The 488,713-nt window shown below is 45.6% G+C and overlaps 5 protein-coding genes, 1 long non-coding RNA gene, 2 other non-coding genes and 1 pseudogene across 17 annotated transcripts; 6 read left to right on the top strand and 3 right to left on the bottom strand.

Annotated features, from left to right (window-relative positions):
- Nucleotides 1-9,886: 9,886 nt before the first annotated feature.
- On the top strand, nucleotides 9,887-22,283 carry Atg16l2 (autophagy related 16 like 2). 2 transcript variants are annotated; one of them, XM_006982122.4, is made up of 18 exons: nucleotides 9,887-10,079; nucleotides 11,781-11,880; nucleotides 13,050-13,152; nucleotides 14,999-15,072; nucleotides 15,212-15,463; nucleotides 15,671-15,736; nucleotides 16,012-16,125; nucleotides 17,234-17,296; nucleotides 17,837-17,945; nucleotides 18,322-18,427; nucleotides 19,268-19,338; nucleotides 19,597-19,668; nucleotides 19,776-19,896; nucleotides 20,179-20,284; nucleotides 21,036-21,185; nucleotides 21,343-21,390; nucleotides 21,479-21,580; nucleotides 21,783-22,283. In XM_006982122.4, exons 1-18 carry the CDS (start codon nucleotides 9,953-9,955, stop codon nucleotides 21,868-21,870), a joined length of 1,872 nt encoding a protein of 623 aa, XP_006982184.1. In that variant the 5' UTR covers nucleotides 9,887-9,952; the 3' UTR covers nucleotides 21,871-22,283. The 2 variants fall into 2 exon arrangements, with proteins under 2 accessions (XP_006982184.1, XP_006982185.1); XM_006982123.4 differs by lacking the exon at nucleotides 17,234-17,296.
- A 4,917-nt stretch (nucleotides 22,284-27,200) lies between these two features.
- Fchsd2 (FCH and double SH3 domains 2) lies at nucleotides 27,201-273,247 on the bottom strand. 3 transcript variants are annotated; one of them, XM_076548355.1, is made up of 21 exons: nucleotides 272,971-273,247; nucleotides 262,884-263,132; nucleotides 244,869-244,966; nucleotides 212,654-212,699; nucleotides 160,236-160,312; nucleotides 148,979-149,123; nucleotides 142,456-142,589; nucleotides 136,457-136,511; nucleotides 134,611-134,739; nucleotides 76,552-76,674; nucleotides 70,113-70,208; nucleotides 60,446-60,562; nucleotides 59,227-59,331; nucleotides 52,674-52,835; nucleotides 40,820-40,954; nucleotides 34,824-34,907; nucleotides 34,527-34,704; nucleotides 33,924-34,144; nucleotides 32,956-33,085; nucleotides 32,783-32,865; nucleotides 27,201-29,109 (listed from the first exon to the last, which is right to left on the bottom strand). In XM_076548355.1, the coding sequence occupies exons 2-21, from the start codon at nucleotides 262,896-262,898 to the stop codon at nucleotides 29,026-29,028; spliced, it is 2,217 nt and encodes a 738-aa protein (XP_076404470.1). In that variant the 5' UTR covers nucleotides 262,899-263,132; nucleotides 272,971-273,247; the 3' UTR covers nucleotides 27,201-29,025. The 3 variants fall into 3 exon arrangements, with proteins under 3 accessions (XP_076404470.1, XP_015856176.1, XP_006982186.1); XM_016000690.3 differs by lacking the exons at nucleotides 262,884-263,132; nucleotides 272,971-273,247 and adding exons at nucleotides 68,293-68,364; nucleotides 246,652-246,885; XM_006982124.4 differs by lacking the exons at nucleotides 262,884-263,132; nucleotides 272,971-273,247 and adding an exon at nucleotides 246,652-246,928.
- Nucleotides 78,995-79,409, top strand: LOC102917770 (small ribosomal subunit protein eS25 pseudogene; annotated as a pseudogene).
- Nucleotides 172,905-172,977, bottom strand: Trnak-cuu (transfer RNA lysine (anticodon CUU)). The gene has a single exon. It is a non-coding gene; the product is annotated as a tRNA-Lys (tRNA).
- LOC121827038 (U1 spliceosomal RNA) lies at nucleotides 194,071-194,229 on the top strand. Its single transcript, XR_006069183.1, has one exon. It is a non-coding gene; the product is annotated as a U1 spliceosomal RNA (small nuclear RNA).
- A 66,009-nt stretch (nucleotides 273,248-339,256) lies between the features above and the next one.
- Nucleotides 339,257-358,686, top strand: P2ry2 (purinergic receptor P2Y2). 7 transcript variants are annotated; one of them, XM_076548341.1, is made up of 4 exons: nucleotides 339,494-339,720; nucleotides 347,308-347,507; nucleotides 348,165-348,415; nucleotides 352,691-358,686. In XM_076548341.1, exons 3-4 carry the CDS (start codon nucleotides 348,345-348,347, stop codon nucleotides 353,820-353,822), a joined length of 1,203 nt encoding a protein of 400 aa, XP_076404456.1. In that variant the 5' UTR covers nucleotides 339,494-339,720; nucleotides 347,308-347,507; nucleotides 348,165-348,344; the 3' UTR covers nucleotides 353,823-358,686. The 7 variants fall into 7 exon arrangements, with proteins under 7 accessions (XP_006982187.1, XP_076404456.1, XP_076404455.1 ...); XM_076548340.1 differs by having other exon boundaries at nucleotides 339,494-339,940; XM_006982125.4 differs by lacking the exon at nucleotides 348,165-348,415 and having other exon boundaries at nucleotides 339,257-339,940; nucleotides 352,691-358,685.
- Nucleotides 358,687-418,768: 60,082 nt separating this feature from the next.
- P2ry6 (pyrimidinergic receptor P2Y6) lies at nucleotides 418,769-420,316 on the top strand. Its single transcript, XM_016000695.3, has one exon. It carries the CDS (start codon nucleotides 418,769-418,771, stop codon nucleotides 419,753-419,755), a length of 987 nt encoding a protein of 328 aa, XP_015856181.1. The 3' UTR covers nucleotides 419,756-420,316.
- A 6,012-nt stretch (nucleotides 420,317-426,328) lies between these two features.
- Arhgef17 (Rho guanine nucleotide exchange factor 17) lies at nucleotides 426,329-488,483 on the top strand. Its single transcript, XM_016000694.3, has 21 exons — nucleotides 426,329-429,938; nucleotides 465,290-465,367; nucleotides 471,238-471,420; nucleotides 473,415-473,531; nucleotides 473,742-473,834; nucleotides 474,001-474,177; nucleotides 474,486-474,536; nucleotides 474,794-474,903; nucleotides 475,008-475,093; nucleotides 477,119-477,237; nucleotides 477,542-477,755; nucleotides 478,268-478,341; nucleotides 478,843-479,039; nucleotides 479,217-479,518; nucleotides 479,884-480,133; nucleotides 480,380-480,466; nucleotides 480,809-480,876; nucleotides 481,280-481,428; nucleotides 482,208-482,382; nucleotides 482,463-482,732; nucleotides 484,541-488,483. The coding sequence occupies exons 1-21, from the start codon at nucleotides 426,753-426,755 to the stop codon at nucleotides 484,735-484,737; spliced, it is 6,183 nt and encodes a 2,060-aa protein (XP_015856180.1). The 5' UTR covers nucleotides 426,329-426,752; the 3' UTR covers nucleotides 484,738-488,483.
- On the bottom strand, nucleotides 458,187-460,514 carry LOC121830235 (uncharacterized). The gene is made up of 4 exons (XR_006073341.2): nucleotides 460,401-460,514; nucleotides 460,207-460,318; nucleotides 459,378-459,778; nucleotides 458,187-459,296 (listed from the first exon to the last, which is right to left on the bottom strand). It is a non-coding gene; the product is annotated as an uncharacterized LOC121830235 (long non-coding RNA).
- Nucleotides 488,484-488,713: the final 230 nt, after the last annotated feature.

The following is a 488,713-nucleotide window of genomic DNA, read 5'->3' as shown; positions in this document are numbered from 1 at the left end:
TCCTGTCTCTATTTTTTTTTTAAGATTTATTTATTATGTATACAATGTTCTGTTTGCTTGTATCCCTGCAGGCCAGAAGAGGGAGCCAGATCTCATTACAGATGATTGTGAGCCACCATGTGGGTGCTGGGAATTGCACTCAGGACCTCTGGAAGAACAGCCAGTGTTCTTAACCTCTGAGCCATCTCTCCAGCTCAAGATCCTGTCTCTAAAAGACAAACAAAAGAGTAAGACCCTATTGCTAAAGATACCACATGCTTGGTCATAGGACGTATGGAAATCACACTAGAACTAGACAGTGGCTTTCTCCCTGCTGGCTAACCTTCCCAGGGCCAGAGGGTGTGATACATTGGTGACTGTTGTCATCAAGTATTACTCAGCTGTGGACCCCACATGCTACACTACAGACCTGTCAAACAAGGTGTACCTATTGGTAAAACAGTGGCAAGTCTGTTAGAGATGCAACTGATGTCTTCCTTCTTCACAAGAAGGAATTTATACATAGTACTATAGACCTGGCCCAAACAGTGGCTGTAGAGCTGTATAGGCCCTAGAGAGGAAGCTACAGCTGTGGTTCTGCTAAATGGGCACAACGTGTCCATCAAATCGCCTTCTAAATATGTTTATTTCCATAGCCTCCCGTGGCTGTCATCTTAGACAGAGAAGCTGCAGTTTGCAACAGGCAGCAATGAATGCAGACTCATAACTGGTTAGAGTGCTGAGGGCAAGTGACTGTTGAATACTCAGCCATAAACGAGGCGTCTGTATCACCCTCTCCGAGGTGCAGGGGCCATCAGGGAACAGAGAGCCGAAAGAATATCAGAGTCGGAGGAAGGGGTGGAGCGTCGTGGAACGCTGTCTTCTGGGCATCACGTGGCCAGTACACTGTGGAGTTCTGCCACCGGCACAGGATTGCCACTGTCCACATCCTGTCACGCAGTGGAGAGGGCTCAGGAAGCCCCGCGCCTTCCCCAGAATCTGGAGGTGGTTAATGGTTGATGGAGAGGGAAGAGACATTTTCTTCTATGGTGTAGCCTCTGGTAAGGTTCCAGTAACCTCTCATCTATGCTCCTATAAGGAAGCCTGATGAGACTCACTAGGACACACACACACACACACACACACACACACACACACACACACACACTATGATATCAAAGCAGAGGGGGGACTAGTTGGAAAAAGGGGAATCAGTGAGATGGGGAGAAGGACAAGAAAGGGTAATGGGGAGGGGGGGAGTAGATGTTCTCATATTGTATACACACATGAAAATGTTGTAATGGGGGTTGGCGAGATGGCCCTGCAGTTAAGAGCACCCGATGCTATTGCACAAGAACCAGGTTCGGTTCCCAGCACCCACATCAGGCAGCTCACAACTGCCTGTAACTCTAGTTCCAGGGGATCCAATGCTCTTTTCTGGCCTCTGAAGGCGCTTACACGTACATGGTGCAATACATACAGGCATGTATTTTCAGGCACACATACAACACATAAAACAAATATAAATATTTGAAAGCAAGATATAGTGAATTCTGTTATGTATAATCAGTATATGCCAATAAAAACAAAAAACACAGAAGCTTCCACTTTTATCATTTTAAGAGTCTATGCCCCTGGCAATCAGTTCATCACAATACTGTGCACTTCTGAAGTGTCTTCATCATCCCAAGTAGAACTTCTGTTAAAATTAAGCAGTAATTCTCCATTCTTTGATCCTCTTAACTCTAAGCAACCTATATAAGTCTATTTTATGTCCTATGTTAAGTATAAATGGAATCATACAGTATCTGTTCTTTTTAAAAATTTATTTTTTCTTATATGTGTCTGTATCTATGTGTATGTATAGTACATGTGTGCAGGTACCCATGGAAGACAGAAAAGTGTCAGATCCGCTGGAGCTGGAGTTACAGGTGGCGGTGAGTTGCCCAGTGTGTTCTGGGAACTGAACTCAGTCCTCCTGAGGAACAGCAAGGGCTCTTAACCAGTTAGCCACCAATTCAGCCCAAGTATCTATTCTTGCATGTCTGCCTTTTAATCATCATGTTTTCCAGGTACACACATGATCTATCACAACTCCTTTTTCTGTGTGGCCCTGGCTGTCCTGGATCCCACTCTGAAGATTAGACTGGCCTCAAACTCACAGAGATCCACCTGGCTCTGCCCCCCCCCCTCCGAGTGCTGGAATTAAAGCGTGCACCACCACAGCCCTGCTACAACTCCATTCTTTGAATGACTGAATAATATCCTACAATGTGTCTGTGCCATGCACTGTTGATCCATTTACCTGCTGATTCCCTCTTTTTGTCTAAATAAAAAGGAAAGGTTTTAACTCTAACACAGTAAAATTATACACAATAAGAACAATTATGAGGTAAGAATTACATTTACAATATCTAGTCCATTTGTATTTGGCAAATTCTGAGAAAATACTGTACTATCTATATCCTATCTTGGTGAGTCAAAAGTTTTGTGCCTAATTGACTTTTTATCATAGCTTGTATGACCAACCTAAAAATATCTTTTTGGACCTAAGACATTTTCTTAGATAAACAACTTAAGCTTTTATGTCTCTCAACTTATACACTTTACATCTTTTTTGTATATTTTTTAAAATTTGGAAACAAAGAAAACTCTAACTATAGTTATCTAGTCTTCAATTCCATCAGAGACCTGAGAAGAATATAGTATTACCTGAGTAAACAGGAAATGCAGAGCAAACAACTTCCAAAACTAAGAAACGACAGAGACATCTGGCTGCCTGGACAGTCACCCCAAAGTTCCTCTGTAATGTTGGAGCATCCATCTTCGGCCTACAGGCCTATTATATCTGGCAGACTTTTCTGTGAAGCAGAAATTTTTGAAGGACTATCCTACCCTGTCTTGGCAAAGTTTGGCAGCCACTTCCTTTTGTTTGTCCAGCTTGGACAGCATACTGTCAGCAGTTGAGGCAAGGGCACTTTCTTGCCCAGTGACTAGCTTTTGCCACAAAGGAAGCAAACACTACACGGAGATTCTTTGATGCCCATCATCCTTTTATGAAGTAGATTGGTGCTGCCAGGAGCAGATGTGTCTCAACGTCATGAAAACCCTTACGTTATTAAAACATCTTAAATGCCATATTCTGTAGATCTCTGAAATGTTTGAAGACCACCTGTTTACCTAAAATATATCTCTGACCTTGAAAACATATGTAATACGACTACAAGTTTGATTGTTATAGGTAACTAACTACTAACTTTACATCTTTATTATCCTAAATAGTTTGTGATAATAACCTTTAAGGACTAGGAATTTACATTACATTGTTAAATGGGCTATATAGGTACAATACCTTAAACAAGAGTAGAAATGTATGTACAGTATGTTCTAACACAAATAACCTTAAATTTGTATCAATATACAAAAATACCTTAAATAAGAGTAGGAACATATATAAAGTATAATAAAAAAATAACCTTGAATTTAGACCAACATATAAATATCCATACTAATGTAAAATATTTAAGACTAGTAGTTCCTTTTTTAGTGTAAAAGTAGATTCATAGCTGGGTGGTGGTGGCACACGCCTTTAATCCCAGCACTCAGGAGACAGAGGCAGGTGGATCTCTGTGAGTTTGAGGCCAGCCTGGGCTACCAAGTGAGTCCCAGGAAAGGCTCAAAGCTACACAGAAAAACCCTGTCTCGAAAAAACCAAAAAAAAAAAAAAAAAAGTAGATTCATAATCTACCCTTTTATCTTACCATTTCTATATCCCCCTTTTTTCTTTTCAGAATGAGATCCCTGAATCTCATCTCCCTTTGTTCAGCATTTTTCCTGACTATAACCAATAACAACTTGTAACCAACCCCTCTAAACAATGACAAATATCCATAACCCACCGAATGACCAAAAACCCCACCTCTTGGGAATGTGAGCAGTGTGTTCTCTAGGCTGCTTCCTGTTGTCTGGGGGCGATGGCATCTTTAGGGGACCCTGAGAAAATTGGGATAATGGTCAGGTCCTGGGGGAGCTAGCAGTATCACGTGTTGTCCAGTCTCTGTGTGATGGGAAAGTACAAGGATTATCTGAAGTCCTGACTCTGCGTTTGGACCATCTCAGCCAGCAGCCTTGAAGCTATTCTAGATGCAGAACTCTGAGGAAACCACAACAGAGGCATCTGAGAGGCTGGATCACCTGGGCCACCCGTTTGCATTGGTGTCTGGTCCCTTGCTCTGAAAACATGTTAACTTTTAAGGTAACGTACATATCTGCACTAACACAAGTATGGAATGGGCAGTGTGCACAAGTCAGATAAAGATGATTTTTTTTTGTTCTATGTTTGAACAGTTAAAAGGCATCTGTCAACTTTATAAGTCCATTTGGACTGCATAATCAAACTGTAATATAAATCTCTATCCATGCCATAGGAAAGATGGCATGTAATAATAAGTCTTGAGGACTCTGTAACCAACAAGACTTACCATGTCTCATCTCGTCTCTGAGCTGTTCCCATGCAGAGGGATCAGTTTACAGGTCACCTGTCCTGTAGTCTTTCTTGGCTTCCTCCCCCATGTCTGTAGCCAAGATACTTAGGAGGTCTCCCCTGGTCAAATTTGATCTATATTAACCTGGAAAGAATCCACAACCCCTGGCTCCCTGTAAAAATGAAAGCATAACCTCTTCCCCAAAGTAATACATTTTTGACTTCTATTTTAAAGTTAAAGCATTCCTAAAGTACATAGGTTGGATTAATTTAGCAGTCTCTTCCACAATCCAGTGTCTCTCAGCAGTTGTTGTCTGTTCATTAGCATTCAAAATATTCAAAATTAATAAAGCACCATAAAAGGTCCAAACTCCCTGTGTTATAATATTTCCTTTTTTTTTTTTCCAAGACAGGGTTTCTCTGTGTAGTTTTGGTGCCTATCCTGGATCTCACTCTGTAGACCAGGCTGGCCTCGAACTCACAGAGATCCACCTGGCTATGCCTCCCGAGTGCTGGGATTAAAGGCATGTGCCACCACCGTCCGGTTTATACTGTCAATTTTACATGTAGTGGACCATATATTTCTTACATAGAGATAACTTGAACACAAAAATAGAAATTTGTCTTTACATATTCTTTTCTTTCCTCATACTTTTTAAAAATTATTATTTGGGAATTTCACATCATGCACCCCAATCCCATCACCTCCCAGTCCTCCCTGATCCACTCTCACCCTTGTGACTCACCCCCCAAAAGAAAGAAGAAAAAATGCCCCCGACAAGTCCAATTTGTGTTGCCCATATACTCACTGAAAACGGTCAAACTCCCAGTAGCCAGCCCCTTAAAGAAAGCTGAGTCCTTTATCTGCACCCTAGACAGTAGCCCTCAGCTTTGGAGAGCTACACTTCAGCATCCTTATCACAGTTTTTAAGAGTTCTCTTCAGCCGGGCGGTGGTGGCGCACGCCTTTAATCCCAGCACTTGGGAGGCAGAGGCAGGCGGATCTCTGTGAGTTCGAGGCCAGCCTGGGCCACCAAGTGAGCTCCAGGAAAGGCGCAAAACTACACAGAGAAACCCTGTCTCGAAAAACCAAAAAAAAAAAAAGAGTTCTCTTCAATGGTTTTCTGTCTAGGTTGTCACTTTTTTGGGTTGGGGGTAGGGCGGGAATTGTCACTGAAGCCTCTATGTCCCTCTTTCTCAATTCTGAGTCTGCAGTCATCGATAACACTGCAGAAGTCGTTTCCTTGCCCTCTACCGCCTGGGGGAACATGTTTCATGGACGTCCACATGGTTTCTGGTGAGCACGGATCACAGATATCCACATGGTCTCCAGCATCAGCACGAGCCACGGACTTCAGCATGGTCTCTGGTGGCAATACAGATCACGGACATCAACATGGCCCTCTGCTACAGCACCAGCCACAGACACTATCATAACCCTCCATGGCAACACAGGCCAAGGACATCCTCATGGCCTCCAGGGCAACATGGGTCAAGGACACCAACAAGGTCTGCACTAGTTGCCCAGCCCTAGAACATCAATGTGGCTTCAGGTGGCAGCACAGGTCACAGACATCAACATGACTTCAAGAGAACACAGGCCACAGCCATCAACAGGGCCCCTGGCTGTGGCAGGACCACTGACCCAGACATAGCCCTTGGCAGCAGCATGGCCCACTAACATCAACATGGCCGCATGAGGGAGCACAGATCATGGACATCAGCATGGCCTTCTCTCACACCTGTCTAGTTCTGCCTCTCTCCACCACCCACTCACTGCTCTGTTCATTCATCGTTCCCACCTCTCCATCGCATATTCTTTTTTTCATAGTGGCATTGGAAAATGCAGTGTGTCACACAGGATTTTTTTTTTTCCCAGTTTTATATGCAAATACACATTGCAATGAGTTGTTGGTCTGGTTCAAGGTTTCTGGTTTCTGATGCACCATAAATACTGGACCATCACCAGGACTCATCTCAGATATCCAGCTGTTGTCCAGAGTCAGGGTGATCTTGAGGCTAGGCAGGGTAACCAGGGGCAGGTTCTGAAGAGTGAGTTCCAGGCTGCCATTCCCCCCACTTGATGTCAGCCTCCCGCCTCCCTGAGGCTCCCCAGGCTCCCCCTTTGTGCTTGTAGCCTGAAGGCAGCATCACCACCACCCCTCTCCCTCGCCATCTACCAGCAGGGCAAACAACGGCATGGGCTGCAGCTTCAGTGATGACATCTGATTCTGTAGGATTGGCTTCTCCACATGCTCCAGCAGCTGGTAGATGGAGTAGATGTCGGGGTGGACCAACTCAAAGCAGTGGATCTAGGCCTGGATGGCAGCAGATTAGTCAGTCTAGGGGCTTCTGCCTAAGTATTCTTCTTATTCTTTTATTTTTTTTAATGATTTATTTATTTTCAATTTATGTGCACTGGTATTTTTGCCTGCATGCATATCTGTGTGAGGGTGTCGGATCCTCTGGAACTGGAGTTACAGACAGCTGTGAGTTGTCATGTAGGTGCTGAGAATTGATCCTAGGTCCTCTGGGAAGAGCAGCCTGTGCTCTTAACCACTGAGCCATCTCTCCAGCTCCTGCATATTCTTATATAAAAATTTATTAGCTACCCAGGCAGTGATGGTATGCATCTTTAATCCCAACACTCAGGAAGCAGAGGCAGGTGGATCTCTGAGTTTGAGGCCAGCCTGGTCTACAGAGCAAGTTCCAGGACAGCCAAGGCTACACAGAGAAACCCTGTCTTGAAAAAGCTCAAAGAGCAAACCAAAAAAAAAAAAAAAAAAAAAACCTCAAAAGAAAGAAAGGAAAAAAAAAATGAAAAAAGTTATTGGAAGAGTGGGAGAGGAGTTGGGGGTGAATTGTATATATGTATGAAATGGTCAATGAATAAATAAAAAACAAATGATAAACTTTGGCTGAAACTATCTTCTATATTTAGAATTAGAAAAACTATAAAGTTCACTTGAAATCAGATTTTTAGGGTGTGGCCATAGCAGGTTCCCCACGTCTCAGTGGATAAGCTCACATAGAGGTGGCACTAACAGGACCCAGTGGGTGAGAAAAAAAATGACAATTCATAATGAGTAAATAAATTTTTTAGAGCTGGAAGTATGCCACCATACTTTTTGAATCATCTACCATTCAAAAATGACAAAATTATTAAAAAATTTCTAGCAGTATTTCGTGAGTTAAAAAAGTATTAATTAGGAGTGCTGAAAAGACAGTTCCGCAGTTAAGAGCAGGTGCGGTTTTCCAGAGGAAATGAGTCCATTTCCCAGCACTCACATCAGGTGTCTTCCAACCGCCTGTAACTTCCGTTCCAGGGAATTTGATGCCTCTAGACTTTGCAGGCACCTGCACTCATGTGCACACACACACACACACACACACACACACACACACACACACACACTACATGATTAAAATACATTTTAAAAAAGTGTTAGGAAACCTGCCCGCCACATAACTCCTTACTTGAAAGATGCGCACACTGTGTCGGGCCGGGGCGTGGGCAGGCCGGGGTGTGGGCAGGCTGGGGTCACAGAAACCTTAGCTGTGTGCAGGGCCTGGGAAGTAAGTGCTCCTGGATCCGATGTGTGGGCAGAGCCAGACTTCCTGCAGTAACGCTGGGCACACATGCAAAGGTTGGGAGGGCCCGAGCCAAAGACACACGGGGGACTAAGGTCAGTTTAAAGTGTTTGGAGACAGGGTCTTGTTGTGTAACCCAGGCTGGTTTGAACTCACTGTGCACCCCAGGCGGGCATCAGTGCTGGGCTTACGGGCATGCACCCCCATGTTCCGCTCCGCAGTGGTTTCAAAGGACAACAGAATACACTGTCCTGGGTGTCATCTGCCTTTACTATTCTCCAAGTCCTGTAACTGACCCCATCAGAATCTCAAGATCTGGAGGGCTGCCTGCCCCTGCCCCTTTCTGGTTTATTTCCTACGGAGAGCCAGGTCAGCCTTCACTGAGGACAGGGCCTGCTGAACCTTTCTTGGCATGTCACGTTGTGAGACTGGGCCAGTGAATCTTTCTTCCCCTCTTCCTTCTCTTCTTTTTGGTTTTTCTTGTTTTTTTTTTTTTTTCTTTTTCGAGACAGGGTTTCTCTGTGCAGTTTTGCGCCGTTCCTGGAACTCGCTTTGGAGACCAGGCTGGCCTCGAACTCACAGAGATCCGCCTGGCTCTGCCTCCTGAGTGTTGGGACTAAAGGCGTGGTTTTTCGAGACAAGGCTTTTCTGTGTAGCCCTGCCTGACCTGGAACTTGTTCTAAAGACCAGGCTGGCATCGGACTCACAGAGATCCGCCTGCCTCTGCCTCCCGAGTGCTGGAATTAAAAGCGTGCGCCACCACCGCCTGACTCTCCTGTCATTTTTTACCCCAGCATGTACCTGCAGAACTCTGGATAGGCACTTTGCTAGAGACAGTTTCATTACAGTTCTCTGTGAAGCCAGGATTCACTGTCAAGTTTACCCACAAGAGATGTCTGTGCTCCTAGTCCAAGAAAGGGAGCCTAATGGTCCTGAGTCAGGATACTGGGTTGCTGGCTACCTCAGGTACCTACAGCATGCAGCCTCAGGCAAGCAGGGCCCTTCTCTCCTCCAAGCCTGGGGTTTTCCAAATAATTTTTGTTTGTTTATTTTTTTTTTGAGACAGGTTTCTCTGTGTTAATAGTCCTGGCTGTTCTGGAAATCGCTTTGTAGACCAGGCTGGCCTCAAACTCACAGAGATCCACCTACCTCTGCCTCCTGAGTGCTGAGACTAAGGGTGTGAGCCGTCACGGCCTGGCGAAACTGAGCCTTTTCTTAGAGCCCTAAAGTTCTGCTTCCTGTCCTTCCAAGCCTGAAACACTGGACCTTGAACTCAGGCCCTCGCACAGGCTAAGCAAGATCCCTATCCCTGAGCTACTCCCACCCCAGGCCTGCATTGGTCATTTTTATGTCATCAAACTTATTCATTTGTTCTTTACAAGGGCTTGAGTCCTGGATCCCCCTCTCTGGTTAATTAATGTTCTTGGTTGATCCCTCATAAACCCCACTCAAACGTGACCCTCGGGCGACAGTGGGGCTCTTTCAGGCAGTCTCTTCTGTTAGACTTGTGCTTGGTGCCTGTCCCTGTACAGCCCCGGGGTGACAGGGTCTCTGCCCTTCCTGCTTCCGAGGCAACGGCGAAAAGCATCCTTAGCAGCTGACTCTGGTCCAGGCGTGGCGAGGTTAAGGAACGCGACCCCGAGGCCCCGCCCCGGACGCGCCCACAGGCGCCGGGGAAGCTGCTTTCCCCGGAGACCGAACCGAGCTCCTTCGAGGTAGAAGTTTTGGCCGCCGCAGCACCCGCCTTGGGGCGCCCAGGTGTCCCCCACGAATGCACTTGGTACGGCCCGGGGATTCCCCGCCGCCGCCGCCGCCCTGACGTCAAGGAGTCCCCGGGAAGCCCCGCCCCCGAGCTCGGCTCCGGCGAGAGCTGTGCGCCGCGGCCGGGGACTGGGCGGCCATGGCGGGACCCGGCGCCCCCGGCGGTCCCTCCGCGCCCGCCGCCGTCTGGAAGCGCCACATCGTGCGGCAGCTGCGGCATCGGGACCGCACGCAGAAGACGCTCTTCCTGGAGCTCGTGCCGGCTTGTGAGTGCGCCCCGGGGGGACTCGGGGACGTCGGCCTTTGAGGAGATGCGGCTCCCCGCTCGGCGGGAGGGCTCGTCCCGCCGCTAGGCTGGTGACTCGGGGCAGCGGCGCTGTCTCGATTTCCCAGCCTTGCACCGGGAACCTGTTGACGCCCCTCTTCGTACTGACCAGGGTCCCTACCTGCCGTTTCCAGCCTGGGCGCTGCTTAGCCCTCAAGACTCAGCTCTGCCTCCCTTGAGCATCCTAGACATCAGCTCCGTCCCTCCGGGCTGGTTTCGCCCTTTACCGGCGGTCCCCATGGCAGGGCCTGGTCAGTCCGTTTGGTCCCCAAAGTGCAGTCAAGGAAGGCAGGCGTGGCCAGAGCAGCCATAGTGGCCGAAAGGAAGGAGCGAAACCCTGGTAGATTCTGCTACTGATAGGTTAATCCTGGCACAGGTTTGGGGAGCGCCTCGGTGCCTAGCGGATCCTAGGTGCTTCTTGTGCCGGCGGAGACAAGCCCTCATACAGTTATTTCTGGCCGGTTTGGTCAGGAGGGGGTGTGGCAGTTCAAGCCAAGATACACTGGAGTGCGTTTGTGTTTACTGCCTCTGGTCAACCGTGACTGTATGTTTGGGCTGGAAGTCTAACCACAGTCCCTGCTGCTTCTTCACTAGCTGCTAATTTTGATGCATCTATGCCATCAAACTTGTTTTCATGGAACTTGCCGGGGGCTGGCCTTCTCCCGGGGTTGTGTACCCACCTCTGTCTACCTCCAGGCAGCCTCAGTTCTCCAACTGCTCTGACGGGCAGTGGGACTGTTTGAGGGGGGAACCACCCCCAAGACCTCTATGGGAGTTGTAAGTTTGGGGAACTAGAGAGACCCAGGTCTGTGATATGGATAATTCAAGTCCTTAACCTCAGATTTCTTACTGGTAAATGAGGCTTATTATGACCTTGTATGGGGGTGGGGGTGGGGGTAGGGGGGCTGCGCCTTTAGAAGCCTTGGAGTCTGGGGTCGAGTTCTGAGTATTAGGTCAGGCCCAGGAACCTCAGTCAGGTCACAGTGAGGGAGGGAGAGGAAGATCTGCGCACGAGGTTTTCAACTCCAGTCTGCCCTGGAACTGGTTAAAAAAAAAAAAAAAAAAGCAGAAATGACTGGAAAGGGTGTGGGCGAGGGGGATCCAAGGTCAAACCACCTAACCTGGGAAGATTGTTAGATAATTGCTCAAGGACTTTCAATATTGACCTGGGGGAAGCTACTGGGTGGAAGTGAGAATTACTTAATTATAAACTCCGAGGCCTTGAAGGGGAAGTGTCTTACTGGAGGGACAGGCAGGTGTGCTTTCATGCTCTGGATTCAGACCTCTGGCCGAGATGGATTAATCTCCTTGCTTTCCTTCTGTCCTTTACCAAGTGTGACCTAGACGTCTCTGTCCCCAGCAGTGGTGGTCTTTCTGTCCTGGAGGGGACAGGTTCTCTCCTGGGGGGCGGGGGTGCTGGGGACCAATGCTGTGAGGAGGCTTCACCAGGCCAGTGCTGTGAGGAGGCTTCACCAGGCAGCTATCCACCCCCCAGGAAGGGCCAGAGCCCAGCCCCCAGCAGCTTCCCTATCCCAGGATCCTGGGCTTCTGTAGCCATCCTAGCCTGAGGTAACTTGTATGCCAGGTGTCTGCCGGCGAGTGTCTGCCTCTGCCACAGGCTTGTGCCCTCTCACATCCCCAGATAACCACCTCCTAGAGAAGGCTGAACTGCTAGCCAAGTTCTCAGAGAAGTTGAAGTCAGAGCCAGAGGATGTCACCTCCGCCCCGCATCAGGACTGCTGGTGAGTCTGTGTGAGTGATCACAGCCGGCTGCTTGTGCCTGCCTCTTTGTCTGCGCTTTGCTTTTGCTCTGCACAGCCCTGGCACCTCATCAGCCCGTGGCTGCTGGGGATGTGAGAGGGGACGGTAGACAGCCCCGTGAGTCCGTCCCCCCCCCCCCAGCTGGCTGCTTAGCATCTTCTTCCTAGGCTCTTCTCTTTCTGCGTTTGCCTCCTGTCCTATCCCGCAATCCTGTTTTCCCTTCTGTGTCTTTTCCCTCTCTGTTCCCTACCCGATAGCTACAAAGAGGGGCTTGCTACCCATTCCCAAGAGGGAGTGAATGTAAGAGGAGTAAGTGGGGGACAGAATGAGAAGAGTGTGTAGCCTCGGCAGGCTGACCCCGAACTCCTGGTTTCCTGTCCCCACCTCTCAGGGGTTGGGATTACAGGTGTGCACCACCGGACTACACATGCTATTTGTATGTGCATCTGTGGAGGCTGGAGGTTAACACTGTATGTCTTCCTTAATTACGTTTCACCTTAGTTTTTTGAGACAAGGTCTTGTACCGACCCTATAGTGAGCCGATTCAACTTCCCTAGCTCTGGTAAAGTGTGCCAGTTTTTTGTTTTTTGTTTTTCGAGACAGGGTTTCTCTGTGTAGTTTTGGTGCCTGTCCTGGATCTCGCTCTGTAGCCCAAGCTGGCCTTGAACTCACAGAGATCAGCCTGGCTCTACCTCCCGAGTGCTGGGATTAAAGATGTGTGCCACCGCCTCCTGGCCTCATGCCATGCCAGGTTTTTTAATGTAGGTGTTGGGGCCCAAACTCAGGTCCTCATTCTGGTGTGGCAAGCATTGTACCGAGTGAGCCATCCTTCCAACCCTGAGCTACTTTATACCGGGTCTTGTTATGTAGCTCATGCTGGTCTTGATCTCAGAATACGGTTTGGCCTCCTGAGTTCTGGGGAAGTGAGTAAGTGCCATTGTGCTTCTTTAGGGGTGTCACTGACAGGCATCCGAGGTCTGGACCATCCTGGAGCAGAGGGGTCCTGGACAGCTTATTTCTGAGACTGCCCTTTCTCTGATTGGCTTCTACCTACCCCAAGAGAAAGCTAATGGCTCCTGGAGCTTTTTATGGGGGGCACTCTTGGGGGACAGGGGGGAGAGGAGGGACCGTGAATTCTTCTTATTGTCAGGGGGGAGTTCTCCAGGCCTGCCTCTGACGGGGTCTCCTCAGCAGCCTCTCTGAGGATGATGTGGCAGCAGGAGGAGAAGGAGCTGCAGCTGGTCTGCGGTGAGGTAAGCGGGGTGGGGCCTGCGAATGGTGGGCCAGGGAGAGATGGTCCCCGGAAGCCGGCACTGAGTGAGTGGTCCTGCTTGTGTGGCAGTATCTGGGCCAGCGCGCCGCAACTTTATAGTCGCCGAGGAGTAGGATGGGGCTTCGAGGTGTGGACCCTGGACTCGAACCTTTACCCACACAAACCCACTTTCTGTGACTCTTCATTCATTCTCTCAACACCTATTTATCGACAATCCAGGGAACAGGGAGTGCGGCCATAAACAAGGCCTGGCCCCATGGGTTTCCATGGAGACCGAGGAGCCAGTAATCACATGTTTTTATAGCATGCCTCCTCACCTGCCCAAACACAAGGCGGGAGTAGGTTAGGAAGACACTGGAGAGCCCCTCCCCAGAGTGCTGTGTGGTTGTAATTTGAGAGTGGTGTGTGACATTATCGCGTGTAGGTTCGTGTAGCAATCAGGATATTGCAGTGCTTGTTTACAAGATCCCTTTCTTGCCACCCCTTTTTAGTCACACCCGAACATCGCTAATCCCTGGCCACCACTAATCTGTTTCTACCTCTGTCTACCATTTGAACTCTGAAAGCAAGTGACTGGTGAGGGAGGTGGAGATGGTAACTGGCTTTCTCAGTATTGAAAATGATGAGCTGGGGTGGCGGTGGCCCACACCTTTAATCCCAGCAGTCGGGAGGCAGAGACAGTCAGATCTCTGTGAGTTCGAGGCCAGCCTGATCTACAGAGTGAGTTCCAGGACAGGCTCCAAAGCTACACAAAGAAACCTTGTCTCGGAAAAGAAAAAAAAAAAGATAAACGTTATAATTGGCTTATGATGGAATGGGCGGTCCACCCTGCCTGTGCAGGGTCCCTCTCCAGGCCTCTCACACCAGGAGCTGTGTCAGGGCAGGTGAGCAGCCCTGGCTTGCTCCTCCGCCTCTGGGAAGAAAGGGTGAGGGACAAGTTAACAAGAAGAGCCAGCCCCCAGCTCCATCGTTTCCTGAGCCAGAGGCGTTCATGCTGGTCTCCTTGCCACACTGGTGGGCACAGCTTTGCCTCGGGAATCTGTTCTTCCCGGGATTTCAGCACCGAAAGGGGAGGAGGGGGCTGCACCCCTGCAGTTCTTCTTCGCTCTCCGCGGAAGGAGTGCTGAGGTATCCTCAGCCCACAGCTCCAGGATTGAGTCTGGGCGGTGTGCTCCTAATCTGCTCCTGTTCTTAGCCGTGGGTGGGTGCTACGGGCTGCCTGGGTTGGCCAGTGGTGGGGGATGGGCTAGGAAGCCAGGTGTTGGGAGTTGGGAACTAGAACTCACGTCCTGTGCAGCCCTGGGAACACCAGTGCTTTATACGGAGCATAATGTAGTTAGGTGGCCTGGGTTCGAGTCGTCAGGTCTGCCACTTAGCTGTGTGAGTTTGGATAAGTCACTTAACCCGTCAGCATCCTCATCTGCGGTATGAAAATGGGAGTGCTTCACTTGGGTGTGACGGAGATTGAAAGTTAGCTTGGGACGAGGCGCGACACAAGTGTAAGCTAATAGTCTGCCACTGAGTTCCTGATAGTAGTTCTGGCTTACCTTGTGATTAGGAACGCACTCCCCTGCCATTTTACAGGTAAGGAAATGGAGCAGATTCCTCTTGCAGCGGGTTAAATGTCTATCGCTGGGTCACAGCTAGGACTGACCGTTAGGAGTCAAACTCCAGAGTCCTGGGTCTGACAATTATCCCTTGAAGTGCGGGGCATCCTTATACAGGATCCCAACCTATCTCAGCCTGGGTGAGGAACGGGTGGGTAGCCGGGTGGTGGCTGGCTAGGTCCACCCTGGAGAGGCCCGCATGTCACCTGTCCTCCCCAGATGGCCTACCAGGTGGTGAAGAAGAGCGCAGCCCTAGACACCCTGCAGTCACAGCTGGAGGAGCGCCAGGGCAGGTGAGATGAGGGTCGGGAGCGGTCTTGCCTCAGGCGAGGGGATGGGAAGGGCCCCTAGAGCTTTCCCCTGGGTCCCCAAGCGCCCCCTAGACCTGTGGTTGGAGGTTAGAGGCCACCGCCTGATGTCTCCGCCCTGCAGGCTGGAAGCCCTGCAAGCCTGCGTGGTACAGCTAAGCGAGGCGCGGGCGCAGCAGTCCCGGCAGCTGGAGGAACTGCAGGCGGAGAACGCGGCGCAGAGAGAAGCCTACCGGGCGCTGCTAGAGCAAGCAGCACACCAGGAGGCCGCACTGCGCAGGCTCCAGGAGGAGGCACGGGACCTGCTGGAGCGGCTTGTGCAGCGTAAAGCGCGTGCCGCTGCCGAGTGCAATCTGCGTAATGAGCGAAGGGAGAGGTGAAGGCTCGGGGCCACGCCCCATCAGAAATAGGCCACGCCTCCGGGAGGCAGTGTGGACTCAACCTGGTTGAGACGACTGGGAATGGGGCGGGGCGGGGCGGGGCCCGGGGAGGTCAGGGCCTTCCATTGATCAGAAGGGACCCGCTTAAGTTGGGCCACTCCACCTGCAAAGCATCTCCTTTAGGATGCTTTTCTCTCTGCCAGGGCCAACCAAGCCCGGGTGTCCCAGGAGCTGAAGAGAGCGGCTAAGCGGACTGTGAGCATCAGCGAGTAAGAATGGGAAGGGAACAGGGATGACTCTGGTATAGGGTTGCAGCCCTGGGATGTGTTCACTACCTATAGTCTATCCACACCTCACTCCTGCCGGCCTGCAAGTGGCTACAGGTACACCTGGGTGCCTGTGTGCACAGGTCAGGTCCCTGGACAGGTGTAGAGATATGTGTGGTCATGGAAGCCAGTCCATGGCTCTTAGCTTACTTTTGTGTACTGCTGGGGCGGGGAGGGGTGGCCTTCTTTGGTCTTCCCAAGCTGCTTTTCTCTCCCAGGATCCCAAACACTCTAGAAGGTGGGACCAGGGAGGAGTCTGCGCCTCTGTCCCCTGTTGCTACACCCGAGTTCCTGGAGAGTGAGACTTGTGAGAAATGGAAGAGGCCTTTCAGGTGAGCATCCACGTACTCTCCTACCTCAGCTGGCTCCCACCCAGAAGGCTGCCCATGTCTTTTTCCAGGATCGGGGCCAGCTTTTGGAGAGGGCTGTGTACAGCCCAGTACTGTTCTGACCTCAGTGCCTGGAGGCAGGCAGTGTCACTCCATTCTCTACTTCCAAGAACCAGGGCTCTTAGGGTGAGCCATAAGGCTTATGAAAAAGTGTCACTGGGAGGAAAGTGGACAAGACCCAAGGCTCGGGTGTCCCAGGCTTGTGTGTGTAAGCACAGGAGTGCATGTGTGTGTCCGCACAGGGACATGAGCATGTGTGCAAGGTTAGTGAGCATATCTGAGTGCGAGCCTGTGTTAAAGCGTGTTCACACTTGAGCTATGACAGGAGTTTGAATCTTCAGGTGTCTCTCTGCTCAATCCCCATATATGGGGGGTCTCGTATAGCTTAGACTGACCTCAAACTCAATGTATAGTCAAGGATGACTTCAAACTCCTGGTCTTCCTCCCAATAGCTGGGATTAGGACATGCGCCAGCATATCTGGCTTCTGCCACATCTTGATTGGCTTGTCATTGGGCTGCCAGTCCTTCCCCATTTGCTGGCCTGAAGGCTCTTTTCCAGAAGTCTTTCCTTCAGGAACCTCTGTCCCTGGGAGAGTGAATGAACGGGAGCACCATGAAATGCCGGTTCCCCAAATTCTGGCAGCACTAATGGTCTAGATGTCTCAGCACAAACATTTACTTGGGTGTTTTGAGGGCTGCTCAGCGAGCTGGCGTTTCCCCACTCACTGTCTCAGCCTGGGAGCATCATTCTCTTCCTTAGCCCTCTCCACAGGCCGGGGCTCGGTGTCTCAGGAGCTTTTGTTGGTGAGCACCTGGGGAATGAGACTCTGTGTCATCTTGGTGGAGACGTGGGGAGGTGTTCATTGCCAAGAATCTCCTTCTTGGTTAATCTATGTCACGCCTCTCCTAGCTTTCAGTGAATCGAGTTCTGGTTCTTGCCTTGAGTGATCATGACCTCCTCAGGGGTCCCTCGTGAAATATAGGGATCAGTGACTGCTGGGTGGACCGCCATGAGCCAGGCTCTCAGTGTGCCTCTCCGTTCTGCCCCAGGTCTGCCTCGGCCACCTCTCTGACACTGTCCCGCTGTGTGGATGTGGTGAAGGGGCTGCTGGAGTAAGTGTGTGTGCTCATGTGTGAAGGGATTGGCACCCCCTGGAAGGCTCCCTGCGCCTAGCCTTGGTCTGTCCATCCATATGATGTCTGTCTGTCTGTGCATCTTGTTGGGCCCCACAGGCAGGATCTGGGTGGATAGCTCGAGACCAGCTCCTGATAACTATCTTCCAGGTTCGTAACACTGTCCTTATTCAGGGTCCTCACAGGGGACTAAGAGCACTAGCCCGAGGTTGATCAAGAACGCCCATTCAGTCGGGAAACTGAGGCTCGGAAATGTCTAAGATTTGTTCAGTTACTTAGCCTAGCAGTGGTAATGCCATGACCGGAATGCCAGCCAGCCTCAACGTTTCTTTGTACTTCCTACCTTGTCTTGTGTCTGCTCGTCTCTGCCCGCATCTCCACAGGGGTCAGGCTGGGTTGGGGACCTTGGGGAATGTCCCCGCCACCTGCCATGTCTGCTTCTTGTTGCTGCCTCAGGAGAGCTTCAAGTCCCCATGCTAGCAGGTTTTGCTGGATGCTTTCCTCTCCTCACCCCTGCAGCTTCAAGAAGAGGCGAGGTCACTCGGTGGGGGGTGCCCCTGAGCAGCGGTACCAAAGCATCCCTGTGTGTGTATCTGCCCAGATTCCTACCCAGGCTCAGGACGTCTTGGTAAGGAAGGAGCTGGGCCTCATGTCTGGGGTGCTAATGAGAATGTTCAAGGGCGGACCAAGTGGGCTGAGCAGGAGTTTGTCTGTAGCCTGTGGCGGGAGCCACACAGCATTTTACAGTAGAACACGGACTGGAGTGGGGTAGAGGCAGACACTCAGCATGAGGCGTGGGGCGGCAGGGGTCCAGGCATAGGTGGAAAGACCTGGTGGGGCCAAATGTGAAACTTAGGGTTTTCAGAGACCCCCCCCCCCCTCTCAAAGGGAGCTGCCAGGCCAGGAAGAGATGTGAAAAAGCCTGTGAGTGGACACAAAGAGGCATGCATGGGGAGGATCTGGGGTACCAACTCCTCCCCTCTTTTTTTTTTTTTTTTAAACAGGATGCCCATCTCTCTGAGGTCAATGCTGTTTGTTTTGGCCCCAACAGCAGCCTCCTGGCCACTGGAGGGGCTGACCGGCTCATCCACCTCTGGAATGTCGTGGGAGGTTAGAGCTCCGTCCTGAAAGTCAACCCAGCACTCTCCTGCAGACCCCATTCTCAGCTGGATCCTGGTTGGCCCTGGTCTTAGGCCTGTCCCCCCTGTCCCCTGCTGGGAGGAGTCTATGAACAGTGGCTAGAGAACTCTGAGGAAGAGGGAGACCTTGAGCTCTTGCTCTCAAGAAGCTCCTTGGGTTCAGTTCTGCAGGACAGGGAGGCCCAGCCCAGATGGCTGCTGTTGGAGGAGGTAGGGATACCTGATCCTTCCTGAAGGCACGTAGAGCCAAGTCTTGGGCAAGTCCCTGGGTCTACCAAACTACCTCCTTTTCATTTTTAGACAGGGTTTCATTATGTAGCCCTCGCTGGCCTGGAACTCACTAAGCAGACCAGGTTGGCCTCCTCCAACAGACCAGGTGCCTCTGCCTCCTCTGTGCTGGTATTAACTCTGTGCCAATGTGCCCAGAGTAGCTACATCCTATGCTCGGATCACTTAGGCTCCCGGAAATCAATGAGGTGGTCCACACTGACTGTCCACCTTGTTTTAGGATGTGTGCTCTGTAGGGACGGGGACCGAGCACCAACTCCTGAAGGCTTCCCAGAAGTGGGCCTGCAGCTAGGCTGGCCTGGCCTGCTCTGTGACCTAGGGACAGTCCCTCCTCTCTGGTCTTCTCTAGCAGTGTGACCTGCCTAGTTGTCCCTAGGGCTGTACAGCAGTTGGAGGAGGTGGCACTCTCCTCCCAGGCCAAGCCAGACCCAGCCACTCTGTCCTCTACTTCTTGTCCGGGGTCCCAGTTCCTCTATTTTGTAAGGCTAATAATCTCATCGACTATCCCTTCCCCTGCCTTCAGGTCGCCTGGAGGCTAACCAGACCCTCGAAGGAGCTGGTGGCAGCATCACCAGTGTGGATTTTGACCCCTCGGTAAGGAGACTTTGCCCCAGTGGCATGGATGTCACCTCAGTCTCTACACAGGGCAGTGGGGCCCTGGGGCCTGAGGGCACATTGTGGGTGTCTTAGAACCGACCCTGGAGGAGCTGCCCTCACCTCCATGGGCCATGGCTCTGCCCGCCTCAGTGACCGGGAAGCTTGGAGGCAGTCTCCCCTGGCTCTCTGGCCTGCAGCCCAATGCCTCTGTCAGGCCCACCATGGCCCAGGACCTCTCCTACTCCCTTTTTCTAGGGCTCCCAGGTTTTGGCAGCTACTTACAACCAGGCTGCCCAGCTCTGGAAGGTGGGGGAGACACAGTCCAAGGTGAGGCCTGGCTGGGGAGGCTCCCTAAGGGTTAAGGGTCATGCCTCGGGATTTGCAGAGTGGCTGTTTTGAGGGGTTGGCTTAATCTGTGCTTTCTGTGGGGACAGGAAACGTTGTCTGGACATAAGGACAAAGTGACAGCTGCCAAATTCAAGCTAACGAGGCATCAGGCAGTGACTGGGAGCCGAGACCGGACTGTGAAGGAATGGGACCTGGGCCGCGCCTACTGTGAGGCTCAGTCCCACTCGCCCCAGCTCCTAGTCACAGAGACCTTACCTTATTCTCTAGCGGTGGCTCCGGGGTTCATGTCATTGGGCCTCAAACCTCTAATGATTTCCCTTCTCTGTCACTCCCTGCTGCTCTCTTCCTGCTTTCGTGGTGACCTTGGTCTTTAGAGGTAGGGTGAGCCCTGGGCTGGGAAGGCCTGCACCCCAGTCTTGGAAGGAGACTGCTCACATTCAGTGGCTGCCGCTGGTTCTGAGACTCTCGGTTCTCCTCCTTGGCCCTCAGGTTCCAGGACCATCAATGTGCTTTCCTACTGTAATGACGTGGTGTGCGGGGACCACATCATCATCAGTGGCCACAATGACCAGAAGATCCGGTTCTGGGACAGCAGGTGACAGGCACGGGCTGTGGGTGGTAGGGGCCCTGAGTTCTTGTTCCTTTCTCTGGCTGTGGCAGGGTTGTGGAACCTTGGGGAAGTGTGCCAGCGGGTGGCTTCTGCTGGGCATGGTCTTTGAGGGTTCAGTGTGTCTGGGGAGCTGTGCCGCCTTCTTGGTGGCTCTCAAGTCAGCACCGAACTCTCCCCCAGGCCTTATAACCAACACAGACAAGCACCTTTTCCGTATTTAGCACCACATTTTAGTCAAAAACAGCAAAAAAGAATAGTTGGCTGACCAAAGCAGGGCTAGTGCTTTGTAGGTCTCTGCGGCCTCTCTTTTTGAGATTGCTCATCTGCCTGGGGTTGAACCAAGGGCTTTATATCTGCTAGAATGCTCCCAGCCTTTTTAGGTACTTATTTGGAGACAGGCTCTCAGTAAAGTTTTCCAGGCTGGCCTTGAACAAAGGATTCTCCTGCCTCAGCTGTGTTTACAGGCCTGTCACCACATCTGGTTAACACCGTTATTCCCAAGTGACCCAAACCTTCTAAGTGACCAAAGGCTCCAGCTCTCAAATCAGTCTCTCAATGGAAAGCTGACTGTAGTGGGAAGGGCCGGTAGTCCTGTCAGCCTCAGCCCCAGGGATCCAGGCCTGGGGTGCCTCTGGAATACATTAGCTGGGAAAGTGGCCACATACAGCCTGTCCGAAGTACCCTAGGATGCCTCTTCCTCATTCCTCTCTATCCCTATTCCCCTCCCTCCCGCCAGGGGCCCCCACTGCATCCAGGTCATCCCTGTACAGGGCCGGGTTACCTCCCTGAGCCTCAGCCACGACCAGCTGCATCTGCTTAGCTGTTCCCGAGACAATACACTCAAGGTCATCGACCTGCGAATCAGCAATATCCGACAGGTGTTCAGGTACTGGGCCTGTTGGGCCTCCCCTGTGCAAGGTCGTGGGGGGCACTCCCTGGTAGCCCCTCTAGACTAGGACCGGCCGGCCCCTTCTCACATCTGGAGGAGGACAGGCCCCCTGGAAGCAGCCTGCATTCTGACTCCAGCCCTGCTCTGTCCTCAGGGCGGATGGCTTCAAGTGCAGTTCTGACTGGACCAAAGCTGTGTTCAGGTGCGTCTGGGAGGGCATGCCTGTGTAGCCCGTGTGCGCGTGTCTGTACTTCTGAACCCCTTCTCATCTTCTGCTGTGACCTGTCCAGCCCTGACAGAGGCTATGCGCTGGCAGGCTCCTCAAATGGAGCCCTGTACATCTGGGATGTGGACACTGGGAAACTGGAGAGCAGCCTACAGGGACCCCACTGGTGAGCACACCACCACATGCATGCCTTCCACATGCGTTTGGGCCCATCGTTGCCACGGGCCTGGGAGCCCATTTTATAGATGAGGAAATGGTCTTAGGCTTAGCAAGGCTCCTCCAGCTGCCTAGGTCGGATGCTGAGGGGCAGAGTCAGGCTGCCCTCCTGCTCCTGCTGCCCTCCTGACGCCCGTCTTCCCTCTCTTCAGTGCCGCTGTCAACGCCGTGGCCTGGTGCTTCTCTGGGAACCACGTTGTGAGTGTGGACCAAGGCAGGAAGGTGGTGCTCTGGCACTAGGGGCACGGCTTCCCTGTCTGGATCGGAGCTGTGTTCTGAAGCCCGAAGCCAGAGAACAGCCTCTTTCTGATCTGGACTCCAGAGCTGCGCTTTGATTCAACTGTAGATGTTATGTGAGGGCTGGCAGGACCCGGCCTGTTTGTCTAAAATCAAAGTGTGAGCTAGGGATTACAATTTTTTAAAAGTCGCCGGGCAGCGGTGGTGCACGCCTTTAATCCCAGCACTCGGGAGGCAGAGCCAGGCGAATCTCTGTGAGTTCGAGGCCAGCCTGGACTACAGAGTGAGATCCAGGAAAGACGCAAAGCTACACAGAGAAACCCTGTCTTGAAAAGCAAAAAACAAAACAATTTTCTAAAAATCTCTATTTGTTTATTTTCCTCAAAGTGGGAAAAAACAAACAAACAAACAAACAACCTGTGTCTTGCCTCTTTGAAACATTTGGGGGGTACAGGGAAATTGGCTGTTCCAGTCTAACCGTGGAATAGCATTTAAAGGCCCAAGCAGGGGCAGGAAGAGCAGTAGCTCTTGGGGCTAGTAGACGGTCCTGGTGGAAAGGGCCCTAATAAGCTCGAGTGACATCAGAATCCTTGGCAGGAGGCCCTGCCTGAAGACTGGGACCATGACCTGGCCTGCATCCCACCTGGACCATAGGCTGCCTGCCTTCCGCCACTGTCTCCTCCCTTCCTCCGCCCCCAGTGACTGGGCTGCTGTCTGCTCCTCTCTACAGGTGCCTCACTCCTAGCCTTGTCCTCACCAGAAGCAGTTTCCCTAGCTTTTTGTTGTTGCTGTTTTGGACACGTCATGCTCTGTAACCCTGGCTAGTCAGGTACACATGTAATAGCTTAGAGTAGGCTCAGAGCCTAGGAAATGCGGCCTCAGCCTCAGTGCTGGGATGGCAGGCACTTACTGTCCCACACCACATCTACAGTGTCAGCATGGTCACAAGTCCAGCGCTTTGGTGTCCTACAGTGCTTCTTCCTCTGCCTTCAATGTCCTGTCCTTCCCATGGCAATTCAGGCTGTCTTTTGTCCCTTTATTGACAGCCTACCCTCACCTGCCAGCTGGGTAAGAGGCCTTTGTCCCTCACCTCCAGCTTGCCTCCCTTCTTAAACCTGGGAGCAAGTCTAAGAGTGGGAACAGTATTCCCTGCATCCAGGCCTGGCTCAAGCCACAGGAAGTGCCTCCTGAGTGGTCACAGTCTCTTGTTCAGCAAGTTCAACAGTCCAAAGTTCCGGGAATGGGGCATATCCACAGTTCAATCCTCACCCCTCAGTCTTGGCCCAGCTCTCAGTGGCCACTAGGGGTCACTAGTTGTCTGGTCAACAGTTTTGTTTTTTTCCTGGGAAAGGCCAACACTCCCAGTGGCCACCATTATTGAGGATGGCCCAGGCCTCAGCCTTGCTCTGCTCTCTGCAGCCTCGTTCCTCCCAACCACTTGTGATGGATCATGTTCTACACGAGAAGTGAGGCTTGACGGCTGCCATTCAGGTTCACACAGCTACTAACAGCCGAGCTGTTCCGCATCGCAGCCCTTTCTTTTGAAACATGGCCTATGTAGCCGAGTATGACAGTGAATGTGTGATTCTCCTGCCTGTGCCTCCACCTCCCAAGTGCTGGCATTACAGATGTATGGTCCCCTATGACTGAACCTCAGGGCTTTGTGTGGGTCAGGAAAGTGGTCTACCAACTATATCCTCAACCCACACCCTCTTTTTTTTTAAAAAAAAAAATTATTTTAGGTGTATGAGTATTTTGCCTGCGTGCAAGTGTGCTGTGTGTGTGCCTGGTGCCCACACAGGCCAGATTCCCTTAAACTGAAGTTATGGTTATGGATGAGCTGTCATGTGGGTGCTGGGATTAAACCTGGGTCCTCGGTAAGAGCAGCCAGTGCTCTTAACCTCTGAATCATTTCTCCAGCCCCTGCACCACAAAACCCCAATCTCTCAAGAGATAGGCTCCCAACTGGGCAGTGCTCCTCCACCAGGGTACACAGAGCTGTGCCTAACCTGACTCTCCCACGTGTTCTTCCATTTTCGACTCTGAGCGGAAGGTTAGGTGAGGCACATGCAGGGACACCAGAGTGAGTCCTGGGAGGCTGCTGCCAGACACACCATCTGAGCCAAGTCCCTCCAGATGTTTTTGCCATACCTCAAGTAGCAGTGAACCCTATTTTGATGACCCATATGAGTTACTCAGTAAATGTAAATCACTTCTGGGTACAGGGACCCTTCTGCCCCCCACCCCCACCCCCAGTTCCCCTGAGGGAGTTCATGTGAATCCCCAAGGAAGAGTCAGGGCCAGCAAGAGAGACCTCTAGGACTCCTAATAAAAACTGGAATGGCCTGTGCATGGAGAGAAACCGGAGAAGTGGCAGGAGTTTGCCTAAGGTTACAGCAGAACTACGTGAAAGGGACTTAGGCTTACTTGGTAGGGTGCTTGCTTAGCACGCAGAAAGCCCCATGTACGTTCAACTTCTTGTACCACATGAAACTGAGTATTGTATATTATGCCTGGAATCAACCAACACTCAGGCAAGAGGATCAGAAATTCAGTCATCCCGAGTTGGAGGCCAGCCTGGGCTACATGAGACTCTTCAAAAGATTTTAAAAAGAAGCCAAAACAAAACAAAACAAAAAAAATGGGTGAAGATTCTGATTCCCTTTGGCAAAAACTAGACTCAGGTTCAGTAGAGGGGCTGTCCTAATGTTGTGGAAGCTAGTTTGGCTTCTGCTCCCAATCCTCTCTATAAGTCTCAGGCAAGCCCAGTGGCTTCCTGGCTGTGTGTGTACCCCTCCATGGAGCTTCCCTCAGGGGCCGATCCACAGGTATGAGGACTGCTGCCTGAACTGCCCAGGCTCAAGCCTTACTGATCTTGAGACCCCAGGGATAAGAAACAAGTCCTGGTGTAGGGATCCTACTCTCCAGTCCTGGCTCAAGCTGGTTCTTGAGTCTCTCACAAGATGTGAGCCCCTCCAGTGCCCAGCAGGTGGCCTCTGGAGGAGTCCTGACCCCAGGTGTAAGCCCGTTTGTGAGATTCAGACATTCCACGGGTACCATCTCTGCTGGAAGTACATCCACTAGTCAAATCTTCATTTATACCTTACCTTATTTAATCCTAGATCTGAGGCAGTTTATATTATCTTCTCACTCCCAAGTTACAGATGAGGAAGTTGAGGGCTGAGACTGAGATCATGGCAGAAGGTGTCCACAGTTCTTTCCCTGCTCCTTACTGGTGTGTTTGGCACACAAGCCTGTGACCCTTGCTCACAAGATTCTTTCTATTATGCTTCAGGACAACATTTAAAAACATGTTCCCTGAACAGCACTCTCAGGAAAAGACATGAAAGAGTTCAATGTATTTTTTTGGCCACTGGGTCAATACACTCTGGTGTTCTTGTGGTTCTCGGCAGCTCGTGCTTTAACAAGACAAACCCAGCAAGGGTCCAGGGGGGAAACTAAACTGGTTATGTCAAGTTGCAGGATTGCAGGAAAAATTTCAATTCTCCATTTTCTGACATAAAATTTCTGTAATTTGGTTGTATTTCTGATGCATATTTATATTATACACCACCTTATACTAAATAAATGCAGAAGAGTTAGTGCCGCCAGACATTGTCACAGGCCATTCAAGAGAGAGCTGGGCAGTAATTAGAACCAAATCCTAGAGCTGTGGCTGCGACTGGTGCAGCCTGCGAGTGTCATTGCAATACAGAGCGCAATCATTGCCTTGTCTCCGGGGATGAGTCCAAGGACCTGAATTTTGTTTTTTTCTCTTGCCACCCCAGGAAATCCATGTCTATTTTCAAACATCATGAGCTTCTGTGTAGTTTCCTCCTGCATCTAGAATAATTCAACTGATCTAGAGGGAGAGTTTCATTGCATCCTTTTGGGTTTTTCAAGACAGGGTTTCTCCGTGTAGTTTTGGTACCTGTCCTGGATCTCACTCTGTAGACCAGGCTGGCTTCCAACCCACAGAGATCTGCCTGCCTCCGCTTCCCAAGTGCTGCGATTAGAGGCACCACCGCTGCCCGGCTCATTGCATCCTTTTTAAAGGTGGAGTGGTAGCAGCTGGGAGGGAAAGATGTCCCATTAGGTAGTGGCAGGGCTAAAGCCAGAAACATCCTCTGACTCTAACTTACGGACCTAGGCTTAGAGAGTCAGGGACCAGGTAATGAACAGTGAGTCTATGGGCTGATGGCTTGGTCAGTTCCTGTGACAAGGGAAGTCAACATGGAAGACACTGGGGTAGGTTGAAGACCACATCTCCAAGACTAGTGTCAGACTCGAAAGTGAGAGGTGATAGTGCAAATGGTGCTTGTAGCCTCCCTGTGCTACATACACACTTTGTGTCCTTCCTGGATCTAGGCTTCTTAGGCTGCAGGACACAGGATCAGTCCTCATAGCTGCCCCAAGTGGCTCAGCCAGGATTTAATAACCCATACCTGACTTGCAAGTCCATGTTGCTCCACATGCTGATGGTGGAAATGTAAATGGATGCAATTCTTTTGGAAGCCAATTTGCCAAAAATCTAACAAAAGTAAATATATACCCTTTCTGTCAAATTCTACATTTAGGAGTTTGCCTAATATTTACAATGGAACAAATTTATAAGGAAATATACACAGTGATGTTAGCTTCAATTTCCTAAAAGTGGCTAGAAACAACTCAAATGCCCTTCACTAAAGGAATGATTAAATGATTACACAGCCAAACAACTGAATATGGTGCAGCCATCAAAAAGAATGACAAAACGTGGCCGGTGAGAGGGCTCAGTGAGTAAAAGCTCTTGTTCAATCCTCAGAACCCACAGGGAAAAAAGCAGGATACAGTGGCACACATTTGTAACTTAGCACTTCTGTAAGATGGGTGGTCTTGGGGTACACAGCACAACAAAAACAAGAAACCTGCCTCAGCAAAGTGGAGAGAAAGCCATCTCTCAATTGTCCTGATCCACAAACATGTGCTGTGGTACATACACACTTGCACTCACATACACATCATACATATCATAATTTGTGAGTTCCTCCACACCCAGGCTGGGCGCTAGTCCTTGGCTTGTGGTTGTTTGGAAGCCACAGGGACTCATCTTGTAACTAGATCACCAGCATGCCTACTAGTCCTGGCCTTCAATACCTAACCTGTCTTTTCTCCTCTCTTGCTGGAAAAGCTTAGCATCAGGATCTCATTGTCTGGGTGGACTCACTTCCTGCTCTCTGCACATGGTAAGTGGTTTAAGCATGGCCCAGGAGTGTTTCTGGAAGAAGCAGTTTCTCTTCTCTAATCTCTCTCAAAGCCTGTTTATTCAACTCTTTTTTATCAGGACACTTGGAAAACTTAATTCCACTTTTTATTATTCAACATTTTATACATAATAAATACAAACTTTTTCAGCCACTGTAAAGAAAGCGCATCTGCACGGAGGCTCCCTCTGAGCCCTGACCTGTGCATGCTGATGCCGGGTTACGCGGCCTGGAGAGAAGGGTTATTTTTTAAAAAGGCATATTTTTACAACTTTGTTCCTTAAAATAAAATTAGCAGCTCTTCCAAAAAATATTTTAAAATATAACAAAAGAGTTCAAATAACTGAGGTGATGGGAAACTCAAATCCAAGGACAATTTGGTTAGCTAAAGAGAATACAAGACGGGGCGGCAGGAAATGCTCTATTATAAGCACTTTAAAGATCGGCAAATTTGAAAATCTTAAAACAGCCTTTAATTTTTTAAACTTAAGAATAAGTTTGATAAACATAAAAAGACCTCAAATAGATCAACTGATAAATGCAAAAACCAAAAATCCAGATTCATGGAGAAGATTCACCAGAGTATCATCGCTAAAGTGATCATCGGTCAAAAATCCCACGGGGACATGTGAACATTTCAAGTTTTTAGAGATTCTCAGGAGGGATGGAAATTTCAAAGCATCAGACAACCTTTAAATCTGTGAATTTCACTTCCTAACCAAGGAAAAGAGAATTGGCAAACATCACTTTGTTCCCTAGGTCAAGAAGACCCACAGTCCACATTGCGGGCAGCCCTTCAGGGCCCTGCTGCTGCGGCTCTCCCAGGACCTGCAGGGTTGGTCTCCTTGGTTTCACCTGTGCAGAGGTGCAGTCCTTTATCCTTTCCACAGGAAGCAGGTTTCCTCCAGGGCTCACAGGTTCTTCACCCAGACAATGTCAAGGCAGTGGGACCTGAAGCTGCACTTTCTGAAGGCGACAGCTGGTCTGTCTGCACCAATCACAACCCGGTGTCTGGGCCAGTGCTCTGGCTTGGGAATAAAATAATATAAGGGCCTTCCCAATAGAGAAGCTGCACAATGTAGGCCTATGTCCTCACTGCAGCCTGATACTTGGGTCCAAAGGGTACTGGTCAGAAGGGTATACACTGGGAAACCAAGAGGGAAATACCCAAAGACGAAGAGAACATTCAGGTGGCTCATTTTAGATCTGGAAGCTCCATTGCTGCTTCTGCCATAATCTCCCTTCTACTAGTCTATGTGATGGGCAAGATGTGGCTTCAGCCCTCCAGGTTAGCCCACTAATACTAAATGAATGGCATAAATATTAATACAAAGGACACTGTTATTTTAAATCTGTTAGTTGTGGAAGAGATGTGCATTAATGCAACTGGCGCTAAGCTCAGGCAGTCCACTTTCTTCCCAGTAAAGTTGCATTTTCAGTATGAATATGAACCTCAGGGAGGAGCCAGCCTCTCCTGGATCCTTCTTGTTTCCTTATATAGCCGACATAATCTGATTAATACTTAATCAGAAGAGCAAAATCCACTTGAAGAAAGATGAGATCTTTGCCACAGCCTTGTGGCCACAGTAATATACTGTACAAGTGCACATGATCAGCAGTTCTGGGTCTGTGCCCTGGATCTGGGCCTGGCCTGGAGTCTCATATAAAAATGGGCCACCATAAGGCATGAGAGCTGCTCCCCTCTGCTTCTAGGACCCGCTATGGTTTGTGCTAGGGTAGGAGAGATGACATAGAAAATGACAACAAAAAGGCACAATCAGGCCAACCAGTCACATAGAATCCTCCTCGGTTTTGCTCTGTTCAAGAGTCATCATCATGCAAAGGTGCCTAGAAACAACTGGCCAAACTCCAAGCCCGGCCTCGATTGTAGCAAGAACGGAAGGTAAACCCGCTGTCACACCAGTGTGATCTCTACATCCTCCATTTTCTCAGCTGGCCGTCGGTGGTTCTGTGTGGGTGGTGGGGGTGCCGCCCGAACCTGAGCAGGAGACAATTACAGGATTGTCAGTCAGCTTCCTGACTCAGAACCTGGCACCTGGAAAGCTCCAATGCTCCTCTTTATAGGCACTGACACCTGAGGGTCTGGGAAATGCTCCCAGCTTTCTATGTGCCTCTACCCTGAAAAGCAGGCCCCATTCTGCATGAAATGTCAGATCAGACTGCTTGTGAGGTAAGGTCCCAAGGGATATGGTGGCTGTAGTCCTAAACCCCTTCTCCAAAGCAAAGGCCGGGAGATGGCAAAAAAGAAGACATAGTGAGTGTAGGGAATGGAACCGCTCTGCTCACTATGTCTCTGCGGAGAGCCACAGGGGGGCAGGCTGGAGAGATGGGCTGGGGCGAGAAGTGAAAGGCTTTACTAAGGTACAGTAAGAAACTTGGACGGTCAGACATGGTGGTACATGCTTGTAATCTTAGCATGCAGGAAGTAGAGGCAAGAGAACAGCAAAAAGATGGAGGCCAGCCTGGGCTCTACCATGAGATTTTGTCTCAAACCAAACCAAAAACATGGGGCTGGGAATAAAACCTAGTGGTAGAAGGCTTGTTTATCAGGCTCAAGGCCCCGAGTTCAATCCCCAGCACTGAAGAAAGAAGTTGAAGAAAAAAAAGAAACAAACTTGGGTTTTCTATATGGGGAGAGGTTGTTGGTTGGTTGTAAGGAGTGTCAGATCTGGGTGGAAAAACATGAGTCAACAACTTAGAAGAGACTGTAGGTGGACACAAGTACTTTGAAGATGACTTAGATGTTCTGTTCATCTGGATGAGTGTGGATGTCAACTGAACAGTGTAGAGTTCTGAGAGTAAACCTAGCTGGTTTACTCTGGTAAATGTCTGTGTTGAGGGGTAGGAGGCTGGGACTAGTAAGGCAGCAGGAATGATTCCAAGGCTTGGAGGAGGGTGTGGCTTCCACTCTTCTACACAGGAAAGATGGAGAAGGAACACGCCCAGAAGGGAAGAGATTTAACCCCATTTTGCTTAGTTTGTGGGTCTGGGGCATCTAAGCTGCCACCCCACAAGCCAAAGCTCAGGAGAGAGACATGAATGTGGGAGTTGTTGCTATGGAAATGGTTTTCATGGTCATGGGAGTAGATGAGATCACCTGGGAAGAGTGAGTTCAATGACTTCAATAAATGCAGCCAAGAGACAGAACCATGAAGTCTATCTACAGAGATGGACAGGCGCGTCCTCTTCACTCCATTCTGCCTCACCTGACAGTCTTGCTGCCATTGTCTGCTCCAGCCTTCTAGTGGCTCCCTTGTCTGTTCTGCTTCCTTCCACTTTCCCTAAGCTGCCAGAGCAACTGTTTTTTCTTTTTGAAACAAGTTCTTGTTATTATATAGTCTAGGCTTTCCAAGTGTTGGGAATTACAGGCATGTGCCACCATGCCCAGCCAGTGCATGGCTTTCAAAATACATAAGCAACCAAAACCCCATGCTGCTTATCACCTTACAATATCTTCTGTAACAATGATATTAGAATAGAGACCCATGACTCCAACAAAGTTCTTAAAGCATGTCTGCTGAATGAATGAAGCTAGTGGATCAAGGAATCAAATTCGGAAAAAAGAGAACTGCCTCCTATCCTCTAGATTACTAGTTCTCAGGCTACGGCCGGGAGTGTAGTGGCAGAGGAGAGTGCAATGACAGCAGAGTGCGGGTGCAGAGCACTAACTGCAGAGGTGACTACCTGTCACAATACAGCCTTCAGATCTTACATTCTTGGGGGTCATCAAGTGTATCTTACTTCAGTGTCCTTCAAAGAAGCAAACACAGAAAAATATGTTCTTTTAAAAAGATACACTGTAATGTGTGTAACTGTTTTGTCTGCCTACTATGTACATGCAGTGTCCGTGAACACTAGAAGAGGGTACTGGATCCCCAGAACTGGAGTTACAGATGGCTATGAGCTGCCACAGGGGTGCTGGGAATTGAACCCAGGTCTTCTGGAAGAGTAGCCAGTGCTCTTAACTGCTAAGTCATCTCTTCAGCACCCAGAAAAATGGGTTCTTTTGTCTTTCAGAGACAGAGTTTCTCTGTGTAACCTTGGCTGTCTTGGAACTTGATCCGTAAACCAGGCTGGCCTTAAACTCAGAGATCTGCCTGCCTCTGCCTCTCTAGTTGGACTACAGGTGTGTGCTACCACAGCCCAGTTGAAAAATGGGTTCTTAATAAATGTATACTAAGAAATTGCTTCACTTCACAGTTGTGTTGTGTTTGCATTTAAGCACTCACAGCAACCCTTTTTGATTTTCTCTGGCTCACTGAGGAAAGTTCCAATGTAGACTAGATCAGTTATTTTATAGCCTTCCTTTCAAGAGAAATGATTTATTTTATGTGTATGAGTGTTTGCTGTATGCATGTATTTGTACCATGTGCATCTCTGGTGACTAAGAAGGCTGGAAAAGGGCACTCGACTCTCTGGAACTGGGTTGCAGATAATTGTGAGCCACCATGTAGGTTGGTGCTGGGTACCAAACTCAGACCCTCTGCAGTAGCAGCATGTGCTCTTAACTGCTAAGCCATGTCTCCAACACCTCCCTCTTTTTGTTTTTTTAAAGACAGGATCTGGTCTAGAATTTGCTATATAGACCAGACTAGCCTAGAACTCACAGCGATTCACTTGCCTTTGCCTCCTGAGTGCTGGGATTAAAGATATGCACCACCACCACATCCAGCTCACTTTATAGCCTTTCTTTCCAATAGTTTTTTTACTTCCCCAAATCATTGTATGGCAGATCAGTAACAAGAGTGACCATGGGGGGAAAATGAATTTCCTACTTTCTTTTTTTTTTTTTAAATAAAAATAAGCCAATTTATATAGTTTAAATTCATCTCATCAAATATTTAACTTATTTATAGTGAAAACAATCAAAATTCTTTCCCTTGCTTTTGGAAATATCGAGTACATTTTAATTACTAGTATTTACTCTATGTTGAACTTGCACAACAGAATTTTTACTTCTATGTAACTATTAATTGCTACCCACTGATCAACTTCTCCTCATCTTCTTCTTACTTCTATTTTCCTCAAACTCTGATAAATACCATCCTATTCTCAATTTCTATGAGAAAACCTTTTAAAATATATACTCCATATAAGTGAGAAGATGTCAACAGCTGCTGTCCTGTGCCCCACATATTTTCACTTGACATAATGATTTCCACCTCCACTCACATCACAAATAAGAGTGCAATTTCCTATGTTGCACAGTTAGCTCTTTTGTCTAAACACATCCTCCTGTGTGGTAAGATTTAAGAAAGAAAAGAAAAGTCAAATTCAGAAAATAAAAAATATGCAACTTTGAAAGCTATTGGGTTCACAAGATCCTCTACATTATTAAATAAATTGCAGCAATTGTTGAGATGAGATTTGCAATGGGTCAATCTGTCTCTGGGAGTTGTTCAGGAAATTTTAGGAATAGAGCTTTGGAGAATAGTCACCTATGCTGTGGTTGGCTCTTTGGTGATACTTTGAGTCATGCATGCTCCTCTAACAAATCTCTCATTTATGCTCATGAAAGTAACCTGAATGAACTCCATGGTTCACTAAACTAGACTTGGGTGGAATTATTTCCTTAGTCTGCTGGGCAGAATTTCTCACTTTCAATTTGGAAGAACTATGCAATCTACAACCCTTTAAAATATGAGACTTACAGGCCGCAGCTTGCCATATGAGGTGTCAGGAGTCTGCCTTGATGCTTGTGAGAACCCTGGTGATTCGGCATGAAGGCTGTTTTCTGAGGGAGAGAACCCAAGAGGTTGATGACTGAACAGTAAAGATGCTAGTGTAGATGTGAGTGCTGAGGGCATGTGCCCAGGATGCTTACCATTGGCTGAAGGAGACCGGGGGAAGAACTGGGAGCTCCTCTTATCTGGGCTGGGATAAGGGCTGCTGGGAGGCTGGTCGTACAGCGGCAGTGGAGGCAGGGATGTGTGCAGCTTGGGGGATGGAGAGATCTGCAGCAAAGGAGGCAGAGTTATGAGATCCTGGCCTCAGGAAGGAGAGCTTGGCTGTTCCACTGCTCAGCATGCCTTCCCTTCTCTGGAGCTAAGATATAACTGTTAACACTTGTCAGCCTCATAGAAGCAAACAGTCCTAAACTAAAGCCTGAAACTTCAACTTTGTATTGCACTTAACTCTTCCCTTTCAGATTTCATTATTCTATTGATTCTAATTGATCTTAAACAGTTACTGAGTCAAACCATTCTCTGGGGTTCTTCTATTAGGCAATTCAGCTAAATCTGTGAAGAACAAAATGGAGACAAATGGTGTCTGTGTGTGAAGATAAAATCATTGGTTGCACTCCTGACTTCCCTAGGTTTTCTACACGTCAGACTAAGTACTCTAAATCACATGCTTTACCCTTCCATCTGCCAGACCTGATGGGATAGATCTCCAAAGAGGACAAATCAAACCAACAATCTCCTGTAAAACAATACTTAGCTGTGATGAGGGAAACTGAGCTCCAGAGAGCACTGGTGGACCTGGGGGAGGCAGGTCTTCTAATGAAGTAGCAGGGCCAGCTAAGGGCCATACCTCAGAAGCCAGCTGAAGTTAATAATCCCCTCCCTGGCTTCTTTCCCTCCAGCAGAATCATCTTTTAAATGTTATGTAAGATTCAGTACTTTAATGAATTCAGAGAAAACAATTTGGGAAAGAGAATGGAATGTAAGATGGTCATTTCCTACAAAGTCTTAACAAGCCTCTAGTTTTTCAAATCCAGTTGTGCAGACACCTGGCTATCAAGGATCAGAATGAAGGAGAGGCTTATCTATCTATCTTCCTCTCATGTACCTGAATCTCTCTTGTCCACGGAGTGTCACCATTCTCTGAGGCTGAGAGTTCTTCCACTAGCACCGATGGGAAAACGCCAATTCGACCATTGAACTCCCCTTCCCAGAAGCCATCATCATCTTGGTTTTCTTTGTTCAAGATACGGATAATTGCTCCCTCAGGAAAGGACAATTCATCGTCTGTCTGGCCCTCATAATCATAAAGTGCTTTCACAAAACAGACTGGAAGCAAGAGAAAGACAAATTGATAAGAACAGACAAATGCACTGTTTTGTCCTTGATTCTAAGATAAGGTCTTTTCTGTAGCTAGTCTCAAACTTTCAACAATCCTTCTGCTTCAAACTCCCAACTACTAGAGTAACAGGTGTACACATACCATGTCTAGCCAGCTGGACTGATTTCATAACCACCCTTGTGCTCCATAACAACTAGCAAGCATCATATAAGACAAGATTAAGTTTTAAGTTCTTATTCACTGAAAGTAACTTCTACTAATCAGGACTAGTGCTATCAAATATAGGAAGACATAGGACATAAAGTAACTTCCAGGTACTAGTTTAGATCAGAACTGTGACCAGACTGAGTGTCTTATTTTAGTCTTTACCACTAGCATCTCCATTGAGGCTGCCTGAAACGAGTTCTGCTTCTGTGGAATTGCTGGATGTGTGGGACCGACTGTCCAAAGCAGCCAAGGACTGCAGCATGCTCAGTAGGCTGTTTGAGGTGGGAAATTGTAGGTATTTTTCTGGAACATAACCCACTTGTCCAACTTTATTTCGAGCCTGGGCAAAAGATAGGGGAAAAAACAGGTTTATACACACAATTTGGACAGAGCATACCAAGAACCAAAATAAATGCCTGAAACATCACAAGAAGGGGTGATATGAGCAAAGGAATATACCTTTACCCAGTCTTCCATATCTCCATCTTCAATCACTTCTAACACCTCATGCTCCTCAATGGTCAACTCATCTGGTTGAGAAGCCTGCAATGTAGGATGGCCATGGACAAAATCAAAAAGGTTAGATAAAGAGCAGATGTGAGCTGGTCATAACAAAAGCCAGGGTCAAAAATATTGAAATGATTTTGAGCAACAAAATTTTAGTGTCGTAAAACTATCATAATGAGGTGAAGTTTTACTTCAGAAAACTAAACAAAATAAAACTGCAACAGAAACTGGATCCTCAAGAGGTAATCGGGTTCAGTGAACAGAGTGCGATGCTGGAAGCAAAGGGCCTCCAGCTCGCTTCTCTGCTGTGCTTATCTGCCATAAGTTATTCAGCACAATGCCTCCATTTATTCCAAATGTCACCCTTGCCACTTTCTGAAAATGGTGGTCAATGTGGCAAGAATAAGCACAGAACCAAGATGACCTGGGAGGCACACGCAACCGAGAAGGCACCTGAATGGCAGGGCTACCAGAGGCTATCATGGAAGTGCATGCAGTGGAAACAGCACCATGTACATGGATGGCAGTGTGGCTTGAGCAGTGCCTAGGGCTCCTCTGGAATCACTGAAGTTGTGGCCCAAAGAAGAAAGTGATGAGCAAGCCAATGACTGAGGTTGGGTTTTGCTCCGCCTTGAGTGTGGAGACTGGGACTGATCCACATGGATGTTTCTCCACTAGCTGTAGTTGCTCTACTGTCTCTGCTAGCACCCATGTCTGCTTTTGAGAAACAGAACCTGAGGAAATTCAGATGCTCCAGAGGAAACTCCACAGAGTCTCTAGCAAGGCTTCCTGAAGAGTCTCGTCTGTCACATGTGGCATGTGTCTTCTGGTTCTCTAGGAAAAAGCCTTCAGAGCTTTCTCCAAGTTCCACTATCACACAAGGCTTTATTGTTCTTCAAATCCCAGACTCAAGTATAAAACATCTCCAAATTATACAAACAAATAGAAGCCAATAAAGTGAGAAACATTTTTTTTTCCTTTGGGGGGATTTAGGATCTCATGTAACCCAGGCTGACCTCAATCTTGCTATGTAGCTGAGCATGACCTTGAAGACCCTGGATTTCTGATCCTCTTGCACCCACTTACTGAGTGCTAGGATTACTGGTATGCTGCATTACAACTGTTATTGAAAGTGAGTAACTTCCTGAGACACATTTCATATTTCATCAAAACCCAGATTATGGATGATGCCATAGCTTCCTGACATAGAAACAGGACTGAAGATGAATGACCATTCAGAATATTCTAACAACAGATTTTGTTTTGTTTTGTTGTTTGTTTTGAGACAGGGATTCTCTGTGTAGCCCTGGCTGTCCTGGAACTCACTCTGCACATTAGCCTGACCTCACACTTAAGAGATCCCCTGCCTCTGCCTCCCAAGTGCTGGGATTAATGGCATGTACCACCACCACCCAGCTCCAATGACAGGTTTTAAGTAGATTACTTCTAATGTCAAAATATGAAGAAACTCCCATCCATTTACTCTCCATATTCTTTCTGTGGAATTTTTTGTTACTCTGAAACTACATTGTGTGCTCAGCAGAGTGACACATGCCAATAATCCCAGGTTGAGACAAGGGGAGTTCCAGGCCAGCCTGGGCTACAAAGTGACATCCTGTTTCAAAGGAACAAACTCCTAAATATAACCAAACAAAACCACTAGCATAAGGAACCTCTGTAATGAAGTCATTTTTCTGAGTACATGGCAAGACTTAGTATCAATACAACCAGACTTGAATGTATGTGAAAGCAAAGCAGGAGGGGTCAGAGTACAACATGCTGTTGTCCTGTGACAAGCCATGGAGGTCCATGTGGATTGTCCAGCTTTATAGCAGTAGGCCAACAGAAGTGAGCACCTGAGATCTACAGCTGGCCTCTCCAAGCCTCGAGCCAGCATACGCTTTCCTGCTCTCGGAGCACACTGTCCCTTCCTTGCCTGTTTCTCCCCTTTGGTCTCTGTCTGCCAGCCCTCCTCCACCTTTCTTTCCTTTTTTCTTTATTGGTGTTTCAAAACAGGGTTTCTCTATGTAGCCCTGGCTGTCCTGACACTCACTTTGTAGACTAGGCTGGCCTCTAACTTAGAGATCTGAATGCCTCTGCCTCCCAAGTGCTGGGATTAAAGGTGTGCGCCACCACCGTAGACTGCTGAGTATCAGTCAATTTCTCTGGGCAAATGACCCTGAGATGTCGTTGAGGGCTGGAGAACTGGCTCGGCTGTTAGAGCACCAGCCGCTCTTGAGGAGAACCCGGGTTTAATTTGCAGCACCCACATGGCAGCTCACAGCTGTTTGTAGATTCAGTTCCAATGGACCCAATGCCCTCTTCTGGCCTCTGTGGTTACTTCTGGGAGACCTTTGCATCTCTCGGACACCGAGTTCCATGCACAGCACGCCAGCTAGTTGTTCATCCCTGTGGCTTTCCTACTAAAATGACTTAGAGTGGGGCTATGTTTCTTCTCTCAGAACTACAGATAGCAAGTAATTAATAAATGACTATTAAATATACAATCTTAATTCTGTGTCCCTTAAGTCTGAATACTCTCAGTAAGTCAGAAATCCATTCCCACCTATCTTTAATTTCCTGCATTTTGCTTTCCTGGTTTTAAAATTCATGCTTATTCATTATAGAAAAGCTGAAGAATGGCACAGAGATCTTGGAGATACACATACAATTTGGTATTCTTTCTTTTTATCTGACATTTATAACAAGGTTTGTTTGTTTGTTTGCTTGTTTTTGGAATAGGGAGGGTCTCGCTCTGTAGCTCTGGTTGGCCTGGAACTCACAAAGATCCACCTGCCTCTGCCTCCACAGGGCTAGCATTAAAGGTGTGCACCACCACACCCAGTTCTTTTCAAAAGTTGTGTGAGCTTTGCCTACATGTATGTCTGCACGCTTTTGGGAATCAGTTCTCTTTTCCTGTCACATGGACTCTGGGGATCAAGCACTCGGCCAAGGGTTGGGGATTTGAACCCACAGTCGTGCATGTTAGTGAAGTACTCTACTAAGCTAAGTTTCTGATCCCTACACAGACTTTTCTACTCTGGGTTACCGTAGGGAAATGATCAGATATGTCAGCAGAAGTGATGGGGAAGAATATGAGCTGTCTGAAATCAGTTGGGGGCTTAGAACTCTCCATTTATTTATCACAAATCTTATTTATGGAACTTTCAAGGAAATATAACAATAAGAAGTAACATCAGGAAATATAACATCAGAAGTAACAACAACTTTAAGCTTTAGCTTTATACCTTGGAAGATCTTTCCAAGTATCTTAGAAGATGACTTCAAATTTTCAGAAGATTATTAAAACAAGTTACACTCATAAAAGCTCTAACCCTTTTAGGAAACAAGAAGAATTATGTGTTTAAATATAATGAATGGATGACAAAAGCCCAGAAATTACTGGTATTGAGTAGTAGATGTAGCCAACATTCAGCACATGGGGTGCAGGTGGGTTATCAGTGTACAACAGTTGGAAAACTTTCTCTATATACCCCCCCATCATCTCTGGCACTATTATCCTCTTCTATTGTGTCTTATCACAGTGGGGACAGAGGAGGATTCACTTGTTTATGCCTTCCTTGCATCCCTCATTTACTCCTTCTACAATTATTTCCTGTGCCCAGGCATTGTCACAGATGCTGAACACACATAGATAAGGCACACATAGTTTCTGTTTCTGTGGATCTTCAGTGAGGAGCCAGACAAAGAAACAGGAAAATAAATAAGATAAAGTTTAGCTGGTCACAAATGTGCAATTATGTCTTTCATGAGGTTATGGTCAACAATGAACTACAACATATGCAGTGGTCTTATAAGATTACAATAAAAGTCGGGCATGGCAGTATTGATTTGTCTCTAACCCCAGCACTTGGGAGGCGGAGGCAGGAGGACTGCCTCAAGGCTGAAGGTATTTTCTACATAGGCTACCGAGCAAGACCCTATCTCAAAAATAAAATTATAATGGAGAAGGAAACGTTGCCATCTAATGATGTTGTAGCCATCATGACACCATAAGGCAACACACTCCTCATGCTTGTGGCAGTGACTGTACGAGCAAACCTGTGTTTCCAGACATACAGAAGTATGGCGCATACAGTTATGCAGAGTATACAGCGCTGATAACAGGGCATGGCAATGGCACTGAATCTACTGTACTATTTTTCTCTTTTTTTTCTGTTTCTTCCTTTACCTTTATTTTTTGTTCATTTTTGACTCAGATTGGCCTGGAATTCTCTGTGTAGCTCAGGCTAGCTTTGATCTTTCAATCACTCTGCTTCAACCTCCTGAGTACTGGTATTCTAGACGTGTGTTACCACATTCTGCTGAGTGTCGTATTAGAATATATTTCTTCTACTTAAAAAAAAAAACAAACCTTTACCATAGAGCTAAACCTGGAAGTGCACACCTGCAATCCCAACACTTGGGAGGTAGGGGCAGTAGGATTGGGTGTTTAAGAGGATTCTCAGCTACAAGTGAGTTTGAGGCTGACCTGGGCTCCATGAGAATCTGTCACACAGAGAAGTTTACTGCAAAGCATCCCCGTACTTCTCATGTGCTTTGTTCATTATGGCCTGATGAACAGTAGTAAAACATACCGAGCACACAACTCAGTGAGTAGTAGGCTCTACTATAGGCTATGGAAGCTCCCTCTATGTTTGCATGACACTGAAATCACTTAATGCATTCTTTCTTAGTGCAGTTGCATTCTTCAGAATGCAGTCCCACTGTTAAGCAATGCATGACTGTTCAGAGTAAATAAAAGAGGACAACAGGTCAGAGTAGGCTGTTAAGGATGACCTGAGTAGGTACTTTTTCTTTCTTTCTTTCTTTTTTGTTTTTGTTGTTTGTTTGTTTTCGAGGCAGGGTCTCTCTGTGTAGTTTTGGTGCCTATCCTGGATCTCGCTCTGTAAGACCAGGCTGGCCTCAAACTCACAGAGATACACTTGCCTCTGCCTCCCAAGTGCTAGGATTAAAGCCGTGCGCCACCACCCAGTTTTGTTTGTTTTTTTCTTAAAGGAAAGAGATTTTTAAAAAGATTCATTTTATTTTAATTATGTGTATGGTGTAAGTATAGTTGCCCTTGGAGGCCAGAGGCCTGGAGTTGGACTAACAGGTACTTGTGAATTGCTCTACATGGATGCTGGGAACTGAATTTATGTCCTTTGAAAGGGCAACAAGAGCTTCTAACTGCTGAGCCCTCTCCTGCAAGGAAGGTGCTTTTTGAGCTGGGCTCAAAGGAAGAGAAGTAGGGAACTGAGACGTGAGGAAATGGAGTTCTAGGCAGAAGGAGTGAGCAGTATAAAGATGTTCGGGGGAAGGAGTTGAGTGCCCCTGGAGTCTGAACTGCAGCCACTGGCTACTGTTCTGGGTTTTTTCCTACAACCACTTTGTAAGACATTTTTCTTCTGGTCTCAATCTGGTGGGGGTGGGAGAGTCCTAAGGGAAGGTCTATGCCAAGCTGGGGCATGAACTCTAGCCACTGAGAGTTTATAAGACTGTGCTCAGTGCTTTGTATTATGGAAGTGTTACTCAGTCTTCAAAGTAGATACCATTCCTGCCATACAGGAAAACAAACAAACCGAAGACAAACAAAACCCCCAAAACACTGGGTCTCACAGAGACCAAGTACATTTGGGTAGTTCAAGAGCAACAGAGACAGTGGTTTTGAGACAGGGTTTCTCTGTGTAGGCCTGTCTGTCTTTGAACAGAGATCTGCCTGCTTCTGCCTCTGAGTACTAGGATTAAAGGCACGTGCCAACACCACTGGGCTAGAGACAGGGTTTTAAGCAGAAAAGTCAAGGGCAGAGTCTCAACATTTCATTACCACGTCCTATTGCTATCAACAGATGGCAGCTTTACGCTAGCCAGCATAGTGTGAGCAGAGAGTCTCATGAATTCTCAGAGTTGCCACAATTTACTATCACCAATATATGGGGGATACAAACCTTATAGGAATAAACAACTTTGCAGGTAAGTGGGTAATTCCTTAAGGTGCCAGAAGGGCTGGAGCTGCTGTCATCAAAAACATCCATGTTGTCTTCAAACTCTTCTCCTTCTTCTCTTTCAGCATCTGCATTAAGCTAGGAAAAATTAGAAGCCATTGGCTACTTTGTTTATTTCATGAAAATGGTAGAAAACAGGAACAAAATCACTTGAAATCTGATTGTTTCAAAATATTAATTCATCAATTCAACCACACAGAAATGACTGTCCTCAATTGCATTTTCCATATTATAAAGAGCAGAGAATGTTTAAAATCTACAGTTTCAGGCCACTTGGAGTTACACACATACACAAAAGTAAAATGTCAGGCTGGGAAGCTGCTGGTTTTGTAGAAGTACTTGCCATGCAAACCTTGATGACCTGAGTTTCATCAGCAAATCCCATGGTGGAAGGAAAGAACCAATTCCCAAGGATTGTCCTCTGTATTCCACATGCACACCACGGTACATTTGTGTGTGCACACACATATATACACACATGCATGTACAAACAAGAAATAAAGTAAAGCATCTCAGTGGTACACATGTATAATTCAAGCATCGGGGAAGTGGAGGCTAGAACAGATGGTGGGTTCTGGACTAAATGAGACCCTGTCACAAACAAACTTTTTCAAGTATTTAAGAAGTAATTTTTATCAGTATCCCTTCACTTTTTGCTATTAAATACTAGCTAACAAAGTCCTCTTAACATTTTAAATTCTAACATGAGGAAACAAAGATTCCTACATGTTAACAGGTAGGAATGATGTGGAGAAACAGTCTCTAACTATGGTAGGTAGAAATGCAAAGTCACACATTGTTTTTAGAAAATATAGTGCCCAAAACAGGGTTCAAGCCATGACCAATAGCAGAATTAACTATGATAAGGTGCTCTGTTACTGAAAGACACTATCAGAAGGGGCCAGAGATGCAGCTCAGTTTATAAGAGTACTTGTCATGTTCTATCCTCTGCACTCCATAAACCAGGTGTGGTGGTGATGCATGCTTGTAATTTCAACACTCAGGAGGCAGAATCAAGAGGATCAGAAATTCAAGGTCACACAGCAAGTTTGAGGCCAGCATGAGCTACAAGTGACCCTGTCTCAAAACAAACAAAGCAACCAACCCATTAACCCCTACAGTGAAGCCAGGTGTTATGTATCATGTCTGTAATATCAGCATTCAAGAGGCTGAGTCAGGAGGACTGCTTTGAGTGTGACACCAGTCTAGGCTACAGAATGACACATGGTAGCACATGCCTATATTCTCAGCACTTGGGAGGCAAAGGCAGGATTATCCTTGGCTATATAATGAGTGTAGGCCAGTTTAGGCTACATGAACCCCTGTAACAACTAACCAACCAACCAACCAACCAACCAACCAACCAACAAAACACAATCCCCAAACAAACATAAAACAGTAAAAAACAGGAAAACCCACCACAATGAGATACTACTTTCCATTCATTTGGGTCTTTATCATCAAGAAAGAGAAAAGAGCATGCTGAGGATGTAACAAAGCTGAAACCCTGTAGTGGGACTATAAATGACCCAGCTGCTGTGGAAAAAAAATATAATGTTTCCTTAATAAATTAAACATAGAATTACATATAATTCAGAAATTTCCCTGGGTATATACCTAAAAGAACTGAAAGCACAGACTTGAACAGATGTTTGCAAACTGATGTTCACAGGAGCAATATTACAACTGTCAAAGTTCCACTGACAGAAGAATAGGGAAATGAAACACAGTACACACATATAATGGAATATTACTCAGTCTTAAAAAAGAAGGAATGCTGGCTGACACACAATACTCTAGGGATGTACTTGAAGAAATTACGCTAAGTGAAATAAGCCATCCACAAAAGGATAAACATCACCTCTATTTCTAAGAAGTATGCAGAGTAGTCAAAGTCACAGAGATAAAGTTACACAACATTTGTTGGGATTGAAGGTAGCTCATAGGAGTTATTGTTTACTAGGTACGGAGTTTTACCATTTTCATTTGGTTGTTTACTTGATACAGAGTCTCAATATGTATCCCAGACTGGCCTGAAATTTATGTATCTCAGGCTTGTCTCAAACTTGGACTTCTTTGCTTCTTCCTTTTGACTACTCAGATTACAGGTAAGGGCTACCATGGCCAATCAGAGCTTTCCCCCCTTCTTTTTTTTTTTTTTAAGATTTTATTTTTAAGTGTGTGTGTGTGTGTGTGTGTGTGTGTGTGTGTGTGTGTGTGTGTGTGTGTGTTTATGTGTGTACCAGACAGAGGACAGAGACATCAGATCCCCTGAAGCCTGAGTTACAGGTGGTTGCTAGCCACCTGTTGTGGTGCTTGGAACTAGGTCCTCTGCAAGAGCAGGACAAACATTCTTAACCACTGGGCCATCTCTCTAGCCTCTTAAACATATTTTATATATTCAGAAGAACTTGCTTTCACACTCTAGGAAAAGTTACAGACATTTTAGTGTATTACACAAAATACTCAGACATTTATAAAAATGGGGTTAGAACAAGTTTCCAAAAATATATACAGAATGTTAACATGTAATGTGCTTTGGTACTGGGAATCAGTCCAGAGCACTTTATCTTGCCAGCATGGGCTGATACTAAATATTCCTTTTGCATCCTCTGTTTTTAGTTCACATTTTATTCTCACAGAAAGGACTAGAAGGCTTTAGTGACAACAGGAGCCACTGTCAGATGCTTTGCTTGGCTCTAGCAGCTTTCTAAAGCACAACATCTAAGACTAATTTCTTCCTTCCTCCCTCCATCCTCTTCATTGTTCTTGTGTTTTCTTGACCCAGCATTTCTAAAATCTCAGTCTTCCTTTGTCTCTTATCTTATGGACTACACTCTCAACCCTTCTTTCTTTCTTCTTAGCCATACTTACATGTTTCCTTCCTTAATTGTAAAATGCTTACTCTTTCTGCAAGGGCAGTGAGAAGAACCCTGTGGGAATTAGTTTTTGTAGTGGCTGTCTCTTGGCACTCAGCACCTTCAGCTCTGTGGTGCTCATAGGGAGGGAAGCAATGAGCCTCGGTCTGACAGGTTGGATGTGAATACTGACTATATTGCGCACTTGCTGTGTGTGACTCTGGGCAACTCATTTGGTTTCTAAACTTCAGTGACCTCATGTTGCTAATGAAGACTATTTTTCTTTCCACAGGGCTATCATAAGGATTAAAGGAGGCAATACATTTTAAACCTTTAACACTCACTTGGCAAATGAGAGGCACTTAGTAAGTCATTATCTTTTGCTGGTTTTAAGAGGCACAGAGAATGAGATGAGGAATTTGCTGACACCTAATACAGGGGGAAGCAGCTACTAGCAGAAAGTGACCAGAACCTCTGAACTCTACTTGGACAGAGAAGTGACGACAAAGCAGAGAACCTTACTCTAAAAACTGCCTAAGTAATAAAATATAAATGTCTGTTTCAAAGCAAGATGGAATACTAGGAACCAGATTGAAACAAACTGGCCATGGGTCTGGAAGACAGCTCCACGGGTAAGGGTGTTGCCACCAAGCTTCAACTCAATTCAATCCCTGACCTCATGGTGGAGGAGTAAACCAATGACTCTTGCAAGTTGTCCTTTGACCTCTACTTGATAAACATGGCATGCCCCACTCCCAGTAAATAAATGTAATAACATAAAAAAATATGGTCAAAATATATGAAAGTTTTCAAGACACAGGCCACCAAGCAACAAGACAGTGGTGTCTGGGGAATGGAAACAATTTGCTCAACTTACTGTCAGAAAAAGTTTCCAGGCTGAGGACGGTGTGCCCTGTGAACTGAGGAGTGGAACTGGGAGTTCATGAAGGCCAAGGCGGCTAGAGTTCAGACCGAAGTAACAAGGAGAGCAGAAAGAGATCCTTGCAGAGGAAATTTGCAGAGGCCTCAAGTCTTCAGCTGAGAAGTGCTTAGTATATGAGTATGAATAAAGTAGCTGAGGCTAGAATAGAACCACCTAGAAGGATCAGAGAAAATTATCTCTAGAGCTCACACAGGTTTGGAAATGACTCCTGTTTCCCCTAAGGCATAGCACATCAGGTGGGGCTCACAGAGCATCAGTAAGAGTATGGAACACATGGGCAATGCCACCAACTCGATGTAACTGCATTTGTAGAACACAGTACCCAACAGCAGCAGAATGCACACTCTTATATATCACATACTAGGTCACAAAAGAAGTCTCAGTAAATTTCAAAGAACTGAAGTATGTTACTGATCTACAGTGTAACTAAATTAGAAATCAAAGGCAGAAATGTATATGGAAAGCTTCCCCAAAATTTGGAAACTCAACAACATACTTCTAAGTAAGTTACCACTCAGTGAAGACACTGAAAAGCCAGTCAGAAAGTATCTTGAACTGAATGATAACACATTAGCAGAACCATGCAAAGAACCTAAAGTAATATGTAGAAGGAATGTTTACCAAATGCCTCCACAACAAAGGGGAAAATGTCTAAAATCAATATCCCAGCCTCTACCTGAAAAAGTCATAAAAGAAAAAATTAAATCCAAATTAAACAGAAGGAAATAATTAAAATCTAAGCAGAAATTACTAAAACAGGAAACAACAACAACAAATGAAACCCAAAGTTTGCTCATGGCAGAGAGCCATCTATCTGATGGACCTCTATTAGAAACAAATGACCACAAAACCAGGAGACAAAACCAACAGAAACAGAGTGGTGACTGGCACACCTACAGATGCTCCAGATGAGCAGATATCACATCATAAACAACTTCATACCAGGACCTTCAGTAATTTGGATAGAACCATTTTTTTTTTTTACAGTAACAACAAAACACAAGCTAAATTATCAAAGTCTATTAAAAGGAGAACAGCCTCTGGCTGGACATAGTGTCAGCATCAGCAAACCCAAGAGAGGAAGGTAGAACATTCAAGGTCAGCCTGGTTTACATAGTGAGTTCTAGGCCAGTCTGAGCTATAAATGGAGATCCTGTCTCAGAAAGTCAGCCTCTTCCCAGCACTTTTTAAATTTTTAATTTTGAGATAGGGTTTCAGTAAGTTGCCCAGGCTGGCCTTGAACTCACTCAGTAGTCTAGATCTTGAACTTGTGATCTTTCTGCCTCAGCCTGCAAGTAGCTGAATCATAGACCCATGTCACCAGGATGTTTCTTAAAACATTAAATATATACCCATTATATATCCTAATCAAAAGCATATGTTGGTAGTATTTATCCTACCCAAATTCAAGACTTATAAAATTATGATAAGTAATAATAATAAAAAATAGCCCAGAACAACCAAATGTCCACAACGAGTAGAAGGATAGTAGGCATCTACAGCTATACAATGCAATATTGCTCAGTAATGAAAACAAATGAACTGTTAACACACAGTAATAACGTGTGATCCTCAATATCATCACACTGAGCTTTGAAAGTTCCATGCAAAAGAGTAGATATGATTCTCTTTATATAAATCCAGAATACAAACTAACCCAAAGTGCCAGGAAGTAGATCTGTGGTTAACTGAGGAATAGAAAATGAATGAAATTACAAAAGAGAATGAGGAAAGTTTGAGAGAATAATAAATATGCTTATTGTCATAACTGCAATTCTTTTACTAGTGCCCACATATGTCAAAACATATCAGAATGTATACATTAAACATGTGCAATTGAATGTATGTTTTTCAACCTTCAATAAAGCTGCTGAAATATTAAGCTATATGTCAACTGGTCACACAGTACACAAAGATTTAACACAACCACTAATAGCACTGGAAATAAAACACCCAATGATACTTAAAAAATAAAAGACCTACACAGTATTAAAATGACAGATTAGACGAACACAGAGAAACCCCATAGAGTAAGGGCATGAGGTCTGAGGGCTGTAGAGGCAGACACCTCTGGGTTCAAATGTTACCTCTTCTCACTCAGACTTTAAGGAGATACTGAGTCTCCCAAGCCTATCAGTTCATCTGTAAACACACTCAGAGTAACATATTAACTAACTGTTCTCATGCAGATAATGTACAAATACACCTGACATAACTAACACTCGAGCCCCACTCCTTGCTTTTAGTGGTAATTTAAGCTTAGATGATAAAATGGGGGGAAAGTGCTTATCTTGAGGATGAGATGAATATTTTTTGACATGACTATGGGTAAGAAACTGTCACAGAACTTTAGTAGTATTATTGCTATTTTAATTATTTTTGAGAAAGGCTCTCATGTAGCCCAGGTTGGTCACAAATTCACTATGTAGCTGAGAATGACCTAGAACTTTTGATTCTCTTGCCTCTATTTCCTAAGTACTAGGATTATAGGTATATGCCACCACATTTGGTTTAGGTGGTACTGGGGATTGAACCCAGGAGTTCATGCATGTTAGGCAAGTGCTCTAACAACCTAGCTACATCTCCAGCATACTTTTAAAAAGAAGAAACTAATTTTTGTATTCCATTGAAGTCAAAATGGATAAAACATTGAGTTTTAGCTGGGCAGTAGTGGCACATGCCTTTAATTCCAACACTTGAGAAGTAGAGGCAGGTAGATCTCTGAGTTTGAGGCTAGCCTAGTCTACACAGTGAGTTCCAGGACATTCAGGGCTACACAGAGAAACCCCGTGTCAAAAAACCAAAAACCAAAAAAACTCCTCCCAAATTAAGGTTTTACAAATGTGAATTAGTAATTTCCTAAAAACTTTCATTACACATAAAATAAATATTGTTAACAATAATATTGGTAACATTTACATATTATTCCATTACTTAAAGGAAATATCACTACCTTTTTTATTTATTTATTTTGTTTTGGCTGCTCAGGCTAGCCTCAAATCCCTTCTCCCTTAACCTCTCAAGTAGCTGAGATTATGTGTACCAACCTATCTAGTTCATCTTCTTTTTTGTTGGACATTCAAGTGATTTCAGATGCACATGCACACTTTATTTAACCACACATTTCTGTGATGAGATCACATAGCATCTGCTTTTCTTACTATTTTTTTTCAAGACTATGATAACAAACATTGGCAGTATTTCTCCCAGCATTGGGAAAAATACAGTAAACACATCACCACTGGTAACTATAGGGATTTTTAAAAAGAGATTTATATTATTTTAATTTTGTGTATGTATGTGTAGGGGATATATGCACATGAATGCAAGTACCCAGAGGTCAGAGGTGTCAGATTCCTCCAGAGCTGGGGTTACAGGCTGTGCATGCTGGAAATTGAACTCAGGTCCTCAGGAAGAGCACTATGTGCTTTTAACCACCGAGCCATCTCCCAAGCTCTCTACTATAGTGATTTTGTGGCACAACAGATCTCTTGAGTTTCAGTCTTCTGATCTTATTACAGTTACGTATCCTTTGACCAATGCTCATCACCCTTGCTTCCTAACCATCCAAGCCTCAGGGAAACACTATTCAATTCTACCTCTAGGAGTTCAATGTTTTAAAATTACCATATTTTTTTGGGTGTGTGTTGTGTATGTGTGCATATAGTGGTCAGAGGGCAATTTCAGAAGTCAGTTTTCTCCTTCTACCATATGGGTCCCAGGTATCACTGAGGTCACCAAGCTTGGTGACAGGTACTTTCCTCTGTATATATGCCTATTAGTGGGATTAATAGTGTATTACAGCTATGATGCAAGTCAACAAATTGTAATAATACTGGATATACTTCTCTCAGCGGGATTTTCAGTCCCACTCCCTTTTTGGTCTTGGCTAATGGCAAGTGAGACAAGTTCTCTCAATGTAGATATTACTTAGATAGAGTCAACACTCAGCAAAGGGTCTCATGAGAAGGGCTGGCTGAAAGCAGTAAACTAAACTGATCTTACCAGAATTTGAAATGTCAATTTCACCAGAAGCTTGGGCTTTTTAGAGCATGGAACTTACTAGTTTCAATATAAAAAAGACTGCCATCCCTTTGAAGGTACTATAAATATGAAAGCAATTGAAGCTTTTTTGCAAGGATATTCTTTTTAACAATTTCTATTGGTTTCATTATAGAAATCCATTCTTTCTTTTAATTGGGATTAGCTCAAGCCCACAAACAGGTTTTTCATATTTTAAAAATAAATTCTATTTGACTGCAAGGACTATTAGGCAGCTGGAGAGTAAAGGTTAAGCATATCAGTCTCCTTGCCTTTCAACCACATTATTCAGCACAGTCTTCAAGATGACTGGAGTCAGGATTTATTTCTCTGCAATTCTGCAAATGTCAGATCCTTAGGGAGGCTGCACAGCAAAGCAGACTGTCAGATCGCCTAGTGTAACTGTTGAGGGAAGTCATGCAGACAGTGTCAGTTATAACCAGAAAATCTAGGAAAAAGGGAGACTAGAAAGAATAAAAATCTCACGCTTTGGGAATCTGTATTACAGAAAACTACCCTAAAATTGAAAAAAGAAATTTAGTTGTTTCTTAGTATCCAATGAGGAGTCTATCGAGGATCCCTTGTGGAAACCAATTCCATGGATGAGATCAGGTCCCTTACATAAAATGGTGTAGTATTAAATATTACCTATGCACATCTAACAGACTGTAAATGCTATAGAAATAGTTGCTATATTGTATACATGCTTAAGGTATACTGATCAAAGTCTCAATTTTCAGTACTAATGCAATTAAAAACCAAACATTTCATATTTGTGTTGGTTAAATCCATGTATGTAAAAGCCATATTTATTATGAATGAACAATTGTATATATGCAAATATTACATAGAATGACCATAGAGAGTCTAAAAGGAGGATTACGAAGATTATCCAGTGACAAGGAACATTAGACTGAAAAAATTATGCAAAATTAGTCTTCTTTATTATTTGTTTATGTAATTTTAAGGGCGAGGATCTAAACTGAGTTATGGGTTTAAATGAGAGAAGGCAAGACAACAAGAGAAGGGAAGGATGAGTGATTCAGTGGTTCATGATGTCACTGGCAGTAATCCATTCTCGGGTAGGCTCTAGTTACTCAACAACTAAGTATCTCTCTGTCCCCCTACTCCCTCTCTCAAACTGGGTCTGATTATGTAGTCCTGGATGTCCTGCCTATGTAGTCCAGGCTGAAGGTCAGCCCTGAACTCAGGAGATCCATCTGCAACTGTCACCTGAGTGCTGGGATCAAAGATGCGCACCACCACGCCCTGCAGCTCTTTTAAATGCGTCACCACATTCTGGGATTCTTTTCTTTCTTCCTCCTAATCCTATATTCTATATAACAGCATGAGACAGGAGGAAGAGTTATCATCTAAGTATGGTTCTCTAAGACAAATTATGTAGTTTAATAACATTTACCTTCCATGAGACACTCTTTAGCTATACTGTTAATGTCTATGATAGTCATCATGTTCCCCAGATGACTAATGCTTTTGTTGGCATCTATAATGGAAGAAAATATTTGGTGGCCAGAATGTGTATTTCAGCCTCATGTTCCTCAGCCAGCTAGCTGTCAGTTTGAAGGGGTACAAAATTCTCTGAATCATTTCAGTGTTACTTAAGAAAAAGTATTTAAGCTATTTTATGACTTAAGGTTTCCTTTAGTAATACAGCTGATAGATCTTCCATAAAATATAACCTCTTAAGCTGAAAAGGGGAATACAGGTTCTGTAAGACTGGCTAGAGGGTAGGAAAGGTGGGACAAGATTGCAAAGTACTGCTTTCCAAGGGGCTGACACTTCCTGATGAGCTGATGTCTAGAAGCCCCTATGCACATTTCATTTATTCGCTTCCTTCAGACTCATAAGCACAGCTTCTATTTAGCTCTTATTAAAGTCCATCAAGGCCTACTTCAGATGACATTTCTTTATGGGCAAACTCTTCTGGAACTAGTACTGAGGTTTTCTGATAGTCTGTCACAGAATAAAAAATTCTAGGGTTAGAGGAGATCATAAGAGTTGGTTAACCTAACATTCCCTAAGAAATCCAGAAAGGAGTGATTTTTTTTTTTGCAAGGTGTGCTGATGAATTTGCCATAAATGACCTGAAGTTTGCCACGGACAGACCTAGTCACATACTGTCAAATACCATTAAGATCTATAAAGGTCTGCTGGTTCTCCCAGCAGCTAAACACTGAAGAAAGACCAAGTCCCATTCACCTCTAATATGCCTAGGAAGAAAGCCAAAGGTGAGGATGGATATATGCCTGCTCAACGTAATTCATCCTCAAAAGGTGCTGACTCAAGCATAGTCATTTTGACTGATTGAAAGCAGGGCTGCTACAGAGCACAAAGAAGTTTGTGCCTCAAACCTGATGTTACCATAAACTGTAGAACAGAACCACCTGAGGTAGATGAGAAATTTAAAGATGTAATAGGAAGATGTTCATGGCATCGGACAAGCTCTTCTAACCTCAAAGTCAAGTATATGATGTGCATGATTTCCAACCCCACAAGCCAGCTTACCACTAGTAATGGAATAAAATAAACTTTCAATAGATTGTTTTTTTCTTATACCATAACCCCCCATATAGTCTTTTTAAGTATATAAATGTATTCCCATTAGGAAATCAGAATGTTATGTGGAAAATGTGACAAAACTTCTAGGAATGTTTTTTAAAACTGACCAGTTTATGTAACAAGGTTACCTAACATCTGCAGGGCACAAATATTAGAGGCACCATGAACAGAGTTAGCCTTTTATTTACCACTACTGCATCCTTCCATTCATCCCCTCAGGTCTTCCTTCAACAAACACTATGTATCTACTGTACCATGGTACTTTGCTGTGTGCAGCAGAGCCAGAAGACATGGCCATTATATTCCAGAGAGGATGACAGACAATAAAAGAAAACAAAAAAGAGAAACAGACACTGTAAGTTCTATGAAGAAAACAAGCTGTGTGCTGGTTATTACCTGTCAAACCCTACTTGCACTGGGTTCTAGCTCTGCCCTGGTAACTGAATTCACCTTTAAACTGAACCTGTGTTAGACGAGCCTTGTATGTGTCTGTGTGTTTTCTGTTTTTTAATTTATTTTTATTTTATGTGCATTGGTGTTTTGCCTGCATGTATGTCTGTGTGAGGATGTCAGATCTTGGAGTTACAGACAGGTGTGAGCTGCCTAATGTGGGTGCTAGAAATTGAACCTGGGTCCTCTGGAAACACAGTAAGTGCTCTCAACCTCTGAGCCATCTCTCCGGCCAGAGCCTTGTATGTGTTTTATGTGTGAGTATACATTCGTATTCACATGCATGTGGAGGCCAGAGGTCAGCCCTGGATATTATTTCTTAGGCACCACCCACCATGTTTTTTGAGACCGGGTCTCTTGTTGGCTAGGAACTTACCATTAGGCTAGCTCCACTGGCTGGCCAGGGAGCCCCAGGATCTGTCAGTCTCTATCTTCCCAGCACAGGAATCACAAACATGTGACACCAAGTCTGGCTATGTTACCTAAGTTCTGGAGCTTGAACTCACGTCCCCATACTTGCATGATAAGCACTTTACTAACATATTTCTCTACCTCTGACCCTACATTTTAAAAGGACATTTTACAACTCTCCCAATGTTCACGTCATGTCACTAGACCTCTGAGAAGTTCAGAAACACTAGGTTTTCTCTTCTACTACTTTCAGTTAAAATGCTATTTACCTTATAACTGGAATAATGGGTTTGGTGTTCAGACACCAACAGCCCAATTGTTGGCAAAGTATTCTTTACTGTATTAAAAAACAAAACACTAATACACTTGTTTTTTTCCTCCCTCTTCTTTTACCTATATTAAGTTTAAATGAAGTGACAGAAACAACCTCCTAATATTTTTTTTTTTTTAATTTTCACCAAGTTTGGCTATAGAGCAAATAACAGTCCATGAAATCCAAGAAAAGAAACCATACCGAATGTAGAGTGCCATTGCTGGTCACAGCTGGAGGGCGGGCCCACCGCTCATTTTCTAGTTCCTCCATCACTTGGTTCATGGCGCTCTTCAGCCACGTGTCCACAGAAACCCCAATCTGCTTTAGTAGCTCTAGCCGGGCTTCAGCTTTCAATTTAATTATCTTAAAAACAAAACAAAAAAAAAAAAACATGAAACAAATAAGGTTGAAGACCAAAGCAATTTCCCTTCACACTGATTAAATTATTCCAACTTATTAACAACTTGATATTTACCAGCAACTGTTGTATACTAATTTTTCACCTACAGTACAGAGAGAGAACATGAACACAACAATAGGAATCTGGGCCTCCTCCTTGTGCATGTGATGCATGTGCTCTATCACTCAGTCACACCTGCTGCATTTTGCACTGCAAGACCACAGAACTGACGACACATAAAACAGACCATGACTAGGAAGAGATGAGAATGCTCCAAGAATAGGGCTTAGAACATTTAGAAATCCAGCATCTTCAGTAGTCTTCTAAACAAATTCTAATCATGTTATCCCTTGTTTTAAAATGCTATGACTTTGGACTAGGACTGTTTTATTCTTAAAAGAAAACAAAACACATTTATTTACTTAGTATACGTATGTACACCACATGAGTGCAGGAGCCTGAAGAAGTTAAAAGAAAGCATTAGATCCCTGGAACTAGATACAGATGGTTGTGAGATAACATGTGGATGCTGAGATTGAACCCGGGTCCTCTGTAAGCAAAGTAAGTACTCTCAGCCACTGAGCCATCTCTCCAGCTCCAACTCTGGACTTTGCACTCTGAACTATTCTTTTCTGTCTTCCCATGGCCTCCTATGGTACACATCATTACACACTCCTCCAATACATCACAATCCCACCTGCTTGGTTGACACCAGTCCTTACATGCTTTAGGATGGCTGCTTATCTTCTGAGGGTCAGTTAAAACATCCCTTCTGTGAAGGCTGTTCTAATGATTCTCCTTTCTTGGGCAGCACATCATACCCTTCCCTCTATTCCTAAAGCACTCTGTGTAGATCTAGTCATAATGTGGAAGGCGTTAAACACCTAGCTGTTTAGCTCTTTACTTTTAGGACATAACTGAGCCTGCTTTAGCACTGGACACAGACATTCAAAGCTATTCTCCTAACACATGTTTAGTCATCATCTCTGAATGAATTCTACACAAAAGCACTTATACTGCTCTTCCAAGGAGATACTTTTCCTTAGAACTTTAGGTGAAGTTAATCTTGAAAGACTGCCATTCAATAACACTGACATAAAGTATTTCTTTTAAATAATAATGCTTAATAATATTTCTTTTTAGTAAAATTAACATTTTCCAGCGTAAGCTTCAAGAGCTTTGTTTTTGACTTGGCTGCCACTAGTGACTATTAATAAACAGTCCTTTTGATTTTAAATTAAATCATGATGAAGCTGCCGGAAACACTAGATCTTGAGAATAAAGAGTTGTTCTGAGCCAAATTCAAGATGGAGAGTAATTGTCTATTTTCTGGCCTTTGTTCCTAAACCATAGGAAAGTACTCAAAATGACAAAAATGAGCGCACGCGCACACACACACACACACACACACACACACACACACACACTTATGGAAATTATAAATGTATGTCATTTGACCACTAATGCAGAGAAACAAGTGTATTTTATTTCCTCAACATTAAGTAGTCTAGTTTATAGTAAGATTTATTTATTGATTGACTGACACAGGGTCTCACATAGCCCAACTAGCCTCAAAATTGCAGCCTTGAACTTCTGATCCTAATGCCTTTTCCAACTGCAAGGATTACAGACATATTTTATTATGGTATATAGAATAAAATTTTCTATGATAACTATTTTTCTCCTATTCTTGAGATTATACTATAATTACAACATTTCTCTCCACACCTTTCTTTCTCCAATTCCTCCCATAGATTCCTCCTTGCTCTCTTTAACAGCCACAGCATCTTTCTTCATTAATTATAATTACATCAGCCACAGCGCCTTTTTCATTATTATTACATGCATATATGTATATACGTATACTATTTTAAATATACAGTTTAGTGTATATTTAACACTGTTGTGCAACAATTACACCATCTACTTCCTGATTGCTTGCGTCAGATACAACTAAACTAAGGTCTGGAGAGGTGGCTCAGTGGTTCAGAGCACTGGCTGCTCTTCCAGAGGTCTTGAGTTCAACTCCTAGCACCCACATGGCAGCTCACAACTTTCTATAATGGGAGCCGATGCCTTCTTCTAGTATATAGATGTACATGTAGAAAAAAACATACTCATATACATAAATAAACATTTAAAAATATTTTTAAAAAAACCTAAAATTCTATGCACCAAATAACAGTTTCCCATTCCCCTTCCACAGTCCTGATAACTATAATTTGACTTTCTGTCTCCGTGAATTCAACTGTTTTGGGTACAACCATGCAGTACTTGTGACTGTCATCCTCTGGTTATTATTTGCATGGAATATCTTCTTCCATCTATTTTTGTCTTTAGATTTAAAGTGTTTTTCCAATAGACAACATATGGTTGAGTCATATTTTCAAAATATTTTATTTAAATTTTATGTGTATAAATGTTTTGCCTGGATGTATATATGTGCACCATATGTATGCCTAGTCCTCACGGATGTCAGAAGAGGGCATTGGATTCCCTGGATGTGGAGTTACAGAGAGTTGTAAGCTACCATGTAGGTGCTGTGAACCCAATCCAGGTCTTCTGCAACAGCAGCAAGTGCTCTTGATTCTAGTCCCTGTATCATTTTTAAAAAATCCATTCTGCTGATTTATCTTTTAGTTAGAGAATTTAATACACTTATATTTAAAGTCATTAATAATACAGAAGGATTACTTCTGTCAGCTTGCATTTGTTTTGTATATGCTGATAGCTTTTTATTCCTCCCTTCCTGAAGTACTGTCTTCTTTGGAGTTTAGTTTTTATTTTTAAAGGTTTACTTACTATATAATTGTGTGTGAGAGAGAGTTGTTTGTCTTTGTGAGCTTATATCCACCATATGCATGCAGGAGCCTCTGGAGGCCAGAGGAGGGCAACAGATTCCCTGGTATCAGAGCTATAGGTGACTGTGTGCCCTCATGAGGGTGGTGGGAAGCAACCTGGGTCCTCTGCAAGAGCAGTAAGTACTATTAACTGCTGAGACATCTCTCTAGCCCAAAGTTGGTTTTCATTTTTGTAGTGAGGTGTTTTAATTCCTTTCTCATTTTCTTTTACAAATATCTGTATATTATATATATTTAATGTATATATTAATAGGAAATTACATTTAATATCTTAATGCTATAACACTCAATTATTAATTTGCAATTATATATCAGATAATTAATGTGTGTATGTGGGTGACAAAAGGCATTACAAAAAATTTAAATACTTAAAAAAAACAGGATAAAAATATGATTACTAATGTATTATTTAAACAATTGTCTCATTCTAATTTTTTTTATTGTTGTTGTTGTTTGTGAGACAAGGTTTCTCAGTGTAGCACTGGCTGTCCTAGAACTTAACTCTGTAGACCAGGCTGGAACTCACAGATAATCCGCTTGCCTCTGCCTCTCCAGTGCTGGGCTTAAAGGCGTGCAACACTATGCCCAGTTCATTGTAATTTTTAATTAGAAGCTGATGAGAATACCATGGCTAATGTAAATATTCTTGTGAGAATTGTAGAAATCATAACAATGTAATAATGGCTTATTGTGAGATGTTAATCTTTTTATAAGCATCTGGCACATAGGAAGCACTCATTAAATAGCTGAATTAATCAATATGACTTTGCCTCAAATTAACCAGCCACTTAAGAATTAATCAATCACTACACAATCCTTATTTTCTGTATTTAAACTTTTAGTTTCTTCTCACTGAAAAAGTTTCTTTCATCTATTACAGAGTATACAACAGCTCTTATTCTAATTAGCAATAAAAATGGCATGGAACCACAGAGAAAAGAGACTAGACAAAGCAGATTGATTAACAAGGGAGGGAACCAATCATGTTGGTAGGAATTACAAAGAAAGCATGAAGAATATGATAAAATTTTAATCAGTGTTTTTCTCTTTTGGAAAAGTATTTATAATAAACAACAACAACAAAACAATGCAAATAACAATACGAGTTAGGAAAAGGAAAAACATTAGATTGATTAGTCAGTTTCTCTGAAGAGTTCAGTGATCTAGTCTATCCAAAAACTTCAATAGGACAATCCTTCAATTGTTGCCCTAATAAAATATGTCCTCATATCTGCTAACTAATTTTAGCATGGCTATTTTTGACTATCCAATAAGTAGAAACTAAGTGAGAGCTCATTTGAAGACAATTTCACAGATATTTAAAACTAAGATAATGGCTCTGATATCATGGTTCTATATTTTTAGTAAGAAAATTATCTTTGAGATTATAGATTTAACTGCCTGTGTCAGGAGAGGTAAGACATTCTGTTGTAAAACTCTCACTTCATATTTTTAGTTTTAAACTAACAAATAGCGAGTTTGGCATACTGAAAGGGATAGTAGGTCATTCAATCTAAATGAAGACTGTGTGACCTATTACTGCTACACTAAGGGTGAAGTGGAGCAGCCTGGTGGAGTTAGGATACTAGACAGTGACACCATGGTGGAGTCTGGAAATGGAAAATATAAAGACATCCCTTCAGAAAAGTTTTAGACTTGTCTTAAAATAGCCATTCCTGTTTCACTAATGTTTTCATCCAGTGTGGACAGGAACAAGGACAACTCTTTCACCACAAGCCAGTGTTTACCGCTCAGCAACTGCCTGCCAACAGTATTTGGCCAACACCTTGTAGAGGTTTCCTTGGGACTCTGGGTTTAGAGAGGAAAAAGGTTATTCATTGCACACATTGCTCTCCTCTCTGTGGAAGCTTGAGGTTCAGACTGTGCCAGGAATAACGTAGAGGAGGGTACAAGAACAAATGGCATGTCTGTTCTAACTCAGAGCACCTCCATGGGACAGTGCTCAAAAACTGCTTACATCCCTGTGCTTACTTACACTACCTCTCTATTACCCAACTACTGAACCGTTTTCTGAAAACCTTTAAAAGAATATAAAAAAAGTCACTAGTTTAGATGAACCCTCAACTAGTACAAGAATTCCTTATTCAGATGCCCTAAAGATGTTGTTTCAGAATCTGTGTGTTATATTATGTATGTATGTGTTCGTGTGTGTGCATTCATTATATGGGGTATACACATGGAGGTCAGAGGTCAATGTTGGGTATCTTCCTTGATTTAGCTTCACATTATTATTGTTGTTGTTATTATTTTGAGGCAAGGTTTCACTCTGTAGTCCTAGCTGGTCTGGAACTCAGTATGAAGACCAGGCTGGCCTTGAACTCATAGATATCTGCCTCCCTCTGCCTCCCGAGTACTGGGTTAAAGGCAAGCACCACAACACACATATGCATTATTACCATTATTTTTTTAAAAAGGCCTCTTGGTTGGGCAGTGGTGGCGCATGCCTTTAATCCCAGCACTTGGGAGGCAGAGCAAGGCAGATCTCTGTGAGTTCAAGGCCAGCCTGGTCTACAGAGCGATATCCAGGACAGGCACCAAAACTACATAGAGAAACCCTGTCTCGGAAAAAAAAAAAAGAAAGAAAGAAAAGGCTTCTCACTGAACCTAGAAGCTCAGGGATCTACTTGTCCCTACCTCCCCAGTGCTGGTATTAGATGGGTGCTAGAGATCAAGCTCAGGTTCTCAGGCTTGCATGGCAAGCACTTGACTGAGCCAGCCCTCACCTAGACTCTTCTCTACTTACAATGCTATATGATATTCCATAGGGTATATGCTTGGCCACCAGAAAGAAAACATTTCCTAATCTCAAACTCAGGTCTGCTTCCTTCCTATCTTCATCCTTAGGTTCAGATCTGGCCTGGTGGGTCTCATGACACACATCTGTGCTGCTTCTCTCACTGTGACTCATCATATACCACTTACTGGCTACTACTCCACTACGTTCCACCTCTGTGCTGACAGAGCTCCTCTGGTTCTGTGGGGCCCACCCTGTTCAACAGCCTTTACTTTATGCCTCCTTAACAAGAACATAATCTGGTTCTTTTATTTTATTTTATTTTATTTTTATTCTTGCTTCATTTGTTTTCAACATGTGTGTACAAGTTCTCAATGAATTGGCTCCAATCACAGTTTATCTCCTTTCCATAACCATATTTTCTTACTGCTACCTTGACTCTAATCTTATCCAGTTGCCCAAGCTTACCCTATGTAAACTGCTAATTCATTGCTTCTCATTTCAACTTCCCCCTTCTACAGAAGAGTAACATAATGGGAACTTTTTTTTTGGAGGGGGTCGGGTAGGAGAAGTTTCATAGCTACAACCCTAAAAAGGTCTTATGACTATGTGGACACAGATGGTTCGTTGTCTTCAACTTAAAATTCCCATGTAGAAACTCAATTTCAAAGATGCATGTTAAACTGTGACACCGTGCCTAGAACTGAGTGACATGCTATAACAGGCAGCTGTCCTTACCTCTGCTTTACGGATATTTTCTCTAGCTTCATCTATTTTCTGTTCCAGCTCTGCTCGACTTTGTTCTGATACAGCAACTCCATGACATTCCAGATCATTTAGAACCTATCAAAGAAAATAAAGATGACTGTTTTTGTTCTTGTGTTCTTTCCTTGAGCATTTAGGTAATTCCAAAGGGTTCAGTGGCTAAAGCCATGACTCATTTTTAAACTTTTACTTTTTATTTAACTAATTTATAAACTGAAAGTTGTAAAACAGAGTCCCTGGCTTAGCTTCCCCTGATGGAAACAACTTACAAAATCATGCAATAACAATGCAACTGGATCTCAAAAACAACACATTTCAAGACTTCAGTGGGTACCCTAAACCACAGCAGTACGGAACCTTGTATTTACTATGGTTTCCAATGTGACCTACAGTACTGCATATGGCACCAGAGTTGACCTGCCCTTCTATGGCTCATAAGCTGGCGCCTCCTCAGTATGGCTTGCATGATAAGGCCACAATTAAGTGAAATTTGGGGTTACTTGAACACTAGCACTGTGACACTGTGACAGCTCATCTGCTAACAGATGGTGATGAAGTAACTCACAGGTGAGTAGAGTTGACAATGTGGACATGCTGTATAAAGCAATCTACAACCCCAGGGGGCACAGAGTCACTTTGATTTTTTTTTTTTAAATTGATAGATGTAGTATATTTGTGTTGTTAAAACAGGGTCTTATGAAGTTCACATTATTCTCAAATTCACTAGGTGACTAGCCTGGAGTTCTGATCTTCTAGTTTCTCTCTCTCTAGTTCTAAGATTACAGGATTGCATTGCCACAATGCAATTCCTCAGTGCTTGTACCAAACCTTGTCATGTCTGCAGAGACTGACCTCACTCTCCTTAAAGCACATGCCCAACAGTTTAATGGTAAACACTTACACTTAGAGCACTGCTACTAGGATTTTCAAACTTCTCAACACTGCAAATAGAACTACACAAAGAACCTGAGTATGACTCCTTGAATGCACTCGAGTATTTATTTGAGATGAAAACATAACAGTGGAATTTGTATATGCTGTTTGTTTGTTCAGTTTTGCTGTATTGGTGATCAAACCAACTACCTTGCACACTTAATAAGCAGGTGCACAAATAAAAATAAAATCCAACCCCTTACATCTAGCTAAAATCTGATTTCAGCTGCACACAGTCAGGGTGCAGTACCATACTTACCCGCTGCTGATGAACAATAGTTTTGTGCTCACGTGCCACACGTGTGGCCCATTTTCGAGCCTCCTTATTTAGACTGTGTTCCTCTGTGGTACCAGTTTCTGATTCTAATTGTCGACTCTGCAACACAAGAGAGAACAGAGAGAGAAGCACTGTTATCTCCACCGCAACTCTACCAATTCGTAGTTGGACCAGAGGGTCTTTCTTCAATCAGCACTGAGAATATAAGACATGCCCTACTACTGTGGGAAGCAAGGTCTCATGTCACAGAAAGTCAATATGAGGCAGCTACACAGAGATTAGTAGCTTTGGAGGCTACTGGGGATGAACTCCTTCCTCTTTAAACACTTGATTAGCAACACTGAAAATTCCAGAAAATACCTGTCCTCTGAAAGTCAGCCTTTCATTGTTGGGACACTGTGCCCTCATATACCTAAGAGGATGGTATCTATTTACTTAACAGGAGGACTTCCCACAAATTCTCTTATGACTATCTTCCTCACTTATGAGAAACTGCTAAATGCAACAAAATTTCCACCAGAGGAAAGAGCCATCCCTCACGTTAAGAATCCTCATCTGGGCAGTAGTGCAGTACGCCTTTAATCCCAACACTTAGGAGGCAGAGGTAGGTGGATCTGACTTCAAGGCCAGTTTGGTCTACAGAGCAAGTTCCAGGACAGTCAGGGCCACACAGAGAAACCTATCTCAAACAACAAAACAAAACAAACAAAAATAATCCTCAGGTAGTGCTGGAGAGAAGGCATAGTATTTAAGAGTACAAACTGCTCTTGAGGAGGTCTGGAGTTTGGTTTCCAGATACACACACACACACACACACACACACACACACACACACACACACACACACACACACACAGATACATACACATAAAGATAAATTTTAAAAATTTCAGGTACATTTCCCCAACAATATATTTGCCTTTTATATACATTAGGGCAGTTATCAGAAAATTATCAAAGCTCTTGTTTTTTAAAAAAATTTATTTACTTATTTTAAAATTTTGTATCATTATTTACTTTTATTGTATGAATGTTTTGCCTTAAATGTCTGCCTGTTTGAATTGTGTGTCTGATCTGTGTGGAGGCCAGAAGAAAGTATCAGATCCCCTGGAATAGGAGTTACAGGTGGCTATGAGCTACTGTCTGAGTACTGGGAATTGAACCTGGGTCCCATGCAATAGCAGTCAATGCTCTTAAATGCTGGGCCATCTCTCTGGCTCCATAGATTAAGGTAATTTTTTACTAATTTTTAAATAGATGCATAAGTAAAATTTAAATGTGTAAAATCCTAAAGTAAGTGGGTATTTACTTAACCTGTGGAAAATGAAAATAAATATCAGAAATACTGGCTAGAATTATAGTAAAATATGATACAACAGAAATTTAATGTCAGAGTTTTGCTACTATTATATCCTAAAATCTTGTTATTCATAGTTCAAGGAAAATACAGATGAAAGACTCTTCTCTTTTCCGTCCGGAAATTGGAGGGAGAAACAGTCCTCATTTTTTTTCTGCCTGTATACATACTTATCTACGTTTTATGGATGTTGACCTGTGCTTTTTCAAAGATGTGTGGCAACATTCTGAAGGACAGTCATTACTAGTTCTGGTAACGGGAGGAAGACACATTGAGATGTACGTAGGGTTGGAAATCGAAAATCCTGGTTCAGAACACAGACTGTGAGCTGTCCGAAACAGGTCTCCCGGTGTTGCCCAGGCTATTCTTGAACTATTCTTGATCCCCAGAAGCTAAGTGAAATATAGGGAGGAGTCATGTTGCTTGGATTGACCATTACTTATTCCACACACCTTTTGGGCTTATTGAAATGCTAAAGAACAGGGCAGTGAGATCTATTTTTTGGAACAGAGTAAAAGAAGTCTCAAGGGATTGATAGTTATCAGTCCCATAAAGAAGGTGAGTACCTCAGGGTTTCATCATCCTTGTCATCTCTTCTATCTTTGATAGTCTGGTATTTCCTATGGCAATTAGGAACAAAACTTAAAACAAAAAAGGAAAATTAGACTCCTCTTATGTGAAAATAACAAAAAGAAAAGATGGCCAGTATTTATTACTATGTGCCAGACACCAAGTCACATTGCTTCTTTTCATGCCTAGTAAGGTAGTCATTTCAGGTACAAGAAAGCTGAGTCAGCAAAGTTAAATACATAGAAATCAAACAGTTGGTTTTGGGAACGAATCTATTATGTCTCTACTGTACAACTGCTCTATGAATATCTAATGCTCAATGACTCACATGACAGCTGGATGGCTCTCTAACACAGATCCAAATAAATGTACCTGTCAATTCTTCACAGACTAGGCTTTATTGGTGTGTGTGTGTGTGTGTGTGTGTGTGTGTGTGTATGTGTGTGTGTTAGTACACATTTCATATCCTCCCAAATAATTATACATTAAAAACTAATTTCAGCAAAGAAAGGTATATTTTACATACTTTAGGATGTTTTTCTTTTTTATTTATCTATCAAAACAGGGTCTCACTATGTAGACCTGGCCGACCTGAAACTTGTTACGTAGATTAGGCCAGTCTTTAACTTATGGTGATCCTCCTGCCTTCCGTGGTTTGGGATTATTGGTTTGTGTGAACCCATCTAACTTTAGAAGGACTTCTGATTTTATAGGTATCATCTAAGAAATGATAACATGAGGATATAAAGACTACTTTAGAATAAAAAAAAAACTATACGGAAATATAGACAAAGCCTTCTTTCAGAATTGACTATGAATAAGCAAACAAGTTACTACACTAAACAACTTGACATTGGCTGGTGACATTTGTAATCACATGTAATTAACACTACAATTCCTCAGTTTATGGTAGTAATGAATATGGCTATAAAAGTTCATTTTAGTGGCTGGGGAGATAGCTCAGTGGGTAAAGTGCCTGCCTTATAAAGATTAGGATTTGAGTTCAAATCAGTTACAGGCACACATGTAAATGCATGCACAGGTGTACTAGAAAACACACACAATAGCCACAAACATGAACACATGGTACATAAAATTCAGTTTGGTAAGTTCCTTTCACTACAGTATCTAAAACATAAGTCATAATAATATATTAACTTGAAACAGGTTTCATCAGTATGATATAAAAGATATGCCAAATAACAAGGTTCAATGGCTAGAAAGATGTCTAGGTAGTTAAAAACATGGCTGCCCTTCAAGAAGACCAGAGTTTCATTCCCAACATGCACATGGAGAAGCTGACAACTGCCTTCAAATCCTGATGAAGGGAATTCAACATTCTCTTCTGGTCTCCTTGGGTACCTACACACACATACTCCCATGGGCAGTATACATAAACAGAAATAATCTTTAGGAAAAAAAAAAGAAGGAACAGCTAACTCTAAGCCTTAATAATAATACTGCAATGATATGTTTCAAGTAGATATTCTGGATTTATGCAGGAGTGCTATGTATGGTGCAATCTGAAATGGGTTATATATGTGAAAAGGTTCTCTTTTTAACAAAGATATATTTTTATTTTCTGTATATGGTGTTTGCTTGCATATATGCCTGTGCACCACATGTATGTAGTGTTCACAGAGGCCAGAAGAAGGCGCTGGATTCTCTGGAACTGGAGTCACTGTTGATTGTCAGCCATGGGTCCTGGGAACTGAACCTCTGCAAGAGCAGCAAGTGTTTTAATTGCTGTGCCATCTCTCTAGGTCTCCCAAAAGTTCTCTTTTTGTTTTTTTGTTTTGAGACAAGGGTTTCCCTGGGTAGCCAAGGCTGAACTCAAACTCACAATCCTATCTCAACTTCCCAAGTGCTGGGATTCTACAAATATGCTATCTCACCAGGAAAAAAAACAGTGCTGTTGTTTTTTTTTAAATTTTACAAAGGATATGGAATTATTCAGAAAAGTTCTATTTTATCATAGCAGTAAAGCTGGAAATCCAAATAATTCTCATCTAAACCTGGATTAAATGTTAGTAGCTCAAAAATTCTTAATTCAAATTACAAAATTAAAAATAAAACTAAGGAACAATTATTCTATCCTGCCTCTGCAGGATATTACTGCATATCTAAACATGTATATTACTGTCATATCTAAATACATTCTATAGTTCTCCACTTATAATAATTATAATTATCTATGAAACTCCCAACAAAAGCCTAGGTTATAACATGGTATTTCTCACATTCTCTCTCATCACCACAGGGTACTTGTCATTTTAGGACTAGATCATTCATCTTCAAACTTTTCAGCTACAGTACTTGCTGAATGACTTTGAACAAACATCCTCAACTTTAAAGCAAAGGATTAAAAATTGCATCTAAAATAGAGTTGTCATAAAGATGAAATGAATTAATAGTAGGTCATATAGTTAGAAAAATGTCCAGCATGAACTAAATGTTCAAAAAATACCATCCAATAATTTTTGTTATTTTCCAATTTCTGCTATGTTGTTTCTTGATCCCTGCAGGATAAATTTTAGCTCATCATCAAGATTTAATTCATAACAAGAACCTGTGAGATGGCTCAGTGGGTAAAGGCATGTGCCATTAAATCTGATGACCTGAGTTTAATCCCTAAGACCCACATAGAAGAAGCAGAGAATTAACTCCCATAATGTGTCCTTTGACTTCTGTATTAATAAATAAACATTTAAAAACACTTAATTAAAACAAGGACTTTTATAACAAGAAAAATAACATAAAAGCAACATAAAATGTAAAAATGGATAAAAGATTGAAATAAATATTTTACCAAAGTAGATCTATAAAGGTCTAGCAAGCTCATGAAAACATTTAACAGCTAGTCATCGAGTAAACACAAACCAAAACTACCATAAAATACTATTTCCTAACCACAAGGATGGCTGAAATCAGAGATGGGCTAGTATGCAGCTCAGCAGCAGAGTGCTTGCCTAGTATGCATAAAGCCTTTGGTTTGACCTCCAGGCCTGTGAAATAAACAACAAACAAAAATAGACGGACAATAACAAATATCTGTTAGGATGTGGAGAAATAAGAACCCGCATACAAAGCTGGTGGAAACAAAAAATGATGTGGTTACTTTGGCAAATAGTTTAGCAGTTTCCTAAAAATAATTTAAACATAATTTACCATGACCCAGCAACCCTAGCGAAATGAAGACACATTAATATAAATAAGTGTTTACAGTAGCATTATCTCCCCCATCACCTCTTTCTGTGACTGTTTGTGTGCACACACGCACTTGTGCCATGTGGTCCAGAGGACAACCTTGACTGTTATTTCTTAGGTGTTGTCCATGGTTGTTTTTTTTTTTTTTTTTTTTTTGAGACAGGGTTTCTCTGTGGTGTAGCCCTGGCTGTCCTGGAACTTGCTCTGCAGACCAGGTTGGTCTTGAACTCAGAGATCCACCTACCTCTTCCTCTTAAGTACTAGGATTAAAGGCGTGCATCATCACTGCCCAGCCCACCTTTTTTTGAGCTATAGTCTCTCGATAGCTTGAAGCTCACCAACAAGGCTAGGATGGTTGGTCAGCAAGCTATGTAGAGTTACCCGTGTTTACTAGCCATAGTACTGTGATTCTTTTTTTTTTTTAAATTATAATTACATTTCTCCCTTCCCTTTCCTCCCTTCAAACTTTCCCATATCCCCATTCCTATTTGCTCTCAAATTCATGCTCTCTTCTTTCATTAATTGTTATTGCATGCATATATGTATACATTTATACATATATACACACCTAAATATTACCTGCTCAGTCTGTTACTTACTATGTATGTTTTGAGGGCTGACCATTTGGCATCAGACAACCAATTGTTGTGCTCTTCCCTGTGGACTGTTAAGCAAAACAACAAGCCTGTTGTTTTTTTGTTTTGTTTTGAAAAAGTAGGTTCTGGGTATTGAACTGCTTACAAGAAAAGTACTTTATTGACTTCTTCCCAGCCTGGTAAGAGTCAAGGTGCAAGCAACCTAAATGTCCACCAAATAATTAACAGATAAACGAAATGTGGAATATTCATGCAATGCAACATTAATCAGAAATTAAAAAAAAAAACAAAAAACAAGTACATTCAACAACATGGATAAATCTGAAAGACATGTTAAATGAAAGAAACAAGATACCACAGACTACACATACTGTATGATTTAATTTAGTGACATGCCCAGAAAAGGGAAATTACAGAGACAGAAAGTATAAGTTGCCTGGATGAGGGAAGTCTTCTAATGATGATGTAAATGTTCTGGAACTTATTTATAATGATGCTTACATAATTTGGTAAACATACAAAAGTTATTGAATACACTGAACTGAGTAAATTATATAAGTATGCCTCAATAAACCTGTCTTGAAAAATCTCACATCAGGGTTTACTGATTATATCAGTCACTGGACACCAAGAAAATGCCACTATGTGCAGTTAATGCCTTAATCTTATCTGTGTATATGTTAGTGAGCTCATCTAGTCCATGGTCTGTAGATGACCATATAACCAAGTGACTTCCATATGCAGTAGGGATTCAGTGTTTGCTGAAATTACATATGCTTCAAAACAAGATGAGAACAAGAATGTTTTTAGAAATATGAATGAGGACAGAGGCAATTAGCCCTTCCTGCATGGCCAAAGTTCAACTCACAAGATGATTGAGTTAATAGCTCTGACTTACACTCTTCACTCCATGGTAGGTTTAGTGCTACCAACTCTAAAAGGAAGCAGTTAAATAGTGGCCCCATCCTCGTGAAGAATAGTAGACTATATGGAGAAGAAAAAATATTGGGGATGGTATGTATGTATGTATTGGTTTTTTGAGACAATTTCTCTGTGTAGTTCTGGCTGTCCTGGAATTCTCTTTGTAGACCAGATTGGCCTTGAACTCACAGAGATCCACCTGCCTCTGCCTCCTTAGCGCTAGGATTAAAGATGGGCACCGCCACCACCACCTGGCAATATATTTACTTTTTACTTTATGTACTTTGGTGTTTTGCCTGCATGTGTGTCTGTGGGGATGTTGGATTTCCTGGAACTGGAGTTAGAGACAGTTGTGAGCTGCCATGTGGGTGCTGGGAATTGAACTCAGATCCTCTGGAAAAGCAGTCAGTGCCCTTAATTGCTGAGCCATCTCTCCAGCCCCTGGGTGTTTATTTTTTCTGAGTAGAAAAAAATTACATACAAGAGCTGAAATTAGGCTGCTGGCTGCTCTTACAGAGGACCTGAGCTCAATTCCCAGCCCTTGCATAGTGCTCATAGCCATCTGTAACTCTGGATCCAGGGGATTCAGCACCCTCTTTGGGCTTCTGCAGGCACTAGGCACACACAAAGAACAGACATGCATGGAGGCTTTAAAAAACTCAAGACACATAAAAATTACACACAAAATATTTTATAGTTAACAATCTGGAATGATTTTTGTAAATTCACATTTCTCTTCTTCCATTACAAAAAAATTGTTCCAAAAGCACTGACCATTCCTTTTCAGAAGACAAAATGTATAGCAGGAAGAACATTAATACTACCATCCTAACAGTTATGTGCCATTCATCCATGGTAAGACTTTGGTCAAGTTTCTTTACTTTTTTAGGCTCCATTTTTCTTTTAATAAAGGTAGGATTAGTTCAATGCCCCTGTACTGAGGAAACTAAAGGTGATTCAGATAAGATGAAGAATGAGCACCCCACTTTCTTGATTACAAATAGTTAAAAAAAAAAAAAAGCCTTCCTAATTTTTAAGGTAAAAACTGATAGCCATGGCTGATTCATTTAAGGCCCCCTAGACATATATATGACTTGTATGCCAGCATCAGGCCCCGCCCTTCAACGACATGCAAGCCCACACATTCCACCCTTCCCCCCTTCCCATATCCCATATACCTCAGCTATGGTCATTCTCAGAGCACTGACAGGGGAGAGCTCAATATCCACCAGTTGGGCGGCTTTTAAACTCTGCCCAGTAAAGAGTGCACAAGGACAGAAAACAGCAGAGAGTTAGAATTTTAAGGTAAACAGGGACATAACAGCTAAGAACATTAGCACAGTGTCTAGAAACAAAGAGAGGTATTAGGGTTATAATTAAGCTTGGAAAAGTGAGGTAAGAGTCACTACTATTCTGTGGCAAATGGACAAAGACATAATCTCAAATTGGTCATAATTTTAAGCTTATCAAACTCAAGAAACTTGTTCATACTCTTCATCTTCTTCTTCTTTTTTTTTTTTTTTTAAAGCTACATCTCATTCTGTAGCCCATGCTAGCCTTCTCCTACATCAGCCGCCCTGCTGCTGGAATTATAGGAATGAGTTACCACACAGAATTATATCCTGTATCTTCTAATGTTCCACTTATTCACGCCAGGCTTCAAAGAAGTCAAACTCCAAGAAAACGTCACTGAGTCATTAAGTAGAAGTTGAGTGCTTGTAAAGGGGGAAGAGCTGGGGAGGTAGCTCAACAACAGAGCACCTGCCTAGCACTCACAAGGCCTTAGGTTTCATCCCCAACACTGCCAAAACTAAAAAAATTAAATTAAATTTAAAAGGGAGGTATTACTATAACAAATAATGATTATTATATAGAGAAGAATAAGGATTTCCTCCATTTCTTCCATATAGCCTCTGACACAAGGCTATATGGATGTAAGAAAATATAAGAAAACAAAATACTGGATATGGTGGCTGACACTGTAATTCCAGCACTTGGGAGGCAGAGGCAAGATTTCTGTGAATTTGAGGCCAGCTAGTGCTACAAAGCTGAGACTATTTTGTGGGGAGGGTGAAGAAAAATCAAGCATATATGTATTAAATTCATAACTATATTATAAGCTCCCCTGCTACTGACTCTGGTTTTATCAAAAGACTTACAAATATACTTTGCCTTCTATTTTAGCTTGCCTACTTTAGGAGAATGTGCTAGAAATGCTCAGACTATCTTATCACTCTATACTATTAAATTTTGTATTTTTATTGTCAAATTGATATTTTGTCTCTTTCCAAACTTCAAATAATTGTAAACTTTTCTCATAAACTTGGAAAAAAATTATCAATGTCTGCTATTTAAAAACTTCCCGCCAGGTGGTGGTAGTGCACACCTTTAATCCCAGCACTCGGGAGGCAGAGCCAGGTGGATCTCTGTGAATTCCAGGCCAGCCTGGGCTACAGAGGGAGATCCAGGACAGGCACCAAAACTACACAGAGAAACCCTGTCTCAGAAAAAAAAAAAAAAAAAAGGAAAAAGAAAAAAAAAACCCTTCCCATTGGGGCTTAACATTAATACTTTTAATAATTTAAAATATGAAGGGAATTGTCAAAGTCCTATAATTTGTATAAAGCCAATGAAAATATTTTCATGTACATATTTATCATTCCATTTATTAATTCTATTCTGGTTAAAATTTAGCCACTGGTTGGTTTGAAGGAAATAGTATGAAGAAGGATATATAGTATGAAATATGGGCAGAAAACATAATTTATACTGGAAAAAAATCCATTAAATAATTTTTATTTTATGATTGTTTTCAGATTTTCTGTAACTTCTTTAACTCAACCTACAGTTCAGAGACACTGGATGTGGAAGCTGTACTAAGAAAGAACTGTTGTGGTTTCTCTGCGCCCTCACAGTTGTTAAAATTAATGAGACACACTCAGCTTCTGCTGCTTATTCAAGCACAAACGAGTGAAATGAAGACGTGGAATTCCCTTACAGTATCACTGTCACAAGGCTGGAACTGGAAGGGCTGAGGCTTGTGAAACACAGCATTCTCTTGTAGAAACAGCTGCAGGTTATAGTCCCGTACCACCTAAAGACAAAACAGGAACCTGTAAGTCTTAAGTAAGGTTAAAATGTCCAGTAATTATATTCTGAAGTTTAGTCTAAAGTTTAGAGGCTGTCCAGATGGCACATCAGGTAAAGAGTGCTTTGCTGCACAAGACTGATGGCCTGAGCTCAATCGCCAGAACCCACGTAAAGGAGAAAAGAGAGAACCAATCCCACAAAGTTGTCCTCTGACCTTTACAAGCGTGCTGTAGCATATCTCCACATGCTCGTATGTGCATGTATACAAACACACACACACACACACCCCACATCAAAAAATAATAATTTAAATAAAATGTTTAAAGCTTAAGATTTATTCTGCTACTTTCTTATTTACTTATTATTTTTGACATAGTCTTAATATGGAGCTCTGGCTGGCCTGGAATATACTATGTAGACTAGACTGACCTGGACCTCATGAGAGATTGACCTGCCTCTGTCTTCCAAGTGCTGGGATTAAAGTCATGGATCACCATGCCTGGTGTTTCTTTGAAACAAACAACAATTTATTTTAATTGTGTGTATACATACATGTCTGTGTATGGGTTTGTGTACCTCTGGATGCAGATGCTCATGGAGTCTGGAAGGAGTCAAATACCCTAGAGCTGGAGTTACAGGCAGCCTGAAGTGGGTGCCGGGAACTCAGGTCCAAGATCACTACTTGCTCTTAACCACTGAGTTATCTCTCTAGCCCCTTGTTATATTCTAAACAAGTAAGAAATTTTCCAACACAATGTGGTAAAAAAGAAAGAAAAATGTTACACATCTTACTTTTCTTAACTAAGTTCTTATATGTCTGGTTTTCTCAAGAATATAAATTTGGAAAGTACTAGTTTAGAAACTAGTCCAGATTAGGAGACCAGATAAATAACATGCATTATTCTAAGATGACAAGAAGACAGCTACTATACAAATCTTATTGCAGTTGCGGGGAGATGGGAAAAGAATTGAAAGCACATAGTCCTTTTGGTTTCTCCCAGCTCATTTTCTTGTTTTAAAAAAGTTGTATTTTCATTATGTGTATATGGTTCATAGGTCTCTTAAGTCTGAAAACCAACCTACTACATGATATACCTTGAGAAAAGCTAGGAGTAAGCAGTACTTAACTGAACACAAGCTGAGTTCTACTTGGCCTCACTGCTTGCCCTTTACTCAACTTTTAACTGCTGTCCATTAGAGAAATAAAAACTGGGCAGAGGTACAACTCCGCTCTTTTGCACATGGTTATGCACTTGCCTCAGTGCCTTCTCTGAAGATCATAGCCTTTTCAACTAAACAGGCAGGGTGCCTGTATAAGTATAGGTTTAGGTTTATTTCAAGACTAAAACTTTATTTCACTGGCCACTTATGTCTCTCCTAATGTCCACACATACTGTCTTGATTTCTGTGACTTTATAGTAAGCTTTGTAAGCTGGAACTGTGAGTAGTTCAATTTTGCTTTTCCTTTTTAATATTATTCCAGCTAGTTAGGGTTTCCTCACAGTTCCATATAAACTTGAGGATTGTCTTTTCCACTTCTATAAACAAAAATGGCTACTAGAGTTTTGATAGGGACTGTATTAAATCTTTGGGTAATACTATAAAGGCAGCAATATGAAACCTTCCAATCTATGAACATTTATCATTTATATTTATTTAGATCCTCTTTTGCAATACTTTATAATTTTCAGTACGTAAGTCTTTGGCTAAATTTATTCCCAGGTATTTTATTCTTTGGATACTACTGTAGTTGGAATTGATTTTTTAATTGTATTTTGAGATCATTCATTGATAAGACACACAATTGGTTATTATGCCTTTATCTTGTTTCTAGAGTAACTTTACAGAATTGCTTTTTTTTTTTTAAATCTGGGTTACTTTTTTAGTAGTTTTTACATTTGTTCTATTGATACATAGAGAATCATACCATTTCGAACCAACAGTAATTTTGATTCTTCTTTTTCTAACCTAACTGTTTAAGTTAGAACTTGCAGTACAGCAGTTAAGCCTGGCCATGAAAGCAGTTCTTGATCTTGGGAAACATTGAGCATTTCACTACTGAGAATGGTATTAGCTGTTGGCTTATGGCATGCTTTTTTTGTTTTGTTTTTTTGAGACAGGGTTTCTATGTGTATCCCTGGCTGTCCTGGAACTCACTATGTAGACCAGGTTGTCCTCAAACTCACAGAGATCCTGCTTGGCTCTGCCTCTCATGTGCTGGGATAAAAAGGATGTGCCAACATGGCCAGCTTTCATGTCTACTGTAATGATCATAATTTTGTTCTTTATTTCATTAAATTCACCTTTTCTGGTGAGTTTTTAAGGTATTACATAACAATGGACAGTTTCCAAAAAAATAGGATAAAATTTTCAAGTTATGAACTGTTCAAGAGCTACATTACTAATTGGTAGAAGTATTCTTTGCAGGCAGAAAGCAAGCACACAGGAACATACTATACAGGACAATAGAGTTGCTTTTAGAGCTACTATCTTAGAGAAAATATCTATGGCAACATCTGCTTCAGTTACATATACAAAGCATTTCATTAAATATTAAGGAGAAGAGCAAGCTTCATAAATAATTAAAATTTAATAGAAGCTCCTAGGACCAGCTGTTTCCATTTACATGATGAAAGCTATAGAGAGCACTTTAACATTTATAGTATGTAGTGTCTGCATGAATTACCCTTACAACATCTTTGGGACTATGTTATGTTGTAAGCAAGCAGGAAAAACAGATTTTTACCCTAACAAAGTAGTAACAGTGTAGAATAAAAAAGTCTAGATTTTCAAACTTTCCATTTGGTTGGAAATCTTTGGGTTGCTTTCTGAACCATAACCAGAGCAGCATAACGAACTCTTTGTAACAGAAGAGCACATGGTATAAAACTTGTAGGTGTGAATACTTTTCGCTTGCAACAACTCCAAGCTACATCATTCATATTGAATTTTTATTCCTACCATTTTCAGTCTTGACATAAAAGCATCTCATTTATACCTCACCCCCAGGGAGAGAGAGACTCATATGAGTGAAGGCAGAAAATAAAAGTTTACCTCTTTGTCTCCAAAGAATTTCATAAATTTTTAATATATTTTCAATAAAAATAATAAGATAAAGAGATAATAAATTATAGTAGAATAGCACTACAGTAATGGAAGTACTGTGTGTATGTGTGTGTATGTGTGTGTGTGTGAGAGAGAGAGAGAGAGAGAGAGAGAGAGAGAGAGAGAGAGAGAGAGAGAGAGAGAGAGAGAGAGAAGAGACAGACAGAGAGAAACACACTCTCAGGCTTAACCTATCTTTCTTTTCATAAAACAAACAATTTAAGAGATACTAAGAAGGCCTAGAAAATCAAATACATGTATAGTATTAGCTGGTTTTCATGGCTACATGTTTTATAAACTAAATATAGTGTATCTAACTTAACATTTTCTTTGAAAGAGAAGTTTCAAAAAAGTATGACAAATAATTTTATTCTAACAAAATTAGAATAAAAATAGATTATAATCTCTAGTTGGTTGAAAGTGAAAAATATCATCCTGCCACATTCACACTAAATGCAAAAGTCACTTCTAAATAACGTATGAAGTAGAAAGAAGAATAAAAGCCCTTCACCCCTTCATATTACAGAGTGTAGGAGAGAGAGAGGGAGGGAGAGGGAGAGGGAGAGAGGGAGAGAGAGAGAGTGTGTGTTTAGGTAATTAAAAACAAGAAAAACAAGCTTTTCAAGAAATAGCAAGAACACAAAGTAAGGAATATAGAAAGAAATACTTTGGAGAAAGGTAGTAATTGATGAAATCGAACACTGAAAAACAGAATAAAACATTTCTGGCAAAATTAACAAAACTGACTGGTATCACAAAAAATAAATGAAGTGCAAACAAATAACAAGGGAGATGGCCACAAAGACAGACAAGCTCTTAAAAGACATGTGCTACCAGATCTGATAAATGGACAACTATATAAGAAAATGAGAGCTGCTAAAACATAGTGAAAAACAAACGAAATCAAAAATGAGAAAGAAAATTCAGAAATCCTGAATTGACTACTAAACAATTTTTTCAGCAGTCAAAAACCATTGCTATGTAGAAGCAACAAAACCAACAAGCTTCTATAGATATTTTCCTCCAATATTCCCGTATGACTTCAAACATATACATTAAAATAAAAAGAATTGGCCAGGTGGGGTGGGACACACATTTAATCCCAGCACTTCAGAAGCAGAAGCAGGTGGATCTCTGTGAGTTCAAGGACAGCCTGGTCTACACAGTAAGTCCCAGGTCAGTCAGGGTTACACAGTGAGACCCTGTCTCAAAAATAAATGCATTAATCAATAAATAGTCTAAAAAGTTTTTCACAATGAACACCTGTATGCTTATTACTACAACTCTACAATTACTATTTTACTTTCAAAAATGTATTCATTCATTCATCCATCCTTCTTTCTACGCATCAATATTTTTACATCTTTTAATGGGTTCAGGGTAGGGATAGACATAGGACAAGATGTTAAAAGTATCATACTAGTAATGTTTATATTTGATATCAACTTAGCATCGTAAATGTTTTTCCTTAAGTTTTTAAAGAAGATTAATTTACATGACTTTATGTGGATGAGTGTTTTGCCTGTATGTATGTATTATGTGCAACATGGTACATGCCTGATGCCCATGGAGGTCAAAAGGTGGTGTTAGATTCCTTGGACCTGGAGGGAGCCACCATATGGGTGCTAGGATCTAAACCTGGATCTTTTGCAAGAGCAAGTGCCCTTAACTGCTGAGCCTTCTCTCCAGCCCCATTTTAATGTTTAAAAAAAATTTTTTTTTAAAATTAAAACATAGAATCAGGAGCTCAAGTACACTGAAACAAGAATATTTGCATTAGGAGGTGTTTATCCAGGATAAAGAATCTGTGTACCCGCCTTTAATCCCAGCACTCGGGAGGCAGAGCCAGGCGGATCTCTGTGAGTTCGAGGCCAGGCTGGACTACCAAGTGAGTTCCAGGAAAGGCACAAAGCTACACAGAGAAACTCTGTCTCGAAACAAACAAACAAACAAACAAACAAAAAACCCAAACAAAGAATCTGTGTACCCTTCTCATTCCATCTTGTGATTCCTAAACAGTTTCTAAATACATTAGCCAGTTCCTGTTCTCCGTGAAAATAAATAAATAAATAAATAAATAATAATAAATAAAAAAACAAAAGAATTGAGCTAGATCTTTTAAAGGTGTAGATCTAGGTAGCCGAATGGTATACACTTTAAAATGCATAGTCAGGAAATAATCATAATGCATTTTCCAGAAAGAAAGTAACATTTACAGGAACATTGTATCTTCTAAAGGAGATTCACTATTGCTAAAAAGAAACATAAGTTATCCAATTCTCAGGAAAAACAATATTTATTTTCTTTCAGTGTGTATAATTCAGTATTTATATTCAGCATGGCACGTAGGCAAAATTAACAGATCAATATTTTAAATGAAAAGATTATCAAAGAATGATAGCATATAGAAAGTGAGTTAGAGCTGGCCTGGTGGTGCACACCTTTAAGACCAGCACTCAGGAGGCATAGGCAGGCGGATCTGTGAGTTCGAGGCCAGCCTGGTCTACAGAGTGAGTTCCAGGACAGCCAGGGCTACACAGAGAAACCCTGCCTTGAACACCTCCCCACCACCCCAAAAAGAGGAAAAAAAAAAAAGAAAGTGAGTTCAGGGCTAGGAGAGGTGGTTCAGTGGTTAAGAGCAACTGGTAGCTCTTCCCAAGGTCCTGAGTTCAATTCCCAGCAACCACATGGTATAGTTCAGAACCATCTATAATGGAATCTGATGTCCTCTTCTGTCATGCAGACCTATAGGAAAAGGGAGCACTCATATACACAAATAAATACATCTTTTAAAAAAGTGAGTTTAATTTGTTAAAAACAAACTCCAAGGCACTACAGAATTTTATTTTTAAACCACTTATCAATGCTACATTCCCTGTGTATATCTTTCTTACTCTCTGCATTGATACATAACCTTGTTCTCTCAAATGACTGATTCAATGGATTTGAACAGAACAGATTCTTCACTGATTCTTCTCAAAGGTAATGCTATGTATAGCAGCATATTGCAGGGGGCTGATGTCTGAGCCAGCCTGCTACATCACCTCCCCTTTCATTCATGGCTGTGACAACAGTTTCTCCACTCATCAACAACGTTCTCCCACTTGGTTAAGGAGACTTTTTTTTTTCCAGAAATACATCCTTTAAAACCTTCTTCTAATAAGTGGTATCTTCATTTTCAAAGTATGAAAAACTTTAGATTCTAAAACGGCAATACCATCCATGCATTAAAGACACATTACCTTGCTGGAGTTTTCTAGTAAAAACTGGAATGTGTTCTGTATAGCTTGGCAAGTTTCTAGCTCGGTCCGGCTGAAAGCTATTAAATAATCCTTGAGGTGGTCATACACATTTCCATCAAGAGCCTAAAAGAGGAATATATAGAAGCCAAAAATTATGATAGAGCTTTGGCACATAATTCCTTTGTCTGTAAGAAAATTAGGGATGTTCAATTTAAAAATATATTAATAAACTGACAAAAGACACAGATGATTACCTAAGAACAGTGAGCAGTTACTAGGGAAGTGCTGAATCTTTAATGAATACTAACCAACAAAGGGAAATTCTAATATTGCTAAAGCTTATGAAAAAAATAGAACATTTTGGAAACAAAAACACCTAGGTTCTGATCGTTGCTTATCTGCCTCTGTGGACACTTAATGACAATGAGGTGTAGGAACTTTACATGGAATAATCAAAAGAAAGCACAGAGCCTGGAAATGATACATAATCAATATTAATCTCCTTCATTTTTCTCATCCATTATTAGTAGAATTAGAGTTTTGTATATATCTGCTACAGAGCAATCTGAGAGAAAACATAAAATGTCATGAACATTTATGCACGTTTTTGTTCGATTATCTACATAGAAAACATTCCTGTCACAGACACATCTAAAACAGAAGCCGAAGAGAAAAACACTCAGGTCTCGACAACCGTTCCAGGAGCTTTCCTCTCATTCCAACCCATGAAAACAGCAGCCTATCTTTGAAGTCTGTATTTTTCTTCTCATCAGCTATTAGAACTGGCATACAGCTAGCTCTGTGTATAGTGACTGCTGCTCTCTCCAGTCAGAGCTCATCAGCTCTCACACAGTGCCCGTGAACTTTCTTAATAATGGCTTGAGTACACTTCTTTGCAAACAAAACCCGCCAACCTTTCCCTTGCTTCCAATATATTCTAGAGGTCAGTTTAGCATGTGTGCAAGTGTTCTAGATTTCAATATTATTTTTATATTATTTCCAAATAACTTTTGTTTTGGAGTTTCACTTTTACCTTGATTTCAACTTTGGTATCATCTGCTTCTAGTTCTCTGAGGATACACACAGGAGTAGAATTGTCTTTGGCCATATGGCAACTTTGTTTTCCACAGTGCTGTACCTTATCAACTAGCAATACATGAAGATTCTAATTTCTCTATATCCTTGCCATGACCTATTTTTTCATGTGTGTATTCTGCTTTGTATTTTTTAATGGTGTTGCTGTTGAGATTTTATTTATTAGTTTATGTGCATGAGTGTTTGCCTGAATGTATGTCTGAACATCATACCTGTACAGTGTTCATGGCAGTCAGAAGAGAATGTTAGATTGCCTTAGACTGTAGTTACAGATGGTTGTAAGCCACCATGTAGGAGCTAGGAACTGAACCCAGGTTCTCTGAAAGAACAGTCAGTGCTCTTAACCTCTAAGCCATCTCTCCAGCCCCCATGCTCTCTGTTTTAAATTATGACAGCCATTCTAGTGATGAGATGGTAAAGTCACCATGACTTTAAGTTTCATTTCTCTATTACCAATGATGCTGAGCATCCTTACATGTTTTACTCAAATCTTTGACCTTTTTTTTGAGACAAGGTCTCCTGTAGTACCACTTGAACACTTGAACTTGTTATGCAACTGGAAATGACCTTGAACTTAAAAAAAAAGCCATTTATTTACTTATTTATTTATCTAGAGAGAAGACACACCATGTGCCATGGTTTATGTGAGACAGTCAAAAGAAGACAATTCTGATTTTTCCTGCTAGTTTTCTGGGATCTGGGGATCAACTCCAGGTTGTCAGGCCTGCATACAAGTGCCTCTACCCACTGAACCATCTCATTGGCCCAACCTCAGCTTCTGACCCTTCTGCTTCCACCGGGGATTATGCAGTAAGGGGCACTGAACCCAGAGCTTTGTGACTGCTGGCCAAGTTCTCCACCAACTGAGCTATCTCTTCAGCCTCTGACTCATAATTTTTAGTTGGGGTATCTTTCTAATTTCAAGTTGCAAGAATTCTTTATATATTATAGATACTAGGGTTTTGAAAGATACATAATTTGAAAATATGTCCCCTCATTTTGTGGGCTGCCTTTTTACTTTTTCAAGCATCTTTTTGAAAGATACATTTTTAAGACAGTCAGTGGTGGCAAGTACCTTTAATCTCAGGTAGAGGCAGGCAGATATCTGAGTTCAAGGCCAGCCTGGTCTACAGAGTGGGTTCCAGGACAGCCAGGGCTAAATTTTGATATCACTAACATTGCTGGTTTTTCTTTTATTCCTTATATGTTAGTGTTATTTATAAGAATTGTCTATAGAAGTTTTATAGTTAGTTCCTTCAGTGTTTTGTGCTTGGCTACATCAAGCTTTTAATATAAAATTGACAAAACAACAACAACAACAACAACCCCACCAAACCCATTCCCAAAGCACTGAGTAGTAATGCTGAATTGTGAGTGGTTGTTGCCACTTTCCAAGCTTCATCATGTCACCCGAGGATGACCAGAAAGATGCCAGAAAGTTGGCCAAAAAAGACAAAGATCCAGTAGATAAGTCTGGTGGCAAGGCCAAAAAGAAGTGGTCCAAAGGTAAAGTTTGGGACAAGCTCAACAATCTAGTCCTGTTTGACAAAGCTACATACGACAAACTTTGTAAAGAAGTTCCTAACTATAAGCTCCAGTTGTGGTCTCCTAGGGACTGAAGATTCGTGGTTCCTTAGCCAGGGCAGCCCTTCAAGAGCTACTTAGTAAAGGACTTAGCAAGCTGGCTTCAAAGCAGAGCCCAAGTAATTTATACCAGAAACACAATGAGTGTAGATGGCCCAGCTTCTGGTAATGATGCATGAACAGGTTCAATCAACTGTACATTTGGAAAAATAAAACTTTATTTAAAAACAATAATGCCAAATTGTCCATCTTTCACCACTAGATGGCAGCGTTGAGTACTATAAACCCCAGCACTGCAAATGCCTTAAATATATTATCTTCATGTAGTTATGAACATTATCAGACACTATGGTGTGTTGAGTTGGGGAATAAAAAATTCTACCTTCAACCATAATTTTCATGAACTTGTTCTAAAAAAGATATATATCTTTCGATTCAGGCCCAGCGGCGGCCCACAGAGGTAGACGGGCCCAGCGGCGGCCCGCTGAGGTAAACGGGCCCGGCGGCAGCGGCCGACAGGGACATTCAGGCCCGGCAGCAGCCGGCAGAGACATTCAGGCCCAGCGGCGGCCCACAGAGGTAGACGGGCCCAGCGGCGGCCCGCTGAGGTAAACGGGCCCGGCGGCAGCGGCCGACAGGGACATTCAGCCCCGGCAGCAGCCGGCAGAGACATTCAGGCCCAGCGGCGGCCCATAGAGGTCGACAGGCCCGGCGGCAGAGACAAGCAGACGCAGGTAGGCCTGCAGAGGCGGCCCGCGGAGGTAGAAGGGCCCAGCAACAGCCCGCTGAGGTAGACGTGCCCAGCGGCGACAGCCTACAGGGATATTCAGGCCCGGAGGCAGCCGGCAGAGACATTCAGTCCCAGCGGCGGCCCACAGAGGTAGACAGGCCCGGCAGCAGAGAAAAGCAGACGCAGGTAGGCCTGCGGCAGGGGGCCCGTGGAGGTAGATGGGCCCAGCGGCGGCAGCCGACAGGGATATTCAGGCCCGGCGGCAGCCGGCAGAGATATTCAGGCCCAGCGGCGGTCCACAGAGGTAGACAGGCCCGGCGGCGAAGACAAGCAGACGCAGGTAGGCCTGTGGCGGCAGCCTGTGGAGGAAGACGGGCCCAGCGGCAGCCCGCTGAGGTAGACGTGCAGCGGCCGACAGGGACATTCAGGCCCGGTGGCGGCCCCCAGAGGCAGACAGACCCAGCGGCAGCTGACAGGGACATACAGGCCCGGCGGCAGACCGCAGAGGTAAACAGGCCCAGGGACGGAGACAAGCAGACACAGCTTGGAACAGGGACGCCCCTAACCCCAACATCTGGGGAAGAAGCTATCTCCGTGGGTCAGAACCAGAACGAATCTGAACACTCCGTCTGAGGACAACCCAGGGCCCAGCTGCTGATCCTGTGAAACCCAACAACTTGGAGGTGTTGGTGAGACTACCCTGCTCAGCTGAAACCCATCTGGGAGAGGATTCAGATGCCTACAGTTTAAAGTCTGAAGAAACAAGATCAGCTGAGGAGTTGACAAATGAACAAAAAGTGACCTGAGAACACAGAAGAAGGCGCTACCCAGACACCAAACCAGATCACCAGAATCATAAGTATATAATTCACTGATCGAAATCAGCTGCCCCTGAAGAAATAGCCCAAAAGCACCAATTTAACCAAGAACCCCTACTAAACCAAGACTAAAAATTAGAACAAGAGAAGCACTCTCAGACACAGACACCACCTGCACCTCACAGAGGAAGAGATGAGTAGGCGCCAGTGCAAAAATACAAGCAACAACATAAAGACCTATATGGCAACATCAGAACCTAGTGATTCTACACCTGCAAGACCTAAACATACCATGACAGAAGAAACAGAAGAAATCAACCCTAAAAATGACATTAAGAAGATGATAGAGGCCCTTAAAGAAGAAATAAAACATTCCCTCAATGAGGAAATAAAAACTTTCCTTAAAGAGGAATTGAAAAACTACCTTAAAGAGGAAATAAAAACTTTCCTTAAAGAGGAAATAAAAAACTCCCTTAAAGAGGAAATAAAAACTTCCCTTAAAGAGGAAATGAAAAACTCCATTAAAGAGGAAATAAAAAACTCCCTTAAAGAAATGGAAGAAAAAATGAACAAAAAATGGGAAGAAATCAAAGAAAGCCAAGAAAAAGCAATTAAACAGATGAAAGAAACATTCCAAGATCTGAAAAATGAATTTGAGACAATAAAGAAAACACATGCTGAGGGAATGCTGGAAATAGAAATCCTGACAAAACGAACAGGAACTACAGAAACAAGCATAACCAACCGATTGCAAGAGATGGAACAGAGAATCTCTGACACTGAAGACACGATAGAGAAAATAGATTCGTCAGTCAAAGAAAACAATAAAGACAAAAAAGTCCTAACACAAAACGTCCAGGAAATTTGGGACACCATGAAAAGACCAAACCTAAGAATAATAGGGATAGAAGAAGGAGAAGAATACCAACTCAAAGGCACAGAAAATATATTCAACAAAATCATAGAAGAAAACTTTCCTAACCTAAAGAAAAAAATACCTATGAAGATACAAGAAGCTTACAGAACACCGAATAGGCTGGATCCAAAAAAAAAGTCCCCTCGCCACATAATAATCAAAACACTAAACACACAGAATAAAGAAAAAATATTAAGAGCTGCAAAGGAAAAGGACCAAGTAACATATAAAGGCAAACCCATCAGAATAACACCAGACTACTCAATAGAGACTATGAAAGATAGAAGATCATGGACAAACCTCATGCAGACACTAAGAGACCATGGATGCCCACCCAGACTATTATACCCAGCAAAACTCTTAATCACCATAGGCGGAGTAAACAAAATATTCCAGGATAAAACCAGATTTAATCAATACCTGTCCACAAACCCAGCCCTACAGAAAGCACTAGAAGGGAAAATTCAACCCAAAGAAGCTAAACACATCCATGAAAAATCAAGCAATAGATAATCCTACACCAACATACACCACAGAAGGACAACACAACACAACCAAAAAAATAACAGGAATTAACAATCACTGGTCATTAATATCCATCAATATCAATGGTCTCAACTCACCTATAAAAAGACACAGGCTAACAGAATGGATTAGAAAACAGGACCCATCCATATGCTGCATACAAGAAACACACCTTAACTCCAAAGACAGACACTACCTCCGAGTAAAGGGCTGGGAAAAGGTTTTCCAAGCAAATGGACCTAAGAAACAAGCTGGTGTAGCTATCCTAATATCCAATAAAATAGACTTCAAACTAAAATCAATCAAAAGAGACCAGGATGGACATTACATATTCATCACAGGAAAAATCCACCAAGATGAAGTCTCAATTCTAAACATTTATGCTCCAAATACAAAAGCACCCACATTCATAAAAGAAACACTACTAAAGTTTAAAACGCACATCAAACCCCACACATTAGTAGTGGGAGATTTTAACACACCACTCTCACCAAAAGATAGATCTACCAGACTGAAACTTAACAAAGAAATAAAGGACCTAACAGATGTTATGACTCAAATGGACCTAATAGATATCTACAGAATATTCCATCCTAACACAAAAGAATATACCTTCTTCTCAGCACCCCATGGAACCTTCTCAAAAATTGACCACATGCTTGGACACAAAACAAATCTCAACAGATACAAAAAAATTGGAATAACCTCCTGTATTTTATCAGACCACCATGCCTTAAAGTTAGAACTCAATAACAACAAAAATTATAGAAAACCCACAAACTCATGGAAACTGAATAATACCCACCTGAAACATCAATGGGTCAAGGAAGAAATAAAGACAGAAATTAAAGAGTTCCTAGAATTCAATGAAAATGAAAGTACAACATACCCAAACTTATGGGACACTATGAAAGCAGTGCTAAGAGGAAAATTCATAGCTCTAAATGCACACATAAAGAAGATGGAGCAATCCCATACCAATGAATTAACAGCACAACTGAAAGCTCTAGAACAAAAAGAAACAAACTCACCCAGGAGAAATAGACGCCAGGAAATAATCAAATTGAGGGCTGAAATCAACGAAATAGAAAACAAGAGAACAATACAAAAAAATCAATGAAACAAAGAGTTGGTTCTTTGAAAAAATCAACAAGATAGACAAACCACTAGCCAAATTAACCAAAAGGCAAAGAGAGAACACCCAAATTCACAAAATCAGAAATGAAAAGGGAGACATAACAACAGACAATGAGGAAATCCAGAGAATCATCAGATCATACTTCAAAAACCTGTACTCCACAAAAATGGAAAACCAGGAAGAAATGGACAATTTTCTGGATAAATACCAAATACCAAAATTAAATCAAGACCAGATAAACCATTTAAATAGACCAATAACCCCTAAAGAAATAGAAAGTCATCAAAAGTCTCCCAACTAAAAAAAGCCCAGGACCAGATGGTTTCAGTGCAGAATTCTACCTGACTTTCAAAGAAGAACTAATACCAATCCTCTTCAAAGTGTTCCACACAATAGAAACAGAAGGAACACTACCAAACTCTTTTTATGAGGCTACAATTACCCTGATACCCAAACCACACAAAGATGCAACAAAGAAAGAGAACTACAGACCAATCTCCCTCATGAACATTGATGCAAAAATACTCAACAAAATATTGGCAAACCGAATCCAAGAATACATCAAAACAATCATCCATCACGACCAAGTAGGATTCATCCCAGGGATGCAAGGATGGTTCAACATACGGAAATCAGTCAATGTAATACACCATATAAACAAACTGAAAGAAAAAAACCACATGATCATCTCCCTAGATGCTGAAAAAGCCTTTGACAAAATCCAACACCCCTTCATGATAAAGGTCTTAGAAAGAATAGGAATACAAGGAACATTTCTAAACATAATAAAAGCAATTTATAGCAAGCCAACAGCAAACATCAAATTAAATGGAGAGAAACTCAAAGCGATACCACTAAATTCAGGAACAAGACAAGGCTGTCCACTCTCCCCATATTTATTCAATATAGTACTAGAAGTTCTAGCTAGAGCAATAAGACAACAAAAGGAGATCAAAGGGATACAAATTGGCAAGGAAGAAGTCAAACTTTCACTATTTGCAGATGATATGATAGTATACATAAGTGACCCCAAAAACTCTACCAGGGAACTTCTACAGCTGATAAACTCCTTCAGTAAAGTGGCAGGATACAAGATCAACTCAAAAAAATCAGTAGCCCTCCTATACACAAATGATAAAAGGGCTGAGAAAGAAGTCAGAGAAACATCACCCTTTACAATAGCCACAAATAATATAAAATACCTTGGGATAACACTAACTAAACAAGTGAAAGACCTCTTTGATAAGAACTTTAAATCTCTAAAGAAAGAAATTGAAGAAGATATCAGAAAATGGAAGGATCTCCCATGCTCATGGATAGGTAGGATTAACATAGTAAAAATGGCAATCTTACCAAAAGCAATCTACAGATTCAATGCAATCCTCATCAAAATCCCAACACAATTCTTCACAGACTTGGAAAGAAAAATACTCAACTTTATATGGAAAAACAAAAGACCCAGGATAGCTAAAAGAATCCTATACGATAAAGCAACCCTTGGAGGCATCACCATCCCGGACCTCAAACTCTACTATAGAGCTATAGTAATAAAAACAGCTTGGTACTGGTATAAAAACCGACATACGGACCAATGGAATCGAATTGAAGACCCTGACATTAATCCATGCACATATGAACACCTGGTTTTTGACAAAGGAGCCAAAACTATACAATGGAACAAAGAAAGTATCTTCAACAAATGGTGCTGGCATAACTGGATGTCAATATGTAAAAGATTACAAATAGATCCATATCTGTCACCATGCACAAAACTCAAGTCCAAGTGGATCAAAGACCTAAACATAAATCCAGTTACACTAAACTTAATAGAAAAGAAGATAGGAAGCACTCTTGAACGCATTGGCACTGGAGACCATTTCCTAAATAAAACACCGACAGCACAGACCCTGAGCACAACCATTAATAAATGGGACCTCTCAAAACTGAGAAGCTTTTGCAGGGCAAAAGACACAGTCAATAAGACAAAAAGACAGCCAACAGATTGGGAAAAGATCTTCACCAACCCCACATCTGACAGAGGATTGATCTCCACAATATATAAAGAACTCAAGAAACTAGACATCAAAGCACTGAACAGTCCAATTAAAAAATGGGCTAAAGAGCTAAACAGAGAATTCACAAAACAGGAACTACAAATGGCTGAAAGACATTTAAAGAAATGCTCAACATCCTTAATCATCAGAGAAATGCAAATCAAAACGACTCTGAGATACCACCTTACACCTGTTAGAATGGCTAAGATCAAAAACACCAATGACAACCAATGTTGGAGAGGATGTGGAGCAAAGGGAACACTCCTCCACTGTTGGTGGGAATGTAAATTTGTACAACCACTATGGAAATCAGTATGGCGGTTTCTCAGAAAATTAGGAATCAAACTACCTCAAGACCCAGCCATCCCACTCTTGGGCATATACCCAAAGAATGCTGACACATACCATAAAGATACATGCTCAGCTATGTTCATAGCAGCACTATTTGTAATAGCCAGAACCTGGAAACAACCTAGATGCCCATCAACGGAAGAATGGATGAAAAAAATGTGGTACATATACACAATGGAGTACTACTCAGCAGAGAAAAACAATGAAAGCATGAAATTTGCAGGCAAATGGATGGAACTAGAAAAAATTATCCTGAGTGAGGTAACCCAAACCCAGAAAGACAGTTATGGTATGTACTCACTCATTGGTGGATTCTAGATATAAAATGAACAATCAGACCACAACCCATAGAACCATAGAGGCTATATATATAGCATGGAGGTCCCTAGGACGACTGTGGCATATAATAAATTTCAGTTTTACTCAATTATTGAAAAAAAAATAGCCAAATGAATGGAAACACATGAACTATGAACCAAAGACTGAGGGGCTCCCAGCTGGATCAGGCCCTCTGAATAGGTGAGACAGTTGATTGGCTTTATCAGTTTGGGAGGCATCTAGGCAGTGGGACCAAGTCCTGTGCTCATTCCATGAGTTGGCTGTTTGAAACCAGGAACTTATGCAGGGACACTTGGCTCAGTCTGGGAGGAAGGGACTGGACCTCCCTGGACTGAGTCTACCAAGTCGATCACAGTCCTCGGGGGAGGACTTGTCCTGGAGGAGGTGGGAATGGAGGGTGGGCTGGGGGTAAGGGGAGGGCGTGGGAGGGGGGAGAATAGGGGAACCCATGGCTGATATGTAGAACTGAATGGTATTGTAAAATAAAAAATATATATCACAAAAAAAAGATATATATCTTTCAATATGAAGTTTTTAACTTAGAAATAATAATATTGTTTTCAAGAAACCACTCAAAACATTTTACTTATATACAACACACAGTAATATAGGTGTCATGAACAAGGAATGCATTTTAAAGCCAACTAAATTCCCATGTAGTCTGAATGATCTTGCTACTGAGTGTCAACTGTACTTAGGCACTATGCTAGATACATGAGTACGATTACTAGGAAGCAGGAAAGAAAAGAAATCAAAGCCTTTAAAAGTTAATTAATTGTAGCAGTGCTAGGGATCAAACCTTTGCACTTCATGCATGCAAACACACTTTAACACAAAACTACATTGCTAGCCTTCAAAGTCCTTTTGTTATTTCTTATCTGGTTTTAGCCAACAATTTCCTATATCCAGTTGTTTCTGTCAATCCTTTTCTTTCTTTTTTCTTTTTCTTTCTTTGCAAGATCCTCTTTTGTAGCCGTGGCTGGCCTGGAACTCACTATGAAGATTAAGCTGGCCCCAAACTCAGAGATCTGCCTGACTCTGTTTCTGGAGAACTTGAGTTAAAGGTATGTTACCATGCCTGGCCCTGCCAATCCATTTCACACTGTAGCTGGGAGGATATTTCTGAACTGCATACTTTATATGACTGTTCAACACTGTTCATTAGCTATGCATTACCTTCAGGAGAAAGTTTTGTTTGTTTTAAACTTTACCATCGACTGCATGATTTAGACTTGGCTTACGTCTGCCCGTTTTCCCTTTGCGGCCACAGTTTCCCTAAACTATGTGTCTTTTGGCTCTACCAGGACTACTCTTTTGCCTCTGAGTTGTCACACGTGCCTCTGGACCACTTCTTTTATTCATTATTCATCTGTAAGAACTTCTCTTGATCGCCATGAACTCTACATGTTTCTTATCATTTTATCTCATGGTATAACCTTGTGTTTATGACACTTGTCTGTCTTTCCTTTGATTCTTGAACAGGAGGAGCCAGGTCAGCCTGTTTAGCACTGAATCTTGAGTGTCAAGTATGGAGCCTGACATATTGGCATTTAGCAAATTATATGTTTGACAAACAATGTATTGGATCAGAATCTACAGGTTTAAAAATATGGATGAATCCACACTGATCCTCATGACCTAAAAGCTTGATGGTATAAACATTAGCAAAAGAGAAGCAACAGAGTTTACACATCATATAATAAAGTAGTTCCAAACTTAAAAAAAGTGTGTGTGTGTGTGTGTGTGTGTGTGCCAAATAAAACATATAAAACTTAGCCTTCCCTTTTCCTTCTATCATTACAAAATAATAACTGTAGTTCATATCAGTCACATTCCAAACTCTGTCTTTTAATTACATTATAAGAAAAACCTTGATTTCCATAGATAATTGAGTGTATAAAGTACTTTGCCTTCCTATATTTTTGTTTCTTTTCAACTAAACAGATCAAAAGCCTTATAGCAGATTGCTGAGACCCTTGTGCCTTGAGTCCTGGAACCGTGACTAGGGATAGTGAGGGAATGAAGAAAAGACAGACACACAGATACACATAGAAAAGCTGGGGTCAGGTGGGGTACCACTACTTGCTACTGTGGGCAACTCAGAACCTCAGTGTGTTTATTAGGGACAGGATGGAGGGAAGGGTTAGCTAGTCTTGGTAAGAGGTCTATATAGGCAGCAGCCTGAGGCTATAAACATTTGGGAGGAGGAAGCTTGTTACTGGTTTTCACACATACTAGTCACTTGCACTCAAGACTCCGGAGGAAAACTTTGCCATCTCTCATTAGCTTGGCCCAGATGGTAATATCAGCTTTGCCAATTCCCCATGGGTCCAAGGCCTTGGAGTCCTTGGCATAGCTGTGCTCATGTCAACAATACACATTCACTCAAGATTTCACACAACTAGGGGCTTCCTCTGTTTCTTATCATGAACAATTTTTATTTTAAACTCAATCAAGTGAATTCAAATGATGTGTATGTTTCATATAAATTTAAAGTAAGAACTATTTTTAAGATTTGTTTTTAATTATTTGTATTTATGAGTGCTCATGGAGACTAGAGTTATCAAATTCTTCCCTTGGAGCAAGACAATTGTAAGCAGCCTTAAGCAGGTGCTGAGAATTGAACTTGTGCCCTCTGTACCAGCAGTATATACCCTTATCCACTCTGTCATCACTCCATCCCTTAAAGTAAAAACTATTCAAGTGACAAATGAAAGAAGAATCACTCCTGCCTGACCCAGAAAGCCTCATTTCACTGCCTCCAAATCCCACCCTATAGCTAATCTCCAACAAAGAAAAGGCACCCCAAAGCCCTGTTCCACGTGCTTGGCAGCTGTGGCAGCTTCTCCCCTGAAGTTGCTAGCAGCCCAAGACCCTTCCTAAAGTGGTCAGCTTTTGACCATACTCGGGCACAAACCCAGCTTGTGGCAGACACATCATCACTCCTCACCTACAGGGTATATAAGCTCCTGCCCAATCTCTAGAACAGGAGGGCTCACCCAGGAGTTGCTTTGCTCGAATAAATATGTTCTTTTGCTTTTTCAATTTGGATTGATCTGGCTTACTGAGTCTGCAGAGAAATCTATTATTTCATTATAGAAAACCTATTATTTAATACAAAAATTTTAAAAGCTTTTAAAATTATTTTATACATATGAGTGTTTTGGCTGTATGTATGCATATGTACCATGTGCATGCCCAGCGCCCATGAAGATCAGAAGAGGGTGACAGAACTCCTGGGACTGAAATTACAGACAGTTGTAAGTCACCATGTGGGTGCTGGGACTTGATCCCAGGTCCTCTGCAAGTTCAACAAGTGCTCTTAACTGTTGAACCAACTCTTCAGCCCTTAATACAAGTACTGAAGAAAAGAATTCTGAAATATCCAAACTGAGGAACCATAAGGCCTTTAATCAGCACATTTGAATGGTTGGTTCAACAGCATTAAAACAACAAACTGAATTTGAATGCCTTCACGCAGCTGTCTCTTTGCAGCTAGCTACAGAATAAACGGAAATGTTTTTCTAGATATTCTTCCTGGCTTCTTTACTCAGCCTATCTTCACAATCTCTAAAATCACGAGTAGGGGTTCCAAGTTCATAAGGACAAGTATTCAAAATAGGATGGAAAAAAGGGGGCATCCTAAAGGCAACTTTAGAAACTTGGAATTCTAGGGTCCTCTACTAAATATCTACTTTACAGGAAAAGCATAAATTTCCTGGAACTGCTCAAAGTGGAAAATCATGATGAGCTAGGAATTAGGAGAAAAATACCATGTCATTTTTCTAAGCATTTGATGTAATTTCCCCTCAAGAGAGAACTTTAAACAGTGGCCTCCTTATTTAGATTCAGGAAGGTCAGATTCTATACTCAGCATTATGCTGAGATCTTCCTCCACACAGTTAGAAAAACAAACTCTCCTCTTTCTGAGAGCAGCGGGCATTTCTAAAATAGTGCTGGGTGAAAGTCAAGGAAACAAATATCACGATGATAAATATGAGCTGTCTTAAAGCTAAATCATGAAATCTTTAAGTCCTCTGCTGATTAAGGAAGAAGATACTGATTGCTAACTTGCTTTTATCTTTGTTAGAAGTCCCAAATTGTACCAGTAAAGAAAAAAATAGGTTTTTATAAATCTAAAGGAACCAAGGCAAGTCCTAGGCTGCATTTCTTAAGTGTTAATATCTTAACCCATGACTCAATTTGTCAATCAATATGAAGTAAAGGCCGGGCAGTGGTGATGCACGCCTTTAATCCCAGCACTCAGGAGGTAGAGCCAGGCAGATCTCTGTGAGTTCAAGGCCAGCCTGGTCTACAGAGCAAGATCCAGGACAGGCACCAAAGCTACACAGAGAAACCCTGTTTCAAAAAACGAAAAATAAAAAATAAATAAACAAAAAAAAAGAAGTAAAATTAGAAACACCTTATCTAGGGGCTGGAGAGATGGCTCAGAGGTTAAGAGTACTGACTGCTCTTCTAGAGGTCCTGAGTTCAATTCTCAGCAACCACATGGTGGCTCACAACATCTGTAATGAGATCTGGTGCCTTTGCCTGGTGTGCAGGCATACTTGCAGGCAGAATGTTGTATACATAATAAATAAATATTAGGAAAAAAAAGAAACAGCTTATCTAGTTTTATACTTGGTCATTTTACGTAAAAGCTCTGAGTTACTTTAGGTTCTGTAAAAAGGAAGCAAACAAAATACTTTTGTCTGAATTACAAAGCATAGCAAGGGAAGTCTTTCTGCTTTTCTAAAGTTTGTGGCATCCAATCAAGTACTGGCATGAAGAGAAATCAGGCTGAAAGAGGTTTGCAAACTACTATGGCCATCTGCTTGTGAGTGTGCTGCACTTCTGGAAGACTTAAGTTGCAGGGCTACTGCAGTATGAGCCAAGAGCAAGTCTCCAACCACATACACTTGCATTCAAATCCCATTTCCACCACTTCCTAGCAATATCATTCCAATATAAAATGAAATAATAAGCCGGGTGGCGGTGGTGGCGTGCGCCATTAATCCCAGCACTCGGGAGACAGAAGCAGACGGATCTCTGTGAGTTCGAGGCCCGCGTGGGCTGTAGAGTGAGTTCCAGAAAAGGTGCAAAGCTACCCAGAGAAAGCCTCTATCAAAAAACTAAAAAAAAAAAAAAAGAAAGAAAGAAAAAAAAAAGCTTCTCATGGAGTCTGTTAAAAGGTATTTTTACCAGCACTCAAGAGGTGGATCTCTGTGAGTTTGAGGCCAGCCTGGTCTACATACTGAGTTCTAGGACAGCCAGGGGTACACAGAAAACCTGTCTTGAAAAACCAAAAAAGGAAGAGGTATTTTTATGCATCATTTTAATTACATTGTTTCTTTCACAATGCTTTTTAGGAATGATGTTTGTAGCATGAGTCTGGAGGTTAAAAGTAGCATTTTATTTCAAAACAATATGGTTTAGATTAATACAGCACAAAATATACAACAGCTCCTGTATCGCTCCATTTTTCTCCCCACTCTGGCAAGCAATTACTGCCGTGCAAAAATATCTCTATGTTATAAAACATTACAGTGTTTTAAAAGTATTATTTTATGCACTGACTTCTTTTTGATTTCTGAAACAAGTTTCATGTAATCAAGGCTGGTCTCGAACATGGTATGCAACTGAGGCTAGACTTGGACTTAAATTTCCTCCCCTCTCCCTTTTTTTTTTCCTAAGACAGTTTCTCTATGTAGTCCTATCTATTATAGGACTTACTCTGTAGATAGGCTGGCCTTGAACTCACAAAGATCCAGCTACCTCTGCCTCCCCAGTACTAGGAATAAAGGCATGTACCACCACTGCCAGGCTGGGGACTTCTTTTTCTTTTTTGTTTTTCAGGACAGGGTTTCTCTGTGTAGCTGTGGAGCCTGTTCTGAAACTCACCCTGTAAACTAGGCTAGTTTCAGACTTACAAAGATCTACCAGCCTCTGCCTCCCGAGTGCTGGGATTAAAGGTATTTGTCACCACTGCCTGGCAACCTTTTTTTTTTTTTAACTTAAAAATATTCTCTTTATCTATCTATCTATCTATCTATCTATCTATCTATCTATCTATCTATCTATCTATCTATTATTGTGGGTGCACATACTATAATGTACATATGAAGGTCAATAATCAACTTGCAGCAGTTGGTTTTCTCATCATGTGGGTTCTGAGGTCATCAACGTTGGCTGCAAGGCCCTTGCCCACTGAGCCATCTCACTGGCCCAACATTCTTTATTGACTCCTTTCCTCCTGTGTATGGGCCACCTATTCATGCTTCTTTTCAAGTCTCAAAACCTTTTTGTTAAAAACTGAACATTTAAATACCAGATTTCTGCTTAACAAGCAAACTACCTCAGTAGCCAAGAGGAGCTCTTTCTTAGCAGTGCTCCTGCTCACCCCAAGGAAGTAAAGACCTGGCCATTGCTGCATATTTGGAAGCATACATTACAGAGGCCTGATAGAGAACTACTTTTAGGCAGCAGTTCAGATCTGCAGCTGTCTAAACTAGATAAACCTAACACATAGAACTGATACAAAAAGAATTCATGACATTCTAATTTGATCAGAAAATTCTCATATTTATTTTTTTGGCTGTATTATCCAAATGCTGCACTTTGTATGTATTTTTGACACTAAGGTACTGAAATATCAGAAATTATTTAGCATGAAGAATATAAAACTATGTTCATAAAGCAGTATTACAGATGTTGGTAATCTGAATGTTCTTTACAGTGACATATTATGGCAGAATTAAAACAAATTTCATAAGACATATGAGACACTAATGGAAAGGAAATAGTCTGCTTCTTTTACATATTTTCTTTGCTTTCTTCCCAGACTACTAGTGGTGGTACCAAATATGGTCTGATCCTTTTCAGCTCCATAGCAGCTTCTGATAGGAACAATTTTAGGTAAATATACTCATATATGACAGCCAGATTTCTTCATGCCTGCCTTATCTATGTAATCTGTAGTACTATGAAAAGGAGGGGCTGTGACTCTTAATGATAAGGTAACGAGGACTATGGGGGTCCAGCCCCTCGATAGTCCCCTCCCAGGGTCCGCAGAAGGCTCTATCAACCAGCAGAGAATCTTTAGGGTCGGTAAATCAGTCTACGCACTCAGAGTTCTTTGATCCATTCGCTTTAATTCCTCTGGCATAACATCCTTTATACACAGCTTCAGTTCTGTTCTCATGTCTAGCTCCTTTCTTGCCTGATTTCTCTCTATATTTATCTACTGTCCCCTCTAGGTTCTATCTTAATTCCTTCATCTAGTTCTGTCCCTTTTAGGTTCTCATCTATCTAGTTCTTTCCCCTATCAGCTCCTCTCTCGTCCCCTTCTCTCTCATCTGGCTCTTCCTCATCTTGTTCTTCCCCATCTTGCTCTTCCTCATCTTCCATCTCGTTCCTCTAGTCCTCTCTTTTAGCCCTTCAATCTAGTTCTTCCCCATCTCAGTTTGTTCCTCTCAAGTTCTTACCCATCTAGTTCTTCCATTCTCTTCTCTCTTCCTCAGTGCCCTGGAAGTCCCGGTATATAAAAGGGAGGGTCCCAGCTAAATTGTGTAAGGCTATTATTTAACGTCCACCTCTCCTAGGCGGTGTCCTCTTGTGAATTTACTGTAAGTCAGGAGACTTGTACGTGTGCTGCTATCACTTGTTAGTCCTTGGAAGTTGGGCGTCCACCTGGGTGGTGTATCCTGTAGTCCTTGAAAGTGGCCAAGGGAGATATCTGATTTCAGAGAAAGCCTTTCTCTGAGGCTGTTCTCCAAATTACCTGGAATGTGTATGTCCAGAGAGTGCTCAGTCTACACTGTTAGTCCTTCTTAGGGAAAAGTCAATTGGGAAAGCTATGAAGGCACACATGATTTTCATAACAGAATACAGCTGATATATAACAAGCCAAGTAACACCAAAAACTCCTTGGGATTTGGCTTCCTCTGGAGGAATTCCATGATCCCTCCAGGTAGTGACTTTGCCATAACCAGCTGAGTTCTTATGATATATTCCTGCGGCCCGCAACAATAAAATAATTATATTCAAGAGCTCAAATAAAATATTTCTTGAGAACTTGTTCTGTGTTAAGAACTATGTTAAGGTTTGAGATTGGGTTTGTATGTGTGTTTTCAATACATAACTGTGAGAAATTAACCAAGCACTGGAAATAAGCCTAAAACAAGATAAATTTAATTACATAGGGTGACAGAAGAGAGGCCTCTAGACAAACATGGATGTTTAAAATTATTTTTCTGGAGAAAATGATGCCTGAGTGTGCTTAGTACAGTTCTGCATCCCTAATCCAAGTAGTATCTATAATGCAAATGCTATGGTCTGAATATGAAATGTCTCTACAGTCTGTGTGTTGAATGTTTGGTCTCCAGCGAATGACACTACCTTAGGAGCTGGAGAGAAGTTTGGGAGGAAGGGCCTAGCTGAAGGAAGTAGGCCGGAAAACAGTCTTTGGCAGGTTCTACCTGGTTCTGGGTCTCTTCCACTTTCTCTGCTTCCTGGTCCCTACGCTGTGAATTGCTGTGCTTCATCATGTCCTCTCCATAGAGATGAAACGACAGCTCTGAAACCATGATCCAAAATATATCTTTCTTCCCCTTTGAAGTTTTTTGTATCTAGTATTTTTATCATACTGAAAAGAAAGTCTGATCAACACAAAACCTCAAAAACATTTAAATCTGAAGCTATTCTGCTCTATGATTCTCAAAAAGCTGTGTATTTTTTAAAAATTTACATTTCTAGATTAGGGATGCTCAACCATAAAAATGTTCTAAAATATGAAAAACTCTCAAAGCCTGGAGCTGGTCCTCAGTACTCCAGGTAAGAGATTCGGAACCTGTAATGTCTTGTTTTGCTGGCTGTAGATACACCCTAACACTTGCAGCAGAGAATACAAGGTACATGGCATCATGTTTGGTTCTTTCCAAGCCTGTTACTGATGCTTACCCTCCTAAGCATCTATCATAAGCTCTTCCTGTCTATATCTTGGAAACTTTCTCACTTCTTCAAGCTATGTCATTATGTGGCTTATATTATGTTAGGTACCACAGAAAATACAAAATATGGAAAAATATCTAAGGTAGTTAAATACAAAGTGTTAATACAAATTATAGAATGAAGTGAGGATGAATACTGCAAATAAATAGTAAGGGAAATAAAACTAATCTTGGCTTTATTTATTTATTTATTTATTTATTTATTTATTTATTTATAGTGTCTTGAGCAAAGATTCAAGTGTTGCATGAATTGAGATAAAAAGAGAGCATCCCAGGTAAAGAAAATATACCCCAGTATCCTCGATGACATAATTTAGTCATCTGAAGTGAAACAAGAATACAGAAGGTAGAGCTAAAGAAGTAAAATGGGTTTGGAATATGGAAGATTTACAATTCCAAGATTTGTATTGGAATTCGGGTGTTAGCCGAGTACAGGCTGGCAAGGCTATCCTTAGAAGTCTAAGCAACCTGACATGGCTTGAAGAAGTGAGAAAGTAGAAAGACACAAACACGATGCCATGTACCTTGTACTCAACAAGTGTCAAAGTGTGCCCTTAGCCAGCAAAACAAGTTGCAGACTTACAAGACATTCTCTGCTAGAGTGGAAGAAGGGCAAAGAGGTCATAGCATCCTATTAGCTGGAGCAATTTAGGAATCTTCAAGCAGGTGAAGGGGAGACTCTACAGGTTTATCATCAAAGGGTCACCTTTCACACACATTCTACCCAAAGAACATGGGAAGGAGTTATGTGTTCAGTCATTCAAGATTGCACTAAACATCATTTTTATTCACAAAATGCTTCAGCTCTTAATGACTAAAGTCAGTAGTTATTAAAGTTAGAATTAAGACTGATTTCATTATTGTTTTGATATTCCCCCACCCTAGTAAATCAATTTAGGTTTTTAAATAGCCTTTGAATTATCATCTATAGTAATTTTAAAAAATTGAGAGGTCTTACTTTGTAGCCAAGGCTAGCCCACTACTCACTACGCAGCACAGGCTACTTTTTAAACTCACAACAGTCCTCCTGTTTCAGCCTCCTTAGTACTGGAATTATAGGGGTGAATCATCACAATGAAGAAAATTATTTCTATAAACCATTTCTTTAAAAAATATAATAAGCTTAGAGCCACCAAAGTTTTTGGTCTTTATATATAATAAAAACTGACTCTGGCCAGTGATAGCACACACCTTTGATCCCAGCACTTTGGAGGCAGAGGCAAACAGATCTGTGAGTTGGAGGCCAGTCTGGTCTACAGAGCAACTCAGGACAGGCAGGGCTACACAGAGAAACCCTTTCCTGAAAAACCAAAAACAACAAAAACAAACAAACAAAAAAAATAAAAACTGACTCTGACTCTGAGCTACTGAGCTGATAAAGTAGGTAATTTTCAAAGGGCAATACTGTAGCCAAATTATACTTTTTTGATAGTTATTCAGAATTGTGAACCTTTCAAATAGAAAAGAGTCTGTGAAAAAAGAATTTGGCTTTCCCTACTGTAAACAGAAGTCTACACTGAAGTCAATTCCAATAACACTTCTGCTGAACCAAGCAATATTTAAGCTTTTTTTTTTTTTAAGACATTTAAGAAGAAAGGTCAAGAAACCAAGGTCCATTCCCTAGCAGCCCAACCTGCCCCTCATTATTAGATCATGTTTCAATAGCTTTCTAAGAAATGGCCCTAAAATTATTAAGTTTGACTTCCTTAAAGTTTCAAGTATCTACAATTATCACTCCATTTCTTCTGAAGGGTTTGCAGACTTATTCAGATACTAAAATTTGACTAATGAAAAGTGATGGAGAGATGGAGAGATCTAGACCCCGATTCTATGATATTTAACTTTTATTTCTAAATGAGTCCTTTTTGCTTTCAACTCATAAAGGGTCAGAGTTGTTTTAACACAAAAATAAAAATGTTCATTTTAATAGCAAACAAAAAAATAAATAGCAAATCTTAAGACAAGTTCAGGGGCTGAAGAGATGGCTTAATGGTTTAGAACACAGCTGCTCCTCTTCCAGAGGACTTAGGTTTGACTTCCAGCACCCACATGGTGGCTCACAACTGGCTATAACTCTAGCCCCAAAGGATGTGACACCCTCTTCTGGCCTTCACAAGCATTGCATGCACACATCATACATGCAGGCAGAAAACACACACATAAAAGTAAAAAATTTTAAAAAGGATAGTTCAAGAAAAGGATGGTAGTGAACACTTATAATGCAAACATTTGGAGGAGGCAAAGGGAGGAAGATCACTATAACAGGAAGAGAAAGAAAAAGTCTACATTCATCTAAATTGTCCATAATTTATATTTATTTCATTAGAAAACACAAGGACGGTTTTTGTTTGTTTTTAAAGTTTGGTGTTTTTTTTTGTTTTGTTTTGTTTTTTTTCTTTTGGTGTGGTGTTTTGTTTGTTTGAGACAGTCTCTTACTATGTAGCCTTGACTGGCTCTAGACCTAGCTGGCCTCAAATTCATAGTGATCTGTCTGCCTCTGCCTCCCAAGTGCTGGGATTAGAGGTGTGCGCCATCATGCCAGGCTTGAAACACGGTTGACACAGGTGCAGTGACAGGCATTTACACATACTGCTTTGAGAAGTGTGAACTGATAGTGTCTTCCAGCAGTCAACTGGTCAGTTTACAAGTAAAGAATTAACAATGTTTTTGACCAGGAAATTCATTTCTTAAAGTTACCTTTTAAAAAATTACTAATGCGGGCTGGAGAGATGGCTCAGAGGTTAAGAGCACTGGCTGTTCTTCCAGAGGTCCTGAGTTCAATTCCCAGCAACCACATGGTGCCTCACAACCATCTGTAATGAGATCTGGCGCCCTCTTCTGGCACCAGACATACATGCAGACAAAAAAAAAGATTTAAAAAGAAAATTACTAACAAAGTGTATGAGAGACTAGGAGTTAGACCCCCTGGCAGGCAGACAGATAGAGAGAGGGGCCATGGCTAAGTAATAAAGGTGGTGAATTTCCAAGATGGTCAGATTTTTTCTCATCCTCTTGACTTGGGACAAAAGCCTAACAGCTTAAAACAAAGGCTTGCAGACCCTCTGCTGATGGACTGGCGCAACAAGTTCATGGCATGCTCAGGATATCCACACATCAGTTATGAGACAATCAACCATCCTAGCTTTCTTCAAACTGACCAACTCTAAGTTAGGGAGGAAGCTCCCAAAAGGCTTTATAGCCACCAGCACTCCAGTAGAGACTGGTCCTCTGCTTTGCAGAGGGTCTTTTCTCTGTGTGTTTCCTCACTCCTGACTGCCGATTCTTGTCTTCATGTTTGAGATTTCTAAGCTGCACTGGTTGCACTTCAGATTCTTCCTGACTTTTAATTCTTTAACTGGCAGAGAAAACAAAGCTGATCAAGACTCCTAGACTGCATCATGTACAAGATTTCTAGAAAAGGATGTTCACCACAAACTTATAAAAGCAGAAAGGGCTAAGAAAATTTGTGGTTATCAAGAAAAGATACTTAAAATCTTTTTGGAGACAGGGTCTTGTGCATCCATGGCTAGTTTGGAACTCACTATGTAGACCATGATGGCCTTGAACTTAGAGCAATGCTCCTGTCTCTGCCTGTGGAGTGCTGTGCAACACCATCCCTGACTGAAAATAGTATTTTCAAGTATGTTTAAAGTCAGAAATAACTCAGAGCACTTAAGAGAAGAAGTGATGTTATTTTTGAAATAATATATGAAATACACATCTAGAAAGAAAGAACTCACCAAAGTGACAATGGTTACTGAACTTCCACAGAGTGGGATTTACTTTGATTTTATGTTTTGGCTTTTTTTTCCCCTGTACTTCAAAAATTTTCTTTTGGTGATCAAATGGAAATCTATCTCTTAAAAATAAAATAAAAAGGATATTGCTTTTTATTTTGTTATAAAATGTTATGCCATCTCATATTATTCATTTTTTTTTATTCCAACTACATTAGTGAGTGAGAAAGACCAGCCAGAAATAAAAGACACTACTGAAGTGGGGGGAGGGGGGAGAGAAGGACTGAGAAAAAGGGAGTGGTGGCAAACGGTGCTGTAAGGGAAAGAGTAATAAGGGTAAAGGACAACAAAGGCGCTGCTACTAACCCTGCTGAGACTGGCTTCATTGACGGTGGAAGTGGAAGCCAGTCTGTAACAGAATGAATGGTGGGGGAACAGAGGGCCAAGACAAGTAAGCACAGAATGTCATCGTAGAAGCAAACACACTGGAAAGGAAGGTATCGCAAGTATACATAAATGTTACACCTCCCAAAAAACAGACACAAGAAGGCAACCAAGGACTCAAGAAACAAAGAGGTCATTCTATGAAAATATTTCTATAAAATACTCTATTCTCTAAAAATAGTTCTAACAGGAATGTTAGACTCCAAACTCATTTTTAGGATTAGCATTATTTTGAAACAATCCAAATTACAAAGAAGGAAATTAACAATGAGTTTAACTTCAAGTAGCAGAAGCTAGATGGTGGTGGCCTATGCCTTTAATCCCAGCACGCGGGAGGCAGAAGCAGGTAGATCTCTGCAGAGCGAGATCCAGGACAGACACCAAAACTACACAGAGAAATCCTGTCTTGAAAAAACAAAAACAAACAACAACACACACACACACACAAACACACACACACACACACACACACACACACACACACACGGTATAAAAAAGAAAACTCATGTGCTCTTCCTAAAAATGCCAGACAAAAACCCCTACCAAAATCCAGAATACAAGCTCCCATTACCAATTTTCTCTGCAATACTGGGGTAAGTGGTAGCTTCTTAAGCCTGACAAAGAGCTGTCTTCTTCTTTTTTTTTTTCAATCAAATGAAGGTTTTATTATAGCTTGATCAAAGGTACAGCCCATCATGGCAGGGAAGTCATGGCAACAGGAGCCTAAGGCAGCTGGTCACATTGCAACCACAGTCAGGAAGCGGAGAGCAATGAATGCTGGTAAAGGGTTGTCTTCTAAAGTAAATATACACTTAAAAGCTTTCAAGTTTTGGTATTAAATTAGATCTTGTTGTAGCGGCGGTATGACTAAATGTAACATTTAGGAAAAAAGAAATGAAGTATAAAAATTAGTAATAAAAATGATAGGTATAGTGATGTATGCCTTTAGTACTAGCACTCAAGAAGCAGAGCAGGCAGATCATTGTTGAGTTAGAAATTAGCTAAGAGTCGTAAGACTCTCAAAAAATTAGTAATTTATCAGCTGACGTCTATATACACTAAAAACTGAAGAGACTTCATAAATCCTTGGACCTAGAAAAAAGTCAAATTTAGTGGAGATGTTAACTAAAAAAAGGAGTACAAAAAATATAGAAATGACCAAAAATTTAAAAATACAACAGACAGATTGAACAGTCTACAAGGCTAGTAACTCCTAGAAGCAGTGAGTTACTAAGCAAAGTTCCCTGTGCCAGGTATGGGATACCTCTGTAAAGGTATTGGTCAGAAAGGTCACAGAGGTCCCTAACAGAGCAGAGGCTCTTGTCAGTCTTCTTGGTTGCCCCAAAGAACTAGAGGCTAAGACCTTATTGTTGAAGATACCGAATATTTTGGTTTCAAGACAGGGAAAGCAAGCTGGAACTGAGCTAAAAATAGAAACTTCCTTCGTACTTGCTAACTACTGGAAGGTACAATGTAGGCAGCTGGAGGAGAAAAAGCATCAGCAATCTTACCTAGCTGTGAACCCTATGAACTACAAAACCAACCTGCCAGGTAAGATAGGCACAGCAGCATGAGAGTGTCATGATGGCTATTAGGGCAGCTAAGTACCATCTAATGGGATTCCAGGCCCACTCCACAGGAGGAATGCATACTATTGAGGTTTAGCCAAATTGATGTAGAGTCAAACTAACTTCTAAGAATCTGTCTATACCTACTGACAACAGCTACTCTTAACCTTATCCAAAGAAGCCTATCTCAGCAGGGATGATGGTGAATGTAGAGACTCATGGCTGCCCAAGACACTGAGAATAAGTGATGGCTGAGGGCCCAGCCCTAAATGAGACATTTATACCACTTCCTCTAAGACTGAGAGAACACCACAGAAGATAGTGAGAAGAATGCAAAAATTGGAACACAGGAAGAAGAGCTGTGAAATGCCATTCTCTGAGCATAACACAATCACTGCAATCATGAAATCAGAGAAGCTATGGGTACTTGTGCTGGGACTACTTAAAACTGCCTGTCAACAATCAGTTATGGCTAGGGAAAGAACTCGTGGGGTTCTTCCTCTAATTCCTGGACTACTGATAGATTCTGGAAAAGGGGCATCAGTATCTTCAGTTGTACACCCACTGTTAAGCCCACCAGACTCACCCTTGGTCACAGAGATGGCCCTGGTTAAACTTAGTGGGTCATAAAACAAGGCAAATAGGCAGGCATGTAAGAAAGTGATGCAGAAAGGAGGGAGTCAAACAGTAGTGGGCGGGTAAAAAAAGAGAATAGAGATTGGGAATAATCAGTATATATCATACACACGTATGAAATTATCCAAGAACAAACTGAAATAATAAAAAAATTAACAGAACTAAGAATTCAGGAAGAAACCATTATATCTTCTTGTTACAAGATTTCAAAGGAGCCAAGGAAATTCAATGGGAAGAGAATTAAGTATTTAGAAAACAGTGCTGGGATGATGGATAAAATAATCATATACAAGAAACAAATCAACAAAACCTAAGTTAGACTGTTAACTCACGTCAAATATAAAATGCAAGCAGACATAAATATAAGAGCTAAAACTATAAAACTTCTAGAGGGAATATCAGAGAAGTTCTATGATCTCAGAAAAAGTTAACATTTCTCTCAGATATGATACCCGTGGGAGACCACAGAGGCTTTCTAGTGTGACCTTACTCAGGGTCAGAGAATCTAAGCTTGCTTTGCCCAGCAGAGCTGTATAATGGGATAATTTGGCCATTGGCATGGTTACCAGGTGTTTTGAAGGTTCTACACTTGGCTGTACATTGTGCTTTGATCTTGAAAGGGGGAGGTCTTTTGCCTAACCCCTTGGCATTGTATAAAAAGCCCTTTGGAATAAACCTCAAGGCAACTGGGTATTGACCCAAGGCCCTCCCAAAGCAATCCTGTGTCTCTTGTCATCTCTGTCTATATGTCTATCTAATACTTCCTCATTCCTTTCTCCTCCCCACAAGAACCAATCCTTCAACAGGTTGGAGCGGAACTCCCAGATACCTAAACCATAACACCAATAAACAAATTAGATTACAGAAAAACTGTACACTTCAAAACATATAACTTAAAAATAAGAATCTGGCACCTGGAGGATGGCTCAGTAGTTAAGAGCATGGCTGATTTTGCAGAGGACCCAGGTTTGAATCCCAGCACCAATATGGTGGCTTACAACCATTTGAACTCCAGTTTCAGGGAATCAGACTCCCTCTTCTGGCCTTGCAGGCCACTCACTGCATGCACATGGTGCACTTATGTATATGCAGGCAAAATACTCATACATAAAATAAAAATAGATAAAACCATAAAAATAAGAATCTACAGCCTGGGTGAAATGCTTGCAAACAGAGTTTCTGAAAAAGAACTTTTGTTTAGAATATATAAGATCATAGCTGGCCATGGGGTGCACACCTTTAATACCAGAACTTGGGAGGCAGAGGCAGGTGGATCTCTGAGTTTGAGGCTAGTGTAGTGTACAGAGTGAGTTCCAGAACAGCCAGGGCTACACAGACAAGTAAATACATAGGACTTGAAATAAGTAAATAAGAAAATATAAAAGGAAAGAAAAAATAGAAAACATAAGCTCATAATTCAGTAAGAGACACAACATAATTTTAAAAATTGACGAAGGATCTATGTAAATGCTTCACCAACATGACATGTTGCTAAGCCCCTGAATGGATCCAACATCATTAATCATTAGAAGGATGCACATTAAAACAGCACTGAGGGCTGGGGATATAACACAGGGGTAGTGCATTTGCTTCACATGCATAGGGCCTTAGGATTTTTTCCAAGCTTTGTTAAAAAAAAAAAAAATGAAAGCAAGTACTTAAGAGATTGCTCATCAGGTAAAGGCACCTGCTGGCAAGCCTGATGTCTTGAGTTGGACACTTGGGATCCATGGAGTTAAAAACCTACTCCCATAGGTTGTCTTCTGGCCTCCACATTCATTACCTAACACACACACACACACACACACACACACACACACACACACACACACACACACACAATGTAAAAACAAAACAAGAAAACCAAACCAAACCAAACCACAATGAAACACCACAGCAAGAATGGCTATGACCCAAAGGCAGCAAACAGTAAATATTGGTAAATTAAAAAATAGTTTTCAGTTTCTTAAAAAAGTTATTCAAAAATGCACCATAATTCAACAAGCCCTCTCCTACATACCATGTATCTATCCACAACATACACAGATATTTGTAGAAAATTATTCATAATAGCCAAACTCCAGAAAAAAAACCCTTATATCTTTCAACTGAGAAGCCAATAAAAAAAATTGCAAAAATAATTACAGTACTATCCAGCAACCAAAGGTGAACTACATGCTACAATATGAAGAAGGCTTAAAAAAAAGTGCTAACTGAAAGAAGTCAGACACAATCACAGTATCTGATTCCATTCACATAAATGTCCACAGAAGGTGAATCCACAGACAGCAAGCAGACTAGACCAGAGGGTAGGAGCAAGGACTAACTGTACACAGCTACAAGGAAACTTTTGGGGTGGTGGAAAAGGGTGTATAAATATTTATTTTCTAAGAAAATCACTGAATTCTGTACTCATAAAGGATGAATTCTGTGGTATCAAGATTAAGAAAGCTGGAGCTGAGGAGACGGCTCAGTGGTTATGAGTCATTGTTGTACTTGCAGAAGACCTGGGTTTGATTTCCAGCACCCACATGAAGTAAAAAATAAATAACTCTTTTAAAAAAGATTAAGAAAGCTGCTTTTAAAAAAATAATAATATTGTAGCCGGGCAGTGGTGGTGCACGCCTTTAATCCCAGCACTTGGGAGGCAGAGCCAGGCGGATCTCTGTGAGTTCGAGGCCAGCCTGGTCTACAAAGTGAGTTCCAGGAAAGGCGCAAAGCTACACAGAGAAACCCTGTCTCGAGAAAAAAAGAAAAAAAAAAAAGAAAGAAAGAAACAAAAATCAAAAAACCTAATATTGTATCAGTAGTGTTTATAAAAAATATAAACAAATAAGATATAATGCAAGGAAAATCATTCAAAACTAGTAAAAACAAAGGAGAAGAAAAAAGTAATTTCCCAGTATAGGGATGAAAATTTAAACATTACTGGAAGGATTTAAGTATAAGCCTACTCAGGCTGAGTAGTAGTCCCAGGTACATAGGAGGCTGAGGCAAAAACTGTTAAGTTTTATAAAGTACAAGTAACTGTAAACATGGGGAAATATATCATCAATTGAATTTAAAAAATAGGACTTTTGGTTTAGCCAGTTTCCTTCACCATTTATATATATTTAAAGCTGAAGAAGTAGGGAATTTGTTTATTATTGAATATGAGTCTAAGATACCTCATTTCAGAAGACAGATGTAAGAGGAGCAGGAATTAGAGATAACCCAGGTTGGGCAGCAGAAGTCATCAGAAAGGTTCAACTCCTAGGGAGAGACAAGCAATTCTGCAGGACACAACCATGATTCATGTGGTCATGACTTTAGAGTCTTCAGAAAAACACCCTCTGCTTCTTGACTCCCAGTGAGTTCACCAATCATTAGGGGTTTGTGGGAAGACAGCAGAGGTGAAATTCCCATCATCCTGGGTTAGTGATTAACAGTTTTAATGAAAAGGGAAGAAATGAAGAGAATGACAGATGAAGGGCTGGGCGAGAAGGAAATGAGGGATTACTGATGAAAGCAAGAGTGTCTTGAGTTAGTGGATTCGATTTTTGAACATTTTTTGTTTTAATGTTTTCTATAATAAAAATAAAATTGTATCTAAAAGAATAAAAAAACCCCATACTGACCTCATTTTGTTGGATGTGAATCTCATCTAGGAAACTGGGGGAAGTGGGCTGGAATGGGAGGGGGTAGCTCTCAGTAGCTGCATGAGCTCTTGAACAGACTGTTCCCATGAAGAGGAACTCTGGGTAATGCTTTGTTGGTAGACTCTCACTTTTGCTCTGTATTGCTCTGAGTAGACCAGTGCTGACTAGGAATAGTATTAGCATAGTCGTCTTGTGTGTTTAGTTGAGTGTGTTCAACTGAGCTAAGAAACTGACCCTCAGTGTTATGCTTGAGATTCAGTTTCCTGATTAGTAAAATGAAAATATTACTTGCTTTTCAGGGCTTTGTGAAGACTAGAGATACTATACAAGGCTCAAGTCAAAGATTATTTAGGTATAAGATTTCTTTCTATATGATGGATATTGAATTCTTAACAAAACAGAGTTCTCTCTCTCTCTCTCTCTCTCTACACACACACACACACACACACACACACACACACACACACACACACACACACAGAGAGAGAGAGAGAGAGAGAGAGAGAGAGAGAGAGAGAGAGAGAGAGAGAGAGAGAGAACAGAATCCTAGGCAGCTCAACTTCCTGATTTCATTTCCCAAATGTACCAACATACACAGCTTCAGATACATAATGTGTACAGTTTTGACCAGTACCACCTGCTCATACAGCATTCTTTCTCCCACTAAATAGTTTTGGTATTCTGTCAAAAATCAACTATCAACTCGTCTTCTGTACTTCTCTTTTTAAAACTGAATTTGTATCTTTTTTCTGTTAGGTGCTTTTATTTTTTATATTATCTTTTTTTTTTTTTTTTTTTTTTTGGTTTTTCGAGACAGGGTTTCTCTGTGTAGCTTTGCGCCTTTTCCTGGAACTCACTTGGTAGCCCAGGCTGGCCTCGAACTCACAGAGATCCGCCTGGCTCTGCCTCCCGAGTGCTGGGATTAAAGGCGTGCGCCACCACCGCCCGGCTATTATCTTTTTTTTTTTTTTTTAAAATCACACATTTTTTAACTTATTTATTTTTATTATTTTTTATGTGCATTAGTGTTATACCTGCATGAGGGTGTTGAATCCTGGAATTACAGACAGTTGTGAGCTTCCATGTGGGTGCTGGGAATTGAACCTGGGTCCTCTGGAAGGGCAGTCAGTGCTCTTAACTGATAAGCCATCTCTCCAGCACCTCATGTGTTATCTGTTATCATGTGACTAGTAACTTATCAGGTGTCTAGAAGCAGTAGTTGTGGAAGAAACTGTGTTTGTCTACCCAAATCTGTATACGGTGAGACTGCACTTCCTAGTCTTCTCTACTATTGCTAGGTATGGCCAGGCCACTAAGCTTTCTCTATTATAACATGAGCAAAGAAATTAATGCATGCCAATGTTCAGACTAGATCTCAGGAAAATATAGGTATGTCTTCTCCATGTTCTCACACTTTTACCCACTGGCTAGAATCTAAATAAGTCAGTACCTGACTACTGGTCAGGCCAATGATGAGAGTTAAGTAATATAGCCACTCTGGTACCTGGATCCTTGAATAACTTCAGCAGACAGAACCCACTTAATAACCTTTAACTACTTCATGAGAAGTAGTTAGGATTTATCTTGTATGAACCATCATTTGGGGGTCTTGGTAATGTAGTCATTTAGTTTTTATCCTAATTAATATAGACTTAGTATCTTACAGTGGAATGCTGCTATAACAGAAGACTAACAGAGGTGGTATCTGCTAAGTGATGGTATATATAGAAAACAGTGAGGAAATGTGCTACAAGACTAGGAAGCAGGCCAGGAGTATAGATTGTGTGCTCTAGGGCAACATATCTAACTCTCCTCCCTGCTAGGATTCTCACCTAGATGTAAAGCACCAGGCTTGGTACTTAGCTCAATAAATGTCACCTACTATTGTTGTCATGCATTTTTAAAAACTGGGATTGTTGGGGCTAAGAGATGGCTCAGAGGTTAAGTGCTTGCTGCTCTTGCAGAGGACCAGAGTTGGGTTCTAAGCATCTATGTCAGGAAGCTCACAACCTCCTGTGACTCCAGTTCCAGGGGATCTGATTCCCTCTGGCCTCTATTGGCACCTACATGTGCATGGTGCAAACACACACACACACGCACACGCACACGCACACGCACAAGGGGTGCATGTGTTAAATTTGGAATTGTCAAATCAATTACTATTTTCCCACGTAGTACTTTTGTCTTTGCTGGAATACTTTAAAATCACACTCTAACACTAAGATTGGATAAATATTCACTCATATTTTTGTCTATCTTTCACAAACATATCATCAACTTTAGGTTGGTATGCTGTAAAAAAAAATTTTTTAAGAACCTAAACACCCTACCTTTCATAATCTGTTGCTTTTCCACTGACTTAAGTAGATTTTTTCAGTCTTACAAGTTCTGAATATCTAGCTGCAATCAATCATGCTTTAAGAGGAAATGAGATAAATAAAATTCCTGTTTCCATATGGCTGAGGGAAAAATCCTAGCTGACAAAAATCACAAACAACCATATGCTTTCTCTTCACGTAAAAGACAACTTTCTGAATTCACACTCAACAGGTACATTTTAGAACATTTCTATTTGGAGCAAGAACAACAACAAAAAAAACTCCCCAGTTTCCTGGTACATCTGCCTGTTTTACCAAAGGAAGACAAAAGCTAGGAGGAGGAAGAGCCCCAAAAGTATCTTTTGGAAACTCCCCATGAACTGTAACTGTGTTGGTCCTGCTTGGTCACTCAGATGAAGCAACCACTATCTATTTTAATGCCAGAAAGATACACAAGCCCTGTAAGAGGAAAACTAATATTAGCCTTCATCAGATTAGAGCAGAAACAGGTGTAATCTTTTTTTCTTAAGATTTATTTATGTTGTTTTATATGTAAGAGTGTTTCTATCACATGTATATCTATGTACCACATATTCCTGGTGCCTGTGGAAGTCAGAAGAAGGTATCAGATCCTCTAGAACTGGAGTTACAGATAGTTGTGAGTTGTCATGTGGGTGCTGGGAATTGAACCCTGGTCTCCTGCAAGAACAAAGCTCTAACTCCTGAGCCATTTTTCTGGCCCTTTCTTGTTCCTTACTTATATTCTCATCTTCACTTTAAAATAAGAAATTAATACATGTAAGAGTTTACTTATGAGACATTGTTACATTAATAAGATGATGAAGTAAGAAAAATGAATACTTGAAAATCCCTTCTTTTGCAACTTATAGACAGGGTATTGCTAGCCCCAGTTCTGTGGCCAAGAAACCAAGATTTCACCAGTTAGTAAGCACAGTAAAGCAATCAGTATACTCCGGAGGAGGGCTTTCCTGGCAGAACAGGGCACAAATGCTTCCTTTCTTTCAATTTTGATTTTTTTTTTCCTGGTTTTTTCGAGACAGGGTTTCAAATCTGTGTAGTTTTGCACCTTTCCTGGAACTCACTTGGTAGCCCAGGCTGGCCTCAAACTCACAGAGATCCACCTGTTTCTGCTTCCCGAGTGCTGGGATTAAAGGCGTGCCGCCGCCGCCGCCGCCGCCACCCAGCCAATTTTGATTTTTGAAATAAGGTCTCATACCATAACCCAGGCTGGCCTTGAAACCATGGTGATTCTTGCCTCCGTCACCCCCCAAACTCCAGTGCTTAGATTGCAAGGTTGAACTGCCACACCTGGCATGACCTACTTTTTCCTATGGTGAAGACTTCACCTTCTCTAAAACCTCAGATGCCCTGATGCAAACACAACTACTCTTCTACTTGTTTTACATACCTGATCTTTCAAAACTTGGGTTACTAAAAGTGGAAAGGGCAAGAGGAACTTACACAGGTATGGGTTCCAATAGAAGATGAAACAAAACAAAGGCGGTACCAGATATTAAGGAAACACAAGACAGTTCTGGGGCAGAAAGGCTATTGCTATTAAAAAGAAAATTCTTGCCGGGCGGTGGTGGCGCACGCCTTTAATCCCAGCACTCGGGAGGCAGAGCCAGGCGGATCTCTGTGAGTTCGAGGCCAGCCTGGTCTACAAGAAAATTCTTTTGAGACATGGTATAGAGAAGACCAAACAAGCACCAGAAACTAGAGCACCAAGGCAAACCCCAGGACTTAGTGTTCCAGACACTTCACTTCTCAATTCCATTAACAACTTGTGTTTCAAGATCTCTAATTTCAAATTCAATTTCATTTTAAGACAGGTTCTCTCTACTTAACTCCTGGCTGTCCTGAAACTCACTGTGTCGACCAGGCTGGCCTTGAACTCACAGCAATCAGCCTGCCTCTGCCTCCCAGAGGGCTGGAATTAAAGGTGTGTACCACCATACCAAGCTCAAATTCAATTTTAGAGACATTTGAACTTAAAAAGCTAACCCCTTTCATAACATCAGTTTTGACAAATGACACTAAACTTCTTGTAAATAGTAAACACTTCACTTATAGCTATAAAAGACAATGTGCTATCTTAACAAAGCAGCATGGCACTGGCACAAACCAGACACAAAACAGTGGACCAGAACAGAGGACCCAGAAATAAACCCACACATCTATGACCACCTCATGTGTGACAAAGTACCATAAATATTCAGTGGGAAAAGCCTCTTTAACACATGGATCTTCGAAAACTAGATATGGACATGTAAGAATGAAACCAGATCCACATCCTGACCAAAAATAAATTCAAAATGGAGCCAAGATATGGAACCATCCTAAAAGGCTGAACGGATTAAAAAAAAATGTAAAAACAAATCCTTATATGAACAAAGGAATTTTATTAAGCTATAATGAAGAACAAAATGATGACTTCTGCAAGAAAATGGATGGAACTGGAGATCATAAGGTTAAGAAAAACAAACCAGACTCAGAATAACAAACACTGCATTTTTTCATCTGTAGAGTCTAAATTAAATTTACATGGGTGCACATGTACTCCCCACCATATATGATATGGAAGGAGAAAGAACATTGTAAGAGCAGAGGAAAGACCTCTTCTAAACTGGAAGAGGTCAGTAAAGGGCAAATAACTAAGTCTAAGAGTGTGTGAGTGTGTGTGAAAATGTCACTGTGAAATCTATCATGCTGTACACTATTAAGAATAAAATAATACAGCCGGGCGGTGGTGGCGCACGCCTTTAATCCCAGCACTCGGGAGGCAGAGCCAGGCGGATCTCCGTGAGTTCGAGGCCAGCCTGGGCTACCAAGTGAATTCCAGGAAAAGGCGCAAAGCTACACAGAGAAACCCTGTCTCGAAAAACCAAAAAAAAAAAAAAAGAATAAAATAATACATCACCAAATAAACTTCATCCAAATTAAATTATTAAATTCCAATAAAATACTTATTTTAAATTTTAACTAGTGCATAAAAATTATAAATATCAACAGAGTACTACTTAATGTTTTGATGCATGCCTATAATAGAGTGTTCAGGACTTGGCCTAGCAGGTTTTAGAATGCTTCATACTCTAACCAGCTGTTGTTCATTTATTATATAACTGACCCTTAAATGAAACCTATTTGACATTTCCCTTTCTTTAAAGTTACAATTCTCAGTACAATATCATCTGTTATGTAAGCTGCCTAAAAGTTCTCTCTATCATGGTAAAGTTGGTGGTAGATATGGAGATTGGATATAGAGTCCGTAATAATGAAGAAACCCTGGCGGTTGACGTGTACTTGGATAAGGATGCAGGTTAAAAAGGCTTTCAAAAGAATTCTGAAGCTGCAGAAGGCTAACCAGAAATCTGAGGATAAATGCATAGACAGTGAACTGTGCTCAGGAAGAGTAGGGCATATATATCTCTCACCATCCTTGCTCACTTTTGTTTGACCTAACGTACTTTTGAGTTGGTTCCTGTGGAGATATGTTGCTTGTTATCTAAGAAATAAAACTTGCCTGAAGATCAGAGGACAGAGCCAGCCAAAGAGTTAGCCGTAGATGTCAGGCAGTGGTGGCACACACCTTTAATTCCAGCACTTGGGATCACACACCTTTAATCCCAGCACTAGGAAGGTTGAGACAGGAAGTGATATGGCTGGGTAGAGAAAGGAATATAGGGGGGAAGAGAAAGGAATTGGCTCTTTCAGGCTGAGGAGTTGATGAGGTAAGAGGTGGTGGCTGTGGCTTGCTCTGCTTCTCTGATCTTTCAGCTTTCACCCTGATTATCTAGTTCCAGGTTTTTATTATAAGACCATTTAGGATTCATGCAACAGTTCCACCATGGAGTGACTAGATACATGGTGACCTGGGAATGGAAAGGCACCATGCCTATGTGCTTTCCATTATCAATACTATAACTAGAGCTTGGACTTTCAAGTGCAATTTTCAAATGTAGTCTTGGTCCTTTCACTTTTTGGTTGCTCTATGAGTATAGCAAACCAGGTGGTTCCAGGTAATTCTGAGGCCTTTACAGGGTAAAAGAAATAGGAAGTGTGTATAGCTGAGAAATAAACACTTTTGAGAAGTGAATTGAAGGCAACAATAATTGGTCTCTATTTACTCAAACCTTTCCAACACACTAAGTAAAACATAAACTAAAACTTTCTAAATTACATCATTTTTGCTTATAGTTAATTACATGTCAAGAGAGACTCATAAGCAGTCAAGCATACTGTACAGAAGTATGCAAGTTAAGTTATAAACTGCCGATGTTAGCTCAGTGGTAATCCAATGGGTTCACTGCTTGAAATGAACAGCACATGATTTGTCCTTTTCCACTCTATTCTACTCCATCTGTAAGTGCGGTTTCCTCCTACCAAGACCAGGCTCTGGGAAGAAGCTACAGCTCTTGACAGGGTAATGTTCCCGAATCTCCGGAACTCCACTCAAATAATCAGGTCTTCAATTTTAGTCTTGGAATTCTTCCAATTCAAGGAAGCAATAAAGTTATTAAGTAGATGGCAGAAGTTTTAAGGTGGGATTAAGGAAACACAGGAAAGATCCTGAAGACTCATTTATGAAGCCCTTGAGGTCTCAATTATTTTCCTATGAACATTGAGACATAATTAATTGTAGTGGGTAGCCATTCCAGCTTTGATCTGGAAATTCCAACCCCTATTGAGGCTTCGGCAACTGTCATGCCTACAAGGCGGGGCCAAGGGAGGCACCAAGAGACCTGGATGAGAGATCTGGATGGGCCAGCGCTCTCTCTGTTCCTGGACCCTAGAAGGTGGAGGTTGACTGAGCAGAGCTCCAGAGAACACCGCTGGACTTCGATACACCTTCCCCAGACCCCACGACCTACCTTTCCCTTTTTTGTAAGTTACCCACTAAATAAATCTTCCTTTTAACTACGTGGAGTGGCCATAATAATTTCACCAATAATTAATCTTTTCCACTCTCATTCCCTCCAGAGGCATATTGTAGAGTTTTCAGAGGATGGGTAATATGGATGACCCAATGACTCTGGTAGTTAAAGAAATCTGTTCTTGAACATTCTATTGTCTTAAAATTTCTCAGTTTAAATTTATAATACAGTAATTACATTCCACACTAACACAATCTTCTTGGGTTCCAATAGTTTTTAAGAGCAAAAAGTGGTTCTGAAACAAATAAACAAAAAGTTTGAGAACCACTGGTACTACACAAAAAATAGAAAAATGTTTATATGCAGTTTATGTAAGATAAGGGATGAACAGATCACTTAAAAAGGGTTTCTTCACTGGGAGGTGGTAGCACATACCTTTAATCCCAGCACTCAGGAATCAGAGGCAGTTGGATTTGAGGCCAGCCTGGTCTACAGAGCAGTTCCAAGATAGCCAGGGCTATACAAAAACAAACAAACAAACCAAAACAAAAAACCTTGTCTCAAAAAACAAAAACAAAATGTTTTTCTTTGCCTGGGCATAGTGGTGCACACCTTTCATCCCAGCACTTTGGAGGCAGAGATGGCAGATCTGAGAGTATGAGGCCACCCTGCTCTACAGAGTGAGTTTCAGGACAGCCAGGGCTACACAGAGAAATCCTGTCTGGAAAAACAAACAAACAAACAAAAAGTTTTTCTTCTTCAACCACTCTACTAAGGACATATATTCATTCCAATTCTTGCCTTTGTATTGATTCTTCCTTCTTCTTCTTCTTTTTTTTTTACTTTTTAAAATATAATTTATTTATTTATTGACAATTTCACTTAGTATACAATGTATTATGATCATATTCACCCTCAACTCCACCTTTCGAGTCTCCCCCCACACATATCCCAACAAGTTCACCTCCTATTTTCTTTTGGGGGGGGGCGGATTCTTCCTTCTTTTTAAAGCTATTACCAAATTTCTTTGAGTGGAAGAATGCCATTTCATTAGTCCCAACACAAATGTCACTACCACATAAGAGGAAAAATCTAGAGACAGAAATACTAACGGCTGCCGACTGGGAGGTGCAGAGAACAGAGAGCAGCAGCAGAAGGGGTGCAGTGTTTCTTTTGAGGATGAGAGAAATATTCTGGAGAGAATAGTGGTGACAGCTGTAAAATCTATACAAATACTAAAATCATCAGCCTGTATCCTTTCAGATGGTGAATTTTAGGGTGTGTACATGATACCTGAATATTAAAAAGAAGTTGGTAGAGAACATAGGCCTTTCAAGGTTTCCCATGTTGTCTTGAGAGTAGTCAGAAGCTGCTGGAGGTTAGGTAGGGTACAATGCAGATGTTCCAAAACTACTTTCTGCATAAATAAAAGATACATTATAGATTCATGACCTAGAATTCAAATCACAGCACAGAGATATTTTTTTTTTTACTTGAAGCTATTACTTATAATTCTGCTTCTCAGAAAATTCCTTCAGGTGGGCCTGAAGTTTTTGTTCTGAAAGATGTATGCCCCTCCAGAAGGTCAGCTATCAAATGTGCTATTTGATCTGCAGTAACCCCTTGATGTGTACAGAAAGATAATTCATGAAGATCACCAAGGGACAGATTGCAAGAGAAAGGACTAGAACAACTGTGGCCTACATAGTTTAGCAGAGAGCTCTGGGGGGCACCCTTTTTGCCATGTAATATTTATGTCTTAATTATGTGGATATATGTATGATAAATTATAATTTCCATAAATAGGGAGTTGTTTTGACTTCTGAAATGAAAGTGCTGACATGGAATTCCAGAATTACAAACTTGCTTCATTTTGTTTGAATAATTCAAGATCCTGAACCTCTCTATGAGCATAAGATTCTGAATCTCTCTATGAGCATAAGATGTGCTCACAGAAGTCAGGCTGCTTTAGACAATCATCCTTACTTCAGAGGCCCAGCTCTCTCTGATTAATACTTTTCCTTGGAACTTCAGTGGTTTATATTAATGTTAAAAGGCATTAGTAAACAAAACAAAACACGGCTATTCTCTCATCTAAAAACTGCCAACACCAAGACTTATCCAAGGATTCATCTTACATGAAAAACAGCTATTACTATATATACATGTATATATGTACATCTATGTACATATGTAACTATATTTAAATAGATTTTCTCTGAAATCAACTTAAAGTAGTATACCCAGGGTATCAATTAGGCAGTTGGTTTTCTTAAATCCCTCAAGCTTTGTTCTCATTGTCACAGCTAAGGTAATATTTGAACTCCCTAAATGACAATTTTAAATCAACCTTCAAACACCCCAAGACAGAATGAGCTGCATCCCAATGCTTACTATCTTCATCTATGACTTTCTCCTTCTTGGATTGTGTTAGAATGGTTTCATTTAATCTAATTTGGCTTTGAATAATTTACAAGTGGAGCAAAAATTAGATTAATAATTGTGTAGAAAAGCTGATGAGGCTTTACCACCACCTGTTGCCAGTTGGCTTTTCAAAGTGTGTGTTTGAAAGAGTGTAAGAAATTAAGAAGAATAGTTTACCTTAATTTTTGAGTCTAAAGAGTATTACATTTCTTTACTTCTTCCTCTGTAGGTTATATAAAGTGGAAATTTAGACAAAATTACACTCCATTTTCTTTAAGACACTACAGAATATAGTATCACTAATTTTTAAAAACATTAAAAAGCTAGCTAGTGTGGCAGTGCATCCCTTTAACCCATGCACTTAGCAGTAGAGGAAACTGATCTCAGCGAATTCCAGCCAGGGATACACAGTGAGACCCTGTCTTTAAAAAAAAAAAAAATTAGAAAAAGCTCAAATCTTAGAATCAAGGAAATCTGACATGTGCTGGTTAACTTAATAAGAAAAATTTGAAATTCCTTAACATAAAATTAAGTGTGAAATGGAGCTCAACAAACTCCAGTGTTATCTGTAATAGAGAAGCAAAATTCTTAGGTCTAAATGCTTGACTGAATAAAATTTAAATCTATTCATTGGCCATGCTAAGTAAAACATTACCTAGTGAAGCCTGATTCCTTCTATAAGAACAAAGCCTTTTGCTCAGCTGCAACCCCTGTCTGTGGCTAGGGATTGTTTTAAACTTGGCTAAGCATATTTGTGAGTTCTACTGTATTTTGTAACATCACTGAATAAGTCTGATGACCACAATCAACAGCCCCCAGAACAGAAAAATGAGTGATTTTTCCTCTTTAAGCCAACCTGAAATGAACATCAGTAGAGAAAGATACACTGGTAACTGACTGATAAGCCAAGAAAACTTGCTAACACCAGAAGTGGTTAAGAATGTTAAAGATTTTGGTCTGTTCATATACCATTTTATCCGCGCCCCACCCCACCCCCAAACAGACTTCACTGTGTAGTTTTTGGTGCCTGTCTTGGATCTCGCTCTGTAGACCAGGCTGGCCTTGAACTCACAGAGATCCACCTGGCTCTGCCTCACGATTACTGGGATTAAAAGCGTATGCCACCACCCCCGGCACCACCAATGTTACCCCAGGTCCTCAAGTTTTTAACTAATGAAAATTGGTATAGAATCTAGGAAAATAGCAAAAAATCTGAATGGTCTACAATGAAATGATGAAAAATAATTTGAAGTTTCAAATATATGAAAATTGTTGATATACAGAAACACATAATAAAATGTGTTTTATTCCACAATAATAAAATCTAATGGAAAAATATCATAGTCTATAGAAAACAGTATTAATATAATTAATATAATGGCAACAAATAGTTAAATACTCTATTCTAATCTGCTTATTTAAAAACATGCTTTAGTGGTATCTTTAAAGTTTGTTCCATAGCCAGGTAGTGGTGACCGCCTTTAATCCTAGCACTCAGAAGGCAGAGGCAGGCAAATCTCTGAGTTTGAGGCCAGCCTGGTCTACAGAGTGAATTCCAGGACAGCCAAAACTACAGAGAAAAACTCTGTCTCGAAAAACAACAAATTTGTTCCTTAAGGTCAAATAATTTCTTCAACGTGTGTGTGTGTGTGTGTGTGTGTGTGTGTGTGTGTGTGTGTGTGTGTGTGTACACATGTATGGAAGGGCTAGGGGTTGACGCTGGATATCTTTCCCTATCACTCTTCACCACATTTTTGAGATAGGGTCTTTAACTGAACCTGGAGCTCACCATTTTGGCTGGTGTGGCTGGCTAGTAAGTCCCCAGGGTCTGCCTGTTTGGGCTGCTCAGCAATGGACATCAGGAGTGGGCTGCCAGGCACAATTTTTTTAAGTGGGTCCTAGAGATTCAAAGCAGGATCCTCATGCTTGCATACCAAGCACATTCCCCAATGAGTCAAGTCAGCCTCTCAGCCCCTGAACTTAATTTAAAAACTACTGTGAACACTGTCAGCAAGTACTTTCTTGTATACTTTCACTCCCTACACCCAAGACTCCGCTCTGTGAGATCCCATCCTTGTCCATCAGCTGACATCTAACTCATCACACAAAGTCAAGCTGAGAGGCTAACTCCTCAATGAAGGCAAATTCTCCATAAAGGAAAGGCCACTGCAACCAGTACCACTCCATTCATTCTACACCAATTTTAGATACTAGGTAAACAATAAATAAAACAAAATAACTGTCTCATAGATAGCTTTCCCTATCTTTTTCCTCCTTCTCTCTCTTCTCATTTAGGGGGCCGAGTAGCTAGCTTGGAATTCACTATTCTCCTGTCTCTGCCTCCTGAGTGCAATGATTACAGGCATGTGCCATAATATCTAAGTAAGAAGCTTATATTCTAAAGAGAGCTGGTAGTTAGCAACTGCACTCATAGAAATACATGTATAACAATGAATTACTTATGTACATATGGAGTTGTTATAAGGATTAAATGAGAAAACAAAGCCTACGTAAAATAAAAATCTCAATACTGATGGCTTATTATATGCTTTTAGATTGTGTAACATCCTTGGCCGTCCTGGAACTCACTCTGTAGACCAGGCTAGCCTTAAACTCACAGGGATCCATGTGCCTCTGCATCCTAGGTGCTGGAATTAAAGGCAAATGCCACCACCACCTGGCCCAGATTTTTATGCTTTAGGTCTACTTCTAATTTTTAAGATCCTCATGGTAAGAATTCATTAAACATTCATTTTATTACTTTGTTAAAGAAGTACTTACAGAAAAAAAAGAAAAACCAAAACAAACAAATAAATACCAAAATAAATACCTAAATAAATAAAAGAAGTACAGTATTTGCTATATAGAAAATAAAAATGGCAAGCATTTTTATATGCTTGTTTGATAGCATGTTTTTACCCATTAACTGTTCTTTTTATTAAACAAAAGTTTTCCAACATTAATTGACAAGCCCTTGGAGATCTCTGAACCCTTCCTGGAGGCCTACTAGGTCAAATCTATTTTAAAACAAATACTAAGGCTTATCTCCTTTTCTACTGTGTTACCATTGACATCATTTTTTCAAAAGCAATGGTGGGTTAGCAACATGAAGCTAGGTAGTGGCACAAAACTAAACTGTTAGCCATTATATTATTTTTGTTTTTAATTTTAGCTCTATTTCATTTTATTGTTTTACTTTTATGTGTGGGTATTTGGCATGTGTCTATGCATCACATACATGCAGTGCTCAAGGAAGGCAGGAGAGGGCATGAAATCTTCTGGAATTGGAGTTGTTAGCTACCATGTGGGTCCTGGGAATTGAATCCAGGTCCTCTGAAAGAGCAGCCAGTTCTCTTAACAGCTGAGCCCTCTCTCCAACTCCAGTCATGACATTTTTCATGGTCAAGCTTTTACAAGGAATTAGGGGAGAGAAAGGTGAGAAGAAATGCAAAGATAAAATAATAGATGCTGGAAAGATGCAGAAAAACTGCTATTTTTACTTACTGAATGAAATGTAAAATGGCACAGCCCTTGGGCAAAAACCAGTATGGTTGTTTCTCAAATAATTAAGCATAACCCAAAGGTTAAAAATAAACAAATACTTAAGTGCCATCCATCAAAGGGTGAGGAGGTGAAACAGAATGTGATATGTAAATACAACAGAAAATCATTTAGCTTTAAAAAAGAAAGAAACTGAGACAAACAAACTACAGCATCAAGGAATCTCTGCCTGCCTCTTTTGAGGCAGTGAGAGGATTAAACACACAGGGCCTGAAGCATGCTCAGAAAGCACTTAACTACTAAGTCATGCCACTAGCCCCAATGGATAAACCTTGAAGATACTGTGCTAAGCAAAATAAGCCAGACACAAAAGAACATATACCATATGATTCCACTTACATGAGATTCTTAAAGTAGTCAAATTTATCCAGAAAAATAATAATAGTCAGAGGCTGGAGAAAGGGGAGTTACTGTCCAATGACTAGAGTTTAGGTTAGGGAAAATGAAAAGGTCCTGGGGCTAGATGGCTCTAATAGTTTCCTAACAACGAGCATGATCTTAATGCTAATGAATCATGTTCTTAACTGGTTTAAACACAAAGTTTTATGTTATGTATATTTTACTACATTTTTTAAAAAGTTAGTTTTCTTGATTTCATAAAACATCCTATATTAGCATGTTCACTCACTACTTGTATTTAGCATTATACTGAGCATCCTAACCAGTGCAATAAAACTAAAAAAAAATGCAGATTAGGAAAAAGAAATTTTCTTTAATATAAAATTACTTTTATATTATTTAATTCAGCATGACCATGGTCACTGAAAATTGTATAGCCCACACAAAAAGTTACTTAAACAAATAAGCACAGTTAGAAAGTCTACAGGATAAAAGGTCATATGGCAGACTATATTTGTCAAAAGTGGCTACAACAATATTCTGTTTATATGTATACTTCTGTAGCATCACCAGACTCCATTAAAAAGTAAAATCTGAACTGGGTGGTGGTGGCACATGCCTTTAGTCCCAGCACTCTGGAGGCAGAGACAGGTGGATCTCTGTGAGTTTGATTTCTGTGAGTTCGAGGCCAATCTGGCCTACAGAGCATTCCAAGACAGTCCAGGACAGCTAGAGCTGTTACACAGAGAAACCCTGTCTTGAAAAACCAAAATAAAATAAAATAAAATAAAATAAAATAAAATAAAATCTGTTCCTTCACCACCAAACTTTGTAACTGCTTCAACAGAAGCAATGTATTAGAGAAACTGCATGAACTCTCTGACTCTCATAAAAGGTGATGTTGGCTTTATCTGCATCTGGTCCAAATCTCTCCCTCCCTCCTTCAGATTCCTATTTGGAAACCAACCATAATATTGTGAGAAAAACCTAAGAGATAAAAGGAAGCCATCCATGAACAAAGACTCTACTTTACATCCATGGAAAAGTTTTAGCCACAAGGCAGCACCAACCACCAAATATCAGTTGAAAGCAAGCCCCTCAGTTCAGCTGCTAGCCTTTGAACCACACTAGCTGATACAGGGTGGTGCAGAGATAGGTTCTTCCTACTGGACTCTAACCAAAGTGCAGACATGACAGCAAAATAAATGGTGCTATGTTTCAGGCCACTAAACTGTGCAGTGATCAGTTACATTCACAGAGCAGCATATTAACTAGGACAGATCAATAACTAAAAACACCAATTTTATTTCCAGACATTAGCAAAAAATATTGAAAGGAAAGATTAAAACATAACAGCTGTTGTAACGTGAATGACATTACTTAGGAATAAATTTAACAAAAATAGATGCAAGATTGCCATTGTAGGCAGAAATCAGGCAACACCTCTGTGCTACTGGCTCCCTGTGAGCATAGACAGATGAGGCTGATGAATGTGATGTTACAGCAGAGAGGCCAGAGAGTTTTCTTCAGCTGGCAGCAAACAGAAATTCATGAATGGGATCTATCATGCTACTGCTGGTTTATTAATGGAGGGAGTCTATATAAAGGATAGAGCAACAACCTTCAGCAACTGAGAATGATCGCAGCCTATGGTGATCAAGAAAACAAGAAATCAAATCCAACCACGGGAAAGCAGATTATTTCCTAGAATATCCAGATAACACAGCTCAGGCAACACCTTAATTCTTGTGAGGCCCTAGGCATAAAACCCAGCTAAGTTCACCTGGACTTCTAAACTATGGAATTATGAGATGATAAAGGATGGAGTGTAAAAATGTACTACATTATGCTAGGAACCAATTATAATAACAAAGGAAGACAGAAATATTTGAAACTTATAAAGAACTGATTTCTTTAAAATTCATTCCTAATGCTTTTCCTTTTCACCTTGAGTTTGGGAAGCTGGGGATCAAATCCAGAGCCGGGGACCCTCTAGGCACGTCCTGTCCCTACACCCCTGCCACTCTACATACTACTCTCACAGTTTTATACTTTCTCCGCCCTGTGCCCCTCACTCAGACTCCTTGAGGATATGAACAGATTACATGTTCTGATCTGCATTTTAAGATATTACTTAAAAAAAAAACCTGGGGTGTAGTAACATATCCCTTTAGTCCTAGCATTCAGAAAGCATGAGTAGGCAAATCTTTTGTGAGTTATAAGCCAACAGTCTACATAGCATGTTCCAATCCAGCCAGAGCTATATAGTAAGATGTTTCAAATAAATAAACAAATAAATCTAGAAGAAATTGTCCAGGTAAAACTTAAAATCTATAAGAAACTTACAAGTTGGAAAACTTTTATTTCCAGCAACGTGTGGTAACACATACTAGTAATCTCAGTACTTGGCAGGTAGAAGCATAAAGATCAGGAGTTCAAAGTCAAACTGGCTAAATAGTGAGTTTGAGTCCAGCTACATGAGACCCTGCAAAGAGCCAAACTAGTGGAAACACATGAACTATGAACCAATAGCTGAGGAGCCCCCAACTGGATCAGGTCCTCTGGATAAGGTGAGACAGTCGATTATCTTGAACTGTTTAGGAGGCCCCCACGCAGTGGGACCAGGACCTGTCCTTAGTGCATGGGCTGACTTTTTGAGCCTGGGGCCTATGCTGGGACACTTTGCTCAGCCTGGGTGAAGGGAGGAGGGGACTGGACCTGCCTGGACTGAATCTACCAGGCTGAGCTGAATCCCCAGGGGAGTCCTTGCCCTGGAGGAGATGGGAATGGTGGGTGGATTGGGGGGAGGGCGAGGGTGAGGTGGGAGGAGGAAGAACAGGGGAATTCGTGGCTGATATGTAAAATTAAATTAAATTATAAAATTAAAAAAACAATTAAACCAATGGTCTGCAAAGCGTGTTCCAGGACAGCGAGGGCTGTTACATAGAGAAACCCTATCTCAAAAACAAAACCAAACCAACCAGCCAACCAATCAAACAAAGCAACGTAATTGGAGAGATGTCTCAGTGGTTAAGAGCATGTACTGCTCTTGCAGAGGACCCACGTTTGATTCCCAGTACCCATGTCAGGCTGTTGACAATCTCATGTAATTCTAGATCCAAGATATCCAATACCATCTTCTTTTCTCCATGGGCATCTGCACTCATGTGTACAAACCCACACACAAAAACACGTACACGTGCACACACATAATTAAAAACAAGATGGGTGTGAGGTGCACGGTCTTAATCCCAGCACTTGGGAGACAAAGGCAGGCAGATCACTGTGAATTTGAGACCAGCTTGGTCTATATTGCAAATTCCAGGTCAGCCAGGGCTACACAGAAAGACTCTGCCTCAAATAAATAAATGAATGAATAAATAAATAAATACCTACCTAATTGTTTTCAAACTATATTTCAAGGAACCCTGGAATTATGCAAGATGCTTCAGAAACCCAGGAAAAGAAATGGAAGGCTGTATTGGGATTTGTAGAAAGCAAAATTAAACCAATGGTCTGCAAAGCGTGTTCCAGGACAGCCAAAGAAAAGCGGAAAGAGGATCACAATTTTTAACCACATAATCTTCCTTTTATCTGCTTTAAATATAAAGATTCTCTGTAAGACAGGTTAAAAAGCTGTTTTGCTCAAAAAATAATTTAAGACAACTGCTTTAGATGTTTGTTAAAAAAATAGCAGGAGGAATTATCTTCATTTTTCTCTTTCTGTGTCACAGGAGCTACTCATAATATAACCACTACAGCAAAATAGAGATCTATTTATTTTCCATAAGCCCCATAGGGAATACTCCAGAGACATTGATGTGGATTATACCCAATTCATCTCCATATTACATAGTGTCTATCACTTAGTAAAGACTCAATCACTTGCTACACTAAAAGTAATACACAAACAATGCTAAAGGGTAAAGAGAAGTATTGTAATTCAGTAACAGAGTCTGGCAGTAAAGCCCCTAACACACACCAATTCTAGGTATATAGTTGAGAATCTCTTGTACAGGTTTATCATGGGGTATGATCAAGATCAAAGATGACAGCATTGTTTATAAGAGCAAAGCAGTAAACAACTAAAATTTCCAATGGCAAATGAGCGGGTTATGAAAGGAACAGGCAAAAGTACCTTGTCCTAAGTACTGCCATTTTGACTTCAGACTCCATTTTATCTGTAAGCTGAAACAAAGTTTCAGATTCCCAAGCCTTAGGGGAGCTGAGAACTTTCCAAGAGCTGACCAATCTCCTCCTTAAACAATAGAAATAGTCTGTTATGCCCCTTAGTTGTCTAAAACATTATAGCTGTTCCTAAGAACAGAAAGAACAAATGAATCTGATTGGTTGGACTAAGAAGTTTACATTCTGCGTTGGTTGACAATGGTGATACACATAGGGGAAGCCCCTAATCTTTGAATCCTGATTGGTGAAAAATGTAACTGTAACTTGGCAACAAGTGTTTGTGGTTTTGCACTTATAAACCCCTGCTCCTGCTCCTGCCCAGGCTGTCAAGAAAAGCAAGGCTCCTGAGTCCTTGTCCTGCAGCCCTGATCATCAGCAACTCTGCTTATGAGGTAATTTATTAAATACTCTGGAACCCGTAAGGTGCTGTCTCTCTCCTTCCTTGTGGCACATAATGGACATAGGTGTAACTGTTTACTTATGACAGATCCACAATGAAATACTATACAGCAAAGCAAAAATTTAAAGTCCATATGGATGAATCTCAACATAAAATGGAGAAAAAACAACAACTTGTGAATGTAACAGGGTATAATACCATCAAAGACCATATTCTGCTGTCAAAATAGTTACAAAGTAGGTAAGAAGGAGACATTCTGGAAGGAATCACACAGGAAGCTCCCATGGTACTAGTAGTATTTCATTTTTGAAGCTATTAAAATGAGTATTTATTATTCTTTGAGATTATTTCTATAGTCAGCATATTACATCATACAGTTTTTTAACTTCTATACAAAAGCTGGCAAACTAAGGCCTGTGGGCCAAATGCAATCTCACATCTATTTCTGGTAATAAAAATTTTTTCTGTACCACTATTACAGTCATCTGTTTGTGATCTGTCAACGATGATACCATAACAAAGAAGCCATTTTATTACAGGGTTCAACTAAAAAAACTGAGAACACAAATGAAGGTATAACTAACTCATAAGTAACTGAGTATAATCATGAATATAGCTGTTGAAAAATAGTCAGCAAGGTTGATGACTGTCCTGATTAGCTTCAGCTGTCAACTTGACACAGCCTAGAGTCATCTGAGGGAGCCTCATTTGAGATTCTGCCCTGATTTCCCTCAATGATATCCTGGAAGTAAAAGCCAAATAAACCCTTTCCTCTCCAAGTTGCTTTGGTTACAGTGCTTTAAAACAGTAACAGACGGGAACTAGAACAATGAAGACAGATTGAGTGGCAATGGGAAGAAAATCAAAACTAAGCTTTAGAGCACTGCTGACTGACAGAATATTAATACGATACGCAAACACAACAGCTAGACTATCCGACACGGAAGCCATGTGTGAAATGTGGCTAGAGTGACTGATAACATTCATACTTGTTTCTAATAACAGTCATACACCTAAGCACTAGCATATTGAGGATGTAGTTTTAGGGCCTTACAGGCTACATTAACACCTGTCACCTGAAACTTAAAATGGAAGTAATTACTGAAGGGAAATATGAGGTTGGGGAATTGCCTCTACTTTGGAAAGCTTTAGCCACCAAAGGGCCACAACACATGTGAATAAGGACAAGGGTAAGGCTGCAGATCTGAGAATCATAAAGAATTAATAGAAACCAGGCCAAATGATTCATCCTTCCAAGAAATAAAATGTAAAGCAAGAGAGGCAAGTCTGAGATCTGGAGGGTTTCATGCTAAGTCATCAGTGAACAAACATGATTTTTAATCTAATTCTTGAAGCAAACTAACATTAATAGATGAATCAGAAGTATAACAGCTAGCTACCACACAGACATCAGAAGAGCTGTAACTAAAGTAAAATAGATGAGCTATACAATCCAAGTGCGACTGAGAAAGACTTTGGGGTTGATGGTGAGCAAGAAAAGCACACTCGGGAGGCAGAGGCAGGCAGATTTCTGTGAGTTGAGGCCAGCCTCGTCTACAGAGGGAGTTCCAGGATAGCCTCCAAAAGCTACAGAGAAACCCTGTCTTGAGAAACCAAAAAAGGAAAAAAGGAAGAAAAAGAAAGAAAGAAAAAAAGTACACCAATGCTTTTCCTCTTCATTTGACAAACAACAAGAACAAAGTCTGTAGCAGGATGTGGTGGTGCAGACCTGTAATCCCAGAGCTTGGGAGGTGGAAGTAGGAGGATCCAGAGCTCAATGCCAGGCTGTACTACATGAAACCCTGCCTCAAAAAAAAAAAAAAAAGAAAATAGAAAAAAAAAGTTGCCTATCTTTTATTCTTTTGCCCAATTACCAACCAGGACACATCTATTTAACTTTCATTGAAGACAAATTTGGTTTAAAAATAAAACCTCAAAATTATTAAGCCTTTAAAGTCTTCCGTTAGACCAATATTTGATATATTGTCCACTCTGATCTACAACAAGTGACATGAAAGGGGCAAGCTGCCTCACTCCTCAGCTAGCTGAGTTGCTTTCTGTAGAGAAAATGGGATCGGTGATCTTATTTCCAGACTCTATCAATAGTCTTTGTTTACTTTAGTTGAAGTAAAAAAAAAAAACAAAAAACAAATAAAAAGCTGGGCGGCAGTGGCACATGCCTTTTATCCCAGAACTTTAATCCCAGAGGCAGAGCCAGGTAGATCTCTGTGAGTTCGAGGACAACCTGGTCTACAGATCGAGATCCAGGACAGGCGCCAAAACTACACAAAGAAACCCTGTCTCAAAAAACCAAAACAACAACAACAAAATCCCCTGCAGACCCAGAGCAAGATATTCAGTAGCTGTTCTAATCAGCACTGGCATAATGAATAAAAATATTCCTTGGGGAACACATCTAAATATTTATATATATCAATGTGATCTTATTCTACAGAGTAATTAAGATCGGAGAATTTGCAATGTTTGATAATTTTAGTTTACAATTTGCTTAGAAACCAGGACACTCACAGTATACCACTGTTTATTATATTAATACTATTTATTATATTAATTTTTGCTATCAAGGAGGTTCTAAAGTATGGGGAAAACATAGAAGGTTACTAGACAATAACACATGCTATGATGTCAGAGACTTTGATTTACCTCCTTGTTGTTATTCTAACAAGACCTCACCGAACTTCTTATATCTGGTAAACTAAACAAGTATACTGATATCTATTTGGAAACTATTGCAGAAATTAAAACTTTTAAAAGTACCTAGTATACCTAATATAGTGAGACTTACTATACTAAAGTAAGGTACTAATACTAGAGTACCAGATAGTTGCTCCACTCACTCCCAGGTGCTGAGACTCTTTACTCACATTCCTACACACACACACACACACACACACACACACACACACACACACACACACACACCTCAAAAAATTCAAGACTTTTTAAAATGTATTAGAATTTCAGGAACAACAACAACAAAATAGATAAACCCCACTCATTTGCTCTTTGCAGAAACCAAAAGAGAAAGATAATTCAGAATTATCTCCTATTTAATAAATGAAGTCCAAACAGCAAGTTTTATGTATACAACTTTTTACTTTTCCCACATGCTAGGGATCAAAACCAGAACCTTGTGCATGCTCAGCTAATGACACCACCCCTTCTGTGAGAAAAACATCACAGCACTGAACCCAAACCTTGGCTCTAATTTCTTCATTTGCAAAATGGGAATGATTTATCTTTTGAGGATTAAAATAAGATTGGTTGCTCATTTCTGGTAAGCATTAATTTACAAATATTTAACATGGAGTAGGACTCATATACTGCTCTAGCAAGTCTAAAGTAAAACAGATATAAGCATTGTCCTTGGGGAATATATAGGAGAGGGAAAAGGTGCTTATCATGTAAACACATGTAAAACCAAGGCTCTCAGTGCAGGCAAGATGAGCTAAGCCATTTCATGGGGGGTAGGTATCAACAGGTTAGGGAGGTTAGGGAAGTCTTTCTCAGAAAGGAACCCAAGGGAAGAGATCTGAAAACAAGACACATGGAGTACAGGATGAATTTTTATCACTCTCTAAAGAAGCAAGCTAAGATTAATAAATGATATTGAGTCTTATAAATGACCCATGGGATCATCCTACAGTGAAGCTCAAAGCTTACTGTTACCATGGCTGCCCTGAGCTAACAAACAAAAATATTCTACATCCCCCCAAAATCCTGTCACTCAAACTGCCAGTCCAACTACCTTTAAGCCAGCACCAGGTGCTCGTGTAACACCCATGGTGGCCCTGAGGAAACTACATGACAAAAGCTGCTGCTTACTCTGGCTCCTGAAGGCACAGCTCCTGCCAAGACTATTTCAGACAGTTTGCAGCGAACATTTTCCTATCAAGTTTCAGTGCACTCTAGATGACACTATGACTGTTTCTACCTAGCCCACAGGTGGAGCCCCCTTGACTGACTAACAGAGGCACCAATACTAGTCACTGATGCAAAAGACAATGCTATGATTGGTGTAAATAAAACCTTCATCCGTCTGAGGGGTGTGCTGGGATTGGTATAAGCAACTCTCTTCTAGCTGTACAGGGAGTCTTTGGCTAAGTTGGGAGACACTTTCCTATGCTGTCTTCCCTGATGTTGCCAACATCAGGCCCAATAAAAGCTGCTCTTGAGTAACCTTTTCTTGACTGTCTCAGCAGTTAGTTAGCTGGCACCACAAAGAAAGCAGCAGCAGAGGCCATGGTACAGTGACGCAGTGCAGCCAGGACAAGGAGCAGCAGGAATGATGGACTAGCTGGCTCCCTGAGAGCTGAAGAACGGCAGAGCTGAACAGTTGGCAGGGGAGCTGCAGCAATGGCAAACCAGGGCCACTGAGTAGGTTCAGCAGGTCAACGTGCTTGCCGCACAATCTGGCACAAACCTAATAACCTGAGTTTGATCCTGGAGAGTCACACTTCATTTTTTATTTTTAATTATTTTATTTTTTGCTTTTTCGAGACAGGGTTTCTCTGTGTGACAGACTTGGCTGTCCTGGAACTCACTTTGTAGACCAAGCTAGCCTCGAACTCACAGAGATCAGCCTGCCTCTGCCTCCTGAGTGCTGGGATTAAAGGTGTGCGCCACCACACCCGGCGAGATTCACACTTAAAAAGCTGGATGTGGTGGTGCACATCTATAATCTTACCGCTTTATACAAGGCAGAGACAGGATAATCACAAGTTGCTATCCTCTGTCCCGGACAAGTTCACATGTGTGCTATGACATGCACTCGCATGCACACACACATTTTTTTCTCTCTTCCCCTCCACACATACACAATAATAAATAAAACAAAGAATGTAAAAACAGGTGAAACTGCAAGGCTGGTGGCTGACAGCAACCAAGGCAGTGAAAAGCTAACAATGTAGCTGCATTCCCCCAGGGTGGCAACTGTGATGGCAGTCCTAGTCTAAGAGCAGCAGAACGGCTTGAGAAGCAGCTGGAACGAGGGGGACAGCAGAAACAGAGAGGAGGAGGCACTGAGGCTGAAGAAGGAGAAAACAATCAAAGAAGAGAAACTGCAGGCCCTGGCTATGGAGTTAAGAACTGTCAAGTCTTTAGGACTAGTAGTCTCAGATACTCCAAGCTTGGCAACTAAAACACTGGTTCCTAGGAAGGGTTTTAAAATCCCAGCAACTAGGCCTTCCTGGACACAGCAACACTTGATGCTACTAAGGGCTAAAGGTGAAATGAAAGCGAGAAAGGACTAAGAGGCTGCTCCATAGGTAAAAGTACTTGTTGCACAAGCAGAAGGAACTGGGTTCAAATCCCCAGCACGTGAAGGGGGAGGGATCACAGGAAGATTACTGGATTTACTGGCTGCCAGCCTAGCTCCTGGTTCCATGAGACATCTTGCCCCAAGTGAGTACGGCAGAAGACACCCAACCTTCTCCTGCATTCTCCATGTGAATACACAGGTGCACATGCGCACGCGCGCGCACACACACACACACACACACACACACCTACATAAACAAGAAAAACAGGAGTTGGGGGTGGGATAAGAGAAAAAAGCACCCTCCTACCCAGTGTTGGGTATTAAATCCAGGGCATTATGGCATTATATGTGCTAGACAAACACTATACCTCTGAGCTATGTCCATAATCAAAGAAAAAAATTAAACTTAGAAGAAAAAAAAAAAAACAACCCAGACATGGAGGCATACACCTGTAATCCTGGGCTCAAAAATCCTGAGGCAGAAGAACCTCAAGTTCAAGGACAGACATCAAGATCACTGCAGTAAGGTACACACACACACACACACACACACACACACACACACACACACACACACACATATACACATACACTCACGTGGGGGGGAGAGGTGTCACTTGTTTAAGTGTAACCGTGTAAATGTGAAGAAAAAACTCTGAAATAATTGTTAAAATTCACAGGAAATGTTAACTACAGAAATGCATAAAGAACACCTGAGCAGTGTTGAGTGCCCCTTTGGACTAGTTCTACATCTTATAAATAAGATAGAGAATGTGCTACTGAAGATTTTCTTTAGGACGGCTTATTCCTTAGCTATAGATAAAAAGAAATGATCTCAATTCACTAAGTTGAAATTTCACTTTATTTGCAGGTCAAAGATGGTTAAGAGTGTTACCTAAGTAATGAACTATGAACTCTACTCACAATAAAGTTAATAAGAAAGGATGATTATAAAGTGACCAAGAAAACCTCAGAGCAATATTAAGCAATAACAGATAACAAACATTATTGACCAAGATTCTCTAGCACTAAATGACTTTATTATTCTCACAAAACCATTTAGAAGGACTGGACAGAAGGTTCAGTAGGTAAAGTGTCTGCAATATAACCATGAAGTCCTGAGTTTGTATTCCCTACACCCACGTAAAAACCCAGGTGCAGCAGTGTACTTCCATAATCCAGTACTGGGAAGGTGAGTGACAAGCGGATCCTGGAGTCCACTGGCCAGCCAGCCTAGAAAAATCAGTGAGCTCCAGGTTCTGTGAAAGACCATATCTCAAAAAGAAAGATCCAGAGGAGCTGGGAAGGCACCCAATGTTGACCTCTGGCCTTCATATTCATGCACACATAGGCATGAGCACCTGCATGCATATGTGCACATATGCAAATGAACACACACATCACTGTTATATACATATCTTTCATAGAGATTTTTGTTGTTGTTGTTTGATACAGGGTATCTGTGTAGCCTGTCCTAGGACTCTGTAGATCAGGTTGGATTTGAACTCACAGAGATCCACCTCCCTCTGCCTCCAGAGTGCTGGGATTAAAGGTATGTGCCACACCACCAGTAGGGTCGAGATCTTTTTTATTTTGTTTACGTGTATGTGTGTATGCTCTGTTTGTTCATGTACAAAGTGCACGTGTGGGCCTGCAAGTACCAGAAGAAGGCATTGGATCCTCTGCAACTGGTGTTATAGGCAGTCGTGAGCCAGCCACCAATAGAGTTGCAGGTAACTGACCCGAGATCCTCGGGAAGAGAAACAAATGCCCTTAACTGGTGAGCCCCTTCTCTAGCTCCAGATTGAGATCTTTAAGTCTGAAAAGTGTTCCACTTGTCTTTGCCTCCTTCCACAACTTACCTCAGAAGCTACCATACTGTGACTATTAATTGCATATGGTTAACTAACTAAATAAATCTCCTGCTTCTAAGGAACCTTCATACACATGTGAGTTTGTTTAGATATAATTTTGTGAGATTCAATATATCGCCCAGGTTGGCCTAGAACTCACTATATATACAAGGATGGCTTCAAACTTAGGGTCTTCCTGACTCAGCCTCCCAAGTGCTAGGAATTTAGTTATGCAACAGCACCCATCTTACTACCCACACCCCTGACACACACACACACACACACACACACACACACACACACACACACACACACACACACACGTATACACCAAAGATCCCAAATGGGGCTATATCACCATAACATCTATTTATAAAAAAGAGATGTTTCCTCCAAAAATGTGTACAAGCACTACTGTGATGACAGGATCTCCCTACATAGGCCTAGATATTCTGGAACTTGCTATGTCTACCAAGTACTGGGATTAAAGGCATGCACCACCACGCCTGACAAAATGTATTTAATTCATAGTACTTAAAAAGAACAAAAAAGGAAGCCCATCTTCATTCAAAGCAATTTGGTGCTCTAGTGAACAATCAACTTAATGTTGATAAAATACATACATGGAGACTTCAAAGTTAAGCTCAAAGATACCAATCACTGGACAGCCGATCAAGCCCATTAATTCCCCCTTTGTTTGTGACAGAGCAAAGTCAACCGCCCCCAACATGTTGTACTTTTCCTGGCTTACTAAGATCATGTTTTTTGATGTTTGATGAGGCTTCAATTTTTAATATATAAGGTATGATTTCTGAGGCAGTTTGAAAGAAAATGGCCCCCAAAGGAAGTGACACTATTAGAAGATGTGGCTGTGTTGGAGGAGGTGTGGCCTGGGAGGAAGTGTGTCACTGGAGCAGGGTGGGCTTTGAGGGCTCCTATGCTCAATCTACTTCCAGTGAGACAGTCTACTTCTGTGACCTGCCTATCAATATGTAGCAGGTTCCTTCTCCAGCACCACGTCTGCCAGGACACTGCCATGCTCCCCACCATGATGATAATGGACTGAACCTCTGAAACTGTAAGCTGCCAACTCAATTAAATATTTTCCTTTATAGGAGTTGCCATGGCCATGGTGTCTCTTCACAGCAATGGAAACCCTAAGATAATTACTATTCACTGTGGTGGTAATCTAATTGTACTGAATTATTATTTTGATTGTATGTTAATAAATAAAGTTGTCTGGGAGTCAGAGCTATTAGAGCCATAGCAAGAGTGTGGCGGTGGTGGCACACGCCTTTAATCCCATAGATATCTGTGTGTTCAGGGTCAGAGCTATTAGAGCCATAGCAAGAGTGTGGCGGTGGTGGCACACACCTTTAATCCCATAAGATCTCTGTGTGTTCAGGGATACAGCCAGCATTGGAGACATATGCCTTTAAGACCTAGGGGGCTGTACATTCAGACAGTGACGAGGCAGTCATGTGTTTGGGTTTACAACCAATGAAAAGGCAGAACAACATACTTTAAAAAAACGAACCGACAGGAAGTAGGTCTCTTTTCGCGAAGCTGGGACAGCAGGAGGAAGGGTGAGATTTTAGCTCTGAGCTCTGACTTCTCGGCTCTCTCTTTTACATTGTTTCTGTGTTTCTTATTTAATAAGACGGTTGGTTACATCTACAATTCACCTTTTTAAAAAAATCAGAGCTAAGGACTGAAGCCAGGGTCTTGTGCATGCTGGGCACATGCTCACAGTGTACCACTGTGCTACACACTTAACCTGGGATTTTATTTTTGCTGCTGCTTAAGCTAATGTAATGTCAATTTTAAAAGTATATACAGAGGGAGCTATATTTGAGAATAGCATCCCTGATTCAAATAGATGAAATCCAAAATACTCCAAATTCTGAAGCACTTCTGATCCCATGCATTTCAAATAAAGGATATTCAACTTGTATTTATCAGGTCTGATTTAACAGTAGACACATATAGGATATATTACTACTTTCATATTACAACCTATACATTCAGCAAATACATTGTTTGAAACTACAAATAGTATTCTCTAGAGAAACTGTGTTAGAATAGGAGCTTGCAGTTGGTCCTTGTAACTTTGTAGCACTAAAACAGCTCAAGGTCTGAATCCAGTATTTTGGGGAAGTGTAAACAGAGTTCTTGTCTAACTCCCTGATCTCATTGTAACTTGGATTCTGATCACCAGCAGTCATACAAAGATAGAATGAAAATTCTGAACAATAAACAAGAAAGAAAAAATTTTGCAGTATGGTATTTCTTAGTCCAGTGACTTCCTCCAACATTTGTTTTTCCCTGAAGATCCCAAAAAAACACCTTGCCTCTACTTTCAAGGAACGAACTTGTAGTTTCTGGACAGAGTTGATCTCTTTCCCTGAGATAGAGGAAAAGAATGCCCACCTCATCTGCAGCCCTACTCTTAACTGCTAGTCCCTTAGCAAACAATTCAACGTATCACTGTTTCCTGCACAGTCACAATAACCATATATCTGAGGCAGATGTGGTGGCGCACGCCTTTAATCCCAGCACTCAGGAAGCAGAGGCAGGAGGATCTCTGAGTTCAAGGCCAGCCTGGCCTACAGAGCAAGTCCCAGGATGGCTAGGGTTACACGGAGAAACCCTGTCTCAAACAAGCAAGCAAATAAATAAAAGAATCACATATATGAAAAGGATATGTTGAAAATACAAAAGAAAAATAGTTTAATGTTTGAGTGCTTAAGGAAAGAAAAGAAAATGAAATGCTTTTCTTCTCTTCCACCCCCATTCCTTTATAGCAGAAGGGAAAAATATAGGTAGTATAGCTGGAGAATGACCAAGATGTAGTCTGGGGACATAGCTGTAGTCCATTCTAGGTACATTTCACAGTCATACTCAGAATAGACATATCTTCACATAATAATGAGATATTTTCTTTTGTTTGTCCAATACATACTTCAAAATCATCATATATTAATGTACAATTTTAAGATAAAATTAAATAATTCTGTTTGTCATGGTGGCACACACTTTTAATCCCAGCACTTGGGAAGCAAAGGCAGGTAAATCTATGAGTTTGAGGCCAGCTTGGTCTACAGAGTGAGTTGCAGGATAGCCAGTGGCTATGAAGCAAGACCCTGCCTGAAAAAACCCAACCAAGGCGGGTAGTTGTGATGCATGCCTTTGACATGCCTTTAATCCCAGCACTTGGGAGGAAGAGGCAGGTGAATATCTGTGAGTTTGAGGCCAGTCTGGTCTACAGAGTGAGATCCAGGATGGCCAGAACTGTTCCACAGAGAAACACCTTGTCCTCTTCCAGGTGGTGCTCCTATAGGAGTCCTGGTAAACAGAGCATCCGCGGATCTCTGCATCAGATCTGCTGCTTCTCAGAGGCCAACCTGCCATACATGATACAGTGGGTACTAACGGTAACAGGCAGTTCTTTAATGTTCTGAGAGCTGAGCTAGGGATTTCCACATTACCACTGGATCACATACTCAGCCCTAAAGTATTAGCTTTCTAAAATAAACTGAATTTTTAAAAATTAAAAGAAAATCAATAAAAAACCTAAAACCAAACAAAAAAGAAATTCAATTTACATAACAGATAGCCTATAAAAATATCTTTTCATGAAAACAATTATTTATAAAAGTATACTTTATAAAACTTACTTTTATTAAAATACTTTTTAGAAAATAAGAATGTAACCAAACCAACAAGCACCTATCCTCAACCATCTCTGGTGGTTTAGAAGATACTTGCAAGTTCTACACAGCTTCAATATTTTATTGATTCCACTGACTCCAGTCTCGGAAATCAGTCAGAAGCAGTTCCCCAACCCAAGAGTTAACACCTCATCTTATATGCCCATCTTCTATCTTGTACATCAATAATGGCTAAAAACAATATAATCTTTTACTGTTTTTGTGGTTTAAACATTTTTGTTTTTTCTTTCTTTCTTTTTGTGGTATTATAGATCAAACCTCACACACATGCCAGGTAACAGCTAAGCTTTAATGCCAGCCCTAAACAGTTTCTTGCACTAAAAATCAGTTCAAAATTACTAGCTAAATCAACCAAACAACAGCAAGTACATTCCAATAAAATATAAAATAACTATAATATTATAACTCAATTTCTCATGCCCAACACCTAGTTCATGAGCTGGTTTTATTCTTAATGAAGCAAAATTACCACAAATACAATGCATTACCTTCATAATGTTAACTAAATCTGTTTGATAGTAGCGGTCCTGATGTGCATTTGCGGCTGCTAGTGTAAGAAGGTAATCATTCCTTGCGTGGGTAGCTTTGGAATTACACTCAGATCGCCGGGCTTTTAACTACAACACAGTAAACAAAAACAAAAAATGAATGCAAACTGACATTACACTGCAAAACATGTATGACTACTGCTCTTAGGAGCATGGTAGCACATGTTTGTAAACCCAGCTCTTGGCAGGCTGAAGCAGGAAGATGAGACTAAACTAGACTACATAAACAAGACCCTGACAAGGAAGAATGGTATGGGTACTGGTAATTAATGAATGAATGATATCTCACCACAAATAAAGAACCAAGTAGAAAAAAAATCTTATGTATATAAAAAGTATTGATTATTACTAAGAAATGAAACATAACTACAAATGGAAGAGTATTTTCATATTGTTTTGGTAAACTATTTTTTTAAATTTCATATAGGAGCATAGCATCTATGATTCCTGTGCCTTCCCATGTTCCAATTCTTCCTGTGTCTCCTCCCAAATTAATGATCTCTTTAATCATATGTGTATATATACATATGTATGCAGATATCTGTGTATACATATGTGTAATACACACAAACGTATATATGACCAAATGAATACATTTAGCTTTACTTCTAAGTACCTGGGTCCAGGACTGACCACTTGGGATTGGACAACTTATATGGAAGTTTGTCCCTGGAAGAAACAGATTCTCCCTCTCTTAGCAGCCACTGAAGACCTGTAGCTCTTTATCTGAGGTGAGACCGTGTGAAATTTCCCTTGTCTGTGTTGACATCAACTGATGTTGTCATTATGTGCTGGTCTTGTTCAGGAAAACATATAGTTGAAAGCTTATGGGCACATATTCATGTCTAGAGAACACTATATAACAGTTAAAGTATCTTAATCATATTTAACATACTTCTGAAGCTTTTATTCAGGTATGAAAATAAATGTGTTTGAAATTAAATACATTACCTTCCAAAGCACTGGTAAACCTAGTAGAGTTAGAAATAGTTTTTAAGAACTATTTAAATTTTTTGTAGCATTTCTTTATTTGTTGGCAGTATGTGCACACATGCTATGCATGCTTGTTAGAGGACAGCACACGGGAAGTAAGCTCTCACCTTCCATTATGTAGGATTGGGAACTGAACTCAGATCATCAGCCTTGGCTGAAGAAGCCTTTACCTGCTGAGCTAACTCACTGTCCAAAAGCTGTTTAAAAATTCCTTTAATCCCAGCACTTGGGAGGCAGAGGCAGGTGGATCTCTGTGAGTTCAAGGCCGGCCTGGACTACAGAGCAAGATCCAGGAAAGGCACAAAGCTACACAGAGAAACCCTGTCTTGAAAAAATTCCTAATGTGCCAGAAAAACTGCCATCTGCTGGGGAGCCTAACAGGAGAGCCAACTCACCACCTTACTTACAGGTATTCTACAATTTGAAGGCCCATAGGAAAACTTACTTGCATCTGGTCCAGAAGGCCTGCTAAGGGTCTCTGACTAAGAGTAATAGATTCTGAGTACTTCCTAAAGTCCCTGTACTGTATCTCTGAACTAAGAGATAAGGGTATATATGCACATAAGGATAAAAACCTATCCCTAAAGTAGTCTTGAAAAGCAAGCTGTGCTCAAAGTGTTGACAACCATGTGGAAATCCCAAGATTTGGGAAAGAAAGCTTATGCTTGGGTTATTGACCTTGAAATGCTTTTCCAAGGTAGAAATAACCCACCTCAACCCTTGACAGATTCAATTGTTTGCTTTAGGAGTCAAGAAGCTTCTCATTTGTGACATATATTGTTCAAAAACTCACCTTCACACTTGCTTTCTGTAAACTGATTCTTGATTGAAAAAGACTAAGTTTAGACCTGTAATAAAAATAGAAAAGCATATTTAAAAAGATTGTAGACTATATAGTGAAATTATCTTATAATTACTTAATTTTAAATGACTTTTTCAAGACACTGTCCCAAGATACTGTTCTAAAACTAAGTTAAAATAAGAAAACCAGCCGGGTAATAGTGGCGCACAACTTCAATCCCAGCACTCCTGAGGCAGAGGCAGGCAGATCTCTGTGAGTTTGAGGCCAGCCTGGTCTACAGAGCAAGTTCCAGGACAGCCAACAAAGCCACACAGAGAAACCCTGTCCTAAAAAGCCAAAAAATAAATAAATAAATAAATAAATAAATAAATAAATAAATAAATAAATAAATAAATAGATTAATTAATTAATTAATTAATTAATTAAATGAAAAAGGGTAGAAAACCAAGAGTAACACTTATTTGCCTTTATCTGTATTCAACAAGCTGGAACAATAGCAGAATGCAATCCACAGGCTCTGAGACATCCTGTCCCAATAAGTTATTCATGTTTGCTTGCCAATCTGTGTTCCCCTTCACTTCTAAAGGTATTCTGAAGTTACTAAGAAGGCCTTTAGACTCTGCCCTCTGTGATTCTGACTGTTCTATTTAGTCATGTTTCACTCAGTATTGGTACCCTTAATTTTGCGAAAGAAACCATAATATAACCATTAGTAATAAAAACATGTTGGCATATATATATATATTAAAGACTAGAGGTAACCACGCAGAAAAAAGTCAGCAGCCAAATGCTAAGTGAATAAGTAAGACTCCCATGAGCAGTGGTTTTTCTGAAGCTACAAAGTTTGTCTTGACTGCAGCGTCATGGTGATTGCCATGGGAGAATTCAACACATGTGCTGGCAGCTATGCCTTAATGTTAAGTACAGTCTGGACCACTTGGGATTGGAAAACAAAGTAGTCAGTCTCCAAAGAGTAGCAAAGGCAGGCTCTTAATTCTAACAAGAGAGAAGATATACAAGGACAAACATGCACTCTCCCTAGCCCTTCTCCACTGTTTGTTTGCTTATTTAAAAAAAAAAGGGGTCTCTTGCAGGTGACTTAAGTTTGTGGCTAGAGCACTTGCCAGCAGTACAAAGCCCTAGGATCAATCAACAGCATTAAAACAAACAAAACTTAAGATATTCTTGACTCTGGTTATTTCCAACTTTGTCATATTTATATTTCATGGGGTTTATTTTTACTAATTAGATTTCTATTAATTTGATTCAGAAAACAAAGGTCAAAGGATTTAAGCTAAGAAACTTGCCTGGTTAGAGTAAGAAAGACTGTATTTAAAGTATTTTCAGTTCTCCTTTTTCTGTGAACATTATACAAACAGGCTGTACCTAGATCTTCCAATGCAACGTTTTAAGTTTCTGACTTCTGCTTCATTTGCTAATCTGCACATATTCCTTAAGTAGTATTAAAATAATATTAGTGACAAAATAAGACAGTACATGGCAAGGTGCTGTTCAGATGGCTCAGTGGGTAAAAATGCTTCCTGCCAAGTCTGATATTTCACCTCCAGGACCCATATAGTGAAAGGAGAGAACACATTCTTTTGAGTTGTACTCTGACCTCCACATGCACACTATGGCATGCCTGAGTCCAAACACATGTGCACACACATGTGTACCCACACACAAGACAATTAAATACATAAATATAATTTTTGAAGGCATTATCTGGGGCTGGGGAGATGGCATAGTTGGTTAAATGCTTGGCATACAAGTATGAGGACTTAGAGTTCAAATACCAATCCTGGGGAAGCAGAGATAGAAGGATCCCTAGGGTTTGCTAATTAGCCATTTTAGCTGAAATCAGTGAGCTCCAGGTTCAATGAGAGGCTCTGTCTGAAAAAGTAAGGTAGAGAGCAAGTGAGGAGGACACCTGAAACCTACTTCTGGTCCTCTCACAGACATGCACATGCATTTGCATACACATGTACACACATACATATAAAGAAAGACAGTACTTATCCTCAAAGACAGTCTTACAAAAAGTAGACAAGATTTTTACAAACGTACACTATAAAATAAATTATGCTGTTCACTATTCCTTACCATCTACCTTTCAAATGTTCATGTTGTTTAGGTTTCCAAACTCAAGTTCATATCTAATCATATATAAGATCATATCCTTATAACTGCCATCTGATGAGCAAATGACCCTCAAAGGAAGATCATCAGTCCTAAATTGCCATGCAGGAGTAAACATTTGACTACCTACCAAATACACCCATGCCATTGTGTCTAACTGGCTCTTCAGAATCTATACCTCTAAAATGGAGTTCACTGTCTCCTTCAACTGTATCCCTCTCCTTTCTGTGACCTCTCCTACAATGACTATCACAATCTGTCAAATCGTCTCTCAATATTGCAGTTCAATCTTCATGCCCCCTTCCTGATACTCCCTTCTCTACTTAGAAAAATCATACTAAGCTTTAAGATCCTGCGCAAACATCACTGTTTCTATAAAGGCTTCCCTTATCATTATGAAATAGTATTCTTCATCTTCTATGCTTTTGTTAGTGTTTTCATATTATTTCTATAAATAGTTACTAAATGAGTGATTTTAGGCACTTTATTTCCTTTGAGTTTACTGTGAATGAACAAATCACTCATTAAGTTATGTTTAAATAAATGCTCTTATTCTAGACTGCAAACTTGAGGGCACAAAGCTTACTTTATTATACTGATCTCTATCTTCACAATACCCAAAATAAAGTACTAATTCAATGAGCACCGAGTGAATGAATGAAGAAACTGGATTACTTTTTAGTTAACTTAATTTCTAGAGATGTTGCATACTGACCTAAAATGTCTTGCGTTGCATTTGAGCCATGAAGGCAGCTCTGGGTACTCAGCTGTCACCTAGGCTCTATGAGGAAGTCAGCCAGACCTCTCAGGAAGCCAGTCAATGTTTCTTTTACACCCTTCACATCACGGTTACTGAGGTATTTACATAAGCTCTACAAATCTAAGAATTCTCAGGTCTAGACTCCATGAAAGATTAAAAAGTAAGTTCATAAAGCCCACTATGACTGAGGAGATTTTCCCAATTTAAAAGTTTCAGGTCAAGACTAGAGAGATGGCTCAGCAATTAAGAGCACTTGTTCTTGCAAACAACCTGGATTCAGTTACCAGCAACCACATGATAGCTGACAACTATTTGTAATCTTGCTCTGTCTCTTTTACATCTACATACAAAATAGTAATAATAATAACAACAATAATAATAAATTAAATAAAAAACCTTTTAGTGAGAACATGGACTCAGTGAAGTACATAAAATAATTATATAGTAAAAAAAATAGAATAAAACCAAAAAATGTAATTAGGAAAATGTTAAATGTTTCCCTGTAACTAAAAACTGTGATGAGCATTCATGTACCACTATTTTGAACTAAATTCAATTTTAGGTGCCTACCAATTTTTTATGAAGTAAAGTTGTTTAAATTTCTTGCAGACAGAGTACTGGAGTGAAACAACTGTCTTCTGAACATGACAGAACAGCTGCACTCATGAACTCAGAGAAGCTGTGGTTGCCTGCATAAGAATGAGTCACAATTCTACTGTAGAGGAGGAAGAGTCTCAAGTGCCCCCAAATCAAGCTGAAGCCGGGCGGTGGTGGCGCACGCCTTTAATCCCAGCACTCGGGAGGCAGAGCCAGGCGGATCTCTGTGAGTTCGAGGCCAGCCTGGGCTACCAAGTGAGCTCCAGGAACAGCCCAAAGCTACACAGAGAAACCCTGTTTCGAAAAAAAAAAAAAAATCAAGCTGATGAGCTTTTGGGGTGGGAAAGTCAGTTTTCTTTTAGAGTATGGCCCCCTGGTAGTTGACAACATTCCAGTAAATATACCTATAAGTATACTGGCATTATTAACAACAACTAAAAGGACATAAAGTTGTGAGGGGCTAGGAGGTTGACATGAATGTGGGAAGAGTTAGGAAAAAGAGAGGGAATTAATATAATAAAAATACATTGTACACATTTATAAAATTCTAGAAGAATTAATAAAAATATTACATTCAAAATTTTTTGCATATAAAAAATGTGCTGGGTGGCGGCGGCGGCGCACGCCTTTAATTCCAGCACCCGGGAGGCAGAAGCAGGAAAATCTCTGTGAGTTCGAGGCCAGCCTGGGCTACAGAGTGAGTTCCAGGAAAGGCGCAAAGCTACACAGAGAAACCCTGTCTTGGGGGTATAGGAAGGAAGAAGGAAGAAAGGAAGAAAGGAAGAAAGGAAGAAAGGAAGGAAGGAAGGAAGGAAGGAAGGAAGGAAGGAAGGAAGGAAGGAAGGAAGGAAGGAAGGAAGGAAGGAAGGAAGGAAGGAAGGAAGGAAGGAAGAAAAATGCTAGATAACCAAGCCCTGCACCAGGATGTACAGGAAGAGTGCAAGGTTGTTTGATTTCATGCCAAGGAATTCAGATTTCCAGATTTTGTACAAGCCAACACAGTGAACATGAGTCTTAGCTCTTTTGCTCATGAAGTCTTCAGAATCCAGCTCTGTAGCACAGGTAGTGTTGTTATTGGTGGCCTTTTCTCACCAATGCAAGAAATATCGATTTTTTTTTTTCTGACAGATACTCTAAAAGTTGTGTTTAGGACAAGGAATTAAAACCTTTTTATCTCTTCACTGATGTGGGACAATGCTTTTGTACACTGGTTTAATAAGACACTGATTGGCCAGAGGCCAGGCAAGAAGTATAGGTGGGATAAGAGGACAAGGAGAATTCGGGGAGGAGGAAGACTTAAATCAGGGGATGCCAGCCCGCTGACCAGGGAGCAGCATGTAAAGACACACAGGTAAAGCCATGGAAAATGTGGTGACATATAAATTAACAGAAATGGACTGTGTTTAAGTGTAAGAGCTAATCAGTAGTAAACCTGAGCTAATGGCCAAGCAGTTTAAATTAATATAAGCCTCTGTGTGTTTACTTGCATCTGAGTGACTGTGGACTGGGTGGGACACAGGAAAACTTCCAGCTACACTTCACCTTGTAAGATTTTTATGCAAATGTTTTAATTGTCCCCACCCAGTAAAATCTCTGTTTATACAAAGGCCCACTGCTCTGTCCTAGGAGTTAAAGGCCTGGAGCAGTAGCTTTTTCTCTTTGGAGCAGTGACCCTTTCCTACTTCCTTCATTTCCTGTGCACCAATTTTCTTCAGACTAGCTACTTGAACAAGATTGCAAGGCTGGACCCCAGCCAATGGGAAAAGGATTACCACCACCACCTGAGTTAGACTAAAAACCAAATGTACTTCCTGTCTTTGTGTTTCCTCTTCCAAGCATAGATGCTATCAAGTTTTCATTGGAAAAAGTCTCTACTTTGTGTGATTTATATATCTTATAGCTAATTAGAGTACCTTCTTTTCACTGTTACTGCCAAAATAAGGAACTATAATGCATATACCTGAAAGTGAAATTAACCAACTGCTAAAGCATAGATGTAAATGTATATATACTAAATTTCATATAAAAAAAACAAAAATAAAAAATAAAAGCAGTGGTCCAGAAAAACACTCACATGGGTCTAGCCCTTGTTCACTTGATGTACCCATGATCCTTCAATGACATGTGAGATTCACAAAGGTTTTCAACAATTAGAGCTAACATGATCAACACCAGGCTCTTAAACCCTGATTATGTCAGCTAGCATAGCAACTTTAAACTGTTAGTAAGTTTTGAAGTCTGTAAATATAATGTTTATTTATTTTCTTTTTTTAAAAAACTCAATTTAATTACCAAATATCCCTATTTTGCCATATTAAAATAAAACTTGCCAATAGAAGAAAAAAAAAATGTGATCTACAGCACAAAATACATGAAGGTAAATGAATCCAGCATGACCTAAGAGCAAGTCTAGATCTATTAAGAGAGAACAAAGCACTAGCAAAGATAATATTTATTTGCATAGCTGTTTTCTTAGAAATGCTAAAATACGTACTTTGCTTCAATGTCAGCTTTCTCTCTGACTGCATGAGCCATCTGTTCAGTCTCAAAGTACTTCTTTTTGCCTTTCGCTAAATCTTTCACAGTTTCTTGTAATTCTGTTTGGATCTTTGTCAACTGGTCCACACACTGTAAAATACAAAAATGCAATTATTAAAATTTTAGTTTTTAAGTTTACAGAAAATGAATTCGTCCTAAGGACTGTGCAATATGCCTTTAGGTTGGCAACTTGGGAGAAAAATCAGCAATTTATTGTCCTTGATTTGCAAATTAAAATCTGGAGAACAGCTGGTACTTCCCTCTCAAGTACTGTAGCAAATAGTGTCACAGTTGCCTACCCATCATTCTTTGGAAATAACCCTAATGCTGTCGCTGACATTAAGGTACGGCTGGGAAAAGCAACTATGAAAAGACTCATGCTGTTGCAAATATCTTGACAGTAAAAATCAAAAGAATTAAGCATGTATTTTTCATAATTTTAATAAAGTCTATTTTAAGTATTAAAATTAAAGGAGTTAGGTTGGGCAATAGCGGCACACGCCTTTAATCCCAGCACTTGGGAGGTAGAGCCAGGCAGATCTCTCTGAGTTCGAGGTCAGGCTGGTCTATAGATCGAGATTCAGGAGAGGCACCAAAACTACACAGAGAAACCCTGTCTTGAAAAACCAAAAAAAAAGAAAAAGAAAAAAAAAAGGCATTAAGATAACTATGGAATCTACTATGGAGGATATAGAGATGGCTCAGCAATTAAAAACATGTACTACTTTTGTACAGGACCCTAGTTTGATTTCCAGCACCCAAACTGCACAGCCCACAACAACTATAACTCCAGCTCTAGGGGACCCAACACCCTCTTCAGGCCTCTGCAGGCACCTGCTGCACTCATGTGCACATCCTGACATATACATACATAATTTAAAATAAAAGTTTACTATGTAAAGGACTTTAACATAAATCTGTTTAAATATTAAAATATTGAGAATTTTTTGAATTTTAATTAATTTTTTAATTACATTCATGATATTAATTACATTTGTGGTATTCATTAATTACATTCGAAGTATTCATTCAATAATTATATTTATGATATTCATTAATTACATTAATTTTATTGATTTATTACATTCATACGACTGTCCATTTGTGGGGTTTTTCAGCCTGGACTATCTCAACAAAAACAACAGCAACAACAATAACACTAAACACCTGAAGTGTCACACACACACACACACACACACACACACACTTTATTTGTTTGTTTATTTGTTTGTTTATTGCTTTTTTTTTGAGACAGGGTTTCTCTGTGTAGCCCTGGCTGTCCTGGAACTCACTCTGTAGACCAGGCTGGCCTCAAACTCAGAGATCTGACTGCATCTACCTCCCAAGTAGTGAGATTAAAGGCATGCGCCACCACTGCCTGGCTATAATTTCTGTTATCATGGACACTTAATAATTACAATGTGTCTATATTTATCTCTAAGTACTACCAGACAAGATAGAGAAAATTTTAGTGAGAACATGATTTAAGTTTTTAAATTAGAATTATTCATTTTATGTGTGCCTGTATGTATGTGCACCTTGTGCATGCTTACTGCCCTGTGGAGGTCCAAAGAGGACATCAGATCTCCTGCAACAAAAAGTTACAGATGGTTGTGAATTACTATGTGGGGGCTGGGAATCAAACCCAGATCTTCTAAAAGAATAACAAGTGCTCTTAATCACTGAGCAAACTCTCTAACCCCCAGAACATGAGCTTTAAAATGTCAACGAGAAGCCAGACATGTTGTTGCATGCTTGAAATCTCTGCAATTGGAGGCTGAGGTGGGACAATTGCCAGAAAAATCAAGGCTAGCCTGGTCAATAGTAAGTTCCAAGTCAACTAGAGGTATAAAGTGAGATCTTATCACAAAAGATAAAAATAAAATTTAGAAAGTTGCAGAGAGAGTATTTTGAGTAAAAATTAGTTCTGATAGTGAGAGAATAACTTGGATCAGTCTACCTTCCCACATTCAGGTAAGTATGTAAGTTGCTACAGCACACACAGACCATGTGACTGGGAGACCAGGGAGAAAGGAAGCATACCCAGATAAACTTTCCACCTGGCTTTTCCATCCACTTTCGATCCATGGCACCAATAATTATAGTCATGACACTATAATTAGGGCTGGTAAAGTACCTCAGTGGGTAAGCCAAGCTGATGGCCTGAGTTTGATTCCTGGGACCCACATGATGGAAGGAGAGAATGAACTTCCATATGAATATATATATATATATATATATATATATATATGCATATATATGCACACACGTATATAGTATATATTTCAAATTTTTTAAAAAGCTATAAACAGAAATTGGTATTAGTCCTCTACTCTGTAGAGAAAGCTTGCCCAAAGAGCAGGAACTTATAAAGCAAAGACCTAGAAAGAAAGCTACTGCAGAGGAGCAAGCAAGTCCAAAGAAACCAAATATAATTTCCCCGAGTCATTAGCTGACTTCTAAAAAGCGTGTGTGGAATGAAACAACAAGGAATCTAGTCAACAGTAGCTGAGGGCCAAGCGTTCAGCAGAGCGGAGGGTCAGAGCAGCCACATGCTCTGAGAGGACAAAGGTTACAGTTTAAGCTTTCTCAGCAGAGAAAGCACGTAAGTTAAGTCCACAGGAGTAAGTAAAATAAACCAAGCCTGAAAAAGCCCCAAATCAGACCACAATGGGACAAGGGCTAGAATTCTGCCAGCTTGTCAAACTCCATTCTCTTTGACAAAGACATCCCAGACCCTCCAAAGTTTTTTATCCATAGTATCCAGTATAAAGTAGGCCAAAATTACTGAGTTTGATTCCTGGGACACACATGATGGAAACCAAGAAAAGATGTTCAATGATAAAAAGCTACCAGTATGACTCACATAGAATTATGATTAGTATGTTTAACAGGATAAAAAAAAAAAAAAGGTTAGGATATGGCTCAATGGTAAAGTTTTCCTAGCACACATAAGGCCCTGTGTTTAACCTGTAGTATTATGGAAAAAAAGAAAAAAGAAATATTTAAAGAAAACATAGAATAAAAGAAAAATATAAAAAAAATTATACCTGCACCAAACAAAACAAAACAAAACCAAAAAAAAAAAACCTACACAGAGAAACCCTGTCTCGGAAAAAAAAAAAAAAAATTATACCAGAAACATAGGATCTATTTTTTTTAGTAAGCCAAAAATTCTAAAACTAAAAACTACATTAAGATTTATTTAAAACCGAGCAGTGGTGGAACATGCCTTTAATCCCAGCATTTGGGAGGCAGAAGCAGGTGGATCTCTGTGAGTTTAAGGCCGGCCTGGTCTACAGAGGGAGATCCAGGACAGCCAGAGCTCTTACATAGAGAAACCCTGTCTCAAAAAAACAAACAAACTGTCTCAAAAAACAAAACAAATAAACAAAAAATTTATTTAAATACCAACAAAAAGATTCAGTCAGTATGGAAATCAACTCTGGTAGGTTCACTGAAAATTCTAAGAAAGAAAAAAAAATCTAAGGTTGCCTACCTATAACCTAGTGAGAGAAGAATTACTAAAAAAGAAAGTAAGAGGCCATCAAGCCAAAGAGGTGGCTCATCAGGTAAAAATGCTTGCTGCACAGGCTTATCTAGCTCAGTCAGAGGCTGGGATCACATTGTAAAGAGAGAATAAGCTCCTGAATGTTGTCCTCCAACCTCTACACAAACATGTCCACACTTAATCACATACATCATACACACTTATAACACTACTATTAAATAGCACTTTTCAAAAGGAAGACATTGGTAAAAGTAGAGCTGATGACTGATTTTTTTAATGTGAGTTCTAAATATAAGCATTTGAGACCTTGGATCTGTCCATACTTGAAATCCCAGAAATTTTAGATATATAAACTAACATAGTCTCTTCTGGGCTTAAGGCCATTTAAAGGAGATGTCAGTTATGATCAATATCAAAGTTTTAACAAGTACGCCAATAAGTACGTACGTAATGTTCAGTAACTTTCTAGATGAAATATAAATACATTATCAACTATAATATAAAACAAGGTCATTCACAGGAAAAAGAATTGTTAAATCTCATCAAATATTCCTTGCCCAAGATTGTTGGTTAGATTCGGGTCTGGGACTATTCCAATAATAGAAGAGAAAAAAACATCAAAAGCAGTTATATTCTTTCAAACCATTGTGTTACTGAAAAAAGACGGAACTTTTCAGTAACCAAATTAGATTTGGCAAATGTACTGGCAACTGGAAATTAGTGTTTCTGCCAGGATAGGACATTAGAATAAATTCTCTGTTTTACCTTCTACTCCTCCTACAAAATTACACACTTTCCTCCCCTCAAACCTCGGACAAAAAAAACCTCATACACTATATTCTCCTCTAACTAGAAATCATTGGCAGAGCTGTGTGGTGGCGGTGGTGGTGGTGGTGGCGGCGGCGGCGGCGGCACAGCATGCCTTTAATCCCAGCACTCGGGAGGCAGAGGCAGGTGGATCTCTGAGAGTTCAAGGCCAGTCTGGTCTACAGAGCGAGTTCCAGGTTAGCCATGACTGTTAAACGGAGAAACTCTGTCTCAAAAATCCAAAAAGAAAAAAGAAAAGAAATCATTGGAGTAGTTGTATACTTTGTTCACCACGTGTCCTTTGAAAGTGATCATCTTTGGCAAAGATAAGCTATAGGCATTCTTACACCAATGTGTCTAAGCCAAACGATATTAGATGAATGTTCTAGAAAAGTAAAAAAATTATGTGTACACATATAAATATTTAATATTAACTCTGGGCTACTGAAATCATCGTTGGCCTACAGAATGAGTTTTTTTTTTAATTTCTGAAATAAAAATAAAATTAAAACCAAACACTGTATGACTCCTGAAATGCTATCTCCTTAAGTAATTACTTTACTATTTCCTAAAGTATTAGTAATTTCTAATAAAGAATTTTATCAGATATCATGGTAACTTAATTTGTCAAAAAGGGACACAATTTAAACATCTAATTTTTCCTACTAGGACTTAATGCAGTTTTATTTCAGGCTAAAGAAAAATTAAACTAGCCAGAGTGAGAAAATGTGAGAGACTCTGACATCCCAGGGTTCCCACAATGCATCAAGAACTTGGGCTTTGTGGGAGGACAACCTGGGTTTACATCTCAGTATTTCCAGCTGTCAGCTACATGACACAGGGCTTTTAATCCCATTAGTCTTAGTTTCTCATCAATAAGAGAGGTTAAAGTAATATAACTGCCTCAACAGGTGACATTTACAAACCAAGTTAAGAGCAACGAAGCACAGCTCTGACATCCAGCAGCAGTTATGTATTAAACATCTTCCTTTAATAGCAAACCTTTCAAAAAATGATATTCAACATTAACATTTTCCCATTATTTTTAAATTAAATCAAAGAAACAAGTCCTTTGAAAATGTTTACTTGTGTACATATTAATCTTTTATTTTTTTTTTGGAGACAAAGTATTTGCTAGGTTGGCTTTAAACTGGCAGTCCTCAAATTTACATTGTTTCCTCCTTGGCCTTCTGAATAGCTAGGACTATAGGTATGCATCACCACATCCAGCTATTCTTAAACCAATCACTAGTCTTCTGGAGGGGGGAGGTGAGAGGTGAGACAGAATCTCACTGTAGCTTTGGCTGGCCTGCAACTCATTATGTATACCAGGATAGCCTCAAACATAAAGATCCATGTGCCTGGGTCTCCTAAGTGCTGCGATTAAACGTGTGCACCACTACTCCCGGCTACTCACTAGGTTTTTAAAAATTAAAGTTACTAGTATATTTGGCAAAATGTGTCGATTTCTTTCTTTTAAGTTTCCCAAAATGGCCCAACTTGATATTAAGATTGATTAATGCAAACTTTTCCAAGACTTAAAGGGATTAAGAATGTAAGTACTTTAACACACATCAAACCAATATTGTATAACTATGTAGCTACATTTACTTGAACTATTTAAGTGGTCTTACTCTAGCTCTGACTGGTCTAGAATTTCCTATGTAGACCAGGTTGGCCTTGAACTCACAGAAATCTGTTTTGTCTCTACCTCCCAAGCGCTGGAATTAAAAGTGTGCACCACCAACCCTGATGTAAGTAGCACATGGCACAAATGATTTATTGAGCTTTCCCAATATCTATAAAATTTAAATTATACTCAACTTTATCAGATAACAAAGTATTTAAGTTAAAGAGCACATGATACCAAGCAGTAGTGGCTCACGCCTTTAATTGCAGCATTTGGGAAGCAGAGGCAGGTGAATCTCTGAGTTCAAGGCCAGCCTGGTCTACAGAGCAAGTTCCAGGACAGCCAGGGCTACACAGAGAAAACAAAACAAACAAGAAGGCACATGTTGAAAAATCCTGGTAAAAATACTATCCAGGAACATTTGTGAACACATTTTTTTAATAGCTCTAAGTTTTAAAAGCAATTATAACATAATCTCACAGATTATACGTATTAAAATACACATAACAAAAGACAAAATAGAAACAATACCCGTTTTAGTTGTTGTTCTTTTAAGCTTCTTACTGTCCTTGCAGGTTCAGAAATGAAGTTTTTATAGTTTTCACATATATTGATCCGAGACTGGGCTACCTGCATTGTCCCCTCAAGAAAAGATTTCCAAACAGGATACATACTCCTAAATTCAAAGAAGGACAGAAAAGTATTAGGCAGGGAAACTAAGGGAAAAAAATTGGCTAGGTTTTTGGTCACTAGAAGTGACAGAATGACTATCCTATTCATTACTATAAATTTATCTTATGTTGTCTTATATGTAATATTTTAGCACATGCGTACTAAATACTCTATTTCTATATAGCTCATGAGTAGGGAATTTTATTATTAATAATGGAATAAAAAGAACACAAACATAACTTGAGACAAAATGGAACTGTAAAATAAATTAGTAATGTGGACTTAAAATGTTATGATCAATTTGTATTACTTTATTATGGGTAGTTTCCTATTCACCAGAGAAGGTGAATAAGGCTCAGACTTAAGAGAGTAAGTAGGTCACTCAAGAATATGAGAGTACAGAAATAAAGATGAAGGCTATATACTTCTAAAGCACATTCTCTTTCAACTACATAAGTAGGTCTTACGTAAACCTACTCAGTTGGAAAACTATATTGAAAACAAAATCACTATATGCTTGAGATGCCTATTTTGTCTAAAAAAGAAAACAGTGGTGGTGTTCTACATCTGTCCCTGCTGTAACATGCCTGGCCAGCATCACAGTGTGATGTACTCCAAGCAAACCCCACACCTTGCCTGATACCGTGCTGAGAACCTCTTGAGGAAGTCAAAGAATTATTCATCTTTTACTTTTTCTAGCCAACTTCCTTTTCAAACCAATTTTTTCTAACTTACCAAAAGTTTTAGTCAGTTCTAGAATTTTCTTCTATTATATATATATATATATTTTTTTTTTTTTCGAGACAGGGTTTCTCTGTGTAGCTTTGCGCCTTTTCCTGGAGCTCACTTGGTAGCCCAGGCTGGCCTCGAACTCACAGAGATCCGCCTGGCTCTGCCTCCCGAGTGCTGGGATTAAAGGCGTGCGCCACCAACGCCCGGCTCTTCTATTATATTTTATAACTTATAAGAATGAATGGCACTTAGTTTTTTAAATGAGAAACACTGAAACTGAATGATAAATTTTAATTTTATTTTCTGAATTTCCCTCATATTTAAAAGAATTTTTCTACTACAGTGGCAGGATTATACAATACAAAAAAATATATAAACTGATGATATTATTAAGGTCGAAAAAGAAAAACCCAAGCTAGTTCAAGGTCAGCTGGGTCTAGATGTCAAGTTCCTGGTCAGTCAGAGCCACATAATAAGACCCTGCCTCAAAAAGACAAAACAAACCAAAGAAAGCAAACACTTGATCAAACTATGATCTCCAACCAATGAGTCTTAGATATCACTCCATATAGTAAACTCAATTGGTTTAAATATGATCATATATTTAGGAAAAAATATACTACTTACCTCTTTGTAAAATTCAATGTATTACATAAGTATAAAATCGTGGGTAGACTTAATACAGCAAAACTGGTGTCTTCCATGGCCTCACTACCTGACAATTGACAGGACTCAAAATGCAAACTATCATACAGTCAAATAACTGACATTTTTCCTCAGCACCGAGGGGGGAAATATCTCAGTGCTATTCTTGACAGTTATAAGTTCATACTTCAACATATTTCAAAACTGTAATGAAAGTGACCAGTAAATGAACAGAGAAACTGTGGCATAGAAAGGGAGAGATGGAGGGGATGAAGTCCATGATCTATGTCCTTCCTTTACTGCACAGCCCCTTCCCCTAGTTCACTGCTGTTCACAATTCAAAGTTCATATGAAACAACTTCCTTCAGGCAGTCTCATGATCACCACCACACCAACCTTGAGGCTCAACCAAACAACCCACCTCTGCTAGCTATTCAAGGCTCCAGCATTTTTCCTTCAATAAACATTTTATACCCTGGCAAGGTGGCACACTCCTTTAATCCTAGCACAGAGAGGCAAAAGCAGGCAGATCTTTGTAAGTTAAGGGCCAACCTGATCTATAGTTGCAAGTTCCAGGAAAGTCAGGGCTGCATAAAAAAAAATCTGCCTCAAAACAAAACAAACAAACAAACAACAACAAAATCACACAAACACAAACCCCAAAACAAGTATTTCTGTAAAACTGCTTAATTATATAAAAATTAATTAATTTCCTTACATAGTGAAAACTTCATAAAAGAAACAGGAGTATGTGCTTATGAACAACTGCACTGCAAACAGAAGAATTGGAAGAATATGTGACAATGAATGAATGGATGAATAAGTGTCATTTGAAATGAATAATAAAGAGAGATCTTTTCACTAAAAACGTTTTGAAATTACAAGATATCCAGTAGCAAACATGAAGCTCAATCCAACCTTGAACCTGCCACAGTACTCTGGCCTCAGCCTCTCAGAGTGTTTGAATTACAAGGATGCACCACCACACCTGGCTCAAGTTCAAGTTCAAGCAACATAATCTTGTAGCACACCTCACACATTTTTATTGCCCCAACTTACTAATAAGAAGGTGGAAATATCAAGCTATACAATAGATACATAGGATGTTGCTACTGAGAGACTTGAGTAAAGAATGTGAGTGGTCTTTATATTATTGGTGGGGTATTAAATTACATTTACAAAATGTAGTAAGTCTCAGCTTGAGCTTACCATTTAAAAACTGTGCTTACTATTAAAAAAAATGACATCATGAAATTTGCAGGTAAATGCATGGAACTAGAAAAAAAAATCACAAAGATAAATGTGGTATGTATTCACTTATAAAGCAACATTAGAAGTTAAAGTAAAGTAAATGATAACCAAGCTACAATCCATAGACCCAGAGAGGTTATGTAAAGGAGGGGTCTAGAGGGGATTCAGGGATGTCCCTGGGAGGGGGAAATAGAATAGATTTCATGGGCTAACTGGGGGCAGGTGAGGGGAGAATATGGGGTGGAAGGAGAGAGTACCAGGAGAGACTGCAGGAATATGGAGCATACCTGGGAGGTTGTGTAGAAACCTGGTGCAGTGGAAACTTCCTGGAATCTATGAAGGTGGTCCTAATGAGGACTCCTAGTTATGGGGGATATGGAGTCTCAACTGGACATCTCTTGTAGCCAGGCGAGGCTTTCCAGTGGCAGGACTAGGTTACATTCACCTGAGTTGTTGGTCAAGTGGGTTCCATGGAAATCCCCAAACAATCCAGGATGTTGGTAAAACAAAAGGTTGTTCTCCACAAACTGACAGTGGGGCCCCGTCGCCAAGGATAACACCCACACAATTCACTGAAGATGGAGACATCAAGCTGGTGCCTACATGGAGCCTTCATCCCTATGTTCTAGTCTGTTTGGTTTGGGAAGGTACTCTGCAGGCTACCAAAAGAGAAACACGGACACCAACCCAACTACAAAACATTTGACCTGCAATCTGTCCTGCCTGCAAAATATGCTAGGGTGACGGTGGCACAGAACTTGTAGGAGTAGCCAACCAATGTCTGATTTGACTTAAGGCCCATTCCATGAGAAGGAACCCATGCTCAACACTGCTTTGCTTGGGTAACCGAGACCCAGAGACTAGATAGCCCAGAGACCTGGGGTAAAACCAAACACTACCCACCTAAAAAAGAATCAATAAAATGATTTCTAATGATATTCTGCTATACTCATATATCAGTACCTCATCCAGTCAACATCTGTGGTGATATTTTATCTGTATCCTCCAATAACGTTTATCTGAAGATCAGAGGGAAAGCTCTATATTAGGGCTTCTATATTAAACATAGAAGTCAGGCAATCGTAGCACATGCCTTTAATCCTATCACTTGGGAGTCAGGGATCCATCTGGATCTCTGTGAGTTCAAGGCCACACTGCGAACAGAGCCAGTCGTGGTGGCACACGCCTTAAATTCCAACACTAGTTAACCATAAGGGTCTCGAGGTCCACACAGACAGTCAGGAAGTGACAGAGCTGGGCTGGAAGAAGAAGGGATGTAGCTGGGCGGAGAGGAAATGAGTTGACAGAAAGCCATATTGGAATGGGTATACAAGATGTAGGTCTCTTTGGAAGCTGCAGAGTTGGTGAGGTGAGGTTAGCTGTGGCTTTTTCACTCCTCTGATCTCTCAGGTTTTAACCCCAATATCTGGCTCCAGGATTTTTATTTAATAAGACCTTTTAAGATCCATATTACAAACATCAGAGAGGCTTCCTCCAGCAGTAGATGGGAACAGATGCAGAGACCCACGGGCAGACATTATGTAGAGAGAGAATCTAAATGGGAGAGTTCCATCAAATCCCTCACCTCAGAGCTCAGGGAACTGCACAGAAGAGGAGGGAGAAAGATTACAAGAGCCAGAGGGGATGGAGGACACCAGGAGAACAAGGTCCTCTGGAAAAACTAAGCAACGCACATAAAAAACTCAGAGACTGAAGTAGCAAGCACAGGTTCTACACGGGTCTGCAACCAGGTCCTCTGTATATACATTATAGCTGTTAGCTTAGTTTTTTAAGGGACTCCTAACTGCGAGAATGAGCATGTCTCTGACTCTTGTACCTGGCTCTTGGGACTCTTACTCCTGATGGGTTGCTGTGTCCAACTTTGATATGAAAGTTTTTGCTTTATCTTATTATATTTTATTTTGTCATGTTTGGTTGTTATCTCTTAGAAGCCCGTTCATTAATATTCCTGACAAGAGGAAAGAAGATAACTTGCAGCCTGGACTACCAACTCAGCGACCACCCAGACACATCCAGGGCTTTGAGTTGGCTCACCCCAACATCTACCCCATCTGTAGCATGCTGGAGTACAGCAAAGGACTGGTCTTATGGAACCACAGCCATAGGATCTCCACGACTCAAGGCAACAGCAGGGTATCTGAGAGGAGTTTCCGTAAGGGTCCAGTATTGACAGTGTACCTGACCAACAACACACTACACAATGAACATTTGCAAGTAAAGCTGTTTGGACAAAAGTGTATACCTCATGACACACAGCAGCTTCCAATGCCACTAAGATGAATGATAAGGCAATAGGAGCCAGTCATGGTGGCACACGCCTTAAATTCCTTTTGTTATGGTAAAACAAAGGTTGCTCCCCACAAACTGACAGTGGGGCCCAGTTGCCAAGGATAACACCCACACAACTCATTGAAGATGGAGCAATGCGGTTTTGTTGTTTAATTAATATTCTTATTTGTATTTTTTATTTTTATCTTATTTTTTTTTTCACTTTTCTTGGGGGGGACACTAAAGAGTGAAGGGTGGATACGAAGGAACTGGGAGATGAGTGAGATTTGGGGCGGGGTGCATGATGTGAAATTCCCAAAGAATCAATAAAAAATTATGTTAATATAAAAAAAAGAACTGCAGCAAAACTGAAGCTAAGGCATTCCAGGTTAGACAAAAGGGGAAGCTGCTGCAGATAAGACACAGGGAATTTGCAATCAGGTCTCTTCATGGCTTTGAATATGGCAAACAGAAATTTAAATTCCTTCTGCCGGCAAGGATAAAAACAAAAGATTTTTAAGCAGCTGAGTAGTGGAAGGCCTATTTTACAAAGACATGAAGACAGTCATAATGAAAAGTAAAGACAGTTTGTTGCACTGTAGAAAATGGAATTGTGAAAGGGAGCAATCATGGGCAGAGAGGAGCAGCTACTTAACATTCCAAAAAAGAGAAGATGAAATCTAGATGTGGAAGATATCTGAGTTTTTGTTTTCTAGGCTGAAATATATTTTCTAATAAAAAATGTCAGTGCCAGTTTACAGACAATAATTATTTATTTTATATGGGTGTTTTGTCTGCATGTCTGTCTGCACATCAGAAGAGGGCATTGGATCCCAAGGGACTTCCATTATAGACAGCTGTGAACTGACATGGGAGCCAGGAATTGAACCCAGTATCACTGGAAGAGCAGCCAGTGCTTATAACCACTAAGCCATCTCTCCAGCCCCAACAAAAATATTCAAAACCAGGATTGGTGTGGGAAATATCCAGAAAGCTGAGTAGGGAACTTTGAGGAGTACTGATAGTGAAAATACAGAAAACCTACCTGCAAAGATTACAAAAAACACCCCCAGAGATAGTATTACAAAAGTCTAGTTTTTAGTCAATGGGGTAGTTTCACAGCATTAATGGTTCATGCATCATCAGACTGGCAAATGAAATAAAGGACCATTCAGGCATGCTAATAATAATGTATAACTCGATTAATAGAAAAGAGTAATTTTAAATATCATTTGAAGAAATAGAAATATATTAATAAAGAACTTATGGTAGACAATTTCTAATATCACCATTTTGAATGTACTAAACCTTTACCCAGAATTTCCTTCTCTGAGAATTTACCCCACAGATATAGTTACAGTTTCATAGTGTACAAAGATATATCTGTGAGGATAGGAGATTCATTCACTATAGCATTATTTATAATAGAAATTAACTACCAACAGGGAAATGAATAACAGACACAAGTCATCCATACTCTGACATTAAAACAGTCATTAAAAAGAATGAACACTGCTGTGAATGGCTGTCTAAAGTAGATTTTGTGCATGTGTGTAGGCATATGCACATTTGCTGGCAGAGAGACATTTATAGGAACATATGTATACAGTAACTCTAATCCTGTTAAAAAGAACAAAACTGTAAATATTATGGTCATGAATAAATCACATAGGAAAAAAAAAAGGTAAAAGAAGAGACCATGTGCCTCTTACAGCAATTGCTCCAGGGAATAGAATGTGAGTAGGTGATACCCGGGAAAGAAGAGGCTAGACTTTGTACTGTTTATACTCTTCTAAACTGTTTAACTAATGATAATCATATATTACTTTGATAAGAATTTTTAAACTAAATCCAACTATAAATTAACTAAATTAAACAGGAAACTGAAATTACTAAAACCAAATAAGCTTCAAATGAATAAATAAAAATTGCCAATTTCATTCTCAACAGATATATATACAAGTGTCTCTACAAGACACTCAGACATTTAAAGCTCAGAAGAGGGGGCAGAAGATTTTTAAAAGATAAGAAGATCATGGAGTTTTCTGTGAGATTATGTCTCCTAAGAATGTCAAAAGCTATACCCATAAAGACTCACCAACATGACTGTCTAAACATGAGCTGAACAAGGACAACAACAGACAAGTGGATGGAGGAAAAGCCCATGACACCTCAATCCTACAAAGAATTTCAGACAACTAAGGCATGCTGAGAGCAATAAAAATAATCTTCCCCAGGGAAGAGCACACCAACTGGGTATCCAATAACAAATGATCATCCCTGAAAATAACCATAAAGTAACCTTATACTTCTGAACCAGCTGTATTTATGTATTTAGGAGTATATGTATGTATATATACACATACATAGGTAGCAATAATTAATTTTAAAAAGCAATGAATTTGAAAGAGATAATGGAAGGGCATATGGAAAGGTTTGGAGAAATGAAAGGGAAGGAAAGAAATGATATATTTGTATTATAATCCTCCAAATAAAAACAATTAAGTTTCTTAAATTGGCAATTGCCATTCTTACCCTCAATTCTGATCTCGCTATTATCTTCTCTAGAATACCTTCACCATCCTCTCAAATTGCCTAAGTTAATTTTTGTGGGAGTAGACCTTTTGCTACCACCAGAGCAGTCGGGAGCTCAGGAGCAAGCTTAGATGCTGCTGCTGAAAGTGACTCTGGAAAAGGGAGGAAAGACAGCACAGGCCCCGGGAGTGACCGTGCTCGCCAACAGGCTGAGCCCAAAGGTGGTGCAAGTGCAGTAAGGTCAGACATATGTGCATGAAAAACATGGCAAAACCATGGAAGCCATGCAAAGGTAAAGTGTGGAACATTTCAGTGAAGTGGCCACAGAATAGAGTGAAGATGAAGTCAGGGGAGGGAGTGGCTTGGGCTCGATGACCAGAGGCTCCATGGTGGGACTATTTCAAGAAGCAGCATCTTCCTTGCCTGTAAATCGGGTAAGTCTGTTTACAGACCTACCAGTTACGAAAAAATTGGGTATCATATTACTAGGTTAAAGGAAGAAAATAAAATAATATGAAAGACTGAAAAGAAAACCTCTGGGAATCACTGTATAATCCTCCCTCCCTTCCCACTTTTTTTTAAGTTGGTCAGTAAATATTTATCAAGGGTCTTCTGTGCCAAGAACTATTTTAGATACAGAGAAAGCTGTCTATACTTTGCCTCAGAATAAATATCACAAACCCCAAAACCAAATCAACTGTAAGTCCTCTGGCTTCACTCTTAGAAACCTCTGAAATTTCCCCCAAATCAACTGTAAGTAACTTCACTCTTAGAAACCTCTGAAATCTCCCCCAAATCAACTGTAAGTCCTCTGGCTTCACTCTTAGAAACCTCTGAAATCTCCCCCATTTTTTACTATAATTTTCATGGTTCAAATGAAGATAAATGAGGAATTATGAAGTTTTATACTTTGTGGACATTTTTGTGCTACTCTACTCTACCTTGAACTAGGACTGTGGAGTTAGTCATGGGCTTCTCTACGGATAGTTCTTCAATGCCTCTGTTACCTTCTGAATAAAAATATAAATCCTAGGCATGATCATCAAAGCCCTTTATGATGCTTACTTATTTTTTTTTTTTTTTTTTTTTTTATGATGCTTACTTATATATCCTCCACACCACTGCCAGGCTTATCCTCCAACCGATGCATTTCACACCAGCCATCCTGAACTTGTACTGCTACCCAAGACCGTTTGTTCGTATGCTCCACACCTTCAAGATGTTACTTCTGCTCGCATTCCTCTCACCAAGCCGTCTGCTTGGCAAAGTCTTGCACACTCCTTAAGACTAAGTGCTACATAAGCAGAGATTTTTCTGTCATATGACCCTCTACTTCCCAATCTGGCAACTGTTTATAGTGGCTATTTTCTGTAAGCTCCTGAAAAACAGACACCGTATCTTTCAGGGTCTCTAATCCTAACATCTACTTTAACAGCTAACTTACTATATAAAATAAGGATAATTATATTTTCCTCGCTGGGTTGTTTTAAGAATCACAAACATGAATAAAGTATTTACAAGGTGTTGGCATTTAGTAAATATTTGGTAACTGTTGGGTTAAAATACCTCTTACAATTAGGGGTTTTTGTTTTGTTTTGTTTTGTTTTGTTTTTTTGTTTTTCGAGACAGGGTTTCTCTGTGTAGCTTTGCACCTTTCCTGGAACTGGCTTTGGAGACCAGGCTGGCCTCGAACTCACAGAGATCCGCCTGCCTCTGCCTCCCGAGTGCTGGGATTAAAGGCGTGCGCCACCACCGCCCGGCACAATTAGGTTTTATAGGCTTGCCTGGGAGCATAGCCATTACTCTTTTTTCTTTAATAACCTACTCCTGAATTTCAAACAAACTAGAATACACCTCATCCATCACTTGTAATCCTGTATCAGCAACAAAGTCTCTTCTGGAGGGCTGACTCACATCAGTAATATAGAGCCTGTGTACTAACCACTTTTACCTATTTCTTCTATATAGAATTTGATCCTCCTATCTATTTCCCTTCAGGTGAATTGTTTACATGCTGGTAAGTTCATAGGAAAATATCTATTTTTATTTCCTATTTTACTTTAATATTAAAATTATAACATCTATTATTTTGTAGCTATAGAAGTTGAAGTCTGCCAATGTGAATAACTTTTGGGATTTCTTCTAATATTCCACTTTCTAGCCCCATTCTTTGGAAGGTGGCGGTTCGAGACAGGGTTTCTCTGTCTAACAGTTCTGGCTGTCTTGGAACTCACTGTACACCAGGCTGGCCTCGAATTCACAGAGATCATACTGGGATTAAAGTTGTCCTCCACCACCACCCGGCTCTAGCCCCATTCTTAAGAAATGCTGTGATAATGTCAGTCTTCACCGACATTTCAGTTGCATGCTTTCTAACTCAGGCTTTAAATTGGACACTTCATACCGAGGTCTTAACTACTCAATTTTTTTTTTTAACTACTATTTGTTGGAATTGGTCTTAATTCCAAAAAGATGGTAAACGCTGAGTTGACTTGTCTACCTCCCAAACTAAGGATATCTCTAAGCACAAAAACCAATAAATATTTTCAAATTCTGATGCCCTACAAGGCATCAAAGTCTAAACAAATCACAAGATACTGGTAGGTTACTGAGGACTTGCTGTCACTGGCCTTCTTTAAAGGTTTCATGTGGAACATGAACTGGTAAGCTTTTGCACAACCTCTTATATATACATTTCTAATTAAGTATCCTATTACATAAAAGTACTTCTCACTCATTATTTAAAAACTCTTTCACAAAGATCTCAACTTTCAAAATTTAAGATTTACTTTAAACAAGTTGGTGAGCATAATAGCAGTGTAATCTTGTTTCATTACTATTGCAACAATGTTCTACTATCATAGATTCATAAGAAAACAACCTAGCCAGGTGGTGGTGGCACATGCTTTTAATTCCACCCAGCACTTGGGAGGCAGAGGCAGGTGGATCTCTGTGAGTTTGAGGCCAGCCTGGTCTACAGAGTGAGTTCCAGGATAGGCTTCAAAAGCTATACAGAGAAACCCTGTCTCAAAAAACAAAAAGAAAAAAGAAACCCTGTCTCAAAAAAAATAAAATAAAATAATAAAAATAAAAAAAAAAGAGAGAGAGAAAACAATCTGTTTCTCTGTTCTTTCAATTCCATATTGGGTACTGATTAATTAATATAATTTTTGATTAAGATGTGTTGAACTAATCTAATTCACAGAGCTTATTCATATGTTATGGAATATAAATTTTAAAATAATTGTCTTAAAAACATGGGCAAAGAAAGAAGTAATACTTTTAAAAACTGGAGTGTTACATTATCTAACTATAATAGTCCTCTGGGTAAAACCATTTTTAAAAAAAGGAAAGGAACTAGAGTCATGATCAGTCTGTATAGTACATGCCATGCAAGCATGAGGACTGAGTTCAATTCCCAGTACCTACATAAAAGAACTGGGTATGATGGCATGTGCTTATCATGCCAGCGCTGGGAAGGCTGAGAAAAGATGTTCCCTAGGACTTGCTTGCCAAACAACCTAGCCTAACTGGCAAACTCCAGGGCCTAGTAAGAGATACTGTATTAAAAAATAAGTTGATGGTATCAGAGAAAGGACATCTGAGGTTGACCTCTGAGACCACACACACACACACACAGAGAGACAGAGACAGAGAAAGTTACCTGTAATCATTCCGATCATCACTTTTTATTCCAGGCCAATCTCTCTTCAGATATTGACTAGCCAACTTCTGGATACCCTGTAAAAAATATGTATAAAGATGAGAAAAGTGGGACTTAAGGGATATCCATTTTATATCACCAAACTATTTAACCTACCACACAGCTGGCATCTCAGGATCCCGCTGTAATTTGGCTGAGGCATGGGCCACATTTCTAAATTCCAGCAGCCAAACTCTTGTATACCAGAAGAGGAAAATGTATCTACCCATATATCATCCAATGCATAGCAAGAACTGAAGCTCCTTTGGATCATAAGTTCTTCCTGGCAATAGTTGGGTTTCACTATTTCCAGGTACTATGTATTCTGAGAACTCATCTTAACTACAATCTCCAGTACTTCCACTTAACATCACTTGTACTCTGGGGAACCCAATTGGTAAGTCATCATTGACTATATAACAGTATTTTTCTCACTTCTGTATCTTGTTTATGTTGTTTCCATTACATGAAATATCTTTCTACCACCTCACAATCATACCTGCAAAATTCTTACTTCCATTTCTTTTAAAGACTCTTATATTTCCTAAATAAAACACTCATAAGTATAAGCAGAAAAACATGAACAATTTTAATGCACAGGTATTTAATTTCATTCTATTGAAATAATTTCTTATTCTTTATTTATAGGTTGGAATTCTACATGAATAAACTATCTTTCTGAACTATTTAGTTCTCCTGAGATACAGTCCTTAAGGGAAAAACAGGATATTTGATTGTTCAGTTCTGGCCCATTATAAACTCATATTTTACATAATGGATGTGTTCTAATTAATCTCAGTCACATATACGGTCTGTAGGAGGTCCTCCAAACTGGATGCATTATCATGACCCCAACAGACTGTGACTTATTCTTTGTTTTCTTTTCCAGTTCCTGGCCCAGACCCAAAATAGATTAGTTTTCCATGGACTCTTGAGAAACTACTTAGAGTGCATAAGTTAGGTGTGTCCTTATCTTTTTTTCTGTCTTTAACCACGGTCTATACCTCCATTCAGTTGCTCTGTCACATAATCCTACTTATTCATAATCCTCATATCCTGTTACTATCTCGTTTAAATTTTTTTCTGTTTATTAACTATAAGTTCCATTAGGTAGGGATCATGTTTATTTATTTATTTTTATTAATAAAGTACTTTATCCACAGCTATAAGAGTGGTTAGCATTTAGTTGATGCTAAAATATCCACTGACTACATGAATAAATTTCATTCATATTACTCTGATCCTAATGTATACCAATCTTTTGTGTTTTTGTCATTGTAGATTTGAAATGGTTGGATCAAAATTTCTATGGTCCTTAATTTTTACATATGAAAAAATGATATTACAACTGTAAGTTTTAACTACAAATAAATTCCTCAGTAAAATTAGTCAAATTTGTCTACTGTCATGACTGAAATTATGTCTGTGTTCCGAAGCAATGAAAAGAATCCCCTGAAATTTATTTCATACCTATTTAATATTGCACATTAATTTTTGTAAAAGTTGAACTAAGTCAAGATCCCTGAATTAAAAGAGCTCACTATCTGTAGAAAGAAATAAGAGGTATACAACATAAAATGCCAAGCAACATGCATGTTACTAGAGGGGGAAAAAAAGTAATATAAATACCAAATATGGAACAGATGATATGACATAGAAATTTTATGATCATGATTTGATTTTGAGCTTACTTAACTCTAAAGTGTTTGCAGAACACTTCACATAGAACACAGTCTAAGAATTGAGCCTCTTAAGAGAAGGAAACGGACAGAAAGAGCACTCTTTAAGTGTATGCAGAAGAAATAAGCTGTTTAACAAGAACAGTCATACTTTTTCTTAATGCTGTAAGACCTAACTGTTAAACCACAAAAAAAGGGGAAACTTTACAATATTCAGATTTTTCTTAAGGTAATATAGTTCACAGACAGTTAAATTCAGGCCAGGCATGGTGGCACACGCCTATAATCCCAGTACTTGGGAAACAGAGTTAAGAAGAATCACTACAAGTTTGAGAGTAGCCTGGTCTACACAGGCATTTCCAGGACAGTATCAAAATGACAAGTTGAATTTGAGCTAGAATCCAAAGTTCTCAAAAGTTTTATTAAAAGACATCCTTTAAAGTAAATTTTATCTAATTCTAAAAAACTGTCATACTAATTTGTTAACTTTTTGTGTATTCTAAAACAAAAGCAGTTTCTAGAGCTCTAAACCACAAAGCTGGACTGTATTAAACTGAATGGACCTTTCATAGAGGAGTTGAGGGATTCATAAACTGGACAAACAGTGAGATCTCGAGATGAAAGACTGTATTCAAGTTAGTTCACAGAGACAGGAATCATGACTTCTATGTGCTCTATGCAGCTGTTCAAGATCTAATCTGCATAGATACTCAGAAATGCTCCATGGCCATTATCAATAAGGTCCTAAATAACATTTCATGCCTCTGAGGGCATTTTATATACTTATTAACTAGTTCACTTTCTAAATTATGCTTAAAGCTGTATCAGATAGATGAATGGTCTGTTTACAAAGAAAATTATCCACACTAATTAGTTTGCTAAGGAAAATAAAGTTATGGTTGGCTATCTTTAAAAGATTTTTCTTCAGTCATTCCCCTGGCCCATGGGGAGTAGTGTTACTCTCTAAAACTGGTCCACTAGGCATATATTTATTTACATTGACTTGAACACCAGATACAAAAAGTTCCTTTGACTAGCAATATAATTCACACTGAAGGAGTGACTTCCATAAAAATGTGGTACTATCAGACTGCCTTGGGAACATCCAATGACATCCTATTCCAACTTTTTAAAAAGCTGTCAGTGTCTGATATAAGACTTGCTTTGTTTTACCATTCAATAACACTTGCTGTATTTCCCTAACAAGTGAAAAAATACAAAGAAAGCCACTGTTAAGAAGACATTGGGAAATGGACTGATGGTTTAACCTTTGACCCATTCAAGCCAGCAAGCTGAGCAGGGATGTGCTCCTGGCTTCTCCCAGAGCCCTTCTGCATGTAGCAATTCTTTCCAAAGCACAGAGTAAAATTAAAAATTAAATTTTACTAGGAGATTAGCATTAGGTGGCTTTTTTAAATATTAGGAAACAACATTTTTTTATTAATATTATTTTTTCCCAGCCCCATCACAGTTTCCCCTCCATCCTCTCCCCCCAGCCTCCCCCCTTATCCACTCCTCCTCCTTTCTTTTCAGAAAAGGGTAGGCCTCCCCATGGATATCAGCCAGCCATGGCATATCAAGGTGCAGTGATACTAGGCACCTCCTTTCCTATTAAGGCTGGATGAGGCAATGCAGTAGAAGGAAAGGGTCCCAAAAGCAGGTAACGGAGTCAGACACCCCAGCTCCCTCTGTTATGGTTCCCACAAGAAGACAAAGCTACACAACTGTAACATATGTACAGAGGGCCTAAGTCAGTCCTATGCAAGACATTGGTTGGTGGTTCAGTCTCGGAGAGCCCCTATGAGCCCAAGTCAGTTGATTCTGAGGGTTTTCCTTTGGTGTTCTTGGCCCCTCTGGCTCCCAAAATCTTTCCGCCCCCTCTTCCGCAGGATTCCCTGAGGTATGCCTAATGTTTGGTTGTGGGTCTCTGCATCTGTTTCCATCAATTGCTAGGTGAAGCCTCTCTCATGACAACTGTGCTAGGCAATGATCTTTGAGCATAGCAGAAGATCATTGAAATTCATTTCACTGATTTTTTTTTCCCAGTCATGTTTGGTTTCATCCTAGGTCTCTGGGCTGTTTAGCCTCTCTGGTCCTGGCCTTCCAGGCAGTGTCAGAAGTGGTCCTCTCATGGTATGGGTCTTAAGCTGGACCCAAAGAATGGATAAAGAAAATGTGGTATATTTACACAATGGAGTATTACTCATCTGTTAAAAACAATGAAATCATGAAATTTGCTGACAAATAGATGGAACTAGAAAAGATCATTCTGAGTGGGGTAACCCAGACCCAGAAAGACAAATATGGTATATACTTACTCATAAGTGAATATTAGCTGTAAAGTAAAAGTATAACCATACTACAATCCACAGACCCAGACGTTACATAACAAGGAAGACTCAAGGGGGGGCACTGTAAAGGGGAAATAGACTAGGTGGACAGCAGGACGGGGGGGGGAGGGTCTGGATGGGGGGAGGGTCTGGATGGGGGTGGGCATGAGAACAGGAGGGATCAGGTGTGGGGGAGGATGGAGGGAGGGGTACTGGGAAAGACAACATTCTTTGTATGCTATGCCTTCATATCACAAAATTCCAAATGTTACATAAATGACTTTTTTAAAATTAAGCACACTGTATAAGCCAGATGGAAGGTGTGATGACAGCTTTTACCACACTCTCACATCATTTTAATAGTAACAAAGAGCTTTATCCCTCTCTTTTAAATGTATTTACTTTTGTGAGTGCTAGGAACTGAACCCAGATCCTTTGTAAGAGCAGCAAATGTTCTTAACTACTAAGCCATCTCTCTGTCCCACATTCTTTTTCAATTTTTTGTTTTTAAAATCAGGGTCTCACTGTGTAGCCCTAGATAGCCTAGAACTCTCTGTGGACCAGGCTGAGCTTGAACATACAGAGATTAGCCTGCCTCTGCCTGAGTGCTGGGATTAAAAGTGTGCACCACACCAGCAACCCTAATCCCACTCTTCTTAAGGAAAGATTTGAAATGCTTGTTGTTTTTTTAAAGACAATAACAATTGAATTTAAGTACATTACTAAAATAGACATAAGTTCACCAGTAGGTATAGAGAATTAAGAGGCAAAAAATCTATAACTCTTTAAAACAATATTTTTACAAACCAATTCAAGTGATTTTGGAGAATATTCCTACTAGAAATTATACAACAAAAGATAAAAGGAAAACAAAACACAGACACTACCCTATTTGATAAATTTTTGCTCAATAGTTATATTTTTACAATTCTGCAATGTGTCATACAGATACCAGAATTAAACAAATACACAGAACACAGATGATAGAAGCCTAACATGTTACCCGATGTTGGAAAGAGGAAGTTAAAATAAACAAGAGAGGAATATGGAACAAGTAACTTAGGGGGATGAATTAAGAGTAAGAGGGATCTAAATCAAAATATACATAAAATAATTACAAAGATAGATGTACAATATATGAGAAGCAAAAAAATTACATAGATAGATGCACATATGTGAGTAGTAAAAAGCATGTTTCCTAGCTCTGTCCACTGAAAAGTCCTAGAAGCAATGACAGCAAAGCAGTAACTATATGTTCAGTGACAAGATCAGGGTTCCTTACAAAAAGGCTGACTTCGAGAGCTAGGGTAGGAAATATACCATGTGCTCCTGAACCATCTTATAATGCCATAAGGCAAGGGGACACACACACGGACACACACACCCCAGAGGAGACATGTCAACAGGGTTCAGGAGTCAACAAGCTTCCCATTGGCCAAGAATGCAGTAATTTGGGGCTAGAGAGATGGTTCAGTGGTTAAGAGCATTGATTGGTCTTCCAGAGGATCTAGGTTTGATTCCCAGCACCAACACAGCATATATATAATGAACCATTGTCACAGACCATTCAAGAGACCAAAAACTAAATGTAATGTTGATAGACATAAAGGATATGGGGGTGGGGGTCGGGATGGTGTTAACTCAGTGTGTAAAGTCTTTATTTGTGGTAATGCACTAATGTTGATTGTGAGAAATGTATCATAACAATGCTAACATATAATGCAGAAATCTGGGGACGATACCTCTATTACCTTTGTATTTTTTTCTAGTAAATTCAAAACTCTAAAAAAATAGCTTTGGGGTCTTATTATAGGACTTCTGGGTTTTCCACATCAAAGACTTGTTACTTCGGGTTTTTTGTTTGTCTGTTTTAATGTTCTTTTCAACCAATGAAAAGATTCTAGAATGCTATTAGAGTATTTATCTTCGGTTTATATAGATGGTCATGTACAGATTTACTGGTACCAAGTAAAAACCCAAACTGAATGTAATATAGTTCCAGTATTTTTAAGTAGTTTAAGATAGCTCAATGGGTTCAACAGGATTTTTGTCTTATTCTTTTCTTTCCTGTTAAGATAGGGTCCCATGGTGGTTTGAATGAGAATGACCCCTACAAGCTTGTTCCCAGTTGGTGGACTGTTTAGGAAGGATTAGGAAGTGTGGCCTTGTTGGAAGAGGTACATGTGTCACTGGGGGTGGGCTAACACATTTCAAAAGTCCATGCTAGGCCCAATTTTCTCCTCCTTCCCTCTACCTTCTCCCCCTCCCTCTCTCCACAACTTACAGATTAGATGTGAGCTCCAAACTACAGCTCTGGCATTATGTCTGCCTGCCTATAGCTTTGCTCCCTGCCATGATGATCATGGCCTAACCCCGTGTTCTGGAACTGCAAGCAAGCCCTCAATTATACTGCTACTTTTATACACTGTCTTGGTCATGGTGTCTCTTCACAGCAACAAAACAGTAACTAAGACAGGTCCCATGTAGCCCAGGCTGACCTCAAATTCACCACAGAGCCAATGATGACCTTGAACTCTTCCCGCCTCCACATGTTGAAATTATACGCATATGCTGTCATGCCCAGTTTTATGTAGTCTAGGGCCCAGTTTATTATAACATTATCAAAACTAGGATTAGCACTTGCCTGGAATGCTTGAGGTCCTAGGTTCTAACCTTAGCATCAGGAAAAAAAATTATCAATTGGAAAACACAAACTATAGCTTCGAAAATTTTAGAATAAAATGTGCAAAATTCTAGCTTTTTCAGAATATTAAAAGTCAGCAAACATCCTCAAAACAGTACCATTTAAAATGTCTCCTAAATTTAACATCCTATTTTCAGGGTAAAGAGTAGCAGGTAACTATTTAAAAGGCCCTGTCACAAGGTTTTTATTGGGGGAGAAATGATTTGGTTTCTGTTGTTTTCAAGCAATAAAAAGTGTTAACAGTAGTCAGCATGACTGAGCTACCCACTGATGTCAAAGACAGCTGTAAAAGCAGTTCCTTCTCGAAAGCAGAAGCTGGAATGTATTTAATCAGCAAGCAAATGGTATCTCGTGTGCCTCAGCACAGCCATCTGGGAACAGAGGTGGAGATTCAGGAGAAATAAATGTGTCTGGACAGTTCAATCAAAGGAGAGCCATTCTTCTTTCCTTTCTTATTGGCTGGACACATACACAACTAATCACTGGAGCTAACATCTGAGAGTTTGTTCATTTTGAGATGTTCACACTTCTTTGTGAACTTCTATAAACATCATCTAATATGGTAAACAGATGTTTTTAAAAGTTAATTAATTTATATAAGATCAACCAGATAGTTAAGTATATGTTCTAATTCAGGCCATTTCACAACGTTTATAATACTTCCAGACTACTCAATTCAATCAGATAAAATCACACAAGCTATTTCAAATCACTATACATTTTGATTGACAGCTGTAAATGAGTTCTTTAAAGAACAGAACTATAAAAACCTGGCATAGTTCACAATCTTTGTTCAGTATATAATTGATGAGCTAATTCATTCCTCACTTTGGTGAACAACTATACATATACACTATAAAATTAGTAGCCTAGGCCGGGTGGCAGTGGTGCATGCCTTTAATCCCAGCACTTGGGAGACAGGGTCAGGCGTATCTCTGTGAGTTTGAGGCCAGTCAGGTCTACAGAGCAAGATCCAGGACAGACATCAAAACTACAAAGAGAAACCCTATCCAAAAAAAAAAGTAGCCTTTATTTTTCAGAGCAAAGAAATTGAACAGGAAGTACAAGGTTCCCATTCAGCTGTTCATACCATTTTTTATTATTAAAATTTTTCTTTAGTATGACACATTTGTTACAATTATGAAATATTAGTACATTGTTAACTAAAGTTCATGGCTTGCATTACTATTTACTATTTAAGAAATACCATGCTATTAGTTTTGACAAATGGACATCATGTATCTACCACTACTTTGTAAGTTTCACTACTGTAAAACCTTCTGGTGCCTCCATTCCTGCCTCATCCCCATAATCACTTCCAATCTCTGACCTTTACTATCTATATAATTTTGCCTTTTCAGCATGTATTTGTAATCATACAGCATACAAGTTTTTTTTTCCCTATTAGGATTTTTCACTTGATAATATGATTACATAATTCCTCCATGTCTTTCAGTGGCTTAACTCCTCATTGTCTGATTTACCAGTTTCCTTATCCATTCACCTATGGAAGGATGTCTAGGTTGTTTATAAATTTTGGAAACTATAAACAAAAAGGGTATAAACATTCATTGCAAGATTTTTGTGTGAATATATGTTTTCAACACATTTGGCTTAAATGTAAAGGCTAATAACTGCTGATCATATAACAAAGTTTTGTTTCCAAAGTGGCAGTGCCATCTTGGATTCCTACTGGCAACAAAGCACCCTATCTCTCCACACCCTAGGCAGTATTTGGCATTCTCACAATTTGGGAATGCAACTGTCTCATTAGTGATTTCCTAGTGACACAATGCTGGACCATCTGTGCTTGCTCATCTGCCATCTTTAAATTTCTTTTAGCAGAGTTGTTTGTTCCAGTCTTTTGCCCACTTTTAAGATGGGATGTGCCTTAGTTAGGGTTACTATTACTTTGATGTAACATCCTGACTAAAGACAACTTGGGGGAAAAGGTTTATTTCATTCACAGTTCCACATGACAGTTCATCATCAAAAGAAGTGTGAGGACAAGAACTCAAGCAGGGCAGGAACCTGGAGACAGAAGCTGATGCAGAGGCCATGGAGGGTACTACTGACTGGCTGGATCCTCATGGCTTGCTCAGTCTGCTTTCTTATAGAACCCAGGACCACCAGATAGCAATGGCACCACCCACAATGAGCTAGGCCCTCCTCCACCAGTCACTAATTAAGAAAATGCTCTATAGGCCTGCTTATAGCACATTCTTATAGAGATATATACTCAACTGAGGCTACCTCCTCTCAGATGACTATTAACTTGGGTCAAGTTGACATAAAACTAGCCAGCACAGGATACTTTATTATTATTATTATTATTATTATTATTATTATTATTATTATTATTCAGTTTTAAGAGTTCTTTCCATATTACTGATATAATTTTCTTGCAAATATTTTTCCCAGTTCTGTGTTTTTTCTTTTAACAATGTCACTTGCAGAACAGCTGTCACTTACTGTCTATTTTTAACTCTGAGTTCTTATTAACAAGTGAAGGAGTCTTTAGGACCCCAAATCACATTAATCTAAGATAATGAAAATGCTATGACACAGAAACATTTTAGTGTTACTTGTTTTAAAGAAAAACCACTTATCATGTAACTACTGCAAATAGAAATGAAAATGTCAGAGACATTTATTAGTAAATAAAATTTTAAAAGACCCTTTTAAAATAGCCAAATGAATGGAAACACATGAACTATGAACCAAAGGCTGAGGGGCCCCCAGCTGGATCAGGCCCTCTGAATGGGTGAGACAGTTGATTGGCTTGATCTGTTGGGGAGGCAACTAGGCAGTAGGACCAAGTCCTGTGCTCATTGCATGAGTTGGCTGTTTGAAACCTGGAGCTTATGCAGGGACACTTGGCTCAGTCTGGGAGGAAGGGACTGGACCTGCCTGGACTGAGTCTACCAGGTTAATCACAGTCCTTGGGGGAGGATTTGCCCTGGAGGAGGTGGGAATGGGGGGTGGACTGGGGTTAAAGGGAGGGGGTGGGAGGGGGGAGAATAGGGGAACCCATGGCTGATATGTAGAGCTGAATGGTATTGTAAAATTAAAAAAAAAAAAAAAAAAAAAGACCCTTTTTAAAAAAGTTCATTTGCTGGGCAGTGGTGGCACATGCCTTTAATCCCAGCACTCGGGAGGCAGAGGCAGGTGGATCTCAGTGAGTTCGAGGTTAGCCTGGTCTACAAAGCAAGTTCCAGGAAAGGCACAAAGCTACATAGAGAAACCCTGTCTCAAAATACCAAAAAAAAAAAAAAAAAAAAGAGTCCATTTTTCCTACAAAATTTTAAACTGCATTTACATAAGGGTTAAAGCTGAATTTTTAAAACATCTTTTAAGGCCGGGCGGCGGTGGCGCACGCCTTTAGTCCCAGCACTCGGGAGGCAGAGCCAGGCGGATCTTTGTGAGTTCGAGGCCAGCCTGGGCTACCAAGTGAGTTCCAGGAGAGGCGCAAAGCTACACAAAGAAACCCTGTCTCGAAAAACCAAAAAAAAAAAAAAAAAAACATCTTTTAAGAAAGACCAGCCTATGGTAGCATATGCCTATAGATCCTAGAACTTGGGAGGCAGAAGCAGGTGGATCCCTGTGAGTTCAAGATTAGCTTAATCCACATAATGAGTTCCATGACAGCCATGATTAGTAGAGACCCTGTCTCAAAAAATAAAATAAAATAAACATGAATAACTACTTTAAATCTCAGCACTCAAAAAGCAAAGGCAAGTGAATCTCTGAGGCAAGCCTAGTCTAAATATCGTGTTTCAGGCCAGCCAAGGATACATAGTGAGACCCTGCCTGGGAGTAGAAGGAGACATTAAAACTGTCAAGTAGAATATCTAATTGGATTTTATTGGTAAAAATGTAAATATTACTAATCTTTTTTTGTTTGTTTGTTTTGAGACAGGGTTTCCTCTATGTAACCACTCTGGCTGTCCTGGAACTCGCTCTATAGACCAGGCTGGTCTCAAACTCGTGGAGATCCACTTGTCTCTGAGTGCTGGGATTAAAGGCATGTACCACCACCAGCAGCCTTTCGTGTGTGTGTGTGTGTGTGTGTGTGTGTGTGTGTGTGTGTGTGTGTGTGTTTAAATATTACTCATCCTTAAAGAAGCAATTTCTAACTGTTCAAGCTTACAACATACAAATGACGACTCACAAAAATACTTTATTAACATTAAAAGCAAGTGTCAAAGTCTGAGCTTACACTAACAAGGATCAAAGTTCCTAGTTTTACAGAAACATCTCAAGTTAGGAACCACATCAATAAAACATAATATCTCAAAACTCAAGAGTGAAGAGAGAAAATCACCAAGGCATCAACCTTTTTGAAAGTGTAGCTTTTCATTGTTTTTCAACTTTGATAAATGAATCACAAAACATTATGCATTTTATTTACTGACGGTCAGGTAAATTCTGACAAACTAGGTAGTAGTGAATAACAAATGAAAGTCACTCTTTTTTTTAAGTTGTAGTTGCTCCATCACCAGCCCTTTGTAGCATTAAACAGATTATTATTTTGTTTATTTGATGTGGGAATACACACAGTGCAGATACGGAGGTGAAATGACAACTCAGACTTGGTTCTCTCCTCCTGTCATGTGGGTCCCAGGGATCAAACTCAGGTTCTCAGGCTTAGTGGCAAATGCCCTTACCCCCTGAGCCATCTTACCTGACCAGCCCTTGGATTTTAGAGACAGTGTGGCTTCAAACTTAAGATCCTCCTGCTGCTAGAGCCCCAGTGCTGGGACTGATTACAGGGGTGCACCACAGTGCCCAGCTACAAATGAAAATGTTCTGGATACAAAGTTTTAAAGCAAAATTTACAAAATTTACTCCATCCGTACCTGAAGTAAATGTTACTTGTTGATTAGACTGTTGCAGTAGGAATAAGACCTGACAATTTAACAAAGTTGACAAGTAATTCCCCTGAGTAGCTATTATTGAGAATCTCTGACACACTGGTGAAGAGCAAAGACATACATACACGAGTTGAACTTTAAGTTCATCTACTTGTGTTGATCTTGCATTTCCTTATCTCAAAAATAAAAATAGTAATAGACCAACTTCAATGATGCTGAGATAATTAAGTGTGGAATATTCCTTTACACTGTGTGAATATATGCCACTGTGATTGGTTTAATAAAGAAGCTAATTGGCCAATAGCTGGACAGGATAAGGTTAGGGGGGAAGCCAAAGAGAGACTGCTGGGAAGAAGATGGGTAGAGTCAGAGGAGTTGCAAGCAAACACATAGAAACAAGATGGGTATGCCAAGCTGAAAAAAGGTACCAAGCCACATGGCAAAGCATAGATAAGAAATATGGGTTAATTTAAATGTAAGAGTTACCCAGAAACAAGCCTGAGCTATTGGCCAAGAATTTATAATTAGTATTAAGTCCCTGTGTGATTATTTGGGAGCAGCTTGAGGGACAGAAACTTTTGACTACAATTAAATGAGTTGGGGTGAGGAGGGGAGGCACAGACTTAGGCAAAGCAAGGCAGGCTTGTACGTGCTCAACAAGGCTTTCATTCAAGTATTGCTGAAGACATAAAGTGCTGTGGATATTGTTCTATATAAATAAAACACTGGTGGCCAGTGACGAGGCAGGAAGTAGGTGGGACAAGGAGAGAGGAGAATTCTGGGAAGCAGAAGGCTGAAGGGGGAGACACTGCAGCCACGGCCAGGAGAGGCAACCTGTAAAGACGCCGGTAAGCCACCAGCCACGTGGCAAGGTATAGATTTATAAAAATGGGTTAATTTAAGATAAAAGAACAGTTAGCAGAAAGCCTGCCACGGCCATACAGTTTATAAGTGATATAAGCGTCTGAGTGATTATTTTATAAGTGGATTGTGGGACTGTGGGGCTTGGGGAACCTGGAGAGAAGCCCTCTAGCAACAAATGGCGCCCAACGTGGGGCCCGAACCCACGACCCTGAGATTAAGAGTCTCATGCTCTACCGACTGAGCTAGCCGGGCTGGTGATAGAGGGATGTGGAGAAGGGGATGCTTAGATGAAGCCATATATACACAGCCAAGAAGAATGGACAGCTGAATTCAAAAACCGTCAACAATTTCCAGAATTTAAAATCCTGAATTATGACATGACACTAGTGGAATTCAGGTGTTTCTGGTATATGGACTGCTCTCACCCAATGTGAGGTTGAACTGTTGACCTTGTGTACAACCTACTTCACAAATGAGTCTGTCAGATACCATAAGCCTATAGGCTGAAGATGATGCCCCAACACTGTGGAGAAACCTCAGGTGACTGTCCAGGCAGCTGGCTGTTTCTGTCAACTCACAAAATTTTTGGAAGTTGCTTTTGTGCACTTCCTGTTTTTATTTTTGTTAGCTAATATTATTTCCTTCTTGGGTCTCTGAGGGAGTTGAAGATTAGTTAGTTATAGTTGAAGATTAATTAGGATAGAAAGTGAATTAGATACATTTTGGACTTACTAAAATAGGATAGATAAGGGAATTATTTTCTCTGATTTGTCAAATACAAATGGACTAGACATCGTTTAGGTATTTGTTACTTGTATATATTGTATATAGTTATTGTACTTTTGTATATAGTTTTTCTTTTGTTAGTTATAACCTTTTGCCTTTTTTCTTTTTATTAAAATAGAAAAGGGGAAATGTGGTGATATTTTATTTGTACTGAAATGTTATTTTAATTTTATGTTAATAAATAAAGTTGCCCTGGGGTCAGAGCTATTAGAGCCATAGTAAGAGCGTGGTGGTTAGAAGAGCTAGGTAGATTTCTGTGTGTTCAGGGATACAGCCAGTATTGGAGACATACGCCTTTAAGACCTGGAGGGCGGTACTTACAGGCAGTGATGAGGCAGTCATGTGGTTGGGTTTGCAACCAATGAGAAGGAAGAACAGAAAGATTATTTAAACAGGGACACAGGAAGTACCTCCCTCTCTCGGGGAAGCTAGGAGCACTGCAGGAGGTAAGATTTTATCTCTGAGCTCTGACCTCTCGGCTTTTCTCTTTTACCTTGGCTCTGTGTTTCTTATTTTAATAATACGATTGGATACATCTACATATTGCCTTGACATTTTCAATTTATATGCTAATGTTACTGTAAGTATTGGACATGTCCACTATTCTTTAAAAAGTCATTGTTAAAATAAGAATAGTCAAATATTTAAACTGATATTCACTTTTAGATGAGGAGACTAAAAACTAACAGTGAACCAGGATAGACAGGAAAGAAAGTCAGCCTTTACTAGAACTAAGATCACAAGATCTTCAAAGCTTCCAGGGAGAGTTGAATACTAAGGGAGCTTTAAGGGGAAAAATTAACACAACTAAAAGCATACAAGTATTAGAACCAAGAAAATAATTTTGAATTGTTTCTAAGGTAAGAAACAACAAAATATAACAATCAATAAAATTGAAAAGCAGACATTGTAATCTCTATCCTAGTATGTCTTAGTTAGGGTTTTTATGGCTGTGATAAAACACCATGACCAAAAGCAACTTGAGGAGGAAAGGGCTTATTTGAATTTACAGATTGTAGTGCATCATCTAGAAGTCAGGGCAGGAAGGGGGCGGCGGAGAACTGATGCAGAGGCCATGGAGGAGTGCTGCTTACTGGCTGTGTTCTCTGTGGCTTGCTCAGTCTGCTTTCTTATGCAACCTAGGACCACCAGCCCAGGAGTGGCACCACCCACAGTGGACCTCCCACATCCATCAGTAATTTTGAAAATGCCCCAGAGGCTTGCCTACAGGCCAATCTTATAGAAGCATGTTTCAATTGTGGTTCCCTCTTTTCAGATAACTGTAACTTTTGTCAAGCTGACAATAATCTACCCAGGACAAATACAGTATTTCACAACATTGTACATGGTCTTTTAAAAACATTTTTATTAGCATATACAAGTATGCACACACACACACACACACACACACACACACACACACACACACACACAGGCACATGATGAAGGGGAGGAACACATGTAGCAATCAGAGGACAATTTTGTGGAGTCAATTCTCTCCTTCCAATTTCACAAAGGTTAGTGGAATCAAACTCAGGGTGCCAGGTTTGAACAGCAAGTGCCTTTACCCAATGAGATGTCTTGCAAGCCCAGGCATTCATGGTGTGAAGTTAAACAAATGTGGGTTCAAATTTCAGCCCTACTACTTATAAATGACAAGATAAAGTAATTAACAACTCAGCCTCAGTTTACTCAACTGGAAAATGTGTACATAAAAGAGCCTAAAATCTAATGATCAGAACAATTCCTAGCATACAGCAAATTACCTAACAAATGATAATTATGATTAATGTGACTGAAAACTCATTATTATTAAATGCAAAATAAAGTCTACAGATTTCAGTTCTGTTTGGATGTAATCCTCAGTCCAATGAACAACAAGTATGTTTTTATATATTTATCTCATGTAACAGAACCTAACCACTACACAAAAGATACTCGTACTTCAATCCTCAAAAAGTCTTCCCCAGGAATATTGTGCTCACAGAATTACTTTTTCTCACTTTTTATTAAGCCAGGAATAACCATGATGATGCACACCTTTAATCCCAGCACTCTGGAGGCTGAGGCAGAGGATCTCTGAGTTTGAGGTCAGCCTGGTCTGCATGATAAGTCCTGAAATTATACACAAACAAGTAACTGAGCAAGTTTCATTTATATACTCAGGGTTACATATAGCAACAATTAAAGAAATAAAGGCCATGAATTTGAGAGAAAGCAAGGAATGGAGTAAATAGGAAAGGTTGGAGGCAAGAAAGGGAAGAAGAAAAATAGTATTTTAATTTCAAAAGAATAAAGTATTGTAAAAAGATAATTAAAACAAAACAGAAAACCCCACACATTTTAAATGCTGTCTTAGTCACTGTTCTATTGCTGTGAAGAGACACCACAACCAAGACACTTTTTTTGGGTGGGGGTTTCAAGACAGGGTTTCTCTGTGTAGCTTTGTGCCTTTCCTGGATCTCACTCTGTAGACCAGGCTGGCCTCAAACTCACAAAGATCCACCTGCCTCTGCCTCCTGAGTGCTGGGATTAAAGGGTGCGCCACCACTGCCCAGCCCAAGACACTCTTATAAAAGAAAACATTTAATTGGGGGTTTGCTTAAAGTTTCAGAGGCTTATTTCATTATCATCATGGTGAGAAGCACAGCAGCACTCAGGTAAACATGATACTAGGGAAGTAACGCAGAGTTCTATGTCCTGATCCATTGACAGAGAGAGAGAGACTCTGGGTCTGATATGGAGTTTTGAAACCTCAAAGCCCACCCTCAGTAACACACTTCCTCCAACAAGGCCACACCTCCTAATCCTTGTAATCCTTTCAAATAGTTCCACTCCCTGGTGATCAAGCATTCAAATATATAAGCCCTTGCTGCTCTTCCAGTGCTCCTAACCTCGAGCCATCTCTCCAGCCCAGTGCTGCTCTTCCAAAGGACCAGAGTTCATCTGGTGGCTCACGATGGACTGTGACTCCAGCTTTGGGAGATGACACACCCTCTTCTGGCCTCCTTGAATATTCACACACATGTGACATACACATTAAGTAAAAATAAAAATAAATGTTTAAAAAAAAATACTGGGACTGGAGAGGTGGCTCAGAGGTTAAGAGCACCGACTGCTCTTCCAGAGGTCCTGAGTTCAATTCCCAGCACCCACATGGTGGCTCACAACCATCTGTAATGAGATCTGGCACCCTCTTCTGTATACATAATAAATAAATAAATCTTTAAAATAAATAAATACTGATATATCTTCAAAAGCTATTTGATTCTCATGTCAAATAATGAATATAAAGTACCTAATGCACATTCTGCTAAAGGTATTTGATAATGTCTCAGTAGTATTCAATCTCTCACTTATTCAATAAATATTTAATAAAGCTGAGTAATTATTACTATCATAAGCAGACAAAAATTTTGGTAAACTGTTTTTAAAGGAGTTTATCAATTTATCATTTACTTATTTCAAAATGAGGATTGTCATATATGATTACAGAATCTATCAATTACAAGTTGATGTTACCAATAAATTCAACTCAGTGGTTATTATGTACAAGAAATATGAGAGTTTGTCACATATACTAAAAAAGATGAATGGAAGCCTGGGGAGATGGTGTAGTCTGTAAAGTGCCTGTCACATAAGAATGATAAGAATGAGAACTTGCACCGGGCGGTGGTGGTGCATGCCTTTAATCCCAGCACTCGGGAGGCAGAGGCAGGTGGATCTCTGTGAGTTCAAGGCCAGCCTGGGCTACAGAGTGAGTTCCAGGAAAGGCGCCAAAGCTACACAGAGAAGCCCTGTCTCGAAAAACCAAAAAAAAAAAAAAAAAAAAAAAAGGATGAGAACTTGCATTCACACAGATCCCCAGCATCCACATAAAAGCAGGCATGGTGGTACACATCTATAACCCCAGCACTGGGAAGGGAAGAGATTGAACAGGCAGATCCCTGGACCTCATCATCAGTCTGGTCAATCAGTGAGTCCCAGGGTCAATGAGGGACTCTGCATCAAGCAATAAGATGGAGAACACATGCGGACTGTTCACTGCCTCAGCCGTGTGACAATCCTTGCCCATCTCCAATACACATTGGGGATCAGGTTCTTCTCTTTCCTCCAGGCCAGCGCCCTTTATCCCTTTCCCCTAAGTGGCAGGGACCCTTTAAGGTAATTCTTGTAACCCCCCACCCCCACCCCGCCTTAAGGTAATTCTTGTAACCCCCACAGCTGCTAAACTCGAGGGCTTTCCTCACTGGGTCCACCTGTCTCACCTAAAACCTTTTATCTCACTTTCATCCCAGAAAAATCTCTCTTCATATACAGTGAAACAAACAGGGCCTCTCACTCTCAAGCTCCAGAGGACATCAGGATCCACTGCCTTGTCACCAATTCCAGAGGAATCAGGTATCACCTCTTCCTTTCCCAACCAGGGCCACACAGAGCCAGAGGCAAAAGGACCATCAAGAATATCCAGGCGGTAATAATAATGTAATACAACAATTTACCATTGTTCAATACTCAGCAACTGATCACCTGTGTTTCCTAAGTGCTAACTTAATAAGGGAAACAGGTGCCTTAAATAAACTACTTCCAGCAAGGCTTGTCTAAGGAAAACAGGTGCCTTAAATGAGCTACCTCTAATGAGGCTTGTCTCAGATAGAAATTAAGCAGAGTACTAAGACCAGATCTACCTCAGGTAAATGTCACATGCCTCTATCTGGGCAGGCCAAATCTACCTCAGACAAATGCCAACTCCAAAATAAAATAATAATGATTCTTTCTCTCTAAGCTCTTTCTATGTCAACAGTATCTTGTTAAACAGAAGGTCCCCAGCAGCAGCAGCACAGGAGGTCCCCAACCACAGCACGGATGGACAGCTGCAGAATGAGGAGACGGCAGAACGTCATTCTAGGACCTCCACCATCATCCCAGGACTTCACAAGATACCCCTCATCACCCCAAGAGCCAACCAACGCCCACTATTCAGCTGGAAGCAGTCTTTGAGAGAAACGTCGCCCCCGTACCCAGTCAACCACAATTTTTTTCTTTTTTAAAAAGGAAAGAGTCGGGAATGAAGGGTTCACAACACGCCCCCACAGTCGCATATACCAGGCGGACACTTCCGCCTAGCCAATTCCAGGTCAGGATAGGCATTTCCGGGTCAGGGTGTCTCTCGTAACCAGGATACCCGCCGGACCTGGACACCTCCGCCTAGCAAGTTCCGGGTCAAGGCATCTTGCGTGACCAGGATCTGTGACGTTACATGGCCACATAAGCGCGCAACGTGACCATGTGATCTACGCACATGCATGGAGTAGTGACGTGACCTGGCCACACCCCCAGCCGGTTTTAAAGCGGAGTGCCATGATTCCCAGTCCCTCTTCTTCTTCACGCACGTGTCTCTCCCACAGGCCTGAGCACTCTCTGTCCCTTTATCTCTAATAAACTCTTATAAGCGGGGGGGAAAAAAAAAAAAGATGGAGAACACTAGAGAAGCACCCAATATCAACCTCTGGCCTTCATATTCATGCATTCATATTGCATGCATAGGAGCACACACAGAGAAGTAAAACAAAGTAAACTCAAAACTCAATGTGCATGTATATATTTATCACAAGCTGAATGCAGATGAGTAACAGAGACTTCTTACTAGCGATATGTACTCTAGTAAGTAAAAACCTCCTAAATTCATGTATGAATTTTACCAAGGAAAATGAACTCATTACCATTTCAGGGCTTTAGATGTTTCTTCTTTCTTTCCTTACTTAGGTGTTTAAGTTCCTCACATAAGTGCAGTAGGCTGCTGTTAGAAAACATTAGCCAACACTTGAAATTTATAGAAGGATGAACATAAATCATTTTCAAAGTTTCTTTTAAAATTATCACATCCCTAGTTAATATTCATGAGGATAATTTCACAAGCGTAGTTACAAAACTAAGGCAGAGGAACACAGCTAAATATAGCTATGCCAGTGGAAGAAAAGGAAATTTCTCTTGCCTTAAAATGAAGAAATTAGGTTCGATGGAAATGTTTCCTAAATAACCATTTCATAACATTTTAACCAAATTATTCATTACTGAGAAGTAACACTTAGGAGAACCAGATAATAGTGCACAAAGGCTGAGTTCATTTGATTCAGACAGGTGGCTAGTCTAGAGCTCTGGGTTAGCAGTCCCAACCCACCCACAATAGCCCTAAAGACGATTATGCAAATGTCAGCGACTGGGTATTTTCCCAGGAACAGGAGAAGGGTTCCTAGTAGAAGCTGCAATTGTTCAGCAGTCATGTGGAAAAACAAGCAGAGTTGTGTTGGGGCTTTTTTTTCTCCCTCCCTAATTGCTGGAGGCAGAGTGTTTTCATCAAGAGCACTAATTCAGTATGTATGAGATATATAAACACTTACACATACACACGTGTGTATTTGTTTGATGTACACTTCTCAAAATCCATGAACAGTTTATCCCATCCTCATCCCCAAGATGCCCTGGCTGAACACTCTCCCTTCTAATCAATGTCACATTTCATCTCTTAGATACCTGTTCCACTGCCAGTAAGAAACAGGAACTTAGAAACCCTTGAGCACTTGCTCTTTTGTTTTACTTTGAAAACATTCTTCATATATGTGAAATATTTTCTTTCTCATCAGGGACACAATCAATGTAACACATGAAACCCAAAAATACAACACTGACAAGTGAATACTATTGCTTTACAGCATGCTATTAACATTTTGGGGGTTATTTTTTGATGTAAAGTCATCAGAGTCTTCAGTTTCTGAATGGGTAGTTTTCAGGCAGCCCACTTCTGCCATCTGGTCTGGGCTTGGTAGCACATGACTTTAATTTCAGGCCTGGGAAGACAGAGATAGGTAGATCTCTGTGAGTTGAAGGCCAGCCTAATCTACAAAGAGCTCTAGGCCAGCCAGACCTACATAGTGAGACTCTCTTTTTCTTCTTGGTTTATCAAGACAGGGTTCCTCTGTGTAGCCCTGACTGGCCTGGAATTCACTCTAGACCCGGCTGGCCTGGAACTCAGAGATCCTCTGGCTTCTGCCTCCTGAGTGCTGGGATTAAAGGTGTGTGCCACTACCACCAGCTGAGACCCTCTAAAAAAATTAATATTCTTTCACAATTTCTTACAGTGTGACTTGTGATTCTACAATATTCAGAAGCAATGTATATGGTTGCCAGGTTCTCCAAGTATCTTTCAGTTCTCTACCTGTTAGAGGGCATGACTGGCATTCCCTACCCCCTGCCCTAAACCTCTCCAGCCCAAGGACTGAGCTGCTCTTCCCCCATTACCTTCACTATAATCCAACTGTTTTGGTCACTACTCCCCTCTCCCCTCTCCTCACATGGCCTGGCTCAGGGTCATGTTCACTCTGGGCTCTCCCAGATGTCCCTGCCTCTCAGTATGTTCTCCCTTTTACCTACAATAAACCTTCTCCTCCACCATACCTAGGAGCAGTTATGTCCTTCCTTTTTCTTTTTTTTATTCAACAACTACTCTAGGAAATTCTCTAGTACAGGTAAAAACATGTTTAATCCTGTGACTCGGGACATCAAGAAACTCATACACATGTGCACCACAATATATACAAATGAATGATAGGAGCAGTACTTTTTATAAAAAGCCAAATAAATGGAAAAACAATTGTCTACCAATAGTAGAAAGATTATAGTGTATATTTATCACTTGTAAAACTATAATGCAATAAAAACAAATTATAATTATATAATATAGGTTGAATCTTATGAATATAAATTAATAAATCTAAAAGAAAACATTTAATGTTGTTTTATTTATATAAAGTTTAAAAATAGGAATAAAGAAAGAAAATTCCTTAAAGATGTACACTGGTTGAAGAAAAGCAATGCTAGACTTTTTTTTACATAGACAATAGATAAGAATTTGCATGGTGATTATCTATTCAATGTACATTTTCATTCATGGCATTTTATTTATTTCTCTGACTTTTCATAATTAAAATATTTATTTCACACAACCGTACCATCACATTATTCAAGGTTAGATGGAGTTTATCAAGGTGTCTGTATACACTTTATACTGCTATGCTAAATTGGAGGAGCTCGAATTCTATTTTCCACTTTCCCATAGTGCTATATGATTGTAGGTGTTTACTAAACTTTAATTAAAGGGGAGGAGAGAAAACTCAGAAGATAACTAATATAATAGTACCAGATCACATGACCTATTCAAAAAGAATTACCTTATTACTAGAGAAGTATAGTGCTTAAATCTGAGTGTAGCAGGTTATTATTTAATATTTTAAGTTTTACTTATCTGAATCATAGATTAGAACACTCAAAGGTTCTATTGCACAGTAAGTATAAATAAATACTAGTTTTCATTTATTTATGTTTCATTTGAGACAGGGTCTTACTATGTGGTTCTGGCTGGCTTGGAGCTGATTATGTAGACCAGGCCAGCCTCTAATTTAAAAGATCTGTCTTTCTCTGTCTCTGTGGAGTGCTGGAATTAAAGACATGTACCACCATGTACAGTGATATATATATATATTAGCTTTCAAAATCAGGTAGTCATTATTCTGTCCATTGCCATCTCCAGCAACCTGCCAAGTCGTAGTCAATTTAAACTTTCTTTTTCAGGTTTTTTTCCCCCAGATGTGTAGGCCAGAGAAATGGCCTGGAACTCATTATACAGACCAGGCTGGCCTCAGACTCAACAAAGATTAACCTGCCTCTGCCTCGAAAGTGCTGGGGTTCACGACATGAGCCGCCACTAATTTAAATTTTCTATTTCATTTAACCATTCTTTCCCATCTTAGTTAAGAGATATACCAACCATTTGTGAAACTAAAGAAATTAACTAGCTGAATTACTACTAATTAGTTAAATTTTTACTGTTTCATTTAGAGCTCACCCATGTACACGATATAGATAAAATAATATTTTCAGATAAAAAAAATATTGGGCCGGGCGGTGGTGGAGCATGCCTTTAATCCCAGCACTTGGGAGGAAGAGGCAGGCGGATCTCTGTGAGTTCGAGGCCAGCCTGGTCTCCAAAGTGAGTTCCAGGAAAGGTGCAAAACTACACAGAGAAACCTTGTCTCGAAAAACAAAAAAAACAAAAAAAACAAAAAAAAACAACAAAAAAAAAATATTGGGCTGGGCAGTGGTGGCGCACGCCTTTAATCCTAGTACTCAGGAGGCAGAGGCAGGTGGATCTCTGTGAGTTCGAGGCCAGCCTGGTCTACAGAGTGAGATCCAGGACAGGCATCAAAATTACACAAAGAAACCCTGTCTCAAAAACCCAATATATATGTGTGTGTGTGTGTGTGTGTGTGTGTGTGTGTGTGTGTGTGTGTGTGTGTATGGCATCTTTTGATGTAGGCACTTAACATTATAAACTCCTCTTAGAGCTAGCTGCCTTCACTGTGTCTCACAGATTTGGATATATTGCGTTTACATTTTCATTAAATTCTGGGAATCTTTTGATTTCTTCAGTGACCCATTTAATTCAATAGTGTTCATTAGTATCCATTTCTGTAGTACTTCTACACTTTTTAACCAAACATGTCAGCTAGCGACTGCTAGCTTTACTCAAATTCTGATTCTTCTCTTTTTCAAGGTACACACACATAAGTTTCCAATCACCTCTAAAATTAGATGTGATCATGTGATGAGTTTTGGCCAATGGAATGTGAGGAGACTTGATGTGTGCTGCTTTTAGCACTCTATCAGAACTTCTTCCCTGTAATTGGTCCCCTGGTTATTCTTTGGTTAACTAGATGCAAAAAATTCAGAGGTGGGGGAGCACAAGACTTAAGCCCCATAGCTGTCTATATCACTAAATCATTACATGGAAAGCCATTAACTAAATTCTGCCTGCAAAAGACCAGAGAGAGATGGCTCCGTGGGTAAAGAAGCTTGCGGGCCTGAGTTCAACCTCCGGAACCCAAGTAAAGATGGAAGAAGAAAATCAACCCCACAAAACTGACCTCAACCTCTACCAATGCACTGTGGCACAGTGATACACACAAAAAATAATAAAACAAATTTAAAATTTTTTAAAAATCTGCCAATAAGCTGTTATTGAGCCAGAAAACTTTTTGCTAAACTCCAATGATGTGGGAGTTATTGGTTAAAGCAATTAGTCTACCTTTATGAACAAAGAACATTTACCAATAAGAGTATATCTACAATTGTTTCAAGATGTTACTATGAATATATTCAGAGTTGCCACCTCTGAAGGGATACAACTCCACAGTAATAATGGAACCATGCTTCTGTGTTAAAATAAAAGTACCCTCCCCTCCCCCGTCTTTTTTTTTTTTTTTTTTTTTAGAAAACTATGTACAGAGTGGATACTCAAACTGATAAGGCAAAACAAGTCTGGTAAAAACAAGTCTGGTTTTGGTTTCTTAAATTTCTATTTTCTTAGCTGTGACATTTCATGTGCCAATCATCATAAAACACATACTACTTTTCTGCATATACACACAAAGCAAACTTTTAAGCACAGAACTACAAAAAAAATTATTCACATAAGCCTACTCTTAGTAGACTGAGTATTTATGCTTGCCTAGCACATCTGAAGCCCTGGGTTCTATCCCAAGCACCCCATAAGCCAGGTATATGCTTGCAATCCCAGGGGTCAGGAGATGGAGATAGGAAGGTCAGAGTTTAAAAATCATTCTTAGCCGCATAACAAGTTCAAGGCTAGAATGGGCTACATGAGATTCTGTTTTCTAAAAAAAAGAAAAGAAAAAGAAAAAAGATAGAAAAGGAAAAAGTCTTCTTTGGGGCTGTGGTAGAGTGCTTGACTAATATGCAAAATGCTCTGGGTTTGAAACCTAGAACACTAAAAAGAAAAAACAAAAACAAAACAAAGTCTACTCCACTTTTACTTATCATATAGTGGCATTATGTTTTATAACAACAAATTTCAAAAAGAAATCCAGATTTAAAAAAAAAAAGGTTTCTTATCCACTGTCAAAAAGTACAATTACACTTTTCCCTGTCACTAATTTAAAACTACCTTAAGTCTCCTGACTTTGTAGAAGTCAAAGCTACTATCAATGATGATGAGAGAATTCCTGCCTGATCAAGCTATCTGATGTAGTGGGTACCTGTTCAATCTATGAATTTGAAGCATTGCCCCTAGAGATGTAACAGGTATGACCTTGAAGTACGGCCCCTGGGCCATGGCTCGGGGCTAACCTTAAGACCTGAGACTCACATACCCTGCCCTCTTCTCTCCCTCATGGGCTTTGATACTGGGACAGATGGAAGAACAATATGGGACTGTACCTTGGACTTCCAGAACGCTACAATAAATCTCCAATGCTATAATGAGTCTCTCTCCCTAATAAATTCCTTTATCCTTTAAGCAGACTCTGTGGATTTCTCATAATAATCTGGGCTGCAGCACTATTTGCTCAAGAGGGAGTTCTTAGCAATGAAGGCTGCTCAGCTGAATGGAAAAAGAGTTGTAAAGATTATCTTCAATCTGCACGGTTACAAGTGTCTTCAACTCTACCTCCTTGAGCATTACTGTTCTTCTAGGAGACCAAATGAGACTATAAAGTGTTTGTACCACATTGACTGGAACACAGCAGATACTGAAAGCATTCCACTCTTAGGTTCCAGTGTAAAATTCCATTACCACACTATCTATTATGGTGAAATGGCTCATGGGCTGGCAAGATGGTTCAGTGGATAAAGTTGCTTGCTGCAAAGCCTGACAATGGTTATATATGCACACATACATATATGTTCATATATGTATGTATGTATGTATGTATGTATGTATATGTTAGCAGTACTATATTAAAATTAGGCAGACAAGCCAGGCTTATAAACTCAAGGACTTGGGGAGGTGGGGGGCGGTCAGGCAGGAGAATCATAAAGAGCTCAAGACCTACCTGTGCTACACAGTAGTGAGTTCAAGGTCAGCCTGGACAATCTGGTAAGATCCCATCTCAAAACTTTTAAAAAGTAAGAAAAGAGCTTAGTGTCAAGGAGCTTGCCAAACAACAATCCCCCATGGACTGCCAAAAGAAAAGCAAATTAGAAATAGATACACTAATTAGATGATTTGTGAGTAAAACAGTACATATAAAATAAACTAGGCTCATATTATATATAAAATGATCACTTCATTCTTTAATCTGTTTATACAAAGCCAGAATGTCCAAAAAAAAAAAAAGCCAGAATATCTTTCTACTAGCACGTGGAGGAGACCCAATCTAGTGTTGGTGTGGACCTGGAGTTTGGATTATGTCTTTCCTCAGGACAATGAGGTTCCTCTTTGGATTCCTGAGCACTGAATGCACTCTGTGGCTGCTGCTGAAGCCCAACATGACAGAGACCTAATGGGTCATCATGAAAAAAATCTACCCTTCTGATGCCAATGGAGACTGAGAGCCCAATATGGCCAGCTTTGGCAAGCATTAATGTAAGCCTAGGAACTGTAGCCATGAGATTGGATTCTCCAGAAGAGCTGCCAGCCAAAGTCATGCTCGGATCAAGAAAAACGGGCCTTGGTGGTTCGTGTTCCTGGAGTTGTATCCATGCCAGTGGATGTCCACACAATCCAGAAGAGAATTTGACATTGCTGCTGCTGCTATTGCTGTTATAACAATGGAGCATACCGCTGCTACTGTTTCTGGGATTACCATTTTATAATTGCTTACTACAGCCAGCACAGTGGAGACCCTGGCAACAAAAGTAGCTACTACAGTTAGTTAATCTTTCATTCTATTGGGCATGATAAATTTAATTCAGTAGTTATATACATCTCGATTGGCTTTGAAAATTATAAATTTATAAACTCAAGTTCCAGTTGCTTTTGGGATACTATCTTACAAGGACTCCAACGTACAGTATGGCTTGATAAGGAAGGGAATGGCTCAGTTGCCTTTAGCCTACTGGCTATGGGTGAGATAAGACCTCTGTTGGTCTTTTCTGTATCGAACACACAGATTGCAAGCCCAGTGCCACTTTGAGATCTTTGGCAGCAATTAACCATGCAGCTCACATACAATTGAGCTGGTATGATAATGAGTATTCAGAGACAGGTAATGCCTGGGGAGCACTCACCAACCTAAGACAAAGCACCTGTGTGGCCTGGGCAGGCGTCTCCATGGCGGGTAAGGTGACCTGCTGACATCCCACGCAACCCAAGTCAGAAGCTCATTTTTTAATAAAAGGGGGACCTGCAGGGCCCTGGCCCCCGTTTTGGGTAACTGTTGCCTTGCTTGCGGACCTTGACCTTGATATCCTCCCAATGCTAATTCTCTGCCAGGTTCCACCCTCCTGAATGCCTAAGGGAAGTTCCTTGTCTGTGTATCCTGAATAATGGGCGTTAACAGCTTAGATGCAAGATTGTAAAGCATCAGTAGCGAACTTCTGCCCTCCAGGGTCCTCTCATTGTGCTGTAAGCCTGTAATTAAGACCTCCTACCCCTTTCAAGAAATGACATTCGACATTTAAAATTAAATATATATATATATATATATATATATTCGAATGAATACTTCGAATGTAATCTATGAATACCACAAATGTGATTGATATCATGAGAGTAATTTAAAAAATCAATAAGTTTGAAAAAGCCAGAATGAAGTCAAAGGATCTGTTACCACCCTCTAGTTCCTGACCGTAGATGGTGAAATATGGTTCTGCACTGGCTAATCTGAAATCACTGATGACCACAGGGTTAGGAAATCTGCTGTAAATTTCACAAGCAAGTTAAACAAGTATAGAGTGCTCAGCCCAGATTTGAGATATAATTCGAAGAAGTCCTACAAAAGTATCAGAAAAACCCACTTACTGCTTCTCCAAGCATCACAGATCATGAAGAAGCAAGATGAAAACACAGGAGGGGAAGTCCTGAAATTCTTCTAAGAGGGCTATAAACATACACAGAAATACCTCAATGGGGGTTAAAAGGTTTCCTGCCTGAATTCCTGCAAGTACTTTCAAAAGGTCTCTGAAGTGATGTTAGATGGAGAACAAGATTTGATTTTAAAAGGATAAAAATGGGAAGCATATAAGACTTACAAACCTATGATCTCAGGGCTAGGAGTCTAAGGCAAGAAGACTGCCCTTGAATTCAAGGCCAGCCTAGGACACTCAGTGAAACTGTCTCAAAAATGAACAATCCATCAAAATGAAACAAACAAAAGGGGATACAGTCAATACAGCTAGTTATCCAAACAACTACAAAAATGAGAAGATGCACAAACCCCAGTATTCAGAGACATGAAATTTAAAATTAAACATCATTTTGTCACACTTTGACCTAAGATTTAATGAGTAGCAACATTTATTCCCAATAAAGATAATATATACCAGACCCTCATAGCTTATTAGTAGTAAACTGGCAAGATAGTTTTAAATTTTTATCTATTAGAAGTTTTTAAGCCACTAGAGATATAGCTCAGGCTGAAGACCATTGGCTGCTCTTGCAGAGGCTGGATTCAGTTCCCAGCATTGTGGCTCACAATGGGGCTATAACTGCAGTTCTAGGGAGATCCAGTGCCCTCTTCCGACATCCTTGGGGACCAAGCAGGTAATTTGAACACTTACATACATGCAGACAAAACATCCATATCCATAAAATAAAAATAAATCTTTTAATACTTTTAAATTAACCTATTAATGTTCATCAAAATTTTAAACAGGTATGTTTTGCTCGTAAGGATGCCATTTTCTGATTACTAAAGTGAAAGTACAACTGTAACATGACAAATGTTTGTTGTAGTATTCTTTTAAATAATTTCAATCAATAGAATGTGGATATAAATGTTGAGTAACTTATAGCCTCATTCTGAACTTGATGTTGATTGAAGTCTTTGTGTTTGGGGGAAAATATCAATGTTAAAAATACTGTTTACTAGAAATGGATACAGAATGAATCTAACATTATCCTCTTATGGGGGAGGGTGTGGTAACTGAATCTAGGTTCTTATACATGCCAGAGAAGCACTCTACTACTGATGATCTGGTAGTGGCTTAATTTGTTATTTATAGGCCATAGGCATTTGAGAAATAATTCTTCAAAAACAAGGTGATTTGTTTTGCTGTGAATGGGCAGATGTTGCTAAATTAATACTATATAACAACTCTAAAATCCACGAGTTACAACAATCAGTACTAATTTTCTGCTCATGAGCCAGTTTGGCTATAAAACACCTCTGCTTCAAGTCCAGATCTACTTTACACATCTTTCATCCCAGGACCCACTCTGAAGAGGAATAGTTATCTGGGGCAATTCTTCTCACAGTAATAATAGTTCAAGACTACTGGGAAAAATCTGCAGTACCTCTTAAAGCTCATTTCAGATATGGCCTACTGTTACCTCCATCTCTATCAGCCCAAGTCCAAAGTCAGTCAGGCAGGGATTTTTATCTTAAGAGAAAAGCTGGGAATATTTGTAGAGCAATAATTCTATTTACAATAAATTCTGTGGGAAATTTCCAGAACAAGTTCATTGTGTTCACTATGACCCCGCAAAGGCAGTAAGGTGTTGATGAAGTAACCCGTTGCTATCAAATTCTCACATGACAAAAAGCAAACAGGAACAGTAAATACGCCAATGACAGAATCAGGATGCAAAAGCTCCTCAAAGTACTGGCACAATGTACTAAGCTTAACACAATGGAATCTCAAAGGAGAAAAAGTCCTGCTATAGGTTCAATATAAAACAGGGTGACTGAATAGCAAGATAGATGAGAGTCACAGTGCTTTCAGGTTAACCTCGGTAGCCGCTAATGTCATCAAAATGTAATACTGTTTGTATTAACAGTCATAACAGCTGAGTGCCTCTACATGAACAACACAGTAAAACTTGACAGGAAAAAAAAATAACATGAAGAGTTTGAGGCAGTCACACCCAAAAGAATATATTGCTCTGATCTGTATGTCAATGCCTGTGGAATAATGACTGGAAACAGAATATGTGAACAGTTTTAAACTAGGTTTCATAGGAGAGAGAGCTGGATTAACTACTGATTTGGGGACTGGGAAGACTAGGAACAGGGTATAGATCAGTAGAAAGAAGAAACAAACATAAAAGTCTTCAAATTCCCTAAAATGCTTTCAGAGTTGCTGAAATAGTAAACAAACTGTGTTAGAAGTTACCACACCTTTATTCAGCTGTGGCAACTTTTCTGCAAAAACAACTAGAAACTTAAGATTTTTGCCTTTACAGCCAGGCGCTGGTGGCACAAGCCTTTAATCCCAGGAGGCAGAGGCAGGTGGATCTCTGTGAGTTTGAGGCCAACCTGGTCTACAGAGTGAGTTCCAGGACAGCCAAAGCTACACAGAGAAACCCTGTCTCAAAAAAAAAAAAAAAAAATTGCCTTTACAGATCAGGTCTCTGTGGCAACTACTCACTATAAAAAAGAAATAGATAACATGTAAGTAAATAGGTGTGTCTGGCGTACAATAAAACTTTGTTCACAAAAGCAGGTGTCATGCCAGATGGCGACAGTTTGTCAAAATCTTCTCTATGTTGAAAAAAATTGAATGGATGCAAAGAGTTGGACCATATCACCTTCAGACCATTTTTTACTCCAAAGAGCCATAAAAGTAACTAAAGCAATTCAGTAATACAGAAAATAGGTGGGAAAATGATACAATAAGGTAGATGAGTTAGAGAGACCATATGCAGATATATATGAATATTTATTAACAATTCAACAGAAGGCTCTTAAACAGGTCCCTTTCAGGGGAAGACAGTGGAGTGCTTAAAAAACAAAAATAGAAATGCAAGTACTTAGTATAATGTTGCTCTCTATCCAGTAAATAAATAGACAGACACTAACTTTAATCACTGTCCTTAAGCAAGTCTTTCCAATCCATATGAGAATACAACAGAACATCTCCAAATTGCCTTAAAGCCCTTTTATATTTCTTGAGTATTACATCTTCATACACAGATATGTGGCCAAGCAATACAACAAGCTCCAAGCAAAGAAAACAATACTATGATTTAATTTCACCAAAGGTTAGAAATTTCTATTCTATATAACAAATGAATCAAAATATCGCTTCCTTTTGCTACCACATGCATACCTTATATAAGAACAAATGTTCTCAAACTGGTACTTTTTTTTTTTTTTTTTTTTTGGTTTTCCGAGACAGGGTTTCTCTGTGTAGCTTTGCGCCTTTCCTAGAGCTCACTTGGTAGCCCAGGCTGGCCTCGAACTCACAGAGATCCGCCTGGCTCTGCCTCCCGAGTGCTGGGATTAAAGGTGTGCGCCACCACCGCCCGGCTCAAACTGGTACTTTTTGTTGTTGTTTTGTTTTTGTTTTTTTTAAAGACATGGTTTCTCTGTATAGCCCTAGCTGCCTGGAACTCACTCTGTAGACCAGGCTGGCCTCAAACTCACAGAGATCCACGTGTCTCTGTCTCCCAAGTGCTGGAATTAAAGGCATGCACCACCACTGCCTAGTTCAAATTAATACTTTGTTTTATAAGAGATGAGCATGGAAATTGAGAGGCACGTAGAAGCTTTTATAGCAATCTAAATTTGATTGGTTTGTCAACAACAATCAAAATATAAATCAATCTAAAAGATGTTATCACTTATTTTCATAATTTGTCATGTTATTAACCATCTAAATTTTAATCAAATCTGTAATTTTTGTTGTAGAATATTATTTGAAGCTGTGTTACTTTTGTTTATGCTGTATTTGTTTAACTCTGTGAAGCTGTGTTACTGTGCCTATCTAAAACACCTGATGGTCTAATAAAGTGCTGAACAGCCAATAGTGAGGCAGGAGAAAGGATAGGCAGGGTTGGCAGGCAGAGAGACTATACAGAAGGAGAAATCTGGGAGAAGAGAGAAGTAGCCAGAGAAGGAGGAGGACTCCAAGGACCAGCCACCCAGGTACACAGCAAGCCAGGGAGTAAGAGTAAGATAAACAGAAGTAAGAGAACAGGAAAAGCCCAGAGGCAAAAGGTAGATGAGATAATTTAAGGGAAGTTAGCAAGAAACAAGCCAAGCTAAAACTGGGCATTTAGGCGGGCCTTCCAAAGAGAAAAAGAGTAAAAAACAAAACGAAAAAAAAAACAATTTTTCAATTAAGGAATTTTACATTTTAATCTCTATACAAAGCAAAAACCATGTCTGCTCATCCTTGGTAAGGAATGATACACGTTCTCTTACCGAGGCAGCAAGAAAGAAACGAACAGTGACAATGGAACTGCTTTGAAGACATGAAAACCAAAAGGCCATTCTATTTTACACATAAAGTATGACTGGTAGAGGACTGTTATAACTACATTGTGCTACTTGCAGAGATGCCCTGACCATGAAACAAAAGTAGCATTTATGTAGAAAATACTTAGAAGTTCAAAACAAAAAATTTAAATTAAAAACTACTAAATTACCAAACCAATAGAAGCAGATATTTGATGCTTCACATATAAATATTAGGGTTTCCATACTTCTTATACAAGAGCTCTTTGGGATACTATCTTTAAAACATACACACACTTCACTTGCTCTAGAGAAAAAATCCACCAACACTGGTTATCTGAATATGTCGAGTAAATATGCAACCAAAAAATGAATTTTCAACATTATCAGTTTAAAGCACTCTGTGTTTTTGTTGAAGAAGTGGAAACAAATGACAGTGGAAAACAGGTACCTCAAACCTCTGTAGCCAGCCATGGCCCTGACTGTAAATTAGCAACTGATTTTGCTTCCAGATGTGGTTGCTTTGTAAGTCACAGTTGCTGAGACAGGGGTGGAGGTTTTCTGCTTGTAATTCCTCAACTTCCCACCCTAAACATGTATTTTAGGCCTTTTACTATCTAAAGCAAGGCTCTGCCAGACATGGGGCCAAACAAGATGTCGGTGCTATTGCTGAACTTTTCAGTATAATTTTGGCCACTTTGAGGACCCCAAGGTTTTTGGTGTTTAGAGCTTTGGAAAATTCTGTCTTCATATCTTTTTTTTTTTTCTTTTTTTTTTTTTTTTTCGAGACAGGGTTTCTCTGCGTAGCTTTGCGCCTTTCCTGGAGCTCACTTGGTAGCCCAGGCTGGCCTCGAACTCACAGAGATCCGCCTGTCTCTGCCTCCCGAGTGCTGGGATTAAAGGCGTGCGCCACCACCGCCCGGCCTGTCTTCATATCTTAATTAAGATCTCAGGAATATCCGGCCTTAGTGGTGCATGCCTTTAATTACAGAATTCTCTGAGTTTGAGGCCAGTCTGGATCTATATAAAGTTTCTGATTAACCAGGGTTATACATAGTGAGTTTTTGTCTCAAACAAAACGATCTGAGGAACTAAAATCTGAGGAAGTAGTTCCCCTGGGTTCTCAAGACAAGGCAGAAAAACTACAAGGCTGCTCAGGCAGCCAAGTCTGACTTTTTCTCATCTTCAGTGTGAGGTCAGGTGTTTAATTACCTCTGTCTTAACTTTAATGAATAACTGGAGGAAGGAAAACAATGAGAAGTCATCCCAATGGGTTATGCTCAGCCATCCACAGCAGAACTTAGTCAACTCCCTCCCCTGCCCCCAAAGGACCAAACAGTAAATTGTTCATACTTTGAAAGCCATCTGGTCTCTGCCAAATTAACCATCTCTGCCATAGTGAAAGTAGCCATAGACATTTGGGAAACAAATAGATATCTGTGCTCCAAACTTGATTTAGTAAAATAATCATGATTTGCTACCCTTTGTATACTAGAGCTGTTTGTTTTGAAGGATTCTCTCTCACTAATTTGTAAATGGATACCTTAGAAAACCTAATAAGGTGAATTATTCAGTAAATTGTATTAAAAGATCTAACTGTGAGCTTAAAAATTTTTAAATTTATAGACAGGTTGTGTTTCAATAAACAGATGTAGGAAAGAAGAATTGGGCAAAATGTTTAATATTGTTACTGAAACTGTCTTCTTGTCTGTTCTATTACTTTTCTTGTTACTGCAACAAAACACCTAACAAAAGCAACGGAGAAAGAAAGACTCTTTGGCTCCTGGTTTCTGAGGGAAAGCAGGTGATGGAACGGTGAGGCATCTTGTCACAATGTGTCTACACTTGGCAACAGAAAAATGAACACAGATGCTCCATTTTCTTTTCTTGAGTCCTGAATCCCAGATAGGATGGTGCTGCCCACATTCAGTGTTGGTTTTCCTGCCTCAGTTAAATTTCTCTAGAAACACCCTCACATACAGATTCAGTGGTTGTCTTCTGAGTGACTGTCAATCCCATCATGTTGATAATAAGAACTAACCAGCACACCTATTAATATAGGGAGTCACAATACTGCTACAGCTGCTCTTCTACAATTATTAAAAAAAACCTGAATGAAATTAATTGCAGTTTTCTATTTAGAATCGCTTCTACACCACATTAAAGTGAAAGTGTATATAAGTTTTAATTTTTTAATATGACATAAAATGGTTCTTGATATTAATTTAATCTAGGTTAGATTGACAACAGCACTGTGTAGCTATAATGTATACTGTTACTGTATTTTATTTTAACAGCATTAGTGTAGCAATATCAGACTCAAGTATGTTTTGAGAATTGAAGAATAGATTTAAAGACATGTTAAAGACTTACTTGGCAGGGAAAATAAAGTGGTCAAAAAGGTGGTTTTCCCAGGGTAAGGTTCATCCATTGCACTCCAGGTGTGCTGACCTCTGTTATTTCCTCACATGAGAGAAATTGCATAATTTATGGTATTGGGGGACTTTGTTAGCATGCGCCACATGCATGCCTGGTGCCATGGATTCCCCAGAACTGGAGTTACAGACAGCTTGTAAGCTGCCATATGGGTGCTAGGAATTGAACCCAGGTCCTCTAGAGAAATAGCTGGTTCTCTCATTCTCCCCCCCACCCCCACCCCAGACAGGGTTTCTCTGCGTAACTTTGGAGCCTGTCCTGGAACTTACTCTGTAGCCCAGGCTGGCCTCGAACTCACAGAAATCCGCCTGCCTCTGCCTCCTAAGTGCTGGGATTAAAGGTATGCTCTACCACCTCCCGAAAAAGTGAATTCTGGGGATTGAACTCAGGTTGCTATGTTTACACAGCAAAGCTTTTACTGACTGAGCCTCTTAACTACTGAGCCATTTATCCAGCCCTGTGTTAATCTTTTATTAGTAACCACTCCTAACAGTTTATTCAACATGGGGATAAATTATCTCTCAGTTAAAAAAATAGATCAAATATTTATAATCCCCTATATATGGATATTCTTTTGATGAGAAAAATATTGAAAATGTTCTGCCAAATTTGTAAGGTAAGACTAGAAATAATCTTTAAACAGACACATAATACATAGAATCGTCCCCAACCTCTGCTCTTAGGGTCTGACTGTAGGCTGTCCTCAAGCTCCTGACCCTTCTGGTTCCTGACCTTGCAGCTGTACTATCAGTGTATACTGCTGTTCAGAACCTAACTCTAAACCACAGTTGTCGGCTATCTAATATTTCGTTTCTTATACAGTTTGAAGTTATGTTTGGCGGCAGTGAAGCTGAAAAGATTTTACAACCTCCTGTTCAAACCACACATGTACTAAAGGAATTGTCATGTTATCGTTGTGTTGTAAGTTTTTCTAAAAGCTTTATGAGATTTGTTAGTTCTATGGATTGGTCTCCAGTATCACTGATCAGTTGTCATAAACACATAAAGTGTGCTCCATTATTTTCAGCATGTGTAAGGCCCTATGTCCAGAATTAAGTATCATAAAATAAAACCCAGCAGTACACACCCGTAATCCCAGCACCTGGAAGACAGGAGAATCAGTAGTTGGAGGAACATATCATGCATATGAGGCCAGCACTGCTCTATATTGAAACCCAAACAACAATGAAATAAAACCTCACATGGTCTCTGTCTCCTGGCATCCTAAAATCTCTATTTCTTTATTTCTGATTCTAAAAGAATCAAAGTAAGTTTGATACAGACAAGGGAATGAATACTAAATCAGGAAGAAACAAAAGAATATACACAAAGAAGCTAAAGAGACAGTACACTGGTTAGGAACAACTGTTACTTTTGCAAAGGACCTACATTTGGTTCCTAGCACCCACATGGCAGCTAACAACCATCCAAAACTCCAGTTCTAGGGATCTGATGCCCTCTCCCAACCTCCATGGGCACCAAGCATGCACAAGGTGAACATACATACATGCAAGCAAAACATGCATACATACACTTAAAATGAAATAAATAAATCTAAAAAAAAATTCCCACAAAAGGTGTTCCAACTATAGAAGTATATGTGTGTGGAGCAGAAAAAAGAACTCCTGATGTGATTTTTGCCTACTGTTCATTCAGCACTTGTTTTTGTCTATTAGTCTGAGACAGGATCTCAAACTTGCAGCCCAGACTGACCTCAAACTTGTGGTACTCCTATTGCCTCAGCCTGCTGAGTGCTAAGATTACATATATAAATGACCACATCATCTTTATTCAACATTTTTTCAAATGATACCTGACATTTATATTAAGAAGTATTAATCAGCTGGGTATAGTACAATCTTAGCACTCTAAAAGCTAATGACTATAGTGCCCTATGAAACCAGCTTGGCCTACAGTGTAAATTCAATGCCAACCTGGGCTACATAGCAAAATGTCTGTCTAACAAAATCATAAATAAAATAACCACTTAGAAAAAAAAAAAAAGAAGAGTAATGAGAAGGTCAGGAAGATCTAACCTACTGAGGACATCAGATCATGTATATTGCTTCAACCCTTCCCCAATTTCAAACCTCTGAATAAAACTGCTTGACTCCCCCACCAAAGAAAGAAAGGCATCCACAATTAAACAGTACAGAAGATATTGCTGTATTGATAATTGGATTTTACTTGCTACTTATAACCTAATCTTAATATGTAAATTCATCAATGGCTATCTAAACCAATTATTTTAAAATAAAATTCTTTTGTGAAAAAGTATGTCCAGAGTACGTCATTACAGTCTTTTATAAATTACAAATGCAAAACCTAGAAAATGAAAGGATATCCTGCTATTCTGGGAATAGCCTCACACTGTTAAACACCTCTTAAATAATTTCCTATGGTTTTAAAAAAATTCTTTTACAATATACACAGTGAATAGAAATTCTTAAAAGTTGTTAACAAATACAAGCTGTGATGTTTTTAAATTTTCAACTTCAGAACAATAGTGCTAGAATATTTTGATCACTTATATCATAGAATTGATGTATCAACAAGTACTTGGGTTCTAACTCTTCATAAACTGTGGCCTGACAGAAGTGAAACATGACCTCTCCCCATGATGAATTTCTACCCTAGCTGAAGTCTTCCAAGTACTTTCAAAGCAAGCAATACTTCTGATGGCTAATGGTATGGAGGAATTTGCCAACAAAAACAAAACTTTAGAAATCATATCCTTAAATACTAAAAACTACAAGTATAAAGTGCTAACTTTAAGCCACAAAATACTCAAGAAAGTTATTGAAATGATTATGAAACATGTTTTTCACTTTATATTTTGTTTACTTATTTAGGTGATGATATGGACCCCAGTGCTTCACACAAGGTAAGCACTCTAACCACTGAGCTACATCCTTAGCCAAGTATCTTTAATCCCTTTTTTTAAAGAAATAATTTTATTCTTTTAGTATATTAATGTTTTGCCTGCATGTATGTCTGTGCACCATGTATGTGACTGGTTCCTGTGGAGGCCAGAAGAGGATGTCAGATCTGTAACTGGAGCTGTAGATAGTTGTGAGTTACTAAGTGGATGCTGGGAATTGAATCAGGGTCCTCTGAAAGAACAGTAAGTACTCTTAAACACTGAGCCATCTCTCCAGCCCCAATCACTTTTTTTTTTTTGAAAAATTATTTTATGTATTCACGCATGAATGTGTAACATGGAGCATATGTGGAAATCAGAGTTCTCTCCTTCTACCATGTGGGTCCCAGGGATCAAACAGGTTATCATGCAAGAGGTGCCTTTACTAGCTGAGCCATTTCTCCCATCCCACAGAAAAGTACCTCTAAATTAAAAAAAAAAAAAAAGTTCAACCCAGAAAAAAATAAATAAATGTAATTAATGAGAAGGCATAGTAACAGAACTAGCCCTGGTGAAAGCAGCTTAAAATTAAAATAAAGCATTCCAAGAGAAAAGTGAAAGTATGAGAACACCCAATGAATGAAATTAAAAGGGGGCCAGGCACAGTGGTGTGAGCCTTTAGTTCCAACTATTTGGGAGGCTGATAGATGAGAATTCCTTGAGTCCAGGGATCCACAGCAAGCCTGTGCAACACAGCTAGATAGGAGTGGACAAGGAGCATGTCTGAGCTATGTCCAGATCGCCAAAATTTAGTTTGAAATGTACCAAAACCAAGATGAATATTTGATACTAGAAGGATTAATAAATGGCTAAACATGGAATAAAGCAAATATACTACATGTTATGGTTTGTATGGAAGGTATCTGAGCATTAATTATAATATTCTTTCAACTTTGCTAGATAGAAATACTCAAAAGACAACAAAGTATATTCACACTTTACCTCCTATAATGTATCAGTTGAAGAATAGAATACAAAATATTTGGATACATTTTTAAAAATCTGGAATGTGCCAAATTTAATTCAGAAAAACATTCAAATGCTCTGAATTACCAATGCAGAGATACAAAGATGTCACCAACAGCAAAGATTAATAGAAAATAAAACAAAGAAAAAAACTAGTATTCTGGGGGTGAGGAGTTTTGAAAGTAAAGATCCAGTTACCTACAACTCTGGACACAGACTTAAACCCCCAATTTAAAACTTACTCTACCTAGGTGCAATGGTATACAATTGTAATTCCGGCACTCAAGGGGCCAAGGGGTGAGAATCTTGAGTTGAAGGGCAGCCTGAGATAAAAGTAAAACTTTGTCTCAAAAAAAAATAAAATAAATTTAAACCTGCTTTTAAAAAAAATTCCTGGGCGGGCGGTGGTGGCGCACATCTTTAATCCCAGTACTTGGGAGGCAGAGCCAGATGGATCTCTGTGAGTTTGAGGCCAGCCTGGTCTGTAAATTGAGTTCCAGGAAAGGCACAAAGCTACACATAGAAACCCTGTCTCGAAAAATCAAATTTCCAGTCATTCCTGCTACTGTTTTCAAGATGGTTCTAATTTCACTCCTCCACAAGTGAAGTTTTTATGTATACACACACAGGCAATGTTCTGGTTCATCTTACAGTCACCAGGCATTTATTCTGTTACAAAGTATCTATTCATGAGAAAGCACACTTAACAAGAAATATAATTCCATGTGGCATTCTTACTATTATCCTATCTTATAGACTGTAAACTGAAGCATAGGGTAGTTAAAGTCTGAAGTTGCAAAGCCAGTAACACAACTGATAACCAAACCATATTCATCAGGCTATATTCTCAACTTAGAAAACTTTTTTAAATTTAATTTAATTTTATTTATTTATTTATTTATTTGTTGGTTTGTTTATTTGGTTTTTAGAGACAGGATTTCTCTGTGTAACTTTGAAGCCTACCCTGAAACTCTGTAGACAAGACTGGCCTCAAACTCACAGAGATCAATCGTCCTGGCTCTGCCTCCTGAGTGCTGGGATTAAAGGCGTGCGCCACCACTTCCTGGCATTTTTTTATTCTCCAGAACTTCACTTTTTTGTTTGTTTTGTCTTTCAAGATAGGGTATCTCTGTGTAGTCCTAGCTGTCTCAGAACTCTGTAGACCAGGCGGACCTCAAACTCACAGAGCTCTGCCTGCCTCTGCCTGCCTCTGCCTCCCGTGTTGGGAATAAGGTGTGGGAGCCACCACTACCCAGCCAGAATTCCACTTTCAACAGTTAAAATTTCTAAAGCAGCCGGGCGGTGGTGGCGCACGCCTTTAATCCCAGCACTCGGGAGGCAGAGCCAGGCGGATCTCTGTGAGTTCGAGGCCAGCCTGGGCTACCAAGTGAGTTCCAGGAAAGGCGCAAAGCTACACAGAGAAACCCTGTCTCGAAAAACCAAAAAAAAAAAAAAAAAAATTTCTAAAGCATAAAATCTAAAAATATCTAAGATAGGCTGCAGGTAAGGAACTGACCAAACAGCCCAGAGGGCCTCAATGTACATGAATAGGTGTACCATGTTCCCATAGTAATTAACCCTGTCATAGTCACAGGGTCTTTCTGTCCTGATCATTACTAGTACAAATTGCTTCTCATGACTTGCCATGTTGCTAGCATAAAATTCTGACCAAGAAACTACATTTTGTCTCATACTACAGTCATTTAAATATGTATTTATACTACTTGATTATAAACCCTTTGAAGATAGTCAATTTCTATCTACCCTCAAATATTAGCTTAAGAAACCATGAGCTCAGGCCGGGCGGTGGTGGCGCACGCCTTTAATCCCAGCACTTGGGAGGCAGAGGCAGGCGGATCTCTGTGAGTTCGAGGCTAGCCTGGTCTCCAAAGTGAGTTCAAGGAAAGGCGCAAAGCTACACAGAAAAACCCTGTCTTGAAAAACCAAAAAAAAAAAAAAAAAAAAAAAAAAAGAAACCATGAGCTCACACTTACTTAATAACTCACTGAATTATGTTTAAGCTGGTAAAAAGAATACTTACTTGAATAAACAGCATTTTTATTAACACTTCATTATAAAACAAAGTGTCTTGAGTCAATGTTTGATTCATTTTTATTAGTTTTATGAATATTAAGAGCGTAATTCTGTTAAATTTTATTTAGTGCTTTAAAAATTGATGAAAGGTAATTTATAATATAAATAACAGAATTGGATCCTAAAAGAAATATTTTCAAGTTATTTAAATCAAAGTTTGGGCAGGCACGGTGGTTTACCAGGTAAAAGCATTCGCTGCACAAGCCTGACAACCTGAGTTTGATCAATGGAACCCAAGTGTCCTAGTTAGAGATTCTATTGCTAGGGTAAATCACAGTGACCAAAAGCAATTTATAGAGGAAAGCATTCTTTTCTGCTTATAACTCTCAGGCCACATTCTATTGCTAAGGGAAGTCAAGGCAGGAACTCAAGGCAGAAACTGAATCAGAAGCCATAGAGGGTGTTGCTTACTGGCTTGTTCCCCACAGCTTGCTCAGCCTGCTTTCTAATAAATCTGTATGTATAATTAATCTGTATGGCAACATACAGATTAATAGAAATGGGTTAAGTTATAAGAGCTAACTAACAAGAAGCCTGACCCATAAGTCATACAGTTTGTAAATAATGTAAGTCTCTATATGTTTATTTGGGACCAAGTGGCTGCGGGACACACAGGTGAGAGAGGTTCGTCTTGGGGCCAGGCAGGACTGGAGAAATTTACAGTTACAAGTCCCCTCTTCAAATTTAAAAAAAAAAAAGAAAAAAGAAAGAAAGAAAAGAGAGAGAGAGAAAGAGAAAGAGAGAGAGAAAGAACCAGAGGGAAAAAAAGAAAAACAATGAATGATGTTAGTCTTTATTAGTTACCTCATTTTCTGGGAGGGCTTAAAAGTGGTAATCATCCAGCGGCTTTGTTTGCTTAATCTACTTGAAGCTATTAATAGACAGGAATGGGTGTTTTCATCATTCCAAATCTCTAGATAAAATTCTAAAGTCCCTGAAACTTCCATGAGAAATTTCTGGTGCTTCCTGGTTTCAACTATTAAACAATCTCAGGGGAATAGAATGGTACAGTTTAGTTTAGATTCTAGTCTCTGATTAAAATAAGAAATACAAACACCAAAATTATATAGAACTTAGGATTTAGAAAAGGGAGATACTGAAGGTTTGACCAATTTTTACTTGCTCAGAATTTACAAAGTTAAATTGTGAGATAAAGAAGAAATTATATAAATATAAAGACTGTCACTATCAGAAAGTGACCTCTGGAGTCTACAAAGTGACAGAGAAAAAAAGAGTGTATGTTTTTAATCAGATACTAAGGCTCAAATTGTGTCAGGGCCACTTTTCTGAACCTACATCTTCAATTTTAAAGTAACATAATAGTCCAGATCTGATAATGACAGTATAATAATTTTAAATACAGTAATGGTAACTGAAGGGATGACTCAGATATTAAGAACACACACTCCTCTAGCAGAGGACTTGAGTTCAGTTCCCAACACCTACATCAGGCAATTCACAAATGCCTGTAACTTCAGCTCCAGAGGACCCGATTGCCCCCAGGGACACCTACACACATAATTAAAAATAAAACATAAAAAATAAGTCTTGAGGCTGGACAGTTGGCTCAGAGGTTAAGAGCACTTGGTGCTCTTGTAGAGGCCTAAATAAATAAAAGCTAAAGTAAGAAAAAAAAATTCTGACAAGAAATAAACACCTAAGCATTCATACTTAAAATATAAGATGATCACAACAGGAAGCCATCAAAAGACAGAGATAATATATTTCACTCTTTAAAGTTTTTTATTTTTTAAGCTTTATATACAGATAATATCTACAATGTATTAGTACACAGAACATGTATATAACTTAGAAATAAAAATACGTTTCTATCACTTAAAAATCTTCGCCGGGCGGTGGTGGCGCACGCCTTTAATCCCAGCACTCTGGAGGCAGAGCCAGGCGGATCTCTGTGAGTTCGAGGCCAGCCTGGGCTACCAAGTGAGTACCAGGAAAAGGCGCAAAGCTACATAGAGAAACCCTGTCTCGAAAAAAACAAAAAAAAAAAAAAAAAAAAAAAATCTTCATTGACAGGCTATACAGTCTATATAATATAGGTGTTGGGAGTACAGTTTAGCATCCCAATAACTGCCCAGCATGTGCAAGGCTCTGGGTTTAATTCCCAGAACCACCAAAAGAAGGAGGAGGAGAAAAAGACGATGATGGAGGATAGGGAGAGTCAACCATTACTCAGATAATCCTACAAAATACAGGAAGAAATACCTGTTAAGAACAATAAACTCTGAACTCAGAAAGAGCAAATACTATTATTCAACTTAGGTGAAATATTCAGACTGGGGAAATATATGGGCTGAAAGTAGATGAGATATATCAAGGGCTGAGAAAAGAGACAGTGGGGAATGATTATCTAACACATAGTTTCTGTTTAAAGTGATAGAGGTATTCTGGGAATGATAGTGACAGTTGTACAACATTGTAAATATATATGAATTCACTGAACAATGCACTTGAAAATGGCCTAAATGGGAAATTTTGTCACATTATACATTTCACTTTTTTTTTTTATTTTTTTTGGTTTTTCGAGACAGGGTTTCTCTGTGTAGCTTTGCGCCTTTCCTGGAACTCACTTTGTAGACCAGGCTGGAATTCAGGTCATGAACTCTCCCTTCCCAAATAACTGTCTTCAAATTCACTTGTCAATTCACATTGTATGCCTATTTTAAACAGTCTGATCCATGAACTTACTTACCGAGTACCTTAAAATAGCTAAATTATATCCCCAAATTATATGAATAGACTGTGTCCTTTCACTTTACTGGAACATCTCCTCCAGGTAAAATGATAAAATTGAGTTTCTGAACTCAAAAACTGAAGTATCAGCACTCTCAGAAACTACATAAAGAGATGTGTTCCTGCTGGATATGGTGGCACATGTCTTTAACCCTAATACTTGAGAGGCAGAGGCAAGCGGATCTCTGAGTTTGAGGACAGCCTGATCTACAAAGTGAGTTCCAGGACAGCCAAGGCTATGTAGAGACTTTGGACGGACAGACAGACAGACAGACAGACACACACACACACACACACACACACACAACACACACACAACACACACACACACACAGACTGATTTTAAAAACACCTCACACACACACCCCAGCATGCTGAGAGACTGTAACTTATTAGGATGCTTACCTAGCATGAAAATAGCCTAGTTCAATCCTCAGCACGACAGAAAGAAGACAAGAAATACAGACAGACATGGTGGTATACATCTACAATTCCAGTACTCAGAAGGCTGAGGCAAGAGAATCATGAGTGGGAAGCCAAACTGGGCTACAGAATCAGAGCCGGTCAATCAGGGCAATGTAGAAAGAACCTGTCTTAAGAAAACCTCGGCTGGGCGGTGGTGGTGGCACACGCCTTTAATCCGAGCACTTGGGAGGCAGAGGCAGGTGGATCTCTGCGAGTTCGAGGCCAGCCTGGGCTACAGAGTGAGTTCCAGGAAAGGCACAAAGCTACACAGAGAAACACTGTCTCAAAAAAAAAAAAAAAAGAAAGAAAGAAAACCTCAATAAGCCAGATGTGGTGGCGCATGCCTTTAATCCCAGCACTCAGAAGGCAGTAGCAGGTGGATCTCTGTGAGTTCAAGGCCAGAGTGGTCTATACCGGGAGACTTTGCCTCAGAAAAGGAAAGGAACAAAAAAGCCTCAACAAGTAAACAGAATCTATTCAATAAAAACAAATTGTAAATTGAATTCTATCAGCATTCTTTTTACTACCAGAAAATATAAAAAGAGGAACACTACCTATATAACTAAATGTAATCTTTTCAAAAATTATTTTTTGTTTCCCAAGATTTTCAAGTTCATCTATAATCAACAGTGAAAGGAAAGAAAAAAAAACTATGATTATGGCAAATTTATTTCACCTTTGTTTGAATGAATCAATTTAGCACTTCCAGGTCCAAAGAGCTGATTATGACATGATAGAAGAATTTAGTTTTACCCTATTTTATTGCCATTATTAGAAATTATTAATTTTCAAAACCTGAAATGATATTTTCCATTCATTTAATAAACATTCACCAAACATTAGCAGCATAATAGAATAGTAAATGATATGCTATACACAAGAAACTATAACTGGGGCGAATTAGAGAGTTCTCAAATCCAGAGCAGCAGATGACAGTCCATGGTAGGGTGACACTTGATCTGCATCTTGAATGTAAATAACTACTCAGGGAAATGCAGAAGAGTCTTTGTAACACACACACACACACACACACACACACATAAATAAATAAATAAATAAAATGTAAATTAAAAAGCAATTTTGAGACAGGGTCTTACTATATAACCCTGGTCAGTCAGCAAGCCGACACGTAGACTAGGTTGACCTGAAACTCAGAGATCCTCCTGCATATGCATCCTAAGTGAAAGATTAAAGGTGTGCACTACCATATCTGGCTATAAATCTTTAAATGTATACACACACACACACACACACACACCTAAAAATGTGTGAACATAACCAGTACAATGCCTAACAGAAAGGTTTTCCAGAAAAACATTGGGGGATGGCTTCAGCAGCCTTCAAGATTTGTGTTCAGAGCTGCGGACACGACTCCAAGTTGAAGAGCACTTGTTGCTTTTCCAGAGGACTTGGGTTTGTGTCCTTGCATCCACATGGCAGCTCACAACCATCTGTAACTCCAGTTCCAGGGGATCTGATGCCCCTTTCTGGCCTCCACAAGCACCAGGCACACATATGGTACACAGCCATACACGTAGACAAAATATTCATACACATAAAATAAAAATGAATGTTTAAAAAAGTAAAAAGGTATTTTAACAAAATTTATTACTTGCATAATTCTTCCATGAGAGCAGCTATTCTTTGGACTTGTTTCATTTTCTAGTAGAATTAATAATCACTTATATCTTATTTTTTATATTACCTACCAGTCAGAAGTATAATTTCTAATCAGTTTCCACAGTCCTTACAACCATCACTAAGGCTCCATAAAACATGAAATAGTTGGGCGCGTGGTGACTCACATCTATTATCCCACTCTTGGGGAAACTGTGACAGGGGCACTATTGGGAGTATGAGTGAGGCAAGGCTAGGTTACATAGTGAATTGGGCCAGCCTTGGCTATAGGTAAGAGGCCTCGTCTCAAAAATCAAGTTTCCAGGTTGTGCTCTTTTTTGTTAACTATTAACACTAAGAATTCTGGCAATCTGAAAGCAATGACACTGTTTACAATGATGAAAACTCATGGGAACAAAAAGGATAGGTTTTCCTCTCTCTCAAATAATCCTTGACCAACAGAAGTCTTTTTTTTTTTTACAGATTTATTTCTTTATTATGTACATAGTGTTTTGTCTACCAGAAGAGGGTAGCATATCACATTACAGATGGTTGTCAGCCACCATGTGGGTGCTGGGAATTGAACTCAGGACCTCTGGAAGAGCAGCCAGGGCTCTTTAACCTCTGAGCCATCTCTCCAGCCCCCAGAAGTCTTAATATATTAACCAGATATTGTATCAAAACCTTGCTTATGGGTCTGGGGAGATGGCTCAGCAGTTAAGAGCACTTATTCTGCCCGGCTGTGGTGATGCACACCTTTAATCCCAGCACTTGGGAGGCACAGGCAGGCAATTCTCTGAGAGTTTGAGCCCAGCCTGCTCTAGAAAGTTACAAAGTGAGTTCTGGGACTGCCAGGGCTATACAGGGAGAAACCCTGTCTCAAAAAAATAAATAAATAAATAAATAAATAAATAAATAAATAAATAAATAAATAAATAAATAAATAAATAAATAAATAAACAAAAAACACTATTCTTGTTCTAGAGGATGGAGTTGGTTCCCACCCTCTTCTGATCCCAGTAAGCACCCCCAAAGACAACTCATATAGACACACACATACACATGAATAAAAAAATAAAAATAAATCTTTAAAAATTATTTGGTCCTTTTATTTTTTTTCCTTTTAAAATGTGCTTGTGAACATAGGTGGCTCAACAGATAAAAGCAGTAGCCACACAAACCTGATGGCCGAAGTTTGATCGCAGGACCCACATAAAAAGCTAGATATGGTGACTTACACTGTAATCCCAGCACTCCTACAGCCAAATAAGGAGCAGACACAAGAGGATATGCTTGAAGATAAAGAACATATCAGCCTGGAGTACACAGCACAGCAGCAGAAACAAGAGACACCTTGCCTCAAGGTGGAATTACGAACTGACTCCTCAAAGTTGTTACATGACCCCACACTCACATCATTAAGCAAGCAAGCAAGCCATTTATTAATATGCTCAAAGACTAGATTATTTGAAGGGAGTGGAGAAAGCAACTTTACTTACTTGCCCTGTGTCTGCAACTGTAAAAAGAATAGCAGTAACTACTTCCAAAAGGTTAATGGGAAACAAAAATTAATGCATATAAAATGCTTAGAATAATGCCTGACATCTAAAGCCTCAATCTATCTTAACTTACATTAGAAAGAAGACTGCACAACTGGAACCCACATACAGAGGTGAGATAGGAGAAAGTAAAACAAAGAAACAGGTTTTGATCAATTAGAGGAGGGGACTCAAACTCAATTTATAGACTCAAACAAATTAGCGGAAACAGGTGCAGACTAATATGCCTAATAAAAAAGGATTAAGAGCCGCTGCCACCACACCCCCTCTCACTCGCCAAGCTTCAGCCAAAGAAGGGGGATAAGTAACGAGGTGCCCAACCATGGCTTGTAGAAAGTGGACTGCCAGCAAATCCACTGGTGGTAACATACCCAGAAACAACTGGCTACAAGAACAAAAAAAAAAAAAAACACTCACAGGAGTGCCCCCTCTACTATAGGGGTGAAGAAATCTCATCATTAAAGGCATGGTACAGTGGCACTCCCTGAAATCAGATGCTATTGCAAGTCTACTGAACTTGTGATTCACAGACTCCCTTCCCAGTGTCTGGTGTGAGAAATTGCTCAGTACTTCAAAACAGGCCTGTGCTCCAGAGTGTAGCTATTAGTGCTTTGTAAGGAGGCAAGTGAGATATATCTGGTTGGCCTTTTTGAAGGTACTAACCTATTAAACCAAAAGATATCCAGGTAGTAGTCTCCATATACATAAAACTTACATTAGAGTACCATTGTGAGAGAAAACATTTCATTCTTGAAAAAATTTTTTCTCCCTCTTCTTTCTGTTTTCAGTAATTCTACATGTTAATTATTTTTCCCCCATAGGATCAAGCATATGACTGTGAATGGAAAATAGGGAGCAGAAATCAGGTATTGGCAGTTTTTCCATTTTTATTTGTGTATGATTTTTCAATATAAATGCAAGATGTAAAGCACTAATGAAAGTTAAAATGTTTCAGTGAATATGTTTCAACAGTTCACCTTTATGACAATTATAAACAAACCAGCTAAAATTTTCTGGGGAGAAAAAGGAGCAAGAAATTAAAAGCATAAAAAGTAAAATAAGCATTGAGACATAGTGACACACACTTGTTAATCCTAACTGGGATAATTATCCCTCCCCATTAAGGCAGGAAGACCATGAGTTCCCGGACAGCCAGGGCTACACAGAGAAACGGAGGGGGGGGGGGGACGACACACCACAGAGGGATAGGGAAGGAGGAAGGAAAAACAGGCATGCTTATCTACAAGAGTTTCAAAACCACAGCTCTAGCCTAAATTCTTCCCTCTCTCCACTATTCTATGCTGGCCTAACCAATAATCATTAATAGAAACAGGATCTGGAGAGAAAAAGAAAAGAAGCAGAATAAGCAATTTTTTTGTTTTGTTGTTTGAGACAGGGTTTCTCCATGTAGCCCTGGATGTCCTGGAACTTGCTCTGTAGAGCAGGCTGGCCTCAAACTCAGAGTTCCACCAGTCTCTGACTCAGAAGTACTGGGATTAAAGACATGTGCCACTGCCACCACCACCCAGCTAAGCAGTTATTTTTACTCACTTCTTTAAAAGATGTACTACAGAACAGCCATGGAAAGATGAAAGTCTAGCAAATCTATGTGCCCAGGAAGACGAAATTTATTCACATCAACAATTTCTTCTAACACTGCTTTACAACGTTAAAAATTAAACTATATAAAAATATATAGTGAGACAAATATTAGCCTGTTTCTTCCAATTGTATTTCTAACACCTCTGTAAGCCAAAGAAAATAAGATACTACAATGAAGTCGTTTTTTAAAAGCATCGATATAAATAGTAATCCCCTCAATTTTGTTCTGATGAGCTTTCTTAGTAGTGACCCTGTCTCCCTATTTACAGAATAAGCACAGAAGAAGAAAAAAGCTTCAAGTATACAGTGCATGTGTTTCTCTAATAGCACAGAAAAGTTAAGTGCATTAAAGTGGCTTGGCTACACTTTAAGCCTCTATACACATGGAATTCACCAAAGAGAATTCCTATCACAATTATGCAATCATGCGTACCATGCTGTACTGTTTGTAAATTTATTTCTTAAAAAAAATTTAAATAACAAAGTTTTAGGTGTTATAGAGTGATATTACAGGGTAATTGCCAGCATGAGTATGTTTATTCTGTGTTTGTCCTTCAGTAAGGAGCCGCCCTTAAAAGTCCACAATCTTTTCCTGTTCTTTCTCTCCAACCACAGTAACCTTTTGTATCCTTCCTTCACTAACAACATTCTGCCAAAGACTACAGGAAGTACATTAATACACAGAACTTGCCTGCGGCGATTTCAGTTTGAGTACTAAAAATGAGTTTACAAACACTTTAGTGGCTAGCTATCTTCAAGCCAGGCTTGATTTTACCCCAAGATTTAGTGCTATTTGATGATCTTTTGGGGCTACTCTATTTTCAGAGATCCATTTGTTATGTTTGTATAAACAGACATTCTGTTATTTCTGGAGAATTACAAAGTGAACTTCACAAACCACAGCTAAAAATTAAAACATTAATATTCCTGTAGAAAACTGAAACTGCCACGCAACCTGAAAGGGTTCACCACTCAAATTCCACCAAGTCTAATGAGAATCAGCAACATTTCTCTCTTCTTTCTTTTTCCTCCTAACATTCCCCTAAAGCTATGTTACATGTATTACATGTATTTGAGGGAACATTTTTCAAATGATCTGTCTCAAGTTCAAATGACTTCTCTCTCTCTCTCTCTCTCTCTCTCTCTCTCTCTCTCTCTCTCTCTCTCTCTCTCTCACACACACACACACACACACACACACACACACAGAGAGATGTTGGAAAGACTCACTCTGTAGCACAAGCTCTCTTGAAATTCAATGAAAGCCTCCAAAGTATTGAAATCAGAAGCAGGAGCCATACCTGGCTGCTGCTGCTGCTTCTTAATAGACTGGCAATTTGCATTTCATTTGCAAGTTTAAGGCAAAAATAAAATAAGCTTCATAAAAGATTGACCAAAGAGTGCCGGGTGGTGGTGGCACACGCCTTTAATCCCAGTACTTGGGAGGCAGAGCCAGGCAGATCTCTGTGAGTTTGAGGCCAGCCTGGTCTACAGAGCGAGATCCAGGACATGTACCAAAGCTACATAGAGAAACTCTGTCTGGGGGGGCGGGGGGGAGGGGGGCAGAGGGAGATAATTCAATATTCATATTTAGCCGGGCGGTGGTGGCGCACGCCTTTAATCCCAGCTCTCGGGAGGCAGAGGCAGGCGGATCTCTGTGAGTTCAAGGCCAACCTGGTCTACAGAGTGAGATCCAGGACAAGCACCAAAGCTACATAGAGAAACCCTGTCTCAAAAAACCAAAATAATAATAATAATAATAATAATAAATAAAAAATAAAAAAAAAAGATTGACCAAAGAGCAGTGAAGTCCAAAGACCTTGCCTCTTCTCCCCCACAGGGCAAAAGTTGGCTTTTTAAAATACTTTTGCATTAAAATGACTTCTATATGTTCTCTGAATCTCTTAAATGCTCAAATCTTTTTGGCTATTCAATCTTCTATTAAGAGATAACCAGTATTACTAGTAATAACTGCCTAAGAGTCATTTAAGAATGACCATTTAACCATAATGCCATGTCAATGGCATTGAACAGTAAAAATTTAGTATAGTGGCCTGGAAGACTACATACATCCATAGAAAGAACGTAAGTGTAAGGACTATGCCCACTCCACTCCTTTTGTGAGCACTGCTGTATCCCTAGTATCTAGAAGAGTATTTGGTAAATACTTTCTCAATATATGAAAACAGATTTAAAATAAACATGTAATTTTTAAATAGTATATCATTAGGCTGAGAATATAGCAAAGTGATGGAACACTTGTCTAGCATGTATTTGGCCCCCAATTCAATCCCCAGTACCACAACATATATACAACAAAACAGAATAATATCAAAAACAATGAAATGGGCCAGGCGTGGTGGCACCTGCCTTTAATCCCAGCACTTGGGAGGCAAAGGCAGGAGGATCTCTAAATTAGAAGCCAGTCTACTCTACATGTCAAAGTCCAGGCCGGCCAGAAATAAACTGGGAGACTCTGTCTCATTAATATACATACATACATACATACATACATACATACATACACATACATACATGCAATACACATACACATATATATGTGAATTAAAATTGATAAATTGGGGAAGAGGAACAAATGACAAATATGTATGAAGATGAAACCCTTTACTTTGTATGCTAAAATAAAAATTTTAAATAAATTAAAAAAACAGGTAAAGTAATAAAGAAAATTAAAAGTTCAAGCATCTAAATTAGAATTATTTTTTTCCTTTCTCTTTACTTCTTTTCTTTCTCCTTCAGTGCTGGAGATCAAACTCAAAGTCTTGCACATGATGAACAAGTACTCTGAGCTCCATCACCAGCCCCCATTTCTTTTAGCAATAAAAAACAATCTTGCTTACTTATTTATTTACTTACTTATCTTTTGCGTGTAAGAAGTAGGTATATGTGAGTGTGAGTGCCTATGGAGGTCAGAGGACAGCCTCTACTGTCAGTCCTCAAATTCCACCGTGTTCGAGACATGGGTCTCTTATCTGTGCACATGTATGCTTCTGGGAACTCTCTTCTCCGCCTCCCATTCCTCTGTAGGAGCACTGGAGAGTACAGACACATGCTACCTCATCTGGCTTGTTTGTAGGTTCCAAGGATCAGCTCAGGTCATCACAATTATACAAGCAACTTACTCCCTGCACCATCTTCTCAACCCAGTCTTCCTATTTAGATAACAGATGATACACCAACAATAAGTAACAGCTGAAATTCTGGATCTCCCAAAAAGACTGTTAGATAGTGCAATGACAGAGGTAATACAATAATATAATAATACAATAAAGTCCCACAATAATGGCAAATGCTGAAATTTCCAACTGATTTTAAAATGTTTATATATAGGAGCTGGAGAGATGGCTCAGTGGCTAAGAGTAGTAGATACTCTTACAGAGAATCCAGGTTTGATTTCCAGCACCCACATGGAGGTTCATAACTGTCTATAACTCCAGTCCTAGGGGATCTGATGCCCTCTCGCTTCCATGGGCACCAGGAACAGACACAGTACACAAGACACACGGGAAAGCAAAACACTGGTACACCCAAAATGAAATTAAACTCTATTTGATTTTTCTCTAAGCTTTGCCAAATATTTCAGTGTAACAAACTTTCATATTTTCAGAAGAGTAGCAAAAAAAAAGTAGACGAAATAATTTTTGGAAATTGTAAGAAACTATTATCAATACTGGAGATTCAACCATGAAACTGACCCATATCTATGATATTTTCCTAACTTACCACAGCCATCAAAACAAATCATAAAATCTTATTAGGCTCAGCATCACTTATATAGCATTAGTGCGACATAATGCTAAATAGTGGAGTTCAGATCCCTAGCACCCCTGTCAATATGAGGCCAGCATGTGGCCTCCTGTAATCCCAGCACTCTGAAGTAAAGACAGAGGATCCTCTGGAGCAAGCTGTCTAGCTAGACTATCTCTGCCAGCCCAAGGTTCAAGTGAGAAACCTCATCTATGATCTTCTTTATTATAAGGAAGCCTTACTTTAAGATTTAAATGGATCCAAAAAAGGGAATTAGGCAGAACTACACAATGAGACTTTGTCTCAAAAATAAAATAAAACAAAGTAAAATGAATTTTGGCAGGGCTTGGTGGCACATGGCTTTAATCCCAGCATTCAAGAGGCAGAGGTAGGCAGATCTCTGTGAGTTTGAAGCCAGCCTGTTCTACATAGACAGTTTAGGGCCAGCCAGAATGACACGGTCAGAGCTTGTCTTTTTTAAAAAAAAAAATCAGAAAGGAACAGCCAGGTGGTGGTGGTGCACACCTTTAATCCCAGCACTTGGGGAGGCAAAGGTCTAGAGAGTTCCAAAACAGCCAGGGCTACACAGAGAAACTCTATCAAAAAAAAAAAAAAGAAAAGAAAAGAAAAAGAAAAAATTTAAGGGCACCAAAGGAAGACAGTCACAAGTGGGCAGGCAGCAGAAGGAGTCCAAGGTTCTCCTTGACAGGACATCTGATCTTAAGTCAAGCAGAGGTGTCCAAAGCAGAGGGGCTGCAGCCCACACTCACCTGTGCGTACTCTCTTTCAATAGCAGCCTTCTTCTGACTGAAAGTCCTAGAAATACAAACAAAAATTAATCACCAAAAGTAGAACTTTAAAACCTCATGTAAATTAATCAACACAGCTTTAAATACTGCCTTGTAAGATATGTGGGGGTGGGGGAGGGGAATGAGCTCAGACAAAGAAAACCACACCAGCACAGTCTCTTTTCACAGGAGTTACAGTAACAAGAATAAGGCTACTGGAAGCTATGATGTAAGAATATACTTCCTATACATGCATTATTTCAGACTCTATGGCTCACATGCTCACATGCTAACACTTACAGCTGGGCACAATGGTGTTTGCCTACCAACTACTCCTATCTTGTCTCTACTGTGCTGGAATTACATACATGCACCACTTACACCTGGCATTTTTACATGTGTTCTGAAGATGGAACTCAGGTCCTCATGCTTATGAGTACTCTACAGAGCCATCCTCCCAACCCCATTTAGCTTAAATTTAACTTTATTTAACTTAAATTTAAATTTAACACTTCATTTACATTTATATTCATTTTACACTTACATTACATTTACATTCAAAACATTTCTTTTAACTGCTGAATATCCCACTATATGGTTACACCACATTTTGTTTATCCTTGGATCTAGTGATAGACATGAGTCATTTCTACGTCTTAGCTATTAAAAATAATGCTGCCATAAGCACCTAAGTTTCTATCTGTACACATACACATCACACACACATACAATAGTGCATGCTTATAGCACAGTGTGGAGGTTGGAGGACAACTTTGTTACACTGGTTCCCTCCTTCTACCTTTATAGAGATTCTGATGATTGAACTTAGGTCATCAGGATTTACCCACTGAGTCATCTTGTTGGCCTGAGATATATATTTTAAATGATCTTGTGTGTGTGTGTGTGTGTGTGTGTGTGTGTGTGTGTGTGTGTGTGTGTGTGTATAAATGTAGAACAGCTAAATCATATGATAATTTCGCTTTAACTTTTGAGGAACTATAAGAATGATCTCAATAACAAGTATAATATTTTGTATTCATAGTATATTTTTTAATTTAATAGTAAAATACAAGAACTACTCTAGGTAGTCCATGCTGGCCTCAAACTCCCCATCTCCTTAACTCAACTTCCTGAGTGCTGGGATTACAACTATGTGCCACCACACCTAGCTACAAATGTTCTTTTTTATTTATTTCTTAATGTTTGTGCGTGCGTGCGTGCGTGCGTGTGTGCGTGCGTGCACGCCCTGAGACAAGAATCCCCATGAATTGAATCCTCATGAAGCTGGAGGCACCTGATGTGGGTGCTGGGAATTAACTGGGATCCTAAAACAGTGAATGAGAAACCTTCCTAATGCTGTGGCCCTTTAATACAGTTCCTCATGTTGTAGTGATCCCAACCATAAAATTATTTTTGTTGCTACTTCATAATTCTAATTTTGTTACTGTTATGAATCATACTGTAAATATCTGTTTTCTGATGGTCTTAGGTGACCCCTGTAACCCCAAAGGGGTCATAAACCCATAGGTTAAGAACCACTACTCTAAATGACCAATAGGTGCTCTTAACCTCTGCATCTCCATATAAATGTTCTTATGGCATCTAGAATAGAGGATCTTATGGGCTATGCATGCAGCTCAGAGGTAGAAACTTTGCTCAGCACATGAGAAAATATGATCAGAGTTATGGTTTCTGACTAGAAATTTCTTTAAAAAACAAAAAATTAGCCAGCAGAGGTGGCATATGCCTTTAATTCCTACACTCAGAAGGCAGAGGTAGGTGGATCTCTGTGAGTTCAAGGTCAGCCTGGTCCACAGTGAGTTCTAGGACAGCCAGGGCTGATATACGGAGAAACCCTGTATCAAAAATCCAAAACCAAAAAAATTAATTTGTTTCATCAATGTTATCTCTAGTCACTAGAAAAAATATTATGGCCTAAAATACTGAGTCTTTCACAGAAAGTATTCATTTTATTTTTTTCAAATTCATCAGAGGAATAACCACAGCAAATATGGCCTTACAAAAAGAATTTCTTAAATCAGAAGCCCTGGAAATAAAAATTACTTTCTAATGCATAAGTTGCCGAGTGAATGCTATGTTAGCATCGTTTAAACCCTCAGAGTTCTTGGATGACCAGGAATGCTGTGAACAAGCAGAGCAATCCTACCTACTTACTTATCCATCCATCTGTATGCATGTATATGTGCATTTTGGATAGAGACACCAGGTTTTTGGGTTTTTTTTCTGTTTGTTTAGATGAGGTCTTGTCAAGTAGCCCAGAATGACCTCACACTCCCCCTCCTCCTGCCTCTACCTCTTCAGTGCTATAAATACAGATATGCACCACCATACATGGGTCTAAGCAGTAATCTTGTCAAAGAAATCCTTTTTTTTTTTTGAACAATAAGTCCCAACAGTAAGTTTAAAAAACTCAAATGAGGCCGAACAGTGGTGGTGGTGCACGCCTTTAATCCCAGCACTCAGGAGGCAGAACCAGGCGGATCTCTGTGAGTTCAAGGCCAGCCTGCTCTACAGAGCAAGATCCAGGACATTAACCAAAACTACACAGAGAAACCCTGTCTCATAAAAACCAAAAACAAACAAAAAACAACAAATGCTTTTTGTTGCTCCACTTACAGCTCTCTACAAAAAGCAGAACAGATATAACGTAATCCTTAAAGGCCCCAGGACTTTTAGATGATAAATGATTATTCATTTCAACTTGAAGTCACCATCTGCAACGGCCCCTAAACAAGTCAGCCTGACCTCTCTAGCTATGGAGGAACTAGATTTAGGCTTCCTCCATATAAGGCTTTTTGTTTGCCTCAAAAACCCCTCATTCAGGGTGCCTACCTCTTCAGTGGTCTTAACTCTACCTTCTGAATAACACACTGTAGCTTCTCCACAAGGACTTGCTGCTTCCTTGGACACTTTCTTCTACTAACATAAAGATGGCTTTTTTTCTTAAACATCATGAGCTAACTAGCTGGCTTCAAATGTTCCTTCTGTAGCTTCCTTTTTCACCTCTCCCAGTGTTCATATACTTGAAGGGAGCAGAGTGTGCTCTGGGTAAGGCTTTGGACAAAGGCAATGCAGAGGTTGACTTGATCTAAGCAAACAATGGAAACTTTCTCCATAGCAGCAAAAAGGCTTCTGTGCTTTCCCTTTCTCCTATCGTTTGTGTCCCCTGGAGTAGCAATTTTAAACTTCCTTTACCAACTTTTCATTTGTAGTCACAACTTGGTTAACTATTTGGCACAAAGGCCTATCTTTCAAGATGCCTTCCCCACTAACCTTAATCATTCTTAGCTTTTGTCCTGAAGTGAAACACATGCAATCCTCCCTTTCAACTGGCTGATTTTAATACAGTTGAGGAATAAGAAGGCAGAGAATGAGAAAGTCTGGCATCAGCTGATCAGTCAGAACACATGTAACAGTTACTAAATTCTCCTTTTGATGTCGGTACAGTGTATGGTACCTCAAAACAAATATACTAATAACATGAAGGATCAATGACTACAGAGCAATATATAAATAATAATGGAAAAGTTGTCAATATTTCAAGTTGTCAATATTTCAAGAATTATCAAAATGTGACTTTGAGCCAGGCAGTGGTGGCACATGCCTTTAATCCAAGCACTCAGGAGTGAGAGGAACTCTGTGAGTTCCTAGGCAAGACAATTCCAGGATAGCCAGAGCTGTTACACAAAGAAACCCTGTCTCGAAAAACAAAACAAACTAAAAAAAGTAAGACACAAAGTAACAAGCCTCTGGAAAAATGGTACCAAGTGATTTATTTAAAGCAGGTGATCACAAACCTTTAACTAAATTTAATTTACTATTTTATTTATTTTACTTTCAGTGTATCTCACTTTATTTTGTGGGGTGAATTCTTACTATATTGCTAAGGCTTTCCCAAAGTAGACTCAGACTTTCCCTAAGTATCTGGACTATAGACATGCACTACCACATCCATTCTTAAAGTTTCAATTTTTAAAAAACAAATAAAACAACAACAAAAACAATTCACAGTACTCTGAAGCACAATAAAATAAGGTGTGCCAGCATAAAGACTGAGACATGAACCCTGCTTTGAAAGGATTCACTAACAGAAGGCCCACAAATGCTACCGTCATACAGTGACAAATAGGAACGACTCTTGTTTCTAAAGAACTAGATTCCCTTAGTTTCCTGACTATACTTCAGTTCCTTACCAATAAATTGAGAAGACAATAAAGCCAGAATCTTTCTGTCTACAATCATATCTACAATCCTAGCACTGAGGAAGCTATAGAAATACCATGAGTTTAAAGCTAACCTGTGCAACAAAGTGATTTCCAGGTCAGTCTAAGTTATATAAAGAGACTCCATGGTGTGGGAGGACAGCACAAATGTGTACTAGTGTGAAAGAGAGAGCTTACCTCATAGAATTATAAAAAGTAATTAGTACATGTTTTTAAAGTACTTGGAACAAACAGCACATGGCAAATACTATAAATTTATTTATTAAATAAGTAAAAATATATTCCACATTTACATTATGTTTTATCTAGTTTCAACATTTTGACTAGTTGAATATAGAAAATTCTAAGAAAAAATGTATATTTTAAACTGCTATAGTCTTAAATGACAGGGAAAAAAGTCCAAATTCTTTCCTTCTCAGAAACCACTCAAAAGCAATAGAAAATAAAAACAACACCAAAAAATAACAAACGTAAAGCAAGGCATGTGGTTTAATACCTACCATCCCAGCTCTCAGGAGGCCGAGGCAGAAGTACTTCAAGTTTACAGCCAACCTGGGCTACATGGTGAGATTCTGTCTTTAAAAAAGAAAAGATGTTATTCTGATCTACCACAAAACCAGAAGATATACAACCTGTAAGCAGAAAATGTGCCAAAAGGACAGACATCTGGGTAACAAAGAGAAAGGGAAGAAGACTGGAGGCCTCAAGTCTCAAGCAAAGGAGGGACTACATTTCCTCACAGCAGTTCTTGAGTCATAAAACTTAAAACCAGCATTTGCCACAAGAAAAACTGGGCCTATGAGCTGGCAGAGCATTTCCTGCGTATTTTGAAGAAGTGGAGCCAGAAATGAATTAGGAATTCTACAAACAAGCCATGCTGGCAGCAAGTGGACTGACCGCTGGTGCAGCAGCGCAGGTCTGTACTGCAAGCAGACTTGCCTTTCAGCCTGGCTGAGGACAAAGTACGGCCTGCCGTGTGTGTGTGTGTGTGTGTGTGTGTGTGTGTGTGTGTGTGTGTGTGTGTGTGTGTGTGAGAGACAGACAGACAGACAGACAGAGACAGAGAGACAAAGAGACAGAGACAGAGAGACAGAGAGACAGAGACACCTGGAACCTATGTGTTTGTGTGGTGTGTCCTGGAAGCTTGAGAGAGAGAGAGAGACAGAGACAGAGACAGAGACAGAGACAGAGACAGAGACAGAGACACACACACCTGGAACCTACTGTGGAAGCTTGTAGTCCAGGGGTGTGTCTGTCTGTCTGTCTGTCTGTCTGTGTATATGTGTGTCCTGGAACCTACTATGTAGTCCACGTGGGCCTTGAAATCGCAACCTTTCTAACTCAGCTTCCAAAGAGCTAGGATTATAGATAAGCATGCATGCCCACTGAAATAATTTTCTTTTCAAACTCATACATGCTACCCTGCTCTTAAGGAAAAGTACTATAAAACTGGACAACAGTAGCCACTGTGGACAACCAATATCTGAAATCCCAATAAATGCTATGGGAGAAAAACCACTGTATTCAATTCAACTCAACTAAAACAGGAGGACCATAAATAGAACATTTTAAATAAAGAAGAGGCAGGAGGACCAGAAGAAAAACACGCTCACTGCCTTGGTATAGTGGTACACACTTGTAATGCCAACACTGATTACTAGTTTGCTCCTCCCATTCTGCTGAGCCTGCTTTCTTATATAACCCAGGACCACCTGCTTAGAAGTGGCACTGTCCACAGTGAACCCAGCCCTCCCACATGAATCACTAATGAAGAAAATGCCCCAGAGATTTTCCCACAGGCAATCTGATGGAGGTATTTTCTCAACTAAGAAACCAACAAGTACATCAAACAAACTGGATATAAGCCCAGTGGTAGGGCAGGTACCTAGCAAATCCAAGCCCCTGGGTCCAATTCCCAGCACTAGAAAATTGATCAATTAATTAAAACACGTGCCTTTATTCCCAGCACTTGGGAGGCAGAGGCACTCTGAGTGCAAGGCCAACATGATCTACCTATCAAGTTCAAGGCTAGCCAGGCCTTGAACATAGTACATAGTAAGACATCATCTCAAAAACAAAAGGGTGGGGAGATGAATTTTACTGTATATAAACAAAATCTTCAATAATGTCACAAAAAAAAAAAAAGAAAAAAGCAGTAAGTACTATCGTTCTTAAGCCCCTACTACTTGAAAACCCCAAAACACTACCTTTTTTTAAATGTGTATCGAGTAGGGAGACGGCTCAGCTTGCCACACAAACATGAGGAACTGAACTCAGATTCCCAGTATTCAGGTAAAAATCCAAGTGCTGGGGAGATGGAGACAGGAGGATCACTGGGTCTGGCTAACCAGCTAGTCTAGCTGAATCAGTAAGCTCCAAGTTCAATGAAAAACACTGTCTCCAAAGTAACATGAAAAGCACTGGGGAAGACATCACTCATTGAAGACTCACACACCACATGCAACCACCTACACACACAAACATTATACATACACACACAAAAGCTAGGCTTTCTCATTTCTGAAAACTTAACCAGCTTCCATTTTTATGAGATATTTAGGCATCATCTCTTACAGAAATCACTAAATGAAACCAGATTCTAGACCAAGTATCGTTTTCTATACTCCCAAAACACCTATTTATCTTACAACTACACACACTGAAAATACCTGCATTCCTGCCTCCCCACTCTTCCCCCTCCCCTCTCTCCCCGGGATGTCCAGAGAATTCGCTACGTAGACCAGGCTGGCCTCAAACTCACAGAGATCCACCTGCCTCTCCTTCCTGTATGCTGGTATTCAAGGTGTGTACTACCATGCCTAGTACCTATCTCTATCATACAATGTTTTTTATATCCACAAGCATTAAGCTTTATGCTGACACAGAAATTTTCAATTAAATTGAAATTAATGTATATAAAACTTACAGATACTGTTCCTGCCAAGTGAAGGAAAATGTACTTCTTTTTTTTAAAGGTGTCAAAAAATTAAAAAGGAAAAGAAAGGGATTATCAGCATCCTTCATACTGTTTTTTAAGACTCATTTTTATTGATACTTATGTTTCTCTGTGAGTGCCATGTAAGTACAGGTACCCAAAGGCCAGAAAAGAACACTACAACCCATGCATCTGAAGTAAGCTGCCCAACATGGATACTAGGAACATAATTCAGGTCCTCTGGAAGAGCAACAAGCACTTTTTTAACTTTTCGTTCATTCTTTGTGGGTTTTACATCGTGCATCTTGATCCCATTCATCTTCCCATCCCTTTGTATCTGCCCTCTGCCCTTGTAACCCACCCCCCATAAAATAAAATAAGATTTAAGAGAAAAGGAAAAAAGAAAGAACAATCTCATCATGGAAACTGCAGTGTGACACAGTGAGTCACACAGTATACCCTTTAGTCCATGCATCTTTACTGCAGCAAGCACTCTTAACCACTGAGTCATCTTTCTACCCCCTTTTCATTTATATTTGTACAAATTTATTTTGGACATTCATTAAATCTAGATCTAATTATAAAAAGCCACATTAATTTGACATGCTAGTCTTCTAGCTGTCCCCCAAGCTATGAAGAAAAGGTTTGTCATGGCCTTTTTGTTTGTTTGTTTTATATTTTGTTTTTGAGGCAGGTTCTATGTCTTCCTGGCTGTCCTGGAGGTCACTATATAGGCCTTGAACTCACAGAGCTCTTCCTGCCTCTGCATCCTGCAGGATCAAAGATATGCCCCACCTCAACTGACTAGTCTTTTAATTTTTTTAAAGCACCCATATAACCTTCCTTTTTACAATGTCTAAAACAAGATACCCGGAGTCCTAGTAAATACTACTACTGCAAATTATAAGTAAAAAATGCAAAACCTCTCAGCAGCTGCCAAGAACCTGACAGTCACACTTTCCAACCATGCACAGAACTCATCTTAAATGCAGGCTGAAATATAGAAGCTAGTGGCTATCTGTGTAATTCCAGCCCAGCTCACTTGGCCCAATGCTTGGCATTAGTGAGAAACACCATGTACACTTTACACCTGCTGCAATTAAATAGCACACAAGGTAATATCACTTTACTCTGCTTCTACTAAACAAGAAAAAGATGGGGGAGCAAAACCAGTATAGTCAGGCACAGTGGCACTTGCCTATAATCCCTTCACTGCAGAGGTGTTGGCATGAGGAACAGGAGTATAAGGCTAGTCTTGGCTTCAAAGGAAGTTCAAGGCCAGCCTCAACCCTGTCTCCAAAACAAATAATTAATTTAAAACATGAGAGCTAGAGTACTCAGTGGTAAAATTCTAAATAGAAAAACATTATGATTTCATATATTAAACAGAATAAAGCCAAACATGGTGGTGTATGACCGTAATCCCTGCACTTGGGAGGCTGAGGCAGGAGGACTGCTGCAAATTCAAGGTTAGCCTGCTGTATACAGAAAGTGCCAGGCCAGCCAGTGATACATAGCAAAGCCATGTCTAAGGAAAGGCAAAAAAAAATAAAATAAAATAAATAAGCAAGCAAAGAGAACACATTTATTTGAAGCAGCCTAGCAAGAGACTGAGCCACAGAGCCCATCCTGTAAAAACAGTAATAATCCCCTGTCAGAACAGCACTTCAGGTTCTTATTTGATAATGTAATTCTCCCACATACCACCTGATAATTCAGAATTGTCTTGACTGTTCTCAGATTTCACTATTTTAAAGTTGAGAATCTGTTTCACAAATGTGATGAGGGGAAAGTCTTTTTAAGAACTGTATTTGAATGCCACTATATTTACAGGCTAGAGAACTGATGTTTAAATGAATCTTTATCTATAGATTAGTATGTATTTCTACATTAGTTCAAGTCGTCTTTTACAGCTTCAGGAAGTTTTTTTTAAGATTTATTTATTTATTATGTATACAGTGTTCTGCCTGGATTTATGCTTGCACACCAGAAGGCATTAGATCTTATTACAGATAATTGTGAGCCACCATGTGGTTGCTGGGAATTGAACTCAGGACCTCTGGAAGAGCAGCCAGTGCTCTTAACCTCTGAGCCATCTCTTCAGCCCCTCGGAAGTTATTTTTTTAATTCTTTCCATAAATTTTTGGCAAGCACTTAAGATTTAATCTTGAGAATCCTTATGAGTCAGCGTGTTTACTATTGCTCTTGAGCGTGGAATCATTTTCTTACTTTTATAAATGGTGGTTTCTAGTGTATACAAGCAATGTTCACTTTATTATAATTAGCAGCCTTGCCCAACTCATCAGTTCTCACATATTGTATCTATTCTCAGGTCCTAACTGGTGTGTGCTTGTTTGTTTGCTTTCAAACAGGGCCTGACTGTGTAGCCAAATTGGCTTGGAACACTAGGATTATAGTCATTCACCTCCAAGCTTAAGATCCTTACTGGTTTTGTTTTGTTTTGTTTTGCTTTGCTTTGCTTTGCTTTGTTTTGTTTTGTTTTGTTTTGTTTGAGATAGGGCTTCTCTGTGTAGCTTTGGAGCCTGTCCTAAACTCGCCTGTGGTGATACATTATGTATCCTAATAAACTCTGCCTGAAGATCAGAGGACAGAACAAGTCACTAGATTAAACATAGAGGCCAGACAGTGGTGGCATACACCTTTAATCCTAGCGTTCATGAGGCAGAGATCCATCTGGATCTCTGTGAGTTCAAAGCCACCCTACATAAAATTTGTAGTGGTATTTGCTCCGCCCATGACCTTGGGCTATTCAGCCCAAAGGAGGTGGTGCTTCCTACCATTGTTCCTGACCAATTATAAGGAGGTGGAGAAGGGTCACATGCCCCTTCTCCCTGCTCCTGCCTGCCAGGTGGATTCCCTCCCAGTCAGAACAGAACAGAGGACACTTTCAGTTGTCTACTCCCTTCTGTATTCGTGAGTGTATTTCCTCAATTTATATCTTAATAAATTCTGTTACCCATTTAATAGACTCATGTGGATTGATGGTAATAAGTGGTGCCCACGTGACAAAAGACCACATACTCCCTGTAGCTCCTGCCCGCAGCCTCTGCAGCAGCAGCCCTAGGACCAGAGAAACTTCCAACTACAGAGACTGACTCAGTCTAAGAGAGAAACAGAGCCAGGCAGTGGTGGCACAAATCTTTAATCCCAGCATTTGAGATCTCATGCCTTTGCTTGGGAAGCACACACACGTGCCTTTAATCCCAGGGAGTGATATGGCAGGGCAGAAAAAGTTATATAAGGTGTGAGGAGACAGGAACTAAAGGCTTTTTCGGCTGAAGCCCTTTTGGCTGGAGCTCTTTCAGGCTGAGGAATTGGTGAGGTAAGAGGTAGTGGCTGTGACTTGCTCTCCTTCTTCAATCTTTCAGCTTTCACTCCAATATCAGGTTTCAGATTTTTTATGATAAGACATTTAGAAATCCGTGTTACACTTGCCCTAGCCCAGGCTGGCCTCAAACTCACAGAGATCCACCTGCCTCTGTCTTCTGAGTGCTGGGATTAAAGGTGTGTGTCATCACTGCCCAGCCATTACTGTTTTTAAATGGTAGGAAATTTGACATTTTTTTCCTAATCCTGTACTCTCAGTCCTTTAAACTGTCTTCTGATATTGAGGAGTGAATCAGTCAACATTCCTCAGGAGAAATAGAATGAAAAAGAGAAAAAGATATATAGGTAAGTGGTAAATAGAGATAGATAGATTTTTGAGAATATGGTCCATATAACTGGGGGGTGCTGACAAGTCTGAAATTTGTAGAGCAGGGGGGCAGACTAGAAACTCAGGTGGCAATTAGTGCTATAGCCTTGAAGGAGAATTCCTTGTAGAAACTTTCAGTTTTGCTCTTACTAAGGCCTTTTAAATGACTAATAAGGCATACTAACTTCACTGAGGGTAATTTCTTTACCTTAAGTAAACTGACTGTAAATGTCAACCACATCCACAAAATTCCTTCATAGCAACAAGGAGATTAGTATATGATTAAATAACTTATTTATTTACTACAACCTTACCAAGCCCATAACATAAATCAAACCACCACATGAGGTTACAGGTGTCTTGTTATGGCTTTAATGAGAGGTCTTCTAAACATCATCAATACATAAACATGTGTCAATAGACTTTTGATAGTTTTCAACACTATACAGTACCCCCTGACTTATGATAGTTATTCTTTCCTATTACTTCATTTGATAAGCTGAGTTTTTGGTCTTTTGAAATACAGTCTCCCTACATATTACAGTTTCAACCTTCCTGCCTTGGCCTCCTACATGCTGAAACCTGTAGGCATGTGCTACCTGTAGCTGGAAGATTTCTCCAGTCTTGCTCAGTCCCACGGTCCCACGGCCGTGTATAAAATAATCATTCAGAGGCTTAATATTATTTACAAATTGTATGGCCTAAGTCAGGCTTCTGGCTAGCTAGCTCTTTCATCCTTAATTAACCCATTTCTATAAATCTATGTTTTGCATGTGGCCGTGGCATTACCAGTCTGTTGGCATGGTGCTCCTTGGGCAGCGGGCTAGCGTCTCCCCCTCTGCCTTTCTTGGCCTCGCCTTCAGTCTGAATGTATCGCCTAACCTTATCCTGCCCTGCCATAGGCCAATGTAGCTTTATTTATCAACCAATCAGAGCAACACATATTCACAGTGTACAGAAAGACATCCCACAGCACTTCCATACCAGCTCTTGTAACTTTTTAAAAACACATTATGTTATTGTTGTTTTTCTAATTTGTAGAGATGAATACTAAATCCCATAAATTTTTAAGGTTATTCTCTTTTCTGACAAATTCATTAAGCTGGGTATAGTGGTGTACCCTTGTAATCCCAGTACTCAAGAGGCAGAAATAGTAGGAAAATATTGCGTTTGAGGCCAGCACGGGCTGCAGTGAATTCAAGGCTGCCTAGGCTATAAAACATGAGACCCTGTCTCAAACAATAAGAACCATAAAATACATGGATATGGGAGAGTAGAAGGGAAAGTATATACATGAGGATGTAAATTCAGGGTCTCAAACATATTAGGCATATGTTGTACAAGTGAGCTATACCTTTGTTACGTACAACATTTGTTGTTGTATAATTTAGTAATTTTCAGTACAAGTTTAATGTTTTACAGGTAGTTTTGATTGGCTTTAGTTCCCAAACACAAGCAGGGAGATCAAAAGAAAGTTTCAAGAGTTAACTGTGAAATTTTTCAAACATAACAAAATAATTTTGCAGTTCACACCCATATAGCTATTACCTAAGTTCTGCCACAACACTTCATAATACCTGCTTTATCACATATATCTCTCTAGCCATCCGTTTTACTTTTGGTGCAAACTGTAACAATATACACTAAAAACACTTGCTCCTAAATCTTTCAGCATGCAGCCCAATGTTTTCTTAGCCTGTTATGGGAAACTACATACAACTAAGAATACCAATATTGTGTATAAATTACTGTACCTTTGACAATCATACACCAGTCAAGATGTCTGGTACCAGTGTTTAGCTATGTACCTAAACACCAGTCAAGATACAAGATGGTAATTCCAGACAGCTTCCTCATGGCACTTCCTAGTCAAGTCCCACCCTTATCCTCCAGAGGAAACCATGGTACATTCTTTTTTTTTTTTCTTTTGATACAAGATTTCGCAATAGCTAAGGCTAGCATCAAGTAAACAATTATGTCTCAGCCTGAGTACTGCGACTACAGACATGTACCAACACAAATGGCTCTGATTTATTTTCCATCAAAAATTAGTTTGGGGCCAGCGAGACAGCTCAGTGGTAAGGGCATTTGCAGTCATGTCTGACAGCCAGAGTTGGGATTCCCCCATTCCAAATGGTTGAGGGGAGAACTGACCCCCTTGAGTTGTCGTCTGACTTCTATATGCATACTATCATCATTTGTTCATGAACACATATGTACTCACGACAAATAAATAAATAAATGTAGGGGCTTGGAAGATGGTTCAGCAGTTAAAGTGTGTGCTGAGTGAGTGTAAGGATCAGAGTTTGGATCTCCAGAAAACCATGTAAACACACGAGGAATTCTAGACCCAGAAGGCAGAGATAAGAGATGCCTAGAGTACACTGGCTTGCAAGACAAACCACATAAGCCAGCTCTGGGTTTGACTGAGAGACTCTGCCTCAAAGAATAAAGTAGAAGAACGATCAAGGATGGTTTCTGCCATTAACACTGGTCCTCCACATGCATGCTCACACATGTACATGTTCACACATCCTCATCCTCAAATACACATGCACTCATTCATATACATGCAAAAAAGTGCATACATACACATGCACACCATACACAAAAAAAATGGGAAAAATAAATAGGTAAACATAATTTAAATTTTTAGTAACTATTAGCCCAGCATGGCAACACACACTTGAAACCCCCACACTTGGGAGGTAGGCTCAGGACTGCCACAAATTCAAGGCCAGTTGAACTTAGGAAGGAAGGAACTTAACTTCACTAGAAAGAAAGAAAATAACTTCACTAATAATAATTAGATGCCAAAGGTTACATTTCAGCAATAACTGCTACGAATATTTAAGGAATATTATGTTTAATAGACATGCAGTAAAACATTCACCAATATTACTAGGTCACTCAGTTTTAATTTGGATAGTAGGTAATATTCACCCAGTTCAAAATTCAAAACACAGAAAAAAGGATATACAACAGAGTCTCTGCTGATTGTCCCACCTTCTAGCCATCAGAGAAGAAAAACAAGTATCACTAAAATATAATCCAGAGGACATACTCCAACTGTTTCCTTGGACCCACAGATACAGTAATACTTATTTCATGATACCAAAAATAACATTTTCTTTTGAATTGGGGTTATTTTATTTCAAAGCTCACAAAACAAAAAACACCTGGGTGACTAGATTCATACATAAATGCCAAAAAGGAGATCAAATGGAACATTAAAATAAAGCATGCCCAAGCAACATACTGAAGCAAAATAAGGTATCAGCGATTAGTCCACAGGATAAAAAGTTCTGTACTCGGCGGTATCGGTCACTGAAAAGGAACAGCTGCTCATGTCGTCCTGAGACTGACGAAACGGCCCAGAACGACAACTGCAGGTTCAGATGGGTATTTCAAGGACTTATAAAGGAAAACACCAACCTGCCGTCACAGGCCTCCTCAGCTAAAACCCTCCTTCACACTGTATCCTTCAAGACTGAACTGTCAATCCTGTTAGTGAAGGGGAAATGATCCAGACGGGGTCAGTTCTAGCTCGTATTTGTCTTTCCTGACTTTCTGTACAGCCACTTCACCAACCTCTCACTCAAGAAGTAAAAGGAAGTAAATAAAATAAACTTGCCTACAGGGCTCTTAGATCGACATTTCCGTGAACTGTCAATGTTCTAGAAGTGGCAAAAATTTTAACCACTCCTATATTCCTAAAAAAGGATCCCTAAGAGCCAAATGGCGTATTGGCCATTATGTAGGGCAAATATAAAACCCTTCTCTTAACTTAAGATACTGAATTCAAAGGGAGTTGGGAGTAGATACAGCTTACATGGAATCCGTGATTCACAACCTGCTTGAGACAACTGGAATTCCAACAATGTCCCTGGTATTCTAACTCCAATGCATTAACACTTCCACAGGAATCAGTAACAGTAAATTGGAAATGAATCCCTATGACCCATTTTGCCCAGCAGCAAACTGGGCAAAACAGTTATGTGATGAAAGCCCTGTCACTGTCATCATTACCGTATCTCTTGGCAAAGACCCAATCTAAGATGGTCACATTCTCAGCCACCATGCAGAAGGACAAGAATGGACACGTGAAACAAATTTGGCCAATGAGGGGTTGGGGATTTAGCTCAGTGGTAGAGTGCTTGCCTACCAAGCAAAAGGCCATGGGTTCGAACGCCGGGCGGTGGTGGCGCACGCCTTTAATCCCAGCACTCGGGAGGCAGAGCCAGGCGGATCTTTGTGAGTTCGAGGCCAGCCTGGGCTACCAAGTGAGCTCCAGGAAAGGCGCAAAGCTACACAGAGAAACCCTGTCTCAAAAAAAAAAAAAAGAAAAGAAAAAAAAAAAGGCCATGGGTTCGATCCTCAGCTCAAAAAAAAAAAAAAAAAAAAAAAAATTGGCCAATGAGATACCATGCAAAGTCTACTGGAATATTTTAGTTAAAACTTTTCATGAGTGGAAGGAAAAACTTGGGATGAGGAGGTTCAGGGAAACAACAACAAATGCATCAACTGCATAGAAGAAATTGTCGCTGGGCGGTGGTGGCGCACGCCTTTCTTTAGTCCCAGCACTTGGGAGGCAGAGGCAGGAGGATCTCTGTGAGTTCGAGACCAGCCTGGGTTTTACAGAGTGAATTCCAGGGAAGGCACAAAGCTACACAGAGAAATCCTGTCTCGAAAAACCAAAAAAAAGAAAAAAGAAGAAATTGTCTTTCCTCCTACTTCATATTATCTTATTCAATTGTAACAGGAGAGCTGGGTGTGGTAGTGCACGCCTTTGGTCCTAGCACTTGGGAGGCAGCGGCAGGCGGACCTCTAAGTTCAAGGCCAGCCTGGTCTACAGAGAGAACAGCCAGGGCTACACAGAGAAACCCTGTCTCCCAAAATAATAATAATAATAATAATAATAATAATAATTACAGTACCCAGAACCACTGATTCTAGTTAAAGAGGTTTTGGTATCACTGGATCAGTTTATCTTTGGGTCCATTACAGTTCTCAATCCACAAATTAACTCTTTAGAGAATAGTCACAGACCATAATTTCAACTGATGTTACCAATTGCTTAACCAAAACAAACTACAACTCACATAAATTTGTAAAGAATATATTATATTACATACACTGTACAAGACATATTTTGCATGTATTACTTTAATTATCAAAATAACCTGTAAAGTATTATAATTACTATAGACAAGAAATATGAGACTCAGTTAAGTGACTTGTGTCCAAAGTCCTGTATTTAATAGAAGACTATGCAGTAGGGCTGGTAGTACAATGGTAAGCAACTACATAGTGCTTGGTACAGTCTCTCACTCTGCCCCACCAACAGAGATCACCTTCATCCTCATTTGTGTGTAGCTAAAGGATCAAGTCACGGAAAAGTGCTCCCAAAATTACTCAACACACATCTATGCTTAATCCTAGTGATGAACAAATTTACTAGCTCTTAGTTTTATTCCCTTTGGCTTGGGAGAGAAATCTTCATTCAAGTGTACATTATTAAGCTGCAATGATGACCCCATCCAAAATCTAAAGAACTGAATCTTTAAATTTTAGAAACAGATAAAGATCTATGAGTAATGTCTTCTAAGTTAATAAGCCATTAAATAGCAATAGGAAGAGGCATTATTAAAACCTTGGCTCTTTGTCAAATAAGCAGTAGTCAGTGACCCAAAAAAAGCTTCATTAAATAGCCCTTTCAAACTGCATATCCTCTTCTGCTAGTTATATTTTCGTCTTAGACTCCTCCCTACATGACTGACCATAATTTGAAAGCATGTATTTAAATTTATTTAGTGTGATGGCCATTCTTAGTTGTCAACTTTACAACATCTAGAATTAAATAAAACCCAAACAGCTAGGTACACCTATGAGGCCATTTTTTTTTTTAATTAAATCATTTAAAGTAGGAACCCATCTCTGTGAGTTCGAGGCCAGCCTGGTCTCCAAAGTGAGTTCCAGGAAAGGCGCAAAGCTACACAGAGAAACCCTGTCTCGAAAAAACAAAAAAAAAAAAAAAAGTAGGAACCCTACTTTTATACAAATACCTTGAGGTGGAAAGATCCACCTTTAATCTGCACCATACTTCCTGGTGACAGCCTATATAAAGAACATGAGAAGGGGCTGGAGAGATGGCTCAGCAGTTAAGAGCACTGGCTATTCTTCCAGAGGTCCTGAGTTCAATTCCCAGCACCCACATAGTGGCTCACAACCATCTGTAATGAGGTCTGATACTCTCTTCTGGCCTGCAGGCATACATGCAGACAGAGCACATAAATAAATCTTTAAAAAAAGGACATGAGAGAGAGGGGGAAACTCTTCACTCTTTGCTAGCTCATGTTCTCTCTCTTTTTCTGGCAAATCTATTCCTTTACTGGCCTGGCCTTAGAGCCAGCTGAGATATCCAGTCTCATGGACTGAACAGCCACTGAGATTCTTGCACCTTCCAATGGTAAACAGTCATTGTCAGACTAGCTGAACCAACAGCCAATAAGTCATTCTAATAAATCCCCTCTCTCTCTAGATAGACAGGTATAGATGATAGATAGATAGATATAGATTCATTCTATAAGTTCCGTACCCCTACAGAACCCTAATACATATAGTTAACTATGTTAATTTAAAAATTAAATCATTTTTCCTCTCTTCTATTTGATCTTTTCCTTACAATCCACATATTAAAAAAAGAAAATTTCCCTCTCAGGAATTACTTAATTTTTTTCATTTTAGTCTGAAAGAGATCTGAATGAGAAGCAATACTGACTGGTGAATGACCAGAGCATTTGATTCCAGAAGCTGATACTCTACTACTAATTTGCAGGATATCTAAACACCAATGATTTCATGATATGTTATTTTATTTCTCATTAAGAAAAATTTTTGCAGGGCTGGAGAGATTGCTTAGTGGTTAAGAGCACTGGCTGCTCTTCCAGATATCCTGAGTTCAATTCCCAGAAATCACATAGTGGCTCACACCCATCTATAATTCGATCTGATGCCCTGTTCTGTCATGCAGACATACCTCCAAATACAATACTCATATGCATAAATAAATAAACCACACAAAAGAAAAAAATTGCTGGTAAAATTTATGTAACACTTGATCACCTTAATCACTTGGGGCTTATATTTATACTTATTAAGAGAGTTCTTTTAGGCCAGGCGGTAGTGGCACACACCTTTAATCCTAGCACTCTGGGAGGCAGAGGCATGTGAATCTCTGTGAGTTCAAGGTCAGCCTGGTCTACAAAGTAAGTTCCAAGACAGGCTCCAAAAGCTACACAGAGAAACCCTATCTGGAAAAACCAAAAAAAAAAAAAAAGAGAGAGAGAGAGAGAGAATTATTTTTATGATGTAATAAATTCTTACATGTATAACAAAAGAAACAAATTGGTAAATTACTCACATTCTCAGTTGAACTCTCCTGAATCACTTTTTTTTATTAAATTTATTCTTTGGCAGTTTCATACACAGATATATACTATATTCTGATTAGGTCACTTCTTAATTGCACATATGTATGTGTTAACATGGGGGCAGGCATGCACATGAGCACACATGGAGATGAAGGCTAGGACAACCTCTGGTGTCATTTTTCAGTAGTTTTCCACTTTACCTTTTGGGACAGGGTCTCTCACTGGCCTGGGGGCTTGACAATTTGGCTAGGCTGGCTGGCCAGGGAGCCGCACTGACTTACCTATGTCTGACTGCATGGTGCTAAGATTACAAGTGCACACCACCTCACCTAGCTCTTTGGATTCTGGAGACTCAAACTCACAAGGATCCTCTAGCCTCAGCCTCCTGAGTACTGAGACTAAAGATACAAGCCTACATACCCAGTTCTAAATGACTTTCTTAAATCAGTCAATGAACCTGTTTTGCCACATAATGTTATATTATGAGCCATCAAAAGCCCATTTGGATGCAACATTTCTATTCCAACCATGATCTGGGATTTTCACTCAAGCTTGTAGATGCCTATTCCACCACTATGTGCACTAACAGACAATGATTAACTAAAGCACAGCCAACTTCATCACAACAAAGATGCAGCTTAGGAAAATGTAACAGATGGGGCTGGAGAGGTGGCTCAGTGGTTAAGAGCACTGGCTGCTCTTCCAGAGGTCCTGAGTTCAATTCCCAGAACGCACATGGTGGCTCACAACCATCTGTAGTTAGATCTGGTGCACTCTTCTGGCCTGCCTGTATACATGCAGGTAGAACACTGTATACATAATAAATAAATCTTTTTTTAAAAAATGTCAGAGAAAGTGTTTCTTATAATTGATGAAATACAACTTCTTCTGTCACCTTAATACTTTTCTTCCCAAACTTCAATTTCCAACTATAAGAGGAGCTACCAAAACTGAATACCTGCTTGGCATTTCACATCTTATTTAATTTACAGCAAAAAGGTAAACACTGATTTTTCCTCACATATATAAAACACAAGGCTGAGAAAAGCTTTGTAACTTGTCCAAGATTACCTACTCAGTTAAGTGGCACACGTAAGCTGCAATCTCTGTTCTACCTTCAAAGTCCTTATTTTTGCATTACTTTAGCCATCCACAAAGTGTGCCACACACAAGAATTACCTCACTGGGGTTTGTTGCCCCACAGTAGTGCACTTGCCTAGTATATTCAATCTCTGGGGCAGGCAGGGGGAAAACAGCTCAATTAGTGAAAAAAATAAGAAAGAAAATGGGTTAATAATGCATAACTGACAGGAAAAATACTTCGACAGGCCCCATGATGATTTTCTTAGATTAAAATTTGAGAGACACAGATAAAAAAGATACTGCAGGACTGGAGAGATGGCTCAGCACTTAAGAGTTTTGTTGCTCTTTCAAAGGACCCCCATTCCATCCCAGCATCCTCGTAATGACTAGGAACTGTGTGTAACTCTAGTCCCAGAGGAGCTAAAGCCCTCTTCTGATCTTTGCAGGCACTAGGCACTCATGTGGTACACAGACATATGTGTTGGCAAAATACTCACACATAAGAATTATAAAATTAATAAACCTTAAAAAAAATAAAAGGTTTTAGACATACAGACCAATGGAATCGAATTGAAGACCCTGACATTAATCGGCACACATATGAACACCTGATTTTTGACCAAGAAGCCAAAACTATACAATGGACAAAAGAAAGTATCTTCAACAAATGGTGCTGACATAACTGGATATCAACATGTAAAAGATTACAATAAGATCCATTTCTATCACCATGTACAAAACTCAAGTCTAAGTTGATCCAAGACCTCAACATAAATCCAGTTACACTGAACTTAATAGAAGAGAAAGTAGGAAGTACTCTTGAACGCATGGGCACAGGAGATCACTTCCTAAATATAACACCAGTAGCACAGACACTGAGAGAAAAAATTAATAAATGGGACCTCTTGAAACTGAGAAGCTTTTGTAGGGCAAAAGATATGGTCAATAAGACAAAAAGACAGCCTACAGAATGGGAAAATATCTTCACCAACCCCACATCTGACAGAGGACTGATCTCCAAAGTATATAAAGAACTCCTCTCTGTTAATCCTGCCTATACTTCCTGCCTAGCCACTGGCCAATCAAAATACTGAACAATACAATTTAAAAATGGGCTATAAAAAAATAAAAGATTAGCCAGGCAGTGGTGGCCAAGCCTTTAATCCCAGCAGAACCAGGGGGGATCTCTGTGAGTTCGAGGCCAGCCTGGGCTACAGAGTTCCAAGGAAAGGCACAAAACTACACAGAGAAACCCTGTCTCAAAAAAACAAAAAATAAGAATAAGAATAAAAATAAAAAGTTTTAAAAAGATAAATGTAAATAAGAGTGCCGTAGTCTATAAATTAAAAATTCCCAACAATATGACCTATTTAATCTCCTGTTTTCACTTTCATCTATAAAATAAACTAGTATGATTCAAAAATTCTTCTCCATATTATATGATGACCTCCTAAGAACATTTACTAGAAAAATGTAGTCAAAAGTTTTCTGCTGGCGGTCAGGACAAATCTCTCCCACTTGCATCCCTCAAGTAAACACACAGAGACTTACATTAATTATAAATGCTGGGCCATTAGCTCAGGCTTATTACTGACTAGCTCTTACACTTAAATTAACCCATAATTCTTATCTATGTTTAGCCATGTGGCTTGGCACCTTTTCTCAGTTCTTCCTTGTCATCTTGTTTCCTGCATCTGGCTGGTGTGTCCTGACTCAGCCTTCCTCTTCCCAGAATTCTCCTTGTCTGTTTATCCCACCTATACTTCCTGCCTGGCTACTGGCCAATCAGCATTTTATTTATCAACCAATCAGAGCAACACACATTCACAGCATACAGAATGACATTCCACAGCAGAAAAATAGTTTTTAACTATATACTCTAACTGTATACTCTAATGCTGTGGGATGGTCTGTATGTCAATTTACTCTGATTGGTCAATAAATAAAACCTGATTAGCCAGTGGCTAGACAGGAAGTATAGGCAGGACTAACAGAGAGGAGAAAAGAAAGAACAGAAAGGCGGAAGGAGTCACTGCCAGACACTGCCATAACAAGAAGCGTGTGAAGACGCTGGTAAGCCACGAGCCACGTGGCAAGGTACAGATTTATTGGAAATGGATTAATTTAAGATATAAGAACAGTTAACAAAAAGCCTGCCACGGCCATACAGTTTGTAAGCAATATAAGCCTCTGTGTTTACTTGGTCAGGTCTGAGCAACTGTGGGACTGGCGGGTGATAGAGATTTGTCCTGACCGTGGGCCAGGCAGAAAAACTCAAGCTACACTCTAATTTAACATCACATGGATAAACCATACTAAAAAGGAAAAAACACAAGCTCTAGTATTTAGAAACTTACTTGGTCTAAGGCCTTGGAGAGCAGAGAAGAAAATAAGTAAATAACAAACTTTTAAAAAGTAAAACAGGGGGGGTAGAGAGATAGCTCAGCAGTTAAGAGAACTGACTGCGGGAATTTAGCTCCATGGTAGAGCACTTGCCTAGCAAGCGCAAGGCCCTGGGTTCGATACTCAGCTCAAAAAAAACCAAGGCAGTGGTTGCGCCCACCTTTAATCCCAGCACTCAGGAGGCAGAGGCAGGCAGATCTCTGTGAGTTCGGGGCCAGTCTGGTCTACAGAGCGAGATCCAGGACAAGCGCCAAAGCTAAACAGAGAAACCCTGTGGGGGGTGGGAGGGAGCACTGACTACTCTTCCAAAGGACACAAGTTCAATGCCCAGTACTCACATGGCAGCTAACAACTGTCCGTAACTCCAAGATCTAACACCCTCACACAAACATGCATGCAGGCAAAACACTAATGCACATAAACAAAAATAAATAAATTTTAAAGGTAGGGGCTGGAGAGATAACTCAGTGGTTAAGAGCACTGGCTGTTCTTCCAAAGGACTGGGGTTCAAATCCCAGCACCCATAAGGTAGCACATGGCAGCTCATAACTGTCTGTAACCCCTGTTCCAGGGGATTGGACTCCCTCACAGACATATATGCAGGTAAAACACCAATGTACGGCCGGGCGGTGGTGGCGCACGCCTTTAATCCCAGCACTCGGGAGGCAGAGCCAGGCAGATCTCTGTGAGTTCAAGGCCAGCCTGGGCTACCAAGTGAGTTCCAGGAAAGGCGCAAAGCTACACAGAGAAACCCTGTCTTGAAAAATCAAAAAAAAAAAAAAAAAACCAATGTACTTAAAGTAAACTTTTTACAAATTAAAAAAAAAGCCATAGCACACTTTTTCCTTCTACCATGTCAGTCCCTGGGATCAAACTCAGGTGGTTAGACATGGTGGCAAGAGCCTTTATTCCTTTAAGAAAAAAAAAAGTAAAACAAGTGTGTATAGGTACATGGTAGTGGTGGCGCCCACCTTTAATCCCAGCACTTGGAAGGCAAAGGCAGGCAGAGCTCTGAGTTCAAGGCCAGCCTGGACTATGTAACATACAGAACAAGTTCCAGGATTTGGGGGGGAGGGGGGTGTTTTACAAAGAGAAACATTGTTTCAGGAGAAAAAAAAAAAACAGGCTGTGAATGGTGGCAAATGTCTGTAATCCTAGCATTCAAGAGGTAAAAGTGAGAGAATCACTGCAAGCCTGGCCTGGCCTGATACATGTAGCAAGTACCAGGCTAGCCAGGGCTATGTAGGAAGATCCTGTCTTAAAACAACAACAAAAAGTAAAGTATGCTTGAACACTGTTGACAGTCAATTTCAACAGGAAATGCATCAGTGTGAAATCCCCGCAAAGAATGGAATGTCCTTGATTAACAACAAATGAGTTCCCTTTCCTTTTCATACTTCACTCCTAACACGTGACTTTCAAAAACCCACCCCTAAAGAAATGAGAAGGGAGGACAGCAAAGGAAAGGACTGTCCTAATTAACCTCCTCCCCTCAGATTCCAGAAAAAAAAGAAGGGAGTGTGGTGGGAACCGGCCACATCTGGCATAAAATTCTCCTGTTCACATCTCATTGAATCTTAGGTTTGCTCTTTAGCTTCTTTTAACATCATAAAAACGTCATCTGTACAAATGGGGCATGGTGTGCAGGCCTAGAAGACCAGCACTAAGGAGGCAGAGGCAGAACGATCAGGTCAAGGTCATCATCTTCAGCTACACAAGGAGGCCCCAGGCCAGCCTGGACTTGAGACAGTTCGTCTTTCCTTCCAACATCTAAGTGTCAGGGATGGAACTCAAGTCATTAGGCTCAGCAGAAGGACCCACTGAGCTATTCCAAAGGCTCAATAAGACCCATTCAAGGGCCAGGTGGTGGTGGCGCACGCCTTTAATCCCAGCACTCGGAAGGCAGAGCCAGGTGGATCTCTGCTAGCTGGAGGCCAGCCTGGTCTATAGAGTGAGATCCAGGACAGGCACCAAAACTACAGAGAAACCCTGTCTCGAAAAACCAAACCAAACCAAAACAAAACAAAACAAAAAAGACCCATTCAAAAAACAAAAACAAAGAAAACCATTGTTACTATTCATCATTCCTTCATATTAGAAAGAAAAAGAAGTCAGGCATGATAAAAACATGCCTAGAATCCCAGCAATTGGGAGGAAAATCAGCAGGACTACCAGGAGTTCAAGACCAGCCTGGGCTATAGTGTAGGAGCCTATCTCAAAAACAATTTAAAATTTTTCCACTTGGGAGGTTTTATAATATAAATAAACTGAATAAACTGAAATGCTCCAAAATCCAAAAACTGTTATGCAGACTCAACTCACATTGGAGGGAAAGAGGGAGAAAGAGAACCAGAAGCCTAAACTGGTGTTTAAGCGGGAAATACTGTATTCTACTACTTAAAGGGACTGCTTTGAGATCTTTCAATGTACCAAAAGTCACCTGCTGCTAATACAGAGCTACTGCTGTATTAGCTTAGGGAAATAGGGATACACTCTGAAAAATAAGATTATCATGACAGCTGATGTCAGAATTAAAAGAAAATCAAATTAAGTTAAAGTTTCCATACTACTCATCTCCAAACAAATTCACAGGTATTCAAAACCTGAAGATGCATAATGGAGATACATCTACTAATGTGTTTATCACATCACAATACATTTAACATGGCATATTAAAAAGCCACACATAAACTTACACTTTCTAAAGGGTTTAGGTTTAAAATATTTAAAGTTAAGTAAATATATTTTGTGTTTGAGTGTTTTGCCTGTATTTAAGCCAGTGTAGCACATGCATGCTGGCCCTGGAGAGGTCTTAAGAGGGCCACAGATTTCCCCCAGAAGAGGAGTTACAAATGGTTGTGAGCCTCAGTGTGGGTGCAGGGAATAGAACCTGCATCTTCTATCAGTGCTCTTAACCACTGAGTCATCTCTCCTAGGTGGACCTGGTTTAAAACATCCTCTACATCATAATTCTACCCAAGGCAGATTTTTTTTTATTTCATTTTAGTTTCTGAGACAGAGTCTTACTATGTAACTTTGGCTGGCTGGCCTAGGGCTCCCTGTATAAACCAAACTGGCCTCATACTCAGAGAGACCTACCAGCCTCAGATTCCTGAGTGCTGCATTAAAGGCATGTGCCACCATGCCCAGCTCATAAGACACATCTTAACTCCTATCATTTCTAAATGGCTACCTGTTTATGCTAAGTGAACTTACAAGCCAATCTACCAATCTACTCTCACCTGCAAGTTCCATGGCAGGCATGTGATGGTCAGAGGACAACTTGCAGTAGTTCTTTCCCAGGGATCAAACTCCTGCTAACAAGCTTAGCAGCAAGTGACTCGACCTGCTGAGCCAACTGACAAACCTATAGTAAAGTGGGGTTTTGTGTTTTTAAGATTTATTTGTTTTGTGTGTATGAGTGTTTTACCTGCATGTATGTATGTTTACCACATGCATGCAGTACCCACGGAGGTCAGAAGAGTACACTGGATCGCCTGGTACTAGAGTCCCAGATGGTTGTAAGCCACTGTGTGGGTGCTGGCCAAAAGTGGGTCCTCTGCAAGACTGACAAGCACTCTCAACAGCTGAGCCAACTATCCAGTCCTTGTTTTATTTTTCTCAGATGAACAACTTGTCTTGTTTATCTGAAGTATTTTATAGGCTTTAGTGAGTTTATGAACAACATAAAAACAATCACATCTTAGCTCTTCCTATGGAGATTAAACATTTCTGTAAAATGCACTGTTTGGTTTTGTTTTTAAAGATTTATTTATTTGTTTTATTTATTTATTTATTTGTTTGTTTGTTTAGATAGATAGATAGATAGATAGATAGATAGATAGATAGAAAGATATATATATGAGTGTTTTGCCTGAATGTGTGTGATAGATAGATAGATAGATAGATAGATAGATAGATAGATAGATAGATAGATAGAAAGATATATATATGAGTGTTTTGCCTGAATGTGTGGGCATTACATGTATGCAGTGCCCACAATGGCCAGAGAGGGTGTCAGATCCACTGGAATTGCAGTTACCAAAAGTTATAATCCACTACGCTGGTGCTGAGAACGGAACACAGGTCCATCCAGCAAGTGTTCTTACTGAACCATCTTTCCTGCCCCTGGTTTTGCTTTTTTGAGTTTGTAGCAGTGTAGCCCAGGCAGCCTCCAGGTGGATTTGTTTGTTTGGGGTTTACAAGCTTTTGGGTTTTGTTACAAGTTTACATCACTATGTAGCCCAGGATGACTTCAAACTTCTGCAATCCTGCCTCAGTCTCCCAAGTGCTTAGATTAAAGATATGTGCTACCGTATCTAGCTCTTAAAAATGCCTGTTTTGTTTCTTGAGTGTTTCACTATTGGTTTTATTTGAGACAGTGTCTCACTATGTAACCCTAGCTGACCTGGGACTACTCTGTAGACCAAGACAGCCTCAAATTCACAGAGATACTCCTGCCTCTGCTTCCCAAATAATAGGATTACAGGCATGGTAACAATACAGCATGCCTGTCTTAAAATGTATTCTTTTTTTTTTTAAGATTTATTTATTTATTATGTATACAATGTTCTGCCTGCATGTATTTCTGCAGGCCAGAAGAGGGCACCAGATCTCATTACAGATGGTTGTGAGCCACCATGTGGTTGCTGGGAATTGAACTCAGGACCTCTGGAAGAACAGTCAGTGCTCTTAACCTCTGAGCCATCTCTCCAGCCCCAAAATGTATTCTGGTTTGGTATGGTTTGGTATGGTTTGGTTTGGTTTGGTATGGTTTGGTTTGGTTTGGTTGTTTGGTTTGGTTTGGTTTGGTTGTTTGTTTTTGTTTTTGTTTTTTTTTTCAAGACAGGGTTTCTCTGTAACTGCCCTGGCTATCCTAGAACTCACTGTATAGACCAGACTGGCCTTGAACTCACAAAGATCCACCTGCTTCTGCCTCCTAAATGCTAGGATTAAAGGTGTAAACTGCCAAGCAGAGCTTAATTGTTTTTTGAGACAGGGTCTGTCTACATAACCCTGACTATCCTGTAACTCACTATGTAGACCAGACTGGCCTCATACTCTCAAGAGACCTGTCTGCTTTCTTCCTCTAAGTGCTGGGATTAAAGGAATATGCCACCATGCACAGCTTAAAATGTATTCTTAAGGATACTCATAGACACAACTATCACATTCAATAAGGTATCATATTTCCACAGAGGAAATATAGAGCTTTTCCTATTACATGAAACTACAAAAAATCTTCAACACTTTTGTTCTGTGTAAGTAGAAGTTTAATTGTGTAACAATATCTGGTGACACATGGCATGATCACTTTATTTCACAAAATGAGTCAAACCAAAAGCATCTTTGAACCAGCGCAGATGCTAAGACTGAGAGGCCTAAAAGCATGTTTTAGCAAGTAATGGTATATGCTACTTACAATTATATGGGAATGAAAAAAAGAGTGCATTGACTCCTTTAAAATATTCCACTAATGCCTGGTATACTGCCAGACTCTTGCTTTTAAATTTTTATTTATTTGGTTGGTTTTGGTTTTTTGAGACAGGGTCTCACTCGGTAGCATAAACTGATCTGAAACTTGCTTTGTAACCCAGGGTAGCCTCAAACTCATGGCAATTCTCCTATCTCAGTCTCCCAAGTGCCGGGATTACATACATAAACTACCATGCCCAGATACGTTTTACATATAATAAAGATATACTTTATGTCAAAAATAGTAATGGGCCGTGAAAGATGAGGATCTGAGTTCAGATCTCCAGCACACATGTGAAAGCAGAATGTGGTGGTGTTTGCCTAAAAAGTGAGGGCAAGAAGATCCCTAGGGTGTGCTGGCCAGCCTGCCTGTCAAGCTATATCAATGAGCTCCAGGTTCAGTGAGAGACCCTGTATCAAACGTAAGATGGAGAAGGGCTAAGGAGACGGCTCAGTGGATAAAGTGCTTGTCAGTCATAAGGACTAGAGTTCAGGTTTCCCAGCACCCTCATAAAAAAGCCAACAAGGCCTGGCAGTTTGTTTGTAATCCCAGAGATGGATCATTTAGACTAGCCTAGTCAGTAATCTTGCAGTTCAGGAAGAGAACCTATCTCTCAGTAATTGAAATGGAAATGACTGAGAAAGACACCTGACAACAACTTCTGGCCTTCACACACGGGGACATACACATATACACATACATATACACACACACACACACCACATACCTACACACAAAATAAACAAGATGGCAAACAACTGAAGAAAAACATCAACCTCTCACCTGCACAGGAACACACAAGCACACTGTGATGGTTTGAATAAAAACTGCCCCCACAGGCTCACATATTTGAATGCTTAGTCATCAGAGTGGCACTATTTGGGAGGGATTAGTAGGTGTGGCCTTGAAGGAAGTGCAACACTGGGGGTGAGCTTTGAGGTTTCAAAGGATCAAGCCAGGCTCTCTGTGTGTGTCTCTCTCCCCCTAACTGCCTGTAGATCCAAATGTAGTACTCCTACTGCTTCTCCAGTACAATGTCTGCCTGCATGCCACCATGATCCCCACCATGATGACAATGGACTAAACCTCTAAAACTGTAAGCAAGCCCCAGTTAAATGCTTTCTTTTTAAGAGTTACCATGGTCAGCCTGGCGGTGGTGGTGGGTGCATACATTTAATCAGGAGGCAGAGGCAGGCAGATCTCTGAGACTTTGAGGTTAGCCTGGTCTATAGAACAAGTTCCAGGACAGCCAAGGCTACACAGAGAAACCTATAATCCCAGACCTCAGGAAGCAAACAGATGGATTGATTGGTCACAAATTCAAGGTCAATTTACAGGGTAAATTCCTGGCCAGTCCAGGGTCCAAAGCAAAAACCTACATGAAAATGACAAAAAGAAAAAGAGGAGGAAGAAGAAAACCACAACTACAGAGTATACAGATAATTAGATGTCCTGAATGGCCAAAGAAAAACAATGCATAAAATGATAATAATCAAGCCAAAAAAGGTCTGCAGCCATTATACTATAACAAGGTATTGGGCCTTTATCTAGACGGCCACAGAAAGAGGAACTAATTACACTGTGGAAGACAGACTACTAAAGAGAGATTGAAGAAAGGAAAACATGAAGATAGTGCTGTGACAATTAGAATACTGCTATAATAATGCAAAAGAGAGCGGATGAATTAGAAAAAGTTCAAACAGTAGCAAAGCAGGAACAAGAGCCTTTATCAACCTAGATTAATTATGTTGCATTTGTATATACTGTCATTTGATCTGCATAACCTGTAAGAATGAACGATAATATTGCCCCATTCTACAACTGAGAAAACTGACGTTTAGAAAGATTAAGTCAATTCTCAAAAGTCAGTATGGATAATAAGTAAAAGAGTATGGGCATGCCGGGCGGTGGTGGCACACACCTTTAATCCCAAGCACTCGGAGGCAGAGGCAGGCAGATCTGAGTTCGAGGCCAGCCTGGGTTACAGAGTGAGTTCCAGGAAAGGCGCAAAGCTACACAGAGAAACCCTGTCTCAAAAGAAAAAGTTTGGACAGAAATCCAAGACTGAGTAACTACAATGTCCAGACTCTTGACCTTAAGCTCTTGCACTATGGTACAAACAAAAAAAGAACCGTGAAATCAAGAGGTTCTCAGATGAAACCATCAATGAGACTTCATAATACGCCACACGAAAGATCTCTACTTACACACTAACTTTTCCTTCCTGAGATCTTTCTAAAAATTGATTACTTCTTTTATCTAGAGATGTATATGAAATATCTTACTAGGCTTAACAGATGTCTAAAACTGAATTTTTAACAATATCAAGTTTTAGTATTATGCAGAGAAATCTTTTAATCGAAAACCTCACTTGTGGAAGCTATGAATGTATCCTAGTGATACAGCACATGCTTAATGTATACCAGGCCTTGGGGTTCAATGACCAATACAACTTAAAACAAATACCCTGGGTGCTGGAGAGATGGCTCAAAGGTTAAACTGGCTGCTCTTGCAGAGAGAGGTCCTGAGTTCAATTCCCAGCATCCACATGGTGGCTCACAACCATCTATAACGGTGCCCTCTTGTGATCTGCAGGCATACATACCGGCAGAACACTATATACATAATAAATAAATAAAACTTAAAAAAAAAAAAAAAAAAGCAAATACCCCCACCATGAGACCATAAGAAGAAAACAAAAGAGAAAGACATAAAAAGACAAACAAGAAGCTGGAGAGATGCCTCAGTGGTTAAGTGCACTTCCTGATCTTCTAGAAGACCTGAGGTCAGTTCCCAGCACCCACAGCAGGTGGCTTACAGCTGCCTGCAACTCTAGCGCCAGGAGATTCAACACCCTTTTCTGGTCTCCACATGTACCTAAATACACATGGAATATACACAAACAAACACACACACACACACACACACACACACACACACACAATCCTAAACAATTATTTTAAAAGAGAAACAAATTCATAATTGAAATAGAGCTCTTTCCAGTCAGAAAAGCAACGCTGGTATATTCAAAATGAATGAAAACATTTATATGCCTTGGAAATCCTAAAAAGACAGTTGTATAGAAGAAATGCTCATAAAAAGTATCTAAAGTAAGCATGAGTAAAATCTCTTAAAAATCTTTGAGCTGTAGCTGAAGTTTTCTCCAGTCCTGCCTGACCCACGGTCAGGACAAATCTCTCACCCACCAGTCCTGCAGCCATAAATAGCTCAGCTATCCAAAACATATATAATTTTATCTTAACAATATATGGTAATGTTTTTCATGAACATGATGTTAGGATACTATGGGAAAAATAGCCAACTGATGATTTACGACTTTAATTCTAATTTGATAATTGTATTATAGGAGTAAGAATTGGAGCTGCTCTATTTGAATATGCAAATCATCTTTTATCCTTTATAAAAATATCTGTTTAACTGTCAGCTTGTACTACAGGTGGCAGGTCAGGCATGGTGGTGCACTTTTTTTTTTTTTTTGTTTTTTGTTTTTTTTGTTTTTTTTGTTTTTTTGTTTTTTGTTTTTGGTTTTTCGAGACAGGGTTTCTCTGTGTAGCTTTGCGCCTTTCCTGGAACTCACTTGGTAGCCCAGGCTGGCCTCGAACTCACAAAGATCCGCCTGGCTCTGCCTCCCGAGTGCTGGGATTAAAGGCGTGCGCCACCACCGCCCGGCACTTTTTTTTTTTTTTTTTTTTTTGATGACTTATTTATTTTATGTACACTGGTGTTTTGTCTGCATGTATATATCTGTGTGAACATGTCGGATCCCTTGGAACAAAAGTTACAGACTTTTATGAGCTGCCATGTAGGCATTGAAAATTGAACTCAGGTCCTCTGGAAGAAAGACCAGTGCTCTTAACTGCTGAGCCATCTCTCTAGCCAAGTGGTGAATGACTTTAATCCCAGCACTGGGAGGCAGAGGCAGGAGAATCTCTGTGAGTGAGTTCCAGAACAGCCAGGACTACAAGAGAGAGACCCTGTCCCATAAAAATAAAAAAAAATTTAAGCCGAGCGGTGGTGGCACACGCCTTTAATCCCAGCACTCAGGAGACAGAGACAGGCAGATCTCTGTGAGTTCGAGGCCAGCCTGGGCTACAGAGTGAGTTCCAGGAAAGGCTCTAAAGCTACACAAAGAAATCCTGTCTCAAAAAATAAAATTTTAAAAAGTGGCAATTCCTTTAATAAAATAATTCCTACTTTCTGCTCATTTTTACAATATCCTCTTTTTCCCCCCTTTTTTGAAAAAGAGTTTCCCTTTGAAGTCCAGGCTGGCCCTGAACTTGGGCTCCTCCGTCCTCAGCCTCCAGAGAGCTGGGATTACTGAGATTCTAGCTCTGTGCCTCCATGTCCACCTCACTATGCTCAGCTCCAACACTCATTCTCACAATGTTAGTGCAATATCTTACCTATTAAATTCAGAGTTCCCTTGATTATGAATACAGGTATCTTTAATAAAACATGACAATTAGTTCTCACTGAATTGGGCATTTAAACAAAGTTACACTTGCCATGTTTTAACAAACAGTTAAATTATCTGGGGTAACTGGCTCATCCCAGATATTAACCATTAACCATAAGTATCAGCTTAAAAGTCTGTATAGAATTGTTTAAGCCAATAAATAACTCACAACTTGGTGAAAAGATGCAAGAATTTCACCTGAATTTCAGACAAACTGATAGACTCTTAAGGCCCTTATTTTTCAATAGCATGTGTACACTGAGGGAAAGTTCGCACTGTGTTAGTTCCAGTTCTGACCTCTGAGTCAAAATTCTGCAGCCTGAAAGCAGGAAATCCAAAAGGAAATTCCATCATCAGATCCTGGGGCTTGGCGACTCAAAGGTCCTGAGCGGCAGATACCGAGGTTCTCCAATGCTCTACTGTGATCTTACCTCATATCTTCAAGTAAGTCACACTCCGCCTGGTGTTTGGCTTGAAGTTTTGTCATCTGCTCACCTTGAATGTTCTTCAGCTCTTGTGTAACTTTCACCTAAAACATAGCATGTATTTATGAAAGCTTTTACTACAACTTAAGAAAACAGTATTTGTTAGAACGTATACTTCCAGTTCTCCTCTCCCTAAAGACTAAAAAATTCATTATTTGCCACCTAGTTTTATTAATTAACTATGATTAATGAAAAAAGTTAGCCAAAGAATCTAAAACAGGTACTGAATAAAAATTCAAAAATATAAAAATTACAGTTTAAAAGAGTGTAAACTGTCATTTTGCCTTCTTTCTTGCCAAAGATACAAATATTAACCATCAGGAGCAGTGAGCACAGATGAAAGAAATCATACAGTATCTAACACCTAGCGACTGAAATTTACACAATCATGAAATAATGTGCATGAATAAACTACATAAAATATTCCATAATGTCTGCAAGGAGGCACACCGTCTCAGAATGATGCCCTCCATTCTGACAGCGCATCAAATCACAATCTCTTTCTCACAAAGGAGAACGCAAAAGTGACCTTCCAGCATATGCAGGGCTTTTAAACTAACCCAGTAAGCCAGGCCAGGTGGCAGCCCCACTTCAAACAGCGAGAACCGCCAAAGCCAGCTGGCCAGAGCCTCCCCGGCCACGCCGGACCCCGGGGGTTGCAATTGGTTTGCGATTATGGTGGAATCCTGGCCACCAGAGCCAAGATACATGAAGAGGTGGGGTACACGTGCAGGGGGAAGGGGTGGAGGAATGAGTTAACTGGAGAAACGCAGATTAAGGAAGGGAAAGGAAAGGAAACAGAGACGATGAGTTACTCATGTGGCCAATGTTTGCCCACGAGAGGAGGATATAACTGTCTCTACCCATTGCTCAGAGCAGATATCTAGTATCCATCTGAAAGATTTCAAAAGACAAGGACACAGCCTTAGCCGCCGGGAAAGGTAGAGAGGGCGGCGCAGCGGGGAAGCTGCTGGCAAGCCCCAGAGCACCCGTCACTGCCACCCAGGCCATGCGAACCCCAGCCGTAGTGCTCAAGCCACGCATCGCCAGGTTCTGGCTTTCAGACTGGAAGCTCCACCGTTTCCCTGGCCCCTTAGCCGGAGGCGGGGCTGGGGGGGGGGGGCAGGACCCGTCAATCCTTAATTTGCTTTCCCTTGGGGTGGGAGGGCGGTGACCGTACCAACTTCTTTTCCGCAGCCCCGTGGGAAAAACAGGCCAAATCTTGGGGCTAGACTTGAAACAACACCCGCCCCCCCTCGCCGCCGCACCAATGTGCCAATGGGTGGGGTGTCGACAAGCAACTGGAGGGCTCGAACCTGGCACAGACCAAACAATCCTACACGTACAAGGCTCTGCGAATCTACAGGGGCTTCCCCCCCCCGCCTCCCCTCCGTGCAGCCCCGAGAATGCACTTTGCACTGGGCAGCACTGCCATGCAGCTAGACACACATATGCATGCCCGAAAAACTCCAGCGAATGTCAGGGGGGGAGGGGATGTCCTCCCCAGTGCAGTGGACAAGCACCGGCCGCCCCTCGGTCGGAAAGACACCTCACACGCGACCCCCTGCCTGGAGCAGGCGGCAACTCAGTGACAAGCCAAGAGGCGAGAGCGGTCACGGCCCCTTGCGGGAAGGGGGAGGGGGCGCAGCGGTCTCCCCAGCCGCGTTCTTTGTACGCACCACCACCACCCCAAAATCTCCAAAGCCCCCCCCGCCAGCGGCGCCCTTACCTTCCTCGGCGGCGGCTGCATGATGCTGAAGGGACATCAATCCTCCGCCCACCCCCGACGGCGGCGTTTAAAGGACTGGGAGGGTGAGCAGGGCTGGAGAAAAGGGGGCGGCCCAGCGAGCCAGGGCGGGCGCGCGCGCGCGCGCGTGTGTGTGAAAGGAGAGCCTGAGGAGGAGGAGAACTTGCCCCGGAGACAGCGAGGCTGGCGGACGGCGGCGGCGGCAGCACCCGGGTCGCAGCAGAGTGTGGAGAGAGGGAGGAGGAGCGCCGGGAAAGCCTGGGGCCCGGGCGGCCCGGGGGGTGTGTGAGGGAAGGAGGCGGGGACGGCCAGGGGGGCGGGGGCCGCGAGCGGGGGCGCTGCGGGGCTCGCGGCTCGCCGGGCGCCTGAGGAGGAGCGGCCGCCGTGGTCCGCGCTGGCCGCCTGCCGCGGCTCGGCTGCAGCTGGCTGACGCGGCGGCCCCCCACCCACCCACCCACCCGCCCGCTCCGGGCAGCCAGGCCCTCGCCGTGCCCGACGCCCCCGCCCGGCCCGGGAAGGAGGAAGGCGGGGCTGCGCTCCCCGCTTGGGCTCCGCCAACCACTCAGGCCGCGGGAATTTCCGGCCCCGGCGCGCGCCGCAGCGCCCCGCTCCGGCGGCAGCGGGAAGCGCTTCTGGCCACCGCCTGCTTCAGGGGGGAGCGAGGCCGCGCCACGGGGCTCCGGATCTCGGCGTGAGCAGCGGGGAGGGGGGGAGACTTCATGGATGGATCGGCGGAGGGGAAGGATGGAAACGGGAGCGGGGCTCGGGAGATTTCCTCCCCCCCCCCCCGGTTCTCTCTGCGAGTGGAACGTTCCAGACGCTGCCCAGGCTCCCTCCCCCCACACACACGGAGAAGGCAGCTGGGGGCTTCCCGCGCGCCTTCCCGCCAGCCCGCTGGGGCGCGCGCCTCCCCCCCCGGGAGCGCGCACGTGGGCGGGAGAGGGTTCGGCGCCGACGCACGCGCACAGGCCGCCCCCGCCTCCAGCCCGGCGTGTGCGGCTGCACCGTTTGTATGGGATTTCTCAGGAGTAGGGGGGCTGCGCTCGCAGTGGGATGATTTGCAGGGAGGAGAGGGTAGCGAGGAGAATTCCGGTTTTGCTGCCCCTCGGATACCCTCCCTCGTCAGCATTTTTTTTGTGTGTGCACTGAGAAATTGAGCATGAATGAGTCCCTTTACAACTGGCCGCAGGTGCCAGGCCTATGCCGTTGGAGGAGGGCAGGTGGGAAGAACCTACAATTGCTAGGCAAAGGAGTGAATGGCCCTCCATTACAGAGCATTTAGCCAGAGAACGTGGAGTCGACTGGAAAAGAAGGAAAAGCTCTTAAGTCGGGCACTCCCATATCACGGATGGGAAGGCTAGTGTCAGAGTGTCAGAGAGGTGGAGATGGTCTCAAGGTCACGTGGCATGACTAGACTCCTTGAATCAGGGAGGGTTCTATGGGTTATAAAGAAACAAGCAAGGACTCGGGGTGGGGAGTGGGCTTTGCTCAGTGTTAGGGCCCATGCCTAGCAGCCATAGAGGTCCTGGGTTCATCCCCGGCTCGGCAGAGGAAAGAAAGGGAAGGAGTAGGTGAAGAATAAGAACAGAGGGACAGCAAGAGCCATGGGGGAGCTTTTGAAGGAAGCTCTTGTCTGGGACTCAGAACTTCTGAGTCAACCCACTTGGAACTAGTTGGATGAACTCAGCCTCATCTAACAAAGACAGTGCTCATATCTCAGGAGGATCCCTTCAGGCACCTTCCTGCTCTACTATCCAGACCACCAGAGGAGTGGGCATCAGTCTCCCTTGGGTTGCTTGGAATAGTAGAAAAACCTCTTCCTCATTCCTCAGCACCTGCTTTGAGCCTCAGATCCACACACAGCCGCTATGTGAGCTGGATACACACACACACACACACACACACACACACACACACACACACACACGCACGCTCAACACAGAACTTGCAGTCCCGGGTAACTGTTCTCAGAAACACAGTTCAGGCGAAAAAGGAAGGTCCATGAGGCCTGCCTAGACCAGGGGAACTTGCCAGATAACTTACTGCCTCTGGCCAAAAGATGGAAAAGTGGGACTTGGACCCAGGTGTTTCACATTGAGTTAACTCACATGCTGTGTGGGGAAGTAACAGCTCTAGAGCTGTGCATAAACTAGAAAACCTACTCTTCTATTTCTGCTTTCTTTGAGGCCGTTGGCCACCTGAGTCCTCAATCAGATCAGGGAAGGCCTGGGGCAAGGGAACAGTGCCTGGGAACCCGGAGTCCTGAACACCACCGTGGGGCAACTGCTAGAGGTAGGGAGACGGCCCCTTTCTCGGCCTCACCACTGAGCCTTGTACTCCTTCGCCTTTTGTTTCCTCGCCTGCAAAATGGGGGTATAAACTATCCTTACAGACTTGTACTAATTAGAATGTCTCCAACTGCAGGCCTGGCACATGGTCAATGTTCAATAAATGTTCATTTTTTCATTCACTGATAAAATATTTGCTGCTGCCCTCCTTTATGTGAAGCCCACACCAAATAGTAGGATGTAGAAGTGAGCGAGGCAGAATCATCCAGAGTTCCAGACTAAAGGGGAGTGGTGACATCACCTGCCCAGATGCAGTGTCCTGCACACAGCAAGTGCCTAACCACGGTCTGCTAAATTCTAGTGCTAGGTGCAGCTGCTCTGGCCCAGGGGTTATCCTCTGTCACTTCCTTGGAAGTGAATACTGAGGATATAAAGTTGCTGGATATTAGAAGATTTAGTATCTAGCCTAGACACTGTTTTACTGTGCATTCAGTGGATATTGGAGCCCATCTATAACATACAGTAAAGAATACAATGCATGATATCAAATATCTAATTAATATAATCTCAGCACTTGGGAAGGTAAAGTAGAAAGATCATGACTTTGTGGTAGCCCAGTTTATCTACAGAGATCCTGTCTCAAATAAATCAATAACTGTAACAGAAAGAAAAGAAAAATGGGCTGCAGCACTCGGGAGGCAGAGCCAGGCGAATCTTTGTGAGTTCGAGGCCAGCCTGGGCTACCAAGTGAGTTCCAGGAAAGGCGCAAAGCTACACAGAGAAACCCTGTCCCAAAAAAAAAAAAAAAAATGGGCTGGAGAGGAGGCTCAGCAGTTAAGAGCACTTGTTGCTCTTGCAGAGGACCCAGGTTCAATCCCCTGCACACCACATGGTGCTTACAACCATCTGTGACTCTTGTTCCAAGGGGATCTGATGCCCTCTTCTGACCTCTGCAGGTACCAGGCACATACATGATACATATACACATGCAATCAAAGCATCCATACACTTAAAATAATAAATCATTTTTAAATATTTAATTTGCAACATTCATTTTTCAAATCCTAAAGTTTTTTGGGAGGGTTGTTTAGATTTTTTTGGTAGTAGTGGTGAATTTTTTTTTTTTTTGGTTTTTTTTTTTTTTTTTGGTTTTTCAACACAGGGTTTCTCTGTGTAACAGCCCTAGCCCTCCTGAAACTAGCTTTATTGACCAGGCTGGCTTTGAAATCACAAAGATCTGTCTGCCTCTGCCTCTAGAGTGCTGGGAGTAAAGGTGTGTGCCACCAGTCCCAGCCAAATCCTAAACTTTCTAATGGTTTCTTCAAACTAATGTTTACAATAACCCTATGACATATTATTATTTTCTTCATTTTTACAGATAAGGACCCAAAGACCCAAAAGAAATTAATGACTTGCCCTGAAGTGATGGGTTTGGAATCATAACCCAAATCCTTCTACTAGGCATTGTCCTCTATGAAGACTATATAAAGGAATCGGGAGAGTTCTCCCAGTAGGATGAGTTAGTCTTTATTATCAACTCCACTGGATTTGGAGTCACCTAGGAGACACACCTCTAGGCTTGTCTGTTAAGGTTGTTTGCAGAGAGTTTTAACTAAAGAGGGAAGATCCACCCTGAATGTGAGCAGCATACCCATGGACTGGGGTCCCAGGGTGAGTGAGAAGGGGGAAGGAGATAGCAGGCTGAGTGACAGCTTTAATCTGTTTCCTGACTGCAGGTACAATGTGACTTCCATGGTGGTCTGTAGCCCCTTAAGCCATAAGCCACAATAAACCCTCCTTTGCTTAAGTCAGGTGTCATGCATAAAACTGAAAAGGTCACTCACATCTCAGGAATAAAGCAGCTCTACAGAAGCCTGACTTAAATAGACCTCTTCCGACAAGTATGGAGACTTGGGTTTTGCTTCTGTAATGTAAGGAAGCACAATGCTACTAGTAAGATCTCTTGAGATTATTGAAGGGAAATCTACAGAGCACCATGCTCTGTGACCTCAGAGACAACTAACACATCTCTGTGGATCTCAGGAAGGTTTTCCAGGCAGACCAGTTCCTGGAGGGAGGGAGGAATGTTTCCATCCCTGGGGCTGTACACTCAGGTACTGGCTCCTTTCCATCAAAGAGACCATATGTGGAATTCTTACTCTGGAAAGAAATTAACAGCTAGCACTTGTTGTGCCTCCATGCTTCAGACATTGAAATGGGTATGCTTTTTACAGTGTTTCCGCTCTCACAACATCCCCTCATAGTACATAGGACCCCATTGTCTCAGACTGAGGCTCAAACATGAAATGAACTACCCAGGGTCACAGAGCCGATAAAGGAGAGCCAGCCCTGGTTTCTGGCTCCCTCTGATTCTAAAGCTGTAGTAAGCACCTGCCAGAGGGTGACTGAAAGTCAGAGCCAGGATTAAAAGCTGGCCTGGTATAGGTATGTAAGTGGGAACTGGAAGGCGAATTCTACTGATATTCAACATAATTCCTAGAAGCCTCTCTCATCCACCTGCCCATGCTGCACTGCAGGACACGGACACACACACACACACACACACACACACACACACACACACACACGCACACACTTCCACAGCCCTCTCCATTTCTTTTCTTCTCTGTCATTATCTTCCCACCTAGCTGGCACAGGCTTCTCAGGAATTCTTGTCAGCACCTCCAGACTCTAGTCATTCCCTGCCTGGGCCTCACCAACCCAACTGAGGACGCTACTGAAGATGCTTGGATTTGAAGACACTCCTCTCGTTCACCTCATTACTCCCCTGGTCACCTTTCCTTACTTCCACTGCCCTTCGTCATTCTTCCTTGACTGGACTCCCTCACCACTGCCTCCAGTCAGCCTGGGGAGTATACCTGTCTCCTCAAGACAGAATGCCAGTCCACCCACCGGAACAGGCCAGGGGCTTTCCCTACAGCACACAGTGAGCTGGTAGCAGAACCAAGCCTTAGGTTCCAGCAACTGTTCCTCAACAAGGTCTTTATTCTGGTCTTAGCCACAAGTAGATCTCTGGGGTGAGCCCAAGGCTCTGTCCCAATGAGCTCCCAATCTCCATGCATGACCAAAGGTCACAACAGTGATTGGGACATGGAAAGTCCAGGAAAGTCAGAGGCCCGGTCCTGTCAAATGGTATCAGAGATCTAAGTCCAGAGGCAAATTCTTAAGGTGCTGGCAATGGTAGAAGAAGTGACCTGGTCATTTGGGGCCCTAGCCCATGAGAATTACAGTTTAGGGGATAAGGACAGGAGTGTCCATCCCAGGGCTATGGTTGGAGCTGGCAGACGCGTGATTTTGACGTCAGGAGACATGAAACCTAAGTTCTAACCTCATCTTTGCCAGGTACTTGCTTCCAGGCATGTCACTTCCATCTTGGTTTCCGTTTCTGTAGGATGAGGATAACTAAGATTTTTTTTTCCTGTCTCCCTCTTAGGGAGACTGCTGTGCTGGCTAAATGAAATGTCAGGTATATGAAACATAAAGGGCTGAGTAGGCAGGCAAGCCAATGACTGCTGATCTGGGATGCAGCAGAGAAAGCTGAGTGACTGTCTGTGTGAAGTGTGCCAGCGGGAGCTTCCACCTGGAGCTGCACTGTGATTACCACTCTGAAAACCAGGTATCAGGGAGAAGAACAGGCAGGCAGGTGGGTGGAAGCACGACAGTTCAGGGAGCGAGCAAAACCCTTGCGTTAGATGGCATGGTCCCTCTTCTGCCTCGTTCTGGGTTCTCGGCGTCGGAAAGCCGTTTTTCTAATGGTTTCCCTTGTTCTGTCGAAAGGGGAGGATGGATGTTAACAGAGTTATGGTGGAATTAAATGGGACCACCATTTATACAAAGTGCTTTCTGCTGGCCCATGTTGTTCTAGTTCTGTTGTTAAAGAAGAGAAGGAAGAGGAGGAGGAGGCCAGGCTGGCAAGCTAGCTTGGTGGGTAAAGGTGCCTGTGCCAAGCCTGACCATCTGAGTTCAATCCCCAGGACCCAAATGGTAGAAGAAGAGAACCAACTCCCACAAGTTGTCCTCTGACCTCCACATGCATGCTGTTCACACAAAATAAAACGTGTAAAAAAAAAATTAAGGCCAGTGCACGCCTTTAATCTCAGCACTACAGAGTCAGGGGCAGGAGGATCTCTGTGAGTTCAAGGCCAGCCTGTTCTACATAGCAAGTTCCAGGACAGCCTGGACTGTAGAGAGAGACCCCTGTCTCAGAACAAAACAAAATAAGGCTAGCCCTAATAGTACATTTCTGTAATCCCTGCACTTGGGAGATAGAGGCAGGCAGATCTCTGTGAGTTCAAGGCCAGCCTGTTTATACATAGCAAGTTCCAGGTCAGCCAGGATTATATAGTGAGACCCTGTCTAAAAGTAAATGTATAAATAAATCATTCCCAGCAGTGGTGGCCTGTTGTGGAATATTTTTTTTTTTTTTTTTTTTTTTTTGGTTTTTCGAGACAGGGTTTCTCTGCGTAGCTTTGCGCCTTTCCTGGAGCTCACTTGGTAGCCCAGGTTGGCCTCGAACTCACAGAGATCCGCCTGCCTCTGCCTCCCAAGTGCTGGGATTAAAGGCGTGCGCCACCACCGCCCGGCTATGTTGCATTTTTTTAACTGTGAAACTGTTACTGTGCCTGTCTAAAACACTTGATGGTCTAATAAAGAGCTGAACAGCAAATAGCAAGGCAGAAGAAAAGATAGAAAGGGCTGGCAGGCAGAGAGAATAAATAGAAGGAGAAGTCTGGGGGAAGAAGGAGCCAGAGAACAAGGAGAGAAGGACTTCAAGGGCCAGCCACCCAGCCACACAGCCAGTCATGAAGAAAGAGTGAAATTAAGATTACAGAAATAAGGAAAGGAAAGAGCCCAGAGGCAAAAGGTAGGTGGAATAACTTAAAATTAAGAAAAGCTGGCTAGCAACAAGCCAAGCTAAGGCTCGGCATTTATAATTAAGAATAAGCCTCTGTGTGTGATTTATTTGGGAGCTGGTGGCAGGCCCCCAAAGAGCCAAAAAGTTAAAGTAACCAACAACAGTGGCCCACACCTTTAAGGTAGCCACACTTCAGAGGCAGTGGCAGGCAGATCTCTTGAGTTGAAGGCCAGCCTGGTCTACAGAGGGAGTTCCAGAATAGTCAGGGCTACACAGAGAAACCCTATCTTGAAAAAATTAAAATAAATAATTTTTTAATCATAAAAAGAATCTCCCAAGCTGGAGAGATTGCTCATGCTTAAGAGCACTGGCTGTTCTTACAGAGGACCATGGTTCAGTTCCCAGCACCCAGCAGCTCACAACCATCTGTAACTCCAGTTACACTCTCTTCTGGCCTCTGCAGGCACTAGGCACAAAAGTGGTGCTCAGATATACCTATGAACAAAACACTCAGACACATAAATTTTAAAATATAAATAAGCCGGACATAATGGAGTGTCCCTCTAATCCCCAGCAGTCAGAAGGCAAAGGCAGATAGATCTCTTTGAGTTCAAAGCCAGCCTGGTTTATATAGTGAGTTCCAGGACAGCCAAGACTACAGAGAGACCATGTCTCAAAATAAAAATAATAATAAATCTTTAAAAAGTTTTTTTTTAATTTTATTATATATTTTTTATTCCCATGAGGGAAGATTGAGCCTAAACCAGATTCTGAGGCCTGTGGCTCTCTTACTGTGGGCACCTGGGAAGTCCCTGCTTCTCCCTCAGCCACTTGCCTTATCTGTAACACTAGGGATCCACTAAGATGCTTTTCCAAGGCCCAGCTACCAGTATATGGCCCTTCCATGGAGAGGGTGCCCCTCAGGCTCTACTGAAGAGTCAGGCAGGGACCAAAGGAGAAAGATGGGATTATGGGATAGGGACAGCAAGATGGGGAAGTGGCAATATTGTCAACTTCATGACCTGCCTTGTGAAGGAAGTAGACCCTTTCCAGCTTAGGAAGCCTGCCTGCCTATTTTCCCACAGCCTGCCCAGTTAATGCCTAAACAAAACAAGCTTTCCTGCTCCCTGCTGCCTGCTGGAGGGCGGGGAGCCAAAATGATCGTCCCAGAGGCTGGCAGACACCCTGGCATCCTGCCTGTTCTCGCTGGGCACCCGCCCTTCCCCTGTCTGCAGCACCACCCTCAGCCCGAGCAGCCCCTCCACGTCCATGCCCCCCTCCCACTTCAGCCTCTCTAAGTAGATGCCCCCGGTTTCTAAGACTGCCTGACTTCCTAGACCAGCTTTGGCCGCCAAGTCAAGGTTTAATTCCCACTGCGCTGTTGTAGGCAGAGCATCTGGCATCAGAATGTCTGGAGTGGTTGTCGGTCGCCATGGGAGGGAATTCCCTGGCTCAGGAAAGCTCTTCCAGAGGGAAAGAGCAGGTGGCAGTCTCCCCATGAGACAGATGCCGCCCACGATGTAAGCAGAGCCAATCCTGGGGTGAGGAGCATCAAATCTGACCACACACACACACACACACACACACACACACACACACACACACACACACACCTTACGTCTGATGCATGTGTACACTGGGCATATTAATACTAGCCATGCCTTATAATAGCTACCATGTGGCAGACAACATTCCAGGCATTTCACCCAGATACCTAATTTAATTCTCACAACATCTCTGAAGTAGGTGCTGTCATTAGCCCCATTTTATAGATGAGGCAGTGATAAGTAATTTGCCCAAGGGCCCAGTCCTTAAGTGGCACACTGGAATGTGCCCCCAGTTTAAAAGTCAGTCTGCTATGCTGATCTGCCACTGGATGATAGTATCCCCCTAAAATATCACATCTGCACTTGGAATCTGGCAAAATGTTTCTTTTAATCCAAGCACTCTGCCAGATTTGCTGAGGATGAGAACCATGTGGGAACTCTTGTTTAACCCTCTCTTAGGATGGAGTAATTTTTCCCCCCTTTGAAACAAGGTCTCCTGTATTCCAGGCTAGCCTCGAACTCAAACTCAGCCAAAGATAGCCTTGAATTCTGGTACTTCTACTTGTACTTCCCAAGAGTTGGGATTCCAAGCATGTGCCACCACACACAATTCCTCCCATGCTGAGGACTGAGCCCAGGATGTCCTTCATGCGAGGCACGCACCCTACCTACTGTACTGGGCTACATCCTGTGCAGTAATTTTATGTGGGAGGAAAAGCAATGGCTGACACAGAGAAAACAGCTCTTGCAATGTGATGGATGCCCTTGACTTCCTTGGGGTCATTTCCATCTCTAAAATGGGTTATACATCCAATGGGTTACCCACCCTCTTCCACATAAAAATGTGGCAGTTCTGAGACTGTGTGTGTGTCAGCACCGGTTTGCTGGGGTATAAGGAGTTGTTTATAAGCACACCCAGCTGGCTCCTAACAATAGCTGTCATAATAATAGCTAACGTTTTCCGGATGCTTAGGGAGCACCAGACACAGCTCTGAAGGCTTTGATGTGTTCACCCACTGATTCTCTCAACTTCCATTATCTTGGTTTTAAGGATGGAGTTAAGTAACTTGCCTGAGATCATAGAATTAGTAAGAAGCAAGACTGCCAGATGGCCCTGCTCCTGTATCCCAGGGTTAACTGCTCCAGTTGAGTTGCTGGATTCACCCAGCCCCCTCCTCATGGGAACTAGGCACCAAGTTGAATTGAGCGAATGGGGATTGTACGTATAGTGTTCAGGAGCTCCCAAAGCAGACAAACAGGCAAGGTCTGAGTCTAAGAAATTCCAAAGCACAGTGCTATGTGAGTTCTCAGTGAGGAAAGGCTGCCTCTGTATAAAAGCAGGGACTCAGAAGGCTGCATTGGAAGTGGACCTTGATGCCTGGGAACTCGGTACTCCCAGCAGAGGAGCAGCCAAAGCAAAACCCCAGGCTGGATGGGCCGGGGCCCATGGGGCAGCCCTAACTAGTGAGCCCCTAACAGGTCCCCTCTTGGTTGTTTGTCCTACAATGTGAAAAATTGTAGTGCCCCTCGAAGCTAGGCATGGGAGTATATGCCTGTAATTCTAGGGCTTGGGAGGTGGATGGAAGAGAATCAGGAGTTCAAAGTTGTCCTCAGCTACACAGTGAGTTTAAAGCTAGCCTGGATTACATAAGATCTGTCCATCTGGAGTGGGGTGAAGGGTGGGGGTTGGGGGAATGTGATAGCACATGCTTATAATTCCAGCAGTCAAGAGGCAAGAGGATCACCGTAAGTTCAAGCCCAGCCTGACCTACATAGTGAGTTCCAGGACAGCCAAACAGGGCTTATGCAAGACCTTGTCTAAAAAGCAAACAAATAAAAGCAATATCCCTCAAAGCCAAGCACAATGGCAAAGCAAGATGATCCTGAATTTAAAGCCATTCTGAGCTCCACAGAGAGACCCAACTCAAACAAAACAGAAAAGAATAAGCAATGATTTTTTTATGGTGTTTATTTCACTATGTTATAGGCACATGTACTGGCTGCCTCTCCCATGCTATCAGTGTTTCCCTGCCCCCCAAGCCCAGAGGCCTCAATAAGATCTAGTTTGTCTTTATCCATAAAACCAAGGACAGTGTACCTATCTAGAAGGCCTGCTGAAGGGATAGATTTTTGAAGGCCTGAAGACTCAGAGGATGACCAGGAGTGGAACAGTGGAATACTAAACATGGGCAGCCAGGTCATAGAAACAGAGGCCCAGAAAACAGGCTAAAAGTAGAGTGTGCCGGGGGCCCTCCTACAAAGGCAGGTCCTTCGTTCCTATGTAGCCTTCCCTCCTTGTCGGCTACACAGGGCCTGTGACTTTATAGTAACTCCTTCCAGAAGTGGCTTGTGAGTGGGTGGCCTATAAGGAGAGGACAGGATGGGTCAGAAGGACAAAGAGAGTTGGCTCAGTGATTAAGAGCATTGGCTGTACTTCCAGAAGACTTGGGTTCAATTCCCAGGACCCATATGGTGGCTCACAACCATCTGTAACTCCAGTTGCAAAGAATCTAACACCTTCTTCTGGCCTCCTCACACAGCAAGCAAGCACAGGTACACAGACACACATACAGGCAAAACACCATACACATAAAATAATTTTTTTAACTGCACAGGGTTTGCATACATCTAAGCTAGATGGAGTCCTAGCACTGAGAGGGGAAATAAACACAGTTCCCATCCCTAATCCAGAAACTATCTTTAACTCCCACAAAGGAAAATTTTGTTTCCTCCAGTGGAATCTCCCTGGGTATACAAACCACACTTAAGGGCAGGCCCCGTGCCTAGCAGTAGATGGCTGACACAGAACGAACTCAATGGTATTTTTGGAGGATTTTCCCTCATAATACTTTGGGCATTTTTTTTAACCTTACAGGTCTTTTGTTTATGTATCATGATTTTATGGGATTTCTGTGTGTGAAAATGTATGGCTCCCTGTGTTTATGTGTGTCTCATGTGCTTTTTCTTTGGCCTTTTTTTCTGTTTGTTTTGTCCTATTCTAATTTGTTTTTATTTTCTTTTTATTGGGTTTTGGGGGCTTGTTTTCTTTTTCGAGACAGGGTTGTTGTAGAATATTATTTTAAGGTGTGTTACTTTTGTTTATGTTGCATTTGTTTAACTCTGTGAAGCTGTGTTACTTTGCCTGTCTAAAACACCTGATGGTCTAATAAAGAATCGAACGGCCACTAGTGAGGCAGGAGAAAGGATAGGTGGGGCTGGCAGGCAGAGGGGATAAATAGAAGGAGAAATCTGGGAGAAGGAAGGAGACATCTAGAAGAAGTAGCCAGAGAAGAAGAAGGACTTCAGGGGCCAGCCACCCAGCTACACAGCCAACAATGGAGTAAGAGTAAGATTTACAGAAGTAAGAGAACGGGAAAAACCCAGAGGCCAAAGGTAGAGGGGGAAATGTAAAGTTAAGGAAAGCTGGCAAGAAATAAGCTAAGCTAAGGCCTTTCATTTATAATTAAAAATGGCCTCCGTGTGTGATTTATTTGGGAGCTGGGTGGCGGGCCCTCTAAAAAAGAAAAAACAAACAATACAGGGTTTTTTTTTTTGTGTAACCTTGGGGGTCCTGGAACTCAGAGAGATCTACCTGCCTCTGCCTCCTGAGTGCTGGGGTTAAAGGTGTGCATCACCACTGCTGGGCAAGATGTATTTAGTTTGGTTGTTGTTGTTTTTTTAAACACAGTTTCTATCTGTTATTATTTTTTAGGTGCCTGTTCATTTTCTAATGAGAGAGAGAGAGAAAGAAAGGGCTGTATGGGAAAAGAAAGATTTAGTTAGATGGAGAAATTATGAAAGGATTTGGGGGAGGGTAAACCTCAATTAGAATGTATTGTATAAAAATCAATTTTCAATTAAAAAAGAAAAAAATGTACTTTGTTTTTTCTTAAATGAAGCACAAGACGCCTAGGGCTGGGTCACACTAACACCCAAGCCTTTCCTCTTTGCATACTGGGTACTTGTTTGGGGTCTTAGTTAACAGCTTAGGGCAACCGATTTTTCAGAATGACTGGTCTGGCTTTTGGCTCTTACTGATTTTGCCTTGTGACCTTAACTATACACACAAGATACTGGAACTTCTCAAACACGCTCTCACAACCCCACCCTCCAGTGTATCCACGATGCCTCACTCTGGCACAGGTCTGCCCCTCAGGGCTCAGTCTCTGTAGAGGTTGGCTTAATTACCCAGGAGACCCATGTGGCTATTGCCAGGCCCTGGTTTGGGGTTTTGTTTTCTTGTGTTTTTTTCATCGCTGGGGATCACACCAGAGCCTGGTGCATGTTAGGCAAGTGCTCTATCACTGAACTGCGTCCCCAGCCATAGTCTCAGGTTCTTTAATATCAGGGTCACAGTGCTTCCTAAATGCCTTTCCTCTCTGGGACAGCAGAAAAAAAGATCTCCTCTAAGTCAGTGCTGATCCCGGGAAAAGTGACTGCCAAGGCCACCTGAGCCACAGTCTTTCGGGTACATTGGAGATGCTACCTCTCAGCTCCACACTCCCAGTCCCTACCCTGTGTCTCAAGAGGCTGACCCCTGTAGGCTGTGCCTCCAGGCCTCCTTGCCAGCTTCCACTGGGGTTGGTTAGAACAATGAGGAGGCTTGAGGATGAGAGCAGAGGGGTTGACATGTTTTCCCACGGCTCCCTCTCGGGTCCCCATCCCACTAGGCAGCACTACCTCTTCCTAGGTTCCAGTAACAGAATTACTAAACCCTTCCAGGCCCGAGGTAAGAGTTTCCAGAGTGGCCAGGCTCTGGGTGATGCCTTACCATCCTCTTGATTATTCTTTTGGCCTGTGCACACCCGGGTACAGTCATTTCTTCACTGAAGTCTCCTGCAGGCTGACACAGATCCTCCACCTGGGTCTGCCATTCCGATCAGTCTGCTCAAGACTTTCCCCAGAATGCAAAGCCAAGTGAGCAGCCCCTCCATTATTCCTGCTTCAGGACAGTCACACAAAGGGCTAGCATTTCCAGGGAGCCCTGGGGTCTGATTCTGATCTATCACTTGAAAAACCTCTTGTGGGCAGAGAAGAGATGGAGCACTGTGGCCAGAGCAAGCTGCTGGTGTGATGCAAGGCACAGAACAAAACGTGCCTTGAGGCAGAACTTGGTCATTCTAGCACTCAGACAACTGAACAGAAGCAGCAGGAAGCCAAGGAACGGAGTTTCAGGCAGGCTTTCTGAGGGCCTGGCGGGGCCTGGCAGAAACCCTAGGGTGCGGGGAAAGGGGCACTCATATCAGGAGAAAGAGCAAAGTCTGGGCAGGAGGAAACAGGATCTAGTGCTGCCCATTGCCCCTTGGCTGTCCTCAAAGTATAGCCCCTCACCCTACCCCACGCTGGAATGGGACCCCTGGCCAGAGACAGGCCTCCAACACCCTCACAAGATTCTCCCTCAAAGCTGGGTTGCCAGCCACTCAGCCCCTTTCGCTTCCCTCGCTAACCACACTTGCCCAGACCAAAGCCACAGGAGCGCCGACATTTCAGTTCTCATTTCCTCCACACCTTTGTATGTTTCATTTTCTCAACAGGGGCTGGGCCTGACACCCTCAGCTCTCTTGTCACAGCCTCTTGGCTGTTACCCCGGCCTGACCCCAACCACATACTCTTCTCCTCTGCCTTCCTAGCCATCTGGGTCAAGTCATCTGCCCTTGGGCTCCTCTGCTTAAATGCACCCCATTATATTCCAAATGAAGCCCAAAGTTTTTGGGATTTTGCTTTTTGTTGACACCCACAAATTTTATTCAAGAACCCATTCAAAATATTCCAGAGAAGTGACTCTTAATCCTCATCATCCTTCTTTTATCTATCCTGGTTAATTTGAAAGCAATTAACACATGTAACTGTCTATATTGGTAGCAACTACATACAACCAATCAAATTATTCTTTATTCTTTTCTTCATTTTTTTTTTTTTACAATAGGATCTCATGTAGCCCAGGCTGGCTTCAAACTCATTATGTAACCAAGAATGACCTTGAACTCCTAATCCTCCTGCCTCTACCTCCCAAGGGTATATAAGGGATCACCACACCTATTCTTTGAATATTGGCTGAATATCTGAAGACTATTGTTCAAATATTTCTTGGTGGCCTATTTCAAATACCTTTTGGAATAAGGTACCCGACAAGATATAGCTACAACCTTCAATGGCTACAGAAACCCTTCCACCTAAGATCCAGGATTTTCCGTTTATTTTGATTATCTCTTAAAGGACTTGCTTGAAATTGGTAGATGATGCCTTCATCTATAGAAGGGATACAGTCAAGGATAAACTTTAGAGTGCTCCTTTCTGCCCCCTCCGTTGCCCACTCTTCAGTGTAAGCTTTTTCCTGGGTACCAAGGTGAGTGCTAAGTGTAAGCTTATTGATGGGCACCAGCCAGCCCAGCCAGCCTCACCCCTGAGTCCACCGTTTTGTTGTGCCGATCACACCATATACACACATTGTCCAACAACTCACCAGACTCTCTTAGCAACTTCCCCCTTTTGAATAAATTCTGAATATGCTGTTCCCCTTGCCTTCACCACCTTCCCCCTTTTCTCTGCATGCTAAGCTCCCATTTCCCCATTAAATGCCAGTTCAACACCATCCTTATTAATAATTTGCTCATAGCTAGGTGTTCTTGCCTGCCCTTAGCTCTCAGCACCCAGAAGGTAGAGGCAGGCAGGTCTCCGATTTTAAGGCCAACCAGAGCTGTATAGTAAAACACCATCTCAAAAAACAAAATAATAAGAATTCTTTGTTTAAGGTTTTTGTTGTTTTGTTTTGTTTTGTGACAAGATCTCATTCTATAGGCCACTCTAGCCTGGAACTCACCAGAGAGCCCAGGCTAGCTTCATGCTCACAACCTACCCTCTGCCTGAACCTTCTAAGTGCTGGGTTTACAGGTGTGCGCCTCCGGGCTTGTCAAAGCCATTGCTTCTGTGAGGGTGCATTTCTTCCCCTAACTCAGAAGTAGCCCGCCCAGGTCTAACCCTATTCGGATCTTGGTGACACACAGAGAACATCTTCTCTTTGGCCGCAGCCTCTTCTGAAATCCTCTTTCTTTCAGCACCTGGGCCCCAGCTGAGATACTGGTTAGCTATGTGACCTTAGGCAAGTCACTGAACCATCCCAGGAGCTCCCCCTGAGAGGACCCTCCCCTGGTTCTCACACCAAAAATACCATTATCCCCTGTCTCCCTAACTACCCTCATAATGCTGAGTCCCTTGCCAATAGGCTTACAGGCCAGACTCCTGTAAACCAATTGCCTCTTGTATCCCCATTGCCCACAATTCCAGACATCCTTATTGCAGGGGTGAATTTAGCCAAACCTCCCTTTAAAAAAAAAAAAATAGAAACACTGAAGTCAGAGAAGCATTGAGATTTGCCCAACATCGTGAACCTGTCCCGTAGATTTTCCTTTACCCTCCTCCTGAATCCTTGAGCCAGCCTACTCTGCAAAGATAACACCTAGCCAGGAAACAGACAAGACACAAGCCATCACTAGGGCTCCTCACCTGTTGCTGCCCCATGAACTTTCAGGGCCAAAGCTGCAGATGCCCGACAGTTTTACTTCCCTTTTGGCTGCAGAGACTGAGAGAGCAACTGTCAGACCTCAGGCACTTCCGTTTCACTCCGAATCAGGCTTCCTTTCCACCTCTTCTCTAGACAGCAAACAGGCTACAGGCCTCTGTGCCAGCTCCCAGATGGTCTTGTTCCTCCTGGAGGCTCAGGCCAGGCAGCATCAGGTCTCCACTCTGGACTCCCTAAGGACAAGAAAAACCTTGCACGCTTGTGGCAGGAAGCCTATTTGTCTCAGCCTCTGGAGAGTAGGGTCTTGTTGAAACTTTGTTTCACCTGTATAATTGGGGACAGAAGAAACACCCAGAAAAGCATGGGCCCTCTAGTCCTCATAGAACCTGTTCATTTTAAAGATGGAGAGGCTCTGGCTTAAAGGGGGATTGGCTCAGGTTGGAGGGCTTAACCATGGAAGTGAAAATGTAAAGTAGCATGAGTGACTTCCCACTGAGGCTGAGGAACATCTTCAGATATCCAGAAGCCTTCCATGCTGAGGGTCTGCATTCTTCGGCAGAGAGAAGAGTCCAGGCACAATGACTACTTTAGACCAGTCCTTCTCAGCAGTACACAGTTAATCCACAGACGCTGAGAGGTGCCACTGGAGAAAGGGGCGAGCTGGCTTCTCCATTTCTCTGTTAAAACACACACACACATACACACACACACACACACACACACACACACACACACACACACACTGCTCCTCCCCCTTTTTTCTAGAACCTTTTTTGGATAAATTCTAGATGCATGCAGTATTTAGTCTCTGAGATCCAACAGGGTCTTGACTTTGAGAAACTCATCATGGGAGGAAAGAGAGATTCATTCAAGAACCCTACAGTGACCAGTGGTGGTGGCCTACACCTTTAATCCCAGCATTTTGGGAGGCAGATCACTGTGAGTCTGAGGCCAGCCTGGCCTACAGAGTGAGTTCCAGGACAGCCAGGGCTGTTACACAGAGAAACCCTGTCTCAGAAAAAAAAAAAAAAAACAACACATCTTTGCATTGTTAGACAAATCTTCCACAGCATGTAACACAATGTAGTACATCTTAAACTAATATTCTATAACACTACATAAAGAGTTCTAAACTAGCTTTGACTACAGAGTAAGATCCTGTCAAAAGAATGAAAAACAGGGCCAGGCATGGCGCCTCCCAGCACTCAGAAGGCAGTGGCAGGCATATTTCTGTGAGTTCGAGGCCAACCTGGTCTACATAATGAGTTTTAGGATAGCCAGAGCTACATACTGAGAACCTGGTCTCAAAAATAAAAATAAAAATAAAAGACCTTACAGAGGGGTGTACTGTAGCGGCAGAAAGTGAGATTTCTCAGGGAAGCAGAGACCCGTGCCTGGGATCTTGGACCACTAAGCCACCAAGCAGAGAAGCGGGGGAAGGGCAAGAAGTAACGCAGATTGCCAGTTACTGCAACCCCTCCTGGTCCAGGCTGCCCGACAGCTACGTCATTTTTGCCTTTCTCCCAGTTTTTACTAACTAACGTTGTCAGTCAACAAACTCTCCCAGGTATTTTGTCTCTGAAGAGCCTGTACTTGGCCCTGGAGCTCCCTGGCCCTCGTCTGCCCACCTGGTAGAGGACAGATGCACAGAGACAGTAACTGTACAGTGTTTCGTTCTGCTTCGCTGTGTTGTTTTTATGTTGTGAATTAAACCCAGGAGCTCTCGAGCATGCCTGGCAAGTATTCTACCGCCGTGCTACAACCCCAGACCAATTCTCCACTTTTTTAAATTAATTTTTTTTATTGAGACAGGGTTTCTCTGTATAGTTTTGGTACCTGTCCTGGGTCTTGCTCTGTAGACCAGGCTGGCCTCGAACTCACAGAGATCAGCTGGGATTTAAGGCATGCACCACCACCGCCCTTAAATTAATTGATTCATTAATTATGTTTTGAGAAGAGCCTCACTGTTTAGTCCTGGCTGGCCTGGAGCTCACAATGTGAACCAGTCTGGCCCCAAACTGACAGAGATCCGGCTGCCTCTGTCTCCGAGGGCTGGGATTAAAGGCAGGAGGCACCACACTCAGCCTTTTTTGTTTTGGTTTGGTTTTTGAGATGGGGTCTTGCTCTATAGCACTGCCTGACCTGGCACTTGCTATGTAGGCCGGGGTAACCTCAAATTCACCACATTCGTCCTTTCTCAGACTCCCCAGGGCTGGGATTACAGAGGTGTAGTACCATGACTGGCTCATTTCTCCAATTTAGAGGTAATGAAACTGCAACCTTGAAAAGGCCAGCGCCTTCCTTGCACAAGGTCATGTAGTGAATTAGGAGAGGGGTTGCTCACCCCTGACGTCTAGAACCAGAGGACAAAAGTGGCATCATTTGTAGAACTGGGCTGGGGCTGGGGGTGTGGAGAGAGGTGATCAGAGACACGCAGGAAAGAGAAGCTAAGAACCTAGAGTGGAGTGCGACCAGGAGGAGGGTGTGTCCTTCTCCCATACCATGGGAAAACAGGAACTCCCAGGAGAGTGAGTGCTCACTCATTGTTTCAGGATGGCAGGAACTGAGGAGGGCATGTCGTCATGGCAACTGACCCTGGACTAGAATACAAAAGTGCTATCTCCCAAGGGGGCCCTATCTACCAGTCTCCACTCACTGGTGTAACCTCTGGATGGGCACCATGAGACTCAGAGTTCCTCTGGTCTCTGCTGTTAGGAGCTTCCCACTGATAAACGGGGCCATCAGACTGAACTCAAAGCCCAGGTCTCCATACAGAAGAAAAGCACCAGCAGGTGGGGCCTGGATGCTGGGGAGGGGGTTGGGAGGGCCTGAGTGTCACCAGTGCCTTGGATGGGTCTTTGGACATCAGTTTCCTCATGTGTCCCGAGGAAGGCCTGGAGTCAGCAGTCTATGGGATCTAGACTCCTCTGCTTTGCAAGGGTAAGGAGGTGGGGCCGAGCTCCTGGTGGGCTGGTGGGTGGGAGGCAGAGGAAGTGGCTTGAGCCACCCCAGGCTGCTCATGTCTGTCTGGACTGTCCCATTACAGGCAGGGAAATCACAGACTCAGCGCTCAGACATCTGGGAGGCTCTGGGCAGCCTGGGTATTTTTAGAAGGCCAGACATGCCCAGAATCCTGGGCGTTGCTGAGCCAGAAAAGCAAGGAGGACAGCAGAAAGCAAACCAAAAGAAGTGGCCTGAGCCCCGCCACTGTCCTTACCAAGGTCGGCTAGCCGCCTTTCCCAAGGCCTGCTGTGTGCAAGCTCGACCTCCTGATGTGCACTGGCTCCTGCTGCCTTCTGGGTATTCAGGTGCAGACCTATGACATGCCCTGGGGACATTCTGTCCAGTGTACTTGCTCTCCACTAATTTGCTCAGGCAGTTACTTGGTACTTGCTCTGGTTCAGATGAGCTACTGGGCCCCAGGGTCATATAAAAGAACGGAGTTGTCTTCCAATCGTTTTCGGGTAATGGTAAAATGAAAATGAGATCACTGTGGGAGAGAAGGAATTTGGAGCTGGGGGAACACTCAGGGCTTCCACAAGGATCAGGTGATAATCTCTTTGTTATAATATATATATATATATATATATATATATATATATATATATATTCTTGTTTGAGGTATTATGTTTATGTAACTCATTTAAAATTGTAATGGATAATTAAAAAATAGGTTAATAATTAGTCATCTATGATAATCATATTTGTAGCCATGTTAGTTAAGTCTTCTAGGTATACATAGATATATTTCAGACAGGTAATCTTCAAACACTTCATAGACCTAGAGAATATGGCATTTAATAACTTGGAATTCTGTTGACATGAGACACAATTGCTCCTGGCTGCACCAATTTGATCCCGAGAGAATGTTGGGCTTCTAAGACACTTCCATTTGGAAGTTTGTCTTCATGGCACAAAATGGCCTACTGGGCAAAGAACTGCCCTTGCCTTGACGGCTGACAGTACGAATGCAATGCTGTCCTTCCTGGACAATCGGGACACAAGGAAAGCGACCACTGTACTCTGCCAAGACAGGGTAAGATGGTCTTTTAGAATTCCTGCTTCTGAAAATGGTCTGTCGGATACTCTAGGCCTGTAGCCAATTTGAATGCACCAACAATGCTGAGAAACATTAGGTGACTGTCCAGGCTGCCAGCTGTCTTGGTCTACTCTTGCAAGATTCCTGAATGTTGCTTGCATCCATCTACCATTTCTCAGGTACCATTATGTTCCTTCTCAGGTCTTTGATGTGGTTAAAGACTAGATAGTTGTAATTTCCTCAGTTATGATAAAAAATAAGTTAGATATAAAACCTTAAACTCACAAATATAAGATAGATAGGACATCTTCTTTAATATTGTAACTGTAATTCTTGCTCAATAATTGTTTTATTATATGTAATTTTACCATGTTAAAGTTAAAACCTTCCATTTAAAAAAAAGAAGAAAAGGGGAAGTGCTGTGGATATCTCTCTATATAAATAAAACACTGATGGCCAGTGACCAGGCAGGAAGTATAGGCGGGACAAGGAGAGAGGAGAATTGGGGAAACAGGAAGAAGGAGGGAGAGACACTGCAGCCACCGCCAGGACAAGCAGCATGTAAAGACGCTGGTAAGCCACCAGCCACGTGGCAAGGTATAGGTTTATAGAAATGGGTTAATTTAAGATAAAAGAACAGTTAGCAAGAAGCCTGCCACGGCCATACAGTCTGTAAGCAATATAAGTCTCTGTGTTTACTTGGTTGGGTCTGAGTGGCTGTGGGACTGGCGGGTGACAAAGCTTTGTCCTGACTGTGGACAAGGCAGAAAAACTCTAGCTACATATACCACGACACTTGGCAGTGGTAACTATAAAGAATGCTGCCCCTGTGCCCTTCCTCTAACTCTAGCCCTACAAACGGCCCCAGGCAAGTCTACTCCATCACATTACAAACAAAAACACAAGTCCCAAGGGGCCTTATAAACCCCAAGTGAAGGGGTTCATCTAGCCCTGGTGGACTCTGAGCTATCTGGAACCTGCAGGTCCCCATGTGATTGAAAGTACAGGAAGGACGCTCCCTGGCCTATCAATAGGAGAGGACCAGGGTGTGGGGTGGGCAAAGGGCAGGAATGCATCCCCACACAGTTCCATAGCATAACCCATCGGCAGTTTAGACCTGGTCTCTTCTCTGTCTGCCCTTTCCACCCAGGGTTTCCCAAACTGGTCTCCCTAGCTAAAGTTCCCTGCCTTGTTCATGATATCTGTGACTTTTCTACCTAACTTACTAAATTTGCTACTTATACTATATGATAATCTAAACAAATTAATACAACATTCTGACTAAGTGCAGAGTGTCTTATTAAAAAGGCCCTTCTTTGTCAATACCCATGTCTAGGCTTATCAGCAAACTGGGACCACTCTTAAGGTGACTGCTTGGCAGGATCTCACATTGAGACTTATCAGGTTTGAGACTTCCTACTCTAGCCAAAGTGATGGCTTCTTCCCTGTAAGGCCCTGCCGTCAGGTCTCTTTCCAACTTGCTGCACAGCCTTTGAGTCTCTCTGCCGGAGTCGGAATCTAAGTTCCTTCCCTGTGAAATGGAAAGTTGGGTTAGCCAAACCCTGCAGCCCTTTCTGGTTCCAAGGTACCGGGATCCCAAATTGTAATTGAGTCATTTTTCCGTTGCTCCTTGGGTTCCCCGGCTGCCCTGGGTGCTATCGTGGAGACTCCAGGCAGAAAAGTGGTGTCTCCAGGAGGGCAGGTGTTGGCTGGTGTAAAGGAAGCAGCTTGCAGAGGGTTAGGAGGAGCAGGAAGAAAGCCACCAAGCTGGGCATCGTGAGTACAGCCCCAGCCCCAGTGTCCCGGGATTACTTCCAAGGGTGGTGCAACTCAGCATCCTAACTCCTGGGAGGCCAGAGCCCTGTGGTGCCCTCTGAAGGATACCTATGAGGCATTCGCGCCACCTCACCCCTGGAAAGGACTCAAAGCCACTCGGCCCTGTCCCCATCCTGGTTAACGCCGAGAGCTCACAGCTCAGGAGATCTTGGCAGTGGCAGAACTATCATCTCCAACAAGCCCGTGCCTTCACTCCCACCCTGAGGTGGCCCGGATTTCAACCTCTGTGGTGAAGCCCTCCCAGGTCTCCCTTTGGTCAACCGACAGCTTTAATGACCTCAGTCCGCACACTGAGCCGCGGTCACTGTTTCACGCCCCCCGGCTCTCTCCCCGGACTCCTTACTGCCCTTGCTAGTTCAGAATGTGGAGAGAGGATACTCTTGGGACTGAGAGTCTTTGCCTGAACAAAGCTTCCTTGAAATCGGCCCTGTTCTGGCACAGCTTTGTGACAGTACTGCTCAGAGCTACCGCTGGCCCTCAGGCTTTTTCGTTGAACTGCTCTAGAGGGAACTTGCCGTTGGATGTGGAGCTCTGGTAAATCTCTCTTACTTTACTTTTCTGGAGGAAAATGTGAAGCCCTGTCGCTTGGCCGGGGGATTTCAGGCCTGGAAGATCACTGGAGATGGAGGAAGTATCTACTCTCCGGGAGCCTTCAGACCTCGGATCCCTCCAACTCCATGTCCCCCCGAGCCTGCAGAAAGCACTGTCTCTGTGTGACAGTTTGCTGGCCAGATAAGCTAATCTGGGAACCTTACGTTCTGACCCATTGCTATCTTGTTATTTTTTTTTTTTCTCTAAAAGGTCTCCTGGGGACACAGGCTGGAACAGTGGTCACAATACCAGGTAGGAGGAAAGACTAGGATGGGAGATGGAGTGCAGGGAAATTCTTTAGGTTCAGTGACTGTCCCCACCAAACCTAGGAGGAGGTGATTCCATCTCCATCTGTGTGTGGAACCATCCTGGCTTTCAGTGGCCTGTCTCCACCCTAACCCAGTTAAAGATACAGAATTCATTGTCATTACCTCCTGGGGACACTCTGCCCAGTCTAACATGATCTGCTCCCAGGGCAGAGGTGGCCTCAGTTTCCTCATCTGTACAGTGGACAGGGAGGTGAAGACTCTAGTCCCTGGGAGCCTCTGGTCAGGGCAGTTTCTAGTAGGGAAATAGAAGAGGCTGTGCCTGTGTGCAGGGGGACTGGGTAGTCCCTATGTCCCACCTCTCTGCCTGCGGAAGCTGATGGAACTGAGAACAGGCTTCTTTCGCACCCCCATCCAGCTACCAAATATCTGCCAAGATAAGTAGCCTCAGTAGTTTTTAAGCATGTGGTAAAATGCGTAAGACATAAAATTGAACATTTCAGACACAGAACTCATTGCCATTGAGTATACTGACAATGTTATGTAACTGTCGCCAGTGATCCATTTCTAGACTTTCTCATTACTCCAAACAGAGACTCTGTAACTATTAGTTAGGAACACCCTGGTCTCCTTTCCCAGCCCCTGCTACCTTCTGATTATGCTTTTCATCTTAATGATTTGCCTGTTTTAAGTACCCTGTTGTCAGAAGAGAAAATCCCCGCTTAATTTCAAGATCCTAAGTAAGACTTGCCTATAATCCTAGCACTGAAAAGGCCAAGGCAAGCCTGGCAGTGGTGGCACACGCCTTTAATCTCAGCACTCAGGAGGCATATGCAGGCTGATCTCTGTGAGTTCAAGGCCAGCCTAGTCTACAGAGTGAGTTCCAGGAAAGACAGGGCTACACAGAGAAACCCTGTCTTGAAAACGCAAAAGAAAAAAGAAAATGAAAAAAAAAAAAAAAAAAGAGGGAGCTGAAACAAGAAGATTGCATTGCATTCAAGTCCAGTCTAAGCAATATAGTAAAATTCTAGACTAGCCTGGCTACAGTATGAGACCTTGCCTACATAAATAAGTAAATAAATGCCTGGTAGAGCAGACCAGTAATCCTAGCTACTCTGGAAATGGAGGCAGGAGGATCACAAGTTTAGGAACTGCCTGGGCTACAGAGTTAGTTAAAAGCCAACCTTGGGCAACTTAGTGAGACTTCTCAAAGTAAAAAGTAAGAATAAGACTAAGATGTAGCATAGTGCTAGAACACTTCCCTAGAACATACAGAGACACCCCGTTTGAAGCCTAATAAGGTTAAATAAGCCACATAGAAAAAGTGTGGTGACTCATACCGAGAAACCCAGTACTCAGGAGGTGGAAGCAAGGGGATCAGAGGTCTGAGGCCAGCCTGGGATATGTTAATTAATTAGTTCAAAGTCAAAATCCTAGTGATTCTTGTTGACTCTAGAATCAGGCATTGTGCCTCAAAATGGTCCAGTGAGCCAAGCAAAGGAGGTTTTAGAGCTAGAAAAGGCTGAGCAGAGGCAGAAGCCAAAACCAAGAAGAGACCGTCACCTTTCCTTGCAGAAATTAGTTAACATCAGGTTACTTCAGGTTCCTTATTTGTGGTATAAACAGAAAGTCACATAAACAGCTCAGTTTCAGCTTTGGTGACTGGAATTTAGGATGAGCGACTCCATTTCATCTTCAAGTAGTCTTTTGGGGCCTAGCACAGAAATTTAATTTAAAACAATGGCTCCCCGGTAATTTTTATTTAGCATCATATAAATGGGATCATTACTTGTTTACCTTTCGTGCCTAGCTTATTTCACTTACTGTAATGTTTTCAAGGGTCACTCATGTTGTAGCACTAACCTAAATTAATCCATTAATCCTTTTACCGTGTGTGTGTGTGTGTGTGTGTGTGTGTGTGTGTGTGTGTGTGTGTGTGCTGCATATGTGTGGAGGTCAGAGAACAACTTGCAGACGTTGATTCTCTACTTCCATCATGTGAGTTCCAAGGACTGAACTCGGATTGTCAGACTTGGCGGCAGACGCCTTTACCTGCTGAGCCGTCTTCTCAGCCCTCTCATGCATGGTTAAAGTTCAGGAAGTCCTCCGCTCTTTGGCTGTACATTACTTGGTTTATCCACTCATCCACTGATGTCTGGTGGAGCTATTTACACATTTCAGCTATTGAATAATGGTGCTACAAATGGTGTCCGTGTCCTTTTGAATCCCCACTTCTTTTGGTTTTATCCCCAGAAATGAAACTGTCCGACAATGTGGACTATTTTCAGCTTTCTGAGGCGACATTGAACTGCTTTGCAGGGTGACTGTACTGGTTTCCATTTCCCATAAATGGTGCACTAATTTCTCAACATTCTTGGCAATATTTGTTATTGCACTCTAGAGGGGGAAAAAAGTCATCCTAGTGGGTGGGAAGCAGTTTTTCATTGTGTTCAACCTCAATACGTTTCTATCTATAATTCCATAAGACGCCCTCTTCTGGCCTCCAAGGGCACTGCATGCACATGGTGCACAGACATACATGCAAGGACACACATATACATAAAATAAAAATATATTTAAAAAGAAAGAAAAGAATTTGAACTCAGGTTCTCAAGCTTGGCATCAGCCACCTTCACCCACTGAGCCATCTAGCTGGCCCTTTTTGCTTTGTTTGAGACAGAGTCTTATTCTTCTGAAGTCCATGCTGGCCTGAAGCCAGCCCTGAGATTACAGATGTCCTGGTCCTGTTTGGAGGTTTGTTTTGGTTATCTTTTAAACATATTTTACTAGCACCCACATCTTTCTATCAAAGGCAATGTTCCACAAAGTCTCCTGCTCACTGCAGGCAAAGGGCCTTGGTAAGGTCTTAGGAGGCTGAGGTGTGTATGTGGGGGGTGCTCATGTCTAAGGACACTCTCTCAGTGTCTCTCCCCCTTTCCCTGTCTCACACAGAGGTCCCTGAGGCAAGCTGGCACAAGGTAAAGCCCCTCCATGGTTACTGAAGTCCTTATTTTCTGAAGAACTGACTTTGAGGAGGCCAACTACTACAGGGGTGGACAGTTTCTTGTCCTTTGTTCTAGAGACACAAGTCACCTTGGAGGAGGCCATCTCTGCTTTGGCAGTCACTTGAGATTATCAAATGTAAACAGGACCCTGGAGAACAGAACAGAGCACTAAGGACCTGACAAAGGCTGCCTGCCTCTCTACCACCCAATGGAATGCTGAAGCAACACATACACATACGGGCAGGCAAAACACGTGAAGTAGAATAAAGAAATCTAAAGGAAGAAGGACAAAAGGAAAAAAAACATAGTCCCCGGGTACCTTAAGAGAACTTACCGGTAGGAATGCCCTTGAGAGCGGTGACCAGACTCAGCAATAGGGTGAAGACTCAGAGCCAGGTGGGAGGGGGTGGTGCCCGCCTTGGATCCCAGCCCTTGTGGGACAGAGGCAGGCAGATCTGAGTTCAAGGCCGACCTGGTCTACAGAGTGAGTTCCGGGACAGCCAGGACTACAAAGAGAAACCTGGTCTTGGGAAAAAAAAAAATGTTAGAGCTCAAGACTGTAAATGAGCAGCAGGCTGTGGCAGCGGGTGATCCCTTCGCTTGGGAGGACCAGGCAAGAGAAGCTCCACAGACTCAAGGCCAGCTTAGCCTGCATAGCTTGTTCCATGCCAGCAAAGCTACACAGTGAGACTTTGTCTCAAATTAAAAATGATACTAATAAGATGGTGAACTTAGATTTCACAGGTCATGTGCGCCTGAACACTCGTACTCTGAGCCCTGGAGTGGAGGAGGGCTGGTGTGACACTGCTCATCTATTTGTTCTTTTTCCTCTAAGACTGATTTGTTTATGTATTTTATGTATAGGGGCACATTGTCTGAAATATAACTGAACACCAGAAGAGGGCATCGGATCCCATTACAGATGGTTGTAATTTTGCAATGTGGGTGCTGGAATCAAACCTGGGTCCTCTGCAAGAACAAGTGCTCTTAACTGATGAGCCATCTCTCCAGCCCCATATATTTGATTGCTTGGTCCCCAGTTGGTGGAACTGTTTGGGAAGGATTAGGAGGTGGGGCCTTGCTGGAGTAGGTGTGTCACTGGGGGTGAGCTTTGAAGAAAAGCTCAGGCCATTCCAGGTTAGCTCTCTCTCTCTCTCTCTCTCTCTCTCTCTCTCTCTCTCTCTCTCTCTCTCTCTCTCTCTCTCCTGCTGCTGGTTTGTAGTTATTGTCTCAAGGTGTGAGTTCTCAGTTACTGCTCCTGCACCATGCCTTCCTGCCTGGCCACCTTCCCTGATATGATGATCACAGACTCTAACCCTCTGGACCATGAGTCCCAAATTAAATGTTTTCTTTTGTAAGTTGCCCTGTCATTGTGTTTTGTCACAGCAATAGAAAAGTAATTAAGACAGGCTATTAAAGGAGAGAATCAACTACACAAAATTGTTCTCTGACTTCTACAGAGCCACCATGGGGCATTTTTAAAAAATACTTTTAAAAATAATTTATTATTTATTTTTATTTTGTGTGCATTGGTGTTTTGCCTTCATGTATGTCTATGTGAGGGTGTCAGATCCTGTGGAACTGGAGTTACAGACAGTTGTGAGCTGCCATGTGGGTGCTGGGAATTGAACCTAGGTCCATCTGGAAGAGCAGTCAGTGCTCTTAACTACTAGCCATCTCTCCAGCCCCTCACCTCGGCTCTTATGTATCCACAACCACACATCTCTATTACTCTGCCTGTCTGTCTCTCTCTGTGTTTCTCTGTCTGTCTGCCCCCCCCCTCTCTCTCTCTCTCTCTCTTTCACACACACACACACACACAGACACATTTATAAAAAGATCTCAGTCCAGGCCTGGTGTACTTAGGAAATGAAGTCTGAAGGTTCAGGAGTCCAAAGTAATCCTTGACTATACAGAAAGTTCAAGACCAGACTGAGCTGCATGAGACCTGTTTCAAAAACAAAACAAAACCAAGAAAAAAAGTTTTGTATTTCCTGTTCATGCCTTCTGTCACGGTTTACTCAGCCAGTACCCAGCCAGTTCCCTTCAGGACAAGGAGCCTCGGTTGATATGTAGAGTTGATGTAAGGAGCTATCAAGTGGTAAAATGGGAAAATGATGCAGTGGGTAAGGACACTTGCCACCAAGGCTAACGACTGAAGTTGACAAGAAGGTGGAAGGAGAGACCTGACGACCACAGGTTGTCTTCTGACCACTTCACGTGTGTCCTGCACAGGACCACACACATACACACAGTAAGGAATGAATGTAAACAAGAATTTTTACAGAGGTTAACTGGTTGTATTTTTTCTTCTAGAAGCAGGCCATACACGACAGCATGTGTTTCAGGGAGTCACACAGAAGAGGCTAGCTTTCTCGTCTGTCTGGTTTTTCAGTAGTGCTGAACCGAGTGCGAGGCGAGTGCACTGCCCCTGAGCTACAGCCCCAGCCGGGAGCCAGTTTTATAGAGACGAAAGGTTGGAGGAAAGCGGAAACAAAATACACAAAGCAAACTGATCATTTCAAAATTGCTTTCCTCCTGAAGTGGGTACAGGAAACAAAGTAGAAAAGAACTGGCTAGTTAGCATCCTGGTTATTTTAAGTTGCTTCTTTTGTTTAGGGTTAAAATAGGGGAGGCATCACTTGCTACCAGCCTGCTGGTCAGTTGGGCTGCTATCTTACATCTCAGGTCAGATAACTAGTTTTGTTTGACTTTTGATACAACCCCACCTTTTAAAACTTTTTGTGCCCGGCGGTGGTGGCGCACGCCTTTAATCCCAGCACTCGGGAGGCAGAGGCAGGTGGATCTCTGTGAGTTCAAGGCCAGCCTGGGCTACAGAGTGAGATCCAGGACAGGCACCAAAACAACACAGAGAAACCCTGTCTTGGGGAAAAAAAAAAAAAAGCTTTTTGTATTATTCCGTTTTCTTGAGATAGAGTCTTTTTATGCAGCTCATGCTCACTAACTCTAGCCTCCTGCCTCCTGGCATCTCAGGCACTACACTCTACCCAGAGCCTTTGTTTTGTTTGGCTGGCTTGGAACTTGCTATGTAGAACAGGCTGGCTTTGAACTCACAGAGAACTGCCTTCCTGCCTCTACTTCCCAAATGCTACCTTTTTTTTTTTCTTTTTCAAGAAATGGTTTCTTTATGTAACAGCCCTGGCTGTCCTGGAACTCACTCTGTAGACCAAACTGGCCTTGAACTCACAGAGATTCACCTCCTCTGCCTCTGGGATTAAAGGCTTTACCACCACCCAGCCCAAGTGCTGGCTTTAAAGATGTGTGTCTGGCAGGTTTTGTTTTTGTCAGCCTACTCAAAAACAAAGAAAATGAGTGCTTGGATGTATAGCTCCGTGGTGGGGCACATGTCTAGCATTTGCATACACAGCCCTGAATGTGATCCCCATTACTGAAAAAACAGTTATGAGTATTTGAGACTAACTGGGAATGTTAATTCAGAAGACCACAGATTGTAACAGTCTTGAAAATATACAACTTGACTTTTGGCCTGGTGCAAGAGCCAAAAATCTGAATCTAACTCACTCTAAAGGTGGGGAGAGGCTAGAGAGACGGCTCAGTCCTTAAGAGTGTGTACTACTTTTCCAGAGGACCAGAGTTTGAGCCCAGCATCCTTGTCAGGCAAGTCACAACTGCCCCTAACTCCTGCTCCAGGACTTACTTAACTCCTGTACCTCTGTTTCTGCAGGATCCAATGCCCTCTTCCGGCATCTATGGGAACTGTACTCACATGCACAAATCCACACACAGACACACAAGTAGACACATGATTGAAAAGTAAGAAAGGATGGGCAGTGGTGGCACACGCCTTTAATCCCAACACTCGGGAGGCAGAGCCAGGCGAATCTCTGTGAGTTCAAGGCCAGTCTGGGCTACAGAGTGAGATCCAGGAAAGGCTGGACAAAGCTACACAGAGAAACTCTGTCTTGAAAAAGAAAAAAGAAAAATAAGAAAGTATTTTAAAAGTCTTCTACTGTAATTCTTAGTTCACAGAGCCAATAGCCTGATAGAGGATTAATCTAGCTACTTGGAACCTCATAGGCATATCTTCTGTGACTTCTATTGCATGATACCAGGAAATTTGCTTGCTTCAAATGCGAGGCAATCTGAACAAGAGGTTGGAATTCCCCAGCTCACCAGTTTTTCAACTGTGTGTGAAAAGCATGATTCTATTGGTGGAACTTAGGCAATTTAGAAAGATGCTTGAGAAGATAAATACTTTGGGGAGAGGAGGGAGATTTTCTTACCAAACAGGCAACATCTACTTATTCTCAAAGAAGAAAGCATTTTCTGCCCACCCAGAATGGAGCAGCTCAGATGAGGTATGGGCTCTGGGCCAGACAAACCCAATGCTAGCTGAGTCCCTCGGTTCCACTCCCTAAGCCAAGGTGCTCAGTTCAGGTGTCCTATCTGTCCTGGGTCACCCAGTCACTGTAAGCACATGCCTGGCATTCAGATTGCCTAAAATAAAATCTCAATTATGTAAGAGGAATCTTTAACCTCAAGTGTTTTTCATACCCATCATATAAAAAATTATTAAGTTGAAGTATGGTGGTGCATGCCTGTACTCTTATCTTCTTGGGAGGCTGAGGCAAGGGATGGCTGCTTGAGTTGGGAGTTCCAGGCTAGCCTAGGCAATGGAAGACAACGTTGGGTTGAAAAACAAAGCCTTGACTACACACAGGAAAAAAAAAGAAAATAGAGCAAAGGAAGAGACTAGAGCAGGAAACAAGGGTCTGAATCTTCTTATCCATCAAACCTCAGCCAGCCTGTTCATTTCTCTTTGTTATTCCTTCTTGCACCCAAGCTCCATGCAACTAATCAATGAATGAATTCATCTTTGTGCACTCTCCTTGCATTTACTGGAGCAACTGATTTCTTCCATTTGTTCAATCATTTGCTTTTTAAAAATTGGTATCCAGGGACAAGATGCCTTGAACTCACCCTGTAGCCAAGGTTGGCTTTGAACTCCAGATCCTCTCACCTTTACTTCTCAAGTGCTGGGATTACAGGCATGGGACACCATGACTAGCTTTCTTTGCTTTTTCTCTCTCATACACATCATTTATGTAGTGCTCAAAGGACAACTTTGTGGAGTTGGTTCTCTTTTTCACTTTTAGATGGGTTCTGAGGATCAAACCCAGGCCTTCATACATGCAAGGCAAACACTTCACAAACTAGCCCTAAGATCAGGCGTTGCTTAAAGTTAAATGCAGGTGTTCAGTTACTTGGAACACTTAAGCATTAGCTGGGCATAGTGATTATGCATGCCTGTAACTCTAGCACTCGGGAAGCAAAGGCAGAAGAACAATTTCAAGTTTGAGGTCAAGCTGGCCTACATGGTGAGTTTGAGACCAACCAAGTTTACACAGTCAGGACTGTCTCAAAACAAAACAAAAACAAACACCTCAAAAAAGAGGGAGTGGAGAGGAGTCTGAGTTAGTAGAGGTCCTATGAAAGCAGGGGCTGGGCTGGGATAAGGAAGAGGGTGGCCCACTCTATCAGTAGGGTTGAGGGAACAGTTATGTAACAGAATAAACTGGCCAATATAAACAGAAAAATCATTCAGTGAGGACTCTGGAGTTAGGCATGGTGGCTCAGGCCTGTAAGCTCAGCCCTGAGGAAGCTGAGGAAGATTGCTACAAGTTCAAGATCAGTCTGGCCGACATAAAACGTTATCAGGTCAGCCTGGACAATAGAGAACAATAGAGGACAGTAGAGGACCTGGGTTTGGTTCCCAGTACCTACGTGGCGGCTCCCAATCCTCTGTAACACCAGTTACCGGGGACCTTACACCCTCTTCTGGTCTCCAAGGGTACTAGACCCACCCGTGGTACACACATACTCACACAGGCAAAACACTCACACACATAAAAAAAATAAAAGTAAATCTAAAAGAGAAAAGAATTTGAGAATTGGTAGTCTCCAGTGAAGAGTATGATTTGCCAGTTAGTTATCTGTTTTATTGTCTAGAAATACAATGCAAGGCAAGAATTTTTGTTTGTTTTAGAGAGAATTTAAGTAACTAAGTAGGTGGTAGATAAACCAGTTGGCTTGACTATAGTAAACATTTTACAATGCACACATATATAAAAACCTCACATTGTATGCTTTGCTGGTTAGGGTTTTTTGTTTGTTTGTTTCCTTTTTTTGTTTGTTTGTTTTTTGGTTTTGTGTGGGGTTTTTTTTTTTTTTTTGAGACAGTTTCTCTGTGTAGCTTTGCATCTTTCCTGATCTCACTCTGTAGACCAGGCTGGCCTCGAACTCACAAAGATCTGCCTCCCGAATGCTGGGATTAGGCGTGTGCCACCACCGCCCGGCTAGGGTTTTTTAGTTTGTTTGTTTCTTTGGTTGGTTGGTTAGTTTTTTTGTGGGTTTTTTTTTTTTTCCAAGACAGGGTTTCTCTGTGTAGCTTTAGGGCCTTTCCCGGAACTCACTCTATAGCCCAGGCTGGCCTTGAACTCAGAGATCCGCCTGGCTCTGTCTCCTGAGTGTTGAGATTAAAGACATGCACCGCCCACCGCTGGTTAGGTTTTTTGTTTTTGTATTTTGTCAATTTGACACAAGCTAGAGTCATTTAGAAAGGAGGAACCTCAATTACAGAAATGTCCGTATCAAATTGTCTTGTAGACAAGCCTATGGAGCATTTTCTTAATGAATGATTGATGTGGGAGGGCCCAGCACACTGTGGGCAGTGCCACCCTTGGGTAGTCGGGTTGTATAAAAAAGGAGCTGAGAGAGCCATAGGAAGCAAGCCAGTAAGCAGCACCCCTCTATGGCCTCTGCTTCCTAGGTTCCTGCCTTGAGTTCCTGCCCTGACTTCCCTTCATGATGGATTATAGACTACAAGCTGAAATAAACCCTTCCCCTCACTTGGTTTTGGTCAGTGTTTTATCACAGCGATAGAAAACAAGCTGGAGCACATGCCTTGACAATAGATGATTTCTATTTCTCAGTTACACCTCAATAAAGCTAAAAGACAGATAGCTTCAAGTTGACAGGTTTTTTTCCCCTTTGGGTACATAAATAATTTTTATAGTATCATTTCACATCCTTGCCATGCTCAATGATTTAAAAATCAAATAAATATGCTCATATATAACAACTTCTATCAAGCCTTTAAGGAAGGCATAACTAGGCAGCTTGAGGGAATCTTGTTTGTGGAAAACAGTTCCCCCATACACCCAGTGTCAGGGATAGAATCTAGATCCTTTCACAGGGGCATCTTGCCCAAGAATTTTGATGGAAGCCTGGTCCTCCTGCCTCCACTCTCCAAGTGCCGGGGTCATAGGTTTAAGCCACCATGCCCACCTGGAAATTCAATTCTCAGCTGAGTCTGGTTTTCAATCACGATCCTAAATATAGAACCAAATATGTACCCTCCTCTTCTCCCCTGTGAAGTGCCCTTCAAATACAGATGGCCTTGAGCATTACCTTAGAGCTAGAGAAGGTGCAGCTGTGAGGTCCTCCTTCTGGTCTGAGTAAGAATGGATTTTGCAGAAGGTGTACTAATTGGGATTCTGTTATTGTTGTTGTTACAGGGTTTCTTGTAGCCCAGGCTGGCCTCAGATTCACTATGTAGCTGAGGATGACCTTGGACTTTTAATCCTCCTGCCTCTACTTCCCCAATGCTGGTTCTATGTAGTGCTAGGGGTTGAACATATGGTCTCATGAATTCTAGCCAGGCAAGCCCTCTACCAACTGAGCCACATCCTAGCCCCTAATTAGGACCCCTTTGACTGCAAATCATGGAAGCTTATCTTTTTTTTAAGCTTATCTTTAATGGGTTAAGTGCATCAAACAAAACCCAGAGGCATAAGGGAGGAGGGTAGGCTTGTTCCCTTACATCAGTGTGAGGCCCAGGAGGAGGCTGGCTTAGAGAATGGCTAAATCCATGTGCATACATCTAGTCACCAAGACTCTGCTCCCACCTCACTCACTAGTCTGCCTTTTCTGGGTTGGTCCCTTTCTGAGTTACCATTCTTCTCACGTGCTCACAAGATGTCTCCCAAGAGTTCCGTCTTAATGTCATCAGTCTTCCTGGAAAGAGTGTGTCTTTCCGATAGTTCTGAGGAAAACACCCAGACTGAGTCTCATGACTGGGTTATTTCCCAGTGCTGGAGCTGACAGAGCGGAGTCCACTACACAGGAACTCCTTGAGCTGAGAGTGGGGGCGGGGCTGTTTCCCAAAGGAAACCAGGGTGCTGATAGCAGAAACGGAAATTGCTAAAAGCAGCCAGTGAAAAAGACACACAGGAGATGCGTGTCAGGGAGCCGGCGAACTTCCTCACGTGTCCCCCAGCTGGCAACTGCCATTTAGTCCAGTTTGAAGGACATGTGATTTATTAAGAAACTGGAGTCTTTTCAGGAAGAGGTGAAATAGAAGAGGCAGTTTCTTTGGGCTGAATTGGGTCCCTGCTCCCTCCTCTCTTGGTTTCAGCCTCATAGACAGGATTTCCTGGAGTTGCAACCGTTGCTGTGGGGCTGGCTCAGGACCACGTTGCTACCAGAACAGATGTATGTTTGTGGGAGCTCAGCCCAGTAGGATGGTGTGACTAGAGCATCACATTGAGACAGTACACATTAGGGCTCTGGGTGCTGGTGGTGGGAGTCAGATGTGGATTCCAAAGACGGTGCCTCCATCCCTGAATAGCAGTAGCTAGTGCTGGGGTGGGAGGGTGGCTTAGTGGATACGGCAATCGCTATGGAAGTGTGAGGACCTGAATTTGAATCCCCCAAGCCCCTGTGAAGCTGGATGCTATAGCGACATTCTGTAATCGCAGTACTCCTACAGGAGAGGTGGGAGCAGAGACACGGGCATCCCTACAAGGTTGGGCTAGTTAGCCCCATGCAGCCAATTAGCCCCTGGGCAGCCAGTTAGCCCGCACGCACGCACGCACGCACGCAAGCACGCAGCATAGAACAAAGAAGAGAGAACAAGCAAGACCCTTCAAGCAAGGTGGAAAGCAGAGGCTGACACCCAAGGTTGTTTTCTGACTTCTACACACATGCCATAGTACACATAGATCCTCACGCTCACATATACAAACACACATCCCACAATCACACGGGTTTGCGCACACACACAAGAATGACCAGTACTAGGAGAGGCCAGGATTCATAAAACTTAGAGACATCAAAAAGGAAAAATATGTTCCCTCATGTATTAAGATTAAAGATGCTGGGTGGTGGTGGCTCACGCCTTTAATCCCAGCACTCAGGAGGCAGAGGCAGGCAGATCTCTGTGAGTTTGAGGCCAGCCTGGTCTACAGAGTGAGATCCAGGACAGGCACCAAAACTACACAGAGAAATCCTGTCTCGAAAAACCAAAAAAGAAAAAAAAAAATTAAAGAGACCTGAGTTTTGAGCTGTGAGCCTGAGGATTGATGTGCTTGACTCCAGCATGAACAATTTGGCCCAAGCAGAGTGAGTATCCATGGGTACAACCCATGGGGAAGCCTTCCTGAAGAAAACTCAGACATCCATGGAAACCGGAAGCACACTGGTAGGTGTCTTCCATCCCCTATCCTCCCATCTTGCTACGTTCCAGGAAGCTGACTTCTACAGACTCTGCTTCAGATCGGGGGTGCCTCAGGTCGGGGGTGGCTCGGGTCGGGGGTGGCTCAGGTCGGGGGTGCTTCAGATCGGGGGTGGCTCAGATCGGGGGTGGCTCAGGTCGGGGGTGGCTCAGGTTGGGGGTGGCTCAGATCGGGGGTGGCTCAGATTGGGGGTGGCTCGGGTCGGGGGTGGCTCAGATCGGGGGTGGCTCAGATTGGGGGTGGCTCGGGTCGGGGGTGGCTCGGGTTGGGGGTGGCTCAGGGAAACGTTATTAAATCAGGCCTGTTTGACAGGATGGCAGTACCTGAATCGATGAGCTTTGCAAACCAGAAAGAGGGAACCAGGAGTCAGGCTCAGCGGCACATTCCCATAATCCCTGCACTGGAGAGGCGGAGGCAGGGGGATTAGCCGCTCAAGGCTAGCCTGGTCTACATGAGACCCTGTCTCATATTAATTAAATAATAAATGTAAAAAAGAAAGAAGGGAGGGAGAGAGGGAGGGAGGGAGAGAGGGAGGGAGGGAGGGACGGAGGGAGGGAGGGGAGGCAAGAAAATTGTGAGTTCCAGGCAGCCAGGGCTACACAGTGAGATCTCTAAATAACAGAGGCTTGAGAGGTAGGTAGCTCAGCAACTGAGGAGCATACTGTTCTTCCAAAGGACCAGAGGTTGGTTCAGGCATCCATGTCAGGAGGCTCACAGTCACCTTAACTCCAGCTCCAGAGTGTTCTGATATCTCTGGTCTCCTTGGGCACCTATGATCACATGCATGTACCCACACAGAGACACAGGCATGCACGTAATTAAAAACAACAAAAACACACATTTAAAACAACAACAACAACAACAACAACAAAATGGAAGTGACTAAATGTGAGGAAACAGGTTCTTCAAACCTCAAACCTGCCTTTCTTAGGCTAGGGTTTGGAGGAATTAGAGGGTAAGGAAGCTGGGTAGTCTGAGGTGTGTGGAAAGATGCCTGGGGGCAAGACAACGTGAAGCAATCAGTGGCCTGCACATGTGTAATCCAACCTCAGGGCTCTTCAGAAAATGGCAGTGTTGGTGTGATTGGAGGGTGGGGTCTGAGGCCCTCTGAAGTCAAAAAAGGTCATCCATCAGACACTTACAGAGACTCACGTGAGGGTGGGAAGATTCCACCAGTTTGAGGTATCTTCACATTTTTGAAAAACAACTTGAACAAACATTAGCACCATGAGCCACATGTAAGAAGTCTTATCTAGAACCAAGCTAGCTGGGAATGTGCTGCTAATCGATGTGACCTCTGAGCTAGGTGACATAAACAAGCCACTGAGGGTAAGCAAAGCTAGAGGGTTGACTCGGAATCTCCCTCAGCTCCGGGCAGGCCATCTGGAGAGCGAAGAGAGGGCAGAGAGTGTGGTCAGTGTGCTTATTTGTTCCCAGACCCCCCTCCCTGGGGCACTGCCTTGGGCTTGTTCTGTTCCTCCAGTAAAAGTCACTGGTCCTCAAAATACTTCTCAGAGATCTTTCTCATTCCAGATTCTGATAGCTGCTCTCTCTCTCTCCTTGGCTGTTCAGGTCTGGAGGTGGCTACAAGTCTGCCACCATGAGCTCCAGGTTCTACATTTAAAGGTTCCTTCATATATAAAACTTCTATATATACAGCTGGGTGGTGGTGGCAGCGGCGGCGCACGCCTTTAATCCCACCACTCAGGAGGCAGAGCCCGGCAGATCTCTGTGAGTTCAAGGCCAGCCTTGAGCAACAGAGCAAGATCCAGGACAGGCACCAAAACTACACAGAGAAATCCTGTCTCGAAAAACCATTAAAAAAAATTAAAAAAAAAAAAAAAAAACCTTCTGTGTATTTTCATGTTTCTTATTAGGATACTGGATGATTCTGTTCCCCAGATTTTCTCTATTGGCTAAAATAACTTAGAAAGTGGGGTGGTTTGAAAGAGAATGGCCCCCAAAGAAAGTGGCACTATTAGGAGGTGTGGCTTTGTTAGAGGAAGTATGTCATTGTGGGTGGGCTTTGAGGTCTCATATATGCTCAAGCCACTCCCACTGACTCAGTTCACTTCCTGTTTCCTTTGGATTAAGTTGTAGAATTTTTCAGCACCATGCCTGCCTGCACGCCGCCATGCTCCCCACCATGATGATCACGGGCTAAACCTCTGAGACTATAAGCTACCACCTCAATGAAATGTTTTCCTTTATAAGAGTTGCCGTGGTCATGGTGCCTCTTCACAGCAGCAGAAACCCTAACTAAGACAGAAAAGGTGAGTCAGAGAATCAAAGCATGCAGAAGCCAGAGGGGATACGGGGGTGGGGATGGGGTGAGGGGGTGGAGGGGGGGCAGCTCGAGCAGGCAGAAGGCCAGCAGTGACCAACAGCAGGCTGGCTAGATTCTCCACAGCTAACTCAAAGCCCTGGCTTTAGTCTCTTCCCCTGGGTAGATTTCAACTATCAGAAAATTGACACTTGCTAGCATGTCCCAGACCCCCAAACATACTGGTCAGAAGAATGACAGACCATGGCCTGCAATATGGCTCAGCAGGTAAAAGCACTTATGGCACAAGGCTGATTGTGGCTAGAGTTTTCCTGCCTTGCCCACAGTCAGGACAAATCTCTGTCACCCGCCAGTCCCACAGCCGCTCAGACCCAACCAAGCAAACTCAGAGACTTATATTGCTTACAAACTGTATGGCCGTGGCAGGCCTCCTGTTAACTGTTCCTATATCTTAAAGTAACGCATTTCTACAAATCTATACCTTGCCACGCGGCTTGTGGCTTACCAGCATCTTCACATGCTGCTTGTCCTGGCAGTGGCTGGCAGCGTCTCCTTCTGCCTTCCTGTTCTTTTATTTCTCCTCTCTATTAGTCCCGCCTATACTTCCTGCCTAGCCACGACCAATCAGGTTTTATTTATTGACCAATCAGAGCAACTTGACATACAGACCATCCCCCAGTACAGCCAAGTGCAGACCATCTCAGACACCTGCACTCAGGCCCATGGTCCTAATCATCCTCTATGCAAACCTGCTGGGTAACGCCACAAGGAACCCAAGAAGGGCTCCCACAGGACATACATTAACATCCCACAGCAGCTGATGATGACCTGAGCTTGATCTTCGGGCTCCACAGTGAAAGGGGAGCACTTATGTCTAATCTACATCTGCACCCACGACCTCTCACACACAGCAATAATAATAATTGAAATTGTTTTTCACTGAAGGACAAACTAAAGAAACGAGTCATGAATGTAACCTGTTGGACCAGGAAGGCTTTCACGCAGCGGCTTCTCCTGTGAGATGGCTCCAGCAATGCACCGTTCTTTTCTTCACAGGAGAGGAGGGATGTTACGGCTGAGGCAAACAGGGACTAATAGTGTGGGGAAACAAAGATATGGGCTGAGACCTACCTCTGAGAGCAGAGGAAGTAAGAGAAGGATCCAGGCCCCAAATTTCCTCAGAAAATCCCACCAGCTCACTGGCCTTTTAATGCCAATGAGTCTACATTTTATCCGAGGAGATTCCAGATGGTCCGTCATTCCCTTTTCTCATCAACACCAAGGTGAGGCGGTTGGGGAGCAGAAGCATCTAAGAGACCCCTTCAGAGAGAGACTAGAAGGGGGACATGTGGACAGGAAGGGGAGAGGGCTTCTCCCAGGGGTCACTTACTGAGCCACAGTCCTGCAGCTCTGCTCTGCTCTTCTGGACAGAAGTGTCGAGAAGAAGCAGGACTGTGTCCAAAGCGTCCCCTGAGGGTGTCAGGGCTGTGTCCGAAGGGTCCTCAAAGGTCAGAGAGTTCTGAAAGAAGGGGGTCTCTAGAGGTGACTGTGAACAAACTTGTCACCTTGTCAGGAGGACCAGGGTATGATGGGCCCGGGAGGAAACGAGGAACAGTCTTCCCACTTTCCATACTCCACATGGCTCCATAGAAAAGCTTTTGGGGCTACAAGAAGGATAGGAAGCACTGGGCCACGCCGTGTAACCCCAAAACTTGGACCCTAGGGGACAAAAGGACAGACTGCCACTACCCGGAGGAACACTTGGCAAGGTCGGGGAGGTCAAGGGAGAAGAGAAGAGCCCTAAAGAATCACACATGTCACCTCTATGGGGACCATCACATCAACACCCAGGGCAGACTGAAGCAGAGGAGGCCAGGGGCCTCTGCCCACCAGAGGGAAGTTATCTGTGGGGAATTTGCCAGCCCCTTCCTCCCTTGGGTTAGTAATAAACGAAAGTGGTTGGGCTGTCCCCTCAACTCACAGTTATCCACTCTCAGCCTCCCAGGCATGTAATCCAGGCATGCAAAGTCACCAGGGAAGTGAAGTTGTAAACTGGATTGAGGATGAGGAAGTTACGTAAATTTTATTTTTAAAAGAATAGGGTAGAGGAGAACTGAGTGACTTTGGAGAAACAACACACACACACTCACGCACACACACTCACATATGTACTCACGCACACATGCACGCACAGCAGACTTGTTCTCTACCTCAGTGGGTTATCAGCCCAGCATCTGTAATGGGACAGTGAATTCTCACTGAGATATTTCCCAACACTCCTCACAGAACAGAGCACCAGGGGCACAAGGCCACTGCACAGCACTCTGGCCAAGGCCCAGGTTCCATTTCCACTGTTCACGGTGGGAGAGCCTCAAGCTCCTATTGTGGGAGGAGAGTGGGACTTAAGATTTCAGATATTTCATAATTCCCACAATAATAGCCATGAACTGGGGACTGTCAAAATGGCTAAGCAGGTAAAGGTACTTCTCCCACAACCTGAGTTCAGTCCGTGGAACCCAGGTAAAAGGTGGGAGGAGAAAACTGATTCCATAAAGTTGCCCTCTGACTTACACACACACACATACACACACACACACACACACACACACACACACACACACCATGGCGCTTGCATCATACATCAAACACGCTCACATCATACATAAATCATACCCACAAACATATTTACATAATGAAAAATAAAGTAAAAAGTAAAGTCACTGGGCATGGTAATATATTGTCTTTTATCCCAGCACTCTGGAGGCAGAGGCAGGCAGATCTCTGAGATTGGTCTACATAGCAAGTTCCAGGCCAACATGAGCTGCAGAGTGAGAACCTGTCTCTCTATCTATCTATCTATCTATCTATCTATCTATCTATCTATCTATCTATATCAAAAATGGCAGTCCAGAGTAGCAGGGTAGAGTCAAATACACTACTGTAAGAAAGAGGACCCAAGAAGAAAGGGGGGATGGTCAAGAGTCCCCAAAACAGAGCCGGGGGCCTGGAGCTTGAGCGAGGATCAAGATGGTGGGGAAACAGGACTAGGCATTTTCAGAAGAGAAGACTTGTCCGTGGGGGTTCCCTGAAGAGAAACTGTGAAAGTGAAGGAAGCCACAAAAACCCCTTCTACTCCATGGCCTGTACAAAAGCTGGGCATGGTGGCCATAGCCTTCAATCCCAGCACACGGGTTGCAGCAGCAGGCAGATCTCTGTGAGCTCAAAGCCAGCCAGCTCTAGGCCAACTAAGACTCCATAGTGAGACCCTGGGGGTGGGGTGGGGGACAATTTGGGGGATGGGGTAGCCCAGTGGGTCATGCTTGCCCAGGAAGCACAAACCTCTATCCCAGCCCTGGATAAATAGTGAGGTCAAGGCCTTTCTGGGCTACAAGAGACAAACACTTTCTTAAAAAATAATAATAATAATAATAATAATAATAGTATTTGGATTGGAGTATGTTAGATCATACCTTCATCTCGGCACTTGGAGGGCAGACGCAGGAGGATTGCGGCAAGCTTGAGGCTAGCCTGGTCTACACAGTAACTCCAGACTACACTGGGCTACTTAGGTTGACTCTGTCTCAGAAAAAGAAAACAACAGCAAAATGCCAAGAAGTCAGTTCCTCCTGAACTGACTTCTTGGCATTTTGCTGTTGTTTTCTTTCATACTCCTGTGTGGAGAAGCACACACCTGGCAAATTCTCCCACAGATAACTTCTGTGGGGAGGGAGGCGGGGGCGGGGCGGGGGCGGGGGGGGGGGGGGGGGGGGGCCGAATGAAGACTGTGTGACATGAACCTGGGTTGGGCCCTGGGACAGAAAGAAGGCACTACTGTGAAGTGTGGAGTTTAGTTAAGAGTTGTTAGGAATCAGTGCAAGCGTCTTAGTGGGGACAGCCGTTCAACAGTAATTAAAGAGTAATTAACGATGCTTAGCCACTTTTCCACACATTTTAAATGATGACGTAATAGAGACTGCTGATTCGGAACAGCCCGCGTCTCCCCAGCACCTGCGGTGAGATGCGCCTTCCCTGTGTGGAGAAGCACACACCTGGGGTTGCGTACGTAAAGAAGCACGCATTTGTCCCCAGGTGTTGGGGTGACACTGGTGTACTGCAGGGGCAGTGGGCAGTCTTAACTCCTCCGGGACCCTGTGTGGCTGTGGCTGGTCTTCAGTGTCTGTGGTGCACTTCAAGGGGAATCCACCCAGTCACCCAGTGCAGGACAGTGGCCTTTACCCTTCTCATGTCAACATCGTCGTTCAGCTGCTCACGGGGCTGGGATTGCAGCAGGGAGGCTCCGGCCTCTCCACTGCAGCACAGCCTTTTTTTACAGCCTGCCATGGGTGCCCCGAGGTGGCTGCACTGCTCATGTAGCCCCTCCCCGTCTGTCCCCATTTTACAGGCACAGAGGCTAGTGTTCACTGTCCCTTAGAACAGCTTCCCTGGGCATCAGATGAAACAACACCAGGAACTCTAGGGCGAGGTAGACCGATAAACATGTGGCCAGATGTGGTGGTACCTGCCTGTAATCACAGCTATAGTCCAACTTACAAGCCCAGCTAAGATAGAAGGCTCGCCCCCTGTTAGTCCAAGGCCAGCCTGGGTTACAGATTGAGACCCTGTCTTCAGGGAGTAGTACAGGGAGCTTGTTGAGGAAAGGTCACTCTGGTGTTCCTTGGTCAGTGCCTTCAGAGTCAGGAGAGTTCCCAGGCAGAGACAAGGAAAGCACCCCAGGAGGGGGAGCCCAGAAGAGGCCCGGCACTGGAGCTGAATACCTAGAAACCCAGCCATCCACAGGCATCGCCCATATGCTTTGGGCCCAGGAATCGCGTAGGGAGTGACTTTGGGCAGAAACAAAAGAACCAGGGACTGTCAAAGCTTTCTCCACAGATCTGTGTCCCTGCTCCCCTCAGGATCTGCTTTGGGCTAACATTAGCATTCCACCCTTGGAGCCAAGGACTGCCCACTCTAGGCCTCTTTGTTTCTGTTGGAAAGAGGTCCCGCTATAGCCCTTATGGGTCAACGCTGGGAAGACCCAAAATAGGGCAGAGATGGAAGGAACTTTTAAGTGTCTGTTTTGTGCCAAGTCCTAAAACGGGCCCTGGGGCTCAGGATGACTCAACCCCTCCCCCTGGGGACACTTATGTGCTGATGAGCATATAGACTGCTGTGGCGATGAACTCAGCTTGAGGGTGTGACCAGAAGAGCACCCTACTCTAAGGGGCCACCTAACCACACCTCCACAGACTCCTCATTCCCTGGTGGGCCAGGCAGCCAACACGGTCAGGAGAGCTTGGAGTCTGTGTCTGGCTGAGTCTTCAGGAGGAAACTAAAGTCTAGATGAGGCTGACCCTGACAGAGGTCCAGCAGGGTAAATTGGGTTTCCCACGTGGGCAGCCCTCTCTCTGATGGAAGGCAGCGGCAGGGCACAGCCTGGGGATGACGCTCAAGGGCCTGGCTTGCTAGTCTGTCACTGCCCCCCAGGTGACCTCTGATGGGTACACACGGGTGTGACATTGTGAACCTGCTCTTTGCCGACTGGGCAAGACCAGACCCACCCAGCAGAGACTTCTTCTCCCTTCATATGCCAGAGCTCACGATGTCTTGGTGCTCCAGCTACTTCTCCAAGGACAAGCAACAAACTAAATTTCTCTGTGCCTGTTGTTCAACTGGCACTGTGTGTTTCCACAGAGCTTCTGGAAAAGGGGTGTCTCAGAGGCAGGAGGATGAGATTATATGCCCCACAGTACTCACCATTACTCAGGGAACTCCTCTGGCGTGTCTTTTTTAGGGGGCAGGGTGAAGCAGGATCTCACTATACAATTCTGGCTGTCCTGGAACTTGTGTATGATCCACGCCCAAATGCTGGGATTATAGGCATGTCCCCAATATATTGTGAGTGAGTGAGAAGTCAAGATGGGCCCCTAGTAGAGGAGACCTTAAGATTTCCAAGAAGGAGCTTCTGGAGAGACCTCAGACACGTGGTGCTAAGAAGAGAGTTACTGGGGGGCAGTGTCACCAGCTCTTTGGTTTTGGAGAAGGAAGGAAGGAAGGAGAGGCTGAGGCTGGAGTTCAGAAGTTCTGACAGGGAGAGTGGGAGAGCGGAGAGGGTTGCTAGGAGCAAGCAGACCGGGAGCCCAGACTCAGGAGCTCTACTTTTGTGTATGTGAGACTGTGGGGACCTCGGAGCCTAGACCATGAGAGCCAAAGGGGCTTCAGTGCCCACTGCAACTTCATGGACAGGAAGACTGAGGCCTAGAAGGGAGAAGGGCATGTCGGGTCATTCAGTGCATCAACAGCAGGGCTCAGTGTCAAGCTGGGGTCTGTTACTCCCACTGATGGAGAATAAGACCACGACCACAATTTAAAGCCAAATTTGAGGCAAGCTTTAATTAAATGCTGGCCAGGTGGATAGGCTCTGGACAGTTATATAACCAGGTTCCTGGGAAATGGCCCAGAATCACAGTTTGTAGCAGCTTAAGGAGGAAAAAAAAAAACACAATTCATTGCATTTCCCATCAGGTCCAAGCACACATCTGACGTACCTCCAAGCCTGTGAACCTCCCACCCACATGTGATCACGCACATTGGTGCAGATGGGTCAAATGGGTCAAACAAACTTGTTTAGGGGAATGAAAAATATGTATGTGGCTTGTTATCTCTCATAAATAATAACCTCCAGCATTTCAGAAACTATCTGTCCTTGGGCAAGAGGCTTGCAGATCAGGGGCATTTTTTTTTTTTCATAGATCTCTTAGGCATAGTAATTAAAACTTAAAATGTAACTTTGGTTCTCACGGGTCCTGTCTCCCAAAATAAACCATTAGACCATTTCCCTGCCATGCTCAGGCAAGATAAACCCAACCAGGGGATTACCGGCCCCCTCCCCGCCCCCCTTTAAGCTTGCTTTTTCCATCGCTGTGATAAACACAATGACCAAAACCAGGCTGGGGAGGAGAGGCTTATTTCAGTTTATAGCCTCTAGTCTACCATGACAGCAAATGAGGACAGGAACTCAATGCACAGAATCTGGAGGCAGGAACTGAAGCAGATGCCGTGGAGAAATGTGGTTTACGGCTAGCTTCCTGCAGCTTGTTCTGCCTGCTTCTTTTTGTAGTTTTGGTCTTTTGTTTGTTTGTTTTGTTTTGTTTTGAGACAAGGTCTCTCTATGTAGCTCTGGCTGTCCTAAAACTCACAGATATCCTTGTACCTCTGCCTCCTAAGTGTTGGAATTAAAGGCGTGTGCCACCAAGCCAGATGCCCATCTGCTTTCTTATACCACCCACGCCCACCAACTCGGGAGTGGCTCTGCCTGCCGTGGACTAGGTCTGTCCACATCAATCATTAATCCAGAAAATTCGCTACAGAGCTGCCCAGAGGTTCCTCTTCTCAGATAACTCTAGCTGTGTCATGTTGACAAACTAACCGGGACTATCTGGTGCTTCCGCCTTACACCGCAAATAACCCAACAAATAGGAGAAAGGTGCCAGAGGTCTCAGCCAGGAGCCACCAAACCCATCCACCAGATCCTGACCCTCAGCTCCTGTGTGTCATTGTCTCCAGGGCAGAGGACAGAGCAGTCCCATTTCCCGGAGTCCCTGTTACGCAACAGGCCTTTGACACATTCTCATTTGAATAACAGCCTCAAAGGCAAAGGTGCTTGCCCACATTAGCAATCACAGAAAAGAGGTTCCGAGAGGCAAAGCACCTTGCTCTTGGCCACACAGCAAAGTAGAGACTCAAGCCAATGTCTGTCCATTTCTTCAACTTGTGCCCTTGTCTTTTCTCAAGGTGTATTTGGGCTGGGGCCCCAGAGTCGGTAATGTCAAGATATGCGGAGAGAGGGAGCCAGGGGCAAACTCCAGCAACAGGCTCCAGCTGTCAGCTTACGGCAACAAAGATCAACAGAAGTGACCTTGGAGCAGCAGGGCTCCACCTCCCACTGACAGTAGGTGCCCCCTCCCCCCACAATGTACATTGATCCTCACCTAGCAATAAAGCCAGGAAGAACAAACAGCTGATAGCCTGGTGCCTGGCTCGCTGACACCCAGTAGTTTCAGGTGAGGCGCTCTCCGCTGACACTCCAACTTTGAAGACTTATTTAAGAGATTAGACCTGGGGTTGGTACGGCTCAGAAGGTGAGGTGTGTGTCACCTAACAACAGGACCCACACGAGGAAGGAGAGAACTGACTCCTGAGAGCTGTCCTTTGCCCTCTACGTGAGCACAGTGGCAAACGCGCACCCCTCCCACACAAATAAACTCGGTAAAAAGGAAAGAGAGAGAGAAATTAGACCCTCCCCGTCCTAACACAGGGGCTCCATCGACTAGGGGTCGACATCACATCCCTATGCTTCCTGGCTGGACTCGCTGGCCCTTGCTATCTTTGCCGCTCGGCTCTAGAAGATTGTCATTCTTACTCCAACGGAGACATGCCCATCGTTCCCACCGGGGCTCAAAGTTGCCTCCCACAAAGCCCTAGAACAGCTTTACTTATGCTGGAGGGATAACGACTACATGACCTCTCTGGGTCTGCTCACCTGGGCTGAGCCTGCAGTCCTGACATTCCTAAGAAATGTGTCAGAGCGTCAAAGGCGTGCCCCGGGAGTCACCTTCTACATTCTGGACCTCATGCTTCTGCTATGCAGCCGGACACAAAATCTACAGCTGTGCATCTCATTATGTTCCGTCCTCTCCGATCTCAACCCCTTTTTTTTAACTTGATCCGAGTGCAGCATCTTCTATTTCTCTTTTATTTCCTTCTCCTAAACAGTAGCCATCGTGTGGGGTGAGGATAGCTCACACCTGCAACACCATCACTTGGGAGTTGAAGTGGCCTAACATTAGTGCAGCCATGACAGGCTGCAGACTAACTAACTGGGACTAGGCCTCACCCTTACAATAACCAGGAAAAGCCACAAACTGTACCCTGCGGGGGACCAGCCAGAATTGAGACAAACAAGTACTAGATGCTCTAGAACATGAAAGGATGGCTTACATCCCTTGTACAAAAGTTGCCAATTTCCTTGCAGCAACGCCAGTACCAATCACTGTTTGACAAAACTTCTGTTACTTCACTCCTGCCCAATCAGGAGTTCAACTCCCATCTGAATCCAGAATTCCCCTACCCCACCCCCATCCTTTACTCCTTAAAAAGCCTGCCTTCACTGAGCTGGATGCTTTCCCTGATCCAACTGCTGTGTCGGAATGGACGGGAAGCCCAAGCTCGAGCTTGCAATAAAGGCTCTTTGCTTCTGCATATGAACTCGGACTCCTGGTGGTCTCTGGGGGGCTCATGACTCAGGGATAAGAGGAGTCAGTGCATAAGCATGAGAGTTATCATGAGTTTGAAGCCAGTCTGGCCTAGGTAATGAGTTCCAGGCCCAACAAACCTTATCGATTTACAGGACTGTGATCAGTTTATCTACAATCCCTTCAGGTATCAACTCTTTTTATGCTCGGGGAAATTTTGTTTGTTTGTTTGGTTTTTGTTTTTCAAGACAGGGTTTCTCTGTGTAGCCCTGGATATCCTTGAACTCACAGAGATCTGCCTGCCTCTGCCTCCTGAGTGCTGGGATTAAAGGCCTGTGCCACCATTGCCCATTCTGCTTAAGGAAGTTTTGTTTGTTTGTTTATATTTTATTTTTGAGACATCATACTCAAATTTAAATAGTGCTGGTTAAAGAGCTTGTGTATGCTAGACAAGCACTCTATCAACTGAGCTACAATCTCAGACTTTCTTCATGCTTAAAGCAGTTTTCTGGCTGGGTGGTGGTGGCGCACACCTTCAATCCCAGCACTAGAGAGGCAGAGGCAGGTGGGTCTCTGTGAGTTCGAGGCCAGCCTGGTCTACAGAGTGAGTTCCAGACAGCCAGGGCTACACACAGAGAAACCCTGTCTGGAGAGAGAGAGAGAGAGAGAGAGAGAGAGAGAGAGAGACAGAGACAGAGACAGAGACAGAGACAGAGACAGAGACAGAGACAGAGAGAGTTTTCTGGATTTTACAAAGATAACTGATGTGAAGGATCCTCTGGGGACCTTGGTATCATCAACTGCTCATCTGACCATGAACCTTACAAGAGCAGGCCCCTTGTCCTAATTCAAGGTTCAGAGAAGGGAACACTGGGTGCAGTCCACTGGGTAGTCAGGAGGGCTTCCTGCCGGCTCTTCAGAGGAGGTTCCGAGCCCAGGGCCCTAACTGTGACAGTATGGTCAGGATGCTGTAAGCTGTTTGGATGGATGTTTTCCTGAGGCAGAGGATATGACAGATATTTAAAACACCTTCCCAGCATCTGTGTCCCTCAAATGAGAATTACCAACTCTCTTAGCAGAGGGGGAAACTGAGGCTAGATCAGGTTGAGAAGCCAAGCCTCTCAGATGGACTCAAGGGATCTTTGTATCAAAGTCATCACAGGCTGGACCTGTGGTCTGTCTTGTGCTCCCTTAGGTGGTTTGAAGAGGAAACCTCCCAGTGGACGCCTGTCTGGTTGTGAAGATTGGCCCTCCAAGCTTACGTGAAGTGGTTTAGCCAGGAGGATTCCAGGAAGGCTGGCAGAGGAGAGTGAGCCACTGGACCCCAGCCTGTGAGCTTCACACCCGCTGGACTTGAAGCGAAGCTCTGGCTCCTGTCAGGGCCCAGGGTGTGTTGTTTAGGAGCTGATTCTGGCTGCAGATCAGAAAACAGGGTCCACCCTGGCCCAGGAGCTGGGCCTGCGGGCGAGTCCAAGCCAAACCATCACACAAGGGTCCATTGTGGTCTCTCCACCCGAGCCCGGGCTCTGCCAGCCCTTCCGGCTCCCGGAAAATGTTTTCCTTCTGGCAACTCCCAGGGCAGCCTGCCCTTGGCCAAGATGCTGACTGGCCACACCTCCTGCCTCTCCCGTCCAGAGTGCTAGGGCCGGCCTGCTTGTGGCACTCAGGGTCCCTAAAGCTTGGGGTAAAGAGCACACCAGGACCAGGACCTGAATCAGACTTTGTACTTCACAGCCATGTTTATCAACTCACCATCAACAGGAGGAAGAAGGGTCTGAATCAGAGAGAGAGGCTATCTCCTCTCAGAGACTTGGGTGGCAATCTGAAAGGAATAACGGTAATTCATACCTTTTCTGGGAGAGTTAGGTTCCCCCAAGAACAGTAGGGATAGCCTATGGATTCCCTGCTTCCCCTGGCATCCAGCCTTGACACGCTGAACTGTAAAATCACGTACCTGGTGCTGGTAGGATGGCTCAGCGGGTAACAGGTACTTGCTGCAAAGCCGGACAACCTGCGTTCAATCCCCAGGACCCAAAGGGTGAATGAAGAATCAACTCCTGAAAGTCGTCTTTGGACACACACACACACACACACACACACACACACACACACACACACACACACACACACACACACACACACACACGGTAATAAACCAGGCATGAATGCACTGGGTGATGTGAGGAGAAGCAGGATTGGAATTTGAGGCCTCATTGCTGGCTGCCCATGCCAGAGGCTCTGGGTTCTGGGCTTCCTCCATCTTTACCCGGGTGGACAGCGCCACCTGGGGCCCAATCTGTGGGACTTGAATCCTGAGGGAGATCCCACTATATTTTGAGCTCTCCAGGGATGGCGGGACTGAGCTGGGCGCTGGTGATAAAGACCGGATTCTCACGCAGGCAGGCCACAAGTGCAAGAGTGGGGGACCACTCGGATGAGATGCCTTGAGGAATCAGGGTTAATTTGATGGGGACCCGCAAGGTGAAGGTCACAGGTTTGGAGTTGGACCGAGCAAGTGATATTCTAAGTTCAGGAACGAGCTGCAAAATTCATGGAGAGCCTGAAATGTTGGCCCAGGCAGGTAACCACGGCTTTTGGTAAGTAGAGGAAGAAGGATAAGGAGGTCAAGTTTATCCTTGGCTCTATAGCAAGTTTGAGGTCAGCCTGAGCTACATGAGACCCTCTCGTTGACTCAGTGGGTGAGAACACTGTACCAGCATGAAGACCTAAATTCAGATCTAATCACTATGTTTAAAAAAAAAAAAAAGTAGGTTTCTGTTGCTGTGATGAAATACCATGACTAAAAGCAACTTGGGGAGGAAAGGGTTTCTTTTTCCTTACAGCTTAGAGTCCATCAATGAAAGGAAGTTGGGGCAGAAACTTAAGGCAGGAACCTGAAGGCAGGGCTAAACAGAGACCACAAAGAAACGTTTCCTGGCTCCCTGCTCAGGGCCTTGATCAGCCTGCTTTCTTACACCACCAATGCCTATCTGCCCAGGAGCGCACTGCAGAGGGACTGGGCCCTCCCACATAGTCATTCATTCCGACAGACAACAGGATGGAGGCATCTTCTCAACAGAGATGCCTCTTCCCAGATAACTCCAGCTTGTGTCACGTTGGCAAAAGAAGCAAACAAACAAACAAACAGCCTGTAACCCCAGGGTTCTGGGAGGCAGAGGCAGGAGGATCTCTGGGACTTGCTGATCAGTGAGAGGCCCTGTCTTGAGGGACTAAGGACATTCTCCTGCATTCTCCTCTGGCCTCCATGCAAGTGCAAAGACACATGCATACACTCGTGCCCACCACACATGCAAGTATAACATGTTAACACACCACACTCACACAGACACTCAAACGTACATTGTTTTAAGCATGGAGAGGGGATTGCGAGTATAAACGTGGCTGCTTTGATTTTTACTTTTATATCTGTGGTGTTAAGAATCGAAAAAGAAGCCGGGCGGTGGTGGCGCACGCCTTTAATCCCAGCACTTGGGAGGCAGAGCCAGGCGGATCTCTGTGAGTTCGAGGCCAGCCTGGGCTACCAAGTGAGCTCCAGGAGAGGCGCAAAGCTACACAGAGAAACCCTGTCTCGAAAAACCAAAAAAAAAAAAAAAAAAAAGAATCGAAAAAGAAAAAGAATCGAATCACTCTACCAAGAGCTCTCCCCGACCCTCTTCCTTCTTTTAAAATGAAAACAGTTGCTTACTTTTTTCTCCAACTGGCGTTTAGAATTGTTATTTTTAATTCATGTGTGTATGTGTACCTGCTTGTCTGTATGTACACCATGTGCCTGCAGGTGCCCTGAGAGGCCAGGAGAACCTGGGTCCTCTCCAAGAGCAGCAAATGCTCTTAACCTCAAAACCATCTCTCCGGCCCCATACACTAGCATTTTTCACCTTTCAATTTCCTCTGTTCACTGAAGAAAATTCATGAAAACAGGAAAAATGATAAAAGAAAACAATCTGTAACCCTGTACCTTAAATTCCCCACTGTTGGTATTTTGGCATTTAATCATCCATCTGCATTTTTGGTTCTGCATCCATGGACTCATCCCACCCCTCATCTAAATGCTCAAAGCGCAGAAGCTTCTGTACATCTGCAGACTTTTTCCTCTTGCCATTATTCCCTAAACAATACAGTTTATTTGCATAGGATTTACATTGCAATAGGTATCTCACGTGATCTGGAGATGATTTACATCCTACAGGGGAAGATGCACAGCTATATGCACACACTAGAGCATATAGAAGAGACTTGAGCAGCTATCAGTATTGGTACCTCGAACTAGTCCCCCATGTACACTGAGGATTGATTGTATTTCTGTTCCCCCCCAAAAAATGTTTAAGAAAGTACCGGGGCCTGGAGACGGCTCAGCAGGGCCAGGCGCTCACCGGCAGGGCTCCTAACCTGATTGTTGTTTCTGAGACAGGGTCTTGCTAACTGTTCAGCGTGGCCTTGAACTCATTCTGTAGCTCAGGCAGACTGCTCCAACCTCCCGCTTAGTTGGGATTACAGGTCTGGTTTGCTTGTTTACTTGTTTGAGACAGAGTCTTGCTTTCGATAGGCTGTTTGCCTAGCGTGCATAAGGCCCTGGGTTCCAGCCCCAGCTGTTAGTGCTTCTATCCCAGCATCTAGGAAGTGAGGTGAATCAGAAGTTCAGGGTCATCTTGAGCCTGTCTGAAAATAAGTAAATGAATAAATACCCTAGGCTCGGGCGATGCTCTTACCTCAGCCTTCTAGCAGCTGGGACAACAGTAGTGTTCTACCATGCCTGGCGACCACTGCTTGCAGAATATTCACAGACAAACACGCTCATCACTACATTCAACTTTAGATCATTGCTAGAAATCACTCCCCTGGCCCCGCTTCCCTGCTCCCTGCACCTCATACCTAACCAATCTACTTGCTAGCTCCACAGATTTGCCTATTCTGGATAGTTCATGTAAATGGTATCGTTGTGACAGGCCCCCTTCCTCTCTATTTGATTGGTTTTTTTGAGACAGACTTTCTTTGTGTAGCCCTGGCTGTCCCAGAACTGTTCAAACTCAGAAATCCTCCTGCCTCTGCCTCCAGATGCTGGGATTAAAGACATGTGCCACCACTGCCGAGTGACCCTTTCTTACAGTGTCAGGATTGACCTATTTCGTAACATAAATCAGTACCATATTCCTTTTTCAGGACATATAATATTCTGTTGTTTGGATATAATACTCTGTTGATTGTACATTTTGTTCAGCTGTTCATTAGTTCATGGATATTTGGGGTATGTCCACTTTTTTACTATTATGAGTAATTCTGCTGGAAATATCGGTGTTCTTGGGGCTGGAGAAATAGGTCAGCAGCTATGAGCACGTACTGCTCTTGCAAGGGATCTGAGTTTAGCTCCCAGCACCCACATCTGGCAACTTACAACTGCCTGTAACTCCAGTTCCAAGGGATCTGATTCCTTCTGCTCTCTCTCTCTGTCTCTCTCTCTCTGTGTGTGTCTCTCTCTGTCTCTGTCTCTGTCTCTCTCTCTCTGTGTCTCTCTCTGTCTCTGTCTCTGTCTCTCTCTCTCTCACACACACACACACACACACACACTACACAAAATTATTTACAAAATCTTTAAAAAAGAAAGACTGGAGGTCTGTTTTTTTTGGGGGGGGGAGGGAGAGACAATATCATCTATCTGTTTATTTATATATATTTTTTTCAAGACAGGGTTTCTCTGTGTAACAGTCCTGGCTGTCCTGGAACTTGCTCTGTAGACCAGGCTGGCCTTGAACTCACAGAAATCCATCTGCCTCTGCCTCCTGAGTGCCAGGCTTAAAGGCGTGGGCCACCACCATCTGGCAAGACAGTATCGTTTAAAAGACATATTTTATTTGTGTTTATGTGTATACGTCTGTTTAAGTGTATGCCATGTGTTCGTGGGTGCCTGTGGATGCCAGCTGGAATTACAGGCAGCTGTGAGTTGCCTGACTTGGGTGCTGAAAACAACTCAAGCCCTCTAGAAGAGCAACAAGCATGCCTAACTGGGGAACTATCTCTCTCACCTGATGTTATCTTTTCATTTCTCCTGAGCATGTAGAATAAACCAAGCTGACCTTGACTTGTGACCTTCCTAACAGGGAAACTGCTCAAGCTTACAGTCGTCACTCTGTGTTAACTTGTTTGAGGAACTTCTAGATTTCCCCCTACTCAAAGTATAATAGTAACCATACAATTTTACACACCTACCAGCAATCTATTAGGATTCTGATTTCTCCACATCCTTTCTAACCTTAGCTATTGCGTGACTATTTCATTATGGCCGTCCTCAAGGGGACAGAGTGATTTCCACTGTGGTTTGAATTGCATTTCCCAGATGGTTAGCAAGAATCAAGCATCCTTTCATATGTTTATTGTCCATTTGTCCGTGCCCTTTGGAAAATGTCTCATCGGATGTTTTGGCCATTTAAAACTAACTTGCCATCCGTTATTGAATTATAAGAGTTTTTTACATATTTTAGATATAACTCACTCAGATACATGATATACAAATGTTTCCTCCTTCTTCAATTGTCTTTTCTTGTTCCTGATGGCAGCCCCCTTCAGTTTTATAAAGGTCTGTTTTGTTGTTGGCGGATGATGCACTTAGTAGTTAAATACATTGACATGACATGTAAGTCACAGCATGAATGAAGCATGAGCAACTGAGTAACGAATTCAACTAGAAACCAGCTAACAAACAACTGTAGACATACTCAGGATACAGCTCTTGGAGGCTGGGGATCGGTACAGGTCTACTTAGGACGTGGGAGGCCCTGAGTTCCAGCCCCAGCACTCATGAGGTGGGGGCAGGCAGAACCGAAATTCACCTTCATCCTTGGCTGCCAAGTGACTTCAAGGCCAGTCTGGGTTGCATGAGACCCTTAAAAAAAATCAAACAAAATAAATGCATCTTTCGTTTGTTTGACTCATCCTTATTTATTTTTTACATTTACTTATTTATTTGAGTGTGTGTGTTTGTGTGTGTGTGTGTGTGTGTGTGTGTGTGTGTGTGTATGTTTGTACCATAGCACATGTATGGAGGTCAGAGGACAACTTATGGGAGTCATCCTCTCTACCATGAGTCTTGAAGATCAAACTCAGGTCATCCGGTTTGGAGGCACATGCCTTTACCTACTGAACCATCTCGTCATGTGGCATCCTTTGTCTTGACATTCTTGGGGACAGGGGCAGGCCAGCTGGTCTCATGGGAATATATTAAGGCCAAATATTTTGCTCTGCAACCCCAGCTGGATTAAGCTTCCAATGCCAGGGAGGTCCAGGTTTGTGGCCTCCAGCATTGAGGCTCTCCTCTAAGCTGACAGTGTCAACATCCATGAGGGCTTAGGGGCAGAATCTAACCCATTCAATGAAATCTGAGCTGCTGCCCTTTACAGGAATGGAAGCTATAGTACCCAGTGTGGTTGTGCAGTGGGAGTGCACCCTAGTGCACAGTCACTCCTTGTCAGCCTCGGCACTGTCAAAGGTCATCTGGTATCCAAGGAGCCAGCCCTGAAAACCAACGACAGCCAAACTAGATCTCTGGTCCACAGATTCAAAGTCAACACCACAACCAAGGTTTATCTAAAAGGCTTTAGAAGGCTGCTTTAATTCAAGAGACAACAGGTGATCTGGAATGCTATTCTGCCACTTGTCTTTGGATGTTTGAGAGGTGTCGCAGATAAAATAGCACACAAGAAAATCATTGCTGGAACCGGCTAATATATATTCAAAAGGCTAATATCACCAAGACTCCTTGAGGCTTGGCTTTTTCCTTTGGAAGAGCCCTGCTTCTTCCAGGTATTAGCTCTTGTTATGGTCAGCTGAATTCCTGCTTCATATTCCTGTGGCCTACAGCACAGGCAGGGGGTGGAGCCAAGAGGACCATCCTCCACGACACAGTGAATTCAAGGCTAGCCTAGACTACAAAAGATACTATCTCCCTGAGCACATGTGGAGTATTATTTAGTCATGGAAAAGGATGGAGCACTGATATTTCTGATCTGTGTACGCTATGACCTAGATGAACCCTGAAAACATCACACTATCCAGAAACAGCTAGACACAAAAGGGAGTACATTGCATGATTCTGATTCTTTTTATACAAACTATCCAGAATAGGCAAATCCATACAGACAGAAAGTAGATTTGGGGGGTTGGGGTATGGTGAGAGAAATAGGGGAGTGATTGTTAACTGATGGACATGGAGTTTTCTTGGCAAATGTTAGAAATTGATGGTGGGGAAACATTGGGGGATATAATAAAAAATCATTGACCTGTACTTCATCATCATTATTACTATTATTGTTATTGGGTATCTTTTTTGTTGTTGTTTTTGTTTTTGAGACAGGGTTTCCTCTGTGTAACAGCCTGGAACTCACTCTGTAGACCAGGCTGGCCTCCAATTCACAGAGATCTGTCTGCTTCTGCCTCCTGAGTGCTGGGATTAAAGGCAATCACCACCACCACCTGGCTGGGTGTCATTTCTTGAGACAGGATTTCACCATGTAGCACAGAATGGCCTCAAAGTTATTTTGTAGTACAGGCTAACATCAGACTTGTGGCAATCCTCCTTCCTCAGCCTCCTGCCTGTGAGGATTACAGGTGTGTACCACCAAACCTGGTTTAAATTGTAAATTGTACACTCTAAATGGGCAAATTGTATGGTATATGGATACCTATCAATAAAACAGGTATCTATGAATAGATAAATGTAATTAAAATACTTTTAAGGATGATCTCAGCAGTAAACCTCATGCTAGCATTTCTGATGTCTCTAAACATTTCTCCTTTGCACAGCTGCAGCATCATTCATTCACTTAGATTTTATCATTGAACTTGGATGTTTTCTGTTCGTTCCTTTGTTTAAAAACATTTCAGACAGAAAGGAACGGAAGGGCATAAGGAACCGCTGCACCCATCACCCACTTCAACAATGACTAACACAATTCTCGCTTTTACAAACGTTGATTCAATAAACACTCGGGCAGAATTTTTTGCCCACATTGCATGCTGTTTCCTTCCAATTCATACTGAATTGAGTTCAGCTTAAATCACTTCCTCAAACATTCACAATGCCTTTACAAGTGGTGTGATGATTCAGGCCTGGCTTTGCCCTTGAGGAGCTCCTAGTCTAGTGTGTGTGTGGGGGGGGAGACACTGGGAACAGGGGCTGTGTAACTGGAGGGAATGGGGCCCTATTAACCAAGAGGGTCCCTCTGTGGAGGAATTGCCCCATCCTGGGAGACCAACACAGCTTCACCCAGCCCTGCATTTCTTCCTTTCTGCCACAGGGTGGCACCAGAGGCATCTTTCCATCTTTTACATCCTCCTAAAAGCTCTCTCTCAGAAACCTGGGTAGGAGACTGCTCTGTCTCTTCTCTGGGTGACCCTGGCTGGTGATGATGGCCTTCTCGTGGCCCCAGACTTCTCATAGGATAAATGGAGATGGATTTAGTGAATCCTCTAGAAATTCAGACTCCCAGTGAGAACCATCTCTCCGCAGGGGAATTGGGGCTCCACTGGCCATCATGTGCTTAGATGGAGGATCCACAGAGGCTCTCCATTCTGTCCCAGGAGAAGCTAATGTTCACTCTGCCCTTTCCACTTTTACAGAGGCTCCGGGGGGCAGCTCCTTACCTAGCAGCACACATCTATGGAAGACAAGAGAGGATCCACCCAGTGAAGCTGCCAGCTGCGCCTTAAGAACCACCAAGTGATGACAGCTTCAGGGACACATCCCTCTCCAGACACAAAGTCATGCCTGTAGGTGGAGGAAGTGCACATGAGTCACTAGAGACTTTCAGAGGCCAGGCCTGACATCCGGCCCAGCCTAGGCCAGATTAGGTCTCCAAGGGGCATTAGCCTATTGGGCAGTGAGGCTTTTGGGTCCCACAAAGCTGAGGGCCTTGACAAGGAAGGAGGTGGGGTGGGGTGGGGCGGGGAGGTGAGATAAGATGGAGAAGGTGCAGGGGCGGGGGGTGGGGTGGGGGGGTGTTTACTTTCCAGAAGGCTTTTGTTGTAAACTGGGCCCATTAGTCTGGCTGCCTCTTCAGTCTGAGCCAAAGGGTAGGGTTGGGGGGCGGGTTCTGAGCGTCTGACAGGATCAGCTTCCTGGGACCTTTCTGGACTGTGACCCTGATATCTCTCCTTGGTTCCTCTCCAGATACCTCAGTTGAACCCAGCGAGCCAGCTGCAGCCAGCCAGGGTCCAAGTCACTCCCAAGTCCAAGTTACTAGGGGAAGGAAAGGGCCAGCTCACACATCCTGAACGCCTACTGTGTGCCAGGCAGGCCTGGAGTGGAGCATTTCTTGTCCTCACATTTCTTCCTCTGTAGCATTTCACAGAGGAGGAAGTAGGAGCCGGCCAGCAGAGAGACATCTCAAGCCCAGACTTGCCATCCTCCCCTTTCCCAACGCTCAAAGCTTGCTTTTCTGAATCACTGTGCGTGACCCTTACCTCATCCACCCAGTCCTCATCACGGCTTCCCTCCTGCATTCCCCAAGGCCTCCTCGCTGCACTGTGTTCTCAAGGTTACAGGCACAGGATGAGCGCCCTGATAGACACAGGCTCAAGTGGATATTCTAGCCCTTTCTACGCGGTGGGATCCGGAGCAAGTCACTTAAGTATCCATTTTGTCTGCTCATTGGAGTTGTTAAGAGAATCAAATAACATATTAAGTTATAGCTGGACGCTGTGGCCCATGTTTTATAATCCAGCACTCAAGGGGCCAAGACAGGAGGATTGTGGGATCTTGCCCCACAAAACCAAAACCCAAATCAAAAAGGAAAGATGTATAACACTCTCCTCGGCACCTCATCTGGAGCATTGTGTTCAATAAAGGTTCCACTTTGTTTCCGTTTCCTCCCCTCCCCTTTCTTCTTTTCTTGAGACAGGGTCCCCAGTAGCCCAGGCTGGCATCAAACTCACTGTGTAGCTGAGGATGCCCCTGAACTTGTGGTCCTCCTGCATTCTCCTCCCTCCTGTTGAGGTTACCGGCCTGCTGCCCCGTGTTCAGCTTACGCAGGGCTGAGGATCAAGGCCAGGGCTTCGTGCGTGTGAGGCAAGCGCTCCGCCAGCTGAGCTGCGTAGCCAACCTTGTCTAACTCTTCTTCTTTTTTTAAAGATGATTTTTTTTAATGACGAATTCTTATTTTATGTGCATTGGTGTTTTGCCTGCATGTGTGTCTGTGTGAGTGTGTCTGATCTCCAAAACTGAAGTTACAGACAGCTGTGAGCTGCCATGTGGGTGCTGGGAGTTGAACCTGGGTCCTCTGGAAGAGCAGTCAGTGCTCTTAACCACTGAGCCATCTCTCCAGCGCCGTCTAACTCTTTTTGTGTGTATTTCATTTCTTGATTCAGTCCCAACACTTTCAACTGTTCTTTTATTGGAGGTTGAGTGTAAGTCTCACCGTAGCCCAGGCTGGCCTCAAACTTGGGTTATGAAGTCCAGGATGACCTTGGACTTCTGCCTCAGTTGGGGCTGCAAACATGCACCTCCATGCCCAGCAGAATTTGCATTTTCATAAGGCCCGCAGAGCACTCAGGCAGAGAAGGGAGCAGGTAGGGTCACCACCTCCGGGTGGAGGAAAGGCCCTGACTTTGGGGCTGATCACTGATGTCTCCAACCTACTCCTGGGGCAAGCCAATCTACTCCTGGATCCTCCCACACTCTTGGGAGTTGGCAGTAAGGTTCGAGGTTATCTAATTCAGCCTTGAGAGGACAGGTCAGTCCCCTCAACCATGTCCCAGGAGGACATAAATAGCAAGTCTCCTCCCTGGTACCTTCCAGGGCTCTAAAAGGCTGGCAACTGGGAGCCAACTCAGAGCCCAAGGACCTGGCTTGGGTCCTGCTTGTCCTGCAAGCTCCTCTGACCTGTGTCTATAGGAGTTTGTGACTCTTGGCACCCAGCATGGTGACAGGTCCCTGCTGGGGCTTTGGCTGGCCTCTCCACTTGAGCTGGGGGAGGACTCCATTCCTGGCACTGTGGGAGTCCACAGCTAGGGCCAGCTCCTGCTCCCTTTGCCTTGGAGCTAATTTTAGGGCCTCCTAGCCCATCGTCTCAGCCCAGCCTGGGTCAGTTCCCAGCCTCTCAGTGGTGGGGTCAGCCGGGGTCTCGGAGGACTGGGAAGGCCAGACCCAGCTTTGGCTCAAGAGGTGAAATCAGAATCCTTGTCCTCTGTCCATCTTCTCCCACCACTGCCTAGGAAGTCATTCTCAGATGGGACAAGACCCATCTTTTCCCAGCCTGGTACATGCTCAGCCTCTCTGCAAAGAGACACATGGCATGGTGTTTAAAAGTCACCGAGCTCAGAGAGGTTCACAAAGATCCCTGGAGAGCTGCCAGCTCAATACTTCCTCTGCAGAGCCCCAGAGCCAGAGAGGTAGAGGGGTTAGCCCAGGGTCACACAGGCAGTCATGGCAGAGCTGGTACTAAAACCCAGGCCTCCCCGGCTGGGCTCTATGTCCTGTGACCTGTGAATGACAGTGTAGGAGGGCAATGACAGAGAAGGGAAGGAAGGGCCTTGTCAGGGTGCCCCCCAAATGCCAGCTTGACAAATAGTCTTTCCCTTTCTTAGGATTCAGTCTGTGACAGTGTTTCCTATAGCCCAGACTGATCTTGAACTCACTATGTAGCCAAGAACGACCCAAAACACCTGATCCTTCTGTCTCTACCTCCTGAGTCTTGAGATTACAGGTGCGTACCATCATCCCTTGCTTTTTTGGAGGGAGAGTTTGGAAAGAAAAGGGCTCTTGTAGCCCATGGGGGCCATGAATTCACTATGTAGCAGAGGATGGCATTGAACTCCTGATCTTCCTGACTGTGCTCCCAAGTGTTGGGATTATAGAAAGGAACCACCAAGCTGTTTTAGGAGGTGCTGGGGTTGAGCCCAGGACTTTTTGTGCATGCCAGGCATGCCCTCTACCAACTGAGATATATCCTCAGCACTTCTTTCTTTGTGTGTATTGGGGAGATCGGTGTGTGTGTGTGGGTCTCATTCTGTAGCCTAGGCTAGCCTTTGGACTTGCTACAATTCTCCTGCACCAGCCTCCTGAGTGCTGGGCCTTTGCTACGTCTCCAACCCTCTCCTGTGAGACAGGTATTGGGACACATGCTCCCAAGCTAGGTGGAAGGAACAGAGGACGTGAGAGGAGTTGACAAACTTTTGGGGACTCATCATGCAGGTGCCCACCCAGGTGATATGCTCCGTGTCGACGAGGACCCTGCCTGTAGTACCTCAAGCTTGCCCTGCCCCAGCCTCCCGTGTTCCCCACCCTGCTCCCTCTGGACCGTGTGGCCAAGTCTGAAAAGGAACTGACCTTGAGGCTGACCTAAACAGAGGGCAAGGAGCTGCAAGCAGGGGTCGGGAGGAAGCTGTGCCCCCCCCCAGCCTTTGCCCCTTCTGTCTCTGGATTGTTGCTCCTCCTCAGCCCTTCCCACCGCCCCAACTTTCTCTTCCTGTTGACCTCAGCTGGTCTCCAGCGGGCTCACTCATGGAAGGTTGGCTGAGTGGGATACTAATTGCCAGGCAGCCAGCCAGTGAGCTGTAGTTCAACCTTCCCGAGTCCTCTCTCTTCCAGCAGCCAAGGAAGCCCTAAAATGCTGGATCCCAAAACCTTAGCTCTGAACCCCCAACCTCACATCTGTCTGCATTGCCCAAGCCAAAAGGGTCTCCCTCCGACTCCCAGCTACCTCACCATCTCACTCTGGCCCCCTGAAGTCCCCTGTGGGTTCTGCCTGCCCCCTGAACATGCTGCTGCCAGGCTCTGGCTGCAGGTGGGCATGTACAGGGGGAGAGGGGGTCTGTGTGCATTTGGCTGGCACTCAAGAAATACTCAATGGTCAACCTTAAGTAATTTTGAAACAAGCAGTTGTAACCACCCTGGCAAAAATGAAGCTCTTCTAAAGAGCATTGGGCTTCTCGCCTTGACTGTTGAGATAATGGTCCCCAAGAGGTCAGAATCTCTCCAGGACTCTCATGCTGGAAGAAGGAAAATGCTGAGATCTAGTGCCAGCCAGAGGAGAAACTTGTCTTCCAGGAAGAGATTTCACGCAGTTCTGACAACTTGTTACAACATCTTGCAGGAAGGACGGAGTAAATCCCAGGCAATGATGGGCAGGACCTCACCTTGACCAGAACTGCTGAGCTCAGCATACCTCTAGCCCTCTGTTTAAGACTAAACCTCGTGTCAGGACCCTGAAGATCAACTTGGGATTCACTGGACCTCTTGGTTCATCTTTCCATTGTGGCCCCATTAAAAGAACCTCCTTTCTCTGCTTTTCATTGATGCTTGTCTATTTAACTGGCCTGTTGAGGGTAGATGGCCTCCTTTATGAGGAATCAGGCTGTGACCCTAACTCTAGTAACTACAAACACATAAATAGAATATTGAGTGATTCTGAACACACACACACACACACAGAGTTTACCCAGTTCATTCCCAAAGAGGAATCACCAGATGGTTGAAAATGGAGGAATCTAAATAGAAGAAGAGAGGCAGTATGGAGCAGGTACTACCTTGAGCCAAGGCTGAGAACTGGAGAATGCTCAGTAGTCATCGGATAGACAGGGTGAGGTGAGCTGAGGCCATCAGAGCCCAGGTCATGGAGGGCCTCTGGTGCCAGGCCAAACAGATAAAGCTCATTCCCAGGGCCATGGCGAGACATGGAAGGGTGATATGGTTGGGACCCACCTCTGGCTGCTCTGGGAGTGTGGACTGGAAGTGGAAGGAGCAGGCCCAAGAAGCCCTCTGCCTTCAAAGTTCAAGTGGAAAAGATGAAGCATGAACGTGGGCAAGGCTGTGGGACACGAAAAGTACACAATTCGAGGACACCACGGAGCAGTGGCCCAAATCCATGAAAGACTGGATGGGTGCGGGAGGAGTGAGGAAAGGCTTGGTCGCTCCTGACCCAGGGGACCCGCTGGGCGGAGATGCCCTCGCTGAAAATGACAGAGGAGCAGTTGGAAAAGATGAAGAGTTGAGCTTTGACTTTATCATGAGAGAGGCATCTACTATTTATTATATTTATTTATTTGTGTGTATGCGAATGCATGTGTGTGTGTGTGTGTGTGTGCGTGTGCACGTACATGAATACATGTGTGCCATGGCACTCATGTGTAGGTCGGAGAACTCCCATGGGAGTAGGTTCTTGTTTTTTACCATGTCTGTTCAGGGGATTGAATTGGGGCTATCAGGCTTGGCAGCCTTTTTCAGTTAAGCCATCTGACTGGCTTGGGAGAAGACATCTAAAAGGAGGTACCTGGACTGTCGGTGGAATATTAGTTTAACTATGTAAAGATATGTTGCATTTGTTTACAACATATTTGCTTAACTAGGTAAAGATGTGCTGCATTGGTTTACTATGTTAAGGTGTATTGCATTTGTTTACCTTGCCTGCCTAAGGCACCTGATTGGTCTAATAAAAAGCTAAACGGCCAATAGCTAGACAGGACTTCCGGGCAGAGAGAGTAAGTAGGAGGAGGAATCTAGGCTCGGGAGAGACAGAGGGGGAGGTGCCAGAGGCCAGTCAGCCAGCCACGGAGGAAGCAGCAAAGCAGGACATACAGAATAAATGAAAGGAGAAACGTAGATGAATAGAAAGCATAAGCTAAGGCCGAGCATTCATAATTAATAATAAGTCTCCATGTCTTTATTTGGGAGCTGGTTGGTGGTCTAGAGAAAAAGCAATGACATGGAACTGGTTCTCAAGATAGACCATGAGGGAACTGAGGCCCCAGGGAAGGATGGGCCATAGACTCAGCAAAGGGTCTGACAGAGCAGAAGGGGAGGCTTGAAACCTCTGGAAAAGGGAGCCCTACCCCAGAGTAGGGGAAGAGAGCCCAGCACCAAGGTCTGGGCAGGAAGAGGGGAAGAAAGAAGCCATGGAGAGCTGAGCTGGCAGGCTTAGATACTAGGTCATCTGGCCCAGAGGTCGCTGAGCAAAGAAGAGGAACGCATGTCACCAGGCGGTGGTGGCGCACGCCTTTATCCCAGCACTTGGGAGGCAGAGGCAGGCACATCTCTATGAGTTTGAGGTCAGCCTGGTTTACAGAGTGAGTTCCAGGACAGCCAGGAATGTTACACAGAGAAACCCTGTCTCAAAAATCAACAAAAAAAGAAAGAAAGAAAGAAAGAGAGAGAGAGAGAGAGAGAGAGAGAGAGAGAGAGAGAAAGAAGGAAGGAAGGAAGGAAGGAAGGAAGGAAAGAAAGAAAGAAAGAAAGAAAGAAAGAAAGAAAGAAAGAAAGAAAGAAAGAAAGAAAGAAAGAAAGAAAGGAAGAAAGAAAGAACGCACGTGTCAAGTACACGGAGTCAGTCTTCAGTTCCTGGCTCAGCATTCTGCTATAGGAGGCAGTTCAGTGCTGTTCTGAGTTTGGGCTCCCCGGCTATTCCCAGGTGTGGCTCCATCTCTCTGCTCTCACAAGTGAAATCCTCACTGTTCCAACTATCCCAGTGCCCTGCTCCTGACTCCAGCAGCTAAGCCCAGCAAGGTGGTTCAAGAAATATGTGTTGATGAGGCTAGGGGTGTGGCTCAATTAATACAGAACTTGCCAAAGGTCCAAAAAGCCTTGAGTTTGATTGTCTGCACCCCCTAAACTATGGGATTATTATGGGTAACATGTACCCATAATCCCAGCATTCAAGAGGCACAGGAAGAAATATTGCCCAGGAGTTTGAGGCTAGCCTAAGCTACATAATAAAACCATGCCTCAATAAATAAATTAATAATAAAACAAAAACAAAGCAACAACAACAACAAATCAAAATAAAACAAATAAACAGAAAACAGAAACAAAACCTCAAAAGTTATGATTCTGGAAAGGAAATTGGAATTAATGGGGGGTTCTGATAGGAATGGAAGGGGGAGGACACAGGGAGAGAATAATTAGAACGCATTGTTTACATGTGTGAAATTGCCAAATAATGAAACTCACCAGCTGGACATACCTTTAATCCCAGCACAGGGGTGGGGGCCGGGGCAGAGGCAGGAGTAATTCTGAGTTTGAGGCCAGCTTGGTCTACTTTGTGAGTTCCAAAATGGCTAGTACAACACTAATCGATAAAAATGTAAAAATTTAAAAAAGGAAGAGGAGAGAAATTCAGAAATATATATATATATGGTTAACCCATGTGGGAGATTGAGGCAGGAGAATCAGAAGTTCAAGTTCTCAGCTATATAGTGAACTTGAGGCCAGCCTGGGCTACATGGTGCTTTGTTGGGTCAGGAAGGGGAAGAGAAACACATGTTAGTTTGGGATCTGGGGAGGGACCTTGAGGAGGGTCGAAGGGGTCTCCCTTCTCTGCATTTCTTTCCTCTTCCTCATTTTTTTTTTTTAACCATTTTTTTATTGATTGGTTTTTTTGTTTTGTTGTTTGGTTTTTTGAGACAAGATTTCTCTGTGTAACTCTGGCTGTCCTGGAACTCACAATGTAGACCAAGCTGGCCTCCAGCTCAGAGTTCCACCTGCCCCACCCCCCCAACCCCAGGGCTGGGATTAAAGGCATGTGCCACCACCACCCGGCTGGTGAGTTTCATTATTTGGCATTTCACACATGTGAACAATGCGTTCTAATTATTCTCCCCCTGTGTCCTCCCCCTTCCATTCCTATCGGAACCCCTCATTAACTCTAATCTCCTTTCCAGGTTCATAACTTTTGAGATTTTGGGTTTTTTTGTTTGTTTGTTTATTTGTTTTGGTTTGGTTTGTTGTTGTTGTACCCGATACAAGATGGGTATTAGGAAATCATCAACACCCATCTTGCCCTTGGGTACTTAGTATGGTCTGGGGGAGGGGGGCAGGCAGGTGGGAGCCCAGGCCCGCACAAGCAGCAGCCAATACCCTCTGGCGGCCAGTACCTCACTCATCCTTCCCTTGTGACGCTGAGTTCTCAGCCCGGACCCAGGCTGGAGCGAACACAGAGGCGGCTTCCTAAACCTGCCCAGTGCACCGCCCCATCTCATGCCATTTCAGGTGGATACTGAACATGTCTGAGGGAGGGAGGACTGAGCACCGGGTCCCGGGCCCCATGCAGCGTGAATGTCAGTGAGACTGCCGCTTTCAACAAGTATTTATTAAGCACCTCCTCCGTGCCAGGGCCTGTTTGATGGCCCAGGGACGATGATGGGAATTTGAGAGTAATGGAGACTGACAGAACAGAGAGACACACAGGGTAATGTGAAGTGAAATGAAGAAATAGCAAGCAAGGCGGAGTGCGCAATTTCAGTGAGCTTTTGAAGAGAGAGAGAGAGAGCTCTGAGGGCCAGTGTTGCTAAGTGGATTTGGGATGATTTCCGGCCTCTTAGAGGGTGGCTCTCCTGAGGATCAGCCCCACCCACCAAGGCTGCAGGGTTGTCTCTCAGTGCCACCCTCTCTTGGCACCTTTCCAGAGCTCGGCAAAGCCCCAGGGCCTCTCTGAACTTTGCGTGCCACCTTTGGCCTGGTGGGGGAAGGTGACTCACCTGGGGGTATTAGGACATCCGGGAAGCAGCCTTGGGCGGGAGTGTGAACCTTGCTTCCATGTGATGGCTGGGGGAGCTAGGGCAGTTCCTAAGCTGGGAACACCCCTAGTTCTGGTCTCTGGGAGGCCCAAGTTGCAGCTAATTGGTTGAGGGGTGTTCAAGGCCTTGCCAATGCCTGTCCCCTCTGGGCTTCAACCTCCTCCACATATATGGGATGGGAGAAGGGATGGATCCCCAGTGTTCCTTGCAGCTCTGAAGTCTTGCATGTTGCAGGAACCCCAGAACCTTGGATGGGCTCCCTGGAGGCTCCAGGCAAGAGTGAGTGACAGACTCTGAAGTGAGGGGGTGTAAGTGTAGGAAAGTTTGCAAGGTTTAACCAATGAAAATAGAGCAAGCTCTGTTAAACTGGAATTTGACAAGTAATGCATCTCTTTTGTTAGAAGCATGCCCCAAGCTTACTTATGCTAAAGAATTAGTCATTGTTTATCTGTAGCTCAGACTTCATTGGATGTTTGTATTCCCGTGTCTGGCAGCGTTAGGTGGGAAAGATGTTAGAGCTGGGATTTCCACACAGGACAAGGATCCTAGACTCCCAGGCAAATAGAGTGTGTGTGTGTGTGTGTGTGTGTGTGTGTGTGTGTGTGTGTGTGTGTGTTAATTTTTAGACAAGACTCTAGCTATGTGTTCCAGGTTGTCCTTTAATTCAAAACCCTCCTGCCGCCGCCTCTGGAGAGCTGGGGTTGCATACCAACACCCCTGCTTCAGCCCGAGTTCTTACTGCCTGCCTTGTCCTCTAGTGCCTTACCACAGGCTTCTTTTAGGTGTTGTTGGACGGGAGGGGGTAAGGACTTGTGGCTGGAGAACTATAGTTACCTAGATAGGCAGAGAGGCCCTGAGATGCCAAGACACAGCACCTGAGCTCCTTCGCCCACATCCAGCTCACCTCTACACGCTTCTGCTCGGTCTCCTGCACAGCCCTACTCTTCTAGCCTCATCACCCTCACTTGGCCCTAACCCTGCCCTGGACTGCACCCTGTGTAAACTCCCCCAGCCTCCTGCGGGAGCTCCATTGTACCACACAATCCCCAGGGTGTTATCAGTCACATTCCTCCCCCAGAGCCACTCAGTCAACTGAGGACCTTCCCTGTAGCAGGCTCTGGACTCTAACAGCAGTGGTCAGACACAGCCCTGGCCTCCGGGGAGTGTGGATGGTGGAGAGATCCTTCACTGCCCTTTCACAGGGCCTGGCTGGTCAATGTGACTGGAGGCTTTGTGCCTTGGACCCTTCCACAGAGCACCCTTCTGTGCCGTGAGTGGAATAAACGAGAGGTGCTTAGAGAGAACAGAGCAGGGAGGGCCTACAGGTAGCCTTCCCAGAGGGGTTGGCTCTGGAGTGGAAGAAAGAAAGACCTTGCAGATGTAAATGTCAGTGTGAGAGAAGGCCCAGAGTTCTCTGTGAATGAAGGGACAGTGGCTGGCATGGAGGAGGATGGGGCTGGGGACTGAGAGGTCACAGACTGAATTAGGCAGTGCTGATATATCCTGTGACCCTGTGACCCAGGAGGCTTGGCATGATAAGAAGCTTCTGCTCCTGGGGCTGGCCTTAGAGATCTGCATTTCCTGAGGGCATGGGCTGGGTCTCCTTCCTCCATTGTCCTATTTAGCCCTGAGCTGAGAACCTGCCATGAGAGATGGATTGATAGAGAGCTGCTGGATGGGAAACAATACAGCCTGGCTCCAGACGCACAGGGAGGACCAGTCAGGCTACATTGTTCTCTCTTGACAGCCTGGTACTCAGGGCAACTTCAGCGCTAATCACAGTCACCAGACGCTATGAGAAAAGGGAGTGACTTCCTACCCTCTCTAGGGGTTCCTGGGGCTAGAGCTTTTGTTTACCCAGGTCCCTTCAGGGCCATGATCTGGGATGGTACAGTGCCAGTCAAGGTCCAAATGGAAGGAGCCAGGTCCCCTGCAGACAGCATCTCTGGATTAAAGCAGCAGCCCAGGCCTGGGCTATGAGGAATTCCCTCTGCCTTTGAGCAATTGCTGAGGTGTTGTTACTCATTTGAGGCAGTTAGAAATCCGTGCCGCCTTTAACTCCATCAATCTTTGCAGTTTATATTGCAGATGCAAACAAAACTGTTACTTGTCTGGGAGTTTCTGTCATGGCCTTTGCCCAGAAGCTATAAACCAGGGAAGGAAGAAACAGGAAGGCAGGGATGTGGCCAGGCCCTCCTGAGGTTCATTGGTGCTTTCCCTGGTCTCCCCACCCTTCCTGAAGTCCAACGCCCTACCCTGAATCATGCGGCTCCCAGCACTTGTGGGACAGCTATGCTCTGTGCATGCACACACATCATCCCTTTGCAGCCTAGGCTCACACCAGCCCTGTGTCCCCCATCCCCCCATCATAACCTCTACCTGGTCTTGGACATGTTTTGCTACATCAAGCCAAAATGTGTAGCTACCACAGTGTAAGAGATTCTGTCCTTAATTACGTCATCAGCCTGCGATGGTGTCCCAGCCTAAAAAGCAGGTGGGCCCTCTGTGCGCCCCCCTTCTCTTTCCACTCTCTCCTTCCATCTGTCCCTCCCTCCCCCCCGCCCCAATAAAGCTCTAAAAGGTAACCACAGCTTGTGATTCTTCCGATCAGCACTCTCCTCCGCCGGCATGGCCGCTGCAGGCGGCAGCCAGCCACGAGCAGCGCCGTTTAACCAACACACAGGGCAAGATGCTTCCTGGGTATGCATGAAAGCCTCAAGGGCAGCATCTTTCATCCTCTAAGCATTATGTGCCAGGCACCTACTGTGTGCCAAACGCAGTACTGGAGACCAGTGTACTGCTGGGGCTGATACACAGTCAGGACACAATGCCTGGCTATGGCTGCCCTGAGACCCCCAGTCTCCGGCCCGGTTGTTGTTCCTAAGTGAACCCCTTTGTTCTTCCCCACAGCTCTTCAGCTAAAGGGCTGATGTCTAGCACACCAGACTGACTCCAGAAGTCCAGGCCGTATCACCCATATCTTGGGCCTGTTGGACACCCCAGGCCGCTGGAGGTACGTGCCTGGTGCAGGGCATGTTCTCACTAGAACGAATGCAAGGCACTTATGTAATGATTCACCCAACATGACCCTGCCACCTATAAAGTCCTGTTAGATAAAGATATGCATGAGACCTTGACAGCCTCCTAACCAACAGCCTCCACCTGGCCCTTGTCTCCTCTTGACTCCAGGATCTAGCCAGTCCTCTCTCTCATTTCTACGTCACTGATGGACTGTGGCTTTGGTGACAGGTGCCACTTTTCTGCAGCACATGAATTTCTCATTAGCTCTATCCAAAAACCCTGACAGGAATTTGAAGCCTTTTTAAAGTCCTTGTCTCCTCATAGAACCTGTCTGTGTTCCTGGTCACGGCCCAACGTTATTGCCAGCTCTTAGGTCACGGGCAAAGCTAGACCTTTGGCATGCCTGATGGCCATCCCAGGTTACCAAGTTTGTTCTCTTATTCATCCCTTTAGAACTCATCCTTGCAAAGTTCACAGTAGCAAAAACAAACAAAAGCAGAGTGAATCTCAGCAGGAGGGAGACACATTTGCATGGCTGGATCAGGGCTGGGCAGAGCTGTGTGTTAAGGCCATGAACTTGAGATGATTCAATTAAGATTATGTGTGGAAATCCCTTATTTCAACATGGAACTATATTCCACAAATCATATTTGCTTCATGAATTACACAATAGAGGCACTGTGAAATGACCAGGGTTTTGTTGGTGATATGATAAGAATCCTTTTTATTTGTTTTTTGTTTTTCAAGACAGAGTCTCTCCTGGTTGTCCTGGAACTCACTCTGTAGACCAGGCTGGCCTCGAACTCACAGAGATCCACCTGTCTCTGCCTTCTGAGTGCTGAGATTAAAGGCGTGCCCACCACAGCCTGGCTGTTGTGTTTTGATTTTAAACATTTATTGTGGTGGGGGGACAATGTGTCACAGCACACATGTGGAGTTCAGAGAACGACTCTCTCTGGATTCCCAGGTTGATCTCAGGTTGTCAGGCTTGGCATCTGGTTCCCACACGCACTGAGTCATCTGGCCTCCCCAGGACCGCGGCTCTTGATGACCATGGAGTATCGCTGACATTTCCTTAATCGGGAAGTGGTATTTCTCCACGAGGATAATCACAGCAGGTGTAGGAGGCAGAATTTACCAGATTCTGCGCCTTGATCTTTCCTTTGTTACACTTAAGAGAGGCAATAGGTTTAGGTTGGGGAGGCTAGGATGTGTGGGATTCAGATCTTCCTGCCCCCGCAACTGCTCAGAAGGGTGTCTGGGGCTGAACTGTATCCCTGAGAACAACTGAATTCACCACTGTGTTCACAGGGCTACTGTCAGAGATATTACAGAAAATGGAGAGCCAGCCCGCAGCATGCTAAGCTATGAGAACTGCAGAGCAGCAGGTTAGACCCTCCGTTCATGTAATCTGCCTGCAAGTTCAACACGGTGAAAAGGAGACTCCAGCCTATGCTTATTGGTCCAGTCTCCTCAATCTAACTGCACCAAACCCCTGAGAGATGAGGGGGGCTGGCGGTGTGAGTCAGACACCGTGTTTGAATGATTACTTTGTACCAGGTATGTTCTTAGCATGTTACACAAATCATCTCACATAATCCTCCAGCATTTATCTAAAATAAACGTTATCATCACCCTTATTTTACAGTTGTGGGAATCAAAGGTTATAGGGACTGAGAAAAAACTAATCTGTGATAGAATCGGAATTGGAAATTAAAGTTTTCTCTTGCAAACATTCTTCCTTCACCACTATCTAGACTTGACCCACATTTGTGTCTGAGGAAAGCACCGCCCAAAGCATCATGTGATCCCTACTTAGGAGTGCTGGAATGCTTGCACACTAGAGGAGGAAATGACCCCAGGGTTAGTGGGCGGGAACTACATGGGTATTATGCCAGATTAAGAGATATCATTCTGCTGTTGACTTAGATTGTAACTATCTGTGGTGAGGCCACACCCCTTTGGGCAAGCGGTGAGGCGGCTCACCTGAGCTTCCCATGGACAAGATTTGTGATCAGGAAAATGGGGTCTCTGCACACTCTCCTGCACTGTACTACAAAGCACCCACAAGGATACCCCCCAAATCATGGGTCTGTTAAAGAGGCAATCTGGGAACTTGAAAATGGGGATGGCTTCTCATGGAGACTGTCAGCACCTGGAGAATGATATTTTGTTTTGTTTTTCAAGACAGAGTTTCTCTGTGCAGCTCTGACTTTGGAGCCCATCCTGAAACTCCTTCTGAAGACCAGGCTGGCCTTGAACTCATGGAAATCTGCCAGCCTCTGCCTCTTGAGTGCTGGAATTAAAGGCCGACACCACCATGCTCGATTGTTGAAGAATTTTTATTATTTTTAAGGGTATGGGAATTGCCTGCATAGACCAGAATAGGGTGTCTGACCTTCTGAAGCGGAGGTACATGTGAGCCACCATGTGGGTGCTGGAAATTGAACCCAGTCCTCTGGAAGAACACCCAGTGCCACTGAACTATTTCTCCAGCTCCTGTTTAAGAATTTTTGAGAAATGGTTTGTCTCATGTTTGCTTCAGATGGTGCTGGAGATCAAACATATGGAAGCATGCATTTTTAAATTTTAATATAACATATCCAGATGTGGTGGCGCACACTTTAATCCCAGCACTTGGGAGCCAGAAGCAGGTTGGTGCATTTCTGTGAGGCCAGCCTGATCTACAGAATGAGTTCCAAGACAACTGAACAACTACATAGTGAGGCCCTGTCTCAACAAACAAGCAAACAAACAAATGTTAACACAACATTTTAATTAATTTTTTTAAAATTTCGGGGTTGGGGATTTAGCTCAGTGGTACAAGGATGCATTTTAAAAGACAGTTTTCATACTGATATCTGAGGATTGAAGCAAGGATCTTCTAAGTGCATGCAAGAACATCATCACCAAGCTCGTCCCCAGCTAAGAGCATTCTTAAGGTAAAAAATTTTAAATAAATTTTGAAATAAATAAGTCTTGTTTTCTCTGTGAGTTTGAGGCCAGCCTGGTCTACAAAGTGAGTTCCAGGGCAGTCAGAGCTGTTACACCGAGAAATTCTGTCTCAAAAAACAAAACAGAACAGAACAAGCAAACAGAAAGTCTTGCTTTGTTTTTAATTACATTTATTTTCTTGCGTGTGTGTGCATGTGTGTATGTGTCTGTATGTCTCTCTCTTTGTGTGTGTGTGTTTTTTGGGAGGGGGGACAGGGTTTCTCTGTGTAGATCTGGATATCCTTGGACTTTCACTGTAGACCAGGCTAGCCTGGAACTCCGAGTTCTGCCTGCCTCTGCCTCCCAAGAGCAGGAGTTTTAACAGTTACAGAAAAATTACAAAGTCAGTGTCGAGAGCTCTTGTATTCCCATCCAGTGCCCTTAGCTGTTGCCATCTTACAGCCATTGTAACTAAGGAGCCAATATTGTTACATTGTCACAGCTAATTGGTCTATAGTTCCTTTGTACCGTCTTACCTTATTGTTGTTGTTACTTGAGTTAGGGTTTTACTGCGTAGCCTACACTGACTTCAAACTTGGTGATTCTCCTGCCTTGGTCTTCCCCCACCCCACCCCTCACCCCCAGACAGGTTTCTCTGTGTAGTTCTGGCTGTCTGGAACTTGCTTTGTAGACCAAGGTGGCCTCGAACTCACAGAGTTCTGCTTGCCTCTGCCTTCCCAGTGCTGGGATTAAAAGCGTGTGCTACCACCCCGCAGCCGCCTCTATCTCTTAAGTGCTAGAATTCCACGTTTGCTATCAGACTTAGCCAGGAGTGGCCTCTGTTTTAAACTAATGTCTTTTTGTGTCGCAGATCCTGTCCAGCATACCACATTACCTTGAGACTTCATCTCTGCTTCCCTTTTCAATGGTCTGGAAACCTGCACCGACTGCCCTTGTTTTTAATAACACTGACAGTTTCATTTCCTGTTTTGAAAACAAGCTCTGTCTATTTTGATATAAAGAAAAATTTTGCACCCATCTGTTCTGCTTTGTTTCTAATGATAAGGGAACGGCCTGGATCAGTAGCAGCCAGTGTGCCTTCTCTAGTATTTTCCACATCTTGTACCCAGCTCAGACTCACTACTGCTGTAGCGATGAGCACCAGTATTGAACAATGTAACGTAATACTCCATTTCCGATCTCCTCGAAGCGGGGCGGGTGGCAAGGGTGACCAGCTGTGCTATGCTCTGTCTGGTCATCATCAGAGTCGGCCTGTAGCCCAGCACGCTTGGCGTAATAAGGTGGCACCTCAACTTCATCAACTCCAAAGATTTTCCCATCTTTTTGCAGCCTCCTGCTCTAGGTGCAGGATGACTTCCCTCCACCCCCCTACCAAGAGCAGCCACCAAGACAGCCAAGAAGAGGGCTGGGGGGAGAGATGGCTGTCAGTCAGTGAAGTGCTTGCCTTGAAAGCATGAGGGCCTGAATTCAATCCTCAGGACTCAGATTCAAAGTCCAGGGCTGGTGGCACGTACTTGTTATCCCAGCATTGGGAATCTGATGAAGACAAGCGGATACCTGGGGTTTGCTGGCCAGCTAGCCTAGCTAAATTGAATCGGCAGGTCCCAGTGAGAGGCTCTGCCTCAAAATAACAAGGCAGGGCTGGAGAGATGGCTCTGTGGGTAACAGTGCTGGATGTCAAGCCTGACTTGGATCCATGCGTCCCACATGATGGAAAGAGATAACCGACTCCCAAAGGTTGACTTTTGATTTCCACACAAACACTTTGGCATAAGCATGCTACCTCCCCCCTCATATAGACAACAAATAAATATAAAAAAATTTTATTAAGAAAACTAGAGAGAAGGCTCAGCAGCAAGGAGTACTTTCTACCCTTGTGAAGAACCCAAGTTGGGTTTCTGGCAACCATAGAGGGCAGCTCACAGCTGCCTGCAACTCTCGTTCCAGGGGACCCGACCGCGCGCGCACACACACACACACACACACACACACACACACACACACACACACATTCAAGGTCACCCTTGGTTACTTAGTAAGTTCAAAGCTTGCTTCTGCCACTGGAAGCCATCTCAGAGAGAGGGCAGGGTTCCTAAAGCGATGTAGTCCCCGAACGCTGAGACCAGGGTAGCGCTGGTCCACAGGGGCACTGGTAATAACTAGCGGGAGAGCCCACAAAGAAAGATCATCTCAAAGGGCTGCATTTGAGCTCCAGGTTTAGCAGGCGCAACTCGGCTTTTAAAGCTTTGGACTAATTTCGGTAGAGGTCAGATTTTGCAAAGATATCCCCAGTACAGAGCACAAGGCTGCCTGACTGCAGTATGATTTGATTTCTCCTCCTCCTTTTCTTCCTCATCCTCTTTCTTCTTTTGGAGGTAAGGGGGCAGAATTCACTGTGTAGTTCTGTATGGCTTGAAACGCTTACTATGTGTCCTTGAACTCACAAAGACCCCCTACCTCTGCTTCCCAAATGCTGACACCACACCCAGCTGCAATTATAGTATTTATAGAGGTGGCACCCACATAACATGAAACTTGAAGTATATAGTTCAGAGGCATTTTCTGCATGCACACAGACATGGCAATTGTACAACCACCATTTTCTTTCTTTTAAGAGTATTTATTCCTATTTCATGTTTTGCCTGCATATATGTCTGTGCACCTGCCTGCATGGTGCCTATGAAGGTTGGAAGAGGGTGTTGGATCCCCTGTGGTTGTGAGTCATCATGTAGGTGCTAGAAACCTGGATCCTCTGGAAGAGCAGCCACTGATCTCAACTTCCTCATTTTTGCCGTCACGGAGAACACTCCAAACTCAAGACACAGTCCCCCCTGTGCCTGCCTTCTCTCAGCCCCTGGCAACCACCAATTTGCTTTTTTCCTCTACAGATTTATTCTGGATGTTTCATATAAATGGAGTTTTTGTAAAGAGACTTTTTGGTGGGGAGGGTCTGCCTCCTTTCAGGTGGTATAATGCTTTCGAGGGTCACCCATGCGGTGGCACATACCTGTTCATTCTTGCTGATGGCTGATAGTCATTGCATATGCACGACATTTTGTTTATCCACTCAGTCACTAAGGAGCATTTGGGTCCTCTCAACCTTTGGGCTTTGTCAATAGTGCTGCTGTGAACACTCCTGTTAAGAGTATTTGCTTGAGGATCTGATTTCAGCTCTCTAGATGGCTGGTAATGCATAATCAGATTTTAAAAGATGGGACTGTTGCTCCAGAATCTTATTACACTTACATCTCTGAGTATGAACCTAGTCCTGCCAGAAGGGAGTTCTGTCCCGGACCAAGTTCCTGTTAACATCTGTCAATCAGCCCAATAAAGACACGGTGCACAAACGTCAAGGTCACAGGTGACAAGAAACAGGGAAGTAAGTTAAGACTCAAGATGCAAATATGTAGAGAGAACCAGATGCAAATATCTATGAAGTGAGCAAAGCTTCAGATTGCGTCTCCAGAGAGTTCTCCCAGCACAGGGTAGGAGCAGACTAGTGTATGTGTTTCTCTCGTGGCCGTGACAAAGTACCCGGCAGAAGCGACTTCAGGAGGGAAAGGCTGGTTTGGGCCACAGTTTGAGGGCACAGCCCATCTCAGAGGGGTCACGGGGCACAAGGAGGCCGGTTACATGTCATGCACAGTCAGGAAGGAGGGGATGCTCAGCTCAGCTTCTCCACTCTTGGCCTCGCACCACCGGACAGTGCCACCGATTCTGTGTTCAGGGTTGGCCTTTCCTCTTCGGTTAATTCCCTCATTAGTCACACCCAGAGGTGTGGGATTCTAAATCTAGTCAAGCTGATGGTGAAGCTTAACCAGCTGATTTAACTCCAAATAACGCATAAAGGAGCCCGGGGTTCAAGCTGAGCAGGCGTGGAGCCAAGGTGGGGTTGCCCTGAGGCACAGCAGGTGAGGTGGAGAGAACTGCCTTCTCCAAGCCCATGTTCCTCACTACGCCACATGCCCCCGATATCTGGAACCTCTCTGATGCTCAGAGTCCACTCTGAGTGAAGACGAAATGAGCATACTACAGAGGCTTGGAAATCATATCTCATGACCAGTGGGCAGAGGGGCCGGAACAGGGTCTCTGCAGTCCAGGGTCCATAGGGCTGGCCCTGCAGACAGGGGATTGTCCCAGTCAGGACTCAGCTTTCTCCCCTTGAGGCTGGATGTGTGAAACAAGTAGGAAAAAGACTTGGAAGGACATCAGGGTACCTAGGCGACCCTGAGAGGTAGGTGACTTGCCTGTCTATGGCTTTTTAATACTGAGAAACAGACTTGCTAGGAGGAGGGAGGCAGAGGGATAGAAAGAATAAGTGTACTTGAGATTATTTTTTAAATAAACTTTTTTTTTTTTTTTTGATTTTTCGAGACAGGGTTTCTCTGTGTAGCTTTGCACCTTTCCTGGATCTCTCTGTAGACCAGGCTGGCCTCGAACTCACAAAGATCTGCCTGGCTCTGCCTCCCAAGTGCTGGGATTAAAGGCATGTGCCGCTGCTGCTGCTGCTGCTGCTGCTGCTGCTGCTGCCGCCGCCGCCGCCACCACCACCACCACCACCACCACCACCACCACCCCCGACATATTTTTTAGATAAACTTTTTAAAGATTCATTTTATCTATGTGTATGACTGACTGGTTTGCCTACATGTATGTGTATGTCTGGTGTCCAAGGGTGTCAGAAGAGGGCACCAGACCCCTGGAAGTGGAGTCCCAGATGCTTGTGAGCGGCCATGTGGATGCTGGGAACCCAGGACCTCTGGAGGAATGGCCAGTACTCTTAATCTGTTAGTCAACTCTCCAGCCCTTTGGGGGGTTAGCTTTGTCTCCTCTTTACCCTCTCCCCATTCTTTCCCAAGAAGAGGCAGTTAAATCTCCACATAGTTAAGGGCTTGTGAGAGAATGACAGGCTGGACAGAATGGAATTAAAATTTAATTGTTGCTAAAAATGCAGGAATATGTAGCCCTGGCTGGTCTGGAGTTCACTATACAGACCAAGATGGCCTCCAACTCAGAGAGATCTGCCTGCCCCTTTCTTCTGAGTGCTAAGATTAAAGATGTGCATCCACACCTGGCCTTGCTTTTATATTTTTATTTTATTTTATTTTATTTTTGTAACAAAGTCTTATTCAAGAGAGCTAGGCTGCCTCCAAACTCACCATGTAGGTGAGGATGAACTTGAACCCCTGGTCCTATACCTTCCAGGTGCTGGGATTACAGGAATGTGCCAGCATGGCTGCATGCTCCCCAAGCACTCTGCCTACTGAACCTCATTCTCAGTTCCACACCAAATCCTAACATCAATTACCCAAATAATCAGAACAGTGGGAATTTGTATTTCCAGTGTATACTTTTCTGTAGTTTTCAAGAGTTCTGCATTGCAGAGATGTTCTTTCAACAGTCAGACAAGAGCAAAATGGTACTCCTTGTGAACTGCCTGAACCACAGGACTTGTGGGCTACCGGAAGCCTGCCTGGCCACTTCCGGCTGGGCTCTGGCCTTTCGGTGTGGCTCCCTCAGGTCTCTTCTGCCTTCATTGGCCTCTCTCCTGGATCACACCATCAGTCCTGCTCCTCACAGGCACTTGGGACATTTTGGTAATCATAGGAGGGCCAACTTGAAGACTTTACAAATAAATGGCTCTGGAGTAAGAGAGTCCTGGTGCTCTCTGTCTCTGTCTCTGTCTGTCTCTCTGTCTCTCTCTCTGGTAGAAAGACCCCGGGGAAACCATGAGACAGGTACAGACTGCAGAGTGGGCAATTGTTGAAGTTGCACAGCCTGTTCTCCATCTACCATGGGGTGGCTGCCGCAGGCCCTCAGCCTGCAGAAGGCTTACAGAGTCCTGGGAAGATGGGCTGTGTGCGTGGACCACACTGATTACGGAGGACACACAAGAATACATATTTGCTGAACTCCTCTGAGGTGCTGCACTGTACTGATCCTGTGTACAAAAGCATTCCATCCACTTATTGGAGGCCAGCCTAGGCTATACTGTGTGAGCAAAAAAACAAAACAAAACAAAACAAAATGGACCTGGTAGGAATGGAGGAGACACAGGCCTTAATCCCAATACCTGAGGGAGAAAGAACAGGAGGTCAGTGTCATCCTTGGCTATGCAGAGTATCTGAGTTCAGCGTGGATACACGAGATCATGAGTCAAAAAAAAAACACACAAAAAAAAAGAAGGAGGAGGAGGGGGAGGAGGAGGAGGAGGAGGAGGAGGAGGAGGAGGAGGAGGAGGAGGAGGAGAAGAAGAAGAAGAAGAAGAAGAAGAAGAAGAAGAAGAAGAAGAAGAAGAAGAAGAAGAAGAAGAAGAAGAAGAAGAAACAAACTGGTGTAATGCCTCACCTATAATCTCCTCATTCAGAAAACGAAGGCAAAAGAATTGCCAATAATTTGAGGCCATGGCCAGAGCTACATAGTGAGTTTCAGGATAGCCTGTGCTACACGGTGAGAAAGGAAGAGAGAGAAAGAAGGGGGAGAGAATGAGAAAGAGGGAGGGAGAGAGAAGGGAGGGAGGGAGGGAGGATGGCATACAGCTAGAGTCTTCTGAGAGGAGGGACTCTCAGCTGAGAAGTTGTCTCCATAAGATGGGGCTGTAGGCAAGCCTGTAGAACATTTTCTTAATTAGTGATTGATGGGAAGGACCCAGCCTATGGTGGGTGGAGCCAACCCTGGGCTGGTGGCCTTGGGTTCTATAAGAAAGCAGGCTGAGCAAACCACGGGGAACAAGCCGTAAGCAGCACCCCTCATGGCCTCTGCACCCCTCATGGCCTCTGCATCAGCTCCTGCCTCCAGGTTCCTGCCCTGCTTGAGTTCCTGTCCATATGGCAGTGTAAGCCAAAGAAACCCTTACTTTCCCGAGGTGCATAGGATCATGGTGTTTCATCATAGCAACAGTAGCCCTAACAAGACGGTAACGAGTATCTAGCATGCATGAAGGCCTGGAGTAGACCTCCCCAGAACCATATAAAACCAACTCTGGTTGATTTAATCCCAGCACTCGGGAGGCAGAGCCAGGCAGATCTCTGTGAGTTCAAGGCCCCAAAACTACACAGAGAAAAACCCTGTCTTGAAAAAACAAACCAAACCCACACCAAACCAAAACGAGCCCAACTGTGTTGGCCCTTACCTAAAATCCCAGCACCAGGGAGGTAAAGGAAGAGGATCAAAAGCACAAGACCATCCATAGATACATATGAAGTCTGAGGCCAGCCTGGGATACACAAGACCCTATCTCAAAAGGGGGGTGGGGTGGGGGTGGATAAAAGAAAGGAAAAAAGAGAACGGAGAAAAAGGGAAGGAGAAACCTGAGGCTCAGAAACATCTAGCAGCAGGTCTGGCAGCCTGGACGTGCAGGTGTGCTCACCCGCCCTTGGCTCACTGCCTCGGAAGAGCTGACAGGCTGCAGCTTCCTTCTCGTTAGTGGCCTTGCCGTGGCCCACAGATGGTTAGGTAATCAGAATCCACGATGACACTGTAACCGTGACTTTGGAGAAGTGGCCTCCTGCTGACTTCCTACCTCTCAGGCATGGCCGAGTCCCTGCCCCAACCTCTGTCCTGGCTTCACTGAGCTATTTTTGGCCCTAGGACAGAGAAAAGAGACCCTCATGGAAGTCACAGAACCTCAGGTCCAAGGTTGGGGGAGTTCCTATTGCTGAGGGCATTTGGGATCAGGGTCTGAATGCCGTGAGTGGAGACAGGCTCTCTAGCCCTCGGATTCAAAGATGCTCCGAGTCTGAAACTATCGGATATTGGCTGGGGAGAGAGGATCATGGGCATCAAGTTGGTACCTTCGCACTCCTAGAGCCAGATGCTTTTAAAACCTTGGCATATCCACTCAGGGCTATGACTCTGAGCATCCTCACCTGGTGCCAAGAACGAGTCTGGTATGTGAGCGGCTCCTGGGGGACTTCTGGGGGTGGGAAGACAAGCCTCTTGCAGTCAGGACCTAGCTGTCTCTGAACTAAACTGAAACACTTTCTGGCTGTCTGGGTCAGAGGCTAGGGATACCAAGGGTAATGGCCAGTCCTGTGCTTGGATGGAAGTGGTTATATCCAGTTGGGGGGGGGGGGTCAGTGCCACAGTAGGAAGACACACACACAGGGTGCAGGAGCCAGGCCTACCTCTGGGAACACACACACAGAGACTTTACAGGACTGGTTTGTTTGGGGTTTTAACCTTTCTAGTTCCAAGAAAGTTTCTAGCAAACCATGGGGCCCGTACTCATGGCCCCAGAATGTCCTTGAGTGTCCCACTGCCTAGGTCCAAATACATTGGGCCTTGGCAGTCAGCATTAGTTGGAAGGTGTCGGGAGAGTGGCAGCTGCCTCCTAAGGCCCGTTGGGTAACTGGGAAGTCTTGGCCACCCATCTGTGGGCATTGAGTAACCACGGGGCCTCCTGAAGCTGCAAACTTTTTTCCTGGACCACTCCCCATCTTCCTCTTGCAAGGTCAAGCTGGGGTCTGGACGGGAGCCACAGCTGAATGACTGTCACTGGTTGAGCAGTTGCCTGTGCACTGTGTCCCCTGCTTCTGCCCTGTCCCGGCCTTAGGGACCCAGGCAGACAGCGCCGGCCGGGGTTCTGCCTTCCCGGGTTCTCCAGCTCAGGCAGTGGTCCCACTGCCTATACCTGCGGCAAGGCCGGAACCTAGACATTGGCCGGCATCAGCGTGGCCTTACTCCTCACGTCCCTCCCGAGCCCTGGACTCCTGTCACATTGTCTGGTATCTTCTGTGGCTCCAGTCCTCCTCCTTCCCCTCCAGACTGAGTGCCGGGGGAGACTGCCTAGCTTGCTTCTGATGAATTCCCAGCACTTGGCACAGTGCCTGATACCTAGATGGTCCTCAGACGTCGCTGACTGAACTAGTAAAGCCCTTCGATTCCACGGCCTTGGCGTCCTCCACTGTCGTCCCTCCTCCCTGGCAGTCTTTCCTCAGCTCCCACATTCTACCTGGACCACTGAGCCGTCTGACTGGGCCACCTTCCACATCACTGTCATTCCAGGTAATCCCACACTGCAGCTAGAGCACCCTTTCTAAAGTGCCCGCCTGTCCGGTGCAGAAGCCTGACTCCTCTGGCTCCCCGCCTCTCGCCAAGGATGACAAATACACCATTTATCAGCCCCAATCTGGATACCCAGTGGAGAGGTGGAGGAAGACACACAAAACCACAAAAGCTTGCCGTGAGGTTACAGAAACTGAAGATAAGGAGGGCCCAGGGCGAAGTACAAGGGGGAAATTGCTGACTAGATACAGATGTGGATAACACCCTGCCTGCTCCTCCCTGTGTCTGTCATGCTGTGCCTTTAACTGACTGTGAGCTGTCTCCTGTCCTCTTGTACTTCAGGTCCCTTGAAGACTAGGACCATAGCTAATTTACCTTGGCATCCCTGACACCTAGTGCAGGACATGTCCCATATGACTACTCGACTGACGTTTGTTGAAAGAAAGAATGAGAGGGTGAAATGAACTCACAAGGAGACCGCCAGTGGTCCTGAGGTAGAGAAAACGGACTGATTGTTAGTGCATACTTCTGTCCTGGGGATCCCACAGCAATGCTGAGCACACACAGGCTTTTGACCAGTGATTCATACATAGAGTGATCTTCCAAGCCAGTCAGAGTGGAAAAGACTGTGGAGTTTGGGGCCAGATACCATAGAGTTCTGACTCAACCGGTGTGATCTCGGACAAATTATATGTCCTCTCTATGCCTCACTTTGTCACCTGTCACATGGGGATTATAACATTACCTGTCTTGCAAGGTCACCATGAGAATTCCACTTATGTACGGGAACGTAGTTCATATATATTTGGAGTGTACACATATGCAAACATATGATTAGTGAATGAATTCACACCCAATGCTGCTTAAGTGCCGGTTAGTATGATGCTAGTGATGACGGTAATTCCTCTAACCCACCCATCAGCTTCTCTTTCGGTGTCCACGCTGTCTAATGGTGGGGTTGAGACATTGACCGTTATTAAGCAATACAGCACGGAGTTGAGAGTGTCAGGAGGTGGGGCCCGGTCAGCTTTATTTCCTCCTGACCAAGAGAGGGTGAACAAAAACTACAATAGGCCTTGGCAAAGATCTCACAGCACAAGGAGGGAGAAAATCGCTCTGAAGGTTTTGATGAAAAGCTCATTATCCGGGAAACGACTCTGTGAGAGACAGAATGAACCCCTCAGAATCATTTGTCACTCTGCAAACACACAGTCCAGGGAGCTTTGATGTGGTTATTTGCTGGGACTTCCCAAGAGAGAAGCAAATATGAACGGGCTGCTCACAGCTATGGGAAGGAGAACGGCCCCCAGATGTATGAAAAGATGCCGGAGATCACTCCAAAGAGCAGTGCAAACCACAGCTCCAGGGAGACAAGATTTTGCACATATCAGATTGGCAATGCTCCCAGGGTTGGTATCAAAGGCTTCGAGGCCCTGGGGATTTTACTTTGAGAAATTCACCCCCTCCTTGTCTCCCTGAGATTTCCTCCACTCCCTTTGGCCCTGGCTGGCTTAATTTAAGCCTGCCAAACTTCTCTCCATCTAGACTGGAATCATCTGAACACTGGGCGATAACAGACTTTTGAAAAACAGCTGACACAGGCATATTGACATGGCAATTTGATAATAGGAGTTTCAATGTATGCGCTTGACTGATTTGAAGATTTATGTAATTACAAACTTGATTTCTACTTCCCAAATCATTATAGAAAATAAAAACAAGCCAGGTGATGGTGGCACACGCCTTTAATCCCAGCACTCGGGAGGCAGAGGCAGGTGAGTCTCTGAGATTGAGTCTAGCCTAGTCTACAGAGCAAGTTCCAAAACAGCCAGGGCTACAGAGAAATCCTGTCTTGAAAAGAAGGAGGAGGAGGAGGAGGAGGAGGAGGAGGAGGAGGAGGAAGAGGAGGAGGAGGAGGAGGAGGAGGAGGAGGAGGAGAAGTTGTTGTTAAAACATGAGGAATCTAAGCAAAATAGTGAAGTGAATGAGACCACATCAAATATGAAATAGATACACATAAATGATGGCAAAGATGACAGTGTTATGGTTTGTTTGTTTGTTTGTTTGTTTTAAGACAGGGTTGACCAGGCTAGTCTTGAACTTCAGATCTTCCTGACTTGGTATTGTAAGCACCTGAAATGACAGCTATGTGGCACCATAACCATGTATTCACACATCCCCAGGTTTGAAAAAGAAAAAAAGAAAGTTCAAGCACATCCTTTTCATTCCCACACTTGGGAGGCAGAGGCAGGAAAGTCAGAAACTCAAGGTCATAATTAGCTAAGTTCAAGACTAGCCTAAGCTACATGACACCCTGTATTCAAAAAAAGTGCAGCCGCACAGTATAGTCCTTGGAAGAAATACTTATAATAATGTAATATCCAACTGTGTTAAATATATATGTAAAAAGGTCTGAAAGAATATTAGACGGAGGAGCTGGCTCCATGGCAGGGTGTCTAACATGTATGAAGCCCTGGATTCAATGCCCAGCCCTGTAAGACTGGAGAACGTAAGGGATCAGACATTCGGAGTACAAAGACATTTCTAATTATGTCTCAAATTCCCCAAATCATAAAAGAACAAATTAGGAAATGTAAACCAGATACGGTTTGAACAAGAATGGTCCCCATAGGCTCATATATTTGAATGCTTAGTCATCCGGGAGTGAAACTGTTTGAAAGGATTCGGAGACTGTGGCCTTGTTGGAGTAGGTGTGGCCTTGTGGGAGGAAGTGTGTCACTGGGGGTGGGCTTTGAGGTTTTCCGAAGAACATGTCAGGCCTAGTTGCTTTCTCTGTTGGCCTGTGGATAAGGATGTACCCCTCAGGTGCTGCTCTGTAGACATGTGTGCTGCCGTGCTGATAACGGACTAAACTACTGAAACTGTAAGTCCCCATTGAATGCTTCCTTTTATATGAGCTGCCTTGATGATGTTCTTCACAGTAACAGAACAGTGACTACCACACCAGGGAAAACAGATTCTACAAACCCTGAGTGAGGTCTCAAGACAAACGACAAACTCAGGGAAACGATTTTCAATTCGGGTGACAGACACAGGGATAATCTTCCTAAGATAAAAAGAACCAACAGCCTGATACAAAGATATCTACAGGATATAATGAAAAGGGACGTCTTCATAGATTCTTTTGTTAGGAAAAGACACATCTGATATGAGAGAAATGCAAGACTTGATTTTTCACCTATCAGACTGAAGGAATCCAGTAGTTCTAGATCACAACGTCAGTGAGGACGTGAGGACTCTCATGCCGGCTGAGGAGAAGGCAACAACTCTAAAAGTGCATACACTTTTTGATCTAGAAACAGCATTGCAATGACATTTTTCTGTATGTGCTGGCACCTGAGCAAAAAAACATGTGTACAGTTTCTCATCACAACATTGTATTAGAAAAATAATCCATCAATACAGAGTTAAATACATGAGGATGCAGCTATACAGTGGATCCCTACAGGCCCCCAGTAGACTGATTTGGACAGCTCTTTGAGACACACTGTGGCCGGTGTGGCAGTTCGTGGTGGTAAGTCTCAGCACTAGGGAGTCAGAGGCGAGAGGGCTGCAAGTTCTAGCCTGTGCTACATGGGGACGAGGTGGGGACGAGGGGTGCGGGATGAAGATGTGGCTCAGTGGGTAGTGCTGCCTTGCACTCATGAATGAAGCTCTGGGTTTGATTTCCAGCACGGAGTGAAGGAGGCAAGGTGGCGCAATATAATCCTAGAACTTGAGAGGCAAAGGCTGGAGGCTCATAAGTTCAAGTGCATTTTCAGTTACCTGGTGAGTTCCAAAAAAAATTAAAATATATAAAGATTAAACTTTGGACCATGGAAATATCTTACTCATTCAAACTTTTATTTTTGAAAACTTGTTTTTATTATTTTAAATTATATGCACATGTATTTGTCTGTATGGGTGGGTATGTGTATGTGTGTGAAGGTGTCCAGAGAGACCAGAGGATTCCCCTGGAGCTGAAGTTAGAGGTGTTTGTGAGTGACCTGACGTGGGTGCTTAGAACTAAACTTGGGTTCTTTGGAAGAGCAGTAAGTGCTCTTAATCACTGGACCATCTCCGGCTCCTCATTCAAAATTTTATTTTATTTTTAAATTAGATCTATTCACTTTATTTTATGTAGATGGGCATTTTGCCTGTATGTATGTATATGCACCATATGCACGCTTGGTACCAGAGGAAGTCAGAAAGGGGCATCAGATCTCCTGGAACTGGAGTTAGGAATGGTTGTGAGCCACTATGTGAGTGGTGAGAACCAAACTGGGGTCCTCTGCAAGAACAGGTGCTCTGAACCTCTATGCCTTCTCCCCAGCTCCTCATCCAAAATATAAAGAAAAAAGTTAAATGGCATACAAAGTTTATGTGACAAAGCACAAATGAAGCTAAGTAAAAGCAAATGAAATAAAGTAAGGAATGTCAATAGTGACTTAGAAACAATAATTGTGACGCCAGTCGGCACCTACTAGCAATACCAGCACTTGGGAAGTAGACTCAAGAGGATCAGGAGTTCAAGGCCGGCTTGAGCTACATGAGATCATTTAACACACACACACACACACACACACACACACACACACACACACACACACACACACACTCAGGGATAGAAAAATGGCTCCAGCACTAGCTGCTCTTGCAGAGGACTGGAGCTTGCTTCCCAGCACCCACATGGCATCACTCACCTCAGGGAATCCATCTCCTTTTCTGGGCTCCAAGGGCTTCTGTATGCACATGCATGGACACACATATACAGACACACACAGAGAGAATTTCTATATTAAACATAGAGCATCAAAATAATGAAAAGAAAATAGAAGGACAGGCACACCACTGTCAGTATAAAGGGATGCAAAGGTTAAGAATAAATACAGACATATATTGACCTAAAGTTAGGTGTATGCTTCTTGTGTGTGTTTTAGAACTAGACTAATAAAATAAGTAGATCCTATTAAAACACACACACACACACACACACACACACACACACACACACACACACACCTCCTTTTAAAATATCCATAGAACAGGACCTGCGAGATGACTCAGCAGGTAAGTATTTGCTGTGTAAACCTGAAAATCTGAGCTGGATCCTCAGAGGCCCCAGTGGACAGGAAGAACTAGGTCCTGAGAGTTGTCCTCTGACCTCCCAGAACCACCCTAACATATATACATCACATGCACAACACACAACAGTAGTAAAGAAAGTAAAAAATGAATAAACCATCCATAGATCACACAAAGAACAAATTCTAAAGTATATGCAAACTGCAGACTTAATCCTTCACAGGGGCTAGAGATTTGACTCAGAGGTAAAAACACAGACCTAGAATATGAAAAGCCCTGGGTTCAATCCCTAGTTTAAAAAGATCTTTGAAATTGGGTGTGGTGGTGCATACCTTTAATCCTGGCACCCAGGAGGTAGCGTTCAAGACCAGCCTGGTCCACATAGTGAGTTCTAGGAAAGCCAGAGCTATGTGGAGAACGCAGAGAGACCCTGTCTTACATACCTGTAGAAAAACTAAAACGTCACAACACATTCAAACAATATTTCCACCAAACTCTACCCTGCCCCCAGCACCCTGGGCATCCTCCAGCCACCAACACAATTAGGACTTTATTGGGCTCAAGATGTTCTTGAGCCTTTACAAGATCTGGGACATCACGGACAGGCTGTGCCTGAAGAGGAGGGAAGGCTAGATAGGCAGTAGGACAAAGGGCAAGGTGCGACAGTGCGATTCGCCCAGGGGTGGAACTCCTCTGCCCAAATTCCCCAAGTGCAGCATCATCCGGGTTGACAGAGTCAGGGACCCTCACTGCAGGAGGTCAGCTTCACAAAAGAAGCCTACATGATGTGAAAGTTGAGTTAAGGGGGCAAGATGGCTCAGATAAGGGTTCTCGCCACCAGGTCTGAGGACCTGGGCCCACATGGTGGAAAGGAACGAAAGCAGTTCCTGTAAGCGGTCACCTGACTTCCATGTGCCATAGTGGGTGTGAGCGTGTGTGTGTGTGTGTGTGTATGTGTGTGTGTGTGTGTGTATGACACATGGGTAGGGGTATCTATGGAAACGAGAAGGTGTCAGATCCCATGGAGCTGGAGTCATAGGAGGTTAAGAGACACCCAGTGTGGGTGCTGAGTGTTGAACTCGGGTCCACGTCCTCTAGAAGAGCAGCAAGCACTCTTAACAGCTGAGCCTTCCTTCTAGCTCTTTGCACTGGCTGCCCTTGCAGAGGACCTGAGTCCAGTTCCTAGCACCCACATCAGGTGACTCATTACCATCTATAACTCTAGCTCCAGGAGATTTGATGCCTTCTTCTGGAATCGTAGGGCACCTGCACTCACGTGTGCACGTATTCACACGGGCACACAGGTAAGTTTTAAATAAATTTTAAAACAACAAAAAGAAAAGAAAAAGGTTAGCTGGGTGGGATCACAGGTGTGTACCACCACACCCAGATGCCCTGGGAGTCTATGAATCTTCCAGCTGGACAATGGCGTCTGCTGCTCTGCATCCTTTGTCATTGGACCTCAGAAACCAAACCGGAAGTGTCTGCTGCAGGAGCTCCGAGCAGGTGTCACCGCTCCCTGGCTCTCCCCACTTGCTTTCCACAGCCAGGCCGGTGCAGTCACCACCCTGTAAGACTCAGCTCAAATGTGGCCCGCCTCCCGGTGGGGCTTTGTGGATGTAAACAGCTAACCGCACAAATCAGCGTGGGGCGAGCACTTGCAGACGGTGGGTAAATCCGACGTTTGTGGAGAGTGGACTGGTGTGTTAATGGACAGGTTAAGCCCAGCAGTGGAGATGGAGACTTGCTGAGTGCTGGAGGATTTCAGCCCACAGTACAGCTGGAGCAGAACACCTCAGGACAGGAGAAGCACACACAGGCACAAGGCCGTGTGTGTAAAAGGACTGAGGTGTGGACCATGGTGGGATGTTCCACGTGATGGTGGTGTGGGAGGCTGATGAGGAGTGGGGCAGGCGACTGTGGAAGGGCGACAATGAAAAACCACAGAAGGCTTTGAAGGGAGCACGAAGGGACTATGTTTTGTATGCTTTGGGGTGATGGGGAATACAAAAGCCAGATTATGAGATTGGCACTGCCCTTAATGAGATAGGAGACCCCGAAGTGAGTAGCATGGGGCGCACTGCCAGAGAGGAGCTGGGGGAGTCTGCGCTAGTGGAAGACTGTGGGTCTGGGGGCTGAACAGGGTGTTAGGGGCCCAGCCCCAGAGCTGATTTTGGCTTCTGCATGCCACCCATCACCCCGATCCCAACCCGGCAGCTCCCTGATTACCATGTATAGCTCCACTATGCTCCATCCCTGATTTCAGCCCAACTCCCATGAGGCCTCTATGGTCAGGTCTTTGTGTCTGCACAATGGCTGTCTTTGTCTCCTCCATCTCTGCATGCCTCTCTATCAATCCCACAGCCTCCTCTCCGCCTCTCTGATCTTGGATTTCCACACTGCATCTCTGTATAGCACTGATAAAGTGACTTAATTCTCTGACCCAGGTTGAGTGCTTGAAAAGGAGAATAAAATTCATGGGGCTGGAGAGATGGCTCAGTGGTTATGAAAACTTGCTGCTTTTCCAGAGGTCCTGAGTTTGGTTCCCAGGATCTACATCAGCTGTTTCATAAGCACCTGTAACGCTAGCTCTAGGGCATCTGATACCTCCTTCTGGCCTCTGAAGACACTGCCTTTTAGTGCAGGAATGTGTGTGTGTAGCGCGCGCACCCCCCCCCCCAAAAACTAAAAAGCTTTTTTTTTTTAAATAAAAAGAATCAAGAGGCTCAGTATTAAGAGTACTTGATGCTCTTTCAGAAGACCCAAGTTTGCTTCTTAGAACCCACATAGCAGCTTACAACCATCTAACTCAAGTCCCAGGGCCTCTGATGCTGTCTCCTGACATCCACAGGCACCAGGCACACATGTGCTAGGCAGACATATATGTCAAAACATACACACACACCAAATAAAATACATTTTTAAAAAGAAGCAAATTCTTGTCAAGAATTCATCTACCAAAATGTGGGTTGGGTTGTGTGTGTGTGTGTGTGTGTGTGTGTGTAGGGGTGGAGGAGGTTCAGTTCATACAGTGTTTGTTTAGCAAGCATGAGGACCTGAACTGGATCCCTGGAATCCATGGGAATATAATGGACATGGTGACACACACGTGTAATCTCGGCCCTGGTGAGGCAGAGACAGGAAGATCTGTTGGGCTCACTGGCTGGCCAATGCAGCCTAACAGGTGAGCTCCAGGTCAGTGGGAGACCCTGTCTCAAAAGAGGTGGGCGGAACCCCTGAGGATGAACCCTGGGGTGTTCTTAGGCCTCAATGTGTGTGCATACACATGTGTCCATCTCTCCATGTGCACCTGTACACACACATTAAAAAGTGATGTCCATGAAGACCCCTATTCAACCCTCATGCAGGTCCTGTCTCCTTCTCTCCCTCACCTTGCCTGGCTAGATGGCTGCCATTAGCCCATTTAACAGATGAGGAAAGAAAGGCCTGAGGGCAGGGCTGACTTCCTAGGTGTAAGAGCTGTACCATTAGTGCCTGTTTATTTATTTATTTATTCATTTATTTATTTATTTTGGTTTTTCGAGACAGGGTTTCTCTGTGTAGCTTTGTGCCTTTCCTGGAACTCGCTTGGTAGCCTCGAACTCACAGAGATCCACCTGGCTCTGCCTCCCGAGTGCTGGGATTAAAGGCGTGCGCCACCACCGCCCGGCCATTAGTGCCTGTCTATATTGAGAGGGTCTCTCTATTATGTAGCCCTGGCTGCTCTGGAACCCACTCTGTAAACCAGGCTGGCCTCCAACCCACAGAAATCCACCTGCCTCTGCCTGCCGATTAAAGATAGGTGCCATCACGTCTGGCCCAGTACTTAATACTTCTGTCACCATCTTAAAATTCTTAATAATTTTTTTAAACATAGGGTCCACATGTTCATTTTGTACAAGGTCTTACAAATTAGGCAGCTGATCTTGCTTTGGGGAGGTGAAAGGGTCCTTGGCCAAGGCTTCCTGCTTCTCAGGGCTGCCTCTCTGGAGTGCCCGCCTCCTGGCATGCCAACAGCCAGAGCTTCCAGGATTCATTTGCCTTTCAAGCCCTGGCCCTGGTCAGGGAAACTTGAGGAGCCCAGTTCCAGTTCCGAAGGAGGAGGGAGAGAGAGAAAGAATAAGGGTGGGAGAAAGGACCATTTAGGCTCTGGGCAGCTGTCTCCAGGAGCCAGGAAGACAAGCTGGACAGCCCAGGTCTACATAGGGGAGTTGCCGGGGTGAGCCCCAACACCAGGGCCCAGCGATGATCCAAGGACTCTGTTCAGGTCTTCCCCCAGCATGTACAGTTCCAGGGTTAGGCCCACAACATACTTACTGCATGGGCCTCAGTTTCCCTAAATATGCCCCGGGAATGGTAACACCAGACTCACAGGGTCCCCGTGAGGATCAGGATACCTTAGCACAGTAACCAGCACAGAGAAGAGTCCTGGAGACAGATCATGTGACAGGGACATCCAGCTGTGTGTAGGATGGACTGGGCCCCACCTACAAATAGATCCCCATGGTGGGGGGCGGAGGTTAGTGACAGTGTGCTGAGCGGTTCGGCATCTGGAGGAGGTCCTAGAAGATCAGTGTTTGGGAGGTTCAGCATCTGGAGGAGGTCCTAGAAGATCAGTGTTTGGGGGTCCAGAGGAAGGAGGCCAAGCAGAGAGAAACACCAGGGGCAGAGGGCGTGGCCGGCACCCCAGGAGGTGAGTGAGGGTAAGGACTTTAGACTGCCTGGCTAAGTGGAGGTGGGAGGGGAGGCAGAGAGGGAAAGACTAGGAGCGGAGGCTGGGAAAATGCTGCCTTAAGGCGGTGGAAGCCCCCAGAGTGTGTGAAGCAGGACGTGTCGGGGAGGGGAGGCAGAGGCACCATTCTATCAAAGACAGCGTCGGAGGGTTGGAGGCTAGGCCAGGCAGGGCCTTCTCCTCCCCAACACCCCCCACTGTAGATTCTCAGAGCAGAAGGTTTTCTCAGGGGAGATGAGAGAAGTCAGAGAGGGAAGATGAGGATGCCTGCCAGGAGGCAAGTGCTTGCTCAGGGCTGGAGAGACAGGAAGCCTTCTAATGGCGAGGTGGGCTGGGGGAGCCGGGGCCGGGGCTTTGCCCATCCCCTCCTGAACTGCTGCTGCTAATGCAGTTGCCCCCATGGCTGGCTTCGTTACACCTCATGGGGACCATTACAGTGCCTGAGCTTTACCATTAGTCTGCTTTGGCTGCGAGGTCCAGGGAGACGCCCTCAATGCCATTCTCCCCATCCTATGGTACTTACTGTGACTCACTGGGCTTCAATTTCCTGACTGGATCAATAGAGCTTCTAAATTCTTTTCCGTCGTAAAGTCTCGAGTCGTGTGTAAGTAAAAATATGAAAGCAAAGGTGCTCGGGATGGAGTAAGATGGTAAGGGAAGCAGTGCTGGGGGGGGGGGAGTCTGCTGGATTCAGGGATCCACAAAATCTGACTTGGGGAAGTGTCAGGGAACCTCGCCTCCCAGGCTTTTCTGAGCGGGGATACTCCTCTGACTGGTGAAGCACAGAATGATGGGCAAGACCTTAAATAAAGACACTGAATCCGAACAGCGAGTAAGGACTATTTAACACGTTGCTCAGAAAAGCAGACCGAGAGCCAGGCTTGGTAGCACGTACCTATAATACCAGCACTCAAGAGGCTGAGGCAGGAGGACTCCTGTGACTGTGAGCAGGACTGTGACAGCCTGGCCTACACAGGGAGAGCCTAGCTAAACAAAAACAAAACAAAAAATAAAGAAAGAAAGAAACCACAGAGAAAGAGAGAGACTGGGACTCAGAAAGTGGTCACAGAAAAGGTGAAGGAAGACTTGAGTCTGATACGAGGAGGCTGTGAGGTCCTCTGAACCTTCCACCTGTTCCTCAGGCATTACTAGGTCACCTGACATGAAAGCTCAGATGTCATCTACCTCAGGGATGTTGTTTCTTTGGCTGTAAAATCAGGAATTGGGTGACAGCGAGTGCAAAGTCCAAGACTGGCCACTGGCCACGCTGTGGGTCTTCCAGAGGCTGGGATCAACCCTGGGTCCCAGGGGAAGCGACAGGAACAGCTGGAGGCCTGACGGCTCCGAAGGGAGACCAGGAAAACAGATCAGCTGGGGCTTCAATAACCAAAAACTGGGCACTAGGATCCTAAAGCCGCAAGTGTGGCTGTAGAGATACCCAGCTCTCTGGAAGCTGCTTGTGTCTCCTAAGTGAAGACCCCAGGAGGCTGCAGAGAGGCTCAACCAGCCACACAGCTCTGTGTGTCCACCCCGGACAAGGCTGTCACTCTGGTCACTCTGGACAAGGCTGCAGCCAACACCCCTCTGGGCCCCTCCTGAGGCTGGGAGCAAGGCTCTGGTCAGCTGATACACAGCTAGCAAGGCCTACAGCCCTAGGGCAGAGAGCAAGCTCTCCGGTCATAGGAAAACGCCTGTTCTAAACGTGGCCAGACTCCGAGGATGGACAGTGAAAGTAGAATCAGGAGAATTGCCGGCTCCATTTCACAGAAAATGAGTCCTTGAGTGGGACTGTCGGTACTAAAGCTGGCCTAGAGCTTACACTCCAGATTCCTGGACCAGAAATCGGAGGGTGCAGACCCTCGTGCATCCATCCATCCATAGGACGGCAGTTGAGAGATGGCTGATGTGGTCCTTGCCCTTTTTGCACTCAAACTAGGACTGGGGCATAAATAGGGTTCATGACCAGAGACGGTCTTCAGGGCAGGGCAGAGAGAAGAATTGAGGCAATACAAGATGAGAGACCAAACTGAACAGGAACTTCGGGGACCTATTGGCGAGGTGAAGAGAGAGGGAAAGCAGATGGAGGTGCTGAAAGGGATAAAGACCCTTCCCGGTACCGGCAGTCTGGAGCAGGTCCATCCGGAAGTGAGATGGGCTAGGGCGGCGGCGGAGGGGAGGCAGCGGAGGGGAGGCAGCGGAGGGGCGGCAGCGGAGGAGAGGCAGCGGAGGGGAGGCTGCGGGTTAGCATAGAGGTCCATCGGTGGGCCCCGCCACGCCAGCACCAAGCAAACCTTGTAAAACTTGGGCGTCTCTGAAAACCTCCCTTCTGATCCGGTGAGCGAGGCAGGTGGCCTCTGCCCAGCCAGAACGGTCGCCTCCCTCCCCTCCCTGCGCAACACCCGTTGCGGACACGCTGACCCTGCGGGGCGGTACACAGCCAGGCCGCGTCCCCAAGCGGGTGACAGACTGGAGGCATCTGTCCCGGACGGACGGCTCCAGCGTCTGCCCAGAGTCCGCCCCGCCCTCCTGCTTGCCGCCCAGCCATGGGGTACAGAGCCAGGCTGGGTGGGGCGGGGACGGCGGCTCTTCCAGGCACGTGGGACCCTGCGCGACTGGGCATGGGACTTGGGGACCAGGAACCGCGGCTGTGGCTCCCGGAGGGGACCAGCGCATCGCGGAGGTGAGGGGGGCAGCCTAGAGGGGAACGGACGCCGGGAGAGGTCGCCACCGGGTGCGGCCTGGGGACTGGCGCGCCAGTCGACTCAGGGCCGGGCAGGAGAGCCCATTACGTGACTCTGTCCCGCGGGCCCGGCTCCCAGCCCTAGTACTGAGCAAAACTAGACGGTGAGAGCCGGCTGCCGGTGCTGCTGAACTTTGTCTCCTCTGGAGCGTGGATCTTGGTGAGTGACACTCTGGTGTGTTTACCAGCGTACTGGGGAAATCTGTGCGTTAGTGGGCGAATGCGCACACCCCTGGGGTGTGAGTGGCTGAACTTGAATTTGTCTGTGTGTGTACCCCTGAGGATAAGTCTGTGGACAGAGCCCCGGGAATCCTGAGAGTTCTTGTACTTGCGTTCCTCCCACCCCCAGTCACTCTAGGTGGCCCGCTTTGGCGGGGGAAGGGGGGGCGAAGGGGGGTGTAGGTGAGATAGGGAAGACAGTGGCGGCGGCGTTGGAGGGGTGGTGGTGGTGCAGTTTCATGTAAGGACGGTTAAGACTTTAATCTTTCTGGAAACTTTTAACCTGGCAGGTGGTGCTGTAGGAAGGGTCAGTTAAAAGAAAGACAGTGCCCACCTCATTGTGTGTGTGTGTGTGTGTGATCTCCAGGAGCTAGACCCGAGTGTAGATCCTGCTGGGAACTGCGAACTAGCTTTTCCAGTTTGGGGATTTACAGGGCTCGGTGACTTCTGTTCTCAGAAAGGCATCCCCAGAGTCCGTGGGTGGGCAGCCTTGTTTTGGATTTGGATCAAGTTTGGAATAACAGCTTTTGAAGATCAGGTGGGGCCTCAGGGAAGTGTCGGTTATCTGCGGTGGGAGCGGGAGGAAGGAGAGTCTGAACCTGCAGCCAGTGCCAGTCCGGTCCAGCATGAGGGATGGAGGCAAGCCCTGCCATAGAGGCCGGCCACTCTTCTCCATGTTTCAGAGTCTCCTGGGTTTTTGAGGAGATGGAAAGGTCGGCATTCTGAGCAATCCTCAAAAATGGCTGCCTAGCATGCAGAGTGAGATTGTAGCGTTTCTAGTACCCCTCTTGCCCACACTCCCCATGAACCAGTTGAAATCGTGAGGACATCACCAAGGCCTCATGGGTGACACCGTGAGAACTTTAGTTTCATGACTGAAATCTTTCTTTCATTTTATTTACAAGTGCTTATGCTCCCTATTGGAATGTCGTTGACTTGTTACTTGTTACAGTTTACAAAAATTCCTCATTTTCTCCTCCTAAAGGCTCCATGAGAAAAGAACGATTACCTTTATTTTGTAGATGAGAAAACAGAGAATGTCTTGTCCAAGGTCACTAAGCCAGATAAAACCTGGGACTCCTGCCTACCTGCCCCAGCTGAGGCCCTTCCCATCCAGGACCAAAGCTTCAGGATGAGGCCATGACACTTGTTTTTAGGCTGAAGGGAACTTGAATACCAGGTTCTCACTGTGTAACCCTGGCTGGCCTGGAACTCACTACGTGGACCAGGCTGACCTCGAACTCACAGAAATCTGCTGGTAACCTAACTCTGAAGCTCTGGGATTAAAGGCGTATACCACCATGCCTGACTGCCCCCAGGAGCCTTTCTTTGGGGCTTTCTTGTGGCCTAATTACCCAGCTGTTTCTGGGTTAACTACCATTATCCCCAGGTCTGCTCATAAGACCAGGAAGACCTTGCTGACCCTCTGAGTAAGAAGTGTCCTCTGATGGCATCTCCTCTCTCCCCTGACTGCCTTCCCTGGGCCTGTCTGTGCACCCTTTAACCCATACTTTCCCGCTGAGATGCCCTTGGGTTCCTAACCACCGGTGGGGCCTGATGGGAAGAACCTGGCTGCAGGACTCTCCTTAATCTCTAGAGAAGCCAGTTAGTTGTGTTATGAAGCCGGGCCATGGCTGCCTTCTCATTCTGCCCCATCACCTGGCACAGACGGGGGGGCACGTGGCAAGTGCCAGGAAGTAGTTTGGAAATGAGCGACCGGGTGCAGTGGATATTCAGAAGAGAAAGGCCTTGTTTCAAGAAGAGCCACCATAGTGGGTCCATCCCCCCACCCCCACCCCACGCAACACACACCCACACCCTTAAGACAGGGTGTGTGTATGCAGCCTAGACTGGCCTTGAACTCAGCCTATAGAATGTCATTAACTTCTAATCCTCCTGCCTCCACCTCTTGAAGAATGCTAGGCTTATAGTGTGGACCTGTAGGCTTCTTGCATTCTAGGTAAGCATTCTATCAACTGAGCTACATCCCAGCCCTTCAGTGGGGAGAGAGAGAGAGAGAGAGAGAGAGAGAGAGAGAGAGAGAGAGAGAGAGAGAGAGAGAGAGAGAGAGAGAGACTCCTCCATCGCCCAGCTAGCCAGACCCTGAGGCCTACTTCAGTCTTGCTACAGAATGAGTGGCAGGATTCCCCGATGCAGAGAGAGGCATCCTAGACTTTGCTGGACCCAACACGATCCTCCATTTGGGGTCCTGTCACTGTCGCTGCAGAAGAGAGGCCTAGGCACTGGGCCTCCCTCCAGCTTGTACGGATACAGCCCCCTGGAGAGTGCGCCTGGCCTCCAGTTCATTGTTAGAGAGACTTGCCCAGGCCTGGACCTGGGTCAGGAAGGAGGCTCACAGGGAGTCCCGGAGCAAGACACTAGCTCTTCTGCCTGTACCATTATGTATGCAGTCTCCTCCGCGGTCGCCCGCCCTCCCCACTCCCTGGCGCTAACTGCTTGCTCTTCTGCCTGCACCATTATGTATGCAGTCTCCTCCGCGGTCACCTGCCCTCCACACTCCCTGGCGCTAACTGCTTTCCACGTGGTACCATCTTTGTAAGGGTCAGCTCTGAAAACGCCTTCCCTTTTTAAGTGGGAGAACAAGCTCTCAGCCTGGCATTTGAGCCCTTTCATATGAATTCCTTGGCCCCCACACATTCCATGCCACCTAACCCTCCAAGCCAGCCACACACGATCTCCTGGCACTTCCTCAATAGCCTGTACCCTCACCCACTGAGTCTTAGCTGGGGTATCCGCCCTCCCTATCTCCATCCGCTTGACAGCCCCAGGTTATCTATTAAGGGCAGCTCCTTGGGGGAGCTTCCACTGACCACCTCCCCAAGGTCAAGTTGTCCTCGTCTCTGTGACCCCTGAGTTCCCTGACCCTGGGTTCCCTTTGGATATGGTTGGATCTTCCAAGATGACCTATCCATCCCTGGGTCTTTTCCCAAAGCTTGACTGGACACTCCTCAGAGGGTCTGGCAGAGTTCATCCTCTGAACCACGCATTTGGAGACACTGACAGGTGCTTGCTGGAGCTTTGGCGCTCGGAGGACTGTGAGTTACGATTGTGGTCCTCTAAGCACAAACTCCCGGGGTTCTGAGAATCTTAGCCAAGGCTTTTTGGAGCCACAAGAAACAGAACTTCGGACACCTCACCTGCTTTGGCAAGTGAACTAAAGGAACAGCATGGGACTCCGGCACTCCTGGGATTAGACTCCGAGAGGCACTGACCTGGGAATATTCCAAACGTGCTCAGAGGAGACGGTCTGTCCCACAGCCTCCTGTGTATCCTGTGATGAGAACCTGGGTTCTCTCATCTCTTATGCTTCCTGCCCCTCCCCAATGATCACAGCTTGGACCATGACCTCTCTCTCTCTGCTGGGGACCCAGATGATGAGAAGTGTTGTAGGACCCTAGAATTCAGCCTTTTCCTGCCATGACGGGAAGCTAGCGCCTGCAAGTCAGGACTGTGCACATCTTGCTCCCCGTGAGCCCCCACCCGCGTGGCTCCCTGGTCTTACTCATTCTTCATGAGCTGCACCATGGATCTGTGACTCTTCCAGTCTGACCCGTGGAGAGCTCACCATCAGGAACTGGACCTGATCAAACCCAGATGCACAGCATCCCAGGCTCCAAGCTGGAGCCTGAACCCAGGGTTCTTGCTTCTTGGGTCTCGCTGGAGGCACTCGGGTGTGCTTGGTGGGGATGGAGTCCTGGACCTTGTGGTTCTGAGCCCATTAGTCCATCTCTGGAGCCCTGTACTGTACTCCGCTGAGCTGGGCCAGGTAGAATCAATAATTTGGAGTCCTGCCCTGGCTAGGTAGGCCCCTTCTCCTTAGAGTCTCAGCTTTGTGCTCTGTGGAGCCCTCAGTGCTCCTCTGCCTCAGTGAGTGCTCCCACAGCTGAGATCTCGGGAGCTTTAGGGAAAGTGCCGCAGAGCACAGGGGCAGGCCAGAATGGAGATACCATCAGGTGTCACCCTTGAGCTGGGGCCCCAGGCTAGGCCTGGTGCTCAGTGCTCTTGGTGTAACACACCAGGCACAGCTGAGAGACCTGCTATCCTCTGACCCCTTGGAGGACATTTGGGAGGGGACAGGCAGTGACTTGTAGGCTCCTAATCCTGCGCTGCCTGGATTGCCCTGTCCGCTCAAACCACGGGGTGCTCAGCAGTTCAGGTCACCTTGCCCAGATCTGCGCTCTCCCTTCTTCCCACCCACCTGATGCCTACTCATCTTTCTAACCACAAGTCAGGTGCCCTCTTCTCCAGGAAACCTTCCCCAGCGGGGGCCTCCCCACCACACTGCCTCCTTTCCCAGCAGGGCCTCCTCGGCTTCCTTCAGCCCCGATCACCCTGAGTTGTCAGTGTCTGCTTCTGGGTGTGCCTCCCTGACCTTGACAGTGAACGTCTTGAGATTCGGGGAGAATGTAATCTCAGAGTCACCGGGGACAAATCTGGGAGGGCTCTGGACCTCCCTCCTCCTGAAGGATGGGTCTGGGAGTGTGAGGTGCTGATCTTGTGTTAGCCTGGCTGTACCCTGCCACTGTAGCCTCGCCCATAACTCCTGCAGGACTATTTGCCCCTCTCATCTTTTGGGGGCACCCCATCCCTCCTGTCTCTACCCTACATGGCAGCCTCCTCTCTGATTATTGTGTAATGTGTGTGTGTGAAGATTTTGCTCACAACCAAGTTCTGTTCTGTTAAGAGGAGATTGACATGCAGGCTGTGAGATTGACAGCCCTGTCCATCCAACAGCCGGGAAGGACAGAACAGATTCCCCACCCACCCTGTGCTCTCTCCTCCGTCTTGATGCTGTTCTAAGCCCAGGTCCTCAGTTCCCCTCTCAAAATCTCTTCCTGCAGAGGCAGGTAGGTAGCGGGGGTCTCTGGGGTGTGATAATACTCTTTCCTGCCAAGCTGGACAGGGTCCACCAGCCTAGCAGGTGGCACATTCCAGAGCCACCCTGGTAGAGGAGCTGGAATGTCGTCCAACCACCCAAGAAAGTCCGCTGCCAGCTTAGAAACAGCTCTGCTTCCTCCTCTTGGCTTTAGACTTACTAGCCTGGGACTAGTGAGAAGGAACGAGGCTGGAGTCAGCAGACCTCCTCTGCTGGAGGGCTTGGGGGTGGGGGTGGGGGGTCAAAGATGAATGGCCAGGGAGCTCCCTGGGGATGGCATCTGGGCTTGGCAAGGCAGGGTAGGAGGTAGTGGGCAGGGGCACAGCAGAGCTCTGTGCTATTTGCTAGTTTTGTGGCCCTGAGGAGGTTATTTTAGCCTGTTGGAACCTCCAGATTAAAAATGAAGCGGCTTATGAAGCCACCTAACATTTAAAAAAAAATGGGTACAGAAAATGCTCACTTCTCACCACCAGGCTGATGGTAGATGATAAGGGAAGTTGTCACTGAGGGAGATGGCACCATGAGACTGCTTCAGTCGTACTGAGACAGGAGGATGAGGGAGAAGGTGAAGACGACAGGGACCAGTTCTTCTAGGACCTTGAGGGCAAGGCTGAGGACCTTGGCTATTACCTGACAGTACCAGGGAGGGTTTGAACTCAAGGGCATGTGTTCAAAGGTAGACATTAAGAAGACATGTGGCTGGAGAGCTAAGGCTGGACTGGGCAGAGGGAGGCAAGGACAGAAGCAAAGAGGATGGTGAGCGGTTCAGAGGGAAAGCTTAGTCCTAGGTCTCTACTTTGGTGCAAAGAATGTACAAGCATGTCTAAGGAACTCCACTGGTTGGACTGGTAGGACTTGGTGAGTGGTGGGCATCAGATGGGGTGGAGTACTGAGAGACGGGAACCTAGGGGGATGGTAGAGGCCCTTAGAGAAAGTGGTGTGCTCTGCCTTAGCTGGTTGGTCAGGCACCTCCTGAGGATAGACCTCAGGAGCGCACCTGGGTGGGGCAGGGTGAAAAGGGGAGCTCTTTCATCTTGCCACCAGACTCTTGAGCAGACAGCCAGATAGCAACCCACACTGTGGCCGGTGTCAGCCTAAGAGGCCAGGGCCAGGTGCACCCTCTCTTGGTCCTACATCCTGCAGCCACCCGTCTCCTCCTGCTCCCCATCTTTACACTGCACCTCCAGCCTGAGGGCTCCACTCCCCTACGGCTGAGAAGGTAAACAGATGGGAAAAGATATTCAGAGGCTGGAAGCATAGCTCAGTGGTAGAGCACTAGCCTAGCAGACTTCAGTTCCTGGGTTCAAATCCCAGGACCAAAGAAAAGGGGTGTGTGTGTGGCTCAGTTGGCAGAGTACTTGCGCAGCATGCTAGAAGCCCTGGGTTATCTAGCCCCAGCACCACATAAACAAGGCATGGTGGTACACATCTATAATCCCAGCACTTAGGAGGTAAGGGCAGAAGAATCAGAAAGCCAATTACTCAGCTGTACAGTGAGTTTGAGCTCAGCCTGAGATGTATAACACTCTTTCTCAAAAGAAAAAAAAATTTTCAGGAGGCTCCTCGTGGGTGCTGGAGGCTCCTGGTGGGTGCTGGGACCTGTCCATACAGAGGGGTCCTTCCCTGAGGCAGCTATCCTCTGTCTAGCAAATTCCCTGTGTCTGCTGTACATGAGGGGCGTCCAGCTCAGCTCTGTCCTGGAGTTCCCTCCTCTGTCAAATGGGAATTCAGCTGAGGTAGCTTCCAGAGGCTGTAGCCGGCCCCATCTAGACCATGTCAATATGTCTCCTGCATGTGCACATGAATGTGAAAGTGTGTGCTTGGGATGTCTGTGTGCATTTGGACCTGTGTGTGCTCAAGTGGTGTGTGTGTGTGTGTGTGTGTGTGTGTGTGTGTGTGTGTGTGTGTGTGTGTTTATAACAGCTGTGGAGGAATGTCCAGATGTGCAGGGAAGAGGAGGGGACTCTAGTTAGACACCTGTCCTGGCAGAGGTATGCTGGCCCTGCTCTGCACTATGTGCCCGGCCAGGAGGGTATTGACTGTTTCCTGCTGTGGGGCTGGAGTGCAGAATCAGGGCCAGGGAAGGGACACTGGAGACTTGGTTCAGCTCTGAAGCTACTAGGGGAGATCTTTCACAAAGTCTCCTTCCTGTGACAGGGGGCGCCTGGGAAGGAGGCTCTGAACAGCCCACTCCTGGAACATATGAGCCAGCAGGAGATAGCAGGGTGTGTGGGCGTGCAGAGGGCACTGTGACCAGGGCAAGCACACCGGGTCTCCTCTTGGCTTCTTTGGGGCCACAGTCCACAGTTAAAGCCGAGGAGGCAATTTGCGGGAGAGAGCGAGCAAGCATGGCCTGGCTGGCAGATTCTGAGTCCACATTTGCGTCTTCATCTCTGGGTGTCTGTCTGCAGGAGCCCTCCAGGCAGCTGCTTGCCCTGAAAAATGCTGAAGGCTGGGCGCGGCCCCAGGCCTGGGAACCTGTTCTTCCTGTTTCCTGCCTCAGTCCCAGCAGCTGGTCCAGGCCTGAGCGTTTATGAGTGAAGAACCGGAGCAGACACTGAGCATCCTTGCCACACCAAGAGCAGGAGCTCATCAGGTCCGGGTGTGTGAGGTGGGTCACTGGCTGGGAGGCTGGGCATTTTGTATGTGTTTGCACTGACTTCTGCTTACATCAGTGAGGACCGAGGCAGGGACCCTGCTCTGCTCCTCTATCCCAGGCTCTGTTGAATTCAGGCTCTGCAGCCAGACAGCCCTCAGTGTCAAGCCTAGTTTTTCCAATCCCTTCCAGTAAAACCAAAACAAATAGCTTAACCTCTGGGTAGGTATTTACCAGGGACTGAACGCTGCCCTGTGGGAGCTTCTTAAACCTAATCAGATCCCTACTGAACAGGAAGGGTGGCAGAGGGGATTGCAGAATGTGGCACTGTTCAGACTGAGCCAGAGAGGGCCGGGGAAAGCATGGGGTTGCCTTGGCCTGCTGACCAACCCCAGACTGTTTCCCTGGCTGCAGCATAGAAGGGTAGGGTGGGGTCTTCTGGGTCCTGTCAGTATTGAACAAAAGAGGTAACCTAAGGATCCCTCTGCAGGAGAAGGACTTAGGTGGGCTGAGCACCATGATGTGTGTGCTCAGCTCCTCTGGGTTCCCACAGCCTCTGATGCATCATTTACTCTTCGTTCGTTCGTTCGTTCGTTCGTTCGTTCGTTCATTCATTCATTCATTCATTCATTCATTCATTCATCCTTTCTTTCTTCCAACAACTGCTTGCAGGTTGGGCCTCTCGCTGGGCTGTAGGTACAGAGAAAATTATCATGTGGATCCAGCCTTCCTAGAAATGTGTTGGAGTGGGGGCTGAAAGACAAATCACCATACGGCTGGAGAAATGGCCTGAGGGACTGGTGGACTGAGAAAGTTTCAGTGATAAGGGACATTGAGAAAGAGCCTGGAGAAATGAGTGGGATGAGGCTTTACAGGATCGTTCTGGAAAGGATTTTGAGACAGTCAGTACAGTGTGAACGAAGGTGAGGAGGCCTGGAAGGGCTCTCTAGGGCTCACTTCTCCATTAAACTGGGCGTTCTTGGGACACTGCCAGCCAGAACTGGGCATAGCAGAGCCAGCCAGTGTGAGGGGGCCAGTGACCAAGTCAGGCAGAGCAGTCTCCATGGAGCTGAGGTGAGGTCTCAACGGAGGAGAGATCAGGAACTGGTGCTAAGGGACCAGCAAATGGGCTTCACAGGTTAGTGAGTTGAGCCCAGAGGAGAGGACAGGCAAGGTCAGTCTGGACCAGGGCCATTGTGATAGGGTTCTCAGCTGGCCTGGAGGGCAGAGGCCAGGATGTCTTAAAACAGGTGGAAAGGGAAGCTTCTTGGTTCTGGGAACAAGGAAGTTTCCACCCTGCCTCTAAGTGTCAGAGATTCCACCAGCTGGGAACAGCAGGAAATTAGTGATGCTGGCTAGAGAGAAGGCAAGGAGAGGCCTGATGCTGTCTTGTTGTGGAGACCAGTGGTGGGCAGGGGTAGCACAGCCCTGCAGAGGTGACCGCGGTGACAGGTTAGAAGCCACTCTGTCTTCTCCTGAGGGGAGGTTGGGAACTACCATTCTCCAAGGTGGGGGATTTGACACCTGAGAGGGAGGGGGCTTCTCACCTGGGACTCTCATGTAGAGTCTGCTGTGGTCCTTCAGTGCAGGGCGCCCGCTCCCTGCCTGCAGCTGAGAGTGATGTGGTTATTGTGATTTGTTCTGCTTTGCTTTAAACAGAGAGAATGTAGATTATGGAAAAATGAAAAAAGAATTCCCTAAAGTGCCTCCAAGGGAGGAATACCACGGTTTAAGAACATTTTGTTGCTGTTAAAATTACTATTTCTGGGCTGGGCGGTGGTGGCGCACGCCTTTAATCCCAGCACTCGGGAGGCAGAGGCAGGCAGATCTCTGTGAGTTCGAGGCCAGCCTGGGCTACAGAGCAAGATCCAGGACAGGCACCAAAACTACACAGAGAAACCCTGTCTCGAAAAACAACAAAAACAAAACAAAAAACTACTATTTCTTGGAGCTGGAGAGATAGCTTAACGGTTTTCTTGCAGAGGACCCAGGTTTGATCCCCCCTTGGCGGTTCACAATCACTTGTAACTCCAGTTCCAGGGAACCGGATGCCTCATTCAGGCTGCAGGACCATACGCGTATATTCCAAACTCACGCACATAAGTTGCTAAATTAATATTTCTTGGCTGGAGAAAGCCTCAGTGGTTAAGAAGTGCTACTCTTGCAGAGGACCCTTCACCCACTTGGGGGCTCACAACCATCCCTAACTCCAGTTCCACGGATTCTGACCCACCTTCTCATCTCTATAGGCATTAGGCACACACATGTTGCATGTACATACAACAAACAAAACAGGCAAAACATTCATATACATTAAATAAATAAATAAATAAAAAGGTTCTTTACTTATTTTGAACCTGTTCAATAAGTTAAGATTTAGCCACACAATCTTGTTCTCTGTAGCCATACAACGTTATTATTTCAGGAAAATGAAGGGGAAGGAAGCAAATTACCTACTACTTACCTCAGAGTTAGGCCAAGTCTTGCCTTAGGCCCCTTGGGGCAAAACTTTTCTACTCTTGCCCAGGCAGAGTTGTTATTTTCTCTTTCATCCACCTACTTTGTATTTGTGATGTCACTTGTTTATTTTTATTTTGTGTGTCTGTGAATGTCTGCCGTGCGCATGTACACAGCACACTTGTGAAGGTCGGAGAACCCCTAGGGGTCCTCTGATTGACCTTGGATTGACCTCAGTCTTGGCAGCAAGTGCCTATTCCCCTCAGAGTCATCTCACCAGCTCCCCCAACTGTTTGTTTTGAGACAGTGTCCTTCTGTGTAGCCCAGGCTGGCTTCAAACCCCTGCTCCTCTCCTGCCTCAGCCTCCCAAGTGCTGGGATGGCAGATGTGGGTCTCCTCACGCTAATCTGAATTCGGAGAGGAGGAAAGGTGGCCGCCAGCCCTCCAGGCGTTCATTGTCCACTGGCTGCTTAGGTCCTGTGAATAATGGGGAGAAAGTAGAAGACCCAAAGAGGGTGAGAAGGCAAGCTTCGCAAAAGGTACCAGGGGAGGCCTGAAGAGCTGTTTGTTCCACCAAGGAAACCTCATGCCTTCCCCTTCCAGAAGCAACCCCAGACTGCCTTGGACTCTTCAGAAAGGTCACTGCTCCATCTGGTTGTCCCCTCACGGTGGAGAACAGGATTGCTGTACACAGATTTAGAGAGTGCCAGAACATAGTAGTAATACCTTAAAAAAAAAAAAAAAAAAGTTGAGGCCGGGTGGTGGTGGTGCATGCCTTTAATTCCAGTACTGGGGTTGGGGGAGGCAGGGTAAGCAGAGGCAAATGGATATCTCTGAGTTCTAAGTCACCCTAACTCTAACTCTAACCAGGACAGTCAGGTTTACACGGAGAAACTCTGTCTTGAAAATCTGGGGGGGGGGGGGGAAATAAGTTGAACAAGGGGTTGGAGAGAAGTCTCAGTGGTTAGGAGCACTTGGTGCTCTTGCAGAGGACTGGGGTTCTGTTCCCAGCACCCACAAAGCACCTCCATAGCTTCAGTTAGAGTGACTCTTCTGACCTCTGCAAGCACCAGGAACACACTTGGTGCACAGATATACACACAGGCGAAACACTCAGACACACACACACACACACACACACACACACACACACACACACACACAATCTAAAAAGAAAGTTAAACAAGAAACTGGATAATGGAAGAGGGAGACCCTTGCAAATTTTCCAGCTCCCAGAGAATAGAGGATGAGTGTAAAAGCTAGGAGTCTGTGAGGACTCCAGGCATGCTGGATGCCCGGGCCACAGAAGCCTCAGTGGGCAGTGGCACTGGGATACAGAAGAGGGCCAGTCTTGAGGCTACTTCCTACAATCTTATACCCCTTTGTATAGCGGACTTTGTTTGGACAGCCAACTCCTGAATAATGACACAGAGTCTTTTTATTAATTATGAAAGCTTGGTCTTAGCTTAGGCTTGTTTCCCAGCGAGCTCTTAAAACTTAAAATTAGCCGGGCGGTGGTGGCGCACACCTTTAATCCCAGCACTTAGGAGGCAGAGCCAGGTGTATCTCTGTGAGTTTGAGGCCAGCCTGGGCTACAGAGCAAGATCCAGGACAGGAACCAAAACTACACAGAGACACCTTGTCTCGAAAAGCCAAAAAAAAAAAAAAAAAAAAAAGAAGAAGAAGAAAAGAAAAAAGAAAAAGAAAACTTAAATTAACCCATTCCCATTTATATTAATCTACATTCTGCCACATGGTTCATTACCATACCATATATCCAACTTCCTCCTTGTCTTGTGGGCGAATCCCCTGCCTCTCAGATTCTTCCCTAAGTTCTCTCTCTGGGGAAGTCCTACCAATCCTCTCCTGCCTAGCTGTTGACCAGTCAGCTTTTTATTAAACCAATCAAAAGGTGCCTTAGGCAGGTGAGGTAAAACAGAGATGTCTTTACACCGTGTGATCAAATATCACAACTCCTCAACTCCTCTGGAACCTCCAGGTCTCAGTTCCAAGGCTCTGAGTCCTCCATCTTGAACTCTGTGGTCCAGGGGTTTAGAGCAGGGGTCGGCAGGTTCTAGAGTAAATATTTGAGACTCTAAAGTCCACATGACCTTGATGACACCCACTCAACTCGACGATGGGCGTGGCTGTACTCCGATACTGCTTCATTTACAAAACAGCTGACCGGCGGGAGTCAGCCCTCAGACTATCTTTGCTTGTCCTGCTGTGAGGTTAGAATCATGTGATGTTGGTTTTCATTGATCTAACGAGTTTCTGAGGCTTTAGGAGACTCTGGGTCCAGGAGAGGTGCAGATCACATGACAATAAAAGTTTTGACTTGGGTAAGCAAGTGGGTTTTTGTTTTTTGTCTTTGTTTTTTGTTTTGTAGATGATCTGTTGTTGTTTTGTTTGTTGGTTTTGAGACAGTTATGTACTATGTAGCCCAGGCTGACCCCTCACTGACTACGCAGCCCAAGGAGGTCTTGAAGTCACAATTCCGCCCCTGCCTCCCAAGTGTTAGGATTATAGGAGTGTGCCACCACATCTGGCTTAGGCAAGTCTTTAGTCTGTGTGTTACTGGGGTACGAACCCAGGGCCTCCTGCATGCTAAGCAAGTGTTCTGTCACCAGGCTATACCTCCTGTCCTAGGCGAATCCTAACGAGGGGACCGCCCCTCTGAGCATCAGTCCTGATGGCTTCCTCTCACACCTCCCTTTCCCCCCCCCCCCCCCCCCCCGCAGGGCCATGGCAGCAGACCTGGACCCCTGGAACAGCACCATCAATGGCACCTGGGAGGGGGATGAACTGGGCTACAAGTGCCGCTTCAACGAGGACTTCAAGTACGTGCTGCTGCCCGTGTCCTACGGCGTGGTGTGCGTGCTCGGACTGTGCCTGAACGTCGTGGCTCTCTACATCTTCCTGTGCCGCCTCAAGACCTGGAACGCGTCCACCACGTACATGTTTCACCTGGCCGTTTCGGACTCTCTCTACGCAGCCTCTCTGCCGCTGCTGGTGTACTACTATGCCCAGGGTGACCACTGGCCATTCAGCACGATGCTCTGCAAGCTGGTGCGTTTCCTCTTCTACACCAACCTCTACTGCAGCATCCTCTTCCTCACCTGCATCAGTGTGCACCGGTGCCTGGGTGTCCTGCGCCCTCTGCACTCGCTGCGCTGGGGCCGGGCCCGCTATGCCCGCCGTGTGGCTGCGGTGGTGTGGGTTCTGGTGCTGGCCTGCCAGGCACCTGTGCTCTACTTTGTCACCACCAGTGTCCGGGGGACCCGCATCACCTGCCACGACACCTCGGCCCGAGAGCTCTTCAGCCATTTTGTGGCCTACAGCTCCGTCATGCTGAGTCTGCTGTTTGCTGTGCCCTTTTCTGTCATCCTGGTCTGTTACGTGCTCATGGCCCGAAGGCTGCTCAAACCGGCTTATGGGACCACGGGAGGCCTGCCTCGGGCCAAGCGCAAGTCTGTGCGCACCATTGCCCTGGTGCTGGCCGTCTTTGCCCTCTGCTTCCTGCCTTTCCACGTCACCCGCACCCTCTACTACTCCTTCCGGTCCCTGGACCTCAGTTGCCACACCCTCAATGCCATCAACATGGCGTACAAGATCACCCGGCCCTTGGCCAGCGCCAACAGTTGCCTTGACCCTGTGCTCTACTTCCTGGCAGGGCAGAGACTTGTCCGTTTTGCCCGTGATGCCAAACCACCCACAGAGCCCACCCCCAACCCCCAGGCTCGTCGCAGGCTGGGCCTTCACAGGTCTCACAGAACTGACACCGTGAGGAAAGATGTGTCGATCAGCAGTGATGACTCAAGACGGACAGAGTCCACACCAGCTGGGAACGAGACTAAGGACATTCGACTATAGGTCAGAGCCCCTCAGGCATGTGCTCGTTCATGTGGGGAAGCTGTAGGGGACCAAGGCTTGTTCAAATGGGCTGGTGTCCTCCCACGGATCATCAGCAATTCTCATTTGGCAGGGGCTGGGCATACTCATCCTGTGGTCCCAAGAGCAACAGGACCCCAAAGTCCCCAGTCATTTGTATGTGTGAGTTGGGAAATCGTATTTTAAGAAAGGCAGTGACACCTGACTCCCATACAGACAGCTGCCATTCCTGCCAAGGTTGGGGTTCAGGCAGGCTGAGGTTCAGCCTCCTAAATCCAAGAGAGAAGCAAGTCCAGAGAAGACACAGCGGAGTCTGGGCTAGCTACCTGGGCTAGGAGTGAGATCACAAGTGACTAGAGGACTCTTGTGGGTAAGCAGGGCTGAGTTCCCATGGTCCCCTGGGATGGACCTGGGCTCTACAGTGGACTTGGCTGGGAGAAGACCCTCAGGCCAAGAGACAAGCACCTGAGAACTGGTTTCAGATCCATCCGGAGGCTTCCCCGGGCTGGGAGCCGGGTGGAAACCGTAACTTATACGTAACGTCACTTATACTGCCCTTTGGGCTGTGCTTCGCCGCATGGTCGGAGGACAGGGCATGGCCTGGGAAGCATCCGTCACCTACACAAATGTCTGTGATCCCCGCCGTTTGCCTTCCAGCTACTGCCTCCCAGGAGCCTCCAGGGACCCCTCTTCAGATCCCCAGGGCAACCCTGCTTTTAAGCCACTTGTCTCTGTATTGTACTGTGCCAAGCATGGAGAAGAGTCAAGTAGGGTTCTAGTTCTTGGGATGTAAGTAAATGTCAACTATGTAACTGAACCGGGAGGGGCCTTTATTTATGGGGGGGCAAAAGTAACATTTCAAATGACCAACACAGTGGCAGTCTCTCTGCAAAATTCCTGAAAGTCAACAACTGGTTCTTTCTTGTGGGAAGTGGGAGCGGAGGGGGTGTGGGCGTTGTTGGTTAAAAGGGAACCAAAGGTGGCCTCCAATTTGCCATGTAGTTGAAGCTGACCTCTAACTCTTTACCTTCTTGTTTCCATCTCCAAAGTGCCGGGATTACAGGCAGGTGCCACACCTGTCCAACGACTGGTTCTTAAAAGCAGGTGCAGGGTACTTGAGCACAGCCCATGCTGTGTAGCTAGGACTGTGTGACCCCTAGTCAGGGAGGGTCCCCTAGAATGCAAGAAAGTGGATGGGGCCAGATCTGGGGTTTAGGCAGGAATAGACACAGGTGACAGACTTCATTCCACCTCAAGGATAGGAGGTTCCTGTGAGGACGGTCTCCCCATCCACCTCGTCCGCCATCCACCTCATCCGCCTCCTACATCTCCACTGTCCCCTCTCTGCCATTAGAGGCGAGGCATCCCCAGTTGCTCTCTGTGCATGTTGTTGTATTAAGATGTTGCTCAGGATGACCTGGAATTCCTGAGCTCAAGGGATTCACCGCAGCCCCCTATGTGGCTGGTTTATAAGCAGTCTTTTTATACAGCTTACCTCCAGAGCGCCCTCAAGTGACCTCAAGAGCCCTCACAGAGCAGGACCCACATAATCATTCTGCGTTGCGTAGTTCAGCCTCAGTCTGCCCGGAATAGCGCAAGATGCCCACCTCCCACATTCTGTGTTCATACTACAGTTAATGTGCCTGGAGTCCCTCTGCGCCTCAGTGACTCCACTTATGGGCTGTCCCGGTCTTCCTTGCAGGCCTGAACCTGTCTCTTTCTAACACTGCTCAGGCAGAGCCACCTCCCAGGTTACAGGCAGACCCTTCCTCCAGAGAAGCTGAGTGCTGTGCTGAGACTTGAGACACAGACGCACACCATGATGTGGAGGCCTTGACTGTTGACCTGTGGTTGGGGTTAGGGCTGTTTTCATTATGGACCAGAGTCCCCCTAGATTCCCCCTCACCTGCAGCTGCTCTAGAGACCAGAGACCGCAGCACCTGTGTGGATAGAGACCACACTGTCTTACCCCCAGGGGTTTTCTTTGGACCACTGCATGCAGATTTCAGAGGACACAGGCCTAGTTCTGTGGTAGCCACTGTCTTTCCTCAGGGAACCAGGGCTAGGCCTGTGGTCCCACATCCAGGAGCCAATCAGACTGCCTGCCCCCTTGGGGTGGACATCCAGCCTTGCTGCCCAGCGTCCAGGCCACTTGCCCGGCGGGTAAGATTCCTGATCCTTCTGCCTGGTGCTATTTTCAGCTCGAGTAAGACCAAGATTTTCCATCAGCCCCAGACCATTGTCCAGCAATGACGTGAGGTGACCTGCCTATCCTTAAAATATCTCTTCTTGCCCTCTGGGCCTTCCCTGCCCACTCCCCACCCTGAGAACGTGTCATAGGGCTGCTGGCTCCTGAAGGCCACTGTGAAAGGACACAGGAGCCACCCAGGCACTAGACAAGAGCCCAAGAGTTGTCCAGGCCAGCTGCAGACTCAAGGCCAGAGGGGAGAGGGGCCATGTCCAAGGTCAGTGTGGTTCCTGGGCATCAGCCAGGGGCTTGGGTTGTTCCTGTTGCTTATGCCACAACCCTCCAGGACAGGTCAGTGATCTCATGAATGTCCTGTGCCCCCTGCGCTGCCCAGAGCTGGAGAATTGTGACCAGGGAGTTAACACAGGGGAACCAGAAGGGGGCGGGCTGGACAAAAAGGGTAAATGCATACTGGTCTCTATAGCTGCTGCTCTCAGTGAATAAATACCACGTGACCGGGCATGGCCCTTCAGACCCAAGAGTCTCTTCCCTGGGTAGTCCTGGATGGAGGGGAGGATCTCTAGAGGACACTGATGTCCTTGTCCTCCAAGATCAAAAGATCCTGGACAACATGTCCATCATGCCTGGTCGCTCCAGTCTGGGCACTCTGCCAGCCCTAGGCTTCAGTCATCATGGCAGACTTGGGCTGGTCTGTTTAGAATGGGTCATAGGGTCTGGAGCTCATGTTCGGGCCTATGTCTCAGGCACCAGACGGGACTTACACGCGGCTTACTTATCCTTTGCAACCAGTCTGTGGGATAGATATTATCAATGATGCTGACTAGCAGAGAGATCAGGAGCCCGCAGTTGGAGGGGGGCTTGGTCCAGGCAAGCTTCAGGTAACAATGCCAAGGGTGACTGAGTCAAGAAAAAGTTCAAATCCCCAGAGGTCCCAGGGATCCTCTAGTATCCCGCAGCCACAGGGCAGGAGGGTCTATCAGTATTCTGTCCCCTGATTCAGACCCAGACAGTGCAGTGGGAAGCAGGGCAGCACACAGACTTGGTTTGAAGGTCAGCTTCTACCCACCCACAGAGTAGGCTTGGCTGTACATCCCCTGACTGCTTCTGCCCACCATGGTAGTCTACGGCCACTCTCTGTTCAGTCATGTGCTCTGAGATCTAGAATGGAAGAACTGACCTAGAGATGGGTCACAGAAGTCAACAAATGGCAGCTTTTCCTTGTGACCTGAGGCTTCCCACTTGCCCTCTCTGGGCAAATATGGAGGTGTTGCTTCTGGGTTTTGGTTCTTTTGTTAAGGTATCAGAGCCTGGACCTTCCAGGCACAACTGTTGTTCTCTAAGGATTGCCAAGCCCACCAAAAGGGGAAGGGACTCCACTGTACCACACAGTGCCACACAGCGGACTGCTCTTGTGGGTGAGGAGGGCAGTTTCGCCAGGCTGACCTGGGGGCAGAGGAAGGAGATGGGAGCCCGAGGGTCTTGACTGTCTCCCTCTGCCTGTGTGGGCAAGACCTGGGCGAGATGCTTTGGCTCTCTAGGTCTCAGTTTCCCAATACTTGACAACTGGCTTTGTCTAGCCTGTCTTTGTTCAGAAGGGGCTTTCTGAGTTTGCCCTGGTTTCTGCACCAGCTCAGCTGGGTGTCCTGTTTCAGCTCTGTCCCAGCCAGGAACAATGAGCCAGTCACTTGTAGGACCAAACCCTGTCCCCAGGGTCTCCGCCCACTGTGTTGGACTATTGTCAGCAATGGAGTATAAAAAGGACTTTCCACTCACCACACAATGATTCCCCCCAGACCATTGTCCAGCAGTGACGTGGGGGATCTGCCTGTCTCAAAATATCCCCAGTACCCATCCTTGGGGCCTCCCTACCCTGCTCCTCACCTCCCCGCTGACATAATTTCCTGGGGCTGTGGACACCTGATGGCTACAAACAGCTTTCCTTGTTTGGCTGTTTCAGAGAACTGCAGGCCCAGAGAGGGCTGTGCCCTGTCCAAGCTCACACAGCAGCCAGAGCAGAGCCTACACGTGTCCCAAGTCACACAGAAGTCAGGGTGAAGCCTAGACCTGAGCCCATAGTTCTCTGGCTGTTCTTCTTCCTCAGCCACCTTCATTAGCTCTAGCTTGCCTTCAGAGGCCCGGGGGAGGGGGGCTCCTAGAAGTCTAGCTGTGTGTCGGGGGTGGGGGTGGGTGGGATTAACTTGGCCGAATCTCTGGTTCTCATATGAGCAAAGAGCTGAGAGCAAAGGCCTGAATTTCCAGTATCATTTTTATCTCAGGGACTGAATGTGTCCTCCCCAAATTCATGTGCTAAAATTCTAATTGCCAGCCAGATGTGATGGCACATGCCAGTGTAATCCCACCACTGGAGAGGGGAGGCAAGAGGATCAGGGGTTCAAGGCCTACCTTGGAAACTATGAGAGTTCACTGAAGACCAGCTACATAAAACTCTGTCTCAAACAAACACTGAAGAAATTTTAATTATCAAATTTGGAGAGGTGAGCCTTGGCGGGTGAGGTAACTAGGCTGTGAGGATGGAGACTTCAAGAATGGAATTAATGCCTTTATCTGCCAGGTTTCTGTTATTGTAACAAAATACCAAAAGTAATAAACTTATAAAGAAAAAAGGTTTGGGGTGGGGGGTTGGTTTTGTTTTATTTTGGTTTTTTTTTGTTTTTTTTTTTTTTTTTTTTTTTTTTTGAGACTGCATCTCATATAGCTCAGGCTATGTGATATTCCTGTCTCAACTTGCTGAGTGTTGGGATTACAGGCATACATCAAGTCTTTCCCTCAGTGGGAAAGGTTTATTTTGACTCATAGTAAAGAGTTTCCATTCCACAACTGGTTTATCCTGTGGCATCAAGCAAGCCGAGAAGCCTAAGTTTGATCACTGGGCCCACGTGGTGGAGAGAGCCCACTTCAGACCTCCACACGCGCACCACGGTACACATGGTACCACAACACACACAACGCATGTTTAACAAAAGAGTTGTGAAAAGAGAGCCCAGATAGCCATGCTACACAGGTTTCTCTAAACCCTGTCTTGGGGGGCGGGGAAGGGGGCAGGGAATCCCAGAAAGTCCTCTCATCTCTTCCTGCCCTGTGAGGGTGCCACAGGAAGTTGGTGTGCTGTAACTGGGAACAACCCAGTCATGTGACCTCAAGTCTCCAGATCGATGAGAAATCACTGTCCTCAGGATTTAAGCAGCTTCAGAAAAGACCACAGCTGGGCCTGGGGAGCCGCTCCGCGGTTAAAAACACTTGTTTCTCTGGCAGAGTCGGACACTGACTTAGTTTCTAGCACTCACTCATGTGGTGGCTCACAGTCCTCTCCAACTCCAGTTCCAAGGGATCTGATCCCCTCTTCTGGCCTCCGTGGACACCAAGCACACACTTGCTGCACATACATACATGCAGGCAAAGCATTCATTACCATATACATAAAATAAATCTTAAGGAAAAAAAAAGGACAGTAGCAGCCTGGCGGTGGTGGCGCATGCCTTTAATCCCAGCACTCAGGAGGCAGAGGCAGGCGGATCTCTGTGAGTTCGAGGCCAGCCTGGGCTACCAAGTGAGTCCCAGGAAAGGCGCAAAGCTACACAGAGAAACCCTGTCTCGAAAAATCAAAAAAAAAAAAAAATAAAAATAAAATAATAATAATAAAAAAAGGACAGTAGCTTAGTCTGTGGTGAGTTCAGAGTTCAAGGAAAAGCTCTAGGGAGAGGAGTCCCCTGGGAACACAGGACACAGGGCACAGGGGCAGGGGCAGGTATGGGCCCAGGCCACCATTATCCCCACCCGGCCGGCTGCAGGGCTAATCCTTCTCTCCCACATTACTGAACAGCAAAGATGCCTGAGGCCTGAGTGTGAACAGTTGTGTCCTTCCCATCCAAGCTGCTGCTGGCTGATGCACGATTTCCCTTTCCTGTCTGGACACTGCACTCTTGGCCGGCTCCAACGCTCTGAGTCACTTTGGGTAACTGATAAAGTTCACTGGAATCTGAAGTTTCAGTCCCTGCTTGAATCAATGCTCAGCCTCCTTCCTGGCACTTGTCTCCTCCCCTTGTCTTCCTCTGGGCACCGCTCTCCTGAGGCCGCTGGGCAGGGAGTGGGCAGAGGCTGCCTGAGGCAGTGGCTCATACACCCGGCTCCCTGCTGCCTGAAAGGTTCCTTTCAGTGGCTTCCACTCAGGCGAAGCCAGGACTCTTGACTTACTGCAGAGTCAAATTCTGCAAAGAATTTCTAGGCTAGCAGGATGGCTATGCTTGACTGCCCACGCCTCTGATAAAAAAATAAATAAATAAAGTCCTGCTGGGTACGCCTTTAACCCCAGCACTCGGGAGCCAGAGGCAGGTGGATCTCTGTGAGTTCAAGGCCAACCTGGTCTACAGAGCGCGATCCAGGACAGGCACCAAAACTACACAGAGAAACCCTGTCTCGGAAAAAAAAAAAAAAAAAAAAAAGACCCAAAAAATTAAAGTCCCAGTCCTGGAGAGACAGAGGCAGGAGGACCTCTTTGAGTTCAAGGCCAGCCAAGGCTATGCAAGGAGACCCTGTCTCAAAACAAGACAAAACAAAACAAAAAGGAAGGAGCCTGCCACCAAGCCTGACAGCTTAAGTTTGACTCCTGGGACTCACATGATGGAAGGAGAGAACTGATTCCCATGTTGTCCTCTGATCTCCACATACATGCCATAGCGCGCGCGCGCGCGCACACACACACACACACACACACACGCACACGTGCACGCACACGCACACACACGCACACACTAAATATAATGTGATTTTTAGAAATTTACACAATAAGATAGAATTTCAGAGTGAACCAGTATGAACCAGAACTGGGTTTTATTATGCATGCAATTAAGCCTCAAGCGTTAATACAAAGACAAATGGAGAAGCGACTCAGTGGGCAAAGGTTCCCAGTGCCACATCCGACCCAGGACCCACATGATGGGGGAGAGGACTGACTCCTCGAGTTGTCTCCGACCTATACACACAGCAAATAAGTAAATAAGTGTTCAGGGAAAGGACATGACACACCCAAGTGGGGTCTTTTCAAGAGAAAGTCAAGATTAATTGTCTTTAAAATAATCACACACACACACACCCCACACACACATGCACGCATACCCCTACAGGCTTCGGATGTAGCTCAGTTGTAGAGTGCTTGTCTGTCATTGTATAAAGCCCAGGGTTTGATGTCCAGCACCACGCAGAACTGGACATGGCGGTACACATCTGTAATCCCAGCACTCGGGAGGCAGAGGCAGGGTACTCAGAAACTCAGTACCAGCTTTGGTATCATAGTGAGTTTGAGGCCAGCTTGGCACATAGAGCCTCTATCTTGTTGTTGTTGTTGTTGTTGTTGTTGTTGTTGTTGTTGTTATTTGTTTTTCGAGACAGGGTTTCTCTGTGTAGCCCTGGCTGCCCTGGCACTCCCTCTGTAGACCAGGCTGGCCTCGAATTTAGAGCTCCACCTATCTCTGCCTTCCAAGTGCTAGGATTAAAGGCATGTGCCACCACCGACCAGCTTAGAGCCTCTATCTTAAAAAGGTTTTTTTTTTTTCATTTTAAAAATTTTAAATCACCAAATTAATAGGTTTTATGCCCTGCCCCCTGATGCTGTGGGATATTTGTACACTTGAAGATATATTGTTGTGATTGGTGTAATAAAGAGCTGAACAGCCAATAGCTAGGAAGGAGGGATAAACGGGACTCCAGGTAGAGAGAGAACTCTAGGAAGAAGGTGGAGTCACCAGCCAGACTCGGAGGAAGCAGCATGGGCAGTGTGGAGGGATGAGGTAATAAGCCACTGGACAGAATGTAGATTAAAACAAATTGGTTAATTTAAGTTATAAGAGTTAGTAGGACAAACCTAAGCTAAGGCTGAGCTTTCATAATTAACAATAAGTCTCCATGTCATTATTCGTGAGCTGTCCAAAGAAAAATCTGTTTACATAGGTGTCCTGAGAAAGCTAAGAAAAGTTCTGAACTAGGAGCTGAATGGGGCTTCCTAGTCCTGCAGTCTCTCAGGTGGGCTGGTCCTCGGCATACAGAGATGAGGCTACCGACCACGGCCTGGGGGCAGAAGCCAGCCACCAATGCCATACACCAACACCATTCCCTAAGCTGGGCCATGAGGCGGCTGACATGGCAGTTTAAGGTTTTTCTTGTGGTCAGAGAATACTGCAGACATACAGAAAGTCAGGTCTAGATGGAGAAAACCTCTGAACAGGTAGAATATGCTTTAAAATGTACTTAGATGATAAATAAAGAAAAAGAACCAGGCGGTGGTGGCACATGCCTTTAATCCCAACACTTGGGAGGCAGAGGCAGATGGGTCTCTGTGAGTTCAAGACCAGCCTGAGCTACAGAGTGAGTTCCAGGAAAGGCACAAAGCAATGCAGAGAAACCCTGTCTTGAAAAACCAAAAAAAAAAAAAAAAAAGAAAGAAAGAAAGAAAGAAAGAAAGAAAGAAAGAAAAAAAGGAAAAGAAAATGGGTATAGATAGTCATACAAAAAATAGTTTAAAATTAATAAAGTCCACCACCGCCCAGCTGATAAATCTTGTTGTCTTGCTGTCTACAGAGTCCTCATGACTTATACTTACACACCATGCTTTCATATGGTATGGATAAAGGTTTGGTTACACAGTCCAATTAAACTTATAAAATTAATAGATGCCTTTAACCTACTCAAATATGAAACAAAAAAATCTTATCTTAAACTGACTTGTGCACACTGCACATTCCATACTTGTGTTAATGTAGATATATATGTTACCTTTAAAAGTTTATGTATTTTCAGAAAAAAGGACCAGACACCAATAAAGACAAGTAGCCCAGATGATCCAGCCTCTCAGAGTACCTCTGTTGCAGCTTCCTCAAAATTCTCCATCCAGAACAACTTCAAAGCTGAGATGGTCCAGCCTCAGACTGTCCAGCCAAGACTTTAGATGAGCTCTACACTCTCCTGTCACACAGAGACTAAACAAACAAAAATAATAACACTACTAGTTTCCCCAGGACTTGACTATTACTTCAATTTTCTCAGGTTCCCCTAAAGATGCCATTGCCCCCAGACAACAGGAAGCGGTCTAGAGAACATGATGCCCACATTCCCAAGAGGTGGGGTGAGCAGTTTTTGGTTGTTCAGTGGTTATGGATATTTGTCGTGGTTTAGTGGGGTTGGTTACAAGTTGTTATTGATCATAGTCAGAAAAAAAGCTGAACAAACGAGATTATATTCAGGGACCCTTTTCTGAAGGGAAAAGGGGGGAAATATAGTATAAAAATGATTGGATAGAAGGGTAGATTGTTGAGTCTACTTTTGAATGACCACTAGTCTCAAATATTTTACATTAGTATGGATTTTTGCATATTGATACAAATGTAAGGTTATTTTTTGTTATAATATATGTGTTTCTATGTTTGTTTAAATTATTGTACCTATCCAGCTTATTTAACAATGTAATGTAAATTTCTAGTCCTTGAAAGTTATTGTTACAAACTAGGATAATTAAGAAATACAAGTTAGTAGTTAGTCATTTAACAGTCAAATTTGTGGCCTTGTTAGGTATGTTTTCAAGGTCAAACAGATATATTTTAGATAGACAGATGGTCTTCAAACTCTCCAGAGACCTACAGAATATGGCATTTAAGATGTTTTAATAACATAAGGCTTTTCATGACAGTGAGATACATCTGCTCCTGACAAAGCTAACTACTGGGCAAGAAACTGCTCTTGCCTCAACTGCTGACAGTATGCTGTCCAAACTGGACAAGCAGGACACAAAAGAAAGCAACTGCTGAACTTTGCCAAGATAAGGCAGGACAGTCCTTCAAAATCCCTGCTTCACATAAAAGTCTGTCAGATATTCTAGGCCTGTAGGCCAAAGATGGATGCCCCAATGTTGCAGAGGAACCTTGGGTGACTGTCCAGGCAGCCAGATGTCTCTGTTGTTTCTATAGTTTTGGAAGCTGTTTGCTCTTCACTTCTTGTTTACTCAGGTAATATTTTATCCTTTTTGGGTCTCTGATGGGGACTGAAGACTAGATAGTTACTGTTTTCCTTGTTACCAAATTCAAAAAAGAAACTCATGAAAGAGAAATAAAGTGTATAAGGTTGAGAGACATAAAAGTTTAAATTATCTAAGAAAATGTTTTGAGGTCTAAAAAGATAGCTTTAGGATGGTAATATAAGTTATGACAGAAAATGGTTTAGGTATAAAACTTTAAATTCATCAAGATAAGATAGATAATAGAGTATTTTCTCTAAATATGCCAAATACAGATGAACTGGACATTGTGAATGCAATTCTTACCTGATAATTGTTCATATTATATGTAGGTATATAGCTTTACTATGTTAAGAGTTAAAACCTTTCCTTCTTATTTAGACAAAAAGGTAGAAATATTGTGGGATATGTGTGTACTGTGTGAAGATATATTACTGTAACTGGTTTAATAAAGAGCTGAACGGCCAATAGCTAGGAAGGAGGGATAGACAGGACTCCGGGTAGAGAGAGAACTCTGGGAAGAAGGTGGAGTTGCCGGCCAGACACAGAGGAAGTAGCATGGGCAGTGTGGAGGGATGAGGTAATGAGCCACTCGACAGAATGCAGATTAAAATAAATGGGTTAATTCAAATTATAAGAGCTAGTGGGACAAGCCTAAGCTAAGGCCAAACTTTCATAATTAATAGTAATTCTCCATGTCATTATTTGTGAGCTGGTGGTCCAAAGAAAAATCTGACTATCCTGTTAGTAAGTTTATCCATCAATGTAGTAAGCCAAATCAAACAGAATTGAAAAAGTATAACAGCAGGTTTATTGAGCAAAGCAACTCCGGGGTGAGTTCACCAGTCTCAGAGAATGAGGCCAGAGAAGTCACACACCCAAGCCAGTGTAGGAAAGTTTTATCGATTGTAGGCAAGGGGTGATGATGTGTCCACTACATGCTGGGTTTGTGCCCAAGTATGGTCAAAAGCTGACCACTTAGGTGGGGACTTGGGCTGCTGGTGCAAATGCTGGCTTTTTGGTGCCTTTTCTTTGTTGGGAGACTCTCTGAGCGGGCAGGGTTTGGAGAGAGAGACAGAAATGGGGCTTCCTGGACTGTGCAGGGGTGAGCCAGAGGCTCCAACCAAACACATATATATAATTTTAGTGGCTTCTGAAGTTACCTTTCAAAGGGTTGACAAGAAATGTAACTAAGATCATAGGGTGATTCCTGATGTACATTGTTAGTACTGATATGGTGAAGTCCAGGGTTGCATGGTTACTTAAGATGTTTTTTTTTTGTTTTTTTGGGTTTTTTTTGTTTTTTTTTTTTTACTACAAGCAAACATTTATACTCTTGTTTGTGAGAGTCCCAGAAAATATCTGGGAAAGGAGGACGTATACATTCAGCCCTTAATCATGGTTCATTGTTATTTTAGCATTCTTATTTGAAAACCTCTCCACATCTCCATTAAAAGGCTATTATCTCAGTGCTGACTGCTCCTACAGAGGACCTGAGTTCAATTCCAGCACCCATGTCAGGCCTGTAACTCCAGTGCCAGGCGAATCCAATGCCTCTGGCCTTCTCAGGTACCTGCACTCATATGCACATACCACATACTGACACACATATAACTAAAAAAATCAGTCCTCTGTCAGAACCTACATCTGACAGAAGACTGATCTCCAAAGTATATAAAGAACTCAAGAAACTAGACATCAAAATACTGAACAATCCAATTAAAAAATGGGCTATAGAGCTTAACAGAGAATTCTCAACAGAAGAATCTCAAATGGCTGAAAGACATTTAAGGAAATGCTCAACATCCTTAGTCATCAGAGAAATGCAAATCAAAACAACTCTGAGATACCACTTTACACCTGTCAGAATAACTATAATCAAAAACATTAATGACAGTCTATGTTGGAGAGGATTGGAGCAAAGGGAACACTCCTCCACTGTTGGTGGGAGTGCAAACTTGTACAACCACTGTGGAAATCAGTATGGCGGTTTCTCAGAAAATTGGGAATCAATCTACCTCAAGACCCAGCCATACCACTCTTGAGCATATACCAAAGGAATGCTCAATCATACCACAAAGATACATGCTCAGCTATGTTCATAGCAGCATTATTTGTAATAGCCAGAACCTGGAAACAACCTAGATGCCCGTCAACTGAAGAATGGATTAAGAAAATGTGGTACATATACACAGAGGAGTACTACTCAGCAGAAAAAAAACAATGACAGCATGAAATTTGCAGACAAATGGATGGAACTAGAAAATATCATCCTGAGTGAGGTAACCCAAACCTAGAAGGACAAACATGGTATGTACTCACTCATAAGTGGATTCTAGATATAAAGCAAAGACTAATCAAACTGCAACCCACAGAACCAGGGAGGCTATATAGCAGGGGGGACCCTAGAATGACTGTGGCTTATAATAAGTTTTGGTTTTACTCATTCACTGGGCAAGCCTCAGTGAAACATTTCACTATTAGGATAAGAATTTAAACTGTATAAAGCTGATAATAGAAAAAAATTTTAAAAATTTTTAAAAAGGTATATTGATTGGGCAGTGGTGGCACACACCTTTAATCCTAGAACTTGGGAGGTAGAGGCCAGCCTGGTCTACAGACCAAGTTCCAGGACAGCCAGGCCTACACAGAGAAACCCTAACTCAAAAAACAAAACAAAACAAAAAAGAATATCTCCATTTCCTCCATGTCAGCAACCTTCACAGCAAATGCTAATTGTGTGATTTTTTTTTTAAAACAGACTCTTATTTTATAGTCCTAGCTGGCTTGAAATTTGCTATGTTGACCAGGCTGGCCTCTGCTTCTTGAGTGCTGGGATTAAAGGCAGGCACTTCATTCTCAGCTGGCCAGAGGTTTCATGCAGACTCTGGGGTTAGAGTTTTTTTTTTTTTTCCCCTTCCTACACCCTCTTAATTTTCCACCATGTTGTCATGCCTCGGAACTGGCATGTATTTTCTGGTACTGCTACCACCCTGCTTCTCTGACTGTGTCCTCCTGGGTGAAGGGCTCCAGATACCAACATGCCTTCATGTTAAAAGAAAACAATGGCAACAAACCCCAAAACAAGCAAAAACCTTCGGGCTGAAGAGACAGCTCCATCATTAAGAGTGCTTACTGCACAATAGTGAGAACCAGAATCCAGGTCCCAGCAGTCATATAGAAGCTTGCCACCCTCGGGGAGGGGAGAGCAGAGGCAGGATTGCTGGGCAGCTGAGGATTGCTACTCACCAGCCTAACCAAGAAAACACAAGCTCCACCTTTGACCTTGGCTCTTAGGAACAAAGCAAAGAGTAATAGAGGGAGGTGACCGTTCTGTGTGAGCAAAGAAGAGGGAACCACAAGCCTACATGGATTGGCATGGATTGGCGTACCACGTGTGCTGTCTGGGTGGACGTATGCATGCTTAAGTGTGTGTTGGTGTTGGAGGGACCATAGAGGTGAGAGGGGAGCCGGTACCTGGAGGTTGAAGGCACAGGTGGACAGGCATTGTGGGAGGTCAGACCCAACTTTAAACCCAGGGGCCGCCAGGAGGTCTAACTAAAACCAGGAGATGGCTCTGGGAATGCACTCCTCCATTGGTGGGGTGATTGCCTAGCATGCACGAAGCTCTGGGTTCAACCACTATCAAATCACCACGTAAAGCTGGGACAATGGCACAGATCTATGATCCCAGCACAGAGGTAGAGTCGGGAGGGTCAGAAGTTCAAAGTCACCCTTAGCTGCATATTGTGTTAGAGGCCAGCCTGGAATAGTAGTGAGATGCCATGTTCCCCACCACCGCCACCACCACCAGAAAAGTTTCTGCTGATAAACATGCCTGCCGCCAAGCCTGACAACCCCAGCTGGATCTCAGGGACCCACGTGGTGGAAAATCACAGACGCTCAGAACTGTCCTCTGACTTCCACCCACGTGCACACCATCTTTAAATAAATAAATGTAATGCTGATAATAATAAAGCCGGGAGCTGGCAGAGGACAGGCTTTGGGGGAGGGGCGCGAAGGGGGCTGGCAGAAGACCCAGGAGTATGAACAGGATCTAGCTGTCTCTCCCCCCTCACTCCACACATTCCTCCGGTTTGCACTTCCTGTCCCCACAATTCCTTGCAGCAAAGGGATGCGGATGGAGGCAGTCCAAAGCTTAACTTTTACCCAATTGTCAATTCTTAGAGCTGTGTGCGCTTTCAAAGCTGTTCTTCGGCAATGGCAGGTCAGGGTTGTTTTTGACGCTGCACTGCTGCCCCCTGGTGGCTACATCCTGCTGAGGCACTGGGGTCATCTATTTCTACCAATTGGGACAGATACCTGTTTGGCAGACCGGTTGTTGCTGGATAAGGGGTAAGGATGGGATAGTAAGAGTCATTGACACAGAGGACACAATATGTTTTTTAAGATTTATTTATTTTATGTATATATCGACTTTATGCCAGAAGAGAGCATAAGATCCTACTAAGTGGTTGTGAGCCACCATGTGGCTGCTGAGATTTGAACTCCCATCCTCTGGAAGAGCAGCAGTGCTCTTAACTGCTGAGCCATCTCTCCAGCCGCAACACAATATGGTTCTTGTGATTAGCCAACTAGGGGATGGTGGCTGACTCTGTCTCTGCCATGATGTCTGTTTCCCAGCTCCCCAGCCAAGGATGGAGGTTGTTCTGTCCTGGGCTCTCATTTACAGTGGGAAAGCCCTATTCAGTGTTCAGTCTTAGAGACACAGTATGTCTGCTCCTCGGGTCACAGCCATAAAAGGGTGCAGCCACAACCAGTCTCCAGGCTGGGCACTTCTCTCTGCCTCGTTCTAGTACAGCATCCCACCAGAGGCCCCCTCCCCCCAACTTCTCTGTCTTCCCACAGTGTGGCTCCCAAAGCTGCACTCTGTCCCCTGAGAAGTGTGGCCAGCACATCTGTCTTAGCAGCCTGTGATGCTGGCTTTCAAGCCTTCATCCTGTAATTTGGATGCCCCAAGCACGGAAGTAGATAAAATATACATGGCTTCTGTGTGAGTGGGGCTGAAGCGCTGGTCCAGTGGGTGGAACAAGATGTACGAAGGTGAGAGAGAAGTCTTGCGAGAGCTCCAGGCCTCTCCTGCTCTCCCCCCAGACCTGCCCATTGCTCATCCCCAAGCTTCTACTGACCCAAAGACAGATGGAAACCCCTCAAGTCCCACCTCACACAGCCTTGAGTTTGAGCCCCAACTCTGGCATCTATGCCGTTTGACATTCATGTTCCTCATTCATCGCATCTCCATTTCTTCATCATACAAAAAGGCCAAGCTGTATTCAAGTCATAGTTCCCCTTTACCATCTGCCTGCTGCTCGAATAAAGTTTCCAGAGAGAAATGCCTCTCTCTGTACCCAGAACAATGCCTGGCTTGTAAGTGACACACAGCTATTCACTTAATGAATGAATGAATGAATGAATAGCTGGAGAGTTTTCTCTTCGGGTCCTGCTGAGCCCTGGAAGTCGGACAGCCTACTTATAAAATAAATACACAGACGCTTCTACTATTTACCAACTGTATGGCTGTGGCAGGCTTCTTGCTAACTGTTCTTATACCTTTTTTTTTTTTTTTTTTTTTTTGGTTTTTTTGAGACAGGGTTTCTCTGCGTAGCTTTGCGCCTTTCCTGGAGCTCACTTGGTAGCCCAGGCTGGCCTCGAACTCACAGAGATCCTCCTGGCTCTGCCTCCCGAGTGCTGGGATTAAAGGCGTGCGCCACCACCGCCCGACTTGTTCTTATATCTTAAATTAACTCATTTCTATAAATCTATACCTTGCCACATAGCTTGTGGTTTACCGGCATCTTCACATGCTGCTTGTCATGGCAGTGGCTGGCAGTATCTCCCTCCGCCTTACTGTTCTCTCAATTCTCCTCTCTGTTAGTCCCGCCTATACTTCCTGCCTGGCTACTGGCCAATCAGTGTTTTATTTATTGACCAATCAGAGGAACACATTTGACATACAGACCATCCCACAACACTAATGAATGCACAGTTTTGCAATGAGGAACAAATGAGATGCATTAGATGCATTGGTTATTTTCTGTTGTGACAAAATACCTTACAAAGGCAATTTGAGGGGAAAGGATATACTTTGGTTCACTGTTTGAGAGGGGATCTAGTCCATCACAGTGGACAAGAGGGGATCTAGTCCATCACAGTGGACAAGCGGGGATCTAGTCCATCACAGTGGACAAGAGGGGATACAGTCCATCACAGTGGACAAGAGGGGATGCAGTCCATCACAGTGGACAAGCAGGGATACAGTCCATCACAGTGGACAAGCTGAGATGCAGTCCATCACAGTGGACAAGCGGGGATCTAGTCCATCACAGTGGACAAGAGGGGATACAGTCCATCACAGTGGACAAGAGGGGATCTAGTCCATCACAGTGGACAAGAAGGGATCTAGTCCATCACAGTGGACAAGAGGGGATCTAGTCCATCACAGTGGACAAGAGGAAATACAGTCCATCACAGTGGACAAGAGGGGATCTAGTCCATCACAGTGGACAAGAGGGGATCTAGTCCATCACAGTGGACAAGAGGGGATCTAGTTCATCACAGTGGACAAGAGGGGATGCAGTCCATCACAGTGGACAAGAGGGGATCTAGTCCATCACAGTGGACAAGAGGGGATCTAGTCCATCACAGTGGACAAGAGGAAATACAGTCCATCACAGTGGACAAGAGGAGATCTAGTCCATCACAGTGGACAAGAGGGGATCTAGTCCATCACAGTGGACAAGAGGAGATCTAGTCCATCACAGTGGACAAGAGGGGATCTAGTCCATCACAGTGGACAAGAGGGGATGCAGTCCATCACAGTGGACAAGCAGGGATACAGTCCACCACAGTGGACAAGCAGGGATACAGTCCATCACAGTGGACAAGCAGGGATACAGTCCATCACAGTGGACAAGCGGGGATCTAGTCCATCACAGTGGACAAGAGGGGATCTAGTCCATCACAGTGGACAAGCGGGGATACAGTCCATCACAGTGGACAAGAGGGGATCTAGTCCATCACAGTGGACAAGAGGGGATCTAGTCCATCACAGTAGACAAGAGGAAATACAGTCCATCACAGTGGATGAGCAGGGATGCAGTCCATCACAGTGGACAAGCGTGGTCCAGAAGCATGAGGCAGCTGGTCATAGCGTGTCTGCAGCCACACAGCACAGAGATGAATGTTGGCGCTCAGCTCCCTTCCTCCTTCAGTCTGAGATCCCAGTTCATGAGACAGTGGCACCCACCTTCAGGATGGAACTTCTCACCTCGGGTACTTCTCTCTGGAAATGCCCTCAAAGATAAGTCCAGAGATATGTCTCTTACGTGATTCAGTTGGCAGGACCAACCACCACCTGGGGTAACTCCTGCAGGTACTTGTTATACATTAATGCTCTCTTTACAAAGTAAATACAAAGCTGGCTGTGGCAGCACACACCTGCCATCCCAGCACTAGGGAGGTGTGTAGCGGGCTTTCTTTTGGGCCACCAAGTAGCTCCCAATCATGACATGGAGACTTATTATGAGTTATGATTGCTTGACCTTATTTTTTTTTATGTATACAACATTCTGCCTCTATGTATGTCTGTGCTCCAGAAGAGGGCACCAGATCTCATTATAGATGGCTGTGAGCCACCATGTCGTTGCTGGGATTTGAACTCAGGACCTTTGGAAGAGCAGCCAGTGCTCTTAACCTCTGAGCCATTTTATGCTTGTCTTATGATATGTTATCTTATGTTATCTTATGCTTGTCCACTAGCTCTTATAGCTTAAATTAACCTGTTTTTCTTCATCTACTTTTTACCTCTGGGCTTTTTACCTTTCTTTTATTCTGTATGTCCTACTCTGTGTCTGGCTGACTAGTGGGTGCCTGGCTGGCTGGCCCCAGGCATCTCCCTCTCTTTCTCTCTCATCCTTTCTCTCTCTGTCTCTCTCTTCCTGTCTCTCTGTCTCTCTCTCTCTCTCATTCTCCCCCCAAGCCTAGATTCCTCCCACTTATCCTCTCTGCCATCCAGCCCCACCTACCCTTTCTCTGCCTAGCTATTGGCCATTCAGCTTTTTTTTTTTTTTTTTTTTTTTTTTTGGTTTTTCGAGACAGGGTTTCTCTGTGTAGCTTTGCGCCTTTCCTGGAACTCACTTGGTAGCCCAGGCTGGCCTCGAACTCACAGAGATCCGCCTGCCTCTGCCTCCCGAGTGCTGGGATTAAAGGCGTGCGCCACCACCGCCCGGCTTGCCATTCAGCTTTTTATCAGACCAATCAGGTCCCTTAGGCAGGCAAGGTGAAACAGCAACACATCTTTACATAATTAAACAAATGCAACATAAACAAATGTAATGCGGGGCTGGAGAGATGGCTCAGAGGTTAAGAGCACTCACTGTTCTTCCAGAGGTCCTGAGTTCAATTCCCAGCAACCACATGGTGGCTCACAACCATCTATAATGGAATCTGACACCCTCTTCTGGTACAAAGGCATATATGCAGGAAGAACACTGTATACAAAATAAATAAACAAATCTTTAATAAAAATAAAAATAAATGTAACACAAGCTGGGCGGTGGAGGTGCATGCCTTTAATCTCAGCATTTGGGAGGCAGAGGCAGGCAGATCTCTGTGAGTTCGAGGCCAACCTGGTCTACAGAGCAAGATCCAGAACAGCCAAGTCTACACAGAGAGACCCTGTCTTGGAGAAAAAACAAACAAACAAACAACAACAAAAAAAAAAACCCAAATGTAACACACCTTTACATAGTTAAAGTAATATTCTATTCTACAACAGAGGAGAAGGCAGGAAGATTGGAACATTCAAAGTCAACCTTTGCTGCATAGTAGAGTGAGGGATGAGCGTGAGCTAAGTGGAGCCTGTCTAATAAAGATGAGGGAGGAAGGAGGAAGGAAAGAAGAAGGAAAGAGAAAGAGACAGTAAGGTGGCTCCGTGGGTAAAGGACTTGCTGCTGAGCCTGGCAGCCAAAAGCAGGCTCTCCGGAGCCCCAGGACCCCACCCACTGCTGGGAACCTTTCACCCCTTTTCTTAATAAATCTACATTCCCTCTGCTAACAACAATAACAACAGCAACGGCAACAATAATAATACTATGTGGCACACAACTTTAATCCCGGCACTCGGGAGGCAGAGACAGATCGATTCCTGTGAGTTTGAGGCCAGCCTGATTTACATAGCAAGCTTCACATCAGCCAAGGCTACATAGAGAGACCCTCTCTCAAAAACAAAACAAAACAAAACAAAACAAAACAAAACAAAAAAGCTTAGATGCAAGATTATAAAACATCGGTAGCGAACTTCTGCCCTCTGGGGTTCTCCCATTGTGCTGTAAGCCTGTATTTAAGACCTCCTCCCTCCTTTAATAAATGACATTCAGCAAAAAAATAAAATAAAATAAAAAGAAAGAAAGAAAGAAAGAAAGAAAGAAAGAAAGAAAGAAAGAAAGAAAGAAAGAAAGAAAGAAAGAAAAGGAACCTACTATGCATGAGGTACTTTCAATGTTCTTGGAAATAAATCACTAGTGAATAAAAAAGTCATAGATGCTGCCTCCGCCTCTAAAGGGCAGGGGAGTAACAATCAATAATATGAAAATACAAATTAGATGATTATTAAAAGGGACAGTTGCTGTGGGAGAAAAGCCAGAGCAGGAAGGATTGGAGGCAGGGCAGGGGCGGTTGCGATGTTGCAGTTTTCTTTTTTTTTTTCAGACAAGGTCTCCTGTATCCCAGACTGACCTCAAACTTGCCATGCAGCCAAGGATAACATTACTGTTTGGATTGTCCTGGCTGTACCTCCCTAGTACTGGGATTGTAAGCATGTGCCACCCATGCCTAGATTTATGAGGTGCGGGGAATTGAACCAAGGGTTCATGCATGCTGGAGAAGAATTCTACCAACTGAGCCACATCCTCGGCCCAAGATTGGTTATTTGTTTGTTTGAGACAGGATCTCATGTAGCCCAGACTGGCTTCCCAGGGTCTCATGTAGCCAAGGATGACCTTGAACTTCTGAATCTCCTACCCCCACCTCTCCAGAGTGGCGATTACAGACCTGCACCACCAAGCCCAGCTTGAAGCCAAGAACGTGATGAAGCCTAGTGAGGTGCCTTAGAGCTTATCAGCTGGAAGCGGGGAGGAGGGGAGGAGGGGCCCAGATGGTAAGAAGGCCTCCCGGTTCGCCTAGGCACAGTGAGGGAAGGACTTGTCATTTCCACTCAAACCAGTCCCAGGGCAGCTGGGAGTTGATTTGATCAATGGTGTTTTCCTCTTCCCCTAAATTCCCCTATGATGGCCTTTTAATTGGGTCCATTTGTTCCAAGACCATGGGCTGAGCTGAGCAGACGCCAGATTATTTGCCCGTTATTAAGTAGATTAGGAAATGGGCCTCCGTCTTGGCCAGAGAAATGAGAGCAGCTGAGCAGTGTCCCCGAGGAGGGCACAGCCCTGGGCACTCAGCGCTCTGGCCTCCGGGCACCTGCTTCCCCCGCCAGCCTTCATCTGCAGGGCCCTTCCCTCCATCTTGCCCTCTCTGCGTGGGTTGCAGTTAATGTTACTGTTCACGTTTTTTATGATGTTGAAAGTACTGTTCCCAGCAACATCTTGCAGCATCTAATGACTACACTCTCTTTCTTGTAGAACTTTTTATTTTTCCTGGAGTTAATCATTTCCTAAGGGGGACGTAGTCTAAAGACAAAGAGAAGTATGAACAAATCAGAAATAATGCTTGCAGCCAGATGCTCAGTGGTTAAGAGGGTTTGCCTAGGGAGCCCTCGGACCTGAGTTTGAGGATCTGGATTCCAATGCCCAGGACCCATGTAAAAAGCTGTGTGTCATCACATGCATCTATAACCCCAGCCCTGCGGGAGGTGGAGACAGGAGGATCACTCTGACTTGCTCACTGCCAGCCTAGTTCCAGATACAATAATAAGGGAATAAGATCAAGTGATACAGGAGGAAAGACATGGTCTTCTGTGGCCTCCTCTAGTACACATACCCTCATACAGACACAGACATACACATGAGTGAAACTGAAAACAAATCTTTAGGGGCTGGGGATTTAGTGATAGAGTCCTTGCCTAGCAAGCACAAGGCTGTGGGCTCTGTCTTCAGCTCTGAAAAAAATTAAGTTAAAAAAAAAATCTTTTCTTTTTTAAAAGGGTAAGATCTACAGTGGACTGAGACAGACACAGATCAGATACTCATAATTCTCTTCCCTATAAACATAAAAGTTATATAGACTATTGAAATATCTGATATTTTGATCCACTGTATATATTATGGAATGCTTAAGTCAAATGAAGCATACCTTTCTTCTTATTTGTCATTTTCACATACTAAAACTTTCCCAGAAGGCATTGGATCATCCTGATCTGGAGTCACAGGTGGTTGTGGAACACCAGACACGGTGCTGGGAACCAAACTTGGGTCCTCTGCAAGAGCAACAAGCGTTCTCAACCACTGAGCCATCCTTCCAACCACCCTTCTGGATTTTTAAAATGTACAATATGAGCATGTACAGTGAAACTCATGATTCTACCCAAAAGCAAAGAAAGAGAGGGGCGTTGGAGCACATCTCTGTAACCCCAGCATTTGACAGGCTGATGCAGGAGGACTAAGAGTTCAAGGTTAGCATGGGCTACAAAGTGAGTTTGAGGCTAACTTGTGGTATATAACAAGACCCTGTCTTAAACAAACAAAATATTAAAATAAAAGCAGACAAATGAAAAACTCACGGTACAGCTGGGTTGCTAGCATGCAAGTAGGCTTTTCTGTACTGTGAATTAGAAGGGAAAGGCTGAACATGTATCCTGTCCAAATTACATTAGAATGGAAGCGACGAGGGAAAGTTCCGGTTTTGGCTACCTTGTTTATTTCTTCCTTTTGAGGGAGTGTCTCTTCTATTTCAGGCTGGCCTACGTAGCAGAGGATGATGTTGAACTCCTGAATCTCCTTCGTCGGCTTCCCGAGGGCTGGGATTTTGTGTGCGCCACCAAGCCTGGTTTTATGTGACTGGGGCTAGAACCAAGAACTTTGTGTGTGGAAGGCAAATGCTCCACCAACCAAGCGCTCTACATCCCCAGACCCTTGGGGCTTTGTTTAATGAAGCAGAGTTGGAATTTACTAAGAGACATTTTAACACCGGGCGGTGGTGACACACGCCTTTAATCCCAGCACTCAGGAGGCAGAGGCAGGTGGATCTCTGTGAGTTTGAGGCCAGCCTGGTCTACAAAGTGAAGTCCAGGACAGCCAGGCTTACACTGAGAAATTCTGTCTCAAAAAAAAGAAAAGAAAGAAAGAAAGAGAGAGAGAGAGAGAGAGAGAGAGAGAGAGAGAGAGAGAGAGAGAAAGAAAGAAAGAAAGAAAGAAAGAAAGAAAGAAAGAAAGAAAGAAAGAAAGAAAGAAAGAGAGAAAGAGAGAAAGAAGAGAGAAAGGGAAAAAGAAAAGAGAAAGAGTCATTTTAACAGAAATTGTATTTATTGTGGGGGAGGGGTGTGTTAGGCTCTCAAAGGATAACTATGAATGAAGTCAGTTCTCTCCCTCGCCTTTACATGTGGGGACTCAGGTTTCCAGGTGTGCAGGGTGAGCACCTTTACCTTTGCCAGCCCTGAGCATAGATTTTCAGCATGAGGATTTAGAGAAAGACAAACTCTCAGGAAGAAAGTAAGACATACCTGAAAATATGGGTGTGGGCAGCTCAAGAGAAGAGTCACTTGGATTTTTCTGAGACAGAGTCTCACTGTACAGCCCAGACTTGCTCAGGATTTGCCCAGGCTGGCCACTTCAAACTCAAGGCAATCCTCCTGCCATGGCCTCTTGAGTATATATTTGTTGTTATTATTATTATGAACAGTGTCTTATGTAGTCAAGACTGGCTTTGAACTCCTGATTCTCCTGCCTCTGCCTCCTCAGTGCTGAGGTCACAAGCATGAACCGCCACATCCAACAATAATTTATTTTGTGTTCTTATGTTATATAGGTGCATGTGGTGTGGTGTGGTGTGTGTGTGTGTGTGTGTGGTATCTTAGTCTACTTTCTGTTGTTTCGATAAAGACTAAGAACAACAGTGACTCAGAAGGAAATGGCCATCCATCCTTTCCATAGTCCTTCATGAAGGGAAGTCGAGGCAGGACTTGGAGGCAGAAACTGAAGCAGACACCATGGAGGAGAGCTGCTCACTGCCCTGTTCCTCATGGTTTGCTCAGCCTGCTTTTGTACAGCACTCAGAACCACTATCCGAGGGGTGGCACCACCCATGATGAGCTGGACCCTTTCACATCAGTCACAGATTAAGAAGATGCTGCTGGATGGTGGTGGTGCACGACTTTAATCCCAGCAATTGGGAGGCAGAGCCAGGCGTATCTCTGTGAGTTCAAGGCCAGCCTGGTCTACAGAGTGAGATCCAGGACAAGAACCAAAACTACACAGAGAAACCTTGTCTCGGGAAAAATAAATAAATAAATAAATAAATAAATAAATAAATAAATAAATAAATAAATAAATAAATAAATAAATAAGATGCACCACAGATTTGCCTAAAGGTCGATCTTTTGTGGTGGTGGTGGTGGAGTTGAGGCATTTTCTTAATTAAGATTCTCTCTTCCAGCCCAGTGTTGGTGATGCACGCCTTTAATCCCAGCACTTGGGAGACAGAGACAGGCAGATCTTTATGAGTTAGAGGCCAGCCTGGTTTACAGGGCAAGTTCTAGGACAGCCAGGACTGTTATACAGAAAAAGATCCTCTCTCCCAATGTGTCTCTTGTTCATATCGAGTTCACATACAACCAGCCAGCACACGTGGTTTATGGATACGAGTACATGAGAATACACACCCACTGTGGTGACCCGGATGAGGAATGTCCTCTATACTATGCTCAAGCATTTGAACACTGGTCCCCAGTTGGCACTGTTTGGGAGGTTGTAGGGAGACTCGGCCTTGCTTCCAGAGGACTCAGGTTTCATTCCACCCACATGGTGGCTTATAGCTGTCTGTAACTCCAGTTCCGGGGATCCTACGCCCTCTTCTGGCTTTTGTGGGCACTGCATACACACAGACCAAACACTCATACGCATAAAATGAAAATGCTAGAAGGAAAAAAAGTGTCATCACCACATCCATGAAGGAGTTTTTGGAATTTTTCTAGACTGACCCAGCCTTCCTTGTCTACATGTGATGGGTGTCACTGGTTCCCAACCTGCTGATACAGAGTTCTTACTTAAAGAGCCGATGGGATTGAAAACACTGACTTTTCTTTACTTAAACTTTTACCAGATGAAAATATCCAGTTGAATCTTAGATGTTCCACTCATGTTCCCATGCTAAGCCTCACTGTGAACAGCTCTGTTTAAGTTGGTTAGTTAGTTGGTTAGCTAGTTAGTTAGTTAGGCAAAATCCAATGAATCCCAAGCTGCCCTTGAATTCACTACATAGCTGTGGATGGCCTTGAACTCCTGATCCTCCTGCCTCTACCTCCCACTGCTGAGATAACAGGAGTTCTCCACCACACCCAGCTTGAACTCTTGGGTTGATTTGTGTTTGTGCCCTCAGTGGCTCTCCAGCCCAGGCCACCAGAATGCTGCAGAGGTCAGGAGACCCCCGGCATTTTGGTCAGCAGATGTCTATGGGTGTCCCTTCCTTTGCCAGGGACTCTACTCTCCAGAGAATGTGGCAACTCAAGGGAGAGGCGCTCTGGTGGGCACGAGATGGGAGGGTCTCGAATCCAGAGCCCTGGGGAAGAGCTGCCTGGCCAGGAATTCCTGGGTTATGGGTGGGTGATTGACACTTGTGTGGGCAGCTGGAATGCCATGAACTGTGAAGGGGGCAACTTCGAGGAGGGGTTTCCCCAGGACAAAGGCCGGTCACTGCTGCTGGACCACAGGGCACATGGAAGCCATCTTGGGGCTCCTGGACCTCAAGAAGTAGGGTGGAGGTGCTGGGTACATGCCTGTTTTTGAAAGCATGGCACCCCAAGGCTGGGAATGACAGGGCTAGGGAAAGATTCAGGAGTTTCTGGAAATGCCAGACACAGCCTGTTCTGCAGCACGTCTTGCTGGGTGCCTGCCAGCTGTTCTGGCCAGTCTTTCCAGGCTCTGAGGCAGAGGGCTGACTGGAGCTGGGGGGGTGTGGGGGAGGAAGGAAGTTCACTGCCAGACATAGTTTGAGGGAGGGCTACTGACCTCTCCTGGGGCCTCAGGGCTGGGTCTGGCTCCGGAGCCAGCTCTTGCAGATCCCCCCAGGCCACTCACTCAACCTCAGTGACAGTGACAGACTCTTTCTCCTCTCACTTTGCTGGCTGCACTCCCTCGGTCTCAACCAGGGGCATCTCTTCTCCTACCTTCAATTCACCTCTCCACTCCAAAGACAACAGAAGCCACCTCAACCAGCCTGGGTACAGCACCTGTGTCTCCAGCCAGCTCTGCCTGGTCCAATCTCTGTGACTTCCACCCCCAACCACCTCTACAGAAGGAGTTTCAGGCCAGTCAGCCAGGGCCACACAGCGGGGCTCTGTTTCAAAAAGAAGGAAGGAAGAAAGGAAGGAGGGAAGGAAGGAAGGGCCTGAGAACAGCAGGAGGATACTAGGAAGTAGTTGGGATGCCCCAGGTCCAGCTCCATCTTCCACTCTGGCTCTTGCAGACTTTTTCAAGGGCCTACCTGGAAAGCCAGCACGCCCTCACCCGAAGCCAGCTGCTGTGGAGTCATCTGTGCCCAGCTACACCTACCCCTTCTGCTCCTCAACAGGGATCAGCTCAGCCTCTGCCCAACAGCTTACATTAGCCTTACAGCACACAGGCTCTAGGAGCATTGCACCCGTGCCGGCCAGCGCGGGCAGACAGACGTTTTAGCTTTTTTGCCCTCCGTGGAGGGTGAAGGGACCTATCAGAGACATGTTCCATGGAGCTCCCCACCCCAGAGATTCCCAGCAGCACTGATCCCCGGCAGGACTCTGCTCAGTCACCACCCAGAGCCCTTCTTCCTTCCTTCCCCTGGATCACCTCCCAAATAAACCACTTGTACTTGAACCTCTGCCTCAGGGTTCCCAGAATTCATTGTGCTCAGCTTCACCCCAGGTCAGTTACTTGCTGTCCCTCTCCAGAAACATGTCCCCTGCCTCTGTCCAGAGAGCCCTAGTCATATTGAATACTCAGCCTAAGATACTTGAGTCCTGAAGTCCTGTTGTCCCTGCCCTGAGGCTGGGCATCTCCTGCACCTCTGCGCATGTCTCTGTCCCAAATCCCACCACATTCTACTCTAGTCACCCTTGCATTGGACAATTCTAGGGACCAATGGCTGTGAACTTTCACCTTTGTCCACCCAGTGCCCTACATAGGCAAGGGCACATCACAGGCATTAATAAATAAATAAATGAGCAATGACGACAGCTTCAAGCCTCCAAAGAATCCTTGTTCATTCCTTCACTCAGACATCTACAGAGAACTGGGCCAAATGTGGGGAGCCTGGCTCATAAATCATAGACACAGTGACTGCCCAGAGAGAGGCAGCACTGGACCAGAGTGATGGGGCATGACAGAGGCTAACAATGGGGCATTTCGGGGGCCTGGGGGAATCGTCACAGCGTCTGGGGTGCTGGGGGCCAGAGAAAGCTTGATTAGGAGGTGCACCCTCCTTATGCTAGCCCCACCCGTCCTCTTCCTCTTCACAGAGCTGGAGAGTCAGGAAGGAAAGGCACAGACAGTCTCATGGAGCTCCTGCAGTCAGTCAATCCTCCTTCCCTCAAAGACAACATCCACCCTGCCGGCCATGCCCAGTTATGTCTTTGCGTACTTTCTGTATGAGTGTGATACTATGTTGTGTGTTTTGTTTTTACTTGTTTGTTTATTTATGTTTTTATTTTGAGACAAGGCTTCACTATGTAGTCCTGTCTGGCCTGGAACTCACTATGTAGACCAGGCTGGCCTTGAACTCAGAGTGGCCTACCTGCTTTCCCAGGGCTTAAAGGCCTGTGCCATCACACCATGCACACTTATGTGCATGATGTCATACTATGGGTACTCTTCTCTCTACATGTGCATATATTTTTTAATCACACTATGCTTGTGTGATTTTAGCCTTTTTGATGTGTTGTTCTAGTTCATTCATTTTATCTCTTATGTGTATTCCATCATCGTGTGTGTGTGTGTGTGTGTGTGTGTGTGTGTGTGTGTGTGTATCATCATGTGTAGTCACTCTTCAATATTAAAATATAGTCTATTCCTTTATTATTTTTATGTGTTCATTAATTTTTAATTAAAATTGTTTTTACATTTATTTATTTCTTTGTGGGAAGGGGGCATTCACACCACCACACACATGCGAGGTCAGAGGACAAGGTGAGACTGTGTTCTCTCCTCCTATCATGTGGGTCTCTGGGATCAAACTCAAGTCATCAGGCAGCAAGTGCTTCTACCCACTAAGCCGTCTCAGACATCATTTGTTTTAATCTGTCCAAACTCTCAATTAATTTTTCCAAATATCATCACAATTCTTTAAAAAATTAGTAATCACCATTTCTTCATACTATGAAGTTACACAGTCCAATATGGTATCTATTAGTCATATGGGGCAGGCTCTCTTTCTCTCTCTCTCTCTCTCTCTCTCTCTCTCTCTCTCTCTCTCTCTCTCTCTCTCTCGGCTCTTGGAGATGAACCCGGGGCCTCCACACCTGCTCAGCCTCTGAGCTACATGCCGATCCACAGCCTATTTGAATTTAAATATAAATTGTTGGCCTCCTGTGCTTAGAGGCTACATTAGTGGACAGCAAACACACGAGTTAGTGCACTCTGTCATTACAGAAGACTGAAGCATTTCAACCCCGATGACTCTGTGTGGACCCACAGGTCAAAGGATGACGTTCAGAGACAGGGAACTGGAGGTCCCTTTCCACTAGCCAGATCCTAAGAGTCAGAATGGAGGAGGGAAAGGAGGGAGGGTGACAATCAGGAGGGAGGGTGACAATCAGGAGGACAGTGACAGTGAGGAGCACCTGCTGTATGTCAGGCACTGTCCTATTCTGCTGCCCTGACAGTCACCATCTCCAGCATCGCTCTGGTGGCCATTCCTAACTGTAGTCTGAGGCTGATTCACCAGCTGAGTGGCCCAGAACAAGCCACAGTCTCAGAGCCTCTGTTTCTGGGTAAAATGGATGGGTAACACTGAGCTCCTGGGTGTCCTGAGCACCGGGAAGCTGCCCGTGGTGCAGGACACGTCACAACCCCGCACTCGGGCTCTGGAGTCAGATTGTCTGGCTCCGAATCTTAGGTCTGCCACTTACTAGCCATGTGACATTGGTAAGTCACTTCAGCTCTCTGTGTCTCCGCTTTCCCACTTTCAAACTAGGGGTCATGAGAGCCGGGCTGTGGTGGTGCATGCTTTTAATCCCAGCACTCTGGAGGCAGAGTTGGAGGCCAGCCTGGTCTACAGAACCAGTTCCAGAACAGCCAGGGCTACACAGAGAAACCCTGTCTTGGAAAAACAAAAACAGAAACAAAAAGCTGTCTTAGGGCTGAGGACGTGGCTCTGTTGGTCCAGTGTTTGACTAGGTGCTAAAAGCCCTGTATTGGGTCCTCGGCACCGCACAAACCCGATGCGCTCTCTCTTGCTTATAATCCCAAAACACAGGAGGTGAAGGCAGGAGGATCAGAAGTTCAAGGTCAGACTTGGGTACATATCAAGTTCAAGGTCAGCCCAGGATGCAAGAGACTGTCTCAAAATACAGATAAATAAATAAATAAATAAATAAATAAATAAATAAATAAATAAATAAATAATACAATGAAAGCATAGCCCCTGACACATAGTAGATAATTGTAAAATTATACTAAAACAGCCCCCTTCCCCCACTCCATCCTCACCATCCTAGAATTATAAAATTATAAAATTCAGAGCTGGGAAGTTGGGGAAATCACCATTAACTCTCTCTCTCTCTCTCTCTCTCTCTCTCTCTCTCTCTCTCTCTCTCTCTCTCACACACACACACACACACACACACACACACACACACACACACACACACACAGACACACACACACACACACACACACACACACACACACACACACACACACATCCCGAAGGGGAAGGGGGAGGAAAGGAAGGAGGGAGGGAGAGGGGGTGGAGAAACTGAGGCCAGGAAAGGGCTGAAGCAGCTAGAGAATCCAGAATTCAATACAGCGGCACACTCCCCGCCTAGGAGCCCTCCTCTGCAGCCTGCTGCGTGTTTAACAATCTATCACCGCCTCCTTGTCCCACCAAGGGCGGGCAGCCCAGCCCTGTCCTGCCTGGGCGGGACTCCAACGCAGGGTGCCAAGGCCACCGAGCCACAGCGGCTCTCCCGAGCCATCTTGCTCTGGTACCGCAGGGCTCCAGGGACTCCTGGGACCAGAGCTGCCGCACCTCGCGAGGACCCTCATTCAGGTGGCGGGTTCGCCTCCTAGAGCCGGCAGCCCAGACTCCGGACTGCGCGGGCTGGTGCTGCGCAGCGCAGGTGAGCGCGCACGCGGGGCGGGAAACCGTGGTGGTGGAGACCAAAGGGACCGGAGCTGCCGGCGTGGGCACAGGGGGTGCAGGACAGGCCTGTCGGCTGTGGGCTGGTGGTCCCCTCCCCCGGGGTGGTGGCGGGGAGAACTAGGTGAACAGTTCCTTGGAGTGACGGTGTAAACAGTGCCTGATTGCTGTGAACAGTTAGTGTGAGTCTGGTGTGCCACGTGTGGCGGACAGAGTGTGGAGCCTAAGTGACTCCAAGAAGTGTGTGGTGTCTATGGCTAGGAGTGACTTTGCCAGGGTGACACATGGCTTCCACAGCACGGGTGCTGGAACACCATGGTGACTGCTTTGCCGGGTGGGGTTTTGAGGCGTCTGCTTTGTCGGGTATAGGCGCCATTGCCAGGTGCTGAGCTGGAGGATGGAAGGCGATCAGCATCTGTGTATTGGTACCACTGGAAGCCTCCATCCCCTTCCTCCTCCTCCCCTTCCTCCTCTTCCTCCGCTCCTCTCCCCTTCCCCTTTCTCTCCCCAGACAGGGTCTGCTGTTGCCTAGACTAGCCCTGAACACCTGATGATCCTGCCTCCATCCACCTCTCAAAGTACTAGAGCAGTGGTCCTCAGCCTTCCTGATGCTGTGACCCTTTAATACAGTTCTTCATGTTGTGATGACCATAACCATAAAATTATCTTCATTGCTACCTCATAACTGTAATTTTGCTACTGTTATGCTACTGTTATGAATCGTAATGTAAATATCTGTGTTTTCCACTGATCTTTGTGAAAGGGTGAGTTAATCCCAAAGGGTTGGGAACCGGTGTGCTAGAATTACTGTCCTTGACCAGGTCCTGAAAAGTTTTTAGAAATCGCAGATGACTCTCGATTTTGTACTTGGGGCTTGGGAGAGTGCAAGCTCACCCTGGATACAGAGGAATGTCAGCAGCCAGGCTCCCTGATCGTCTTCATCTCCTGCCCCTTCAATATGCAAGAGACATTTCTCTGAAACCTCATCCTTTATCTCCAAAATTCCCGTGGCTTCCTCTCTAGTGTCTCTGCGTTTGTTCTCAGGTGAAAGCATCTCTCTCACAGGCTTCCTCTGGAGATCGGACTTAGGCTTGGCAGTGTTTACCCAGTGATAGGAGCCCTCCAGCACCCCACAGACAGACAGCTTCCCCACCCTCAGCTGACTGGAAAGGGCTGAGACGCTCGCCACAGCTCGTGGCTTCCTAGTCAGGAATGTGGTGTGTGCTGCAGGAGGGTGTCTTGGTGACTTCCATGCAAAGGCCAGAAGACCTGAATTTCTAGGGAGAATAAGGGTCTCACTTCTAAGGCACCTGCAGGACCCTGAGGGGCTATCATAGAGAAGGAGCTTCCGTAGCAGCCTGGGATGACAGGGTGGCCTTGACATCCCGGTGTGTTTCAGTCCCAGCTCTGGCTTTTTACTTACAGAACTTGGGGGAGGTGGTGCTGCCCCCCAGTACCTCAGTTCTTTTCTTTGTAGAATAGAGATATTAATAGTATTTACCCTAGGGTTATTGTGAGGACTGGCCAACTTCCGGCATATAAATAAAGTGTTTGCACAGTACCTGAGTCATTAAAACACTTAGCAGCTGCTGTCAAAACTACGACAGCAGTGATGGAGGTCCCCGCATGAATGGGTCCCTGCACACCTCCAGGAACTCACTTCTCACCGAGTCAATAGTTTTGAGAGACAGGACAGGTGGAATCTCAGAGCCCTCCAAATTGGGCAACTGTGGAGTCATCCTGTCCCCAAACTGTGTCATCTCAGTTGCTTTCTCAGTGGCTCCAAGTCCCACGCTAAGAGGGGAAACTGCTTGGCTGGGGACAGAGCGTGGCAGAAAGGCTGAAGGGAAATGAGGTTTTAGATGGGTCCATTCTGATAACCACTGTGAGGGACAGACAGATGGCCTGTGCACTTAGATCGTGAGCTTGGGAACTCTGAGGGGCAGAAGCTAGTGCCCCCCTCCCCAGAACAAGGAACACTGAGATGAGCAGGATGCAGAAGTTTGACGTTGACCCAAGGCAGTTCCTGGGAGCTGGGGGGAAGGCTATGAGATCAGAGTTGAGCTACTGGCCCACGTGGACCAGGAAACCCCTCAGGCTAGACTTGGTTTCTGGGGCTGAGACATTTGTGTTGGCAGCATAAGAGCTCCTATTCCTGCTAACTTCGTAGGGCCAGTTTGGAGATGGTGTGCCCAGAGGGGACATAAAAGGCAGTGTTGGGAGCTGTGGAAATATTTTGGGGGAGGGCATGTAAATAGACCTCCTGGGTCAGGGTGCTGTAATGGGCTGCTGGAAGGCTCAGGCAGAAGCAGGACCAGCCATTGTGTCTGTTGTCCACTGCCCCCAAGCAAGGATTACTTCTTTCCCAGAGGTCCCTTGTGCTGTGCCACAGGGTCTGGAGGACGGAGCCCAGCTGAGCAGGAGGTGTGGCCCTCACCTGACTTGCTGAGCACCAGTGAGGCCGTTCTCTCTTCTCAGCTGTTAGGAGGTGGGACCGGTGATGCCGGCCACCCTTCTGGCCTGGTTTTCTTTCATCTGTAATTCTGGATATACTTATGTATGGTTCTAGTCCTCATGTTACTTGATGCTTAGATCCATAAACCCACTGCTTCCTTTTCCCCGTGTTTCAAAAAGCAACTGGGAAGCAGAAATTGGCCAAAGAAAATGGATTTAGTAACTTTGGCCACACCATGAGGCATGGAGGTCTACCTTCCACCCTACCGTGCCTAGGGCTATCTTAGAAATTACAGAAAGCCGGGCTGGAGAGATGGCTCAGAGGTTAAGAGCACTGACTGCTCTTCCAAAGGTCCTGAGTTCAATTCCCAGCAACCACATGGTGGCTCACAACCATCTATAATGAGATCTGGTGCCCTCTTCTGGTGCCTGCAGTCATACATGCTGTATACATAATAAATAAATAAATCTTTAAAAAAAAAAAAAAAAAAAGAAATTACAGAAAGCCACAAGAGGGCCAGGTGTGGCACATGTCTTTAGACCCAGCACTCGAGAGGCAGAGGCAGGAAGATAACAATGAGTTCAAGGCCAGCCTGCTCTACGTAGTGAGCTCCAGCATAGCCTGGACTACATAGAGAGACCCTGACTCAAAAATAAATAAATAAAAAGCCACAACACAAAGGTAAGGACACATGTAAATTTAGCTGTGAGACAGGTCTGGATCTTTTCCAGAGTCGCCGGTGGCCTGGCCCAAGACTGCCTCCAGTCTCTCTCTCTCTCTCTCTCTCTCTCTCTCTCTCTCTCTCTCTCTCTCTCTCTCTCTCTCTTTTTAAACTGGAGCTGAGTACCGAACCCAGGCCTTGCACTCTACCACTGAGCTAAATCCCCAACCCAGGAAAACAGTCTTAAAGATCCCTCATTTTTCTGTTTGCTAATTGTTTTGGGGGGACTATGGGGGTTTAAGACAGGATCTTGTATAGATCAGGCTGACCTGGTACCCACTATGTAGCAGAGACTCCTGATCCTCCTGCCTCTGCCACCCAAGTGCTGAAATTACAGAGTGCTGAGTTCCAGATATGGGCCCCTTGGCCTGCAAGATCTGCCCTCCTGTTGTGTTTTTAGACAGGGTCTCGTGTATCCCAGGCTGGCCATGAATCCATTGTGCAGCGGAGGAGGATGTGGACTGTCTCATCCTGTCTACCTCCTGAGAGCAGGCATCACAGGCATGTACCACCACGCTCAGGTTCTGCAACCCTGGAGATTGAATCCAGGGCTTCACGTGTGCAAGGCAAACACCCTACCAACCGAGCCTCATTCCCAGCCCTGAGAGAAAACACTCCCAGGGGGTATTGTGAGGTATAAGATTCCTCCCTATTCTGGGCCCAGAAGAATTGGTAGTTGTTAGTTCTGGTCTTGAAGCTTGAGTAGAAACCTTTTCCAAGTCTTCTTTGGAGGTTAGAGTCAAAACCTGACTCCCATATGCCTGTGAAGGACACTACCTCTTGTAAGTGAGAAAGGGCGATGACCTGGTATCCGCAGGAAGAGGACAAGGGTCTCTCTTGGTTGTTGTTTTGGTTTCTTTGAGACAGTGTCCCACTATGTAGCTTTAGCTGACCTGGAATTCACTCAGGCTGGCCTCAGATTTATAGAGAAACACCTGCCCCTGCTTTGTGCTGGGATTAAAGGAGTATGCCACCACTCCAGCTATGTGTAAATGTCTTTTAGAATAAATAGTTCCTTCCTGGTCAGGGCTTCAGTATAATAACCCTATTAGTCTATGACTATCCAAACAATCTTAATGTCTGTAGCCCAAACTCCAACCTTATACTCTGACAGTAATATGCCCTGATTCGCACTCCAATGCTCCAGAATTCTGCACCCAGCACCTCTCCACCTCCCACTTCGGCAATCTGACATTCACAAGCTATGGGGGAGGTTGGCTCGCAGAAATACTGGAGAAGCCCAGGAAAGGTCCCCTTCCTTCCAGCTAAACTGGACCAAGGATGGTCAAGTGGCCGTGCTCCCAGGAATGATGACAGTGAGCACAGAGCCTCCCCTCACCACACACACCAGACAGTGGAGGCACACGTTGGGCGTGTCTCTCAGGGGGGAATTGAACTCAGTGGAGGGGAACATCTGGGTACTGTTCAAGAGGAAAGAGCTGTGGAGACACTGGGTACCTCTGAGGGCCATTAGGAAGAATAAGGAATGCAGCAAAAGGAACCCCAACGATCAGCCTGTCCTCTCTGAGACATACCTGCCTCCCCCACCAGGCCTGAGTGGACAGAGACCCCAGTGGAGCTGCAGGAGTGGGCATGCGCAGCTGGGCTTTAACTGTGTGGTTTTTATGGAGTCTGGTCCCCTCTCCTGGACTGAAAACTTGGCAAACAGGACTAAGACTGCTCATGATCCTCTGTCCAAAAGTCTGCGTGTGGCAGAACGCCACGGTGGAGGGCAGTCCTCAGACACTAGCTGAATAATGGCTAGTGAATGGGTTGTCCCATGAGTAGAAGCAAAAACAACCTGGTCATCCCCCTCCTCTCCCAGCCTCCACCCATGGAGAACTTGACCTCAGAACTAAGACTAACAGCCCGTGGCTTGGCTTGTCCTCCAGGAGAACACAGGGACGGCTGAGAGTTCAGGTGGGGCTGGGTCTCACCCCTTCCCCGGAGGCATTTCCACCCCAGCCCTGTCTGAACGGTGGGACTGAAGGACGGAGCTGTAGCTTCAGGGGCAGTCCAGGCAGGAACACTCCGAAGGTGGTGAATGAGTGGAGAGGTCCTGGCTCCCACAGCTGGGAGGCAGGAGGAGGATGGGGGTGGCCCAGGTCCAAGTAGTGAGAGATAGGTGTGAAGGGCAGGCAGGGCTCACGCACCAGGCTCCCCACAGTCGGCTCCTGGACACATCCTGCCCCTCCCCTTCCCCATCCAGTCACCCAGCCTCTCCGTCAGCTCCCTTATCTCCACCCTGACGGCAGGACCCCAGCTCTGGGGTCCTCCCCTGCCTCTTCCCTTAAGCCCCCATTTCTCCGCCCCTGTCTGGCAAAGTGGCTTCTCCAGCCAGCACACTGCTCCGCTGCTCTCCCCATCCTTCCCAGGGGTCCCTCAGCTCCTCCCGGCTCTAACGATCTTGAACTGATGCGGTCACAGCACAGTCACCCTAGGCGACCCTCCCCACTTCCAGATGTGCCTGACACCTGTTCTTCCCCACGTCCTGCTGTGCCCTGAGGCAAGAGGGAAAGGGTTAAAAAAAAGAAAAGGCGAAGTGGGCACCTTTCGGGTATGCCACTAAGCAAACACACCAGCACAAGAGTTAGTCTACAGGTTTATTGGGGGAGCAGGAGGGGGAGAGTGAACGTGTGAAAGGCCATGTCGGAAAGCGGACATGAGAAAGGCAGGCAGACAGACAGACAGAAAGACAGGGAAGAAGCAAGAGGAAGAAGAGAGGCAAGGGAGAGAGCTGTCTGCCTTTTTAAGGGGTGCACACATCACATTGCTGATAGGGGAAGGCACCTGGCAACAGGTGAGGAAGTAACTTAACTGCTTTGGCGGCAGAGGCAGGCTGCTGCCTCGCTGGAGTGTCATGGCTGCAGGTCCAGGTCAGGTCCCTCCTGTGCTTTGTCAGAGACGCCACAGGACAAGGCCCTGTGGGCGACTAAGCCCTTCAGTATGCAGCTCCTGCGTGCCATACACACCCTTCATGAGCTCGCTCTGTGGAATCTTTCACTGCCTCTGGCCATGGCACCCTCTCCACTCCTCACAGCTAACACTGACCTCACCAGGGGGCTAGAAAGTAGGGCATCGAAAGAGAATCACAAAGAAGAAAGAACAGTTCTGAGCCAGTCCGCTGGCATCTTGGCCCCTGGACTCCGCACCACCCCCCCTCCCGCGCCCTCCCCGCCCCCCCCCCCCAGCACTCATTCTTATGCATTCTTTAGTTCTTTACTTAACTCCAACTAAATGTCGTGTCGTGAGTGCCCCTCTCCTGAAGGCCCTCACCTTGGCATTCCTGCCCCAGTGACCAGGACCTTCAGCCCCAACCCCAGGACCCCAGGCAGGAGGAGGAAAACCCTTCAATCCCATTGTCCACCCACCAGCCTTGGTCCTGAAAAGCTCCCGTGTGCTGGAGTCCTCCATCAATCGCCTGAGGCTAGGCTGAAAGGTGACCAGAATGTTTCCCCAAAACACAGTGCTCTGATCCTCATGGGGCACACGGTGCGCCCCTCATAGAACACAACTTCCTACAGAGCTCGACAAAGGACTTTCTCGTTATGTTCTTCTGAATGTTCTTTGGCTCAAGGTAAAAAACTTCCATCCCACCTCAGTAGCTCTTGTGCTTGGAAGTTTCACCACACACATCCCTGATAGCATAAGGATTGCAGGAGGGTCTGTATGAGTGACTCAGAAATGTTACAGCCTTGTCCTTTTCCTGTGCCCTGGGGTAGTCTCTTTGCATCTATCTGTCTATCTATCCATCTGTCTGTCTGTCTGTCTCTGTCTGTCTATCTATCTATCTATCTATCTATCTATCTATCTATCTATCTATCTATCACTTATCTATCTATCATCTATCTATCTATCTATCTATCTATCTATCTATCTATCTATCTATCTAATCTGTCATCTCATGTATCATCTAATCTATCTATCTATCTATCTATCTATCATCTATCTATCTATCTATCTATCTATCTATCTATCTATCTATCTATCTATCTAATCTATCATCTAACCTATCCATCCATCTATCTATCTATCTCATATCTATCTATCTATCTATCTATCTATCTATCTATCTATCTAATCTGTCATCTCATGTATCATCTATATCTATCTATCCATCTATCCATCTATCTATCTATCCATCTATCTATCAATCTATCTATCTATCTATCTATCTATCTATCTATCTATCTATCTATCTATCTAATCTGTCGTCTCATGTATCATCTAATCTATCTATCTATCTATCTATCTATCTATCTATCTATCTATCTATCTACCTATCATCTCTATTTCTTGCAGCTGGAGCTAATGTTTAACTGATTGTGTTGCCCTCCCCAATGAACACAGGATTATCCCAGTGATTGGCTCCGCCCCCTCAAGCAAATATTTGCCTTCTTTTGATCTGGGGGCGGGGAGCCATAAATCCTTTCTGGTTTTCTCTTTCACTTTGGCTTCTAGGATGTTTGGTCTCCATCTTAGCCTGTGTTTCTGCCTCTGATGTCCCGGATCATGTGGCACACTTGGCTATTGTTTGAGCCACCCAGCTCCCTCTGGACAGGAGTGGAGTAAGTCTAAGGCAATCAATGACTAACTCTTCTGAGAGAGTCCACTGGCTTCTTGGACTTTCTCCTTTTTTCTATTGTCTCTTCAGCCGCATGAGTCATGAGACACCGCTCACATGGGGAGGGCATGGACTGGTTCAAGTCCTTGTTCTGCCACTATGAAGCTTTGAGAGTGTCAGACAAATCACTCCGAACAGTGAAGGATAACACATCAACTCCCTTGGCTGGTGTGGGAGGGCTAGCTGGGCCAGTCTCAGCCTCAGAACAAACAGTTCCGGGCCCATCATGAACATTGTCCCAGAGGGCACTGGGGAGGCGCTGATTCTTTCTGGAGTGTTCTGTAGCTAAGCTCTCTAATGTTGGAGATGCCTTCTAGTAAGTTGGGGCGGGGCTTCAGCCTGCAGCTCTGACACTTCCCAGGATGCTCCAAGGCGCAAAGTTCACACTTTCAGTTGACGTAAGTTGAGCTGATCTGTGGCCAGAATCCTCCAGTAGATCCAGAAGGGAACAGAGGAGCCTGGACTAGTGCCTGTGCCCTCATGCCCACCCTGAGGCTGGATTCTGAGCTGAGCTCCAGACAACAATCATCAGTCTTTGTCTGTGCAGAGACTGGGTCTCCATATTTAGCCCAGAATGGGCCTCGGCCTCCCTAGCGCTGGCATTACCGGCAGCGCCGCCACATCCAGCAAGCACTGTGTGACCCTCTTGCCCATCACTAAGTCACCCAGAGGAGCCCACCAAGCATAGAGGGCAGGAAAGAACCTATAGCCCGAGAAAGCGGAGAGCGAGGCTTCAGCCGGGAGAGGCCTCCTCTGCCTGGGGATGACCCTGTCCCCTCTGAGCTCCTACTAGCCCACATTCTGGCCTTTGACCTCTACAGTGCAGAGTGACTGAGTTTTTAAGCATGTCATTCATTTTCACGTCGGTGTGCCCACATACGTCGGCACCACAGCGCACACACATGGAGGCGAGAGGACCACGTCCTGGAGGCCGTTATCTCCCTCCACCTTGCTGAGGCGGGGCCTCTCTAGTTTCCGCTGCTGCGCTGTGTACTCCAGGCTTAGCTGTCCCGGTGAATTTTCAAACCTCTCATCTCGCTGCAGCATTACAAACACATCCCACCGCATGTGGCTTTTTACACGGGTTCTGAACTCAGGCCAGGCTGTGCGGGTAGCGCTTCTGCCTTCTGAACCATGTCCCCGGGTCTAGCGCATCGCTTTGCGCCAGCGGAGGGGGACTGCGTGGGGATGTCTAGAGCCGCTTTCTGAGGGGCTTCTGCTTGTTCTCTCTGTGTGGTCTGGCCAGGGCCTTCATGGGGTGATCGGAAAGGGTGGGCCCACCACACCACTAAGTGGCCTGTGTTTGTGGGAAACCTCATGACCTGTCCGTGAGGGAGCAAAGGTCTAGCAGCCCTGTGAGAACTCAGATCTGTTCCTTCCATCTCTCTGCTGGCTCAGCAAGAGCCTTGCGTTATCCTGCTGAACTAAGCTTAAACCCTGCGTGGGTTGAGCTGGACATGCGTGCACACGTATGCAGGTATGCGTGTGTGCTGTAGACCTGTGGGCTGAGTCTGAGTGTGATGGACATACTTCAGTGTGGGTTACACCATGGACACAGGCTCTCTGCTCCTCGGCTGGGTGTCTGTACTTCCCTAAGATGGCCCCCAGCAGCCCCCAGATCCTGGTGGGATGGGTTGGAGGAGGAGCGACGTGGCTCAGCCAGAGCATCCCACCTCCCCTCAGTCTGAGTACACCACCCAGCTTACTAGCCAAGAGCTTGAAGTGATGCCAACGCCCAGGGGGCCACATCTCCTCCTACAGAGCCCGGCCAGGTCTCTCCTATTCCAGACAGAGCACTGAAAATATTGTTGTCTCTCTCATATCCTGAGGGTGGCAAGGAGCCACTGGATAGAGGTCTTAAGGTTCTAGGCTATACAAGAGATCGTCCCTGCCAGTGGCTCCTTCTCAGTCCCTGCTCTGTGTGGGCAAGAGAGCTCTCATCTCATCTCTCACTGCAGAGAGCACAGTTCTGGAATGCGCCCAAGGAAGGCCGGGAGGGAGACCATGAGCTTGAGCTGGTAGTGTTCATAAGAGATGGGCTCTCAGGAGAGCCTGGCTGTGTGGGAACACCTGACTCACAGTTTGAGGCTCCAGCCAGAGAGCGCATGAGGAAGGCTACTGAAGGTCTGAGAACAGTGAGGCTTTGGCCCTTCTGGAGAAGGCCACCTCCAGGACTGAGCTGGCCCAGCCTGCTTAATCCTCTAAGCCTTCCTCCTCCTCCTCTTCCTCCTCTTATGCAACCGCTTTGTTCCTGGGAAAGTCAAGGAGCCTGTGGTGACTGCCACCTTACAAATCTCCCTAGGCATCTGGGCTGCCCTGGGATTGTGGCAAGGATCGTGGGCCTGGAAAAACACTGCTGTGGACTGGGGGTCCCAGGGTACCCCGGAGCGAGGTATGTGGGCAGTAGGGGCATGCAAGCACTGCACCCCGCACATCGTGAATGGGAATCCACTCCTGACGAGCCCCGCACAGGCGTGTGTACCCCGCATTCCTCCACACTGGCTTCCATGCCCTCTCCCACTTGGCCCTCAGATACTTTGGGGTTATCTAATCCACCCCCCTCCTGTATTCCCTTTTCAGGATCCTCCCTTATCTTCTCTACACAGGGGCAGAGGGACCTGTCTGTCATTGGCCTACTGTTGTTTGGAGTGATGGCATCTTTTTCTCTGAAGTCACACTTATTTCCCATCCAGAGAATGGGCCTGCTCTGTGGGGGCCTGCCCGGGGTCTCAGAATGTGAGCAGCGTGTAACACCCTGTCGTCACCTGGGTCTGCACACCACATTTTTGTTGCTTTGATGACCACTTTTCATGGCACCACCAAGATGCAAGTGTCTTCACTTATTATATTTTTACATCTTACAGATGGGAGAACTGTGATCCAGACAGGGATGGACACTGGTTGAGGTCATACAGCAAACTAAAGCAGAGTTGACCAAAGCCACCCCATGCCTGGGCTAGGGGGAAAGTGCCCTCCGCCTGTGGGGCTTAGGGTGTAGGGAACAGGCTTGGTTCGGAGCCTGGGGATGGGGCAGGCTGGGATCAGTCATGTGGGGACTCTTCATCTTCCTCCGCCTGGAGCTTCTTAAGCTCCCTCACAGGTCTCTTGCTGTGAGGCTCCTCTTTTACATGCCAGGGAAGAGGACCAGAGGGACAGCAAGGACACTTCTGCTGTGGTTTGTGACCCAGACAAGGCCTCTTGGTCCAGCACCTCCTCTGCGGGTGCCAGAGGATGTACTTCCTCTCCTGGCCTGCAGAGGGCGTCTCCAGAGCCTAGCCTACAGGGCATTGGGAACTGAAGCAGTACCCAGGTGCCCCGGCCTGCTTCGAGATCCTGTAGGGCGGGGCCTCCTCCAGACTGGGTGGGCTTCTCCAAAAGAGATAGGAGGTGGTACGGGGAAAGGAAAACCTAGGAAGTCCTGCTACGCCCACCTGAGGAAGCCCCTGGCTCTTTGCCCCACATCTCTCTTAACTTTTCTCTCAAGTTCTCACCTCAGGTCCCAGACCTTGTTTTGCCCTCCCGTCATCCTGAATGCCACCAGAAGAGAGCAGGGGCGTGGTACTTGTAAACAATAGGAGGGAGGGAAGAAGGAACACTCCTGTGACAGGGAGGGGTTGCCCAGGCCGGTCAAGGACCCAGACAGAGCTACCCATTGCCTTCTGGTCCTGCCCAGGCTCCAGTATGGATTGAGGCTGGGGAGGGGGAGAGCCACCCAGGTGTTAACCTCCTCCGAGCTACCCTCCCTCTGAAGATACATCCTTAGTCCCTGGGGAGCCGTGTCTAGACCTGCCTGGTTGGAGTCACAGTCAACAGATTTCTTAATCTTGGGGTCTGGGTCTCTCTTAATGGGCCTTCCAGGCACTGCTGAGAAACCAGGGTAATTGTTCCCTGTGGCGTTTAATGAGCAGGAGCAAGGCTCTGCCTAAACTCAAGAGAGACCAGGAGGGGAGCTGGTGTGTAGCTAGGAGCCTCCTGTGTCCAGGCCTGGGCCCTGAATGCTCCCTCCGGCTAAACTGATGGGACCCATTGCTTGGGTGAGGACGCAGAGATGAGGATGACTGCCTCCTAGCTGGGCAGTGGCCGAGTCAGCCAGACACTTGAGCAAGATCTCCAGATCGAGTCCTGGCCCTGCCATGCAGAGCTCTGTGAGACAGTATCACTTCCTCTGCCGGCAACATCAGTTCCCTCATCTGCCACCTCCCAGACTCTTGCACTCTGTGGCACAGGAGCTGCCCGGTGGCGGGGGCTGCTCCAGGAGTCTGCCTTACTCAGGAGGTTGCTGAGTCGGGGTGAGTTTTCCAGGTGAGGGTGCTTCCCTCCTCAGGGGCTTGCCACCCCCCACCCCTGCACACCACTGCAGTCCTGGGCTGGGTGCAGCGGGCTGAGCAGGTGTGGGTGGGTGTGGGCCCTCCTTCCTTCTTCCTTCCCAGAACTAGGCTGCACACAGGACTGGAGTGGAGGAGATGGGGACATAAGGACCTGGCTGTGCCTTGGGTGGGGCCGTGGAATATGATTTGAACAGGATTAGGACAGGATTTGGAGTTGTCGAGGTCTGAATTTGAGTTCTGAACATCCTAAGATATTCTTCCTTTCTGGGCCTGGACTTCTTACTAGGGACAATTTTCTAACTCTGTGAATTCTAGTAGCCGAGTATTTAAAAACTGTTCTGTGCTGGATGGTGTAGCATACACCTTTAATTCCAGCAGAGGTGGATGATCTCTGTGAGTTCAAGACCAGCCTTTTCCACTTAGTGCATCTCTTGTGAGTCCCAGGCCAGTAAGACCCTGTCTCAAAAACAAACAAACATACAACTGGAAACCTGTTCTTTGTCAAATGCTAGAGAGTCCAGAGAGTCCCTGGGGAGGAGCTGGGTGGGGTTCTCAGAGCTCCTCGGGCGCCTTGGCAGGAACAAGCAGGAAGGATGCCAAGATACAGTGGAGCCTGAAGTTGACCGCACTGGGAAAACGGGTTCCTGAGTCCAGGCATGACTTGTTAAGGGGAAGAGGACAGTGAATAGATGTACCTGGGGCATAGGGTAAACCTTTCTCGGAATTTCTGTTGACATTTGACTCTGCTGAACCTGACCCAGGGAAGGCAGACAGAGGTCCTGGATTCGGTACTGGCCTCCTGAAGGTCCATGGAATTCACACAACTTAGAGACTATTCTCCATCCCTCAGTATCAAATGAGATGAGAAAATGAACGGGCCTTTGCAAGCTATGAAGAGTGCACTTTCTGCTTGTTGCCCAGGCTAGCTTTGAACCTGACTCAGCCTTCCCAGTGCTGGGATTACAGGCAGGTACCAAGTCCTGTGCCTTTGGTGGTACATCTGCTCATGAGTGAAAGGTAAAGGTGTGAGTGTGCAGCTTGTGAACATGTGTGGTGTGAGTGTGCCTGGACACACTCTCCAGGTCTGCCAGTGGGAGTTTCTCTACACTGCTGAGACTCCATTTGGCTGGGGAGGAGGTTCAGCTTGCAGCAAAGCCTGAGTGAAGGCCTGGGCTAGATCTTCAGCATTACATGATACTGAGTGAACAGCTGAGGTCCCATGACTTGGGATGTAGAAGCACAAGGGTCAGACGTTCAAAGTTATCCTCAGCTGTGTAAGGAGTTCAAGACCAGCCTGGGGAAATGAGACTTTCTCTCTCTCTCTCTCTCTCTCTCTATATATATATATATGTGTGTGTGTGTGTGTGTGTGTGTGTGTGTGTGTGTGTGTGTATGTGTATGTGTATATGTATATGTATATGTATATGTATGTATGTATTTCCTTACTATTTGTTAGTTTACTAGGAAGGGGACAGGGGCCCTAGAAACTAACACTATTGTCTCTAACTTGTCCCCTTGCCTTGTTCCGAGACTGGTCCTACGAACTCGACCTGGAGCTCCCTGCAGGACTCTCTGCAGGGCTGGGGAATCCGCCTGGCTCCTCTGTGAGGCCCAGCAGCCACTGCCTTCCCTCTGAGGCTCAGAGCTGGCTGGTGCCTCAACTGTCCCATTGAATCTTTGTGACATCCACTGTCTTCTGGAGGTGCTACAGGTATCCCATTTCACCGACAAGGAGATAGAGGTCTGTGAGGGAAAACGCCTGTCTCAGGATCTGGGGGATCCAGCCTGCTAACAGGAATACTGGATTTCAACTCCTAACTCCAAAATTTAGTTCTTCATAGTGGCAGCCTCGCTAGTGTCGGCTGTTTGGCCGAGTGAACAACTGAACAAAAGAGCAAATGACTCCTTTGACACAAAGATGAAAATGTGGGACTGGGGAGGTGGCTCAGTGGTTAAAGCATCTGCCACGCAAGTGTGAGGATGAGAGTTCGGATCTCCAGTGAGTGAAGTAGCCCAGCTGTGATTCCAGAGCCCAGAGGGTTAAAGCAGGACCAGCCAGAGTAGCTGTACTGACGAGGTCTGGGCTTGGTGGAACCCATCTCAATGAACAGGTGGAGAGCAACTGAGGAAGGCTTCAGACACCAAACCTCAGGCTTCTGCACACTTGTGCAACACACACCCATGTGTCCCCACACATGTGAACATGCTTACACATATATCATACACAGAGACACATGATAAAATTAGAAAGTGCCTGTTAGTTTACTGAGCACCCAAGAGATGGAAAGTGTCTCCCACGAAGTGCATGCAGCCAGGATGAGCTGGAATTCTGAAAAACTGAAGCATCCTTTCTGGCTTACGCAGGATGGCCATGGGTGTAGAGCCAGCCTGGGCTCCATGGTGAAGTCAAGACCAGCCTAGACTACGGAGTGAGTCCTTGTCTCAAAAACAAAACAAAAAAAAAATTACTTAGATGAATAAATGAGTAAAGCTGGGAATAGAGGCACACACCTGGAATCCCAGCCCTTGGGAGGTGGAGGCAGGAAGGTCAGGAGTTCAAGTCCAGCCCTATTTGCAGAGTTCCAGGTCAGTTTGAATGAGACCTTGCTCAGACCTAGGACTTTGAGCTGAGTTTCTTGTGTCTCTGGAGGGGGGATGAGTTGGTAGAGCCTGTGATGGGCTCCCATTTGGGCAGAGGACCTGGGGCCTCTCACAGCTCTCATGGAGCTGAGTCCTTAGGGCTGGCTGCATGTCTTCCCCCCTCAGCCCCCCTGTCCCTGGGCCATTTCCCCATTTGTCTCTGAAGTAGGTTTCTACTTCAGTCTGGGTGGACCTGGCAGCCGAGAATCCGACTCTTCCGTTCTGACTGTTGGTGTCTAGTTAGGGCCAGAATCCTGGCCAGGCATGTGGGCATGACGTGTTTACCTGCTCTCCCTGCTCGCTGCTGGATCTGACCGTAATAGCTGTGAGGGAGACAGGCACTGTGCCAGACACATGCTGGTCTGTGGATATGGCACAGACTGCAGCAGGGGCCCTTGTGCCCAGCCGTGTGCTGAATACCAGAGCCCCAGGAACCAGGAAACCCACTGTCCCCTTAAGAACTCATAGGCTGGGAACAAGCCCAGGAGCAAGAAGTCTGCAGTGTAGACTAGTGAGATTGCTTAGCGGGTAAAGGCACTTCCCACAGATCCTAACAGCCTGAGTCCAATCCCTGGAACCCAGGGGGAGTGATGGCAGAAAGATAATCAGCTCCTGAAACTTGTCTTCTGACTTACACACACATACACATACATGTACACATGCACACACATACACCACACACACATATGCACACACATGCATACACACACACCACACACATATGTGCATACAGACACACACAACACACACATTCATACACACACCACTCATACACACACACACACACACACACACTACACACAAACGCATGCACGTGAATACATGCTCACGCATAAATAATAAAATATGTAATTAACAACAACAAAGTAAGCAGCAGTTGGAGCTGAACCAGGCATCCCACTGGTTTCCACGGCCTGGGATAGGGTGGGACTTCTCTGTGACATTGAAAGAGGCTCTTGCGGGGCAGTGGTGGTGCAAACCTTTAATCCCAGCACTTGGGAGGCAGAGGCAGGCGGATCTCTGTGAGTTCGAGGCCAGCCTGGTCTCCAAAGCGAGTTCCAGGAAAGGCGCAAAGCTACACAGAGAAACCCTGTCTCGAAAAACCAAAAAAAAAAAAAAGAAAAAAAGAAAAAAGAAAGAGGCTCTTAATCCAGAGCGAGGGGAACACTGTCTCTGTCACCCCAGAGAAACAGGAGCAGCTGTTCCAGTGAGTCCTGGGGTCCTGAGTGCCTTGTGCCTTCTAGCAAAGGGAGGCAGAGGTGCTAAGGGGCATCTGAGTCCAGGGGAAAGAAGACAGACTTAGAAACAGCTGGATAGGAATCTAACATCTGCCAGCCATGTGATTCTCATACACTTACTACACCCCTTAGAATCTTAGTTTCTTCATCTGTAAATGGGATCACAGGGCCTACCTGACTAGCTCCTAGGGCAGGTAAAATGAGAGCATGTATGTAACATGGTTTGTAGGTCCTTAGGAAGGGCACCCTGGAGGAGAATTTTCTCTGGGCAGAGCTGAAATTTGAGGCAAACACAGGCTCAAAAGACATCAAAACCTAGGGCTGGAGAGTTGCTGCTCTCACAGAGGACCCAGGCCTGGTTCTCAGCACTCACATGGTGGCTCACAACCATCTGTGATTCCAGTTCTAGGGTACCTGACACCCACTTTTGATCCCCGACGGCATCAGGTAGGGATGGGTGCACATACATACATGCATACAGGCAAAGTACTTATACACATAAAACAAAAATAAACAAAACTTTAACATGTCAGAACCTACCCAACATTCACCAATTCTTGACATGGTGCAGGGTCTCCCATTGACAGCCTTGTCAGGACCCCACCACACAACAGAGGTGACAATGTCTCCAAGAGGGAGAGGAGAGACGCAGAGAAGCTAATCCCTCTTGTGAAATATTCCAATAGTAAAGCAAGTAAAAATTATGCTAGAAGCATGCCCTAGCCCAGGCCTCCTGGCTAAACTGGAAATCTCCCCTTCTGACACCCAGGTTCATGGTGAAATCCACTGAGGTCCCCACCCCAGCTTTATTACAGACCTATCTGAGTTAAAGCTCTAACTCATGGTTCATAAGCGGGGACACAGGCGCTCAATGTCAAACTTAAAGCCAGAGAACTTGTAGAAGCAGAGGGAGGATTCAAACCCAGGACTATCTCTTATGTCAAGGGGGACTTGTTCCATAAACAATGTGAGGCCTCAGGACAGAAATACATACAATAAAAATGGCAAACACACACAAAAAGAGCATTTAGAGGAACACAAGTGAAAACCGCAATGCACCACTTCATACCCAGTAGGGTGACTATGAGGAAAAAGACAATTAGAAATGTCAGCAGGGCTGGGAATGGAGTTCAGTTGGTAGATGTACTAGCGTGCAGGGAACCCGAGGTCCAAACCACAGCATACAATACAGGGCATAATGCCTGTAATCCCAGCAGTTGGGCAGTAGAAGCAGGACGGTCGCAAGTTCTAGGTCATCTTTGGCTACATAGTGAGTTCAAGGCCAGCCTGGGCTACACGAGGCTGTGTCTCAGAAAGAAAATAAACCTTTCAGCAAAGATGGGAATTAGAATTCTCATAAACTACTGGTAAGAACATAAAACTGGACAGTTCTTAGGAATGCAATTAAACAGTTCCTCAAAAATTAAACCCAAAATTATCATAGGAAGCGGTGGTTCCACTTCTAGGTATTTACCCAAGAAAAGTGAAAGTGCCTCCACAAACCGGGCGTGGTGGCAACTTTCCAGAGTCCTGGCACTTGAGATGCTGAAATTCAGGGACAGACCCAAGCTCGAGGATGGCCTGAGCTACACTTGTGAGACGCTGTCTCTACTGGAGAGATGACTCACCAGTCAAGACTGCTTGCTGCTCTTGCAGAGGACCCAGGTTCAGGCACCCTCATCAGGAGACCACAGCTTGCCTGGAACCTTAGCTCCAAGGGATCCAATGCTATCTTCTGTTTCCTCAGGCACCTGCACACACACACACACACACACACACACACACACACACACACACACACACACACTTCTGCAGCCTTTAGACTAGAGAAGCGGCTCAGGGGTTAAGAGCACTGGTTGTTCTGGGGACTCTGTTCGATTCCCTGCACCCACATGATGACTCACAGCCACCTGTAACTCCAGTTCCAGGATCTGATGCCCTCTTCTGGCTTCTGCAGGAACTGCACACAAGTAGTGGACATACATGCAGGCAAAAACACTCACACACATAAAATAATAAAATAAATTTTAAGCCAGTAGTGGTGGTACACACCTTTAATGCCAGCTCTTGGGAGGCAGAGGAAAGGGGATCTCTGAGTTTGAGGCCAGCCTGGCATATAGAGTGAGTTCCAGAAAAGCCAGGACTACGCAGAGAAACCTTGTCTTGAAAAACCAAAATAAATAAATAAATAAATTTTAAACTTCTTCTTTTGGCTTTTTGAGACAGGGTTTCTCTGTGTAGCCCTGGATGTCCTAAAACTTTCTCAGTAGACCAGGCTGGCCTCAAACACAGAGCGACCCACTTTCCTCTGCCTCCCAAGAGCTGGGATTAAAGGCATTCACCACCACTGCCCAGCTTTAATTTTTAAACTCTTATACACAAATACTTATAACAGCAGTATTCATAATGGCCAAAAGTAGAAATAACCCAAATGTCCACAAATTTATCAATGAATAAACAAAATTTATCATGTCTAAATGATGGATTATTTAGCAATGAAACTGAAAAGTCTGATTTATGTTACTATATGAATGAGCCTTAAAGACATGAATAAGCTAGAGACAAAAAAGCACACGTATGACTTCAATGACATGAGATCTCCACAAACGATACATCCATAAACACAAAATGGAGCTTACTTGTCTGGAGGGTGGAGGTGGGGGAAAGAAACAGGGGGTAACTACTAATGAACACAGGGTTTCTTTTAGGGCAGTGGTTCTTAACCTTCCTAATGCTGTGACCCTTTAATACAGTTCCTCATGTCGTGGTGACCCCCCCACCATAAAATGATTTCATTGCTTCTTCATAACTGTGATTTCACTACTGTTATGAATCATAATGTAAATATATCTGATATGCAGGACATTTGATTTGGTCATGACCCACAGGTTGAAAACTACTGTTTTAGGGTAATGGAGATAATCATCCATGGTCCCTTGGCCTGCCTGTTGTTGGGCAGAGCATCAGGGCAGGAATGCTTGGTAGACCAGAGAGAGAGAGAAGAGGTGGGGTCCCCAGTGTTCCCTCCAAAGGCATCCCCCCTCCCCATGACCTGCTTTCTCAAACTAGACTTCATCTCAACAAGTTTTTGCCATTTCCCACTAGTGCCGTCAACTAGGGACCAAGCCTTCAAAATATGAACATTTAAGATCCAAACCATAAGACAGCAGGCTGAGACTGGCGTTGACTATACAGCAAGCAGAGAAGCGTTGCTGGGTTTCCTGGGCAACTGATGTGAAAAGGGAGAAGCAGCCTCCAAGAGGAGGACCATGGTGGATCCTTAGAGAAGCTAACCTTTCAGAGGCAAGCTTGAATTGGGCCATTGCATGGTAAAAACAGGTTCCCTATGCCCCCCACCCCACCCCGAGGTTCAGATGCAAAGGGAATCGAGAACCCGGAAGAGCCTTTTTTTTTTTTTTTTTTTCTACCATGTATTAGCCACCATGCTCGCCTGCTCCAGTTTCATGGATGCTGGCCAAAGACATAAAGCTGGTAGTTATGCAACTTTGCTCCTCACAGCACCAGGGATGAGCAGACTATCGGCCCCAAGACCAGACCAAGGCAAAGGCGGCCAAATAATACCTGTGCATATGGTGGGCTGGGGGAACAAGAAAGGAACGGGGAGCTTAGGCATCGTGTCTTCTGTGATGGGCAGTCAACGTGCTTGAACTTTGTCTCAGAAGAAGACATCTTTCCTGTACCAGACAGTCGGCACACCTGACGCTGTCATTGTCTTCCAACGCTGTTTGCTCAAAGACAGCCTCCTCTGCTCATGAGTTCTGCCAGGCTCTGCTGAACCAATGGAGGGAGGGCTGTCCCCAGAGCATGGATGTGCTGGTCGGGGCTGGCATCCTTTCATCCGTTGTCTGTCTGTTTCTTGTTGTTGTTGTTGTGAATTTGTTTAAAACTATACACAACAAAACGTTTGTCATATTTTTTGTTTGTTTGTTTCTGGGTTTTTTTTTTTTTTTTTTTTTTTTTTGGTTTTTCGAGACAGGGTTTCTCTGTGTAGCTTTGCGTCTTTCCTGGGACTCACTTGGTAGCCCAGGCTGGCCTCGAACTCACAGAGATCCGCCTGGCTCTGCCTCCCGAGTGCTGGGATTAAAGGTGTGTGCCACCACCGCCCGGCTTTGTTTCTGTTTTGTTTTGAGACAGGGCCTCACAGAGTAGGCTCAACTGGCCAAAATTTGCTACACAGATCAGGTTAGCCTTGAACCTGCAGTAATGCTCCAGTGACTGCCTGGCTCTGAGATTACAGGCCCAGGACACCACACCCATTTTAACCTCACTTAAACTAAAAAAAAATTTAGATTGTATTATTTTGTGAGTGTGAGTATTTTGCTTACACATATGTAAATGCATCACATGTGCCTGAGATCAGAAGAAGGCATCAGATCCCCTGGAACTGGAATCATGGATGGTTGTGAGCCACCATATGGGTGCTGGGAACTGAACCCAGGTCCTCTGCAAGAGCAGCCAGTGCTCTTACAGCTGAGCCATCTCTCCAGCCCATTTAACCCTTGAGAGCATACAAGGAAGTCATACTCAGCACATACACATTGTGCAATAATTGCCAACATCCATCCCCAGAACCTTATCAACCAAAAAGCACACAAAAGCAGAGCTCTGTCGCAAGCCTGAGGCCAGTCTCAGCCACACAGCAAGACGGGTCTCAAGCACAAAATACTCAGTACCCAGGAAGCCATGGCTCCCCACTTCCCTACAGTCCCCACACCACTGTTCTGTCTCTAGATTTGGGGACTCCTAAGGTCTTCCTGTCAGTACAAGTGTCCATTGTTTTACTTGGCACAATATGTTCAAGGTTCATCCACGTTACAGCTCATTATCAGAACTTCCTCTTTAAGGCTTTGGTTTGGATCCTAGAGGTGGAATTGCTAGATAATCTGCTAATCCTGAGGTGTGTGTTTGTTTATTTTAAGAAACTTCCATACCATTTTTTTTTTTACAGTTTTACATTCATGCCAGTAATGGGGAGAATTAGGATTTCTCCATCTCCTCATCAACGCTTCATATTTTCTAGTTTGTGGTTTGGGCTTTAAAGAATTATTTGTGTGTGTGTGTGTGTGTGTGTGTGTGTGTGTACACTGGTGGATGGGTAGGTGGGTGGAGGTGATCATGTCCCACAGCACACACAACCTCGTGGGAGTCAGTCCTCTCCTTCCGCCCTGTTTTGGAGACAGTCTCTCTTCTTCCGCTGCTGCGCTGCATGGAAGTGACCTTCCAGACTTTCTCCTGTCTGCTTCCTGTCTTACGCAGAAGTGCCAGGCCACAGATGCATGCCACCACATCTGGCTTCTTATACGCATTCAAGGAACAAGCACTTTTCCTCACTGAGCCATCTCCTTGGTGCCCATGCCCGCTTCAGTAATAGTCATTGTAATGGGCACCGCTCGGCTTTAAGAAGCCGAGTATCCTTTCAGTACTTATTAACAATTTGCATATCTTCTTTGGAGAAATGTCTATACAAGTCCTTCACTAAGTTTGGATTTTGTTTTTGTTTTGTTCGTGTGTGTGTGTGTGTGTGTGTGTGTGTGTGTGTGTGTGTGTGTATGTGTGTGGTTTGTTTTTGTGTTTGAGACAAGGTCTCTCCATGTACCCCTGGCTGGCCTGGTACTCATTCTGCTGACCAAGCTAGCCTTGAACTTGTATTAACTCCGAACTAGACAAGATTTTCAAATACCATCTCTCATTTTTCGGAGCTTTCTCCTCTGATGATAATGTCCCTTTTTGCGCAAAGATTATTAGGTTTGATGAAATCAAATGAATCCATTTTATTTAGTGTCAGAGTGCGAGGGTTGGTTAATCACAAATATCCAATCCACTTAATTGCAAATGTATCCAATGTCTGTCTTGGATGAGAAAAAGTTGGTCAGTTCACGTAAAAGAAGGTCTGGGTCTAATCCAGTGAAACCCAGCAATCATATCACATTCTCTTTTTCCGTTCTTTCTCCTACCTTCCACTGGGTTCCTACATACTCACTTAAGTTCTTCCCAGAAGCACCAACCTGTCACAGTCCTCCCAGCTGATAACGTAGGAGAAAAGAAAGAAAGCCTTCCGTTCCGGGCACTCTTGAGGCATGGTCTAACTGATTACCTCCAAAGCAATAACTGTGAGGAGTTTGGAGGGATGCTCCGATTGGTCAGCTCTGGGTCAGGTGGAGTAAGATTACTACTGAATAGGAAGAGCCACTGGACAGGCAGACATTCCTCCCCAGAAGGTACAGAAGAAGCTGATGGGCATCCCAGGTTGGTCAGGGGGGATCTGCTTCAGAGGACAATGCTCATGTTGGACTTCCCATGGGTGTAGGGAGATTCCTTCTAGTTGGTTCTGAAGACTCCCTGGAGGAGGCAGCTCCTCTGGAGATCCGTAACTGATAAAGGGTGAGCCCAGGGCTGCATTCTCCGCCATCCCAGACCCTCCTTAGCACAGCTGTGCGCTGTAGTGATATGGATTCTGAGTTCATAGCCAGTAGTCGGTCCTCTGTCTGTACTACCTTGGGCCAACTAACCTCTCTGTGTCTTGCTTTCTCATCCGGAGGAGATAATGACCAGTTCTATCTCACAGGGTCTTTATGAGGCTCGAATGGGCACACGTAAGCTCCAATTATTTGTCTCATGGTCATCACTAGTCCCTGTCTTTTCTATCCATAGTTGCGAGTACACTGGCATCTCCTGCTCTGCTCGCCACCTTCAAGGGCCTCACCCGGCCTCTGCCCCCTCTGTTTACACTACCTGAGATGCCCATGATCTCCTTATTCGCTTGGCTCTTTCCTTGCCGAGGCTTCCCTGTCTGCAGAATCCCTTCCTGCTTAAGTCTCCTGAAGGACCCAGACACTGATGTCTGCTTAGAATTATGGGAAGTGCCCCTGTCCACACTGAGCTCCTGAGGGCAGGACCTGGTTGTCCTAGCAATGCATTTTTTTTTCCCAGTGGGAGCCTGGCAGCTACCACTATGAGAAGAGAGCAGGCTAGGGACGGAAACAGTGCTGGCCAGGGAGCAAAGGAGAGCACAGCTGGCCCCAGGAAATGAGCGGATCGGGGCTGGGAAGTTTGCGTGTGAGAGGCAGGGTGGGTCGGTGCTAAGAAGAGAAGTCAGCAGGCCTGAGTTCCGTGGAACTCGACTCTGGGAAGCTAGCGAGGACAAGGAAGACCTGAGGAGGTCCGGATTTTGCTGAGCCAGGTCTGCTGGTTTGTGGAAAGAGGATGAGCTGACGAATGAAAACACAGAGGAGGAGCAGGGCTTGGGAGCTGGTGCGGAACAGCCTCAACTCTCCCAACAAGGAAAAGGCGACCAACAGGCTCCAGTCTACTAGCCTCTTCTTGGGAGGGTGGAAGGATTTTTTTTTTAACAATGTCTCATCTAGACCAGGCTGGCCTCAGTCTCACTGTGTAGCTGAGGATGATACTGAACTCTGGATCTTCCTGGGTTACAGATGTTAGGGTTACAGATGTGCACCACCATGCACAGCTTATACAGTGCTAAGGACTGAACCCGGGGCTTCATGAATGCCAGACAAATACTTTACCAACTGAGCTGATCCCGACCGAAATAGTAACTATTTTCCTCCTGCCATTCCATAGATTCTCTCGACCCCTTTCCCCACCCTGCATAGGGTGCAGATTAAGCAAAGACTAGATATTCAGGGACTTGGTCAAGTTTGTAGGCTCCAAAACCAGAGCACATGTCCCCACCGCGAGGGCTGGGAGATGCAGGACCAGGACACCGCACAGCTGAGTACTGTTGATGAGACATCCCACTCCAACTGGCTGGGTGTGACCCTGAGTTCCACCACCCAAGAAGAAACCAGGTCCACAGCACTCTGGAACAGATGGCACATGGTTCCTTCCTGTTTTGCCCTGTTCGGCCTGGCGTTGCAGAGACACAGCCCATCACGGGAGGGAAGTGCCTCTTGGGAGCCAAGCTGGATGCCAGAGCCAGGCAGGGGCCAGAGCCTGCTCCCGTTTGAGCTCTGCCCTGTCTAGCTGAATGTCTTTGGGGTTCATGAGTCTGCTGCCCTGACACTCACCCCAGCAAGCAGATGGCCAAGCTGTCCTTGAACCAAGTGCCTGGTTTCCCTTGAGCTCAGTTTCCTGTCCTGCAAAATGAGAACGCATGAATTCTAAGGTCATCCCTCTGCTGTCACAGACTGATGACCCACATGGGCCTGAGGGGGGGACCAAGTCCTGGAATCTTCCAAGTTCCCAGAAACCTGAACCAGTACCTTGCTTTTCTGGGAGCGGGGGAGCTAGACCAAAGCAGTGGGAGTGGGGATGGGACTGGAGGTGTGAAGGTACCCACAGGTTGACTGAGGTGCTTCCGGAGGGTGCCACAGAGACACCCAGTCCCAGAGGTCCTGGTGCCTCCTTCCTTCCTTCCTTCCTTCCTTCCTTCCTTCCTTCCTTCCTTCCTTCCTTCCTTCCTTCCTTCCTTCCTTTCTTTTTTTTTTTTTTTTCCAAGACAGGGTTTCTCCGTGTAGCCTTAGCTGTCCTGAGGCTCACTCTGTAGCCCAGGCTGGCCTCAAACTCACAGAGATCCGCCTGCCTCTGCCTCGAGAGTGCTGAGATTAAAGGCGTGCGCCACCATGCCCACCCAGCCTAGCAGCCTCTTTTCTAAAGTTCCCATTTCCCTCCTATAGGGTCCGGGCAGGGCCTAGGCCCTTTCCAGGAAGCCGTGGGAGGAGTGCTTCTGCCCCCTCCCCCTCGCCCCACATCTGCTTAAGTGCTGCTGGGATATGTCAAGCCACAGTCACCCTCCAGGCTGGCTGGATCATTTTGGAGGTTTCTTTATGAGCTCCTCAGTCTCATCTCACCGACCTCATCTAGGGGACTGGGCCCCTGCTGTTCCTCCTCACTGTGCCCTGTGCTTGGCCACAGGGGTGTGAGAAGTGGGTGCAGACAGGAAGTGGAGGGCTCGCCCACAATGAGGGAGGAAGAGGCACAGCTGGAGAGACATATGAGGTCAGTGGAGAACTTTAGCTGAAAGGGAAGTGCTGGCTGAGGGTAAGGAACCAGCATAAGGGGGAGCTAAGGCACGCACGCGTGGAAGGGTCGGCGGAGGCGTGGCCCGCAGGACTGCGCAAGATGAGGAAAGAAAGGAGCAGATGGTTCATTCGGTGGCAGGAAGTTGAAGCTGGTCCATTTGAGGTCTGCTGGGATTGAAGATGTAGAAGTGAGAAAAGAGATAAAGCAGGCCTAGAAGAGAGAGGAGGAGTGAGCTCATGCCAGATCAGGCAAAAGGTTGAAGAGCCCGCGGTGGGGGCGGAGACAGCGGGACCCAAGTCACGTGCTCGAGCCGTGCTTAGCAAGGTGTGAGGCTGAACCAGCCTGATGGTGCCATGCTTGAGGGATACCAACTCACTAGCTGTGTAGACGTAGGTCTGGGTCCTGGGGTGGGGTTCAGGTGGCATAGAGAGAGGCCCGAGTGCTACTGCGCCAGAGGCTGGATCAGAGGCCCCACACAGAAGTGGTGATCATGTAATGCTAGAAGCTGGGACCGCTGGCTAAGCACACAGAAGCCAGTGTGGGTGCCTGGAAGAGATTCAGATTAGGGAGGAGAGGCCTAGAGACGGCAGAGGGCAGGGCAGAGAACCGAGGCAGGCAGGCAGCCTCTTCCCCATTTCAGCTGGGACTCTTCATATCCCATACTGCTCATAAAGCCAGACAGAAACAGCTCCGGGAGCAGCCTGTACATACACTTCATCTCTGCTGCTCCCGATCCCCCAAACCACACACTGTAAGTCAGATGGCTCGCTGCACGGAGTTCAAGCCAAGTTCCCTGCGCCCTCAGCAGATTTCTGTTCCTAAGATACTTGTGTACAGGTACTTGGGCCACTCCCGGAACTCAGTCCTCCCAAAAATGCTTACTGCGCACCTACTGTATGCCAGGCGATGTCCCAGGACACAAAGGAAAGGTGAAAACCTGGTGATACATCCCGGTGGAGAAGGAAATCAACAAATGAGTAGAACAGGTGTTCAAAGATGGCGCGTACAGCCGCGCACAGTAATGCACACCTGGAATCCAAGCACATGAAAAGCTAAGGCAGGAGGATTACCACGAGTTCCAGGTCAGCTTGGGCTACAGAGTAAGACCCTGCCTTGAAAACACAAACAAAATGGGCCTGGTGTACAGCTCGGTTAGCAGAGGGCTTATGGAGCATCCACGAAGCCCTGGGTCCATCCTCAGACTGCATAAGCTAGGTGTGGTGGCTCACACCTGGGAGGTGGAGGCAGGAGGATGAGAAGTTCAGAGTCATCTTCAGCTACATAGTGAGTCTGAGGTTAGCCTGGGCTACAAGAGTCCTTGCCTCAAGGAAAAAAAAAAAGGAAGGAAGAAAGGAAGGATGAAAGAAAGAATGAATTAAGAAAGAAAGAGATAAAGAAAAAGGAGGGATGTGGAGGGGAGGGGGTTCCTGAGATGGCTCAGCAGGTAACGGAGCTAGCCCCCAAGTCTAACCTAAGGTCAATCTCCCAGACATGCATACTAGGAGGAGAGCACCGAGTTATTCTTTGACCTCCAACACTTACACCATGACTCTCTCTAGCCACATGTGTGCACACGTGTAAATAGGTATTAAAAAAGCACACATATAAATAAGTAAATGTAATAAAACATCTAAAGGTGCTGAGGAGAAACCTATAACAGATTGAGGAAATCCCACACATAGGTAGCAGGTGGTGATTTTAGCTGGGGTAGCAGAGGAAGGCCTCCCATGGACGATGTCGTTTGAGTGACCCTAAGGAAGAGAGGTCTGGGTTCTTCATGCATATCACACATGCCCACAGCAGGAGCTGCCTGTCACCGTCCGCCCCCCGCCCCACACTTCACACGGAGTCAGGAGTCACCCTCACTTTGATACCCTTCTAATGTCCTTCCCAGGCCAACCTCAGACGCCTACAAAACCCTCTTCCGCCTACATGGGTGGGCCCCAGGCCAATGAGGTCCACAGTGGAGGCTGAGAGCTGTTTGATGAAGGAGATATCCTGACCTCTCTGGTGCTGGGACTCCAAGTATGTACCACACTTGGCTACAAGGTTTGTCTTGACGTTCTACTGTCACGTGGTGTGCGGTCCAGGCTTCCCTGGATCTGGGTGTGAGCTCAGGAATCCGGTGGTGGGAATGAAGAGCAGTTGATAAATGGTCTTGGCATAAACTCCACAAGGTGTCTCGGGTCCCAGGCTGCACTGGGGTAGAACCAGTAACTAAGTAGCCTATCCCAGGGCCTGGTGTGACCAAGCATGTCTCCCAGTGAGCTTTCTCAACATAGCCTGTGGCAGCCTGGCAGAGGAGTAGGCTCCCTGTCAAGGGGAGGATGCAAACAGGAGCCAGACACGCCACTGGAGAGGCTTCAGGGGTCTCCTCTTGGGGGAGAAGAGGGGTCTCAGTCAGATGATCTTAAGGCCTATCTGGTTCAGCCGGTCCAGAACCCAGAGTCCTGTCACTGACCCCTGGGGGGGGTGGCAGTGAATGTCTTGTCTCTGTTAGATGGGCTCAGGCCTCAGGAGATGCTAAGGATGTTTAGAGCAGGACCTCACTTCTCATGAGAAGTGAGGGGTCCTCCGAGGCTCCCTCTGGTCCAGCCTTCCACAGAGAACTGTACACGGAGCCAGATACCTTCGATCCTCAGTGTCTTCACCCACAAAAACACTCAGTGTGGGTGAACAGTTCTTCCTAAGGTTGGGGCTGGGGAATCATGCAGGCTTAGAGGTACAGTTCCTGTGCTCATTCCCCTAGCCTCCAACAAATACATCCTCAGTCAAGATCACTCAGTGGGTAAAGGTGATTGCCACCAAGCAACCCGAGCTCAGTCTCCAGGCCCCACATAGAGGAAGGGGGAGACTGATGCCCAGAAATTGTCCTCTGACCTCCACATATATTCACACACACACACACACACACACACACACACACACACACACACACACACACACACACACTGAACCCAATAACACCAAGGATAGAGCTCTGTGGCTTATCTTCATGGACAGATTCATTCATCCAACCTTTCCCAGGGTTCCCAGGGAACTGGAGACCCAAAAGCAAAGTCGATCTTGTCTCCAGTGTCTCACACAGTTGGAGGGGGGAGGGAGTAAGTGTGTCTGATCCAGGCCCCATGGGCCCTGACTCTTAACCTCCATTGTCCTAACCTATTCCTGGGAAGTGGTGCCATGAGGGGCCTATTGTGTGCACTGGCAAACTCCTAACCTCTTTGGCTTCAGGTTTCTGATAGGGAAATGTCACTTCTCTTCCCAGAACAGACTTTATCGTTACTCAAATCTGCATTCAGCTCCCAACTGGCCACTGACTCACTGTCACCTCAGACATGTCACCACCTTGTCTGAGCCTAGTCATCACGGTGACAAAATCTGAGAGACAATCATTTAAGGATTTCTTTCGGTTCACGGTTCCCAAGCTTGCCATCTCTTGGCTCAGAGCCACGGGCCTGCAGTAACGCAGAAACGGCATAGAGAAGGTCATGGCGGAACAAGGCCGCTTCCCTGGCGGCAGCCAGCAGGTTGAGAGCGGGAGGGGGAAGAGGAGGAGGAGAACAAGACCCGTACTTTAAAATCTCACCCTCTTGACCCACTCTCTCCAACCGGTCCCTACCTTCTAATATCCCATCCAACGGGAACGGTGCACGAGCTAATTCATAGAGAAGGTCAATGGCCTGGCGATCCCGTCACCTATCTAGAGTTACCAGCTGGGGACAAAGCTTTTAACATATCAGCTTTGTCGGGAGACACCACATCCAAACAACAGCCCCCCGACTCCTCATCTGCAAAGTGGGACCAGTAAAGCCCATCTCATGTAAGATCCTGGTACCAGAGCTTCCACTAATCAGCCACGAAGTTATCAGTGAGTATCAGGGAAGATGGGGCTCAAGGAGGAAAGTGACCTCTCTAAGACACACAGCAGGTGGAGCCCAGATGAGTTCCAGGTCCCACCAGGAGCTGCTGAGATGATAGCGGTCACTCCGAGAAGCTCCCTGGCTGCCATCGTGTCCACCAGACAGTTTTGTGTCCCCACCTGCCCTCCCGTTCTAGTTTCCCAGGCAGAGATGATGGGCTCCTGGACCAAAACTGTGGGAGAGGAGCGGGAGGCCCCACTGCAGATCAGAACTACAGGCAATGGTGATTTAAAACTATATATTTAAAGCAGAGCAGCGGTGATGCACGCCTTTAATCCTGGCACTCAGGAGGCAGAGGCAGGGGGATCTCTGTGAGTTCGAGGCCAGCTTGTTCTACAGAGTGAGTCCCAGGACAATCATGGCTGTTACACAGAGAAAACTTATCCAGAAATACACACACACACACACACACACACACACCACACACACACACCACACCACACACACACACACACACACACACACACACACACACACACAATTTAACTATGTGTATGTGTGTGCATATGTGCACATGAGTATGGGTGCCTGCGGAGGTCAGAGGCATCAGATCCCTGGAGTCGAGTCCTAGGCAGTTGTAAGCACCTGATCTGGAGACTGGGAACCAAACTTTGGTCCTCTGTAAGAACAGTATAAGCTCTTAACCACTGAGCCGTCTCTCCAGGCCCTTCTTCTATTCTTATTTTCTTCTTTCCCTCCTTCCTTCCTTCCCCCCCCCCATCCTTTTTGAGATAAAATCTCATGTATGCCAGGCTGGCTTTGAACTCACATAGCTGAAGATGACCTTAAAACTTTGGCTCTTCCTGCTTCCATCTCCCCATGCCTGGGCTATGTGGCACCGTGGACTGGACCCAGGGTTTTATGAACTTTAAGGAAGAACTAACAGCTACATCCCCAGCTCTTCTTTCTATGCAGCTGAGAATGACCTTGAACTCTTAATGCCCCTGACTCTACCTCCCAAGTGTAAGGATTACAGGCCTGCACCACCATGCCTGGCTTTGGACGGCTGATATCAAAGGACAGAAATCCAGGTCTAGTGGACTGAGGCAAAGTAAGAATTTATAAGCATGTACCACTACAGTCCAGTGGGAGGCTGAAGCCTCAGGCACAGCTGGATCCAGAAGTTCCACGGTGTTCTCAGGGGTCCTGTGCTCCCTGTCCTGTGCTCACTGCCACCCTTGGGTTCTGACAATGCCCTCCCTCGTGGTTTTATCTCCAGGACCTAGCACCATGCCTGGCACACAGTCCCAGCTTTGCCCTCCCTCGTGGTTTTATCTCCAGGACCTAGCACCATGCCTGGCACACAGTCTCATGCCTCCCCGCTTTGCCAACCCTACAAAAACTCTTCTCCTTCTCAACCATTCTTCAAAACTCCCGCCTGGACTTCCAGATGCCCAGTGGGGGAGTCTCACCACCCCTGAGGTGGTCACACACTCCTCTCACGCGGGCAGGTCACTCTCCCACATCCTCCGGGCTCTGAAATGAGGCCTCCTCCAGATCCACCTGCACGGCAGGGCAAGTGCTAGACCCGAGCCATCTCCCATCACCACCCGAAGCCTGGTTCCTGGGGGATGGACAGGTCTGGGGCACTAGTGGTCTGCAGCCAACCACAGTCCTTACAGCTGAGCAGCAGGCACTCACTGGTCCTGAAGTCACTGGGTCCACAGAGAGAGGAAGGGATGGGAGAGCTGGGGGTCCAGGCACAGAGCAGGGTGCCTCCACACCTTTATTGGAAGTGCTGGGTGGAGGCAGTGGTCCCAGAAAGAGGGCTATGGACCAAAGGAAACAGAGGAAGGGGGCCCAGACCCAGGCTGCAGCTGCCTCTTCGTGCTCAAAATGGAGCTTTCGGTTCCACTTGGTCCCTGCTGGGCAGAGGGGGAAGGGGAAGTAAAAGAGAGAAGAGAAAGCAGATCCCTGTCCCCCCTGCAGCCCTCTGCTGGGTTTACAGCTGTAGCCTGGAGGGATTCTAACTGTCCTAATAAGGATTCTGTCCCTTGTCCACTGTCGTCCAGGTGCCGGGGACTGGCATCAGGAACCAGCCTCAGGCTGGCTGGAGGTAGGCTCCAAGGCCCTCAGGCTGGATGCCACACAGAGTCAGGGCTGGGTGGTGCCTGGAGAGGGCATAATGTCTCTGCAAGGAAGGGAACATGCTACCATAAGTTTCTCAGACTCAGAGAGGGTGGATAGCTGGCCCTAAGCCACACAGCAGGCTGATGGTGGGTCTCAGCCTGACTCAGATGAAGGAAGCCAAGTCTTGACCCCACCATCCTGTATCTCTGCTGCTAAATTCACGGGGCTGGGGTACAGCAAGGGGGTTTCCCGGCAGGGAGGCAGTCGGAAGCTTGGAAGCCTCGTCACAGGTCCCGCAGCAGCAGGGCATTGCTGGTAGGTGGTGACTCAAGTTTCCAGCTCCTGCCCCTGTCCCACAGGCTTCCTCGTCCCTCTAGACATGGAGGGTCAGTCAAAGGGCATCCTGAGACCCCAGGATCTAAGTAGCACCAAGAGCACGGAGTCAGTTCTTCCTGATGTTGGCCTTCAGTCGATGATGCTGCAGAACTGTCCTTGTAGTTGTGATCTGGACTAAGTAAGAAAAGGAAGCAAGTAGAGGTTGTCCCTCGGTGGTGTGAGGGGCTTCAGTGTTTCTGCTGATGGTGCACTCAGGTGCCTGGGGTAGAGATGGGCGGAAGATGCCTGGCATCAGGGCAATAGTCCTGGCTGGACACTCAAATGGCTGCGGTGAGCCACATCGCGAGGGTGAGGATCAGACAGAGGCCTGAGCTTGTTGGGGTGTATAAATAGAGGAAACCTTAGGAGGGCCAGAGGAACGGGGCTAGGGACATGTCCCGGGCTTGCTCAGTGCCAACCTGACGGGAGGAGGTCCCCGCGGCACCAGCCTTGTCCTCGTCAGCTGTCCACTAGCGCCATCTCATGGCTGCAGGCTCTCATTGCAGGGATGACTCCAGACCCTGGAGGAGCCACAACCATTTCGAGGTGTGACCCAAGCCTTGCCCCAGGGCCAGCACCCCATCTTCCTTAGGCCTTCAAAGTGGCCTCATCCCTGACTGACCCTGGGTCACAGGAGACAGTCCTGGGAACACCACAAGAAGCTAGCTACTGGGAAGGAGGACAGATCACGGAGCCTGCTGGATCTCTTGGCACACACACAAATACACCGTAGGTGCCCCATTTGTACACAGCTGGCCAAGTGTTTACCTGCAGCTCAATCATGATCTCACTTTGGTTCAAAGGGTTGGCTCCCCCTGGATTCCATAGTCCTGTGAAGTGGGCTTGGGGTAAGCTAGTGCCCGGATGACCTCTACATTCTAGAAGCTTCTCTACAAGTGACAGGGTAAGAAGTCCTGTCTATGGTATCCCGACATGCAGGTGGCAACTCTGATGTTCTAGCCAGCAGCTGAGAGAGGCAGATGGGTGTGGGAGCAGAGCAGGATGCAAGCCCTGCCCCCCACTTACCAGTTTGACATCCATCCCCTGCACCGCCCTACCCCCACTGACTTGCCTCAGTGGCTCCCCACCGGAGCCCATCTTCAGGTCACCCTCTCTGAATGCTGCCTCCCCCTGAAGAACAGTGGGACGTCACCTCCCACCCTCCAGTTGTTCCAGCAGCTCCAGGGATTCATTTCTGTGCCCATCACCACCCCCACTCTCATGAGCCTGGGTCTCTGTGTAGAAGGGACTGAGACTGCTATAGGGGGATGTGGGGGGAGCTGATGGCATACAGTAGGTGCTTAATAAAGGCTTGTGGCAAAAAGGACACGTGGGAAGGAAAGCGTGAGAAGTAGCTGGGTAAGCAAGTTCCGAAGTGGATTGCCATCTCGAGAGAGGCACTGACAGGAATGTCAGGAGAGGACCTACCAAGTGGGTGGAGAACGGAGGATGGGTACAGGAGGGCAGGACCAGAGAAGTGAATGGATTCCTGGTGACCCAGGTGTGGCAGCTAAGGGAAGGACCGGGAAATGTCATAACCCATCTGCCCATTTAACAGATGAGAACACTGAGGGAGAGCTGGGTGGAAGGCATCTGCTGGGTCTGTAGGGCTGGGTCTGCTCACCTCCCCCCCATCCCTCTTTCTGTCCCCTTGTCCCCTCCTCCCATGGCTGGAGAGTTCTGGGAAGGATGCCTTTTGTTTGGCTCTGTGTTCTTCCAGTCTGTTTCCGCCAGGCTAAGGTGTGGGGGGTGGCAGGGAGGTGCCTCCCCTAGGGCTATTTCAGTCAGAGCCAGCAGGGTCAGGAAGCAGAGGAAGCTGTCCAAAGTCACTTCAGAGATGCTACAGCGTGGCTGAGGACAGGAGCGTGGGCAGCCCCATGTCTGAGGGTCCTTTGCCCCAACACACTTGGTACCATTGACCCGAGATGGTGATGAGATGCTGCCTGTGAGTATCTGTGTCTTGAGGAAACAGGCCAGTAAGGGGTGGGACAGGGGTGGCTGGACCCCTTGGCAAGCTGGGTGGAGTCTGCTCAGCTGGGGACTCAAAGGAGGGATGGCATGGGCTCATGAGCTTGGGGGTGCTGAGGTTATGGCTAACCGAGGTGGACTAGGAGCGAGCGCATCTGTGAAAAGATCAGCAAAGATGGACAGGCCAGAGAGGATGCTAGGTCTCAGCCGCACTGGCCGTTGGGAACAGTGGGATGAGTGAGGAAGAGCAGGAACACTCAGCTCCCTTGGTCCTCAGAGACAGAGCGGAGTATCATCCGGGGAGTGGATGATGCCCGAGGTCTACTCAAAGGCTTTTTCTGCAGCTCTTGCTCCTTCCAAGGAGATAGTCTTAGAAAGACCAGTCTCCCCAGAGGCTGGAGAAACAAGAGGCCACTACAGTTTCCTCCATGTGTGGCCAGAGAGCTACAGCCCCCCTAAGGAAGGACAGGGGCACAGCCCCTTCCCACCCATGCCTGTCCCACCCTGTCCCCACTTGGGTGTCCTACTAATGAAAACTACTCCTACTAATGAAAACCCTCCTCAGCCGCCAGGACCTTCATTCTCTTGGGAAAGCTTTTTATTTACTTATTAACATTTACATCTAGTTTCCATTTCTGATGCTTGGCCAGCTTGCCTTCTGATTGGTTCCATCTCTGTGACGCTTGGCCAGCCTGAATCCTGATTGGTTCCCCCTTGAGAACTGGAGTTTCACTCTGGCCACCAGGGACCACCTCCGGCTTTTGCTTGTTTGTTTTGGTTTGGTGTATTTTTATAATTTTTGTGTGTCTGTGTGAGGGTGTCAGATCCCCTGGAACTGGAGTTACAGACAGTTGTGAGCTGCCATGTGGGTGCCGGGAATTGAACCTGGATCCTCTAGAAGAGCAGCCGGTGCTCTTAACCACTGAGCCCTCTGCATGGGTGCTTGTGCATGTTCATGTGTGTGCAAAGACCAGAGGCATTGGATCCTTTGAAGCTGGAGTTACAGAGAGTGGTGAGCCTCCTGATTTGGGTACTGCAGCGGTAGTGAATGACCCGAACTGCTCCAGCCTCCCCACCCCCACCCGCTAAGGTCGACTGGAAGGAAGTTTCCCGCAGCACCTGAGTCACCTCTCCTGGGTTACAGATAAGCTGAGACTGAAAGAACGATGGCTTTGAAGGTGGAATTCAGGCTGAGGACGCTGGCGTTTCCCTCGGGGAGCTCTCGGTGTGTGCACTGTCCACAGGGGTAAACGAAGCGCCACCAGAGCACTCTGTCCTGGACCCAATCTGCCTTGAAGACGCGGAGGAACACCAAACCTGGTCTTCCTCCTAAAAGGTCTTCCATCTGCATGAGACAGGTACACACCATTACCGCATCCCTACCCCCTAGGGAGCTCCGGAGAAGTCCCGTGTGTGCTTCTAACCTAAAGACAACATTCCCTTATTCCTCCGGTAGGGGGAGTGAGGAGGTAAATCCCCACCCCAAGATCATGTGGGCAGGAAGCAACACAGCTGTGATTTGAACCCAAGCCCATCAACGCCCCCCTCACAGAAGAGACAATTGACTAGGGTTGTGAGGGATGAATAGAAATTCACTGGGAAAAGCTGAGAGGAAATCAATACTAGAGAAAGAAAACGGCTTTGATTTCTTTCAAGCTTGAGCTTTACTGGAGCACACATTTCCATGATATGAGATCTGAATGGATCTTTGTGGGGTGATGAGCCTTAAGGGGTGACCAAGTTAAGGACTTACTTGTTCAGATAGTTGAAGGCCACTGATAGCATGTGTACTACTTCCCCAGCTTCTCCCGGCATAGGAAAAGCAGTTGGGCAGTTATGGAGCAGGACAATGGCACCATCCAGGCGCCTGGCTTGCCGCCCACCACGTGCGTCTACCGTGAGGATTTCAAGCGGCTGCTGCTACCCCCGGTTTACTCAGTGGTGCTGGTGGTGGGCCTGCCACTGAACATCTGTGTCATCGCCCAGATCTGCTCCTCCCGCCGGACCCTGACCCGTTCAGCTGTGTACACCCTGAACCTGGCACTGGCAGACCTGCTGTATGCCTGCTCCCTGCCCCTACTCATCTATAACTACGCCAGAGGGGACCACTGGCCTTTCGGAGACCTGGCCTGCCGCCTCGTGCGCTTCCTCTTCTATGCCAACCTCCACGGTAGCATCCTGTTCCTCACCTGCATTAGCTTCCAGCGCTACCTCGGGATCTGCCATCCCCTGGCCCCCTGGCACAAGCGTGGGGGTCGCCGCGCTGCCTGGGTGGTGTGTGGAGCCGTCTGGCTGGCTGTCACAGCTCAGTGCCTGCCCACAGCCGTCTTCGCTGCCACGGGCATCCAGCGCAACCGCACTGTCTGCTACGACCTGAGCCCACCCATCCTTTCCACCCGCTACCTGCCCTATGGCATGGCTCTCACGGTCGTCGGCTTCTTGCTGCCCTTCACAGCCTTACTGGCCTGCTACTGTCGCATGGCCCGCCGCCTGTGCCGTCAGGATGGCCCAGCAGGACCTGTGGCCCAAGAGCGGCGCAGCAAGGCGGCCCGTATGGCTGTGGTGGTGGCGGCTGTCTTCGCCATCAGCTTCCTGCCTTTCCACATCACTAAGACCGCCTACTTGGCTGTGCGGTCCACGCCTGGGGTCTCTTGCCCTGTACTGGAGACCTTCGCAGCGGCCTACAAAGGCACTCGGCCCTTTGCCAGCGCCAACAGTGTACTGGACCCCATCCTCTTCTACTTCACACAGCAGAAGTTCCGGAGGCAGCCCCATGAGCTCCTGCAGAAGCTCACCGCCAAGTGGCAGAGGCAGAGAGTCTGAGGCCCCAGGGCAGACGCCGAGGCACTGGCAGCCGCATATTTACCATTGGGACCATGGTGCCAGAAGCTTTCCCCACAACCCGAAACCATACAGAGAGTCAAACTTGGTTCAACAGGCCTGGGTCTGGCCCTCAAGAAGTTCTACGTCAACCACGAAGCTACGACACCGATGTCTCGGGGTGGGGGTGGGGGCTGGTCAATTCATGCTTGTTATCCCAGAACTCAGGATGCTGTCACAGGAGGGTAACAAGCTCCAGGCCAGCCTGGTCTGCATGGTGAAGCCCTGTCTCAGACAATCAAGAGTTGGGGCTACAGCTCAGTAGCACATAACTAGAGTGTGCTAGCCCCTGGGCTTAATCCTTAACACTGCAAAATCCAACGAAGGTCTTCTCCCCAGCCTTTCTGTTTACAAGGGGAGGGGTCTGCTGGTGCACGATCACTAACGCAAAGGCAAGGTCTTGATCCCTGGGACCCACTTCTTACAAGGAGGAAGAGCCTGGGGGAAGCTCGTGTTCCCATCCACTTGCCAAAACTTTTGCATAAAAGAGATAAATAAATGTGATTTTGTGGGGTTTGTTGGTTTGCTTTTGTTTGTTTCTAGGCCATGTCCCCAGTCCCAGCCAAAACGAACCCTTTAGTCAGATTTCGTCACCCCCTAGGTAAAAGCCAGGCAGTGGTTTAATTGGGATAGCGGTCAAGATGTAGGCTGGAACCTGAAGGAAACTAAGAGCCACTGACGGGTTGGAAATAACCAGGAGGCATCTTAAAGATGGCTGATAACCTGGGAGGGTCAGCCCCAGTGTGACTTGAGGCTGAGTGGGAGTACATACATGTCATAAAACAGAAGACCAGATTACCCAAAACCACAACAGGGATATTCCATCCTGGCTTTCACAGTGCCTCCTAATGGCAGGGATACTCCATCCTGGCTTTCACAGCGCCTCCTAATGGCAGGGATACTCCATCCTGGCTTCCACAGTGCCTCCTAATGTCAGGGATACTCCATCCTGGCTTCCACAGCGCCTCCTAATGGCAGGGATACTCCATCCTGGCTTCCACAGCGCCTCCTAAAGGCAGGGATACTTCATCCTGGCTTCCACAGCGCCTCCTGATGACAGGGATACTTCATCCTGGCTTCCACAGCACCTCCGAATGTTTAATGCTTACACACTTTTGCCACAAGCACCTTTGTCCATGAGTTCCAAAGCCACACAAAAGTTCATCAATACTGCCAATCCCTGGCTATCCATTAAGACGATGGATCAATACACTAGAATAGCTCATGCGTCTAGAATTAATTATGCCAACATGCAGCACTTAAGCCTTAGCAGTATAATATTAAAGAACAAGAAGTCTCTCCAAAGTATAAAGAACTAAAGCGGGGCACGATGGCTCACAGCACGTGGGAGGCCAGCTCAAGCCACACAGATAGTTGAAGGTGGGCCTGGACTATGACACTTGGTTTCTTTGCCTTTATATATATACACATATATATGTGTGTGTATATATATATATATGTGTGTGTGTATGTGTGTGTGTGTGTGTATAATTTTATTTATTGTGTGTGTGGTGATCAGAAACTTTCAAGAGTTGGTTTTCTTCTTCTAACATGTGGGCCCCAGGGATCAAACTCAGGTCAGTCTTGGCAACAAGTGTCTTTACCTGCTGACCCCATATGTATTTCAAAAAACTAAAGCAATTACAGAAGTCTATAATTCTAGCTACTTGAGGGGCAGAGGTAGAAGGATTGAGATCAAGGCCTGACAAGATTACAGAATGAGTTCGGGGTCAGCTTGAGTAACTTACTGAAAACCTGTCTCAAAAAAAAGGGGGGAGGGATGTGTGCTGGCGATTTAGTTCAGTGGTATAGAACTTGTCTAGTATGTATGAGGTCCAGAGTCCAATCCTAGCAACACATACATATACTCACACACAGAGAGCAATGAAACCAAGTGAAACTCAGAAGCATCCAAGTGGGACATGGTGACACACACCTTTAATCCCAGCACTTGGGAGGCACAGGCAGGCGGATCTCTATGAGTTTGAGGCCAGCCTGGTTTATATAGCAAATTCCAGGCCAGCCAGATCTACACAGTGAGACCCTGTTTGAAAAACAAACAAAAGAGGAGAGAGATGGCTTGGCAGTTAAGAGCACTAACTGATGTTCCAGAGGACCTGGGTTCAATTCCCAGGACGTCCAGTGTCCGATCATGCCAGAGTTTGGAAAAAAAAAAAAAGGAAGAATGAAAAACAAAGAGAGAGCTGGAGGGGTGGCTCCGTGGTTAAGAGCACTGGCTGCTCTTCGGGAACATCTGGTTCAATTCCCAGCACCCACATGGCGGCTCGCAGCTCTCTGTAACTCCAGTTCCAGGGCTTCTGACACCTTCATATAGACATGCACGCAAGCAAAACACCAGTGCACATAAAAAAATAAATTATTAAAAAGAAAAACTAAACAAACAAAAAATCCAATACGTGCCCATAATGATCCTCAGAAACTAGAGGCTGAGGCAGGAGGACAGGAAGTTGACGCCAAAACCAAACCAAACCAAAAGCAACAACAAAACCAACATCAACAAAAATACTAGAATGAAAATAGTGTGAGGACTGTGTAACTGCAATAAAATCAAGTAAGACAAAACTGGGAGCTGGAGAGATGGCTTAGCAGGTAGGAGCACTTACTGCTCTCGTGGAGGACCCAGGTTCGGTTCCCAGTACCCACATGACAGCTCATAAGTGAACCCCTCTTTTGGCCGCGTTGGGCACTAGTCACACTCATGGTGCACATACATACAGACAGACAAAACATTTATTCACACACACACACACATACTAGAGTACCTCTTAAAATAAAACAAAAAAGCCAGGCACAGTGTTGCATGTAATCCTAACACCTGGGAGGAAGAGGCAGGAGGAACAGGGGTTCGAGGTCACCCTCAGCTATACAAAGAGTTTGAGGCTGAGGTGGGTTACAAGAGATCCTGTAGGGGGCAGAGAGAGGAAAGAGAGAAAGGAGAGAAGGAGGGAGAGAGAGAACACATGAATGCTGATTAGCACAGGTCTGAGACGGGTCTGAGGCTGCCCCTCAGTGGTGGGACACAGGAAGGAGACGAAAGTTACTACAAAGGCCCTGGCTGTTTTGTTTTTTGGTAAGAGTCAGCCAAGCAATGTAATGATGAGAATGTAAAGTGAACAAGAGATACTAATGAAATCCTATGCACCCCAGGTCTAATGTGGGGGTACAGTTAGTGTCCAAGAGACTGTTAGGCTTTGGAAAGGAGTCAGAAGCCAGATCTCCCCTTCAGATAGCTCCTTTCCGGGGACAAATGGTTCTATTAAGTTCCAAGGTCCATCCTGCACATGACTGTAGATGTAACCAACCGTCTTATTAAATAAGAAACACAGAAACAATGTAAAAGAGAAAGCCGAGAGGTCAGAGCTCAGAGCTAAAATCTCACCCTTCCTCCTGCTGTCCCAGCTTCGCGAAAAGAGACCTACCTCCTGTCGGTTCGTATTTTTAAAGTATGTTGTTCTGCCGTCTCATTGGTTGTAAACCCAAACACATGACTGCCTCGTCACTGTCTGAATGTACAGCCCCCTAGGTCTTAAAGGCATATGTCTCCAATGCTGGCTGTATCCCTGAACACACAGAGATCTTATGGGATTAAAGGCGTGTGCCACCACCGCCACACTCTTGCTATGGCTTTAATAGCTCTGACCCTGAACACACAGATATCTACGGGATTAAAGGCGTGTGCCACCACCGCCACACTCTTGCTATGGCTCTAATAGCTCTGACCCCCAGACAACTTTATTTATTAACATACAATCAAATTAATATTTCAGTACAAATCAAAATAATATTTCAATACAATTAGATTACCACCACACATGACCTTGACCATCTAACCTTTTCATGTTGATTTTTCCCAAGGACTTCTACAGCTCTGACCTCACAAGGTTACCTGCTGAGTGAGTAGATCACACTCATTCATTCCCCCACAGAAGAGAAGCCTGAGGCTCACAGACACTCACATGGCATCTCACAACATTCTTGGAGACCTGAGCTCCAAGGGAATCTGAACACATATAGGCAGGCAAAAGAGACACATACATGCAGGCAAGAACACCCACATACATAAAGCAAAATAAAAATAAAAAGAGGCCGGAGTGAGATGCCACTCTGCCTGGCCAAGATCCTTAAATATCCTCCCTCCTCACAAGTGGGGCTAGAGGCCAGGCTAGCTTACTTCAGCCAAGTATAGGTGGCAGGACTCTTGGGGCCTATGACTTGAGTCTCTGTTCCTCTCCATCAGTTTGCCTATTTGTGATGTGGGATAAAGACCTGTCTCAGAAGTGACATAAAGGCAAATTTTAATAGCGCATAGAAGCTGGAAGAGCACATACTTCAGACCTGGGGCTGGGGCTGAGCAGTAGAGGGGTGAGTACCAAGCATGCCAAAGCCCTGGGTTTGACCCCAGTACAACAAAAGACAAGACCACACCATGCCATAGGAACCACCATTACGGAGGGAGACAGTGACTCCATACACACCTGAACTTGCTTAGGGGAACCTGACCCCACTCCCTCCTCGCCCTTCAGACAAGGCAGCTGCGGCCCAAAGAAGCATGGAGGTTTATTCATTGTCACCAAGCAAGGCAGGGCAGAGCGGCACAAGCCCGGCAGGGCTCTCTTCCTTGCCCACTAATTTGCCAGTGGTGAGGACAAGATTTACCACTTACACCCTTCGAGACAGAATTGAGATAAAATTGGGCAAGGGACTGGCAAGAGGCTGGTCTCAACTCAGAAGGGCTATCGCCACGCCTGGAGACTTCCTACAAACTAATGGGTGGTCCAGAAGGAGGCTGGCTTCTTACCCTGGGGGTTGTGTGAGCAGGAAACCGGCCTGGGGTCCAGCTAGAGGCTGCCTTCCCTTACTCTGCAGCCAGCATTCTGCCCTCTCCCCATCTTGCTCCCCACATCCGGTTACTGGCGCTGAGTGTCTTTGGCTGGGACCGATATGGCCCTGGGGTTGGTTGGGGAAAGCATGCGCCACGGACCTACACGCAACAGAGCGGAGGGAGTTTGTCCCGTTCTCAAGGAGGCTGAGCTCTGCCCACCGCCCACGGACAGAGAGGCAGGGCTGCTGGGGACGGACAGACCCTCCTTCTTCATCAAGATCTGAAGTCAGGGAAAGCTGTCTGAAGGCGTGTGGTGATTGAAGACCTTAAAGTCTGAATCTGAGTCACAAGTGAGCTGCCCTTTCCTTCCGACTTCTACAACGGCCTTTGTGGCGTCTTTAATAGCATTTATCCCCAAGAGTAGCTCGAGGATTAAATAAATAAAATACATAAACTATTACCCGTACCTCCTAGGCAGTCCATATAGTCTCACTCATTTAGATGTAGAGTCCTACATTTAAACCGTCTGGGCAAAGAGGGACCTAACAGAAGCAGATGAGGGTGGGAAGAAGTTGACGCCTCAGTAACCAGAACAATTTTAGACTTGCCAGACTGCTGCAGTAGAGGCGGGAGGGGAGCTCTAGGGTAGATCATTGTTGCAGCAGGAGAGACCTACACCTTCCTGGTCTGGAGGGTGGAGCAGCCGCAGGTAGGAGTATAGGTTTGGCTGTAGGAAGATGAGGGCGTTCCCGTCCAACCTCCCTTTGTGCGGAATGCCGAAGAAAGGGCAGAGTGCTTGGCAAAGTAAGGGGGCAGGCAACGCCTGAAAGCAAGTGAAACCTTTCCTAACTCTTCCAGGGTTGGTTGTGGGTGGATGGGGTTTTATCTCTACAGAGCTCGGAGGGAGCGGAGAATCCGGCCCGCAGAGGGCGCAAGAGCCACGTATCCCCGGCCGCAGGGAGGAGGAGGCGGGGTGCAGAGATTAGAGGCTGCCAGGGCCAAGAGGGTGGGGTGGGGGGGTGGCAGCTGGGAAAATGGAGGGGGGAGTTGTGTGTACTAGTCCCGAGAGGTGGGACTTCTAGAGCAGCACAGGGTGGGTTAAGGGACAGTCAGAGATGGACAGGCCCCAGGGAGGTGGGATATAGGTGGAGCGTTGGAGTGCGGGGCGGAACATGGGCGTGGTGCAGCGGGATTCGCCGCCGAAGGATGGGCGAGGGGCGTGGTCTGAGCAAGGTGGGGAGCCGCCAGCGCTCGGGTGGGCCTGCCCCGCCCACGTCACCCTGGGTCCCACCTCTTTTCCGGCCAGAAGAGTTTCTGCGTGTACCTGAGTATCGGTGTGTACCAGAGTTTGTGGGTCTTGGGTTGCCATGTTGGAGCCCCTCCGGCAGAGGTTCCCGCGTGAAAGAGGCTCAGTCGCGGTGCTACGTTCTGCGGAGTTGTCCAGTCTCTGAGCTCCCGTGCATCTGAACGGGTCCCCCGGGAGGATCAGCCCGCAGCTTTCCCGACGGACTCCTCTAGAGGGTCGTTTCGGTCTACAAATGTTCAAGCATCTCGTTTCTCCTTCGGCTCCTCCCTGATTCCCTCCCCCCACAGTGTTCCCAGCCTCGCGCGCTCCCGGAGCCCACCCCCTCTTTTAGGCGCCAGGCCCCGCCCCCCGCCCCCTTTCCTCTGCCTCAAAGTTTATTTGCAACAAAAGGGAGCAGAGAGCTAGCAGCTTAGGAGGAGGGAGAGGGAGCTGGAGCGGGAGCTCGAGGGGAGGCAGGCCGGCCGCCGGGCTTCGCAGGCGGACTTGGAGTGCAGGAACCAAGCCTTGGCCCCTCGCCGGCCGGGCCGCGATGCCCCTGGCCGCTCTCGCAGAGGTTAAGGCTGGGCCTGGGGTCGACGCTGGGGCGAGAGGGGCCGCCCAGGATGAAGCCACTGCCGTCCGCAGCCGCAGAAACTTGATCCTCGACTGATAAACCTCTGCTCAGGTCTCCGCACCCTCCTCCCCAGCCGCCGCACGCTGCGGGTGCAGGATCCAGGCTCTCGGAGCAGGGGTGCAGGGGGGGTTGGCCGCGGGGCCCCGAGGCCAGCCCCCCCGGAGTGACTGCCACCACCATGGCGGACGGGTCACCTCGGCCCCCACTTTATCGCAGCGTCTCGTTCAAACTGCTGGAGCGCTGGAGCGGCGGACCCGGGCCGAAGGAAGAGGACGCGGACACCCCCGGGTTGCGGCGCCGAGCTTCGTGCCGGCCAGCCGCGGCAGTCCCGGGCCAGCCCTCCCGGCGCGTGTCCAAGCTGGCGTCGGGGCCCCCGGCCGCCCCCGCGCAGCCGCGCCCGCTCCGTAGCCTCTCGCCATCCGTGCGCCAGCTTTCCCGGCGCTTCGACGCGGCGCGTTTGGACGACGACTCCGCTGGTGCCCGGGACGAGGGTTGCTCCCCCAGCACGACAGAAGAAGCAGCTGAAGGCACTGAGCGTGGGGCCTGGCCCAGCGTCACCGAGATGCGCAAACTCTTCGGCGGCCCGAGCTCCAGGAGACCAAGTGTGGACTCTGAGGCCCTGGGGACGACCAGCCCCGACGGAGCTTCGTGGGAGTCCCCAGTTCGTGAGCCCCGGCAGCCTCCAACGCCACCTCCTCGAACGTGCTTCCCTCTGGCTGGCTTGCGTTCTGCACGGCCGCTGTCCGGGCCGGGGATCGAGGGGAGGCGACGTCGGCAGCAGCAACAGGAGCGGGCGCAGCGTCCGGCGGATGGTTTACATTCTTGGCATAGCTTCTCCCAACCGCAGGCCGGGGCCCGGGCCTCCTCCTCCTCCTCCATTACCTCCTCCTATCCTGTCAGCCGCAGCCGGGCTGCTAGTTCCAGCGAGGAGGAAGAGGAGGGACCGCAGCCACAGCTTGGGCCGCAAAGTCCGGCCTACCTCGGCGGCCACTCTTCTGGCAGTGATGAGGACCCAGATGGCGAGGATGCCCGTCGCTGGAGAGGGAGAGGCTTCAGGCCTGGAAACTCTCTGTTGGTTCGTGGCTGCAGCCAGGACAGTGACGAGCTAAATTCGGGCGGCTTGGGATCAGCAGGTGGTGTCAGGAGCCCCGAACCTCCGACATCTCCAAGAACCTCTATGGAGGAGGGACTCCGGGAGTGGGGTGCTGGTACGCAGCCCTGCGTCCCAGGTCCTCAAGAGAGCTTAAGGCCTCTGTCTGACACTGGGGGAATACCCTTCCGTGTGGCTAAGGTGAGCTTTCCTGCGTACCTGGCCAGCCCAGCTGGCTCCCGAGGTAGTAGTCGCTATTCGAGCACTGAGACCCTCAAGGACGATGAACTATGGTCCAGCCGCAGTTCTGTGAGTTGGGGTGTGTATCGCTCCCCGAGTTTTGGGACCGGAGAAGGGCTCCTTCTGCGGCCCCAGACTAGGTCCCGCACTAAGGGACCTGTAGGCACCACCAGGCCACTGAGGGATGGAGGATTGGAGCTAGACAAGAACCGACAGCGCAAGTCACTATCGAATCCAGATATCGCCTCCGAGACGCTGACGCTGCTCAGTTTTCTGCGCTCAGACCTTTCGGAGCTGAGGGTCCGAAAGCCCAGTGGGGGCCCCGGGAACAGTCGCCTAGATGGCGGAGACTCACCAGCCCCAGGGAGCCCAGTGGAGCAACTTGAGTCCATGCCACCCCAAAGTCCAGCATCACCCACCACGCGACCCACCCTCAAGGACCTGACGGCCACCCTGCGCAGGGCAAAGTCGTTCAGCTGCTCAGAGAAGCCCATGGCTCGCCGCTTGCTCCGCACCAGTGCCTTGAAACCCAGCTCCTCTGAGCTCCTGCTGGCAGGCTCTGGGGCAGAGGAGGATCCACTGCCACTCGTGGTCCAGGATCAGTATGTGCAGGAGGCCCGTCAGGTTTTTGAGAAGATACAGCGCATGGGTGCACAGCAGGATGATGGAAGTGATGTCAGCCCTAGAAGCCCTGGCTGGGCAGGCGACATGACCCAAGGGCAGCGGTCTCAGGAGGAGCTCTCTGGCCCTGAGTCCAGCCTGACAGATGAGGGCATTGGGACAGAGCTCTCTGGCCCCGAGCCTCTCAGTGCCACCTTTTGCAGCCTACATCCTGCAGGGGTATGGCGGCCTCTTTCCTCCACCTCAGCTCAGATGAACCACCTCCATGGGGTTGGGACGGAAGACAGTCTGGGTGGGAGAGCCCTGGTGTCTCCTGAGACCCCCCCAACGCCAGGTGCTCTCCGCAGGAGACGCAAACTCCCACCCTCAGGCCCTAGTGGAGCTGATCTAAGCAGTGGAGAGGCAAGTGAGGCCTACAGATCCCTGAGTGACCCTATTCCACAGCGTCATCGGGCTGCCGCCTCTGAGGAGCCCTCCGGGTTCTCTGTGGACAGCAACCTTCTGGGCTCACTGAACTCTAAGACAGGGCTTCCAGTGACCCCCACGATGGATGAGGGCCTGACCAGTGGCCACAGTGACTGGTCAGTGGTTAGTGAGGAGAACAAGGATTACCAGGAAGTCATTCAGAGCATTGTTCAGGGGCCTGGTGCCTTGGGGCGTTTGGGAGAAGACAGGATCTCCGGCAAGACCCCTAAGAAGAAATCTCTGAGTGACCCTAGTCGCCGTGGGGAGTTGGCTGGGCCTGAATTTGAGGGCCCAGGAGGGGAGCCCATTCGAGAAGTGGAGCCTATGCTGCCCCCATCCAGCAGTGAACCTATCCTGGCAGAGCAGTGGGCAGAGCCAGAAGACTCCAGTCCTGCCAGAGGCAGGGCACAGTCAGAGAGGGCCCTGCCTGCCCCACCTGCCTCCTCCACTGCCCACCACGACTTCCATCTTGACCCCAAGCTGGCCAATGTTCTCTCCCCTCGACTCATCCGCCGAGGTTCCAAGAAGCGCCCGGCCCGGAGCAGTCACCAGGAGCTTCGGAGAGCGGAGGACAACCAGGACCAAAATGGTAGCCAGACGCACGTCCGGTCTTCCTCCAAACACGTTCGGCATGCCAGCGTGCCTGCTACCTTCACCCCTATTGTGGTGCCTGAGCCTGGCACTTCCGTGGGCCCCCCTGTGGCTGTGCCAGAGTCTGTGGGTTTCCCTGCGAGAGCTCATGCCACATTGCAGGCACCATCACTTGAAGATGTCACTAAGCAGTACATGCTGACCCTCCACTCTAGTGACGGTCCTGCCCCAGGTCCTGTGGACCCACCCTGCTTGCCTCCCTCCGCACCGCCCTCTGCTGAGACCAAGCCCGCTGGAGCTGCCAGGGCCCCAGATGAGCCTGCCCCTGCCAGCAAGTGCTGTAGCAAGCCACAAGTGGTAAGTCCTGTAGAGAGATTGGGGGGGGGGGTACAGGAGAGCCATGGGCACCAACCTGACAGGAACTTTTGTTGTCTGCTCAGTGGCCAGATGTCCAGATCCACAGGTGCTTATCTATCCTGGAATAGCGTGAAGGGCACTGGGCTTCTATTAATCCCGGTTCTGAAGAGGCTTCAGGATGTTGCTAATGTCAAAGGGTCTGTCTGCCCCCAAGGTGTCCTGGTGGTGGCCGCAGAGGTCCTGGGGATCTCAGAACTTGAGATTCCCACGGTTCTTTATTGTGAATGCACTGTAAGTCTGGGAGAGGGTGATGACATTCAGCCCAGGCTCCGGTCTCAATGCCCAGCTCTTCACTGATCTCATTTCAGGTCACAGTTGACAGGTTCTTGCCTTTAAGTTTGTCTCAAGGCCTGGGAGACTTAGAGAGAGAGGCACCAGCCTTAATTTATGGAGCAGCAGAGGGCCTCAGGGGTCCACCCCCGATCTTATTCTAGTTTTCTGACATTGGCCTTTCTTGTGACTTAACATCCCCATCTGTGAGACTGGGTCTGAGGGATGTGGATGAAGCAGTTTCTATCCAGGTGCTATTGTGCAGAGTTGGGAGAGTCTGCTTTGTGGATTTGGGTAGTTATGGGACCAATGCCAGCATACCCCTCTTCAGTTAGAGGAGCTTCGAGCTAGAGTGGTTAGGGAAGCAGGGTGACAGGTTTGGCCCCAAAGGCCCCTCAGAGGGCTTGAGAGTTCTGGTCCCTGTAGACAGGGCAGTCGGTGAGCCAGGGTGAAGGCTCTGGCCCCTCATCCTGCCTCTCTGGATCTGTCCTATTGATCCCAGGCCTCAGGGGCTCGTTCCCACCCTCCACAAAGCTCTCCTTCTCTTCTCTTGCCTCAGCTGTGCCTAGGTTTTGGCTATGGATACAGACTGGCTCTAGGCAACATCAACCCTGGCATGGGAGAGTTGCAAGTAGATTTGCAGCTCTGGGCTGGAAGCTGAGCTCAGGGATGGCCTGGGGTTATGTCAACTGCGGCCTGCCTGGGCTCCCACTGTGTTGCTGACTTCAGAAGCTGGGAAACCCTACACCCTGGACTAATTTGGTCACTTGGCTTCTCGGAGCTCTTAAGGGCCCCTTGAACTCCCTGTCTCTGTTTCTCTCCTCTCTATTTCCCCTGTCCCAGCCCTGCTCCTCTTTCTGGAGGCGGCCGGGAGGGACAGACAGGGAGTGGGCAGAGGAGACTTTGGGATCTGGCTCTTCTTCAGAGACCCCATTAGGGGAGCCTGAGCACCAGAGCCAGTTCTATGCTCGGAGGATGGGGGGAGGGAGGCCGAGCTTCCTTTTCCAGGTAATGGTTTCCTGTGGAGGTACAGTGGGAGTTGAGGGGCATCCAGGAAATTAGGGAGCCTGGGGGGCAGGCACTGAGGCCGAAGAGGAAGAAAGGTTTCATAGGACCGGCTGCTGCCCCCTTCACATTCTCCAGTGACCTCCCTCCTGAGAGCTGTGGTATGGAGCGGTTCTCTAATATACAGGCTTCTCCTGTCCCTGAAAGAGGCTTCCTCTGACATTTCGGCTCCTCCCACGTCTCCAGGCCCAGCTGCCTGTTCCCTCTCTCCCCTCAGAAGAGAGAAGGGGGAGTCTGTAATTAGAAGAGCCAGACTGGAGATCCCCAGTTTCATCCCTGTTAGGTGGATTGCTCTCCCTTCTGTACAATGGAGATAGATAATGGGCTCTGCCCAGAAGGCTCTGTAGGTGGGTGGTGGTGTGACCATTCCCTCCCCGGGGGCAGGAGAGAGGACCGAACAGGATCTGCCACCTCAGCCGCTTCTCCTCGGTGGCCAGGCTTGACTTCCTCCTCCCCACGGCTGTCTGAGCACAGGCCTCAGTGACACCTGGTGGACTACTAGGCCATGCCTCCGTCTCCACCCCCTTGTTATCCTGGAAGTTCTTCCATCTGCTGCCTTCGATTTCTTGCTATCCCTTTGCTTCTGGCTTCAGAAACATGGGGAGCAGCTGTCCACTCCCCGCTTCCTGCTGGCTTCTCTTGAGCAGACCATGTTCCCTTTCTCGGGCTTGGGGCTCCTGTCACGATCCCTGTACTGTGGGGGGAGGTGGTGTGGCTTGGCCTTCAGAATAAAGAGGGGATGAAAGAGGAATTGTCGTGTTCTGCTTATGGAGCCTAAACCAATGCCAGGTGCTAAGAGGAGAGAACTGGGGTCTCAGAAAACCACAGACTTGATCTCTTTGGGGGGAGCCCCTCTCCTACCTCAGCATCTCCCCGCATTGTGAGGAGGCAGGAAGCTGGGGCCCCAGGGGTCCCAGGCACTGCTTAGCCTCTGACTCATCTGGGCCTGGACAGTCATCGTTAGGACTTAGTTTTCCCATCTTTGCACTGGGGAATGGGCAGCCTGATCGTTGAGGCTCTGGAGGAAGGCTTATTCTGCAGCCTGTCCAAGCGAATGGAGCCGGGAGAGTCAGCATGCCTAGAGGGGGCAGAAAGTCTGTTCTCTGGGGACTGAATGAGGGGCCGCTCAGCTCGTGGGTCACCAAGGCTGTGCTGTGTGGGCCTTCCTGTTTCTCCTACTCCAGGCCTCTGGTTTTTTCCAGCTAGGTCCATCGTTGCCATTGTGTTGTCCACGAGCCACGCTTTGCACCAAGGCATTCCCTTGTGGGGCTTCGGGGTAATCTTTTGTAGTCTATTTTTTCTGCCCCTTGACACTTGTGCCATCTAAAGCCCAGAAGCAGGAAGTGACTTGTCTCTGAGAATTGCAGATGGCCAGATTCTTGAGACTTTGGCATCCTGAGATGGCTGTAACAGTGGCCGTTGTTCATTGCGTGCCCGTTTTATGGCGGGCACCGATGGTTTCTTGTCATGTGAAAGATTGGGTATCTGTCTTACTGTGGGAGTCACCCTGAATCCTAGTGAATCGGTGTCTTAAAGAAAAGGAATCAAGGGATTGTTCCCAGTTTCTAAGTGAGACTGGCCTGCCATCTGAGGAGGGCGTAAGTCAGGGACAGCTGGGGCATCACTTACGCGTCGTCGTGGTGTAACAGCCTGAGTGTGTTCGTGGTGGTGTGTAATTCGCCAGGGCCTAGTGTTGTGGAGGAAGAACTCCTGAGACCCAGAAGAGGAGAATGCTAAGTCCAAGGTCACGCAGTAAGGCCAGGCAGAGCTGGCCCAAGCCCCAGAACTGCTGGCCTTCTTCCTCCGCCACTCACTGCAGCCCTGGCCCCCAACCCCAGCCTGCTCAGCTGCCCTGCCTTCTGCAGGCCCGGGCTGCAGTTCTCCCCCCCACTTTTGTCTGGCTGGCTCCCCCTCGGCAGGGACGTGGAGACAAGTTTCCCTCCTGCCCCTCCTTGGCTCTTCGCTGTGATTTTTTTCCCCCATGGAAGCTGCTTCCGTTGGGAGGAGATGAGGTGGTTGGGACATTTGGAATTCTGAGCAGTACCAAATATCTATAATTAATGTCTTGTCACCCAGCAGGAGGGTGGGATGGGGGAGGACAGGCAGAAGGGTTGTCCCTTTCAGGGCTTATCCCCTGCCCCACCGTCTTTCCTAGGACCGTGTGGTGTTGGGGGGAAAGGGGGTGCTCTCCAGGAATGAGTCCACCCAGCGGGGAAGGGGTGGAGGAGGGATCAGAGTTGAGTGTGACATCTTCCAGCCCAGCGTTTCTGGGACCAGCTGGATTTGAGAGGCTGCAGCTAATCCTGGCCCAGCCCCCTCCCCCAATGTAGGGACTTGTCCCTGCTGCTTCCCTCTCTCCCGGCGGCGGACTGCTAGGGCTGAACAACAGTGGGTGGAGCCATCCCGTGCAGCCTGGGAGCTGAGGCAGGCATCTGAGAATCCAGAAGCAACACGCTGTCTTGAAGGAAGGCTGTGTGGAAGATGCTTGGGATGCTAGTCTGCAGGCTGGCAGGGGAGGCCTGCATTGAGGCCTGGAAAGCTGGGAGAGAGGAAGGGATTCTAGGAGGGGGTGGCATTTGCAGGGGCTGGGAGGAGGCCTTCCGGGCAGGCTGTTGTCGTGGAAGTTTGGTTTTAGCATCCGTGCACTGAACAGCCGACTTCCCAAGCACCCGTTGCCAGGTCAGGCACCGTTCTAGAGCGGGAAGACAGCAGGGCAGAGGCCTGCCTTTATGGACCTCCCAGACTGGTGGAGACACGTGTCTGCAAAGCGGGACACTGTCAGGGAACAGAAGGTTTGGGGGAGAAAAGCAGAACCGGGTAAAGAAGTTGAGGATGACAGGCTGGGGTATTATTTTAGATCACGGGGTCTGGAGAGGCCTGTGAGAGGAGGTGTTCACATCTGATGCCCAGAAGAAGTGGGAGAGGGAGTCAGGTAGCTGAGGGGGTGGGGGGTGGATTTCTGGGAAGAAAGGAACAGCAAATGCCAAGGCCCTGATGTGTGTGAGGAATGGACACGGGGTAGCGTAGATAGAGCTGAGCGGTAGGAGGTCAGAGGTCAGCGAGCAGAAGGTAGGTCTTGTAGGCCAGTGGGAGGACTTGGCGTCTACCTGAAGTGAGAGCTAGGTACTGTCAGGGGGCTCTGAGTGAAAGCTGCCGTGTGGGGCTTGCAGGGTCCAGCATGGAAGCAGCAAAGCAAGTCAGGAGGCCCCCGACGTAAGCAATGATGCTAGCCTGGGCCAGCAGAGCTGCGGAGGGGAGCGTTTCAGCTGAAGCCCCAAGAGTCTAGACATCTGGTACCCATGTGAGCAAGGTACTACTGCCTGCCGGATGTGGTGGCACACACCTTTTATCCCAGCACTTGGGAGGCACAGGCAGGCAGATCTCTGTGAGTTCGAGGGCAGCCTGGTCTACAGAGCGAGCCCCAGGCTAGACAGGGCTATCTATGTAGTAAGACCCTGTTTCAAAGAAATAAAAAGACGCTACTACCTTCTACTCCAGCAGCTGACTAAGTGTGAGAGGGGTCACTCACAGAGGAGCGTGAGGTGACAGAGCTACCTACTGCCCTGTGGGAGCTTAGGTCAAAGACTAGAGAGGAGCACTTGGGCCCCAATGTTTCCTATGTAGGTAGCCACTGTGGCCCCTACCCAGGGAGCTTGTGCCGCAGCGGCCCTGACCCTCCCATCTGATCCCACGCTTGGTGAGGTAAAGAAGCAGGCTTGGAGCCCCCAGAGTTTTGTCCAGGGCCCTGTGGCTCACGAGTAATCTGGCCCTAGGTGTCCTGTGTCCGGGTCATACATTGGTCCCAGAATTCCCAATGAGTCAAGTTGGCAGACATGGCGGTGGCAGTCGGGGGAAGGGGGAGCCTGTGTTTCCCAGAAAGACTCGTAACCCTGGCACACTCATTGGGAAACGTGCCCAGGAAGCTTGGCGCCTTGCTGGCAGGCCCTGAAATGGGGGCCCTGGGTCGTCTGGGAAGCACAAGCTAATCAGAGATGATATCCTCCCCCACAGTTGGTACCCCCACCACCTCTGGGGCCTCCCAGGGGTGGACAGAGGTTGAAGGACAATGCCAGACTGCTAGGCTCTGAGCCCCAGTTCATGATGTGCAGGCCGTTTGAACCCCCAGATGGCCCTCTGGTAACTGTAGGGCTCACTAGGGGTGACCTGGCAGAGTACAGGGAGGTCTGCCCAGGGAGTTAGGAGGCCAGGGATGCAGCTGAGCCTCGCCCTTCCCCTCCCGTGAGGCCTTTAAAGAGTTCCATACCCTTGGAGCCACAAGTACCTTCGTGGCCTTGAGCCCCAAGATTATGCCTCCTCCCAGGGCCGCCAGGGCTACAGCAGCTGTTCTGGGCAAGAGCATCTCCTGCAGACCAGGAAGGGCTAGCAGGCTGGGTCCTGGGCTGCTGAGGACTCTGCTCCACTCACTAGCTGCTACTCTTGGCTTCCTCTGCTGAAGAAAGAATCTTTTCTCATACCTGGGGCAGGCCATGGTGCTTTCTCTGAGGAGGCCTGTCCCCCAAATATTGATGTTTCTGTGCATAGGACATTAAAACTTCTAACTCAGCTTGGGGAAAACAGACTCTCTTTTATGAAGGGTTTTTAACCTTTTCATTTTATGTGTATGAGTGTCTCGTTTGCATGTATGTCTGTGCCCCACGTGCACGGCCGATGCCCAAAGAAGTTAGTCGGGGGTGCTGTGTCCCCTGGAGTTGTGAATTGTTGTCAGTGACCATGCTTGACACCGAACCTGGGTCCTCTGCAAGAGCGACCAGTGCTCTTAACCCCTGAGCCGTCTCTCCAGCCCGAATCGGCAGACTTTTGAAACCATCCCCGGGCATGGAGAGGGTGAGGAGGCTGCAGGGCGACTTGAGGTGGGGAAGACTCGCAGGCTGCTGTGGGATGGTGTCTCAGCTCCCCATTGCTACAGGAACAGGTTATGGCGGCTCAGCGCCTTCAAACCACACTTTGTAGTTCCTGAGGTTGGAAGCCTGATATGGGATTCACTGAGCTAAAATCCAGATGCCAACGGGTTGCTTTCCTTCTTGGGTTTAGGGGGGAAATCAATTCCCTTGCCTTTTCCAGTTATGGTGGGCGCCAGTGATCCTCAGTCCGTGGCCTCTTCCTCAGTTTTAGAGGCAGCAGAATAGCATCTTCAAACATCTCTCACCCAGACCTTCTGCCTTCCTCCTTAAGGACTCTCTGTGACTCGGGCCCACCTGGGTAACCCAGGACCCTTCATGGCACTTGAAGCGCCCTTCTGGCCTTGTCAGTTCTGGGGATTGGGGCATAGCATCTTTAGGGGACTATTATTTTGCCTGCTTCACAGTCAGATAAGAACCAGGCTGTTGGCTTCTGTGATCTGAGGCCCCTTGTAGATGCTGGGCCTAGGGAAGTCTCAGGCCCACAACATCAATCCCGCCTTGCCGTCTTTCCATGCTTCTTTGGGATCCAGCCATGTAGCAGTCCACACCGAACCTTTGCTGGCCAGGGGGGACACACAGGGCAGGTTTGGATCCAGGGAGCTTTCGGCAAAGGTCCTAGTCCCTGAGGTAGGTGAGGTTCAAAGGAAGTCAGAGCCCAGGCCTGGAAGGGCAGGGACACATGTGTCAACGAGTCCTTTGGGACTAGGCTTGGCTTCTAGAGGTGGCTAGGCTAAGGTCTGCTGATGAGATGTGGAAGTGGAGCGCTGACCAAGGGGGACAGGTGCCTGAAGACCTCAGAGCCAGGGAAAGCAGGGAAGGTGAGCCTTGGGAGGGAGCAGAAGCCATGTCTGGACCAGCCTGCCTTCACCAAGGGCAGAGCTGAGAGCTGGGAGGCAGAGGAAAAGGTGGGGGCTACATGCTGGAGAGAGCTTGGCTTCATCCTGCGAGCTAGCGTGTGGTAGGAATCAAGACAAGCGCTTCGAAATTCCCCCAGTGCACGAAATAGGGCAATGCCGACTTCACAGTGTCTTATGCTAAGATGAAGTGAAATCATCCAAGAGGTGTGCTACCTAGTGATGCTCAAGAAATGTCAGCCCTCCAGGCTGGTACGGTTGCTCAGCAGGTAAAGGTGCTTGCCACCAAGTCTGACAACTGAGTGTGATCTTTAGAGCTCACATTGTAGGAGAGAACCAACTCCCATACCTTACCTGTTCCCTGGCCTATATAGATGCTATGTGTCACGCATGTGCACACGTACATAAATACATAAATGTAATAAGTTTTAAAAAGCAATCTTAACCCCTCCCTTTGTGTCTGAGATGCTAGGATAGGAGTCTGAGACTCTGTGATTCAGCCATGAAGCAGAGGACAAATCTCTAGACAGGAGACCACCATGGCTCAGTAGCCTGGACATTTGGGGTTGGGGCGGGAGGGAGAGGGACCAGCCTGCAGAGATACCCATGACCTCTTCTCTCTGGCTCTCTCTCTTTTGTCCTCACCAGCCCTAACGACAGCTTGCCTGGGATGGCTAAGCAAAGTGTGGGAGGCAGCGCTGAGCCAAAGCCTTCTCTGGGTCACAGCTCCAGGCCCCAGGGTTTGGACCCTCTGCTTCCTTTTCTGGGCCCAGAGCCCGTGTGCCTGGTGGGCCAACTTTGCCTTGCCTGCTGGGTGATAGTTAACAATGTTAATATTTAACATTGGACTTCAACTGCGAGTCTTGGTTTCCTGCTCTGTAAGATGGAGTTAGGAATTATGAGGACAAAAAGATAGTGTTCACAAACCCCTCAGCCCAGGACCCCGGAGCCAGACAGCTCTCAGAAATGTGGCCACTTGGTGTGTGCATTAAGATGTCACTCTCGGGCTGGAACCCTTTGGTCACAACGTGAAGCATTCTGACCACCGCCGCCACTTTCTCCCAAGAACCCGGACCTCTTTACTGGATGTTGTTGGTCCTTTGTCTGGAGATGCTGGGGGCAGGGGGAGGCAGGCAGGTCTGGGGCCAGTGGGAAGGCGGGAGGTTCCAGGCAAGGGAGCAAGTGTAAGGCTGGTGTCGGTTTCCTGTTTATTGGTTCCCAGGGGGTGACAGGCCCTGCTCTTTGCAGCTCTGTGGAGCAGGAGAGAAGGAGGCCATGCTCCTGGCTGCCAGCCAGCCCCGGAGCTGGGCCTCTTGGGATTGCTGAGACCCCATTCCCCCACCTCTGGACAAACATTCAGTTCTTTCCCAGGACGGGGCACTGGAGGTTAAGGAACAGATGTGGAAGGGAGGGGAAGATGAGAAGGACCCTCCCCCCCTAATAAAAGTCCTGCGAACTCCGTCGTTCTTGGCTGCTGGTTTTGGTTCTGGTACATGGTTGTAACCCTGGGTAGGTGTGTGGAAGCACCAAAGCCTTGGCAGACCAGGAGGCCGGGAGGGGAAGGAGGGGCTGGGGCCTGGGGTGCCAGGGTCGTCCATCTGGAAAGACTCTAGACCCTGGCCCTGCTTTCTTAAGAAAGGGAACCTCCTGACACCCTGTGATGGTGAAGCAGCCTCAGGAACCCTCCCTGTGGTCCTCACCATAGCTCCAGCCCAGCCTGTGGATTCAGGGCACAGGGGCGGGGGGGGGGGGGGGGGGGTGTCCCTGAGAGTTCTGGAGGGGAAGTGATGGGCTTCACTGGCGTTTGAGGGAATCGGTCCCAGCCAGGGCAGGAAAAGAAAGCCATTGTGCGTGTCTGAGGCCGGTGGAGAACAGAGGTCTCGAGTGAGCGGCACACGGAGAGACTGTATGTGCAGAGGCCAGTTTGAAGGCCTCGGAGGCTGAGTTCCACCCCTGGGCAGTAGGAGCCACGGAGGGTGAGGAGCTGAAGGGGTACGCTGCCAACTTTACATCCGTGCTTCGTTATGGTGCCCCGTGAGGTTCAGACTGGAGGGGGGGGGGGGGACAAGCCCGAGCCCAGGGCACGTGCCAAAAGAGAGAGGACTGTGTACGGAGAGCATTCGGAGGTCCAATCGGAGGGTTTGAATTTAGGCCTAGAAGCTCTGTGAGAAGCTGGGAGGAGGGAGGGGGCCTCCTTCCTTTACCTGAGTCAGAAAAGGAGACGGTGGAGCAAGACCAAAGGTGAGTCGCGCCCCTTCTCCCGGGCAGGACTCTTCTCTGCGTTCTGGAAGGGTGAAGGACTCTGAGTCCCGTCCAAAGGCCCTGTCCAGCTTCAGGCTCCCTGCTGGGTGGGAGTGCCCTGCCACTCAAGGGGGTCCCCAGGGAACAAACAGCCAGGCTGCACCTCCAGTTGGCTGTTTTGGAAGAGGCCTGATGAAGGGAGCTTGGTGGGGGCTCAGGCTGACTTATCCCATTGCCTCTGATCCAGGCCAAGTCACCCTGCCTCAGTTTTCCCATCTGTGAGGTGGGAATCCCAGCTGTGGGTCTTAATATTCAGGCTCTCAAGAGGTGGGCTAGAGTAAGCCGTGCGGGGGATTAGTAGGCAGCCTGGCCACATTAGTCACAGTGGGGCCTGAGGTGATATTTGCCCCCCCACCCCAAACCCAGCAGTGCTGGACTGTGGCCCTCAGAAAGCCTTGGGGGGGGGTCTGGGTAGAGAATAAAGGGGGAAGAAAGACTTAGATTTGGTGCTTAACGAGCCTGGCTCCCCATCAGATGCCCGAGACCCCTGCCGGCTCCTTGCTGCTGAGATGGCCCTCTCCTCCACTCTAGCCTGGACCAGCCACTTCCAGGCCTCTCCCCAAGGCCAGCGGGGGCGTTGCCTGGGGCGGGTGCGGAATTTCCGAGGGAATGGCTAAATTCAGCCCCAGCTAAAAATAGTCCAGGGCCTGGCCCCAAAGCAGGAGGAGGAGGAGGAGGAGGAGGAGGAGGAGGAGGAGGAGGAGGAGGAGGTCAAACTAATCCCCAACTACCTTCTTGTCCTACCTACATCATCACCTGGGTCTGGGCCTCCTGTGGCCTCCCAGGCATCTGCTTCTTTCTCCTTACCCACACAGGCCTTCTCTCTCCTGGGTCTTCTCCCCACTGAAGCCCCATCCTTCACCCGCTCTGGTTCCTCAGTGTTGTGCTATGTTCTGTATGTCTCCCTGCCCCTGGGGGGGGGAAAGGCACCCGAAGAGTGCCCTGTATAGGACTGTGCCCCTCAGCTTCTCATCTCCCTGTCCAGGACACACAGCTACAGCACCCCTGCTCCGCTTGCTGGGAGACACTCATCAATTGCCCTGGGGTGTGAATGGGGGCCCCTGGATCACCCAGTGACGCAATGCTTAGTTCTGGTCAGGTGGCTGCCCAGGCTCAACCCTCCTGTGCCCGGCACACAGTGGAACTCCAGTGTACATTTATTTATTAAATAAATGGTGTGGAGAGGTCCGAGGAAGCCAGCAGAGCCCTACCCTGGGGCTACTTGGCCCCAAGTTTCCCTGAGCACCCCTATACCTCTGCCAGCCTTATCGTCACTCTTTGGGGGATCAGGAGGTGGAAGTTGGCACAAGAGCCATAAGGGCGTGGTGGCGATTGGGCCCTGGGGCTAGAGAAGGTAAGATACCTGATCCAGGTCTCAGAGACCATGAGTGATGGAATTTAGAACCCAGGTTGGCCTCCTGTCAAGGCTGGGGAGTGAATTTTCTCAGATCCACAGTAGCTGACTGTAAGCTCAGGTCAAGGTGTTCACTGGGTTCCTGACTTCCAGAACTGCCGTTGCCATGGTGAGCAAAAGGATGCGACAGCTCCATCCACTGGATCCACAGCCCATGGTCCCAGCTCCAGGAACTAGCACACAGCAGTTGCTCAGTAATTGTCACGGCAGAAAAGCTTGCCCAGTATTTGACCAGATACAGGCCTGAACACTTCTTTTTCTTTTTTAAAAATTAACTTTATATTCGATGCTGGGGATCTGACCTGGTCTCCTGCATGCTAGGCACGTGCTCTAACCACTGGGTTATATCCTCAGCTTGATCTGAGCACTTTATACGTATTTACTCACTGAATGCTCTCACGGGTCCTGTGAGGAGTAGGGACTGTCACTCTGTGTTGAGTGGATGAGCCTGAGCGCGGCACAGTGAATAGTGTGCAGGTTGGGACGGCGGAGCAACCGGGTAAGAGGGAGTATCTGAAGGTGTTCATTGGGTTCCTGACTTCAGGAACTGCCGTTGCCATGGTGAGCAAAGGATGTGGCGGCGCCGTCCACTGGATCCACAGTCCGTGGTCCCAGCTCCAGGAGCTGGCGCGCAGCAGTTGCTCGGTAAATATTGGTGAATGACTCCCCTGCGCTGACAGGCTGGGTCCAGGCCGCAGGAGGAATGTGTGTTTCCGGTATTTGTGGGCTCAGGGACTCTTCTGTTGGTGCTGGAGCATGGCTGGGTGGGGTGGGACTCCCTGCTGGTGGGGAGCTCTGGCTCAGGAGGTTGGGAAGGTGCTGAGGTAGCCAGGAAGGGGCGCTAGGCCCGGCAGGGCTGGTGAAGTCCTGCTCACAGTATCTGGAAAGCAGATCTCTTGGGCCATGGCCGGCGTGACTCAAATGGAGACAAAAAAACCTTCCATATTTGGATAAAGAGCCCAGAGAGGCCTGGGCTGACTCCCCCACTCAGGCCTCCTGCCCTGGCTTCTTCTGGGCCCCCAGGCCTGAACCCTGTCTTTCAAGTTTAGATCCTGGGTCCAGGCAGCCACATACCCCCCTCCCCTCGGTCATCAGACCCCCTTCTGTGTGGCCAGGCTGCGGGTGCTAGGTCCTGTGCTAGGACTGGACGTGAAGAGAGGAGCCCCAGCAGAAGACACAGGCTGGAGGGCAAACATGTACCGAAACCATTCCCTCCCCGAGGGGTGGCTCGATCGCAGGTCCCCTCCCCCATCTCACAGAAACAAACCAGAGACAAACCGCATACACGCATCACGTACACATTATACACACTCTTGTGAGGTCCCCAGCAGGCTCCTGTACCCACAGCCTGTGCAGGTATTAAAGTGAAGACCCAGCCTGGTTCTTCTCAGGCCTTCCTGCCAGCCTGCTCCGGTGGCAGCAATATTGGAGTAGACAGGAGTCGCCAGACATCATGCGAGCAAGTGATACAGACAGACCTCATCCTTCTGGAGGGGGCACATGGAGTAATTTGTCCCTGTACAGAAAGAAGCCTCTGAACACCTGACAGGGTGCTGGGCAGTAGATTCCAGAACCAGGACAGTGGGGAGAGGGCCTCATTCTCGCAGGGAAGCCCAGCATGCCTGTGATTGGTGGATTGAGTGCTCTCTCCGCTACCCCTCCTACCTTTTTGTTTTGTTTTTTTTTTTCGAGACAGGGTTTCTCTGTAGTTTTGGTGCCTGTCCTGGATCTCACTCTGTAACCCAGGCTGGCTCTGCCTCCCGAGTGCTGGGATTAAAGATGTGCGCCGCCGCCGCCGCCACCACCGCCCGGCACTCCTAACTTTTCTGATCAGTCCTGGTAGTTAACTCCGGGGTCAGCTTTAGGTGATGGACCTTGGGAAGCTAGGTAACCATTAGAACTCAGTTTAGATGCTGTCCACCGGGCTAGCCTGTGGCTACAGTGTGAACAAGAAGGAACTCCAGCCCCTAGGAACTGAGAACTGTGACTCGGGAGCCTGAGGCAGGTGAAGATAGGGGAGGCTGACTTGGGAGAAGCAGAGGCGTACCTTGAAGGGCCAGAGGGTCATAGGAGGCCAGGGCAGGAAGAACTACGAAGGCAGCGATCTAGGATGGAGCAGCCCTGGTGTGTTTGGCCACTGTGAAAGTTCCAGCTCTGGAGAGGTCTCTAGGTCCCTCAGAGACTTAATGGCCAGGCCTGAATATCTGGACTTGATCCAAGGCCAGTATTCCTTAGTTTTCAAAAAGAATAAAACTCTTTCTCTAGTAGAGCCTTGGCCCAGAACTGTGAGGCAGGCCAGCCATTGAATTACGTGAAGACAAGGGCGTGTCTTATTCCCTGGACCACTTCTCCCCATTCAGTGCCCTAGAACTGCCTTGGGCTCAGTGGAAAAAATGCTTCTTGGGGGCAGAGGGAAGCCCTGATTGAGATGTAAAGAGCAAAGCAGGCCTGCCCATCAAAACTCAAGTTCAGCCAGCCAGGTGCTCTGGGTAGGGAGCGTTCTGTGGGCCTAGGTCTCCAGAGGGGCCTGGCTGACAGAGTACTTCACTTGTCCTTGGTGCCCTTCTGAGCCGGTGATACCCCCTGCTAGAGCTAGCCTGAGCCCACTTGGTCATGAGGACAGCCTGGGAGAGTGAGGAAAGTCTATCTGCCCACTACCGCCACCTGCAAAGAAGGCCTTTTGGGGGAGGCAAGAGTTGGCAGCCAGACATGCTTTCAGAGCAGGGAACCCGCCTCAGTGCGGCTCAAGGGGCAGGCAGTGAGTGACACATTCTTTGGGAGCCCAGGAGGCTTGGCTCCTCTCTCGTGAGGTGACTTAGGTTAGAATCTGGAAGGACTTTGTCAGAGTACAGTGAACAAGGAAGTGTGAATGAAGATGTCTGGGAAAAAGCCGGAGCCCAGAGGCTGGCAAGCATGTAGCCTTCAGGACACGGGCTTTGCCAGCTCAGGTAGCAGCCTGCCTGGTTGCCACACAGCCAGGCTCCCACTTCTTTAAGAACATTGGATGAGGTTGGGTGTAGTGACTTATTCTTGTAACCCCAGGACCCTGGAGGTGGAAACAGAAAGATCAAGAGTTCAAGGCCATCTTGGCCTATATCTCAAGTTCAGACTTGAGTTTAAAGACTCTTGCCTAAAAAAGGAAAAAGGCCAGAGCCCTGGGGCCTGCTCTTTTTCAAATCCTGTCCATCTTCACTGTGTGGCCATGAGTCCTTAACCTCACTGTGGTTCAGCATATGGCGTAGGCACACACAGAATGCGGATGATGACTGCACCTATTATAGGGTTGCTCTGAGAATTAAGTGTGATAATGTCTGGCGGCTGGTTTGGAGAGCAGTGGTAAGCCAGAAAGCAGGTTGAAGGGAGGAGAGTGGTGGTATGGCCTGCCCCAGGAAGGACCACGGAGAGAGGGGCTTCGGGATGGGGGTGGGGTTACTGACAGTGGCCCAGAGCCAATTTTGATAGGGGGATGGGCTGAGCTCCTTGTGGAAGACTTCGAAGTCCCCCTCTCACGGCTGTTTCTAGGAAGGGGCTCAGGCTGAGGACGGAATGGGGATGTGGTCTCGGGGCCCTCCGCCTGACTCACTGGCAGACACCCTTCCCTGCTCTATAACCACCCATTCCTGACTGGATGAACTGGATGGCTGGCCCACACTCCAGATCTGCAGACTGGGGCCCAGAGAGGGCCATAATTGCCAGCGTCACCCTGTAAGTGCCGGCTCCAGAGCCTTCATCCTGCCTGGGGACTCATTTCCAAGCACTAGCCTGTGGGAGCGCAGTCCTGAAGTAGATGAAGATGGCCCTTTGGCCTGAAGAAGGGTTCTGCCTGCCTCTGCAGAAAGGGCAAAGCCAGACCTCGGTCTGAATGCAAAGTGAACTGCTGGGCTTTCTGGAGAAATGTCACCTCAGAGACTGGAACTGTTGGAGAGGGGACCCGGAGACACCAGAGACAGCGGCTGGGCCCTCGGGTCGCAGAGAAATCAGCCTGTTGTGTTCACTGCTGGTACTCGGTGGCAGCCACCTTGGGACCTGGTTCTGTGCATAGGCTAGAGGCACAGCTCAGTGCCAGGGATACCAGGAGGTGGTCTGAGACAGCACAGAGATCCTTTAGTCTGGGAAGCCCTGACCAGCAGGAAGGAGAGGAAGCAGGAAGCAGCTGTTCACAGCTGAGCAAGACTTGAGCGGCCGTCCATATTCTCTTTGTACATGGTGTTTTTACTGTGTGATTACCCAACTGTATGGTACCACAGGTTAAAGGATATGTAGCTGGGTGGGGTGCATCATGCCTGTAATTCCAGCACTCAGGAGGCTGAAGCAGGACGATAGTCTTAAATTTGAGGCCAGCCTGGGCTGTGTAACAAAAGACCGTCTCAAAAAAACAAAACCTGAGCAAGGCTGGCCTCCATGGGTAAAGGCACCTGCCGCCGAGTCTGATGACCTAGGTTCAGTCCCCAGGATTTACATGGTAGAAGGAGAAAAATGTCCTGCAAAGTTAACTCTGACCAAGCGTGCACGTCTACACACACACACACACACACACACACACACACACACACACACACACACACACACATACCCCACAGTAATAATAATAATGTTAAAAATACAGGCTATTTTCATGTCTTTTGCGGTTACAGTTTATTCAGGGAGTAGAGTTTCTTGGGGCATGGAATTGCTAAGACACTATCTGTGTGTGATTTACATTTCAATGCCACCTTTAGATTCGTGCCCCTCACAATGTGTGGAAGAGGCATTTCCTCGTGGGCTGCCTTTCTAATCTACACTTTTGGACAGTTACCAGTCCAATAGGTACACATGATATCACACTGTTCTAATCCACATTTTTCTCATACCAAGCAGGATTGAGCCTCTTTTTTCTGTCTGTCTGTCTGTCTGTCTGTCTGTCTGTCTGTCTCTCTTTCTCTCTCTCTGTTGGTTGCTGGTGTTCGGCTCAGCCATTTCTAGGAACCCTTTAAACACACGGAGGGAGGATTTCACTCTTTGAGTCATGAGTTGCAAATACCTTTCCCTGATTTCTCACTCACTTTTGACTTTGTGTGGGGTATTTTTGTTCTGCAGAATGCCTTGTTTTAATTTTTGTAAATTTTTAAAAGTTTATTAGTGTCTGTGAACACATGCCAGAGTGTGCGTATGGCGGTCAGAGGGGCAACCTTGGAGCCTCGGTTCTCTGTCTCCTTTGAGTGGGTTTTGGGGACCAGAAGGCTTTTGCCGTCATCGACGTTACCCACGGGGCCATCTTGTTGGCCCGGAAAGGCTTCTTCTTGTTGTTTTTAAAAGTGCTCCAATTTATCAAGCCATTATTTTCTGGCTGCTCGCTTTGGAGCCCTGGTTAGCAAGTCTCCCATTCCAAGGCTGTAAAACAATTCTCACATGTTTCCCTCTGATGTTTTATGTTTTTTTGTTTTGTTTTACATGGAATATATCCCGTGGCCCAGTGTGAATTATGGCACCAACCCTCATTTTTGCCCACCCCCACCCCCTGTGGCTGGTGTTTTGAGCTGAGGAGTCACAGTTATGCTATCTTTCTGAAGTGGGTGTGAAGGTCAGTGGGGGATGGAGGCTGTGACTGCGAAGGGTCAGGGACAGAAGGGATGAAAGCTGGGGTGGCACTAAAATAATCAGTGGCCTTTGGAGGTGAGGGCACAAGCTGGTGGCACAGCATCCCCAAATTCTGTGCTGCATGACTTTGGACAAGTTCCATCCTCTGAGCCTCCAGCGCTGTAGCTGGAAGGGGACCCTGGATATCTCCCCGACTGCTGGGCTGACTGTGAGGGAGGAGGTGGGGTACAGGGTGGCTTTGGATCTAGCACTTGCTGGGACTTGGCGGAAGTACACAGAAGGCTGGCGGCAGAACTCATTGTGCTCCTGGAGTGGGCAGGTGGGAAGGCCAAGGGGCGGGCGCCAGTTTAAAAATACCCATGCAGCCTGGCACAGCACGCTGGGAGGGGCAGGCCCTCGGCCCGCCCTCAAGATCCAGGAATGGCAAGGGTTCCTGGGAGCAGACACATTATACTCTGTCTCGGGAGAATGGGCTCCGTCTAACCATGGCCATTCTGGGGGTGTCCTCTTGCCCCACCCTGAGCAGGCATCCCCATCCTCTCTGGGGGTACAGGGATGCCAGAGAGTGGACGGATCACATTTCAGATGCTAGCCTGTCACTGCTCTGAACTTGGTGTTTGATATCTAGTGAGTCCTTGTTCCTTGGAGTCCCTAGCTATCTATCAAAGGGGACACCTGCCCTTACCCTGGCTGTCTCCCCCTCCATCAGTTAGACTGGAAAAGGGAGATCCTGGGAGCCATTCGTCACTCCCTTTACAGATGAGGAAACTGAGGCCATTGGAGAGGCTTTGGATTCCTCGCTCCTACTTCTTGGCTTTCTAGGCTTCTGGACCCTCCTCCCTGCCCCCAGCACGGCCTAGACCAACTCCCCGCCCCCACTCCAGGGCCCCAGTGGTCAAATTCCAGGGCTGTCATTGCCATAGCAACAACCAGCTCACAAGGCCTCTCCTCTGGGGTTTTCCACAGGCCCTTGTCCGGAGGAGGCAGAAGGGCTTCCCGCCCTTAGGGACTAGGGAGTTGAGGGGTGGGGAGGAGGTCAGACCCAGCTGGTTTCTCATTTGTTTTCCAAACAAGAAAATGGAAAAGGCAGATAGCCCTGCCCGTAAACGGTACTCTTGTGGCACAGAGCAGGACGGACAGAGGTGGGCATCTAGGCAGGGGACGTGGGAGCCATCCAGAAAGCCTCCTCCAACCTTTCTTGGAGAATCACTCCATAGAAAAACCCTAGACCACAACATTTTGGAATGCTAGATGGAGGAAGATCCTCCTGAGGCCCCAGCCATCCATTGGCCTGAGCAATCTAAGCTGGTACCCAGAGACTGGAGGGCCCAGCACGCCTGACCTTGCTTCCAGGTAGACCTCTCTCTAGGGTAAGATGTTCCTTCCTATAGTACCACAGGAGGGGGTGAGCACCTCAGTTCTAGGAGTCTGCAAGCAGGGGCTGCCAGGGACTCTCCTGAAGGAGGCTGGGCGGGTTGTCCTTAGATACCTCCCTTCCAAGAGTCCCTTAGATCCTCTTCCTAATGGAACAGTGCAGTCAGTCTTGCTCGTAACAGCTGGCGTTTGTTGAGCGCCCTCCTGGTTCCTGGTACTGTGTTAAACAAACGCTTTACATTCTATACATCATAGAGGAGAAAACAGGCACACACCCACCTTCCTGAGGGCAGGTAGCCATCAAGAGCGCCCCTAGCTGTACCTTCTACCCTGGCCCCTGCCCACCGTTGACATTCTGGTGTCTTCTCCAGGTGTGCCCTGTGTCTCTCTGTCTTTATGTCTCTCTGTTTTCAAATGATGCTGAGACCATCCAGTGTGAGGATAGGAGTGGGTTTTACTTCCATCCGATGGCACAGCGGACCCCTTCTCTAGCAGAGATCACCATGTCTGAGTCTGCCGTGACTCAGGAACCCTCCCCGGGGTGGAATATTGAAGCAGGCTGTGTGGGTGGAGTCCGTGTGCTGGGAGCCCAGGCTGGCACTCTCAGGCTGGCCCCTGGCTGCAAGGAGCCCTTCTCCTGGCACTCTGGACAGATGTAGCTGTCCCAACTCCTCTTCTACCCAGGTCCCCTGGGGCTGGAGTCCTGTCTGCTTGAGAGACCTCAAGCCCTGCCTTGTCCTCTGTGACACAAGGTAATAACAGGGCCCACCCAGGAGCTTCTTTTGAGGTTAAAACCAACACCTGCGAAGCGCTTAGTAAGCAGAGAGAGGAATCCCTCTGTAGATAGAACTACTATTTTTAGATCTTTGCTGTCTTCCTGTCCTCGGGCCCTGTGAAGTTAAGTGATTTATCCAAAGTCCCAGCCACTTAGTGGTCAGTGGCAGAGGGAAGATTCAAGTCTCAGCCCACTGCCTGTCTCGGGAACGCAGCAAGTTCTGACTTGCTGCTGAGTCTCGCTGTACCACCGAGTTGATGTGAAATCTTCAGAGACTTGGTGCTGTAGCCATCTGTAAACTCTGTGGTACCAATCAGTGCCACTGACTCTCGACAACTGAGACCAGAGAAACTCGGGACTCAAGGCTCAAGCTCCAGGAGTTCAGAGTCGGGCAGTGGTTGTCTATGCTGCCAGGATGGCTTCCTGGAGGTGGTGGCCTTTGGTCCTGGGATGTGAGGATCAAGGCCTCTGCCTGCCACCAGCTGACCCTCAGATAAGAATCTCCTGTGAGTGGCTCTCTGTCCAGCCTCAGGGCTGGTCACTAGTTGGTGGGAGAAGTTCGGAAAGGCCCTGGAAGCACAAGCAGCAGAAGAGGTCTGGTGTTCAGGGAGAAGCCGAGGTCACTGACGTCTGCCAGTGTGGCCCGGGCCCAGTGACAGCCCCTGGCTTGCAGGGGTCTTCCCCTGGGTAGGAAGCTGTGAAAGCTGGCCTGGTGTGGTGACAGGAACCTCCCTGGGCTCTGGGTTGAGCCAGACACACAGGGTTGATGTAACCAGTGGGTAACAGTGTCCCCTGGAATACAGGCTTGGGGTGAAGCAAATGAGGCCACAGTATATCCTAGCTGCTTGGGTACTTGTGGCCAAAGGGAGAATCCCTAAAATCCTGAGGTCCTGAAACACTTTGTGTTGGGACTTAATATCCGCATGTCCAATAGAAAGGAATGGCCCCTCTCTCCCTTCGTTTCCGGAGGGTTGATCAAGGACACGATGGCCTCGCTGTGCCTGTATGGACACCTGTGTGCTGTGTGCACCCTTTGGGAACTGGGCTCTTTTCCAGGCCTTAGAGAGTCAGGACACATAGTCAGGGTAGAGGAGGTACTTCCTCTACCACTCTGGAACTCCCAGATTTTGTTATTGTCCTCTGGTGCCCTCGGTGGCTTCCCAGCGCAAGATCGTCACCGCATAGGTTTGTAGCATAGTAAAAAAGGACGGACTGGGGACTCGTCACAGGGCATCGAGCTCCTGCCCTGCTCTGAGGTGAGGATGGTCACTGAGGAACAAGAGCTTGGTAAGGGGAAAGATTTTAAGGCTCCCTGGGAGACGCAGCGCACAGATTAGCTGGGACTTGATCCAGTCAAGAACAAGGAGCAGCCCAGGAGGGGACCCGATGCTGAGGAGGAGAAACTGACATTGGTAGGCAGGCAGGCTGGCATGCTGGCCTGGAGGGCACACAGCAGCTGTGGAACTAACTCATCCACCTCAGTTCCCGGGGCCTTTGGTGGTCTGAGCAGAAGGACTTTCTGGCACTGGGGTGTGAGTGGGGAAGATGTGGCCTCCTTTGGTTTGGGGGCCTTGAGAAGCCCTGGGCTTTATACACAGCTCAGTCAGGCCCTGTCCTCCGCTCCCTGGGGCTCTGGCCTGAGGCCGGCTTGGCCTTTCCCAGGGTGCTTGGCTCATGGCCCAGTGAGTCATCTTCCGCCCTACAGGCAAGACACCCCATCTCTATCAACAGTGCACATTGGAGCTCCCCCATTTGTGCCTGGGCCTGAAGGAAGGAGGGAATTGGAGGGGCTGGAATCAGACCCTAGGAATTTCCGTTCCCACGACCCCTCACCCCAGCCTCCCTACATGCTACCAAACTGGGTGGAGAGATGGGAGAGGGCCCTTCTTTCTAGAGCAGCCACTGAGCCATAGTGTTCTGGCACATTCCAGGCAGGGAAACTGAGGCTGAGGAAAAGGTATTTGCAGCTAGAAGGTGATACAGTTGAGGATTAGACCACGTGGGCCCTGAGTGGCCTGGGTAGCGTTCTGAACAAGGTTCGGATATCTGAATGGATTTTTAGAGCTGTTAGGGGAGGTCATCACATCCTGGGGTTCTGAGCCAAGGCAAGGCACAGGCGTATGTGCAGGCCTACCAGGTATGTCCTGGGGGTCCCTAACATAGAAACTTGCCAGAGTTAGCAAGTCCTGCTCCCACCACCAAGGTTAGGGTAGCCTCACACTCAGGTATGGCTTTGGCTCAGTACCTGTAAAGTAGTGGGAGGGAGAGGTGGAAATGGGCAGAGAAGATTGAGTTCAGAACATACCAGCTCTTCAGATGTTTCCCACATCCGTTGAGGTCTGACGCAACCCTCTAGCCCCCATCTCCCGCTTCTGACTACTATCTGGGATAAAAAAAACGTTTCCTTCTCAGCCTAGAAGATTCAGCTGTATCTTCTTGAAACTGAAGGGGGCGGGGTGACAGAAACACAAAAAGGAAAAAAAAAACACATTAAAAAAAAATCACGGCAGATAAATTCAAGCCGCATACCCTACAATCCCAGTCCCGCGGGCCTCTGCTGCCACCTATGGGTATTTGATGGAAGTGCAGCCCTGGAGCCCCAGTTCCTTGCTTGGGCTTCATCAGCTGTACCTTTCTCCACATAGGACCTCATCATCTCTAGGGGACCTTGTGGGGGAATTTAGAACCCACTTGAACCTTCCTGCCTTTCTGCCTCCCTCGTCTGTTTACAGAAGGGGAGCCAGAGTCACACACCAAGAAGGCCAGTCCATAGACGCATGTACCTACTGTATGTCTATTATATACGTAGCCCTGGGGGCAGGCAGACGTTGAGACTTCCCTTCTATTGCCATACATTTCTTAGACATCCAGGAAAGAGGATACAACTTCCACCCCCACTGCCTAATTCAGGGTGCCCTAGGCTTGGCCTGACATCTTCTTTTTTTTTTTTAAAGATTTATTTGTTTGTTTGTTTGTTTGTTTATGAGTGCTCTATCTTCATGCAAGCCTTTATGCCAGAAGAAGGTATCAGGCCCCACTCTAGATGGTTGTGCTCCACCATGTGGTTGCTGGGAATTGAACTCAGAATCTCTGGAATCCGACCAGCCAGTGCTCTTAACCTCTGAGCCATCTCTCCAGCACCTTGGCCTGACTTCTTATTTATGTGCTCTGCAACCTGGTGAGATCACTCAACCGCTCTGCTGCGCCGTTTGCTTGGAGAAAACGCCCAGCTTAGGTCACTCCACTGAAGTTCTCTTTGCTCATCTGTAACGTGATATCAATGCACACCCGTGGGAACTGGCTCTCTTTTAGACCTTGGTGCTCCTGGGACAAGGCAGACAGGTGCTCCCAGATTTTGTTATTGTCTTCTGGGGTCCTGGGTAGCCCCCAGGGCAAGACAGGTACAGTGTAGATCTGTAGCATGTGGAAGAACGGACTGGGGAGCTGTCACAGGGTGCTCGGGAATAGCGCGAGGCATATGTAGGACAGTGCAGAAAACTACCTCATTAAACATCAGCTAGCGCTGGCCGGTGGGGGCGGAAGCCTTTAGTCCCAGCACTCAGGAGGCAGAGCCAGGCGGATCTCTGTGAGTTCGAGGCCAGCCTGGTCTACAAAGCGAGATCCAGGACAGGCACCAAAATTACAGAGAGAGACCTTGTCTCGAAAAACCAAAAAAAAAAAAAAAAAAAAAAAAAATCAGCTAGCTGTGAAGTCCCCATTGAGGACATGGCGGTATATTCCAAGCCCTGGGGTCTGGGATGAGCCGTGAGTGTGGTGGTCAAGGATTTTCTTCTGGGCTGAGAGATGAGCCAACCAGGTTTAGCCAGCAGAAGGCAAACTTGAGCCCTGGTCTGGGGAGGGAGGGCTGCCTCTTGCTCCTTACAGCCCGTGGGTCTCTAGTTTTCTACTCTTGCCCATGCTGGGATCTCAGCCAGACCCCTGTGGGCCAACAGATGAAATGTGGGTCCATGCAGAAATCATCCTGGCTTCATTTCTCTGTCAGTATGTCGAGAGCTCTGTGTTCGAGCTCTGCCCCTTGCAGTCTGCCTCACTGGACTTCCGTTTCCTCTCACTCCGGGCACTGGTGGTCAGGTGGTGCCTGGGCTGGAGTCTCCATGGAGAACCGTTCATCTCCAAGCTGGCAGTTAATATTGATGTTTGGTTGGGGCCTCATCAGAGCTGTCGGTTGGAATACCTGGGCATGTGACCTGGGCTGCCTCCCAAGATGGAGGCTGGGCTTCAAGACAATCAGGCTGCCAGGCCTCATGGCACAGCCTGTCATTCTAGGTACCAAGGAGGCTGAGGTAGGAAAGTTCAAGGCCTGCCATCGCTAAAAGATGAGTTCAGGGCTAACTTGGGCAACTTAATGAGACCTTGTGTCAAAATATAAAATGTTTTTAAAGGCTGGAGGAAGCCAGGTTTGGTAACATACACTTTTGATTCCAGCACTTGGTAGGCAGAGGCAGGAGGATCTTTATGAATTCCAGGCTAACCAAAGCTACATAGTGAGATCCTCTCTCAAAAGATAAATAATAGGGGCCAGAGGCACAGTTCAGCAGTTTAGAGGACTAATTGCTCTTGCAGAGGACCTGGGTTTGGGTCCCAGCACCTACATGGTAGCTCACAACCGTCCATAACTCTAGTTCCAGGGGACCCAACACCCTCTTCTGGCCTCTGAGAGCCCCAGGCATGCGTGTGGTGTACATACATACATGCGGGCAAAACATGTGTGTGTGTGTGTGTGTGTGTGTGTGTGTGTGTGTGTGTGTAATAAACAAACATCAACCTTTTAAAATAAATAAATTAAATAAAAACAAATAAAAGAACAGAGGTACAGCTTAGTAGCTCAGTAGCGGAGTGCTTCCTTAGCATGTGAGGAGCCCTGGGTTGAATCCCTTCCACCAAAGAGGGGGTGGGGGTCCGAACAAGTTTTCCACGTGGCCTCTCTTCTGCCTGTCTCCCGTGCTCAAGAGAATAACAAAGGTCCACCTAGTCTCAAGGGCTCTGGGCCTCATCCCCATATGAGAAGAGTGTCAGCAGCATTCTGGAAGATGATCCTATCAGGGGGACACCAGCTTTGACAAATGTCACCTGACACAATGACCTGGGAGGGCCGTGATAAGAAAGTGACTCAGTCCATGTGTAGTATATAGTAAATGCTTTATGAGTACTAGCCCGTCCGTCTATTGTTGTTATTTTCTATTTGTGATTTTTTTTTTTTTTTTTTTTTTTTTTTTTTTTGGTTTTTCGAGACAGGGTTTCTCTTGTGTAGCTTTGTGCCTTTCCTGGAACTCACTTGGTAGCCCAGGCTGGCCTCGAACTCACAGACAGCCGCCTGGCTCTGCCTCCCGCGTGCTGGGATTAAAGGCGTGCGCCACCACCGCCCGGCTTGTGATCATTTTGAATGTGGCCAGTTTGGGTCATTATTGAAAGACCCTTCGGTTTTTAACCTCTGCCGCAGAACCACAGGGTCGCTTACCCCGGACTGCTGTGCGGTCATGTCTATAGATGGCCACACAAATGGGACACACTTCACGTCACTCATAGTCCCGTCTCCAGTCGCACATAGAGCTCTGTGCAGGACTCTGCCTCGGAAGCTCCTTAGGCTTTGTAGCTCTCCTTTCCATCGGTCACAAAGCCTCACCCAGAGCAGCTGGTCCCAAGAGAGCTTTGTGGCGTGGACACTTCCCTTCCAGCTGCCTTTGAGGCCTGGGAACTGGGAAACCTTGAGAGGCCTCTCCTTCCAGAAGGGAGGGCCTACAGAGCGCAGGAACTGACCTAGGAAACCAAGGAGAATGGATGAGTGATGGGAGGTGGGGGAGGGGGTAGAGGCCCAGGAAATGAAGCGTCTTATCCAACCCACACCCTAAGTAAATGGCACAGTGAGGATTTGAACCTGAATTATATGGCTCCAGCGCCAGCCGTCTTGGTCTCCATACCACGAAATCCTTTGGGAACTTTTGTCTCTTTGATGACTCTGAGGAGCAGAGGAGGTTGTAGCCGTTAGGGAACTGGATGGCCTATTAGATTGGTACCTGTAGTACCAACTCTTCATGGATATGGGAGAGGCCAGGAGCACCAGACAGTCTGTCTGGGCTAGGAGCCAGGGCTGGGTTCCCAGGGACTATCCTCCTTAATCCTGGCATGGCCTGCAGACAGCATTGTGTTCACCTCTAAAATGTTCCTGACTCAGGGGAACCTGTTTATGTCTTTGATTTGGAGTAGAAGAGACCAGAGAAAGGTGACTTGGATAACCGGTGGGCTCGACCCCAGAGGAAAGGGACCTGAAGGCAGCCAGAGGGACCCTAGCCTTTACCAACAAGATGACATCCCTAAGTGTTGCTTTCCTGGTTTATAAAATGGGAGGGTTACAAGAAATGGAGCCCTGATGTCAGCTGGGGGTTAAGGAGCCAGCACTTGAAAAGCAATGATGAGCCAGGCGGTGATGGTGCACACCTTTAATCCCAGCACTCGGGAGGCAGAGCCAGGCGGATCTCTGTAAGTTCGAGGCCAGTCTGGGCTACAGAGTGAGATCCAGGGAAGGCACAAAGCTACACAGAGAAACCCTGTCTCGAAAAACCAAAAAAAAACAAAAAAGAAAAGAAAAGCAATGATGAGTCTTGGCCCTGAAAGTTGTGCAAACCGCATTTGTGACGGTGAGGAATCCTCATCGGGCTCCCCATGTACCGGTGTGGGCAGCTCCATGCAGCCTGGTGAGACCTACTGTAGCCAGACATTTCTCTCCTGGCCAATCAGCATTTTATTAAACCAATTTGAGTGACAAATCTTTACAGTGCACAAGAGGATTATCCCACGGCAACCCACTTTCCAGAACTGTGTGTCTCTCTTGGGAACTGCCTTTGCTCTTTTTGAGACAGGGTCTCATGTACCTCTGGCTGGTCTCCATCTTGTTTATTGAGAATGACCTTGAATGCTGATCCCCCTGCCTCCACAGTGCCACCATGGCAGCCAGGTGTATGTGATGCCGGGGATCAAACCCTGAGCTTTATAAAGCATGTGAAGCAGACACTCCACCAGCTGGGCTCTCTCTTGTTCTTTACGCCACGCTGTGCACTCCAGGCTAGTGGGCCTTTGAGCTTCGGGTGACGTCTCATTTCTGCGCGCCCCCCCCTCTCCGTCTCACCACAGGAGCGCTGGGACTATGGGTGCATGCCACCCCACCTGGCATGGTTCTGGCGATGGAACTTAAGTCATCAGGCCTGAGTGGCAAGTACTTTTACCTGCCCAGCCGTCTCCCCAGCCCTAGACTGTGTCTTTAAATTCCTAACATGACGCTTGGCATCTGGTAGGTGCTCAGTAAGTGTTTATGGAACAAATCAACCAGGAGATGATATAAAACTCAGGGCAGCTGCTCATCCACTGAGCGCCAGTCGCGTGTGCGTCTGCCACTGAGCTGGTGATCTAGCATCATCCGCTTCTCCCTGCATCTTCCCGCATTCCAGCATTCTGCCACTCCCACACTCTTTCGTCGGTCCATCCTACGTCTAACCTTTATCATAACTGGTCCAACAGTAGCTGCAGGACCACAGACAGGGTCTTGGTAGGACTCAGGAGCCCAGTGGAGGGGATGGCGTCTGGAAGCAGGTGAGCAGGATGCCAGGATTCCCTCAGAGATGAGGAAGCTGTCAACAGTCCTGGTGGATGCTGGGGAGCCAGGGATTCCCTGGGGCTGACAGAAGGGTGCTCTCAGAGCCAGGGTGCCCAGTGGTCTAGCCTGGAGTGAGTGTTGGCCATGTCCTTTCCTGACTTCTGCCTCTGGCCTTCCCCTGACCAGAGAGGATGTGGGCAGCTCTTTGGTGGTGGTAGGGAGATATTTGGGGTGGGATATGGATGCAGTATGGAAACAGGACAGGCCTTCATGCTTACAAAAACTCTTCCCAGGGCTGGCAAGATGGCTCAGAAGGTAAAGTCTCTTGCTGCCAAGCCTGAAGACCCAAGTTCAGTCCCCAGGTGAAAGGAGAGAATGGATTCCCAAAAGTTGTGTCTGACCTCCCACACATGGACATGTGCCCACCCACCCCCATATATAACAAATATAAACAAATGTAAAGTAAAGAACAAACCTGTTCTGTGACCTGCCCCAAACATCTGCAGAGCTCTAAGAGGGGGGTTAAGCTGGGCAGTGGTGGTGCACGCCTTTAGTCCTAGCAGAGATTAGAAGCAGAGGCAGGCAGCTCTCTGAGAGTTCGAGGCCAGCCTGGTCTAGAAAGCAAGTTCCAGGACAGCCAGGGCTGTTACACAGAGAAACCCTGTCTCGGGTGGGGGGTCAGGGAAGAGTGGGATTAAATCAACACCCCAGCTTGGCACTCAGGAACCACAGAACCAGACCTGCACTGGGTGCTGGTACACGACGCCCTCTGCCTCACCTTAGTAGACGCTGTCCTGAAAGAGCTCTAGTGATACGCTGCCTCAGCCTAGGCTGCTGTTCCCTTCCCTGACTGACTTCCATCACCGGTGCCCCCAGTGCCATGGCAACAGGCACAGGATCCCATTAGCCACCCTTCACGAAGCAACACAGCGCCCTCTGCCTTTCGCACTAAAGTCCCCCCTGCCATGGGGCAGAGGGCTCCAGAGTCTCTGTTTCCCTGCACCCGCGTCCTCCTGTGTCTCTTGAGCTCCAGACTGTGTTCAAGGCCTGAGTGCTTTCACCCATGCAGAGGTTACCACCTCTGCTATGCCCAGAAGCCAGCAGGGGTGGATCCGTTCTTCTGAATTCCGTCTTGCTGGCACCGGTGCGGGGTGGATGGATGGATGGATGGATGGATGGATGGATGGATGGATGGATGGATGGTTGAGCTGTACCTTGCTAAGACTCCCACACTATGTGCTGCCTCCCAGCCGCTAAGAAGAAATGAGGCCAAGATCAGGTAGTTTGAGAGGGCCAAATGGGAGGAGGTACTCTGGTAGCCGAAGGTGGCCTAAGGGTCTGCAGTGACCAGGCAGGCAGCCCTCAGGCCATCTGTGAGACCTGGCTGCCCACCCTGGACATGGGCATACTCCTTCTCTCTATCTTCCCCCAACATGCCCACCTGAGGAGGAGGAGGAGGAGCAAGCTGTGGGGAGGAAGTATGGGCAAGGCAGTCCCTTGGGAAGGGAAAAGGCAGATGCATGCAGCTGGTTTCTGGCTCCAACCTAGGGTAGAGTTTGAGATCTCTTGGGGGAGGGGTGAATGTGCTTTTCAGCACATTCCTAGGAGATCCTGGGCTCTTAGTCCAGGGACCAGAAAAGAGCCCTGTCACACTCCCTCCTAAATGAATGGTTATTCTGATCCAGGGGGGCCCAGGGGGCAGAGCGGACTCCACAGATTGTCCATTCACTATTGGCTCTGATCCGTCTGTGCTGTGCCTGCTGCCCTGGGATCCTAGCCCCATGGCCTGCCCTTTCAGGAGTAGCTGAGAATAATTCATTTATGCCAGGCATAGGCATGCATGCTTGTAATGCCACTCAGGAGGAGGCAGGAGAATCATGAGGCTTGTTGTGTGCTTGTTTGCCGCGCTGGAAATTGGACAGGGCCTCATACCCAGCCAAGAGCTCCACCGATGGATGAACTGCATTCCCAGGCTTGTTGTTTGGTTTTATTTGTTTGTTTGTTTATTTATTTATTTATTTCTGAGGCAGGGCTTCTTATGGCTAGGCTGGCCTTGAACTCACTAGATAGTTGAGGATGACCTTGAACTGCTGAGCCTCCTGCCTCTACCTCCCAAGTGCTGAGATTGTAGATGTATGCCATCTTGCACAGGCAATAGTTATAAGCACATTTAAAAAATAGATTTATTATTTATTATGCATATAGTGTTCTGTCTGCATGTATGCCTGCACAGAAGACAGCATCAGATCTCATTACAGATGGTTGTGAGCCACCATGTGGTGACTGGGAATTGAACTCAGGACCTCTGGAAGAACAATCAGTGCTCTTAACCTCTGAGTCATCTCTCCAGCCCAGCACTTAAAAAAAAGGGGGGGCGATTCTGGGGATTGGACCCATGACCTCACACAGGCTAGGCAAGCCCTCTTGTACTCAGCTACATCCCCAGCAGGATCATGAGTTCGAGGGTAGCCTGAGCTACATGGGAAGACCCAGGTTCAAACAAGCAACATCCCCAGGAAGAAAGGAAGAAAGCCCACGTGCCCCTTGCTTGGCATTAATGAGGTTTCAACTTCAATCTTCAGTACTGGTAGCAAAAATTAGAGGTGCTAGGGAGGAACTAAGCTGGCGGAGTACTTGTGTGGCATGCACAAGACCCTGGCTTCAACCCTGGGCAGGATACAAACCAGGCATGGTAGTGCATGCCCGTAATCCCAGAGTGGGGAGGTGCTTAGGGAAGGACTAGAAGTTCAAGGTCAGTCTCCACTGACCAGTTTAATGCCACCCTGGACTACATGAGACCTTGAGGGCGGGTGCTAAAAAACATCAGCTCCTGGGTTGGAGAGATGGCTCAGCATTTAAGAGCACTTGCTTTTACAGAGGTCTCTGGTTTGGGTGCCAGGATCCACCACCCTCTCCTGGTCTCTGTGGGTACCAGGAAGGCACACATGCAGGCAGAACACTCATACACATAAATTAAAAATAAGTAAATCTTTAAAAAAAATCTCCTTAGCACAGGGTGTGGAGTGTGGAGCTGGAGGGCTGAACTGTTTGGAGAGTGGAGCTGAGGAAGCAGAACAGGATACAGGGATGCAGGGACCTCCATGCCAGATGGATGCCCGGAAGCTTGCACAGGCTGGCTGGAAAACGGAGGAGAGCTATTGGAGACTGGTCTGTTAACCAACCATGTGTCACGCGTGTTCAGTGCCTTGATTCCTTACCTCAGGGAGCCAGCAGTCTCCAGGCAGAAGGGGGCGTCAATCTAGTCGTTGTCCAAATGTATTATTGCAGACTGTCTGTGATTAGGATAAGGAAAACCAAAGAACACAGAAAAGACACACAAGACCTAACCTGAGGACCCGGGAGGGCTTCCTAGAGGAGGCGACGTTTGTGTAGAAATTGGTCTTAAAGGAAAAGAAAAGGCATTGCTAGGGGAGGGAACGGGCTTAGGTTGAGGCCCTGAGGCAGGGGAGAGGGGTGGCTAGGGTGCAAAGAAAGGGTGTGGGGAACGAGGTTAAGCCTGGCCTGGGTGATGGAGGTCCAGTATCCCATTGCTCAGGAAATCCAGAGAGAACAGGTTGGAGAGAGGGTGTCAGCTTGGCGAGTGTGGGAATCCCCAGTGCTGAAGGAGATGGAGCCAGGCAGGGTTAAGGCACAGCGGCAGGCTGTGTGGACCCCTTCCCAGTGCCCACCGGGAGCTAGTGTCAAAGCTGTTCATCACCACACTCCAGTCCTGCTTAAGTGGGTCTCGGGTAGGGTCTGGCCTCTTCCTGGGATTTGAGGAGAGAGCTTGGGAGTCACGTTTAAACAAACACCAGGGAGTTGGGGGGGGGCGCAAATGGGGGATGGTCAGAGCCCCTCCCCGGCGGGGGTCCTGAGGAGAAAGAGGCGCCGGAAGGGTTGGAGCCAGGTACAGAACACTGACTGAGCTGGGTGAGGTGGTGGTAGGGTTGGGGGTGACTCAATGGGGGTGCTTTGGGTGACAGCCCCTCTGTCACATTCGAGCCCCCCTCCCAGAGCTGGAGCCAGTGAGGTTTCCAGAGATCCGACCTTGATTCCCGCATAGTTCCCTGCGTCTGCCAGGCTGTAGTTGTTGAACAAGGAAGTCCGCGTGATTGTGAGCGGTGCTGGGTCAGGTTCCTTGGGTGTCAGGATTTGGGATCTGTATGGGAACAGTGTTTGTTAATGCACTTGACTCTGCCGTCCTCTGATCCACCCAGCACCTGGGCCTCTCCTATACTGACTGACTGGTCATCCATGGCTCCTGGGTGTAAATCTGTGTGCGTGCGTGCGTGCGTGCGCTCTAGATGCAGCAGTGGGGGCGTCTTTGTCCGCGGGTGTGTGTGACTTGTGTCCTGGGGCGGGGGTGCCAGGCCCTGCAGACGCTGGGCTTGTTGCGGGATAAGGGGCGGCGCGCAGAGGGCGGGACTCTCCCCCTGCGACGCTGCGCGCACTCCCGGCGCGGAGGAGGCCGCAGCGCCACCGGCGGCTGTGCTCACCCCGTCGCTGCTACTAACGCCGCCACCGCCACCGCGGCGGGGCTCAGGCCCCGGAGGAGCGCGGGTGGGAGGGGGCCCTCCGACTCTGCGCAGTGCCCGCCCCGGCGGCGGCCCGGCCGCATGCTGCAGATGGTGAAGACCCTGGCCCAGTTCACCATCGCGCTGGAAGACATGCGCGATCTGGGCCCAGCCGCCGCCTCCGGGGAGTCCGCCGGGGGCGGGGGCTCTGACACTACGGAGGAGCCGGGGGAGGCCCAGGTACTGGGAGGGGGAGGGGCAGCCGGGAACCTGGGTCTTGGCCTAGGATGCCGCAGACCCAGCATGGGGGGGGGGGGGGATGCGTGGGCAGATGCTGGAGAGCAAGGCCTGGGACTTGGATCAGACACCAGGAGCCTGCCTGCCTGCCTGCCAACCCTGGGCTTCGGGAGGGCTGACCTTAGATGAAGGCGGAGAGGCTGATGGTGAGGACCGCGCTGGTGGGGTTGGCTGGGCACCAAAGTTCAAGGCCCAGGGCAGTACTCTTGTAAAGTGGATCAAGTGAAAGCGGATTTGTTGCTGGGGTCCCCTGGGTCCCCAGGAAAGCCATATTTCTAGCCTCCCTCAGGTTTGAGGGGCCACATCTGTAGGTATGTAGCTAGAGGTACCCAGCATTGCATCCCCTTTACCATCTCGGCACTGGAACTACGGGGCCTGGGATGTCATACTGTGGTGCTGTGGAAAAGGTGGCATCCCCATTCTTGCCTCCGGCTGCCTTTCTGGAGGGGGAGGGGGAGGGTCCCAAGGATGCTGCCTTGTTTTATATGTTTGTCTAGGCCGAGACTCTGTTCCATGCTCTGGGCACAATGGGGGCTGTACTGTGGGGGGTGTGTGTGTGTGTGTGTGTGTGTGTGTGTGTGTGTGTGTGTGTCTATCGCTGCAGGTCTCTGGGCAGGAGGGCCTAGCTCGCTGCTGGATAGCTGGGCTGCAGTTTTGATTTGATGGAGGGCATCTTGCCTTCATGGCTTCTCTGTGTGTGTGTGTCTTCACGCTGGGTACATCAGGGTCTCAGTCTTTGGGTTTAATGACAGAACAGTACCCGCACCCTCTTCCACCTTCCCACACCTCCCTGGTCCCCAGGCCAGGGCCCTGCCTGTGGTGAGGGGATCAGGAGGGAAGCGGAGCTGAAGGGCTGGCCTGCCTGGAACAGGTGGGCCTGCCGATCTGGTTGACAGCTGCATCGTCCCCGTCCCCGTCCCCCCCCACTGCTCCCGTGTCTGGACACGTGCAGAGGGTGCTCCATGCAGTGACAAGGAGCTGGCCTTGTTTGCTGTGCTTTACCTGACAGCTGAATGACAGCCCGCTGTGCAGGGAGGAGACTGCGAGAGGTCGCTGCTGCGTCAGCTCCCTCCGCCACCCCAGCCTCCCCGCCAGCAGGCCTAGCGCCAGCCCTGCCTTGCAGGAAACTTCTCTGACCATGACCCAGGTTGGGGCTGGCAGGCCAGTGAGTGTGGGCAGGGGACAGTGGCCGTGAGGCCCAAAGGCCGGTCTGGCTGTCTTAGAGTCAGAAAACTTCCCGTGAAGTCTCAGTGAGGTGAAATGAGAAGAGCCAGTGAGGGCCACTGTGCGTGTGCGTGTGCGTGTGCGTGTGCGTGTGCGTGTGCGTGTGCGTGTGTGTGTGTGTGTGTGGACATCTCCCTGTTCCCCGTCACCAAGCTTGTATGGTACCAGGACCAAAGGGTTATTATTCCACTTCAAAAAGGGGTATGGAAGCAAGGCCACCAAAGTCCCACAGATGGACGGGGCAGAGCTGGAGAACTCTGTGGCCTGAGGTGGCTGGTCAGTGTAAATAGAAATGTGGGGTGCAGGGCCCTAAGACTCTGCATGAGGCGGCTGCAGAGGCTCTGGGCCTTGCTCTCTCTGTCCCTGGCCATACGGTCTTAGGCAAGTCACGTCACTTCTCTGACTTGACTCATCTGTGCAGTGGCTGACAGCTCTTGTGTCCTGGAGCTGTGTAAGGCTGACAGGAGGTTACACGTACTTGTGAGGTACTGAGGTGTTCCAAGAGCTGCCAGCACGGGGGTGGACATGGGAGACCCAGGGCTGCTTTAAGTTTTGAAAAGCCCCAGAAGCACCCAGTATAAATGGCCTGCTCTAAGGTGGGGCCTAAGGTACATCTATACAACCCAGAGCTTGGAGAGATGGAGCAACCCTGCCTTCTGGGTCCCGAGGAGATGTCTGTCACTCAGGAGTCCACTGCTGAGTGTGCCTCCTGGTCAGTTATGAAGGAACAAGACTGATTCCTCAATTCCAAGGTCAGTCAGAGGGCACAGCACCTGAGGTGAGCTTATCATGGCCAGAAAAGCGAGCAGTCAGCGGGGCATGCTGGGCTGTGGCTCTAGCATGAGGGAGGCCGAGGCATCCTGGGCTGTGTACTGAACTACAGAGCAAGACCTCGTCTCAACCAAAAAAAAAAAAACAAAAAAACAAAAAACAAAACAAAAAAAAAAAAACAGATACTAATAGCATTCAAAAGCTAAGTAGTGGTGAGGCCAGGTGGGCCCAGAACTTGGGTCCCCGAGTAGACCAGGGACAAAGGTCAGTCCCCCTCACGGAGTCTCTGCCTTAGGGGGCTCTTGTGGTGAGGACTGGAGGCATGCCCAAGCACAAGCACTCATTCTGGAATCCCCACACGACGAAGAACCTGCAGGCCCGGATGGCTGGAGCCCTAGGCACAGCCCAGCCAGATGTGGGAGCCTCACACCTGGCCGAGGGCCAGTCTTGAGTGTCAGTATGGAGCTCAGCAGGAGTCCCTGCCAGGGCGGAGAGGCTGCCATGGGACGCATGCTCTGTAGGAAGGTTTCCCGGAGAAGACTGGGGACGATTGGGACTGGCAGCAGGCGAGCTCTGCCTCAGGGGCCCGAGCCCAGACACATTCCCAAGCTTGTTTCTACCAAAGTCTTCCCGGGATAGAGCTTACCGTGACAGGGGCAGGAATCAGTTCCTTGGGATGGGGGTGCAGATGCTGAACAACCCCCGGGGAACTCCTGGGTCCTCTGTAAGCATCAGTGACTGGGTCGCCCTCCCTCACGCCCCCATTCTGAAAGTGAGGAGACTAGGCTGGACTCGTAGCTCAGTTGGTGCAGTGCTTGCCTAGCACACGTGCAGAGCCCTGGGTTGCTCTCCAGCTGTGCCATAAGCCAGATGTGGTAGCACATCCCTGCAACCCTAGCACTGGGGGAGTGGATGCAGGAGGGGTAGGAAGTCAAGGTTATCCTGGTCTGTGTAAGGCCCTGTCTCAAAAAGAGAAAGAGGATAAGCGTGAGTACCTGTGTTTGCAATCCCAGAATTGTAAAAGCCAGGCACAGCAGTGTGCGTCTGCGACCCCAGCAGTGGGCGTCTGTGACCCCTGCAGTGTGCATCTGTGACCCCAGCAGTGTGTGACCCCAGCAGTGTGCGTCTATGACCCCAGCAGTGTGCATCTGTGACCCCAGCAGTGTGCATCTGTGACCCCAGCAGTGTGTGTCTGTGACCCCAGCAGTGTGCGTCTGTGACCCTAGTAGTGTGCATCTGTGACCCCAGCAATGTGTGTCTGTGACCCCGGCAGTGTGTGCCTGTGACCCCGGCGGTGTGCATCTGTGACCCCAGCAATGTGTGTCTGTGACCCCGGCAGTGTGCGTCTGTGACCCCGGCAGTGTGCGCCTGTGACCCCGGCAGTGTGCATCTGTGACCCCAGCAGTGTGCGTCTGTGACCCCAGCAGTGTGCATCTGTGACCCCAGCAGTGTGCATCTGTGACCCCAGCAGTGTGCGTCTGTGACCCCGGCGGTGTGATGTGCGTCTGTGACCCCGGCGGTGTGCGTCTGTGACCCCAGTGCTGGAGAGCAGAGATGGGCTGAGACGGTGAACTCCAGGCTCAGCGAGAGAGTCTGTGTCAAAAAGTAAATAAGTAATTAATCAATTAATGTGGGAGGCAATGGAGGGAGACACCTGACACTGGCCTCTTGTGTTCACACACACATGCATGGGTGATCAAACCTGCACATGTGTGCACACAGATCCCCCGCCATACACACATGCGCATGCAAAGAAAACAAAATAGAAAATAGAAGAACTGGAGAAACTCTGTACCACACAGGTGGTCAAGAGGGCTGGGGAAATGAAGGCCCAGAGCTGGTGCAAGGGAGGATCCAGCCTTGTGAGAACCCTAACACCTCCAGCTCTGCGGCTTCTAGCACCAACTTTACTTCCCTAAGCTGCAGTGTCTTCTTCTAGCAGGAGGTGACAGCGTCGTCTGCTGATGCTGCGACACACAGCCAGGTCGAACGTGTCCTCGTCCTGCAAGCTGGAACTTGGCGTTTTCAGAGTCAGTCCCTAGAGTGGGTGTAGCTGCAGGCATCTTCCTTTGTAAATAGGAAGGTTCATTGTTGTTGGCCTTTTGTCTTTGTCCAGAACCTGTTGGGGTGGGAGAACAGGGATCGACTCAGGGGAGCAGAGAATGTTCCCAGCAGGACGGAGGCCCTGGGTCCTTTGGGAAACTATCTCTGGGAGCGAGAAGCAGGCAGGGAAAGGACCAGATGGACTCTCAGAGTGTGCAGATGAGCTTGCGTGTAGCTAAGGGGAACAAAGGACCACTCACCTTCTACTCCTGTCCCCACAGGACATGCGGAAGCACGTGACCATGACCCTGCTGGACACAGAGCAATCGTATGTGGAGTCACTGCGCACCCTGATGCAGGTGAGGCCCATGGCCTAGGCCTGAGAGCAACATTCCAAGTGTGGGCAGCAGGCATGTGGGATTACCCATGTGGACAGGGATTGAGACCAAAGAGCTGTGTCCCTGGCTTATAGCACCTACATGTGGAGAACCCCGACGTGGCCACCCTGAAGGAAGAGGTCACCCCCTGCAGGGTAGGTGAGGATAGGGGTCCCAGACAGTGCAGGAGTCTCCACCCCCTTGTTTCCATGTTCCCTCAGCAGCCCTGGACCCCTGTTTTGACCCTTGATGGTGCCTTTTCTGTGACCAGAATTAAATACTGAATGTCTGCTGTGGGCAAGCCATGGTCCAGGTACAGGAAGCCCAAGGACGAGGGAAGGAAGAACCCTGCTGAGTATATGGAACACTCTAGAGCAGTAGTTCTCAACCTGTGGGTCTCGACCCCTTTGAGGTTGCATATCTGATATCCTGCATATCAGATATTTGCATTAAGATTCATAACAGCAGCAAAATTGCAGTTATGAAATAACGATGAAAATAATTTTATGATGGAGGGGTCACCAGAGCATGAATTAGAGTCGCAGCATTTGGAAGGTTGAGAACCACTGCTCTAGAGGCATGGGAGATGCTGGACCGACCAATGTGCCGTCAGGGAAGGCTCCCTAGGTCTTGGGCGATGTTGCAAGAGCCAGCAGGGGTCATCCCATGGGGTCCTTGAACTCCAGAAGGATTTGAACCACAGTGGGGTTCCTGGAGATTCATCAGAGGGTTTTGAGCCAGGTATGTGCCTTGAGAAGTCTGTGTGACTGCTGGAAAGCTGAATGGCAGGAGACCAAGCCAGGGCCACAGAGTTCCAGGAAGGGCACCAGCTGTAGGAGGGACAGAGCGGGACAGACACTTAGGAGGTGAGCTACTCAGGTCAGGTGGGTTCCAGGGACTGGGGGGTGGGCATGAGGTGGGAAGTCAGGTCTGTGCCTGGGCCCCTGGCCTGGGAGAGGTGGAGAACAGAGGACGGATAGGTGCATCTATGGCAGGTTGGTAAACTGAGGCTCAGCTCTGTGTGTACTGCAGAGGCCCAGAACCTGGGTATGTGTGCTGAAATGGAGCTCACAAGCACAATTAAAGATGAGCTCACTCAAGCCACACAGCTCAGGGTGAAGCAGAACCCAGGAAATAAATACCTAGAAACAATCAACCGTCTTTCTTCCTTCCCTCTGCCGATTCTACAGATCTGTACAGAGCCCTTCTGTAGACCAAACACTGTTTTCTGGGCAGGGCACAGCAGGGCAGGGCAGGGGCTGCCATTCAGCAGTGAGCCCGAGGGACAGGAATCTGTTCCCTGGAGCTCATGGGCTATTCAGGAGAGTAGCAGTCACTAGCCAGAGAAGTCACATCTGATGACAGATGGTGGTACAGAATTCAAGGGTGTGTATACATATACGGGCAGTCCTCCACTTGAAAGGGAGGGTGATTCCGACCCATGCTGCAACACTGGTGAACCTCGAGGACGCTGTGCTAATCGAAACAAGCCACCCACCTAACAACTGGTGCTAGATGGTGTGCATTCCAAGGTGCTTGGAGTCGTCAGGCTTTCGGGGATAGAAAGTGGGATGGTAGATAGTAGCAGTGTCCAAGGGAGGGTGGGGCTGGGGAAGGGGGATATGGGATGTTAGTGCAGTGGTCCAGAGCTTCCAGCTGGGAGAGGAAGTAGGTGTTTACAACAGTGTGAATGTGTGTATACTAATCTGTGCATTTAAAACTGATTAAAGTGGGGCCAGCTCAAAAGAGTGGGTGATCTAGCATGCAAGAAGCCCTGCGTTGGATCCCCAGCGCTGCATAAACCAGGTGTGGTGGCCCACACCTGTGATCCCAGCACTCAGGAGGCAGAGGCAAGAAAATCAAAACTACAAGGTCATCTTTGACTAATAGATAGTTAGGGTAACCTAGAATGCATGAGAAACTATTTAAAAAAACAAATGAAAGAAACTGGTTAAAATGACCAATTTTATCTTTTGTCTGTTTCACCACAAAAAATACATTGCCTATGTTTTTATAAAAATGTCCAGGGGCTGGAGAGATGGCTCAGAGGTTAAGAGCACCGACTGTTCTTCCAGAGGTCCTGAGTTCAATTCCTAGCACTCATATGGTGGCTCACAACCATCTGTAATGAGATCTGGTGCCCTCTTCTGTACACATAATAAATAAATAAAATAAAAAAAAATGTCCATAGATATAAGAGCATAGGATGAATACTTCCCTGTGTGGGCTCGGGGAAGGTGACTCTGGGTTTGGAGTGTCCAGCAGAGACCTGAACGGGTGGGTAGGAGTTCAACAGAGAGCTCATTGAGGGGAACAGGCCGAGCACACAACACAAGCAAAAACCAGTCAGTACAGTGGAGGAACCTGGAGTGGAGAGGAGACCGGAAGTGCCCAGTGTGGCTGCCGAGGAGAAGGGCAGGAGGCCAGGCAAGGGCTGGGGTCTCCTGTGGGCACAAGAAAACCTGAGGAGGGATTCCTAAGATGTCAGGCAGGAAGAGTAGCCACGGCGAGGGCCCATGGCCATCCCCTAGGTAAGAGCTAGTGGCTGTGTGGACAGACAGCCCTGGCTTTGAGTCACTTGTCTCCTCCAGGGCGACAGGATCACTTCTCTAGTCCTCAGTTTCACCTGTAAAATGAAGTTGTTCATGTGTCCTCTCAGAGTGAAGAGAAAGATGGTGTCTCTCCTCGTGTCTGTGGGCAGAGAGGAGAGCAGAGGAACACAGAGCAGGCAGGCCTGGCGTCTGAGTCTGCTGGGCCCTGTGAGACAAGCAGGGCTGGAGGTGAAGACTCCAAACTGAGGTTTCTGGGTGGGAGGGGAGAGGGAGAGGCGAACAGGAGATTGTCACTTGAACCCAAGGCATGGGGGTGCCATAGCCTGGGCGTATGGATGGATAGAAGATGGGTCCCTCCAGGGTTCTGGAGCGTGACTCCGCTGCTCACACGTGGCTACGCTTCTTGGTCAGCTGTGTAAGCTGGAACAGATCGTGGGTGCACTTGGGCCTCACCTGCCCTGGCTGTAGAGCGGAGATCACAATAGCCCTTGTCCCAAATGCATATCTCAGATGCACGCAGCATCTCACACATATTGCGCGCGCGCGTGTGTATGTGTGTGTGTGTGTGTGTGTGTGTGTGTGTGTGTGTGTGTGCGCGCGCGCGCGCGCGCGCGCGCAATTGCCTCAACCTTTGTAAGCCTTGTGAGGGAGAAATTATGAGCTGCTTTGAACGAGGGACCAAAGACGCAGAAGTTCAGAAACAGACGCTGAAGCAGAAGTGACCATGCCACGCAAAGTGGGTTGGTAGGATTCCTGCAAGAGCAGGATTTAAATAACAGTGGTAAGGCCGGCCACATGTGGTGGCACCTGCCTGTCATCTTAGTACTTTGGAGGTAGAGGCAGAGTGGGGAGCTTGGGACTAGGCTGGATGCAAAGCAAGACCCTGTCTCCAAAACAGGAAACGGTGCTAAACGAGCCAGGTGTGGTGGTGTGTGCCCGTGACCTCAGTGCTTGAGTGGGAGACAGAGGACCAGGCATTCAAGACCAGGCTTGACTACTTAGTCAGTTCAGATTAAAAACAAAACAACAGAAAGGAGTCACATACCAACACCAGCAGCCAGGAGGTGAATCCCGGCCCTAAGTCTATATCCTTTCCTGGTGTCACCCCGTCCTTGAGTCCTGTCTTGGGCCCCAATATTTTCAGCCAAGAAGCAGCCTGTTCCTGAGCAATTTTCCTCCCCTTGGCCCCAAGCTGTCCCTGCTCTTCTGTCTCCAGAGTCCTTACTCCCTCCTGGCATACTGTATAGTAGCTCATTTATTTCTTACACTGGTGGCTGCCCTCTGCTCAACTTCCCGCTCAGGGGTGGGGCTTCGTGGCTCCCAGGCTTTGGGCGGATACACCTTGAGGGAGAGCGGGTGTTAGCAGGGGTTGTATCGATGGTCAGGCTTCTATCTGCTATTCCTTGCTCCCACCGTGTGCCTGCTCCTTTGCAGGGTGATCCAGAGGTGAATGGTGTCACTCTGCTCCGTAACCAGTCAAGGTGCTGGCTGGCACTGGCCAGAGAGCCCTGATGGGGAGAACAGTTGCTAGCGCCTCAGTCACCCTGAGCCTTTTCAGACTCTTCAACCAGCCAAGATTGAACAGCCAGTTCTGTTCAGCTTGACTTCTTCAAGTTTGTTTTACAAAACAAGCCAGATTTTTTAAATGTTTAATATAAATGTTATTTTATAAATGTAGCATCACATACGCCTTCTCAAGAACCGCCCTCATCTTTTTTGGGATGCAGTTGCAGCATGGGCCAGTAGAGGGCGATCTCTCCATAAGCGTGCCAGCAGAGAGGCAGGCTGTTCATGCTTAGGAAACACGCTGAATGCAGATCGGTGGTGAAAAACAGGAATTTTAGTCAAGACTGCCCCAGAGATTCAAAGACTTTTAAACTAGTATTCCGTACAGGCCTCCAGTAACTCCAGAGTTGACTTCCAGTGCCCTGCCTGTCATCACTTTTAACACCCGAGTTCCAACATGGAATTGATCCTGAGAGGGAAGGCCTTCACGTTTCAGTGAATCCAGAGTTCCTCATATAATTCGTAGCATATCATAATTTAATTGTCATCAGGGTTTTGTTTTTTTTTCTTTTAAAGGTAACTAAAAAATAAACAGCAACCGCACAGTGGTGGCACACACCTTTAGTCCCAGAATTCAGGAGGCAGAGGCAATCTGATTTCTGTGAGTTTGAGGCCAGCCTGATCTACAGAGTGAGTTCCAGGACAGCCAGGCTACACACAGAAACCCTGTCTTGGAAAACCAGTGTGTGTGTGTGTGTGTGTGTGTGTGTGTGTGTGTGTGTGTGTGTGTGTGTGTGTTTATTACCACAGTATATCTTAGGTTTGGTGAAATGTGATTTTGTTTTCCACATTCCTCTCATTTGTGTGTTTCTTCTGATTAGATGTAAGTTTTGTCAGGTCTTTTTTTTTTTTTTTGAGACAGGATTTCTCTGTGTATCTTGGGCTGTCCTGGAACTCACTCTCACTCTGTATAGATCACACTGGCCTTGAACTCACACAGATCCCCCTGCCTCTGCCTCCTGAGTGATGGGATTAAAAGTGTGCACCACCACCTCCCGGCTATTGGCTATTTTTTTGAAATAGGTCTCATCATGTAGCCCAGGCTGGCCTTAAACTTATGGTGATCCTCCTATCTCAGTCTCCACCACAGTCATCTTTTGGGTCTTTCTTGTTCACTTCTGATTTTTGGTTCTTGAAACAGTGCCTGGCACTGTGGTAATGACTCAGTAAAATATTTATTGAGTTACTGGGGGCGGGGGTGGGGGGGGGAGTGTCCTGGAAAGCGTCTCACCCAACCCAGTCTTCTTTGTCCTCCAAGCTCTTTTCATGCATCTAGCATCCTTTCCCTGTGTCCCCTCTCCTCTGACTAAGCCCTGAGCTAGACAGGAGCACCAGTTTGGGGATCAGACTGTGCGGTGAGGCGGGGTACCACCTCTGTAGGAAGATGCACTGACCTGTGCCGGTGAGGCGGGATACCACCTCTGTAGGAAGATGCACTGACCTGTGTGGTGAGGCGGGGTACCACCTCTGTAGGAAGATGCACTGACCTATGCAGTGAGGCAGGGTACCACCTCTGTAGGAAGATGCACTGACCTGTGCCGGTGAGGCGGGATACCACCTCTGTAGGAAGATGCACTGACCTATGCAGTGAGGCGGGGTACCACATCTGTAGGAAGATGCACTGACCTGTGCGGTGAGGCAGGGTACCACCTCTGTAGGAAGATGCACTGACCTATGCGGTGAGGCGGGGTACCACCTCTGTAGGAAGATGCACTGACCCTGTGGGTCCTCCAGGGCTACATGCAGCCACTGAAGCAGCCGGAGAACTCGTTGCTGTGTGACCCGTCGCTGGTGGATGAGATCTTCGACCAGATCCCTGAACTTCTGGAACACCACGAACAGTTCCTGGAGCAGGTCCGGCACTGTGTGCAGACGTGGCATGCCCAGCAGAAGGTGGGAGCCCTGCTCGTCCAGTCGGTGAGTGTCCTTGCTGCGAGGACTCCAGCCGTACACCTTGACCCAGCTGCTGGCGTTGCTGCTGACCCAGACCTCACGTTCATATGCTTGACATGGATGCTCACCTCATTCTGGCGGGCTGTTTAGTGATCTGGTTTGTACCCGCTGGTGCCTTTTACATCTGGGCACTATCCTACACAGTATATGCACCAGAGGCCCTGGCACTTGCCACATATCCTTGCCCCAGGAGCCCGGTCATCCATGAGCTCTCCAAGGTCCTTCAGTGGAGGCTCAGAATTTCAAAAGAACCACAAAAGCAAAGTTAAAAAAAAAAATCATTAAACTCCTGTGAATGTAACGCGATGTTTCTTCTTAAAATTGGCACTTATTTTTTTTTAAGATTATTTATTTATTATGTATACAGAAGAGGGTGCCAGATCTCATTACAGACGGTTGTGAGCCACCATGTGGGTGCTGGGAATTGAACTCAGGACCTCTGGAAGAGCAGTCAGTGCTCTTAACCTCTGAGCCACCTCTCCAGCCCCCAAATTGGCACTTATTTATGTAACTTTAATTATATTTGAAAAACTTGTAAGGTACTTTTTTTTTTTTTTTTGGTTTTTGGAGACAGGGTTTCTCTCTGTGTAGTCCTGGCTGTTCTGAAACTTGCTCTGTAAACCAGGCTGGCCTTGAACTCACAGAGATCCACCTGCCTCTGCCTGCAAGTGCTGGGATTAAAGGCGTGAGTCACCACCACCGGCAAGAATTCTTGATGATGACCGATATAACCAAATTCAAATAAGTGGTAACTTAGAGCCACATTGTAAAAGCAAAACTGTAGAGAATCCTTCCAGAAAACTCTATAAGCCAAACCAAAAATGGTCTACCTAGTGAGTTTAAAGACAATCAGGGCTACATTGTAACACCCTGTCTTTAAAAAAATAAATAAGTAAATAATCCAGAGCTGGAGAGATGGCTCAGAGATTAGGAGCATTGGCTACTCTTCTAGAGGTTCTGAGTTCAATTCTCAGCAACCACATTGTGGCTCACAAACATCTGTAATGAGATCTGGTGCCACCTTCTGGCCTGCAGGCCGAATACTATATACATAATCTTAAAAAAAAAAAAAATCCTGTCTACCTTGGGATGTGAACATGTTTAAATGTGCTCATTATGAGGTAGACTGTAGCCTTCAACTTAAACAGGTCTTAGTTTGTCCTTGCGGCTTGGACACTGATGCCACCAGATGGGATTGAGAGCTGTTGTCTCCCCTCAGTGCCATTAAAGCTCAACCTCTGCCGGACCTGGATGCTGACTGGGGGCTGACAGGAAGCTCAGCCCAGGACAGGCTCTCCCTCATCCACTCAGGCTCAGCCCTGTCCTGTCCAGAGACAGGAACTCTAAGATCTGTATCTTACCCTGTCCTTGGTGCAATTGAGACCGGAACCCAGGTGTCCTCACCTGCAAGCAAGTCTCCTGACCTAGCACCTACCATCAGCAGACCAGCAGGATTAGCTACCAGCATGTACCCTGCCCAGAGCCAGGCTTTCCTGTGCCAGGTCAGTCAGACAGCAAGTGCATCCCATAAGAGCAGGCTGCAGCCCAGTCTCCAGAGCGGGTTGACTGGGCTGGGAAGGGTGTTCCTGGAGGAGGAACTCCATAGGCAGAGTCCCAGCGGCTAGAATGACTCTGTTCATTTCCACCACGAGCAGCGTCTGAGGCCTGCCTGGCTGATTTGATGGGGCTGGAGACCTGGTGATAGACTGTCCAGAAGTGGACAAACCAGGTCTGGGTTCAGCACACACCCAGGCACATGTCCATGCGCTTATACACAAACACAGAGGAGATGTACCATGTGTATACATGTGCGCGCACACGTCTGCACATTCAATCATGTGTCATACGTGCAACACGTGCACATTTGGACAAAGACAGAGAAGTTGAATGGATGGAAGCTAGGACATGCAGTGGGTGAGGGACACCTGAGCCTGCCTAACCTGCCTCCTTACCCACAGTTCTCCAAAGACGTCTTAGTGAACATTTATTCCGCCTATATTGATAACTTCCTCAATGCAAAGGATGCTGTGCGCATAGCTAAGGAGGCGAGGCCGGCTTTTCTCAAGTTCTTGGAGGTATGTGGACCGGGGTCGGGATGGAGATACGTTCACCTCAGGCTAGCTCTGGGACATCCCTGGGGCTCTTGCCAGGATGCTATGATGCTAGGGAGTGTGGTCAGCCTCTGCCCCTGACTGAGCTCAGCTGGGGGGCCTTGCTAGGAACTGTCTCTTCCTAACATGTCATTCCTCACATGGGGACCCCCTCCACTCTGCCTTGGCTTTCAGCAAAGCATGCGTGAGAACAAGGAAAAGCAGGCGCTATCCGACCTCATGATCAAGCCCGTGCAGAGGATCCCACGCTATGAGCTTCTGGTGAAGGTAAGCCTGGGGCTGGTGGGGCAGGGAGGCACGTGAGTGTGGGGTGCGTGTCTGTTCTCAGACTCCAGACAGGAAAGAAAGTCCTCCCTGGTGCCTACCCAGTAGTCTCCCCGGCTCCAGCAGTCAGTCTGGAGGGTAGCTAAGCAGGTGTCCGTTCCCACCCCAGGACCTTCTGAAGCACACACCGGAAGACCATCCAGACCACCCGCTCCTGCTGGATGCTCAGCGGAACATCAAACAGGTGGCTGAACGCATCAACAAGGGAGTGAGGAGTGCCGAGGAGGCGGAGCGGCATGCCCGTGTGCTGCAGGAGATCGAAGCCCACATCGAGGGCATGGAGGACGTATGTGCCCCCCCCCATGCTCCCCCCCCCCCCTCTGTGTCTGCGTCTGTCCCTGAGACTGTGGCCGTCCACATCCAGACCAGGGTCTGTGGTGTGCTTGATTCTGTGACCACAGTGCCCCACCCTTCTGTGTCCTCCCCCTCATCTGTCTGACCTTGTGTCCCTGGCCTGGCGCAAGCACAGCCATGTGAGAGAAGACAGGACACTGCTCTGACCGACCTGGTTTATGGAGTGGGACAACCAGATCGCTGCAGGGTTAGTGGATTCATAATTAGTTTTTAAGACCCCTTGTGTCTCCCGCCCAACAGCTCCAGGCCCCCCTGCGGCGGTTCCTGAGGCAGGAGATGGTTATTGAAGTGGTAAGAAGAATCCCATTGGCTGCTTCCCCGAGTACCCCCACCCACCCAAGTTCACTCTCCCGGTGCCTGCTGCCCTCAGGTCCCTGCTCTCCCCCAACCGCAGTAGGAGCCCTGCATGAGTAGGGGAGAGCTAGCCGCCCTCTTCACCACCATCACCACCACCACCACCACCACCACCACCCCGTGAGCACTAGGGGCATGTGGGTCGGCCTCTAGACTATGCACACTCAGCCTGAATCCCGCTTTGAACCCTACAGAAGGCAATTGGAGGCAAGAAGGACCGATCCCTCTTCCTGTTCACCGACCTCATTGTCTGCACCACCCTGAAACGGAAGTCAGGTTCCCTACGGCGCAGCTCCATGAGCCTGTGAGTGGCCAGGGTGGGGCTGGGTGGTGCAGGCAGGAGAGCCATTGATCTATGGTGGGCTCTACTCCCTGCCCCAGCCAGAGCACCCCATTGGCTACCCACAGGTACACGGCAGCCAGCGTCATTGATACGGCCAGCAAGTACAAGATGCTGTGGAAGCTGCCGCTGGAAGACACAGACATCATCAAAGGTAGGGCTGACTTGAGTCTGTCGGAAAGAGATTCCGGTGTTGGGTTCTTCCTCTGAGAAGTGCCCTGGTGTTTGAACTCTGGCCCGTCTGGCCGCCTGTCTGTCGGTTTTCCTGCTTTTGCGTCTCACTTTCCATCCCATAGGAGGGGCTGGTTTTGAAGGACCGGGTTAGCGTTCATGCAGCCCGATCCAGGTATCCATGCCAACCATCCTCTTGGTGCCCCGGCAAGACCCACGTGGGGCTGCAAAGCAGTCACCATAACTGAGGTCGGCCATTGAGTCAGCGGTGGTTTGAAGACCTGCTCTTAGCTGGTGTGGTACCATTCCCAGCTAACACCAGGAGCAGAGCCCCAGTGAAGGATTGGTTAAGGCGTTCTGGTGACTTGGGGCTGAACCTGCCGGGAGCTGGACACCTCCCCAGGACCTCTGCTGCTGTCTCTCTCTCCTCCCCTCTTGCTGTGTGGTGACCTCAGTCTCAGCACCGCACTTCAGAGCCTGCCCGAGTGTCACTCCAGAACTGACTCTGAGCCTGCCTGAGAGGGGGCCTCAGGCGAGCCAGGTTGTCCCACGGGTGCCCCCCGGTGAGGCCTGAGTCCACCTCATCCCTTCTTACTAGGAAACAGAGCAGTTGGGAGAGTTCGCCCACTCCTGTGTGGCCATTCAGCTGTGTGGCCAGGAGTGAAGCAGGGGAGAAAGGGAAGAAAGCCTGGCTTTGGAGCAGGAGGGTGGTTTTTTAGAAGCAATGGGAGACTGTTTTAGTCCGGATCCCTGTAACAACAACGACCAAACCAAACACCAAAGACCAGGTAGTGCGTAAGTAGGAATTTATTGCTCCTGGTTCTGGAACATTCCGGTATGCGACACAGCCTGTCTGGTGTTCCTCCTGAGTGTCCTCACTAGGTGAAAGGGTTAAACCAGCTGTCCCAGGTTTTGTTTCGTTCAGGCAGCGCAGCGCTGACTCACTGTGTAGACCAGGCCGGCCTTGACCTCACAGAAATCCGCCTGCCTCTGCCTCCTGAGTGCTGAGATTAAAAGCATGAATCCCACTCATGAGGACACCACCCATATGACCTTGTCACCCCCTACACCAATACTGGGGGAGTATTTCAACATATAAACTCTGAGGAGACACAAGCGAATGCCAGGTATTCCAAGGCTCGGCTTGTTGGGTCCACAGCCCTGCCCTGCACATACCCTCCTCTGTAGCAGTATCAGAGACTCTGTGTCCGTGGCGGGGACACCATCCTGCCAGCTCCATGGGCATGTCTCTGTAGGGCCCCTGGCCACGTGGACCCTTCCAGACATCACTTGCCGGTCTCAGAACCCGTTCCTCGTGGAGTGCTTCATGACCCCATGGTCTTCTTAGCATTCTGTGACCTGTGACAGCTGCTCGTGTATACGGTAAACAGGCGCAGAGAGGATAGATAGCAAGAGCTGTCCTTTAGGAGAGAGGACAACTTCCTGTCCTTGATTTCAAGACTGAACTGCCCAGCCTAGCAGTGAAGACACAGCCCCTTATGATCGATCTGCTAGTCTCTAGGGTACACACACCCGGGCCCTGAGGTGGACATTCTGAGCTGGCCTATGGTCAGCTGTGGGAGAAGACCGGGGAGTCAGGACACCAGCTCCTTGTGACCTCCTTTCCCGGGAGGCAGGTTTCTCCGTGGGCAATGGGACTGCCAGGGCTCTGTCTGGCCAGTCCCCACGAGGCTGCACCATTGCTGCGTCCAGTGTCTCCTGGCACTCACATAACCTGCCGAGGCATCTGTGCTCTTCTAGCAAGTTCTCCAGGAGTCAGGCACCCTGTGCTTGTGCTCCTACACCAAGCCCAGTGCCCTCCTCCCAGGCCTGGGACTTTTCTGGAAGCTGCCTGCTACCCTTGTTGCCGAGAGCTTGGGTCTGGGAACTCGCCATTTGCTGGACCCATCCATCTCATGTCCAGCTGCAGGCTGTGCAGTGAGGGACGTGTGTCTGTCAAAGTCTGACCTTGTCTTACATGTCCACGGCTTTCCTCTGTCCCTGCCAGGGGCATCTCAAGCCACCAACCGGGAAAATATCCAGAAGGCCATCAGCCGCCTGGATGAGGACCTGGCCACCCTGAGCCAAATGAGCAAGCTCTCCGAGAGCCTTGGCTTCCCCCATCAGGTCTGTGCCCCGAGCTAAGGCAGGGTTGGGCCGGGACTTCCCCTGACCTTGTCTGGGGGAGAGACAGTCTCGGCATTTGCCCGAGAGAGCGGTTGGCCCTGTCACTTATCTGAAGGGGAAAATTATAGACTTGCTTCTGCTTAAGGGAAGTGACAGGTCCCAGGTCTGAGGGAGGAGACATCTAACCGGGAGAAAGGCCAGCCCCGTCTGTGGTGGGCGGAAGCAGCCTTCCTCTGTCTGGGAGGGAGAGGCAGGTTCTCATGTGGTGAGACCTTGGCCTGAGGCCTGGGCTCTTTTCCCACAGAGTCTGGACGATGCGCTGAGGGACCTCTCTGCCGCCGTACACCGGGACCTGTCGGAAAAGCAGGCACTGTCCTACTCACTTTCTTTCCCACCCACCAAGCTGGAGCTGTGTGCCACCCGGCCCGAGGGCACCGACTCCTTCATCTTTGAGTTCCCCCACCCCGATGCCCGCCTGGGCTTTGAGCAGGCCTTCGATGAGGCCAAGAGGAAGCTGGGTGAGCCAGGGTTTGTGCTGGTGTCTCCCCTCAGAGCCTCTGGGCAGTCCTGACTTTAGAAGCGAGAACTCCCTGAACTACAGTCTCCCGTCTTCCAGCAGCTGATTAGGACAGGAGGACTGAGACCTCTGCCGTGAAACAGTGGGCTGGCCGTTAGCTCTGGCTCCCAGCTCCTCCCTGGCTGGGAAGGGGCTCCCAGAGAGAAGTGTTTTAGGACAGGGGCCCCAGCATAGGCCTGGCCAGCCAAGACCTTCCTCTTTCTCAGTGTGGTTGAGTCCTGGAGAGTTATTGATTAGCTTTATAGCTTAGAGACCCAGGGCTATTCCCTCATTGTACAGAAGGGGAAACTGAGGCCAGGAGCAAACAGGGTGTAACCCATCACCTCTCCTTGTAGCAGGCCCTCCCTAGGGAGACTCACAGACAGGAGGAAATGGAGTGGGGTGGGAGCGAGGCAGGGTAAGGTGGGTGCTAAGTAGGGTGTGTCTCCCTCTGCCTTGTCTCTTCTACTACAGCATCCAGTAAAAGCTGTCTAGACCCTGAGTTCCTGAAGGCCATCCCCATCATGAAAACTCGCAGTGGCATGCAGGTGTGTGCATGCATGCGTGCATGCGTGCGTATACACATGCACACATGTGCATGTGGGTCATGTGGTCTATTCAAAGCTATGTGTGTATGAATTTTTGTTTTGTGTACCACATCTCATATGTGTTTGAAACATGGTGATTGCCCCCTGTGTCTGAGTATGTGCATTTGCACACAGTGTGTGTATCATTTGTGTATGGGCGTGTGCGTTTTGAACACACACTGTAGATTTGAGGTCTACCTCGTGCCCTTGTATGAGTTTTCATACCTAACCAATAGTACCAGCACCACATATTAGTAGATGCATACATCCATGGTCCTATTCAGGGTGCCTGTACGTGCACATACAGGTTCGGGTGCTATTTGTATCACAAGCATAGTGCATTTGGTGTAGAGAAATGTGTGTAATCCTGCCACCCCTCTGTTCTGCTGGGGTCTGTGGTAGAGCCAGATACTGGCACAATTCTAACATTCCCCTATCCCTGTCCATTGGGGTTCCCCACAGTTTTCCTGTGCTGCCCCCACCCTCAGCAGCTGCCCAGAGCCAGCACCAGAGGTGTGGGTGTGCAACAGTGATGGCTACGTGGGCCAGGTGTGCCTGCTGAGCTTGAGAGCGGAACCAGACGTGGAGGCCTGCATTGCCGTTTGCTCTGCCCGCATTCTCTGTATCGGAGCGGTGCCAGGTCTGCAGCGTCGCCCGCGGTAAGGCCCTGGTGAGCCTAGGAGACCAGCTTCTGTCCCAGTAAACGCTGAGGTTGACCTGGGGGCTGGTGGGCGGGGCTGTCGGTGGGCGGGGCTGTCGGTGGGCGGGGTCGGGTTAGGATGCTATCTCCGGCGCCTCCTAGCGGCAGCTCGTGTTCCTTTCCCCTTTGTCTCTAGAGAGCAGCCAGAGCCCTTGAGGAGTCCCCCAGAGACCACCCTGGAGCCCGCTGGGCCCGAACTAGATGTCGAGGCCACAGCTGACGAGGAAGCAGCAACACTGGCCGAGCCAGGGCCTCAGCCTTGCCTGCACATTTCCATCTCAGGATCTGGTCTGGAGATGGACCCAGGCCCTGCCAAGGGTGACCCCCAGGCCGAACTGGTACCCTTTGACAGTGACTCCGATGACGAATCTTCACCCAGCCCCTCCGGGACACTGCAGAGCCAAGCCAGCCAATCGACCATCTCCTCCAGCTTTGGCAGTGAGTGCGGGCGGGAACTGAGGGGGCAGTGGGGGAGGAGACACAATGGAGGCAAGGGCTGGAGTCAGCTCACTAGGAGGCTGAAATAGTGAGGACTCAGAAGTCAGTGAGTCAGACAGGTGTGGTCCTGGAGACCTTGGAGTAGGCTCTTCAGGGAGCTGGGCACTGGGTAGGGTGGCTAGTCCCTCCGTACAGGTGTGGCTGGCCTTGAAATGGCCAGACGTGGACTAGAAGGAGCAGGCCTTAGCACATACAGGGACCAGGGGCAGGAAGGATGTGGCCAGGGGGGACACGGTGAGGCCTGGGGAGATGTTAGATTTCTGCCTGGTGGAGGAGAACAGAGATGGAGATCTTTGTCTCTTCAGATGAGGAGACCCCAAGCTCCAAGGAGGCCACTGCAGAGACAACCAGCTCCGAGGAAGAGCAGGAGCCTGGCTTCCTGTCTCTCTCGGGCTCCTTCGGACCAGGCGGTCCCTGCGGCAGCAGCCCAATGGATGGACGGGCTCTTCGCCGTTCCAGCCGTGGTTCCTTCACAAGGGGCAGCCTTGAGGACCTGTTGAGTGTGGACCCCGAAGCCTACCAGAGTTCCGTGTGGCTGGGCACCGAGGATGGCTGGTAAGGGCAGGGGGAGGCCTGGGACACAGCTCTGGAACTCATGTGGTGGCCTGAAGCAGAAGTGGGGGGGGGGGGTTGGAGCTCGGCTTGGGAGTCCCCACCAGCTGGGCATACCAGAGGGCCTGAGACTCATGAGAAGCTGGTCGGTGGTCAGTGGCTGGGGTAGGGGAGGTGGAGAAGTGAAGGGCTGACTCTTGGGGCTGGTAGATTCGACCACTGGTCACAGATGCTCCCCCTAATCCACAGTGTCCACGTCTACCAGTCCTCTGACAGCATCCGCGATCGCAGGAACAGCATGAAGCTCCAGCACGCAGCCTCCGTGACCTGCATCCTGTAAGGCTCCGGGTTACCCTTCCCACCCAGGGGCTTCCTGGCCAGCATATAGGCCACCTCTGTTCATCTGCCCCTGCTCTGCTGGCCCCTCTTTTCTGGGGAAGATGCAGAACAGAGGCCTGGACCGAGGCCAGCTGTGCGTCTCCCACACTGTTAACTTGGTGGGGTGTGTCACTGCTGCTTCTCGGCCTCAGGGCCCTCCCCACACACACACACACACTTGGAGAGTAAAGGATCAAAAGAGGTGACCCTTGGGACCAGAGCCATTGTACCTGTGAGTCCCTTGGTCCCGGGATGCACACTTCAGCCTCTGGGAGTGCATCATTACTTCCTTTTCCTCAGGTACCTGAATAACCAGGTGTTTGTGTCCTTGGCCAATGGAGACCTTGTAGTCTACCAAAGGGAAGCAGGTATGTGCCCCCCACACCCTCCCACCCTTATCCCTTTGGTAGGAACTGAGCTCTCTTCTGGACAAATGGGAACTTCTGGACCACAGGCCCAGACATCTATGAGGCTTTGGGCAACTCCCGGGGTCCCCGTATCTTCTCTTATAAATGAGAGCATTCGCCAGGCGGTAGCGGCTCACACCTTTAATCCCAGCACTTGAGAGGCAGAGGCAGGTGGATTTCTGAGTTCGAGGCCAGCCTGGTCTACATAGTGAGTTCTAAGATAGCCAGGGCTATACAGAGAAACTCTGTCTCTAAAGCCAAAAATAAAATAAATGGGAGCATTCAGGTTTCTTCTCAGGGAAGGCTGGGACAAATTTGGGACTGCACTGAATTTTATGTTTTCTTTAACCCATTCTTTCTCTAGGGCGTTTCTGGGACCCCCAGAACTTCAAATCGATGACTCTGGGTGCTCCAGGGAGCCCCATCACCAAGATGGTGTCTGTGGGTGGACGGCTATGGTGTGGCTGCCAGAACCGGGTTCTTGTCCTGAGCCCTGACACACTGCAGCTGGAGGTATCAGGGGTCGGGAACAGAACTGGTGATTTGGGATGAGCTGGGGTCCAGGAGAAGGAGCTAAGACCAGAGGACCAGTTCATCCAGCTGAGGGGTTCAGACCTTTCCCTGAACCCTCTCCCTTACCCAGCCAATCTCTACCCTTCTCTGGTCCTCATCTCCACTCTAGCTGATGAGGAAGACAGCAAATTCCCATTTACATTCCTCATTCATGCTCCTCTTGGATCCTGTAAGTGCAATATTGGAATCCTTGGGGGACAGCAGGGTCCTTCCTGATGTCACCATCCCTTAATATAAACTTTTGGCCTTTAGTCCTGTTTAATTTATATACAAACCATAAGTTCCCAGCCTAGGCAGTCCCTAGGGGCCACAGATTTCCTTGGGTTTCATTGACTGAGTTGAAGGTTGGGGTCAGGCCCTGGCTCTGTGACTAGTATGTGACCACGGGCCTTCTTAGGGTGTGACTTTTTCCTCCTAGGCTAACACTTCCCCATCTGTCCAGGGAGGGACCAATGCCTGTTCTTAAACCCACACAAGCTTTAGTCACTCAAGTTTCATAGGGAAAGGGCACCCCTTTTTACTTCTGGAGGATTAAGTGGGCAAGCTTTGAAATTGACCATCCAGACCCAGGACCAAGACTGCCTCGGCTGTCAATCCGGGCAGGTACCTAGAGAGGTTTGTGGGGAGCTGTGTGTGGGATGGGCAATGGTGGGGTTCAGGCAGAAGGGCCTGGGGCAGCTCTGCCAACTGCTGCCTGACCTCTGCCCTCCTCCCTGTAGCACACATTCCACGTGGGGCAGGATTCCAGCCGAAGCGTGGCTTGCATGGTCGATTCCAGCCTGGGTGTGTGGGTGACCTTGAAAGGTAGTGCCCACGTTTGTCTCTACCACCCAGACACCTTTGAGCAGCTGGCGGAGGTGGATGTCACCCCTCCTGTGCACAGGATGCTGGCAGGTACTGACCTCCCGTTCCCGTCCTGGGGGAGGCCAAGAAAGGGTCAGCCTCCAGGCCCAACGATGCTGTTCCTCCCCCAGGCTCTGACGCCATCATCCGACAGCACAAGGCAGCCTGCCTGAGGATCACAGCACTGTTGGTGTGTGAGGAGCTGCTGTGGGTGGGCACCAGCGCTGGGGTTGTGCTGACGATGCCCACCTCCCCGAGTACCGTCAGCTGCCCACGCGCGCCCCTCAGCCCCGCTGGCCTAGGCCAGGGGCACACCGGCCACGTCCGCTTCTTGGCAGCAGTCCAGCTGCCCGATGGCTTCAACCTTCTCTGTCCAACCCCGCCACCTCCCCCAGATACAGGTGGGTCGCACATGCCGCTCCCATCCAGGGCCTCTGCCAGGGCAGGCTCTAAGAGGATGGATAAGCTAGGAGTGAAGCCTGTTAGAAGAAACAGACTTCAGAGACCCCAAATGAAACCGGGTGTGTGTTCCTGTGTGTGCGTGTGCGTGAAGTATCCAGGGAGGTGTCATGGGAGACAGAAGTGAGCTATAAACTAACAGGGGACGAATACGTTCATGGGAAATATAGACTGTTATATGTGTTTCTTAAATATACCGGGAAGTGGGGCTGGGGAGATGGCTCAGTGGTTAAGAGCACTGACTGTTCTTCCAGAGGACCTCGGTTCAATTCCCAATACCCACATGGCACCTCACACCTGTCTGTAACTCCAGTTTCAGGGGATCCAGCACCTATGGCAGAACACCAATGTACATATAATAAAGATAAATAAATTTAAAATTATATATATATTCCAGGAAGTAAAGCAGAGCTGGAAATGAGGTATAAATGACTCGGAAGTGATGTCCAGAACAGGAAATAAAAATAGCACAGAAAAGAGGCCGTAGAGTGGTGTGCAGGGCAGGAAGTATGATTAGAAAGTGAAACAGCAGGAAAATGAGGTACTTCACAGAGGTCATGATGAGCAGAGTCTCGCTTTGGAGGACAAGAATACGTGTTCCGAAGAGGAAGTGACAGGGAATCAGGAGGCTGAGTCAGGAGCTGTGTGGATAAGAAAAGACGAGCCACATTAACTGGAAAGGGCATCAGGTGCAATTCTGCATCCCACGGCAGCAGCACGTGCTCTGAGCACTGCGTGCTTGGATGATTGCATCGCTGTGTCACATCACAGATCGCTCACAGAACCCCAGATAGTATAAGCCCACACAGCTATGCGATGCCGTGTGTAAATATAGCTGGTACAGCCTGCTGCTCCTAGAGCCGTGATGGATGAAATCAAGGGCAGAGCTGTAGTAAACACCGGGTGGACAGGGCTGCACCTGTGCCCACTGGCCTGCTGTTTACAGTAAACTCTTCCTTAAGGTAACTAGTAGGCGTGTCCTCCGGAAGAGCTAAAACACTTAGCATATTCCTATTATAGGAAAAGGCTTTGCATGCCTGTGGCTCTGGGATCAGTCCCTTAAACATAAACAAAAACAGAAAAACAGAGACACTAGAAAGAAAATAAAAGAAATCAGTACCACATGCACTGCACTCCTAACATTCTGCACATGAGTGAACGTGCTACATTTTTACACGGCTGGCTGGCTCCACGGTAGGTCTGTTTATACCAGCATCTCCCCAGACACGTGAGTGGTGTGACATGTTGCCCATAAGATGGCTACAACTTCCCTAGGGGATGAGGATTTTCAGTTTCATCGACCAAAATTTCATTGTGCAGCACGTGACTGTAGTTAACAGAAATATGTGCAGAAATCAATAAAGATGGTAAGTGGCTAGGAAATTAATGTCATTCCTGAGAGAAGACACAAGGTCAGAGATGGGGTAGCTGGAGACATGATGCCATCCATAAAGTGCTTGCATGCCAAGCGTGAGGACTCAAGTTCAAATCCCCAGGACCCAAGGAAAAGCCAAGTGCAGTGGCATGGGTCTGTAATTCCAGTTCTGGGGAGGCAGAGGCAGGATCCAGGGGCTTGCTGGCACTCAGCCTAGCCTAATGCCAGGAGAGTAGACGTTTCTTCCAACATGGAGATTCTTGGTTAACCGGAAGTGTGTGCCTCACTGTCTACTGGGGTGTAGAGTTCAAGCGATGACAGGACATGAAGCTACAAGTCGCCTCGGGTTGACTGGTCCTCCTCCTTGTTCCTCAGGCCCTGAGAAGCTGCCATCCCTGGATCACCGGGACTCCCCTCGGCACCGAGGCCCCACCTCAGCCAGGCCTAAGATGCTGGTTATCAGTGGTGGTGATGGCTATGAGGACTTCCGGCTCAGCAGTGGGGGTGGTAGCAGTAGCGAGACCGTGGGCCGTGACGACAGCACAAACCACCTCCTCCTGTGGAGGGTGTGAGCCTGCCCGCTGTGGCCCAGGACCCGCCTGTGCACCCGCCCTCAGCCTGCCAGCCTCTTCCCAGGCCGCACGCAGACCGTGAGCAGTGTCCAAGCAGGGGCATACCGTGTGGACTCTGCCTCACCTTTGTGGAAGCATTCCTGGTAGAAACACTGCCAGCGAGGCCGAGGCCTCTCCTACCCGCTGCCCACCCTGGTGCTGCCACTTGGGACCAGGGTGGAGATGTGGAGGCTGCCCAGGACCTCTGTCCCTGAAGCTTCTACCAAAGACGCAGCTGGGCCTGGACCCCACACGGCTGGGGAGGCCATGTGCAATATGTGGAGGGATTTCGGGGCAGCGGAAAAGCTAAGGGACAGCATCCTTGCCTATGTACAGTATTTATGTTACTTTGTAGATGAATACTTTTCCAAAGCACTTATTTATGCAGTGGCCTGGGGCAGGACGTGATGTGAGGAAAACACAGGCTGATAAAAGCCTGTTCCTGTGTGAGAGGCCACCCTGGAACCCTAGCCAAGCTTTCCTGGAAGGACCAATGCCCATCCATTACACACACACACACACACACACACACACACACACACACACACTCTCTCTCTCACATTCACTCTGCATGTTCAGGGCACTAAGACACTGTCCCTCAAGGTAAACTCCAACCATCCTAACCCAGAAGCAGAGATTGCTCACGTGCCCTCAGACATTCAGACAAGATGACCGGGGGCAGTGACTCTCACTGGGCAGCTTCCCAGCTTCAGCATTTCCAAGGTGTTGGTGGTGCCTGAGGTTCCTTAATTTGGGAACATTGGTGGGTCTGGGACAGGGCTTTCTCAGGTAAGAGAAAAGGGCCTTCCCTCCTCACAGCTGGCCCTGGCCCCAGCTCCTGCCTCCCCAGGTCTTATGCTCTGGCACGATGGTCACCTTGGGGTGGACCTATGAGTCCCCTTTCTCTGGCCACTGAATCTAGGCCCTCTCTAAACACCCCATCCTGCCAGGGGCAGTCCTTTTAGGAGGAACCACCCCCACCAAGTTGAGGGACTAGACATAGCCGTTTTAACCCGGAACGCTTCCGCTCGGGGCAGTCTCTCCCTCACCTCCAGGCTGCAGGGAGCCGCCGTGACCCTCAGGCCCTCGCTTCAGCTACAACTCCAAAGGTCTGGTTTCAGATAGGGTTTGTTTGCTCCGTTTGATTTTGTTTTTCTTTGGGGTGGGTGGGTCATTGCGGTCTTAGATTATATTTCTCTTGCTACCAGACAGTCATGTATTAACTCTCCTCGGATGATGAAATTTAAAGAGTCAATAAATAGAACACCAAATGATGGCTCCCCCTTGGCCTTGGGCTGTAATGGCCTACTGCCAGCCACCTCAGGGCTCTGTCTCCCCCAAGGATGAGGGCTTCCTCACTGACTCACTTAGACCGAAGGGAGCAGATGAAGAAGAGTGCTGGGATGATAGGGTCGCCGCTGGCTTCCTGTGTTTCCATGAGCAGGTCACTGTGCCTCTCTGGGCTCCAGGTTCCTCAAAAGAACAAAGGAATTTGGAATGTTAGAATTACCTACAAATCATACACATATTAGTAGTGTGCCAATCAAGAGCTTCCAAGTCAGTCAAAGCCTTGGAAATCTCAAGCAGCCATGCTACATACAGGCAAGGAGCCAGGCCAATAGAGTCCTATCTCAGGCTCCTACAGAACAGAACCAGAACCCAAGTCTGTCTGATTCTGGTCCAAAGAGGTGTGCCATTAAACTAGGCTGCAAGGAATGCAAATGCCCAGCAACACAGGGTCGCTCCGTAGGGACAAAGAGCCCCTCATACCATGGTATCCCCAGGAGACTTGAGCTGGCCCCCACAACAAAGGAAAGGTCATGACTCACCTCTGCTTAGTTCAGTCCTAATGACTGCCTTTAAAAAACTGGCTTCTGGGACTGGGACAATAATAGTTTAGTGGTTAAGAGTGATGACTGTTCTTCCAGAGGACCCAGGTTCAATCCCCGGCACCTGCATGGCCACTCACAACCATCTGTAACTCCAGTCCCTAGGGATCAGATGCCCTCTTCCGGTCTCCAGGGTCACTGCCTAGCCACAGACCTACATGCAGGTAAAATATCCCTACACACAAAATAACAAATTTCCAATAAAAAATTAGTTTCTGGTCTGAAAGGGTAGTTCAGTTGACAGACTGTATGCTTGGCCTGTGGGAGACTGAAACAAGATGATCTTGAATTCAAAACCAGCTTGGACCGGGTATTGATGGCACATGCCTATCATCCCAGCACTAGGGAGTCAGTGGCAAATGGATCTCTGTAAGCTGAAAGCCAGCCTGGTCTACCTGGCAAGTTCTAGGCAAGCCAGTACTAAATGGTGAGACCCCTCCCTGTCTCAAAACAACCGACAACTTGGTCTTCGGGGCAAAACTTCCCCGCTCCCCAATCCCCAAAATGGGACAAGAAAAGGGGGAAAGTGTAGGTGCGTGCTTTACAACTCACACATCCTTCAGGGGCCGGCTGGGTCTCCCACACCACAGGATGTGTCCAGGACATCTTGTTAGCACCGTTTTCAGTGAGGAGAGGGTTCTGTTGGTGTGGCATTCAAGATGAAATGGACGGATGCAGAAGTTGGGACTGAACAGATTCTGTTTGGAATCTTGACGGCCACTCACCAGCCATGTGACCAGACCAAATTCCTTCTTTCTCAGTAAAAGGGTCTGATGACCTCTTCTCCCCTGCAGGATGCTTGGCTGGTACATAGAGTCCTTGGAATGCAAGGAGGTTCACTAGGCCTAAAATCAAAAGCATGCCCTCTACTAGAGACCTGCGCCAGCAGTCACAGGGCCCGGTGATCTAGACCTTGATAGCTCACCTCAGGCCCCTGCCTCCCTGCCACTAGTCCAGTTACTGCGTCTCTCTCAGTGGCCGTCACCCTCCATGCTTCAACTGTTTCTGCCACCCCAGGATTTCTGCCCTGACAGAGGCCCAGAGCAGACTTCCCTTTCAGTGCCAGACGCACAGGGCTGCGTCTGCACCATTATCCCAATGTAAACAGAATGGGGCTGGCACATTGCACTGCCATTTAGAAGACCACTTTCCAGAGCATGGGCTGGCCTGGGGACAGGTGCCTTTGGGGCCCGGCACTCAGACTGTGCCAGTTTGCTGTGAATGGGGAGGTCCTAAGGGAGCAGGCCTTAGGCTCACCTCAGGGGAGGCTCCTGGAAGAATCACCTCCCCTAAAACATGGTTTACAACCTGGGCTGTCCACTATGGTTCTGGGGGCACAGGCCCACCGAAGGCCAATTAAATGAGAACCTTAGGTAGGACCCGGGTATCGGTATTTTTATAGGAAACCGCTGACGTCTAACATCCGTATGAGGAAGTACACAGACTAGTGTACGGCTCAGCAGGTGGATGTAAAGGCCAAGAGGCATCCGTCACCCACAGCGCCTTACACTCCTGGCCACCCAGGCTTGAGACGCCATGGGGTGTGGTTTTCCCAGACAAGAGAACAGCCTTAAAGTGCATGATTATGGGTGAGAGGAAGTAGGAGCGGGGTTTGAGAGAAGCAAGGAGGGGTGTGAGAGCCTGGTGTGAGAGTCCCCCTCTAAGCAGGGAGAGAGAGAAAGGTGGACGGACGCTCTGAGGGCAGGGCCTAGTCCCGGCTTCATTCCCAAGCCTACTGTGGCACCCGCCATACAATAAGTGCTCTATAAGTGTTGAACTCGTGGTTAACGAAATAAATGTTGGCGAATCCAGTTGAGACACAGCTGTATGCCTTTTTGCTTTTTGAGATGGGGTCTGTAGCTGAGGGTGACCTTGAACTTCCGATCCTCCTGCCACTACCTCCTGGCTGCTGGGGTTTGAAGTGTGTGCCGCCAATGCTGGGAATCAACCCAGGGTGTTGCGTTGCTCATGCTAGGCAAGCATTCTCCCTCTGGGCTACGGCCCTGAGCTGTCGGTCTTGCCTACAGGACAGCAGGAAACTCAGTTTC

The sequence above is a fragment of the Peromyscus maniculatus genome, chromosome 1 (assembly GCF_049852395.1).
Source record: "Peromyscus maniculatus bairdii isolate BWxNUB_F1_BW_parent chromosome 1, HU_Pman_BW_mat_3.1, whole genome shotgun sequence".
NCBI lineage: Eukaryota > Metazoa > Chordata > Mammalia > Rodentia > Cricetidae > Peromyscus > Peromyscus maniculatus.
This window is presented reverse-complemented; position numbering and strand designations above follow the sequence as displayed.

What these genes read in the sequence shown, in the direction of transcription:
- P2ry2 (XM_076548341.1), top strand. Translation starts at nt 348,345, where the DNA reads ATGAGTGGGATGAGGCTTTACAGGATCGTTCTGGAAAGGATTTTGAGA. An exon ending in TCAGTACAGTGTGAACGAAG is followed by an intron (nt 348,416 to 352,690) that starts GTGAGGAGGCCT and finishes CCCCCCCCGCAG; the next exon opens with GGCCATGGCAGCAGACCTGG.
- P2ry6 (XM_016000695.3), top strand. Translation starts at nt 418,769, where the DNA reads ATGGAGCAGGACAATGGCACCATCCAGGCGCCTGGCTTGCCGCCCACC.
- Atg16l2 (XM_006982122.4), top strand. Translation starts at nt 9,953, where the DNA reads ATGGCGGGACCCGGCGCCCCCGGCGGTCCCTCCGCGCCCGCCGCCGTC. An exon ending in AAATGGAAGAGGCCTTTCAG is followed by an intron (nt 16,126 to 17,233) that starts GTGAGCATCCAC and finishes GTTCTGCCCCAG; the next exon opens with GTCTGCCTCGGCCACCTCTC. An exon ending in TGGACCAAAGCTGTGTTCAG is followed by an intron (nt 21,391 to 21,478) that starts GTGCGTCTGGGA and finishes TGACCTGTCCAG; the next exon opens with CCCTGACAGAGGCTATGCGC.
- Fchsd2 (XM_016000690.3), bottom strand. Translation starts at nt 246,672, where the DNA reads ATGCAGCCGCCGCCGAGGAAG. An exon ending in GACTTACTTGAAGATATGAG is followed by an intron (nt 212,700 to 244,868) that starts GTAAGATCACAG and finishes TTGTATTTCTAG; the next exon opens with GACTTTCAGTCAGAAGAAGG. An exon ending in AAAATATCCGTAAAGCAGAG is followed by an intron (nt 52,836 to 59,226) that starts GTAAGGACAGCT and finishes TTTGTTTTTAAG; the next exon opens with ATAATTAAATTGAAAGCTGA.
- Arhgef17 (XM_016000694.3), top strand. Translation starts at nt 426,753, where the DNA reads ATGGCGGACGGGTCACCTCGGCCCCCACTTTATCGCAGCGTCTCGTTC. An exon ending in CATCTCCTCCAGCTTTGGCA is followed by an intron (nt 479,519 to 479,883) that starts GTGAGTGCGGGC and finishes TTGTCTCTTCAG; the next exon opens with ATGAGGAGACCCCAAGCTCC. An exon ending in TGTGCACAGGATGCTGGCAG is followed by an intron (nt 482,383 to 482,462) that starts GTACTGACCTCC and finishes TTCCTCCCCCAG; the next exon opens with GCTCTGACGCCATCATCCGA.